This window comes from Nomascus leucogenys, chromosome 19 (genome assembly GCF_006542625.1).
Source record: "Nomascus leucogenys isolate Asia chromosome 19, Asia_NLE_v1, whole genome shotgun sequence".
NCBI lineage: Eukaryota > Metazoa > Chordata > Mammalia > Primates > Hylobatidae > Nomascus > Nomascus leucogenys.
Genome location: NC_044399.1, coordinates 75,103,137 through 75,582,760, shown reverse-complemented (window position 1 = coordinate 75,582,760; position 479,624 = coordinate 75,103,137). Strand labels below are relative to the sequence as shown.

The 479,624-nt window shown below is 49.7% G+C and overlaps 9 protein-coding genes, 1 long non-coding RNA gene, 2 other non-coding genes and 2 pseudogenes across 33 annotated transcripts in view; 7 read left to right on the top strand and 7 right to left on the bottom strand.

Moving 5' to 3' along the window:
• Window positions 1-32,243: 32,243 nt before the first annotated feature.
• Window positions 32,244-123,660, bottom strand: RTN4RL1 (reticulon 4 receptor like 1). Its single transcript, XM_003277817.4, has 2 exons — window positions 123,164-123,660; window positions 32,244-35,327 (listed from the first exon to the last, which is right to left on the bottom strand). The coding sequence occupies exons 1-2, from the start codon at window positions 123,174-123,176 to the stop codon at window positions 34,003-34,005; spliced, it is 1,338 nt and encodes a 445-aa protein (XP_003277865.3). The 5' UTR covers window positions 123,177-123,660; the 3' UTR covers window positions 32,244-34,002.
• On the top strand, window positions 116,038-119,019 carry LOC101177253. Its single transcript, XR_179915.2, has 2 exons — window positions 116,038-116,437; window positions 117,501-119,019. It is a non-coding gene; the product is annotated as an uncharacterized LOC101177253 (long non-coding RNA).
• Window positions 123,661-128,430: 4,770 nt separating the features above from the next.
• DPH1 (diphthamide biosynthesis 1) lies at window positions 128,431-141,808 on the top strand. Of its 7 annotated transcripts, XM_030799855.1 has the most exons (14): window positions 128,478-128,549; window positions 131,857-132,009; window positions 132,131-132,194; window positions 134,365-134,505; window positions 134,611-134,732; window positions 135,169-135,326; window positions 135,475-135,596; window positions 138,083-138,151; window positions 138,546-138,702; window positions 138,834-138,934; window positions 139,429-139,507; window positions 139,835-139,975; window positions 140,149-140,256; window positions 140,985-141,808. In XM_030799855.1, exons 1-13 carry the CDS (start codon window positions 128,489-128,491, stop codon window positions 140,236-140,238), a joined length of 1,458 nt encoding a protein of 485 aa, XP_030655715.1. In that variant the 5' UTR covers window positions 128,478-128,488; the 3' UTR covers window positions 140,239-140,256; window positions 140,985-141,808. The 7 variants fall into 7 exon arrangements, with proteins under 7 accessions (XP_012356920.2, XP_030655718.1, XP_030655715.1 ...); XM_012501466.2 differs by lacking the exon at window positions 134,365-134,505 and having other exon boundaries at window positions 128,431-128,549; XM_030799860.1 differs by lacking the exon at window positions 134,365-134,505 and having other exon boundaries at window positions 135,169-135,293.
• On the top strand, window positions 140,371-141,802 carry OVCA2 (OVCA2 serine hydrolase domain containing). The gene is made up of 2 exons (XM_030799861.1): window positions 140,371-140,612; window positions 140,985-141,802. Exons 1-2 carry the CDS (start codon window positions 140,429-140,431, stop codon window positions 141,482-141,484), a joined length of 684 nt encoding a protein of 227 aa, XP_030655721.1. The 5' UTR covers window positions 140,371-140,428; the 3' UTR covers window positions 141,485-141,802.
• A 10,117-nt stretch (window positions 141,809-151,925) lies between the features above and the next one.
• HIC1 (HIC ZBTB transcriptional repressor 1) lies at window positions 151,926-160,968 on the top strand. 2 transcript variants are annotated; one of them, XM_030800160.1, is made up of 3 exons: window positions 151,926-152,172; window positions 152,604-152,947; window positions 154,380-160,968. In XM_030800160.1, the coding sequence occupies exon 3, from the start codon at window positions 154,400-154,402 to the stop codon at window positions 156,542-156,544; it is 2,145 nt and encodes a 714-aa protein (XP_030656020.1). In that variant the 5' UTR covers window positions 151,926-152,172; window positions 152,604-152,947; window positions 154,380-154,399; the 3' UTR covers window positions 156,545-160,968. The 2 variants fall into 2 exon arrangements, with proteins under 2 accessions (XP_030656020.1, XP_030656021.1); XM_030800161.1 differs by having other exon boundaries at window positions 151,932-152,000; window positions 152,678-152,947.
• SMG6 (SMG6 nonsense mediated mRNA decay factor) lies at window positions 157,556-397,442 on the bottom strand. 4 transcript variants are annotated; one of them, XM_030800159.1, is made up of 19 exons: window positions 397,254-397,442; window positions 392,241-393,999; window positions 391,198-391,390; window positions 390,596-390,706; window positions 386,167-386,273; window positions 385,849-385,927; window positions 377,110-377,220; window positions 376,132-376,344; window positions 342,194-342,255; window positions 334,046-334,191; window positions 284,680-284,796; window positions 282,949-283,117; window positions 267,799-268,000; window positions 182,553-182,729; window positions 178,647-178,793; window positions 166,520-166,673; window positions 163,158-163,369; window positions 162,766-162,847; window positions 157,556-159,407 (listed from the first exon to the last, which is right to left on the bottom strand). In XM_030800159.1, the coding sequence occupies exons 1-19, from the start codon at window positions 397,339-397,341 to the stop codon at window positions 159,388-159,390; spliced, it is 4,149 nt and encodes a 1,382-aa protein (XP_030656019.1). In that variant the 5' UTR covers window positions 397,342-397,442; the 3' UTR covers window positions 157,556-159,387. The 4 variants fall into 4 exon arrangements, with proteins under 4 accessions (XP_030656019.1, XP_030656016.1, XP_030656017.1 ...); XM_030800156.1 differs by having other exon boundaries at window positions 157,556-159,323; window positions 397,254-397,400; XM_030800157.1 differs by lacking the exon at window positions 397,254-397,442 and adding an exon at window positions 396,634-397,140 and having other exon boundaries at window positions 157,558-159,323.
• Window positions 224,152-229,037, bottom strand: LOC105738632 (annotated as a pseudogene). The gene is made up of 2 exons (XR_001114473.2): window positions 229,031-229,037; window positions 224,152-225,029 (listed from the first exon to the last, which is right to left on the bottom strand). The product of XR_001114473.2 is annotated as a mitochondrial calcium uniporter regulator 1 pseudogene (transcript).
• A 142-nt stretch (window positions 397,443-397,584) lies between the features above and the next one.
• SRR (serine racemase) lies at window positions 397,585-417,789 on the top strand. 6 transcript variants are annotated; one of them, XM_030800154.1, is made up of 8 exons: window positions 397,585-397,644; window positions 407,760-407,931; window positions 410,379-410,505; window positions 411,355-411,458; window positions 413,807-413,926; window positions 414,062-414,136; window positions 415,671-415,880; window positions 416,134-417,789. In XM_030800154.1, exons 2-8 carry the CDS (start codon window positions 407,764-407,766, stop codon window positions 416,404-416,406), a joined length of 1,077 nt encoding a protein of 358 aa, XP_030656014.1. In that variant the 5' UTR covers window positions 397,585-397,644; window positions 407,760-407,763; the 3' UTR covers window positions 416,407-417,789. The 6 variants fall into 6 exon arrangements, with proteins under 6 accessions (XP_030656014.1, XP_030656015.1, XP_030656012.1 ...); XM_030800155.1 differs by lacking the exon at window positions 397,585-397,644 and adding an exon at window positions 401,212-401,495; XM_030800152.1 differs by lacking the exon at window positions 397,585-397,644 and adding an exon at window positions 403,399-404,151.
• Window positions 400,876-402,272, top strand: LOC101177075 (annotated as a pseudogene).
• On the bottom strand, window positions 414,916-430,003 carry TSR1 (TSR1 ribosome maturation factor). Of its 3 annotated transcripts, XM_030800148.1 has the most exons (15): window positions 428,827-430,003; window positions 428,530-428,633; window positions 428,004-428,223; window positions 427,754-427,888; window positions 426,966-427,390; window positions 426,056-426,215; window positions 425,458-425,621; window positions 424,666-424,859; window positions 423,384-423,546; window positions 422,954-423,064; window positions 421,783-421,915; window positions 417,829-417,945; window positions 417,213-417,353; window positions 417,034-417,108; window positions 414,916-416,904 (listed from the first exon to the last, which is right to left on the bottom strand). In XM_030800148.1, the coding sequence occupies exons 1-15, from the start codon at window positions 428,921-428,923 to the stop codon at window positions 416,726-416,728; spliced, it is 2,418 nt and encodes an 805-aa protein (XP_030656008.1). In that variant the 5' UTR covers window positions 428,924-430,003; the 3' UTR covers window positions 414,916-416,725. The 3 variants fall into 3 exon arrangements, with proteins under 3 accessions (XP_030656008.1, XP_030656009.1, XP_030656010.1); XM_030800149.1 differs by lacking the exon at window positions 428,530-428,633 and having other exon boundaries at window positions 416,112-416,904; window positions 428,827-428,954; XM_030800150.1 differs by lacking the exon at window positions 428,827-430,003 and having other exon boundaries at window positions 416,112-416,904; window positions 428,483-428,621.
• LOC115831638 lies at window positions 421,559-421,653 on the bottom strand. The gene has a single exon (XR_004027161.1). It is a non-coding gene; the product is annotated as a small nucleolar RNA SNORD91 family (small nucleolar RNA).
• On the bottom strand, window positions 422,715-422,809 carry LOC115831639. Its single transcript, XR_004027162.1, has one exon. It is a non-coding gene; the product is annotated as a small nucleolar RNA SNORD91 family (small nucleolar RNA).
• Window positions 429,991-473,807, top strand: SGSM2 (small G protein signaling modulator 2). 4 transcript variants are annotated; one of them, XM_030800143.1, is made up of 24 exons: window positions 429,991-430,235; window positions 436,297-436,372; window positions 454,648-454,810; window positions 455,121-455,282; window positions 455,588-455,655; window positions 455,754-455,899; window positions 456,229-456,363; window positions 456,841-456,965; window positions 457,378-457,445; window positions 457,678-457,838; window positions 457,996-458,122; window positions 460,046-460,180; window positions 464,056-464,209; window positions 464,984-465,048; window positions 465,137-465,282; window positions 465,747-465,875; window positions 466,124-466,306; window positions 468,296-468,682; window positions 468,947-469,071; window positions 469,468-469,550; window positions 469,694-469,803; window positions 470,611-470,707; window positions 471,791-471,958; window positions 472,186-473,807. In XM_030800143.1, the coding sequence occupies exons 1-24, from the start codon at window positions 430,179-430,181 to the stop codon at window positions 472,272-472,274; spliced, it is 3,159 nt and encodes a 1,052-aa protein (XP_030656003.1). In that variant the 5' UTR covers window positions 429,991-430,178; the 3' UTR covers window positions 472,275-473,807. The 4 variants fall into 4 exon arrangements, with proteins under 4 accessions (XP_030656003.1, XP_030656005.1, XP_030656006.1 ...); XM_030800144.1 differs by lacking the exon at window positions 429,991-430,235 and adding an exon at window positions 433,950-434,636; XM_030800145.1 differs by lacking the exon at window positions 460,046-460,180.
• A 3,006-nt stretch (window positions 473,808-476,813) lies between these two features.
• Window positions 476,814-479,624, bottom strand: part of MNT (MAX network transcriptional repressor) — a 17,032-nt gene continuing 14,221 nt past the window's right edge. The window contains exon 6 of the mRNA XM_030800108.1: window positions 476,814-479,624. This exon is cut by the window's right edge and continues 819 nt beyond it. The gene's annotated coding sequence lies outside the window, so the exon portion shown is untranslated.

The following is a 479,624-nucleotide window of genomic DNA, read 5'->3' as shown; positions in this document are numbered from 1 at the left end:
GGTCACGCCATCCCCCCACCCTCCGATAGCTGGACTACATGCCCGCCACCACGCCCGCTATTTTTGTATTTTAGTAGATGGGTTTCACCGTGGTTCGATTCCTGACTCGTGATCTGCCCCCCCTCCCAATGCTGGATACACGTGACCCCCCCCCGACTTTGCTATTTCTTATGCAGTAATGTTTGTTTGTTTGGAGACAGAGTCTTGCTCGGTCACCCAGGCTGGAGTGCAGTGGCATGATCTCAGCTCACTGCAACCTCCGCCTCCCAGGTTCAAGCAATTCTCCTGCCTCAGCCTCCTGAGTAGCTGGGATTACAGGCGCCCGCCACCACGCCTGGCTAATTTTTTGTATTTTTAGTAGAGACGGGGTTTCACCATGTTAGCCAGGATGGTCTCGATCTCCTGACCTCGTAATCCACCTGCCTCGGCCTCCCAAAGTGCTGGGATTACAGGCATGAGCCACCGCGCCCGGCCTCCATGTTTATTTTAGGAAAATAATCTGCAGTTAAGAAAAACGAAATTGGCCTGGCACAGTGGCTCACGCCTATAATCCCAGCACTTTGGGAGGCTGAGGTGGGCAAATCGCTTGAGCCAAGGAGTTTGAGACCAGCCCGAGCAACATAAGGAGACCCCGTGCCTACAAAAAAAAAAATAGCCGGGCGTGGTGGCACGCGCCTGTAGTCCCAGCTACCTGGGAGGCTGAGGCAGGAGGATCCCTCCCCGGGAGGCAGAGGCTGCAGTGAGCCAAGATCACGCCATGGCACTCCAGCCTGAGTGACTGAGGGAGACTCCATTTCAAAACAAAAAAATCACAAACATAATTAAAAGATTTACTAATCATTAATAGCTTTAGATAAATAATTTTAAGTGGGGTTTGGCTCTTTGGATGTGTTCTGAGCCAATTCACTCTTGCAGGATGCTTATACTTTTCTAATTGTTATAAATTCAAGATTCCATGAGCAGAAGCGTTTATGCTTTGTGGCACTGAAAATCTATGCCTTCTCTTGTTCTGTTAGGTTCTCTGATCGATTTTTCTTTGCCTAAGTCCAGGGATAACTCCTCTAACCCTGTGGACCATCAAGGGCTGGCAGGTAATTTGAGCAGGGCCCTTCCTTGGAAGCAGGTAGATTAATTTAGGGAGGGGAGGGGAAAGGAAGGCTTTGGAGCCCTAGTTTCATCCTGCCTACTACACAGATGGGGGTTGTGCCTATGAAGAGGCTAAACTCTTGTTTTCCACCACCCTGGCAAAAAAGGCCTCTTGAGAATACATTTGACTTGCCTATAAATCAACCTGATTATCTAAAGCTATTAATGATTATTAAGTCTTGTAATTACATTTGTAATGGTGCTTTTGAAAAGTCACTGAGAAAAGTGTGTAGTCACTCGTCTTCATGGTTCCAGCCTCTCAGTATGTGACTTTATTTTTTGAGATGGAGTCTGTCGGCCAGGCTGGAGTGCAGTGGTGCGATCTCGGCTCACTGCAACCACCACCTCCTGGGTTTAAGTGATTCTCCTGCCTCAGCCTCTTGAGTAGCTGGGACTACTGCACGCCCAGCTGATTTTTTGTTGTTTTTTTGTTTGTTTTGTTTTGTTGTTTTTTTTTTTTTAGACGGAGTCGTACTCTTGCCCAGGCTAGTGTGCAGTGGCACAATCTCGGCTCACTGCAACCTCCGCCTCCCAAGTTCAAGTAATTCTCCTGCCTCAGCCTCCCAAGTAGCTGGGACTACAGGCGCCCGCCACCACGCCCAGCTAATTTTTTGTATTTTTAGTAGAGGCGGGGTTTCACCATGTTAGCCAGGGTGGTCTCACTCTCCTGACCTCATGATCTGCCCGCCTCTGCCTCCCAAAGTGCTAGGATTACAGGTGTGAGCCACCGGGCCTGGCCGATTTTTTTGTATTTTTTAATAGAGATGAGGTTTCACTATGTTCACCAGGCTGGCCTTGAACTCCTGACCTCAGGTGATCTGCCCACCTCAGCCTCCCAAAGTGCGGGGATTACAGGCGTGAGCCAGCCTGAGTATGTGACTTTTTTTTTTTTTTTTTTTTTTTTTTTTTGAACGGAGTTTCGCTCTTGTTGCCCAGGCTGGAGTGCAATGGCGTGATCTTGGCTCACTGCAAACTCCACCTCCCAGATTCAAGCGATTCTCCTGCCTCAGCCTCCGGAGTAGCTGGGATTACAGGTATACGCCACTACACCCAGCTAATTTTGTATTTTTAGTAGAGATGGGGTTTCTTCATGTTGGTCAGGCTGGTCTCAAACTCTCAACCTCGGGTGATCCGCCCACCTTGGCCTCCCAAAGTGCCGGGATTACAGGCGTGAGCCACCGCGCCCGGCCAGTGTGTGACTTTAAATCAAGATGCCTGTCCCTGAGAACTATGGACTATTTAGAGCAAGGCTTGGGGGCTAAGTAGTCATATCACAGTGAAATTAAAATGCAGTTGAGGGGGAAATTGCTGGAAGACAAGTCAATCAGACTTCACAAAGAATTGGGTGATTTGAGACTCACAGATTAGAGCCTTCATTTAGGTCGGGGCTGTCCGGTCTGTACGAGGAAGAACGAGAGCAACACTGGGAACAGTGGCGTGCGCTGTGTTCGTCACTGACGTGAAGCCACGCGGTGCCACGGAGGCCGGGTCGAGGCACTGAGGGGAAATGCATTCCTGGTGCAAATAGGATAGTGTTTGACCATGGGCTGAGTGAAAGGTGTTTTTTTTTTTTTTTTTTTTTTTTTGAGATGGAGTCTCTCTGTTGCCCAGGCTGGAGTGCAATGGCACAATCTCTGCTCACTGCAACCTCCACCTCCCCAGTTCAAGTGATTCTCCTGCCTCAGCCTCCCGAGTAGCTGGGACTACAGGCATGTGTCACCACATCCGGCTAATTTCTGTATTTTTAGTAAAGACAGGGTTTCACCATGTTGGCCAGGCTGATCCCGAACTCCCAACCTCAGGTGATCCAGCCTCCTCGGCCTCCCAAAGTGTTGGGATTATGGGCGTGAGACACTGTGCCCGGCCAGTAAGAGGTTCTTGTGTTATCCACCGCCATACCCCTAACCTGCACTGGGGTTTGTCGTGACAGTGTGTGACTTGCCAGTGAGCTCGTGGGTGTATGTGAGAGGCTTTGAACCAGCCACCTGGCTGCATTTGCAGCTTCTCAGGCTCTTAGGAGCTGTCGCTTTACACCTTCTCCTTAGCTGTTGATGAGTCTCAAAATGTATACTTTTCAATAAAACAAATCATTTTTTTCAGCCTTGAATAGACCCTGTGAAAAGCTGAATCCCACCTGCCTCGTGAGAAATATGTATATAGCCAACTCAAAAGTGATCATGTAAACTTTTAATAATTGCGAGCCGTTCTTATAAATTATGCCCGTTCCCTAGTGCATTACCCAGTTGGTAATTGGAAGTTTGTGCTGTCATTAAAAATGACAGCTTCCTCAGATAACATTCTCGGTGCTTGTAAAATGCAAATAACCAAACCTATATTTAACTTGTGTGTGGTGCAGCTTCCTTTCAACGGCCAGGTAACCTAGGGGCTGGTGCCTGTCACAGAGGAGGGCTTGCCGCAGGGAGCTGCAGCTTTGTGCTCTTGAATGCCCTGCCCTGAAATGGAGTCAGAACAGCCAGGACTTTTTAAAAATAAGGCCCAATTGGACTCTCATCTCCTCTCACCGTTGACACTGCTGTTCATGTTGAAGTTTATTTATATCTTCAGTCAGCCATGGTACAGAGGTCATTTCTATTGGCCTAAAATTTTAGAGGCTTATATGTTTGCCTGGGAAAGCTGATCTCCTCAGCACTTAGGGTTGTAATGCAAAGCCTGTCTCTTGCAGAAGCTTTTCTACTTCCATAACACCGCGACTCCCACCGTCACCACCACCCCCAATTTCCTGCTCCACGCTTTATTCAAAATCTGAATAGCTGTATAAGGTGCATCCCTGCAAATGAGCTCTCCTCCTCTAATGGGGCTCTTTCCAGGCAGCAAACCTTCCATGAAGGAGCCACTAATTAAGCAAAAAACAGTTTGTCTTGCTTAGCCACGTTTCAGGAATCCAGCAGTCAGTTTAAAAGATGGCAACATCCTTTATAGCCGTGATGGTAATAATATTCTTTTGTCTCATACCAGGGTCTCTAACCGGCAATTTGGGTGTTTGGGTGTGCGTGTGTCCCTGTTCCTATCTTGCTCTCCATCTTGAAGAGGAAGATTTGTTTCCGTGGACTTTTATTTTTTTTTGGAAATGCTTGTTAAAGTTACTCTTTAAGGATCAAACCCACACCAAGCCTTCCTGGTTGGAAAGAGGCGCTGCCCGAGTGTCGATTTGCAGTGGGGGCACGCGCAGGCTCTCCGGGAAGACGCCTGTCAGTCAAAGCGGCTCTCTCGTGAGAGGGTCTGACTGCTCGGTTCCCTTCCATCTCCGTCTGATGGAGAATTGAAGGTGTTAGCAGGCTCACCGGGCAGCAACGCTCAGACCGATGTGCAGGCCACGGCCACGTGCTGCACGTGCCTCCTAATAGAACCTTGAGCTCCTGCAGCCAAGCCTCATTTTGTGTGTGTGTTATTAAAGTGCCGTTGACTAGGAAAAGCAGAGCCCTCTTAATTAGAGAGCGACATTCTGGCATAGTGGTAGTGTTCCGTTTGCGGCATAATTGTCACAGCAAATTACCAGTTAGGTTAAATATTGAGCTGGTAGTTCTCAGCGCTTCCATTCTTGGCTCCACCCCGCCCTCCCCACCCTCTCCTACCCTCACCATCACCTGCTAGCCTGCACTTCTAACTTGATCTTCTGCCAAGTGATAGCTTTTAAGTGAGGCTTACAGCAGATACACTTTATAGCAGGAGCAATAAATCTAGCTTTGGGCAAGTTATAGGATGCCAGGAACATCTGAATGAGGGGTGCAATTTTTGCTGTGTGTATGGGGGTGTGCTGGGTCATCCCGTGGGGCTCAGCTATAAAACTGGGTCCTCTGTATATCTGACATGGTGTCTGTCCTGTGAGAAGATACTTGAGATGACACAAGAAATGCGAAGGAACTAGAAAACCTGGTCCCTTCTCAATTTCCGTCCATGGCGGGGGGAGCCTCTCAAAATGGAAGAGCACTTTCTAGAAGCAAAACCAGAGTGACACAGAGGATGCTGATATGTGGTGTGCGAAGGGAGTCCAGTGAGGGAGAGGGGATCGTCTGGTGCAGGCAGACACAAAACCTATGAGTTGTCATCATGAAGGTGCAAAAAAGGGATCGGCTGGTCGGGCACAGTGGCTCACGCCTGTAATCCCAGCACTTTGGGAGGCTGAGGCGGGTGGATTGCCTGAGGTCAGGAGTTCAAGACCAGCCTGACCAACACGGAGAAACTCCGTCTTTACTAAAAATACAAAATTAGCCGGGGTGGTGGTGCATGCCTGTAATCCCAGCTACTCGGAAGGCTGAGGCAGGAGAATCGCTTGAACCTGGGAGACGGAGGTTGCAGTGAGCCGAGATCGCGCCACTGCACTCCAGCCTGGGCAACAAGAGCGAAACTCCGTCTCAAAGGAAAAAAAAAAAAAAGGATCGGCTGGAAGAAAAGTAGAGAAGTCCATTTCAAACTGAAGGACTGGCACGTTGCGCAGGAGCCAGTAAACCAGGTGCAGGTGATACCAAGAAAATCAGCTTGGTTTGAGTGGTGAGTCTTTGTAGAAAAATAAATGAGATTGCTGCACACTGGGAGGGCGGCCTGGATCTTCATTTCCTTGGAGCTTAAGACTTAAGCCCTGTGGAATGTAGGTCCTAGCAGTGTCCTTTGTCACTAATTGACCTTTCAGCTGCTCATAGAGCTGGCATTCTCGAAGGCCAGGTACACGGGAAGATAGCGCCGGAGCAGCCTGCCTCCGCTCAGCCAACTGCATAGCTGAGGAACTCCTGCCGGGCACATGTTATTGGAGGGTTGTGCACTCTGTTCCTCACGAGCTTCGTGCTGGGATGCTCATTTTCTCTGGACAAAGATAGACTGGCTCCCTCTCGTTGGTGGAATGGAAATTCTCTCTTGCATTGTGGCTCATGTGGTAACTTTGGTGGCGGTGGTGTGGGGATAATGAAGAGTCTCTTAATGGCTCTAGTTAAACCTGGTAGTATCACTCTATCAAACTGGAGCCAGCTGTGGGAATCTAACCCACTTTTGTATTCCTAAACGCCTAAAACCTGCCACCGGCATCTTCGCAGCTTTAATAAGGAACCAGTCATCACTCGTCTGTGTCCTGGAATATATTTATAAGCCTGTGTTAATTTCTGGACTCCAGAATGGCGCCGCTTCCAATCCCAGCCCTCGGTCAGTCTCCCCGGATAGACTTGGGAAGTCAGGTCATTTTGGCCACACGTCACCATTCTCGGTCCCTGAGCCCGGCATGCTGGTTTAGTGCCCCCAAAGGAAGAGAACTCATTTTATTCTGGAAATTGGGAAAGTGAATTTGCTTCAGGACCTGCCTCGGTGTAATTAGTCCAGTCCGTAAGCAGGCCTGGTTCCGTGTCTGAGGCATGCGTGCACGTGGATGGTGTGTGTGCACACATGTGTGTGGCATGTGCACGTGTGTGCCCTGGCAGCCACTATAAGGTGCCCGGCAGTGGCCGCTGTTCGCCCAGGTTGGCCCAATTCAGTCCTGCTTCTCAGGGTGGCTGGTGGGTGTGGCCACCTTACAACCCCCAAAAGCCTTCCGTGTGCACCCCCAAATGGAGAAGGAGCCGGGTGGGGTTTGATTAGGAAATGGGGGCCACGTGCCAAGACAGAGGAAGGGGAAATGGGGAGAAAACAACAAGAAAAGGAATAGGTGGAGAGAGAAGTCATTTTAACCTAAATTAAATAATGGAAATGACCATTATGAACAAAACGAGGGCAGGGATTCCGCAGCCAGAGCTGCGAGACCGTGACAAACGGCTCTCCAGGGAAACGGGGCGCAGCCTCCTCTCCTGGAAGTCAGGAAAGGGGTCTCTCCACCAACCAGGGGCGGGAGGCAGAGCCTGCGCTGCCGGATTTAGCCTGGAAGTTAAAATCGCTGAAGCAGTTTATAGAAACAGCAGAGTGAGCCGCCGCGCACAATCAGTAGGCAGGATCCAGAGACGATGGCATAAATGTTTCAAATGTGCTCAGGGTAATTAGTTTTGAATTACCATGTGCATATTTTAAACATTTAAATGATCATCCCAGGTTTTCGAAAACAGTTGCACGCGGCTTGATGTCGCCTCCCCTCCCGGGCGGCCTCCCCAGGGCGACGCAGCCAGGTGGGGCCTGGGGGTGGCGCGGCCTCAGCCGGGGAGGGGCGCGCCCTAAGCCCGGGGATCAGCGCGGATTAGGCCGCAGCCCCGAGTCCTGGAGCAGCCGCTCGCCCGGGACTTCCCTTCCTCCAAGCCTGCGTCGGCTGTGCCAGGTTTTCAAAACGATCTGCTCAGCGTTTAAGTTTCCCATTGTGCATGAAAATGCAATTCCACGGCGAGCAGTTTTTCTCCCCCGTTTTATTTCCTGGAGACCCGGGTGGCTGGGAAACTTGAAAGGTGACTGGCCAGGTGGGAACCGCGTTTGGTGTTTGAAGCCAGCGACCTTGTCCGCCAGTCTCTCGAGGCGACCTGCCTTCCAGCACCTCCATTCTCCCTGGGGTTCGACTCAGAATGCAAACGACGGTTTCCAAATTCCCTAATTCCGGAGGCGCTGGGAGGGGCGAAGGTTTCAGGCCGGGACACCCCCCGCCCCCGCCCGCGCCTTCTCTGCCGGCTGCAGGGGCGGATCCCGGCTGCGCCCTGGGGTGTGTCTCACAGAGGCCCTGTCGGCGGGGCGCAGCGGGCCGGGGTGTCTAAAGTCAGATCCGTAACTTCAGGCACCTGAATTTAGCATCGTGACTTAGAAACGCTGCCCTGTGTCCCCTTCCTCCCGGTTACAAGCTGTTTCTCCAGCAGGTGGAGCTGGGAGAATAAAAACCACGAGCCTGTGCCTGGGACCTTGCAGAGGGAGCTATCTGTGCTGAAATCCTGGTTCAACGAAAATTGTTCTTTATGCAAACGGTCTGGTTCGGTACACAGAGGCAGCCCCCAGGCGCAAACCCCAAGTAGCTGCTTCTTCTCTCCCCAGATTAAAACATATGAACTGCTTTGATGTAATCTTGTAACAAAGCTTAATAGAAATTTTATTTCTTTGAAGTTGCCTGTCATTTCTTATTGCCCCCCTTCTCCCGTCCTATTAATACCCGTACAGTCTGGGATATGCAGCCGAGTTTAGACTGTATTTGACGATGGGAACAGTGTGTGTTCCTCGGCAGTGGCCTGAGTTATTTAAATACAGTTACATTGCTTGCAATATGTTTAATCTCCTGGGTCCCCCCCCCCACACTGCTATTTATCATGTTAATAGAATGCTACAGAATATCACATTATGCAATGTGTTTAAATTGATAAATTATATTAGAAAATATTGGATAGGAGTGTTAATGGTAAGCGGGTTTTTGTAGAAATAGTTTCTCATTAGTAGATCAGCTGCTCACAGGGTAGAAATTGTCAGGATTTGGGAATACGCTATATTTATGACCTATTTGGCTAATTAAAATTAAGGCATAATTTTAGCATGAAGTTACTGCAAGACTTTGCAGAGAGGGTGGAGAAAGAAACTTGCCCAAATCCAGTTACTTTTAAATGTCAGTTGCCATAACAACTTCACATGAGCCATATTTTTACTTGAAAATTCCTTTTAGGATTCGGTTGCTATAATAATTTGCCTCAGCTCTTTTTAGGAGACATATTTTCCAGTTTTCCTTCTGTGATCATTTCAAGACTTTCATTACTGTAACGAAAAATGACCATGGAAACCTCAACTCTTCCTTTCTCCGTGTGCAGGAGCAGAGTGGTCCCCCAAAATAGAAATACAGGTTTCCAGGAGGTATTCTGTAGGAAGGTGCCCCCAGGCCATGGGGGAAGGGGCCAAGCTCTGGGGGTCCATTGTTGCAGGAGCCAGTTCCCTTCTGGGTGGGAATTATGAAGCCCACAGAATTTTTTGAGGTGTGGCTGTTAAGCTTTTCTATGTCCTGGGAGTTTTGCATGAGGCAAAGGCCAGCCTGACCATCTCAAGGAAGAATGAGTCTATTCATGTATTATGAAGGCCCATTGGGGGCCGTCAGCTTGTCATTCAGTGGAACTGCTGGTATTTGATGAGCGAGTGAGGCAATCCCCAAAGTATTTACTTAGAAGCAAAGTGGTAGCAGAGTAAAGTTCAGTGCCCTTTCTTTCGGTGTTTAGCTGCTAACCTTAATTCATTAGGCGATATGACCTCCAAGAAGCACCTGCAGCTATGCTCTGTTCTGGCCACAGACACACCAGAGAGGACTAGTTTCTGCCAGCCTTCCAGATCTCTCTGGGCCAACACCGTCGTTGCTGAGGGCAAGCTCGGGGTCCCGAGGAAAAGGTCCTGGAAGCGGGAAGAACATTCCATTTCAAAAGGCTTCTGGTTCCTCCTTCTGGGGGGAGCCTGGCTGCTCTTGCTGACTGGTGTTCCGGGCAGAAGCTGTAATCGGGTCTCTGGCTCTAGGGACCCCATAGCTCCTGTCTTGGGAATTGCCACGATCCTTCCTCTCCCTTTTTCATCTTCTCTTTCTACATCAACTTCTTGATGGGATCTCCAATGGCCACATTTTTTTTTTTTTTTAGATGGAGTTTCGCTCTTGTTGCCTAGGCTGGAGTGCAATAGCATGATCTCGGCTCACTGCAACCTCCGCCTCCCGGGTTCAAGCGATTCTCCAGCCTCAGCCTCCACCTCCGGAGCAGCTGGGATTACAGGCGCTCACAACCACGCCCGGCTAATTTTTGTATTTTTAGTAGAGACAGTTTAACCATGTTGGCCAGGCTGGTCTCGAACTTCTGACCTCAGGTGATCTACCCACCTTGACCTCCCAAAGTGCTGGGATTACAGGCGTGAGCCACCATGGCCGCAATGGCCACTTTTTTGGGGGGACTCTAAAGCTCGAAAGGGGACAGTGGGGCTGGGCACAGGGGGCTCATGCCTGTCGTCTCAGCACTTTGGGAGGCCAAGGAGGACGGATCACCTGAGGTCATGAGTTCGAGACCAGCCCGGCCAACATGGTGAAACCCCATCTCTACTAAAAATATAAAAATTAGCTGGGTGTGTTGACAAGTGCCTGTAATCCCAGCTGCTCTCGAGGCTAAGCCATGAGAATCCCTTGAACCTGGGAGGTGGAGGTTGCGGTGAGCCGAGATCACGCCACTGCACTCCAACCCGGGCAACAGAGCCAGATCCATCTCAAAAAAAAAAAAAAAAAAAAAAGGAAAAGAAAAGGAAACAGTGAGCCTCCTTGCAAGGAGCAGAGCAGAGGAAAGAGGACACCTGCTTACCTCCTGCCCTCCTCCATGGACTCCTGCACCTTCTGACGTCCTCACATGTGCAGCGAGGGGGACATTTGTCTCTCCCACCTCACAGGGCGGACGTGAGGATCAAATGCAGTAATTTGTGAGAAAGAAAAAACATACAACAGTCCATAAGTGTGCAAGGAATCATAATTATTATATTTTCTCCTCTGGGTGAACCAGAGTTTGGATGTATGAAGCTCACACACGAGGAAAATCAACCAGGCCCGATCCATGAGCTGCTCTTTTCAAATCTCAGTGACGTGCCTCTGGAAGAGACTTTGGTGAAGGTTTGCATCTGTTTGGGGATGTCCAACGTTTTGATTGTTCCGCTGAAATGTAATACTTGACATTTCTCGAGAACCCGTTGTATATATTTTTTTAAACCGTGTAACTGAACTATATGTTCGGGGAAATGGAAATAAAACATGATTGCTTAGTTTAGATATGAAAGTGGAGTTTCTGCTTTATCCTCACCCTCCTTTGAGGACACTCATTCTTTCCCCACTTTCCGGCCCCCAGGCGTAGAAAATAGACTGTTCCTTTGCACATGAGGGAGGCAGCGTGGGGAGAAAGACAACGTGAGGACTGTGGTCAGGCAGATCTGGGTTCAAATCCCCCATCTTCCATTTACCTGACCTCAGAATTTATTCCCTCGTGTGTAAAGCAAGGAGAATATTAACGCATGCCTTCCGGGCCAGTTGTAAGAATTAGAAATATCATACATAAAACACCTCACATATCGTGGGCTAACATTTTTTTTTTCTTTTATGCATCTAATTCTGGAAGACGTGGGCTATGTTTTTTAAAATGCAGTGATGGTTGCTATCCACGCTCAAGGAAAAATGGAAATTCCTTTGGTCAGTCTGGCCCAGCTGCTGGCGCCCTGGGACCTCTGGGGGGATATTTTCATGCCCTCGGGTGATTGGCACGAGGCAGTTTCTGGAGTCTGGGAGTGACCGTCATTTCTTAGAGCTCCTGAAGGCAAATTTGGGACAGTGGGTGAACAGCATTGCAAGCAGGTTGGTTTTCACTCAGCCAAAAAAAGTGCTTTCTAATGATCAGAACCAACCTGCAACATAATCGGTTGCTTTAGAGGAGAATGAGCTTCCATCCCTTTCCCATCGACAAAGGGCTGGTGAACGTCTGCAAAGACCCCTGCAGGAGCAGAGCCCCGTGCTTGGCCCTGGCGACTGCGAGCTTCCGGTGAGGACACGTGAGGAGAAGCACCCCTGGTTCCCGTGCTTGGCTCAGACTTCCCTTTTGGCTCTGTTCCTCCCTGAGGGTGCCTTGTGGGCAAGATGCTCTGCTGTGGTCTCCTACTTTAGAAACCGCCTCAACAAGAAGGGACTCAGGGCTGAGTGACCCTCTGAGACAGGGACATGGTTTAGGCAGGTGTGGCCTGTCTTTGGGAAAGGTCCAATGCCCCTGTGGCTTTATTATGGCTCCAAAATTACAGTTACTCGGCCAGGCACGGTGGCTCACACCTGTAATCCCAGCACTGTGGGAGGCTGAGGCGGGCAGGCGGATCACTTGAGGTCTGGAGTTCGAGACCAGCCTGGCCAGCATGGCGAAACCCCATCTCTACTAAAAATACAAAAATTAGCCGGGCATGGTGGCGGGTGCCTATAATCCCAGCTACTCAGGAGGCTGAGTCAGGAGAATCACTTGAACCCGGGAGGCGGAGCTTGCAGTGAGCCGAGATCGCGCTATTGCACTCCAGCCTGGGCAACAGAGCGAGACTCTGTCTCAAGAAAATAAAACAAACAAACAAAAAACCAAAATTATGGTAACCCAAGGGGTGGCTGGGAAATTCCCATTCACAGCAGAGGATCCAGTGGGGGCTGAGAGAGAAGGCTTTGTCCTGGGAGCGGTTCTCTGGGTCGCCGTGGCTATCACAGTAGGCTGAACGGTGGCTGCCCACAAGATACGTCCACCTGGAAACAGTGAATGAAACCTCGATGGGAAAAAGGGTCCTTGTGGATGTGTTTATGTTCAGGACTGCAAGACAAGGTCATCCTGGCTAGGGTGGGTCCTAAATCCAATGACAAGCATCCTTCTAGGACAATAGAGGGAGAAGGAGACAGGATGCTCAGAAAAGGGGACGTGAAGACAGAGGCGGAGAGGCTAGAGGGGTGTTCCTACAGACCCAGGAACACCAGAGATTGTGTGCAGCCACCAGAGGCCAAGAGAAAGGCACAGAACACAGCCTGGACAACACGGCGAGACCCCAGCTCTAAAAACAAAAAACAAATGTAGCGGTGGTGTCACATGCCTGTAGTCCCAGCTACTCAGGAGGGAGGCTGGGGAGGGAGGATGGCTTGAGCCCCGGGAGCTAGAGCCTCGTGAGCCATGATTATGCCACGGCACACCAGCCTGGGTGACAGAGTGTGACCCTATCTCAAAAAAAAAAAAAGAAAAGAAAGACAAGAAAAAAAGCAAGGCATAGAACAGATTCTTCCCGAGAGCCTCCAGAAGGAACCAACCCGGCCAACATCTTGATTTCAGACTTCTGGCCTCCAGAGCTGGAGAGAAAGAGTTTTTCTTGTTTCCAGCCACCCAGTTTGCGGTCGTCTGTTTCGGCAGCCCCGGGAACACAGGCAGCCCATTGTGTCTGCTGTCTTGAATTATCCTGTGTCCTTTCGGCTGGGTCAGTGGAGAAACCGTGGGTTCACTCAGGTTCCCATCGTATTCATTCGTAACTGGGATCCCTGACTCCGGGGCTGTCGGGTTTGAATCCTCAAGGCCCAGCTCACCTTCCTTCGCACCCCGATGCCTCCTGGTGTCTGCCGCCTTCTGCGTCAGGTATGGTTGCATCCTTAGTGACTGGGGTTCTTATCACTTACTGGCATCTGAGCCAGCTCCAAGGAGCACGGGGCCCTGGGCACAGGCTCCCATCCCACACACACACACACACAAAAAAAAGGCACATCAGCAACTGGAAGAACAACCTTTTCAAAAATCGCCTTTTGAAAATAGTGGCACCGGCCAGGCGCAGTGGCTCACGCCTGTAATCCCAGCACTTTGGGAGGCTGAGGCGGGTGGTTCATGAGGTCAGGAGATCGAGACCATCCTGGCTAACACGGTGAAACCCTGTCTATACTAAAAATACAAAAAATTAGCCGGGCGTGGTGGCGGGCGCCTGTAGTCCCAGCTACTCGGGAGGTTGAGGCAGGAGAATGGCGTGCACCTGGGAGGCGGAGCTTGCAGCGAGCTGAGATCACTCCACTGCACTCCAGCCTGGGTGACAGAGCGAAACTCTGTCTCAAAAAAAGAAAGAAAGAAAGAAAGAAAATAGTGGCATCAAGTATGCAGTAAATAGCTTTCAGCCACATTCCGCCAGCCATAAATTTGATCTGTTTTGACCTGGACACAGCTGTTTCCTCTCCTCCCTTCAGCCTCTGACTCTGAAATGGCAGCGGCCAAGTACCCATTGTCATCAGCAGTGAGTTCTCGTAGTGAAAGGTGTTTTAATGAGAGAGTTGGCACCACATCCTGCACCTCAGCATGTATTGTTCCCTCAGCAAAGTTTTTAGTTAACGAGTTTGGGGGTTTTGATCTGGAGGGCACTGGGGAGAGAAGCTGGAACGCCCAGCAGTGACATCCCTTTGGAGCCAGCGCTGTCTTCCAGGAGGTGAAGATCAGCCTGCAAGGGGGTCTAGAGGCGGGGGGGCATGCTGGGCAGTTCCATCCCATCCACCGCTGCCTCCACCCCCAGCCCCCTGCTTTCTCCTAGGAGAACTGCAGAACCCCTGGGTGTGGTTCTTTGAGCTTCGATGGGCCTGCCCTGCTTTTCAGACGGAAGCGTCTCTTCTCAGTGCAACCCAGGATTAGTATGGAAATAGAGACATCATTTTTTAGGAGGCCTCTGCTGATATCCCCTCTACCGTCGGTGTGGGGGAATCAGCCCCTGGGCTTTGCTCTGAGGAGCGACGGTCCATCTATCCTGTTGCCTGGCAGGTGGTACCTAAGATGCTCTTGTATGGGACCCTGTCGCTCCAGAACATCCATCGAGATTCTCCCAGCCAGGCTTGATGTCCGAGGAGCAGCAGCCTTTCTGATTCTCAGAACCAAGAAGAACCTTTTTTTTTTTTTTTTTTTTGAGAGGGAGTCTTGCTCTGTTGCCCAGGCTGGAATGCAGCAGCAGCACGATCTCAGCTCACTGCAATTTCCACCTCCTGAGTTCAAGCAATTCTTCTGTCTCAGCCTCCCAACTAGCTGGGATCACCGGTGTGCACCACCACGCCCGGCTAGTTTTGCATTTTTAGTAGAGACGGGGTTTCACCATATTGGCCAGGCTGGTCTCGAACTCCTGACCTTGTGATCCGCCCGCCATGGCCTCCCAGAGTGCTGGGATTACAGGTGCGAGCCACCGCGCCCGGCCTAGCAGAACCTTTTAAACCTTTTCATCTCATTCTTTCTTTCTTCTTCTTTTTTTCTTGTAGTATTATTTACTGTGTGAGAGCACCAAGGACGGAATGCTGCTGAAAATGAGGGAGCTGTCAAAAACCAGAAAGAAGGGAAGTCAAATGCTGCCCCCAGCAGCAATCACTGGCAGGTGTGCCGCGATCCCCCCACTTCTCAGTGGGGTGGTCCTACCTGTGCCAGCCTAATTGCTACCAGTCTGCGGCCCTGCGTGGTAATGAGGGACCTGGGCGTTAGGGCACTCTTTAAATGACGCAACATTTAAACGACTTCCATTTACCTTTCACGCACCTCTGCTTCGCTTCTTAATTATTGGCAGCATTTGACTTCCTCTTTTGCTACGGAATCCATTTCCTCATCCTCCTGGGGAGAGGCTGTGGCCTCCTGTGTGCCCTGGGGTGGCACGTTTGGTGGCAACAGATTGTGATTTGGGGAAGAAGGCTGTGACCCTCAGGACAAGAGAGAGATGCTGGGAGAGGGGACGTCTCTTCTGTGCAAAAGCAGGATCTTTAATGGAGTCTTTAGCAATGGCAGAGGTAGGGGTGCTGTGGGGAAATGCACGAAGCTGCAGCGTGAAGTGTAAATATGATGACTGTTGTCTCTTTCTTGGGAGGTAAATAAATCAGCTCGATGTAGATTTGAGAGGTGGCTAGTGATGCTGTGTACTCACATGGCACCCCGAACTCGGCCTCTTCAGCGTGCTTCAGATGTTGATTCATTAACGCCTTCCACCAGCTCAGGGAGGAGGGAGGTGGGGAGAATTATTATCCTGGCTCTAAACCCAGGGACTGGGCGAGGTTAAGAGGCAGTAAGTTGGGAGGAAAAGGCGGCGGCTCCGGCAACCCAGCCAACGCTTCCGCCACTAGAAACGTCTGCTCCACTTAGAAACAAGTCATTGTCAGGTAACCTATTTTTCGGGGTGTAATTTCAGCATATGAGGGCTTTGTCTCCTCTGTATATTTCTTTGCTTGAAAAATGTATGAGCTTATGGAGCCGGAGAGAGTGACTTTAATCCTGTGCCAAGCTTGTTTGGGGCCTGAAGCATCCCAGAGGGAAAGAGGAGAAGCTGACACACTGCAGGTCCCAGCCCCACTGGAACAGAGTCCCTTTGGCACATGGATAAAAAAAAAAACCTGGGCTGGGGGGCTGTGTTATATAGGTGGAGTCACAAGGCTTATAGCCTCGAGTTTCAGGAGAGTGTGAATCTGAAATGGTTTGATCATGAGGAAGCTGTTGGCCAAGTGTCCGGAGGAAGGGTTCAGCCTGAGGCTGCGGCCGCGGTTCTGTGCAGCAGCCGGTGCAGCGATGGTGGAGCAGCAGCTGGGCTCTGCGAATGGGTGGAAAGAGTCACCCCAAGGCCAGAGTTCAACCCCAACTATAGCATGAGAAAGCCAGGCAGTGAGGGAGGGGCGGTGTTGAGACCCCAGAGGGGCGGGCAGTACGTGGAACCATCCTCTGCAGTGTGCTGCCATGCATTTGGGGCAGTCTTGGGCTCATCCCACCCTAAACCCTGCCGCTCTCCTGGGGCACCTGCGAACGGGAGGTGTGAGCAGGCGAGTTGCTGGCGGAGCTCTGTCATGTGGGTTACCAAGGAGCAAGAGAATAGAGGAAGCTGCCTTCAGAATCCCCAAAGATCAATTTCTTCCAGCCCCAGCAAGTATAGGGAGCCTCCACCGAGTCCCAGCCGTCAGGGTGGCTGCGGCTCGGCATCTTCTGATGGTGTGACAGATGGAGGTGCACCAGGCACATCCAGGCACCTGGGGAGAGCACGGGGAGGTGCCTGATGGCACATGGCTCCTTTTCTGAGGGAAGGCACCTCTGGGCATGCCTGCCTGGCCAGCACCTCCTGCCCCTTGTGTGTCGAAAGGGGGAAGAAGCCTCTTCCCTGTTTACTCAGCCCAAAGCCACAGGGCCAGGCTGCTCCCAGACCCACTGGGCAGGCCCTATAGGGACAGTGGCAGTAGGTGGTTAGCCCTGTAGGGACAGTGGCAGTAGGCGGGCCCTGTAGGGACAGTGGCAGTAGGCAGTTGGCCCTGTAGGGACAGTGGCAGTAGGCGGGCCCTGTAGGGACAGTGGCAGTAGGCGGGCCCTGTAGGGACAGTGGCAGTAGGAGGTTACCCCTGTTGCAGAGAACCTGCCACCACCGTCCCTATCTGGCAGTCTCCCTCCCCTTCATTCTTTCCCTTCTTCTCTCTCTACCCCAGTCTCTTTTTTTTTCTCACTCAGCTTCTCTGCTGAATTCTGCATTGACATCAGCACTTCCAAAAACAACAACAAAGGAAAGTAGGTCACCGGCGTGCCGGATCGGATCTGGGCCCCGGTGCCAGCTGAGTCCAGGGCTGCGGCCCATCTCATGGAGAGCCGGGGGCGCCCCAAACTCTGCGCCACAGCCTCACACGTGCAGCTTGGTTCCTGCCCTGTGTTCTTAGGGGGAAGGGGTAGGTGTGCGTGCATGGCCTGTGTGTTGGTGTGCTGGCTCACGGACCGGGCAGCGTTGGGGTTTCTGCACCGAGGGCAACACCACATACACTCCATACGTTCCTTCTGGTCCAGGTATGATAGAACCGGGGATCAAGAAACCCAGGGTGCACACGCCTGCTCTTGGGACTGGGATCCAGCCTGCAAATGCACGTTGATTGACATACGTGATTGACATACGTGTGTGCACGGGCCTGACAGCACTGCCTTCTCGGCCCTGTCCCTCCAGAGCTTCACATGTAACAGAACTCCCAGTTCTACTTGAAAGATTACCCAACACGCTAATTGGGACTCCTGCTATGATTAAAAAGAAATTCCAGATGAGAGCCACCATGCCACAGAGCCCACGAGGAAAACAGCTCTTTATAAACCCAGCAGGAGCAGACTTTCGTTTATTTATTTTTTTTCTAACTTTGAAAGAAATTGCATCTTGAGGTTGTTTGGCCGACAATGAGTGACTCAAGTACAAATAGTCACCAGGTAAGGCCCAAACCGTAAAGAGAGGGGCACTCGGGAAGAGATAAAATTACAGCCTCTTCCCCCGCCCCCGGCTTTTTAATATCTAACCGAGTTATTTCTGTAAGCCTAGATCCCGCCTCAGCCGACACCTTTGGCCCCCTGACCCGGGAGATAGATGCTACTGTTCCGTCTGGGTCAGCCTTCGCCCACGATAAAGCTTTTATGAGCGGCCGAGGGTGCTTCATTTCAATGAAGCTCCCTGAAGCAATTAGCTCTGGAGGTCCCCAGAGGTGGCTGCAGGGAGGGAGGATTTAAGCCGTGGTCAGTAAGAGGCAGGCACAGCTATGAGGGCAGCACTTCTGAATGATTTCACTTGCAGGGCTGAGCTCATCACATTGATACTTTTAGAGCTCATTAGCTTGGGGAGGGGGCTGGCATGCTGTACCGGGTCCCCTGGGCATCTGACCTCTCAAAGCAGCTCCTCTTGGATCAACAGGGAAGAAGTCCTCCTAACTCCTTTTCTGCTTCCACCATCAGCACCAAACACCCATCCCCTAGTTAAGGTTTTGAAACATTAACATGGAACCCAAACCCTCTTAAAAGGCAGCCGTTTGACTATGAAAATAAAACATCTCCCTAATGTCAGCTTCACTAAAAGATGTAAGAAAAGAACATCAATGTTTGCTGATAGAAGAATATAATTGTCCGCCAGGGGTGGTGGCTCACGCCTGTAATCCCAGCACTTTGGGAGGCCAAGGCGGGAGGATCATCTGAGGTTGGGAGTTCAAAGCCAGCCCGGCCAGCATGGTGAAACCCTGTCTCTACTAAAAATACAAAATTAGCTTGGCGTAGTGGCAGGCGCCTGTAATCCCAGCTACTCGGGAAGCTGAGGTAGAGAATCACTTGAACCCGGGAGGCAGAGGTTGTGGTGAGCCAGGATCACGCCATTGCACTCCAGCCTGGACAATAGAGCGAGACTCTGTCTCAAAAAAAATAGAAAGAGAATCTAATTGTCTTTAAGGGTAACTGGCTGGTTATTGCAGATAATTATCTGCAAATAATGGAAGGCAGGTGATAAGGAGGAAGGAGGCCGTGCACACGGAGCTGGCACAGGTGAGCAGAGCCATTGGCCCAGGTGGGGTTGGGTCGGGGCCAGGAACAGCATAAGGCAAGGGCCGCACTGCCAGACTCCTCCAAAACCACCCTTCCCAGAGTTTTTGCATTCACAGAGCAGTAGGGTTCCAGAAAGAATTTGGAGGGCTTGCCTTGGGTTGCCAGCATTTTGTTTGGCCAATGAGAGACCCCAAGACACAGAAGCTGTTATGTACCAGTCCCGTTGGTTCAGAAAAGAAAGATTATTTTTATTATTTTATTTTATTTTTTTAGACAGAGTCTTGCTCTGTCACCCAGGCTGGAGTGCAATGGTGCGATCTTGGCTCACTGCAACCTCCACCTCCTGGGTTCAAGCAATTCTTCTGCCTCAGCCTCCCGAGTAGCTGGGATTACAGGCACCCACCACCAGGCCTAGCTAATTTTTTTGTATTTTTAGTAGAGACGGGGTTTCACCATGTTGGCCAGGCTGGTCTCGAACGCCCAACCTCAGGTAATCTGCCCACCTCAGCCTCCCAAAGTGCCAGGATTATAGGCGTGAGCCACCGCGCCCGGCCAAAGAAAGATCTTTTTAGAACACCCTTCTCCCTCCCCAAACCAAAGGAAAAAAAAAATAAGGACATGATTTCAGAATAAAGGATTATCTTTAGATGGAATAAATTTGGCTTAGCAAAAAACTCACTACATTAATGTTTCGTTGCAAATCGGTAAAATCGCAATCACAGGCTCCCCTTGTCTCCAAACTAGCATTTGGAAGCCAGTGTTCCCAGGGAGCTTGGAGCCTGCCAGTTGCCACAGCTTTTAGGATGACAAGGAAGCAGATTGCCTGGGTTTAAAATTCCGTTGCTGGCGTCTTCTGGAACCAGCCGCTCCATCCTTTTCCCCCACCCCCCGTTTTCCTTGTGTGACAGAGTGGAGGAGTAGACGATTGGGTCGAAACCAAATTGGTCAAAAGGACAAACTGGTCAAGAGCGACAATTTCCGCCGCAGCCTTGGCTGTTCCACAAGCCGGTTCTGCCAAGGACTCGTCATCCCCAGGCGGAGTGCCACCTACGTGCCAGGTGGGCGGCGGCGTTGCGGAGGAGCTGCTGAGGGTGAAACGAAGGAGTCTGGGCCAGTTCTTAGCCTTTTTCAGGATCTGATGAAAAGGCCGTGCTGGCCTGCACCTGTGGGCCCAGCTACTCAGGAGGCTGAGGCAGGAGATTCGCTTGAACCCAGGAGTTTGAGACCAGCCTGGGCAACAGAGGAAGACCCTGTTCCAAAAGTATAAAATTAATTAATTAATTAATTAAAAGAAAAAAAAAGGCCGGGCGCGGTAGCTCATGCCTGTAATCCCAGCACTTTGGGAAGTCGAGGCAGGTGGATCACCTGAGGTCAGGAGTTTGAGACCAGCCTGGCCAACATGGTGAAAGCCTGTCTCTACTAAAAATACAAAAATTAGCCAGGCGTGGTGATGGGTGCCTGTCATCCCAGCTACTCGGGAGGCTGAGGTAGGAGAATCAGTTGAACCCGGGAGGTGGAGGTTGCAGTGAGCCAAGGTGGCACCATTGCACTCTAGCCTGGGCAACAGAGTGAGACTCCATCTGCTTTCGGCCAGGTACGGTGGCTCACGCCTGTAATCTCAGCATTTTGGGAGGCCAAGGGGCGGATCACAAGGTCAAGAGATTGAGACCATCCTGGCTAACACGGTGAAACCCCGTCTCTACTAAAAATACAAAAAATTAGCCAGGCGTGGTAGTGGGTGCCTGTAGTCCCTGCTACTCGGGAGGCTGAGGCAGGAGAATCACTTGAACCCAGGAGGTGGAGGTTGCAGTGAGCCGAGATCCTGGCACTGCACTCTAGCCTGGGTGACAAGAGCAAGACTGTCTCAAAAAAAAAAAAAAAAGAAAGAAAGAAAAGAAAAGAAAAAGAAAGTTCTCTCTGGCCGGGCGCGGTGGCTCACGCCTGTAATCCCAGCACTTTGGGAGGCCGAGGCAGGCGGATCACGAGATCAGGAGATCGAGACCATCCTGGCTAACACGGTGAAATCCCATCTCTACTAAAAATACAGAAAAATTAGCCGGACGTGGTGGTGGGCGCCTGTAGTCCCAGCTACTCGGGAGGCTAAGACAGCAGAATGGCATGAACCCAGGAGGCAGAGCTTGTAGTGAGCCGAGATTGCGCCACTGCACTCCAGCCTGGGCAACAGAGTGAGACTCCCTCTCAAAAAAAAAAAAAAAAAAAAGAGAAAGAGAAAGAAAGCTCTCTCTGGAAACCTGCACATTCCAGGGGCCCTGCATTGAATTCCAGGAGGTCTGTGGACACCTCCTTCATCTCCCCAACCTTGTTAGGGGACTCTGTCCAACAACCCTGCATCTGGACAAACACTTCTCATTTTCCACTTCTCAGTTCAATGATATAATGACATTTAAAATCCTAAAATTTCATTCAGAAATATCCAAGAAAAAAAAAGGACTATTCCTTCCTTGTCCCTGTTGGAAGCTTTATTTTTTTCCTTATCAAAGTTGTTTGAATATGTGAAAACTTTACCTAAATAGGTAAGATTAATATCACTAACTGAAAACTATATATATATATATTTGGAGCAGAGGTTTAATAGGCAAAAGAAACAGAAAGGAGAAAGGTAAACAGCTCTCTCTCTAGTGAGAGAGAGGGAACTTCCGAGAGGAAAAGGCCCAATTTTTTTTTTTTTTAGATGGAGTCTCGGTCTGTCGCCCAGGCTGGAGTGCAGTGGCGCGATCTCGGCTCACTGCAAGCTCTGCCTCCAGGGTTCAAGCCATTCTCCTGCCTCAACCTCCCGAGTAGCTGGGACTACAGGCACCCACCACCGCGCCCAGCTAATTTTTGTATTTTTAGTAGAGATGGGGTTTCACCATGTTGGCCAGGATGGTCTTGATCTCTTGACCTCATGATCTGCCCGCCTCGGCCTCCCGAAGTGCTGGGATTACAGGCCTGAGCCACTGCGCTGGGCCCAAAATATTTTTTTTAATGACGAATTAACGAGGAGTTATGCAAGATGTTACCATGAGGGAAACTGGGTGAAAGGGCTCCAGGACCTCCCTGTGCTTTCTTTTTTTCAGCTTCCTGTGAACCTATAATTATTTCCAAATAAAAAGAAAAAAACTAAGACACATTGTAAAATGTTGTATTATCCCCTAGGATAAATTGACACATGAATTAGTGGTTGCCTGTTCAGTTTTTAAGCCAATTTGCTATTAGACCATTTAAAATTGGAAACAAAATATTAAAATCCATGAAAATATTCCAAATAAGAAAAGTAGACATATTTGATTGAAATTAACATGAAAATTTTGAGACAATTTTTCAAATGAGCAAAAACTGTGAAAAGAAAATATAAATTCCAAGGACAGTCCCGGGATTCACAAAAGCTCTTGAGAAGAGGCCTAAAACTGCCACCAGGCCCAGCTAATTTTTTTTTTTTTTGAGACAGGGCCTAACTCAGTCACTCAGGCTGGAGTACAGCAGCACAATCATAGTTCATTGCACCCTTGAACCCCTGGGCTCAAGCGATTCTCCCACCTCAGCCTCCTGAGTACCTGGGACCACAAGCACATGCCACTATGCCTGGCTAATTTATTTTTTAATTTATTTTATTATTATTATTTTTTCGAGACAGAGTTTCGCTTTTTATTGACCAGGCTGGAGTGCAATGGCACGATCTCGGCTCACCGCAACCTCTGCCTCCCAGGTTCAAGCCATTCTCCTGCCTCAGCCTCCCGAGTAGCTAGGATGACAGGCACGCGCCACTATGCCTGGCTGAATTTTTTTTTTTTTTCTGTATTTTTAGTAGAGACAGGGTTTCTCCATGTTGGTCAGGCTGGTCTCGAACTCCTGACCTCACGTGATCCACCTGCCTCGGCCTCCCAAAGTGCTGGGATTACAGGTGTGAGCCATTGTGCCCGGCCTTTTTTTTTTTTTTTTTTTGTAGCTGGGCCGTCTATGTTGTTCAGGCTGGTCACAAACTTATGGACTCAAGTGATCTTCCTGCCTCAGCTTCCTAAAGTACGTGAATTACAGGAGTGAGCCACCACACCCAGCTTGCCCAGCTAATTAAAACAATTTTTTTTGTAGAACCAGGCATGGTGGCTCTACAGCCAGTCAGGCTGCCCAGGCTGGTCTTGAACTCCTGGGCTTAAAACCAAAGCCGACATGGGAGGCTAAGGCAGGAGAATCACTTGAAACCAGGAGGCAGAGGTTGCAGTGAGCCGAGATCATGCCACTGCACTCCAGCCTGGTTAACAGAGCGAGACTCCATCTGAAAAAAAAAAGGCTGGGCGTAGTGGCTCACGCCTGTAATCCCAGCACTTCAGGAAGCCGAAGCAGGCAGATCATGAGGTCAGGAGATCAAGACCATTCTGGCTAACACGGTGAAACCCTGTCTCTACTAAAAATACAAAAATTGGCCGGGCATGGTGGTGGGCACCTGTAGTCCCAGCTACTCGGGAGGCTGAGGCAGGAGAATGGCGTGAACCCGGGATTGTGCCTTTGCACTCCAGCCTGGGCAACACAGAGAGACTCAGTATCAAAAGAAAAAAGAAAAAAACAAATTGGCCGGTCGCGGTGGCTCATGCCTGTAATCCCAGCGCTTTGGGAGGCTGAGGTGGGCAGATCACCTGAGATCAGGAGTTCAAGACCAGCCTGGCCAACATGTGGTGAAACCCCGTCTCTACCAAAAATGCGAAAAAAATTAGCCAGGCGTTGTGGCATGTGCCTGTAATCCCAGCTACTCTGGAGGCTGAGGCAGGAGAATCGCTTGAACCCAGGAGGCAGAGGTTGCAGTGAGCTGAGATCACGCCATTGTTCCAGCCTGGGTTACAAGAGCAAGGCTCTGTCTCAAAAAAAAAAAAAAAAATTTTTTTTTTTTTTTGTAGAGATGGGTCTCGCTATGTTACCCAGGCTGTTCTTGAACTCCTGGTCTAAAGTGTCCTTCCCCCTTGGCCTCCCAAAGCATTGGGATTACAGGTGTCAGCCACCATACCCAGCCCAGAATGTACCTATTTTTATTTATTTTTATTTTTAGTTTTTTTTTGAGACAGAGTTTCGCTCTGTCGCCCAGGCTGCAGTGCAGTGGCGCAATCTCGGCTCACTGCAACCTCCACCCTCCGGGTTCAAACAATTCTCCTTCCTCAGCCTCCTGAGTAGCTGGGGCTACAGGCGCCTGCCACCGTGCCTGGCTAATTTTTTGTATTTTTGGTAGAGACGGGGTTTCACCGTTTAGCCAGGATGGTCTTGATCTCCTGACCTTGTGATCCGTCCGCCTTGGCCTCCCAAAGTGCTGGGATTATAGGTGTGAGCCACTGCGCCTGGCCCAGTTTGGGAGTTTTCTGCCACTGCCCCCTTTTCGTGGTGGGAAGGAAGGCAGACAGGAGGGAGTTCTCGGAACCTCCCTCAGTGACCAGGTGGGCAATCCCAGTCGCCTAGTTTGGGATGAGGGGTCAGGACAGCAGAAAGATCTAGGAAAAGCAGGAAGACGGATCTTCTGACTTTCTCCCCAAGGCTTTTGCACATCAGCTCTTCTGAGCTTGAAGTTCCTGGGAATGAAAAGGAAGATTCTTCCAGACTGGTCCCATCTTAGCCTTAAGCCGCGTGGGACGGGCTGTCTGCTGCTCGGATTTCTTCCTCTTGGGCAAAAGGAAGAACAGGGCTGAAGTGAGGAAGAGCTCTGCTCTTGGACTCAGAAGCACAGGTCTGAATAACTAGAAGGACCATTTCTTTCTCTGTAAAGTGAGGATTATAATCGTATCTCCACACAGGGGGCACTTCTCAGTTGTGTCTGGGAGGGGAGTTTAAAAATCTGAAATACGGGCCGGGCGCGGTGGCTCATGCCTGTGACCCCAGCACTTTGGGAGGCCAAGGTGGGCGGATCACCTGAGGTCAGGAGTTCGAGACCAGCCTGGCCAACATGGTGAAACCCCGTCTCTACTAAAAATACAGAAATTAGATGGGCATGGTGGTGCGCACCTGTAATCCCAGCTAGTCGGGAGGCTGAGGCAGGAGAATTTCACTTGAACCCGGGAGCCGGAGGTTGCTGTGAGCTGAGATCACACCACTGTACTCCAGCCTGGGCAACAGAACGAGACTCCATTTCAAAAAAGAAAGAAAGAAGGAAAGAAATGAAGCCACTTTGAGCGAGAAGGGGGAGTGGGCAAAAGGAGGCAGCTTCCATGGTGGCCTCTGGGGAGCCCGAGACCGAGCACTGGGCCCAGCATGAGGTTGGCTGGGGAGGAGAGAGGAGCTCGTGCTGCAGTGGGAGTGGTCACAGGGAGATCCCTCCCCGAGGGGTCCCTGTGAGGCCGGAGGGACATTCATTTTTGGGGTGGTGTAGAGTGAGTGAGGAAGGAGGGAGGCAGATCAAGTTTGAGGCTGGGGACAGCCAGCAGGCTTGGAGGTCCCAACAGCTGGACCCTGGCAGTTTGCAGCCGGGATGCCTCTAAGGCACCTTCTAACTAGAATCCCCAGCCTCTGCCCGGTCTCCCCTCAGTGGGCATGATGCTAAGTGGGACCCGCCCAACGTGGGTTTCAGCCTCTTTCCTTTTTCTTTTCTTTGTTTTTTACTTTGTTTTAATATTTTTAGTCTGCTTGCTAAGGAACTTTTTTTTTTTTTTGAGATAGAGTCTTGCTCTGTTGCCCAGGCTGGAGTGCAATGGCACGACCTCAGCTCACTGCAACCTCCGCCTGCCGCGTTCAAATGATTCTCCTGCCTCCGCCTCCCGACTAGCTGGGATTACAGGCACACACCACCATGGCCGGATAATTTTTGTATTTTTAGTAGAGACAGGGTTTCATCACGTTGGCCAGGCTGGTCTCGAGCCGCTGACCTCGCCATCCGCCTGCCTCAGCCTCCCAAAGTGCTGGGATTACAGGCGTGAGCCACAGTGCCTGGCCAATTAACTTTTTTTTTTTGAGACAGGGTTTTGCTGTGTCACCCAGGCTGGCATGCAGTGGTGTCATCACGACTCTCTGCAGCCTCAAACTTCTGGGCTCGAGCCATCCTCCTGCCTCAGCCTCCTGAGTAGCTGGGACTACAAGCACGTGTCACCATGCCCACCTAATTTTTATATTTTTCATAGAGATGGTATCTCGCTATGTTGTCCAGGCTGGTCTTGAACTTCTGGCCTCAGGCAATCTTCCCACCTTGGCCTCCCGAAGTGTTGGGTTTATGGGCATTAGCCACTGTGCCAGCCCTGAGCCTCCTTTTTGAGTCCTTTGGTCACAGGCAAGGAGGTCAGCCTGGGAGTAGCTCCTGGAAAGGGGGCTGGTGCGGAAATTCAGAAGAGCCTGTACCTTAGACTTGCAAAGTGCCAGACACCCAGTGGCACTTTAAATGCTGCAGATAAAACAGTGAGAGACTCTCCTGGCAGCAAGTGAGATGAGGGGTCAGGGACCTAGGGCCTCTGAGGCTCAGATTTGAGAAAAAGAATAAAAACATCACAGGGCACGGTGGCTCACACCTGTAATCCCAGCACTTTGAGAGGCCGAAATGAGCAGATCACGAGGTCAGGAGTTTGAGACCATCCTGACCAACACCATGAAACCCCGTCTCTAATAAAAATACAAAAATTAGCTGGGTGTGGTGGTGGGCGCCTGTAGTCCCAGCTACTCGGCAGGCTGAGGCAGGAGAATCGCTTGAACCCGGGAGGCAGAGGTTCAGTGAGCTGAGATCACGCCACTGCACTCCAGCCTGGGTACCAAGAGCGAAACTCCGTCTCAAAAACAAACAAACAAACAAAAAATAAAAACACCTTGGGGACTCCGTGGTCCCTGGTACAGGGGAGAACGTCAGTGCACCCCAGCCCGCCGGGGGAGGACAGACCCTCCAAGCTCACCCTGGACAGGCGAGGCATTAGGTGGGACTAGGGGCTCCCTGCCCTCGACGCCTCCACCCGCTGCAAGTCAGATAAACTCCTTTAGGGCCAGGGCTCAGTGGGAAATGCCGCCACTAAGAGCTCAGCCCAGAATCTGCCCACTTATCACACAAGCGCCTGTGTCCCTGACAGATGGCCACCAGCATGCGTGGAGGGCGGGGCTCAGCCCCACCTTTCACTCTTCCTGAGTGACAGCTGCGTGACAGACTCTGCTGCCCCTCTCCTGACAACTACCATGGCAATTAGATAAAGAGGGATTTGGTTTTCTGCCACTGCCTCCTTGGCTGGTATGTCAGCTGCACATGGGGAGACCCTTGTGTTCACCCTGCAGTCCCAGGGGCTGGCCGGGGCCTTGCACATGGCCAGGGCTCAAATCTGTTTTGTTTTGTTTTGTTTATTTATTTTCTTTTTTCTTTTTATTTTTTTTGAGACGTAGTCTCGCTCTGTCGCCCAGGCTGGAGTGCAGTGGCTCGATCTCGGCTCACTGCAAGCTCCGCCTCCCTCGTTCACGCCATTCTCCTGTCTCAGCCTCCCAAGTAGCTGGGACTACAGGTGCCCGCCACCATGCCTGGCTAATTTTTGTATTGTTAGTGGAGACAGGGTTTCACCATGTTGGCCAGGATGGTTTCAATTTCTTGACCTCGTGATCCGCCCGCCTCGGCCTCCCAAAGTGCTGGGATTACAGGCGTGAGCCACCGCGCCCGGCCCGAATCTATTGACTATGTGACTGTCCCACACTAGGGCTGTATGAGACTGCACAAGGGAGAGAGGCAGGATGCCATGCCGGAGAGGCGTGTGCGCGTGTGTGTGCCAAAGCCTCTCCCTAACGCGGCGCCCGTCTGCATCTTTTCCTCCTTCTGCCTCTTTGGCTACACGGCTGCCCCGCAGAGCTGTGCCCTCTCTCTCCAAGTGAGACTGTACATGTGCATCCTTTGGGGTATTGCTTAGAGACCACCTTCCCCTGCCCATCCAGTCCGTGCTACTGTTTCCTCTGTGGGTTTGTCCCCGCCGGCCTCTCATCACTGAGCAAGTCTTACGTGGCAATTATCCCTCCAATCTCTGGCTGGAGTGGCGCGTGGCCGCCTGGATGCTGCCACTCAGAGGGCATTCTTGTCTTGCCAGTGACTGTCCCCAAAGCAGTGCCGGGGGTGGGGAGAGGAGACACAAACCCCGGTGGCTCCTCCCAGCCTCCTACCTGTGTAGGCCTCCAGCACTTGTGTTTCCTTCTTCCTTAGAGTCTGTCTCCTGGGAAATGGTGCTTACAGAGATGGAAGAGTTTAATACATCTCTTGCTTCCTCTCTTTTCCGAGGCCCTCAGAGGGAGCTGCAGAAGCAGTGGCTGGCGGGGGCTCCGAGGCGCCTGGGTGAGGGAGGAGGGGGGTGGCGTGGAGCCTCAGCCAATTTGGAAAGCACTGTGACCCAAGCACATCTTGCAGCAGCAATGTCAAATTCCGCTGTTCAGGCATGCCATTAGCGTGCGCGCTGCCACACAGGAATCGGTGACACAAAGGCACATCCTTCCCCACCCTCCTGGAGCTTAGAAACTAACGGCTCTAATGAGAAATGAGGGCAGAGAAGAGAGAGATGGGGGCGGGCCCCCTCCGTGCGGGCTGGTGCTGGTGTCAGAGGAGGCTGACCCACTTCTTGTGGTGGTGACAGGCCTTGGCGGCCAGCCCACTGAAATGCCACTTAAACCAGCCGCTGCTCCCCGCACGAGGGTCTCTTTTGTCCAAACCCCTCACTCGGTGCTCTTGGAGAGAGCCCTGTCTCCCTGGCAGCACAGCTACTCTCTCTGCCTCGCTTCCTTTTCTCCCCCAGGGTCCCCAGGGTTCCTTCACCCCGTGGACTCTTCAGGGCCCGGACTCCCCTGCCTTCAGCAGCCCTCTCTGGAGAGACAGGCAGGACCGCGCGAGGGAGGGTGCTCAGGTGGCCATGCGACGCGCCAAGCCTCTCTTCTTTTCCCAGCTTTTTGATTGTGCCGTGAGTTATTTAGCCAACAATAGATGTGTATGTATTTTTTTAGAGCTCATATTTATTAACGGCCTGGGAAGAAGGAGACTGGGAGATTTATACGGAAAGCACGGTGAGTTAAAAGGGACAATTAGAGGAGCAGAAAGATACCGAGCATAGAATTGTAAAGGATATTTTAACGCACAATCAAAGGTTCTTGAGATATTTTCCAAGTAGACGGAAGGTAAAAGAAAATTGGCCCATTACGAGCTGATAGTGGGGGATTGGTGACGAGGATGGAGTCACCGCTGACGGCTGAACCCCTGCTTAGAGGAAAGTGAAGCTGGAGGGCAAGGCGGGGAGCTGAACCGGGTCAGGAGGCTTCAGAAGAGGGGCTGGAAGGGACTCCATCAAAGCGTGCACCCACCCCTCCTCAAAGAATGAACACCAGCCAGGTGCGCTGGCCCAGCCTGTAATCCCAGCACTTTGGGAGGCCGAGGTGGGCGGATCTCTTGAGGCCAGGAGTTCGAGACCAGCCTGGCCAACATGGTGAAAGCCCATCTCTACTAAAAAGTCAAAAAATTAGTTCGGCGTGGTGGCTCGCACCTACAATCCCAGCACTTTGGGAGGCCAAGGCAAGTGGATCCCCTGAGGTCAGGAGTTCGAGACTAGCCTGGCCAATGTAGAGAAACCCCGTCTCTACTAAAAACACAAAAATTAGCCATGCATGGTGGCATGCTCCTGTAATCCCAGGTTCTTGGGAGGCTGAGACAGGAGAATCGCTTGAACCCGGGAGGTGGAGGTTGCAGTGAGCCGAGATTGCACCACTGCACTCCAGCCTGGGTGACAGAGCAAGACTCTGTCTCAAAAAAATAATAATAATAAATAATAAAAAATTAGCCTGGTATGGTGGTGTGTTCCTGTAGTCCCAGCTAATCAGGAGGCTGAGGCAGGAGGATTGTTCGAGCCTCAGGAGGCTACAAATAAACCCAGAGAAAGACCTGCCTCACTGGGTCAGCGTAGAGTAGGGCCTGGAGGAGCTGGGTCCCTGGCAGAGAGGTGGGTCTGCTCAGGGGCTGGTGGGGCCTGCCTGGGAAGCAGGCGTACATGTAAAGGGGAATTTGCTGAGGGCTCCATGGCTCCAGGGAGCCTCCACAGCAAACCCCTTCTCTCCGACCCGGGTCCCCGCAGCTTGCCCTCCACCAGCCCTCCCGGGCTCTCCCGCTTCCCCGAACCTGCTCACAGGCCTTCCTGGAGCCCATTCACCGCGGTGGCAGAGCACTGGTGATTAGCTGGGTGATGAGTAAACGTTTGCTAAATGGGATTCTTGGCTCTTGGAAAGAACAGCCCGGGCAGGAGAGGAGGGGTGCGGTTGGTGGGAGGGGCTCTGGGGCTGGCTGATGGTCAGAGCCGGCACAGGCAGAAGCGCCGGGGGGGATCTAAGCAGGCTGCTCCGAAGCCAGGAGGGGCTGAGGGCGGCCTGGCTGGGGAGCGCGGGCCGTGGAATGCTTCCCGAGCTTGGAAGCAGCAGGTGTCTGGGAATGGGCCTGTGGCCCAGGCCGACTTCCAGCAAGCGCTCCAGCTTGTTGGCACCAGGGGAGGATCTGGCTGAGCCCAGGAGGCAAGTTTCCACCATGAAACCCACTGTCGAACCGCGGCAAGGGCGCCAAGGTCGGAAACCACACGCCTATAGACAGGCTGGGGGGGCAGGCGGGAGGACGACCCCAGGTCGGGGGACCACACAGCCACTTCCACGGCAGAGTCCAGTCCCTGAGCAGGATCCCCTGGGCCGCTCCCGTACTGGGCGCGTCTCCCACGCCCTGAGCTCGGGGTGGTTTGTGGATACCCCAGGCATGGTGCTGTTAGCACCTCTAGCCCTACTCCCCACGCTCTTCTCTGGACGGCTCCTCACCCTCCAAGACTCATTGGAGTGTCACCTCCGCCTGGAAGCCCTCTCTGACTGCCCCCACCCAGCCGCGCTCCTCATTTCGGGGGCCGAGGGGTGCTAACAGGAGCGCCAACTCCATACCAATTGCGAATACTTGTTTCTACATCTAGGCTCTGAGCTCCTTTTGCCCCGAGCCACGTCTTCTCATGTTTGTGTCCCCAGAGCCTGGCCAGTGGCTGGACACGGAGGCCTCTGATCAGCCCTCGTTGAATGAACCATGCAGAGCCAGCCAAGCCTGGGGTCAGGGGAGGAGCTTGTGTGAAAGGCCTTAGAGACCACCAGTGGCCACCCAGCCCCTCCGACAGGGGTGGCTCTGTCCCTGTCGGTCCACAGCGGAGGACTGCGTGGCAGGAGGGCGGGGAGAGAGAAGAGATGACTCCCTCTGGGGGTCCGGGGAAAGTGGTGGGGGAAGACGGCAGCGGAGGGGTGGCCTCCGCCTCTGGGAAGACCACAGGAATCTGCATCTCTGCCCTGAACGAGACGCAAGGAGCTGGGGCTGGCGAATAGAGAAGCTTTTGCCTCGCCCCTGACGTGTCCAGTTGCTTTGATGTCTGGGGTGATGGTGTCATCATAACTGCGTAGCATGAGCCGCTGAGTGACAAGTGATGTCGCTGCAACAGAGCTGCCTCGATTCCCCCTACCTCTTAGAGGAGAAAGCTGCTAAAAATACCTGGCGTCCTGGGCCCCCACTGCCTTGCCTCTAATAACAGTCGGCAACCAGAGACTGCGCTGTGCTTGACAGAAGCGGATCATTTATAAAACATTAGCATTCCTCGTACTGACATTTCACTTCCGTATTATAGGACTTCCTAAGTCTTTAAAAAAAAAAAAATTTAATAAAGTGCTTAGACTCTTGATTTTCCCACTGAGGGCCTTGCTGTCTGAAGTTGGAAATGAAATCAACAACATAAACAACATCCTTGGGTTCTAAGGGACAGCCAGGCCCTGGCACCTCGGCCTGGGTCAGAGCCTGCAGGCCACAGGGGAGCAATTGCAGGCTGAGGATACTGTGGTCTGCAGTCACTGGGCTCCCTTTAGTGAGCGCCCCGAGCCTCGTACTGCGGAGGATTTGTCCAGCCAGGCCTGAAAACACACCTTCCTCCCTCTATCCGGGGAACCCTCTCCTTTCTCTGAAGCCAGAGACGTGTGCAGTCTCCAAGCCCACCCACAGCTGTCTGGGTGGGTCCCTGGCCTCCTGGAAAACCCCTTGGGCCCCAGGAACGGACTGTTCCCTTGCAGCCGCCCGTCCCCACCAGCCACCTGCCCAGCCCCCTGAGAACCAGTCACTCAGCAGCTGCTCCTGAGGCTCCCGGGAATAGGCCAGGAAGGACCCAGGACCAGCCTCCTCTGGGGAGAGCCACGGAGATGGTGCCGACGCGGGGCAGTCGGAATGTGGAAAGTGAATCATCATCTGTGCGGGCGAGGGAAGTGCCACGAAATGGAGCACTAGGGTGTGCGTGCTCTCGTGTGTCCCTCGAGTCAGTGTGCCCCTGTCCCCTGCGGCTCCTCCCACCAACAAATGTGCTGTGTTCCCAGAGCTGTGCCCGGCCAGGCTCGCCCACCCACAGAAGCCCAGGATCTGCCACCTGTCAGGAATGCGAGGTTAGGAAATGAAAAACAGGGTTCTTGTCCAAGATCATTTATTGTTATTATTATTTTTCTCTCTTAATTGGATTCAGCGTTTCTGGCTCCTCACACACATCCTCTCTGGCGGGGGATTCAGGTTTGTGCAAAGCACAAAGGAGCTTGTACCCACCGGGCCCCCGGCCAGCAGCATGGCCGGCTTCGATCAGAGCCCCTCTTCCCTGTCCGGGCTCGCCTGCCCCAGTCCCTGCTTCTGACCCCTGAGTCCGGCCTCCCGAGCCTCTGCCTACACCCTGAGCATCCCCAGGACGGCTGGGAGGGTCTTCCGTGATGCAGAAGTGCCTGAGATGGTTCATGGAATGCCCTCATTGTTCCTCTTCTGCTAAGGCCCCCCGATGCCTCCCTCCTGCTTCCTACACAGGGCCCTTGCTGGGTCCCACACCAAACAGCCTCAAGGACAAGTTCAGCAGCTGAGCCATGCGGGAGGCCTGGGCTCAAGCCCAGAGTCTCCTTGGCCCGTCCAGGCCGTCACTGACCAAACGCTAGGCTGACGACACGGTCCGACCCTTTGGACTAACACTGTGGACGCTGCCTGGCCTGCTGGCTTCCAGATCCCAAAGCCCCTTCCTTCCCCTTCTCCGTCTCGCTCACCCTTGAGGCCTGGCTCCCTGACATACAATAAGCTATGACAGCAGGGGTGACAGGGTGCTCCAGGGTGGCAGACAGGCTTGTGTTGCATATAAAAACAAGGTGATGCTCTAAATAGCTAAGGATATGGGTCCCCCAAAGTGACTCTTGCTGCCTCCCCCTTCCTCACCATCTCCGCCGACACCTTGCCCCAGGCCCTTGGGAAGCCCAGGTACCTTGGAGACTATCACTGCCAGTTTGGGATTCTAGACAAAAATTCTATCACTTTGTTCTTGCTAGAAATCACCGATACAATCCTTAGTTCAGCAAATACAGTTTTCTGTATAGTTTATAAACATGAAAAGACGCACAGTTAGGTAACGGAGTGGGAGGGGGGCTGTGTATTTGTATATATGTATATATATATATATATATGTAGAGTGTGAATATATATAAGTGGACGTAGTTATAAAACTGCACCTTCTGTGAGAACCTCATTGCCCGGGATGAAGTTCTAGATTTCAGCCTCTGATGATCTTTCCTTTGGTAATTGGTTCTTGGACCCCAGCAGTGGGGCCTGGGTCTGCCAGGGTTGCCTGAGACATCAGGAATGAGAGGCGCTACCCCCGAGGGAGGGGCTGAAGGTGGAGTAGGGTAGAATTCAGGGCAGGGTGACTAAGTGGCCTCAGGCAAGAGCCAAGATGCCACCTGCTCGTGTGCCCAGACTGCTGGCCGCCCAGCCTCGTGGGTGAGCCTCGTTTGTTCTTCTCTGCATCCTTCTTTCTCCAGGAACCACGGGGCCCTCCGGACCTCTCGGAACGATCGGGATTCCACAGAGCCCCGGTGCCGCCGCCGGCAATTGTCCCACTGTTGCCAGTGGAGGATGCACTTGGAGTGCCTTTTACCACCTTGCCAGAGTGGACACTATCCGTGGGTGCTCTGCGGGGCTGGCTGGGACAGCCGGCTGAGATGCGCCAGCCCCTCCCGCCTAGGGCTGTACACTTTGGGTTTATAATCCACATGGCAGGGTCCAGACGTCCAGACAGCAGCCGAAGCCTCTACCAGCCTTTTCCTGAAACCCAGCAGATCTTCCACGTGTTAAAAAAAGAAGAAAATAAATTCTGTTCCTTGGTGGACATGTGGCAGTGCTGGGTGCTGACGCCCTGGGTCCTCAGCGGAGAGTGACTGCCAGCCCCAGTGTCCAGGCCAGGAGGGAGGCCCCCAGGGAACTGGCCGAGGAGGCCTGCTGCACCCCGCTGGGGGCACGGATGGGGGTCCTGCGGGCACACTTGCCCTTCCTCTTGGGCCGGGCCGTGGGCATGATGTCGAAACTGAACTTGTGCTGGTAGTCCGGGGCATAGTCTGGCAGCTCGGGGGCCTGTTTCCCGGCGCCCGCCTTAGAGATCTGATTGCGGTTCCTGTGGCTGGTGCAGTTCTTGCCCGGCTTCCTGTGGCCGGGCCGGGAGCCAGGCGGGTGGCCGTGCGGGTGGCCCTTGCTCCTGGTGGGGCCGTGGGGTGAGTGGTGCTCCTTGCGGGCAGCCCTGTCGGTGGTGGTGAGCGTGTGTGACTTGATCTGGTGCGGGGACGCTGGTCCCGTGCAGTTCCGGAAGTCCTCGGCCCTCAGCAGCTTCAGGTCCTGGCCGTGCCGCAGCGCGGGGGACACGCAGGGGACAGCGGAGCTGGAGCCCCGGAACCTCTGCAGCCATTCCCACAGGGAGCGCGCGCGACAGCCGCAGTCCCAGGGGTTGCCGTTGAGACGCAGGAACTCCAGGGCCCCCAGCGGGGCCAGGCACTCGCCCTGCAGCTCCGAGAGGCTGTTGTTGAAGAGGAAGAGGGTGGTCAGCCTGCGGAGGTCGTGGAACGCCTTGTGGTGGACCCACTGCAGCTGGTTCTCGTGCAGCAGCAGACGGTCCAGGTTCACCAGGCCTCGGAAGGTGCCCGGGCCCAGACTCCACAGCTTGTTCCCGTGGAGGAACAGGTGGCTGAGGTTGACCAGGTCCACGAAGATGTCGTCCTGGAGGTACTCGATGTGGTTGTCCTGCAGGTAGAGGTACTGCAGGCTGTGCAGGCCGCCAAAGACGCCGGCCGGCAAGGCGCTGAGCCCGCACTTGTAGAGGTAGAGGGCGTGAAGCTTCACCAGGCCCTGGAAGGTCTCGGGCGCCAGCGTCCGCAGCTGCCGATTGTCGCCGAGGTCCAGCTCCTCCAGGTGCACGAAGCCGTCGAAGGTGCTGGGGTGGATGTAGGTGATGTTGTTCGAATAGATCCACAGGGTGACCATGGCGGGGCTGAAGTGGCCGGGCTGGAGGAGGCTGATGCGGTTGTTCTGCAGGAAGACGCGCTCGCTGTCCACGGGGATGCCCTCCGGGATGGCTGCAAAGTTGTGCGCCTGGCAGCTGACCGTCATGGGCGCCGGGTAGCACACACAGTCCCGTGGGCAGCCACCACCCAGGGGCAGCTCCGCAGCTACCAGCAGCAGCAGCAATTCCACACAGCACCCTGGCAGGGAGAGAGAGCACAGCCAGGTCAGGGGCCGTGCAGGTGAGGACTGGCACCGCACCTCCGGTGCCCGCCGGGGCCGCATCCTCGTCCTGGCTGAGCTCAGTGAGAGCCTAGCCTCTGGCTGGAGCAAGGCCAGGGTCAAGGCCCAGCCTGGAACCCGTCGGGGACGAGAGGCCTCCCCTCCTTGGTGACCCACTTCTGCTGGGCTGGGAGGTGAGTCTGGGGTGAAGGCCCCAATCACCCCCACACCTCCTTAGTTCCACCCCACAGCTGCTGAGCCCCAGCCCCACCTGCTCCAGCTCTGTCACACTGCTGGGGTGGAGGCCATGACCCAGGGACACAGCCGTCAGCCTCCTGCTCTCCTGCTAGCTGTGCCGCTGGTTGTTGTTATCTGCGCTCACGGATATTGGGAGGGGCTCTTGCTGTAATATAGTAAATATCTCATGTAGAGTCCTGAAGAATCTCTATTTATTTATTTTTATTTTTTATTGAATTTAATTTTTTTTTTTGAACGGAGTCTCACTCTGTTGCCCAGGCTGGAGTGCAGTGGTGGGATCTCGGCTCACTGCAATCTCCGCCTCCAGGGTTCAAGTGATTCTCTGCCTCAGCCTCCTGAGTAGCTGGGATTATAGGTGCACACCATCACGCCCAGAGAGTTTTTCTATTTTTAGTAGAGACAGGGTTTCTCCTTGTTGGCCAGGCTAGTCTCGAATTCCCCACCTCAGGTGATCTGCCTTGGCCTCCCAAAGTGCTGGGATTACAGGTGTGAGCCACTGCACCTGGCCAGAATCTCTTTATTTAAATCATTCCCAATCACAAGCAGAGCATCCATGTGTGGCACCAAAGTTCACCTCAAATAATGTCTCCTTTACATTTACAGTGTCTTGCACATCCTCAAAACATACAGGCAACACCCCTTCTAAGCCTCAGTTTCCTCATTTCTGAAATACAGACATGGCCGGGCGCGGTGGCTCACGCCTGTAATCCCAACACTTTGGGAAGCCGAGGCAGGCAGATCACCTGAGGTCAGGAGTTCGACACCAGCCTGGCCAACATGGTGAAACCCCGTCTCTACTAAAAACACAAAAATTAGCCGGGTGGCTACTCAGGAGGCTGAAGCAGGAGAATCGCTTGAACCTGGGAGGCGGAGGTTGCAGTGAGCTGAGATTGCACCACTGCACTCCAGCCTGGGTGACAGTGAGACTCTGTCTCAAAAAAATAATAATAAATAAAATAAAATAAAGCCCGGGCACGGTGGCTCACACCTGTAATCCCAGCACTTTGGGAGGCTGAGGCAGGCGGATCACAAGGTGAGGAGATCGAGACCATCCTGGCTAACACAGTGAAACCCCGTCTCTACTAAAAATACAAAAAAATTAGCCGGGCGTGGTGGTGGCACGCACCTGTAGTCCCAGCTACTCGGGAGGCTGAGGCAGGAGAATAGCGTGAACCCAGGAGGCGGAGCTTGCAGTGAGCTGGGATCGTGCCACTGCACTCCAGCCTGGGCGACAGAGCGAAACTCCAGCCCAATAAATAAATAAATAAATAAATAAATAAATAAATAAATAAATAAAGTAAAATACAGACAATAGTAGTTCTCCCTGGCAGAGCTGTGTGGATGTCCTGAGAGGGCGCCTGTCTGTGAAGGCCTGGGGGTGGCACCAGCTGTCAGGTGGAGGCTGCCCCAATCCCGGCCCACCTTCTGGCCACTCCCCTCTCCTACCTCGCTCCAGCTCCCAGGCTGTGGCTGCAAAACCAGGTCTTGCCTCTCAACTGTCCAGAGAGTTTCCTCTGTAGCTTCCCTCTAATTGGGCATTAATTAGGCATTCGTTAATGGATCCTTAAAATAATTTATTTTCGGATGTGTCCAGCCTGTGGTCGGATAATAGCCCCACGCTCATTATTGGACCAGCCTCATTACGGACGGTCGTCATTACCTACCTTTTCCCAGGGTCCCAGCTGCCCCAGGCGGCCGGGCAGGCGCGCCGAGGTGGGGGGGCCGGCTCCAGGCCTCCAGGCCCCAACCCCGGAGGGCCAGGCAGCCATCTCCTCCCTACCCAGCTAGCCTCCGGCCCCTTTGCTTCTAGCTTTCCAGCCAGGCCTCGTGGGAGAGCCGGGGCGCCCGGGGCAGCTGAGTCTCTGCGGCAGCTGTGCCCAGAGCTTGTGGGATGAGAGAACCAACCCTGTGGCCACTCTCGGGCCAGCCCTGCTCCCGGCCTCGTGCCGCTGCCTGTCCAGGCTCCCGGCCCAGCAGGCCTCACCGCCACTGTCACCCCCTCGTTCCTGGCAGAAACAGCGTCGTAAATAAGTGACAGCTCCCAGCTGTTGGGAGTTATGGGCTCCCAGAGAGTGGCAGCTGCTTCCCGTCCCCTGTAATCACCCGGCTTCGACTGAACATTTCCAACACATAAAAATCATCGTACATAATTTGTTTTTTTTTGCATAATTGGGCTCGGTTGCGAATTCGGAGGAATTATGACTTCAGCGATGGCGGTGGCACAGCTTGAAGGACCCTTTCTGGGCCTAGCCGTGCTCTCTGCAGTGACTTCAGTCCCACCCAGTGCACAGCCCGTAGGCTGGGCTGAGGCTGCTGCTGTTTCCCCCTCCTACCTCAGTTTCCCCTCCTACCACGCGTAGGAGATGATGGCAGTGTCCACCGTCTCCACTTGGAGGCTCAGATCTGGCTTCCAGCCCCTGCTGCCTGCCTCCATCTGCCCAAGGAGACCCAGCCTGCAGGGGGAGGCAGGGGTGTGAGTGGGGAGGAACTTGGGCTCCAAACCCCACTTGACTTTTGGGAAGCCTGCCCACTGCCTGAAGCCTCCACACCCAGGGCTGGGAGGGGGCCCCAACCCACACCAGCTGCACCTTCCACAGAGCCGACACTCCCCGTCTCTCTCAGCTCACACTCCTCACTCCTGCTCGGCTGCTATCCTCCAGGAAGGTGCTTCCCGCACCTGTAGGAAGCTTCCTCCCCCAGGGAGTGGCCCCACTCTGCCACCCGGAGGGAGCCAGGGTGCCCCTCCTAGCTCAAGGGTGTTCATGGTATTCACTGCTTCTCATCCTACATCTCAGGCTTTTGGGGACGGGGCCACAGCCAGGCCATTCTGCAAAGACAAAGCCATTTCGTCCCTCGGGCTGCAGCAAGAGAGGCCTCGCGGCAGGGGGACGGGGTGATATGTGTCCGGCTTAGCGCTAATCCCGCTCGACATTTGCACAGCTTACTGGAGTTTACAAAGTGCTTCTGCTCACACTGCCCCGAGCCTCAGAACTACCCTGTGTGCTGGGATGTGGGGAGTCCTCCTCCACCTGCTGCGTGGCTAGCTCTGTAAGGCCCAGGATGCAGATCTCTGAAACGACGCCCGGAGAAGCTAATAGGGGTCCCACGGAGAGACATTTCCCCGTCAGACACAAAGCAGGTGCCTCCAAGGGATGTCGGGGAACAGGGGAAACCGGGCAAGGACCCCAGTTTAGGTGAAAAAGCCAAATGGCTCCCAAATCCAGGAGTGGGCTTGGTACAGTGGCTTGTGGGTATGCCGTGGGTGGGAGGGGTCAGAAAGCAGGGGTGAAGACCCAGGGCAGGAACCCTCCTGCCCCTCCTCTGAGAGGGCTCCAGGCTTGGCGCAGGGCTCACATTCCCTGTCTCAAGGAAGAGCAAGCCATTGTATCAGGGGCCTGGGGGCGGGGGCCGGGCAACAAGCCACAGGCACCAGTGTGGGCAGCCCCTCCCGTCCCAGTGCCTGAGGATGGTGGAGGGCCCCTCGGGGGCCAGGCCTGGGGGGATCCGGGCCCCGGGGAGTGCTCACCGACCTTCGGTACTGCCCAGATGCAGGGGACCCATGCCAGGGAAGCTGTCCTTCCAGGTACCCCCGCCCCTCCTCCTGGGGAGTGGGGATGTCTCGGCTGAGTGCTTCTGCACCCTGGAAGTTGGGTCCCATCTCCAAGACCTGGACCAGCTGTCCCAGCAGGCCCCGCCGCCTCCAGTACCCCCTGCCAGCGCCAGTGGGTGCCCCAGTCTTGGACTGTCCCCCTGCTGGGTTTCTCCCAGGGAGGCTGGCACAGCATTGCCACGGCTCCTCCTGTGCCCCTCCATGCAGCCCTTGGGAGCCCGGACCCGCTGATTGCCTGATTAATGTACTAACAATGAGGCCCGCGCCTTTACGGTGCATTTTAAGATTGCAAATTAGCAGGGATCAGTCTCTGTGGAGGAGCCCTGCACCACCCCCCCACCAGCCTCCTGGTCCCTCCTGGGTTGGGCAGGGGTGGCTCTGCCAGAGGGGGCTGAGGAGAGCAAGGCCGGGCCTCCCCCAAAGCTCCCCCAAGCTTTCTCTGGGGTGTCCCCCTGCTCCTCCTCTCCTCCAGGGGCACGCACTCCGCTGAATGCTCAGCTATCCCCAAACCTCCCGGCCTCCCACACTCCTGAGCTCACCCGCATCTCTGAAGCCTCATTCATTCTCTCCTCCATTCAACATTTGCTGCCTGAGCCCCGGGGTGTGGGGGGTGCCAGTGGGGAGGGCCCAGAATGAGTGGGTGGGGGGGACACGGGGGATCCTCATGGCTCACTAGCAGATGGGGGCTCCCAAGAGCAGGCAGTCTGGCCAGGTGCTAGGGCCCAGGGTAGGCCCCTAGAGGTGTGTGTGGGAATTGGGGGTGCTCAGGAAAGACTCCTGCCATCCCTGTGCCACCTGCCAACATTGTTCCGTCACCTCCTGGAGTATGAATCTGGGAACCAGGGAGAAGGGTCCCTGCCTCACAGGGTTGCCTTAGGATTCCAGCCAGCAGAGAGGAGGCAAGGAGAGCTGGTGTTGTGTTCAGGTCCTCCTGTCTGCAAATCCCCAAGTCCCTGCTTGCTGGGCAGGGAGCATGGGGGCAGCTCAGGTGAGTGGCCTGAGCATGGGAAGCCACCCTACCCAGTGCACTCAGCAGCCCCAGATGTGCCTATGAGTTGTCCTGTGAGGTCAGATCTGCCGGGATGGGTGGGAAGGGAAACGCAATGGCCACAGCCCGTGCAAAGGCCCTGCAGTGGGAAGGGGGCGACATGCCCCTTCCTACCCTGGCTCTGCCTCTCGGGTTGTAAGTACACAGAGCTTCCAAGGAGGCTGTAACCTCAGTTCAGCTGGGCTGGGGGAACACAGAGCCGGGATGGCCAGAGATCTCCCCACCAGGACCAGCCCTGACAGGGCCCTTGCCCCAGGCCCAGGCCAGCCAGCCACAGCCAGCCACTGCGGAGGGCACTCTACAGCTTCCCAGCCCCTGGAAGCAGGACAGGACCAACCAAGGCGGACCCAGCCCGAACTGTGTACCAGAGTCCTCAGGACAGCCCCCGTTTCACAAAGGAGGAAACGAGGTCCGCCGGGGGAAGGCACCGGCCACGGCACAGGCCTCACCCAGCTGACTGCAAGTACAGGGCTCTGCCCCCAGCTCCACCCTGCACGTGGTGGGCAGAGCATCCTCCACGAAGGGCTGGTTGGCCCTCGTAGGCCCCAAGGCCTCGAGCTGCTCACCCCAACCTGCCAGCACCGAAGGGACTGCGCCTCCCTGTGCCAGAGCAGGGGTGGCCCCATGGGCTGGCATCCACGCAGCCCCCTGGGCAGGGCCGTGGGGCTCTCTGAGTCTTGGAGACGGGTCAGATCCCTCTGGCTCTGCAGCCCTCTTTCTCTCCCCCTCCCCGCTTTCCCAGCCCTGGCAGATTGGCAGATGCTCCTCTCTACACCAATCGATGCTAACCCAATGCTCTCTGCTGGTCAGATAACAGCCTCAGGCCAGGCCGGCTGCACTTGGGGCTGCTGGCGCCTTGGGCTACTTGGCACTGTCCCTCCATGCTGCACCCAAGCACAGGCCACTTCCTGGTGGGCCCATCAGCGCCCCCCAGCCCCGCCTGGAGCCTGGCTCAGCCCTGGAGACATGGAAGCCAGCCAGTGCACAGCTGGGCTTCCCTCGTCCTGTTGCTGCACATGGGGCGTGGGGTGTGCAGGATGGGAAGGGGCTCCTTGTCCATGGCATAGGGCATTGGAAAGAGCACAAGCTTTGGAGCCAGAGAGACCTGAGTTTTGAATCCTACCTCCCCCATTTTTTTAAAGACACGATCTTGCTCTGTCGCCCAGGCAGGAGTGCAGTGGCAAAATCATAGCTCACTGCAACCTCAACCTCCGGGCTCAGGAGATCCTCCCACCTCAGTCTCCCAGATAGCTTGGAATATAGGCCCACACCACCACGCCCAGTGAATTTTTTATTTTTTGTAGCAATAGGATCTCACTATGTTCCCCAGGCTGGTCTTGAACTCCTGGGCTCGGCCTTACAGACGCGAGCTACCTCGCCTGGCCCTGGATCCTCAACTTAACCGGTGTGTCCCCACGCTTGTGTGAGCCTCATCTTCCTCACCTGCAAAATGGGGCAGTCATTTAAAGCTCTAGCGTGGCCCTCTCTTCTGCGGACGTCGGCCTCCCCCACATCTCCATCTGTCACATGAAAGCCTCCCAAACCGAGCTCTGCTCTTCCCCCACAAGGCTCCTCCGCTCGCATATAATCCATCTCATCAGACGCAGCGCCTTCGTTTCGGCTTCTCCGGCCAAACACCTTAGAAATATTTCAGACGGAGTCTCGCTCTGTCGCCCAGGCTGGAGTGCGGTGGTGCGATCTCAGCTCACTGCAACTTCCAACCTCCTGGGTTCAAGTGATTCTCCTGCCTCAGCCTCCTGAGTAGCTGGGATTACAGGCGCCCACCACCACACCCAGCTAATTTTTGTATTTTTAGTAGAGACAGTGTTTCGTCATGTTGGCCAGGCTGGTCTCAAACTCCTGACCTCAGGTGATCTGCTCACCTTGGCCTCCCAAAGTTCTGAGATTACAGGCATGAGCCACCGTGACCGGCCAACTTCAAAATGTATTCAGCAACTATCCACTTCTCATGGCCACCACCCTAGTCTGGGCAACCATCACCTCTCACCTGGACTATTGCAATAGCTTCCTAAGTGGTCCCTCTGCCCCACCCTCGCCCCTGTGTCTCATCTAACACAGTAGCCAGGGAGATCCAGCAAAAGTCTGTTAGAAAATGACACTCCTCTGCTCACCCCTCCATGGCTCCCATCTCGCCCAGTAAGGTCCCTCCGAGTCTGTTCTGTGGCCCAGAGACCCCACTGGATCTGAGCTGCCACCCGCTCCTTCCCTTCCCAGCCGCAGTGGCCTCCCTGATGCCCCCTATTCATGCCAGGGATGCTCCACCTCTGGCCTTTTGCACGTGCTGTTCCCTCTGCCTGGAGCACTTCCCAGGGTGTCTGGGGGACTCCTGCCCTCACCTCACCATTCGCAGTTGTCCTTGCCTCTTCCTCAGGTGCCCCAAGTCCCCTGAGGCCTGTCTGAGCGGCCTGGTTTTTTTTTGTTTTTTTTTTTTGAGACGGAATCTCACTCTATCGCCCAGGCTGGAGTACAGTGGCACAATCTCGGCTCACTGCAGCTTCCACCTCCTGGGTTCAAGCGATTCTCTTGCCTCAGCCTCCTGAGTAGCTGGATTACAGGCACCCACCACCATGCCAGGCTAATTTTTGTATTTTTAGTAGAAATGGGGTTACACCATGTTGGCCAGGCTGGTCTTGAACTCCTGACCTCTTGATCCACCTCCTTGGCCTCCCAAAGTGCTGGGATTACAGGCGTGAGCCACCGCGCCCGGACTTTTTTAAAAAAATAGAGATGGGGTTTCACTATATTGACCAGGCTTGTTTCAAACTCCTGGCCTCAAGCAATCCTCCCCCTGGCCTCCCAAAGTGCTGGGATAACTGTTGTGAGCCACTGCGCCCGGCCACCCTGTTTCACTTTACCCCACAGCATTCCCCCTCTTCTAATACGCTACATGATTTCCTGATTTTTCTTATTGACTTTCCATCTCTTCTCACTGAGTGTATGTTGACTTTGTGAGGACGGTGGTTTTGTCTGCTGTGTTGTCTGCTGTGCCCTCAGGGCCCAGAACACTGGCATCCAGCAGGTGCCCTGTCACAATGGCTGGATGAAGGAAGAAGCTTTCTGAGTCAGCAGGGGGACTGGCAGATGCTGCTCAGGAAGCCCCAGGCCCAGGGCCTGGCTCCCAGCAGGTGCTCCATAAACAGAGCGGTGCTTACCCAAAGCGAGGAACCTCAGGGCCTTCAGAGTGAGAGCACAGACTAGGCCCTGGCTCTATCCTGAGGCTCCCTGGTCAATCACAGAGGTGACACACGGTGAGGAGAGTTCTGGGAAGGAGGATCCAGCGCCAGGCCAGCCAGAGGCCCAGGGCAGGGTGACCAGGGCAGGTTTGCCTGGGACAGAGGGGTTTTCCAGGATGTGTGGGACTTTCACTGCTAAAACCAGGACAGTCCCAAACCAACCAACCAACCAGCACAGGTCAGCCATCCAGGTCATCCAGGTCAGGCACATCCAAGGCATGTGCCTCCCTCAACAACAAAAACCTCTGAATGCAGGAAGGCACGAGGCATGTGTCTTCTCAAACACCACGCGTCCTGCTCAGTCCCTGCAGCCGGGAGGCCGGCCTGGGCCCAGACTGAGCCTGTGCGTGGCGTGTGTACCTGTGTGTCATGTGCATGTATACGTGTGTGCACGCGGTCTGTGTGCGTCTCTGAATGTGTGTCTGTGTGTGTGCACAGGGTCTGTGTGTGTCTCTGTGTGAATGTCTGTGTGTGTGTGCATGGGGTCTGTGTGTCTATGTTGAATGTGTGTCTCTGTGTGCATGGGGTCTGTGTGGTCTATGTGTGAATGTGTGTGTGTGTCTGCATGAGGTCTGTGTGGATCTATGTGTGATTGTGTGCCTGTGTGTGCACGGGGAATGTGTGCGTCTCTGTGTGATTGTGTGTCTGTGTGTGCACAGGGAATGTGTGCGTCTCTATGTGAATGTGCGTGTGTGCACGGGTCTGTGTGCATCTCTGTGAATGTGTGTGGTGTGTGGTGCATCTTGTGAATGTGTCTGTGCACTGTGTCTGTGTGTCTGTGTGTGTGTCTGTGTGCACGTGTGGTCTGTGTGGCATCTCTGTGTGAATGTGGTGTGTGTGGTGTGTGCACGGGGTCTGTGTGTGTCTCTGTGTGAATGTGTGTGTGTGCACGGGTCTGTGGGTCTCTGTGTGAATGTGTGTGTGTGCACGGGGTCTGTGAGCGTCTCTGTGTGAATTGTGTGTGTGTGTTTGTGTGCACGGGGTCTGTGTGTTTTTTTTGTTTTTTTTTGTTTTGTGAATGTGTGTGTGTGCACGGGTCTGTGTGTGTCTCTGTTGAATGTGTGTCTGTGTGCACGGGGTCTGTGTGCGTCTGTGTGAATGTGGTGTGTGCACGGGTCTGTGTGTGTCTATGTTGAATGTGTGTGTCTGTGTGTACAGGGTCTGTGTGTCGGTCTCTGTGTGAATGTGTGTGTGTGTGCACGGGGTCTGTGTGGTCTCTGTGTGAATGTGTGTGTGTGCACGGGGTCTGTGTGTGTCTATGTTGAATGTGTGTCTGTGTGTCAGGGGTCTGTGTGTGTCTTGTGTGAATGTGTGTCTGTGTGTACACGGGGTCCTGGTGGTGGTGCGTCTCTGTGTGAATGTGTGTGTGCAGGGGTCTGTGGCATCTGTGTGAATGTGTGTGTGCACGGGTCTGTGGTGTCTTGTGTGAATGTGTGTGTGTGCACAGGTCTGTGTGCTCTGTGAATGTGTGTGTGTGCAGGGTCTGTGTGTGTCTATGTTGAATGTGTGTCTGTGTGCACGGGGTCTGTGTGCATCTCTGTGTGAATGTGTGTCTGTGTCTGCACGTGTGTCTGCGCATGCATGCTTGTGTGCTCGTGTACTCGTGCGGGCCTGTGTTTACATCTGTGTGCACAGCTGAGTGCATGTGCAAAGCCGATGCATGTGTGTGAATACACAGGTATGCACACAGAAACACATGCCTGTCTCGGGACTGTGGATAGGGTAGCGGCCCTGCCCCCTTCACCCTGCAGCGTGCCTCGCTCACCCTCCTGAAAAGGGAGCGGGGCCCTCATCTGAGCAGAGCCACCCATCCCAGGTCTTATCTCGGCACTGGCTCTGGCTTTGCCTCCAACTCCCGCCCTCCTCCCGACACGCTGAATTACGTACCCACTCCAGGTCCCTCCAGCATGCCAGGCTCTCTCTCAGCTGAGAAGTGGGCGGCCCCTTATTGGAATAGCCTTTCAGCTTTCATCTGCCTCCCTGGGCCCCTGGAGCAGGCCTGGCTGGGAATGCCGGGCTAATTAGGCCGCCGCATTCTCAGGGGGCCTTGTCAGAGCAACCCCCAGCTCCCCAACCCTCTGCCTATTGGGTCTCCCGTCTCCTTGCTGTGAAGGTCTCGCATGGGGCGGGGGTTGGAGGCTGGCACACTGACAGCTCTGGACCCACGTACTGCCCAGGCTTGAGACCGGCCCCCGTGGCAGCACATTGCAGTGGGATGACCTTAGGCCAGTCGCTCGGTCCTGAGGTCTGGGAACTGCGGGTCAGAGCAGCTGGCTCCTCGGGTGCACTCAGTGGGACTGTGCGCCTGAACTGCTCAGCCCAGTGCTGGTTGTACGGGTGGCCCTCCCTAAGCCATGATGATTACGCTACTTCTAATGTTACCAGAGGGAGCTGCCCCCACACCTGCTTAGGGCTCTCCCAACTTCCAGCGGACCCTGGACCCTGGATTTCACTCCACCCACCCTGATGCACCCAACCCGCCGCAGAAAGACCTGGCATATCAGATGCCGAGAAGGGGCTTTAGCCCAGGGCTGAGGGTCCGTGCCAGGCTACAACTGCAGGTGGAAACAGCGCCCTGACCTCTCTACTCGGCCCTGTCCCCATCGACCCAGCCCCACCTGGTCCTGGCAGTGCTCTGCAGGAAGCCCAGGGCCCGTGGCCTCTACTTCCACCTCCTGTAGCCCCTGCTTTCCAGGGCTCATAAAATGTGTCCTGTTATGCAAATTTGTTCCCAGGTTTGACGGCCCCAGAACCTGAGTTGTGGCAGCGCAGACTCCAGGGCTGAAGGCTGAGGGCTTCTGAGAGCTTGCCCTTCCCAGGAGGTTTCAGTGAAGACTCTGGGCCCTGCATCTGAGCGTGGCACCTTGTGGAGCCAACTGCCCCTCCCCCAAAGCTACAGCAAATTGTGGACCACCCACTGCCGGACAGGCAGACAGGCAGGCGGACAGGCGGACAGGCAGACACCGGCGGATGGGTGGACAGGTGGACACAGGCGGACGGGCGGATGGTCCCACCAAGTCCCCAATGATACCATAGGTGTGTTTAGTGGGGCGGGGGTTACCTCTGTGGCGACGGGACTGTCCTCGGTGGCATATGTCTGTGTGTGATGCCTGCCTGGGGGTCCAGGAGGGGTGTGAGGGGGAGGGCGTGGGGTGGGGACCTACTGTTTTTTTTTCTTTTCTTTCTTTTTTTTTTTTTTGAGACAGTCTCAGTTGCCCAGGCTGGCGTGCAGTGGCGCGATCTCGGCTCACTGCAAGCTCCGCCTCCCGGGTTCACGGCATTCTCCTGCCTCAGCCTCCCGAGTAGCTGGGACTGCAGGCGCCCGCCACCACACCTGGCTAATTTTTTTTTTGTATTTTTAGTAGAGACGGGGTTTCACTGTGTTAGCCAGGATGTTCTCCATCTCCTAACCTCGTGATCTGCCTGCCTTGGCCTCCCAAAGTGCTGGGATTACAGGCGTGAGCCACCGTGTCCGGCCTAATTTTTGTATTTTTAGTAGAGACGGGGTTTCACCATGTTGGCCAGGCTGGTCTCCAACTCCTGACCTCAGGCGATCCGCCTGCCTCGGCCTCCCAAAACGCTGGGATTACAGGCGTGAGCCACAACACCTGGCCAGGGCCCACTGTTCTTGAAGGCCGTGGTGCTGGGCAGGCCAAGGTGTCAACAATGCAAAACAGGAGCTGGGAGCCTGCCTTTGAGAAGCAGGTGCAGAATGCCCTGCCAGGGCCCTTGTTCCCCAGGCCCGACGAGCCGCCCCTTCCCTGCGATCAGTGAAAGGCATTCAGAACTGGCGTCTAGAGCTCTGAGCGCAGCCCAGATCCTGCCCATCACCCGGTTCTGAATCTATCCCCACTCCTTCATTCACGAGAGTGACTGAGCTCCAGGCTTGCTTCCACGGCAGCAAGAGGCTCGGCTCCTTCCCTCCTGGGGCCTACATTCTCCTGGGGGTGCAGTCAAACTAAAGGAACCAGATAAGCCCCAAATGATGGATCATGGTAAGTGCTGCGGACAAAAAGGGTTGAGATAGAGACAAAGGAAGGGACCTATCTTAGCTGTGTGCTCTCAGAGGGCCTCCCTCCCTGGGCGACTTCTGTATTGAAACCTAAAAGGTAAGAAGGAGCTGAGGAACAGCGTTCCAGGCAGAGGGCACAGCAGGTGCAAAGGCCCTGGGGCAGGACGGAGCTTGGCCTGGACGAGGGCAGAGGGGCAGGAGATGGGGTCGGAACAGCAGGAGCCAGGCCTCGTATGGCCTGAAATGCCACAGGAAAGGGTTTGGATCTAATTCTGGGTGTGATGAGAAGTCACTGAAGAGCCCGGGGTGGGAGCTGCAGGGTAGGGTTTGGATTTGGGAGGTTGCATTTGGAGGGTGAGTTGAGGGGGAGCCAGGAGGGAGGCCTGTGGCCGTGAGAGACCTCGGGGGCCTGAAGACGGCAGAGGCCATGGAGACAGACAGTGCTGAATGGACTGGACAGATGCCAGGATGGGGCCGGACAGGACACACTGACGGATCAGGGTGAGGGAGGCGATGGGGGCCACGGGGCGGCTTCCCAAGTCTATTCCAGATGACGGAGAGGATGAGGGTATCACTATGAGACTGGAGGAATGAAACAGGAAAACAGGCTCGGGGCAGCCAGGGCACAGCAGGGGACGCATAAGGTCTGAGAAGCCTTAGAGAGATGTTTAGTTGGCCGCAGCTGGATGTACGAAACTGAAGCCCAGAGGTCAGCTGAGCTGTCGGCACAGAGCGGGCGTGTAAATCGGTGGGAATGAAGCCGGGGCAGCAGCTCACGCCTGGAATCCCAGCACTTTGGGAGGCTGAGGCAGGTGGATCGCTTGAGTTCAGGAGTTTGAGACCAGCCTGGTCAACATGGTGAAACCTCATGTCTACTAAAAATACAAAAATCAGCCAGGTGTGGTGGCTCAGGCCTGTAATCCCAGCTACTCAGGAGGCTGAGGCACGAGAATCGCTTGAAACCCCAAAGCAGGGGTTGCAATGAGCCGAGGTCGCACCACTGCACTCCAGCCTGGGCGACAGAGTGAGACACAGTCTCCAAAAAAAAAAAAAAAAAAAAAAAATGCTACTTGGCAACATAGTAAGCCTCGTTCTCTCTCTGTCTCTCTTTCTGTGTGTGTGAAAGTAAGTTTGTTAAGAAAGTAAAGGAATTAAAGAATAGCTACTCCACGGCCAGGCGCGGTGGCTCACGCCTGTAATCCCAGCACTTTGGGAGGCCGAGGCGGGCGGATCACAAGGTCAAGAGATCGAGACCATCCTGGCTAACACAGTGAAACCCCGTCTCTACTAAAATTACAAAAAATTAGCCGGGTGTAGTGGCGGGCGCCTGTAGTCCCAGCTACTCGGGAGGCTGAGGCAGGAGAATGGCGTGAACCTGGGAGGCGGAGCTTGCAGTGAGCCGAGATCGCGCCACTGCACACTCCAGCCTGGGCGACAGAGTGAGACTCCGTCTCAAAAAAAAAAAAAAAAAAAAAAAATTAAATTATATAACAAAAAATAGTAAACACACAGGATTGAGGCTTTTCGCAACACAATACTTTTGGGCAGGGGAAAGAAGGAGTCAGCCAAGGAGAAGGAATGGCCAGTAAGGTGAGAGGAAACCAGGAAAGTGTGGCTTTATCAAAGCCACAAAGTTTTTGTTGTTGTTGTTGTTGTTGTTTTTTGGGACAGAGTCTCGTTCTGTCGCGCAGGCTGGAGTGCAGTGGCGCGATCTCGGCTCACTGCAACCTCTGCCTCCGAGTTCAAGCGATTCTCCTGCCTCAGCCTCCCGAGTAGCTGGGAGTACAGGCACGCGCTACCATGCCCGGCTAATTTTTGTGTTTTTAGTAGAGACGAGGTTTCGCCACATGTTGGTCAGGCTGGTCTCAAACCCCTGACCTTGTGATCCGCCCGCCTCGGCCTCCCAAAGTGCTGGGATTACAGGCGTGAGCCACCGTGCCCGGCCCGAAGCCACAAAGTTTTTCAGGAACGGGGACAATCAACTGTGACGAGGACTGCCGAGGACTAAAGTGAGGACAGAGAAGCGCCCACTGATTTGGCGACTTGGAGGCCACTGGAAAGTTCTTTCCTGGCAGAAAGGCGGAGGCAGAAGGCATATGGAGCGGGATGAAGATCGAATGTGAGTGAGGTGGGGGAGCCAGGACAGGCGGGGGCGTGCTGAGATCACGAGGGACTCAGATTCCTAATGGCTCAGGGACAGCAGGACGGCTGAGGCTCTGCTCCAGGACCTGGGCCAAGAGGGCACCCTCTACCCAGAAAGCTGCTGCTCTCCTAGCAGAAGGGAAAGACCTGTGGATGTGGCCCTTGCCCTTTTGTTTCAAGCGACACATGTCTCTCCTGCTCACATTTCATTGGTCAAAGTAAGTCACGGGGCCCAGCTGCCATCATGGAAGAATACCCCCAGGGGAGTTTGGGGAACAGTGAATATCTGTGAGCACCCAGAGACCACGCTGCATGACATTTTGCCATGAGGGGCAGCGGAGAAATGGGGCAGGACCTGGAGGGGCATGGGTCAGGGGAGGTTGGGTTTTTTTTTTTTTTTTTCTTGAGATGTAGTCTCGCTCTGTTGCCCAGGCTGGAGTGCAGTAGTGAGATCTCGGCTCACTGCAACCTCTGCCTCCCGGGTTCAAGTGATTCTCCTGCCTCAGCCTCCTGAGTAGCTGGGATTACAGGCGCCCACCACCATGCCCAGCTAATTTTTGTACTTTTAGTAGAGATGGGGTTTTACCATGTTGGCCAGGCTGGTCTCGAACTCCTGACCTCAGGTGATCCACCCACCTCGGCCTCCCAAAGTGCTGGGATTACAGGTGTGAGCCACCATGCCCGGCCCCAGCCTGGTTGTTTTTTAAATGGAAGAAACTCGAGCCTGTTCACATGCTGACAGCATGACTCAGGAGGAGACAGAGAAACTGATGCAGGAGGAGTGAGAAGCAGGAAGAATATGAGATGCGGAGCTTAGAGGGATCCGAGCTGGGACGGGCTGGAAAATGGACTACATGGAGGTGATGATGGAGCTTGCCTCTGGGGGCTTCTGTTCTCTCCACGAAGAAGGGGTCCTCAGCTGAGGTAGGGACGAGGGCGGGAGTCTGAGGAGAAGGAGGACAGGACGGAACAGGCCTTCCCTGTGGTGGGTGGGTAATACCCTAGTCACATGGGAGGCCGGCGGAGGGCACCTCTGGGCGGTGGGGAGGGGAGGTATGGGGCACTTCAAGTGAAACTGGTCACCCCGCCTCTGCGGCTCCCTCTGGTGATACTCGCTGCTGGTATAGTGGGAGGCAGAGAAGGGTTCACCCAGGGCTGGGGTTTCCAGCGGGTACTGCAGAGTCAAGGAAAGATGAGGAAGTTGAAGGTGTTTGCAAGCAGAAGTTTCCGGCGCCTGCCGGCCCAAACTCTGCCCAGGTTCTCGCCTCAGGCTGGGCTACTGGGGCTGTGTGGCCCCCTCCAATTAGGTCTGATCAGATACCCAGTTCCTGGTCTCTACGAGCAGACACATCTTTCCTATGCCTGCAGGACAGGATGCTATGGAAATTTGAGGCTCTTTTTGGCCCCTCAGCCACCAAACCCGCTTCCTCTGAGAGCTCTCCGTTTACGTAAATGAGCTATTCCCCCCCAGTCGGAGCTGACGGGCTCGAACTCACTTCCCCAGCCTCAAAAGACCCCGGCCGGGCTCTGCCCCTCAACACGCCTACCCTAGACTGAACTAGCAGTCAGAGACGCAAGTAACCAGGAAACAGGCGGGATCCATGGCCGTGGCAAAGCCATCGGGGACTGGCAACCGGCGGGAACATTGGAGGTGCAAAGGGAGGTGTCTTTGCCCTCACTGGGGCACCTGCTCCTGCCTGTGGAGCCCACAACCCTCTGGGAGGTGCTGTGAGTTACCTAAGAGCCTTGAAATAAGTCTGGTTTTTCGCTCACATTAGGCAAGGCTGGTGTCTGCTGCTTGCAAGTAAGACTCCTCCCTGATGCCAGGTCCCTGGAGCTCAGATGGTTTCTGAGCTGAGACGGGTGTGCCCATCTGTGCCCCACCAGTCTCTGCTCTGAGGCTTCCTGCTCCCCTCTCCCTGCCTTCTTGGGGCAGCAGCTCCCGAATTCCCTTGCAGGTGAGTCAGGAGGCAGCTATCAATGCAGCAGCCAGGATCAGCCAGTTAGACTCTGCCTCAGGAGCTTGACCCTGAAGCAAGCGACGGGTCTAGACCCTTTCATCCTGGTGGCGCCATCCTGGGGACATTGTCCACTAGGTCTTTCCACCAAGACCCCGGCACCACCCTGGAGTCCTGCCCTCCCCAGAGCTGCTCCTTTGGGTCTGTGGGTCACCCTCCCCCATTTTTTTTTGAGACGGAGTCTTGCTGTGTCCCCCAGAATGGAATGCAGTGGCGTGATCTCAGCTCACTGCAACCTCTGCCTCTTGGGTTCAAGCAATTCTCTACCTCAGCCTCCTGAATAGCTGGGATTTCAGGCACCCACCACCACGCCCAGCTAATTTTTTCATATTTTTAGTAGAGACGGGGTTTCACCATCTTGGCCAGGTTAGTATTGAACTCCTGACCTCGTGATCCACCTGCCTCGGCCTCCCAAAGTGCTGGGATTACAGGCGTGAGCCACCGCGCCCGGCCTCCCGTCCCCAATTTTCATTCTGCACAGGTCCACCCACCCCCTCTTCTTGGCTATCAGGATCCAAATTTCCTTCAGAGGCAACCATGGGCTCCTCTCCTGCCGGGGGTGAGTCTTTGTTTACTTCACTGTCCCGGGTTGGTTTAAACAGGAGCTTGTAATCCCAGCACTTTGGGAGGCTGCAGTGGGTTGATCACCTGAGGTCAGGAGTTCAAGACCAGCCTGGTCAACATGGTGAAACCCCATCTCTACTAAAAATGCAAAAATTAGTTGGGTGTGGTGGCGTGCCTCTGTAGTCCCAGCTACTCAGGAGGCTGAGGTGAGAGAACTGCTTGAACCCAGGAGGCAGAGGCTGTAGTGAGCCGAGATTGTGCCACTGTATTCTGGGTGACAGAGTGAGATCTAGTTTCAAAAAATAAAATAAAATAAAATAAATATTAAAAAATAAAAATTAAGGCGAGATATGGTAGCTCATGCCTGTAATCCCAGCACTTTGGGCGGCTAAGGTGGGAGGATTGTTTGAGCCCAGGGTTTGAGACCAACCTGGACAACATAGTTAGAACCCATCTCTACAAAAAATACAACATTAGCTGGGCACAGTGGCACGCACCTGTAGTCCCAGCTACTCAGGAAGCTGAGGCAGGAAGATCACTTGAGCCCAAGAGGTTAAGGCTGCAGTGAGCCATGATCACACCGCTGCACTCCAGCCTGGGTGACAGAGCGAGATCCTGTCTCAAAAATTAAAATTGGGGGGAGGGATAGCATTAGGAGATATACCTAATGTAAATGAGGAGTTAATGGGTGCAGCACACCAACATGGCACATGTGTACATATGTAACAAACCCGCACATTGTGCACATGTACCCTAGAACTTAAAGTATAAAAAAAAATTAAATTAAAAAAAAATTTTTTTTGAGACAGAGTCTCGCTCTGTCACCAGGCTGGAGTGCAGTGGTGTGATCTCGGCTCACTGCAACCTCTACCTCCTGGGTTCAAGCGATTCTCCTGCCTCAGCCTCCCAAGTAGCTGGGATTACAGGTGCTCACCACCACGCCAAGCTAATTTTTGTATTTTTAGTAGAGACAGGGTTTCACCATGTTGACCAGGCTGGTCTCGAACTCCTGACCTCCGATGATCCACCCGCCTCAGCCTCCCAAAGTGCTGGGATTACAGACATGAGCTACTGCACCCGGCCACTCCCACTCTCTTCTCTCTCCACCCCAGAGGTGCAGCACTGCTGCGTGTCCAACTGGTTCCTGGTACGTAGAGGTCATCCTGCTGTCAAGTCAATGAATGAATGAATGATTTAGCTGATGTCATTCCAGTCAAAAGCAAAAACTCCAGGTGGCCTTATTGTGGGTAAATGGAGATATATAATAAGTTGCAGCAGCCAGAGGATCCCAGGGTAGGTACCTTATGCTTACAGGATAAGTTGACTACCAGCCATTTCCAGCCTCAGCTCACAGATAATTCTCCTTGGACCCTCTGCACGATTTCTCCTCACTGGCTCCTTGAGATGCCTGCAGAGTCTCTAAGAATCTCCGGTCCCAGGCCTTGAATTACCTTCTCTTCTCTGTCAGCCTGAGCGCCGCCCTTTCACTAGGGACCCACCTCTCGCCAGCCACCAGCCCCTGCCAGTCTCTGACCTCAGGCCCAGGAGGTTGAGCCCAGGTAGCATTTAGCACAGGCTTTGTGTGTGGTCCTCAACCCTATTTCTCCCTGTAAGGTTTTTATTTAATATCACTCATCATTATTTACTTCCAAAATAATACTTGCCAGGGCTGGGTGAGGTGGCTCACACTTGTAATGCCAATAGTTTGGGAGGTCAAGGCAGGAGGATGGCTTGAGTCCAGGGGTCTGAGATAGCCTGGGCGACGTAGTGAGACTCCATCTCTATAAAACATTTTAACAATGAGCCGGCTGTGGTGGCACATGCCTGTAATCCCAGCTACTCAGGAGGCTGAGGCAGGAGGATCACTTGAACCCAGGAGGTCAAGGCTGCTGTGAACCATGATCATGCCACTGCACTCCAGCCTGGGCAACAGAGTAAGACCCCATCTCAAAATGATAATGATAGTTATTATTATTACTATTAGTATTTTTTTGAGAGAAAGTCTCACTCTGTCGCCCAGGCTAGAGTGCAGTGGCGCAATCTCGGCTCACTGCATCCTCCACCTCCCGGGTTCAAGTGATTCTCCTGTCTCAACCTCCTGAGTAGCTGGGATTACAGGCGCCCACCACCACGCCCGGCGAATTTTTGTATTTTTAGTAGAGACGGGGTTTCACCGTGTTAGCCAGGCTGGTCTCGAACTCCTGAGCTCAAGTGATCCGCCCGCCTCAGCCTCCCAAAGTGCTGGGATTACAGGTGTGAAATAATTATTATTGAATTAAATAAGACCTGCCAGTTGTGGAAAACATGAAAAGCATAGAAGTAAAAAGGAAGAAAAATCACCACAATCCCATTACCCTTGACAACCATTGACAGAGCCTTGCTGTATCTTCTTTCAATACTTCCCTTTTTATATGGAGCTATATAAAATTTAAATAAAAATTTTATTTAAAGAAATAAAATTGGGATCATGCTATATATGGAGTTCTGTTATCCCGCATTTTCTACTTAAGACCATTCCATTCATTCAGCAGCTCTCAGGGGGTCTCTGTCTTTGAGGCTGTGTACTAAGGAAGCCCCAGGAAGCTTAGCAGGCAGAGGGGCCCCTCCGCCCAGGGGGGTGCAGGCGAATGGGGAAACAGGCACTCGTCAAACACCACGCCCAAATACAGTCGCAGCTCCTGACGCGGAGTACAGCGAAAGATCCAGGTGGCTATGAGAACTGTGGGGTTTCCCTCATCAGTGGGGGTGCAAAGCCTCGGACAGCCTTGGAGAGTCATCAGTGGGGGCGTGAAGTCTTGGAGAGTCTGAAGGCTGAGGACTCCGGTGGGGGCCTGGTGGGGGGCGGGTTCCAGCCAGAAGGAGTAGTCTAGGCTGAGGGCCTGAGGCCAGAGGCAATGCACAGTTACTTACAGAAGAATGATGTGGTAACAGGCAGGATGTTTAGAGACTGCAGAGTATCCCACGGCATGGACAGATTGTAATTTATCCGTGAAAGAGTTAGATTGTTTCTCATTTTTTCTCATTTTTCACTGTTACAAATGATCATGGCAGAAACTGGTTACAGCTGCCTCCTGGGAGGGCTGCAGGGGAGCTCAGGGTCTGGGGTGAGGGAAACATCACCGTATACCTGTCGGGAACTTTTTTTTTTTTTTTTTTTTAAGATTGAGTCTCACTCTGTCACCCAGGCTGGAGCGCAATGGTGCGATCTCGGCTCACTACAACCTCTGCCTACCCGGCTCAAGTGATTCTCCTTCGTCGGCATCCCCCGAGTAGCTGGGATTACAGGCACCCACCACCACGCCCGGCTTTTGTATTTTGAGTAGAGACGGGTTTTCACCATGTTAGCCAGGCTGGTCTCGAACTCCTGACCCCAGCTGATCCACCAGCCTTGGCCTCCCAAAGTGCTGGGATTACAGGCGTGAGCCACCGCGCCCGGCCAGGAACTTTTGATGTATTACCACATGACTGTATCTATTGATTCTTTTCAAGAGTCAGTTACATTAAAACTAAATAACGTAGGAATGAACATCTTTGTGCTCAAGGCTTGGTTCAAACACCTGATCCTTTCCTTAGATCAGATTGATTCAGTCCAAGTCCTCTTGGCATTTGCTGACGAGTTGCCTTTCAGAACATTCAGTTCCTAAAACCGTAAGTTCTACACTCGGAAAATCACCAGCTGTGGGAGCTGTCAGAGATTCAGCCCTTTCCTCTGTTTGTCTTCCCAGCTGGACCGTGAGCTATGCAAAACAGACCAGGCCCGAGAGCCTCGTATGAAGAGGAGACCGTGGGGAAGGGAAGGGGGTTAACATGTGCTGAACCCCTTCTGTGTGCCAGGCCTACCCACGCTGGGGGTGTCCGCATACACCCATTGAACAGTCTCCTCTCAATTATTATAAGGGTATTAATATCCTCATTTTACACTTGAGAAAAATGAAGCTCAACAAAGTGAGGTGGCGGGGCCGCGCGCGGTGGCTCACGCCTGTAATCCCAGCACTTTGGGAGGCTGAGCAGGGCGGATTACCTGAGGTCAGGAGATTGAGACCGGCGTGGCCAACATGGTGAAACCCGTCTCTACTAAAAAGACAAAAATTAGCCGGGCATGTTGGTGGCGGGTGCCTGTAGTCCCAGCTAATCGGGAGGCTGAGGCAGGAGAATCGCTTGAACCCAGGAGGTGGAGGCTGCACTGAGCCTAGATCACACCACTGCACTCCAGCCTGGGGGACAGAATGAGACTCTGTCTCAAACAACAACAACAAAAACAAACAAACAAACAAACAAAGTGAGATGGTGGATTGCAACACTCACACCTGTAATCCCAACACTTTGGGAGGCCGAGGCCGGAGGATCACGTGAGCCCAGGAGTTCAGGACCAGCCTGGGTAATGCAGTGAGACCCATCTCTACAAAAACGAAAAAAATAAAAATAAAGAAATAATTAGCCTGGCATGTCAGTGCACACCTGTAGTCCCAGCTACTTGAGAGGCTGAGAAGGGAAGATGGCTTGAGCCCAGGAGTTCAAAGTTTGCAATGAGTTGTGATTGCACCACTGCGCTCCAGCCTGGGGGACAAAGTGAGACTGTGTCTCAAACACAAAAGCAAAAATAAAACCAAAGCGAGGTGATTTGTCCAAAATGGTTGAGCCAGGATTCAAACAAGATTGCCGCGGCATCCAACCGTGAGAGGAGACATCTCTCTCCTTTTTTTTTTTTTTTTTTTTTTCTTCAGACAGAGTCTCACTCTGTCGCCCAGGCTGAAGTGCAGTGGTGCAATCTCGGCTCACTGCAAGCTCTGCCTCCTGCATTCACGCCACTTTCCTGCCTCCTGCCTCAGCCTCCTGAGTAGCTGGGACTACAGGCGCCTGCCACCATGCCTGGCTAATTTTTCTTTTTTTTTTTTATTTTTAGTAGAGACGGGGTTTCACCATGTTAGCCAGGATGGTCTCCATCTCCTGACCTCGTGATCCACCCGCCTCGGCCTCCCAAAGTGTTGGGATTACAGGCGTGAGCCACCGCGCCCGGCCGACATCTCTCTCCTTAGAGGCCACTGCTGCACAGAGACCCCCTCCCAGCATGGGCCCCCCCAGTGCCCCACCAGGCACCCCCCTCCCCACCTCCCATGAGCCTTATCTTTGCTCCCTTGCCAATAACTTCATTCCTCCCCTGTTTTCATTATTAATTCCCTATTCTTGTGCTTCACACTCATGAGGCCGGGGAGATGGACAAGGCGGATGGGGAGGGAAGTGGAAATTCTGTGTAATACCATCATCACTGGTATCACAAAACTTGTCTTAAGTGCCAGCCCCAGGGATTTGCTGGAGTTGGCACGACAGAGGTGGGGCTGAAGGTCAGATTAAATTGGACTAGTAACCCCAGGGGGATACTTGAAAGAGGTTGCTAAAGAAAGAGGTTGCAGGATCGTGCAGCAGCTGAGGCAGGCAGCTGGCAGCAGCGTGCGGGCCGGCCGGCCAGATCAAGCCTGCTTAGCAGGGCTTGCTGGTGACAGGCCTGGGTTCACACGTCCTCCTCCGGAAGCCTGAAATCTTGCCTTTTCCCCCCAATAATGAGTTGGTATAAAAATGGATCTTGAATAAAATTGTCTGCAGTTTTCAAATTTCAAACTGCATTAGTCAAAATATATCAAATTTCCATGTACTGACTTACCACCTGCTCAAAATCTGATCCTTTTTCAGCTGGAATATATTGAAATATGAATCACCTCCTGAGAGGCAAAAGGGTAAAGACGCGGAGGGTGAGGCCCTCTCAAAACGCGCCGGAGGGCGAGCGGGAATCCTGGACTCCGCTGGGCTCCCCCGGCCTCCATCTGACAATGGCTCCTTTTATTTCCGAGGTGGTCCAGGCCTCTTGGCCACTTCCCTTGATCCTAGGTTTCTGGCTGAGACTCTTATACTCTGGGCAGTCTATGGCACACAGTGCAGAAAATAATCATTTCATGCCTCTGGCCTTTATTAAGCACCTACTATGTGCTGGGTGCTCAGACTCACCAGGGAGGCAGTCCTATAATGGTATTGCTGAATCCGAGAGTGACTTCTTCATCCTAATGTGCTCACCTTGGCAGCACTGGACACAGTTGGCCCTCCCCTCTGGAAACTCTTTCTTCTCTTCTCTTCAGAGACTGGTTCTGTCATCTTGTCTGCCTTGCTGCCTGCTGCTTCTTGGTCTGCTCTTCCCGGCCTGATGACCACATATCCTAAATCCCCAGAGCTCAGCCCTTGAAACTTCTCTCTTCTGTAGTCACACCTGTCCCCAGGTAAGCTCGTCCAGGCCCAAGTTTTTGTTTTGTTTTGTTTTGAGGCAGAGTCTCACTCTGTCACCCAGGCTGGAGTGTAGTGGCACGATCTCAGCTCACTGCAACTTCCACCTCCCATGTTCAAGCGATTCTCACACCTCAGCCTCCTGAGTAGCTGGGATTACAGGCGCCCGCCACCACGCCCGGCTAATTTTTGTATTTTTAGTAGAGACGGGGTTTTGCCATGTGGGCCCAGCTGGTTTCGAACTCCTGACCTCGCGATCCACCCACCTCGGCCTCCCAAAATGCTGGGATTACAGGCGTCAGCCACCACGCCCAGCCAGGCCCAGGTTTTAAATACCATCTTCATGGGGGTGGGGATTAGACATGTGTTTTGGCTCTAAACTGCAGACCAGTCCACCCGCCTGCCCGCCTGGCACTGCCACGTTAGTATCTAATAAGCAGCTCAAACTCCACCTGTCCTAACTGTGTTCACCGTGTAGGCTTCCCTGTCTCAGCAGGTGACACCTGCGGCATTTCGGTTGCTCGAGCTGGAAACGCAGGTGTTATTCTCCATTCTTCCCTTTCCGTCATCATCTCTTCCTTTAATCCACTAAGTCCCACCGGTCCCACCTTCAAAATACATCCCAAATTCACATCACCCCGTCCCCACCACCCCCACCCTACCCTAGGCCACTATCTTTTGTCCCCTGGACCCCTGCCGTGGCCACCCTCACTGGCCTCCCTGTTTTTATTGCAGCCCCATCACCACCCACAGCCTTAAGCACAGCCAAAAAGGATCTTCAAAAACAGTAAGTGCTATCATGTTACTTTCCTGCTCGAAATCTTCAGTGCCTTTCCATTGCACCAGAATAAAATGCAGGCTCCTCACCAGCCCACGACGCCCTCGTGAGCGGCCCCACCTCCCTCTCCAGCCCCATCCTGCGCCACTCTTCACAGCGCTAGCTGCACTGGCCTCCGTTCCTAGACCACAGTGAGCTCATTCTTGCCTTGGAGGCTTTGTTTTGTTTTCTTGTAAAATATACACATTTTTATTGCAAATAAATAACTAAAAGTTAACATTTTAAAGCGTACAATTCACTGGCATGCAGCACATTCGCGACTATCATCACTATCTGGCTCAGAACATTTTCCTCACCCCAAAAGGAAACTCCATCCCCCTCAGCAGTCACTCCCCATTCTTCCTCCCCCAGCCCCTGGCAACCACTCATCTGCTGCTTTCTGTCTCTGTGGATTGGCCTCTTCTGGATACTTCATACAAATGGAATCATACCACGTTGGCCTCGGAGTTTTCACACTGACCGTTCCTGCAGGGCCCTCACTGCCCCAACAGGGCCCTCTCTGCCCCAGGCCTTTGGGGGACCATCTCCTTGTTAACATTCATCTTGGCTCAAAAGTCACCTCCCTGTCTCCAGCCGATGCCCCCGCCCCTCTGTTCCCAGCCACTCTCGATTTCATAAGGACCCAGCCCTATTTATTTCCCTTTTAGCACTTAACACTCTGAGAGCACCTTGCTTAATTATCTGTTTACACATTTATTGTCCTTCCCCCTGTCACTCCCTGTGATACCCCCATCCCCGGGACAGGGCCAGGCACCTAGGTGGTGATCAGCAATTATTTGTGGGTTGAATGAGCCGATTCACTATCAAGCACTCAGATGGAGCCAACTACAAAGATAAAGAAACAGCCAAGGAAGGAAGAAAGCGGTGCTGCTGGCGAGGGGAGGAGTAACCAGGAAAAGTCACGAAGGGAAGCGGGGCCTGGAAGGATGACTAGAAGCTCAGCTGGCCTTCGGGGAGGAAGGGGCATTGGAGGAGGAAGGGGCAGGGCATTCCAGGCAGAAGGAACCTCACGGGCGGAGGCCTGGAGGCGGGAGAGAGGGAGAGAGCAGTCAAGGTAGGAGTCACGTGATGGCCTCTGTAGTTTGCAGTTTGTCCCCTAATTGATTCGCATTCACTGGCCTCCCACAGAAAGGACATTTAATACAGGTCTAGGAGTTGGGTTTGATACAACACGTAAGGGACTGAGAGGAAAGGAAGGGTGGAGTCTCTTTTGTTGGTTTCTTCTTCCCTCCTCTCACTCTGGTCCTAGTGTGCTCTGGACACCCCTTAGACACAAAGAAAAACAGGCCGGGGCTAGGCGCGGTGGCTCATGTCGGCTCCCTGCAACCTCCGCCTCCCGGGTTCAAGTGATTCTCCCTGCCTCAGCCTCCCGAGTAGCTGGGACTACACGTGCTGGCCATCATGCCTGGTGTAGTTTCCAGTTTTCTGATTTAAAATCATCTTGTAACCACTTTTAAGAGTCATGGGAAGGCCAGGGATGGTGGCTCATGCCTGTAATCCCAGCACTTTGGGAGGCCGAGGCAGGTAGATCATTTGAGGTCTGGAGTTCGAGATCAGACTGGCCAACATGGTGAAACCTCGTCTCTACTAAAAATACAAAAACTAGCCGGGCAGGGTGGTGTGCCTGTAACCCCAGCCACTTCGGAGGCTGAGGTAAGAGAACAGCTTGAACCAGGAGGCAGAGGTTGCAGTGAGCCGAGATCGCGCCACTGCACTCCAGCCTGGGCGGCAGAGGGAGACTCCATCTCAGAAAAAAAAAAAAAAAAAGAGATGCGGGAAGGTAGGGAGGGCAATGAAATATATTACAGATCATTGCCAACTCTATTTTATTTTTTTTTAGAGACAGGGTCTCACTCTGTTGCCCGGGCTGGAGTGCAGAGGTGTACTCATAGCTCACTGCAGCATCGAACTCCTGGGCTCAAGCGATCCTCCTGCCTCTGCCTCCTGAGTAGTTGGGATTACAGACACGAGCTACAGCACCTGGCTTGTCAACTGTTTTAATGGTCAGAGGAGGGTCCCCGCTCTTTGGGTTCCTAGGAGAAAGGCAGAGCTGGGATGGACCTGGGACGGCTTCCCATTGGCCCTCCCCAGCCTCATCTTTCTGGGCTGAGCCACCAGCCCCTCTGGGCGCAGAGCTGTCTGTGAGCCCCGTGTCCTTCATTTCTCTTGATTGAATCAGGCCTGACTGACCCAGCCCCGTGGCTCTGGGAGTCCAGCTGAGCTCCCAGGAGGAGAGGCCCTTGCCCAAAGCCAGGAGGCTCACAAGGGCAAATTCAATTGTGGGCGAGGTAGGAGCCATTAACCTGTCTGTGGACTGCAGCTCCCCCACCTTCTCTCCCTCTGCCAGCCAGGCCTGTCCAGGCTGCCTCTGCTGGATCCCTACTGCCCGCCACCTTCAGGGGCTCCCTGCTGCCTCTGGGCTGTGTCCACCCGCCTTTGCCACTCAGCGCCCCGTAGCTGTCATCACCTGGGCCTCTCGGATCCGAGCGGATTTTGAGGTGAGAAAGAGAACAAATCTCTGGGAACTTGCACTTCACCTTGGAAGCAAACCAGGCTCTTGGTCCTTCCCAACCCTCAAGCTTCCGGGTGCAATCAGCCCTTGGGAGTTTTTTCTTTTTCTTTTTTTGAGACAGAGTTTCGCTCTTGTTGCCCAGGCTGGAGTGCAGTGGTGCGATCTCAGCTCAGTGCAACCTCCGCTTCACGGGTTCGCACCATTCTCCTGCCTCAGCCTCCCGAGTAGCTGGGATCACAGGCGCCACCACGCCCAGCTCATTTTGCATTTTTAGTAGAGATAGGATTTCGCCATGTTGGTCAGGCTGGTCTCGGACTCCCGACCTCAGGTGATCCACCCGCCTCGGCCTCCCAAAGTGCTGGATCACAGGCGTGAGCCACCGCGCCCGGCCTGCCCTTGGGAGTTCTAATGGGGAGGAGGTCCTGGAGGCAGGTGGGAGTCACTTGAGAAAAGCGTTCTGGGGTCTCAAGCCTCCGGAACAGTCTGAGGCTGCGCTGTCCAGCATAGTAGCTGGTACGCACACATGGCTTCCAAAAACTGGAAATGTGCTCACTTCAAAGACTTAGTGAGAAAAAGAATAAAAATACCTCGTGAATAATTTCATATTGATTGCATGTTGATATTGCGATATCATATTTTGAATATATTCGGTTAAATATAAAAATATTTTAGGCCCAGTGTGGCTCCTCACGCCTGGAATCCCAGCACTTTCAGAGGCTGAAGTGGGAGGGTTGCTTGAGTCCAGGAGTTCGAGACCAGCCTGGGCAACATGGCAAGACCCCCATCTCTACAACAAATTTAAAAACTATCTGCACAGGTTGGGCGCGGTGGCTCACGCCTGTAATCCCAGCACTTTGGGAGGCTGAGGCAGACGGATCACAAGGTCAGGAGATCGAGACCATCTTGGCTAACACGGTGAAACTCCGTCTCTACTAAAAATACAAAACATTAGCTGGGCGTCGTGGTGGGCGCCTGTAGTCCCAGCTACTCAGGAGGCTGAGGCAGGAGAATGGTGTGAACCTGGGGGGGCGGAGCTTGCAGTGAGCCGAGATCGCACCAGTGTACTCCAGCCTGGGTGACAGAGCAAGAACCTGTCTCTAAAAAAAAAAAAAAATTTTTTTTAATTAATTTCACCTGTTACAGTTTGCCTTTTTTTTTTTTTTTTTTTTTTTTTTTTTTTTTTGAGACGGAGTCTCGCTGTGTCACCCAGGCTGGAGTGCAGTGGCGCAATCTCAGCTCACTGCAACCTCTGCCTCTCGGGTTCAAGAGATTCTCCTGCCTCAGCCCTCTGAATAACTGGGACTACAGGCGCGCGCCACCACGCCCGGCTAAGTTTTGTAATTTTAGTAGACATGGGGTTTCGCCATATTGGTCAGGCTGGTCTTGAACTCCTGACCTCGTGATCTGCCCACCTCAGCCTCCCAAAGTGCTGGGATTACAGGCGTGAGCCACCGCGCCTGGCTTACAGTTTGCTTTTCTTTTCTTTCTTTTTTTTTTTTTTTGAGACGTTGTTTCACTCTTGTTGCCCAAGCTGGAGTGTAGTGGTGCGATCTGGGCTCACTGCAACCTCTGCCTCCGGGGTTCAAGTGATTCTCCTGCCTCAGCCTCCCGAGTAGCTGGGATTATAGGCGCGCCCCCCACCCCCACCATGCCCCGCTAATTTTTCGTATTTTTAGTAGAGACGGGGTTTCACCATGTTGGTCAGGCTGGTCTTGAACTCCTGACCTCAGGTGATCCACCCACCTCAGCCTCCCAAAGTGCTGGAATTACAGGTGTGAGCCACCGCACCCAGCCCAGTTTGCTTTTCTAATATGGCTACTAGGAAATCTAATGTACCTGTGGCTGGACAGAGTTGATCTTGAGTGGGGAACACAGGCTCTGGGTGGGTCCATCTCCCTGGCCCCATGGACTTACTGCCCTTTGGGGTAGAAAGCAGCAGGAAGCAGGCCAGAGCGGGCCTCCCTCTGAAACACCCAGTTACCGTGGAGGAGCAGGGTGGGCCGGGAGCCCCGAATGGGTCTGGGCGACCCTCAGGGGTGCAAAGAAGAGTTGGCTCAAGGCAGAGGTGGTCTGGGGCCTCTCCCAGTTCACTTTCCAGGTAGAGACCCCTGGCCCCGCCAGGCCCCCGCTGCCCTCAGCGCTGACCGACACCCGTCCAGCCCATTTTTGCGGGAAGTCTGACTCCTCGGCCCCAGGACTCTCTGCCCTCGTCTGGGCTCTGTCTAGCAAAAGGTGAGGACTATGGCTTCTGCCTTCCCCCCACCCCCGAGAGGGCTGGCTCGCTCTCTTTCCCTGCTTCAAAGCCCAGAGCACCCTCTCAGGCTCCCCACTAAAGCTCCTGCTTCCTACTCAAGAACAGGGCAGGCTCGTTGACACAGCCAAGACGAGGATGTCCCGAGCGGCTCTGGAGCTCAGGAAGGAGCCCAGCCTCCTGCTCGGGTCAACAGCCCCCCGCCCACTTCCCTGCTCCTCTGTGATGGCTCATTATTCCAGTGTTCCCAGGAGACAGATGGAATTTTCCCCACCACCGCCTAATTACATTCCAACTCGACGTGGTACAGTGACATGTGTCCAAGCCGCGTACGATTCCCAGTGTGACTGAGAGCTGAACACTCTGCAAAAGGGTCCAAATGGGGATGTTTCTGTCTTGAGGTGTGTGTTGAGCTGTTACGTGGGGAGGCCCTGGAGCGAGACCCCCCTCTCCTGTCAAGAGCAAGCCCCTTCTGGAACTAATAGAACTCGGCCTAAGGCTACAGCTGGGCAGGCAGATGCTTCAGATGGAAACCGATGGAGGGAGTGGGTGCAGGAAAAGCATTCCCTGAGGGCCTGTCCCAAGGGAGGGAGAGGATTCTGACCTGGAATCCAAGGAGCAGCCTCACTTCCCTGGACAGGAGTGCTTCTCAGTGCTCAGTGGAGCGATCTCGGCGCACTCCTAGCCTAGGAGAGTCCCTGGGCTGGGGAAGGGCAGTCTCTGTCTTGGGGTTCCCTGCCTGTGTGGCCTGAAGTTCCAGGGACTCCCCCACCCACTAACATAGCCAAGGGTCTGATGTTGGGTGTGGAGGCTCCTAGAGAATACAGAGTCCTCTGCCCTCTGCTTCTCTCCAGAACGGGTTCTGTCACCCTGTGATGGGAATGGAGCCACTGCTGGTTCCTGGTTCAACATTTTAGTTGGTTCCGGCATTGCCCCCACCAAAGCGCTTCTCTGCGGGGGGGGCTTCCCAGCTTCACCCCCACCCTCACTGCCTTCAGGGGCCCTTCCAAACCTCGCCCAGTCTCTCCCTACCTCACCTCCAGGCCTGGCCCCTGGTCTTCCCAGCATCCTCACACATCCCTCCCAGAATTATGGGCCCTCTGCCTCTGGTTCTGTTCTCTCACCGTTCCTCACCCCAAGGTCTCTATTCAAATGCTTTCAGAGGCCACGCAGGAAACAGAAGAGGCTGAAGTGGGCAGGGAGGTGGCACAGGTGGCAACCCAGGAGCCAGGCCCCTCCGCAGGCCCCAGGCTCCCGCAGCTGCTCTGCAGAAGGAAGAGGGGGCCCTGGGTTATCAACTCTTTGGATTTTGCCAGAGGCTGGGAATCAGGATTTTTGCATGCAATTGGTTGGCAGCAAATTCGACAAAACAAACAAAACAAACAAAACACTGTGTGGGCCAACACAGCTCCACCTGCAGCATGGATTCCGCCGGAGGCCACGGCTTCTGACAGCTGCCTTCCTGGTCTAGAGTGGCCCCCTCAGCATCCTCAGCTCCTCGCCCCCACTACCCACCGTGCCTCGCTGTCTGTCTGTAGACTCAGATCAAGCCTCTCCCCTTGAACCACAAAACCCTGCCCAACCCAAATCTCCCTGCAGCCACTGCCTCACTGTCCTGCCCTTCACAGGCAAACTTCTCCAAAGTCTGCCTCCTCCCTGGCCTCTCCCTCTTCGAGCCCTACACCTGGAATTCTGCCCCTCCTCCCAGGCAGCCATGCAGACTCCTGCTGTTGCCCAAGCCCAGCACTTTCCAGCCTCTGTCTTTTTTTAAAAAAAAACAGAGTCTCACTGTCACCCAGGCTGGAGTGCAATGGCACCATCTCAGCTTACTGCAACCTCCGCCTCCCAGGTTTAAGCGATTCTCCTGCCTCAGCTTCCCAAGTAGCCGGGACTACAGGCACCTGCCACCATGCACGGATAATTTTTGTATTTTTTAGTAGAGACGGGGTTTCACCATGTTGGCCAGGCTGGTCTCGAACTCCTGACCTCAGGTGATCCACTTGCCTCAGCCTCCCAAAGTGCTGGGATGACAGGTGTGAGCCACCGCATCTGGCCCCCAGTATCTGTCTTGCCTCAACTGCCCTGAGGTCAAAGTCCCCTTGAAATGTCCCCCTCCCAGTTTCCTTGACACAACGCCCACCCGAGACCTCTCCAACTTTCCTGGACGTTCCTTCTCAGCCCCTGGCATGGGCACCTCTTCTCATTTTACCCACAGCCCGTGGGGGCCACCGTGACCTGTGCATATACTGATGGCTCCAGATTCCCCTCATCTCAGCACTCTGCCGATTCCAAGTCCGAACTGCTTTCTGCACAGGTCCTGTGGGAGCTCCTGGAGGCTTCCCCCCCAGCATTCCCCAGATGAAAAGCACCCCGTCCAAACCCTTTCCCTCTCTCTGGGCCACCCTCTCAATGACTACCACCGCCTCAATCTGCCAGAAACCCGAGACGCTGCCTTCTCTCCCCTTGAGTTGGGTTCACCGAGTCCCATAGCTTGGACCGGCTGTCCTCTCTCCCGACAGATCAGCTGCCTCCTCACTCATCTCCTGCCTTTGCCTGGCCCCACTCCCCCTTCTGTATCGGAGAGGTTTTGCTAAAACTCAGCTCCGATGTTGTCACTCCCAATTTCTGTGACCCTTCTTGCAGGAGGATTTCTGACTCTGCCCTGGGCTCGAAGCCAACACTCATCTGCAGTCAGGAGCTCAGCGCACTCAGGGGCTAATGTTCCCTGCATGTGCCGTGTTCCCTCCCATCCCCGGGCCTGGGGTCATACCGTCCCCTGTCTCTGGGATGCCCCTCCTTCCTGCACATCCCTGGGCCTGGTGTCACCGGTCCCCTCTCCCTGGGATGCCCCTCCTTCCCGCACACCCCTGGGCCTGGTGTCACCGGTCCCCTCTCCCTGGGATGCCCCTCCTTCCCGAACATCCCCGGACCTGGGGTCACACCGTCCCCTCTCCCTGGGATGCCCCTCCTTCCCGCACATCCCTGGGCCTGGTGTCACCGGTCCCCACTCCCTGAGATGCCCCTCCTTCCCACACCTGCCTGGCCTGGGGTCACGCAGTTCCCTCTCCCTGGGATGCCCCTCCTTCCTGCAACTGCCTGGCTCATTGCACGTGTTCTTCGAACTTGGCACAGGCTAAGGGGATTGTCCCCCTTTGGGGCTTACCCAGAACACTGTTCATTCGACCTGGCCTCATAATTGTCAGTTTGCATGTAGGTATCTATTGCCGAGTGACAGACTAGAGGCACAAATGGACAGCGCCAGTCCCCATATAAGAATAGAACTCTGACCCACGGTCTGCAGCAACCAGCTCAGGAAACCAACCCATGATCTGCAGCAACCAGCCCAGGAAGCCAATCTGCTGTCTACAAGTCAGACTCATGGAGGAGCCGGACCACTGTCTCTTTTTTTTTTTTGAGACGGTGTCTCGCTCTGTCGCCCAGGCTGGAGTGCAGTGGCGCAATCCCAGCTCACTGCAACCTCTGCCTCCCAGGTTAAAACGATTCTCATGCCTCAGCCTCCCGAGTAGCTGGGATTATAGGCACCCACCACCACACCCAGCTAATTTTTGTATTTTTAGTAGAGACGGGATTTCACCATGTTGGCCAGGCTGGTCTCGAACTCCTCACCTTGTGATCCACCCGCCTTGGCCTCCCAAAGTGCTGGGATTACAGGCGTGAGCCACCGCGCCTGGCCCGGACCACTGTCTCTAGCAAACAATCCGAGAAGCCAAACAAGGACCCCTGCAATAGTCCACCCAGAACAGCTAGGACTTGATTAGTTTCCCCCATTTTTGTCCCCACTTCCAACTTCGGACCAACCAGAGAGAAAGCCAAATATCCTCCCCTAGCCAATCACAGTGGATGAGCAGCTTCCCCTTAGCCAGCTGCCAGCTTCCCTAAGCAAACAGCCTCCAATCAGGGCAGGCTTGAAGCTTTCCCATCTTCCTCTATAAAACTTGCCCTCTCCTCTGCCTGCCTGGACTGTTTGCCAGAATTTGAGTGAGGTGGCTGGCTCCCTTGCTATAAAAGCTCTGAATAAGTAGCCTTTACCAGTTCTCATTTGGTTGGTCATTTATTTCCACATGTGTAACAAACCACTCTGAACATGAGAGCTTAAAATAAAACCATTTCTTACTACAATAGTCCTGTCCATGAAAAAAAGTTCATGAGCTCATGACTCTGTGGGTCAAATGGGCTCAGCAGGATGGTTCTTCTGCTGTTCTCACTCCGGGTGTCTCATGTGCTTGCAGTCAGATGGTGGCAGGGGCTGGAGTCATGTGGGAACTGAGTTATGATGTGTAGACAGCTGAGCCTCTCTCTCTCTCCATGTGGCTCAGGATTTCTGCTCTTTTTTTATTTTTTTCGAGATAGAGTTTCACTCTGTCATCTAGGCTGGAGTGCAATGGCGCAATCTCAATTCACTGCAACCTCCGCCTCTTGGGTTCAAGCAATTCTCCTGCCTCAGCCTCCCAAGTAGCTGGGATTACAGGCATGTGCCACCACGTCTGGCCAATTTTCTGTATTTAGTAGAGATGGGGTTTGACCGTGTTGGTCATGCTGGTCTCGAACTACTGACCTCAGGTGATCCACCTGCGTCGGCCTACCAAAGTGCTGGGATTACAGGCGTGAGCCACTGTGCCTGGCGAGGATTTCCCCTCTTAATGTGGTCTCTGTGCACGATCTCTCCAGCAAGGTAGCTGGACTTTTTACCTGGTGGCTCAGTGCTCCTAAAACCACAGCATGAAGCTGCCAGCCTTCTTAAGGCTTAGGACCAGAACTGGCACAACCTTACTTTCACTGCATTCTACCGGTTAGTTCCAGCCACAGACCCAGCCCAGATTCCACGTGGGAAGGGGCCCTCGTGGGACAGGCGTGGCAGGAGGGATGGGGGCCATCTTTGGAGACTGGCCACGACCCAGCTTCCTTCCCTGCTGACACTGTGTTCTTGGTCTCTGTGCCCTTGGCATCTAGCAGGGTGCCTGTCCGAGTCAGTGCTCAGCAACACCTGATAATCAAGGGAATGGAGGGAAGGATGGTGGGTCCTAAAGATGGACAGAAGGGCTCCACGCTGGCTCCCCTGCCCCCAGGCTCCTACCACCCTGTTTAGTTCACATAAACACTGCTCTCTGCTGCCTAACACTCCTCTATTTTTAAACCTCTCAAGCAGTGAGTGGTGCTTAACATTTTTTGAATCAGGGACCCCTTAAGGAATCTCATGAAAGCTGTAGGAGACCCTCTCCCTAGAGAAGTGAGCCTACACATAATCACTTGCACTTCTGCAGCATATTAACGACAGCTGCCCTTGACTGAGATCTTACCGTGTGCCAGTGACTGTGAAGGCACATCATGTACATTACTCGACCTCTTACCCCAAACAGCCTGCAAGGTAGATACTACTTATTTTTTTTTTTTTTTTGAGACGGAGTCTTGCTCTGTCACCCAGGCTGGAGTGCAGTGGCGCGATCTCGGCTCACTGCAAGCTCCCCTCCCGGGTTCACGCCATTCTCCTGCCTCAGCCTCCCGAGTAGCTGGGACTACAGGTGCCCGCCAACACGCCCGGCTAATTTTTTGTATTTTTAATAGAGACGGGGTTTCACCGTGTTAGCCAGGATGGCCTCGATCTCCTGACCTTGTGATCCGCCCGCCTTCGCCTCCCAAAGTGCTGGGATTACAGGCTTGAGCCACCGCGCCCGGCGGTAGATACTACTTAGTATGGTTTGGCTCTGTGTCCCCACCCAGGTCTCATCCCTTATTGTAATCTCCATGTGTCGAAGGGGGAGGTGATTGGATCATGGAGGCGGTTTCTCCCTTGCTGTTCTCGTGATAGTGAGGGAGTTCTCGTGAGATCTGATGGTTTATACGTGTTCGACAGTTCCTCCTTCACATGTGCTGTCTCCTGTCGCCTTGCGAAGAAGGATGTGTTTGCTTCCCCTTCTGCCATGATTGTAAGTTTCTTGAGGCCTCCCCAGTCACGCAGAACTGTGGGTCAATTAAACCTCTTTCATTTATAAATCACCCAGTCTCAGGTATTTCTTTACAGCAGTGTGAAAATGGAGTAATACGCTATTATTTGTTCAATTTTATAGGTGAGGAAGCTGAGCCTCAAAGAGGTGAAGGAATAACTAGAAAGAGGCGGAACTGAGGCTCTGAGCAGGAAGGTCTAACTGCAAAGCCATGTACTTGGCTGGGCACGGTGGCTCACACCTGTAATCCCAGCAATTCGGGAGGCTGATTTGGGAGGATTGCTTGAGTTCAGGAGTTGGAGACCAGCCTGGGCAACATAAGGAGACCCTGTCTCTACAAAAAGAATTTAAACATTAGCCAGGTGTGGTGGCACACCCCTGTAGTCCCAGCTACTTGGGGAGGCTGAGGTGGGAAGATCACTTGGGCCCAGGTGGTCAAGGCTGTGGTGAACTGTGATCACAGCACTGCACTCCAGCTGGGCAACAGAGCAAGACGCTATCTCAAAAAATAAAGTAAAATCAAATTAGCTGGGCGTGGTGGCGGGCACCTGTAGTCCCAGCTACTCGGGAGGCTGAGGCAGGAGAGTGGTTTGAACCCAGGTGAAGGCGGCAGTGAGCAGAGATCGCGCCACTGCACTCCAGCCTGGTGACAGAGCAAGACTCTGTCTCAAAAATAAATAAATAAATAAAAATTAAAAAACAAAAAAAAAGTAAAATCAAACCCCTCTGTAAGTGCTCCTAGAGTCCTCCTTCCTGTTCCGAACACCCTGCCTGGCTTCAAGGCCCTGAATAAGTCAGAGTAGTGACTCTGTGCTCCCCCTTAGATTTCTGCCTGCTCTCAGGCCACACCTCCTGCTCCCTTCAGCCTGGCCACCCTTGACCCTTCCCGCTTTGTGGCCCCTCCCCTGCAACGCCCTCTCTACCCTCTGTCTCCACCCTAAGGTCAAGTCTCCCTCCTCCCTGGAGATCTCCTCGACCCTAGCCTGCCCCAGACTCGTGCCTGTTTTCCTGCCCGCGTGGAGCTCTCATCATTTCCTGAGTAAAAGTTAACTTCCTGACTCAGCAGCAAGTGCCTTGAGAGCAGAGACCCATCGTCCACGTCCTTCTCACTTTCCAGACGGGCACTGGCATCAACGCTAACTGTTCACAGACTCCTCCACAGGCCCATTTTCTACGCGATTATGTTGTTTCCTGAATCCTCAAACCCAAAGACTAACTGAAACTCCAGAGCGGACCAGGCCAGAGAGAGCCTGGGCTGGGGCTGGACTTGTCTCCTCTCTGCAGATGAAGCAGTGGCCGAAATGAAGTGCGGAGTCAGAACCAAGCAGAGTCCGACCCCCACCTGCCGCTCCAGCGGGGATATCAGGTGTCATCTGTTTCTTTCTTTTGCATTCTCAGGGGATACCATGTTGCATGAAATCTGTGGCTGCTTTTGTTTCTCAATGACAACAAATAAAGACTAGGCTGGGCACGGCGGCTCACGCCTGTCATCCCAGCACTTTGGGAGGCTGAGGCAGGCACATCACTTGAGATCAGGAGTTCAAGACCAGCCTGGCCAACATGGCAAAACCCCGTCTCTACTAAAAATACAAAAAAATTAGCCGGGCGTGGTGGCGAACGCTTGTAATCCCAGCTTCTTGGGAGGCTGAGGTGGGAGAATCACTTGAAACCTGGGAGGTGAAGGTTGCAGTGAGCTGAGATTGCACCACTGCACTCCAGCCTGGGCAATAGTGTGAGACGCTGTCTTAAAAAAAAAAAAAAAAAAAAAAGTCTGGGCGGGGTGGTTCACGCCTGTAATCCCAGCACTTTGGGAAGCTGAGGGGGACAGATCACTTGAGGTTACAGTGAGCCGAGATCGCGCCATTGCACTCCAGCGTGGGCAACAGAACAAGACTCCATCTCAAAAAAAAAAGCAATCCCAGCTCCTTGAGTTCCCCAGGATTCTGCTCCCCTGGTGTCCTCCACCCAAACCAGGTTATGAACAGAAAGCAAAGATTCCCATTGGTCCAAGGACAGACGTGACTGACCAGTCCAGTCCCCACCATTTCTGTCTCTGAGGCCTGGCCCCAGCCCCGCGTGTTAGCTTGAGGGACAAGGTTACACTTTGCATATGATGATACATTTAGTTAAAAAGAGCTGGCCGGGTATGGTAGCTCATGCCTGTAATCCTAGCACTTTGGGAGGCCGAGGCAGGCGGATCACCTGAGGTCAGGTGTTCGAGACCAGCCTGGCCAACATAGTGAAACCATGTCTCTACTAAAAATACAAAAATTAGCCAGGCGTGGTGGCACATACCTGCAATCCCAGCTACTTGGGAGGCTGAGGCAGGAGAATTGCTTGAGTCTGGGAGGCGGAGGTTGCAGTGAGCTGAGATCATGCCACTGCACTCCAGCCTGGCCGACAGAGCGAGACTCTGTCTCAAAAAAAAAAAAAAAAAAAGAGCTATCCGTAGAAGGGGGGAAAGGTTACATTTAGTTTTCACTACCACCACACATGGAAACTGTTTACTAATAAAACTTTCCAGCCTGGGCAACAGGGCGAAACTCCATCTTTACAAAAAAATACAACGAATTAGCCAGACACAGTGGCCTGTGTCTGTAGTCCCAGCTACTTGTCTGCAGTCCCAGATGAGATCTGGATGGGGACACAGAGGTACTGTAGACCCAGCTGCAGAGGTGAGAGGATGGCTTAAGCCCAGGAGGCGGAGGTTGCAGTGAGCTGAGATTGTGCCATCGCACTCCAGCCTGGGCGACAGAGCAAGACTCTGTCTCAAAAACAAAACAAACCCTCCCTTTTACAGATGAGAGGGAACCAAAGCTTAGAGAGGTAAATGACGCGTCCGGGACCACTGTGTCAGCCGAGTGTCATTATGTAATTTGAGGAGTTTAATAATGGGATGATTGACAAAGGTGTGGCTGGGGCCTAGGGCATCCACAGGGATAGTCAATAACAGGCAAGAAACCACTGGTGTTACTACCCAGGGTCTGAAAGGGTAAAGAAAGGGACTGGAAATGAGAACCCAAACAGGGAAGCCAGGTGGAGACGGGCTCTGGCCACAGCGAGAACTTTGGTCAGGGGCAGTGCTAGCCTGTGGGGGCGGGGGGCGGGGGGAATAAATACCCAGCGGTCACTCTCCTCCTCATTCCCCTCTCCCCCTCTGCTCACCTGCCACTGTCTCCCATTGGCTGAACCTGAAGGCAGAGGGCAGGAGCCCACTAGCGTCATCAGCATAGGCCAGTTTCCCAGGCATGGTGCCTGACGGAAGGGCAAACGGGATGTCGCAGCACCTTTATTAGCTGGGAAGGAACAAGCCTGCACTCAAACTCAGGCTCACTCGCTGCCAAAGGCCAAGCATTTAGCCCTTCCACTACCATCTTTCCACAGGGTAGAATCCAGAGGCCCAGGGGCCCCCACTGCCCTAAGTGTTGGCACCTCTGGCGCCCCCACGCACGGTGACCTAACTCCTACCTTGCTCACCACACGGCTCTGACCCCAAACTGTACTTTCTAGTTTTGAGAGAAGACATGGTACAGGAAGCTGAGGAAATCCCCAGCAGAGAGGAGCTGTTCTACGATGAAACTAAAAGCCTCTTACTAGCATCTTTACCTAAAAGGTCCCAAACGCCCACCCAGAAATGGGTCTCCTCCACCCTCACTGGCTTCTTGCTTGGGGTAGTAAAAGGGTTTCAATAAAGATGTGAGCTGAGACTCTGCAGTTCAGAGCATCAGCAGAAAACTTTGGGGGACCAGACGTGGTGGCTCATGCCTATAATCCCAGCATTTTGAGAGACCGAGGTGGGCAGATCACTTGAGGTCAGGACTTGGAGACCAGCCTCGCCAACATGGTGAAAGTCTGTCTCTACTAAAAATACAAAAATTAGCCAGGTGTGGTGGCGCGGACCTGTAATCCCAGCTACTCGGGAGGCTGAGGCAGGAGAATCGCTTGAACCCGGGAGGTGGAGGTTGCAGTGAGCTGAGATTGCATCACTGCACTCCAGCCTGGGTAACAGAGTGAGACTTTGACTCAAAAAAAAAAAAAAAAAAAAAAAAAAAGAAAAAGAAAAATAGAAACCTTTGGTGGAAGGGAAATTAAGCTGCACCGTGTGACAGGAGGCTCAAAGCAAGCTAAGGCCACATCATCTCAGTGAACCCTGCACCATTTGCAGATTTATTGAATCGAGAGCCAATTCTGACACAGTTTCTTTCAAGACGATCTACCTCACAGGTGTGCGAAATTTATTTGAGATAAAGAAAACCACTGCAGAGAGAGCACAATCTTCAAAGCCCACCCCTGAGACCAGAAATAAATAAAAACAGTAGCCCGTATAAATGTGCAATTAAGTTTCCAAATACTTGGGAGCCATGAAACACCATCCCTGCAGAGAGCAGGTCTTTAAGGCAATTTTCTTGAACTCTATTCAGCACTCACTCAAAATGCCTTTTAAAAATAACGTATGATTTTCCTCCCTCTCCAAATGCACCCTTGTTCTTTCTCTTTCAGGTAAGAATGAGCCAGCTCTGGAGTGAGAAAGGCAGTCACTCATGTTGATAGGGAATGATGGACTATGTCCCCAGGAGGGCAAATCCCAAAGCCAAACAGTAGCCCGGGGCTACAGGAGTCTTGCTGAGCCATGAGGAGGCCCAGGGGCAGGGGGCTGGCCCCAGGGGTCTTCACTCACCCCTAGAAGGTCATGGTTCCAGAGACCAGGCTCCTCTCTGAAGAGGTGTCGACCCACGGCCTAGTCTGGGTTCAAATAATGAACACTTTCCCCAGATGGAGATTTGATTCCCTGTGAGAAGAAGCCTCAGTTTTACTGTAAGTTTAGCTAAGAATGAAAGGATCTTCTCTCTGCATGAGGCTGAGGGAGTTACAAAGAGGTTTAAGTAGTGTTGGTGCTGCAGAAGGAAACGGGACCCACATCCTGGCCCTGCCACCCAGCAGCCGTGTGACTTTGGGCAGGTGGATTGGCCTCCTTGAACCTCAGTTTCTGAGCTACAGTGGGGTACTTCCCAGGGCTGTTGGGAGGCCGTGCAGTTTATCCGAGTACCTAGTTACAGTCCCTGAATCTAGGCAAAAACCACTGCAGTTGGGGCTCAAACCATTGCCACACTCCTGGAAAAAGACCACCACCCAGCTCACAGGGCAGGGAGCCAGGGGTGACACTGTCCGGAGACAGCACAGGCCATGGTTAAAATCGAAGCCCAGTCTTTGGGTGGAACTCGGCTGGGACTCAACTTGTCATTTAGTGGTGATGTGCTCTTGGCCAAAGCCCTTAGCTTCTCTGAACCTCAGCGTCTGTATCTGTGAAATGGGAACCCTCATAACATGAGATCAAATGAGCCAGTCCAGGTACAGTGCTTAGCTAGTGCCTGGCTCGGAGTAAGTGCTTAATACGCAGTTATTTTGTTACCATTGTGGCCTCTCAGATCAGACTTCCTGTGCTACCATTTAATCACATTTTGTTTCTTTGTATTTATTTTTACAGTTACTTTCTATTTATGGCAGGTGATAGATACTCTGCCTCTCCACTTAAAGATGCCGTATCCAGTTTCCTTTTAAAATACATTTATCTAAGTGAAAATGGGTCAATCTACGTAAGAAAACAGAAGTGCAAAAATAGTGCAGGTGTGCACAGACGGGCGAGACGCTGGGAAGGTGCGAGGCAGAGACTAGAGTCTGGGGAACACCCAGGCAATAGAAAGGCAGAGTCAGGCCCGAGAGCGCCCCACACCCACCCCACGGCCACCCCAAGGTCGTTCCACCCCAAGGTCACTCCAAGGCCAGCAACGGTGGTGGTGACCCTGACGACCTTGGAGCCTGCCCTTCCCCACCTTCGGGGTTCTCCCTGGATCCACCACCTGGTCTCAGGCGGAAGTCCCTATCCCCCTGAGGATGACTTTCCCCAAACAAGAGTGGGGTCGAGAGCCGCCCAGTGCCGCCCCCCACCCCGCCCGCCCGCCTGCCTGGGGTGTCTGGGACCCAGGAACGACCTGCGGCTGGGAGACCTGGGGCGGCCTGGCCAGAGACCGCGGGGCCTGGGGCTGGGGGAGGGGAGAGGTAAGTGCGGGCGGGAGGAGGTCCCTTTGCGGAGGGAAACCAATGTCATCCGTCTCCAGCTTCTGAGGAGAGACCCGGAGCAGCCAGCAGATTAAAAACCCCATCCCGGCCCTCACCCAGGTGTCACAACTCTGTCCCAGTTGCCTGGCAACCGCGCAGGTGTGTGATAGGGCGAGCGGCGCTCCCGGGAGCCAACCAGCGGCCGCGGGCCGCCCGGGTGGGAGCCGAGGTCTGGGGCGCATCCCGCATCCCGCACCCCGGATCCTGCATCCTGCACCCCGCACCCCGCACCCCTCATCCCTCATCTTGCACCCCGGATCCCGCACCCCACACCCCGCACCCCGCATCTCTCACTCCGCACCCCGCACCCCGCAGCGGCACGCACCGCAACCCTCCCGCGGCGCCGCCTCCTGCACCCTCGGGGAGGGAGGAACCGCCATTGCCTGTGGGGGCAAGGTGGGGGCAAGGTTGGGGCGGCTGCCAGGCCCTGCTGGGCTGCATTTAACCCCGCCGTGCTCCTGCCGCCTCTGCTGTCTCCAGGCGTCCCTTCACCAGCCTCGAAATCAGTGGCCAAGAGCCCGGACCCGTGCAAGCGGCCTCCAGGGTCCCCACCCCACTGGGGGGATCCAAACCCAGCACTTCAGGGGAACCCAAGAATGGGGACGGGAGGCACCTCCCTCTCCAGGACCTGGGCTCTCCTTTGGGCCACATATACACCTTCTCCTGTCCCCAGAGGAGGGGCTGGTGGAGCAGAAGCCTTCAGAGCAGAGGCTTGGCCGACCGTCCGCAACAGCCATCCAGACGGAAGCGCCCAGGTGGGCTCTGCAGCCGGCCTCCCAGCAGCAGCAGCCCAGAATAGCGGCCAACAGCTCTTGCATGGAATCAGGCTGCACTGGGATCCCAGCCGGTGACTGTGTGACCTTTAGCCCGTCTTGCAACCTCTCAGTTTGCTCATCCGGAAAATGGGGGGTGGAGGGTGGGCTGCTGTGCGGATTCAGTGAGGTAGTGCGCATGGAACATGGAGCATGGTGCTTAGCAAATACTCAGCCCTCCATTCAGCTCAGAGAAAGAAATGGTTCCTTTGGGAACTGGAAGCTGTTGCCATTAGGCACAAGTCCCAGAGTTGCTGCGGAGAATCCCACCACAGTGCTCCAAGCTCCCCACCACACCCCACTTCCAGTAACCTGGGCAGGGAACCTCTCAGAGGTGGGGCCCAGAGAAGGGTGGAGGGCTACCTGGCTTCCCCACGTGGTGGCTATGCCCAGCCAGGAGAAGGTGTGGCCCCCGCGTCTGCTGCCTCAGCACCATTTCCAACAATCCTAAAGAAACACTGAGGCGAGGCACGGCGGCTCACGCCTGTGATGCCGACACTTTGGGAGGCCGAGGTGAGCGCATCACTTGAGGTCAGAAATTCAAGACCAGCCTGGCCAACATGGTGAAACACCATCTCTGCTAAAAATACAAAAATTAGCTGGGCATAGTGGCGCACACCTGTAATCCCAGTTATTCAGGAGGCTGAGGCAGGAGAATTGCTTGAACCTGGAAGGCAAAGGTTGCAGTGAGCCAAGATAGCGCCACTGCACTCCAGCCTGGGCGACAGAACCAGACTTTGCCTCAAAACAAAAACAAAAACAAAAACGAAAGCAAAAAACCCCATCTCTACAAGAAAATACAAAAAAATAGCCAGGCATGGTGGCATACGCCTGTGGTCCCAGCTACTCAGGAGGCTGAGGTGGGAGGATTGTTTGAGTTCAGGAGGTCGAGGCTGCAATGAGCTATGTGTGCGCCACTGGGCGACAGAGCAAGACCCTGTCTAAAAAAAAGAAAAAAGAAAGAAAGAAAAGAAAAAGACAAAGAAGGAAAGAAAAAAAATGCTGAGTAGGGGGTGTGGGTTGGGAGTATCACTCAAGGCTTTGCCTAACTGCCCAACTCACTCACCCTGTCTCCACCCTAACTTTCCTCTGTCCCTCTAAGTAGCATTCCCCACAGGAGTCTTCATCAGCCTATACTAAGATCTCTGCCTTCCTGAAGCAATCACTGCGCACCTGCAATTCAGCAGGGCCAGACACAGGACAGAAAAGGGGAAAAAACAGGCCAGCCAAGTCCAGCCCTTTGCCCAGTGGGGTGGCCCTTCTCTTTGGAGAGCACCTCCCCACCGCTTCCCTCCTCCTCCACCCTTGACTGCCACTTACCGCTAGGCAGGCCAAGCGTGAAAGTGCTCAGACCCGGAATTGCGTGGAGAAGGAAATCTCCGTTTTTCAGGCAAACCCTGTCCAGCCTTTTGGGATTCTCCTGAGAAGCCATGCTGAGTCCCAGGAGCTGAAGGCCCAGGCCCCTTCCCACACACCCTGGCCTGGGGGTGTCTTAAAATCCCAGCACTCCTAATCCACTTGGCTCAGATATATTTTTTCTTTTCTTTTCTTTTCTTTTTTTTTTTTTTTTTTTTTTTGTTTAAGACAGGGACCTCACTCTGTCGCGCAGCCTGGAGTGCAGTGCCACAATCACGGCTCACTGAAGCCTTGACCTCCCAGGCTCAGGTGATCCTCCCACCTCAGCCTCCCAAGTAGCTGGGACTACAAGCTCGTGCCACCATGCTCAGCTAATTTTTTTTTTTTAGTAGAGACAGGACCTCACTATGTTGTCCAGCCTGGTTTGGAATTCCTGGGCTCAAGTGATCTGCCTGCCTCGGCCTCCCAAACCGCTGAGATTACAGGCATGAGCCCCCATGCCTGGCCTGATATGTTTTCTTAAAAAGACAAATTCCAATTCCATAGGATCCCAGGCAGCTTTTGACACTAATGTTTCCATAGGCTTTTTAAAAGCTTCGGCTATTCGGGGGAGAGCAAACATGTTAACATGCTAACGGTGGTGCTTGGCTCTGCCCTGGGTATTTGCCTCCCTCCCACTTCTTTACAGCATTCTATACTTTTCAAACTCTCCACAGATGACGTATATTACTTTTATAGTAAAAATAAGTAAATAAACACAAAAGATTAATTCATGGGACTGCTCAGCAACCTATTTAAATCCTTATCAAAGCGGAGCATTTGGGAGGCTGAGGTGGGTGGATCACCTGAGGTCAGGAGTTCAAGACCAGCCTGGCCAACATGGAGAAACCCCATCTCTACTAAAAATAAAAAAAACAGCCGAGTGTGGTGGTGTAGCCTGTAATCCCAGCTACTCAGGAGGCTGAGGCAGCAGAATCACTTGAACCCGGGAAGTGGCAGTTGCAGTGAGCAGAGATCACGCCACTGCACTTCAGTCTGGGCCATAGAGTGAGATTCTGTCTCAAAAAAAAAGTGGAGCAGTTTCCCATGGGGCCAAAACCGGCCCCTGTCCCTGGCTGCTTCCTGGAGCCACACTGGCCAGGAAAGGCAGGAGGCACTGATGGGGTAAAGCGCTCCACAGGAGCCCCTCATGACCCACAGGGAATGGCCGTAGTCACAGTGCAAGAGGCCAGCAGTTTCCTGGGAGCCTCGTGCCTAGGACACTGGCAGCACTTTGGGAGCCTGAAGAGGGAGGATCACTTGAGCCCAGTTCAAGACCAGCCTGGACAACATAAGGAGACTCCATCCCTACAAAAAAAATTTAAAATTATCTGGGTGTAGTGGTGCACACCTGTAGTCTCAGCTACCTGGGAGGCTGAGGAGGGAGGATCACTTGAGCTCTGGGGGTCAAGGCTGCAGTGAGCTGTGATTGTGCTACTGTAACTTCAACTTGGGTGACAGAGCGATACCTTGTCTTCAAAAACAACGACGACAAAAAACCTAGAAACGGAGCTGACTCCATCTTGATTTTTTTTCTTTGCATAACTCTGTCTTTCCGGAGACTTTAGGGAAAGGGGACTGCTGGGCCTTCCCTCCCTCTTGCCCTGCGGCTGCCTCGTGTGCAGATTGGCTGACCTGGTCCACCCTGCGCAGCCCCACAAGAGTCACTGCCTCCTTCCAGCTGAGCCTGCTCCAGTCTGAGCGGTGGCTGATGTACCCATGCACATTGCCCTGGGAGCTCTGTGCCTCAGCCTAGACCGCTCTTCTCCCAGGAAGCTCCAGAACCTGCAGTGCAGTGTCTGGGACACAGCTTGTACCCAACAAGCACAATCATGCATCACTTAATGACAGGGATGTGTTCTGAGAAATGTATCATCAGACCATTTCGCTGTGCAAACATCATAGAGTATATTTACACAAATCTAGATGCTAGAGCCTACTGCTCCTAGGCTACAAACCTGCACAGCATGTTCCTGCGCTGAACACAGCAGGCAACTGTAACACAAGAGCGAGTATTTATGTATCGAAACTGGCCGGGCGCGGTGGCTCACGCCTGTAATCCCGGCACTTTGGGAGGCCGAGGCGGGTGGATCACCTGAGGTCAGGAGTTCCAGACCAGCACGGCCAACATGGTGAAAACCCATCTCTACTAAAAACTACAAAAATTAGCCGGGCGTGGTGGCGGGCACCTGTAATCCCAGCTATTCAGGAGGATGAGGCAGGAGAATCGCTTAAACCCAGGAGGCGGAGGTTTTAGTGAGCCGAGATCATGCCACTCCACTCCAGCCTGGGGAACAGAATGAGACTTTGTCTCAAAAAGAAAAGAGAAGAGAAGGGCAGGGCAGGGCAGGGCAGGGCAGGACAGGGAAGGGAAGCGAAAGGAAGGGAAGGGAAAAGGAAGCCGGGCGCGGTGCCTCACGCCTGTAATCCCAGCACTTTGGGAGGCCAAGGCGGGCGGATCACGAGGTCAGGAGATCGAGACCATCCTGGCTAACACGGTGAAGCCTCATCTCTACTATAAATACAAAAAAAAATTAGCCAGGCGTGGTGGCGGGCGCCTGTAGTCCCAGCTGTTCGGGAGGCTGAGGCAGGAGAATGGCGGGAACCAGGGACCGGAGCTTGCGGTGAGCCGAGACCGCGCCACTGCACTCCAGCCTGGGAGTCAGAGCGAGACTCCGTCTCAAAACAAAAAAAAAAGAAAAGAAACTGGGAAGGGGCAGTGCCACAAACACCCGGCCCTCGATGCCCTGCAGGAAGCCCTCCCCTCCTGTATGGAGGTGGACGGCCAGGCTCCCCGACAGCTCCGGGTTGCTGGGTAACGCTGCAAATGGAGTGAGGAAAGTCCGACAACTTGCTGAGCCAGAGGAAGGAGGAAAGGGGTGGCTGCGCAGGAGGAAAAGCGAACCTCAGGGAGGGGCAGCGGCCGCCAGTCACTGTGTGCGGCAGGCTGGGCTCCCTTTGCTGTGAGCTCCTCGAAGGGCTGGGTTTTTCCCAGTTCTCTCTCGGGCACCCCTCAGGGCAGCAACCAGCAAACTGGGCAAGTGCTTCCAAGGGGGCAACAGGCCCTGGGAGGTCTTTTCATGGTGGAGCTATGCTGAGACCTCACATTCTTCTTCTACTTTTCTTTTTCTGAGACATTCTCGCCCTGTCGCCCAGGCTGGAGTGCAATGATGCCATCTCAGCTCACTGCAACCTCCACCTCCCGGGTTCAAGCGATTCTCCTGCCTCAGCCTCCCCAGTAGCTGGGATTACAGGCACCCGCCACCACGCCTGGCTAATTTTTGTATTTTTAGTAGAGACGGAGTTTCACCATGTTGTGCAGTCTGATCTTGAACTCCTGGCCTCAAGTGATTCACCTGCCTCAGCCTCCCAAAGGGCTAGGATGACAGGCATGAGCCGCCACACCTGGCCGAGACCTCACATTCTTCTGAGGACACTTGTCCAGTAATGACACCAGTGGGGGCCAATTGACAGTGATACTAACAAAACATCCGCAAGCCCTTCCCAAGACCCTGCACCTAATTCGGGAACAAGGTTCACTGCAGCCTTCACCTCCTGGGCTCAAGCGATCCTCCCACCTCAGCCACCCGAGCAGCTGAGACCACAGGCAGGCACCACCACGCCTGGCTAACATTTTCTATTTTTTTTTTTTTGTAGAGACAGAGTCTTACTAGGTGTGTCCAGGATGGTCTCGAACTCCTGGGCTCAAGCGATCCTCCCACTTCAGCCTCCCAAAGTGCTGGGATTACACGTGTGAGCCACCGTGCCGGATCCTGAACCTAACTCTGTACTCATGACTCGTTTTTATAATGGGGTCCACAAAACCTTCGGGCTCCACCCAATCCGGATCGGAACCCTGCTCCCGGCTGGGACATGTAAGCAGGTTTCCCCTGGTAGAACCAGGCTAGAATAAGGACTGGCCAGAGCCCTGAGGCCGAGAAAACCCCCAGATCATGTCTCAAGGTCGGCTGTATACACCAAATGCAGGTGGGCAGGGCGAGCGGCACCTTCCCTTCCCCCATTTAGTCACAATATCACAGAGTCCGAAGAAGTTCTCGATCATTTTGAACAGGGGCTCCTTTTGAGAAGCCGATAAAGGCCGTGGATCTTCTCTCTCCTAAAATGCACCTACACCTATTGCTCTAGGGGCCTGTGGATGCCTAAGGCCCACCAGGTGCCCTTTAGGAGCCTGAGAAGCTGAGTCAAGGCCACTGCTATGCTCTGGAAGCAGCTTGGTGTGAAGGTGACATGGGTGACAGTGAGGAGGCTGAATTCCATCCCAGCTGCTGCTGCTTCTTTTCATTCTTTCGAGGCAGGGTCTCACTCTGTCAAACAGGCTGGAGTGTAGTGGCCCAGTCATAGCTCACTGAAGCCTCAAACTCCTGGACTCAAGCGACCCTCCCTCCTTAGCCTCCCAAAGTGCTGGGATTCCAGCCAGGAGCCATGGTGCCTGGCCCCAACCCAGCTTCTAAGTCACTTCCCCAAACCTCTACTGAGCTTTGTATGAGATGTTCTCAAAATTTCTTCCAACTTGAGAATTCTGATTCTTTCTGCGACTTTCATCTTCTGCAGGCCTGAGCACTGCCCCCAGGCCTTCAAGAAAAACAGGAGAGCCGGGCACGGTGGCTCATGCCTGTAATCCCAGCACTTCCGGAGGCCGAGGCCGGTGGATCTTCTGAGGTCAGGAGTTCGAGGCCAGCCTGGCCAACATGGTGAAACCCCGTCTCTACTAAAAATACAAAAAATAGCCGGGAAGCCGGGCGTGGTGGCTCATGCCTGTAATCCCAGCACTTTGGGAGGCCGAGGCGGGCGGATCACGAGGTCAGGAGATCGAGACTAACACAGTGAAACCCTGTGTCTACTAAAAATACAAAAAATTAGCTGGGCATGGTGGTGGGCGCCTGTACTCCCAGCTATTTGGGAGGCTGAGGCAGGAGAATCGCTTGAACCCAGGAGGCAGAGCTTGCAGTGAGCCGAAATCGCACCACTGCACTCCAGCCTGGGCAACAGAGCGAGACTCTATCTCAAAAAAAAAAAAAAAAAAATTAGCCGGGGGTGGTAGCACACGCCTGTAATCCCAGCTACTCAGGAGGCTGAGGCAGGTGAATCGCTTGAACCCAGAAGGCGGAGGCTGCAGTGAGCCGAGATCCTGCCACTGCATTCCAGCCTGGGCAACAAGAGTGAAACTCCATCTCAAAAAAAAGAAAAAGAAAGAAAAAAGAAAAACAGGAGAAACGGAGCTCACTTAGGCTGAACACCCCGTTACATGTGACAAGCATTTTTCACACACTGCTCATTTCATTCTCTCGATGCCCCTTTCGGGCAAATATACTTTGTTCCTTTTTAACTGATCATGAAACTCTCCTGTCAGGTGAAGGAGCTTCCCGGAAGGTATTTGGCAAGTGGGGGGGCTTGGATTTGAACCTGGGCCTGCTGGACTCCACAAGCCTGTGCTCCTGGCATGAAGGTGCTCACTCCCTGCGTGCCTGCACCAACACCCTAGGTCCCCTCCTTCTTCTCACACCCCCCTGTCAACTCTGCCCAGAAATGTGGGCCTTCCCTCTACCTTTGGAACCTCTTGAGATCAAGCCACCTGCCTCCTACTCTCTGTCCCCAGGGCTTGCCAGCCGCCTGGCAGATGGGAAATGAAGATCCCATTCCCATCCACCTGGATCAAATCCTACTGAATCCACCCCCTCCTGGGTCCACTGCTTCACTGGGGGACAATTAATGGCTATGGTTGATTATTGGACACTTATGCACGGAGCAACATAAACCGGGTTTACATTCCTGGCTTTAAAAGCCCAGATTAATCGCCCTGGGCTGGTTCTGTCACACATAGGGATATATTTTCTTCCTGGAATTTACAAGTAGTTCCATCTGAGAAATAAACAACCAGAGATAAAAATTACATTGTCACAGTACAGGTGTGATAGATGTAGGAAGCCAGCGTCTGGTGGCTGAGGTGCTCTGCCGATGGAATCCGCCAAATGAGCCCTGGAAGAGCCCCAGGTAAGGGGGTAAGATGTGGATGGATCTCAGCCACAGGGGAAGTGTGGAATCTCTGCAATTTGCATGTCATCACTGTAAATCACAGGGTTCCCAGGCCGGCCTCCAGAGCCAGGGTGAGAGGCTGATTGGCAGGAGACCTCCTCAAGCTGCCCCGCCTCTCAGCTGCAGGCCTCAGGAACCCCACTCTTCAGGGACAGGAGGATGGCCCCAGCTAAGCAACGAGCAGGAAGACACTTGCCCATAACCTTGACAGCTCTGTCTCCACCAAGACACAAACCACCTCTCTTGTCTCTACTGCTACCAGCAGAGAGGAACTAGGCCTGTTGGTGGAAGAAAGCCATCTCCAGAAGGTCACAGGAAAACCAGGCGGGATCTGGAGTCAGCAGAGTAATAATAACAACTAACCTCGCTTGAGTGCTTACCAAGTGCTCAGCACCCTGTGAAGGACTCGGCGAGGATTACTGTGGATTAATCCTCATGACCACCCGATGAAGTAGGTATCATTATTAACCTCACTTTACAGATGACAAAACTGAGGTGTACAGAGGTTAAGTGACTTGCCCAAGGTCCCTGCAGTGAATTGAATGGTGGCCCCCAAAAGGATACGTCCACATCCATATCCCTGGAGCCTGTGACCTTATTTGGAAAAAGGCGTCTTTGCCGACGTAATTTAGTTAAAGATCTTCCGACGGGCCATAAACGCAATGACAAATTTCCTTATAAGAGACAGAAGACGAGGAGACAGAGGGAAGCCACATGAAGACGGAGGCAGAGACTGGAGTGATGCAGCCACAGAGAACCCCCACGGCCCCCAGAACTGGAAGAGCCTTCTTGGGGTGCATAGTCCTGCCAACACCTTGATTTCAGATTTCTGGCCTCCAGAACTGTGAGAGAATAAATTTATCTGGTTTTGAACTACTGAGTTTGTCGTGATAGCCATTAAAAAAAAAATTCATAGCCAGGAGTCACAGAGTCAGGAGTCAGGCCCTGCCCCCCGACCCCAGACTCAGGCCCTGTCCCCGACCCCAGACTCAGGCCCTGCCCCCGACCCAGACTCAGGCCCTGCCCACCACATGACAAAATGCTCACAGACTTCCAGGCCTGGATTCCAGGCTTGGCTCTGCTGCAACTGAGCTGTGTGACCTTGAGGACATCTCTAAGCCTCAGCTTCCTTATCTGCAAAATGAGGGGGCTGGACAAGAAAGTGAGTGCCTCAGGGGCTGCCGCTGCGACAAGGGGACCAAGTGGGGTTCTGAGTAATGCAGGCAGGTGTGAAGGAGAAAGAAAAAAGGCTCAGCAAACCACCTGTAGGCAGCCATTTACAGGGAGTTTGGGCCACCCATGATGTGTTCCCCTCCTTTTGGCCACAGAACCCTGCTTTTCCTTTGGGAGAGCTGGTCCCCTCCCTCAGCTCTCCACCCATGCGCCGTGACGGAGCCAGCTCAGCCCCCACCTTCCGGAGTGGGCTCCGACCCAGTCAACAGCTGCTCCCAGGCCTCCATGACTGGTTCAGGGATGAACTTGAGCCAATGTTATCAGTCCCACAACTTTTGTTCAAACCTGTGGGGGAGGAGAAGTTCTCCCTTTCCGGGCGCAGGGACAGATGGAAACCTGGAGCTGCTGGATCCTTCTGAGAATGATGCCAACTCCGTGCAGCCATGCCAAGAAGCCAAGAAGGAGAAGCCACGTCCGGAGACACCATGGGCTCAAGATGCACCTGAGGACGAGGCTGGTTCATGAGCCTGTAAGATTCCTGCTCTGTTCCAGTGGTTTTGTTTCCATCTTTTGTTATCAGAGTCTCAACCTTCAGGTCCCCAGGTCTGGCCATTTCCAAGGGTCCTTCTAGCTCTGAAGCAGTGTGATTGCAGGGCCAACAAAACCACAGCACCTGTTTGCCTGCACTGCAGATGTGTGTGAGTTCAGGGACACACACACACACACACACACACACACACAGACTTTCCACACATTATCCCACAACATTTCTGACCAGAAATAATTAAGCCCTCATGCTGGGTGCGGTAGCTCACTCCTGTAATCCCAGCACTTTGGGAGGCCAAGGCAGGTGGATCATCTGAGATCAGGAGTTCGAGACCACCATGGCCAACATGGTGAAACACCATCTCTATTAAAAATACAAAAATTAGCCTGGCTTGGTGGGAGGTGCCTGTAATCCCAGCTACTTGGGAGGCTGAGGCAGGAGAATCACTTGAACCTGGGAAGCGGAGGTTGCAGTGAGCCGAGATCGTGCCACTGCACTCCAGCCTGGGGGACAGAGTGAGACTCCATCTCAAAAAAAAAAAAAAAAAGAAAAAAGAAAATAAAAAGAAAGAATTAAGTCCTCGATGCTGGAACACCCTTCCCCTCTCTAGAGGTGTCTCTCTCCACTGCATTCCTGGCACCCAGGAGTGTGCCTGAACCCTCAGATGTCTTAAATGCTTCCTGAAAGAATGGAGAAATGAATGAACGGATGCTGGATGCTGTAGGCACACATAACTGGGGGACCTGACCTCATCTGGAAGACTCAGGACCACTTCCCAAGGAAGCATCCTTTGAGCTGGGCTCTAGAAGAAGGGCAGGAATTGTCCAGGTAAGCAGGCTGAAGCGGGGCAACGTTACAGGCAGCACAGCCCGCATGTGTGAGGGCCTCGAGTGCGCAGGGAGGCAGGCACATGTGAGGAACAGAAAGAAAATAGTCAGCATGAGTGGAAACTGGTGTGAGATGAGGCTGGAGGATAGGCAGGGGCCAGATCTCACGAGGTCAGTTAAAAAGCCCCGTTAAAAACAGGGACCTCTATTTCAAGAGCCGTGGGAAGCCACTAAAGGATTTTAAGCAATCAAAGTGATATGATCACATCGTGTTCCCTAACATCCCCTAATTGCGGCGAGGAGGCTGGAGACCAGAGAGTAATCTAGACCACCAATCAAGAGGCTACTGCAATAGTCCAAGCAAGAGATGTAGGACCCTGGTTTCAGACAGTTAGCGGCGACAGGGGAAACAGAGAGGAGGGGATGGAGGTAAAGGATGTGCAGGAGATGGACTCAACTGATGGAAGATGACGAGGGAGAGGATGACTCAGTGGGTGCTCAGCGCACAGCAAGCCAGATCTTGCACCGCCCTAGATTTGGACACTTCTATTAATGTGGCCAAAAATTATAGAGGCTTTTTTTTTTTTTGGAAGGCACATCAAACTTTCTGACTCACTGTGCTTGCAGGCAAATGCTTCCTCATCATAGTAACCCTTAATGGGACGAGAAGGCTCTACTGCGAGCATGCTGGAGGGGCCCCGGGGCCAGGGCAAGCTGCTGGATCACAGGCTTGAGAAGGGTGCCGGAGCATCACACTGGCTGAGAACAGAAAGCCGGGGGGTGGGGGTATCATACATTTTTTATTTATTTATTTTTATCTTTTCAGACAGAGCGTTGCTCTGTCGCCCAAGCTGAAGTGTACTGGCATGATCTTGGCTCACTGCAACCTCCACCTCCCGGTTTCAAGCAATTCTCTTGCCTCAGCCTCCCGAGTAGCCGGGATTACAGGTGCATGCCACCATGCTTAGCTAATATTTGTATTTTTAGTAGAGAGGCAGTTTCACCATTTTGGACAGGCTGGTCTCGAACTACTGACCTCGTGATCTGCCAGCCTCGGCTCCCCAAAGTGCTGGGATTATAGGCGTGAGCCACCGTGCCTGGCCTGAGTATCATTTCAAGAAGGAGAAAGTATGCTTAAGCCCAGGAGTTCGAGACCAGCCTGGGCAAGACAGCAAGACTCTGTCTCTACAAAAAAAAAAAAAAAAAAGTCATGATAGTTTGTACAACAATGTGAATGTGTTTAATGCCACAGATCTGTACACTTAAAATGATTACAATGGTAAATTTTGTTGTGTACAGTAAAAAACTTTTTTTTAAAATTATCAAGGATGCATAGAATATTTGGGAAGCTGAGGCTGGAGGATCACCTGAGGCCAGGAGGTTGAGACCAGCCTGATCAACATGATGAAACCCCATCTCTGCTAAAAATCAAAAATTAGCCGGGCGTGGTGGCGGGCACCTGTAATCCCAGCTACTTGGGAGGCTGAGAGGCTGAGGCAGGAGAATCGCTTGAACCCGGGAGGTGGAGGTTGTAGTGAGCCGAGATCGCACCACTGCACTTCAGCCCGGGTGACAAAGCGAGACTCCATCTCAAAAATAAATAAATAAAATAAAATAATAAAAAATAAAAATTATTGCAGGCCAGGCACGGTGGCTCACATCTGTATTCCCAGAACCTTGGGAGGCTAAGGCAAGGCAGGAGGATGGCTTGAGCCCGGGAGTTCAAGACCAGCCTGGGCAACAGAGGGAGACCTCATCTCTACAAAACATAAAAAATATTAGCCAGATGTGTGGCACGCACTTTTGGTCCCAGCTACTTGGGAGGCTGAGGTGGGAGGATCGCTTGAGCCCACGAGGTTGAGGCTGCAGTGAGCCGTGATGATGCCACTGCACTCCAGCCTGGGCAATAGAGCAAGACCCTGTTTCAAAAAACAAAACTTACTGTAATACAATCAAGGCTAACATAAGAAAGGAAGGAAGGAAGGGATTATCATGGAGCTTTTTGAGTCCACTAGAGATGCGCTTCTGAGTCAGAATCTTTACAAAGCTGGGTTTTCTGCCTATCACAATGTTGTTCTGCTCCACCTCTTAAAGTCTCTCTGAGCCGCGTCTCCAGGAGAGGAGACGGTGTGTACCCAGCCCTATACCCACCCTTTCCTGCATGTGTAGTGCTCCCCCTGCGTAGCCACAGTGGAGAAAATGAGAGCATCCAGGGAGCGAGTCCCTCTCTAGACTCAGAGAGCACCACCTCAGTGCAATTTGGATGCCTGACCTTGGCCAATTAGTACCTTGCTCAGGGTAACCAACCGAGTCGCAGATTCCATTCGATTCAGCAAACATTTATCGAGCATCTCAGTGCCAGCTGATTTCTGTCTGTTCTATAAGTGCAATGAAGCTCAGCCTTCTCTCCAGATTAGAGTTATTTGTATTTCAAGGCAAAAGATAGGTTTTAAGTACCTGTAAGAGGCGGTAATGGATGCCCTGGGGAAGGGTAGGCATCGGCTTGTGGGGAGGGAGAGGGGCTAAGAAAAGGCCTGCGAATCAGGGCGGTAGGACCCGGCTGGAAACGGAAGAAAAGGTGGACTGAGAAGCCAGATAAAGCCTGTGAGTTTGTTTTTTTTTTGAACCTCCCCCCACTTTCTTTTTAACCAAAAAGATAATGCATGCACATAGTAAAAAAAAAAAAAAAAAAATTTCAAAGAACACAAAAGGGTATACAATAAAAAGTAAGTCTCCTTTCCTCTCCCAGGCCTCCAGGCCCCAGTATCTTTCTTCAGAGGTATCCTACTGTCAACATTTTCTTTTGTGTATTTCCAGAAAATTTCTATCACATACAAGTATATCTTTTTAGAACCCAAATGGTAGCGCCGTGTATTACCACTGCTTTTTCACTTTGCAAGGCAGCGTGGCATCCACCCCACCTCAGTGCACACAGAGTCACCCATTCCTCGCAGCAGAGAATCTCATTGCACCGGGGTGTTGTCATCTACCCAGTGGATCCCCCCCGATGGACAAGTAGGTTGTTTCCAGTTTCTGAACTTGCATGCTCCCACATGCGCATTTCTGCCCACAGATACAAGGGTAGCAGTAGATCAACTCCTGGAAGTGGAATTGCTGTATTTACGTAGCTGTAACTGGGACTGTGACTGAGAAGTCCAGGGAGAGCTGTGTCTCCAGAAGAGGAGAGACGTGTACTGAGCTCCACGCCCACCCTCCTTCCTTGTACACATAGTCCCCCAGATCCCTCATGACATGGGCCACGTAGGAGCAAGGGTTGGACTGCATGCAGAAAAAGAGTCCTCGTGCCGGGCGCAGTGGCTCACGCCTGTAATCCCAGCATTTTGGGAGGCCGAGGCGGGCGGATCACGAGGTCAGGAGATTGAGACCATCCTGGCTAACACAGTGAAACCCCGTCTCTACTAAAAATACAGAAAATTAGCCGGGCGTGGTGGCAGGCACCTGTAGTCCCAGCTACTTGGGAGGCTGAGGCAGGAGAATGGCGTGAACCCAGGAGGCGGAGGTTGCAGTGAGCCGAGATCACGCCACTGCACTCCAGCCTGGGTGACAGAGTGAGACTACCTCTCTAAAAAAAAGAAAAAGAAAAGGAAAAAGAGTCCTTCTCTGGGTTCAGAGAGAGCCAATTTGTGTGGCTGGGGACCCAGTTGGGGGCAAAGAGCCACCCCCTCCCCCAGCTGGGACTAAGAGCATGTAGAGGGATTGAAGCTTAAGGATACAGTGCCTGGCCCGCAGTGACTGCTCCATCAGCATGACCTATTGTCGGTATTATTATGATCGCTACTGTGATCCAGAGGAAGCCTGTCTTGCCAGTGGCTGGGAAAACTCCCTGTGCTGTTCTGTCCAAGAGTCCAGCTGATTCAAAGGCACTGAAGTGGGAGCCTGCTCAGCTCTTGGAGCTGGATGAGAGCTGAGACAGGCAGTTCCCACTTATCACAGCTTGGCATCTGCAACTCCCGGGCCTTTGCCAGTACCTAATAAACACCATATTTCATGCCTTGCCATCGTCACCCACGCGTGCCCTACGCCTGCTGACAATGGCTGCCACAGCACACAGTCAGCATCTCACCCTGACACATGATTCTCTTATGGCCTGCTTTCGCTTTGAATGGATGCAGCCTGAATGATGTCACTGTGACATAACGAAACTACAGGTGAGGGCCGGGCACGGTGGCTCCCACCTGTCATCCCAGCACTGTGGGAGGCCGAGGCAGGTGGATCGCCTGAGGTCAGGAGTTCGAGACCAGCCTGGACAACATAGTGAAACCCCCAACTCTACTAAAAAAAATACAAAAAAATTAGCTGGGCATGGTGGTGGGCGCCTGTAATCCCAGCTATTCGGGAGGCTGAGGCAGGAGAATCGCTTGAATCTGGGAGGCGGAGGTTGCAGAGAGCCGAGATTGTACCACTGCACTCCAGCCTGGGCAACAGAGTGAAACTCTGTCTCAAAAAACGAAAAGAAACTACAAGTGTGTATTACTGGGTGGGGAATGTCAGAACTGACACGCCCAAAAAAGAATTAGAAGAATTAGCCTTGACTTTAGGGGCCGGTCAGACCTGGGTTCAAATCCTGGCCTTGACACTTCTAAGCATGTGTCCTGGGGAAGTCATTTAACTTCCCTGAGCCTTAGTTTCATTACCTGTGAAATGGGCTAAGCACTTGTTCTAACAGGATTACTGTGAGGAGTAAGCAAGATAATGGATTATTTATAAGTTTTTGTTTTTTTTTTTACAGACCTGCTTTATTCTTAAACTTATTTCAGGCAGTTGAGATAATACATGTAAAGTGTCTGGCACACAGTAACGGTTCAATAAAGCATCCATTCCCTTCCCCTACCCTTCCATCAGAGTGGTCATCTTTGAACCCAAGTCCCCCATTGCAAAGCACTGCCATTACTTGAAACAATTCTGGAACCTCCTCGTGAGAAAACTGGCTCAACTGGTTAGGGTGCCATCGCGTTTTGAATCTTAAAAAAAAAAAATTCCAATAACGAAAACAAATCACATTCTGCAAATTGCTCAGCCCCTGTATTCACAACACACAGCTTCAAATTACTTTTGGCCTTTTCCAAAAAATCAAACCCACCCTCAAAGGTCAAGGATTCACCACTGCCAAGGCTATTAAGAGGAAAATGCTGTGAAATCTGAAGCAATTTCCCAAGAAGAACTCATCAAGTTTTGAGCAAGCACAGCAGAACTGGAAGAAAAACAAAGCCCCCCAGTCCACACCCCCAGCTACATCGAACCACCCCGTTCCTCAGGACACGTGCACTTGAACCTCGCCGCTCCGGGTCCCAATCTGTGGATTGCTTTCCCCAGTCTCTGGAGTAAGATCTGATTTTGCTGCCTCTGAGAAGAGTGTGCCCAGGTGGAATTCACAGTTGCTGGGAGCTTGAGGGGGAAGTGATGGGCAAGAGGTGGAGAGGACAAAGTGGCTTTCATTCCATCCCTTATGGGGATAGTGAGGAGGGAGTCCAGGGACAGTGGGCTAGCAACCAGATGCCTTGGGGGCACAGCCACGTCTCCCCCGTGCTGAGCCCACCGTGTTACAGCGGACCCACCAACTCTCCCAGCCAGGGACGCACTTGGTCCCTCCTCTGGCGAAAGCAGGGCGAATACTGCCCAAGTCCTGAATATCCTCGGCCTCATCCCCTGATATTCTCACTTCTCAGGTCAGAAAACGCCAAGGGGCCTGCTCCATCCCCTTCCTGCCAGCTTGCGAGCTTATCAAACCCACAATTTGGGAGAAGATCCTGCCCCTACCTAACTTCACAGAAGGCAGAGGACAATGAGTCTGAGTGAAGATGCTGGAGTCAGCCAGGCCTGGATTCCAATCCCAGTTCCGCAAATGACAGGCCCGGTGACCTCGGTCAACACAAGCAGGCTCTGCTGCCTCCCACCTCCAAGCCTCAGTTTCCTTCTCTAGGAAAGGGGATAATACATACTTGGGTTGTGGGAAAGGTGGTTGAAAAGGAGGCTTATAAAGATTAAATGACGGCCAGGTGCGGTGGCTCATACCCGCATATAATCCCAGTACTTTGGGAAGCCAAGGTGAGAGTACTGCTTGAAGCCAGGAGTTCGAGACCAACCTGGCCAACATAGCGAGATCCCATCTCCAAAAAAAAAAAAAAATCATGAAATGAGATGACAGAGGCTCTCAACAGACAGCCAAAAATATTCCCAAGGCCCTGTGTCTGGAGCGTGTGGTTCCCCTGTGCTTACAGGGGGCCTGGGACCATACTCAGAGCCCACAGTGATGGAATGAGCCTCTCAGGCCCCAGCAGCCCACTGAGCTCTCACTGCAAAAGGTAGCCATGGGGCCGAGTGCGGGGGCTCACACCTGTAATCCCAGCACTTTGGGAAGCCAAGGTGGGTGGATCATCTGAGGACAGGAGTTTGAGACCAGCCTGGCCAACATGGTGAAACCCCGTCTCTACTAAAAATACAAAAATTAGCCAGGCGTGGTGGTGGGTGCCTGTAACCCCAGCTACTCGGGAGGCTGAGGCAGGAGAATCACTTAAACTTGGGAGGCGGAGGTTGCAGTGAGCCGAGATCGCGCCATTGCACTACAGCCTGGGTGACAAGAGTGAAACTCTGTCTCCAAAAAAAAAAAAAAAAAAAGGTAGGCATGGGCAGGGGAACCTCTACAGCCAGGAGGGCCTAAGCTTGGCTCTGGAAAGACCTTTGTCCTTTGCTCACTCTCCTCGTCCTCATAGGCTCATGCCCCAGATGAGGGGGCTGACTCTCACTGTCGCCGGAAGTCCCACCTGCCAGAAGGCGGTAGCGCAACATGGTTATGCCTGGGCCTGCGTGCTGAAGAATACCCCTGGATCATTATCATCCCCCTCCGATGGCTCGCTGCAAGATCTACCGTCAAAGATAAACAAGTCCTTATCTTCTTGCTAATTGGTTCGAATCGATTGACCTTATAAGTGGGTCTAATGTACAACTGGTGAAAGATGGCCTATGTGCCAAGCAACCCATGCACTTAACTAGCTGTCGCTCAAGCACGGAACAAGGCATATTAACCCAAATTTCTCAGACCGCCTTCTCCTGAGAGGCTGCAGAGCCAGCGTCTCCCCTGTTGGGCTAACATTTGCTGGGTCAACAGGCCCGCTTAGAGGCACCTGGATGCTATTAGGCGGGTGGTGGTAACACTGGTGTACGTTCCTTGGAAAGGTGAGGGCGTGCTGAGCCTGTGACAAGCATCCCTGGGCCCTGCCCTGCCCTGGCTCAGGCTGCCTGGCAGGAGAAGGGACTGAATCCCAAGTGTTGGCAGGGGAGGAGCAGGAAGGCAATTTTCCCGGTACTCTCATCATCTGCCTTCCATGTGCCTTTTGATCTGTTTCCTTACTCGGCCTTCTCCCAGGAAAGCTTGAATCTGTCTCATCGAACCCATCTCTGAGGCCAGGTCACTGCTGCTTTCCAGGTGAGAGCTGATGTTCAGTCTTTTATCACTGCCAGTGTCTGAAATAGTCCAGAAACTGGTAAAGACAACAGACACCAGGAGATGGCCCAAAAATCTTGGGCAGAGTACGGGTGAACAGCAGCTCTCCCCCCCTCCCCTCCTCCCGGCCCAAGGTTCCCCTGCGGAGGGCTGGCTGCTGCCCCTCCCCGTGAGAAGCGGCCAGCTACCCCCAACTTTTTCTGCTCTATTAATAAACCTCAGCTGAGATCCTTGTGAGCCCCCTCTTCCGGATTTGATCCTCGCTGCCTCGCCTTATCGGCCTTGCTTTTCACAAGCACTTAAATTCATGAGAAAAGGGAAAAAGTGAAATCAGATAGAAATGCAGGTCTGTTTGCTGTTTTCTCCAATGAAATGGTTCTGGGTAAACAGCAGACGCCTTTGATGAAATCCCAGCAGGCTTAAACAATAAAGCTGGTTACAAACTCAATCTGGCGGAGATATCAGATCTGAAATTGTTTCAAAAAACATGTCAACATTTTCTAATTCTCCTAAAAAAAAAAACCTTCCTGGGCTGCCCACTGTGGAGTCTGGGTCTCGGAGACAGGAGGGGGGTCACCCCAGTCTCTGCCCAGGCCAGCTGGGACTTTGTGCACCAAGAACCCAGGAGCAGGCTATTCCTGGCTGCTGGGGGCCCTGCCAGCTGCAGATGTGTAAATGGCCACTTCAGTCATAACCCAAGCCAGGCAGGGGACCAGCCTCCCTTGTGTACACCACCGCACCATCCCCCGCAACCAACCTGGCCTCTCCGCCTTCCCCCTTAACTATCTTCCATTCTCCACACTGCAGCCAGCAGAGGCTTTTAAAAATGTAAATCAGATCATGTCATTCCTTTGCTTAAAACCTCTAATGTGTTCACACTGCACTTAGAACAAAATCCAAACTCCTCCGTGGCCTACGAGACCTTCAGGGATCTGCCTACCTGCTTCTTCACTCACGACACTCAACCTCACTGGCCTTCCTCGCAAATTATTTCCTGCCTCTGGGCCTTTGCACTTCCTACAAACTTTGTCTGGGATGCTTTTTCCCCAACCCATCGTCCTCAGCCAGCTCCAGGACCACCCCAGCTGATGTAGCTCCTCTCCCGGCCAAGTGCAATATCACATTAACAGTTTTATTCTCTACACTGAGTCTAACCACGATCTGAAAGCATCGCATGTGTTTACTTATTAACTATTGCTCTCTGGAATGCGATCCCTCTGCAGGTCTGAACTTGTCTGTCTGGTAGTCGACAAGTATGACTGGCGCACAGTAGGTGCTCAGTCATAAACCACTGCATGAATGAATGAGCAGTGAGGATGTCACCATCCCCTCTAGGTATTCCCCAGGCAATGCCCAGGAAATCGGGAGCACCACCAGAACACTAAGGTACCCTACTCCAAGGTATAGGAATACCTCGACAGCCTCCCTCTAGGGCCCCCCTAGCTGCCCCTGCCCCACCCAGGCCTCATCCAAGCCTCTGCTGGCTTTAGGCCAGTAGGACTAGGAGGTCAGGCCTGAGCGGGGGCTGGGAGGTCCCCGCCCCCTTCACAGCCCTCCTCCTCGGGCCTGCATCCCCGCAGACCCCCCACCCCAGCTGACGCCCTCTGAGAAGGGAGGTGGCAGGGGCAGGCCGGTGGGGGCCGGCGCGCTCCTCGCAGGCCTTCTTGGGAAAGCGCGGGCGCAGGTGCCTTCGGTTGGGCTCCTGGGTCTGGGGCCTGGAGGCGGACAGCGATGTCCCCCTCAGGGTGCCGGGCGCCCCACCCCCACTCCCGCCCCAGGCCGCGATCGATCCCTGCCTCTCCCGGCCTCATTACCGAGGGAGAGCTGCCGGGGCTGGCAGGGGAGCCAGACGGCGGCGGAGGGGGCAGGGAGGCCTCCTTGGCTCCCTGGCCCGGATTAAATATTTACTATGTTTTGTTTGGCCTTTGGGGGAGGGGCGGCGAGGGCTGTCGCATTGATCGGGAGCTGCAGGGAGAGGCCGGGCCTGGCCTGGGGCGAGGGCGGTGCCCAGACCCGGTGACCCAGGGCCTCCCGCAGGCCGACCAGAGCCGAGAGCGCCCTTTGGGCACCGGCCCGGCCGGGGAGGGTCGTCTCGCTCTAGAGCCGCGGCCGCGCTGGGATCCGTTCCCTCTCGCGGGAGCCGCCGGCCGGGGATCTGCGCACCCCACGCGCCCCGCTCGGGTCGGGCCTCCCCTCCCCGCGGCTGCCCCCGGGCTGGCCACCGCTGCCCAGCGCGCAGGTCCCTGCCGGATCCCCGGCGACTTTCCTGCCCCCACTTTACAGACGTGAACGCTGAGGCGGAGGGTGGGGGACGTGGGGCCAGCTCGCCTCCTCCTGGGCTCGCCGGGATGTGGCCTCCGAGGTCGCCGCGGCGCCTCGCAGCAGAGACGGGGACATGAGCGGCCTCGCGCGCACGGGGACCCCGGGGTGGGGGTGGGGCTCTGCGAGGGCCCTAAAAATAGGGGCGCGGGTTTGACGCACTCTCCCGGCAGCCGAAGAAGACCCCGGAGCCCCTTTATCCTCTGCGCGCTCATCCCACGCGCAGAACAGACACAGGCCCTGCCCTCACGGAGGGTTCCAGTCCGCTGTGCACAACTGAAGAGCTGCTCCCCCTTCCCTGCACGATGACATCCTCTCACACACAGGGCGGGGACCACTCACTCCACAGCCCCTTACAGCAATGTTCACTCGCCCCAGAGAGCTGCCCACACCACAGTCTACACCAGACACGCGCGCGATCACACACACACACACACACACGCTGCACTGAATGCGTGCTCATCATAGAAATACACACACACAGGCCGGGCGCGGTGGCTCAAGCCTGTAATCCCAGCACTTTGGGAGGCGGAGGCGGGCGGATCACGAGATCAAGAGTTCGAGACCAGCCTGGCCAACATGGTGAAACCCCGTCTCTACTAAGAATACAAAAATTAGCCGGGCGTGGTGGCGCGTGCCTGTGATCCCAGCTACTCGGGAGGCTGAGGCAGGAGAATCGCTTGAACCCCGGAGGTGGAGGTTGCAGTGAGCTGAGATTTCGCCACTGCGCTCCAGCCTGAGCAACAGAGCAAGACTCCGTCTTGAAAAAAATAAAACACACACACACACACGCGCGCAAGAACTGCCCCATCCCTATGCACATATGTGCACATGCAGCTCCCAACACCCATACACAGAGCTGTTCACCCACTGCCACCCTGTACATGTCGGTGTACACACAAGCACACATGCACACAGAACATCCAGCCTCTTCTTCCTGTCCCTGCACACATGCACAAATACACACTGCAGTGCCCACTCCCTATACATGCCCCCCCCACACACACACACGCATAGGCACACACACTCATGCGTGCTGACTGCAGGCGGCTGGGGAAGAGCTGCAGCCTCCAGCCCTGCTCCTATTTAAAGAGAAGCATTGCTGGAAAAGGAACAAAAGCAAAGCTGGCTATAAATAGCCACCTCCCTCCCGGCTTTTCCTGCCCTCCGGCCTCACGGCCTTGCCTCTTCTCGCCTCTCCTCTCCTGTCTAGGGCCCAGAGCAGCCGGGGCAGGCCTGTCCCCAGGGGGGTAGGCAGTGGGGCCCTGGAGGCCAGGTGGCCAAGTGCTGACCACTGGTCCCTGAGCCTGGATGGGTGCAGGGCACAGGCCGGCCACCTGCAGCCAGCCCTGTGTGCATGTACCCAGCACAGAGGGAGGGAAGCCTGCTTGGGCCAGGGCTGCTGCCTCAGCAGAACCGCAAAGGCTGACAGCTGTGTTGGGGAGAAGGCGTGTCTGCCAAGCAGCAGCCACCGCTGCCCCAGGTGTCCCTACCCAGCCCGGCCAGGCCTTTCCTAGTTTGCTTCCTGGGTTGGCTCCTGGAGCCCAGAGCCAAGGATATTGGGTGCCTTGTTAGGAAGCAGGATGGGGCAGAGGAAGGAATGTCAGGACGGGAGGCAGGGAAGGGACACAAAGTCCTACTTTGGGCTGCAGTTTTTGTTTGTTTGTTTGTTTGTTTTTTTAAGATGGAGTCTCTCTCTGCCGCCCAGGCTGGTGTGCAGCGGCACGGTCTCGGTGCTACCTCCGCCTCCTGGGTTCAAGCGATTCTCATGTCTCAGCCTCCCGAGTAACTGGGATTACAAGCACATGCCACCATGTCCAGCTAATTTTAGTATTTTATTTATTTATTTATTTTGAGACTGATTTTCGCTTTTGTTGCCCAGGCTGGTGTGCAATGGTGCGATCTCGGCTCACCTCCGTCTCCCAGGGTCTAGTGATTCTCCTGCCTCAGCCTCCTGAGTAGCTGGGATTACAGGTGCGTGCCATCACATCTGGCTAATTTTTATATTTTTAGTAGAGATGGGGTTTCACCATGTTGGCCAGGCTGGTCTTGAACTCCTGACCTCAGGTGATCCACCCAGCCTCAGCCTCCCGAAGTACTGGGATTACAGGAGTGCGCCACTGCACCTGGCAGGATTCTGGTTCTATTACCTACAGGTCCAGCGGCCTTGGGCAAGGCTCCGAATCATACCACCCAGCCTCACCTTCAACCCCTCTTGCAGGGATGGTAGGAATACTGCATGAAAACAGCTGTGGCTGGCAGGCCTTTGTGAGCTGTGGAGGGTCATGGAATAGGAGAGGTGACAGGCTGCCCTCTGTGTCTGAGAATAACTTGATAAAGATAACAATAATGTTTTTCATTTACTTTGTTTTTATTTTTTTGTAGAGATAGGGTCTCACTATGTTGCCCAGGCTGGCATTGAACTACTGGGTTCAAGTCATCCTCCCCTCTTAGCCTCCCAAAGTGCTGGGATTACAGGTGTGAGCCACCACGCCTGGCCTTTCATTTACTTTGTATTTTCTATGTGCCAGACACTGGACTATGTTTAGCTTATTTGATCCTCTGTTTTTTTTTTTTTGAGACGGAGTCCCGCTCTGTCGCCCAGGCTGGAGTGCAGTGGTGTGATCTGGGCTCACTGCAAGCTCCGCCTCCCGGGTTCACGCCATTCTCCTGCCTCAGCCTCCCGAGTAGCTGGGACTACAGGCACCCGCCACCATGCCCGGCTAGTTTCTTTTTGTATTTTTAGTAGAGACGGGGTTTCACCGTGTTAGCCAGGATGGCTACGATCTCCTGACCTCGTGATCCGCCCGCCTCGGCCTCCCAAAGTGCTGGGATTACAGGCATGAGCCACCGCGCCCGGCCTTATTTGATCCTCTGTAAGGTAAGCACTATTTATATTCCCATTTTCCAAATGAAGAAACTGAGACTCAAGTGCTTGTTCCAAGGTCACACAGGCCCCTAAAGCACAGAGCCATGTTGCAAGGTAGAACTGGGTCTTTCTGAGACCAAGGCCTCCTTCCTATGTCCTGTACTGCTGGGGACTAGAGCACCCTTGTTCTCCAGCAGCCCCTCCTCAATGGCCACTGGAGAGCTGGGCCGGGCTAGGCTGCCTCCCCCAGGACTAGATGGGCTGAGGGAAGGAGTGACTGCAGGATTCTCCCCTGCTAAGGTCCCCACTTGGGGTTTGCAGCATCAGCCCGCCCCTGTCCCCGGCTCCCCCGAGGGGCCTCTTCACTTCAACCCTGGGGGAGGGGAGGGGAGGGGAGGGAGGGGGGGAACTCAGGCAGACCTACTTTCAAGGCTTTAATCCTTTTTGCTTAAAGGATTTTTTTTTTGCTTGGGGAAGACTTGGTCTGATCAGAGGAGAGACGCAGGGAGCTGACAAGCTTCGGAAGATGGGGGGTGATGAGGAGAAAGAAATACATATTTATTACCCTCAATTATTAAAAAATAGAGAGTACGAGATCTTAGGTGCTGGCAGACACTGCAGTGGTATTTCTGCAAGGACTATCTTCCTTCCTTCTTTCTCTTTCTTTCCCTTTCTTCCTTCCCTCCCTCCCTCCTTTCTTTTTCCTTTCTCTCTCTTTCTCTTTTTTTTAATTTTTAATTAAAAAATTTTTTTTTGAGACAGAATCTCGCTCTGTCGCCCAGGCTGGAGTGCAGTGGTGCGATCTCGGCTCACTGCAAGCTCCGCCTCCCGGGTTCACGCCATTCTCCTGCCTCAGCCTCCCGAGTAGCTGGGACTACAGGCGCCCGCCACCACGCCCGGCTAATTTTGTTTTTGTATTTTTAGTAGAGACAGGGTTTCACCGTGTTAGCCAGGATGGTCTCGATCTCCTGACCTCGTGATCTGCCCGCCTCGGCTTCCCAAAGTGCTGGGATTACAGGCGTGAGCCACCGCGCCCGGCCTCTCTTTATTTCCTCTCTCTCTCTTCCCTCCTCCCTCCCTCCCTTCCTTCCTTTTCTCTCTCTCTCCCTCTCTGTTCCTCCCCCGGGCCCTCTCTCTCTGTTGAGATTGTGACATGGCTAGCTTGTTAGTAAAAACACTCTGGCCAGTTCCCAGTGGGGCGCGGAGGGAAAGTCAGGTCCCGGCGAGGAGGCAGGGGCGGCAGCCAGGGTCCTCCATACCCCAGCTACCAGGAGGGGCCCAGACCCAACTCAGCAGCGAGGGTGGGGCGGGAAGGATTTGTGCCCCCGTTTTGGGCTGCACAGGCTGGGTCCGAGGCGGGCGTGTCGCCCCAGCTATTTTTTTTTGTGCCTGCTGCTCTCCCAGGACAAACCCTCCACCAATAATAGGCTTTGCCTTGCGTTGCTGCTCTTTTCAAGGGAGTGGCGAGAGAGAAATCGATTCCAGCTTTCTCTGTGGGGGAGGTGACAGCTCTCGCCCCAGGCGTCTGAGGGCTTCACCAGGGGGCATTGCCAGCTTCCAGAACACACCCTTATCCTCCCAGGGATTGGATCTGCCTGCCGAATGGGGGCCAGGCATAAGCGTGGTGCAAGGATGCCAAGGCAGCCTATGAGGGTCCTGAAGGCCTCCGATACCTGATCCTGCAGGCTGGCAGACGGGCAGGTGACACCCACAGCCTCTTTTGTTGTGGCTCCTAAAACAGGGCAAGCAAGAGGGATCTACGGTGAGGAGAAAGGCCAGGGAGGCAAGCCCACTGAGAAGAGGACCGTGGCATTTTCATTTCGGTGCCCAGAGTCCCCCCAGAACCTGGCACCAAGAGGCCTCGTCCATGGCTGCAGTGACGGAGGACAGTGACGCAGGAGGAACAGCAGCAGCGGCTCCCGGAGGCCTTGCTCCACCACAAGAAGGCACGCTACATCCACTTTGTCACAAACTCTCAAAGCCCCAGAAGGCAGATGGCATTAACCCCACTTGTGAGATGACAAAACTGAGGCCAGAAGGATTTAAGGCATCTGCCCAGGGTCAGGCACTTGGTAAATGGCAAAGCAGGAGCCTGAGTCCCACCTGCCTGGCCCCAGGGCCCCGGCCCCTGTCTGCTTGGCGCAGTCTCCGGAAGCAGCAGGAAAACCCGAGCAGACCAGCATTAACTTCAAGAGGAACCAAGCAAGAAGCAGTGTCTTGGTCGGGCGCGGTGGCTCATGCCTGTAATCCCAGCACTTTGGGAGTCCGAGGTGGGCAGATCACTTGAGGTTAGGAGTTCGAGACCAGCCTGGCCAACATGGCGAAACCTGGTCTCTACTAAAAATACAAAACTTAGCTGGGCGTGGTGGCAGGAGCCTGTAATCCCAGCTACTCGGGAGGCTGAGGCGGGAGAATCACTTGAACCCTGGAGGCGGAGGTTGCAGTGAGCCCAGGTCGCGCCACTGCACTCCAGCCTGGGCAACAGAGCGAGACCCTGCCTCAAAAAAACAGAAAGCAAAAACAAAACAAAGAAGCAGTGTCTATTTTGCAGGCCAGGGGGCGGAGGCAGTGGGCTGAGGCGGGGCTTTCTTTTCCAATCGGGGGACCCTGTTTCAGAGACAAGGAAGAAGTGCCTGCCTGGAGGTCAAGGCTGTGGACTGGCAGTTCTTGGATAATGCACCAGTTTTCTGGGGAGGCCTTCACCCTCATCTCACTTTTCCAAGCCAGTGGAAACCACTTTAAAATGCTTCCCGCAGCTCCGCCTGCACCGCCTTAGGGGACTTCTCCCTGGCCCTGGGCAGAGAGGGCAGAGGGTTCAGGACAGAGCAAGGATAGTCCTTGACAAACAGGGTGGCCCCCTCCACCTTACGTGACCTGTCCCTGCTGGTCTTCAGTTTCCTGCCCCTGGCCAGGGCTGGCATGTGTCCGTCCTGATCACTCACACAGCTCTGGATGCAGAGAGGCAAAACTCGAAAGGGCAGTGAGACGTGGGCGGTAGCAAGGACGGTACATGAAGTATGCTGGGAAGGAAGTCACCACTGCTACTAGCAGTAGGAATGGCAGTGTTCATTGAGCTCCTGTTCTGGGTCAGGCCACAATAAAGTGCCAAGAGCTTTTTAAATTTTTATTTATTTGTTCATTTTTGAGGCAGGGTCTGGCTCTGTTGCCGAGGCTAGAGTGCAGTGGCATGATCTTAGCTCACTGTAGCCTTGACCTCCTGGGCTCAGGCGATCCTCCTACCTCAGCCTCTCCAGCAGCTGGGACTACAGGTGCACACCACCACATTTGGCTAATGTTTTTCACGTTTTGTGGAGATGTGGTCTCACTATGTTGTCCACGCTGTTCTCAAACTCCTGGGCTCAAATGATCCTCCTGCCTCGGCTTCCCAAAGTGCTGGGATTACAGGTATGAGCCACCACATCCGGCCACCAAGAGCTTTAGAAGCATTGTCTTACTTAATCTTCACAATTCTACAAGATAGGTACTATTATTAGGCCCATTTTACAGATGAACTCAAGTCTGGAGAAAAAAGGTAATTCCCAGGATTTCAACCTGGCTCTGGCTTAATGACTCCACTCAGATGTGAAGGGCTTGGCCACTGACCTTTGCAATTAGGCCCTCCCTGCCATGCCCTTTCCTCTTATGAGGAGGAAGCCTCCGCTGAGGAAGGACAGTCACCGGTATGTCCAGAGAGGCCACAGGGCTCATGGCTGGTGTGGTGGCGTACACCTGTGGCTCCAGCTACTCAGGAGGCTGAGGTGGGAGGATCGCCTGAGCCCGGGAGGTGGAGGCTGCAGTGAGCTGGGATTGCACTGTTGCACTCCAGCCTGGACAACAGAGCAAGACCATCTCTTTCTCTCTCTCTTTCCTTCTCTTTCTTTTTTCTTTTCTTTTTCTTTCTTTCTTTTTTTTTTTTTTGACACTGAGTCTCGCTCTGTCGCCCAGGCTGGAGTGTGGAGTGCAGTGGCGCCATCTTGGTTCACTGCAACCTCCGCCACCTGGGTTCCAGCGATTCTTCTGCCTCAGCCTCCCGAGTACCTGGGACTACCGGCGCATGCCACCACGCCTGCCTTATTTTTTGTATTTTTTAGTAAAGACGGGATTTCACTGTTAGCCAGGATGGTCTCGATCTCTTGACCTCGTGATCCACCCGCCTTGGCCTCCTAAAGTGCTGGGATTACAGGCATGAGCCACCACGCCTGGCCTCTTTTCTTTTAATAGGTAGGGTAAGGGGAATTAGGAATGTCATATTTGGGGGAGGTTTGCAATTTTTTTTTTTTTTTTTTTTGCAACAGAGCTTTCTCTGTGGCCCAGGCTGGAGTGCAATGGCACAATCTTGGCTCACTGTAACCACCGCCTCCCAGGTTCAAGCAATTCTCAAGCTTCAGCCTCCCAAATAGCTGGGATTACAGGTGCGTGCCACCACACCCAGCTAATTTTTTTGTATTTTTAGTAGAGACTGGGTTTCTCCATTGTTGGCCAGGCTGGTCTCCAACTCCTGACCTCAGGCAATCCACCCACCTCAGCCTCCCAAAGTGCTGAGATTACAGGCGTGAGCCACTGCACCCAGCTGGGTTTTTTTGAGACAGGGTTTTGTTCAGTCACCCAGGCTGGGGTGCAGTGGTGCAATCATGGTTCACTGCAGCCTTGACTTACCAGGCTCAAGTGACCCTCCCGCCTCAGCCTCCCAAAGTGCTGGGATCATAGGCATGAGCCACCATACCTGGCCAAGTTTGTTTTGTTTTGTTTTGAGACAATCTCTCGCTCTGTTGCCCAGGCTGGAGTGCAGTGGCACGATCTCAGCTCACTGCAACTTCTGCCTCCCCGGTTCAAGTGATTTTTGTCCCTCGGCCTCCCGAGTAGCTAGGATTACAGGCACACACCACGATGCCTGGCTGATTTTTGCATTTTTTTTTTTAGCAGAGACGGAGTTTCGCCATGTTGGCTGGTCTTGAACTCCCGGCCTCAAACAATCCTCCTGCCTCAGCCTCCCAAACTCCAGGGATTACAGGCATGAGCCACTGTGCCCGGCCTTTTCTTTTTTTTTTAATGTGTGCTCAGCGGGGTAGAGGTACAGGAAAAGGTTGGCGATGGGGTCCTGGAAAGATGAAGGGTGTGTTACCCACCGTGCTCTATGGAACACATTGGCTGACCGTTTCCAGTGCCGTATGATGTTGGGCAAGCCACTGCAGCTCTCTAAGCTTCAATTTTCTCAGCTATAAGGTCCCTTCTAGTGCCACAGTTGAAAGTCTACAAATACGTCAAAATCACACAAATCCCCTGGCCCAAATCAGAAGCAAGGGGTATGCCCCTCCTCATACTCCAGCCACAGTTTTCTGATGCCACAAGCCACCCGGATCCCAAAGAAAACGAATGCCTCTGTACGCTTTCCTCCTCCGGATCACCCACAGTCAGCTTCACTGGAGATCTAGGCCATGTTCACAGCCCCAACACACACACACACACACACACACACACACGGACACACACACACACACACGGACACACACACACGGACACACACACACAGACACACACACACAGACACACACACACACACACCACACACACACACACACTCTTCCTCTCCAAATAATTGGATGATCGTAATTCAAGTCCCGTCTGGCTGCTTGGGGTGGTGCCAATGGATGTCACTGACCTCTTGCTCTGGCCTCCACCCAGCCAGCTCCCTGTGAAGACCTTGGCCTCTCATCCTGCTCCCCTGCCTCTGCTCAGAAACTCACCAAGTGGGTAGGCCAGGCTGCCAGATGCTCGCTGTGGCATGGTCTCTAACAGTGGTCTTGCCAACCTGAGGGTGCTGGCAAATCCTACAATGGAGCATTTTGCAGCCGTTAAAACTGAGGCTTGGCTGGGCGCAGTGGCTCACGCCTGTAACCCCAGCACTTTGGGAGGCCAAGGCGGTCAGACCATGAGGTCAGGAGTTCAAAACCAGCCTGGCCAGCATGGTGAAACCCCGTCTCTACTAAAAATACAAAAGAATTAGCCGGGCATGGTGGCGGGCGCCTGTAATCCCAGCTACTCAGGAGGCTGAGGCAGGAGAATCGCTTGACCCTGGGAGGAAGAGGTTGCAGTGAGCCGAGATCGCGCCACTGCACTCCAGCCTGGGCGACAGAGCAAGACTTCGTCTCAAAAAAAAAAACCCAAAAAAACAAACAACAACAAAAAGCTGAGGTTTAGGCCAGGCATGGTGGCTCATGCCTGTAATCCCAGCACTTTGGGAGGCCGAGGTGGGAGGATCACCTGAGGTCGGGAGTTCGAGACCAGCCTGGGCAAACTCCATTAAAACAAAAAAAATTATCCGGGCATGGTGGTGCACACCTGTAGTCTCAGCTACTCGGAAGGCTGAGGTGGGAGGACTGCTTGAGCCCAGGACTTACAGGCTGAAGTGAAACGCGATCATGCCACTGCACTCTAGCCCAGAGGACAGATTAAGACCTTGTCTAGCTGGATGCGGTGGCTCACGCCTGTAATCCCAGCACTTTGGGAGGCCGAGGCGGGCGGATCACCTGAGGTCAGGAGTTTGAGCCCAGCCTCAACATGGAGAAACTCCATCTCTACTAAAAATACAAAATTATCCGGGTGTGGTGGTACATGCCTGTAATTCCAGCTACTAGGGAGGCTGAGGCAGGAGAATCACTTGAACCCGGGAGGCAGAGGTTGCGGTGAGCCGAGATCGCGCCATTGCAATCCAGCCTGGGCAACAAGAGCGAGACTCCGGCTAAAAAAAAAAAAAGACTACCCCAACTGAGGCTTAGAATTGCAAACATAATAAAAAATAAAATAAAAATTTGACACATTAAAAAAAAGGAATTACCAACATAGAAAGGTGTTTGAGAAATACTGTTAATTAAACGAGACGGGTGCATCTGCGTGAATATAGGAAGGAAGCGTAGCCGGATTATGAAATGCACGAACGCCCCGGGAGGGGTGAAGCATTCCCACACTTTGCTCTTTGGGCTGTGGGGTTGTAGTGATTTTCTTCTTTTTGCCAATCTGTAGGTTTCCAGTGTTTGCTCCCTGGGTATGCATTTGGGAAGTTCAAAAAAATTCTGTGGCTGTTGAGTCAACCAACCCTCCTCCTCCCTGGTTCTTGAGGCTTTGCAACAGTTGGGCTCCCACCAATCTGCCCTACCACTAACTGATCCGCCACCGCTCCGTGGCACGAACAGTGACCATGGCCTAAGCACTGGTTGTCGCGTTGCTCTCCAGCCTTTCCAGCCTTCCCATCAAGCCCCTCTTCCTCTCACAAAGCCTCCCAGGTGCACCTGGGGAGCAGGTACCTCACCTCCAGCCGCCTTCCCCCTGGCTTGAAAGTGCCTTCCTTATCACCTACACCACCCTTTCACTTATCCAGGGTGTGGCTTCTCTGTCCTAGCAGGTTGTAAATTTCCTGGGCCTGCAGACTGAGCTTCAGCCCAGGGTTTACTCGCTCCCACCCTGCCTGGAGCACAGTGAGAGTTCACTCAGGAAATGACTATAGGGCACAGGGGCTCTGATCTGGCTAGAACTGATGGTGTAAATAGGGTGAATGTATCGACGAGACAGGGACTGAAAAAGACAAGGCTGTACACAGAACTAAGTTCTATGTGTTGTATGCTGTGGAGTAAAAGGGCAGGGTTCGCCAGGGGTGGTGGCTCATACCTGTAATCCCAGCATTTTGGAAGGCCAAGGCAGGTGGATCACCTGAGGTCAGGAGTTTTTTTTTTTTTGAGACGGAGTCTTGCTCTGTCGCCCAGGCTGGAGTGCAGTGGTGCGATCTTGGCTCTCTGCAACCTCTGCTTCCCAGGTTCAAGCGGTTCTCCTGCCTCAGCCTCCAGAGTAGCTGGGAATACAGATGCTTACCACCACACCTGGATAATTTTTTTTTTCCGAGATGGAGTCTTGCTCTGTCACCCAGGCTGGAGTGCAGTGGCGTGATCTCGGCTCATTGCAACCTCCGCCTCCTGGGTTCAAGCAATTCTCCTGCCTCAGACTCTCGAGTAGCTGAGATTACAGGCACACACCACCACGCCCAGCTAATTTTTGTATTTTTAGTAGAGATGGGATTCACCATGTTGGCCAAGCTGGTCTCAAACTCCTGACCTCATGATCCGCCCACCTTAGGTTCCCAAAGTGCTGGGATTACAGGCGTAAGCCACCGCACTCAGCCGATGTTTGTACTTTTAGTAGAGACAGGGTTTCTCCGTGTTGACCAGGCTGGTCTTGAACTCCTGACCTCAGGAGAGGCATCTGACCCCTATGTAAAGGGGGATCCCCAGATCAGCCACCTCTCCTCCTGCCCACCGCCATAGCTGTTGCCTTGGTCCCTGAACCCCTGGCCAAGTGGCTGATGGACTTGGGACTGACCGCAAGTTCTGGTACTCTCAAAGGAATCTTAAACCACTCCACAGGCCACAACACAGAATGCCAGCCCTGCCCACAGCCCCAGCCATGGAGACAGCCAGGTACTGTAGCAAGCACACGCCTGACACAGGGCCTTTGCACCTGCTGTTGTTCCTTCTGCCAGGAGAGCCCTCCCCAGGGAGAAGCAGCTCTAATGTCTGCAGTGCCCTCCGTCACTCCGTCACTCCGCTTAGGACCCTCTTCGAATGTCTGTCTATCAGAAAGACTTCCCTGCCAATCTCCCTAAAATAACCGCTCTCTGGTCACCCTCTGTTCTTCAACTATTAATTTTCTTCAAAGCACTTACCCCATCTGATAGAATATAGTTGTTTAGCAGGGCGCGGTGGCTCACACCTATAATCCAAGCACTTTGGGAGGCCGATGTGGGTGGATCACTTGAGGGCAGGAGTTTGAGACCAGCCTGGCCTACATGGTGAAACCCCATCCCTACTAAAAATTAAAAAAAAATAAAAAATAAAAAACTAGCCAGGCATGATGGCCGGCATCTGTAATCCCAACTACTCAGGAGGCTGAGGCACGAGAATCGCTTGAACCCAGGAGACGGAGGTTGCAGTGAGCCAAGATCTTGCCACTGCACTCCAGCCTGGGCTACCAAGCCAGACTCTGTCTCAGTATATATATATAGTTGTTTATTGGGTATTTCTTCACCCCAACTAGAATGTAAGCTCCCAAAAAAACAGGAAACTTGGAATTTATTTATTTATTTATTTATTTATTTATTTAGAGATGGGGTCTTGCTCTGCCACCCAGGCTGGAGTGCAGTGGTGTGATCACAGCTCATTGCAGCCACGGTCTCCTGGGCTCAAGCAATCCTCCCGCCTCAGCCTCCCAGATAGCTGGGACTACAGGCACACACCACCATGCCTGGTTAATTAAAAACAAACAAACAAACAAAAACACTTTGTAGAGATGAGGTCTCACTATGTTTTCCAGGCTGGTCTTGAAATCCTGGGTTCGAGTGATCCTCCCACCTCGGCCTCCCTAAGCGTTGGGATCACAGGTGTGAACCACTGTGCTCAGTGCCTTGGATTTTATTCATCGCTTCGTCCTCAGTGCCAAGCCAGCAGTAGGCAGGCAGTTAATCGTTGTTAAATAAACATTTGTCGGCCGGGCGCGATGGCTCACACCTGTAATCCCAGCACTTTGGGAGGCTGAGGCGGGCGGATCGCCTGAGGTCTGGAGATCGAGACCAGCCTGACCAACATGGAGAAACCCCGTCTCTACTAAAAATACAAAATCGGCCAGGCTTGATGGCGCATGCCTGTAATCCCAGCTACTCCAGAGGCTGAGGCAGGAGAATGGCTTGAACCTGGGAGGCGGAGGTTGCTGTGAGCCGAGATCGCGCCATTGCACTCCAGCCTGGGCAACGAGTGAAACTCCATCTCAAAAAAAAATAGAAATAAAAATAAAAATAAACGTTTTTCAAATGGAGAGAGCCCCTCCATACCCCTCCTGGCTGACAAGATAAAAAGATGGCCGCTCATCCATGGCTAGAGAACTGGTCGGTGATCATGGTCTGTAACATGCTCCGACAGGAGTCGTGACATGGCTGGCTCCGCTGGGCTCTTCCTTCTGGGAAATAAAGCTGGGAAAGCCAGGAATTGGAGGCACTTAGCTGTGGGAGGGGAAGGTGAAAGGCCGTGCTGGAGAGCAAGGGGTGGGTCCGGTCCGTGGCTTTGGATGTGGGGCAAGAGGAGGAGCTGGCGGGGTGGAGGGAGAGGCCAGGAGAGGGACCACGGAGGGCTGTACATTCTGGAGCTACTCCCTTGCCTGGAGGCCTTGGGAGTCCAGGTCACTCATCTCCTTGCAATAATCCCCCATTTCCAATGAGCTCCCATGAATCTCTGCAATCAGAATTGGCCATGGAAGCAGAAATAACCAGCCCATCAGGGGCAGTGGGCCAATTACGGTAAGATGATCATTGCTACAATCTCAAGGCAGCCCCGGGGCTAATTGCGTGTGAGTGGTAAAATGTCCCCTTTGGCTGGTGCATTCTCTTGAGCGTAGCCCAAGAAGTTCCTGAGCCTCTTTCCCTCGCCCCTTGCTTGCTTGGGGATATTGTTTTTAAACCGCAGTCCTGAGCAACACCCCTGGAGCCCTCCCTGGGAGGGGAGGAAGCAGTTCAAAGTAACGCGTCAATTTCACAGATGGGAGCGAAGACAAAAGAGGCAGAGTCTTCTCATCCCAGGCACCACCTGAGCTCAGCTTCCTCTGGCAATTTTATCATGTTTGGTCCGGCCTCTTTTAAACATTTCAGATCTCTGAAGCCCAGAGAGTGTCCACGAGAGGTTTCCATTTGCTACGGAGTCGATAGTGCAAATTTTGTTCCAAACAAATCTGCCAAGTACAACCCTAAACTTTTCCAAGCGAGAGGTTATTTATTTTCCCAACACAGCGCCTGCTCTGCTGGGCATCCTCTGTGGTTCAGAAGGCCAGTCTTTCCGTGCCTGCTGGCTTCCTGGGGCCACGAGGAACACAGCTGGGCTGGGGTGAGGCGGCCCTAGGGCCCTGCCCAAGCTATTTAGCCCCTTGGAGCCTCGGTATCCTCATCTGTAACTTGGGACTAATGAGACGTGCGTTTTCTGCTTTTAATGAGGCATTGCACAGGGAAAAGTGCGTGGTAGGACTCTTTTCTACATCCTCCTCACTAAAAATTCCCCATTTCCTCCTGGTTCCTGGTACTGTTTCTATTTTTTTCTTTCTCTTTTTCTCCCTCTCTCTCTCTGTTTTTTTTTAAGCCCTAGATCATGATTTAATTTTTCTTATGGTTACAGAACAATATAAATATTAGGTTTTGGTACTAAGTTTCTTGTCCAATCTATGTACAATCATTCAATCAACATTTATTAGCCAATCAACGCAAGTTTACTGATCCAGCACTTTTTACCTAATGTCACTACGTGCTATGTTCTTCTTCTTTTTTTTTTTTTTTTTTTTTTTGAGACAGAGTCTGGCTCTGTCCCCCACCCAGGCTGGAGTGCAGTGGCACCATCTTAGCTCACTGCAAGCTCCGCCTCCCGGGTTCACGCCATTCTCCTGCCTCAGCCTCCTGAGTAGCTGGGACTACAGGCGCCCGCCACCACGCCCTGCTAATTTTTTTGTATTTTTAGTAGAGACAGGGTTTCATTATGTTGGCCAGGATGGTCTCAAACTCCTGACCTCGTGATCCGCCCACCTCGGCCTCCCAAAGTGCTAGGATTACAGGCTTGAGCTACTGCGCCCGGCCTTCTTTTTTTTTTTTTTTTTTTTTTTTTTTCTGAGATGGAGTCTCGCTCTGTCACCCAGGCTGGAGTGAAGTGGCACGACCTCGGCTCACCGCAACCTCCACCTCCTGTGTTCAAGAAATTCTCCTGCCTCAGCCTCCCAAGTAGCTGGAATTATAGGCACCCGCCACCATGCCCGGCTAAATTTTGTATTTTTAGTACAGACAGGATTTCATCATGTTGACCAGGCTAGTCTCGAACTCGTGACCTCAGGTGATCCGCCCTCCTCAGCCTCCCAAAGTGCTGGGATTACAGGTGTGAGCCACTGCGCCCATCCTGCTATGTTCTATTTTGTGCAGGATACTGTTTTAGTGGGGTCCTGATAGGAAAGAGCATTTTCGGATTGAGTCATTTGATGAATAAAGAAGAAGAGAGAAGTGAGGGGGACAGGGAAGCCCTAAGAGATAATGTCATAACCACCCCCAACATATACAGACCCCCAGGACTGAGTGAGGGGGAGCTGTTACTGAACTCAGAGGTAGAAAGAGCTGCCAGGAGGGCTAGTGGCAGGGGCTGTGTAGCAGATACTGCAAGGGCCTGCCCACAGCCCTTGCTTTGACCATTTCGGCACACCAGCCTGACTTCCAGCTGCCAAGACTTGCATTTCTTTGCCTCAGGGCTTTCTCTAGCAGCGGAGCTGGCTTTGCTCACCTACAGAGCAGGCCAAATGTGCTGGGAATGAATACCACCACAGGAACAAGACTCAGCCAGTGACCGGTGGGCGCTGGAACATAAATACCCCAGCTCCCTCACCCTGGAACATAAATACCCCAGCTCCCTCACCCTGGAACATAAATACCCCAGCTCCCTCACCCTGGAACATAAATACCCCAGCTCCCTCACCCTTGGGGTTTGATAACTTTGAGGTGCGGGTTCTAGACTGCATCCCAAAGCTGTGCAGCAGGGTTAAGCTCTGGTACCCACAGTGGTAACTACCTGACCCAGTGAGTCCCTGATTGGCTTCTCCTCTTCTCTGTTTCACCCTCCCACTCACTTCCTGGCATTTCCTTGGATCATTTCCCAAATAAACTACTTGCTTGAATTTTTGAAACTCAGGCTGTGCTTCTGGGAAAATCTTTGGGTAACCTTTTGGGAGGGACACCCAGTGCCCACGGGGACTCACCCTTGGCCAACCCAGCTGGAAGTGGGAGGGTGTGGAAGCCCACTGTTGAACTTGGACAGGCCAACCCTGGAGGACAGACAGCAGCATGAGGGATCTGGAGGGGCACAGGGTGGAGAAGTTCCAGTCTCCTCATGGAACTCACCATCCGGCGGGGAAGACAGATCATGTAAAAGTATTACCATCACAACAAGGCAGGCTGAGTACCATGACAGGGACGTGCAGAGCCCCACAGAGCTCTCAGGATCCCCTACTCTCCCCATTCAAGGCGTGGAGGGACCTTCCCCAGAAGATGTGTGTAAGTTGAGACCTGAGGATGGGAGTGCAGGGGAAGCAGCCACGGAGTGTTCTAGGCAGAATGAGCTGCTTGAGCAAATCCTTCGAGACAAAAGAACATGATTCAGGCTGGGCGAGGTGGCTCATGACTGTAATCCCAGCGCTTTGGGAGGCCGAAGCAGGCAGATCACCTGAGGTCGGGAGTTCGAGACCAGCCTGGCCAACATGGCAAAACCTTGTCTCTACTAAAAATACAAAAATTAGCCAGGTGTGGTGGTGTTCACCTGTAATCCCAGCTACTCGGGAGGCTGAGACAGGAGAATCGCTTGAATCTGGGAGACAGAGGTTGCAGTGAGCTGAGATTGCACCACCGCACTGCAGCCTGGACGACAGGGCAAGACTCCAACTCAAAGGAAAAAAAAAAAAGAACATGATTCAGTTGAATCCAAAGAAGTTCAGTGGACCTGGAGCTCAGAGTTCAAAGCAGTGGGGAGGAAGAAGGCCAGAGCTGTGGTGGGGCCAGGGGGAAGGATGTGGCAGGCCATTCCCTGATGAGAAAGGGAATCGCTGAGGGGTTCTAAGAAGAGAGAGACAAGAGCACAGGGCACTGTGGAATCTGGCCACTGTGTAAGGCCTGGTTTCAGCAAAGGCAAGACAGGAGGCTGCTGGGAGGGTCAGGAGACGATGGTGACCTGGGCTCGGGTGGAGGCAGAGCAGGCAGCGGCGGAGGAAGTGCGAAGGGTGTCATGGGAGAAGGGCAGGGCTTCGCGAGGGATGGAGGGTGTGGGGAGGGCAGGGGTCAGCTCTTGGGCTGGGGGTGGCTGGAGAGCAATGGTGTCAGATGCCATGAAGGGGAAATTGAGGAAGAGGCAATTTCAGACACGCCAGGTTTGAGAGGCCTGTGAGGCCACCAGTGAAGGCACTGGAGGTCGGTGGGCAGGTGGCTCTGGACATTAGAGGCTGGAGATGGGATATCAGGGGAGTCAGCCAATGGCCGGCCACTGCAGCCACGGCCGTGCTGAAAGCCCCCAGAGCCAAGCATGGCGCTGCGTGGGGAGATGTCACATTGGAGAGGTGGCAAGAGTAGGGAAGCTGGCCAAGATGGCCGAGAGGGGCAGCCGCAGAACCGCGGAGGCTGCCATCAGGGAAGCCGGAGAAGCAGGACGGCCAACAGGGCCGATGCCCCAGAGGTCAAGGAGATAAGGAAAAGGTCCGTCGGGTTTAGCATCAAGCCAGAGCAGTGACCGTGGATGCCGGGGGAAAAGCAGGGTCTGGCTTGAGGAGTGAGAGGTGAGAATAAGGAGACTCCAAGTGTGGACAACCCTTCCTCGATCCGAGCGGAGAGAGCTGAGCGGCCGCAAGGGGTCCGAAAGGAGGGGATGCAGCATCCCACCAGCCGCAGGTGACAGAACTCAAACCCCTCGCCCTGTGGACAGCGGACAGTCCTCCTTGTTAAGACACAATGCTCAGCACACCCAGCGGCTTCCTATGTCCTGCTAGGAGGGACCACAGGGGACTCCAGAGCCTCCAAGCTGGAGGGGCGGCCAGGGTGGCACCAAGGCCAAGGGAGGAAGCCCTTCCCCCTGGCTCTGGCTCTGATCATGGCCCCCCTGCCTTGGGCTCTGACATTAGGTACCATTTGAAGAAACTCCTGCTGTTGAAAAACTTTTGAAGGCCGGGCACGGTGGCTCACGCCTGTAATCCCGGCACTTTGGGAGGCCGAGTTGGGAGGATCACCTGAGGTTAGGAGTTTGAGACCAGCCTGGCCAACATAGTGAAATCCCGTTTCTACTAAAAATACAAAAATTAGCCAGTTGTGGTGGCGGGTGCCTGTAATCCCAGCTACTTGGGAGGCTGAGGCAGGAGAATCACTTGAACCCGGGAGACGGAAGTTGCAGCGAGCCAAGATCACACCACTGCACTCCAGCCCGGGTGACACAGCGAGAATCTGTCTCAAAGACAAAAACAAAAAACAAAAAAAGTTTGAAAGGCCACTGATCTAGTCATATTACATATGGGTAAACTGAGGTCCAGAGACGAGGAGACATGTCTGGGGTTCTACTAAGTCCGCCCCAGAGCTGACCAAACACAGCCCCGGGGTGCCAGCTTCGGTGGTCTTTCCACAGCCCCACAGTTCCTGGAAAGGAAAGGACCGTGGCAACGCCAAAGCCAGGGTTGCCACAGGGCTGCGGTGAGAGGCGGGGTCTGGCAGCGTGTGATGAGAGACAGAGAGACGCAGCGTGTGGCGTGCGGCACATGCCAGTGACAGGCGGCAGCAGGCGGGCAGGCGGGCGGGCAGGCAGGCAGGCAGGCAGGCGAGCGGCCGGGCTGCAGCGCCAGAGCATAGCCATTGTCCCCAGCGTTCAGCCTGCCCAGGTGCCCCACGCTGGCCATCAAGTGACCTCCCTCGGCCCTGCCTCCCCTGAGGCTGGCCGGCTGTAGACCCCAGGCCCACCTCCACACGTGCTCCTTCCTTCTCACAGCTTGCTCAGACAAGCCCATGAATAGAACATTAAAGGCAAAACCTTCTAAAAGAAAAAGCAGCTCCCTGGTAGGAGTCGCCCCACTAAATGTCAAATGCAGAGCACGGCTTCTTGCCTTGCATGCTTCTCACTAATGGAGGCACCTTAGCCTCCATATCCCCATCATGCTATTGCCCTATAAATAAATCATGGTCAGAGAATGCCGATTTCCCCCCTAGGGCCTCATGAATCTCTCAACATAAGCATATGTAAAGGCCCCCTTCACTATGTGCTGGCTCTGGTGCCCAGAAACAGATAGCAAACCCTGCGAGGATGATTTTGGAGGCAGAAGCAAACTTTCTACCACCTCAGTGGGCTGAAAGTTGGGAGCCCAGCTTTTGTCCTGACTTGGGAAAGACCCTTGCTCACGTAGTTGTCGCCATGATGCCACTACCCTCCGGAATCAACTCAGTAAGCTGCCAAGCAGCCCATCGCTGGGGGCTGCAGTGGTCTGTCCCCTGGCAGACATGTTACGAGTCGTGCCCACCCACCCCCTGTGAGGGCGAGCCACACACCCACTCAGCAAGTGTTGTTCCTGACATGTGGCACACACAACGCTGGCCCGCCCACTCCTGGGAGCCCCTGCCCCCACTGAGTGGCTCGCCAGCGTGCCACGGTGCCAAGCCCTGCTAGTGGACCGATGGTGTGGGTGCCAGCAGAGGCTCTGGTGCACTAGCGGGTCCTGCTCTGCAACAGTGACCTCTAGCACACACACTCCAGGGAGCCTGTTGCGTGCTTTGCCAGGTGTGTTTCTGTACACACACACACACACACACTGTGGTGCCAACTCTTTTGCTGTGCCAGCACAGAGGCCTCCAGAGCAACTCTCCTGAATCAGATAGCAGGGGCTGTTTGCGGTTTCGTTTCCACGCTTCGCTGACTGGTTAGACAGTGATCACAGGTTCGGAAGCACGCGCCTCACCACAGCGGAGGAGGCCCCCACTCTGAAGCGGGATTCCACACTCCTGCACCCTAAGATCAGCTAGACTCTCTGCCTTGTTTCATCTTCTTTCTTTTCCTAAAGAATCACAGGGAGAATTGACCTCTCTGGGACTCAACAGTGGGCTGGAAGGGGACAGAAGAAGCCCTTTCTGGAGGACAGCTGAACCCTGCAGCTGCCATCCTGCCTGGCAGGCTAGGGCTGGGCTGTGGGAAGGCCCCCCAGGAGGTAGACAGCATTACAAGGCAAGAGGGGCAGGTATAGGTGGAGGAGCCAGTGTGTTCCAGGGCTGTGCTAGCAAGTCCATCAGGTCACCCTGGAAGGGAAGCCAGGGAGAGCAAACCATGCGGAGGGCTGAGACCCCAAGCAGAGCACAGCCCCCCAATAATCCATGGCCCTCGGCCTTCCTCAGAGGCACGAAAGCAGGCAGGAGGGTTCCTGGCCCACTGTCCCATCTCTGTCCCCAAGGAAGAAACCAGGGCAGGAGACAGAGGTGAGGACTGTGTCTTCCAGATACCGGGGAGAGGGAGTAGCAGAGGACAAATGAAACAGCAGCTCAGGCCCCAGGAGTCCCAGATCCCAGCCAGAGAGGCTCCTGAGTAACCACAGAGGGGAGTGCATGGGAACCCCAGAAAGCTCTGTGAGAAGCCAGAAATGAATCAGCAGTGCCAGCGCCCCACAAAACAAATGTCAGAGAAATCAAGACAGATGGGCACGTGAGACAGTGGAGCACAAAGGTCCAGAGAGCAAGGGAGAGGGTGGGCTTGACAGACAGAGCGGGGGCTGCATCCTGACTCAGCAGTGTGCCGGCTGGGTGGCCCAGGGAAAGGGACTCCAGCTAGCTATGCCTCAGTTTCTTCATCTGACACGGAGGAATGAGCACAGACAGATCATGCAGAGGTGGCATGAGTTAAGGCGTGGAGCACACTCAGTGAGGCTGTAAAAAGTGCTCAGTCCACACAAGCGGCTATTGGCAGCATGTGGACAGGGACGGGCAGGTGGGGAAGAGCAGGTTATTGCCTGCTGCCTGTTTCCAGCTAGCATCCATATCTCCTCCCAGCAGGCTTGGCTGCGCATGCTCTGTGAAGCCCAAGGTGGCTGGGACTCATTCTAGTGATGGACACCAACTCAGTGGGCTCCTCTCAACCCAGTTCCTCAACCTCCCCGGGGGCCCCTGCTCCTGCAGCCCTAGCCTTGGAGCTGATGGTTCCCTCAGTCTTCTCCAGGCCTTGGGGGGCCCCTCACGCTGGGGTCCCTTCCCAACTCCTCTCTCTGTCTCACTTCTGCCCAGGGAGGTCCGGCCACTGCACCCCGAGGAAAGGGCTGCTTCCGGCACTCTGCGTGGAGGTCCTGGCTTCTGCCGTCCCTGGAGGCTCCGTTCCCGTTTCGCCAGCTATTTTGCTGCCTCGGCCATCTGTTCCCTCCCTGTCATCTCCTCTCTGCTTTAACCTTAACCACTACTTCACTGCAGATGGCACCAGGCAGTTCCGCTCTCGACATCCTTCACGACGCCTGGCCCTCCTTCTCATCTCCAGCGAGTGAACCGCTCTGCCCTTTTTAAAGCCTCATCCCAAAGACATGGCCAGAGCTTGGACTTGGATTCACCCCACACAACTCCCCCTCCTTGATGCTTTCAACTCCACCACTGGCCAGGGGCAAACACCTACCCCTTCCCCTGCCTTTTCCTCCTGAGACTTCTTCTTCTCAAACTTGGCCAAGAACCTCTCCTGGCACGGAGTGCGTGTCTGCTCCGGGTCTCTACCTGGTCTCCATCAACAGAGCCATGTAACTGCCCAGAGGGCTCCGGGTCGGCAAGCTGAGGCGGAGGCCAGAAACTCTGAAGTTCACTCCTACTGTGGGGGAACGAGGGCTCGTGCTGGGAGTTTGGGTCATGAACAGTTTCCCTGTAGACAATGGACCTGAACACTCCGCAGTAAGGGACCGTTTCCGTGCTGGCATGGTGGGAACCGAACCAAAACACATTTTCTATGTTGTCTGAGCTTACAGGGAACATCGCTCTGCTGTCCTTGCTGTTATTCTGGCTACTGGTGAGGAAATGCATGCATAGGCTTTACTTAGCAACTCGCTCTGCCTCTCCTCCCTGTCAGGGTGCTCCCCCAGAATCTCTCCTCTTGGCTGCTTTTTTCTGGCATAAGGACCCGGAGCTTTGAGGAGCGCAGCAGCCCTGAAGCTCCTAAGGAGAGAAGCTGTTTTGGTGAGATTGGTTCCACCAGGCTACATGCCTTGACTGGGACAGAAATGGGCTGGGAAGACCAAAATTTGACTTCTGCACCTGGATTTGGGCTAAAAAGTCTCACAGCTCAGCCTCCTTGATAAGGGCTCTTGTATCTTCCCCTCTATACTTCCTCTGCAGCAGAAAAGAGTATCTTGGCCGTGCAGGGAACACTCTTCTCTCACCCTCGCTACTGGGGCAAAGGGCAGCTATATTACTAATAGCTCCAAGTCTTGGTCGCCCCCAGAGAGAGGCAGAGATGTAGCCTGCCCACATCTGGCCACATGAAGACTCTCCAAACACCTAGAGGAGCTCTGGATTCAAGTGAAGCAACCATCTGATGCCACCACGGTCCCTCCTTTCCTTTGCCTTCCCTTCTTCCCACAAAAGAGAAGCCCAAATCCGCCACCAGACCAGCCCATCTGCCCATGGAAACCAACGGAACCAAATGTATCGTACTGGGGTTGCAGGCCTTAATCTAGCTCTTGCTGAATTATTCAGGGATGGCATTAACTTATAAATGAGTGTGTTTGACTGATTTTGTGGTTGATGTACAGATAAATTCTAATGAAACACAGTTACAAGATTTTAAATTATTAATTAGATTGCCACTTAACAAAGCCTATTTGGCACTCTATTTTCTTGCTTAACAAGACAAAAACTTTAAGGAAAGGTTCTGTATTAGCCCAGAGGCTCTTGATTTGCATTCTGTTTTTATAGCTCTACACATGAAAACCACTGGTCCCGACCTTAAGTAGGCCACTTCTGGCAAAGCAAACCCCCCAGTGGGCCGCCCTTCCTTCCTGGATGTTGCCGGGTGGCTTGGGGACTCGCTTGCCCTGCTGCCTCTCACCTCTTAACCAGAGGCTTGCTTTTAATATCCCTGGTTTTGCTGGCTAGGCCACGAGATGGAGAAGCAGGGAGGGCAGCTGCTGAAGCCTTCAGCTACCAGCACTGTCAGCAGCTTGGTCCCACTGGGGTTGTTCTAGTTCACAGAGGTGGGGCTGTGGCCAGTAGAGTCCTTTCATTAAGAGATGCAAGGCAGTCCCCTCAGTCCTCCCAAAATGTCGTACCAGGGGACAGCTTTACTAGGACAACCAGGAATCAGAGAGATGATCCTTATGGCCCAACGTCTGTTCCCGCCTTCCTCCTCCTCTGGGGCTTCATACCACTGGACCCCTCACTGCACAGGGCACCCCATTATCAAGACCATGAGCCCTGCCCTTTGCAGAAAGATGAGGGGTTTTTTCTCTTCCCTCCTCCCCACAGGATCTAGGGAGGGCTACTCTTTCTTCATCTTTCAAACCCTTTTCAGAATCATAATTAAATTATTACACTCCCTCAGGTCCAGGACCCCACATAGGGCTCTGCATGTTATAGGCAAGAAAACCACAAGAACTATTTAAACACATCCTATACCTTTTTTTTTTTTTTTTTTTTTTTGAGATGGAGTCTCACATCTTCTCCTGGGCTGGAGTGCAGTGGTGCGATCTTGGCTCACTGCAACCTCTGCCTCCCGGGTTCAAGCAATTCTCCTGCCTCAACTTCCCAAGGAGCTGGGATTACAGGCATGAGCCAGCACGCCCGGCTAATTTTTGTATTTTTAGTAGAGATGGCGTTTCACCATGTTGGCCAGGCTGGTCTCGAACTCCTGACCTCAGGTGATCCTCCCAACTCGGCCTCCCAAAGTGCTGGGATTACAGGTGTGAGCCACCGTGCCCAGCTTTTTTTTTTTTTTTTTTTTTTAAATAGGGTCTGGCTTTGTCCCCCAGGCTGGAGGGCAGTAGCACAATCTCAGCCCACTGCAGCCCCCACCTCTCAGACTCAAGTGAACCTCCCACCTCAGCCTCCCAAGTAGCTGGGACTACCAGTGTACGCCACTGCAAATTTTTTAAAATTTTGGCCAGGTGCAGTGACTCACACCCGTAATCCCAGCACTTTGGGAGGCCGAGGTGGGCGGATCACTTGAGACCAGGAGTTTGAGACCAGCCTGGCCAACATGGCAAAACCCTGTCTCTACTAAAAATACAGAAAATGAGTCAAGTGTGGTGGCGTGCACCTGTAGTCCTAGCTACTTGGGAGGCTGAGGCAGGAGAATTGCTTGAATCTGGGAGGCAGAGGTTGCAGTTAGCTGAGATTGCACCACTGCACTCCAGCCTGGGCAACAGAGTGGAACTCTGTCTCAAAAAAAAAAAATTTTTTTTTTTGTAGAGATGGAGTCCCACTCTGTTGCCCAAGCTGGCCTCGAACTCCTGGTCTCAAGTGATCCTCCTACCTCGGCCTCTCAAAATGCTGGGATTACAGCCGTGAGCCACCGCACCTGGCCTCCTATATCATTTTTGCTTGGAGACTTTGGGAACAATTCTAGAAGCAGACACTTCAATGGCCACCTCCCTGGGAATTAGCCTCGGGCATGCTTTTGGCTTTAGGCGCCTACCTAGAATCCATACAGAGAATCTGAGTGTCCTATACAGGTGTGCAGAAGAAACAAATCCAAAAGATCAGGATCTGGGGCCAAGAGGGAAAACTGCCTGCCCAGGAAAGAACCAACAGAAGTCACCTGTCCACACAGTGTCCTAGGGGTGGCCTCCAGGTTACCCAGGCTGAGCTCAGCCCAGTGAAGGGCTTCTCTGCTCTGCTTCCTTTGGGCCAATCCAGGTGGAAACCTATGGGTGGAACCTCTCCAGCCAACCAAGCTGTGCAGGAAGGAAAAAACAGCCCGAGTGGCAAACACACGTGACTGCTAAGCCTCCAGTGGCCACCTCTTGTGCAGGGTAAGGATCCTACCCCCGGGGAGCGGCCCCCACAATGCACTGGGCTCATCCACAGCTGGGCCTCTGGCTAGCCAGGGTGGGAGAGAAAGGCTCTTGGAGGCTGCTGGAGCCTCCCTGGGCACCTAAACCATATAAATAAAGTGCGTAGGCTGCTTGGTGGCTCATTTTTAACTATAAACTGCCAAAAGACAAAAGACCAAAAGGGAAATGAGATGTCAGTTTCTCTCCATTATCCCTATCACAAACCTACAGCCCAGACATGGCGGCTTCTTAGAACTGTCTGGGAAGCTTTCTCGACTAGGGCGAGTTCGCATGCTCTAGACCCAAGTTTCTCAGACCCGGGCTTGTGCTCAGCTCTGTAAAAAGCATCTTCTGTGTGCAACGACACTTTAGCCAGCACTGCTCGATTGCCGAAAGGCCTTTTTGTCCGTTTTTGCAGCGAAAAGGAGGACGTGGGGTGTGTCTGCGAAGTGGTTTCTCCAACTAGCCCCAGAGACTCTTCCATACCACAACGAGGGCAGCCAGCGTTTCTCCCTGAACTGCACCGACCCACGTGGAGGGCACAAGTCACGCACAAGTTTGTGACTATTCCAAGACGACGGGGCAACTCAGCTTCCTCGGTCGGCCCAAGCTAGGACCACCACGCGGCCTTAACTGCCCCACCAAAGGCGTGGTTCCTCCACCCACCTGTCTGACCTGCTTATATCTTGGTCTTCACCATCAACTCCACGTCTGCTTCTCTCCGCCCATCTTAGGGCTTCGCTTCCCCCCACCTCCACCCCCTCCGCCCCCTCCCCGTGCGCGTTTTCTCCTTCCCCATCCTGCTGTGAGGTCAGAATCCTGTGCTTACGACACCTCGGTCTGTTGCCATGGAAACAGGGGCGGATTAAGGCTGGAGCGCGGAGCGCAGGGATCAGGCCCCTCAGCTACCTGAGCTCCCGCCTCAGCTGGCTCCCGCAGGGCCGGGGCAGCCAGCCGCAGGCGCCGCGGCTTCTCAGCCTCCCGGCCGGGCCAGGCGCGGGGGGGATCCCGGCGGGGCGCCACAGCCCGCTCCGGCCTGGGAGGGGAGAGAGGCAGACGCAGAGGCTGGAACAGCTGGTGGCGGGGCCCGTGGGCTCCCGGCGTGATCACCTGCCCTCCCAGGGCCCGGGGGACGGCGACCCGCGTGGCAACCACGTGGGGGCGCGGCGGGACTTCCCCGGTGCCCGCACCAACTTTGCCGCGCTCGGTACCGGGCCGGGCTGCCGGGGCGTCTAGCTAAGGTGGTCGCGAAGCCAGCTGTCCTCAAGTTGAGCCGGGCACCGGTCGCGCACACTGGCGGCACGGCCTTCGCGTCCCTCCGCTCCCAGCATAAGGAAAGTTTGAGGAACCGGACATCAGGCGCTGGCCGCTCCCCACCCTCAGCCGCTGGGTGCCCAGAGCCCATCCCTGGGGATCAGAGCAGGACTGCAGAGAAGACGTCCGCGTCCCGGCCCCGTCTGGGGAGCTAGGGCGCGCGGGGAGTGCCCGGGCCGCGCGGTCACTGACCGCTGGCTGCACAGGAGCGCCGTGCGGACTCGGCCTCCACAAAGCGGCAGAAGCAAGGGCGTGTGCCCGCGCAGGGGATGGAGGCTGCAAGTGCAAAACTTTATCACAGCAAAGCAAAGGTCCCAGGAGGCTGGCTCCCCTTCCACCACCGGCCGCTCACTCTGGTCTCCGACTGACCCCTCCGGGCTGGATCTCTAGGCCTGGCCACTCGATCCATGGAGAAAACCCCGTGTCTCACAACTGGCCGCCGGCGGGAGCTGAGCCCCAGCAGCAGCCCCTCGGCGGGTGCGCCAGGCAAAACCCACCAGCCCGCCGGGGGCTACTTCCCGGACCGGGAGCCCCGGCTCCGGGCGGCTCCCGGGCTCGCGGCTCTTTCCAGAGCGCATTCAACTTCAACTTGCCCCTGCGGCTCCAACTCACCTTTGCGAAGCATGTTGGCCACGGGGCCGCCGCTCCGAGGTCGGCCTAGGCGCACTCCCTCCCGGGGTCCAGATTCAAATCCCTGGGCGCCAGCTGCAGCTAATCCGAGCGCGTCGAGGCGGGGGCAAGCCGGGGATCCGCTCGTGCCCGGTGGCCCGGCCCCGCAGGGGCATGGTGAGCTCCAGCCCCGCGCCGAGGGCACCGGCGCCCGCAAGCAACCGTGGTGCTGCCCGGCAGCCCCGCGTGCTTGCTCAGCCCCGGGGCGAGCGGCTTGTTCCGCGGAGCCGGCGGCCTGCTTATGCCACCCGGAGCACTTTGCAGGCGGTTTTGAGGGGGGACGCCGCCCCCTGGCCGGCCGGCCGCAGCCCCCTCCTCTCCGCCCCCTCGGACCACCGCCGCCGCGACTGCTGCAAAAGGGCGCTCGCACGCACCGCCGAGCTCGGGGGAAAGCGCCCGGCGCGCGTTTGCAGGACCGAGCGATCGGCGGAGCGGGGCGCCTCCCTTCCTCCCCCCGGCTTCCCCCTCCTCTCCTCCTCCCTCCCTCCCTTGCTCGCTAGCTCCCTCCCTCTCGCTCCGCTCCCCGCCCCCGCTCACGGAGCGCCTCCTATACAAAATTTATGAAAGTGCTCTCAGCTCGCGGTGCCGAGCGCCGTCCTATTCCCAGGGCAGCAGCGCTCAGCCGCGCGGCGCCGCCTCCCAAGGTGTTTTCACTGCGCCCGCCCCCGGGGAAGATCCTCGGCCCGCGTCCGTCCAGGCACCTGCCCCAGTCCCCAAGCCGGTCCTCCGACCGCTCCACGCCCCTCCCCGGCCCCGCAGGCCTCCCGGAGCCCGAACCCGCAGCCCAGCCCCCGCCCGCTCGCCCTTCGCGGCTGGAGGTCATCGGGAGAGGCGGCTGGGACGCGAGGACCGCCGCCCAGAGTCCGGATCGCGAGTCCGCTCCCTGCCCCGGCTCCTCCCTGGCCAGCGCCCTTTCTCCCAGTCTCGACGGCTCTTCCCCGCACTGAACAGCTCCAGCGAACCCGGCTGCCCCGCACCCCGAGTCCCAGGACACTGTTCTTTTGTGGGGAGAGGAGGGGAGCAAGCATTCAGAAAGGGCCAGCTGCAAATTCCAGGGAGAAAGAAGGACCCGTGCGGGTTCGGGTGGGCTGTCTCCGCCTGGGTGGGGTGTGGGGCCGTCTGTGATCTCCCTTGGTCCACACAGACCCCGCTAGGGGGTTCGCGGAAAATGGGGGAGGCGCCGCTTGGAAAGCGGGTCCCGCAGGGGCCTGTTGAGCTGAGGGAAGAGAAGGTTCGGGCCAGGCGAGTTCCTGGGTGGAGGCGGCACCCCCTACTGGCCTGGGATCAGAGGGATTCGGAGGGAAGAAAAAGTGATGGACCAAGACTGTCATTCAACACACATTCACTGAAGGCTCAGCATGTGTGGGGCACTACTGTTCCTGAAAATTCAGCAGACTTTTTAAAGACTTGTCTTTGCCCTGTCCTCAAGGAGTTTCCATTTTAATAGGGGCCAAATGAGGAAAGTCCAGAGAAGATGGGAAGATTGTGCTTAGAAGAAAAACAAGCAGAGTATTTTCTGGAGCTGATACGGGGGTAAGGGTGGCAGTCAAGGAAAGCTACTCTGAGCAGGTGACATCCAGGCAGAAATCCAACCGAATCCCTCCTTGTAGGAAAAGGTGACATGATAGGAAGGTCAAAAAGAAGGTCAGGGCCGGGCGCGGTGGCTCACGCCTGTAATCCTAGCACTTTGGGAGGCGGAGGCAGGCAGATCACGAGGTCAGGAGATCGAGACCAGCCTGGCCCGCATGGTGAAACCTGGTCTCTACTAAAAATATAAAAATTAGCCGGGCATGCTGGCAGGCGCCTGTAATCCCAGCTACTCAGGAGGCTGAGGCAGGAGAATCGCTTGAACCCGGGAGGCGGAGGTTGCAGTGAGCCGAGATCGCGCCACTGCACTCCAGCCTGAGTGACAGAGCGAGACTCTGTCTCAAAAACAAAAAAGAAGGCCAGGCTGGGCGCGGTGGCTCACACCTGTAATCCCAGCACTTTGGGAGGCCAAGCTGAGCAGATCACTTGAGGTCAGGAGTTCGAGACTAGCCTGGCCAAGGTGAAACCCTGTCTCTATTAAAAATACAAAAATTAGCCGAGCGTGGTGGTGTGTGCCTGTAATCCCAGCTACTTGGGAGGTTACGGGAGAATCTCTTGAACCCAGGAGATGGAGGTTGCAATGAGCCGAGATCACACCACTGCACTCCTGCCTGGGTGACAGAGCGAGACTGTCTCAAAAAAAACAAAACAAAACAAAAAAGGCCAGTCTGACATATTCAGTCATACCTGCATTTGGTGGCACTGAAGCTTCAGATTTGAGCTAAGGCTCTGGGCTTGGACTTCCAAAAGCTTCAGGTGTCGTGGGAAAAGAAAGACCCACAAACCATCTTAGAGTGTGACTGACAGAAGTCACAAAGACTGCGAAAGGGCTCTGCTAGCTCTGCCAGGGGCTACCGGATAATCAGGAAACAGTCACAGAAGAGGTGCCCTTGGAGTTAGGTCTTGAAGGCTGAGTTCATCACACTAAGAAGGGGGAAGGGCATTCCATGCAGATGATTGAAGATGAGAAGTAACCTTGTTCTGAAGATGAATAAGATTGGTCCTTCCTGAGGACCATGGGCTCACACCTATTATCTCACCACTTTGGAAGGCTGGAGTGGGAGGATCGCTTGAGGCCAGGAGTTTGAGACCAGCTTGGGCAACATAGTGAGACTCCATCTCTATTTAAAAAAAAAAATGTTTAAAGATAAAAAAAGATTGATGGCTGCTACTCTGGGCACGCTGCCCATGGCCACAGGAGCAGTTAAACACGAACAAAAAAAGATTGGTCCCTCTTGGGGTAGGAACAGAAGGTAAGGTATTCCTTCTCTTAGCCACCAGCTGCAAGGCAGTGCTGACCCCACTGCCGGACTTAGCCCTGACAATGGGAGCCTGGGAGGTCCTCTGTCACCGAGGCCCAGAGAGGATGAACAACTTGCTCAGCGTCACATCACAGGTCAGCGATAAAGTGTGGGTCTGACTCATGGCCTGAATGTGGGATAATCCTCCTTCCACCTCCCCAAGCCGCCTCCCCATGAACCCCTAGCCCACAAACTCTAGCATCTCAGGAAAAGTTGGCTGGGGCTGGGCGTGAGTGTGAGAAGCAGAGTTATTTCAGGCCTCAGGAGGGCTGGGTGCTGCCTTGGAGTCCAGCCAGGGGGTGGGGGCGAGTGAAGGCGGGTGTTGTGGTGTACTGTGGGGGTGCACTGTGCCCGCCTTCTTGTCAGGCAGTAATTACTCAGACTGCTGAGTAACTCAGGCAGGGAGACCCCCACAGACAGATGGAGGTGCCCTCAGCCCAAGCTGAATGGCAGCCCCCAATGTCCTGCACCACGGGGTCTTGGAGAAGCATTCTCACATCTGTTCTTCATGTCCAGTTCTCCTAGGCATCATCCGGCTTCCTAATGGGGGCCAGAGCAGCTCATTAGGCACAGTGGATACGGAGCAATGTTACAAGAGGGATGGGACCTTTGCCATCAAACAGGCCCCACCTCTGATGAGGGAAAGGTCCCAAGGGATATGGCGCCTGCTAGGGAGAAGCCATTGCTCAGTTGGAGCCAGTCGTTTCCCCTTGAAACTCCATGCTGCAGCCAGAGCTAAGGCTGTCCACAGGCTGGGCGGTGGTGTCCCGAGAGAGGAGGGGCTGAGCTCCTGGAATTCAGATCTTGCACCCTGGGGATCCAGAGAAGCTGGGGGGAGATGGGAAGGTCTAGTCTGGATGCTTATCGAGTTGAGGGGAGTGTTCCTGGGACCCCCATTGGTCACTTTTCTGTCTAGAGCTACCTGTCCTAAGAGTGCCTGCGGCCTTAAGGGCACAGCACTGACCCTTGGTGATTGCCCCTCAGCTGCTCACTGCCTGCCTGTCCAGCCATTCCTCCTGTCTGGGCAGCCTCCCAGGCAGGGCCTGTCTCTGGCTGCTTGTTTTCACTTCTCCCTGCACATTAATTAGGGGTTTCCAAGCAGGGAGGGCCTCTGGGGGAGCCTGAGGCCACAGAGCTGACTTAAAGGACCAGCTGTGCTCACAGCACCACCGCAGAGAGAGGAGGAGGATGCCAGGGGGCTGGGTAGACCGTCAGCCCTGAAAGACCATTGTTCCACGGGACAGACTGCTGAGGGCCAGTCCTGCAGGTACTTTGCTCTTCCAAAGGTCAAAGCCGTCTCACTGGCTGTCTTCTCTTTGGGGTCTCTGGAGCTCTGGCCAGTGATCAGGAGAAAGACTAGCCCTGAGGGGCAGGGCAAAGGTTGGCCAGGGTCCAGAAGGGTTAGACATCACAGTCCTCGACTGCCCACCCTCCCAGGAAAGCACCCTCAGGCTGTGGGCCTTCCCCAGAGGGGCAGTTTCTACGGGGTCTACACGCTGGATGATAAAGGCTGGGTGCGGTGGCTCATGCCTGTAATCCCAGCACTTTGGGAGGCCAAAGTGGGAGGATTGCTTGAGTCCAGAGGTTCAAGACCAGCCTGAGCAAAATAATGAAACCTTATCTCTACTAAAGAAAAAAAAAAAAGAAAAAAAATTAGCTGAACGTACGCCTGTGGTCCCGGGTACTCAGGGGGCTGAGGCAGGAAGATAGCTTGAGCCCAGAAGGTTGAGACTGCTGTGAACCATGATCGCACCACTGCACTCCAGCCTGGGTGACAGACCAAGACTCTGTCTCAAAAAAAAATAATTTAAAAAGGTGGTAAGGGCGATCCAGAAACCTGCACCAAGACTCTCAACTTGGAGCTGGGCTGTTGGTCCCTGAGTTCTGTCCTGCCGGACAGTGGAGTCCCCCTAGGTAGGGAACGTGGCCCCACACGGCGGCTGGGTGACCGACCACTGCTTACCAGGAGGGGAGACTGGCAGGGGGGCTCAAGGAACATCTGGTGGGTTTCCCCCTTCACAAGACTCGGCCTGCAGAGTTCGTGCAGGGAGTTCGCACATAGGAGAACACTGGTCCGGGAGTGCCAGGCTCGTGCCCGGCCGGGGAGAGGAGTGGGAGACTAAGTCGCAGGGTGAGGGCAACTGCCGTAGTCGGGGACCACTAGGGAAATCCTGAGTCCCGGCATTCTGGGCTGGGGTGGAGCCCACTATAGCCCCGCCCCTATCTTATCCTTTTTTTTAATGGCCCCGCCCAGCGGATATCCCCCCCCGTCCCCGCCCCCGCCCCCGCCCCCGCTGACCGATCGGCGATCGATCGCAATGTCTGCGCTCTCCGCGTTCTTCCAGCGCTGTCTTTTTAGTACCACGTGCGCAGGCAGGTGATGGCGGCGCTGGTTGTGTCCGGGGCAGCGGAGCAGGGCAGCCGAAACGGCCCTGGCAGAGGTGGGTGCTGCAACGCTGCGCCCTCCAGACCTCGCATCTTGGGGCGGGGCCCTCAAATTAGGGACAGGACCAACCCCCTTTAACGGCGGCGGCGCCTTTCTCCGCTAGATCCCGCTGTTAGTCGCTTTGGGCCGCTGTCACCAGCTCGGGGTCGCTGTCAACTGGAGCCCAGGGGTACCACTCTTTTGCAGCTTTAGGGCGCGACCGAGAGCGGCCCTTAATCCTCAAATCGGAAACTACAGCCTTGCCTTGGCGGGCAGACGGACGGAGGAAGATTGACGGATAAAATGGACTCGACGGGGAGGGAAAGGGCCAGGCCAGTTGCAGCGGGCATTTTACGAGTGCGCTCTCAGAGAATGCTTTCAGGGAAGAGGCATAAGGTTTCATTCGCCAGGCATTAACTGAGCGCCCACCGAATGCCAGGCCTGCGCTGGGTGCAGGTACTAGAATCAGAGATCTCAGTCTACTGGGGGAATGTTAATGTAAACACATCATAGCCACGTGATAAAGGAGGAGGTGCCTGCTGGTCCCTGGGACACATTGAAGGGCTAATGTTAGCAGTTCCTACACCCCAGCGACCACTAGGGACCTGTCAGAGGAGGATATGTAATGGGCCTAGGAAGCCTAGGCTGATTGTCCAAGGCTTTTGAAACAACTGACCAAAAACCATAGCAGTGGTAACATTCAAATCTGGTCTCAGGGCCCCAGCCTGCCAGACTAGATCTCCACTGGACCATCCCCACCGCCGCCCACACAGTGGATGAAGCCTCATGTCTGGGCGGGTCCCTCTTATCGTAGTGTGGGGCCCTAGCAGAAGCTGTGGCACATAGTACAGTCTCAATACATATTCGTTGAATAAGTTAATTTCTTGCTTTTTCATATCCTCAGACTGTGTGGCTCCTAAAGAGATAACGGGGTTGAACTAAGCTTAATTGTGGGGGCAGGGCATAGTGGCTTACACCTTTAGTCTGAGCACTTTGGGAGGCTAAGGAGGATTGTGTGAGCCCAGGAATTCCACACCAGTCTGGGCAAGATAGGGGGACCCTGTATGCACAAAAAAATAAAAAATAGCCGTGCATGGCTGGGCACGGTGGCTTACACCTGTAATCCCAGCACTCTGGGAGGCTGAGGCGGGCGGATTACCTGAGGTCAGGAGTTCGAGACCAGCCTGGCCAACATGGTGAAACCCTGTCTCTACTAAAAATACAAAAATTAGCCGAGTGTGATACCACACGCCTGTAATCCCAGCTACTCGGGAGGCTGAGGCAGGAGCATTGCTTGAGTCCGAGAGGCTGAGATTGCAGTGAGCCGAGATTGCACCACTGCACTCCAGCCTGGCCGACAGACAGAGTGAAACTCTGTCTCAAAAAATAATAATAATAATTAGCCCTGCGTCTTGGCACATGCCTGTGGTCCTAGCTACTGGGGAGGCTGAGGTGGGAGGATTATCATTTGAGCCCAGGAGGTTGAGGCCGCAGTGGACCATGATTGCGCCCCTGCACTCCAGCCTGGGTGATGGAGTGAGACCCTGCCTTAAAAAATAATAAGCTGAATTGTTTATTCAGCTTATTATTTTTTATCCTACTTAAGAGTAGGATGAGACCAGAGTAAGAGTTGCAGTCTTACTAAGGGCCACGGTTTCCCCTTTACTCCAGGAGTTGTAATTATGTGTACACCTGTCTTTGCCCCCCCTAGACTGCTGGTCACTAAGGGACGAGGTCACTTTTCTGTCCTTACGGATACATCCACCACCCTGACTCAAGTGTTCTTTCCATCCTTCCTGGTTTAAGAGTAAGGAGGAGCAATGGGACAGCTAAGTCAGTGAAATGTATGATGTTTATTTCCCTTTTAAATGAGGGGAGGTAAGCGTGAAAGAATGAACAGTGTGGCCATAGTCAGTGGGATTCTGAGTAAGGAGGGCAGTCTTTTAACTTAGTATTCATGTTTAACGGTTTTTTTATAGACCTCATTAGAAGCTCAAAACTTCAAGGTGTCCTCAGGAGGTGGGAGAGGGGGGACATTCTCCCAGGCTGGCTGGGCTGGCTAGACTGACTTAGGTTTTCCACAGGGCTGTTCTCTATCAAGGAGCAGTATATGGACTCAGACTCATTCTTTGCTCCTTAGCCCCTGGTGTCACCTCTGCTCTCCTGAGGAAGAAGGTGAACCATGTTCTATTCATGGGCTCAAGTCTTCGATTCCCAGTCATTTCACAACGTGGAAATTATACCGGTTACCTTCTGGCTTAATGAATTGTCTCTACCTTCAGGATGAATTCAGTGAGAACAAAAGCTGGGCCAACCCCCTTGGTTGTCTGGATCTGGCCCTTAAACTTGGTGGAGTTAACAGCTTAGCTGGGTCTTGTTACCGAACTCAACTTGGGTCTTCCCATCCTCACAAAGCAAAGCCAAACACTGACATTGAGATTTGCAGGGAGAGAACAAGCATTTATTGTAAGGCACCAAGCAGGGAGACTGGGCAGCTGAAGCTTAAGACCTAAACTCCCTGATGGCTTACAGGCAAAGGGTTTTTATTTTTATTTTATTTTATTTATTTATTTATTTATTTATTTATTTTTGAGATGGAGTCTCGCTCTGTCACCCAGGCTGGAGTGCAGTGGCGCAATCTCGGCTCACTGCAAGCTCCGCCTCCCGGGTTCACACCATTCTCCTGCCTCAGCCTCCTGAGTAGCTGGGGTTACAGGCGCCCGCCACCACGCCCGGCTAATTTTTTGTATTTTTTGTAGAGACGGGGTTTCCCCGTGTTAGCCAGGATGGTCTCGATCTCCTGACCTCGTGATCCGCCCACCTCGGCCTCCCAAAGTGCTGGGATTACAGGCCTGAGCCACCGCGCCCCGCTGCAGACGGTTTTTAAAGGCTGGGCTGTGAGGGAGCTTTAAAGTGAATTAAGGGCTGGGGAATTTCTGGAACTTTCTTAACCTATTTGCTGGCTTCAGTCTGTCTGAGGTCTTACATGACAGCAATTAGTTGGCATTTTTCACCTGGTGGGGGGTGGGGGTCCTGGTTTCTGAAAAACAACTTAGGGATATATGTCAAGGTGTTACGTGTAGTTTCTGTGGGAACCAGACATCTCGCGACTCTGACTGTTGTTTATTATCTTCTTGTTTAGCAGGTTATTTGCTTCCCTAATTGCTAGCTAAGATGCCTGGGATTTTTCTTGAGATGACTCAAAATTTTTATTTCTATGCTTGAGAGGGGGCACCAGCAGGCCCTGAAAAGGGCTCCCTATTCCATCTCAATCTGGCTGCGGCCAAAGACAGACACCAACTCAGGCCTTATATCCATTCTAGGTCGGGCCCCTCGGGGCCGTGTGGCCAATCAGATTCCCCCTGAGATCCTGAAGAGCCCCCAGCTGCAGGCCGCAGTCCGGGCCCTGCCTTCCAACTACAACTTTGAGATTCCCAAGACCATCTGGAGGATCCAACAAGCCCAGGCCAAGAAGGGTGAGGCCGGGACCATCGAGCTGGGGTGGGGGCGGAGAGGTTGCCTGGCCCAGATGGGGCAGTGTCCCCCTTGCAGCCCCTTCCTAGCCCTCCACCTCTCATGTCTCTGCTCGTCTTGCAGTGGCCTTGCAAATGCCAGAAGGCCTCCTCCTCTTTGCCTGCACCATTGTGGATATCTTGGAAAGGTGAGGCTTGGGGCACCGGAGAGGAGGGTGAGCCAGGTTTCCCCCACCCCCTATGCTCATTACCCGGGTGGGTAATGCCCTGGTGGCGGGCATGTTTTCCTTCTGAACCTCCACCTTCCCCCTTTCCCTCCCACAACCATACACACACTCAGGGAAAACCCAAAACAAGTCTCCCAGCTTGCTGAGAGCCCTGCTTGTCCCTGCAAATCCCCCTCCCCTAAACATTTGGGACAGAGAAAGAAATCAATCCCAGTGTCTTCAAAGCTAGGCCCAGAGCAGGTGGTAGGACCTGGGGAGGAACCTAAGAATTCTCCAAGCTGCCCTGAAATGCACTGAGTGGTCAGTAGGAGGTCTGCCGCTGGGGGGCGGCGGGGGGCACCTTTTCCTCAGGCACATTTGGGGAATTAGGGCAAGGATGGGTTTGGAGCGGGGAGGTGCCTGGGAGAAGGTATTTAGTTCCTCTACATCCTACCCCTGTCACTCTAAGTTTCTGCAATACAATGAGCCGCCCTTGGTGGGGAGGGTGAGAGCTCAGCCATCTGGAACCAGCACAGGAACAGGGGAGGGGAACGAAGAAAGAGGAGGTCATCTCATGCTGGGAACCTCCCACTCCCCTGCTGCCCCATCGCCCTCCCTCCCCTGCTGCCCCATCCCCCTACCCTGCCCCTCCATCCTCCTCCCCTGCTCCCCCATCCCCCTCCCCTGCCACCACCCTCCCTCCCCTGGTGCCCCATCCCCCTCCCCTGCTCCCCCTCCCCTGCTGCCCCATCCCCCTCCCATGCTACCCCTCCCCTTCCCTGCTCCCCTCCCCTCCCCCTCCCCTGCTCCCCTCCCCTGCCCTGCTCCCCCTCCCCTCCCCTGCTGCCCCATCCCCTCCCCTGCTCCCCCTCCTCCTCCTCTGCTCCCCTATCCCCCTTCCCTGCTCCTCCCTCCACTGCTGCCCCCTCCCCTGCTCCCTTCCCCCTCCCCTGATGCCCCCTCCCCCTCCCCTTCTCCCCCTCCCCTGCTGCCCCATCCCCCTCCCTGCTGCCCCCTCCCCCTCCCCTGCTCCCCTTCCCTGCTCCCCCATCCCCCTCTCCTGCTGCCCCATCCCCTCCCCTGCTGCCCCCTCCCCCTCCCCTACTGCCCCATCCCCCTCCCCTGCTCCCCATCCCCTTCCCTGCTCCCCTCTCCCCCTCCCCTGCTGCCCCATCCCCCTCCCTGGCTGCCCCCCCTCCCCTACTGCCCCATCCCCCTTCCCTGCTCCCCCATCCCCCTCCCCTACTGCCCCATCCCCCTCCCCTGCTCCCCATCCCCCTTCCCTGCTCCCCCATCCCCCTCCCCTGCTGCTGCCCTCCCTCCCCTGCTGCCCCATCTTGTTGCCACAGACTCACTTCCCTGCTCCCACCTTCTTGCCCCTTGGGGATGCTCTCTGGGGCTCAGGCCAATTTGCATACATTTTAATCTATAAAAAATTAAGTGCTCTGGCTGACTCAGACACCTGGGCTGCATTCTAAGGAGCTGAATAATCTGCTTCTGGGCACAGCCTGATTTGGGGAAGGGGGTGGAGGAGGGGGTGACTAGCAGGAGTTCAACTCTTCCACTGTCACACCCCAGGGGGAGGATGGGGGCACCCCAGTCACTGAGCCAGGCTCCACGCCCCAAGTGTGAGTCTCTTCCAAGGAAGAGGGGGTTCTCCTCCATTCTAGGGTGAGTTCAGGGGTGCAAGGTCTTCCCCACCCACCCCCTCCCCCAGTGATTCAGGCCTGGCAGCAGTTCCCACGGCAGTGTTCTGGCCAGAGCCTCCTCTTCCTGACGCAGGAGGCGTGTAGGTGGTGCCATGTACTATGGGGAGCTGTGCCTGGGTCCCCCAGTCCAGGGCACCAAGGGCCCTGCCTGTGGTGGGGAGGTAGTGGGGGTCCAGGCGAGAGGGCCCTGCCTGTGGTGGGGAGGTAGTGGGGGTCCGGGCGAGAGGGCCCTGCCTGTGTTAGGGAGGGAGTGAGGGTCCCGGCAAGAGGGAGGCTGTGTGTATTCATGCAGCCACGCCCATGCCCACCACAGCACTCAGCGAGGGAGTGAGGACCTTTGGGTGTGTGTGCATGCTCGTGGCTCTGGGTGGGTGAGTCAGGGCATGGGGCGTCTGTGTTTTGACCCCATGTGTGCTGGACTGAAGGTTGGGGTCCTCCTGCAGCCTGAGCCTGGGTAGAGGAATGAGGGTCCTCATGCAGCAACAGTTCCAGGAGCGGCTGCCAGGCTGGGGGAGGCGGCAGCTGTGCCCCTCCTACTCTTTGTTGGCAGAAGTGGCAGCTGCCAACCCGAGGAACCGGGAGAGGTAGGGAGAGAGGAGTTGGGCCCTGAGACACCCTCCCAGGGTTGGATCTCTCCTACCTCACTCCCTGTGTCCCTGTCCCACCGTTCCCCACCCCTGCCCCCACAGGTTCACAGAGGCCGAGGTGATGGTGATGGGTGACGTGACCTACGGGGCTTGCTGTGTGGATGACTTCACGGCGAGGGCCCTGGGAGCTGACTTCCTGGTGCACTACGGCCACAGTTGCCTGAGTATGGTGGGGCCAGGACACCTGGACGGTGGCGGGGCTGGCAGGGAGGCAGGCTACACACTCATCTTCCCCATGGCAGTGCCTTCTTGTCCTGCTTGGAGACACGAGGTCCCTCCTGGTTTCTGGGGTGGCCTCTGCCTTCCTGCTCTGCAGGTGGATCTTTCCTTTGGATTTGGTTGCCTTGGCAACCGTGCTGTGTCCCAGATGCAGGTGTTTGAAAGGCTGTTGGTTGTAGAGCAGGCCGGGCCCCGGCCGGGTGACAGAGAAGTCTGATTGAGAAGGAGCTTCTAGGGGACCTGTGACCCCCCCTTCTCCTACTCTGTCCTTTTACCCCCAGGCTGAAGCCACTGGGCCTGGCTGCTCAGAGACCTGAGCCTGGCCAGGCCCTCTGCTGCTCCTGCCTTCCCAAACAGTCCCTGACCTCCTCCCTCCCACAGTTCCCATGGACACCTCTGCCCAAGACTTCCGGGTGCTGTACGTCTTTGTGGACATCCGGATAGACACTGCCCACCTCCTGGACTCTCTCCGCCTCACCTTTCCCCCAGCCACTGCCCTTGCCCTGGTCAGCACCATTCAGTTTGTGTCGACCTTGCAGGTGGGTGGAACGAGGATTCTCGGCCTCCCGCAGGGTGGACAGCGGCCACTCTCCGGCTGTTGCTGGATCCCCAGGTGCTCCAGGCTGTTTCTCAGCCCTGGCTCTCCTGCTCCAGCCACTGGCTTCACTTCCCTCGTCATTCCCACAGGCAGCCGCCCAGGAGCTGAAAGCCGAGTATCGTGTGAGTGTCCCACAGTGCAAGCCCCTGTCCCCTGGAGAGATCCTGGGCTGCACATCCCCCCGACTGTCCAAAGAGGTGGAGGCCGTTGTGTAAGTTAAAAATGGGGGCCAAGTAATTCCTAGAGACATGCGTGTACCCTGGGAGGGAGCCTGAGCTTCATCATCCAGGAAAGAAACCAAATCTAATGCTCCTTACCTGTGAGGCCAAGGTCACACTGCAAGGGAGGGACCAAACAGGGAGCAGACCTCAGGTCTACTGTCGCCTTCTCCACTGCCCAGTCCATCAGCCAGAAGGCTGTGCAGGGTGGGGGCAGGAATCAGAGGGCCTGATGGGGGGTGAGGGTGGGCTGGAAATGGTGGGAATATAATTGGAGAAGATGGATGGGCACGCCCAGGCTGCAGCCCCATTAATTTACCATCCGGACAGCTAACAAGCAGAAGCAGCGTGTCTCCTGCCGCCTAATTATTTTAGGTAATGGAAATGCTTAATGTTGTGTGAATGCAGCCAGCCTGAGAGCCGACAGCTCCCCCGACTGGGACTAGGGAAGGGAGCCCCGTTCCGTGCTAATGGCAGGGAGGGAGGGGCACTCCCTGACTCGGTCCCACCTCTGGGGCTTCGGAGGCTGTTTCCACAGGCCTGACACCCCTGCCCCAGACAGGCCCACATCAGGGCCTTCCCCAGCCCAGACCTGGCAGCCCTGCTCCCCAAGCAGCACCGAGCGGCATTTCCCCTGTGCCGGCGTCACTCAGTCGCTACCCTTGGGGGCCTCAAAGTGTATGTTGGAGGGAGGGACACGCTGAGTGTTAGCCATTCATCAGAATGAAGTGTGGTCTCCAAGAGGGAGAGAAGGAGCTGCCACAGGCAGGTTATCTTCCACGTTCTGGAGTCTTCGTGGGCTGGGAAGCTCCTGTCAGGGACAGCACGTCTGGGGGCACACTTGGTACAGCCTGGGTTGAGCCTCAGACACACTGCTTCCTAGCTGTTTAATATCAGGCAAGTTTCTTAACATCCCTGAGCCTCAGTTGTTGTCTTCTGTAAACGAGGTACACTCTGCGCATCCTGGAGGATTAGTAGATAGGACTGCGTGAACTAATTCACATCAGGTACTTGCTCTATGCCTGGTACATAGAAGGCACAAGTCCAATAAACAGGAGCTGTCGGCCGGGCACGGTGGCTCACGCCTGGAATCTCAACACTTTGGGAGGCCAAGGCAGGAGAATTGCATATGTCCAGGAGTTTGAGACCAGCTTGGGGAACATAATGAAACCCTGTTCTCTCCAAAAAAAAAAAAAAAAAAAAGAAAGAAAGAAAAATTAGCTGGGTACAGTGGTCCATGCCTGTAGTCCCAGCTCCTCAGGAGGCTTAGGTGAGAGGATCACTTGAGCCTGGGAGGTCGAGGCTGCAGTGAGCCATGATCGAGTCATTCAACCTGGGTGACAGAGTAAGACCCTGCCTCAAAAAAACAAAATGAAAATCTGGTAGCTGTTGTTATAACTCAGTAACTGGCCCCAAGAGCTAGTCTGGGCAGAAAGTAGCCATTGTATGTCCTGCAACCTCATGTACAGCATACGTCAGAGGTCCCCAACCCCTGGTCCCATGGCCTGTTAGGAACCCTGCCGCACGGTAGAAGGTGAGGGGTGGGCCAGCCAGCATGACTGCCTGAGCTCCGCCTCCTGTCAGATCCGCTGCGGCATTAGATTCTCATAGGAGCTCAAACCCTATCGTGACCTGTGCATGCCAGAGATCTAGGTTGCATGATCTTTATGAGATTCTAATGCCTGATGATCTGAGGTGAGACCAGTTTCATCCTGAAACCATCCCCCAATCCCACCCGTGTCTTCCACGAAAGCTGTTCCCGGTGCCAAAAATGTTGGTTACTGCTGGCGTGGATGACTCCTTGAACACTACTGTCCACATCTGTATTGAGCTTGCAAAGGAGAATGTGTTCCCCAACTTCCAAATGAGGAGCTCTAGAACCCCAGGTGGCCTCACCACGGCCGGGCTGCGCCTTCACTCTTCCCCAGAAGCTTGCGGTGGGACAGTTCTTAGATACTGCATTATGTAAATAGAGGGACTGTAGAGTCATCCAATTCAAACTCCTTATTTCACACGTCAGAAAACCAAGGCTCCAAGAGGTGAAATGAAGTCTTGTCCCAGTTTACACAGTCACAGCACAGCCAGCTGTGAACTCAGTCCTCTGGACTTTTTTTTTTTTTGAGACAGTCTTGCCCTGTCGCCCAGGCTGGAGTGCAGAGGTGCGATCTCGGCTCACTGCAGCCTCCGCCTCCTGGGTTCAAGTGATTCTCCTGCCTCAGCCTCCCCAGTAGCTGGGACTACAGGCGTCTGCCACCATGCCCAACTAAGTTTTTGTATTTTTAGTAGAGACAGGGTTTCACCGTGTTAGCCAGGATGGTCTCAATCTCCTGACCTCATGATCCGCCCGCCTCGGTCTCCTGAAGTGCTGGGATTACAGGCATGAGCCACCATGCCCGGCCAGCCCTGTGGACTTCTAAGCCAGCGAGTGCCTCTTGTGCTGCCCTAAACCACACTTACAGCCTCCTTTCCACCCCTGCAGGTATCTTGGAGATGGCCGCTTCCATCTGGAGTCTGTCATGATTGCCAACCCCAATGTCCCCGCTTACCGGTATGAGCTGGGCCGGGCTGGGCTGACCAGCTGGTGAGGGGTGAGATTCCTTGCCACTGAGGTCCTCAATTGGTTGCATCCCCCTTTCCTGGCCACTAACCCACCAGCCCTAAGGATCTGAGGCACTTGGGCCCTGGATCTTGGCATTAGCCCCAGGGCTGCTGTTGCCTACCCGTCTCCTGGGGTTTACACGGAGATCCTAAAGCCGCCCACTCTTGTCTGCTCCAGTTGTGGGACAGATCTTCCTAACGACAATCCCCGCTCTTGCCTCTGTTCCTAATTACCTGCGTGGGGCCTAAAGGTTCGGGAGCCCACGGGGCTGAGTCAGGAGCTGTGTGCATAATAGTGGTCCCGACAGCGGCTGCCACAGTGACCCTGACTGCTTCTTTTCCAGGTATGACCCATATAGTAAAGTCCTATCCAGAGAGCACTATGACCACCAGCACATGCAGGCTGCTCGCCAAGAAGCCATAGCCACTGCCCGCTCAGCTAAGTCCTGGGGCCTTATTCTGGGCACTTTGGGCCGCCAGGGCAGTCCTAAGATCCTGGAGGTCAGTGGGCTCAGGACAGCCTCTGGAGGAGGGGAGTGACTGGGAACACAGCTGGGAAAACCAGTAGGCCACAGGTTCAGCTTTGGCTGCTTGCCCAGGTGACCCCCCACCCTGCCTCCCTCTCCCAACAGCACCTGGAATCTCGACTCCGAGCCTTGGGCCTTCCCTTCGTGAGGCTGCTGCTTTCTGAGATCTTCCCCAGCAAGCTTAGCCTACTTCCCGAGGTGGACGTGTGAGTATCTGCCTGGCTATGACTGGCTAAAGAAGCTTAGAAGCTGGGTCTTGCCAGCTCGTCTTGAAGGCTGGAGCCAACAGGAATTGCTTCCATGGTCATGGAATTTTACTGTTTACAGAGACCTCCCTGGGAGGGCTAACTGGGTCATACCTGCTTTGGGACTTTGGGGCTCAGAGGCAATGGCAACATCACATTTGTCCTTGTGAGATGAGTTTGAGCGGTGGCTGACACCTGCCCTGTACCAGGTACTAAATTTGGTTCTGGGGATACTATCGCCAGTGAGCTGCCCTAGAAAGCTCATTGTCGGCAGAGGAAACAGGAGAAAACACACAACAATACAGTATTCCAAACAGCAGTGGGTCACTGTCTTTACTTTAGGATTCATAAAGCTTGTTAATGAATGGGTGTGCTGGGGGCAGTCATGTTCTTCAGCATGCTGCCTGGGAGAGGAGGAGGCCCTTCCTAGGGTCTGACCTGGCTTCCCTTCCCAGGTGGGTGCAGGTGGCGTGTCCACGTCTCTCCATTGACTGGGGCACAGCCTTCCCCAAGCCGCTGCTGACACCCTATGAGGTAACACCAAGCTCTGGGAGAGAGTGGGCTTTGGACGTGGTTCTCAAAGGTGAGGTCTGGAGTGGGGTGAGGTCTGGAGTGGAGTGGGGTGGGTGGGCAGCATTTCGTTATGTTCATTGATTCCGGAGTCCGTCTTGATTTCTCCAACGGAGTCACTTCCTAGCTGTGTAGCCTTAGGCAAGGCCCTGAACCTCTCTGAACCACACATTTCCCTTCTGTGGCAGGGGACAGTGTGCCCTTCACAGGCCGTCCTGAGGACTGAATTCAGTAATCCAGGAGCAGAAAAACCCTGGCAAATGTTATTGTCCACTCCCTCCCCTCCCCTAGGCGGCCGTGGCTCTGAGGGACATTTCCTGGCAGCAGCCCTACCCGATGGACTTCTACGCTGGCAGCTCCTTGGGGCCCTGGACGGTGAACCACGGTCAGGACCGGCGTCCCCACACCCTGGGCCGGCCCGCGCGGGGGAAGGTAGGCGGGGGCTTCCAGGAGGGAGGAGAGACCGCGCCTGGGCACTGGCCGCCTCCCTGGCGACACGAGCCGAGGCCGCCGCCCTGCGACCGCGACGGGAAATGCACAGGAGCGGAGCGGAGGGAAATGCAGGGTCGCAGAAGCGAGACCCTGACCAAAGTCTGCGACCTCAGGTGCAGGAGGGGTCCACGCATCCCCCTTCAGCCGCGGCTTGCGAGGACTGCAGCTGCAGGGACGAGAAGGTGGCGCCGCTTGCTCCTTGACACGCTCCCGGGCCTCAGGTATCCGCCCCTGCTCTGGCTGCGCCCCGCCTTTTGCCGTTGTCATGGGAACGACTTGGCGCTCCGAGGCCCGCCCTCGGGGCGGTGCCGACGTTTGGTTCCGCCCCTTGCATTGTGCTTCCGCTCGGGGAAAGACCGCTTCCGGTGCTTCCGTCGCTCCTTGCCGGGCATAATGGCCGCGCAGCGACCCCTGCGGGTCCTGTGCCTGGCGGGCTTCCGGCAGAGCGAGCGGGGCTTCCGTGAGAAGACCGGGGCGCTGAGGAAGGCGCTGCGGGGCCGCGCCGAGCTCGTGTGCCTCAGCGGCCCGCACCCGGTCCCCGACCCCCTGGGCCCTGAGGGCGCCAGATCAGACTTCGGTGAGACAAGCTCCGCTCCAGAAATGCACTCAGTTTTCTCCATCTTGTTTCGTCCCCCTCGACACCCTTCAGCATCCCCCACCCTGCGTCCACCCTCATTCCTCCCACCCAGTCCACACCCTTCATTTCTCGCGGCCCATACCCTCTTTGCTCAAACTGCAGCCTCTCCTCCCAGGCTTCCGCCTTCATCGTCTTCCTCCGCTGTCTCCTGTTCAGGCCAATCCATTACCCCCTCTCATTTCCCCCAGACTTTCGCCTCGATTCCCTCTCTTTTCCTTTCTGTCATCTCGAACCGTCCTGCCCTTTCTCATTTCTTTCCTTCCTGGAGCCTCCCATGCCCTAATCCCATCCTCTTTCCTCATATCTCTGTAGGGTCCTGCCCTCCAGAGGAGCAGCCTCGAGGCTGGTGGTTTTCAGAGCAGGAGGCCGACGTTTTCTTCGCATTGGAAGAGCCCGCCGTATGCAGGGGCCTGGAGGAATCACTGGGGATGGTGGCACAGGCACTGAACAGGCTGGGGCCTTTTGACGGCCTTCTTGGTTTCAGCCAAGGGGCTGCGCTAGCAGCCCTTGTGTGTGCCCTGGGCCAGGCAGGCGATCCCCGCTTCCCCTTGCCACGGTTTATCATCTTGGTGTCTGGTTTCTGTCCCCGGGGCATTGGGTTCAAGGAATCCATCCTGCAAAGGCCCTTGTCATTGCCTTCGCTGCATGTTTTTGGGGACGCTGACAAAGTCATCCCCTCTCAGGAGAGTATGCAACTGGCCAGCCGATTTCCCGGAGCCATCACCCTCACCCACTCTGGTGGCCACTTCATTCCAGCAGCTGCACCCCAGCGTCAGGCCTACCTCAAGTTCTTGGACCAGTTTGCAGAGTAAAAGATCAAGAAATGTCTCTGCTCCTACATCCAGCCCCTCTTGGGGTAGCCTCCGTCATCCGTGCTCTCCCAGGACTCTGCACTCACTGCTGTGAGTGCGCCTCACCAGGACCAGTTAAGAGACAACCACCAATTCTTGAGACCCAAATTATATGGGCCCTGCCCTGTATTGAAGAAAAGGGGAGCACAAGGCCTTAATGGACATTGACTTGTGAAAACTCAAACATGAATAAGGTTGGAGAGCCCTGGATTAGGGTGACATGGGGAAGGCAGAGGCTGGCACCATGGTGACTGCCACATAATAAAGTGGTGATTGGGATTTTAAGCATCTTTTTCCTGGTATACACAGAAAAACATTTTATAATGGAAGTCGGTTTCTTGGCCATCTACATAGTCTTCTGGGCAGCGCCAAGCAGGGAGGTGTTTCCAGTTGTGAGTTCCGGGACAAGTTCCTGCATGGGTGCACATACTCACACGTTATTGGTGGAAGTTTTAAGTCCCAAACTGAAGGGAAGGAGGCCTCGGTGGCACAATCAGGGAGGAATATACACCTGAGGAGTTTTGGGAAGACATCACCTGGCAAGGCTGCCTGAACCACAGTAATTTAGTCTTCCTCTATCCAGATCACTGAGAGTTGTGTGCTGGTCTTCTCTCAAACCCTGGCTGTGTTCCCTGCATCTCCCTAAGTGCTCTAACCTCGCTGAACTATGAGTTTGAAGGATGGGTTGATGCCAGACCTTGGGTGGAGGCCAAAGACAGTACAGAATAAATAGCTTCTTCCTAAATTGACCCCATCTTCAGGGTTTCTGAGATTGATGCCATTCCTTAGTGACTACAGCCAAGGCCTAAGCAATCCAGCTGGTTTTCCCTTTGGGTCGTGTAGTTGTTCTTGGATACTCTGAGGATTGCTCACTCTTTTTTTTTTTTGAGACAGACTCACTCTGTCACCCAGGCTGGAGAGCAGTGGCCAAGATCCTGGCTCATTGCAACCTTGACATCCTGGGTTCAAGCAATTCTATCTCAGCCTCCTGAGTAGCTGGCGTTACAGGCATGCGCCACCATGCCTGGCTAATTTCTACATTTTTTGTAGAGACAGGGTTTTGCCACGTTGCCCAGGCTGGTCTCAAACTCTTTATCTCAAACAACCCACCTGCCTCAGCCTCCCAAAGTGCTAGGATTATAGGCCTGAGCCACTGCACCTACCTAGGATTGCCCACTCTTTTTTTCTTTACTTTTAAAGACAAGGTCTGACTCTATCACCCAGGCTGGAGTGCAGTGGCACAATCTTGACAGCCTCCCAGGCTCAAGCCATCCATCCTCCCACCTCAGCCTCCCAAGTAGCTGGGGCTGCAAGCGCACATCACCATGCCTGGCTAATTTTTGTATTTTTTGTAGAGAAGGGGTTTCACCATGTTGTGCGGGATGGTCTCCAACTTGTGAGCTCCAGCAATCTACCTGTCCTGGCCTCCCAAAGTGCTGGAATTAACAGGCGTGAGCCACCTCAGCTGGCCAACTGCCCACTCTTAACGATTTCCCTCCCATTTCCAGTGCCACCTGACACCCCCCCACCCCACCCCGACACACACACACACACTCTTTTTTGACTTCCTGCCTCTGCAAGACAAGAAGCCTGTTCTTCTGGAAGATCACACCAACTCCTGTTTAGCCCTCAGACATAGATGCCAGGGAGCTAAGCAACTGAGCAGGAATTGTGGTCAGGGACGCAGCACAAATACTCCAGCCCATTTTTCTGACAACCAGACTGATATCCCTTACATTACCGAAAGTTCTAGGTTCCTCACGACAGAGAGTAGCTGTCCAAAATTAAAAAAAAAACAAAAACAGGAATTATCTGCCCAGAGACCTAGTTACTGGGTGTGGAAAGTGTGTGGGGAGGGGTGGGAGGTGGTTCTCCCTTGCTTCAGTTGGCTTCTGCCTTGTCGTTTTAAGGAATCTTCTCCTTTAGCAAAAGGAAGAGACTTTGGAATGGGTTGATTACAAGACTGGTATCTGACCCACTGAATTTTAGAAAAAATTCTGATTTAAAGTTTCAGAAATTACACAGAAAAATTCAGATTTCTGGCTTCTCTGGAAATGACAGATCTGCAGTTCAGGGCTCCCATACCCTCATGGCAATCATAGGCTGCCCCCTTTAGCACAGTCCCAAGAGGTGAAAAATGACTTGTATACCCCAGCTGCTTGGGATTATTGATGAAAGTAGAGAGAGGGGGAGAAATATTGGGGAGTGAATTTTGAGCGAAGGCTTAAAATTAGAAGTGGGGTAGGTAGAGCCCAGCAGTAGCAGGTGGAGGAGAAGGGCTCCTGGTCGGCATGAGGATTCCTTCTGAGAACCATAGTGTCCAAGCTAGAGGGAAACATGGGGTCCACTAGTTCTCAACAAGTGAACAGGTCACTTCCCATCATGCCGCCAGGAGCAAGAGAGACTTGGGGGATTGTGCCCTCTCCCCACCCCCAATACGCAGATTCTGTGTACCATTTACATCCAGAACATTTGTTAAAACCTGAATTCTGGCCCTGCGCGGTGGCTCATGCCTGTAATTCCAGCACTTTGGAAGGCCAAGGCGGGCAGATCACCTGAGGTCGGGAGTTTGAGGCCAGCCAGACCAACAGAGAGAAACTCCTTCTCTACTAAAAATACAAAATTAGCTGGGCATGGTGGCACACGCCTGTAATCCCAGCTACTCCGGAGGCTGAGGCAGGAGAACTGCTTGAACCTGGGAGGCGAAGTTTGTGGTAAGCCGAGATCACGCTATTGCACTCCAATCTGGGCAACAAGAGCGAAACCCTGTCTCAAAAAAAAAAAAAAAAAAAAAAAAAAAAAAAGTAGCTGGGTGTGGTGGCATGCACCTGTAATCCTAGCTACTTGGGAGTTGAGGCAGGAGAATCGCTTGAACCCAGAAGGCAGAGGTTGCAGTGATGCAGTGAGCTGAAATTGCGCCACTGCACTCCAGCCTGGGTGACAGAGTGAGACTCCATTTCGAAAAAACCAAGTTGAATTCTGGGGCCAACTCCAGATGTACTGAATCAGAATCACTGGGACCCAGGAATCTACATTTTGGCAAATTGCCCCCATCATTCCCAAGCAGGGTATTTAAAAACCACTGCCTTAGGAGTTGAATAAAAGTCTCTGGTGAGGGTGTATTTGAAAAAACCCCTAGTGTGACTTTCATGCAACCCACCAGGGAGGGGAGCAAGCTCCCCAGAAGAATCACTGGTTATAGCAAAGGAAAATTAGGTCCAAAGGATAGAAACAGGAATAGCATTTATTTATTTACTTACTTATTTATTTGAGACGGAGTCTCGCTCTGTCACCCAGGCTGGAGTGCAGTGGGGTACAGTCTCTGCTCTCTGTGACCTCCGCCTCCCGAGTTCAAGTGATCCTCCTCTCTCAGCCTCCAGAGTAGCTGGGATTACAGGTGTGCATCACCACTCCCAGCTAATTTTTGCATTTTTAGTAGAGACAGGGTTTCGCCATGTTGGCCAGGCTGGTCTTGAACTCCTGATCTCAAGTGATTCGCCCACCTCAGCCTCCCAAAGTGTTGGGATTACAGGTGTGAGCCACCGTGCCTGGCCAGAATAGCATTTATTGAGTACTAACTGTATACCAGACACTGTAATAAGCAAGAACTTTAATGTTGCCTAATTTAGGGCCGGGTGCAACTGCTCATGCCTATAATCCCAGCACTTTGGGAGGCTAAGGCATGAGGATCAATTGAGCCCAGGAGTTCAAGACCAGCCTGGGAAACATAGCAAGACCCCCGCTCTCTACAAATAATTTGAAAGTCAGCTGGGTGTGGTGGCATGCACCTATGGTCCCAGCTACTCGGGAGGCTCAGGTGGGAGGATCACTTGAGCCCAGGAGTTTGAGGCTGTAGTAAGCTGTGATTGTGCCACTGTACTCCAGCCTGGGAGACAGAGCTAGACCCTGTCTCCAAAAAAAAAAAAAAAAGAAAAAAAAACTACAAAAATTGGCTGGGGGTGGTGGCACATACCTGTAGTCCTAACTACTCAGGAGGCTGAGACAGGAGAATTGCTTGAACCTGGGAGGCGGAGGTTGCAGTGAGCCGAGATCATGCTACTGCACTTCAGCCTGGGCAACAGAGCAAGACTCAGTCTCAGAAGAAAAAAACAAATAAAATTATATATATATATAACACATATATATTATCTATATTACGCAATAAATATATATAGCTTAAACCTTACAACTTCATGTTTAATCTCACAACTTCATGAGGTAGGTACCATTATTATTATTATTATTGGAGACGGAGTGTCACTCAGCCACCGGGCTGGCATGATCACGGCTCACTGCACCTCTGTCTCCTGGGTTCAAGTGATTCTAGTGCCTCCGCCTCCCAAGTAGCTGAAATTACTGGCAAGCACCACCATGGCTGGCTAATTTTTTGTGTTTTTAGCAGAGATGGAGTTTGACCATGTTGGCCAGGCTGGATTATTATTTTAAGACAGGGTCTACCTCTGTCACCGAGTGCAGGATCATGGCTCACTGCAGCCTTGACCTCTTGGGCTCAAGTGACCCTCCCGCCTCAGCCTCCTGAGTAGCTTAGCTGAGACTACAGGTGCTACCTATCACACTGGCTTTTTTTTTTTTTTTTTAAGAGATGGGGTCTCATTATGTTGCCCAGGCTGGTCTCCAATTTCTGGGCTCAAGCAGTCCTCCAGCCTCGGCTCCCCCTGGCAAAATGGTGTGATTACAGACATGAGCCATGTCTCCCAGCCCTAAATAATGATTTTTTTTTGAGACAGGGTCTCACTCTGTCATCCAGGCTGGAGTACAGTGGTGCTCCAGCTCACAGCTCACTGCAGCCTCGACCTCCCAGCCTCAAGCAATCCTCCCACCTCAACTTCCCAAGTAGCTGGGACTACAGGGACTACAGGTGTGCACAACTAATTTTCTTTTTTTAATTTCCTTTCTTTTTTGTAGAGATGGGAGTCGCATTGTATTGCCCAGGCTGGTCTCGAACTCCTGGCCTCAAGAGATCCTCCCACCTCTGCCTCCCAAAGTGCTGGGATTATAGGCGTGAGCCACTGTGCCCGGCCCCTAAATGATTTCTAAGATGCTAAACAACCCTGATGTTGTACGGTCAATCCTCTGGTTCTTTCCCCTCTGACCACATTCTGACCTCTTCTCAGAATATCCCAACCATTTCTCTTTTCTACCTCTGATTCCACCTTGGATTCCTAAAGCTCTTAGGAGAGAGAGCCCCCTTAGCAAGGAACCCCTCAACAGCCCCAGGCCCAGAGTGAACCCGGGAGGCGGAGGTTGCAGTGAGCCAAGATAGTGCCACTGCACTCCAGCCTGGGCGACAGAGCGAGACTGTCTCAGAAGAAAAAAAATAAAAGTATATGTATGTATAACATATATATAATATAGATTACATATATATTAGGCAATAAATATATATAGCCTAAAGCTCAAGGTCTACCCCCCGCATCCCATTCATTCTGCCTAAGTGCACAGAGCTGGGGTCCCCTCCCAACACCACCCCTTCACAAACATGTAGTAGCCTAACAGAATACTTTAGATCAAAATAACATTCTGCTGTTTTCGGATTTTTACTTACATGATCCTATTTAATCCTCACAATGCACCTGCCGAGGAGAAGAGATTATTATCCCGTTTTACAGAAAGCTCAGAAACAGAATATGGCCCCTTAACCACCAGTTGCTGATGATGCCAGGTTGGACCTCTGGCTTCCCAGAGCACTACACCCAGCAGTACATTGCAGTCCACCCAGACATCCACTGGAACCCAGAAGCAAGTGCTTTTAATCTGCAAGACCTCGGGGCCCTGGGGAGGTGGGATGGCTAGCATGTGGGTGTTGATTAGCTGGGAAACCGGGCACGAGTGTCTTAGAAGTACTTCACAAAGGAGCCGGGTGGGGAGTGAAGCGGGGGGTGGGGCGTGAGACGTTAAGAAAAATTGGATTAACGTGTCGTGGGCTGGGTTGCATTAACCATTCCCAACACTATCTCTGGGGAAGTCTCACACCTGATATTCAATAGACATCCCCTGCAGTGGGTGATGTTGGCAGAGACAGGAGACATATACAATAATATTTTTAAAGAGATCCTTGTTTACACTTCACCCGCACCGGAGGACTTCAGCCCCTGTGGTATTCACTCCTCTTTAGGGCTAATTTGAGAAACTCTCAAATTGGAATCCAGCACCTAGAGATAGGCTGAGGTGAGCATGTTGATCTGTTCACACGCTTCAGGGACCAGGTTAACTTTACAAGCTCACTGGCTTCCAGAGGGTTGGGGACCCTTCTTATCCTCCTAGCTCAGAGGGAAAGATTCAACAGTTTACTCTTCGCTCAATGCCCACTTCAGCTAGGGGTTCCTGGAAGAACGGGGCTGTGGAGTATCTCAGAAAATTTTCCTCCCTCTACTGTCTTCAGGCCCCAGGAGACAAACCTCCTTCCAAGCCTGCTGGTCCCAGTGGCTTCCCTCTCACCGAAATCGAAAGAACCCGAGTCCCAGCCCGACCCCTTCTCTCGCCGAGCCCTGGCTGGGATACCTTGGCAGGGAGGACAGGACTGCCTCAGGCTGGCCGCCAGACGCACTCCGCAGGCCGCGCGCGCTCGAGCCTCGGTGGACTCGGCCGCCAGCCCCGGGAGGCCGCCTCCCTGCGCAGCACCTCCTGCCACCCGCGCGGGCACGTGGGATCTTGACTCGCCGCCCCCGCCTCCTCCGTGTCCTCAGCCCGCGGCTCGGGGCGCGGCGTGGCGCGGCGCGTGGGCGTGCTGCGGGGCGACCATGGCTGTAGACTGTTACCTCCAGTTCCCACAGTAACAATCGAAAGCCACGGTTGCCCTGGAGACGCGGGGGCGGGGCGCGCGGACGGCGCCGGCGCGGGGCGGGCTGACGTCAGGGCCGCGGGGGGCCGGGCGGGGCGGCGGGGGCTGAGGAGCGCGCGTGGGTCACCGCCCCTCGCAGCCCCTAGGGACCCGGACGGGGCGGCCCGATGGCGGCGCCTGCGTTGATCAGCACCGCGGACAGCGGCGGCGCGGGCAGCGGGCCGGGGGCGGGGCCCTGAGGGACGGGGACTTGGGGTCCCCGGGCGCGGCGGCGGCGGCCGGGGCCGCGGTCCTGGGGCGGGGCCAGGCGTCGGTGGCCGTGACTGGAGACTGTTACTGAGGGCGGCCCGGGCAGTAAGCAGTCTAGAGCCAAGGTGCCGGCGCGCTGTCCGGGCGGGGTGCCCCGGTCGCCCCGGCTGGGGGCGCTGCTGCTCCGCCTCCCCCGCGTCTCCCGCCCTGCCCCGCCCGGCGCTCGCGACCAGGCACGCGGCCCCTGACGTCAGAGGTCCGTGACGTCAAAGATGTCCCAGAGGGGGCACTTCCGGCGGGGGACGTGAGGGGGGCGGGGCGGGCCCTGGCGTGGCCCCGCCCCCCGGTCCTGAGAGGACAGCTCCGCTCGCAGAGGCGGGAAGCCGTGGGCGCCGCGGGACCCGCTGGACGGGACCTGCCGGGAAGGGGCGCCCGGTGCCAGGCGGGGCGGGGGTCCCAGGAGGGCCGGGGAAGCGGGGGTGGGCGTCCGTCTCTCGCCTGCACCCCCGCTCAGCCGGTCCGGGCAGCGAGGCTGAGTCACCGCGCCTCAGGGAGGGAGAGGAGGGGGCGCGTCTCCTGGGGCGCCAGCACCTTCGCCTCACTTTCCTGGGAGGATGGCGCAGGAGCCCCAAGAAAGCCGGGGGGTGTCTCCGAGGTCGGTCCTCCATTCGATGCTCCTCCGAAGTAGCTGCGTCTCTATCGGGCGCCGGCAGGTGCTGCGCGGGCTCGTGTCGTCTCTGGCCCCGGCTCCACATCCGCGAGGGGACCCTGGTGCCCCCCGTCCGCCCCCATCCCCACCCCGGAGGGGCCACCCCACCTGCCGCCTGCCCGTCCCTTCCTCGCCCTCCCGTCCGTGTCCGCACATCTGTCCCTCCGCTGCTGGTCCGTCCCGCTTACCTGGCGGGCCGCGTCGCCACTGCCCGGTCGCCTCCCGCAGCCTGGCCGGCGCGGCGGCTTTTATAGGCGCGCGTAGTACTCGTGCGGCGGCTCATTCATGCGGCCGCGGCTCCTACACACTGACGCGCTGCCGACGTCAGCGGGGAATTTAGGAAATGGGAAAAGGGGCTATTTATAGTGGCGAGGCGGGGGGTGGGGACCGAGGCGACCGAGAGGGGAGGAGGGGGTGCGGAAGCAGCGGCAGGGTAGGGGGAGCCGCGCCCCTGTCCAGCCGACAAGGGGTTAACTTTCCGGAACCGCGGGCCGGGGGCCGGGGAGGCGGCGCGGAGGGGCGCGGCGGGCCCTTCGTGCTTATTCACGATCTCCTTCCGGAGCCCCGCGGCTCCTGGGGGTCTTCACCTGGCAGCCCCTTCCCCCTCCTCAGTTCCTGGACCTGACGACTCTGCCGTCACACCCCGCAAGGCCACTGCGGTGTCGCCACCCTCTTTTCCTGCAGGGTGGGCAGGAGAGGAAGCTGGACTCCCGTGGGGGCCTGGGGCGCAGCTAGGGCTGTGGCGTCGGGGGCCGGGAGAAGAAGAGTAGGGGAGCCCAAGGTAGCCCAGGAGTCTTTAGCGGAGGAGCCTGGGCCTGGGACGGAAGGCCCAGCGGGGATTCAGGTACCACCCAGGAGGTGGAGACCCGAGGGACGGCAGAGAAGTTGGGAAGGTGGGCCAACCTCCCCAGAAATGATGAGCAAAGGGATCCTCTATGAGGGAGCTGGGGGAATGCGCCAGAGGTAGGGGTGAGAGGAATGGGCAGCCTCAGCAAGGGAGAGAGGAAAGGCTGTCAGTGCCACGCTCCAGAGCCTGGCAGCCAGGACCCACCTTCGGACCATTTGTGGCATGATGGACGCTCCCAGAGCTCATGTTAGGGTAATAGAGAGTGAAGGAGACCAGCAGCTTGGCCAAGAGGGGACCCCAGGGGATGAGGAGGACCGTTTCCTGGAGGAGTTAATGTTCCTGGGGAATTGGCAGGGAGAGCCATGACTTGTGCGGCAGTTCCCCTGGTTGGGAGCGGGGAAATGCATGGTCCTGGCCCAGCCTGGCTCCATCGAGATGGAGGAAGGGTCTAAATGAGAGGAGTGTGTTCAGACGAGGAGCTGGACCAGGATGGGGAGGGCTGTGTAAGGCATGGCCGGAAAAGCGGGGCAGCGAGAGAAGGGTCGAAGAGTGAAGTGCACAGGAGGGCAAGGCGGTCCTCACACTGCCTGGGCTGGGGCAGGGCTGTGAGACCCTCCCTTACAGATGCAATGAGGGCTTGAGGATGGGGGTTAGGGGCAGTAAGTTAATTTGGGGAGCGGATGTGGGGGAAACGCTGAAGAATAAAGACTGTGGGCACAGCAGACCCCTGGGGCAGGTTAGCAATGCACAGACTCCACTGCACAAGATACATGGGGCGGAGGGGCTCTTTGGAAGTGGGGGGGGGATCTGACTCTATCAAAAAGAGAAAAGATAAAAGAGATGGGGTCAGAGAGACCCTGCATAGAATGGATTTGGCCTCCTAGAGCTCCAGTTTTCTTGCCGTTAGCCTTTGTCCCAGGAGTTCTATTATTCACAAACGCCTTCCTGCTTGGTGGAAGAACTCCTATTCATCCGTCAAAGCCCAGCTCTAGGAGCACTTATGAGGAGCCTCTCCACCTCCCCTCAACACTCCGTAACATCCACCTCAGGCCGCAGCACGTCCCTCGGGCGAGATGTCGGGGTCCGCCTTCCCTAGAGACCGGCAGCTCCGGAGGCCTCCGTTTTCCTCTTTGGGACCTCACTGCTTCTAAAGTGAGGATGCTATGGGGAGACATGGGAGAGGGAGTGGGTAAGATGGATCCAGAACATGGGGCGGACTCAGGCAGCGGCGGGAATCAGGCGGACTTGTTTGGACCGAAGCCTCCGCCAGACACCGAAGCCGTGAAATCGCCTGCGCAGCAAAGGGAGCCTCCGGAGGGCGCCCGAGACCTTGGTGTCGCTCGGGGGCCGCTGGTAGCCGCGCCCGCTGCCCCTCGCCCGGTGACTCAGCCGGTACCTCTGGCTGGGCCATGGGGGCCAGAGGACAGCGCGGGGGGCGGCGAGCGCTGTTGCTAAGCTCTCCAAGGCCTCGGAGAGACGGTATCCGGGCGCACCTCATCGGTTGCCATGGTAACGCTGCGCCCCAGCCCCTCGCTCTCCGCGGCGGAGGGAGGCGCAGCCAATCGGAAGCGGCGGAGTTCTCGGGAACCCCCCCCCACCCCTCCCGCTCCACGCCGCGTGTGGGCGGGGGTCAGGAGGTGCGGGGCGGAGGCGGAGCGTGGGCCGCGGAGATCCGGCGTTCGCAGGAGGCTTGGTGCGCGGCGGGGCCGCACGGGGCCACTTCCGGAGTAGTACTGCGGGCAGCGGCGCGACAGTGCGGGGTCCCCTTCCTCCCAGAAGAGACGTCACCCACACAAACCTGACCGTCACCTGGGGCACGGGACCTTGCGGGGTCCTAGCCGCAGGCGCCCCTGTGGTTTCCTTCGGGCGGGCGGGTTGGAGAAAAAGTCCACGCGGGATTCTTCAAAACGGAGTACAAGGGGATTCTAGGGCCCCATGGTTACTTCTGCGGACCCCCCGGAGGCGCTGTCTAGCCACTTCCAGTCGCCCTGATGACTCGTTGTGGGTTCCTTTAGGAGACCCGAAAGTTCAGGGCGGGCTGTGTGGGTAACACCTCTGCCCAGGTTCCCGGAGGGCCCTACGTGGCTGCCCCTGGAGTATCCCAGAGCGCCAGGACTGCGGGAAGGGGCGGGTGTGCGTCTGGAAACATGCGCGCCTGCTAGTATCAGTGCCTGGAGAGGGCTGGGGACAAACTGGTTTATGCCGCGCACACCGAATCCATGAGCCTGAGTGAGGGTGAGTGTGTTGGGGAGTTCGTCCAAGTGGACAGTGCCGTACAGTAAAGTCTACGGAGAGTTCCAGGAGAGCTTGGCTACTCCTGCGCAGGATAACCTCTCCCTCACCACCCGAGTCCCGTGCTTGCCGGCAGGACTTTTCCGAATTGGGGCTGTGTGCCTAGAAATACGTACATGGGAGCGCTCAGCTCAAAGCCCCAGGGTTTCTGGGACTCGCGTGTCTGGTGTCGGGGTCCCAGGTGGGTACAGGTGGGAGGGCGAACCTGCAGGTAGGGTGGGCCTCTCCGCCGGCTCAGCATCTGTGCGCCTCCAGCTCAGGTGCGCGGGAGGAAGGCAGCGGCCTGTCCCGCAGAGCCCTGCGCGCCCGCGAGGTGGCGCCATAGCCGCAGCAGCGCCCGCCGGCCCGGGCCGCTCCAGATAAGAGTGTGCGGAAAGCGCGGCGGGGCTGAGACGCGACCAGGACGCGGGGAGGACGGACCAGCAGGACAGACCGACCGGGGGCCCGGCGGGCGGAGGGCAGCGCAGCCACGTCCCCCCTGGATCCGCCGGCAGCCGGGCCCGGGGCTTTCGACATGCCCCCCAGGTGCGTTCTCGAGCCGGGGACCGGGAGGGACGGGGGACCCGGGACAGCCCGGTCCTCGTGCGTCGGCCGCCTCGGGCGCATCTTCTGGCGCGGGTGCCCCATCGCGACTGGTGGCTGGCGTTCAGGGCTCCGGGTGTCGTCCCTGTCGGACTCAGGACCGCCGGGCCGCGGCTCCGCGCCGGGTTCACGGCGGGGTCAGCGGCCCGGGGCCGGCTCTGCCCGCACATGGGCTGGAGAGGCGAGGGGAAGGGAAGGGAAGGGGAGCTGGCGGGCGGGGCTGGCAGGGGCGCTGCCCTGGCACAGCTCGGGGCCTGGCAGCGGCGGGTGGGGCATCGGCTAAGAGCTGCCACCGCCGCGGGGAGGGGAGCCCGGCCCGCCGGGGCCGCAGGTAACGGGCCGCGGGGCCCCGCGGGCCAGGAGGGGAACGGGGTCGGGCGGGCGAGCAGCGGGCAGGGGAGCTCAGGGCTCGGCTCCGGGCTCTGCCGCCGGATTTGGGGGCCGCGAGGAAGAGCTGCGAGCCGAGGGCCTGGGGCCGGCGCACTCCTCCCGCCCTGTCTGCAGTTGGAAAACTTTTCCCCAAGTTTGGGGCGGCGGAGTTCCAGGGGAGAAGGGGCCGGGGGAGCCGCGGAGGGAGGCGCCGGGCCCGCGCGTGTAGGGCCCAGGCCGAGGCCGGGACGCGGGTGGGGCGCAGGCCCGGGTCAGGGCCGCAGCCGGCTGTGCGCCGTGCCCGCCCGGGGCGCTGCCCCCTCCCTCCCCTGGGAGCTGCGTGGCTCCCCCCTCCCCCCCACCTGCTTCCTGCCTCAGCCTCCTGCCCCGATATAACGCCCTCCCCGCGCCGAGCCCGGCCTTCGCGCTCTGCCCACCACGGCAGCCGCTGCCTCCGCACCCCGCGCGGCCGCCGCCCGAGCCCCGACCGAGGGTTGACAGCCCCAGGCCAGGGCGGCGCCAGGGCGGGCACCGCGCTCCCCTCCTCCGTATCACTTCCCCCAACTGGGGCAACTTCTCCCGAGGCGGGAGGCGCTGGTTCCTCGGCTCCCTTTCTCCCTACTTGGGCAAACTTCTCCGCCCTGAATGACTTTTCCTGAAGCGGACATTTTACTTAAATCGGGTAACTGTCTCCAAAAGGGTCACTTCGCCTGAACAGTTTTCTTCTCGGAAGCCCCAGCACCCAGCCAGGTGCCCTGGGGCGTGCAGGCCGGCCTGGCCTCCCCTCCACCGGCGGCCGCTCACCTCCTGCTCCTTCTCCTGGTCCGGGCGGGCCGGCCTGGGCTCCCACTCCAGAGGGCAGCCGGTCCTTCGCCGGTGCCCAGGCCGCAGGGCTGATGCCCCCGCTCAGCTGAGGGAAGGGGAAGTGGAGGGGAGAAGTGCCGGGCTGGGGCCAGGCGGCCAGGGCGCCGCACGGCTCTCACCCGGCCGGTGTGTGTCCCCGCAGGAGAGTGTGCTGGGCAGACGATGCTGGACACGATGGAGGCGCCCGGCCACTCCAGGCAGCTGCTGCTGCAGCTCAACAACCAGCGCACCAAGGGCTTCTTGTGCGACGTGATCATCGTGGTGCAGAACGCCCTCTTCCGCGCGCACAAGAACGTGCTGGCGGCCAGCAGCGCCTACCTCAAGTCCCTGGTGGTGCATGACAACCTGCTCAACCTGGACCATGACATGGTGAGCCCGGCCGTATTCCGCCTGGTGCTGGACTTCATCTACACCGGCCGCCTGGCTGACGGCGCAGAGGCGGCTGCGGCCGCGGCCGTGGCCCCGGGAACTGAGCCGAGCCTGGGCGCCGTGCTGGCCGCCGCCAGCTACCTGCAGATCCCCGACCTCGTGGCGCTGTGCAAGAAGCGCCTCAAGCGCCACGGCAAGTACTGCCACCTGCGGGGCGGCGGCGGCGGCGGCGGCGGCTACGCGCCCTATGGTCGGCCGGGCCGGGGCCTGCGGGCCGCCACGCCGGTCATCCAGGCCTGCTACCCGTCCCCAGCCGGGCCTCCGCCGCCGCCTGCCGCGGAGCCGCCCTCGGGCCCAGAGGTCGCGGTCAACACGCACTGCGCCGAGCTGTACGCGTCGGGACCCGGCCCGGCCGCCGCACTCTGTGCCTCGGAGCGCCGCTGCTCCCCTCTTTGTGGCCTGGACCTGTCCAAGAAGAGCCCCCCGGGCTCCGCGGCGCCAGAGCGGCCGCTGGCTGAGCGCGAGCTGCCCCCGCGGCCGGACAGCCCTCCCAGCGCCGGCCCCGCCGCCTACAAGGAACCGCCGCTCGCCCTGCCGTCGCTGCCGCCTCTGCCCTTCCAGAAGCTGGAGGAGGCCGCACCGCCTTCCGACCCATTTCGCGGCGGCAGCGGCAGCCCGGGACCCGAGCCCCCCGGCCGCCCCGACGGGCCTAGTCTCCTCTATCGCTGGATGAAGCACGAGCCGGGCCTGGGTAGCTATGGCGACGAGCTGGGCCGGGAGCGCGGCTCCCCCAGCGAGCGCTGCGAAGAGCGTGGTGGGGACGCGGCCGTCTCGCCCGGGGGGCCCCCGCTCGGCCTGGCGCCGCCGCCGCGCTACCCTGGCAGCCTGGACGGGCCCGGCGCAGGCGGCGACGGCGACGACTACAAGAGCAGCAGCGAGGAGACCGGCAGCAGTGAGGACCCCAGCCCGCCTGGCGGCCACCTCGAGGGCTACCCATGCCCGCACCTGGCCTATGGCGAGCCCGAGAGCTTCGGTGACAACCTGTACGTGTGCATTCCGTGCGGCAAGGGCTTCCCCAGCTCTGAGCAGCTGAACGCGCACGTGGAGGCTCACGTGGAGGAGGAAGAAGCGCTGTACGGCAGGGCCGAGGCGGCCGAAGTGGCCGCTGGGGCTGCCGGCCTAGGGCCCCCTTTTGGAGGCGGCGGGGACAAAGTCGCCGGGGCTCCGGGTGGCCTGGGAGAGCTGCTGCGGCCCTACCGCTGCGCGTCGTGCGACAAGAGCTACAAGGACCCAGCCACGCTGCGGCAGCACGAGAAGACGCACTGGCTGACCCGGCCCTACCCGTGCACCATCTGCGGGAAGAAGTTCACGCAGCGTGGGACCATGACGCGCCACATGCGCAGCCACCTGGGCCTCAAGCCCTTCGCGTGCGACGCGTGCGGCATGCGGTTCACACGCCAGTACCGCCTCACCGAGCACATGCGCATCCACTCGGGCGAGAAGCCCTACGAGTGCCAGGTGTGCGGGGGCAAGTTCGCACAGCAACGCAACCTCATCAGCCACATGAAGATGCACGCCGTGGGGGGCGCGGCCGGCGCGGCCGGGGCGCTGGCGGGCTTAGGGGGGCTCCCTGGCGTCCCCGGCCCCGACGGCAAGGGCAAGCTCGACTTCCCCGAGGGCGTCTTTGCTGTGGCTCGCCTCACGGCCGAGCAGCTGAGCCTGAAGCAGCAGGACAAGGCGGCCGCGGCCGAGCTGCTGGCGCAGACCACGCACTTCTTGCACGACCCCAAGGTGGCGCTGGAGAGCCTCTACCCGCTGGCCAAGTTCACGGCCGAGCTGGGCCTCAGCCCCGACAAGGCGGCCGAGGTGCTGAGCCAGGGCGCTCACCTGGCGGCCGGGCCCGACGGCCGGACCATCGACCGTTTCTCTCCCACCTAGAGCGCCCCTCGCCAGCCCGCTCTGTCGCTGCTGCGCCGCCCTGGCCCGCACCCCAGGGAGCGGCGGGGGCGGCGCGCAGGCCCACTGTGCCCGGGACAACCGCAGCGTCGCCGCAGTGGCGGCTCCACCTCTCGGCGGCCTCACCTGGCCTCACTGCTTCGTGCCTTAGCTCGGGGGTCGGGGGAAAACCCCGGGACGGGGGTGGGATGGGGTAAGGGAAATTTATATTTTTGATATCAGCTTTGACCAAAGGAGACCCCAGGCCCCTCCCGCCTCTTCCTGTGGTTCGTCGGCCCCCTCCCCCGGCTCCGCGCTGCTCTTAGAGGGGGAGGGGTGTCACTGTTGGGGCACTACTAGCCCTACCTCCGGCCCTTGCGACCACACCCATTCTCACTGTGAATCTCCCCGCTGGGGTCGGAGCGTCGGGCAGAGTTGGGGAGTGGGGAGGGGACTGAGCCGGCCGGAGGGCCCCCCGTACCCCCGCTCCCACCCACCCCGGGACTGATAATGTGAAGTTCCTCATTTTGCACAAGTGGCACTAGCCCCAGGGCCAACCCTTCCTTCCTCAACCACCAAGGGCGGGGAGTTCTGGAGTCAGAGGGCGAAGAGCCCTGGCCTACCGGGTCTCCCACACCCGCGGTGCCCTCCCATCCCTTCCCTGGGGCCCCGGACCATATTTATTGCATGCGCCCCGGCGGCCCCCCCCATCCCGAGCCCAGGCTGGGCTGGGCTGGAACGCGGTCTCTTTAGCTCCCTCCTCTTCGTTTGTATATTTCCTACCTTGTACACAGGCTCTTCCAGAGCCGCTTCCATTTTCTATACTCGAACCAAACAGCAATAAAGCAGTAACCAAGGACCCCGACCCCGCTGCTCTCTTCTGCCCCTGCACAAGGACCTGGATGGGCTGCGCCTGCTGGGTGGAGGGGCCAGAAAGGGCCCCCCTCACACAGGTGCAGAGGCTTGGACCTGCCTCCCTCCCCAGGCCCAGAAACAGATCAGCAAGAGGTCAGGTATGTTTCATAACTAAAAATTTATTAAGGAAACAAAACCAGTGCTGCGAACGGGACAGAAAGGAGAGATGGGTCTCCCTCCCAACCACCCAGTCATCGGCCTTCCAGCTGGGGAGAGAATCTTAAAGGAGAGGCCGGGGACCCTGTACTCCAAAGAGCCCAGTCTTCTGAGACTCTAGGGGACTCTTACCCCCAAACTATTGGCCTTGGCTCCCCTGCACGGTACCCCATCGCTTCTGGCATAGTCCTGGGCCTCAGGGAGGGCAGAGCTGCGCACCCATCCTCCAGGCAGGCTGTGCAGTCAGGCCATGGGCTCTGGGGTGCCCTCCACTGGTCCCATTAAGATTTGCCCCTGGCTCCACCGAAAACCCTGTCTTCCCCTAAGTTGTCCTCATCTCTGGCCCTGGGTTTCAGGAACTCATTCTTGGTAAGGAAGCCTCCCCACTGAGGTACCAGCTAAAGGGGCAAGGAAAAGGCCCCTGTGTCAGTTCTTCCGGGAAGTGAGGGCAAAGCTAGAAACCAGGTTAGGCGATGTTGCCCCAGGCACTGGAATGCCTCAGGCTGGGCTGTCCACTCCTGGAAGTTTCTCCCAGCACAGGAGCCGAGGGTGGGAGGCCCTGGGTGGGAGAGCTGTACGAGGTTCCTGGCTTGGGTAGTAGAGAGGGAAGGTTCAGAGTGAGAACCCCTATGACGAGGAACCGCGGTGAAGAAGTGAAGGGGATCAGGGAGGTGAAAAGGATCAACTAGAAGGGGAAGGAGGGTGAGGGGCTATTCTGACGGGAGGGTAGGTGGGCAAGGAGGGGTGAAGGGGGAGCTGAGGAGAGTCAGGACATTTCCTGAAGAGGAAGCTAGACTGAAAGAAAGGCCAGTGAGGAGAGAGGGAGCAGGTGGAGGCCATCGAGAGCACGGCCTGAGACCAGATGCCCCTTTCCTCTAGACTCATGACTGTCCACAGGGAAGCAACTGGCAAAGTGTGAGGGACCCAGGTTGATAAGGGCAGGAAGAAGAGCAGCAGGAAGGGTGCGTGTTAAGTCTGGGGTGGATGGTAGAAGAGGTGGGGGCCCAGGGCTGCTGTTAGGAACATGGTGTCTAGAAGCCAACTTGGGTCCATAGGCGAGTCCAGGCCTCAGGGAGATTGGGGACACACACCCTGGGCACTTCTTTCTGACATAAAGCCTCTTGAACACATTCAGGATAGAGGTTCTGAAGATGAAAGGGACCTGTGATTTCACTGCATCTGACGGAAACTCTGAACCCCTGCCCTGTCTCCACCGGAGCAAGTGGCTGCGTCCCCAGGCGAGAAGGCCCTCCCCCAGCCTTGGAATGAGACGGGGGAGGGAGAAAGGCTGAGAGCATGGGCGGCCTATCTGGCTTGCCCAGCTGCTGTTGCTGTAGTCAGCCACCTCCCTGCTAAATCCTGGCAGCCCAGGAGGGTCCCAGCAGCTTCCGCCCGATCCTTGGGAGGGGCTCTGTGAGGGGCAGCTCCCCCACAGCATGGCCACGGAGTGGGTTGGAAGAGGATGGTTTATTGTCTGGGTGGATTAGTGGCTCAGGCACGTGGGCATCTTCCGTGCTACACTGGGCGCCTGGTGGCCCTTCAGGAATGGTTCCACAGGGGTGGGCCCCAGTGTGGCTCCCTCAGCCCACCTGGGCCCACGTGAGGAAGGCTGGGATGTCCCGTACAGGAACATTCCTTGTGAGCGCCTTCACACGCAGGTTCCGGTCATCTGTCAACAGCACCACCTCCCGCAGTAGCCGGATTGGCTCCTCTGTGGGCATGAGAGAGCAGAAGGCTGTCACTGAGGACAGGAGGCAGAGGGCTGGCTGCTCTTCTCACCCTGGATAATGTGGTCCTGGGGAGGGGGTGCCACGCTAGCCATTTCTTGGCCCTTCTACCAGTCCTTTCCTCCATCCGGGCTCTCAACCCCGGGGCCCCTCCCCTGCTGGCTTAGAGAGGGCTGCACTGGGCTTCTGCCTTGACTCCCGCCTCCCATACAGGACTCTCTTCTGCCTAGTTCCCGAGAGCTGCCCAAACCCACCAGCCTCCAAAGACCTGTCTCCCAGGACCCTAAACTGAGGAAACAGAAGCAGCCCCTTGACCTCTACTCCTTTTTACCACATGGCTGGCCCCCAGATCACAACACCGCTCTCCCCAAACCCCACTTTTTTTTTTTTTTAACAAGTCTTCTCCCTCTAAAAGTGAGCAGGTTGAAGCTTTAGCCATCCAGAGGCAGAAAACGAAAGATGGAACAGAAAATGTATCCAGGGTTTTCCAGGTGTGGGGAGAGGGGTTAGCTTAAGGGAGCCCTGAGGAGAGAGGCGAGGGTAAGGGTCTTTGCAGAATTGTGCCAAGGGCACACCAAGGCTTTGGCCAACCGATCGCCCCTGCTAAATAACAGTAATCCATGTATACAGGCAAAAGTCTCTAAGAGGACAGAAGAGTAAAAAGGAAGAGTAGAGTTAAGACGATGATCCCAGTTCTCTGTCTTGTACCCCAGGGAAGATGTGTGTATCCTTCCAGGTTTCTTTAGGCACATTTACAAGTACATACACTTGGATGTATAACCTTTTTTTTTCCTACATCATCATGATCATATTAGCCACACTTTCAGAGTATATACTTAAAAGATCTTTCTATAGTGGTACAGATATCTTTCATTCTTTCTAGATGACTTTTTTTTTTTTAGTACAGTCTCTCCACTACCTCTCTTTCCTTAACTCCCTAATCGTTAACACGTTGGAGAGAATTTAAGCCAGGGACAAGCACTCACACAAGTGACATCCCTACCCTGACATGCCTGCTTGGGTGGCAGGTCTACTCCTCAGTCCCAGGCTGGGCATCTCCTGACAGAGGTCCAGGTCCGGCAGACAGCAAGGCACAGGAAGTGTCCTGCCGTGCTCACTGACTGCGTGGGCTGGCGGGGGTGGGGGGCTGCAAATATCCATGTCTGACCTGAGCAGTTTCAGGCTTGCCAGCTCCAGGCAGGGAGGCTGAGAACTGGCTTTCAGCCTGGGGAGAAGTTTGGAGGATTCGGGAGGGAGACGTTTGTGGGGTTGGTGGTGGTGAGAGAAGAGGACAGGAGGAAGGAGTGTGTGAAGGCAGGCAAGGGGCTGTGGTGGGCAGAGGGGAAGGGAAGGTGGCCTTGGGTGAGGGGATACTCAGACTACTCAGCTGCCTGGGCTGGGCCCCTCTGCAGATAAGTGTGGCTGGGGTGGCGGTATGCAGGGCTGCGTGGGGCTCCCAGCTGGCTGGCTGCGTCTGTCGCGGCCCCACCATTCCTGCCCTGGGCCTCAAACCAGGAGTGTCCCAGGCCTTAGGTCAGCCAACCAAGGCCCGACATTGCTGGCAGGGGTCTGCAGGGGTTTCTGTGGATACTTTAAGACATTTTTCACAATAAACATCCTCTGTTTTGACACTGGTAACTTCACTTTGTTAGAAACCAGAGACTGTCATCTTGTCAGGCCCCATCCGCCATAATCCACATGATTTTAAAATTCAACATCGTTTACACATAAACATTTAGTGACGGTTTCTCTGTGAATCTGACAAGTTAATCTGCTAAGAATTCACACTGACAAATGAGGTTTGATTACACCAGCCATTGCTGATGTAATTCTGATAGGGCAGTCCCCAGGATGGCAATGGGTTCCTGTAGGCTGTTTGGGGTGAAGTCGGGGGTGGGCGGACTGGTAGGGCCAAAGCCAAAATGTGTCCGTTCTGAGAAAGAAAGTTCTGAGGCTGGGGTGGGGCCCAGCAGTCCTGGAACCACACTTCCCAACAAGGCCTTCGGCAATCCTGCCTACCTCACTCTCAGGAGGTACCCCTCTAGGAAGCTCAGGTTTGCCAGCTCCAGGCAGGGAGGCTGAGAACTGGCTTTCAGCCTGGGGAGGAGTTTGGAGGATTCGGGAGGGAGAGGTTTGTGGGGTTGGTGGTGGTCAGAGAAGAGGACAGGAGGAAGGAGAATGTGAAGGGAGGCAAGGGGCTGTGGTGGGCAGAGGGGAGAGGATGGCCTCGGATGAGGGGATACTCAGAGACTACAGAACATAAGCTCCTCTGTTTGGCTCAGCCAGGTCTCCTTTTATGACTTTAATGCTCATATCTGGTCCTGAGGGATATGGCATGCAAACCTGGTGGCTGGACAGGACCTCTCTTGAGCAGCAGCTGCGGGCTCGTAACCAGCCCCTAGTAAAGAGACTCATGCAGGAGTGAGGGGCTGTGTCTGTGTGGGGAGAGGACGCAGGAGAGAGTCAACTCCCAGAGCAGCCTGAATGCAAGGGCTAGAAACACAGACAGAAAGGAGAGAGCAGCAGAGATGGAAAGGCAATGACAAGAGACCACTTATAGGTAGACAGAAACGAAAAGGTGAGAACTGCCAGCTCTGCAGATGACACAGAGCTGGCAGGTCCTAGGAATTCCTTCCAAATGAAAAAAATGCCAGAATCCTGGGAGCCAGGAGCAGAAAACCCTCGTGTCACTGACCTGTAGGGTGATGCATGAAGGCCAGCTCAGGATTGAGGGTGAGGTGGTCAAGTGCTTGGGTGAGAACCCCAGAGTGGGGCTTTGGCCCAAAGATGAGATTCTGCTTACCCCAAAAGGTCTTGAAAACCGGGCTAAGGGCTCAGTCCTCAAGCTCTCACTAACCTCCAACTCTAGCCAAAGTGCTACAGCTTGTCACCAAAGAGACCAGGAAGCAAAGCCCACTATTCACTGGGGAAGTGCCTCTGCCCCAGGCCTGAAATAGGGTAAACACTCGGGTGAACGGCGAAGGTAGGAAGGTGAGCATGGCCAAGAAAGGGAAGTGTGCTCCAGGGACCCCTGGGGGCTGCCCTCAGAGCTGCAGAGGGCTGGGCTCGGGAGACCATGGCCAGAACCAGCTACAGTGAATCATAAAGACATTCTTGCTGTCAGATGGAACTCACTGAGGACACCCAAGAAAGGAAATGGATGCACGCTGGGTGAAGAACCTCGCGGCCTAGGGCTGGGCTTCCTGGGCTAGGCTCATCTCTAGTTGGCCCAGGGTGCACCTGGCATTCCCTGGGGCTGGGGGAGCCAGGACAGGGAGGTTGGGCCTCAGGCGTGCATCAGCCCTAGCACTGATTCCTTACACTTCCCAGGCTAGAGTCAGTGGAGCCCTTCTCAGGGGCTGAGGATGGGTAGGACGAGGTAGGGCAGTGGGGATGGAAGATCCCAAGGCAGAGGCAAAGCTGTACCTTTGCTGGCGGGCATGAAGTCCTTAGCCTTGTCTTTGCAGTAGTGGAGGCAGCAGGAGAGGATGAGATCATCGTTGTTACCCTGGAGGAAGACATGTGTGAGAAGCACCACTGGGCAGAAGGGGGCGCCATGTGGAGGAGGAGGGATCCTCTGCCTCTGGGGCCCTGGGCAGGGCCACCTCCCCGATCCCTCCCATGCATGCCCTGGCCCTGCCTGGCCTGGTCTGACTGTGCTAAGAGCGATTTAGGGGAGAAGGAACTCCCCCACCTGGGCCTCCATGGTGGCTGGCCCTCAGCTGCCCAGGCTGACGGGCCTCCTTCAGCCCTTCCTTCCTGGAGACCTTGTTCTGGAAGCTGGCTGTGGGCTTTCCCTTCCTGCCACGGGGTCTCACCAGCTGGCCAGTGATGTCCTCACTGCGGAAGGCGATGGATTCGAGTTCATTGCCACGGCTGGTCAGGGCTCGCAGGCAAGAGTCCCGACTCTCGAATCGCTGCTCGAGGAACTCGATGGACTTGCGGGCCTTTTCTTGTACCACACGGGCGTAGCCCCCAGCCCGGTGGTCTGTCTCCTGCCCCTTGGCCAGGCCATCCAGCTCATTGATCACTGATGAGACAGAGCCCCACAAAGTATCAGCCTCAGCAATCAGCTTTTATCCTAGGCCTTTGTCCATTCACTTTCCCAGCCAGCACCTTCCCAGACCAGAAGCCATCCTTCCCCCACAGGAGTCTTCCAGTGAAACTAGGGCAGGAGGAGAGCTTGTGGGGGCAAAATAAGTGTCTCGAACTTAACTAGGGCCGGAGGGAAGCTTGTCGGGGCAAGAAGTGTCTTGAGATTTCACAGGACTCTACTCCCTTTCTGTCTCTTCTCCTGGGCCCTGCCCTCCTCTTGGGAGGAACTTAGAGGAATCTTCTGGAGCTGCTGTATTTAGAGGAAGAAATCTGGTCCCTCTATTGCATTCCTTGGTTACAGGACCAACGTGCAAGGGTCCCTCAGGAGAGTCCAGGGTATGCAGCAGCTCAAGGGAAAGGGAGGCATCCTTCCTCAACTCTTTGGGCCCCCACACACAGCAGTCCAGGAGGGGTAAAGTTCTACCCCCAACCCCACTGGTGGAGTGCAGGGAGGTCACCATGGAGGAAGGGGCAGTCACAGCCTCATTTGCAAGGCCCTGGTATTCCTCAAGACCAGAACCTTGGCACATCTACCTTCTCTGATACTGCACGTGTGTGTGTGTATGTGTGTGTGTGTGTCTGTGTATGCATGTATGTCTGTGTGTGTACGTGCGTGTGTGTATGCGTTGTGTGTGTGTACATGTGTGTATGCGTCTGGGTGTATGTGTATGCATGTGTGTGTACATGTGTATGTGTGTGTGTGTGTGTGTGTGTGTGTGTGCCTGTCTGCCTGCCTATGTGTCTGGGACATGGCTTCATTTTCTGGTGAAGATTCTTTCCAAAATTCCAGCCAAAAGCCTGAGGTCAAGTGGGAAATATGTGCTCCTCGGGGGCTCTGGGAGAGTTTGGGGTCTGAGGCCTCTCCTTAGCGCAGTGATTCATGGCTCAGGGAGCCGGCATGAGCATGCTGTTCCATGGTGAGCCTGGCACTCATTGTCTGGGTATTCGGAGACACTTTCTGGAAAGGGCCCATGTGGGAATACACACACACACACACAATGCCCATGTTTTCGGCACCCTGAAGCTGCAGTGTCCACACAATGCATGGCTGAGGTTGGGAAGCAGTGGTAGACGGGTGTACGGTACAGCAAACAACATCAAACAGGAAAAACGGGTATTCTATCCCAAAATCTGCTTTCCTGCTTCCAAACTAAACAGGCTTCAAAGAGGAAGCTTGTTTGTGATTCTGCACCAGGCGGGGCTTCTCCACGCTGGGGTCAGGTCTGCGGAGCACAGAGCAGGTTAAAGAGCACCAGAAACAAGAAGGGAAAGCTGGCGGCTTAACCCTTTGCTGCTCTGGGCACAGGGCGTGAGTCCACCAAGGAAAGCATCAGTAAACAGGAGCCCTCCTCTTACAGCCCCTGGGAGAGTCCAGGGGCCTGCCCAGCTGAGGCAGGTCCAGAGAGGCTGGCCTGCATGGCTGCAGCACAACTGTCAGTTCCCAGCACCCTTAGGCGTCGTCTCTTTGTCCTGCATGTATCTGCTGGGTTTTCTCATACGTTTGCTCCCTCCCCACCGAATCCGGATTTCCTTACTAAACCCTAAGCTCCTCAGGGCCAAGGGCTACAGCCCTGCCTTTCACTGGATCTCTCAAGAACAAGGAGACTGAGCCCACAGCCTGGGGTACGATCAGTCCTGGTGCGGAAAAACCCTGGTAGTCTGGGACGGCGTCTGAGGCACCTTCCGGCTCTTAGGGGGCTCCTGAGATGTCCGCAGCCTCTTTCAGTTGTACCATTTCCTGACCATCTAGCAAAACACTTTCTTTCCCCTGAAAAGCTCCTGGGTAGGAAAGCAGAGAGACATATGACCTGGCAAGGCAGCCCGCCCCAGTGAGGAGAAGGGAAAGCCTGGGACAACGTGATCGTTTTGCTGCCCTGCCTTGGTGACAGAAACTGCTCTACTGTTGAAGAGCAGAAAGCCTTCCCTTAGGTCTAAGGGCCTGGATTTAAGAGGTTCTGGCCAGGCCACATGGGGAGGGGAAGGAAGACGGGGAGGGTGGAGGCAGGGAGGAGGGCTGCTTCAGTGCCAACATTCTCAGGTGGTGCTAACGTGTTTCCCACAACCCCCCAGGGTTCTGCAGCCTCTGCAGGGGCGGATGTTTCCTGCCCTTTGTTTCCACCCCCATCTGGCACTAAGACACTTGGGACTGGGAGGGAAGGCCCATTGGAACATCTTGGCATGGATGTCAAAGGTGGCTTGGCAGGCAGACTGCCAGTCTGGTGGCTTTTCCAGAAGACAAGGCTCTCAAACTTGCTCCAAGTAGCTGCTGAGAAGGGGATGTGCAAACGCCTGGGCCTCTCAATCATCTCCTAGACCCTCTCCCTCCGCAGAGGCCATCAGCTAGATACGAGCCCAGAGCCCAGAGCCCACCCTGAGGCTGACCCACCACAGAGCTCCAAGAACTAAGGGTACCCAGACAGTCCCGTGGAGACGGCCCAGCTGGGCCTCTCTGGCTAGAGGGTGGGAAAGCAAGCTAGCTGGGTCCTGAGATGCTGACCCTGCACCAGCACCAAGGCCCAGACAGTGGTAAGGGCCCAAGTGGTAGGAATCCACAGGCATGAGCCAAGGGCTTGCTCTGGAGGGTTCCTGCTGGCCTAGCCTTAGGGTGACACTGGCCAGAAGAATGCTACCTCGAACCAACAGAATGATCATGAAAAGCTACAAGACAATCAGACCAAAGGCATCTAACCACTTCAAAATCCTCCCAGCCTCCCTGCCAGACCACCCAGCAGCACTGCCGTTATCTGCCAGGGCTGAGTGTTTACCAATAACGGGAACCAGCTTTGCTGTTTTACTGCAAGCTTTATAAGGATAAAAACAAGGGCTGGGCTCATGCAGCCTCTGGTTGCTGGGACACAGGAGTCCATTTGCTCAAGCAGTTTAAGCCATGGATCAGCCATGATAATTTGAACTGCTTTGATTATTAAACAATTTTCTTTGCCCCACGCATTCCCTACTCCCCTGCAAATCCCGTCTTACACACGCACAGCAGGGCTCTGCCTGCCTGGCCCCCAGGCCGTGGGGCGTGTGTGGAGGGGGCTGCTGTGCACGTGCAAGGCTGCTCTGCCCTTCCCGCCTGACTCACCGATGAGGGGCACCACCAGGATGTACTTCCTGCTCTCCAGCAGCCGCGCCAGACTGGCCAGGTGGTCAATGAAGCCGTTGGTGTCTGGTACGAGGAACAAAGGTCTGATTTCGAGCTCCATCTGCCTCATCTGACTGTGGTCCTCCAGGACAGCCTACGGGGACAGAGTGGTGAATGAGCCAGACAGCGAGCAGGCAAGCAGGTGGGTGAGCCAGGGCCCTGACACTACGGTGTGTCAGCATCCTGCCCCTAGGAACCTCTTCCCCTCCAGAGTAATAACCAGTCCCTGTCAGGCCTGAGGGATAGGCCCAAGGGCTGAGCACAGCACTGCAATAAAAAAAGATCAAGTGGCCCAGGGAATGGCATGGGTAAAACCCTGCCTAGGGCCAAGAAAGGATCCTGAGGATATTCAAAGTAACAGGTCTCTCAAAGTAAGTAAGACTGGGACAAAAATTCAACAAGGGAGAATTAGGTTCCTTAGATATGAAAGTGGTTTCACATATATTATCTAGAAAGCCTACAGAGGAGGTACTTTTCAATCTAGACATGAATATGCAAATAAAATCTGTTATTTTAACTTACTTCACTGTGTAGCTAAAACAAAACAAAACAAAATAAAATATAGCCCGGGCAACATGCTGAAACCCCGTCTCTACAAAAAAAAAATTAGCTGGGTGTGGTGGCACACGCCTGTGGTCCCAGCTACTTGGGAGGCTGACATGGGAGGATTGCCTGAGCTCTGGAGGCGGAGGCTGCAGTGAGCTGCGATCGCACCACTGCACTCCACCCTGGGTGACAGAACGAGACCCTGTCTCAAAAAACAAAAACAACAACAACAAACAACGAACAATGAAGTTAAACTCAAACGCTATACAAAAGTGATACTGACAGCTAATAACGCGAAATTCTCCTGCAGCAGCAGCCGAAGTCTGTGCAATGTGATGAATTAAGACCCAATTCACGTGTCTGCAAAGAGCAACACCCAGGTCGATCACAATGGCCCACCACCTTGCCCTTGACCAACACAGTTTCCTAAACACGGGTCTTTTCTGTTCTACTTCTGCTCCTTTGCCATGAATCTGTACAAGCTACACTATTATTTACTCGACGTTTTTCTTTAAACTGACTTTGTCACTTTTTTTCTTAGCCTCTTCTTCAGCAACCATATCATGATACTAAGCAACTGACAGCCTAGTCGTATGCTTACTAGTGCAAGCTAAACTGCCAAACAAAAAGCAGACAAAAGAATAAAAGCAGAAGAGCCTCCTTGGCCCCACTGACCCACCGCCTCCTCTAGCGCCTCTCACCAAGCACGTGGCCCAGCGCTTGCCTTCCCTGTGGACTTTGACGTTTCTCAGGGAAGTTCCCGAGAGATGCACATTTGCGAAAGCCTGATTTTCTTCTCTGACAGCCTTACACGTGTGGCAGCGGCCCTTTGAGACAGGCTCTGGGTATGTCTGTCACTAGAGAACATGGCCACTACTGTACTGCTTCCTTTTCTGGGGACCATGGCCAAGAATCGAACTGGTCTGCTGGCATCTGCCCAGACAGCAGGCTCCCTGAGCAGGGAGGTAGAGGGCACCCACACAAACCTGGCAGGGCCAGGAGGGCAGGTCCCAGCCCTGTCACACCCTCTCATGGCCTTCTGCCACAGAGCAACTTGCAGAGATCCAGATGCAGGCACAGGGCAGGGGAAGTGGACGTGCGTGCCAACCGAGATGGGGCCCACGGTGCTGGTCCTGGCCACCAACAGTCAGTGAGGAGGCTGCTCAGGTTTCACTGACAATGACAGTAAAACTGAAAGGGCATGCCTTCAAATGATGGGGGTGGCTTCTCTGTGACCTGCCAGGGACCTCTCCCTATGAGTAAGTTGTGCTGCCACTGCCACCACAGCTGGTGAAGGCACAGGCTACAGGACGCTGGCAGGCATGAGAAATGCAGCTCAGGGGCCCGCTCTGCTGAAGCCTTCCTACTGATCTCACCTCATGAGAGCAAGGTGCCACTACTGTGGGCTACCTTCCCATGGGACGCGGGGTCACTGACCCTCTGCATAGGGCTGCCACCTAGAGGGTGACGTGCACTCCAACAAACCTGGCTTGGGCATCTTGTAAGAACAGGAAATGGTCCTGCTCAGGCTCAGTAAACCCCTCTGCCCTTTCTCCCCTTGCGGAGGAGCATCAGCACTCTCGTTCCTCGTTTCTCAGGCCATGCGCTCTCTGTCTAGCTCTTCTGCTGCCAGACATGCTTTCCTGGTACCGTGGCTCTCAAATCTATCTTTCTGGGTGAGCAGGGACAGAACAAGCATGGCTCAGGGAGACTTGGGAGCAGTGGCAGCTGGAGTGACAGGGGCTGGGGGTCCGGCTCTGCACTGTGCCTCTGCCTCTGCCCCTGTCCCACAAGTCCACTCCAATCTCAGTTCTCCTGCCTTGAGAAACGACCGTCCAGCCTGGTCTGACTCTATCAAGGAAGTGGAACTGGCTGCATTTTTTTTTACCCTATGTGAACAGTCAGTTCCTAAGCCCTGGTACCATCCTACCTCTATTGCTGGCAATTAGGCAGGAGAGCCCTGAAGCCAGGTGGCCGAGGGATGCTGGGGACAAACTGAGCCTACCTGTGTGTTCTGATGGCAGGACAGAAGAAAAATCTAGAAGCGAGGTCCAGAGATGCTCTAACTTCCCCGGGTTCTTAGCTCTGGCTTGCGACTAGAAAGGTGAATAGGCCACAGCCTTTCAGAGGGGGCTTCCCTGGGTGTGGGGTGGGGCCAAGCCCCGTGAGGGTGGTCAGAGCTGGGCTGCCATCATCCGGTCCCAGGGACGCCCGCAGACAACTTCCCTTAACCTGGCTCTGCCCAGTGAGTCACCAAACAACTGCTTCCTGTTCCCCGCATGCCCTCACGGAGTCTCAGGAGATGAGATGAAGCTGCTCCCTCTTCTCCTGGGGTACCGGTGGGCCTCTAGGGCGGTCACACCTGGGTCACAAGACTGGCTCAGTCCCCTTAAAAAGAGCGGCAGGCCGAGGAGGGCTTCGGAGTCCACAGGCACCCTTCTACGGGTGTCTGCATTTCCGGCCCTTTCTGAGTGGCGCTGTGTGTGTGTGTGTGTGTGTTTAGCATCTGCCCTCCCAACTTTTCCAGATTTTACCCGTCAGATTCCTGGCAGCTGTGCACGGCGCCTGTGCCGGCCGTCACGTCCCATTCCGATCTCTGGGTCGCACGGTAAGAGGAGGACACAGGATGCGCAGGGAGTGAAAAAGTGATGTCGGTGGGGAGAGTGCCAAGTCCCCACTCGCAGCCATGGGACACTTGGGGAGCACGGGAAGCATGCCGCTGCAGAGTTCAGAGGCCGGTAGTGAGGTTTATTTTTGTTTGTATGAGTAAAAAGCTGCAGAAGCCTCTGGTGGGGGTGAGGGGGGTGCAATCGGAATGCTGTGGTTCAGACAGACTGGCCCTGGCATGGAGTCAAGCGTGCTGACCCGGAAGGAGAGTTCCACAGGAACCTTCTAACGGCAGCTAAGGTTGGGCCACAGTGATCCCTGGATAGTGCACTTGGAACCCAAGCAACGTATGGACACTCTGAATCAGATTGGTGGCAACAAGGACCCAAGTTGGCATAAAATGTGGAAGAGAAAAATAATTCTGTTTCTGGAAGGTGCTAAGTAACCAACTTTCTCTAAGGTATGGGAGTTTCCTGGAGCAAGCTGGCAGAGAACTGGGAAGGAGATCATATACAATAATACCTAAGGAGGAAGCTAACAGGCTTGGGTCTCCAGGGAAAACTTTTGCAGGTTAAGTTCCTTCTCTACGGTGGAGACGATCTTATGATGCTTACCGCTGCAAGCTGAGACACACCATTACAAATAACAGCAATTCAATGAGCTGACACAGGAGGTGTGGCACTTGGAGAGCCTGGATCATGAAGCAGAGCAAGACCAGGAGAGGGCCTTCTGAGGTCTTCCTTCTGCTTAGGGGGTCCCATAGGGGGTGCGGCTGTTTCCTTTCCTCTACGGGGTGAAGAATCATTCATCCCTGAGCCTCTCTGGCCAGAGCAATGTCTTCAACAGAAATTAGAAGCTTTGTAACACAGGAAATTTCCACATTCACCTTATATATGAAAGTACCTAGCAAAGTGCCTGACACATATTAGTAACTCAACAAATGCCAGCTTCCTTTCTTCCTTCCTAACTCTATTTTTTATTTTCTACATATCCAGAACATAAATATCGGGGGGAAACCACCAGGAAATAGAACTGGGGACGAGGAGAGGTGGAGTAGAGGACTACTGATGTGTTTTTTTGTTTGTTTTGTTTTGAGATGGAGTCTTGCTCTGATGCCTAGGCTGGAGTGTAGTGGTGTGATCTCGGCTCACTGCAATCTCTGCCTCCCGGGTTCCAGTGATTCTCCTGCCTCAGCCTCCCAAGTAGCTGGGATTACAGGCGTGAGCCAACACGCCCGGCTAATTTTTGTATTTTTAGTAGAGATGGGTTTTCACCATGTTGGCCACATTGGTCTCAAACTCCTGACCTCAAGTGATCTGCCCGCCTCGGTCCCCCAAAGTGCTGGGATTACAGGCGTGAGCCACTGTGCCCAGCGTTTTTCTTTTAAAGAGACATGAGTTTCAGGCCAGGCACGGTGGCTCACGCCTATAATCCCAGCACTTTGGGAGGCTGAGGCGGGTGGATCACGAGGTCAGGAGTTCGAGACCAGCCTGGGCAACATCGTGAAACCCCGTCTCTACTAAAAATACAAAAATTAGCTGGACGTGGTGGCTCACGCCTGTAATCCCAGCTACTCGGGAGGCTGAGGCAGGAGAATCGCTTGAACCCAGGCAGCGGAGGTTGCTGTGAGCCGAGATAGTGCCAGTGCACTCCAGCCTAGGCAACACAGAGAGACTCCCTCTCAAAAAAAAAAAAAAAAAAAAAAAAAAAAAAAAAAAAAAGAGTCTCATCCAAGCCTGACCAACATGGTGAAACCCCATCTCTACTAAAAATATAAAAATTAGCCAGGCATGGTGGCACGTGCCTGTAATCCCAGCACTTTGGGAGGCAGAGGTGGGCGGATCGCTTGAGGTCAGGAGTTTGAGACCAGCATGGACAATATAGTGAAACCCCATCTCTACTAAAACTTAAAAAATCACCCGGGGATGGTGGCACACACCTGTAACCCCAGCTACTCGGGAGGCTGAGGCAGGAGAATCGCTTGAACCCGGGAGGCAGCGGTTACAGTGAGCCAAGACCATGCCACTGCACTCTAGCCTGGGTGATAAGAGCAAAACTCCATCTCAAAAAAAAAAAAAAAAAAAGAGAGAGAGAGAGAGTCTAACTCTGTCACCCAGGCTGGAGTGCAGTGGTGTGATCACAGGTCACTGCAGCCTCAAACTCCCAGGCTCAAGTGATCCTCCCACCTCGGCCTCCCGAGTAGCTGGGACTACAGGTGTGTGCCACCATGCCCGGCTACTGATTTCTATTAAAAGACTTATTGTATGTATGTATCTTAACTATGTGGATGTAGATGAAAAATTGGAAATAAAATAAAAATAGGAACAGTGGGTGAGATAGGCACTGGCTGACTGTTCATCTTGGGCCAGCAGAAGCCAACGAGGGCAGATACTGAGCGTGCTAGAAAGGCAGGCAGGGCCGCCAGCAGCATCCTCTGGGAGCAGGAGGAGGAGCATCTTCATTTGGGGTACACTGCTAATGAAAACACTGCTGCTTAGAACCCCTTTTCTGGATGTCCAAACGTACCACAGAGCTTAATATATTCTTGCACTCTTTTTAAAAATGATAACTATGGCAATTTGTTTGCTATTTCTTACCGTTTTAGGAGGACTGATCTTATTTTCAAACTAGACTGTCAAGTGCTCCAGGAGAACTGCCTACTTTTCTTGCCGTTTCCGTTGTCACACCTCACATACCGCCTGTTGTATCACAGGACTTCAGGGGACAGTGGGCTCAGTCACTGGCTCTCAGAGCTGAAGGGCACTTAATGATAATCTGATTGAATTTTAACTGATAACTTGATCTAAAACGCCAAAGAAGCAGGCAGGCCCTTTCCTGATGGAGAGGGAGGGGCAGGGCTAAGCATGACACCTCTGAGCCTGCTCCGAGCAGCAGCCTGAGGGCGTTTCCGACAGTGGCCTGGCCACTCTGTGGGAAGCCAGGCCCCCAGTGGATGGTGCTGGAGCAAAAGCTGGGGCCCAGCACTCAGGTTTTGGGGAGGCTGGAGCGGGTCTGGGTGGGAAGGGCGGATGCCCGCTCCACAGGCTGATGTGCTTTCCTGCCTTGACGTGAACGTGCCCCTGGCCTGGTGCTGTGCTGGCTCCCACCCTGTCTCCGACAGCCAGGAGCCAGGCCAGAGTGTCTGCCTTCCGCCAGCTTCCATACAGGTGTGGGGGGCTCTCTGCATACCCCATTGTTCCACAACAGCCCCCCCTAGCTGGGTGGCAGTATGAATGGACGGCAGCTAAATTTAGAGTGGAACTCCTGGGGCCACCACAAAAGAGGGACTACATCTTCAGGAGGGCGGGTGGGCGGGAAAGGGACAGGGGAGAGAAGCTATTTTGAGAACACATGTCATTGCTGGCCACAGAGCAAGACTGTGGCCATAATGCTGAGGGAAACAATAGATGTGGCCAGAGGAAGAGCCTGTTATGTTTCAGGTGGGATGTTTGCAACTGCTCAGGAAACCTGACCCCGCCCGACAGCAGCACAAATCACAGCAAAGCCTCAGAGAGGCAGTGAGGAAGCGGGGGATTCACAGGGCCAGGGCCAGCATGAGGTGCCAAGAGGCCACGCCTCATGCCTGGAGGAGCATTTTCAGTGACTGCTTTGCCCTGGGGGTTTGGTTAGGAATCAAACACCTCTGACCAACTTCCCAAACCATGTACCCTGCCCTGGTCTCTGAACAACTCCAAATGGCAATGGGAACGAAAAGAACTCAGGAGAAAAGCAGCAAGGTGGGCAGAACCAACAGGAGGAGCTGTCTCAGGCAACAAGACAGAGCGTGGGCTGAGCCGGAGAGTGTGGCCTCAAAGCCCTGGGTGGGCGGACTTGGCGCCCCCGGCATCCAGGGGCCTGCCTGGGCGCTGCAGCTCCAGCTGCACGGGCTCTGAGAGCTCCCCACACCCCTTTTCTGACCTCCAGTCGGCCCCACTCACCAGCCTCTGTGCAACGCCGGAAGCAGGGAGGGACATGCTGCAGAGGGAGACCAGGCCTCACCTCCCCCATGCTCACAGAAGAGCTTAGGCCCAGGGGTCTAGGTAAGAGCAGGGAAGTGGGGGTGTGGTTACAGCCCCAGATCTCACTTGGACTTTACAGCTATCCTGGGGGCCAGGAGGATTTTTTTCAACCCCATCTTCATATCCCCTTCCCCAAACATGTGTGGTTCCTGTTTTGCTACATCTGTGAAAGGCGCTGGGAACTGGGGACTTGCCTTACACCTCTCGGTTAACACCCTGGAGACTGATGGAGTTCAGAGCAGTGTAATTTACAGCCCATCCCTCCAATCTTAATTCACTCGATGCTCCTTTCTTCCTTATTGTATTAGTGTGACCCAGGTACCTGCCAACAATAATGGCCTCTCCAGCTAGGAGCCTCTCCCCCACTCCCAGGACAATTTATACCTTTTCCTTGGATTTTCCCCCCTTAAATTAAACAAAAAGAGGAAAAATAAGAAAAGGTTAGCATGGGTTTGGAGCACTGAAGCCCCCGTGGTTCTGGGCAGGAAGCCAATGGCCTGAGGGCACACATGTGTGTGCTCTCCCAGAAGGGCCTTCACCGGCCCTGTTTTACAGCCACCTCGGCACAGACTCCAGGGTTCACGCATATGGCCAGACAGATGTGTCTGGCTTACGTTCAAGGCTGGAAAATGAAGAATTATGGAAGTGAAGGGCCCCGGGCATTAAAGAGGGGGGGGAAGGGAAGGGGCGAATTTTTCCTCTGCTGAGAAATCCTCTTGTGGCTGTGAGGCTGGAGGAAGGAGGCTGACAGGAGGCAGGGCCGCCAGCTTGGTGCATGTGGGGCCTGTTCTTAAAGGGGCCACAGCAACCCCAGCTCCAGCTGGCCCGCAGCAGGCCTTCCATGCTTGGGTCTAAGCAGCCTCCTCAGAAGGAGCTGATCGGGAGAACAGGCAGCCCGGACAGGGCCCACCAGGGGCACGGGAAGTCAAGCGTTGGAGGAGACCTCCAATTCTGAAGGTGCTGCTGGTCGCTGGAGAGGCAAAGCTAAACACCGAGCTCCAGAAGGGGATGGATCCTGGCAGCATGTGCTCCCTCAGCATCCTGGACATCCGTTTTGTATGGATGCTCATTCACACTTCAAATCACTTGTCAAGGACTCTACCACATTGTACCATTGTACACTCTGGAATGTGATCAGTTCTGTGTCCCCCAGACACTAGCCTAGTAAATGCTCAATACCAAACTGAGCTGAAGACATGCCTCCCGATTCCAAGGAGTTCACAGTACCATGTGGGAAACAAGTCCAGAAATAACTGTAACATGAGACATGACAGCAGGTCCACAAATGAAGTCTGATGAGTGTCACAGGAACACTAAGCAGAGGGAGACGGATTCCTCCTGGTGGAAACCAGAGGTGGCTTCACTGGGGAGGTGGAGTTTCATCTGGGGATTGAAGGAGGAATAGAATTTCGACAGGTAACAAGACATATGGAGCAGAAAAAGGGCACTCTGCTTCGAGGGACAGCATGAACAAAAACCTGAGTGGAAAAGGGCAGAGCAGGTCTAGGGAGTGGAAAGGAAGGTTAGTGTCACTTCCAGGCAGGAGGGCCTTAGTGTCTGGACAGGCATTTTACATGCACTGTGATTCATTCTGAGGCCTCATAGCAGCTCTAATGTTGGTGCTTTTACCACTTTCACTAAAAAAGTGTTTAAGAGATGGGGTTTTGCTATGTTGCAGTGGCTATTCACAGGCATGACCACTGCACACCGTAGCCTTGTACTCCTGGGCTCAAGCTATCATCCAACCTCAGCCTCCTGAGTAGTTGGAACCATAGGCACGTGCCTACTGTGTCTGGCATGCTTTCATTATATAGATGAGGAAACAGGTTCAGAAAAGTTAAATAATTTGCCCAATGTCATATAGCTAGTAAGGGTTCATGAGGGATGGAGTAGTGGGAGAAGAGGCTGGAAAAACAGACTGGGAACAGATCAAAAAGCCTTAAATGCCAATAATGGGGAATTAGACTTTATTTTACTAGCCAAGCAAAGGCCTGATGATTTCTGAGCAGGGGAGTAGCTCTTTCAGGAAGAGAATGATGGAGGCAGTGCAGTGAACAGGAGCCTGGTGTGCCACAAACTCCAGGAGGTGCCACTCACAGAGACAAGGCAAATGGCACCTTCTGGGGCTGTGCAACGCAGGGGCCTTGACTGCTATACTCTAAGCAACTACTTGACCTAGAATAATAGTAGTGGCAATGGAAACAGAGAGGAGAAGAGGGAATAAATGTGTGAATAAATAGTATTTAATATGAAATTAGATACTAAGGGTTAAAAGCCAGAGTGGAATTTAAGATGATGCTCTAGTTGCTACTATTATTGTCACCGAATACTTTTTTTTTTTGAGACAGGGTCTCGCCTAGGGCTAAAGTGTAATGGCTCAATCTTGGCTCACTGCAACCTCCACCTTCTGGGTTGAAGTGATTCTCTTGCCTCAGCCTCCTGACTAGATGGGATTACAGGCACCCGCCACCACGCCCAGCTGATTTTTGTATTTTTAGTAGAGATGAGGTTTCACCATGTTGGCCAGGCTGGTCTTGAACTCCTGACCTCAAGTGATCTGCCAGCCTCAGCCGCCCAAAGTGCTGGGATTACAGGCATCAGCCACCGCACCCAGCCACTGAATACATATCTGCTGAGCACTAACTCAGCTTGCTGAGACTAAGGAGTAAAAGGAAGGAGGAGACCAAAAATAGAATGGTGGTGAGGAAGCCCAGGAGGGTGGTCTGGTGAACAGAGAGAAGACAAGGGGTCATTCACTGATGCTAAAGTGAAGCTGAAGGAAGGTGGCTTTAGGGCCCAAAGACAAAGGGAGGTCAACTATGACACAGACTGAAATTTGATAAAGATAGGTCGTCGGTGATTTTTCTTTTTAAGATAGAGTCTTGCTCTGTTGCCCAGGAGTGCAGCGGCACAATCTTGGCTCACTGCAACCTCCGCCTCCTGGGTTCAAGAGATTCTCCTGCCTCAGCCTCCCGAGTAGCTGGGACTACAGGCACCTGCCACCACACCCGGCTAACTTTTGTATTTTTAGTAGAGATGGGGTTTCACCATGTTGGCCAGGCTGGTCTCGAACTCCTGACCTCAAATGATCCACCCACCGTGGCCTCCCAAAGTGTTGGCATTACAGGCGTGGGCCACCGTGCCTGGCCATATTGGTGATTTTTGACACAACAGTTTCCATAACTGCTGGGTTGAGAGTCAAGAAATGATGGTAGAAACAGAACTTCTGGGAAAACAGATGGTAAGGAAGAGCAAGAAAAGAAGCATGAGGGCACTTCGGGAGGCCGTGGCGGGCAGATCACGAAGTCAAGAGATCGAGACCATCCTGGCTAACATGGTGAAACTTGGTCTCTATGAAAAATACAAAAAATTAGCTGGGCGTGGTGGCAGGCATCTGTAATTCCAGCTACTCTGGAGGCTGAGGCAAGAGAATCGCTGGAATCCGGGAGGTGGAGGTTGGAGTGAGCCGAGATCATACCACTGGACTCCAGCCTGGGTAACAGAGCGAGACTCTGTCTCAAAAGAAAAAAAAAAAAAAAGACGAATCTCGATTGGTATTTATTCCTCTTCCCTGGTCAGGGTGACTGGACAAATATCAGACACAGGTGGCCGTTTATGGAGCACATACTAAGTGCCATGCACTATGCTAAGTGCTTTCCATACACTATCTCATGTAGGCCTCACAGTGACTCTGAGAGATAGGTGCTATTAGCATTTTTTTTTTTTTCTTTTTTCTTTTTTGAGATGGAGTCTCACCCTGTAGCCCAGGTTGGAGTGCAATGGTGCGATCTTGGCTCACTGCAACCTCCGCCTCCCGGGTTCAAGCGATTCTCTTGCCTCAGCCTCCTGAGTAGCTGGGATTACAGGTGTGCACCACCATGCCCAGCTAATCTTTTGTATTTTTAGTAGAGACAGGGTTTCACCGTGTTAGCCAGGATGGTCTCAATCTCCTGACCTCATGATCCGCCCGCCTCAGCCTCCCAAAGTGCTGGGATTACAGGCGTGAGCCACCGTGCCTGGCCAGCACTTTCATTTAACAGATGAGGAAACAGGCTCTGAGAAGCTGAATGATTTGCCCTATGTTACAAAGCTATTTAGGCGGCAGGGCCTAGACTGTCATTGGGTCTGCCTGATCACATGCATCAAACCCTATGCCAAAGGAGAGGGAAATGGGCATCCTTAAAGAGACGGAGCGGGTGGCTTGACGCTTCCCTATGCACACGGTTCACCTTTAAACGGGGGGCAGGACTGCCTCTTTCCTGTCTGCCCCTAGCCCTAGAGGATGGGAAATGGCCTCACAGCACAAGGGAACAGACCTAGGAAGGCCAGGAAGAAACACTTGCTGGGGGTGAAGGCACAGGCCCATGAGAGGGCTGATGGGGATCAAAGTCCCTGTGTGGAGATTAAGTAGTTTGTCTCTGCAAGGGTGTAGGGAGTATCTTGTCCAGGGGGTCTTCCATTTCACTGGGAATCCAGGTAAGCAGACTGTGGCCATGACATCCTCTCCCTGAGAATAGGTGTTTTGAACTGAGAATCCACAGCCTCTCCAGGAGTATCTGGATAAGGCTCAGGGAAACTCTGAAACCCCCTCGAATTGTGTGAAAGGTCATGTATGTGTGGTGTGCACTTGTAGATTCTCACTGGGGAAGCAGCTTTTCTCAGGTTCTCTGAGAAGACCCTACCCCTGCCTTGGAGCCCAGGATCAGGGAGACTCTAGGCACCAAACCTGCCACCAGAATTGAGTGGTAGAGTAAACACAGGGGTAGAGCTAGAGAGAACATCGCAGGGCTGACTCTTCCTTAGTGTCCTGCCCAGCTCTGCTCTCTGCCCACACCCTCTCATGCCCTAGACAGCAACCCCCATAGTGGGAACCACGCTCCCCAGGCCGACTTCACCTGGATCTTTTCCTGGCGACGCTGCTGCTCAGCTATCTTCCTGGCCAGAGCCAGCTTCTTGGCCCGAAGTTCCCTGATGTCATCCTCGCCCCCGCTGCCTTCAGCCTCTGAATCTTCCTCAAAGTCTTCAATCACCACATCCTCCTCCTTTGGGTGGTGGAGCCGACCGGGACAAAGAGGAGACAGTTAGCTGGGCCCATGGCACTTACTGAACCCGACACTGCCCTTGTGGCCCCTCACCCATGCAGACTGGGGCCATCCCTTGCAAAGGGTCCCCTGGTGTGTGCTTCCCTCTACTCAGGCAAAGGGAGGTTGACAAAAGCTGTCACTCTTTCCCCGGAGCTGCTCTCTTTTATACTCTTCCCTCAGAGAGTTACACCATAAGTCACTTGCAATCACACATATATACCTGCATGGTTTACTCACACTCTGTATTCTTCCTGGTACACACTCACAAAGTCAAACTTTAGGCCTATTTTCATTCTGAAGTCACCAATGATTCAAGAGGGAAACAAGAGAGATTTAAACCACCCAATTTAAATCTAATTCATGCTAACGATCTGATAGGAATCAGCTCTGGCCAACAGCTGGGAATTAGGCGTGGAAGTTCCCTTGCCGCAGACAGCATCAGAGACAGATGTTGCAGCTCAGCAGACCTTGCCCTGGTTTCTTTTTAAGACTCCAGCCTGGTGGTGTGAGGACTGCTGGGCCCCTTTACAGGAATTCACACGACATGACTTTGCTCAGCTGCCCTCCAGGGCCTGGGCAGGGTAGGAGGTGGCTGGCTGGCTTAAGGAGCCTCCTGCCAGGCTGGTGGCACATTCCCCAAGGATGGCACCTCCCTACTTGCAGCCTCAGCTCTTAGCAGCCATCACTCCCTGGGTGGTCCCAGTCTCCATTCCTTGCTTCCTTACTTTTGGCCTTGGTCAACAGAGAACATGCAGCTGCCCAAGATAGCGTCCTTTGAGGGACAGGGTTAGCATGGGTACACAGGGAATAATTTAGTAGAAGGTTCCTGTTTCTAACTGGATTATAATAATGACAGTGATGACAACAGCTATCACTTGCTGAGTGCTTATTATTGGCCAGGTACTGGGCTAAGCATTTTTCATGTATTAACTCAGTTAATCCTCACAACAGCCTGTGAGATAAGATAGGTGCTATCACCATCCCTATCTTATAAATGAACAAACTGAGGTTTAGAAGTCAACATCTTGCTCAGGGTCACATGGCTAGTAAAGGCAGAGCAGAGATTCAAGCCCAAGTGAATCTGACTCCAAAGTTTATGCTCTTACCAATACTAATAGCCAAGCCACCCTGAATCTAGACCATAAGCTCAGACCCAGCCCTTAGTGGCTCAGCATCGTTAGGCCTGCTGTAAGCCCACTCTAGACCTGTTCAGTACAGACTGCTCTCCTCTCTAACTGTCCAGCTCAAGGTAATATACAGATGGAGTCTCTTGACTGAAAGGGATTACACAAGTGGGTGGCTGGGTAGATGACGGGGGTATATTTTGTCTTGTGAGCAGAATCTAGGGGTGTTTTGGTAGGATCCCTAAGCGACTAAACTGTGTTCTATTCACAAAGAACTATGTCTGAAGAAACATCTTTCCCTACCTCTCCCAATCTGCTGAAGTGATTCCGTTTTGCAGTTTGGGGAGAGATGAGATCTGAGGATGGGGCCAGAACTGTCACTATCCTAAAAGATGTCAGGGGTCTGGGACGCTGTCCACAGTCACCATTCATCTGACACAGGCATGCTATAGTGTCACAGCGCTCACCTCCAGAGAGGCCCAGGCCGTGGAAAGAAGGAAAACTCGGCACATTCACTTCCTTGTTCATGAGGTTAACCCAGACTGCAGTGAATGGGACAGAATGCCTGCCTAGCCCATGGGGGAACACTGCCTCTGCCTGTCTGACTAGGGATCTACAAGGTTATCACGGGGCTTGAAGTGTGCTTGACTGAGGTCAAAAGAGGGTCAGAGAAGCTTGTCTGAGGTTCGCTCAGCTCTCACAGTAAACGAGGAAGTGCAAGGTTATGAAATGACACAGACCAGGGTGAGCAGAGTTTCCCAGAGACCACTAACATGAAGGAGCCCAGGAGACTCGTGGGAAAAGGAAGAAGTGGGCAGCCTGGTGTGGGTCACAACCTTTGTCTGGTCAATAAGCCTTAGAGCGAGAAAAAAAAGTGTGGCACTACCAAGATATGGGACCAGAGAACTCATCTGTTCCTTGTGAGGGCAGAGAAGGCCTTCTCTGGCTTTGATGCTGTGGCCCTCTCTGGGCCTCACTTGCCTCACTGTATTTGGGACTGCAGGCTCCACTGGCCAGGGGGCATCTTTGGGCAAGCCTGGAAGCTAACCTGGCTCTGCCCTCAGCCTTAAAGTGAGGGTGAGAGAGCTGACGGAGGCACTGCCCCACCTGTGCTTCCCCACACAGTGCCCAGGGCTTGGGTGGCACTGCTCTGCCCTGCCTGAAGCCTGGACACCCTGCCAGCTTTAGCAAGCCTGCTGTCCCCTCCCATGCTAACAGCTCATTCTTTCCCATTATTCTCTGCCCAGGTTTCATCTGGAGAGTCTGGAATCCTAGGCTCAGCTTTATCCCTGGAACCACCTCTATTCTGGAAGCTGAGCCCTATGTCATCAGGGGTGGGGTGGAGCTCTCCAGTTATTCTAATGAAGCCAGTCCAAGATTCTGCTGCTCTCAAGACTCTGATCCAAAGGTGGCCACTCTATCACTGTTTCAGATCACAAACGACAGCTTCCAGCTGACATCTGGCTTCCTTGGCCTGTTGCTGATTTCATCCCTGTACCCCGCCCTGCTCTACCGGGCGCTTGAGACTGCTGCGGGCCAAATGACTGTGTTGGCCTATGGGTGACCTGGCCCCTGGCTAGAATCACTTCCATCCCTTCCCTTAGTCCCATGTTCCTTCCCACCTAAGTCTCCTGTCTGTAACACTGTGGGGTAAAAAGAAGAGTCAACCTTCAGGCAAAAGTGAGATGTGTGTGAACACACATCCAGACAGAATTACACACACCCAGACACACAGCAGGGCAGCTGGAAGTGATACTAAATGCATACATGCTCCAACAACATCACACTCACAACCACTCAGAACCCACAGACAGCAGGGAAGCTGGCAGCAGTGTTTACTTAAACTGACACACAAACCCAGCACACACAGACCCACATCAACAATCACCCCCAGAAAGACACATATATGCAACGGCAATATATAGGGCAGGGCAACTGCCAGTGGAGTTTTGCAGGGGTGGGTACACAGGCTCATGCATGTGCACGCGTGCGCACACATACACACAGACAGACAGACAGACACACACACACACACACACACGAGTCTGGAGTGAAGCAAGGGCTACAGGAACAACCAAGGGCAAACAAACAAGAGGAGAATTCCTTAATCACATCAGGATGTGCAGGAGGGAGGGAGGGAACAAGGCAGGGAGGGTAGGACAGGGGAGGGGTGATTTTCCACAGAGGGCCAGCAATGTCAGCTCTTCCTGTACGTGTGCTGGAGGCTGGAGTTCAGGCCTGTGCTGCACTGGGCTCCACACATCTATAAACTTGATCCTGACCACCCCCCTCTCCCTTTCCTAAGCCTCGAGAGCTGCACATTATTCAACTCCTTCTTTCTTTCTTTTCCTCCCTTCTCCTCAATGCAGCATTAAAAGAAGCATCTGGAACTCGTAGCGGAGTAGGATGGAGGCACCGGGGTGGACTGGCAGGAAGGGGCACCATCAGAGCACACTCTCGAGAAGCTGGCTGGTCACATTAACACAGACACTGTCCTCTGTGCTCATAAATAAGCAGGAGGAGAAGCTGAAGCCACGGGCAGAATGGGGAGGGGGCCTTCCCTCTGCCACAGCGGGCTCTTCCCGCATAGTACCTCATCTTCCAGTCGTGTTCCCTCTTGGCTTCCCATTTCCTTTCCCATGGTGTCTGGGACGGGTGCCACTGACACATACTTTCCACCCTTGAATGCCAGCAGAGGCTCTTCTTGTCCACAAAGGGCTTCCAGAAAATACTTCAGCACTGTGACCCTTTTGCAGTCAGCTGCAATAACCTACAGGGTGAGAGGGAGAGAAGAAAAACAGCATTTTCTGAAAGGGAAGATGGAGACGAGATGTTGCTTGCCGGCTGAGGGGCACAGGGGAACTGTGTCAAAGCTACCAGGCAAGGGGGTCAGAATGAATGACGGGGTGCAGAGGGCACAAGGGCATGTCAGGTGGTAGGTGAGGGCCCAGGGCAGGCTGAGGACCAAGATCTTCTGAGGTTATCTCTCCATAGGTTATCTCTGGGGCAGCAGACAACCCCAGGGACCAGTGACAGGTGCCTTACGTTTATTTGACTAAGGTCCTGATACAAAACAGAATACATGACATTCTTCTAAGTTTGGTCTAGAACCAGCAGAGGGAAGAGTGGAGTGCTTTCACAGCATAGAGTTTTCTGGGGCCCCTCGCTGCCACTCTCCACTCCTCTCCTAGCACCCCTGCTCCAGAGTCCCAAAAGGAGAATTTTCAGCCCAAGTGCAAATTGAATGCTAAGGGCTTTCTTGGCTGTTTCGTTTCAACCAGATCATTTTGGGCTTCCCCTGACATGTTCCTGCCCTATCTAAGAGCTACTCATGCTCAAGAGACTGGAGTCAGGCAGGAAATTGTCAGGAGAGAGACAGGCAGAGCAGGTGGGGATGTTTCACCAAAGCTCTACTCTTTCTGATGTTTACGCCAACCTGCTCCCATGTGGCCACATCAGCACACAAGTCAGTGCTGTCAGAGAAGTTTGGGCTGATTTAGCTGAGATGAAACTCAGTGTCTTGAGCAATAGTCAAATGTGTAAGTGTCTCAGATGAAGTGTCCACTGTCCCCCAGTCTGGGCCCCCCTTCCGGAGGCACCACACATGCATGCCCTCTCCTTCACACCTGTTTGCTTGGCTCACACGCTCCTCCATGCTTGCCCCTTTGTGCCCTTCTCTTCATCTCTAGCCTCCAGCATCCTCTTCTCCCTACTGGCTGAGTGCTCACCAAGGGAGAGGGGCCCTGCTGGATCTGGAGCTTGAAAGCTGAAGGCCATTCCACATGGGAAACACACGTCCGTGGCCAGACGTGCCGCAAGGGACGGCCCCTTCATCCTCACTGACTAGCCCCTGCCTCTCTTTTAATGCATCCTCATTTCTGAATGTGAAAGGAACTTCTTATTAATAAGTCCCTTCTATCTGCAGCACATAGGGAAGTACTAATCTGGAGGCTACTGATGATCATTTTACAGGTGCAGGTGTTCTTTCATGTGGACAGCAACTCCTCTGGTGGCAAAGCCTAAATCTCATCGTTTTCATATGTCACTGGCAACAATTGTAAGGACAAGCTGTGCACACAATAGGCTCACAGTAAAGACGGACAGCCCAGGGAAGCTCGGCTGGGTACCACAGAGAGCAGATGAAGCAGGCATGACCCATGTTCTCTAAGATAGTGGAAATAAATGAGCACCGCTGTGCAGGCTGGCTGCCCAGGAAAGTGCGGCACACGCCGGTCAACTGTGCGCTCCGTGGCTGCATCCTCTGCCACCTTCACCAAAAGTCAACCCCGCTTTCCTACCTGGTCTAGGAGTGTTCTCTGCTTTCTCTCACCATTGGCCCTGTTACCATTATAGGCTGGAATCTCAAGCTAAGTACTTTGACCACCTTCACCTGAGAGGTTGATGTAGAAGGTTCTCAGCTAACCAGAAGGGCTTAGAAAAAGTCCAGCCCCTTGAGCTTGGGGTGCCTGGTCCTGGGCTTACCTCCGTGAAGGAGAAGGAAAGGTTGTCTTGGCCCAGGGCAGGTAAGCATGGTTCCATTGCGTGTATTCAAACATGTGATGAGGAAGGCTAGAAATACAGAAGCAGGGGCTAAAAGGCATTAAAGAACAGAGCCGAAATGAGTAATAGCCTGGCAGGCAGCACGCACAGTGGCCTCCCTGCATCTCCAGCCTCTCACTTGCATAGGAAACTTCTGCATTTCCACAAGACTGCCAGTTTCCTCTCTGTGGTCTAATTTTAACCACCTTGTCGTTACAGTGTGTGTCAGCCACCTGACCCCACTATGACCTCTGACCTTACGCCCCAGCTACTGCTTGCACTATGGAGAATTATGTAATGGGTCCAGGACTTTCCTTTTTGGTGTGAGGCTGCTGCCACTGAATGGAGAGGAGAGGGGAGCTAAGGAGTGAGAAGAGGACAGAGGAAAAGCTTGCAACTGTCCTTGGCCTCACCTAGACGATGAGAGGTACACTGGCACCCCTGCTAAGTGTGCAGAGGAAACCTGCCCAGGACAGGAGTGTGCCATGGATGCATGCATGGAGAGGCGGGCAGGAGTGTTGCTGCTGCTAGAGCACGGGCTACATGGTATGCTGCGTGGCTAAGAAAGCGTGGTTCCCGGCCGAGGGAGAAAAGCCACATGTGTGGACGTGGGACTCCTGGAGATGGGGATTTCAAGGGCACAGCGGGACCCAGGGATGTGGACATCCTGAGGCCGCCTGCAGCACATCCTTACAGGCTCTGTGGGAATTGTCTATTCCAATTCCATGGACACAAGCAACGAGGAGTAGCCCTCTCCCGGTTTCACTTCCACCCCATTTAGGAGGAAATTGGTTTCCTTGGAGACTGTGTCTGCCATAGCTATTAGTTCCTCCTCTAGGACAAGGACACTCCTGGCTGATACGCAAAAGGCTGTGATCTACTGGGGTCTCTGACCTGGTGTTAACAGGCCTGAAAAGGATTCTACCTGTTTGGAAAGAGAAAGGTTGTCTGTCTTTTGGAAGAGTATCCTGTCCTTTGCAATCCAAGCAGCAGGGAGGATGGTCAAAGCTGTGTAAAGTGTACTGTGGGAGTGAGAAGTACACAGTCTGAGCTCTTTAGTAGATGGAGAAACTGAGAGGCAGAATGTCCAGGGCTTGCCCAGAGGCACAGAGAAACGTTCTGTCTGTAGCTCACTGGCCTGTCTGCAAAAGCATTCTGCCTTGACGTTGGGGGAATAAGCCCACTGGGGAGAGGACCACAGCTCTCTTGATGCTGGAGTTCTGTAGGAGACTTACAGGAATATCCTCCTAGATAAAGCCCGCAGCACTTGAGTCAGGGAAAGAACAACACAGAACAGTTTAAATACAGTTAATAAGAGACTTCATCCAAGATGATGTTTGCTTGGTCTCGGAGGACTTCCTGGCAGGAGAGGGGTTAAAGCTGGACTCCCTCCTTGGAGAGGAAGGGCTCCAGATGAAGCCTGTGACATCACCCCCACAGTAACTCCGCTCGTGAGCACATTTTTCCACTCTATATCAATGAAAAACAGAATGTAAGTGGCATGTATATCGCGGCTCTGGGGGCAAACTCTGGATCCTCCAGAGGAGAAAGAGCTGGGCGGGAGAGGCTCCCTTCCTGGGCTACATTAGCAACGTGGGGCTGGACTGGGGCTAGAGGCGACTAAAAGGGCTGCCAGCCAGGGAACACCCCGGGGCGCCTACGGACCTCTCCTCTGTGGTGTACCTTCTCACTCACAGTCCTGACCCTTCTGGAGGGAGACGCACTGTGTAGGCGATTGTCAAGAATTCCCAAGTTAATTGACAAAATATCACATACAAATCATTTCAATCAGCTTGGGAAAGAAAACTGGGGCTTTAGGTCAGGGAAGAGCTGAAAGCAAGCCCCTTTCCCTTCCCCTGAAGACTGTCGGAGGCAGCTCACCACTGCAGCAGGAACTGAAACCTTTAGCTTCAGGGCTCCAGTTATCACTCTAATCAAGTCCACACGCAAAGAACCAAGCAGAAAGGAAAACTGAAAGTGAGATGTGGGGAGGCGATACAGGAGGCTGTTCTCTCCTAGGCTCAGTTCCTTAGAGAGAGATAATGTAAGCATGGGGTAAGTAGGGGCTGGAGCCAAGAGGAGCGAGGAACAAAGGAGAAAACCTCTAGGTCAAGAGAGAAGACTGGGTAACTGTTCTGGGGTATTTAAGGTGGAGAGGTGGAGAAGTAAAGAAAAATGGTGTTTCTCGGCTGGGCACGGTGGCTCACGAATGTAATCTCAGCACTTTGGGAGGCCAAGGTGGACAGATCACCTGAGGTCAGGAGTTCAAGACCAGCCTGGCCAACATGGTGAAACCCCATCTCTACTAAAAAAACAAAAATTAGCCGGGCGTGGTAGCATGAGCCTGTAGTCCCAGCTACTAGGGAGGCTGAGGCAGGAGAATCGCTTGAATCTGGGAGGTGGAGGTTGCAGTGAGCCAAGATTGCACCACTGCACTCCAGCCTGGGCAACAAAGCGAGACTCTGTCTCAAAAAAAAAAAAAAAAAAGAAAAAGAAAAGAAGAAAAATGGTGTTCTCCGAAAACTGGTGACTCTTCACAGCCGCTCTGTAGGGAACAAGCACGGTGTGGGTAGAGATGCCCGGGGGGAGGAGGGGGTTGGGGAGAGAAAATGAGCTATATGCTGCTTTATGAAGGTAGGGAGGGTAAGAGAAAACGGGAACTAAGCACCAGGTATCACATACTGATGTGCTCTGAGTTGCAAGACTTAATACCTCACGGCAGCCCCGGGGCAGGGAGAAAACCTCCAAATCTAGCCAGGGAATATGAAGAAGGGCTGGAGAGCCAGGACCCTGGATGCAAGCTCTAGGGAGTGAGGGACTCGCTCTATCATTACCTGGTCCCCGTTTTCTCCAAACAGGCCTCTTGGAAGGCACAACCACGGTTACTAGTCATTCTGCAAAATTTCTTTTTCTGAATTTTTGGTTTGGAGAAATCGGAGTTTAAACTTGTACCATCAGTCAGTTCTTTTTTCTAGTCTTAACAGTCCAGCTTGCTACTGCCCCTCCAGTTAAAGAGAACAATCACACGGGTTTCCCCCCACAAACTCGAGTTTACAGGTTGTTTTTCTTGTTTCTCTAAATGGAGCCAATTATTCTCACATTTGTTGAAACCTTCAATCAAACTTTATAGCTTGTTAATTTTACAGAATGTCCTTAGAGCAAATAAGATGCAGACAGGAACGTGAAGTCTTGCTGAGATTATTAAGAAACCTTAAAATAGCCTACAAATCCAACACTAAGGCTGGTAAAATACAGGCTGCCTGGCTGGCTTCTGAGGTCAATTAGCAATGGGTTAATTATCATCTTTAATGAGCCAAACCTCCAGGATTGGCCACAAGAAATTTAACTCAGACTAATGTGTTTTCACAAACTGGGAAACTCTAGTTATGCACTACTCACCCTCAGAGGAAACTGAAGGGTGGGAAGCTCAATTCTGTAGCAGCCAAGGGTGGGCCAGCCTAAGAAGGGGTCTGCCAATGGAAGTTCAGACACGAGAAATAAAAAATACCACACAGGGAATCCTCTGGAGCTGGGAGGACAGAGGAAATGGTTTATTCACATTCCTAGGGGGAGGGGCCTCCTGGCAGGAAGCAGACTCCAGAAGGCAGGAGCGAAACTGGCCACAAGGATGCACAGTCACTCTGAAGACACAGGCAGTAGCTTAGGATGGGGAGACAGACATTCACAGCCTACTTGAGTCGGAAGAAGTTGGTATGAAATTGAGAAAGAGGCTCATGGGTCAGAGAGGAGTGAAACAAAGAACCTGCGCGGGGGCTGAATGATAAGAGGGACAGAGTGAGAAAAAGCACACATCCTTGGACCAGATGCATCTCCTGACAACCTCGGAGCATACTGTCCAAGGGATCAATTCAAACAGTATTTCACTCTTTCCCTACCCCTGCTATAGCTGGGCCTCTTTCTATATAAAGCGTTAAGTACAAGCTACTTTCTCAGTCTTTTTTTTTTGAGACGGAGTCTCGCTCTGTCGCCCAGGCTGGAGTGCGGTGGTGCGAGCTCGGCTCACTGCAAGCTCTGCCTCCCGTGTTCACGCCATTCTCCTGCCTCAGCCTCCTGAGTAGCTGGGACTACAGGCACCTGCCACCACGCCCAGCTAATTCTTTTTGTGTTTTTTTTTGTTTGTTTGTTTGTTTTAGTAGAGACGGGGTTTCACTGTGTTAGCCAGGATGGTCTTGATCTCCTGACCTCATGATCCGCCCGCCTTGGCCATCCAAAGTGCTGGGATTACAGACGTGAGCCACTGCGCCTGGCCCCTTTTTTTTCTTTTTTGAGACAGAGTCTTGCTCAGTCACCCAAGCTAGAGTACACTGACATGATCTCAGCTCACTGCAACCTCCGCCTCCCGGGTTGAAGCAATTCTGCTGCCTCAGCCTCCTGAGTAGGTGGGATTACAGGTGCGCACTGCCACGCCTGGCTAATTTATGTATTTTCAGTAGAGACGGGGTTTCGCCATGTTGGCCAGGCTGGTCTTGAACTCCTGACCTCAAGTGATCCACCGCGCCCGGCCTTTCTCAGTCATTTCTAATCCCAGTGTCCAGATCCAACCCTCCCTAGTCCTATGGTTGGCCTGTGCTAGCTGAAAGGTCATTGGGTCACAAGATGAAATGCTAACATCATTGGTCCACCCACAGCAACCACACCATTCCATGTGTCTGGTCCCAACAGCTGTGTTTTCTTCTTAGAGGAGGCAATGAGGGCCACTGTCAATCAGCCAGCATTGCACAGATAACTGCGGTCTCCACCTGTAACCACCATGTGTGTGCTGAAGTCTCTTAGGGGGAGGTGGGAACTGGCAAATGGTCAGATGGCAAGACCTGGTGCTGGTGGGGAGACTGTCCCAAGACAGGGTTACTGAAGATCCCAAAAGATACGGGTGTATTTGGCTACTAGGAAGGAGATGATGTTCACACTGAAGGGAGAACCAGGGGAACAGGGGAGTTGTGAAGCATACACAGGAAGCAATGAGGTAAATAAAGTATAAAAAACGGGGCCATTCTGGCAAGAGGCAAGATAAGGCAATACAAGACGTTGGACAAGAGCCTGGGCTTCATAGTTACACAGACCTGAGTTCAAGTACTAACTGCCACTTCCTGGCTGTTTATCCTTAGACAAGTTACTTAACCTCTCTGAGCCTTTGTTCGCTCAAGTTGTTTGTGAGGTTTAAAAGATAATACAGGCCGGGTGCAGTGGCTCATGCCTGTAATACCAGCACTTGGGAAGGCCGAGGCAGCGGATCACCTGCGGTCAGGAGTCCGAGACCAGCCTGGCCAACATGGTGAAACCCCATCTCTACTAAAAATACAAAAATTACCTGGGTTAGTAGCGGGCACCTGTAATTCCAGCTACTCAGGAGGCTGAGGCAGGAGAATCGATTGAACCCAGGAAGTGGAGGTTACAGTGAGCTCAGATTGTGCTGTTGCAATCCAGCCTGGGTGACAGAGCAAGACTCTGTTGCAAAAAAAAAAAAAAAAAAAGACAAGACAAGCCTGGGCAACATAGTGAGACTGTCTGTCAAAAACAAACAAACAAACAAAAAAGCTGGGTATGGTGGTGCACCACACCTATGGTCCAAGCTAACCAGGAGGCTGAGGTAGGAGGATCGCTTGAGCTGGGGAAGTCAGAGCTGCAGTGAGCCATGAGCTAGCCACTGCACTCTAGCCAGGGTGACAGAGTGATATCGTGACTCAAAAAGAAAAAAAAAGACAGAGAGAATACATATCAAATACTTAGCCAGATGCCTGGGCCCAGTAGGTGCTCGATAATTGAGCAGCTGGCATTTTTTTTTTCCTCTTTTCTCCACTCTCTTCAGAGGTGGGAGGGGCACTGCCTAACACGGCTGAGCTGTTTGGAAGCCAGTCTGAGAGGCAAGGTGGGAAGCATGGGGCTGGCACATAGCCAAGGGCCAAGGGGAGAGGCCCTGAAATGCTTACCTGGCTGTTGAAGCTGCAAAAAAAATTTTTTTATATTTGTCCAGGCTGGAGTTTGCAGTGGCGTCATCATGGCTTGCAGCAGGCTCAGTCTCTTGAGCTCAAGCGGGAACCTGGCTAATTTTTAAAAATTGTTTTGTAAAGATGAGGTCTTGCTATATTGCTGGTCTCAAACTCCTGGCCTCAAGTGATCCTCCCACCTTGGCCTCCCAAAGCACTGGGATTACAGGCACGAGCCACCACTCAGGGCCTGAAATATTTTATTCAGAATTAAGGTGCTAGATCCAGGCTACTGGGCTGGCCAAGCAGGGGAGGAAAGACCTTGCCTCTCTTCAGCAATCCCTCTTCCTATTCTTCAAAAAGACTCTGGACCTAACCATAGGTATGCATGCATTACTCCAGTAATCTAGAGAGGCTCCAAGGTCCTGGGCTTCAGAACAAGTGGGCCACTAATAAATGTATCAGAAATATAGTCACAGTTGCCTTGTCCATGAGGTCCCTTCACAGTGGGGCATGGGCGGTGGCTCTGCCTTTGCTAATGGGATTGTTAAGGGTTTGAGGAGGCCCTGCAAACCATGCAACAGTGACTTTCTTTCTTTCTGAGATGGAGTCTGGTTCTGTCGCCCCAGGCTGCAGTGCAGTGCCGAGATCTCGGCTCACTGCAACCTCCACCTCTTGGGTTCAAGAGATTCTTCCTAAGTAGCTGGGGCTACAGGCACGTGCCACCACGCCCATCTAAGTTTTGTATATTTAGTAGGGATGGGGTTTCACCATATTGGCCAGGCTGGTCTCGAATTCCTGACCTCAAGTGATCCACCTGTCTCGGCCTCCCAAAGTGCTGGGATTACAGGCGTGAGCCACTTTGCTTGGCCAACAGTATCTTATTTTATTCTAAGATGGGGTCTTGCTTTGTTGCCCAGGCTGCTCTTGGCTGCTCCGAACTCCTGGCCTCAAGGAATCCCACTGCCTTAGCCTCCCAAAGTGCTGGGATTATAGGCATTAGCCACCGTGTCCAGCCTGGTATCTTTCTTAAATAAGACCCAGCTGGATCCTTGCCTCATGTCTCCCAATATGAAAGTAGTGATGAGAAGATCCCCAATATGGTATTTTCTACCCACCTGAATTTCCTGAGCTTAGATATTCCAAACAAAGCCAGATAGGAGTCTGGTCTTCCATAGGCAGAGTAAGCTTGCTCTTCTTGAACTACTCCTTCATGGACAGAAACTATTCTTTTCTAGAGCTCTCGGCTCCGGCTGTACCAGAAAGGTACATTCTCAGCGGCAAGAGCGTCACAGAGAGCAAACTATAGGCAGCAGTAGCTCGGGCTTCAGTCCAATTCTGCTTCCCCTGCAGAGTGCTCTTAGAGCAGCCACCCACATTGGCAGGGGTTAAGGACGGATACTGGCATTGCCAACACAAGCCTTTCAGGTCTGGCTGGCTTCAGCTGGTCTGAAACCTGGAACACAGGCACTGGGGCCCTCACTTACTGAACCAGCAGGGGAGGCTGCAGGCTCAGCCCCTGGGGATGAAAGTCCTCCCATCTGTCTCAGTCTGCAAATATCCACACACAGTCTGTTTCTACACTGCCAGTTAGCTCTGGGCCAGAAGCACTGAACCTTGGGCTCTAGTCACTCTGAACCACATTGTTTGCCTTCTAGACAGCCACGTCCAGGAGGCCTCCCCTTAGGTTTGTGTTTAGGCTCCTTTACCAAATTTGCTCCTAATGGTATTTATTCTACGTGTGGCACAAGAGTGGACTCTCGGAGACATCTGTAGTCTTCAACACACTTAGGCAATATGCAGTTCAGGAAAATGTAAGTGCCTACTGTGTGTGTGAGGCACTGTCCTCCAGACCCTGGGGACTCATCACAGAACAAAGGAAAATCCCTGTTTCAGTTGGGGGGTTGGGTGGCGTGGGTCACATTCATACTAGATACATCGAAAGACCCCTGCATCAAGAGAGCACGTGCCCCTCCCCGGCTGCCATGACCTGCGGTACTCAGGAAGGCAGAATTCTCAGCCCAAGGGAGAAGAAAAACTCCTTGCAGAGACCCAGGACACTGCTCCTTCATTCCTTTCAGACAGATGGGTCCCGAGGAAGTCAGGATGGACAATTCTTTTGGGCTTAGCCTTGCTATAAAATGAAATCCCAATCTCTCTTAATGCTTCCCAAGCTCCTTGTAAACCCTTGCCCACCCACCCCTCCGCCCAAAGATCGCTACTGGCACTTCTAGCTATTATTCCCTAATCCTGAACTTCAGGCCCCAGGCAACCCCCTTTGCAGTACCCTGCAGGCTGTCTGCTTCCTCTGGCACCTCTGAAAGTTCACACAGTACTCCCCCCAACCTGCAGTGATTTTACGTTTGAGCAATCAATTCATTCCCTCATCTTCTTTTAAGCTTGATAAGGTCTTTTTCTTTTTTCTCGAAACAGAGTCTTGCTCTATTAGCAATCAAGGCTCACTGCAGCCTCAAATAACTGGGCTCAAGCAATCCTCCCATCTCAGCCTCCAGAGTAGCTGGGACCACAGAGGCACACCACTTATGTCTGGCAAATATTTATTTATTATTTATTGAGACGGAGTCTCGCTGTGTCGCCCAGGCTGGAGTGCAGTGGCGCGATCTCGGCTCACTGCAACCTTCGTCTTGAACCTGGGTTCAAGTGATTCTCGTGCCTCAGCCTCCTGAGTAAGCTGGGATTCAGAGATGCACGCCACCATGCCCGGCTAATTTTCATATTTTTAATAGAGATATGGTTTCACCATGTTGGCCAGGATGGCCTCGAACTCCTGACCTCAGGTGATCCACCTGCCTCGGCCTCCCAAAGTGCTGGGATTACAGGCGAGAGCCACTGTGCCTGGGTAATGGCTAATTTTTTTTTTTTTCTTTTGTAGAGACAAGGTCTTACTATGTCCCCTAGCTGATCTCAAATTCATAGCTTTAAGTGATCCTCCTGCACTGGCCTCCCAAAGTGCTAGAGTTGTAGGTGTCAGCCACCCAGCCCAGCCTGTAAGTCCTTCAAGACGCCAGTTAGCCTTTGTCCAGTCTGCCAGCCTACCTTCCACAAATCTTTTGTAATGCCCTATTATGTGACAGGGACTGCTAGACATCCTGGGCACATAAGGCCAAACAAGGCAGATGCAGTCCTTGACTTCACATGACTTTCAGTCCAGCAAAGGACTCCACAGGAACCTCACACTAACCTCTCCCAAGTACACAGGTATCCCTCCAGCAACTATGGACTAGGCCCACACTTCACTCATCTTCTCTGACTGCAGTAGCAGCCCTCCACATCTGCACTACTTGTACATCACAAAGTGAATTCTTTTGCCCTTTGGTTGGAAGAGACCTTAATAATCATTCAGAGCCACAAGAGAACCTCCTCTAAATACCCCTCAGCGATCCAAGTCTTTCTTGACTACTTCTGGTGGAGAGGACTCAAGGCCCGGGAAGAGTTTTTAAAATCAATCATTACTTAACATTGAAGAAACATATAATTTTTCTTTCTTTTTTTTTTTTTAGACAGGGTCTCTCTCTGTCCACCCAGGCTGGTGTGCAGTGGCACAATCACGGCTCACTGCAGCCTCGACTTCCCGGGCTTAGGTGATCCTCCCACCTCAGCCTCCCAGGTAGCTGGGACCACAGGTGCGAGCCACCATACCTGCTAATTTCAGGGTTTCACCATGTTGGCATGGCTGGTCTCGAACTCTTGGCCTCAAGCAATCTGCCTGCCTCCACCTCCCAAAGTGCTGGGATGATAGGCATGAGTCACCACGTCCAGCCAGTAATTTTTATCATCTACACTAACAGACTTTTTTTCTGACCATTCTATATGAGGTGTGTTACTGTGCTGAATCTGTAAGGGGGCACATTTCCTACCAGAAGGCCATTCTATTTTTGGACTTTTCTAATTGGTAGAGATGTTTACACCTTTTAAACCCAGATCTGCCTCCCAATGCTTCTAATTCGGTTCTCTGGGGCCATGTAAAAAAATAAAAAACAAAACAAACAAACAAACTCTAATTCTGCTTTTATCTGACTGGCCTCAAATTATGAGGTCTGCTGTGTTATACACCTTCTCTAGGCTAAACAGTCCCACTTCCTTCAACTGTGCCTCACTCTGTCTCCTAAACATCCTGCTTATTCTTTCACTAAGACTTTCACTAAGACTAATGTGTCTCCTACAGTGAGTGCCCACGTGACCTGGTAGCAGAGCAGAGAGTAGACCATCCCCTCCCATTTCTATCAGGGATACTCAATTTTAATAATAGACTTAACAGCATTACTTTTGTTGTCCCCACCTTGCACTACTGATAAACTGTGAGCTTCTTTTTTCCTTTTCACAGGGGGGACACGGTCTTGCTCTGTCGCTCAGGCTGGAGTGCAGTGGCGAGATCATGGTTCACTGCAGCCTTGACTTCTCAGACTCAGGTGATCCTTCCACCTCAACTTCCTGAGGAGCTGGGACTACAAGCATGTGCCACCACACCTGGCTAAGTATTTTGTAGAGACGGGGTTTCGCCATGTTGCCCCAGTTGGTCTTGAACTCCTAAGTTTAAGGAATCCTCCTGCCTCAGCCCCCCAAAGTGTTGGGACTATAGGTGTCAGCCACTGTGCCCAGCCAATTGTGAGCTTCTAATCAACAAATCCCCAAATTGTTTTCACATATGTTGCTAAATCCTATCTCCCTTTATGGAGTACAAGCCCTCCACCAACTATCCCTTTCACATCTTTTCCTTCACCAAGGTCTTCTCCCCATGCCTGAAGAAATCCGATTATTTACCATTGTGCTGCATGCTACACGCTACATGTGGCTGACTTTTTGGACCAGGGTAGGGTTTTACATTTATTCTTATTTGATTTCATCTTGTCATTTACTTCTCCCATTGCAACCTATTAAGTTCTCTTTGGATCCTAAATTTTTCATCTGAGAATGCATTCCCTTCTCAGGTTTATGTTACATACATTTTTTTGTTGTTGTTGTTGAGACAGAGTCTCGGTCTTGTTGCCCAGGCTGGAGTGCAATGGCGCGATCTTGGCTCACTGAAACCTCTGCCTCCTGTGTTCAAGTGATTCTCCTGCCTCAGCCTCCTGAGTAGCTGGGATTACAGGCACCCGCCACCATGTCCAGCTAATTTTTGTATTTTTAGTAGAGACGGGGCTTCCCCATGTTGGTCAGGCTGGTCTCAAACTCCTGACCTCAGGTGATCCACCCGCCTCGGCCTCCCAAAGTCCTGGAATTACAGGCGTGAGCCACCGCGCCCGGCCATGTTACATGAATTTTATCAGTTGGTTTTATTTACAATTCTCAATATCTTTCTCCCATTAATCTGTCGTGTTTTTTTCTCCTAAGTAAGATTCTTGAGGGGAGGCACTAGTGTGTACACTGTGTGTGTGTGTGTGTGTGTGTGTGTGTGTGTGTGTGTGGGTGCTTAAAATAAAATCTATCTGCAGTATTCAACATGCACTATGGATACCTGAACGATGTGGAAAATTGACCGTGGGGGTCAGATGGCAGCCTCAGGACAATCCCAGAGGATATCACGGAGGTGGTGCGGCCATACTGTCTATACTGTGTCAATCATGCTCCCCGAAGCTGTGCAACACAGACACCTGGACACACTCGGAGATGCTACCTTCTGTTTGGGGGGTGCTCCTCATGGAGGTTTGGACTCAATAAGGAATAGGGACTCCTCTTTGACAGGCTGCCTCCAGTTTCTCATGTGAAACCAGATACCACAAGAAGCCACGCTCTGGGCATGTCTTAACTCCATGGAGGCTGTTGTACCAGGTCAAGGTAAAACACACCTCCTAAGAAGTGAGATTTAATGCTCTTCAAAGCACTGATGTCACGCTTTGAAAAAAAAAAAAATTACATCCACATCAGAAGAACCCCTACAGCATATTAAAAAAATGTAGTATGCAGACATTCTCTGAGGTCTGGGCTGAAGTAGAAAGCCATTTTAAATTGCATTTTCAGGTTCTATGTTTCTGGAGTCCTGAATCACAAACATGACCCATGCCTCATAGTTGGAGACAAGACAAGTTTTGTTAACAAAAGCGAACTAGCCTATCCATAGCTCGGGATAAGGTGTAAGTCAGCAAATGGCTGCCATACAGAACCAGCTCAATCAGTGTTAGTTCCCTCTTCTTCACATCTGAACATGAAAAGGCATTTTTTCAAAACCAACTGTATCACAATCACACGCTGAGCTTATTAAAAATGCAGATTCCAGAATTCCACTTTTTTCTCTTTTTTTCTGGAGACTGGGTCTCACTCTGTCGCCCAGGCTGGAGTGCAGTGGTGAGATCTCCGCTCACTGCAACCTCTGCCTCCCGGGCTCAAGTGATCCTCCCATCTCAGCCTCCTGAGTAGCTGGGACTACAGGCGCCTGCCACCATGCCCAGGTAATTTTTACCTTTTTTTTTTTTCGAGACAGTGTCTTGCTCTGTTTCCCAGGCTGGCGTGCAGTGGCACGATCTTGGCTCACTGCAATCTCCACCTCCCAGATCCAAGCAATTCTTCTGCCTCAGCCTCCTGGGCAACAGGGATTACAGGCAAGTGCCACTACACCCAGCTAATTTTTGTATTTTTTGTACAGATGAGGTTTTGCCATGTTGGCCAGGCTGGTCTCAAACTCCTGGCCTCAAATGACCCGCCCGCCTGGGCCTTCCAAAGTGTTCAAGTACAGGCGTGAGCCACCGCCCCTGGCCTAATCTTTGTATTTTTTTTAGAGATGGGGTTTCACCATGTTGGCCGGGCTGGGCTTGAACTCCTGGCCTCAAGTGATCTGCCCTCCTTCGCCTACCAAAGTGCTGGGATTATAGGCATAAGCCACTGGTGCCCGACTTTGTTTGTTTTCTTTTTACCCAACACTACTCCTTGGCTGTGGATTCCACTTTGAATTCAATGAATTAGTATTTCTTAAGATAGGACCTTAGAATGTGTACTTTTAAACATTTTATTCTATGAGACAGGGTTTTGCTCTCTCACTTAGGCTGGAGTGCTGTGGTGTGAACACGGCTCACTGCAGCCTCAACCTATCGAGTAACTGGGAATACAGGTGCACACCATCACATCCACCTAATTTTTAAAAAATGTTTTATAGAGATGGGGTCTTGTGATATTGCACAGGCTGGTCCTGAACTCCCAGGCTCAAGAGATCCCCCTGCTTCAGCCTCCCAAAGTGCTGGGATTACAGGTGTGGGCCACAGTGCCCGACCAGAATGTGTGTAGTGTTCCAGGTGCTTACCAACACTGAGTCTGAGAATTACTGCTTTAAAGGATGGAAGGTTGTTAGGTCACAGTGGTCACAATTTTAGTAGACTCTTCAAAATGCAACTCTGTTTCTCAAAGGTGCAAACACTACTACTATCTATGTATTTTTTTGAGACAGGGTCTTGCTCTGTCACCCAGGCTGGAGTACAGTGGCATGATCAAAGCTCACCGCAAACTTGAACTCCTGGGCTCAAGTAATCCTCCTGCCTCAGCCTCCCAAGTGGCTGGGACGACAGTCATGCATCGCCATGCCCAGCTAATTTTTGAATTTTTATTTTTGTAGAGATGGGGCCTCACTATGTTGCCAGGACTGGTCTTGAACTCCCGGTCTCAAGGGGTCCTTTTGCTCTGGCCTCCCAAAGTGTTGGGGTTACAGCCGTGAGCCACTGCACCCAGCCTACTTTATGTTTTTCATGACACTTTTAGGATTTAGAAATCCTCTGCACTCTTTGATGCAGTTACTACATCCAGATGATGTAGATGAGGAAACTAAAATTCAAATAAATGACATTCTCAGAAGAACTAAGATCCAAAGCCAGATAAAATGACTTCCTGATTCAAGGCTCTTACCAGCTCACCAGCGCTACCTTCCTGGAAGAGTGCCACCGGCCTTCCGGGACATAACAAAACCTGCTGCATGTCTCACTCACCCTTCGCAGCCACAGCGAACACTGAGCGAATGGTTACTACAAGCCAGGCACTGTGCCAAATGCTTGACACGAACCAACTCATGTGATCCCCACAACCTCATGAAGTAGATACTGTCACTGCTTCGATTATAGAGGTGAGGAAATTAAGGCACAGAGAAGTAACTTGCTCAGGAAATGCAGCTAGTAAGTGCAGGCGCCGGACTGTTCTAACTGCCACAGCTCTCCACGATCCAGAACATTCACAGGTGTTTCAGAGACCCTCACCATCTCCCCAAGGAGAAAGCTCTCATCTAGCCTGGAAATTCACAGAAGAAGAGAAAAAGGCAGCCTCTCAGAGCTGATTTCTTGAAGACTGAACTCTTCTGGGCATGGTGCACTCCTCCTGGGTGGGTGACATGCCACAGGTCTAGGACAAGCAGGGCCTAGTGGAACGATACTGTCGTAGCCTCCTAACTTGTGTGCTCTCAGGCAAATGACTTGAGCCTTGTCTGATAATTACTGCTCTTACTGTCTGATAACTCGTGTGCTCCTGGGCAAATTACTGAGGCTTGTCTACAAGATGCTAATAATTCTGAAGATCTATATTCCTAGTCCTTTACAAAATTTTATTATAAATTGACAATTTATATTTGTGTATATTTACATGGGTACAAAGTGACATATTTTATGAATACAGTGTATAATAATTAAACCCAGCTAATTAACATACCCATCACCTCAAATACTTATCATTTTATCGTGGTGAGAAAATTTGAAATCTTGACTTCCTAGGCTCAAGTGATCTTCCTGCCTCAGCCTCCCAAGTAGCTGGGACTACAGGCATGGACCACCACACCCTGCTAATTTCATTTTTTTTTTTTTTTTTAGAGATGGGGTCTCACTATGTTGCCCAGGCTGGTTTGAGCTCCTGGTCTCAAGTAATCATCCTGCCTCAGCCCCACAGTGTTGGGATTACAGTTGTGAGTGACCACGTCTGACCTCTTAAAGCAATTTTAAATGTACAGTGCTGTATTTTAATGCTCACCATGCTGTTCAACAGATCTCAGAAAAACACACACCCATCTTTCTCCCATGGAACTGAGGCTTTGAACCCTGTGACCATCATCTCCCCATCTCCAAGCCTCTGTAGCCACCATCCTACTCTCTGCTTTTATGAGCTGGACTCTTTCAGATTCCACATGTAAGTGAGAACATATGGTATGTGTCTTTCTGTGCCTGGCTTATTTCACTTAGCATAATGCTCTTCAATTCCACCCATGTTGCTGAAAACGACAGAATTTCTTTTTAAAGACCAAATAGTACTCCATTGTGTGTATGTCCCACCTTTTCTTTATCCATTCATCTGTTGATGGACACTCAGACTAATTCCATAACTTGGTTATCGTGACTAACGCTGCAGTGAACCCAGAGTCCAAACATCTCTTCAACCAATTGATTTCAAATCTTTTGGGTGAATGCCCAGAATTGGGATTACTCTCTTTCCATTCTTACAGGTTTCTGTGATTCTGGGCAGTCATCTTGGAAAGGAGGAAAGGATCGTTCTGCCACTGAGCTTGATGGAGGAGCTCAGCTCTGTCATAGGGGACAGTGCCAAGAGCTGGGCTTGGCCTTTTTGGAAGGGTTAGATTCAGAATGTGAGCTAACAGTGAGAGGCTAGAGATTACTCTGATGGAAAAGGGTGGGATGGGTTACTCTCATATGATAAGCCACTCAGGAAGACTTGGAGGGTTTTATGGAATCATTAGCACAGAGCTCCCCTCTGGCCACAGAGCAGAGGAAGAAACAGCGGACCAGTTTATAAAGCTCCAGAGCGGAAAATTTCTGTTGGTGTCCAAACGAAGTTTTTGGCTTTCTGTGAAGCTTGGAAAGACTTATACTGATGTTTTAATCACCTGTTTAGTGTTCTGAGGACTCTTGTCAGCAGCCTCACTGAGCTTGCTCCAGCAGGCAGTGGGGAACGGCTGGCTCTCACCCCATGCTCTTCTTGTGAGCTGTTTCTTTCCCATGACCATCTCCAACACCCTGTAGCTCCCTTTGGGCCACTTGGAGGGTATAAGCCAAACCTGTGAGCCCTATAGGAGACTGAGCACACTCTTTTGGGCTAACTCATCACCAGATCTAAAGTCAGGAAAGACCCCTTAATAAGAGCCTCGGTGCAAAGAGATAAGAAGTCGTCTCAAGATTAGTCTGCCAGCAACACCTCTGTGATGGCACAGAGAAAGCAGGCTTGACTTCCAGGAGAATCACCATCAACACATTCTTTTTTTTTTCAGCTGGAATCTTGTTCTGTAGCCCAGGCAGGAGTGCAATGGCACAATCTCAGCTCACTGCAACCTCCACTTCCCAGGTTCAAGTCATTCTTCTGCCTCAGCCTCCCGAGTAGCTGGGACTACAGGCACGCGCCACCACGCCCGGCTAATTTTTTTTTTTTTTTTTGAGATGGAGTCTCGCTGTCGCCCAGGCTGGAGTGCAGTGGTGCGATCTTGGCTCACTGCAGGCTCCGCCCCCCGGGGTTCATGCCATTCTCCTGACTCAACCTCCCGAGTAGCTGGGACTACAGGCGCCCACTACCTCGCCCAGCTAATTTTTTGTATTTTTAGTAGAGACAGGGTTTCACCATGTTAGCAGGATGGTCTTGATCTCCTGACCTCGTGATCCGCCCACCTCGGCCTCCCAAAGTGCTGGGACTACAGGCTTGAGCCACCGTGCCTGGGCACGCCTGGCTAATTTCTGTATTTTTAGTACAGACAGGGTTTCACCATGTTGGCCAGGCAGGTCACGAATTCCTGATTTCAAGGGTTCCGTCCGCCTCAGCTTCCCAAATTGCTGGGATTACAAGCTTGAGCCACCGTGCCTGGCCACCATCCAGACATTCTAAAGCACTTGGGTATTTATCGTGAAAAGAAGTCCTCACAAGTGAAAATGCATACTGAACAAATTTAGGGCAGGGAAAGTTCTAGAAAGAAAAACTCATGAGCATGCCAGAAGCTCTTTAAAGAGGTTAAGGGGGTTGAAAAACAAAAAAGGTTCAGGGTAGTGGCAGGTAGAGCAAGTCAGCATCTTACTTCCTCTGCAATTTTCATTGATCACAGTTTCTTGGTGGCCTAAATATCCCATTTTACTGGGAAAGCTGTGGTGTAGATGAAGTGGTGACAGATGGTTACTAGGAATTATGTTATTTCATTTGATTATCATGGTAATCCTGTGAGACAGGAAGAGGAAACTAAAGCTCAGAAAAAGCAAGTGATGAAGTGATGAAGCTGGGCTTTGAACCCAGATTTGTCTTACTCCAAAGTTTGTGCTCAGTTCATTATATTATAATATGGCCTCTTATGAAGGTAATGGCACTTTCACAAAGAGTATAGGGCACTTTTGAGAAAGGTCTCTACTTCAAGTCATCTTCTTTTTTTTGAAGACAAGGTCGCACTCTGTTGCCCAGGCTGAGGGCAATGGCGTGATCATGGCTCACTGCAGCCTCAACCTCCCAGGTTCAAGTGATCCTCCCACTTCAGCCTCCTGAACATCTGGGACTACAGGTATGCACCACCACACCCAGCTAATTTTTTTTTTTTTTTTTTGGTAGAGATGGGGTCTCACTATGTTACCCAGGCTGGTCTCAAACTCCTGGACTCAAGCAATCCTCCCGCCTCAACCTCCCAAAGTGCTAGGATTACAGGTGTGAGCCACCGCGCCCAGCCTACTTCAAGTCTTTCTCACTTAAAAAATATTACACTCAGCTGGGCGTGCTGGCTCACACTATAATCGCAGCACTTTGGGAGGCCAAGGTTGGTGGATCACCTGAGGTCAGGAGTTTGGGACCAGCCTGGCCAACATGGTGAAACCCTATCTCTACTAAAAATACAAAAATTAGCTGGGCATGGTGGCAGGTGCCTGTAATCCCAGCTACCTGGGAGGCTAAGGCAGGAGAATTGCTTGAACTTGGGAGGCGGAGGGTGCAGTGAGCCAAGACCGTGCCACTGCACTCCAGCCTGAGCAACAAGAGCAAAACTCCGTCTCAAAAAATAATAAATAAATAAATAAATAAATAACACTTGCCCAGGTTCAGCAGTAGCCTAAAGGCCCTCAGGACAGAAGAAACAGTTCTGACGAATTTGCCTTTAGAGGAACACAAATTGAATGGGTGCTTGACTAAGCTATAGGCAAGAAAAGAAATACTGAAATTTAAAATTTCTCAGGATACCTGCCCTAAAAAGAGTTCTATTATTCAGATTCATTTCATTTCACTGGACATAATATGGGCAAAACCTCAGCTGATTACTTGATGAGCTGAATGAATACAGGAAACTAGTAACTGCCAGATGTTAAGACCTGTATGTGGGTAACCTCTGAAAGTTGTCTGCACCACCGCCTTGAACTTTTATACTGAATGTAAAGAGTAAAGTCCATCATGAGGACAGGAAAATGGAAATCAAAGCTCCCTCCTGATACTTGGCACCCAAAGGCTCCACAAATCTGTCAATCCAAGTAACTTTTACTTTGCAAGCAACGGAGTGTATTATTTATCTGGCAACGCTTGATCTTGGAGAAGGTATGAAGGAGGAGAAGAGAGAATAGTATTTACTTCTCAGTGGAAAAACCAGGCTTAAGGAGGAGATACTGATTTCTGATTGAGTTCTCAGGGAGACCTTCTCTGCCACAGAATTTTCCCTTTCCACCCCATCACTTTTCTTCTTGTCTCTTTTCTTACCAAGGGAAGTTTCTTCAAACTGTTGTCTCTGGCTCAAAGTTAATTCCCCTTTGGCCAAAGCACTCTGCACATGCCATTGTTCCATGCCCTGTTATGCCAGAGTTCAAGCAGATAAGCCACCAACGTGCCTTTTAATAAAGGAAGGGAGGGGGTCTCTCAAGGGAACTCTGCTTACTGAGAGAAAAGAGAGTCCTATAGCAGCAAAGGCACATACTACCCTTCCTCGGTGACCTCAGAGGAGTCTATTTACAAAGGCTATAGTTAGAGAGGAAAGAGCAAGAAGGAAGGGAAAGAGAGGGAGACCATGACCAGAGAGGTCTTATGTCCCACAGGAATAACTCCGAGGACAAGGAAAAGGCTGTCCTGTCACAAGGGCAAAATTAACCAGACCCAGACAATTATGAGAGAGGGAAGGAGGATGCTGGGAACATGAAGGGGGCAAAGCTTACAGGCCACTACATACATGGGGGAATGCAGGAGGAAAATGTTCCAAAGCTGATGACAAGGCAGACAGGAAACCTCCGTGTCCCTGCTGACAGGAAAGAAAGAGTGAAAGAAATTCTGGGATCTTCTCTCTAAGCAGGATTTTTTTTTTTTTTTTTTTTTTTTTTTGAGACAGAGTCTTGGTTTGTTGCCCAGGCTGGAATGCAATTGCGCGATCTCGGCTCACTGCAACCTCCGCCTCCCGGGTTCCAGCAATTCTCCTGCCTCAGTCTCTCAAGTAGCTGGGATTACAGGCGTGTGCCACCACGCCTGGCTGATTTTTGTATTTTTAGTAGAGACGGGGTTTCACCATGTTGGTCAGGCTAGTCTTGAACTCCTGACCTCAGGTGATCTGCCCACCTTGGCCTCCCAAAGTGCTGGGATTATAGGTGTGAGCCACTGCGCCTGGACTCTGCAGGATTCCTAATAGGCATGTGAAGTTCCCTGTCTTCCCATGGGTGCGCTGACGGCTGGGAATCCTGCCCTTCGGGTCAGGCAGGGCAGGGATCTAGACCTCTCGGGAGTTCATGAAGAGGTTCAGTAAGGACTGAAACCATGATCCCAAACACAAATGGGGACTGTCATTTCCTGTTGGGTTTTCATGCTGTAAAAAAGTGGGGGAGAAATGCCAGCTACGAAGTACTACGTCTTCTGTGGAAAATGGAGTATGCAGTATATCTGGCTCCTGGTTCTGACTTGTAAATCTAAGTGAGAACTAGTTGTTAGCTGCTAGAGGATTATAGTGTTAAAGAGACATTCTACCACCCAACCTGCCAGCCTTTCTGCTCACTGTCTGTGGGCCTCTAGATAGCTGATGACACAGTTGTCTTGAGCCTCCATAGGAAGGGCAGTTTGGGCTGGGGCAGCTCCTCTGGGCACTAGTTCACTGTCCTGTGTTCTTAAACAGCTCTGATGGAACAAGCCATCTGTGAGCGTTATTTAACTTGGAGCTGGAAGAGGGTGAGGATGTGGAAAAAATAAACTGAACAGCCAATGGATGGGGCCAGAGAGAGAGAAGGCAGGTGGCATGTTCATGGGACTGCGTGCCAGGGCCAAGCGGGGTGGGACTGCAGAAAGGAATGGTGCCGAAAGGAGGCCAGCATGGGAGGGGCTGGAACACCCAGGACAGCAGAATTTTATTTCCAAAATGGTATTTTGTTGCTCTCCTTCAAGGGCACCCAAGCCCTCACTTTAGAGTTCTATTTCTGGGAGAATCTTGAAATAGTGTAACTAAGCACACCTGCCTCGCCTTCTGAAAAGCTACCTGAACCTTGCCCAATTTCTGAGCCTTAGCCTACAAGATAAATCTAACAGGTTTTTTTTTTTTTTTTTTTTTACATCCAATGCCTCAAAATAATGGCAACAGCTAAGTGGGTAGAAAACGGAAATGACGAAGGATTACAGAGAATTTGCATGAATTACAGAAAACAGCTACAGAAATGACAGGATGATCCAGAAGGAGACATGGGAATCTGGTGTGTGACTGACTTGTAACTGGACCTCTGTGGAGTCTCAGCCACTCTCCAATCCCCAGCCTCCACTATGAAAACACATATTGAAACTTTCATTTTTAAAAATGTTGCCAGGTGCAGTGGCTCACACCTGTAATCCCAGGCCTTTGAAAGGCCAAGGCGGGCGGGTAACTTGAGGTCAGGTGTTCGAGACCAGCCTGGCCAACATAGTGAAACCCTGTCTCTACTAAAAACACAAAAATTAACCAGGCCCACGCCTGCTAACCTGCAGGTGCACACCTGCAGTCCCAGCTACTCAGGAGGCTGAGGCAGAAGAATTGCTTGAACCTGGGAGGCAGAGGTTGTAGTGAGCCGAGATTGTGTCACTGCACTCCAGCCTGGGCCACAAAGTGAGACTCTGTCTCAAATAATAATAATAAAAAAATTCTGAGCCAGGTGTGGTGGCTCATCCCTGTAACTCCAGAACTTTGGGAGGCCAAGGTGGGTGGATCACCTGAGGGTTAGGAGTTTGAGAACAGCCTGGCCAATACAGTGAAGCCCCGTCTCTGCTAAAAATATAAAAAAATTAGTCGCACATGGTGGCGGGCGCCTGTAATTGCAGCTACTTGGGAGGCTGAGGTGGTAGAATCACTTGAATCCAGGAGTTGGAGGTTGCAGTGAGTTGAGGATTACACCACTGCATTCCAGCCTGGGTGACAGAGCAAAAAAACCTAGGCATTTTCACCTATTTTATCTCATTTAATCCTTACTAAAATCTTATGAAATAACTATTGTCATCCCCATTTTTCAGAGAGTAAACTCAACCCCAGAGACAATAAATTAATTATCTGGAGTTTTCTCATGACTAGCACAGAGCACAATAAAGGCTATGACATCTATCTAGAACAGGAAGATGTATGTTTCTGCACGTTGTCCTGGCAAAATAGCATTAGAGTTGACAGTATCTCATCTGCTCCATTCCTGATTACCAAATCTATGTAGTATATTCTCACAGGATTTGAAAAAGAGACCAAAAAGCTGCTGTTAGAATATATGTCTCTCTCTCTCTTTTTTTTTTTTTTTTTTTTTTTGAGATGGAGTCTCGCTTTGTCACCCAGGCTGGAGTGTGGTGGTGCAATCTTGGCACACTCCAACCTCCACCTCCTGGGTTCAAGTGATTCTCGTGCCTCAGCCTTGTGAGTAGCTGTGATTATAGGCGTGTGCCACCACGCCTGGCTAATTTTTGTATTTTTAGTAGAGACAGCGTTTCGCCATGTTGGCTTGAATTGCTGGCCTCAAGTGATCTGCCTGCCTCAGCCTCTCAAAGTTCTGGGATTACAGGTGTGAGCCACCGTGCGTGGCCCTTCTCATTCTTCATTAAATATTTCCAAGGCAGCAGATTAAGAATAGGCTTAGAGACAGGAATCCAATAACTGTACATGCTGCTTACTCTACTTTTGAAGACACATATAGACATGCAAACCATTATAAACTACTTTGAAGTATAGTTTCAGTGCTTTATACTGATAAAACAGAGACAAAATTTCTGGACCAGCCTATACTAGGGAAACCTATATACACCCTAAACTTAAAAAAAATTGACAACACGAGGGCAGACGCAGTGGCTCACACATATAGTCGCAGCACTTTGGGAGGCCAAGGTGGGTGGATCACCTGAGGTCAGGAGTTCAAGACCAACATGGCGAAACTCTGTCTCTACTAAAAATACAAAAATTAGCCAGGCGTGGTGGTATACATCTGTAGTCCCAACTACTTGGGAGGCTGAGGCATGAGAATTGCTTGAACCCAGAGGCAGAGGTTGCAGTGGGCAGAGACTGCACTACTGCATTCCAGTATGGGTGACAGAGTGAGACTCCATCTCAAAAAAAAAAAAAAGATGACACAGAACTAAAAGCTGTCACTTAATTCTGTTACTTAAGCTAAAGCCACTCTTGCTGCTGACAAAGTACCAAAGGAGTTCAATGAGAACATCTGTTCTGGGAGGCACTGAAGATACGGTGGCATCTCAGAATCAAGTACCAGGCCAAACTGAAGCCGAAGCTGTTTAGTAATGTGTAGTTTAGAAACATGGCACATGGTAAAAACAAGCAATACAGAGGCTGAATTTTAAAAACGAAACCTGCCCACCTCTGATTTTTAGGCCCTTTTGCGAGTTTCTGGTATGTTCTTCAGAGATATTTCTGCATTTACTGACATATGTGATTAACTATGAGCTCTCTCTATACCTTTTATAGATATATTTATGTAAGTAGTGATATACTATGACACATGCACACGCACACACGGTATCTTAAAGATAATCAACATCATTTGTGAAGCACATTTCATGCCAAATACTAAGAATCATCAACAATAAAGCACTCTGTGTTGGGGGGACTGACGGAAAGATCTGGTGGAAGCAGCAAAGGAAAGCAGACGAAGAAAGACCCTGATGAGGTGCTCAAGTCCATCAGTCATTATCAAGTCCAACGGGCCTGGGAGTGGTCAGCAGCAACAGTCTCCCCAGCCAAGCAGGGTCTCAAATTACAAAAAGTTGGATAAAATGGGCTGCATTTACATGTCACAAAATAATGTGCAAAGTGTATACATGTGCTCCAGTCTGCACGCTGCCCAGAAAGAGCTCCCACCCCAGAGGAATCAATATCAGGAGGGTCATCAACAAATTTGAAGGCCAGAAACAAAGAGTGCTATGTATGTATTTACTGTGAAAATTAAGCGGCTCCGATTCCATTTCTATGTGTAGGCTACAGGTGTTACAGCAAGAGCTGCCTGGTACATCTGAAGGCCGCTGCACCCACCTTCAGTGCCAGTTTCCTTATCAGAGGAGCACGTAGAGCTCTCACAGAACACAAAGTAAGATATCTAGGTGTTTCAGGCTGATCTCACAGTCTGAGTTCTAAATGTATTCTACTGAAATTCAATAAATATTTATTAAGCACATGCTATGGTGTGGCAGGCCCTATTCAAACCACCAGGAATACAGCAGTGAATAAAACAATGCTCCAGTTCCCATGGAGCTTAACATTTTTCTGAGACTGAGAATCAAATAAGCAGACAGTAGTGGGAAGTACTGTGAAAAAAAGTCGGGTAAGGGAGACAGAGAGTGGCAGGGTGGGGAAGAGTATTGCTATTTTATATAAGATGGTGAACAGAAGACCCTAAGAAAGGTAATATTTGATCAGACTTGAAGGTGCAAGCCACAAAAAAGAGAGGTCCTTTCTTATCTTGCTCAAAGAGGTCCTCTGAGATCACAGGATCTCGCTCTGTTGCCCCGGTTGCATGCAGTACAGTGGTGTGATCATAGCTCACTGCAGCCTCGACCTCCTGGGCTCAAGCGATCCTCCTACTTCAGCCTCCCAAGTAGCTGGGACCACAGGTACCTGCCACCATGCCTGGCTAATTTTTTATAGAAACGGGGTCTCCCTATATTGCCCAGGCTGGTCTTGAACTCCTGGGTTCAAGGGATCCTCCTGCCTTGGCCTCTTAAAGTGCTGGGATTACAGGCATGAGACACCGTGCCTGGCCCGAAAGGTCCTTAGAGCAGGCTTCTTGGGTGGTGGCTGGAGCATCAGGGAGTTCCTTCTCTGATCGAAGGGCTTGTTAGCTACACAGTCTGAAGGAAGGAGAACAGGCTTTTCTAGCTCAGCCTGGTGAGAGGAGAGGCCTTTGAGAGTTTATGCAGCTTGCATACTCGCTCCATGCAGTTTCTGGAAAGTTTCCATCACAGATGAGAGTTTTATGTTGAATTTTAAGTTTGACCACAAATATTTAAACTTCCCTGGACCACAAATACAGTATCTTCTCTGTGGTTTATCTGGCGGCAAGTACATATTTACAAATCTCTATATGTCTGCTTGTTATTTAAATTTCTTACAGAAGTGCCAAGGTCTTTAGTTGTGATTTATCCCCTCCCCCTCCGTATTGGTAGGTATAGTCTTGATTAGGCCTAACTCTTGGGAAAAGGAGGTATCTTTACAATTGAAGCCACTGCACTCCAGCCTGGGTGACTAAGACTGTCTCAAAAAAAAAAAAAAAAAAAAAAGGCAATGGTCTGCTCCAAGTTCTTACATTTGAATTGAAATGTAAAAATTGAATTTTTTTGGTGCTTTTTTTTTCCACTAGAAAATTGAGAACAAAACTTAAAGCTAAATAAATCTGCATACTTTAGCTGTATTAAAAAGCAAAACAACAAACAAAAAAAGCCAGGTGTAATGAGCTCCAAACTTTTTTTTTTGAGACAGACTCTCACCCTGTCACCCAGGCTAGAGTGCAGTGGCGCAATCATGGCTCACTGCAATCTCTGCCTCCCAGGCTCAAGCAATCCCCCTGCCTCAGCCTCCTGAGTAGCTGGGACCACAGACATGCGTCACCATGCCTAATTTTTGTATTTTTGGTAGAGATGGGGTTTCACCATGTTAACCAGGCTGGTCTTGACCTCCTGAGCTCAAGTGATCTACTGGCCTCAGCTTCCCAAAGTGCTGGGATTACAGGTGTGAGCCACTGTGCCCAGCCTTTTATTTTCTTTTTTAAGAGACAGAGTCTTGCTCTGTCACCCAGGCTGTGCAGTGGCATGATCAAGGCTTACTGCAGCCTCCACCTCCCAGCCTCCCAGGCTCCAGTGATCCTCCCCGCGACTTCAGCCTCCTGAGTAGTGAATAGTTAGCATTGCAGGCGTGTGCCACCATGCCCAGCCAATATTTTTTTATTTTTTGTAGCGATAAGGCCTCACTATTTGCCCCGGTTGGACTCGAACTCCTGGGCTCAAGTGATCCACCCGCCTCAGCCTCACAAAGTGCTCGGGTAACAGGCATGAGCCACTATGCTGGGCCTAAGGCCCAATTTCTAAATGAATACTCATTTGCTTACCGATTCCTGAAAATTATAACATGCACTAGAGTTACAAAGAATACAACAAACATCCCTGCTTTCCAGCTGGGTCTTGAACAAAGCTGGCTTAGGAAAGGGTTCTGGCTCCACAGGAGCATAAAATTCTTAAATGGGTCTCTGGGTTATCAGGACTGGTTTCTCTTACACAGCTGCCAAGTGAGCTATATGGCATTCTTATCAAATGAAAGCAAACAGGTAGATCACCTAAAACCCATGGCCTCAAAACAATCACTCCTACTCCAATCTGCAGATCTTTCATTGTTTTCATCTTTCCTTTCCTGGACCTTTGGGGTATGGTCCCTACTAATATCCAGCCTATAGAGTTGAGACCCAACACAGAAAGGCTTAAGGAGCATCTTCATGCAATCACCGAATTATCTCCTCCTGAGTGTCACAGGAGAGTAGTGGAACTAGTTATGAAGTAACAAACCCACGCATATAAACCCATGAAAGCACATTCTAAGTCCAATGCCTACCTTTATCAAATGAACAATGACCTTCAAAGTATTCAATCTGGAAGGCTAGAAACTCATTTCTTAAAAACTAGCATTGAGGCCAGGCGTGGTGGCTCACGCCTGTAATCTCAGCAGTTTGGGAGGCTGGGGCAGGCAGATCACCTGAGGTCAGGAGTTCAAGACCAGCCTGGCCAACATGGCGAAACCCCGTCTCTACTTAAAAAATACAAAAATTAGCCGGGCGTGGTGGTGCATGCCTGTAATCCCAGCTACTTGGGAGGCTGAGGCAGGAGAATCGCTTGAACCCAGGAGGCAGAGGTTGCAGTGAGCCGAGATTGTGCCATTGCACTCCAGCCTGGGTGACAGAGCGAGACTCCATCACAAAACAAAACAAAAAATACCCCCTAAAAACGAAAACAAAACTAGCATTGATTTGATTAATCACAATGACATTAAGCATGTGCTTCTCTTCTATCCTTCCAGTTTCCCATTGAAATGACTAAAAATAAATAAATAAATAAAAATGAAGAAAGCATACATTAGTACTAGGCAACCCCATACCAGAAACTTTGGGAAACTGTCTGCAAGTCTAACAGTGGGTGGGACTGGAGTGAGAAAAAGGGCAACTGGTATTCAACCCTTTTCAGGCTGAGTAAGAATACAGACAAGACCTTATCGGCAGTACCATATTAATACCCTTATCTTGGGGCAACTAAGACAAAAACCAAGGTGGGTTGTGATGCAGTTGGAAGGGCACAGGGGCCAGGCACGATGGCTCACGCCTGTAATCCCAGCACTTTGGGGGGCCAAGGCAGGTGGATCACCTGAGCTCAGGAGTTTGAGACCATCCTGGCCAACATGGTGAAACCCCATCTCTACTAAAAATACAAAAATCAGTTGGGCGTGGTGGCAGGCGCCTCTAATCCCAGCTACTCAGGAGGCTGAGGCACAAGAATCTCTTCAATCCAGGAGATGGAGGTTGTGGTGAGCCGAAATCATGCCACTGCACTCCAGCCTGGGCAAAAATAAAATAAATAAATAAATAAATAAATACATAAATAAAAAGAAGGGCACAACTAGATCCTACCAGGGTTGATGGGAAACACAGCAAGTATTTGTGGCTGCTAACTGATAGCTGGTGTGGGTGGCCAGATGAGGCAGAAGGAAGACACAGCTGAGGAGGATGGGTTCTAATAAAGGCAAAAAACCCAGAATAAGAACATTAGGTTGAGAAACCTAGACTACTCTAGCAAACAGTGTTTAACACTGGCAGTATAAATCAAATGTTCCTCTTTTCCCTTTGTCTGCACCTGAAAATCTTAAGAGGCCCATCTAAACTCTCAATATGAACAAGTATAGACTGGCCCTAATAAGGATGAAAAAAAATCACCTAACATATCAAAAAGTACTGCAGTTCAACAGGATACCAATCTAAGGAATTGGTAAACATCTTTCTAGAAGAGTCAATGTGAAAACAGGCACAAACTTTGGAAACTTTCAAACTAATATTTAAAAATTTAATAGTAATGGCACAAGGAGAGATAAATAGACCTTTGGGGAAGAAGATACAGTCTAGAAATAGACCCAAACATATATAATCATCTGACTTACGACATGGCATCATTGCAGTTCAGTGGGGAAAACTGATCTTTCAATAAAATGAACCACAGACCTAAGTGTGAAAGGTAACATAATATAGTTTCTAGATCAAAATATAGAAGAATATCTTCCTTCCAATATGTTGCACTTGGAATAGGAAAACATTTCTCTTTTTTTGGGGGGAGGTGGGAGGACAGGTTCTTGCTCTGTCCCCTAGGCTGGAGTACAGTGGCATGATCATAGTTCACTGTAGCCTCGAACTCCCGGGTCCAAGCAATCCTCCTGCTTCAGTAGCTAGGCGTGTACCACCGTGCCAGGGTAATTATTTATTTAATTTTAGAGACAGGGTCTTGCTATGTTGCCCAGGTTGGTCTTGAACTCATGGACGGAAGCAATCCTCCCACCCTGGCCTCCCAAAGTGCAAGGATTACAGGTGTGAGTCGCTGAGCCTGGCCACATTTTTAAATAAGACACAAAAAGCACTAACTTTTAATAAAAATATATCTATTTATTATTTATTTATTTTTGAGACAGGATCTCGCTGTGTTGCCCAGGCTAGAGTGCAGTGGCATGATCTTGGCTCACTGCAGCCTCAACTGCCTTGGCCCAAGCAGTCTTCCCACTTCAGCCTCTTGAGTAGTTGGTACATATGGGCATGTGCCACCCTGCCCAGCTATTTTTTATTTTTTTGTACAGGCAGGGTCTTGCTATGTTTCCCAGGCTGGTACTGAACTCCTGGCCTCAAGGGATCCTCCCGCCTCGGCCTTCCAAAGTGTTGAGATTACAGGAATGAGCCACTGTACCCGACCAAGGAAAAATTATAAATATGACTTAACTAAACTAAGATTTGTGTTCATAAAAAGATACCATTAATACTGAAAAGATGGCTGGGCATAGTGGCTCACGCCTGTAATCCCAGCACTTTGGGAGGCTGAGGTGGGTGGGGTCAGGAGTTCGAGGTCAGAAGTTTCTTGAGGTCAGGAGTTTCTTGAGGTCAGGAGTTTCTTGAGGTCAGGAGTTTGAGACCAGCCTGGCCAACATGGTGAAACCCCGTCTCTACTAAAAATACAAAAATTAGCTGAGTGTGGTGGCAGGTACATGTAATCCCAGCTACTCAGGAGGCTGAGGCAGGAGAATCACTTGAACCCAGGAAGTAGAGGTTGCAGTGAGCTGAGATTGTGCCACTGCACTCCAGCCTGAGCGACAGAGCGAGACTCTGCCTCAAAAAAATAAAAACCCTGAAAAGATGAACCACAGACTGCAAGAAGATATTTTCAATACTTGTATCCAACATAGGACTTATATTCAGAATACTGGAAAAAAAAAAAACTCTATAAATCAATAAGAAAAAAGACAAAGAATCCAAGAAAAACATGGGTAAAAATCAGGAACAGGCACTCCCCAGAAGAGGGTATTCAAATGGCCAATAGCAGAAGAAAAGGCACTCAATATCATTACTCATGAGGGAAATGCAAGTTAAAATCACAATGAGAGCAACAACAACAAAACAAAACAAAACAAAAATCACAATGAAATACTTCTAGACAGCCACCAGTATGGCTTTTAATTTTTTTTTTTTTTTGAGACAGGGTCTCTGTTGCCCAGTCTGTAGTGCAGTAGCGTGAACATGGCTCACTGCAGCCTCCTGGGCTCAAGTGATCCTTTCGCCTCAGCCTCCCAAGTAGCTGGAACCACAGATATACGTGGTCCTAGCAAGGATGCCCGCTCTCACCATTTCCATTCAACTCACTAGTGGAGATCTCAGACACTGTATTAAGGCAAGAAAAAAAAGATCAAAGCATAAAAATGGAAAAGTACTGCCTCTGTTTGCAGATGACATGATTGTTTAACACAGAAAATCCCAAAGAATGCGCAAATAACTACTAGATTAAATTCTAATAAAAATGTCTTTAGGATTGAAGGATACATCAATATACAAAAGTCAATTGTATTTTCATATTCTAGCAGCAAAAGATCAGTAAATACAATTTAGAAACAATTCCATTGATAATGGCATAGAAAATAAAATGTATTTAGGAATAAACTTAACAGACAATGTATAAGACCTGTACAATGAAAAGTATAAAAGACCTAGGTAAAAGGCTAGCTATACTAGGTTCATAAACTAGAAAAATGTTGTTAAGATGTCAATTCTCCCAAAACTGATATGTAAATTAAACTTACTCCCGTAAGTATTCTAGCGTTTGTCTTAAGAATTTTTTGCCGGGCGTGGTGGCTCACACTTGTAATCCCAGCACTTTGGGAGGCTGAGGCGGGCGGATCACGAGGTCAGGAGATCGAGACCATGGTGAAACCTCGTCTCTACTAAAAATATAAAAAAATTAGCTGGGCGTGGTGGCGGGTGCCTGTAGTCCCAGCTACTCGGAGAGGCTGAGGCAGGAGAATGGCGTGAACCCGGGAGGCGGAGCTTGCAGTGAGCCGAGATCACGCCACTGCACTCCAGCCTGGGTGACAGAGCGAGACTCCGTCTCAAAAAAAAAAAAAAAAAAAAAAAAAAGAATTTTTTAATAAAACAAGCAAAAAGAACAGAAAGCGTAAGACACCCCCGCTTATATGCTCATCTGATATTTGAAAAAAAGTACCAAAGCAATCCAGTAGAGGCAAGAAATGCCTTTTCAATAAATAGTGCTGATATAACTTGATATCCATATGGGGGGGAAAAGTTTTAGTTCTTATATTATACCATATACAAAATTAATTTGAAGACCAGGCACACTGGCTCATATCTGTTAATTCCAGCACTTTGGGAGGCCAAGGCAGGGGGATCACTTGAGTCCAGGAGTTCAAGAGCAGCCTGGGAAACATAGTGAGACCCCATTTCTATAAAAAATTAAAAAATTAGCCAGGTGTGGTGGCGCTTGCTTATAGTTCCAGCTTCTTGGAAGGTTGAGGTGGGAGGATCACTTGAGCCTGGGAGGTTGAGGCTACAGTGAGTCACCCATGTCACTGCATTCTAGCCTAGGTGACAGAGTAAGACCCTGTCTCAAAAAACAAAACAACAGGAATGGGCGCAGTGGCTCATGCCTGTAATCCCAGCACTTTGGGAGGCTGAGGCAGGCGGATCACTTGAGGTCAGGAGTTAGAGACCAGCCTGGCCAACATGATGAAACCCCGTCTCTACTAAAAATACAAAAATTAGCCAAGCACGGTGGTGTGCACCTGTAGTCCCAGCTACTCAGGAGGCTGAGGCACGAGAATCACTTGAATCTGGGGAGCAGAGGTAGCAGTGAGCCGAGATCAGGCCACTGCACTCCAGCCTGGGTGGCAGAGTGAGACTCTGTCTCAAAAAAAAATTTTATTTCAAATGTCTCATAGACCTAAACATAAAAGCTAAATCTACATAGCTTTTTTCGTCTTTTAAAATTTTGAGCTAGGGTCTTGCTCTGTTGCCCAGGCTAAAGTGCAGTGGTGCAAACATGGCACACTGAAGCCTTGCCCTGCAAGGTTGTAAGTAGCTGGGACCACAGGTGTAGGCCACCATGTCTGGCTAATTTTTTCATTTTTTTGTAGTCATGGGGGTCTCACTATGTTGCCCAAGCTGGTCTCGAATTCCTGGACTGAAGGGATCCTCCTGCCTTGGCCTGATAAAGCGTTGAGATTATAGGCGTGGGCCACTGTGCCTGGCTCAATGTAACTTTTTTTTTTTTTGACATAGAATCTCGTTCTGTTGCCCAGGCTGGATGGAGTGCAGAGGTGTGACCTCGACTCACTGCGACCTCCGTCTCCCGGTTCAAGCAATTCTCCTGCCTCAGTCTGCTGAGTAGCTGGGATTACAGGCACCCACCTGGCTAATTTTTTTTTTTGAGACGAAGTCTTGCTCTGTCGCCCAGGCTGGAGTGCAGTGGCACGATCTTGGCTTACTGTAACCTCCGTCTCCCGGGTTCAAGCAATTCTCCTGACTCAGCCTCCCAAGTGGCTGGGATTATAGGTGTGCCACCATGCCCGGCTAATTTTTTGTATTTCTAGTAGAGATGGGGTTTCACTGTGTTAGCCAGGATGGTCTCAATCTCCTGACCTTGTGATCTGCCCGCCTCCGCCTCCCAAAGTGCTGGGATTACAAGCATGAGCCACTGTGCCGGCCATAATTTTTGTATTTTTAATAGAGACAGGGTTTTACCATACTGGCCAGGCTGGTCTCGAACTCTTGACCTCAAGTGATCCGCCTGCCTCAGCCTTCCAAAGTGCTGGGATTATAGGCATTAGTCACCGCACCCAGCCCAGAATTATTATTATTATTATTATTTGAGACGGAGTCTTGCTCTGTTGCCCAGGCTGGAGTGCAGTGGCACAATCTCAGCGCACTGCAACCTCTGCCTCCTGGGTTCAAGTGATTCTTGTACCTCAGCCTCCTGAGTAGTTGGGATTACAGGCATGTACCACCACGTCCAGCTAATTTTTTTTTTTTTTTTTTGAGATGGAGTCTTGCTCTGTCGCCCAGGCTGGAGTGCAGTGGCGCGATCTCGGCTCACCGCAAGCTCCGCCTCCCAGGTTCATGCCATTCTCCTGCCTCAGCCTCCCAAGTAGGTGGGGCTACAGGCGCCCGCCGCCATGCCTAGCTAATTTTTTTGTATTTTTAGTAGAGACGGGGTTTCACCGTGTTAGCCAGCATGGTCTCAATCTCCTGACCTCGTGATCCGCCCGCCTCAGCCTCCCAAAGTGCTGGTATTACAGGCATGAGCCACCGTGCCTGGCCATGTCCAGCCAATTTTTTATATTTTTAGTAGAGAAAGGGTTTCACCGTGTTGGTAAGGCTGGTCTTGAACTCCTGGCCTCAAGCGATCCACCCACCTCGACCTCCCAAAGTGCTCGGATTACAGGCGTGAGCCACCAGGCCTAGCCTCAATATAGCGCTTAGAGGAAAACAAAGTAGAAGATCCTTATCACTTGGGATTTTTAGCCCTCATAAAGTAATAACCATAAAAGAAAAGCATGATAAATTGATTTCATGAAAATTAAAACCTTTTGCTTATCAAAAGATATTAAGAAAATGAATAGGTAAGACACAGACTTTGTGAAAATATTCACAAAACATGTATCTGACAAATTACTTACATCCAGAATACATAAGGAAATCAATAAAGAGAATAACTCAAGAAAATGGGCAGAAGATGTGAAAAGATGCTTCATAAGGAAGATACACAAAATGGTCAGTAAGCGTATGAAAAAGTATACAACTTCGGTTGGGCATGGTGGCTCACGCCTATAATCCTAGCACTTTGGGCGAGTGAGGCAGGAGGACTGTTTGAGCCCAGATGCTGGAGACCAGCGTAGGCAACATAGCAATACCTTATTTCTACAAAAAAATTTTAAAAAAATTAGCCCAGTGTGGTGGCACACACCTGTAGTCCCAGCTACTTGAGAGGCTGAGGCAGGAAGATTGCCCAAACTCAGGAGGTCAAGTCTGCAGTGAGCCGTGATTATGCCACTGCTCCTTGGCTTGGGTGACAGAGCAAGACCCTGTCTGAAAAAAACAAAAAGTATACAACTTCATTAGTCATCAGGGAGATACAAATTAAGCTAAAAACGATATATCACCAGTCACCACACACCTACCAGAATGAGGATGTGAAGCAATGGGAAGTGTCATAATTGTTGGAGTATAACACAATCATCTTTGGAAAAAGCTGTAGGGCAGGGGTATCCAATCTTTTAGCTTCCCTGGGCCACAATGGAAGAAATGTCTTGGGCCACGCATAAAATATAATAGCACTAACTATAACTGATGAGCTTAAAAAAAAGGGGGGGCAAAAAAGCTCATAATGTTTTAAGAAAGTCTACGAATTTGTGTTGGGCTGCATTCAAAGCCATCCTGGGCTGCGTGCAGCCTGTGGGCCACGGGTTGGACAAGCTTGGTCCAGGGGATCTCTAATAAAAAATGCACATCTAATCTCTGACTCGGCAATTCTAATCCTACGCATTTACTCAAGTGAAAACACATGTCCAAAAACAGATTTGTGTACAACTATTCACAGCAACTTTATTCGTAACAGCTAAAAACTGGAAATAGATTCACTGTCTGTCAACCAGATAAACTGTGACATATTCACAAAATGGAATACTACTCAGCAATAAAAAGGAGTGGGCTACTAATATATACTAATATATGTAACAACATAGAGGAATCTCAGAAAAATTAAGCTAAATGAAAAAAGCCTTTCTCAAGAGCATGTACTTACTGTGTGATTCCATTTATATGGGGTTCTACAATAGGCAAATCTAATCTTGGTGGAAAAAATCAGAACAGAGCTTGCCTTTGGGGACAGAGGTGGAGATAAGGGATTATAATATATGATTATTTATATACATACACCCACACATATACATATATGTGTGTGTGTGTGTGTGTGTGTGTGTGTGTGTGTGTGTATAGAGAGAGAGACACTCTCTTGCTCTGTCACCCAGGCTGGAGTACAGTGGCATGATTTTGGGCTCACTACAGCCTTGACCTCCTGGGCTACTAAAGCAGTTCTCCTGAGTAGCTGGGTCAACAGGTGCTATAGCCACTACATTCGGCTAATTTTTGTATTTTTTTTTTTGAGATGGGGTTTCACCATGTTGCCCAGGCGGTCTTTTCTTTTCTTTTCTTTTTTGAGATAGTCTCACTCTGTCGCCCAGGCTGGAGTGCATGGCACAATCTCAGCTGATTGCAACCTCTGCCCTCCTGGGTTCAAGCAATTCTCATGCTTCAGCTTCCTGAATAGCTGGGATTATAGGTGCCCGCCACCACATCCAGCGCATTTTTCTATTTTTAGTAGAGACGGGGTTTCACCATGTTGGCCAGGATGGTCTCAAACTCCTGGCTTCAAGCAATCTGCCCGCCTTGGCCTCCCAAAGTGCTAGGATTATAGGCATTAAAAAAATTATTTAAAAGAAGAAAAAAATGGATGGATGGATGGATGGATAGATGGGGGAAGAGAGGGGGAGAGAGACATAAACAGATAACATGATAAGACAAATACAGTAAAATGAGAATCACGGCATGTAGGTATTGGGTATAAGTGAGCTCACTGGAGAATTTTCAACTTTGCTGTATAATAAAATGTTGGAAAATCAATCACATCACTAAAAAATAAAAAGACAATATTTGGAAGCACTGGACCTAGTTGGATTAAAAAAAGAAAATCTGCATCAATCCCTGTTGCCGTCACTAAACAGCTGTCTCATTAGCTATTAAGGAACACACAGTGTCAGAGGGCTGGTTCTGCCATGTAAAAGAAGCCTTCAGCTTGCTGTGTCCTAACACTGGATCTCATATAAATCCCCAAATTCTAAAGGCTAGAAAGCTTTAAAACGTAGACGCAGCTTCAATATCCAGGAGGCAGAACTAAGAACAAGAGATGTAAATCTAGCTCTGGCAGTGGGAAGTGGGGCGGGGGGCAATGGTGAAGCTAAGTTAGAAGCCGCCAGCCACTTAGCCTCTCCAGCTCCAGTAGTTCTGTGCCTGGACGTCGGCCCCATATACTGGCTTAAAACCTCAAGACACTAGAAGATCTCACCAGTGGGAGCAGCCAGAGCAGCTGAAACATGTCCCTGTAAACAATAAATGTTTATCTGGGCAGATAACCTGGCAGATAGCCCTATTCTGATCTTAGGCAACTTGAAACTCCACAACAGGAGGCTGAGCACAGAGGGGCCCCTTCCTCTTTGCTACATGGGTAGGAAGCAGAGATGGAGGTGGTCCTGGCTCCTACCACATGAGAGGTGGCAGAAAGCCACTCTCTGTAAATGCCAACTTCTGCCCTACTGGATGATGGCCAGATTCCCTTAAACACAGAGGGTGGGGACAGAGAAGTCAAGTCAACCAACCCTAAACAATGCTACCGCATAAAGCTGGCTGTTACACCATAGCCCTGAAGGTATGAGGAACTCTGGCGTGTTTGGCTGCTGCCACAGGAACCGCACTGGCTAAGGGCTTCCCCAGGCCTGGGTGGGATACTTGTCACTGACTCTGGCCACACACATAGGCTCGGTCGCCACCTCGGTCAGTGGCAAACAGCTGCTGAGAGGGGAGGAGTAGACCCAGGGGTGCTGTGTGCTGCACAGCCAAATCTTCCACTTTTGGAGACTCCAAACAATATTCATAAGAGCCATATGGCTTAAACCCCACGGAGGTACCAGGCAAAAGGCAGTATGACGGAAAGAGGCAGCTGGAAGGAAGGAATGGAAGTGTGTTGATGGCACAGAAACTCCTTTCATTGACAATTAACTCTGCAAACAATTTTACTGCCAGTTCTGAAACCCCAATCCCTAACTGACGAATTAAATCTTGGCAATGGTTATTCCTCCCACCTATATGCTTCTGCCCACACTCTTCTTGGAAGGAGAGAGGATAGGGAAGTGAAACCCACAGTATGCCGAAAGGGAAGTCGAGCTCTCATTCATAAGACTACTAAGCTCTCTCCCAGGGAAGAGAATGGAGATGGCACAACAAAGGCTCTTTGCTCTGAAATAGCACTGAAGTGAAGCCTGGCAGAGCCAGGGTGTGGATCTTGGATGGAGTGCAGAGGAGGAGTGTATTTGTGTATATGTTTGTGCTCATCTGGTTTTTGTTGGGGGAAGGTGACAATTCATTCTTTTGATTTCATTCAAACTTATAGCTGCTTTTATAATCACTTCCTGAAAACACAGTAGGAAGAGAGTGGTATTTGCTCACTCCACCCTCCATTTAACACTGCCCCAGCAATCCAACTATGTGCTTTACACTGAGAAGAGGCCAGCTTTTTGCCTTTGGCAGCACTGAAGGCCAGACATTACCAGCACTCCTGTGTACAGCTCAAGGCTCCACCCAAATCAGACTGCACACACTGAATCCAAGAGGAATATCATTCCAGAACAACAACCCACGAGAGAGAGGAGAGCTGAGGAGGCTGGATGGGACAGTTGGGACACTTCTAACTTCTGACACCGGGACACCCAAGTGGTTGGCAGAGGCATTTTGGTAGTGCGGTGACAGATCAACTGCAGTGTGGGAAATCCCAAATGCTATAGTAAAGAAGTTATCTCTGTACAAAGAGAGGGGTGACAATAAGGGTGGGGTACAGGCCACAGGGCAGTAAGGCAGAGAAATCAGTTTCAGCGAAGTGGCTAACTACTGGGCTAGTCCAATTCTGAATACACAAGTGATATTCTAGCCTCTTTTCAGGAGAGACTGATGTAGAGTAGTCACGGGCAGGCCAGGAAACAAAGTTCCATTTCTGGCCTAAAGTGGATTGGAGGGTTCCTCCGCAGAGAGTCACAACAGAGTGTTTATATCAAACCCACTGCTCCTGGCTGTCCAAGGCCAAAGGCATCTTCTTCCTGGAGAGCTGTGTCTCTTACCCTCTAGGCTCTAAGACTCCCTATTTTACTTAGTAAGATTTCCTGTTTACTCTGAGATCTGCAGATCTCCCCAGGGAGTCTTTAGAGAGAAGCTAGAGAAGGGGGCAGCAGGGAGACTCAACAGTACTAAGGACACAGGTCTTCCGCATCCTACCATTACTTCTTACATGGCAGAAAAATGAATGGACACGGAAAGGGGGTTCCCTGGTTTAATTAATTATTTACAGCGTTTATTCTTTATTTTTTGTTTCTAATGTGCAGGCATCTCTTAGATTGCTGACCCTCAAGGAAAACACAATTGGGAGCACAACCATGATTGGCACCAAAAGGCATTTTTTGTTGCTGTTCCCATGAGAACAGCATCAGAACGATGAACAAGGTATACACTGCTATAAAATAATCAGCATCTCCATTTGGAGATGCTTTTCTTTTAAAAACACCCCATTTGGGGCACTGTGGTCTGTTCTTCTATGGAAATAGGAAGAGGCAGAAGGAGTTCCATTCCTGCCAGAGCAGAGTCTACTTTTTGCTAATTTTTTGGAAAACAAGAGGTTCTCTTTGGCTCTGGAGAAAAACAGACATTTCCAAAGGGAAAATAGAGAAGGAGACAGAGTCTGATGTGGCAAGACTTGTAGCCCTCTCATATCTCCAAGACAGAGATAACCTGGAGGGACCAAAACCCCGTTTATTCACCCTTTTAACCATGCATTCCATATAATCCAGACATCCTGAGACCAGTGATCATTCAGATACTACAAGGTCTCTGAAGACGTCACTACAATCCTATGATTTAGGAAGAAAAGAAAATCTGAGGATAATTCTCTTGGGCTGTGCTGGCTAATAGGATGATGATTAGTTACAATATGGCCAAACTTAAATTTAAATTTCCTAAAATTGAATATAATTAAAAATGGAGTTCCAATAAATGGAAAAACATTCCATGTTCATGAATTGGAAGACAATATTGTTAAGCTAACGATGGTAACCAAAGCAATCTACAGATTCAATGCAATTCCTATCAAAATCCCAATGGCATTTTCCACAGATCCATAAAAACACATCTTAAAATTCATATGGACTGTAGCTGGATGCAATGGCTCATGCCAGTAGTCCCAGCACTCTGGGAGGCCAAAGCGGGCGGACTGCTTGAGGTCAGGAGTTGGAGACCAGCCTGGTCAACATGGCAAAACCCCATCTCTACTAAAAATACAAAAATTAGCTGGGTGTGGTGGCACATGCCTGTAATCCCAGGTACTTGGGAGGCTGAGGCACAAGAATCGCTTGAACCTGGGAGGCAGAGATTGCAGTGAGCTGACATTGTGCCGCTGCACTCCAGCCTGGGAGATGGAGTGAGAAACCATCTCAAAAAAAAAAAAAAAAAATTCATATGGAATCTTAAGGGACCCCACATAGCCAAAATAATCTTGAAAAAGAACAAAAGTTAGAGGGCTCATGTTTCTGGATTTCAAAACTTACTGCAAAACTATACTAATCAAAACGGTGTGGTACTGGCATAGAATAGAACAGAAAACCTAGAAGTAAACTCTCACAAATACAGGGTCAACTGACTTTTGACAAGGATGTCAAGACCAATTCCAATCTTATGGAAGGAATAGTCTTTTCAATAAAAAGAGCTTAAAAAAACCTGGATATTCACATGCAAAAGAATGAAGCTGGACCCTTACCTAACACCATATACAAAAACAAATTCAAAATGGATCAAAGACCTAAAAAGAGCTAAAACTAGAAAACTCTTAGAAGAAAGCATAAGGGAAAATCTTTATGACACTGGATTTGGCAATGATTTCTTGGATATGACATCAAAAGCACAAGAAACAAAAGAAAAAAATAAGCAGGCCAGACACAGTGCCTCATGTTTGTAATCCCAGCACTTTGGGAGGCTGAGGCAGGCAGGTCACTTGAGGTCAGGAGTTTGAGACCAGACTGGCCAACATGGTGAAACCCTGTCTCTACTAAAAATACAAAAACTAGCCGGGCGGGCCCCTGTAATCCCAGCTATTTGAAAGGCTGAGGCACAACAATCACTTGAACCCGGGAGGTGGAGGTTGCAGTGAGCCAAGATCAAGCCACTGCACTCCGGCCTGGGCAACAGAGTAAGGCTCAGTTTCAAAAAAAAAAAAAAAAAAACTAACTGGACTTTATCAAAATTAAACACTTCTGTGCATCACAGGTGGTGACTCACACCAGTAATCTCAGCACTTCGGCACTTCGGGAGGCTGTGGTGGGACGCTCACTCGAGGCCTAGGAGTTCAAGAGAAGCTCTGGCAACAGGGGGAGACCCTATTTCTACACACACATACGCACACACATGCATGCACGCACACAGACACAAACATACACACACACACACGTGCACACATGCACACGCACACACATGCGTGCATACAATTAGCTGGGTGTGGTGGTATGTGCTTGTGGTCCCAGCTACTTAGGAAGCTGAGGTGGGAGGATCCCTTGGGCTTGGGAGTTTGAGGCTGCAGTGAGCCATAATGGTGACACTGCACTCCAGCCTGGGCAACACAGAGAGACCCTGTCTCAAAAAAAAAAAAAAAAAAAAAAAAAAAAAAAAAAGACAAATATTGCATGATTCCACTTATATGAGGTACTTACAATAGGGAAATGCATAGAGCTAGAAAGTAGAAGTTGCCAGGGGAAGGGGGAAGGGGGAGTTACTGTTTAATGGTTACAGCGTTTGGAATGATGAAAAGTTCTGGAAATGGACAGTAGTGATGGTTGCACAACACTGTGAATGTACTTAATGCCACTGAGTTGTACACTTAAAAAATTGTTGAAATGGTAAATCCTTTTTTTCTCCCTCTTTAAATAGACACTTTATTAGATCCGCAGGTGATAAAATCCCAGAGCTACTGTTAGGCATGTAAATATAGACCCTGCTAAATATTTAATATTATCAAGCTTGTGTGACTCAAGCATGGTTTTGGGGCCAGCAACCTGAGTTTCTATCTTCCTACCTCTCTGGGTGACGGCCCGATCTTGCTGGGCATGCAATGTCACTATTTCTGTTCTCGATTCCAGCAGCTTCCTTTCATTCAACGAATACAATTCTTTTACTCTGCTCTTTTCTAGGGTGAAGTCTAATTTAGTATCTGTTCGGACTTTAATCACTTCATCCATTACTTGTTTTAACTGATGTAGTTTGAGTTTTATTTTCTCATGTTCTGCTCTGAGGGCTGAAAATTCACTCTTCTCCAAAATAATCATATTCTTTTTCACATTCACAGTCTGAGACATTATTTGCTGAAGAGCGATCTCCTGCTGCATCTTGGTGGCCATATCTTTGTAGACGATGTCCATGTTGGCCTCCAGGACCTTGACCAATGCAGACACTACGATTTTTGCTTGCTGAGTAGCAAACCCATGGTCTTCCAGAAAGCACACTAAGGCACAAGTGTCAAAGGAGAGCTTCCTACTCCCAGAGGAGCTGAAATCTCTCCTTCTGCGCTCCAGCTGCAGGTATCCAGCAGACTCCTGCAGGAAGTGAGCATAGGCGCCGTGCCGAGGCACGGGCGAAGGGCGCTGGCGGCAGCAGCAGCGATGCCCGGGGCAAGGCCCCACGGGCACATCTACGCGCTGCTGCATCTAGCCAGTGGGGCAGCGTACCCAAGGCACGAGCGCTCCCAGTCCCCAGGCTGCCGGCACGGAACAGCGGCGGCCAAGTGCAGGGAGGGCACGAAATGGTAAATTTTATGTTGTATATATTTTACCACAATTTAAAAAAATCATTTCTTCAGGTAGACCAGCCACATTTCATGTGCTCAACAGTTACACGCGGCCAGTAGCTACCATACTGGACAGTGTCAAGTAGAACACTTTCACCACTGCAGAAAGTTGTATTGGACAGGATGGCTCTAGAGTTAGATTAAAAACCACCGGATTCTGATTTCAACAGTACTAACCTATATGCCACTCTAACTGCCTTATGCTTTATTCTGTATGCCACTATCCTGCTGATTTGTTAAGCCTCTCCAAGCATTGTATACCCACTATTGTAAACTTGAGGCCTGGCACGGTGGCTCATGCCTGTAATCCCAGCACCTTGGGAGGCAGAGGCAGGTGGATCACTTGAGGTCAGGAGTTCGAGACTAGCTTGACCAACGTGGTGAAACCCTGCCTCTACCAAAAATACAAAAATTAGCCGGGCATGGTGGCGTGCATCTGTAGTCCCAGCTACTTGGGAGACTGAGATGGGAGAATCACTTGAACCCAGGAGGTGGCAGTTGCACTGAGCCGAGATCGTGCCACTGCACTCTAGCCTGGGTGACAGAGCAAGACTCCAAAAAAGAAAAAAAAAAAAAAGAGAGAGAGAGAAAGAAGGAAAGAAAGAAAATGGCATGCAAGCAGCAGAGTAAAAACCTTCAAGAAAATGAAAGAAATGTGTTATCTCCCATGAAACAACTATGAGTCAAGAATATGCTCATTTTGAAGTTTGGGAGAGTACACTGGACTATTTTAGGAAGAAAATTATAGTTTTAAATTAGAATTTTATTACTGGGCTGGGTGGGGTGGCTCACACCTGTAATCCCAGCATTTTGGGAAGCCAAGGCAGGTGGATCGCTTGAGCCCGGGATGGTGAAACCCCATCTTTATTAAAAATACAAACAAGTAGCCAGGTGTGGTGGCACATGCCCACAGTCTCAGTTGCTCAGGAGGCTGAGGTGGGAGGGGCAAGCCCAGGGAGGTTGAGGCTGCAGTGAGCCATGATCGCACCACTGTACTCCAGCCTGGGCAATGGGAATAAGAACCTATTTTTAAAAAATTATTAATGTGTAACCCCATACAAACAGGTTAAAAACAAAAACTACACAATCATCAACAGATTAAGAAAAAATATTTAATAAAATTCAGCCCTTATTTGTGATTAAAAAAAAATGGCAATCTAGGAATGGAAGCGAATGGTCTTAACCTGACAAGATACACTTATCGGAAATCTATCGGCCAGGCTGGCTGGGCACGGTGGCTCAAGCCTGTAATCCCCCAGCATTTTGGGAGGCTGAGGCGGGCGGATCACAAGGTCAGGAGATCAAGACCATCCTGGCTAACACGGTGAAACCCGTCTCTACTAAAAATACAAAAAAAATTAGCTGGGCACGGTGGCAGGCGCCTGTAGTTCCAGCTATTCGGGAGGCTGAGGCAGGAGAATGGCGTGAACCTGGGAGGAGGAGCTTGCAGTGCAGTGAGCCGAGATCACGCCACTGTACTCCAGCCTGGGCGACAGAGCGAGACTCCATCTCAAAAAAAAAAAAAAAAAAAGAAATCTATGGGCCAGGCATGGTTGGTCACACCTGTAATCCCAGCACTTCACAAGGCTGAGATGGGCAGACCACTTGAGGTCAGGAGTTCGAGACCAGCCTGGCCAACATGGTGAAATCCTGTTTCTACTTAAAATAAAAAAAATCAGCCTGGCGTGGTGGTGCGCTCCCATAACCACAGCTACTCAGGAGGCTGAGGCGGGAGAATCGCTTGAACCCAGGAGGTAGAGGTTGCAGTGAGCCGAAATCGCGCCACTGCACTTCAGCCTGGATGAAAACAGCAAGACTTCATCTTTAAAAAAAGATCAAATGACAAAGTCTTGCACAGAGATAAAAGTAACCCCTTTTACCCCACCAAAGTATAAGCTCTGGCTTATTATTAAGACAATTGATTTTTATATACAATAAAACTTTAAGCATATTTGCTATTAAATGCATGCCAGTGGTCTTGTTTTAATTAAAATTTTATTATGGAAAATCTCAAACATACATAAAAGGAGAGACTAGTGTAATAAATCTGATATCATCTCCTAGCTTCAACATTTAGCAATATATGGCCAATATTGCATACTCAGAAATGCTTTTTTTTTTTTTTTGAGACAGAGTCTTGCTCTGTCACCCAGGCTGGAGTGCAGTGGTGCAATCTCGGCTCACTGCAACCTCCGCCTCCCGGGTTCAAGCGATTCTCCTGCCTCAGCCTCCCGAGTAGCTAGGACTACAGGTGCCTGGCCACCACGCCCAGCTAATTTTTTTTTTGTATTTTTAGTAGAGACTGGGTTTCACTATATTGGCCCGGCTGGTCTTGAACTCCTAACCTTGTGATCTGCTCACCTCGGTCTCCCAAAATGCTGGGGGATTCCAGGCATGAGCCCCCGTGCCCAGCCAGAAAGGATTTCTTAAATAAGACATAAACCAGAAAGGAAATGGCTGATTTGTCACACAAATTTTTATGCAAAGAAAATGCTGTAAATAAATTTAAAATTAAACTATAAACTGGGTGATCCACAACGCACATAGCTGACAAAGATTCATATTCAGACTTGCAAATCAATAAAAACCAATCAGCCGGGCACGGTGGCTCACGCCTGTAATTCTAGCACTTCAGGAGGCCAAGGCAGGTGGATCACTTGAGGACAGGAGTTCAAGACCAGCCTGGCCAACATGGTAAAACCTCATTCCTACTAAAAATACAAAAATTAGCCGGGTGTGGTGGTAGGCACCTGTAATCCCAGCTACCTAGGAGACTGAGGCAGGAGAATCCCTTCAACCCAGGAGGCGGAGGTTGTAGTGAGCCAAGATGGCACCACTGCACTCCAGCACTGGGCAACACAGCAAGACTCTGTCTCCAAAAAAAAAAAAAAAAAAACAAAAGGAACTTTTGAACTCGAGCAATCCTCCTGCCTTGGCCCCTCAAAGTGTTGGGATTACAGGCATGAGCCACCACGCCCAGTGAATTTATTTTGCTTATTTATTTCTTTACTTGTTTGCTCTGTATCCCCGTAACTGGAATGTAAAATCTGTGAGGTAAGAGACTATGCCTGTCTCATTCACCACAAAATCCCTAGCACTGTGAATGCCTGGTAAATAGTAAGTGTTCAATAAATATCTAATATTGAATGAACGTGAGAAGTCAAGCCTCAGAGCAACTTAACAGCAGATGTGTCACCCTGGCAGAGAAGCCCAGGCTACATGTAGACTGCAAATTCAAGCGCCGGTCTCACTGAGTTGTCTGTGGGGAAGAGGTGTGGGATGATCAATGGATGGTGCTCTTACCTGTTACAACTCTTAACAGTACCAGAGGGAGTGAGAGTGAAGAGAAAATACAAAATTGTATTTGGAAATCAAATTTCTATTAACAAGACATAGAAACTTTGAGCCTCTGGATTCTCTGCAGACATCTCATTAATTCCCCAGCACAATTTTCTCATGCAAGTTCCTACATGAGGTACAGGAACTAAACTTTCTAAAAATCTAAAGCATGTCAATCTCTTTTCCTAGCCTCAGGTCTGAGAGAGTGACAGAAGAAGAAAGGGGACAGTGAAGAGAAAAACAAGAAGGCACATTAAATATACTGCCTTTTGTTGTTGTTGCGACAGGGTCTCATTTTGTCACTCAGGGTGGTGGGAACATAGCTCACTGCAGCCTCAACCTCCCAGGCTCAAGCAATGTCCCTGCCTCATGGCCCAAGAAGCTGGGACTACAGGCACGTGCTACCACGTCTGTGGTAATTTTTGTGTATTTTGTAGAGACGGGGATTCACCATGTTGTAATCCCAGCACTTTGGGAGGCCAAGGTGGGTGGATTACTTGAGGCCAGGAGTTCGAGACCAGCCTGGTCAACATGGTGAAACCCTGTCTCTACTAAAAATACAAAAATTAGCCAGATGTGGTGGCGCACGCCTGTAGTCCCAGATACTTGGGAGGCTGAAGCAGGAGAATCACTTGAACCCGGGAGACAGAGGTTGCAGTGAGCGAGATGGCGTCACTGCACTCCAGCGTGGGTGACAGAGCAAGACTCCGTCTGGGGAGGCCGGGCGCGGTGGCTCACGCTTGTAATCCCAGCACTTTGGGAGGCCGAGGCGGGCGGATCACGAGGTCAGGAGATCGAGACCACGGTGAAACCCCGTCTCTACTAAAAATACAAAAAAATTAGCCGGGTGTGGTGGTGGGCGCCTGTAGTCCCAGCTACTCGGAGAGGCTGAGGCAGGAGAATGGTGTGAACCTGGGAGGCGGAGTTTGCAGTGAGCCGAGATTGCGCCACTGCACTCTAGCCTGGGTGACAGAGTGAGACTCCGTCTCAAAAAAAAAAAAAAGACTCCGTCTGGGAGAAAAAAAAAGTTTAAAAATGTAAAATTCTTAGAATAATATCTAAGATAAGGCAAGTACTCAGTAAACTGTAGCTTTTATTGTAATTATTCATCTGGGAGAGAGAGAACTGATGTTTAATTCTTTGGAAAAAATGGCAGCCTCCATAACAAGTCAAAGACAATATGAAACAGTGGGAAAGCACTAGACCAAATATCAAAACACCGCTGGAGCACAGTTTGCTAGTTACCTCCCAATCCAGTCTTCCCTTCTTTAGCAAAATAACTCTGATTTTTAGCTAAGAGTATGAGTGTGTGTGTGTTTTAGACACAGGGTCTCAATATGTCACCCAGGGATGGGATACGGTGGCATGATCATGGCTTACTGCAGTCTCGAACTCCTGGGCTCCAGTGATCCTCCTGCCCTCAGCCTCTAGAGTAGCTAGGATTACAGGTATGTGCTAACACGTGTGGCTAATAGCTGGGTACATTTCTGCCAGCCAGGTGACCATATTTTCAGCCTTTTCTGCAGCTAGGATAGCCATGTGACTCTTGAGATGTAAACAGAACTTTTACGTAAAACCTTGAAGAAGTCTCTTTAAATGTACGGGGCATACCCTTTCTGTTTTCTTCCTCCATTAAGCTGCCTGCTGATGCTCTACTAACCATCTTGGGATGGGACCACATTATAGGATGTTGTATACTGAGCTGGAGGCTCCAGTGTCTGCCAACTTGGGGAAGCCAAGTGGTAGAGCCTGAACACTAGCCCTGGACTGCCTATGTCTAGACTCTTGATGTAAGAGGATAAAACTGTTATGTTTAGGCCTCTTATTCACCTAAATCTAATACAAAATGATAGTTCTGGGTTCTGACCTAGTATATTGCCATATGATCTCAGATAAATCAGTCTAAGTCTTAATCTTCTCAGGTGTAAAATATGATAATGCCCACTTTGGGAGGCCGAGGTGGGTGGATCACGAGGACAGGAGTTCAAGACCAGCCTGTCCAATATGGTGAAACCCCGTCTCCACTAAAAATACAAAAACTAGCTGGGCGTGGTGGTGCACGCCTGTAATCCCAGCTATTTGGGAGGCTAAGGCAGGAGAATTGCTTGAACCCAAGAGGCGAAGGTTGCAGTGAGCCGAGATCGTGCCTACAACCTGGGAGCCTGGGCGATAAGAGCGAGACTCCATCTCAAAAAAAAAAAAAAAAAAAAAAAAGATAATGCCTCGTAGAACTGTAGTGGAAATCAAATGAAATAATACATCATGATAGTACTACGGAAAATGCTGATATAAGTTTTATCAATGAAAATGAAACACTGAGATTAGAAAAGCAAGTGTTAACAATGAAGGCATAGAGATAAAGACAAAATAACTTTTTAAAGTCTATGAAAGGAGGCTGTTTATAAGAGTAGACAAATTCCTTATAGAAGGTCATGAAAATTGATCATGTTGGAGATAATATTCTGAATCCTGCTAAATACACTACTAAATTATCTCAGTAGGAATCTTGTAATTTGCCACTCTCTGAAGTCCACGGCTTCTGATGCTGATTCATTCCTAATTAAATGGCTTTAGCTATTCAAATCCTAGTATCTCCCTTTCAATATCCTCCCTGTCATCATCCCAGACCTTTTTAAAAAAGTTTTATTTTAATTAATTTATTTTTTTGAGACTCGAGTCTCACTCTGTCACCGAGGCTGGAGTTCTGTGGCACGAACTCGGCTCACTGCAACCTCTGCCTCCCAGGTTCAAGTGATTCTCCTACCTCAGCCTCCCGACTAGCTGGGATTACAGGCGTGAGCCATCACGCCTGGCTAATTTTTGTAGTTTTAGTAGAAATGGAGTTTTGCCATGTTGGCGAGGCTGGTCTCAAACTCCTGACCTCAGGTGATCCACCTGCCTCAGCCTCCCAAAGTGCTGGGATTACAGGCATGAGCCACTGCACCCGGCCAAATAGTTTTATTTTAAATTGACAAATAGTAATTGTATATATTTATGAAGCACAATGTGATGTTTTGATAAATGTATACATGTGGAACAATCAAATTGGGCTATGTAACACATTTGTCATCTCATATACTTATTTATTTGTGGTGAGAACATTAAAAACCTATTCTTTAAGCTATTTTGAAATATACATTATTCACTCTAGTTACCATGCTATACAACAGATCACAAGAACCTACTCCTGTTGTCTAATAAAAACTCTGTATCCTTTGCCCAACATCTCCTCTTTCCTCGTCCACCCCCACCAACCCCAATCTTAATAACTGAGTTATACTTAGTGACTTTATCACAAAGCAAAGCTAAGAGAACTTTATGGCAATAACGGAAATGTTCTATATTATGCTTGACAATACAGTACCCATTAGTCTCATGTGGTTACTGACCACTTGAAATGTGACCAGTGTGACTGAAGAACTGATTTTTCAATTTTATTTAATTTTAATTAACTGAGTTTTGACTGATTGATTGAAACAGGGTTCTCGCTCTGTCACCCAGGCTGGAGTGCAGTGGTGCAATCACAGCTCACTGTAGCCTTAACCTCTCAGGCTCAAGCAATCTTCCCACCTTAGCCCCTTGAGTGGCTGGGACTACAGGCGCTACCACCATGCCCAGCTAACTTAAATTTTTTGTAGAGATGGACTCTCACGATGTTGTCCAGGCTGGTCTTGAACTCTTGGGCTCAATCCTGCCACACTGGCCTCTCAAAAGTGCTGGGATTACAGGCATGAGATACCACACCTAGCCTATATATATATGTGTGTGTGTGTGTGTGTGTGTGTGTATATGTACACATATAAATATATACATATTTTTTGAGACAGAGTCTCGCTCTGTCACCAGGCTGGAGTGCAGTGGTGTGATCGTGGCTCACTGAAACCTCCGCCCTGGGGTACAGGCGATTTTCATGTCTCAATTTCCTGAGTAGATGGGATTACAGGCATGCACACCATGCCTGGCTAATTTTTGTACTTTTAGCAGAGACAGGGTTTCACCATGTTGGCCAGGCTGGTCTCGAACTCCTGACCTCAGCCTCCCAACGTGCTGGGATTACAGGCATGAGTCACTGCGCCTGGCCAATTAAGTAGACAAATGTGGCTAGTGACTGTTATCAGTCAGCCATACAGTGAGCTCTATGAAATAGAAATAAATCATGGCATTTCTTCATTCCTATCTCATCTATCTCATTGATTCTAAATATCTGTGGCAAAATGTTTTCTTTTAGCCTGCTTCTGACACTCCTTGGAAAGTCTCCATTTCCCTATTCAGAATTTGGATTTAATGATCTTTCCAGAGGAATAGACACATATGTTCAACACACACACGCATACGTACACAGAGTCCTAAGTCAAACTCTGGGAAAACTTTACTGAATACACCAAAATAGTTGGATTCATGGAATTCACCAAAAAATGCACCAAAGATGATTCAATCCCTGAAAAGGCTGCACCTTTTTTTCTTTTTTGTTTTTTTTTTTAGCTTTTTTTTGTCTAAAGACACCAGAATTTCAATTATCCTTCTTGGTAAGTCCTTACATAAGTTTAGTATGTTCTTTTTATTAAATAAAACACAAGAAAAAACAGGCATGTTCTGCTCCTGAAAGAAGATCAAATTAAGGTCACGCATGATGGCTCACGCCTGTAACTTCAGCACTTTGGGAGGCCGAGACAGGAGGATTGCTTGAGCTAGAAGTTCAAGAACAGGCTGGGCAACATGGTGAGACCTCTTCTTTACAAAAAATAAAAATAAAAAATAAAAAAATTAGCCGGGAGTGGTGGCACACGCCTGTAGTCCCAGCTACCTTGGAGGCTGAGGTAGGAGGATCACTACTTGAACCCAGGAGGTGAAGGTTGCAGTGAGCGCAGATCCCGCCACTGCACTCCAGTCTGAGTGACAGAGTGAGACCCTGACTCAAAAAAAGGATCCAGCTAAAAGAAATGGTTACTAACCACGGAAAGCTTCTTGGTACAGGTTACTACTACCACACTGATAGGTAGGCAGGAGAAAAGCAACTCTCCAGAAGGGAATACCGAAAGTGGTGATATACGGAGAAATGTTTTTCTGGCTCAAAAGAAACACACTAGAACAGACACCCTAACCTTGATGACCCCCACAGGCTGCTATTCAGGTGCTCATGTTTTAGATGTGAGGTAAAGTGTAATTCCTTAAAAAAACTCCTTGATGTGACTCCAAGAAATGATGTGACGGTACTTGCTGCAGATTTCCCTTAGAGGCACGCCAGCATGACCTTTTCAAATGCAAATGGGCTTACTCATCACAGCTGTCAGGTTTCTTGAGGAGGAGTTTAAAAGAAAAGGCAACACTTCCCTCTCAGTGAACTGAGGAGTGTGGCTGACCCTGATTAAGTGAGAATGAAGGGATAAAAGACACCTGGAGAATGACCCCAGCAAGCAGAAAGCGCCATGGGACTAGGTCTTGAAAGAACTTGATGGGAATTGAAAGTCTTTAGCTGTATAGATTCTCTGCTTCAGTCAGCCTACCTTGATTGGTTTTGGCATATCCCCCACCCCCAAGCTGGCTTAGATATTCATGGATCTTAGTACAGAATCCAAATGTCCTCTGTATCTCCAAGTCAGATCTTCCTTGTCTTTACAGCAGGAGTGCCTGTCAACCATGTCATTCAGCTAGGCCTCACTGGCTCTTCCTCACACAGCCCTCATAAGACATGAGCACCACACTAGACACTTGCGGATGGTGGTCGGAGAGTAGTATCACAGAGCTCACAATCTAACTGTCCAGTGTGTAGTCTTAAAGGCAGATGCAGACAGAAAGAGCTGAGCGATGGCCCAGAACTGTGTCCACACCTGGAAAATGCCTTTGGTCTTGAAGGAGTTGTTATATCACAACATGGAAATACAGTTATTTAGTAGGAGGCAAGAAAAAAAAAACACACACCCTGGAATTTCAGAAAGAAGAAAAAAATGTACGGTAAAGGTAGGCAGTGGCTGGCATTCGTGAAAATGACAGTGAAAGCTTTAGATTTTTTCAAATATAAAGGTTAGGGAAATGAGAACTGGATACTCAAACACGCCAAGATAAAGAAGCCTGTCCCCCATCTACAGGAAGTTTATCCCTGACATCTAAATAGTCATGTTTTAAAATCAACAAGTTTGCTGGTTCTCAGCTGCCACTAACCAGAACCCCCAGTGGCTGCGGCCTACGGTGTAGACAGACTGTGCCCAGCCGGACTAAATGAAGACATGTAACCGCAAGTCCGCCACCAGCCTGACCCCTCCCAGTTTCAGGAGGAGACTGAGCAAAACACTATCCAGCTATATGAGTAGTAGACGAGATGCTTTAACCCTAGCAGCATGGGGTACAAAGGACCCCACATCTGAATCAGCAGATTCAGAGAGTAAGTGGTCTATGACCCAAGGAAACTCTAAGAATGGAAACTTACCAGCAAGTTCAGCAGGACTTTTGGTTTCCCCCACCTCTCTCCTTCCCTGTCCACTGCAGTTACATATTCATGTCCAGTCACATATTTTTAAAATTCAATATAATTATCTCCTAGAAATTACTGTATGTAGCCTCTTGGGATCTAAAGCAATTAAGTGAAGATAAATGTATTTCATAGAGCAAGCTGTCAAAGGATAAAGCAATTTCATTCCCCATTTGAAGTGGAGGCTTGGGTCATGCACGGTTTATTTGAAACAAAGCCATCACCTAAAGCTGCTGATCTTATCTCTAACTCTGTTCTCCATTCCAAACTGCTGGAGATGTGTAGCGTGGCACTGCCTGAAGTTATGACATCTGGCTCAAGGCCAGCAGAACAAGCCAGTTCTTCTAGGTTTCAAGCATAAGAGGACAAAAGTCATATTAAAAGAAGGTAACTATACAGGTGAAGTCTGTTAAACCCTAAAAAAGGGAGATGTTTCCAGGGTATTGGGAGTGACTACAGAGGCACCTAACAATGGGGAAGTTGTGCAAGAAAAGGCAGAAGAAACAGCCCCCAAATGGGGTAGGTAAAATACATGCCAAGGAACCAGATTTTTCTCTTCTGGGAGACACCAAACCAAACAGTGAGGCCTATTTCATGAAACAGCCTAAGAGATGGAAAGCACACCAGACTGACAATCAAGAGCTCAGGGTTCTAGTACTATAAGACTGTGTGAAACTTATGGAAAAGTGTCTGCTTTTTTTTTCTTTTTTTTTTTTTGGAGACGGAGTCTCGCTCTGTCACCCAGGCTGGAGTGCAGTGGCGCGATCTCAGCTCACTACAACCTTGGCCTCCTGGGATCAAGTGATTCTCCAGCCTCAGCTTCCCAAGGAGCTGGGATCACAGGCGTGCGCCACCATGCCTGGCTAATTTTGTATTTTTAGTGGAGACAGGGTTTCGCCATGTTGGCCAGGCTGGTCTTGAACTCCTGATCACAAGTGATCTGTCTGCCTTGGCTCCCAAAGTGCTGAGACTACAGGTGTGAGCCTGTGCCAAGACCTTTAAAAAAAAAAATTTTTTTTTTGAGATGGAGTTTCGCTCTGTCACCCAGGCTGGAGTGCAGTGGTGTGATCTTGGCTCACTGTCACCTCTACGTCCTGGGTTTGAGCGATTCTCCTGCCTCAGCCTCCCAAGTAGCTGGGATTACAGGTGCGTGCCACCATACCCGGCTAATTTTTGTATTTTTAGTAGAGATGGGGTTTCACCATGTTGCTCAGGCTGCTCTCCAACTCCTGAGCTCACGTGATCCTCCCACCTCAGCCTCCCAAAGTGCTGGGATTACAGGCATGAGCCACCACGCCCAGCTGGGAAACTGCCTGTTAACTAATTTTTTTAAAAACTGTAACGGGCACTTTATTTTTGAGACAGGGTCTCACTCTGTCACCCATGCTGGAGTGCAGCAGTGAGACCTTGGCTCACTGCAACCTCTGCCTCCCAGGCTCCAGTGATCCTCCCACCTCAAACTCCCAAGTAGCTGGGACCACAGGCATGTGCCACCATGCCCAACTAGTTGTTGTATTTTTAGTAGAGATGGGGTTTTGCCATGCTGCCTAAGCTGGTCTCCTGATATCAAGTGATCTGCATGCCTCAGCCTCCCAAAGTACTGGGGTTACAGGCGTGAGCCACTGCATCTGGCCTGGCACTTTATTTTTTTAAATTCTTCATATCCAGGCCGAGTGCAATGGCTCACACCTGTAATCCCAATACTTTGGGAGGCCGAGGCGGGCGGATCCTGAGGTGAGGAGATCAAGACCATCCTGGCTAGCAAGGTGAAACCCAGACTCTATTAAAAATGCAAAAAAATTAGCCGGGTGTGGTAGCACGCACCTGTAGTCCCAGCTACTCGGGAGGCTGAGGCAGGAGAATCGCTTGAACCTGGGAGGCGGAGGTTGCAGTGAGCTGAGATTGCACTACTGCACTCCAGCCTGGGTGATGGAGCGAGACTCCGTCTCAAAAAAAAAAAAAAATTCTTCATATCCACATTGTATTCATTTTTATAACATGCAGTCAATGCACTATTTAGAAAGTAGTATTCAATTTTTTTTTAAAAAAAAGCCATTGAAGCTGTCTTTAGGTGAAATCCATGCATGTCAGACCTTGTTTGAGCACTGCTTTTTACAGAAGCCTTGACAAACTGGAATTGGCTTTCAAGTATTAGTGCATTGGAATCACCTGGAGATCTTGTTAAATCAGATTGCTGGGCTCCACCCTCAACTGTTTATGATTCAAAAGGCTGAGGTAGGGCCTAAAACATTACAAGTTCCCAGGTGAATCTGATGCTGCTGGTAGTGGCACAGAGAAATCTGGCCAGGAGAATGATCTAGAATTGCAGTTTAACACAGTAGCCACTAGCCACATGTGGGTATTTCAATTTAATTACATTAAGATTTGTTTTTCTGTTGCACTAGCCACATTTCAAGTATTCAAAAGTCACATGTGGCCAGTGGCTACAATACAGGATGGTGCAGAAATAGTAACTTTCTATCATTACAGTATTAAACACTGCATCATTACATAAAGTCCTATAATATTTTGCAGCACTGGCCAAGAATCTATTTGATTGCACTAGTTTGTTTAGCTTAGAGAAAAGAAAACGTAAAGAGAATTTCAAGTATAACTAAGGTGTGTCAGATATAGAAAAAACACTTTGTGATTTTGAGAAAACTTTTTAAAAATCATTCAGTGGGAATTACAGGAAGGCAGGCTGTGTTCAGTTTGAGAAGGAACTTTTTATTCTTTTAGAGAAGCGATCTTGCTCTGTCACCCAGGCTGGAGTGCAGTGGCACAATCACAGCTCACTGTAACCTTGAAATCCTGGGTTCAAGTGATCCTCCTGCCTCAGCCACTTGAATGGCTAGGACCACAGGTGTGCACACCATACCCGCTAATTTTTTAAACAATTTTTTGTAGAGGCAGGGTCTTGCTATGTTGCATGGCTGGTCTTGAACTCCTGGGCTCAAGTGATCCTCCCACCTTGGCCTCCCAAAGTGCTGAGATGACAGGCACAAGCCACCTCACTCAGTCTGAGGAGGAACTTTTTATAGTGACTGTCTCATAATAGAGTAAATTCTGGGGAAGCGTCTGGAGCAGAGGCCATTGAGAACACTGGAGGACTATTTTTTCATTAGATGACAAGACTAGCCCTGATGTCTTCTAAGGAAACTTTTAACTCTATGGTTCTTTTGTAATCAATCTGATCCAATTTTATAGTTACAATCATTGTTCACCATTTCTTTGGAATCTAGGATACTTTTCTAAAGTATGTACTTCAGGTAGAAGAAACTTTGTTTAGTGAGGATATTTGGTGATAAACTCTATTTTGTTTTTGTTTTTGGCGGGGGGACAGGATCTCACTATGGCTGGACTCCAGTGCCTGGGCTCCAGCAATCCTCCTGTCTCAGCCTCCCAAGTGGCTGGGAATACAGGTGCGCACCAGCTTCTCCCAGTCCTTATTGTTTAAAAATGTCTTTATAACACCAAAGCACAAGTAACAAAATAAAATAAACCAGATTAATTGGACTTCGTAAGAATTAAAACATTCAAGAAAGTACAAGGACAATCAAATCATAGGAGGGAGAAAATATTTGTAAATCATTTATCTGATAAAGCACTTGTATCCAGAATCTAAAAGAACTCCTGCAACTCAAGGCTGGGTATGGCGGCTCATGCCTGTAATCCCAGCACTTTGGGAGGCCAAGGCAGGAGGATCACTGGAGCCCAGGAGTTCAAAACCAGCCTGGGCAACATAGTGAGACCCTGTCTGTCTATCTATCTATCTATGAACTCCTACGTCTGTCTATCTATCTATCTATGAACTCCTACAACTCAATGTAAGCTATCTATCTATCTATCTATCTATGAACTCCTACAACTCAACAATAAAAGACAACCCAATTTTAAAAGTAGGCAAATACGGCTGGGTGTGGTGGCTCACGCCTGTAATCCCAGCACTTTGGGAGGCTGAGGTGGGCGGATCACCTGAGGCCAGGAGTTCGAGACCAGCCTGACCAACAGGGAGAAACCCTGTCTCTACTAAAAATACAAAAAAAAATTAGCCAGGCATGGTAGTGCATGCCTGTAATCCCAGCTACTTGGGAAGCTGAGGCGGAAGAACTGCTTGAACCTAGGAGGTGGAGGTTTCAGTGAGCCAAGATTGCGCCATTGTACTCCAGCCTGGGCAACAAGAACAAAACTCTGCCTCAAAAAAAAAAAAAAAAAAAAAAAAAAGTAGGCAAATATTTGAATAGTATTCCAAAGACATACCAATAGCCACTGAACACATGAAAAGCTGTTCAACATCATTAGTTATTGAGAAATGCAAGTGAAAATCACAATTGAGATACCACTTCACACATACTAGGATGGCTATAATAAAAAAGACAATAATAACAAGTGTTGGTGAAGATATAGGGAAATTGAACCCTCATACATTTGCTGCTAGTGAGAATGTAAAATGTTGCAGTTGCTTTGGAAAACTGTCTAGTGTGGAAGTTCCTCCAACAGTTAAACACAGTTTACCATATGACCAAACAATACTATTTCTAGGTATATATATCTAAGAGAAATGAAAACATATGTCCACATAAAAACTCATATACAAACGTTCACATCAACATTATTCATAATAGTCAAAAAATGCAAACAACCTAAATGTTTATGAAACTGATGAATGGATAAACAAAATGTGGAATTACCATATAACGGAATATGATTCAGGCATAAAAAGGAATGAAGTACTGATATGAGCTGTGACATGGATGAACCTTAAAACATTAAGCAAACCAGAAGACGCCAGATACAAAAGGCCACATAATTATATGATTCCATTCGTATGAAAGAAGCAGAAGAGGCAAATTTAGAGAGACGGAAAGTAAACTAGTGGTTAACAGGGGCTAGAAGAGGGGAAAATGGAGATGACACGACAGGTAGAGGGTTTCTTTTTGAGGTGATAAAAATGTTCTGAAATTAGTGGTGATTGTTGTATTGCTCTATGAATATAATGAAACAACGGAATTGTGTATCTTAAAAGGTTGAACTTCATGGAATGTGAATTATATCGGAATAAATTGATTAAAATTTAAAAAGGGTATTAAAATGTCTTCACTCTTATTTTGTAGTTAGTAAATAATAAATTTTATCTTTTTAAGCTAAAGGGGTTAAAAGTATTCTTTTAGATTTTGTCTCCACAACTGTACTGGGGTATAACTGAAGTGTACTAAAACTGCACATATTTAAAGTGTACAATTTGATCAGTTTTGGCTGCAGTGGCAGGATCATGGCTTACTGAAGGCTGAAACTCCTGGACTTAAGGGATCCTCCCCACTTAGCCTCCCAAGTAGCTGGGACTATAAGCGCATGCCACCACGGCTGGCTTTTTTTTTTTTTTTTTTTTTTTGAGATTGGAGTTTCACTCTTGTTGCCCAGGCTGGAGTGCAATGGTGTGATCTCGGCTCACTGCAATGTCCGCCTCCCGGGTTCAAGTGATTCTCCTGCCTCAGGCTCCCGAGTAGCTGGGATTACAGGTGCCTGCCACCACGCCCAGCTAATTTTTGTATTTTCAGTAGAGACGGGGTTTCACCTTGTTGACCTCGAGACCAGGCTGGTCTCGAACTCCTTACTTGAGGTGATCTGCCCGCCTCGGCCTCCCAACGTGCTGGGGTTACAGGCGTGAGCCACAGCACCTGGCCATTAATTTTTAAATCTTTTTGTAGAGATGGGATCTCATCGTGTTTCCCAGCCGGGTCTGGAACTCCAGAGCTCAAGTGATCCTCCTGCCTTGACCTCCCTAAGTGGTGGGTTTACAGGCATGACCCACCATGCCTGGTCACCTTTGTTTATCCTTTACAAGATAGCTTTGTTGGGAATGACAATTATTTACTTTAAGTATATTAAAGGCTGTGGGCTGATTTCCATGGAACTGTATCCATGGGAATCCTTTGTGGCCTGAGTTGAAGCTGCTTTTTTCCAGAGAGGACTTGTCTTTGCTTCTGCGGGTTACCCTGGGACACTGTCAGACAGAGATCACTTTAAATTAAACTATCTGCTGCTCAAGGTTTTTCAGAGTACATAAGTAGTATGAATTCAGACTAAAAACTCAGGTGAGGGTTAGCTCATGGTCATAAAATGCTCACCATGAGGTTTCCTAAAGCTGGAATCCCAGCTTTAGGCAGGGCCTCCTATATCATTCTTCACCTAGGGTGCATCCCACGCTTTCAGGCCTGCTTGCCATAGTCCAAGCAGCTTTTAGTGAGTAAGCCCAAAGCTTCCATGGCTTGACAGAAATCATCAGGGCAAGCACCAGCCAGCTTTGGCACTCGCTTACTTTTCGGAAATCTTTTGTTCATTTAGTTCTTAAGATCTGCAGATTTCTCGTTTTCATGCCAGCTCAGGATGTGTTACATTATAGTTAGCATTTTATGTTATTTATTTATATTTTTATTTTTTTGGAGACAATCTCTCTCTGTCTCTCTGTTGCCCAGGCTGATCAGTGGGGTGAAATTGGTTCACTGCAACATCTGCCTCCTGGGTTCAAATGATTCTCATGCCTCAGCCTTCTGAGTAGCTGGGACTACAGGTGTGTGCCACCACACCCAGCTAATTTTTTTTTTTTTTTTTGTCTTCTTAGTAAAGACAGGGTTTCACCCAGGCTGGTCTTCAACTCCTGAGCTCAGGCAATCGACCTGCCTCAGCCTCCCAAAGTGCTGGGATTACAGGCGTGAGCCACTGTGCCCAGCCTATAGGTAGCACTTTAGCTGTGTTAATTGAGAAGGTTGTTCAGTGTATCTAATCCTACCATACAACTAAAAATGGAAGACCCTATTAAACTCCTTGAGTTCTAAAAACCTCACGTAGGGTGGGCGCAGTGGCTCACACCTATAATGCCAAAACTTTAGGAGGCCAAAATGGCGGAGATCGCGGCACTGCACTCCAGCCTGGGCGACAGAGCGAGACTCCATCACTCACACACACCACACACACACACACCACACACACACACACACACACACAGCATACCTTTGCATCAGAAGCCATAAAGATGCTGATGTACCTTCAGAAATAAAAACAGAAAAGAAAAAACAAAAAGCAAGAAGCCATAGAGAGGAAAATCCATTCTTGTTCATCCATTCTGAACTCAATTAGGTGACTGTTGCTAACTGGAATAGTTTCTGGAAAGCACAATCCACCCTGAAGTTTGGGTCAATGTAGATTCCACCTGTCTGCAACTGTTCCTGAGTAGATGAATGATGCTCTATCTAAATCTCAATATATATTCCATGTCTTTTAGTTATTCAGATTAGCATCTGAATAACTAAAAATATTATTTAAAATAACTAAAATCTTTAGGGACTCCTTTCCTTTCTCTTTGTTGAAACAAAGAAACAACAGGAGAAAAAGCGCCTAGAAGATATGATTAAATGAACTAAAATAATATAAGTGGGGGGTTATAATTCTCAAAAAACAATAGTAATGCAAAAATATGCTTAAGTAAAACCTAGTGAAGCATGTGCAAGCATGAACTCCGGTGCCTGGCACATGCTAAATGGTAAATATCTGTTAGATTACATGCTTACTTTAGATGGGCAGGTGATGGGGCCAATGCATTCACATCCCTAAACAATGCTGAGCAGACTTTGTGACCATCTTCAGGGGAAAACCAAGTCAGAGACTTAACCCTTGCCCTAGTTCAGAAGAGGCAACCCCATACTGGGAGATGAACAGATATGAGTAAGTAGGTCACCTGTGCTCTGTTCCCCTTACCTACCAAAAAAACATACAGCCTTCGGTCTAAGACAAAAAGACTGTAAATTTGTTTTCCCTTCAGGTTTGGCAAAGAATTTCAGTAACAGTGAATTTGATGGCTCAAGATGATAATGCCTTTTTTTTTTTTTTTTATTGAGACCAAGACTCTGCCACCCAGGCTACAGTGCGGTGGCGTGATCTCAGCTCACTACAACCTCCATCTCCCAGGTTCAAGTGATCCTCGAACTCTTAAGCTCAAGTGATCTGCCCACTTCAGCCTCCCAGGTAGCTAGGACTACAGGCGCATGCTGCCACGCCCGGCTAAGTTTTGTATTTTTAGTAGAAATTGGGTTTCACCATGTTGGCCAGGCTAGTCTTCAACTCCTGGCCTCAAGTGAGCCACCCACCTCAGCCTCCCAAAATGCTGGCATCACAGGTGTGAGCCACCACGCCTGGCCTGAATTGTATTTTTATAGAATCTTTACAAAGTGCTTTCACAGAGCTGATCTCCTTTAATTCTCACAACAGCTCTTTGAGCTGGGTAGGGCAGTTAGGGGTTTCCTCATTTTATTGAAGAAGATACAGAAGCCCAGAGAGGTTACAGGGATATTTCGTTTTTGCTTAAAAAAGAAAGAAAATCCAAAAGAAGGTATATATGAGATAGAGCTTTTGTTCATTTGGTTTAGAAAGCTATAGGTTATAGGGGCCAGAACAGTGGCTCACACCTGTAATCCCAGCACTTTCGGAGGCTGAGGTGGGTGGATCATTTGAGGTCAGGAGTTTGAGACCAGCCTGGCCAACGTGGTGAAACCGTCTCTACTAAAAATACAAAAATCAGTTGGGCGTGGTGGCAGGTGACTGTAATCCCAGCTACTTGGGAGGCTGAGGCAGGAGAATCGCTTGAACCTGGGAGGCAGAGGTTGCAGTGAGCCAGGATTGCACCACTGCACTCCAGCCTGGGTGACAGAGCAAGACTACATCTCAAAAAAAAAGCTATAGGTTATAGGCCACACAAGTAGCTTATAGCAAGTTAGGATCAGAGCCTAGGTGGGCGTAGTGGTGCACACCAGTAGTCTCAGCTACTGGGAAGGCTGAGGCAGGAGAATCACTTGAGCTCAGGAGTTCAAGTCCAGCCTGGGCAACATAATGAGATCTTATCTCTTAAAAAAAACATCAGAGCCAACATCTGACACCTTAATGCTCAAGCATTCCAAGGCCAATCAATTCAGAAAGGAGAAATTATACATTTAAAATGAACACAACAAATAAGCACACGAAAAGATGTTCGACATCACTAGTCATTAGGAAAATGCAAAATCAAAACCACAGTGCAATACTACTTCACACCAATACACCGACTAGGATGGCTGTTACTAAAAAACAAAGTGTTGTGAGAATGTGAAGAAACTGGGACTCCTGTGCACTGTTGGTGAGGATGTAAAATAGTACAGCTGCCGTGGAAAATGTATGACGATTCTTCAAAAAATTAAACACAGATGACTGGGCACGGTGGCTCGCGCCTTAAATCCCAGTGCTTTGGGAGGCTGAGGTGGGCGGATCACTTGAGCTCAGGAGTTCGAGACCAGCCTGGGCAACATGGTGAAACCCCATCTCTACCAAAAATACAAAAACTTACCTGGGTGTGGTGGTGCACGCCTGTGGTCCCAGCTACTCGGGAGGCTGAGGTGGGAGGATCGTTTGAGCCCAGGAGGTGGAGGTTGCAGTGAGCTGAGAGTGTGCCACTGCACTCCAGCCTGGGCGACAAAGTGAGACACCATCTCAAAAAATAAAATAAAATAAAATAAAATAACACAAAATAAAATAAAATAACACAAAATAAAATAAAATAACACAAAATAAAATAATAAAATAAAATAAACATAGAGCGACCATAGGATTCAGCAATTCTACTTTCTATTTCTGGGTATACACCTAAAAGAATTGAAAGCAGGATCTCAAAGAGATATTTGTACATTTACGTTCACAGCTGCATTATTCACAGCAGCCAAAAAGTGGAAGCAACCCAAGTGTCCATCAACAGGTGAATGGACACACAAATTGTGGTAGATATATGCACACAACAGAATATTATTCAGCATTAAAAAGAAATGAACTTTTGCCACGTGCTACGGCATGGATAAACCGTGAAATCATTATGCTGAGTGAAATAAGCCAATCACAAAAGGACAAATATTTTATGATTCCACTTATATGAGGTTCATAGAGTAGTCAAATTTATAGAGAAAGGCTGGACACCATGGCTCATACTTGTAATCCCAACACTTTTGAGAGGCCAAGGTGGGCGGATCACTTGAGGCCAGGAGCTCAAGACCAACCTGGACAACATGCCAAAACTCCGTCTCTACTAAAAACACAAAAATTAGCCAGGTGTGGTGGCAGGCGCCTGTAATCCCAACTACTTAGGAGGCTGAGGCAAGAGAATTGCTTGAACCCGGAAAACTGAGGTTGCAGTGAGCTGAGATGGCACCACTGCTCTCCAACCTGGGAGGCAGAGTAAGACTCTGTCTCAAAAAAAAAAAAAAATTCAGAGAAAAAGTAAATAGAATGATGGTTGCCAGGGGCTGCAGGGAGGGAGGAATGGAGACTTATTATTTTATGGGTACAGTGTTTGAGTTGGTGAAGATGAAAAAGCTCTAGAGATGGTTATGGTGATGGCTGCACAACAGTTTGAATGTACTTAATGCTGTAGAACCGTACACTTAAAAAACTAGTTAAAATGGCTGGGCAAAGTGGGTCACGCCTATAATCCCAGAACTTTGGGAGGCCGGGGAGAGTGGATCACTTGAGGTCAGGAGTTTGAGACCAGCCTGGCCAACATGACGAAAGCCTGTCTCTACAAAAAATACAAAAATTAGCCGGGCGTGGTGGCACACGCCTGTAATCTCAGCTAGTCGGGAGGCTGAAGCAGGAGAATCACTTGAACCTAGGAGACAGAGGTTGCAGTGAGCCGAGATCACACCACTACACTCCAGCCTGGGTGACAGAGCGAGAATCCGTCTCAAAAAAAAAAAAAAAAAAAAGGGTTAAAATGGTAAATTTTGTCTTATGTAAATTTTATCACAATTAAAAAAAAAATAGAATGAACATTACTTAAAGAGTAAGACTAACCTCTCTTCCTAACTCCTCACCCTCTTGCCTCTTCTGGTATTTGACATTTTGCAGCTTCTGGTATTGACAACACAAGGAAGAACAGGTAAAAGCTACCAGTGAACGAAGGGCTGTCCCGTGACCCCCATACACCTGGAGCAAAAAGCAACCTAGGCAGGGCTTGCAGGCACTCCTTGACATTGCGGTCTGACTGGCAAGGCCAAATATTGTCCTCAGCTCTGTCTGTGTGAGATACGGAGGTAAAGAAAGAAACAACAAAGGACTCCTTCAGTTGTCTTTTTATGGGTTGGGCCCTCCAAGCAACAGAGCTGGCTCTTGGTCCTAAGAGGCTAAAACTTGCCTTACATCAAAATGTAAGTCAGTGGCAAAGCACCAATTCCAACATTTCAGTTCTAAGTCCACAGGACTTTAATGTTCCCACCGGGAGGATCCTGCTCATGTTTTGTAATCCTAAAAGGCAGAACTGCCTGTTTGTTCATGTTCAGTTTAGCAGGAGGGCTAGAAAAGAGACAGGTTAGATTCTGAAAGAGTGCCTTCTCCCCCCAACTGCATCCAGTCTAGAGCAGGGGTCCCAGCCCCTGGGGCTGTGGACCGTGGTACCAGTCCATGGCTTGTTAGGAACTGGGCCGCACAGCAGGAAGAGAGCGGTGGAAGCAAGCAGGAGCGCCTGAGCTCCGCCTCCTGTCAAGTCAGCAGCAGCATTAGATTCTCACAGGAGCGGAGTGCGAACTCTATTGTGAACCACACGTGCAAGGAATCTAGCCTGCGTGCTCCTTATGAGAACCTAACTAATGCTGGAGGATGGGAAGTGGAACAGTTTCATCCTGAAACCACCCACTGCTAACCCTGTCTGTGGAAAAACTGTCTTCCACAAAACCAGTCCCTGGTGCCAAAAAGGTTGGGGACCACCGGTCTAGAGTATCAAGGGCCCAATACCAATGTGTTGAACAGATGCTGTTGGCACTGTCTACTGTGTTCATCAACATCCCCAAAGGACACAGCTATGCCCCAGGTCATCAGGGGCAGCTCACCTCTAGGTGGTTATGTCTCCTGGCCCTCGATGCTATGGAAGTGATCACCAAAGGACACAGCTATGCCCCATGTCATCAGGGGTAGCTCACCTCTAGGTGGTTATGTCACCTGGCCCTCGATGCTATGGAAGTGATCAGATTCAACTCTGATGGCCATCTTGAGATGTTCTTCCTATTACACTTTATATTGCTGTTCCCAGAAGTCAGGCAAAGGCAAATCACAAAAGATCTCTGCCTATACAAAGTGTGACTCTAAGGTAATAAAGACATGTTTTTAAAAATCACAAATGAGTATTGGTGTAATTAGGATACTTGATAGTGACATCTTACACCGAGGCTGTGAAATACCCTTTTCCCCAACTCTCAAACCCAGATCTCACTTGAGCATGAAGGATTTAAAAAAAATCTGTAACCCAGCTGTGACACTTCCTTCCACCTCTACCTGTACATCTGTTTCCTATGGCATGCTGCTGCCTCAAGTAAGATGGGTGAGGCTTCTGTAGATGCTGGGGAACAAGATGGAACAAAAATGCTTCACACCTGGCTCCCAAATTACAGGAACGCTGGACAGAGGCCAACATAAGCTGGCACAGCACCAGCTGAAATGGACATCAATTAAGGAGCTTGTCATCTTTCAAGACTACAGGGTCTTTTTTCACTCCACAATCTGCACTGTTCCACAAACCAGCCACAGCACCACTAGCAGGGTTTTCCAGATGGGATCATTTCCCTTAGATTCCACATTTGCAGATTTATTGCAGAACTTTTTAATCCATCCCTCCATTTTTAAAGCCTGAACTATTATTCCACATTACAGTTTTATATTCAATTGAATTTGTCTCTAGTAAAATCTGTACCTTCATGAGCAGAAAAAGAAAGTTTTAAGCCTGCCTACAAGTTGCTGTTTGCTTACAAAAAGACATGCAAAAAACTGAGATTTGTGAAGGCTCAGAAATTCTTCTCTGAACACATTGCTCCAACTGGGGTCAGAAGTCAGAGAGCTTTCACCAGGCTCCATTGTCCTGGAGAAATGGACAGATCTCCAGCACTAAGGCAGGCCTCCTCTGACCATCAGAAGCAGTGTTAGTGATCCATGTCACATGCACAAAGAAAAAGAAACTCTACTAATGTCATGTCAGTGGCAAATGCTACTTAAGAAAAACATCTTAGCACGGATCAGCAATTAAAAAGTGACAAGATTCCATACAGTATCTTCTCTTGACTTTTATCCAATGGGGCAGGACATCTTCCCTACACCTATGCGGCTGCCCAGTGGAAAGAATTCCACACAACACGAAAGAGACCCATGGTGAGTATGTTCTGAGAACTGAATTCCATTGCCTCGGGGTCCTGTCTGCTGCTGCCAATTTGCTTCTCATGGCAGAACCCTGTGTGTCAGAGCCCTGACTAGGCTCTGCCGATGCTTGTTTGGAAAAGCGTCCAGCTGGAGATGAAAGGAGTTCTTCAAAGCAATGACTCCTTAGAGGCTATCACTTTAGAACTGGGAATGATTACTTATCAAAAAACTACTTCACTCTGGAATATACTATGGGCAAGAAGCTGGCCTGACCTCTCGTGTATTCTGTTGGAGTTGGCCTGAGCCGGAGAGGCCTTGATGGGTTTGGAGTGATGGCAGAAGTGAGGAACCCAGTTGAAGGTAAGAGCCCAGAAGCTACATCATAGGCGGGGACAGGACAAAGAACTGAAAAAAGCTTCAGAAATCTGTCTGGACAATTCAGTTTGGCCCACCCCTTATCCCTCTCTTTTATTTTAAATAAACAGCTTCAAAAGGGGTGGCCCTCACATCTTTCTGCTGACTAAGGTGTCAATTTCCTTATGTTCCTCTACGAAGAGAGCCTGAACCCTTCAGCTCTCAGCATTTAATCGGTCAAAACTTAGTCTCTAAAGTGAAAAGACAAGCTACAGACTGAGAGAAAATATCTGCAATGCATTTGTATCTGACAAAGGATTTGCATCCTAAATATATAAAGACCTCTCAAGACTCAGGAAGAAAAAAATCCGATTTAACAACAGGCAAAAGATGTGAATAGACACTTCACCAAAGAAGATACACAGATGACAAATGAACAGACGAAAAGATGCTCAACATCATTAGCCATTAGAGAAATGCGAATTAAAATCGCAAGGTACCTATTATAATTATTTAAAAAAACAAACAAACTGACAGTATCAAGTGCTGATAATGATGCCAGAACAACAGGAACTGCTCATGCAATATGGTACAGCCACTTTGTAAAAGTTTGGTGGTTTCTAGCAAAGTTAAACATACTCTTATCATATAAACCATCCGTTCCATTCCTAAGTATTTATCCAAGAGAAATGAAAACTTAAGTTCATTTAAGAAACGTAAAGACTGATGCACAAATGTTTACAGCAGTTCTATCCATGACCACCAAGAACTGCAAATAGCCCAAATGTTCAACTGGTGAATGGATAAACAAATCATAGTGTATGTATACAGTGGAATACTACTCTGCAACAAAAAAGAACATATGATTGATACAGGCAACAGCATGCATGAATCTCAAATGTATTATGCTATGTGAAAAGAAGCCAGACTCAAAAGCTCTATATCAAGCTTGTCCAACCCGTGGCCCATGCAGCCCAATGCAAATTTATAAACTTTCTTAAAATACTATGAGATGTTTTTTGAGACTTTTTTTTTTTTTAAGCTTATCAGCTATCGTTAGTGTTAGTGTAGTTTATGTGTGGCCCAAGACAATTCTTCTTCCAATGTGGCCCAGGGAAGCCAAAACATTGGACACCCCTGCTCTATGTACTGTGTGATTTTATTTATAAGTCATTCTGGAAAAAGCTAAGTTATAGAGACAGAAAACATCAGAGGTTGTCAGGGACTGGGGATGGGAAGGGAGCTGGTTGCATGAGGGAATTTTTGGGGGTGTTGAGAATGCTCTATATCTTAATTGTAGTGATGGTTACATGAAAGTATGTGTTTCTCAAAACTGTACAACAGAGTGAATTTTAACTTATGCAAACCCACCAATCTTGGTTGCTGAGAGTCTCTGTGGCAAAGGGGTAAACTGGTGGAACACCACTCCATGCGGTGACTGGGGATACCTGGGGATGCATACATCTAGAGTGTGACGGGGCTGAGACAGAGCCCACTTTCACCTTGAAATTAGAGACAACACTAGAAAACAGACATAAATTTATGTTGGAACAAAAGAATTTTATGCCCTTTGTCCTTCAACTTTTTCCTTGTTGTAGAGACAATACAACCTTCTTTAGAGATTAAAAAGGTACAAAATCTCAGCCTGGTTTTCCTCCTCCCTTTACATGTCCTGTTTCATTTAGGCAGAGGTCTCTGTTTCTCCAAAGAGCAAAGTGTATATTCAAGCTGAAATCAGAGGCCTAGACTAACTAGAGGCCTGCTGGCTGGAAGGGGTTAATGTGCACAGAACTTAATAAAAATGAATACTGAAACTATTTTTAATAATAAACACCTGCTAATCTCTAATTAAAAAGTATAGGGACAGCATGGTGGCTGTAATCACAGCACTTTGGGAGGCCAAGGTGGGTGAACTGCTTGAGCTCAGGACTTCAAGACCAGCTTGGGCAACATGGTGAAATCTCATCTCTACAAAAAAAAAAAAACAACAAAAATTAGCAGGGCATGGTAGCATGTACCTGTGGTCCCAGCTACTCAGAAGCTGAGGTGGGAGGATCCCTTTAGCCCAGAAGGTTGAGGCTACAGTGAGCCACTGCACTCCAGCATTGGCAACAAAACAAGATGTTGTCTCAAAAAAAAAAAACAAAGTACACTCTGAGAAATTTTTTTTTTTTTTTTTTTTTTGAGATGGAGTCTCTCTCCATCACCCAGGCTGGAGTGCAGTGGTGTGATCTCGGCTCACTGCAACCTCCACCTTGCTGGTTCAAGTGATTTTCCTGCCTCAGCACCCCCAGCAGCTGGGATTACTGGGATTACAGGTGCGTGCCACCGTGTCCGGCTACTTTTTGTATTTTTAGTAGAGACGGTTTCACCATGTTGGCCAGGCTGGTCTCAAACTCCTGACCTCAGGTGATCTGCCCGCCTCAGCTTTCCAAAGTGCTGGGATTACAGGCGTGAGCCACGGCGAATGAACCAAGAAATCTCTGTCATGTTTTCAGTGGGTAAGGGAAAAAACATAAAGTATCCATGTGAAAATAAAGTTTCTCTTCATGTCATTACAATAAAATGATGAGGATAGCCACCTCCAAAGATTTAGCAGATTAAATGAAAAAGTATGCCTCTTATAATGAGGTTACATGACCATAGGGAGCAAGTAGGTTCCATGGAAAAAGATGGAAAAAGATGTGTGTTACAGCAGTACCCAGAAAGCTACAAAAGCAGTGAGCCTGAAGAAGAGAACATATCCCACTCCTACCACGGTGTCTGATCTCCACGCCTCTGCTTCACAACTTAGTCCTCCCAGCACTTCTTGGGTGCTTCAAGAGAGGAAGGAAATGGTACAGAAACGCAGCTTGTACATAAAGGGCACAAGCATGTAAGCATATGCACACATATGCATGTGTGCATACAAATGCAGAGAAAAGGCCTTTTCATTTAAATGGAGGAAGCTGCCATGTCTACCTCTATAAGCAAAAGTATTAATCATCCACCGTCTGGTTTTAATCCACACGTTCCTGATCCTGCATTTGAATGTATTGTTATCGGGGGAAGAAGCATTTCAGCTCAATCTTATTCACCAGCCAAAAACCTGAAAATGTGAAAACCACATTGGTAGAGTACCTTATTGGGGACCCAGAAAACTGAGCTGAGCTGCTCTTTTATTTACCTTTTTTTTTCTTTTTTTAAAATGATGAACAAATGTCAATTTCAGGGGCACTGAGATTAGAAAAAGCTCAGGCTGGGTGCTGTGGTTCACGCCTGTAATCGCAGCACTTCGGGAAGCTGAGGTGGGCAGATCATTTGAGGTCAGGAGTTCGAGACCATCCTGGGCAACATAATGAAACTCTGTCTCTACTAAAAATACAAAAAAAATTAGCCGGGCGTGGTCAGTGGGTACCTATAAACCCAGCTACTCCGGAGGCTGAGGCAGGAGAATCGCTTGAACTCGGGAGGTGGAGGATGAAGTGAGCTGAGATTGCACCACTGCACTTCACCCTGGGCAACAGAGAGACTCCTTCTCAAAAAAAAATAAAAAAAAAAAGTTAACAGCTCAAATTACAGGCCCTTCTTATAGTGACACTATCCTCAGGGAAATTAGCACCTTTTCTTCTGTATTTTCCAAAGAGATCCAGCCACACACAACCTGACTGACATCAGCCTGTCAGATGCAAGACTGGGCACCCAGGTGCATCCCTTATGAGCACTTACAAATGAAATGGCAAGCCCAAACAGCAAGCCTTTCCCTCCTGTCTCTGTTTTGTTTTTGTTTTTTTTTTTTGAGACAGGGTCTTGCTGTGTAACCCAGGCTACGGTGCAGTGGCACGATCACTGCTCACTGTAGCCTCGACCTTCCAGACTCAAGCAATCCTCCCACTTCAGCCTCCAAGCAGCTGGGACTACAAGCATGCGACACCATGCCTGGCTAATTTTTATTTTTTTGTGGCGACAAGGTCTCACTATGTTGCCCAGGCTGGTCTCGAACTTCTGGGCCCAAGTGATCCTCCCGCTTTAGCTTCCCAAAGTGCTGGGATTACAGGCATGGTGTCACCGGGTGTGTCTCCATTCTTCTAGTTCATGCTTTGCTAACAGTAAGGGAAGGGTTTTAAAAAGCGTTTGTATGTATCTAAGCATGTTTCTTCCACTGTTTGTGCTGGAGACCCTCCCCCCTCCTAAGGTTTAACCTAAAAAGGGTCCCAAAGCCCATATGTGGGCTGAAGTACCTTCTTCAAAGCCATTAGTCACCAACCTTGCAGTCTTATTCCAGACTGCACAAGGGGCCACCCATGACACAAAAACTCTGGCAAGATTAGGGGCTAGCAAGAGCAGAAGAAACCGCAATACGCATGAGACTCCCAGGAGAACAGTGACTAGTGCTGGTAGGGAACAGACTGACAGACAAAGCAGACAGACTCTAACCAGGCCTCACTCTGTTTTCGATGCAACACAAATGTTTTCCATTAAAAGTTCCCTGCCCCACAAACACTCATACATGCAGCTATGAAATCCACATACTTAACTTCTGCTTTTCTGGCACACTGACCCAACTACCTCTCCTGTTCCTCTGGAATAGAGCAAAGATGAGGGTAATCAGATTTTGGTACCCCTATCACAAAGGTTAGTGGAACGGAATCACAATTAGAAGCATGCTTACTGAGTACCATCCAACATGAGTATGACTGAGCAGGCCAAAGGGAAGAAGGCAGAAAGCATGGACTTTCCTTTTGCCAAAACCAATCCTGTCTAGCTTTGGATCTTACTGTTTGGCTCTTACGCTTTCAGCTTAAAGTTAGGCTTTGCTTTGTAGTAAAGTCTGCAAATGATCTTCATCAGGAGGTGTTGGTCACCAATAAAACCAAAACAGGCAAAAACCTCAGAACACTCATTACAAAGCCTGCAAAATGCTGGCTGATTTGTAATCTGTATTTCAAATGCTTAGAACCAGCTGGGTATTGCAATGGTGACAAGAAGCTCAATTAGAAATCCCTAAACCATCAGCAAGCTCTCCTCCCACCACCAGTAGAACCTGGCCCAGGTGCATTTCTAACCAAAGTCACAGAAGTGGGACACATAAATGTTTGAGTAATTCCTTAAAAGAAATGAAACCACAAATAAGAATTTAAGGCAGTAATAAAAAGGAGTGAACATTGAAAAGAAGGGAAGAAGTTAATTTTTTAAATGGCATGTGAGAAATAAAAAGGAAATCCCCTATTCAGGGAGCTCTGGAGTTCCCTAATTGCACAAGAGCAAAGGACACCCCCCACCGAACATGTATGCCTTGTTAAGCAATTGCTCAACCTACACTCATTGTGCAATTTCAATCTTCCAAAGTTTTCTGCTGCACATATGCAAACCACGTTTTCTTCTGCATTCTAGAATTAAGAACAGTTTATCATTCTTCTCTTCACTTTAGAGAGGGGTGTATGCATGAGCCAAAAAAAAAAAAAAAGAAAGTATTGCTAGATAAGCATTCACTACAAATGAGGTTTTATATTATTTCATCTGGTTATTTCTGAGTTTACTGGTAGTTAAGAAACACTTGAATTCACTCTTAGGCAGCTAAAGATTCCTTTTTCCTGTCATTGACAATAATGATATCACAAAAAATAGCCCACGAAAACATCAAACCTTCAAAAGCCTTTGTCCTAAATGATGGCAATTCTAGAATATTTGAAACAGTTAAAAGTGGAAGTCCCTACTGTGTAGTCAAAATTCCACTGGAAGGCTAAGCGCCGTGGCTCATGCCTGTAATCCCAGCACTTTCGGAGGCTAAGGCAGGTAGATCACTGGAGATCAGGAGTTGAGACCAGCCTGGGCAACATGGCAAAACCATGGCTCTACAAAAATTACAAAAATTAGACAGGTATGGTGGCGTGCACCTGTAGTCCCAGCTACTTGGGAGGCTAAGGTGGGAGGATCCCTTGGGCAACAGAGCAAGACCCTGTCTCAAAAGAAAATAAAAAAAGTTTGCTGTTCAAGACTATGTTAAAAAAAAAAAAAAGGCAAACCAGTCACAGACCACGAGAAATATTCACAGGATGTGTATCTGACAAGTTTTTGTGTCAAGAATATATGAAGAACCCTTATAACTCAATAAGAAAACACCCCAATGTTTAAAAATGGCCAAACAGATTAGAACATTTCCCAAATGAGGATATAAGAATTGTCAGTAAACTCATAAAAAGATGCTCATCATTATTCAGGAAAATGACTATTAAAACTACAGCCAGGCACAGTGGCTCACGCCTGTAATCCCAGCACTTTGGGAGGCCGAGGCGGGTGGATCATTTGAGGTCAGAAGTTCGAGACCAGTCTGGCCAACATGGTGAAACCCTGTCTCTGCTAAAAATATGTAAAATATTAGGTGGGTGTGTGGTGGCATGCTACAGCTGTAATCCCAGCTACTTGAGAGGCTGAGGTAGGAGAATCGCTTTAACCCAGGAGACGGAGGCTGCAGTGAGCTGAGATCAGGCCACTGCACTCCAGTGTGGGTGACAGTGAGACTCTGTCTCAAACGAACAAACAAAAAAAACCCCCGAAAACATAAAACCAAAATGAGATACTACTTCACACTTACTAGCATGGCTAAAACTAGTTGGCAAGAATATGAAGCAACTAGAACGCTCACACATTGCTAGTGGGAGTATAAAAGGGTGTAATCACTTCAAAGAAGTTTGGAAGCTTCTTTTAAAGTTAGATATATACTTAAATGACTAAGCAATTCTACTCCTGGATATTTATCCAAGAGAAATGAAAATATATGACCACAAAAAGACCTGTACATTAATGTTCACAGCATCTTTTTCATACCCCTCCAAAATAAAAACAGCCAAAATATCTATCAACAAGTGAATGGATAAACTGTAATATATCCATACAATGGAATACCACTCACCAATAAACGACTGAAAAAATATAATGCACAATATGGATGAATCTCAGACGTTATGCTGAGTGACAAAACAAAGATATGAGTATATACTATATGATTCCATGTATATGAAATTTTATAACAGGCAAATCTAATCTATAGTGAGAATAATTAGATCAGCAGTTGCCTGGGGCAGGGAGTAGGATGGGGGATAGAGGCACTCGGGAACATTTTGTGGAGAAGGAAATATTCTGTATCTTGATTGAAGTGGTCCTTATGCAGAATATATAAATATTCTGTATCTTGATACGGGTATATATACACCTATAGATTCAAATGTATACATTTCATTGTATGTAAATATATATTAAGTTGATTAATCAAGTAAAGGTATTAACTATAAATTTATTTTTAATTAATTTTTTTGAGACAGATCTCACTCTGTCGCCCAGGCTGGAGTGCAGTGGCGCAATCTCACTGCAGCCTCCGCCTCCTGGGTTCAAGTGATTCTTGTGCCTCAGCCTCCCGAGTAGCTGGGATTACAGGGTGCACAACCACACCTGGTTAATTTTTGTATTTTTAGTACAGACAGGGTTTCACCATATTACCCAGGCTAGTCTCGAACCCCTGACCTCTGGTGAACCGCCTGCCTCGGCCTCCCAAAGTGCTGGGATTACAGGTGTGAGCCACCGTGCCCGGCCTTAAATTGTTTTGAATATCTAAAATTATGGGCTGGGTACAGTGGCTCATGCCTGTAATCCCAGCACTTTAGGATGCCAGGGCAGGAGGATCACCTAAACCCAGGAGTTCAAGGCCAGCCCAGGCAACTGAGCGGGACCCTGTTTCCACAAACAATTTAAAAATTAGCCAGGTGTGATGGTGTACGCCTATAGTCCCCAGCTACTCAAGGGACTGAGGTGGGAGGATTGCTTGAGCTCAGGAAGTCAAGGCTGCAGGGAGCCATGATCGTATCACTGCCCTCCGCTCTGGACAACAGGGCAAGACCCTGTCTCAAAAAAAAAAAAAAAAAAAAAAAGTAAATGTAACTATCAAGTAAAAAAATATATTCTTTTACATATATGATATTAGTAAAGAAAACTAAAAAGGGTGAGACAAAAAGTACCAGGGCAGAAGTTTAAATCAATGTTTTTTTTTTCATCATACATTCTCCTCTTAACCAATTTTAATTTTATATTTATTAAGTCTTGAGACAAAGGTTGTATGTATGTATGTAGGTAGGTAGGTAGGTAGGAAGGCTAGGCAGGCAGGCATGCTAACATAACTGATCCTTGTTTTTTTTTGTTTTTGTTTTGAGATGGAGTTTTGCTCTGGTTGCCCAGGCTGGAGTGCAGTGGCACGATCTGGGCTCACCACAACCTCTGCCTCCTGCGTTCAAGCAACTCTGCCTCAGCCTCCTGAGTAGCTGGGATTATAGGCGTGCACCATCAAGCCTGGCTAATTTTGTAGTTTCAGTAGAGATGGGGTTTCATCATGTTGGCCAGGCTGGTCTCAAACTCCTGACCTCAGGTTGATCCGCCTGCCTTGGCCTCTCAAAGTGCTAGGATTACAGACATGAGCCACCAAGCCCAGCCTTTTTTTTTTTTTTTTTTTTTTTTTGAGACAGAGTCTCACACACTGTCACCCGGGCTGGAGTGCAGTGGCGCGATCTCGGCTCACTAATCTTCAGGTTTTCATATACCAGTCACCATCATTAGTCACTGTTCATCTATAAGCAATCTTGCCTCCAAAGTTTGGAGTCCAGGACATTGGACCTAATCTTCTGGTCCTTAGACACTGCACTGCCACTACTCTTGTATTTTTGCCCTTGAACACACCTCCTAAATGACGTAGATAAGACTACATATATTTAGTACCACTCAGAGCACTCTCAAGTCTCAAGGATTTATCTAAAAAAAAAAAAAATCAAATTCTCTCTTCAAAGACTCAAATTCTAGACTTTGAGGTGCTTTTGAATCCAGGGCATTCCAAGATTTGAAGAACATTCAATCCAGAGGGAAAGATGCTGATAAATTCAGTCTTGAGCATTCTATTCCACTCATATGAACTTTTCCTTCTTTGTTTATCCTTGGGAACTATTCTGAGTCCCTTTAAATATCTATGAAATGATAGAGAGGGAGGTCTAAGAAGGAGAAACTATCTCAAAGGGTAAGAACAAAAGACTTATGTGTAAGGCTGCCTGAGATGGCATCGTTTATAATACAGATAAAAGTCAGTAACTTCCTATAAAACGTCTAATGATCGAGGACTAAACAAATATTATGATATATTCATACAGTATTGTGCAGCTCTTAAATTCATGTTATAGGCAAACATGAATTTAAATGTTTATTTAAATTTAAATTAGTTTATTGCTAAGTGAACAAAGTACATTACAAAACAAAACATAAAGTTTGATTCTATTTCTGTTAAAAAGCAAAAATCGGCTGGGCAAGGTGGCTCATGCCTGTAATCCCAGCACTTTGGGAGGCTGAGGCGGCCAGATCACGAGGTCAGGAGATGGAGACCATCCTGGCTAACACAGTGAAACCCTGTCTCTACTAAAAATATAAAAAAATTAGCCAGGCATGGTGGTGGGCGCCTATAGTCCCAGCTACTCGGGAGGCTGACACAGGAGAATGGTGTGAACCCGGGAGAGGCTGAGCTTGCAATGAGCCCAGATTGCGCCACTGCACTCCAGCCTGGGCGACAAAGTGAGACTCCATCTCAAAAAAAAAAAAAAAAAAAAAAAATCAGTGCTGGACATGGTGGTTTGCACCTGCAATCCCAGCTATTCAGGAAGCTGAGGTGGGAATACTGCTTGAAGCCAGGAGTTCAAGACCAGCCTGAGGAACACAGCTGAGATCTTGTCTCTAATAAATAACCAAAAAACTTCACTTAGATCCAGTCATCCATCTACCTATCAGCCATCCTTCTAGGTTGGAACATATGGAGCAACATGGAACAAGAAACAGTAGTTATCTCCGGGTAGTGGATCAAGAAAATCTTTTCTTTTCTGTATTGCTAATCTTGATTTTCCTCTCTTTTTTTGAGAAAAGGTCTCCCTCTGTGGCCAGGCTGGAGTGCAGTGGTGCAATGTAGGCTCAGTACAACCTCTGCATCCTTGGTTCAAGTGATCCTCCCACCTCAGCCTCTCAAGTAGCTGGGACTACAGATGCACACCACCACACTTGATTGATTTTTTAATTTTTTATAGAGACAAGGTCTCATTATATTGCCCAGGCTGGTCTTGAACTCCTGGGCTCAAGCGATCCTCCTGCCTCAGCCTCCTGAAGTACTGGGGTTACAGGTGTGAGCCAACATGCCTGGCTGCTAATCTTAATTTTTAAAGTATTTCTAAACGAACATTTATTTTGTAATACAAAGATTATTTTATTTATTTTTGAGACAGGGTCTTGCTCTGTCACTCAGGCTGGAGTGCAGTGGTATGATCACAGCTCACTACAGCCTCAACCTCCTGGGCTCAAGTGATTCACCCACTCAACCTCTCAAGTAGCTGGGACCACAGGCGTAGGCCACCAAGCCCAGCTGATTTTTTAAATTGTTAGTAGAGATGCTGTGTTTCCCAGGCTGGTCTCGAACTCCTGGGCTCAGGTGATCCTCTCACCTTGGCCTCCCAAAGTGCTGTGATTAGAGGTGTGAGCCACCGTGCCAGGCACCAAATCTTCATTTTGTTTGATTCTAGTATGTAGATATGGGATTGATTTTTGTATAATGACTTTATATCCAGCAACTGTGCTCCATTTACTTATTAGAATAATTCTAATAATTTATCCTTTTTGGGGATTTTCTAAATGTATCATGTTATTATCTACAAATAAAAACAGCTTTATTTTTTCCCTTCCAACAGTCTTATTAATACTTCATTTTTTTTTTTCACATCTTACTGTACTGACTAGGACCAACACAGGACTGAATGGAACTGGTAACTCATTGCCCTTATCTTATTCTGTTTCTTGAGCTGCTTGCTTGGTGGTTATGTAGTTGTTTATTCTCTGAGAAGACTGAGGAGGGCAGATCACTTGAGGTCAGGAGTTCGAGACCAGCTTGGCCAACATGGTGAAACTCCATCTCTACTAAAAATACAAAAATTAGCTGGGCATGGTGGCAGGTGCTTGTAGTCCCAGCTACTCAAGAGGCTGAGACAGGAGAATCGATTAAACCTGGGAGACTGAGGTTGCAGTGAGCCGAGATCATGCTACTACACTCCAGCCTGGGTGACAGAGCAAAACTGTCTCAGAAAACAACAACGACAATGACAACAACAAAACTTAGCTGGGCGTGGTGGCATGCACCTGTAATCCCAGCTACTAGGGAGACTGAGGCAGGATCATCACTTGAACCCAGGAGGTGGAGGTTGCAGTGTGCTGAGATCGCGCCACTGCACTCCAGCCTGAGTGACAGAGTAAGAGAGTCAGACTTCCCATCTCAAAGGAAAAAAAAAAAAAACCAGCCAAGCGTGGTGGCTCATGCCTGTAAGCCAGCACTTTGGGAGACTGAGGCAGGTGGATCACCTGAGGTCAGGCGTTTGAGACCAGCCTGGCTAACATGGCAAAACCCCATCTCTACTAAAAACACAAAAATTAGCCGGGTGTGGTGATGCGTGCCTGTAGTCCCAGCTACTCCAGAGGCTGAGGCAGAAGAATCACTTGAACCTGGGAGGCAGAGGTTGCAGTGAACCAAGACTAAGCCACTGTACTCCAGCCTGGGTGACAGAGCGAGACTCCATCTCAAAAAAAAAAAAAAAAAAATCCTTAATGACATCTGCAGAGGTCTTTTTGTCATGTAAGGTAACATGTAACAGGTTTTAGAGATTGAAGACATAAACCTCTTTGGGGTGGGGGTGTTACTTTGCCTACCACAAAGGGTGAGGACAGCTCATGAGGCAGACGCAGACCACCACTTGGAAGCTTTCTCACTGCTACAAATCAGTACCATTCGCAATGGTTCAGCAGTTCAGAGAGGTCTAAGGCAAATTCCCACACTAAATGGAAAGTGGCCCAATGACAGAATTTCTTCTTCACATGGTAGCTCCAAGAAGGTGACAGGATACTGCAGTTATCATTTATATGAAAGAGACTGAAAAAAAAAAAAACTGAAAACTAGACATGAACGATAGCTCTGAGACAGTAGCTCCACTGTATACAGAACAGAAAATGTAGAAAATAAATTCATTTATTGACATTGCACACCACTTGGTCACCCTCCCACTCCCTTGAGGTTAATGACTTGCTAATACAGGTTATTCTTTATCCAAAATGCCTGGGACCAGAAGTGTTTCAGATTTTGGAATATTTGCATTTTATACTTACTGGTTGAGCATTCCTAATTGGAAAATCTGAAATCAAGCTTTGGATTTTAGAGTCTTTTGTATCTCAGATTTTTGGACTAGGGATATTCAATGTGTATAAACTCTATACTTGAGCAGGGGATTTCAACTATTGTCTATGGGCACACTCTGGGAGGCCAAGGCAGGAGGATCACTTGAGCTCAGGAGTTTGAGATCAGCCTGGGCAACACAGTGAGGCCTTGCCTCTAATAAAAAAGTAAAAATAATTAGCCAGGTGAGGTGACGCTTGCCTGTAGTCCCAGCTACTCAGGAGGCTTAGGCGGGAGGATCGCTTTAACCCAGGAGGTCGAGACCGCAGTGAGCTATGGTCACACCACTGCATTCCATCCTGGGTGACAGAGTGAGACCCTGTCTCAAAAACACAAAGAAACAAGCACAATGGACAGGCACGGTGACTCATGCCTGCAATCCCAGCACTTTGGGAGGCCGAGGTGGGCAGATCACTTGATGTCAGGAGTCGGAGACCAGCCTGGCCAACACAGCAAAACCCTGTCTCTACTAAAAATACAAAAATTAACTGGGCGTGGTGGCAGGTGCCTGTAATCACAGCTACTCGGGAGGCTGAGGCAGGAGAATCACTTGAACTTGATAGGCGGAAGATGCAGTGAGCCGGGGGATCATGCCACCGCACTCCAGCTTGGGAGACAGAAAAAAATTAAAAAATAAAAATAAAAATAAATAAATAAATAAATAAATAAATACTGTAGACAAGGTATCCAGTGAGAATCTACCTAATCTGTTCAAAGCAAGTATCTTTCTTTGTTCAAAGAAATGTAAGTGACCAGCATCAAATTGTAGAAACTAAAGCTGAGGTCTAAGAAAACAATCTGCAATATATTAATAAAAAGGAGAATGTAGCACACAAATAGAGCAACAAATTATATTTTGGGGAAAAAAATGCCAAATGAAAAAGAAGGTACTATCTGCTATATTCTTTCAACTGAATTTATTTTTAAAGACAAGGTCTTGCTCTGTCCCTCAGGCTGGAGTATGGTGGCACAATCACAGGTCACTGCAGCCTAGACTGCCAGGGCTGAAGTAATTCTTCCACCTCAGCCTCCTGATTAGCTGAAACTACAGGTGTAATACCATCAACCCTGGCTAATTTTTATGTTTTTTATAGGGACAGGTTTTTGCCATGTTGCCCAGGCTGGTCTCATACCCCTGGGCTCAAGTGATCTGTCTGCCTTGACTTCCTGAAGTGCTGGGATGACCAGGCATGGGCCACTGCTCCTGACCTTCAACTGAATTCTTCAAATTATAGACTCTGTGAAGTATGCTAAATGAAAAATGAAAAAGCAAAGACAGATATAAGGGGACCGAGGCCAGGTACAGTGGCTCATGCCTGTAATCTTAGCACTCTGGGAGGCTGAGGCGGACAGATCACCTTGAGGTCAGGAGTTCGAGACCAGCCTGGCCAACATGGCAAAACCCCGTCTCTACTAAAAATACAAAAAAATTAGCTGCGTGTGGCAGCGCGCACCCCTGTAATCCCAGCTACTCGGGGGGCTGAAGCAAGAGAATCGTTTGAAAACTGGGAGGTGGAGGGGGTGCAGTGAGCCAAGATCACACCACTGCACTCCAGCCTGGGCGACAGAGTAGGACTCCATCTCAAAAAAAAAAAAAAAAAAAAAGATATAACGGGACTGACTAAAAGGCAGGCAAAAAAATAAAGGTTATAAGATATAATGTAAGAGAACAAATAATACAATAGAAGACTTAAAACCTGAACTAGAAGTAGTAAAGAGTAGAATCAATGCTATAAAAATATATAAAGAAGACAAACTTGAGAAACCTTCCTAGAATGCAGAAGAAAAGCAAAAACAGATTAAAGTGATGACAGAAAAAGTGACATATAGGACAAAGAATGCAGATCTAATATATCAGGAGAGCAGAAATTACTGAAGAAAAGAATAGAACAAAGAGAGTATTTGCACTCAAAGGCATATAAGGTGAAAACTTTTCTGGTTCAAAGATACAATGCTAACATTAATGCCAAATCAGTGCTCTTGAAGCAATGCCTTCACTGGGATATTACCAGCTCAACAAAACTCAAGAACTCCTCAAATTCAATTATGGTGCCACTCACATCTTTATATATGGCACAAACTGTCTCTCAAACTAGGAAGATATCTGCCTTATGTGTCTGGATCTCCCAGGCTGTGTTGGCAATACGTGTTTCGTAAATATCTGCAGAATAAGCATCAAGGCAGGACCAAACATGAGACTAATCTCAACCAGTAATAAAGCTGCTCACATTGCTGCCACTGATGAGCACTTGAGATATGTTTTACATTTCCTAGTAGTGAACACTAGAAGCCGGAGGAAATGTTTATATTTTTCAAATTTCTTTTTTCTTTTTTTTTCCAGACGGGGTCTTGCTCTGAGACCCAGGCTGGAGTGCAGTGTGGCACAATCATAATGAGCATCAAACCCCTGCACTTAAAAAATTCTCCCGCCTCAGGCTCCTGAGTAGCCGGGACTACAGGCGATTGCCACCACACCTGGCTATTTTTAAACTTGCTTATAGAGACAAGGCCTCACTATGTCACCCTGGCTGGTTTGGAGATCCTGGCCTCAAGTGTTTCTCCCACTCTGGCCTTCCAAAATATTGGGATTACTGGTGTGAGCCACCATGCCTGGCCCTTTTGCAGGTTTTTTTTTTTTTTTAATTTTTTATTTATTTGAGACAGAATCTCACTCTGTCACCCAGGCTGGAGTACAGTGGCACAATTTCAACTCACTGCAACTCCACCTCCCAGGCTCAAGCACTTCTCATGCCTTAGCCTCCCGAGTAACTGGGATTACAGGTGCCCACCATCATGCCTGGCTAATTTAGTAGAGACGCGGTTTCACTATGTTGGCCAGGCTGGTCTCAAACTCCTAGCCTCAAGTGATCCACCCGCCTCAGCCTCCCAAAGTTTTGGGATTACAGGCGTGAGCCATCATGCTACGCCCACTTTTGCAGATTTCTAAAAGATTAAGAGTTCCCAAAGATTCATCTCTTAGGTTGGCCATGGAAATGACCCATATGAGCTTATTATCATTCTTTTCTCTTGAGCCTCAGTACCCTCTTTTACAAAATTTGAAATGGCTCACACCTATAATCCCAGCACTTTAGGAGGCCGAGGCAGGAGAATCACTTGAGCCTAGGAGTTCGAGATCAGCCTGGCAAGATGGTGAGACCCCGTCTCTATCAAAAAAAAAAAAAGAAAAAGAAAAAGGTTTTTTTGTTGTTGTTGTTTTGTTTTGTTTTTTGAGACGGAGTCTTGCTCTGTCACCCAGGCTAGAGTGCAGTGGCACGATCTTGGCTCACTGCAACCTCCGCCTTCTGGGTTCAAGCAATTCTCCTGCCTCAGCCTCCCGAGTAGCTGGGATTACACGGCCCGCTACCACACCTGGCTACTTTTTCTATTTTTAGTAGAGACAGGGTTTCACAATGTTGGCCAGGCTGGTCTCAAACTCCTTACCTCGTGATCCACCTGCCTCAGCCTCCCAAAGTGCTGGGATTACAGGCATGAGCCACCATGCCCAGCCAAACTTTTTTTTTCTTAATCAGCCAGGCATGGTGGCACATGCCTGTAGTCCCAGCTACTCAAAATACAAAAAATTTAGCTGGTCATGGTGGCATGCCTGTAATCCCAGCTACTCGGGAGGCTGAGGCAACAGAATTGCTTGAACCCGGGAGACAGAGGTCCTGCCGAGGCGGGAGGATTGCTTGTGCACAGGAATTTGAGGTGGCAGTGAGTTATGATAGTGACACTTACTCCAGCCTGGGTGACAAAGTGAGACCCATCTCTTAAAAAAAAAAAAAAAGAGGTAATAATACTTACATGGTAGGCTTAGAGAACTTAACGAAATACTGTACAGAAGTACCTAGCTCGGGGACTGATACATGATAGATACTCAGGAGATGTTATTTTCCCCTACCGTGGATGGAGAATAATAAAGCAGAGTACCACTTTTATATGATTATATGATGTGGCCAGGGAAGCTCTCTTTACCAAGGTGACAGAAGGGAGTGCAAGAGGCACACAGCCAAGTACAGAGTGTTCTCGGTTAAGAAAAGAGCAATTGCAAAGACCCTGAGGCATGAGTGCTTGGTTTGAGGAACAGCAAGGATGTCGATGTGACTAGAGCACACTGGGTTGAAGGACAGTAGGAGGACCTGGGGTCAGAGAGCTTGGGAGCAGGATGGAGGTGGGGTCAGATAATGGAGGGCATCGTAGGCCCTGTGAAAACTTTGGACTCTAAGTGAGAGGAGCAACCATCAGAAGGTTTTGAACTAAGAAATGACATGATCTCACTGATATTTTAAAAATAGACTGAAGAGTAGAAGCGGGAAGGAACCAGAGCAACCAGTCAGAAGGCATTTCAGCAAACTGAACCAGGCACAGTGGGAAGACAGATTTGTATCTGTATGTGTTCTGAAGGTAAAGAAGACATTACCTGCTGATGGATTAGATATGGAAGTGTGACAAAGAAGTGCCAAGAATAACCCCAAGCATTTTGACACAAGCAGCCCAAAAATCAAAGCTGCCATTTACCAAGATGGGGAAGGGTAAAGGAAGACCAGGTTGGCGGGTAGCAGGTGGGGCAGGATTCAGGAGTTTGGATTTGGACATGTTAGGTTTGACACACCTATTTCACAGTCGTTGAAGTGGAGACCTACCTTAGTCTCACTGAGCCGCGACTGCTCCCTAGGTAGCCTGTGGATCACTACACAGGCTGAGGGCTGGTCTGCTGGCTCTGTGTTCAGATACGTGGTATCTGACACTAGAGCTGAGAGAGCTGATGAAGATGGGGCGAAGGAAGAGTCTGAAGCTGGTTAGGACTCTTCTACTCAGCACCTGTCCCACACTACAAGACAGCTTCAATAGCGAACTCCCAAAAGCATCCTCTGGAATCAAGACCACCTTGTGATCGCAAAAGAAAAGTATGAGGATCCTCTGGCCCAAGCCATGTCATCCAGTCTCTCTTCTAACTCAACATCTTCCATATGTATAAAACAATTTGTTAGCTGTCCTCAGCCTCACATACTACAAATCCCCATTATTTTCCCATTCTGAGACTAGAAGAGCAGAATTTCACTCTAAGTTTTTGTTGGAAAGGCATAAAATAAGTATTCCTCTTGGGAAAGAGGGGTTCTCTGATTCCCAAGATATAGTAGCCATTAAATGCATCCAAGGAGTATGAGTTTTTTATATATCAATGTCTAGAACCTTAAGCTACTTACAGCAATTTAACCAAAGGGAATATATGCTCAAATTCCGCTACAAGAAATTGATACACTATTCGTAACTGTAAAAAAATTGGGAACATTCTCTTGGTTCAATAAAGCAAAGATTGGTTAAAGAAATCTTGGAATATAAAAGCATTCTGGGTAACTATAAAAAATGATTCCATATAAGAATATATTAAAAATATTAGGAAAAAAGCAGATTACAAATAGTATATACAGCTGGGCATGTTAACTCAGACCTGTAATCCCAGCACTTTGGGAGGCTGAGGCAGGTAAATCACTTGAGTTCAGTAGTTTGAGACCAGCCTGGCAACACGGTGAAACCCCATCTCTATAAAAAATACAAAAATTAGCTAGGTATGAAAGTGGGTGCGGTGCCTGTAGTCGTAGCTATGTGGGAGGGTGAGGTAGAAGGATCACTTGAGCCTGGGAGGCAGAGGTTGCAGTGAGCTGAGACTGTGCCACCATACTCCAGCCTGGGCAACAGAGTGAGACCCTATCTAAAAATAAAAATAATAAAATAAAATAAAAACAAATAGTATATATAAATATTAACATAACCTCCAGTTTTATTGAAAATGAAAGTGTGTGTGTGTGTGTGTGTGTATATACTAGAAATTAAATACGATTATACATGATCAGCAAAATAACAGTGCTCTTACTTCTGGGTAGAAAGAAAGATTACGGATAATCTTTCTTCTTTTTATTTGTGTGTGTTGTCCAAATTTTCCACAGTGAACAAATACTCTTTTATACTAAAAACAGTTTGTGTGTTTGTTTGTTTGTTTGTAGAGACAGGTTTCTCATGTTGCCCAGGATGGTCTCGAACTCCTGGGCTCAAGCGATCCGCCTGTCTCCGCTTCTCAAAGTGCTGGGATTAAAGGTGTGAGCCACTACAACGGGCCAAGACTTTATATTCTACATAGTCTCTCATATTTGTGGCTCATGTTTGGAATTTTTACTGTTTTTTTTTTTTTTTTTTAACATCTCCCTATGTCCCTAGTATATACTTCATCTAGGTCAAAAGACTTCCTCCTGAGAAGACATTTGTGGAGCCTCCCCGAAGGCCTGTCCCCCAGGGGATGTGATGCTCACTACTCTGCAGAGAAGTCAGTCACAGGGTATTCCTGCCTCCACACAGCACTTCACTCCCAAGCTCGGTGGCTACTACTTCCCTAGCCTAGTAACTGTTATTACACATGGGAAATGTGAAGTCGACTGGACTACCCTACTCTTTACCTGGCTGAAAACCCAACTGTTAAGCAGAGACTAAGAGCTCCACAGTCCCCATCAGTGCAACAGGGAATCGGCTTTGTTTTCTATAAACAGACAGGCAAGAAAAACATTCAGGTTAAAACACAGTCCTCAGAGGAAGGAAAATAGAAACCAGGCAGCGGGGAATGCTTCATATTCCTACAAGTTTTTTTTTCTAAGTTAACACATGGTGTCTGCTTCTCTCTAGTCACCTATTTATCACTCTCCTCCTTAGAGAAGGGAAAAAGCCCTGGCTGTTTTCCTAGTGCAGAGTTTTGTGGCGGAGGGGGGCGGGGAGGAAGGGGGAGAAAGGAGGGTGCTTTAAGCATGATGCAAACCATTTGGAGCTGAGTGAGAGCACTGCCAACACAAGCTGCACTATTTAAACAAGTGAGGAAATGATCGTATATACAACATGCCAGCGAGCACACACACACACCAAAGGAAGTCGAGAGGGCTTTTTTTTTTTTTTCAGGACACAGAGCTGGATGTCAGCGGCTAAAAGGTCGATATTTTCCCTTAACACCCTTCTCAATGACTTAATCATGTTCCATTTGCACAGAAAACTTCCCAAGAATAAAAGTCTGGAGAATTAAGAGGAGGGGCGAATGGGGAGGGATGTTTGCCCTGGGGCTGACCTTATCCGAGGTTTTCTCCACGTAGCAGGGGTCCTGAGGGGCAGCCAGCAAAGGGACAAAGCCCGAGAGAAGCCGATCCTCTTCCAGGATAAGAAGGGTGAGGTCATCATCCGGGTCCTTGTACAGTGGCACCTCAGACTGATTGACTGCAGTCAGTATGTTACAGAAATCAGCCAGCGTCGACCACACATCCACAGCAACACTGTGAGAAATAAGGTAAGAAAAGAGCAGCTCTAAAGAGGGGCCAGTAAAAAAGAGTATTCTCAGTACTTGTGAGCAGGGAAGTACTTGCAGCAAATGTTGTCTAGGCCGGCATCTGCCAGGAAATCATACCCCAAAAATGCTAGGAAACAAAACTGTGCCCAAGGCAGCAATCTGAGGTATGTGTATGTGGTTCTATGCAAAGTTGAAATTGATTAGGGGGAGTTTTTAATCCTCATCAGAGAGGAAAAAGAATTTAGAGAATCAGCTGCCTAATGCAGGGTCCTGTCATCTTTCCAGACAGTGTGCCTGAAACGCTTATTCAAACACTCTAGACACCCAGTGCCTGAGGCTGCTCCCAGAATTCCCCACTGCTGTCCAGCCAACTATATGCCACACAGACAGCAACTGAGCACCAGCCTCTCCTCCTCCAGCCACAGCCATGGAGGGTCTAGTCACAATACAGCAAGAGTCATGTAGGTTTTCCTCCTACAATGCTTTAGAAATCTCTTCCCTATATATAGGCAGGCAATCAATCAATCAATCAACCAATCAAACAAACAAACAAACAAAAACCTCATTCCTGGCCCATCAAGATCCTCACAGGAAGGTAAAGCCTCTTATCCACAATTCATCAGCGCTGCCTCAGCCATTCCATACCTCTCTTTCTCTCATTTGTGGAAGGTTAGATACAGGGTGACCAACCATTTCAGTTTCTGTGAGACTGTCCCAGCTTTAGCACTGAAAGTCCCACATCCCCAGAAACCCCCCAGTCCTGGGCAAACTGGGATGGCTGGCTGTCCTAATTGCGTATCACCAGGTCCTGGCTGAACCTGAGAAGAAACCTTGAAACTGCAAAGTTTGGCTCTCCTTAATTGAAATTTCAGGGTAGAATTATAAAAAAAGAGGTTCATTTCTCTGTCACCATCACTTGTCAAAAATCGACTGTGGGTCAGATTCCTGCTTTGGTGGGTGCTGAGGATCTATAAAGTTTTTTTTTTTTTTTTTTTTTGCCTGCCCAGGTATACTACGAATTGTGGTAAACATATAGGGCCTGCCAAGGCTACAGACTTGGCTTTCTTCTCCAGGAAAGCACCTAACCAGGAGTCTGGAACAGATAGTATCCTATGAATGCTAAGTTTTACTCTAAAAGAAGAGAGATGCATAGGAGAATTACAAAGAAAAGCTTCACAATTAGATTCATGAGCTAGACTGGCAAGAGGCAATATGTAAAGAGAGCTGCAAGAATCATCCTGGGCGGAGTGTGGTGGCTCACGCCTGTAATCCCAGTACTTTGGGAACATGAGAAGGGAGGATCACTTGAGGCCAGGAGTTCAAGACCAGCCTGGGCAACACAGTGAGACCCTCTCGCTGAAAACAACGAAGAATCTTCATCCTGGAATCTCCCCAGTGGAGTTACTGCCTATGAGTCCTACTAGGGAGGGGCCTCAGATCTAAGCAATTTGTTTCTCCTGGAGACCAAGAATCTTTGGGAGATGGCAGAAAAGAATGCATTCAAGGGACATGCCACCGAAGTTGACAGTGGGGGAGAAAGTGGTGCAGAGGTACGGGAACTCCCTGACTGGCTCCAGGTGGAAGGAGGCTGCAATGGTTTATTTACTGTAATCATTGCACTAGGAAAAGGCAATGAAATGAAACATCTTGTTTTCAAGAGTGTCCTGGGAACCAGACGGAACACAGCCCCATTAATCACACAACGGCACATAATCAACACACGTGTACTGCAGAAGTAACTTGCTTCACAGGCTTTACCCAGGAAAAAGAACATGTTTGGGAAGAATCACCGGAGGGATGAGTTTTCTAAAGCCTCTCTCAGCACAGACACCGACAACCAGACTCATTCACAAAGCTCCATCTTTTGGCTCAGCCGGGTTTGGCTGTCAGAAATGTTTAAATATGGAAAAAAATAAACAGTTGCAACACGTTTCTGTGCAGAGATCTGCCTGAGCTCCTTTGTGATGTAATGGGAAACGCAGCATTCAGGCTACCAGCTGTAGAATAAACAGAACTTCGAGGGTTAAAAGGAACTGAACTTTCCACGACCCCATCTGCAGAGAAGAAAATAATAAGAGGAATGATGCACTGCCCCACAGCCCTGATAGTTTATCCTCCGGTCCCGGCTGCAGAGACAAGCACCGGATGTGATAGGGCTGCTCAGGGCCGCCTCCGAGGTTAGTGCTGCCCATGGGAGACGCACAGGGAGGCTCTTCCAGTTCCCCGCTTCCTCCCCCAGTGCCCTGCTGGCCACTTGAGCCCACTGCCTGAGTCTGATCCCACAGCACTGGTGAGCTTTGGCCAACAGGCACTGCTCGGCTGCAGAGCAGCAATTTGGAAAATAAACAGGAAAGACGACAGTGAGAAGGAAGAAGGTGAAAAGTCTCCCAGCTGAATTCTTGGCTTGGGGGCCCTGGTTGGTGCTGTGCAGGTCAAGGCTGCTGCAGGACATAGTTGGGGGTTGGGGGTGGTGTGGGCAGCAGCATCCCCAGCCAGAGAGAGGCGGCCGAAAATTACCCACGGCTGCCACAGTGGGAGGCCCCACATCCCTCTCTCATCCTCCCACCCCTACCATCTTGGATCCAAGATGAAGAAATATGTGGTACCATGTGGTTCTCATTACCATGCTCTCCTGTCCCCTAAGGCTCAGATAAACCAAAACTGACTCCTCCCAGAGACTGCTGGCCACCACTAGGGACCCCTGCCCACATATGCCTTTTTGCCCATTACCACCCACCTTGTACCAAAACCTTAAGACTCACTGCAAAAATAAGGTGGATGAGAATCCCTACCTCAATGTTGATTTGTAAGAAAGCAGCTGATGCCAAAAGACATAGGGAGTGCCCAGAAATATAAATAAATGTGGTCCAAGAGCCAAGCTAGACTGTGCAGAACCAAGGAAACACACAAAATGCTTCAAAGAGAGGTCATCTCTGCTCTGGTTAATTCAGATTGGTCTTGTACTCTGATTGTGAGTAGCTGTCTTCTTCTGGTGTTTCAGTGGGATCACCCAAACTCAGTTCACATTCATATCATCAGTTATCTCCTTTCATCGAACACCACAGACATGAACACAACTATCCAGAGACCCATGGGCTACACAGTGACTATCTACAGGAGTGAGGGAGTGTCAGGAAACTCAAAGGAAGAGGTGCTTTGAAAAACCAGGTGAGGGCCAGGCGTGGTGGCTCACGCTTGTAATCCCAGCACTTTGGGAGGCCGAGGCGGGCGGATCACAAGGTCAGGAGATAGAGACCACGATGAAACCCCGTCTCTACTAAAAATACAAAAAATTAGCCGGGCGTGGTGGCGGGCGCCTGTAGTCCCAGCTACTCGGAGAGGCTGAGGCAGGAGAATGGCGTGAACCCGGGAGGCGGAGCTTGCAGTGAGCCGAGATTGCGACACTGCACTCCAGCCTGGGCGACAGAGCGAGACTCCGTCGCAAAAAAAAAAAAAAAAGAAAAAAAAGAAAAACCAGGTGAGATGTCTGAACTCAAAAGTTAAGATATTTGCAAAAGGATGAGGTTAATTCCTGGAAGCTGGGCAACATCACCTCAGCTTACCCCAATCAGGCCTCTGGGCTGGGAGGTCAGTTCTGTGGGTGAACATAGGATTTCCTGTCTGTAGAAGGAGAAAAGCTTAGCTTTTTCCTGCTTTAATTCCTCATCCCAACCAGGAGCACCTTCTAACCTTCACCCAACAGCAACCCTTAGACCCTATGGATTCAAGGTTGGCCTGGGCCAAGGAGCCAAAAGTCAAATTCGGGTGGCGAGGAGGATCTGTAAACAGCTGCCAATCTTTTGGAAATGCTTGGGAAATAACTTCCCAAAAGGTTTCCCAAATAATCTCTAACAAACTTTTGACTCTAAATGGACCCTCTAGAGTGCTGTGGACTCATGCAGGTCCTTCTGGTTTATTCTGGTTCAATGCATATTTTAGGGAAATTCCCAGAGTCCACAATATCCCACTAAAGTTAGGGTGGACTCTTCACCAAGCAGACACAAAGCAGCCAGAGAATACGCAACTGTGTCCAATGAGCCTGTTTATGGCTCCCAGAATGATGGCCAGGGAGTCTCTCAGCAGCTGTGATGTGACTGGTGAGCAGGGATCGGCAGCTGCAAGGTGACCCACTGCCCAACCCCACAGAACACACCACACACCAGGACAGCAGACCCCTGGCTGGAGTCTGAAAGCCAGATCCTAGTTTGGGACAAACCAGCAGTGACTAGTTACAAGTATGCACTCAGAACCAAGGCTCACTTGCTTCCCTACAGACATGCATTCACTTAGTCCACCAGGAAAGGAAAAAAATAAGAGTTAATTTACTTTTTATTGCCTCAGAATTCCAAGGTTTAATGTATCTGTCAGTTTGAGTACAGAGCAGCTGCTGGCCGATACAATGCAGCCCAGGCCAGCCCAGGTGACTGGGGAAACACATTTCACAGAAACAAACCAACACACACTCCTGGCTGGTTGTTTGGGGGATACTGACTCGGGGAATCAGATTAACCCTTCAGGCTGAGGTGAGTTCTGCAAACAGCTGTAGAAAGGCAGCTGACGTCCAGGGAACTGAGAAGCCCTGAGAACTGAGAAGTCTCTGAGAAGAGGGGCCATGGGTTTCTGTGTTCCTAAAATTTTGCTTTTCTCACAGGAGAGGTTACCCAACTGCAGCATCCTCTGACAGATTAAGGTACGCCAGGTGAGACACGTTACACCACAATAATCTACCTTCTTGCCCAGAACTCAGAAAGGCAGTCTGCCAGCTTCGTAGGGAAGGGGTCAGGCAGGACTTTTTCTGAAAGCTCCACTGGGGCAGGACTGAGAGGAGGAGAGAGTCTGAAAAGAGTGGAGCACTAACGCCTGACCAAGACTCAGTCCAACTTCCTGGCAAGTCTAAGGAGGACGAGGCACTCACACACTCCTTCATATTTTACTGGGGGAACAAGCTGACTGGTGATTAATATCAAGTACAATGACCCCATGTTACAAGCCTGCTGGGGCCTGTGGAGGTGGCCATTTCCTGTGTAATACCAGCTTGTTTAAACACTAACATTCAAACTCCACAGCTGCAGAACAAACCCGGAAAGAGTTGAGTGAGAAGAAGCCGTGCATTGTGTTTCAGAGCTATGGAAGATCAGAGAAACAGTACAGATGGGAAACAAGTTGGGTCTTCTGGTTCCGGGAGTGAGGAGATCTGGAAATACAGCCAAGATGGCACAGAAGCTAGGCACAAGGATGCCGAAAAAGAGGACACCCATGTGGTACAAACACAAAGACAAATGGCTGTAACAAGAGAACCACGCCTAAGACATGCAATATCTGCCTTTTCAAACGGTTTCCCTGTGGGCCATTATATCCTAGCCTACAACTGTCCACATACAGGTCAGAGGCTAACATAAGACCACTGTTGCCCTGGAGAGCTTCTCACTCCACTGGAGAAAACTGCAGGAATTCAGCAGCTAATAGCAGAAATGGACTTGAATCCAGTAAGTCTGGCAGAGTTAAAAGAATAATACCTGGGCTTGAAATGGCTTAGTATGCCTCTTGGAAAGCCAAGATGTCATGCTAACTCTGTTTGCAGTGGGCGAAGGATTTGATTCTGGTACCTCAGTGCTAGGTAGCTCAAGAAGCCCTGGGCTGGGCTGGAGATGGGGAGAATTCTATGCAGCTCCTGGAGATTTCTAGCAACAATGTGTCATCCAGATGCCACATGATACAAAGAAGAGACAAAGGTATCAAAGGCCACCATTCCAGGAGTTAAGATATGAGCAGCAAGATACCATCCTCTAAGAATAAGAGATGTTTACTGGGTGACCACTAAAGAGTACCAGACTTAGATGAAGATAATCCTTTCTTTCTTTCTCGTTTATACAAACAAGTCAACTTGGGACTTTGGGAGAGTACTCACCCTAAATCAATTTTGCCTAAAAGGGCAAATCAAATTCTGAAGCTTAGTCATCCTGCCCTACTGCAAGAATATAAAGCTCTCCATGTTCTAAGCAGGGCAGCTGGAACCCTATGGCCAGCAATAGGTCACAGTAACCTCGTTCCAGGATTTCTCAAGTATCAGAGCACCTCTACCATCCACTGCCCCCAATATGCACGGGGTTGGTGCCTTATTTGATTTCAGTTCTCCAAAGCCACCCTCATATGTATAGCCTCTGTCATATCACTATGGTGTGCTAAACCCATCAGCACTCTACGTTTGGGAAAGAGCAGCCCCTAGGGGATCCTGACATCTCCACGGCATGAGTGGAGCCCTCGGCGGCCTCCCTGGTGCGGATTCTCACGGTTCCTGCCTCTCCAAACTTTTAGCTGTAACCACTCCAACACGTCTTCTTAGCTTAGCACACACTGGACCCAAATAACCTCAGCTCAGAGCTGGAAAGTACTCTCCCTGGGGTCAGCTGCTGTACCCTGCTGGGGTCAGACTGGAGCCTTAGGCCAACACCCCTTCCTCTCACAATGAGTCCTATGGGAGGCGTGGGGAGGGGACAGAGGCTCCTGCCGTGGGAGAGATCACGTGTGCCCTACACTCAGCACTTGGAGGAAGAGGAACCCCCTGGTGCCAGGCTGCAGTGCTAACGCCCCAACCCGGAGCCAGGGAGACTGGGTGGGGAGCCAGGGTAGCAAAGGGGCTTCCCACAGTCACCACCACTTCCTTCAGGGAAGTGCTGATGGACTATTACTCAGTGACCTCCTAAAATGCCCTTTTGGGAAGACGTATTAAGCGTCCTTGAAGGGGTGCCGATTAGACTTGGGATTAGTTCTTATTTCAGAGCTGCCCTATGAAGGTGAGTGAACTAGTTGTTTTTTAACTTGAGAATTTCTATCTCATCTAGAGTCAACACATGGAAGCTCCCTGAGGAAGTCAGCTTACTGCGTATGCCCTACGTATCGCTCTTTCTCCCTATGTGACAAGACCTCAGAGGGCTCCCTACGACCCCTCTCCAGTGTGCTCTGTAGACTATGGAAGACAAACCATGGAAAAGCAGCAAGTACAGGAATTTCTAGAGTTTTTTTTAAACAGTACTCCAATCCAACAGTGTGATAAATGCATCCGAGCTACAATTAGGAAGATATATAGCATCAGAATGCGAAGGTCTGGGCAGCCTGGTGAAACGCGGGTTCTCCAGAGCCCCAGCTATGTTTCCCATTATGTAACCCTGGTCATGGGCAGACAGCCAGACTCCAAATGAAAAAGAGACTCTGGCTTGGCACTGGTTCTATTTTCCTATCCTCATTCGGGGTCAGCGCAGTGTCATACAGCTGCAGAGAAAGCTCTGGGGATTAAACCTGGGAAAGCCTCCAAGACCAGGACCTGGGTTCAAGTACCAGCTGAAAGCAATAAACCAACTGCCACAGCTGGGCTAGGTTTGGATGTTCTCAAAGTCCCCTGACTCTTTCACTTACTGAGAACTAGAGATCAGGATAAGTGAAGATTTGGCCTCAGCAGAGACTGAAATGAGGTAGGCTGTTCCACTGCCCTAGCCTTGCCAAAGGTCCTGGGATGCAAGGGGTCACTATGCTCAGGTTCATGAAGCCTGTCGCTCTACTCCTCTCCGGCACGACTTTCCTTGTGCTCACTTGCCGAAGTAGGGGCGCAGCTGCCTCTCCCTTCTCACCGGAGGCTTGGTGTGGAAGGGAACACAAACTATGCTAGCAGGTGGGGCAAGCAGATGGGCCCTCCAAACAAAGTAGTCTGTCCTAAACAGACCCAGCACTCTACACTGACTTTCACAGTGGCCCCAGGCCACTTTCCACATCCTACTATAATCCTCTATACCAATAATCTCCTGGGATTATGAAGCCATTCTGTTACAATCCCTAACGGGTACAAATGGGAAATCAACTTGCTTCCATACATGCTGGCTCTAACACGCAGATCTAATAAGTGCCACAGTGAGGGAAGGCACACTTGCCCAGCAATCCTGCCCTCATCACTCTGCAGGGCTAACGATACTCTCATCATCATCCTAGGTGTTCCACATGTGCCTGCTGTTGTGGATTTGACTGGAAGGAAGAGGAGCATGGGCAAAGAGGAGAGAACCAAGGAAACTAATGATGAACCCTGGAATTCCCCTCAGAGACGCGAAGATGCTGTGCAATGATTCTCTAACTACATAAGGAAAGAAGGTAACAAATTAAAGATAGGGAGGGAATGAAGGAAGAGAGATGAAAGAAGGGTCCCACGTGTCACAGGGACCATTTGGAAGTGGGGTTTCTGGAGGAAAAGCAAAGGGGACTTCCTCTTTGTAGGAAAAACAGGCTCTCTGGTCACCTTATCTTAGGATCAGAGAAATGTATCTTTGCAAAGAAGAAACGCAGGCAAAGACCAATGAAAGCATGCCAAGAAGGGGCACTAAACAGCAGCCATTTCCTTCCTGCTCCCTTGGGAGCATTTCCAAACCCTTCAAAACGATGAGCAGCAACAAGGACTTTACAAGCATCGGGGGGGTTACAGTTGGTTACTCTCTATGACCTTAAAAGAAAAGCCTCTTCAGTCTATAAGGTCAGTGGGCATGAGATAAAGTTGAAACCCACAAAAGCACCATACCTTTGCCAATCTCTCAACCAGAGTATTTACTTAGGAAGCTACATGAGAATATGGGAAACAAAAGAAGGAAGGTGCAATTCTGATTTCACTTTTCCAGTCCTCTGATCTGAAGGCTCTGAGGTGGGACTACCCTCAGTGGTAGTCAGGCCAGGTTTGCTCTGTTGAACACGGGCACCAGTCCTTAAATAGCCATGCCTTGGGGTCAGGCCCCAGGATAGCAAAGCCTGTCTTTCATGCTTAAACTTGCATTCCAGAGATAACCAGCTGCTGATCCTAACTGCAGAGAGAGAGAGAAAGAGAGCACAGAAGGAGACGTTTTTCTCTATTACACTGTTTTATCTCTCTAGCCCAGACTGGCTTCACAAGAGAGTAAGTGGTATCCACAGCTACGGTAACGTATTTGCTGGGTAATTAAATTCAATATACTGTTTGGTCAGATTTGCTCTCCTCGTGAAGAAGTCTGAGAAGACTAAGCAAATATGACTCAAATGTCCCAACCCCCTCTGCCTCTCTGTAGCCCAGAATGTGAAGCCCAGCCGGGGATGGCTGTAGCTTGGACCACGTGCCTGCCTGTAGATTGAGCCCTTGCCCAAAGATGGGCAGCAGCTCAGAGCCGGCAACGGGCCATTTGCTGCAGCATCCAAAGAGAAAACAGACTCAGCATCTCAAGCAAATGAGACCCAGCACTTCCTGTGTGAGCTTTCCATTTCCTCAGCCAAACAAAAGCCAAAAGGGAGTGAGAGAGGGAGGAGGGATGAAGGGACACACGCTGCGTGAGAGAGCTAACAGACCTGTGGCCCAGGATATGGGTAAACAGGGGCTGTGTGAATCCTATCTAAGAGGCCTGTGGTTGTGAGGTGAGGTGACCCAGGGAAGGCCCAGGCTCCAGGGACAGATGGTCTGCCTCCCCACCCTGAGAGTAAGGAAGGGACACTCAGTGACCCTTGTGCATGCTCAGAAGCAGTGGCTTAGATACTTGGAGAACTGAGTCCTTTCTTGGCATTTTCTTTCCAAAACTGCAAACTGCCTAGTCCTCATTATAGGTTAATAGCCTGAAAAGTTTGAGGCTGTAGATGTTAACTCTTTGGGGATCACTGCTGAGAAACAGCTGTCCCCTAGCCGGCAGATCCATCAGTTGCTTTGTGTGGCCCCAGCTGCACAGCTTGGAGCTCCAAGGCTTCAGCCTGGAGTGCATTTTGGAAACCTAGGAGGGCCCACAGATAGGATGCAGAGAACTGTCTGATGCTGTGAGTGCCGCCCACACCGTTACAGAGCCAGAGGTGGGGAGGGCATGGGGAGACTGAGATTAGTAACAGTCCAGGGGTGCATTTTAAGGCAAGGACAGGGAAAAAATTTAGAAAGAAAAGGGGAAGAATCAGACTACACAGTCCACACAGAAACTGCTGCCCAGAAATCTCTGCTTTAGCCTTCCCTCTGGAGGTCACCCATGAGTCTAGGAGACTCACATGGCTGGTCCCCAAGCCAGACAAGCTCCCCTCCCTACTCCCCAAAAGTGCCCTCCAAGTAGCCAGGGTCTCCATAATCTATCCTCCAGCATTACTTCTCTCCAGAGAAGAACACTGGAGATGCTTGTTCTGAAACACACATAAATGCATAACACAGAGCATGAAGGAGCTTTGGGTACACAACACCAGCCGAAGACCACACTCAGAGAATGTGCAGTAGGGGAAGAAAAGGAAGAGGGAAACGAGAAATGGCCGGGGGGGCGGGGTGGGCAGGGGTGAAACAGAGAAAGACAGAGACACTAAGGAAGAGTAGAGATAAGAAAGAGAGGTCCAGCACTGTGGGAGGCCGAGGCAGGCAGACTGCTTTAGCCCAGGAGATCAAGGCCAACTTGGGCAACATGACAAAGCCCCATCTCTATTTAAAAAATACAAAAAGTTAGCCGGGTTGGTGGTGCATGCCTGTAGTCCCAGCTACTTGGGAGACTGAGGTAGGAGAATCACCTGAGCCCAGGAGGTCGAAGCTGCAGTGAGCTGTGATCATGCCACTGCAGTCCAGCCTGGGTGACAGAGTGAGACCCTGGGAAAAGAAGGTAGGAAGGCAGGAAGGGAGGGAAGAAGGAAAAAGAAAGAAAGAAGAAAGAAGGGAGGGAGTGAGGGAAAAATTAAAGTGAGCATGAGGGAGAGATGAACAGTCAACAGGGCTGAACAGAGATGGAGCCTATACGCACATACATGAAGATAGAATTGTACAAACATGAACATACATAGTGACACTAACACAAAGAAGGTGACACATGGAACATGGACAGACATTAAAGTCAGCAAGCTTTTTCTGTAATGAGCTAGACTGTAAATATTCTAGGCCGTGTGAACCATATAGCCTGTGGCAACTACTCAACTCTGCTCTGTAATGTGAAATCAGCCATAGACACAGTGTAAACAAGTAAGCATGGTTATATTCCAATCAACTTTATGGACACTAAAATCTGACTTTTATATAATTTTCATGAGTCATGAAATAGTACTCGTTTGATTTTTTGTTTAACCATTTAAAAATGTAAACCATTATTAGCTTGTGGGCCATGGTATGCTGATCCCTGATACCGGCACGCGCACGCGCACACACACACACACATACACACAGCAGAGGCAAAGAGAAAGACGGAGGCAGGCAGGCAGAGACAGGCCAGGACAGACAGGCAGACAGACAGACAGGCAGGTAAAAGGCAAGGCAGGCAGAGACAGGAAGACCCACATACACAGAAATCCCCCCTCCTGGCACACAGAGACATAGTTATACACAAACATGGACGTGAACACAGACATTCAGGAACATATACTCACAGACACAGACATCGACATGAATGGGACCAAAGCAGACACAGACTGACATGGACCCAGAATCAGCACAGACACAGACAGATATATTGGTCGGACGTGGTGGCTCACGCCTGTAATCCCAGCACTTCTGGAGGCTGAGGCGGGTGGATCACTGGAGGGCAGGAGTTTTGAGACCAGCCTGACCAACATGGTGAAACCCCATCTCTACTAAACATAAAAAAATTAACCAGGCCTGGTGGCTCATACCTGTGATCCCAGCTACTTGGGAGGCTGAGGTGGGAGAATCACTTGAACCCAGGAGGCAGAGGCTGCAGTGAGCCAAGATCATGCCACTGCACTTGAACCTGGGCAACAGAGCAAGACTCTGTCTGAAAAAACAAACAAACAAAAAGGGCCAGACGTGGTGGCTCACACCTGTAATCCCAGCACTTTGGGAGGCTGAGGTGGGTAGATCACCTGAGGTCAGGAGTTCAAGATCAGCCTGGCCAACATGGTGAAACCTCGTCTCTACTAAAAATACAAAATTAGCTGGCTGTGGTGGCACATGCCTGTAGTCCCAGCTACTTGGGAGGCTGAGGCAGGAGAATTGCTTGAACATGGGAGGCCAAGGATGCAGTGAACTGAGGTCGCGCCATTATACTCCAGCCCGGACAACAAGAGCAAAACTCCCTCTCAAAAAAAAAAAGAAAAAAAAAGGCTGGGTACGGTGGTTCACGCCTGTAATCCCAGCACTTTGGGAGGCCGAGGCGGGTGGATTGCCTGAGGTCAGGAGTTTGAGACCAGCTTGGCCCATGTGGTGAAACCCCATCTCTATTAAAAATACAAAAATTAGCCAGGCGTGGTGGCAGCTGCCTGTAATCCCAGCTACTCGGGAGGCTGAGTTAGGAGAATAGCTTGAACCCAGGAGACGGAGGTTGCAGTAAGCCAAGATTGTACCACTGCACTCCAGCCTGGGAGACAGAGCGGGACTCCGTCTCAAAAAAAAAAAAGAAAGACAGCTACAGATGTGGACACAATGACATGGTGGAAACACAGACATACACTGAAAGAAACCTACGTGGGGACACATGAACCCCATACAGAGACATATATACTCAAGGATATACAGACACAAACAGGTATAGACACAAATACAAATACAGACACAGATACGGACATCCCACACGAACACATACAGATAACAACACACGTGGCCACAGGTGGATGGATGCACATGGACACATAAACACAGACAGACAGGGACAGGCCCCCAGAGGCAGACACACAGAACTTTGCGCTCAGACACGGACACTAAGACACACGCAGACTTACAGACACACAGACAAATGGACCTAGACAAGCACAGAGTCGGACACGACCCAGACACAGATATAGACAAAGATAAAAGAAGTAACCATACGGGGTTGCACAACACTCTGTAAATGTAATTTATGTCACCGAACTTAGAAATGGTTAAGAAGGCAAATGTTATATCTATCTCCACAATTAAAAAAAAAAAAAAAAAAAAAAAAGGGCATACAAACACATAAACTGATCTACGTAAATACACCCAGGGAGACACATAGACTCCAACACCTGCCCCCCGTCCCCAGTACACAAATGCTCTGAGAGATGCCAGACTGACACACAGAGACAGCGGGCGAGGGCAGGGACATGGTGAGAAGACGGGATGAGAGCAGGGGCATGGTGAGAAGACGGGGGGCGAGGGCAGGGGCATGGTGAGAAGACGGGGGGCGAGGGCAGGGGCATGGTGAGAAGACGGAGACGAGGGCAGGGGCATGGTGAGAAGACGGGACAAGGGCAGGGGCATGGTGAGAAGACGGGGATGAGGGCAGGGACATGGTGAGAAGACGGGGATGAGGGCAGGGGCATGTGAGAAGACGGGGATGAGGGCAGGGGCATGTGAGAAGACGGGACGAGGGCAGGGGCATGGTGAGAAGACGGGGATGAGGGCAGGGCATGGTGAGAAGACGGAGACGAGGGCAGGGGCATGGTGAGAAGACAGGACGAGGGCAGGGGCATGGTGAGAAGACGGGGATGAGGGCAGGGGCATGGTGAGAAGACAGGACGAGGGCAGGGGCATGGTGAGAAGACAGGGATGAGGGCAGGGACATGGTGAGAAGACGGAGACGAGGGCAGGGGCATGGTGAGAAGACAGGGATGAGGGCAGGGACATGGTGAGAAGACGGAGACGAGGGCAGGGACATGGTGAGAAGACGGAGACGAGGGCAGGGGCATGGTGAGAAGACAGGACGAGGGCAAGGGCATGGTGAGAAGACGGGGGTGAGGGCAGGGACGTGGTGAGAAGACGGGGGTGAGGGCAGGGACGTGGTGAGAAGACGGGGATGAGGGCAGGGGCATGGTGAGAAGACGGAGACGAGGGCAGGGGCATGGTGAGAAGACAGGACGAGGGCAGGGGCATGGTGAGAAGACGGGGGCGAGGGCAGGGACGTGGTGAGAAGACGGGGGCAAGGGCAGGGGCGTGGTGAGAAGACGGGGGCGAGGGCAGGGGCGTGGTGAGAAGACGGGGGCGAGGGCAGGGGCGTGGTGAGAAGACAGGGGGCGAGGGCAGGGGCGTGGTGAGAAGACGGGGGCGAGGGCAGGGGCGTGGTGAGAAGACGGGGTGATGGCAGGGGCGTGGTGAGAAGACAGGGGGTGAGGGCAGGGGCGTGGTGAGAAGACAGGGGGCGAGGGGAGGGGCATAGTGAGAAGACAGGGCATGAGTGAATGGAAGAGAGATGTGCATGCACTCAGCCTCCCCACACGCTGCCATGCCAGGAGACAAAGTACAGAAGACAGCACAAGCAGCGAGAGAGCCTTAAAGATGCAGAGAAGGCCGGGCACGGTGGGTCATGCCTGTCATCCCAGCACTTTGGGAGGCCAAGGCAGGTGGATCTCCTGAGCTCAAGAGTTTAAGACCAGCCTGGGCAACATGGCAAAACCCCGTCTCTACCAAAAAATACAAAAAATGAGCCAGGCGTGGTGGTGTGCACCTGTGTTCCCAGCTACTCAGGAGGCCGAGGCAGGAGAATCACATGAGCTGGGAGGTGGACGTTGCAGTGAGCTGAGATCACGCCACTGCACTCCAGCCTGGGTGAGCTGAGATCGTGCCACTGCACTCCAGCCTGGGTGACAAAGTGAGACCCTGTCTCAAAAAAAAAAAAAAAAAAAAAAAAAGCAAGATGCACAGAAAAACTAATAAGAGAAGAAACAAAGTCTCACACACACATATCCACTCCACACAAATCCAGACTCCAGAGGCAGCTGCAGAGATGGTGAGTATGCACAATATGGAGTGAGGATGAGGGAGTGACAGCAAGAACAAGTAACAAAATGGAGAGTGAGAGGAAAAAGAGAGTGTGAGAGGAGAGGGAAGAGGCCTGGAGAACAGGAAAAAATAACCTAAAACATCAGAGGACAGGGAAGGTATTCAAAAAAAGTTCAAATAAGAAACAGAGAGGCAAGCAGGCTGTGGGCAGAAAGAAACAGAGCAGGATTTGAAGAGGGGAGTTGTAGGAACACGGGCAGGCCCAAGCCAGTGGTGCTGAAGCAATGGGCAAGTCAACTCACTGCGAGGGCAGATCCAGGGATGTGGGAGGAGGATTCCAGGTGTCCGGGTAGCCGAGCATCCAATCTGACCAGACTTTGACACTGGGGAGCAGCTCCTTCAGGTCCGGGACAAAGGAAGACACCTTGATGTCGTCTTGGTCATCCTGGTCCTCAGGAGAGGACAGCTGAGCTGCAGAGGCAAAGGGTGAGAACTGGGCCTATGTCTGCTGTAGCCCCCGAGTGAGGCCTGGGGCGCTGGGACGGCAGCAAGCTCTTAGGGAAGGGAGACCAAGTCCACAGGAAAGATGGGCCCAGAAGCGAGGACAAGCGCCAGCACCTAAGAGGATTCTGAAAAGTAGGACAAAGAGAGAACCAGTGTACTGGGTCTGCCCCTGCACACAACTGCTTCTGCTTCACCTGTGGCTTGGCTGAAGCCTCTACTCTGGCCTCTAGCCCACCCTTCCAGCCTTCCTTCAGCACAGTACCAAGATGGCACCAGAGTACTTGCCAAAACTGCATGACCTGAATTTAATCATAAGGAAACACCAGAAAAACCCAAACTGCGGGGCACTGTACAAATGATTTATATTCTTCAAAAATGACAAGGACATGTAGGACAAAGAAAGATAGAAAAACCATCCCAAATTAAAGGACACTAAAGAGACACGATGATATCTAAATGCAACGTGTGCTCCTGCACTGGATCCCAGAGCAGAAAAAAACTTTTCTTTCCCCTTGCTATAAAGAAATTAGGGCAACTGGCACAAACTAAATAAGGTCTATGAATGCAATAATAGTATTTTATCAATGTTGACTTCCGATTTTGATAATTGTTATTAAGAGAATATCCTTATTATTAGGAATATAGAGTCAAGTATTTGGGGGTAAAGGGCCAGCAACTCCGTAAACTTAAAAATCAGATAGTTCAGAAGAAAAATAATAACCTTAAATATGTGTGTACGGAAAGACGAACGTAAGCCCATATGGTAAAATGTTAACTGGGGAATCTGGGTGAAGGGTATATAAGAGTTCTCTGTACTATTCTGGCTACTGTTCTGTAAATCTGAAGTTCTTTCAAAATAAAAAGTTGCCCTTCTTTCAAAAAAAAAAGGCAGCCTCCAACGCTGGAGGCATTCACAAAGCTGGTGTGGCATGGGGTGACAGTGGGGTCTCATTAAGTCACTAATATTGATCTAGGAGCTGAAAAGAAAGGTGTAACCTTCAGCCCTACCTTCTACTGCTATAACAATCAGGCTTAGACTTCTAAGGGCGGCCTTCAAGGATATGGGATACTGTCTCAACCTAAGGGCTAAAAATAGCACCTGCTCTATCTGGTCCAGTGAGTCTCCCATGATGGCTGGTCCACAGCGGTTACAGAACTCACCAGGTACCACACAAAGAGAAACACAGAGATAACGGGGAAAACACAACATCAGTTATGGAGACTAACTTTTCTGGTTTCCTGAAGATGCAGGAACATGCAGCAGCTCATAGGTACAGTGAAAATCCTAACTACTAAAGGAGAAAAGAGAGAGGAAAGAGTTCTACAAAAAGGAGAAGAGGGCCTTAGAGGCAATCAGACTGTAAAAGGGAAGGGGACTAGTTAGACAGGCAAAAGGAAGAGGGGCATGTAGGTAAGAGGAAGCATGGAGACTACAGGGAGAAGACATCGAGAAAGCAGCATGGCATGTGAGGTCTGGACAAGGCCAGGCAACTGGAAAGCCCACCAGGCTGGGGACTCCTCCTGCTTACCTTTGGCAGACTCCTTAAGTAAGTAGGTGCAGCGCCGGACCAGTAGAGAAAACATGGCCAAGCCCAGAGCTGCGGCTTGTTCCTGGATCACAGAGCGGCACTCCTCCGAGAAGCAGTCTGAGGAGAGGCAAACGAAACTCTCAGCACCCCAGGCGGACAAGATGCACATCACTGGCCATGTTACCGAGCTTCCTTTTCCTCACTGAAGACTAGGGCTAGTAATATTCCCCCTCTCAGAGTGGTCATAAGGCCAAGTACAAATGCGTGTGAAACACTTACCACGAGGTCTGGCATATGGATATGTGTTCAGTAAGACGATAAGGGTCACCTCTGTCAATTCTACATCACTTTCCCAGGAACAGTTACCTCAAGAAGGGCAGTTTGAGCTGGAGCTGCATGGTCTCTGCCTTTAGCTGTCTACTGATAATGTAAAGCGATCGTAACAAGAACTCACATTTAATTAACTCAGTCTCTCTAGTGTATAACTAACAGAAGCACAGTCATGAATTAAGATTGGAAAAATACACATTTAAAAATTATCTTCTGTCTACTGCCATACCACCCTGAACGCGCCCGATCTCGTCTAAAAATGATCTTCTTGAATCACCAACCTTTAGTCCCATCCCTACCTCCTCCATGTCCCTCCTCCTAAGAAAACACACATGACACAAATAACCTACTTTCATGGAATGAGTTAATTTTATGCAGAACAGTGCTTGGCACATAATAAGCACTTAATCAGTGCTGGCTTTTGTTTTCACGAATTCCTTCCCCTAGCGCTAAAAAATAAATCTGGCTCCCAATCCCAGTACCCTCTTTCCATTACTTTTTCAGCCTGGCTAACTAACTTCCTTCTGGCTCCAGGTCACCGAAAGGAGCCATCTTTTTGGTGGGCAGAATTATTCTTTGGTGGGAGCTATGTGACATACTCCCAAAAGCCTGCCTGTACCTACTCTTCATCAGTGGCCTTCCCTGAAAGCCACGTCATCTGAACTCCAGAGGAGCTGGTGACACACAGAAGGCAGCAGTCCACCACAGCCTCTGAGAAGGAGACACCACATACCCACAGGAGACAGAATCAGGGGCCAGGCTCACTAGCTCTGGCAGCAGCTAATCTGTTAATTCCCTGTCTAATACAGGAGAACTCTCAGAATCTCCAAGTGTTAAAAGGATAATCAGCTAAATGTCTGATCTCTGTCCCTGCCTGTATTTTAACCTCAATAGCCAAGGGGAGCCCTCTCATCAGCTCACCAGTCTTGTCAATGGGGCCCCATTGAAGTTGTTACTCCAGGAGACATTACCCAACCACAGTGATTCCTTACCATCTCTGCCCCAGGAGCAAGTATGATTGGAGTACACAAAGCCAGCCCCAACCCACTGCTCAGAAGGACCCAACAAACGAATAGCATCCAGGGTAGTAATTCTTTGATTGTGGCTTTCCCACCAACCTTCCAGATGCCCACCGGTCCCAGATGTCACCCTCTGACTTTCCAGCTCAACTGTGGCAGGCAGTTAAGGAAGTGGTAACAATCCATGTGATTAGAATAGACCAGTCTCATTCCTGTCCTGTTAAGGCCCTAAACCTCCGTTACAAAGAAAACCAGCATGCAAGAGCCAAGAAGAGGGGAGGATGGAAAGCACGAAAGGCGAAGACATGTAAGTTGTCAAGAAAAGTTACCAACATCTCCCCTTCACCCTCCCCGTAGGCAGCAGCACTGTCAGTACCGCCCAGCTCAGTCCAGGCCATTGCCACGCCCAGACAACATCCTGCCTCTAACTAGCAACAGAGCCGGGAAGAAGGGAGTAAGTCCAGAAAAGAGGGAGTTGGGAGACGACAAGTGGAGGCCACATCCTGGTAGCTGACACTCTGAGTAAACATTAGTGCCCCTCATCAACTGAGCAGAAGTTATCTGCACTCAGAAGGCTACAAGGGATGGAGGGGGGTGTCCTGGCTCCAAGAGACTGGCATTTTGTGAAGCACGGGCTACAATAAGACACTCTCATGAGCCTGGACAGGGATAACACAGGGGAGGTTTCTTTCACCGAGCCTAGTTCTGTATTTATGACAAATGGCAATCTCAAGCTAGACCGTCTCTCAGAGTTCAAGGGGTGGGGGGGCTGCGGCTCAGAGAATGGCTGCTTATGGACAACGGGATCTGCGGTCTTCGTGGACTCCAGGTTGGCTCCTTTTCTAAGGGCTCCTGCAATAAGGTCTGGAGACCAGGCAAGGCAGCAACAGCTGGAGTCTCTCTGGTGTAGATCTGAAAGTGCTCAGCCACCTCCCAGGCAGCAGCTAGAAGGCAGCTTCATGACTGCTCTGTCCTTGGTGATGGTTATGTCACCTCGACTCCCCATCCCCTAACCCCCTCCTGAAGAAAGGCTTGAAATAACACTGGCAGCTTATGTGTCTGGTCCATCTGACGCGGAGTATTAAGCAGTAACTGTTCTGCCGTAATCAAGCAGGGGGAGATTTTACGAACGATCGAGGGGGTCAGCATGTCTGAGTGTTGGTCAGGCCTCTCTGACTGGCCATGTTACCTAGAGCACCTCCTGGAAGGCCTGTCCTTCTCCATGGCTCAGTGGTACCACAAGCACATACTGAGCATGCAGAATGTTCCAGACTCTGTACTAGGTATGATGGAGCACACAGCTACAAATAAAACATGGTCTCTGCAACCTTAGGACCTTTCAATAGGGTAAAGAAAATTGTTATTTATCCAAGTAACCACACCAACTTGGATCCAGTGCCTCACGCGAGACATGCACTAAGTGCACAGCATCTTCATGGGCTGCTCTTGGCCTCACGTAGGCTTCCACAGGCTAGAAACCTAAGACACCACTCCCTGAAAGCATTCACCGTTATACAAGTGGGTAGGAAAACAGCATCTAGATTCCCAGAGCCCACCCACTTTGGGGCTAGACCTAGGAAACTGGCCCTAGTCTGATGAATGCCCATATATATCCCTAGTGTTGGGCTGGGCCAAGCCAACAAGTCATGTGGAGTGGGGGAGGAAAAGGCATTGTTTGCCTTGGTATTCGCCTGGGTTCCTCTGGCTTTGTGTCCGGTAGCAGGAGCATGACAGGAGCTGAGGAACTCATTAACACTGTGAAACAGCCTTTCCCCTTCTTTCCAAAAGCAGAGACTCGCTTAAGGGTTTCGGGTAAGGGTTTTGGCTAAGGAAGTCAGACGGAAATATTTCTTCCTAAGAAAGTCACCTGAGGTCTGAGCTTGGTTCTGCTCCTTCCCACATGTGGGCAGGTGACCACAGCTCCTATTATTCCTATGGCCAAATACCTGCTTGGACAGAAATATTCTTCTTGCTCCTATGTAACAGGGAGACTTTCTCATTTTTCTGAGAATATATTCATGGAAAACATAAACCAACTGTCGTCAAAGTTGCATGAAATCAGGAAATGGAGCGGCCGGGAGAAGGCTGCCATGTGGCCGGATGTTATGTATTTCTAATTAGTGCTATACATCTTTCAACAGCAAGTGTCCTTCTGCTGGGAAACACAACACACTGCCCTTGTTATTGTAACTGTCAGAGAAGTGCTTAAACAGATAATCTCCAGGAAAAGTGATAAACACGTCCCCTCTCCCACCAGTATGTGTGACGGTGCTGCCAAAGCAAAGCTGTGCCTGACAGCTCCAGGATGGCAAAGCATCCTCCTGCAGGAAATGGGAGTGAGGCAGGAGGGGCGGAGAGGGAAGAGCAGGGGATGGGAGGCAGGCCCACCTGCCTGGGCCCTCTAAGCCGAGCCGAGAGATGGTGGTTCAGAACGACTGCTTCTGATCAATTCCAGTGTTTTCATCAGGGAGAGATCTGAAGGAAACCAGTACCAGTGGGATGGAGTTTGGTTGGTCACAGAAAAATCTGGCAGCGATGGAACTATCACAGTTCCCTTGGTGCACACAGCCAGTTTCCTGGCAAGAGCATAAGAGTAATGAAGAGAAGACACAGGATGGATGACACATAAGTCTAATGCTCTGATAGCAGCAGAAGGGATTCTGAGGGCACTGGGGTCCATGAGCCATTCTAGCACAGAGAACCAACTATCTGCCTGGCTGCTTCACTAAGAGCTGGAGAAAAATGCAGGCAAGACCACTTATTCACCAATTCCCTCCCCACTGTCTCCTCCCAAAGAAAGGAAATGAATGGTCAGTCACCTCCAAACTACCACCACCTGGAGGCAATTTGTTGGCCCTTATCTTTCCGACATAAGGCTGCTTTTCTCATGAGTCAGTTACCAGTCAGACACAAGGCTGGCACAGTTCCTAAGCAGCCCACCAAAACCTCCTTGTCTACAGGAAGTGGGCAGTGAGAGCATCTTTCAACTGCTGCTGCTTGAGCCACAGAGTTCCCTGTGGCAGCTGCTAGCTGAAGAGGAGGTAGAGGAAGCAGTCGCTGTATAGGAACCAGACAAAAACAAAATCTCAGAGCAAAAGCAGAGATGTCTTTTCATCATTTCATTCCCTGAGGAGCAGAACGAATGAGTCAGCAGAATCAGGCACTAATACACCCAAGCAAATTATTCATGCACAATGGCAACAGAGGCTGACTGAGTGTAAAGCAAGTCATAACACTTCCCTAAACTGATACAGCCAAGTGACATGGTGTGAATATCTGTCCCCACCCAAATCTCATGTCACTTGTAATCCCCAATGCTGGAGATGGGGCCTGGTGGGAGGTGTCTGGATGGTGGGGTGGATCCCTCAGGGCTTGGGTGCTGTCTTTGTGGTAGTGGCTGAATTCTCGCGAGATCTGGTCCTTGAAAAGTAGGTGGCACTGCCCCACTCTTTGCTCCTGCTTTCGCCATGTAAAGTGCCTGCTCCCCTTTCGCCTTGTGCCATGATTGTAGCCTTCCTTAAGCCTCCCTAGAAGCCTAAATGCTTCCTGTACAACCTGCAGAACCATAAGCCAATGAAATCTCTTTACTTTATAAATTATACAGTCTTAGGTATTTGTCTATAGCAATGCAAGAACAGCCTAATGCACGAAGACAAGACAGAAGGTGGAAGGTAATTTCCTCCCTAGGAGCCCTCGCTGTCAGTGTTCCCTTTGGATTGTCTTCCAAAGCTCTTCTGAAAGTAGGGAGATATGGGGGCAAAGGAAATCCCAATCTTCTCCCATTAATTCCAAAAACACCTGAGTGCCCAACTGTGGAGGATATAAAGGAAAGTAGGATCCTGTCTGCGAAAAGAAGGTAATCTAATAAGGAAGACAGGAAGAATACATACATACTCAAGTAACTATAATTCAACACAATGTACTACATATCATAAGGAAGATGGAAGTAAGATGTTTCTGTCACCAGAGGGAAAGGAAATCATTTCAGCTAGCATGTAACAGAAGGTTTCATGGAAGAGACCTTTATTTTTGAGACAGATTCTCACTCTGTCATCCAGACTGGCGTGCAATGGTATAATCGTGGCTCACTGCAACCTCTGCCTCCTGGGTTCAAGCAGTTCTCCCACCTCAGCCTCCCAAGTAGCTGGAATTACAGGCATGCACAGTTTCACCATGTTGGCCAGGCTGGTCTCGAACTCTTGGCCTCAAGTGATCCACCTGCCTCGGTCTCCCAAAGTGCTGGGATTACAGGCATGAGCCACCATGCTCGGCCAGAAGAGACCATTTCTAAGGTGGGCTGGAAGAGACAAACGATGATGGAGTTGGTGGATGCAGGGGGGACCACATGTACTACTTGAGGCATGCAAGTACTGTGTGTGCTGTGCTCTGCCTGGAACCACAAAGTATAGGGCCTGCAATGCCAGAACAGGGAACATGAACTTGACTCAACAGTGACGGAGCACTCACTCAAGGTTCTTGAATGAAGCAATGAGTGAATATTTTATAAAGATTAATCTAGCTAAAGCATGTAGGACTAATTAGGGTAGCTGGAAAAAGGTAACAATGAGGGAGACTAGCTGGGAAGCTAAGAGAGCACAAACTTGTCTGAAGCAAGCGAAATTACATGTAAAGCACTTCATAAAGTTTATAATGCCAAGTAAGGGTAACATCTTTCTTATAATAGAGGTAGAAGAGGGAATGAAAAGGAGTGCACAGATATGAAAATTACTGCAGAAAGAAAATCAAAAGAGGCCAGGCATGGTGGCTCACGCCTGTAATCCCAGCACTTTGGGATGCTGAGGCGGGAGGACTGCTTGAGAGCCCAGTAGTTCAAGACCAGCCTGGGCAACAGAGTAAGACTCTGTCTCTACCAAAAGAAAAAAAAGAAAGAAAGAAAAATCAAAAGAGGCTGGAGATAATGCTGTTGAGGGGGTATGTAGGGGTGAAGATTGCTGGAGCAGGTCAGACTCTCACATGTATTCTTGGCAGGTTCCAGAGGATCCTGAAAACTGAAGAAGAGTAACAACTCACCAAACAAGATCCAAGAAAGGGGTTAGAAACTCAGGACTGCAAAACACCTGGAGGGAGAGAGGTATGTGTCGAGGAGTCCCCAGGCTCCCTCCCTCTTGGCTCTGGGCCAAGTCCTGTCTTTCCAGAACAAAGACACTTCAGGGGGTCAGAAATACTTGAGGAAGACCTAGCAAGAGGAGGCCTGGGAAGTCTGAACTGGCGCTCCCTGTGGAAGCCATTAGATATTCGGCACTTCATTTGTTTCCAATTCTTGTATGAGTACAGCTCCAGGCTGTGGGGTGAGAGGCTCCTCTCTGACGTAATCAGGAAGCAGCTGCAAAATTAAGGAATCCCTCATGACATCATAAAAAGGGTCGATGGTTTACTGGGGAAAGTATAAAAATTAATTACATATTCCCACATGACACCCTTCCCCTAAACCTGTACACACCCTCTCCCACCTCCACACATTCCTCTCATCAACAACATCCAGAAGCCACCTCAATGGACAGGGTATAAAAGGGCAAACAAAACCCAGAGAAGGTTCTTTGATGCACTCACACTGTCTGCCCACCTATTTGGAACTTAACAAGCAATACCTTGTCCTGGAATTGTTATTCATAGAGTAGGTTTCCTCAACAGAATTATAAGCCCCTTGAGGGCAAGAGCTATGTCAAGACTTCACATCCTTGGGAATCAGCACCATAGAGAGGTTCAGGAAACATTTGCTGCTCATAATAGTAGGCACACTTGCCACTCTCACTTGTGGATCTAACCATGAATGATTCCACTGTGGCCAGACACAATAACTAAGACATTTTGAGGCCGGGCGCGGTGGCTCACGCTTGTAATCCCAGCACTTTGGGAGGCTGAGGCAGGCGGATCACGAGGTCAGGAGATCGAGACCACGGTGAAACCCCGTCTCTACTAAAAATACAAAAAAAAAGTTAGCCGGGTGTGGTGGTGGGCGCCTGTAGTCCCAGCTACTCGGAGAGGCTGAGGCAGGAGAATGGCGTGAACCCAGGAGGCGGAGCTTGCAGTGAGCCGAGATCGCGCCACTGCACTCCAGCCTGGGCGACAGAGCGAGACTCCATCTCAAAAAAAAAAAAAAAAAAAAAAAAAGACATTTTGAGACCTATGTTAGGCAAAGAATATTTATATATATTATCTCAAAGTATTGCCTAAGTATTATTCTCCTTTTTGACATCTGAGGAAACAGGCTCAGAGAGGCTAAATGACCTGCACAATAACACAAGGCTAGAAAGTGCCAGAGCCGGGATCTGAATCCAGTCCTGTCTGCTTTCATGCCCACATCGTTTGCATATCTGATTTTCACATGCCTGTGACTCAAGCTTCACACTCCCACTGCTCCTCTCTCCTTTGCTATGACCATGAAAAGCTCAGACTACTCCAACCACAGTGCTGCACAAAGAGCTCAGAGATGATGACTGTGTGAAAGCCAAAATGAAAAACATGCCATCATTTACAATAGTGACAAAGACAATGAAATGCTCAGGTATAAATCTAACAGAACGTACGGAAACGCTATGCTAAAAATCTGAAAATGCTGATGAAAATCAAAGAGAAAGCCAGGCACGGTGGCTCACGTCTGTAAACCCAGTACTTCAGGAAGCGGAAGCTGAACGTGACCTGAGGTCAGGAGTTCGAGACCAGCCTGGCCAACATGGTGAAACCCTGTCTCTACTAAAAATACAAAAATTAGCCAGGCGTGGTGGCGTGTGCCTGTAATCCCAGCTACTCGGGAGGCTGAGGCAGGAGCAGGGGAATCGCTTGAACCCAGGAGGCGGAGGTTGCAGTGAGCCGAGATTGTGTCATTGCACTTCAGCCTGGGTGACAGACTCTGTCTCAAAAAACAAAACCCAGAAAATAAAAGACAACCTAAAAACTGGGGAGATTTACCATGTTCATGAACTGAACAACTCAGCATTGTAGAGATGTCAGTTAATTGTTTAATGCAATTGCTATCAAAATCTTAGGAAGGTTTTATGAAGACAACAGATCTATAGGTTTAATGCAATAGCTATCAAAATCTTAGGAATGTTTCACGTAGATAAAGACAAGCTTATTCTAAAGCTTATCTGGAAAAGCAAAGGATGTAGAACATTTCAAACAATTTTGAAAAAGAAGACAGTGGGAGAAACTGTTCTCCCTGATGTTAAGTTAATGAAGAAAGGGGCTGGGCATGGTGGTTCATGCCTATAATCTCAGCAATCTGGGAGACCAAGGCAGGACTGCTTGAGATCAGGAGTTTGAGACTAACGTAAATAACATAGCAAGACCCCAACCTCTTCTAAAATAAAATTAAAAGGAGGAATAGCTTTTCAACAAATGGTACTGAAGCAATTAGACATCTGCATGCAAAAAAACAAAGCAACAAAACTTTGACCTAACTTTCACACTTATACAAAAATTATCTCATAATAGATCAAAGACTTATATATAAAACATAGGACCATAAAACTCTTAGAAAAAAATGGAAGAAAATCTTCAGGACCTAGGACTAAGAGTTCTAAGACTTAATGCCAAAAGTACAATCTATAAAAGGAAAAACTGATACACTGGATTTCATAAAAATTAAAAACTTTTACACTGCAAAAGACCCTGTAAGAAGATGAAAAGGCAAATGATAGGCTAGGAAAATCTATTTGCAAACCACATATCTGCCAAAGAACTAGTAACCAGATTATATATAAAACTCTTAAAACCTGGCCAGGCGTGGTGGCTCATGCCCATAATTCCAGCATGTTGGGAGGCCAAGGTGGGAGAATTGCTTGAGCCCAGGAGTCTGAGACCAGCCCTGGCGACATAGTAAGACTGTGTCTCTTAAAAAAAAAATTTTAATTAGCTGGATGTGGTAACATTCGCCTGTAGTCCCAGCTACTTGGGAGGCAGAAATGGGAGGATCACTTGAGCCTGGGAGGTCAAGGCTGCAGTGACCCGTGACAGTGCTGCTGCACTCCAGCCTGGGTGACACAGACCCTGTCTCAAAAAAACAACACATAAAGAAAAATACACACAAACCAAAAAACAAAACAATCTCTCAAAACTTAACAGTAAGAAAACAACAATACATTTAGAAAATGGGCGAAAAAAAACCAGGTATTTCATCAAAGAGGATATACAAATAGAAAATAAGCACAAGCAAAGATGTTCAATATAATTAGCCATTAGGGAAATGGAAAATAAAACTACAATGAGATCTCATTACATATCTATCAGAATGGCTAAAATAAAAAACAGTACCACCACCAAATATTGGTAAGGATGCTGGGAAATCGGATCACATGTACGTTGCTGATGGAATGTAAAATGGTATAGCTGCTCTGGAAAATAGTCTGGCAGTTTCTTCTAAAACTAAAAATGCACTTATGATATGATCCAGCAACTGAACTCTGGGTCTTTATCCTGAAGAAATGAAAACTTACGTTTGGAAAAAAACCGGTATGTAAATGTTCATAGCAGCTTTATTCATAATGGCCCCAAACTAGAAACAACCCAAATGTCTTTCCACAGGTGAATGGTTAAACAACTGTGGAATATCCGTACCAGGGAATACAGGGAATATTACTCAGCAATAAAAAGGAATGAACAACTGATACGTGCAGTGAGCTGGATAGACTCCAGGAAATTATGCTTAGTGAAAAGCCAGCTTCAAAAGGTTATATACTGTACAATCCCATCTATATAATATTCTTGAAATAATATATTTATAGAGATGGAAAACAGATTAGTGGTTGCCAGGGGTTAGGACTGGGGGCTGAAAGGGGGTAGGGATGGTTCTAAAGCATAGAGCAGGAAGGAGCTTTGAGTGTTGGGAAAATTCTGCATCTTGATTATGGTAATAGTTACATGAAGCTACATGTGTAATAAAATTGCACAGAACCACATACACACACAAGTGCAAGATAACTTGTGAAATCTGATTAAAGTCAGTGGATACCAATGTCAATTTCATGATGTTGATATATACTAAAGCTATGCAAGACACGAAAAATGGGGAAGGAGGGGTGAAGAGTGCATAAGACCTCTCTACATTTTTAAAACAACTTCCTGTGAATCTATAATTATTTCAAAATAAAAAGCTTTAAACAAGTAAACACAACAAAAAAAGTAAACCCAAAAAAAACCGAAAAAGATCTGACACAGTATTCCAGAAAGTTTTACACGGAAAAGGGTTACTCAGTCACTTGGGGGGATACTTTCCCAATTGACAGTAGCTGATTACCCTGTCCAGATGCTGGAGCCCCTTGTTCTCATCTTCTGCTGCCTGGCCCGAGCTGGTGGAGATGCCCAGTTGTGGCTCCTCACCAGGCTTAAACAAGAAACTGTCAGGGGCAACCAAAAGGAAAATAAAAAAAATAAATAAAAAAAAAAAGAAGGAAAAGTTCACTGAAGACAGAACTTCTGTCTAAAGAATAAGGAGTATAGCAAGAGAACTTCATCATCAAGGCTATGAATCACTGGATCAGTAAATTCCATGGCAAGCAGCACAAAGTGAAGGTGATGAGAAAGCGAAGAAAGATGACAAATGAATTGCAGAAACTGAGTGAGCAGTTTAAAAATGTTCTTGCTTCTCAAAAATAAGGTACACATCTCAAACAATGGTATGCACATTCTTCAAGAAAGGGCAGTCAGAGGAAAAAGCGGCTTCAAACACGAGTCTGACTGTTTTCTTCATAAAGGAAACTACTTAGGCGTTTTCGGTGTTGCTTTGATCATCAATCAGATGGATACCAAGGTATTTATTTTTGGCCAGGCATGGTGGCTCATGCTTATAATCCCAGCACTTTGGGAGGCTGAGGTGGGAGCATCACTTGAGCCCAGGAATTCACGACCAGCCTAGGCAATACAGTGTGAGACCCAGGAGGTTGAGGCTGCAGTATTGTGGAGTGATCACGTCACTGCACTCCAAGCCTGGGTGACAGACCAAGACCCTGTCTCAAAAAAAAATAAAAAATAAAAATAAAAATAAATAAATAAATAAAAATAAAAAGATTTAATTTTGATTTTTTTAAAAAAATATTTTTGTAGGCCAGGCACAGTGGCTCACACCTGTAATCCCAGCGCTTTGAGAGGCTGAGGCAGATGATCACTTGAGGCCAGGAATTCGAGACCAGCCTGGCCAATGTGGCGAAACCCTATCTCTACAAAAAATACAAAAATTAGCCAGGTGTGGTGGCGTGTGCCTGTAGTCTCAGCTACTCGGGAGGCTGAGGCAGGAGGATCACCTGAACTCGGGAGGCGGGGCTGCAGTGAACTGAGACTGCACCACCGCACTCCAGCTTGGGTGAGAGAGGACAATTCTGTCTCAAAAAAAAAAGTGTTTGTTTTGTTTGTTTGTTTGTTTGTTTGTTTTGAGATGGAGTCTCACTCTGTCACCCAGGCTGGAGTGTAGTGGTGCAATATTAGCTCACTAGTAACCTCTGTATCCTGAGTTCAAGCGATTCTCCTGCCTCAGTCTCCCGAGTAGCTGGAATTACAAGTGCCCAACACCACACCCAGCTACTTTTTGTATTTTTAGTAGAGACGGGTTTCGCTATGTTGGCTAGGCTGCTCTTGAACTCCTGACCTCAAGTGATCCACCCACCTCAACCTCCCAAACTGTTGGGATTACAGGCGTGAGCCACCATGCCCGCACAAAAAAAAAACTTTTCGTTTTTTTTTTAAGTGTCAGCAGTAAACGGATTTTAGGTAAACTTTGCTGAAAAGTGGAGACTAACAGGGATTCAACCTGCATATACCTTTTTTAAAAATGTGAATTTAAGCCTTGGTATTCCTTATATATATATTTTTTATTATACTCTAAGTTCTAGGGTACATGTGCACAATGTGCAGGTTTGTTACATATGTATACATGTGCCATGTTGGTGTGCTGCACCCATCAACTCGTCATTTACACTGGGTATATCTCCTAATGCTATCCCTCCCCTTCCCCCAACCCCACGACAGAAAAAAAAAAACTTTTTGTAGAGACAGGGTCTTGTTTTGTTGCCCAAGCTGGTCTCAAACTCCTGGCCTCAAGTGATCCTCCTGTCTCAGCTTCCCAAAATGCAAGAATTAGAGGCATGAGCCACTGCACCTAGCCTGAGATATATACAAACAGACACACATACACACAATTTAATTTAATTTATTTATTTCTTAATGAATGAGACAGGCTATCGCTCTGTTGCCCAGGGTGGAGTGCAGTGGAGCAATCATAGCTCACTGTAGCCTCAACTTTCCAGGTTCAAGCAATCCTCCCACCTCGGCCTCCCAACCTCCCGGTCTCAAATTCCTGAGCTCAAGTGATCCTCTGGCCTTGGACTCCCAAAGTGCTGGGATTACAGGTGTGAACCCCACACCCGGCCCAATATTTATTTTTTAATTGGCAGCATCAACTGCAATACTCTGATAAATAGCCCCTTTGCCAATGTATCTGTAATTACAAATCAAACATTTTCTAAAAAGTAGGTGATTTCATCAGAATCAAACATGTTTGCTTTTCAGATGACAAAATGAAAAGGAAAGCTACAGAAAATTATCTCACTGGGAGAAAATAATTGTAAAAGATACATCTGACAAAGGACTGAGAACTGAGGTATATAAAGAACTCTTTCAACTCAGCAAAATTAACAAAAAATTGGGCAAAGAAGATATATGGATGGCAAGTAGGTACGTGAAAAGATGCTCAACATTACTAATCATTAGGGAAGTGCAGATCAAAATCACACATACAACTCCATACCCAACAGCGTGGCAGTAATAAAAAAGATGGACAAACAATAACAAGCATTGGAGAGGATGTCAAGTAACTGAAATTCTCACACTGCTTTAAGAATGTTAAATGAGACCAGGCACGGTGACTCACGCCTGTAATCCCAGCACTTTAGAAGGCTGAGGTGGGTGGATGGCTTGAGGTCAGGAGTTCGAGACCGGCCTGATCAACATGGTGAAACCCCATCTCTATTAAAAATACAAAAAATATTGGGCGTGGTGACAGGCACTGTAATCCCAGCTACGTGGGAGGCTAAAGCAGGAGAATAGCTTGAACCTGGGAGCTGGAGGTTGTAGTGAGCCGAGATCACACCACTGCACTCCAGCCTGGGTGACAAAGTGAGACTTGATTCAAAAAAAAAAAAGTTAAATGATACAACCACTTTGGCAGTATCTTAAAAAGTTAAACACCAGGCTGGGTGTGGTGGCTCATGGCTGTGATCTCAGCACTTTGGGAGGCCAAGGTGGGTGGATCACTTGAGGCCAGGAGTTCGAGACCAGCCTGGCCAACATGGTGAAACTCCATCTCTACTAAAAATACAAAAATCAGCTGGGCATGGTGGCAGGTGCCTGTAATCCCAGCTACTTGGGAGGCTGAGGCAGGAGAATCACTTGAACCCAGAAGGTGGACGTTGCAGTGAGCTGAGATCATGCTGCTGCACTCCAGCCGGGGCAACAGAGTGAGACTCCATCTCAAAGGGAAAAAAAAGTTAAATACCAAACGACCCAGCTATATCACTCACAGGTATCTACTTCCCAAAAATGAAAGCATACATGCACGCAAAGAATGTTCATATCAGTTTTACTCATGAAGGTTAAAAACTGGAGGAGAAAACACCAAATATCCATCAACAAGTGAATGGATAAATAAATAGTCCTCACAGTCCACACAGTGAGGACTATTCAACATTAAAAAGGAACAAACTACTTAATCGTTCGAATGTCAAAAACAGGCTCACACCTGTAATCCTAGCAGGATTGACTTTGGGAAGCCAAGAGGGGAGGATCACATGAGCCCAGGAGTTTGAGACCAGCCTGAGCAACATAGTGAGACCCTACCTCTAGCAGAAAAAAATAAAAAATTAGTCTTCGTGGTGGCAGGTGCCTATAGTCTCAGCTACTTAGGAGGCTAACGCAGGAAGATCACTTGAGCCCAGAAGTTCAAGGCTACAGTGAACTAAGATCATACCACTGCTTTCCAGCCTAGGTGACAGAGCAAGACTGTGTCTGAAAAAGGAAAAAAAAGAAATAGAGTAATGACATTTAGAAACACATTAGTGTGACCCTTCACTTGGACTGTTAAGAGTTCATAACTAGAGGCTAACTTGATAAAGAAAAGTAGACATCCACTGAGTACCCAGTAGGTAAAAAAAACCTGGGACAAGGTGTTTTGCATATTTTATCTAACACTCAGAAAACCCCTGAGAATTGGCACTGATAACCTGCTTTATGAACAGAGAAACTCAACCTCAGAGAGGGTAAGTAAACTTTCCTTATCAAGGTCACACAGCTGGCAAGTGGCTGAGTAGGGAATTCTAACCTTCCACCAGGTTGATTCCAAAGCTCTGTACAGCATTACAACACAACTGCTACCTTCTGACGGTGAGAAAATGATCTCCAGAAGTGCTAGGCTCCCTCCAGAGGACAGCCTGGCTTTCCCTTCTTCTTTATATAGGACTCTAGGGCCAAGAAATGTCCTGGGGGGCTCTATCAATACATCTTGGCAAGACAGACAGCAAACCATCTACTCTCTACAAGAAAAAATGAAAACACTTCTAAATGAGTGCTTAACTTTTTCCAGGAAATACCCATGCAGTTTTAGAAATGGTACTCCAATAGATTTCCTGGAAAATAAATAAATAAGTTGCCAGTCAAAACACACTTTGGCCATTTCCACCTTAGCTGTGTCTCTGGATTGATATTTTTGTCACTTACAGGTTACTGTCTGAGCCCAGAGTTATTCAATACACGTCCCCTCTTGGGCAGGCAGAGCTGCTGCCAGTAGAATAGCATGTTGGCACTGGACGAGTCCCTTGGTAATGGGGCCCAGGAGAACAAGGGCCTGCCATTCCAGCATCTCATTTGGAAGAGTTACAACCAGATCTTGTAGGACAGAGTTTCTGCTTCTACACTGCTCGCCAGACGTTTTGGGAAGCTTGCCTCTCTCCCAGTATTTGAGGAAAAGCAAAGGAAGAGTACAAAAGCATGGTAGGTCTTTAATTAAACAAGACAGGTAGTCCCTATGGAATCCCATACAGCAGATATGAGGTGTCTTGTGTCAAAAGTTATTTAAGGTTGTGGAGGAGAAGTGATATGAAAGAGGCTTCCTAAGAGGCATACCCATTAGCCAATCTAGAAGGAAGTTTCCCTGTAACAGTGAGGAGGAAGAAATATAGCTACATCACTTTTAATAAAGCAAGGAGAGATTTGGCTGCTGATTCAGACACACACCTTGAAACCCACCTCTGCTGGCGTGAAACTTCAGGAGCACTTTGAGCCAGAAGTAAAAATTAGGGAGGGATAATGCCTGCAGACACCCTGATTCAGAGAAACTCCATTGACAGGGCAGGCAGAGGGGCAGGGAAGTGTTCTGCTTCCATTTTCACAAATTAACTCAATTTCTTTTCATTCTGTGGCTTCCTAAACGATTTTCTTTAAGAGATGGGGTCTTGCTGTTGCCCAGGCTGGAGTTCAGTGGCATGGTCATAGTCCACCGCAGCCTTGACCTCCCGGGCTCACGCGATCCTCCCGCCTCAGCCTCTGAAGTAACTGGGACCACAGGCATGTGCCACCATGCCCAGCTAAGGATTTTTAAAAGTCTGACAGCGTTTGTAAACAATGCCAAAAATAAAACAATTCCAAGATAGGTGAGACAGAAAGGTACCTAGAATAAAAAGGACCTCTTGGAGGCCTTCTGAGAAGTTAGCTTTTTCAGGAAGCTTCCAGAATGTAAAAATTACAGTCATCAAACAAATTTGAGGGGTCAGTACTGAAAAATAAGACCAATGATAAGACACGATTTTTTGGTGGATACCTTGTGAATATCCAGATCTGCACATTCATTTGACTCTGCTCCAGAAACTCATCCCAAAATGGTTCCTCAAGGCCTTAGAATCCATGATCAACGTCCAAACCAAATTGCGAACGTAATGACTTCATCCAACACCACCCACTGTGGTGCATCTAGTTTTAAAGTAGAGGTCAGGAGAATAATAAGCTGGATAAAGCAGTTATGCCAAGGAAGAAAGTGAGAAAGCAGCACTGAATGAAGGTGACTAGAAACGTGCTAAGGTGCCAGCTAGTCTCCTGAACTAGAAGCTGTGGAATGGACATACCTTTTAATAATAACGCTTCCAGCTGGGCATGGTGGCTCATGCCTATAATTCCAACACTTTGGGAGGCGAGGTAGGCGAATCACTTGAGCCCAGGAGTTCCTGGCCAGCCTAGGCAACATGGCAAAACCTCACCTCTATTAAAAATACAAAAATCAGCCAGACGTGGTGGCACATGCCTATAACCCCAGCTAATCAGGAGGCAAAAGTTGCAGTGAGCTGAGATCATGCCACTACACTCCAGCCTGGGCAACAGAGTAAAACTCTGCCTTAATAATAATATAGCCCTTCCAAATTTGTGCTCAGTTGCTGGACTGATCAATTTGTCAATACACTTACCGAAACCAATATACATTGTTTGAAACCTGTATGTATCTAGTTTTTGTTTTTTGTTTTTTTTTGAGACTGAGTCTCGCTTTGTCACCCAGGCTGGAGTGCAATGGCATGATCTCAGCTCATTGCAACCTCCGCGTCCCAGGATCAAGCGATTCTCCTGCCTCAGCCTCCCACGTAGCTGGGATTACAGGTGCCCACCGTGTCTGGCTAATTTTTGTATTTTTAGTAGAAGCTGAGTTTCACCATGTTGGCCAGCCTGGTCTCGAACCCCTGACCTCAAGTTATCCGTCCATCTTGGCCTCCCAACGTGCTGGGATTACAGGTGTGAGCCACCACACCTGGCCTGTATCTAATTTTAAACTAGATTAAAATTTTTTATATTTATTCTTTTATACCACAATTCACAAAAGATTTGTATCAACTTACAGCAAAATCACATAAAATGAGATAACGTTAAAGTAGATTAGAGAATCAAGACCAAGAAAAAGGAAAAAATGTCAATCACATGGGTTAACAGCCTACCATAAACGGACTTAAAATTTCCTGTCAGCTAAAGCAAAAAAGGAAACAGCAAGAACTGTACAGTTCTCATTATTAGAAAGGAATAAGTATATCAATTCTTCACGAAAAACAACTCCTTTTTCTCAGCACTGAGTTCTAAGATAATTTTTTAAAGCATGGACTCTATGCAAGAGATATGATATGAAAAAAGTGAACATAACCTTACAAATATATAAATAAATATATGTGTGTGTGTGCGTGTGTGTGTGTGTGTGTATATATATATATATATATATATTTTCTTCCCAGACAGAATATATATTTTTTCTTCCCAGACAGATGCTAGCTCTGTCACCGAGGTTGCAGTACGGTGCCGCAAACTCAGCTCACTGCAACCTCTGCCTCCCGAGCTCAAGCAATTCTCGTGCCTCAGCCTCTTGAGTAGCTGGGACTACAGGTGTGTGCCACCATGTCTGGCTAATTTTTGTATTTTTAGTAGAGGTGGCATTTAACCATGTTGGCCAGGCTGGTCTCAAACTCCTGACCTCAACTGATCCACCTGCCTTGGCCTCCCAAAGTGCTGGCATCACAGGTGTGAGCCATTGCACCCAGCCTGAAAGTATTTTTTATAACACATAGCCTCTTATTACATGCTGTTAAAAGATACCCCAGAAATAATATCCTAAAGTTATCTATATGGTGAGACAAAATACATATATATATATATATAAAATTCTAAAAATATTTTTCCAAAACCCATATATAGGAATAAGTTATATATTTATAGATACATGGTGTTTTAAGAAGCTCTATAGGCCAGGTGCAGTGGCTCATGCCCATAACCCCAGCACTTTGGGAGGCTGAGGCTGCAGAATCACTTGAGTCCAGCCTCGGCAACATAGCAAGACCCCATCTCTACAAAAAAATAAAAAATAAAATTAATTGGGCAAGGTGGCATGCTCCTGTAGTTCCAGCTACTCAGGAGGCTGAGGCAGGAGGATCACTTGAACCCAGGAGTTCAAGGCTGCAGTGAACTATAATCACACCACTGCACTCTGGCCTGGGCAACAAAGCGAGATCTTGTCTCTAAAAAAAATAATAAAATTTGGCCGGGAGCAGTGGCTCATGCCTGTAATCAGCACTTTAGGAGGCCAAGGCAGGCAGATTGCCTGAGGTCAGGAGTTCGAGACCAGAGACCAGCTTGACCAACACTGTGAAACCCCCTCTCTACTACAAGTACAAAAATTAGCTGGATGTGGTGGCGCATGCCTGTAATCCCAGCTACTTGGAAGGCTGAGGCAGGAGAATTGCTTGAACCCTGAAGGCGGAGGTCGCAGTGAACTGAAATTGCACCAGTACACTCTAGCCTGGGCAACAGAGTGAGATACCTTCTCAAATAATAATAATAATAATAATAATAATAATAATGATAATAATAATAAAACAAATTAAGGTGAAAGTAAAATATTTTTTAAAAAGATCTATAAAACTAAATTAAAATAATACTAGGTCAGGCACAGTGGCTCATACCTATAATCCCAGCACTTTGGGAAGCCGGGGCAGGCAGATCACTTGAGGCCAGGAGTTCAAGACCATCCTGGCCAACATGGTGAAATCTTGTCTCTACTAAAAATACAAAAAAAAAAAAAAAATTAGCAGGCATGGTGGTGCATGCCTATAATCCTAGCTACTCGGGAGACTGAGGCACGAGAATCACTTGAACTCAGGAAGCAGAGGTTGCAGTGAGCCAAGGCCGAGATGGCACCACTGCACTCCAGCCTGGGCAACAGAGCAAGATTGTGACTCAAAAAAACAAAACACAACAAAAAAAAACCCCACTAAATTAGAAAATGATCAGTTTTATTTCAAAATTATCCATGATGGGTTTCTTTAAATAGAGGGATCCCTGATCTCTAATGCAGTTGTTTAGTCAACATTCTGTATATGACACCTCTGACTAAGGGTCACAGAAACCCAAATGCAAAAATGCTTTACGGTTGATGATGAACGATCAATCCAGAATGAGGAATAAAGAATTCTAAAGTCCTAAAGAAAAACTCTAGCTAAATGAGAAAGTGACATACACTAGAAAAGATTGTTTTAAAAAGACCAATGATATATTAAAATATATATAATTAAATATATACACATATAAACACAAATGTATGAATATAAAAGGGAATTGTCTAGATTGTAACATTTAATTTAGGCACATTTTTGGAATATTTCTACAACAAAAAGTATAACAGTATGCTATAAAGCAAGGGGATTTAAAAGCTACATTTGTATTTTAACACTGGTACCGAGAACAAAGCTCCATAAATGTGGGATTAGCAACCCCCTGCCAAACAGTTTTTAAAGCACCAGTTCAACTTTATTTTCTTGGTGAGATCTCCTCCATTTAGAGGATAGAACTGACCTGCTTCTACCTGGCTCAAAAGACCTAACAGGTTTATTTATAGACCATTGCCTTGCTTCTTCAAAAGGGCCCCACACTTGCCGGGTGCAGTAGCTCATGCCTGTAATCCAAGCACTTTGGGAGGTCGAAGTGGGAGGATGGCTTAAGCCCAGGAGTTCGAGGCTGCAGTGAGCAATGTTCGTGCCACTGCACTCCAGCCTGGGCGACAAGAGGGAGACCGTGTCTCTCTAAAATAAATAAATAAATAAATGGTCCCACATCAAAAGATGGTGAATGACCAGTCAAGAAACAAAATAGCAAACCTGCCTCCACACTCCTGAATGGCCATTCTCCTACCCCCACTCTCCACAGTTTACGTCTTTCCTCTCCCTTGCCTAAGTCCTTCCTTCAAGATCCAGCATGTATCAGACCTGTACTATAGGCCTCCTCCTCTGGATTCTGGCAGTATTTCTACCTGTAACACTCACCAGGCACGTGGGCTCACAGCTGTCCTCGTACAGGATTTACAATTCACCAAGCTGCCCCACTAGCCTAGAAATCCCAACAGGGCGGGGTCCACAGCGCAGACCCCACCAAATCCGAAGTGCTTACTGCTGTGCCTGGGTGTTGGAGCTGATCTGAACGGTACTTCACATGGTGCTAAACCAATTCGTTTCTTTATATTCACACAGTCAGCATTCACCAAGTGGCTACTACAAGTAAGGATCTGTGCTGGGCACTTAGTTTTTGAAGATGACTCAGACATAAACTGGACCTTCAAGGAGCTGAAGTCTAGCAGGACTTGCTTATGCTATCAACTATAAATCAAAGAAGTGAAAAATCTCTTAAGAAGTTTAAAGAGGCATGAAATGATGTGAATGATGAAACTCACTGTTGATATAGTTTGGACAGAAAAAGACTGCAAACATGAATATAAAACCACTTAAAATTATGGTACACACATATCGTGGAACAGACAGCCATTAAAAAGAGTAACATGTCCAGGTAAGGTGGCTCATGCCTGTAATCCCAGCACTTTGGGAGGCCGAAGTGGGTGGGTTGCTTGAGCTCAGGAATTCGAGACCAGCCTGGGCAACAAAGTGAGACTCCATCAAAATTAGCTGGGCATGGTAGCATGTGTCTGTGGTCCCAGATACTGGGGAGGTGAGGTGGGAGGATGGGTTAAGCCCAGGAGGAGGAGGTTGCAGTGAGCCGAGATCACACCACTGCATTCCAACCTGGATGACAGAGGGAGACCTTGTCTCAAAAAACAAAACAAAACAAAACAGTAAGACGTAAGACAGCTCTATTTGTTTTCTGGTTTTGTATTGAGATGGAGTCTCCCTCTGCTGCCTAGGCTGGAGTGCAGTGGCGCCATCTCAGCTCACTGCAACCTCTGTCTCCCGGGTTTAAGAGATCAGCCTCCCAAGTAGCTGGGATTACAGGTGCGCGCCACCACACCCAGCTAAATTTTTTTTTTTTTTTTGAGGCGGAGTCTTGCTCTGTTGCCCAGGCCAGAGTGCAGTAGCGCAATCTCGGCTCTGCAACCTCCACCACCCAGGTTCAAGCGATTCTCCTGCCTTAGCCTCCTGAGTAGCTGGGACTACAGGTATGTCCCATCAAGCCCAGCTAACTTTTGTATTTTTAGTAGAGATGGGGTTTCACCATGTTGGCCAGGCTGGTCTTGAACTCCTGGCCTCACGTGATCTGCCCACCTTCGCCTCCCAAAGCGCTAGGATTACAGGTGTGAGCCACTGCGCCCAATCTAAATTTTTGTATTTTTAGTAGAGATGCAGTTTCACCATATTGGCCAGGCTGGTCTCAAACTCCTGACCTTAAATGACCCACCCGCCTTGGCCTCCCAAAGTGAGGGGATTAAAGGTGTGAGCCACCGCACCCAGCCAAGATAGCTCTATTTGTAAAAATACATGTATACAAAAGTGATACAACAATTAAAGCTACCATTTACTGAACCCTTACTATATGCCAGGCAGGGAAGAGGGGCAGAGAGGCAAGCAATATGCACAAAACAGAGGTACAGAAAGAGGCTTTCTTGGCTGGGCACGGTAGCTCACACCTGTACATCCCAGCACTTTGGGAGGCCGAGGTGGGCGGATCATGAGGTCAGGAGATCGAGACCATCCTGGCTAACACGGTGAAACCCCATCTCTACTAAAAATACAAAAAATTGGCCGGGTATGGTGGCGGGCACCTGTATTCCCAGCTACTTGGGAGGCTGAGGCAGGAGAATGGCGTGAACCTGGGAGGCGGAGCTTGCAGTGAGCCGAGATAGCACCATTGCACTCCAGCCTGGGTGACAGAGCGAGACTCTGCCAAAAAAAAAAAAAAAAAAAAAAAAAAAAAAGAGGCTTTCTTGCTTCCATTCCCCTCTGCAGGTCTGGCTTTATCCTTGTCCTCAAGTTCTTTATACTATAATTCCTTTCTTGTTTAAGCTATTTCAAGATGACTCTTGTTCTTTTCTTTTCTTTTTTTTTTTTTTTTTTTGAGACAGTGTCACTCTGTTGCCCAGGCTGGAGTGCAGTGGCATGATTGCGGCTCACTGTAGCCTCAACCTCCCAGGCTCAAGTGATCCTCTTGCCTCAGCCTCCAGAGCCCCTGGGACTGGGACTACAGGTGTGTGCCACCATGCCTGCCTAACTTTTTCTATTTTTTATACAGACAAGGTTTCACCATGTTGCCCAGGCTGGTCTCAAACTCCTGGACTCAAGTGATCCATCTGCCTTGGCCTCCCAAAGCGCTAGGATTATAGGCACAAGCTACAGCACCTGGCCCAGCTCTTGTTATTTTCAAATACTCCTAACATACAGGGTAAAAAAGAAAAAAATATAAGAATGGTGTAAGCATTTGTCAAAATTGATCAAACTGATCACTTAATATCTGTCTATTATTGTTTCATGTAAATTGTACCTTAACTTAAAAATAGAAACACTGAGGCCAAGATAGCCCAAGTTCATGGAGGACACTGGTACCAATCACAGAAATATTATTGTGTGTAGGAGGAACCAGTTTGGTGGGGCAGTAGATGACTTGGGGCACTGCCCAGATCCCCTCCAAGACTAAAGCACTCGCTCCTTCCACCAGCGTTGGCAACAGCAGCTCTCATCCGAGACCTTCACTGAGACTTGTTCTCAGCTAAAGAAAGGCACTTCCCCCAAATCACTGCACCTTCCCAGATAACCCACATCCAACTACCTGGTGAGAAGAGAGAGGGGGTATAAAGATTCAGCCCCTTTGATCCAATTTGGGAGTACTCCGAAGGGTTGGCCTAGGTCCAGAACTCCTTGCAGGACTGGGTAAGCCCTTTGTTATAGCTGCAACACAGTTCAATTTCTCCCTCTGCCCCAATCCAGCTTCCTGCATGCAAATATCCATCTTAAGAGTTTGCTTCCTGGGGGGAACCTGATAAGTGAGGGAAAGGATGAATCCTTTTCTTTTCTTTTCTTTTTTTTAAGAGATGGGGTCTCGTTATGTTGCCCAGTTTGGCCTCAAACTTCCGGGCTCAAGCGATCTTCTTTCCTCAGCCTCTTGAGTAGCTAGGACTACTGGTATGCATTACTGCAAACCAGCTACGGATGAGTCAATTTTGAATAAGCTTGCGATTCCAGGTGAAAATATACAACAAAAAGTTAGAAATGTGGGCCAAAGTTCATAGAAAAAGATCAGGGCAGTAAAGAAATTTTGGGGGGGGTGGGGTGCACAGAGATGACAGTTGAAACGACAAGATTTTACAATATACCAATGGGTAAAGAGAAAGAGGAGGGCAAAGGTAGTATCTCTAGTTAATGCTGATATATTGGATGCTGCACGAGAAAGAGGGCACCCAAGAGACAGGCAGAGAGGATGAGCAAACGGAGAGAAAACAGATACAGCATTTCTGGAAATGCTGTCTACAGCCAACAAAGGCAAAAGCTTAAAAAAAAAAAAAAAAGCAAGCTAAGAGCTAAGAAGAAAGACACATAATGAGTGCTTAACAAACCCTTGTTAACTAACTGAGTGGGATACATGGCCTGCAGGATGCTCAGCTTTTAAACCTAGGTAAGCCAAGACACAGATTAGCTTCTGCTTGAGCAATCTGAAAGAAATCCCCTTCTGAAAGGCTTCTTTCAAGAGCATTCCCAAGGATCTCCTGAACAAACTGCCGGGGTACTTGAGAAGGATCACCATGCTTGCCTACCAAATTCCAACCTCAGTCAAACCGATGGACTTTCAAATACATAGAACTTCCTGCAGGAGCTGGATTTTATTTAAAAAAAAAAAAAGAAAGAAAAAAGATACATAGAACATGCTATAACAGGATGTCTTAGACTGGACAACAGTTCAAAGGTGAAAGAAAAAGAGAAGTTAACAATCATAAAAAAATAAGAAAAACTACATAGACGAATTCTAATACACATATATATTTTTGCTTCAGAACATTTTTTGGGAGGTAAACATTTTTAACAAAAGCAACATAATCACTGCCTTGAAGGAAAATAAATAACTCTTCTTAGCCTTGGCACCCTAAAAAAAAATAACAAAAAGGTGTTATTTGGGCTGGGCGCGGTGGCTCACACCTGTAATCCCAGTACTTTGGGAGGCCAAGGTGGGCGGATCACGAGGCCAGGAGATCGAGACCATCCTGGCTAACATGGTGAAACCCCGTCTCTACTAAAAACACAAAAAATTAGCCGGGCGTGGTGGCGTGCACCTGTAGTCTCAGCTACTCGGGAGGCTGAGGCAGGAGAATGGTGTGAACCCGGGATGTGGAGCTTGCAGTGAGCTGAGACCGCGCCACTGCACTCCAGCCTGGGAGACAGAGCGAGACTCTATCTAATAAAAAAAAAAAGGGGTGTTATTTGACCTTCAGTCTTGGCTGGAGTAAACAGAAAACAGTTTACCTTCTATGCATAGAAGGAATTTACATTCTGTTACTGTGCCCAACATGGCTATGCCATATTCTTCACTGACTCACCGACTTTCCCTGTTTCCCTCTGGGTGTGGCTGGGGATCCCCATATCCACATCTCTCGCTCCAACTCTTCCTGCCCAACCTGCCAATCAAAAGCCAAGGCTCCAAGCATCACAGACTCCCCAAGAGCCAGTTTGGTTATATTTCCCGCAGAGATCTGAAAACCTGCTGGAGCTCTAAAAGTCAGTACCAATTTCAAATCTGATCAGCATATCTGAAAGTCACAGTTACTATATAGCTGAATATTTTTTCATAAATTTAACGCCAGCGTGTCTGTGTTTGGAAACTTTGAAAATACATGTTGTATGGTTTACTGCACTGGAAAAGGTGCCAACAGAGTTTCAAAGGAAGGGAAGTGTATAACTGTTTCCTTTCAAATGCATTTTCCAATGGGATCCATTCAGGGAAAAGGCTGGAACTAACTAAAACATTATTAAAACTGTTATGGAAAGAGACAGGGAGATGGAAAAAGATAGACCCAAAAAAGTGAAATACATAAGCAAGAGTGAGACAGACATACGAGGAAAAAGAAAGGGGATCTGGGCAGAGAGACAGGTTGGACAGGGAAATGGGGTGAGAGAGAGTTTTGTCTGGCAGTTGCTGTTCGTGGTTTTATATTGCTGCAGATCAATCGATCAGGACTGCGGTGCTGCTGGCCCAGTGGCACAAGACAAACCACAGCATTGGCTTTACGTTCGGCACTTGCGAACTGCGGACCTTCAGTTTTCAAACCAAAAATATTCTTTGGGAAACAGTAATACCAGGTTCAGTCCAACCAGTCAAGAGAAAACAAGGACTACTAACCTGAAGTAACACCCTATTCAGTTACATCAGGCACCAACCCTTCATAGGCATCAACCAGGGACGTCTGCAAACCTGAAACCACACCCTCCCAAACTAACTCCAGGTTCTGACTCAACCAACTAGGCAGTGATAACCAGGAATGCTCAAATAAGTGACATGGTGTTTCAAAATTGGCTTAACCGGGACCTACTCAAGCGGGAAGGCCAGTCCACACTCACAGAGCCAGAAACACAGCAATGCTTTCTGAGGTCACATGTGCATGACTCCAGTGGAATCTGCATGCAATGCTTAGGGCAGGGTTTGGCGCTGCCTCACAAAGCCATTACATTTCTAGACAAAGAATTAACAGTCTGTAGTGAGTGGGTTATCTGTTATTTCTTGCTGAATTCATCCAAGCTAGTATGATGCTAAAATTTATCGCGTAAACTGGGATACTTCTGAGAGTGAAGGGGTGTGCTATGAGTAATTCATAAACAGGATCCATCCCTGGGCAAACCAGGACTTACAGTCACCCTGGCCTAAACCATAGGATCTTTTTTCTTCTCTGGGTCAGTATTATAAAACTCTACCTCAGAAGAATCTTTTCAAGAGGCAGAACTGCTTTGCTGAGTGCCAAAGCACTTTCTTTTTGAGCTCCTCCAATGGAGAGGTAAACAAATCAATTAAGTTAAATACAAAAACTAACAAGAAAGATTGAGCTAACAATCAGGATTCTGGAGGAGCTCAAAATTCCAAGCAGCAGCGTCAGAGGAGAAGGGAAATGTGCCGCAGATGGAGCTGTGGAGGCTGATCCACCCGGCCTCTCAGCGCTAGGCCCTGATGCCGCAGCCAGCTTCAAACAACAGAATGCAGGGCAGGCAGACGTTGGTGCGAGTTTGCTGAGTTCCAGGCCATCATTCTTGAGGGTGTAATAACCATGGGCTGTAGCACACATGTTGAGGGATGAGGGAAAAAAATAAACAGAGAGACAAAAGAATGAGGATGCACTGCCAATTTCAATTGTGCAGCTTTTATTTTTAAATGCTTATCAAGCTGAGAGAGAGCAGAGTTCTTGGAAAACAAGGTTTCCTTTTTTCCAATGCCAGGGTAAAACACCCTCAAGGATGGGCACTGCACAGACTGTAACAACAAGGAACGTGGCTTTGCATCCTCCCAGCAACAAAGTCTACCATGGGTCCCACGCCACTCTGATTTCGGCTCAGCCGAGAACTTGAAATAACAGGCCCACTGCCTCTGGTAAAAACTGCTCTTTTAAAATTTTTTATTAATCTCCAAACTGGCTGTGTTAGAATTACAGCCCATTACCTACCAACTCTCTTCACTAATAAAATAAATTTGTAAAAGGCCTAATTACTGCTTTTACTGAACTACACTGTTTGGGGATCAAGGACAGGAAGCTGAGAGCTCAACCATTTGTCAGCCAGGGGATGATGGGGAGAGGACTGGGGGACCTAGAGTCACTAGCAGGAACATAAAGCCCAGAGATAAGTCTCAGAACCCATGCCCAAAAAGAAACAAAAGGTCACTAACCCTGTTTTTGTTCTCAACAGCTCCACGAGGATCCATGCCATCATGGCACTTTGGGAGGCCTGTCACGAGTTACACAGGCCTAGGCTGCCCACGCCCCAGCTCAGCAGAAAAAGAGAATTGCAATCCAAGTCAGACGGATCCTGCCTGGACTCTCCGCAGACAGCCTGGAGAGTCTGACCAGCAAAGAAACAGCAATCTTCCCACCTACCCCACTCTTATTCCCCCACCCCAATCCAGGCTCCCGAAGAAGAAAAAAAAACAACAACAAAGCAGGCAATTGCACAAGAGCTGCAAAGTGAAGGCGAGGTGGACAGCAACGGGTTCTCGGCTGTGCCCTGTATCTCTTCCCAGAACACTGATGACAAAGCTGGAGACATTACTCACATGCCGAGCCAGTCAGCCCCTCACCCAGGGCTGGTGCTGAGAAGTCCGACTAGAAACCGGCAGTCAACGCTGACACACTCATTTATAATAAAAGGTGTATATTAAACAAACTAGTCAAATCCTTAAACAAAAAGTAAGGGCAAAATGTGACTGTCATTCTTAATTGTCCATGCAAAATCCTCCCGGTTAAATTCCATGTGTCTCCTGGACTTTGATAAATGTTATTTCTCCTCTCAAGAACATGAACAGAGATAGTGCTGTCGAAGTAGCTCTCTTGGAAAGAAACCTGATAAGAAAACTTGCTATGGCAGGTGAGTGAAACCTGTGAGGGACACCATTTTGGGGGATGACCAGACTGGAACATAATATTTCACTGAGGCAGAGGGGTCTGTGGTTACTTTCTGCATGCCACATGTCTAGTCCTAAAGAACTGAGGAATGCTCTCGACAGGAAAAACACAGCAGCCAATGCTGCGATACCAAAGCCACAACTCCACGGGGCCCTGGAGCCTCTCAAACTAAGCTGCCAGCTAGGGAGCTAACACTAGCTTTGGATAAAACACAGCTCTGGTACAGTAATTAATTTTTTTCTTAACTAGGATTACATTAATTTTCAAGGACTAATGGAGTCCAGCTGTAATGTGAAGAGTGGCTGCTGATGCACAAAGGCACTTGTGCGTACATTATAAACACACATACACACGCACACACACACACAGACCTATAAAAAGGATCTACTATAACAGGATATTTTTAGTTTCTACAATGCTGCACTAAAAATACAGTCCCGGCTGATACATCATGGCAGAACTATTCTCTCTCTGTCCCTTCAGGAACAGTTTAAAACATTTATTTTTGTTTCCTTTTGCGATGGTCAGAGTAGAGAGAGAAAATAGCAACTCATTGATAAGAGGAAACGAGACAGACATGAAAAATTGAAAACTACCTAAAAACTCATGGAGAGGTTTATTTTATTAGTTCTTAATAAATATCTTGCAGATTTCCTCAGGAAATACACCAGATCACATGTAAAATAGTTTGATACTGATGTCAACTGCATCAACATATGAAGTCTATTAGGGTGAAGCCGCAGCAGGGTGATCAGCACGCTGAAAAACTCCACAGTACTTGTGGGGGGGGGGGATCTCACGGCCTTCCAAATTCTTCGAGAGGTAAAAAAGTCAGCCAAGACGCAGAGAGAGAAAGAGAGAGAAAAAAAGATCCCACATCCTGCTTTCAGCTGCCAGCAATGTGAAGTGCCCAGAGATTAATTCTACGTCTGGCCTGGAAATGCGACTTTAAAGCATGAGGGAGGGGAGTGAGGGTGGGTGGGGGGCGGCGAGAAGGAAAGAGGAAAGAGAAGGGTAGGCTAACCGAGGCTGGCAGCAGGCCACCAACCCCCTCCCAAGCCATGTTTCAATGCAGACAGAAGTAAACCCCTATAGACAGCAGCGCCTCAGCCTGCCAGGGCCTTACACCAGCTGCAGTGCATCTCGCGCTCTCCCTCAGCCCTGAGTGCAGATGTTCCCCGCAGCATCACTTCCGCTACACTTTCTTTTAAAGAAACAGCACACACACAGAGGTATTTCTGCCTCTTCCCAATAGGCAGAAATTTTTGGCCTTCAGGGATCTCGGGCAAGGCGGAAACTCAGATGGCAGGTACCACGATGGTTAAGCAACGACCCCAATCTCCCTTGGAAGGGACCAACCAGGGTATCCAAGGAATGGGGTCAACAGCATTAGTGAGGTAAAGGAATTTCATTACACATTTGGCTTTCTATTGTCTTCAGAGGGAGAGAGGTCCCCACAGTTTGGGGCTAAGAAAAGGGGGGAAAAAAGTAGGCTGAAGATTTAAACCGTGATTTCTCAAAGCAGCCTACTGTAACATTACCATCTCAAAGGGATTCTGATGACTTCATCATCATGGAAGTCTCACAGAATTTTTTAAAAATATAATTCTAAGGTATTAACATTTTGCAAGGCACAATTACTTACCTATAAGACATATTTTTTTAAATCAACAATCTGTTAATTTCTTATTTGCCTGAACTCATTTTATACATCCTCAGACCTTAGAAAATCAATCAATCAATCACTGATTAGGCACCTAACTTTTTCAAAATTTCTGGCCCTTTTTTGTGAGAATAAGCATCTAATTTTGGAGTCAGCCTTGAACATTGTTAGGAATTTGCTAAAATATCATATAGTCTCTTGTCCCCATGGAGACATACTCTAGTTGAGGGATTTATGCATTTTATGAAGCTAAAATAATTGCATTTTCAAGATGAGCTAAATATTCTCTAATTGATCTATAACGTTGTTAGTTCTTCTGGAATGAAGGAAGAGTTAGAAGAATCAGTAATGTCAAAAGAAAACAAGACAATTGGTATACCCTCAAAACCTAAGTTGCCTCTTTTGAAATTCAAGTTCAAAATAAGAAACAGAATCTTCCTTTATGGGAAGGAGAGAAATACTGGCAATCAGTGCCAAACATACTATGGCAGGAAAGTTTAATTCAACAAACATTTATTAAATGTCTTCCATCCACAAGGTACTGGATGTAGAAACAGGCTTGGAAATGGTTAAGTAATTTGCATAACACAGCAAGTAAACAATCAGAATTAGAACCTAGTTTTATCTAATTTCAAATATTTCTTTTTATCATTATAATTTTTAAAAATACATTTATTACTAAAGTATTGTGATAATTACAGAAAACTACAAAAATACTGAGAAAAAAGAAAATGTAAAACACGTATAATTCTACCATCTTAGAGAATCATGGATGAATTTTGATGGATATCCATCAGTCTATTAAAATTAATATATGTATAATATATATTATTTTACCAAAATGTGATCAATTGCAAAGTTCATAACCATGAAGCCACATGGTCTTCAGAAAAAGCAGAGATCACATTTTTGGCAGCTGACCACTCCATACTTCCAACCACCAGAAAACAGAAAAGTCATGGTCCAACTCTAAACTGGGCAGGATTTTTCTATTCCATCTTTACACTTCTCTCTGAACTCTTTAAAGCAAAGAAATTTCAAAAACATCTCATTACCCTCTACCCTCCTCCTGCACATCATCTAGAGCCCAAGATAGCCAAGTGCACTGGCTCCCCTCAGCCACCTTCCACAGTGCTTCCAGAGCCAAAGAATAAACAATGAAAAGGACCACCGGGCGTGGTGGCTCATGCCTGTAATCCCAGCACTTTGGGAGGCTAAGGTGGGCAGATAACGAGGTCAGGAGATCAAGACCATCCTGGCCAACATGGTGAAACCCCGTTTCTACTAAAAATAAAAAAAATCAGCCGGGTGTGGTGGCACGTGCCTGTAGTCCCAGCTACTCAGGAGGGCAAGACAGGAGAATCACTTGAACCTGGGAGGCAGAGGTTGCAGTGAGCCGAGATTGTGCCACTGCACTCCAGCTTGGGCGACAGAGCTAGACTCCGTCAAAAAAAAAAAAAAAAAAAAAAAAAAGGCCATCAGAGATTATAGGTAACACCTGTATTTAAATGTCTGGCTGAGTATGGCACCCTGAGCCCCCACAGACAGCCTACTCTCTTGCTGTTCAGCTCCAAGAGCTTTTACTCCAATATAGAGATGTGCTTCTCCCATAACATTCTGTTATGGTGCAGACAATTCATTCGTTAGTAAAAAAAAAAAAAAAATAAGATAACCAAATACACCAGGTGTGGTGGCTCACACCTGTAATCCCAGCACTTTGGGAGGCTGAGGCGGGCAGATCACAAGGCCAGGAGATCGAGACTGTCCTGGCTAACACAGTGAAACCCCGTCTCTACTAAAAATACAAAAAATTAGCCAGGCGTGGTGGTGGGCTCCCGTAGCCCAGCTACTCGAAGGCTGAGGCAGGAGAATGGCGTGAACCCGGGGGCAGAGCTTGCAGTGAGCCTAGATTGCACCACTGCACTCCAGCCTGGATGACACAGCGAGACTCCGTCTCAAAAAAAAAGAGATAACCAAATAAGGAAACCACATTCTTTCGTCCCTGTAATGGCAAACCAACAAGACTACTCACTTACATACCCATGCCAACCTTCCAAGCTTGAGCTACTCATCACCTGAGGTGCTGGCATGTCATCACCTGCGGTGAGGTGAAAGGTTTAACCCTGACAATGTAGTCCATGACGACTCCAAACTTACTCACTCAGAGTGATGTATAAAAATAAGCTAGTTACCCACAGAATGCACAACACCGAGAGTGAACCCTAACGTAAACTATGAACTTTGGGTGATGATGTGTCAATACAGGTTCACTGACTGTAACAAATATCCCACTCTGGTGTGGGATATTGATAGCAGAGAAGTTTTTGTATTGTGGGGGACAAGAGGTACATGGGAATTTTATGTATATTCTGTTCAATTTTGCTGTGAACACAAAACTGCTTTAAAATGTAAAGTCTATTTTTAAAAAGGACAGGTTTTATTCTGCCATTTATTCAACAAATACACGAAGGCCTACATTGTGCCAAAGACTAAAAAATTTAAAATGCTTAATGCGGCCAGGCACGGTGGCTCATGCCTGTAATCCCAGCACTCTGGGAGGTGGAGGTGGGTGGATCCCCTGAGGTCAGGAGTTTGAGACCAGCCTGGCCAACAAGACAAAGCCCCATCTCTGCTAAAAATGCAAAAATTAGCCACATGTGGTGGCGGGCACCTGTAGTCCCAGCTACATGGGAGGCTGAGGCAGGAGAATAGCTTGAACCCGGGAGGTGGAGGTTGCAGTGAGCCGAGATCACGCCAACACACTCCAGCCTGAGCGACAGAGTGAGACTCTGCCTCAAAAATAAAAAACAAAATAAGTTAAATAAAATGCTTAATGTCTACAGGAAGGTGGTTGCTGGACATTCTCAAACACTGCTAAGACTGTAAGCTGGCACAACTTCTTCAAAAAGCAACCTAGGTCGGGTCAGCAGCTCATGCCTATAATCCCAGCACTTTGAGAGGCCAAGGTGAGAGGACTGCTTGAGCCGAGGAGTTTGAGGCCAGCCTGGGCAATATAGTGAGGCCTCATCTCTGCAAAATATTTGAAAATCAGATGGGCGTGGTAGCACCTGCGTGTAGTCCCATCTACCTGGGAGGCTGAGTTGGGAGGATTGCTTGAGCCCAAGAAGCTTGAGGCTGCAGTGAACTATGACCACACCACTGCACTCCAGCCTAGGTGACACAGAGCAAGACCCTTTATCCACAAAAAAAAAAACAAATAATAATCTAGCACCATGTATCAAAAGTATTAAGATGCCAAAACCCCTTCACCCAACAACCGAACTTCTAAAAATATAGTATTTATTTATTTATTTGAGACAGGCTCTGGCTGTGTTGCCTAGGCTGGAATGCAATGGCAGGATCTCGTCTCACTGCAACCTCCACCCCCTGGGCTTAAGCCATTTTCCCATATCATTTTCCTAAATAGCTGGGACTACAGACATGTACCACCATACCCAGCTAATTTTTGTATTTTTTTGTAGACATGGGTTTTGCCATGTTACCCAGGCTGGTCTCAAACTCCTGGGCTCAAGTGATCTGCCAGCATGATTACAGGCACAAGCCACCATGCTTGGCCTATTCTAATAAGTAACATGAAACGCAGACAAAAATTTTATGTACAAAGATGTTAATTACAGCATTATTTATAATCCTATAAACCTGAGAAGAAAACGTTCAAAAAGAGGGTAATAATTAAATGAATGTTAACATATTCATGTGAAGCCAAGCTCAGTGGCTCATGCCTGTAATTCCAAGACTTTGGGAGGCTGAGGAAGGAGGATCACTTTAGCCCAGGAGTTTGAGACTAGCTTGGGCAACACAGTGAGACCCTGTCTACACAAAAAATAAAAAATTAGCTGGGCGTGGTAGCATGTGCCTGTAGTCCCAGCTACTTGGGAGGCTGAGACAGGAGGATCACCTGAGCCCAAGAGTTCGAGGCTGCAGTGAGCTATGATCATGCCACTGTACTCCAGCCTGGGCAACACAGTGAATATACATAACAATATAAAACATTCATATGAGAACATGATTCAGTTTATATTAGGTTGGTGCAAAAGTAATTGCACTTTTTGTCATTACTATTATTTGTATGTAAATTACAAATGTTTACAAAGAATTTTATAGCTTTGTATACTTGTAAGTAAAAATAGTAGAATCAAACATTTTATAGTCAGTATCTTTTCAACTGTGTAAAAACTCCTTGAATATTTATACATCGTATACGAAAGAATGTCACTGCCAGAAGTTGGTTTCTATTTTATCTTTTTTAGTACTTTCAACGAAATCCAAAATGTTAAATCCTTTTTAAAAAAAATCATTTAGTTTACATAAATAGGACAGAATTGCTCCAGTAAGGTGAATGTAAAAATATGATATATGAGTAGGGAAATAAAAAAGTATTTCTAGGCAGGAAGAAAGGACAGAGAGTAAAAGACGAAAGATTCAAGAGACCAGAAAGGACTGAACTTACGCTGTTCTACAGCAATTTACTTTCCAGAGCCCCGATGATATTTACTCTAGGGTTAAGAGCTGATACGGTTTGGATTGTGTCTCCACTCAAATCTCATGTTGAATTGTAATTTCCAGTGCTGGAGGTGGGGCCTGGTGGGAGGTGACTGCATCATGGGGTGGTTTCTGATGGTTTAGCACCATCCTCCTGGTGCTGTCTCCTGATGGAGCTCTCGGGATCTCTGGTTGTTTGAAAGTCTGTAGTCCCTCCCCCTTCACTCTCTTCCTCCTGCTCCAGCCATGGAAGACGTGCCTCCTTCCTCTTTGCCTTCCGCCATGATTGTGATTCTCCTGAGGCCTCCCCAGCCATGTTTCCTGTACAGCCTGTGGAACTATGAGTCAATTAAACTTCTTTTCTTTATAAATTACCCAGCCTCAGGTATGTCTTTATGGCAGTATGAGAAAGGATTAATACAACAGTAGATATCAAAGCACATTTAATGGATTTTACTTTAATGCCAGGATGTAAAATATGCATTTGGAAATTATGCTTTGAAGAAAGTCACCTTAACAAAAAACAAGGAAAGACAGTAAGATTATGAGCAATAACCTAGTTAACAGATGCCCCTGCCCTTGCCATTCAATCTTCATTGTCCAGGCTGACCTGCTGACAGATTATTCTTTTTTTTTTTTTTTTTTGAGACGGAGTCTTGCAATGTTGCCCAGGCTGGAGTGCAATGGTGCGATCTCAGCTCACTGCAAGCTCCGCCTCCCGGGTTCACGCCATTCTCCTGCCTCAGCCTCCCAAGTAGCTGGGATTACGGGTGCCCACTACCATGCTTGGCTAATTTTTGTATTTTTAGTAGAGACAGGGTTTCGCCATGTTGGCCAGGCTGGTCTTGAATTCCTGAGCTCAAGTGATCCACCTGCACTGGCCTCCCAAAAAGCTGGGATTACAGACGTCGGCCACGGCACCTGGCCTCAAATTATTCTTTGACTTGAACTTGATATAACACATGCTTATTGAGAAGTTACAACAGGTCAGGTACTGTGACCTGTACTGTTCACAATATATCAGTGGATAAAACAGACCAAAGATCCCTATTAGCAGGGAGCTTACATTCTTGCAGAATAGTAGAGGAAAATAAATAATAAACATATGCACATTAAGTAAATTATCTAGTATTTAGAAAATAAATCAGTAGAATGGGAAGATAAAGAGTGCAGGTTTGGAGTACAGTGCAGCAGTATTAAATAGGATGGTTGGGGTAGGTCTCATGGAGGTAACATTAAGCAAAGACTTATAGGAGGTGAGGTATTCACCAGGCAGATGGCTGGATGCAGAACATTCCAAACAGAGAAAACAGCTAATGCGAAGGGCCAAAGGTGGGAGAGTCCCCAGCTCAGCAGAGGACTTCCAAGAAGGGTAGTGTAGCTGAAGCAGAGTAACCAAGCCAGGGGGGAGAACAGTAGTGAATGAGCTCAGAGAGAGGCAATGCAGGGGGCAGGAGAAGAGGTCCATATACGAAGGCCTTGTAAATAACGTGGCTTTTACGCTGAGTGAAATGGGAAGTCAGTGAAGGATTTTGAACACAGCAGACTCTGTGTATGTAATATGTGTGTGTGTGTGCGCGTGTTTGGGAGGGAACGGGAGAGGTAAGGGGTACAAAAAGAGACCACTTAGGAGTTTCAAGACTTTCTTTCCAAGTTTAAAAAGAAGTTTTATCCACAAGGGGTATTCAGGCCATGTTTGCAAACAGGGGTTTTCTCTTCCAATGAGGAATACTGAAGCATGTGTCAAAGGCCTACAACTGTATCCCTAGCAGGCATCTCAAAAATAATACTTACGAAACATTTTCCTCTGCTCATTGCCCTGACATGAGTTCTGGGCATCACCCTCTCTCAGGGGAGAGGTGAAAAGAGGTTATGTGGAACAGACAGTGATAACAGGATGACGTCACAGGTGTGCCTCAAAGAAGTCCCTGGTGAGTTCGGCTCATAACCACTCTGCAGTGATTTACTCGACCCTGCCAACTCCAGCTGGAGAAGAGATGCAGAAAGCTGACACAGCCTAAAGCCCTGGGCAGGCATTGTAAGATCTTTCTCCCTGCGGTCCCCTGCCAGCTCCTCCCCTCTTTCAACCACTGATCCTTAACTCAGAAGCCAAAGTGTGAACAGCACGTGTCCGGATTTCAGAAACCTGCCCAGCAGTTGGAAATTCCCTGCAGCGTGTCAACTGCTACATCTGTTGTTGGTACTTGGGGCAAAGGGATCACACGCGCATTTTCTGAACATAAGCTTCAAGATATGAGTCTTGTATTTGAAGAGGGGACTAAACAAGCCAGAACACTCCAATTATAGTAAATGCATTCCTAAATAGACGACAATCTGCCTTCTGAAAAGGAAACTGAGACACACAAGCAAACCGAATAGCTCTAAGAACAGCAGTAGTCAAGAACAAAGGCACAGAGAACCCTGACTAATGGAAAGGATTTCATGGGCCAGCAAGGTTCACCAGATATATAATGTGATGTAGCTGAAACAACAGAGTACTCTTTTCCAAATCTCTAACTCACATCTTTTTGTCAATAAATGGCTCCTATCACTTCAGCTGCAGCCTTTCCTCTCCACTCCTTTGATCTTTCTTCCCCACCCAATTAGCCCTCTAAGTGATATTCTATAGACTGGACACCTCTTGGAAAAATGAAAAAATGTGAGCCCAATGACACCATTTGCCACAAGACTGAGCTGTAAATGGGCAGGAGCTGGAAAAGAAACTAATCTTTGGAAGAGCAAACTACATGCCCTTGCCACCCTGGATGTAGGTGCCCAGTCACACTGCTCACAGGCATCACAGGCAGAGCAAAAAAAAGAAAAGAAAAGAAAGAAAGTTTGAGTGAGTCTGATGGAACAAGGAAATCCCAGCTTCCTCTGGTAGTACGGCAGACTAGACACCTAGATCCATTCCCCCAATCAAACAGCTCATTATTCTGGAAAAAAAAAAAAAAAAAAAAAAAAAAAGTATGTTAAAAATCTTTTTGGAAAGCATTTGTGAGCTAGTAAAATAAAAGAAAATCCTTTGGTCAGAGAATGAGTAAAGATGGGAAACTAGATAGGTAAGTGTGGCATTACAAACAGCCTTTACCCTAAGAACATTTGCTACCTGATGAACTCGACTTTGCTTTCCAAGTCTTCATGGACACAGCCAAGATCCTTATCATAAAGCTAGGGTCCCACAAGGCTACATCCCAAATACACCATTTCAGATTATAGAGTCTCTAAAATGCCATGTTGAATATATTTTAGAGAAATAAAAGACAAGCTCACAAGTATATTTGGGAAATAAGAAACCATAAAGAAAGTCAAAGCAGATTAGATTAAAAAAATATGGAAATAAAAAATTTATTAAAATTAAAAACATTGTCCATGGGGCATATTTAATAGAAGATTAGATATAGCTATGGAAAGGTTCAATGAACTGAAAGATAGTTAAGGAAATTATCCGGAATGTAGCACAAAAAGAAGGGAGTCAGAAAAATCAAAGAAAGGTTTAAGAGACATCAAAAACTAAGTCTGACATATGTCTCATCAGGGTCACAGAAGGAGAAGAGAAAGCATGGGGAGATGCAGTATTTGAAAAAAGAACACTAAGAGTTTTCCAAAACTGATAGGAAAACCAACCAACCAACCAACCAACCAACCTACCTACCTCATAGGTTACATGAAGCCCGACAACTACTATGCAGGAATAATTTTTAAAAATCCAAACCTAGACCAATCACCAAAACTGTGGAACATCAAAGATTTTAAAAAGACCTGGAAAGCACCTAGAGAGAAAAGACAAGCTGCTTTCAAAAGAGAAACAAAACTGATAGCTGACTTTAATCAACAACAGTGAAAGCCCGAAGACAGTAGTAACCTATCTTCAATGGGCTGAGCAAAAGTAACTGTTAGGCTAGAATTCTATTAGTGGAATAAGGGTAAAATAAAGCATTTTCAGACAAATAAAAAAACGAAGAAAATTTGCCAGCAAAAGAACTTCACTAAATACATTCTAAATAATATACTTCAGGCAGAAAGAAAATGATCCCAGATAGAGGGTCTGAAATGCAAAAGTGAATGTAACATTAAATATACAGGTGAATTTAGGCCAGGCGTAGTGGCTCACACCTGTAATCCCAGCACTTTGGGAGGCTGAGGTGGGGAGATCACTTGAGGTCAGCAGTTCGAGACCAACCTGGCCAACAAGGTGAACTCCATCTCCACTAAAAAAAAAAAAAAAAAAAAAAAAGCTGGGTGTGGTCACGCCCTTGTAATTCCAGCTACTCAGGAGGCTGAGGCACAAGAACTGCTTGAACCCGTGAGGTAGAGGTTGCAGTGAGCCAACATTGTACCACTGCACTCCAGCCTGGGTGACAGAGTGAGACTCTGCCTCAAAAAATATAGGTGCATTTGAACAAATATTTACTGTCAAAATAATAATTAAAAAACCAAATAAATCAAACCAAAAATAACAATAACTTGTTTTATAGGGTTTAAAAGGAAAAAAGAATATACATGACAACAATGGCATGCAAATTGGGAAAATAAATTTAATAAATAAAATTTTAAGTTTTTCTGTGGTTCTTGTATTGTTTAGGAGGAGAATGGAAATCTGATTTTGATTTTGGCAAGGTTAAGTATGCATGCTTTAATTCCTAGGGTAACCCTAAAAGAAAAGAAGAGTGCTGGGGGTAAGGAGTAGGGGGCACAACGACAATGGTGGAATGGAAACAATAATCCATCCAAAAGAAGAGAGGAGAAAAAGAGAAACAGAAGAGACAGGAGAATGAGAAAGCACCAGGAGAAAATTTCTGCAAAATATAAATCTGGTAAGGGCTTATGTCCAGATTATATAGAGAACTCTTAAGACATAATAATAAAGACAAACAACTTGATTAAAAAAAAAAACAAGTGGGCACTTTGGGAGGCTGAGGCAGGCGGATCGCCTGAGGTCGGGAGTTCAAGACCAGCCTGACCAACATGAAGAAACCCTGTTTCTACTAAAAATACAAAATTAGCCGGGTGTGGTGGTGCAAGCCTGTAATCCCAGCTACTAGGGAGGCTGAGGCAGGAGAATTGCTTGAACTAGGGAGACAGAGGTTGCAGCGAGCCGAGATCACACCATTGCACTCCAGCCTAGGCAACAAGAGTGAAATTCCGTCTCAAAAAAAAAAAAAAAAAAAAAAGCCGGGCGCAGTGGCTCACACCTGTAATCCCAGCACTTTGGGAGGCCAAAGTGGGTGGATCATGAGGTCAGAAGTTTGAGACCAGTCTGGCCAACATAGTGAAACCCCGTCTTACTAAATATACAAAAAATTAGCCGGGTGTGGTGGTGTGCGCCTGTAATCCCAGCTACTTGGGAGGCTGAGGCAGGAGAATTACATGAACCCGGGAGATGGAGGTTGCAGTGAGCCAAGATCACACCGTTGCACCCCAGCTCAGGCGACAGTGTGAGACTCTGTCTCAAAAAACAAAAAAGAAAAAAAAAAAAAAAACAAGTGGGGCTGGGCTCACACCTGTAATCCCAGCACTTTGGGAGGCCAAGGTGGGTGGATCACCTGAGGTCAGGAGTTTGAGACCAGCCTTGCCAACATGGTGAAACCCCATATCTACTAAAAATACAAAAATTAGCCAGGCGTGGTGGTGAGCACCTATAGTCCCAGCTACTCTCGGGAGGCTGAGGCACGAGAATTGCTTAAATCCAGGAGGCAGAGGGTGCAGTGCAGTGAGCCAAGATCACGCCACTGCACTCCAGCCTGGCGGCGGTGGAGCAAGTGTGCAAGAGATGTAAACACTTACCAAAGAAGATACACAAATGGCAAATAAACACATGAAAAGTCTCTCATCCTTAGTTATTAGAGAAACACAAACCAAAATGATATAGCGCTGCACATTCACTAGAATAGCTAAAATAAAAAGAAATGACAATACCAAATGCTGACAAGGATATAAAGAAAGTGGAACTCTAGGCCGGGCGCGGTGGCTCATGCCTGTAATCCCAGCACTTTGGGAGGCCGAGGCGGGCGGATCATGAGGTCAGGAGATCGAGACCATCCTGGCTAACATGGTGAAACCGCGTCTCTACTAAAAACACAAAAAATTAGCCGGGCGAGGTGGCGGGCACCTGCAGTCCCAGCTACGCGGGAGGCTGAGGCAGGAGAATGGCGTGAACCCCGGGGGGCGAGCTTGCAGTGAGCCGAGATCGCGCCACTGCATTCCAGCCTGGGCGACAGCCAGACTCCGTCTCAAAAAAAAAAAAAAAAAAAAAAAAAGTGGAACTCTCACTGCTGGAGGGAATATAAAATGGTCCAACCACCACAAAAAACAGTTTAGCAGTTTCCTACAGAGTTAAAGATACACATGCCATATGATCCGGCAAATCCATTCCTAGGTACTTACATAAGAGAAATGAAAACATGTCCACAAAATACTTGCATATAAATGTTCATGGTAGCTTTATTCATAATAGCGAAAAACTAGAAACAACCCAAATGTTTATCAACAGGTAACTGGATAAACAAAACTACAGAATATCCAGACTCCTCAGTAATGCAAGCGAATGAAATACTGATACACGTAATAACATGAATAAATCTAAAAATTATTATGCTGAGCTAAAGAAGTCAGACATTAGTCAGACACAAAGAGTACACACTCTTAGGATTCCATTTACATGAAACTCTAGAAAAGACAAATCTAACATACAGTGACAGAAAGCAGATAAGCAGTCGCCTAGAGCAAAGGGTGGGATGGAGATCAACTGGGATGGGCACAAAGAGAACTTCTGGGGATGATGGAAATGTTCTCTATCTTGATTGTGATGATTAGTTACTTGGGCATGTAAATTTGTCAAACTGACTGAAGTGCATGCTTAAAATGGGTGTGTTTTATCGTATGTAAACTTTACTTCAATAAAATTCATTTTAAAATATAGGATGATGTATATAACTCCCAAGGTACCAATAACTGCAGTAACCATCAACAGACTCAATGATTGTAATAGTCCCAAGGAGAAAACAACTGAAATGCCCATCAACAGAAGAATGGATAAACTAATGTGACTAAAATGTAAGATTACCGCAATGAAAATGAATCAACTACAGCTACACATATGAACATGGACAGAACTCACAAACATATGGAACAAAATAAGCCAGGGAGAAAAGAATATAATTAGTATGATTAGCACGATTCCATCTATATGCAAGCAAAGCAAAATTACGTGTTTTGTTTTATTTTGACTTTTTTGAGACAAAGTCTAGCTCTGTCACCCAGGCTGGAGTGCAGTGGCGTGATCTTGGCTCACTATAATCTCCACCTCCTGGGTTCAAACAATTCTTGTGCCTCAATCTCTTGAGTAGCTGGGATTACAGGCATGTGCCACCGTGCCCAGCTAACTTTTTGTTTGTGGAGACGAAGTCTCACTCTGTTGCCCAGGCTAGAGTACAGTGGCACAATCTCGGCTCACTGCAACCTCCGCCCCCCAGGTTAAAGCAATTCTCCTGCCTCAGCCTCCTCGGTAGCTGGGATTACAGGAGCCTGCTACCGTGAAGGGCTAATCTTCGTATTTTTAGTAGAGATGGGGTTTCACCATCTTGGCCAGGCTGGTCTAGAACTCCTGACCTCATGATCCACCCGCCTCGGCCTCTCAAAGTGCTGAGATTACAGGCATAAGCCATCGCGCCCGGCCTAATTTTTGCATTTTTAATGGAGACAAGGTTTCCCCACGTTGACCAGGCTGGTCTTGAACTCCCGGCCTCAAGTGATCTGCCCGCCTCGGCCTCCCAAAGTGCTGGGATTACAGGCGCAAGCCACTGTGCCTGGCCCCAAATTATATTTTACATATATATATATATATATATATATATATATCTATCTATCTATCTATACATACACACACACATACACATACTAGGTGATAACACTACAAAGAAAAGTAAGGAAATGAATTCGCAGGTCAGGATGATAGTTACCTGTTCGGGAGGTAACTACAGCTATACAGAGATGAAGTACATAGGAACATCTGAGGGACTGACAATATTCTATTTCTTAACCTGGGTGGTAGTTACATGTGCGTTTACTTTATCCTTCTTTCAGATGTTTTATACTCTCACACTCTTTTCTGTATCAATGACATATCTACCTTCCCCCCAGGGCACAAAAAGAAGCACAGTCTCTCCTAAGAATAGCATGTGAAAGGCCTCTTTTCTAAAAGAAGAGGGATACTAGACATGATGGTGAAAATATGAAACAATGTTAATTAAAAAAAAAATCCACCCACTCCTTTTTAAGAGACACTATGTATCCTAAACCAAGAGAAAAGAGTAAACACTTCTACCAACTAGTCATGGACTGCGCTTTCCATGTGAGAGGGAGGTTTCCTCTACCCATGACAATAATGAACATGGACTCCAGACAGCCCTGAGTTGCCCAAACAACAACCTTCTGCTGGCTTATTTGTTGTAGCCCCACCTGAGTCTCACGCCACTCGGAGAATTCTGACTTACCCCAACTCTCTTACCTTTACTCCTGTTCCTCTTCCTGTCTCAGATCAGATTCACAGGTCAGTTTCTTCATCAGAGAACAAAAGACTGCTCAGATTGGGGGGGACATTCCTTGCACTGTCTAGCTGCCCAGAGAAGCTTTTTCTTTTTTCTGATATCAAAGGATGGACACTTGACACCTGTGTATAATTTACTAGCTGTGCAGCCCTGCTTAACCTTTCTGATATGTTTTTCCTCATCTATGAAATAGGACACAAAATATCTGTCCGGCCTGTCTCACAGGGCTGACAAGAGAATCAAAGGAAAACACATATGCAGTAATTATAAAGTGTCATCATGTATTAGCATGGAGTCATTGCTGTGGTTGTCATTACTGGTCACGCCCTCCGAAAACTACAATTCTTCCTCAGATAGGCATTTACTTGGTTAGGGTCCAAAGTTCAACACTTTCCACCCCTCACCATCCCCCTAGAACATACCTACTTTCTCTGTTAATTCAGCATACAGTAAGAATCTGGCCTGAGCCCCACACCCACACCCAAGCTATACATTTAGAAAACACAGAGCTCTGAAAAGGTAGCTGAAAGTCCTGCTGCCAGGCCAAGCGCAGTGGCTCACGCCTGTAATCCCAGCACTTTGGGAGGCTGAGGCGGGCAGATCACTTGAGGTCAGGAGTTTGAGACCAGCCTGGCCAATGTGGTGAAACCCTGTCTCTACTAAAAATATAAAAATTAGCCGGGTGTGGTGGCCTGTGCCTGTAATCCCAGCTACTCGGGAGGCTGAGGCATGAGAATCGCTTGAACCCAGGAGGCAGAGGTTGCAGTGAGCTGAGATCGTGCCACTGCACTCCAGCCTGGGCCACAAAGCAAGATTCCGTCTCAGAAAAAAAAAAAAAAAAGAAAAGAAAAGTGTTCTGCTGCCAAAATTCCCCCAAATAATGTTTCTCCTTCAGAATAAGTCCATATCAGGGCAAAAAAAAAACAAAGGAAAACCACAAACAATCAAATTGAGAAGCTATAAAATGGCAAAAGAAACGAAATCTGGGCAACATGGGATATTGCATCTCGCACTCCACACCAAAGCAGCCACGGACACCAAACCGCATGGCTATCCTGGGGCAAAACAAAGACCATTTCTTCAACTGATATGATAAAAGGCTTAATTTTATTGAGATGACAATTTTCTCATTTCTTTGGCTTTTCCTATTTCTCCTTCCCCAGCCTAAATACATTCTGAAAACAAGGACCCTGGAACCCAGAGGTGGAAAGACAGGTGGGTCCCTTGACATACTCACTTCTCTTCAGGGAACTACAGGCAGATCCATAGGCAGAGAGTGCCGAGAGCAGTCTGCACTAAGCGGCCTGTCAAGAGTTCTATCTCCCCCACAGGGAAAGAGGGCAGAGCTGAAGCATGCATCCTTCTCTGGCCTGCCTTCCAAAGCCTAACCTATTCTGACCTTTGAATCTACTTCTCACAAAATTCCTTGCTCAGGCTGGCTCTGTTCATTTTCTCTAAACTGAGGCATCCTGAAAATGAAAGTCAGGTGGCAATGATTCCCTACAGAAATCTACCCACAGATCCTTGTCGAGAAAAAGCCTGAGGGTTTCTACCACCAGAGATATAGGAGGAGGAATGAGGGGGCCAGTTTACACAGCTAACTCAAGCCTAACCCCTTATGAAAGGTGGATTTCCTGTACAACTGTTCTGACAAGTGGAGGATTAGGCACTTCATACATTCTGCTTGGGTAAGAGACTCAAGACAGAAGTGAATCACCACAGAGGAGCATACTGCTTTTCTGAACGTCTCTAAGATTGTTGTATGCTGGAAGACAAGGACATTTCGGTTGTGAACCAAACTGAACTAGAGTCACCTCCTATCACAACAATGGCATGAAACATCCACACCTACAAGTTAAAGCTATCAGTCCTACACAGACAGCTGTAGCTAGCTAGCTTTCTGTCCCTCTGGAAACCCACATGTGACACTCCCTGTACCTCCTGTAATTCAGGATTACTAACACCATTCAAAGCAAGCATAAGGCTGGGTGCGGTGGCTCATGCCTGTAATCCCAGTACTTTGGGAGGCCAAGGTGGACGGATCACGAAGTCAGAAGTTCGAGATCAGCCTGGCCAACATGGTGAAACCCTGTCTCTACTAAAGATACAAAACTTAGCCAGGCGTGGTGGTGGGCGCCTGTGACCCCAGCTACTCAGGAGGCTGGGGCAGGAGAATTGCTTGAACCCGGGAGGCAGAGGTTGCAGTGAGCCGAGATCGCACCACTGCACTCCAGCTTGGGCGACAGAGCAAGATTCTGTCCCTCCCTCCCCCCACCCAAAAAAAGCAGGCATAAATGATAGTGAAAGGAATGCCAGGTAGGCTCTACCTCAATCCCAGCTCCCAAATCTTCCCTAAAAGCAGGCAATACCAATAGCACGTGCAAGAAGTGTCTCTTGGGTGCCCTCTTGCTGCCACCGGGGCTTCTCTGCAAAGCTGAAATGGATGTATGTGCTATGAAACTGGTAGAGGAAAACAGGGGGAGCCAGGGCACAGAAAAGGGAAGTTATTCCAGTGGTGGCCAATGAGTAACATCCAGTGATTTATAGGCGGTATAATCCAATAATACAGTAAAATAAAACAGTGTGTGCCTGAAATGGTTTTGATTCCAGGAATTATAAAACATTTTTGAAAAAGAGAGAACAAGAGGGGGAGAGAAAATGAAGGAAGAAAAAAAAAAGGGCCAGATTGGAACAAATTGGGCACAGATGGGAGATGCAATGGGGTTTCAGTGCTCCCCTACCACAATGCTGCTTCAATTCTTCCCTTCAAGAAACTAGAGCTTTATTTCCTTAAATTACAAAATTTCTAAAAAATTAAAATTCTTGGAGTACTTGTGGTTTAGAGCAATAGGTCACCCTCCGGCATCACGTCAACCAATTAGATGACTACTGAAGTGTTAAATACTGAGGCACGTGGAGAAAGCCCTTCCTCCGTTCAGGCTCAAGAATGCCTTAGAGAGATTATCAGTTATGACATCACTCTGGGAACCACCTATCTCACCACCAGCTTTGGACCTGGGCCAGGTAAGGAACACACTGCTCAGTGAGAGCTGGCTTTCCCAGAACTGTTGCCTTCTTCACCCATGCACTCAGCAAATGCTTACTGAATGCCTAATAAATACCAGGCCCTATGCCAAGGCCCTCAAACGTCCCTTGTCCCACCCCTCAAATTTATCTATCCCCAACTACCTGAGTGTGCAGTATGAGGATTCTAGAATTCCGTATCCACTGACGTAGGACTGCATAGGGCCCATCCGAGAGGAGATCAAGGTCTCTCTACCAACACCCGTGAACCCATGAGTTTTAAGACCACTGCTGAAACTGGAAAGTTTAGTTGGCTAAATAACGTGGCATTATTCAACTTATTTCGTCCTGTAGGAAGGGGGGCAAATCTGGTCTCACATCCTCTGCCCCCAAGAGCAGAGTGGGCTCCTGGGAAAACCATAACCTAGGGAAAGGCAAAGATGCCATTCTCTCACCACCATCTAAACTTTTCCTTTCATTTTGCCTTCTGCAGTGTCCAAAGCTTTTCTACACACTTGAAAAGTAATCACAGTAAAATGTTAGCAACCATATGATTTCCATCCTGGATTACTGATATTGCGAAAAGAAGATAGTTATACAAGGGTGGCGCTGAACACACAAAAAACAAATGATTCACGATAGCATTAGAGGCACCAGCAAAGGACACACTTTTAAAGAAAGGAATCTGCTCCCCTGTGGCTCTCCAAATCATACTCCTTAGGCACCACGTCTACAGGGAAGACTCAGGTAGAGACTGCGAGGATCTCAACTGCCTGGTGGGCCACAAGATCACTTCTGCTTCAGGCTGGAATGCTCCTTCTCCACAGAGTCCAGAAACTGACATATGCAAAACACCCACCCAGAAGGACATGTCCAAGAAGGAATGGAAAGAAAAATGATGGCCCAGATGTTCTGTAGCTTGCAGTGACTGCCAATTCACCATAGACCCCAGCACCTGGGAGGGCAAGGCAGCATCAGGCTCTTGCTTCCTGGTTTCAGGCAGCCAGGGCCCTGAGGGTGGGTGGCAACTCTGACAGCATGCAGACCGGCCAGGGGAGAAACCTTTAGAAGGGCACTGGCTGACGGGACTTGGGGGTTGAACACACAGGGCTGATTTATCACTTCCTTACTCGTAAAAATGTGATTCAAACTGCTGCTGATTAGTGAAGGATTTAAATCTTTACCCTCTCCCCAACCCCCCTCCTTCTCCACCCCCGGCACAGATGCTGCTACTCAGCCACAACACCCCCTTATTGCCACTGTCCAGGCAAGCACAGCACAGCACAGGGGACCAAAGATGATGACTCATGTGCTGGGAAATGGAAAAGTGCATCTTCCCACCAGCCAGCCCTGCTGAGCACTCTGCTCGCCCCTGTCCCAATGGCAGCCCACACAGCGGGGTCTGGACTCTGCTTGCCCCTCTCCCAATGGCAGCCCACAGAGTGGGGTATGGATGGCCACCTCAGCTGCACACTGGGTATACCTGGCAGCACGTCCACAGAGCTCTCTGTCCTCACCGAGTGTTACATCCTGTGGCCTGGGCCGTTTTCCTTGAAACACCCTTGGAGCCTCTGACCACCTCAACTCATACTCTTCTTGGCCCCAATTACCTCATCGAGGTGACAATGAGGTGAGTCAGGAGCAGACCAGTAATGAAAAATATGGGTCTCAAGTATGGGCTTTATTTTTACATGTCTCTCCTGGCTAGAGGGTACTCATTATGACCCACCATTGAAGAGTCCTAGAAAAAGTACCTTGGCCTCAAATCAGGGAACAACCGACTTCTTTCTCTGTACTCACCATCTTACCTTCCTTTTACCCGTATTTTCTTTTTTATTTTTAATTCTTAATTATTATTATTATTTTTTTTTTTGAGATGCAGTCTCACTCTGCTGCCCAGGCTGCAGTATAGTTTGCAATCTTGGCTCACTGCAACCTCCACCTCCCAGGTTCAAGTAATTCTCCTGCCTCAGCCTCCTAAGAAGCTGGGATTACAGGTACCCACCACCAAGCCCAGCTAATTTTTGGTATTTTTAGTATAGACGGGGTTTCGCCATGTTGGCCAGGCTGGTCTCAAACTCCTGACCTCAGGTGATCTGCCCACCTTGGCCTCCCAAAGTGCTGGGATTACAGGCGTGAGCCACCGCACCCGGCTAACCATTATTTTCTTAACCTTTACTTAACAACAGCTACAAGAAAAAGATTCACTGGTGGCCTATTAAAAGGCCAAGGTATTCCTTTCCACGGAATAGAAGCTGCTGAAAACAGATGCTTCATGGGCAAGGGCTGCAGGTCCTTTACAGTCACACCTAAAGAAGCCACAGGTCATTTGGTGCTGGAACAATGTCTTGGCTGAGGCTGCAGCTCTGTGACAGGCAGCTCACTGACCTCTGTGGGTTGTTTTTAGTGGGAGATGGGAAAATGAACAGGAGAGGGCACCTCAGGAGGGCCCATTTCCAGAGTCAAGTGGGCTTCCTACTTGGTAGCAGACTGTTCCTCCCCTTTGGGCCTCACCAGCACAGCACTTTACAAACTTTGTTCTCTTCTCCCTGGAAACCAGTGCTGCCACTTAACACTCGATGCTTCCTTAGGGCCATTTACCCAAATAGCCATCACAGGAAAAATTAGCCAAGTTCAAAAAAGGCATCTAAGCCCCTGGATCTCACTTTCTGCTGGGAATTCTAAGCACTGTGGCAGGCAGCATGAGAGGAGGAAATCCTCTAGATTCAGAAGTAGCTGAGAACCCAGACGCACTCTGAGAGGACCTTGCCGAGTCCTAGAAAGACCCACAATTCCATTTCAAGGCAAAGTGTGGCAGACTCACGCCCCCCACCACAAGCAAGCGAAGCATAACCCTTAAGTACAAGTGGGGAGATAAATAAATCAACCTCACGGTGAGAGAAAGTGCTATGAAAAGGGGCAACAAGAGACCCAGCAGCACTCTGTCAAGAAACACCAGATCTGTTTTACAGCAGGGCCTCTATGGGCCAATTCCCACTTCCTGGCATTTCTTGCCCTGAGACCAAACACTCTCTGTCAGTGTTCTGAAATGATTCCTAGGCAGCATGGACCAAATCACCCTTGCAAACAAACACAGAAAATAATGTTATCCCTGTGCTACATAATTCCATCAAGTCATACCATATCATCCTTACCTAAGTGAAATGAAGGGAACGGAAGGGAAGGGAAGGAATCCTGGTAACATCCTTTGACCCTGACCTGGTCATCAGAGCATTTAAAACCCTGCCAATCTGCCCTTCTCCCCTCTACTTCCACACCCACCCGACCCCATATGAAAAACCCCAAAATGTTCAGAAAAACATTTCAGAATGCACACTGGTATAATAGCCAAATTCTGGGACTGGTGGTTTTTGTGCTTCCAGATTTGAGTCACCAAAGCTCATCAATTCTCGGTTCTTACTCCCTGGCAGGCTCCCACTAGGGATATCCCATAGGGAACTAGACTTTTCCATATTGAACAAACAGGGTACATGAGTCCAGAAACAGCTATTCCCAATCCCTGCCAAGCGTATGGTCTCTGCGATGAAACATCTCAGCAATGCCTCTCCCTTGGGAGAGGCTCCGGGTCTGCAGCCTTCAAGAGGCCTTGCTGCTGCCTTTCGTGTGGCCAGATGTGCAACAGCATCTCTGCATTTGCAAATTAAGCTCTATACCCATGATTCCCTCCTTCCATCCCACCCAAGCACTACAGAGTCATACAGATTTCAAAGTAAACTAAATATCTGAGGCAATGGTAGGAAGGGTAGGGTGTGTGTGTTCGGGGGTGGGGTGGGGGGAGGTAGGTATGGTAGGTATGGTAACACAAGAAAGAAGCTACATTAATCTCTATCTGTCTATATTCTAGAGGAAGAAACTAAACATGCCTTACCTTTCAGCTGGGAGTTGTGTACCGCAAACATATTGATGGTCATAAGCTGCAGCATGCGGGTACTTCCAATGGGAGAGGGGCTGTGCTGCAGTAACACCTGGAACTCCTTGAGGACCTTCTCAGCCACTGCAGGGAAAGTCTCCATCCTGCAGATACAGAAAACCCATCAGTGAGGCACCTCTCTCTTTCAGTCTCTCTCTCTCTGTCTCACACACACACATACACACATAACCAGACTGCCTAGGACATTTCTTTGCTACTTTCACAAATCTTCCTGGTATCCTGCAATTTTGAACAAATTCAAGATAAAGGAGTTTTCAGGGTCCAGAGATGGAAACAACTCAAGTTTTGGATAAATCACTATGAGTTATTATGCTTTGGTATGCTATTTCCTCACCCCTGGCAATAACTGCGTTCAAGCTGATATCAAAGTTTCTCTCTGAAACCATCAGCTTTTCGAAATACTCAACAAATTTCCTAAAACCTTCACAGTCCCTAAACGCTCTGGTACGAAACTTAATTCAATTAAAAAAGTAACATGAATCTAAAAAAAAAAAAAAAATTTTTTTTTTTTTTTTTTTTTTTTTTTGAGACAAAGTTTCACTCTTTTCACCCAATCTCGGCTCACTGCAACCTCTGCCTCCCAGGTTCAAGCAATTCTCCTGCCTCAGCCTCCTGAGTAGCTGGGACTACAGGCATGTGCCACCATGCCCGTATAATGTTTGTATTTTTAGTAGAGACCGGATTTCACCATGTTGGCCAGGCTGGTGTCGAACTCCTGACCTCAAGTGATCCACCTGCCTTGGCCTCCCAAAGTGCTGGGATTACAGGCGTGAGCCACTGCACCCGGCCTAAAGATTTTTTACTCCAGCGCTTACTTTAGGTAACCAGACATAGTTCTGCTGTTGTCTTCTGAGGTACTATCACACTGACTGTTCCACCCAAGGATCCCAAATTGCCCCTTGAAGAACGCCTAGACCTAGAAGCCCCCAGTAATCTGTCTCAGTTCTTCCTGTGTTGCCGTCCTCCTCCCTCTCACAAGCCTCTGCTCATCGGGGTCTGTATGTTTTCGGGCCAGTGGAAATATAATGCCCTGGCCAAGTGCCACTCCCAATACAGGAAGAGGCTGTAACGCAGGGAGGCAGAAATCTAGCCAGTGACCTAGGGCTCCTAAGGAGAGGTCATTCAAATCACTCCTTGCCAAATGTGGCCACTGGATCCCAAACAGTGGTGCATGCCTGGAGCTTCTCTGGCAACCGAAACAAACCACAGCTGAAGTCTTCAGAAATAAAAAGCAAGTTCAAGCTTGGTGCTAGAGAGAGTAAGTAGCCAGGCACACAGGCCTTAGGGCTATGCCGAACAATTCGTGGTCACCAAAATATTTTTTACCATGTCCCCCAGCCCCCAAATAAACAAACTGCTTGTGACATACTTGTGGGCTTGGGGAAACAGCTCCAGGTTGGATTAATAGCTTCTGAAAAGCCACAAGGAAGGTAATCCTTCTCAAAAGGTAGAAACCAGTTTCAAGTTCTAGAGAAGGTGCTTCTAGCTTCACCCATCCCGGCCCTTCCCAATTGAGTAGTGCCCTCCCCAGATTAGAAAACTCCAGGTTTTCTGGAATCTTGGCAATCTTCACTCCTTGCTCTTGGATGGCAACTCCTATTACTGACCCCCTGGTGCCCAGAAGTCGTGCCACAGTTATGGGTCAATTACAGTTTACATTCCAGTTCCCTTCTCTGCTGAGCTGTCCTCATTTTCATTGGCACAAAAGATGCCATGCATTTGCTTTTTTTCTCCACATGCCATTTCAAGTACCCACCCCTCCAAAACAAAACAAAACTCTTTTTTTTTTTTCTCTAAAAAATTTCAGAGCCGTTAAAACTCTTGGAAGATGTGGAATGGCAGAGAGTGATATGTTTGGGGCTGGACTAGATCCATTTTTCCCCATGGGCTATAACAAAGGTTTCATTTTAAATCTTGACACTGTGCAGTACTCTTTCTGGTCAGAGGTGGGGAGGGGGACTAGCACTTCTCGTTAGGAGAATAGCAGCGTTCACTCTGCTTGAAAAGCAGCCACGCTGGGCAAGTTTCAGAGCCATGTGTCTCCGTGTTGAAAGGCAGTAGAGAGCCAGCACAGAACGACAGGACAGAAGTGTCACGTGGGAGAGTTTTGCTTCGAAGCTGTGTCTGAGGAAGCCTCTTCCCTGGGGTAGGAATTGAAACAGATCCATTAACACTCTCTGGGTCAGACTGAAGTCTTGAACGAGCACTAGGTCAAATGTCCACATTTCCTTTTTATAAGAAGTTTTTTAAAAAAATTCTCCCTTTGCCTTTCAACTAATTCAACATGATTAAAACAAAAGAAAAAACTGAATGCAGAGGATATAAGTCAGAGCAACTTCAAATGTGAGATGCGAGAGAAGGTGGACCTAGTCATGGAAAACCAGCCTTGTTCAGCAGTAACCACGGGAGGCGCAGATAAAGAGAGGAACCCTCCTCAGGGCTCAGTAGGTGGTTTCTGGTTTCCAGTTTTGTAACCAAAATGCTATCTAATTCTGGCCTCAAACTACCTGTAAGTAGTTTTATGTCTTTCTCTCTGAGAAATAATCTTTGCTCCACCCCGCGTTACCGATGGACACATATGTAAGTATGTAGGTAGATGACTGAGAGGTCTGGAAGAATACACGCCCTGATGTCTACTACTATCTTTTTGGAGGGCACAGAGTTAAAAGAAATTTTAGTCTTAGTTTTAATGTTATACTTTTATAAGGATTTCTGGATAATACCTATGTAATAATTATAAAATTATAGCCAAGAAGAAACAGCAGTCGCAGCAAAGTAGGAAGAGAAGAAACAGAGAAAACTTATAAAAAGTGGTCATTTATAATGGCCAAAAATCGGAAGCAATCTACAGTGGCCAACAACAGATGATTAAGAGGAGCATGCACACAATTGAATACTAGTTTTTTAAGTTGTATTACATTTTTTAATCATGTGAGAGAAACTTCCAAATATATTAAATGAAAATAGTTGTAAAGCAATTGAAAAAAGGTGTGTATGTGATATGTAGAAAAAAACTGAAAAAATTTTACCAAATTTTAACGGTGGAGTTATCTCTAGGTGGTAGGAATGTGGGTAATTTTTTATTTGTTCTTCTTTGCTGAGTTTTCTAAATACTTTACAAAGAGCACTGTAAAGTAAGAAAAGATTTCTCCCATAATGAATACATCTTACTTTTGTATTTAAGAACATTTGTTAATTTAAAAAATGAATCAGACACAAACATTATATTTTTAAAAATTAAAAGTACAAAATAAATTTATCAGTCTTTGAATTCCAGGAGACTTTAAAGCTATGCAAATAGCATGACTAGGCAAGCAAGTAAAACTAAAGTGGTAACTGTGATCAAGGCAGTAAGAGGAAGCAAAAGTATACTATCTGTCACAAATTCAGAACCTATAGGCTGCCAGCTACCTAACCTCTCTCAGTGGAGTCCGAGTGCAGGTGTGATCTGCCTCTCACCAGGAAAGGGTCTGTCAGGAGCCATATGGCACCTCGACTGAGTCCTTCTCCCGAATCCGAGGTGACTCCGTCCCTATCCTTTAAAACCTCAGAAGATACCATCGTTTTCGGGCTGTGTGTTTCACTGACTAAAGTGGCTGCCTTGTGAAGTGATCTCTAGAGACACCTTGTTTCATTTGAATGGCAGTTTCAAGAAACCAATCTTTCAGACAACACCGGGACCTAGGCCCGGGACTGACTCAGACAGTGACTAACCGAGCAGGACTCAGCCCTCAGATGCTGAGGAACACAGCTGGGGTAGACAACATTCTCTGCAGAAAACAATCCAGGTTAGTTTTTCTCAACCTCTTAATTTTTAAAAAACCGAGCAAGATAGGAACAACCCAGGAGCAAAAGACCAAAACCAAAAAACTAAGCCATGTTGACAGGGTGGAAATGAGAAAAAAAAAAAAACAAATCACAGTGCTACAGAACATAAGGACTGGAATGGACCTCAGAGACCATCTCTTTAAACCACTGACCAGGTTAGTTGAAGCCCACAGCAGCTCCGACTTGTTTACTCTCAAGATCTTGTAACTAGTAAGTGGTGAAAAACAAACTCTTTTTGGCACTGAATATTTCCTCTAAAGCTCTGAACCTCTCGTCAGCTAGTGCTGGGAGTTAAGAGACTTATCTTGCACATAGTAGGCATTCGAGTCTCTGCTGACGCAGTGTGGAGCACCAGGCAAAGAGCAGACCACGCGTGGAAGCGCAGCGTCGGGGCTTTTCTGAAAGGGCAGGCGGGAGAGTGATGTGCCTTCAGCTGCTCCCCATTACAATCTCCTCACTCTTTATTCGTTCTCAACGCCGCCCACATTTCACATCTTCTTGGTAATTAGGCAACAGTCCACGATGTTGGGTGTGGCTTGGGCTCATTGCTTCCCTAGTCTTAACAGACTTCTATACCCTTTTCCCTGCAATAGAAACGTTATTTCTGTTTCTGCCTTCCAGAATAAATACGGGGCTCGATTTTATTTTACCTCCAGGACAGAATAAGAGGATACCCATAGAGAGAGTGTAGTGCCTAGAATCGACATACATTTTCCTCAGTGAAAACTACCATCAGTCATTTCTTACCAAGGTGAAATTGGGCTGGCTTTACCTTTTTGACAACAGAATGTTACATGCAGGAATAAAAGAGATCCTGAAAAATAACCTGAACACAGTAAACCACCTCAGACAAATGAGGTATCTATTCATTTTTAAAGGCCTCCAGAAAAGAAAATTCTCAAACATCTTCCCTTCTGTGAAATTTTCTTACACCTAACCCAAATCTCTCCAGCTACAACAGAAGCCAATTTCTCTTACTGTCATCCCATAAAAATCAAGACTATCCTATTAGGACCCTTTTATATTTAAACATGTTAGGCACCCTACAGCTGTCTCTAAATAAATATTTTTTAATTAATGTTTTTTAAAATTAATTTTTCCTTTCAGATCTCACTTTCTGGCTTTTAAAAAAATTCTCTATTATATTCATTAAAAAGAGAGATGGGGTCTTCTCCCTATGTTGCCCAGGCTGGTCTTAAACTCCTGGGCTCAGGCGATTCTCCCACCTTGGCCTCTCAAAATGCTAGGATTATAGGCGTGAGCCACCGCGCTCCGTCATTATCTCGCTTTTTAATCATTACTGTGGTCCTTTCCCAAACTTATTCCAAAATATGTGTCGAAATATAAGAATTTTAGAAGTGGAGGGGAAATCAGGGTATAACTACTGCATAACCTGATAAAAATATATCCTAAATGTTCCTACATTCTGCACCAAGATTTATAACTTTTTTAGTCCCAAAAGTCTCTAACAGGGCAAGAAATATCTAGAGTAGTGGTTTTCAATGAGGGGCAACTTTGTCTCCCAGGGAACACATGGCAATGTCTGGAGACATTTTGAATCATCACATTTGGTGGGGGAAGTGTGCTACTGGTACATAGTGGAAAGAAGCCAGGGATGCTGCTAAGTATCCTACAATGCACAGGACAGCCCCTCACAACAGAGTCATCTGGCTCAAAATGTCAACAGTACCAAGGGTTGAGAAACCCTGACTTAGGGAAACATGGTACAGGAAAATTTAAAGAACAAACACAGGCAAAGGAAAAAAGGAGAGAAAACACTGAGTGAAAAGTAGTAAAGGAGAGAAAGATGAAAAAACGAGAACAATAAAAGATACATAGGCTGGGCGTGGTGGCTCACACCTGTAATCCCAGCACTTTGGGAGGCCGAGGCGGGTGGATCACGAGGTCAGGAGATCGAGACCATCCTGGCCAACACGGAGAAACCCCATCTCTGCTGAAGATACAAAAAAAAAAAAAAATTAGCCAGGCTTGGTGGCAGGCGCCTGTAGTCCCAGCTACTCGGGAGGCTGAGGCAGAAGAATGGCGTGAACTCAGGAGGCGGAGCTTGCAGTGAGCTGAGATCCTGCCACTGCACTCCAGCCTGGGCGACAGAGCAAGACTCCATCTCAAAAAAAAAAAGATAAATAAGCCAGCTGTGGTGGTGTGAGCATGCAGTCCCAGTGACACGGGAGGCTGAGCCAGGAGTTCAAGGCTATAGTGCGGTATAATCACATCTGTGAATAGCCACTGCACTTCAGCCTGGGTAACACAGACAGGCTCTATCTCTTTAAAAAAAAAAAAAAAAAAAAAAAAGAATAAGTAAGAAGCAGGAGTACCATCAACTGTCACTTTAAGTGTAGCACAATGGTATTTCCTACTCTGATGCGTTATTTTTAAGATGATACTGATATCATCTTATCCACCTTCAACCTTGTCACTACAGCCTTACCTTACTCACTAGTGATTGTCTTGGGTCTACAGTAACCTACTAGAATACTACATATTTCTCTGCAGTGCTTAGCAATCCATCCGTTTTTTTATAATTCATTCATTTATACAACAAATACTACATGCCAGGCTCTAGGAACACAACAGTGAGGCAAAAACTGCCAGAGTGGAACTTAAACTGGTGGCAGTGGCAGGACGGGGGAGGTGGGAGGCAGGAGATGGGACCAGTGATGCATCTAGTTTACTTTGCCTAAGTGAATGTCTCCACCCGTTATGTCTACAGATAGAGATTCATCTACTGGTACCTTTTCCAATTTTCCCAAGTCATTTTGAAATCCAAACTGTGCTTGCAATGACCATCACTATCATTCTTACCCAGGTTGATACCAAATGAATACGTAATAAGCACACTTTCTAGTCCACCACCCGTGAAGCAGAGTTTCTTCCAGTGGAACCAAGCCTTTCTGCTTCTCAAAAAAGTTAACTACAACAGTATGTGGAAACTGACATAGCCCCTACCTCCACTAAGAGAGCCTTCTAGGCTGGGCATGGTGGCTCACGCCTGTAATCCCAGCACTTTGGGAGGGCAAGGCAGGTGGATCACCTGAGGTCAGGAGTTCAAGACCAGCCTGGCCAATACGGTGAAACCCCATCTCTACTAAAAATGCAAAAATTAGCCAGGCGCAGTGGCACGTGCCTGTAATCCCAGCTACTCGGGGGGCTGAGGCAGGAGAATCACTTGAACCCAGAGGGCAGAGGTTGCAGAGAGTCAAGATCACGCCACTGCACTCCAGCCTGGGCAACAGAGCAAGCCTCTGTCTCAAAAAAAAAAAAAAGAAAGCCTTCTAGAGAATTACAGATAAACTTACGAAGTTATGACGAGAAGTGAAAGGGAAACACTGACAATAACTGAGGTGTTTATAATTCAAAACAAATCACCCCAAAGGGTAGCTCACAATACAACTTCCAACTCAGAAAATCTTAGAATCCAGTGGAAGACTGGTCTAGTGGAAGACTGGTCTGGGGGCACTGCCACCTACTCCTTTCTTCACTCTCCTATACTCAGGGAGATCCTACACTAAAGAGGCACCAGGCATCCATCTGCTCTGGTGTGTAGGCATTACGTTGGGCTTAGGATCACTAGTTTTATGCAGTGAGGAAGAACTCGGATCCACCCGAGGAATAAAGGAATACTCAAAACTCGATCTGTTTCCAGGAATTTAAGCAGTCAAGTGTTAGTTTTGCACACACTACCTTCCCTAAGATGTCTATGGAAATCCATGGTGGATGATGAAACCGTAAGAGGCTTGGTATTTAATGAGATCAGCAACATGGCACAGGAAACTGAACACAGGAGGAAAGGATATGGGTCAAAAGGATATAGAAAGAAAATGTTACTCTTATTTTTGATGGAAAATTAGTGGACAGTATTCTTCCCAAGGAGGACCCCCTGACAGCTGCACCCAGGGATTTAGCACAACTGCCTTGAGGCACTCACTAGGGACTGAGCCGGAAGGCAGAGGAAAGAGAAACCCAGAGGGACTGGGGTGGGGGCTGGGACAAGATTGTATTTAAAGGTGGGTTTTACTAAAGGTAGAGAAAGAAGAAACAAGAGAGATAAAGAGTAATATTTCCCAAATTTCATGAGCACAGTAGGACAGAAGATGAAGGGAAGGGAAGAGAAGGTGGAGGCCTCTAAGAATTCACACCCTGTGCCCTCAGTTACAAACACAGTCCAGTTGCTAACAATATTAAATTCCAAAATGACTTGTAATGTAGGAAAATAAAATAAACATCCTGCACACTTACCCAATCCGGGTAAACAGCTTCCCATGGGCATGGAGAAAACTGAGGATGAACCTTTTGTTCAGCTGCATGGGAAAAAGGGAGAGGAGAAAACAATTAAACTTTCCCCAGTTTCCTGTCACTGAACAGAGTCCCCAGTGACACAATAACCTGGCCAGGGTCTAAGGGGTGGGCACTAGGGATGGGAACCAAATGGACATGCCCAAACTCTCACAGACCCAGGGCACATGCCCAACAGCTGCTGCTCAGCTGAGCCAAGATGACAACAGGCTCAGTGAGCAGACAGCACCCTCTGCCGGCAGTGGCACCTGTGTGCAGGGGATGAGGTGGTGAATCCTAATAAGCAGGATGTAAAGAAAGATGCCCACAGCTCTCTGAGGATCTAGGAGCCACTCTGGCTCCATAATCATGGAAATGAAACTCTTACAGGAGCAAGGATAATACTGAAGTCCCTGGTTGTATTTGGGTTATTTTTCTACCTACCTAGCAAGGAAAGCAGGATTCTTCTTTGACAACCAAGAGCAAGGTAACCCACTAGTAACTAGCTCATCAAATTGTACTTCACCAGCTTTAAAAACTAGAGTTCATGTTCTAGGTCTGGAGTTGAAAATTCAAGAGTCTAAAGAGCTAGGCATGAAGTATGCTGATGGAGACAGTAGCAACCTATGACTATTCCACTCCAGTTTTAGCCAAATCCTCTATGTGGGCCCAAGCTGGAAACTGCAATCTGGGTTTGTTTTTGTTTTTTTGAGACAGAATCTTGCTCTGTCGCCCAGGCTGCAGTGCAGTGGTATGATTTCTCACTGCAACCTCCACCTCCCAGTTCAAGCGATTCTCATGCCTCAGCCACTCAAGTAGCTGGGATTACAGGCATGCACCCCCACAACCGGCTAATTTTTGTATTTTTAGAAGAGATGGGGTTTTGCCATGTCGGCCAGGCTGGTCTCCAACTCCTGGCCTCAAGTGATCCACCTGCTGTGGCCTCCCAAAGTGCTGAGATTACAGGCATGAGCCACTGCACCCAGCTTGTTTTGTTGTTTTGAGACAGGGTCTCACTCTGTCGCCCAGGCTGGAATGCAGTGGTGTGATCACAGCTCACTGCAACCTCGACCTCCTGGGCTCAAGTGATCCTCCTGCCTCAGCCTCTTGAGTAGCTGGGACTACAGGTATGTGTCACCAAACCTGGCTAGTTTTTAATTTTTGGTAGAGAGGAGTTTTCAATATGTTGCCCAATCTGGTCTCAAAATCCTGGGCTCAAGCAATCCTCCTGCCTCAGCCTCCCAAAGTGCTGGGATCACAGAGGTGTGAGTCACTGCACCTGGCTGAATCTGGATTTTTATGTGAAATCCTCTGGCTTTTACATGTTGGCTACTAATGAAAATAATTTAAGCATTAAAGAAGCCAAAAAAACACATTTGCCAGCTACATCTGGCCCATGAGCCACCAATTTACAATCGTGGTTCAAGGTTCTAGGAAATCTACTTCCATCAAAACCAAAAGATTTCTCAGCAAAACAAGGAAGGGAAAAAAATTTCAATTCAAATCCAAAGAAAGCAGAAACAATCTAAAAACTAAACCTCCTTTTCATCTTCCCTGGTCTCCTAGAAGCAGTATATTCAGGGCTCTGCAGCCAGCCAGGAAGAGAAGTGAAGAATGACCCCAGGATCCCAGTGGTCAGGGCAAGGAGTCCTGTATCCCTGGGCAGTCTGCCCCACAAGGAAAAAGTCCCTGTTTAATCCCCTTGCAAAACAGAACACCAATCAAGCTATGGCAGTTCCATCTATTTCATATGGAAGCCAAGTGTGGGAAAAGAGGTACATTCTCACTTTACCAATGATCAACATCAAACTCTGCATAGAATGTTCACTCTATTTTTGCTTTAAATGAGTTACACTCATTTAATTTATAGATAATGAGTTACACTCATTTAATTTATAGATAAAAAGCTCAGAATACTTCATTGAAGATAACCTGTCTATACAGCAAGGTGAGTCAGGCCACCTAGGTGTCTGTCTCCACCTGGGAGGCGGAGGCTGCAGTGAGCCGAGATCACACCACTGCACTCCAGCCTGGGAGACAGAGTGAGACTCTATCTCAAAAAAACAAAAGATACTAACCCACTTCATTCAAGCCTAAATACCATCCCCCAAGACAACTCAGAAATTTAAGCAACTTTACATTAGTAAATGGCAGAGTTAGAACTTGAACCCAGGTCTTCAGATTCCAAACACAGTTTTCTTTCTCTTATCCTACACCTATCTCGGGGAAAAGAACTGGTGAGCTGATTCAACAAAGGGCTAACAAGGGAATAAGAGCAACTAAAAAGCCGTTCAAGTTTTGCTTTTAAGTTTTCCTTCCTGATTAGGTAGGAAACTCATACTGTTTGAACCACAACACCTCCTGGACTAAAATTAGAGCCCCAAGAGGTTTGGAACATCTGTGCTTCTATGTGTACTTCACAAACATCCTTTCCTTAGGGTAGGAGATGAAGCCCACCTAATTACCTGAGTCCATACTTGCCACTACCATATTTTAACTGCAAAAAGTCGATTTCATTGTATTACTTTTCAACTAGTGGCAGTGAAGAAAATCTCAGATAACCTTTCAAACTATAAACACATTCTCCCTAACCTTAGTTAATGAGAACCATTGCTTTATTTTTAGTCTGAAAGTCACTGCTAAACATACTTTCTCTTTGTTGTCATCAATAACACTTCAATTAGGAAAGGAGCTAAAAATGTAGATACATCCTAGAAGGTTATGTGACATGAGGGAGCAGATTTGTTACATACTGATCAAGTCGGACCTAAACAACATTTACAAGAGACAATATGAAGTCAACTAGCACTGAGGCAGATACTTTGGAGAACTCTTAACTGACCCCAAACCCATAGTCACAAAAGCCTTAGTCTGAGCTTCCTTCTTCCTTCCTCTCTAACACATCACCATGGACTGGCTTCCATTTCTACAACTTTTTAATTTTTCTTATTTATCTTAGAGACAGTGTCTCACTCTGTTACCCAGCCTGGAGTGCAGTGGCAACATCACAGCTCATTGCAGCCTCTGACTCCTGGGCTCAATTCTGTCACCTTAGCCTCCCCAAAGTGCTAAGATTACAGGTGTATACCAATGCGCAGGGCTAATTTATTTTCATTTTTTGTAGAGATGGGATTCTCACTTTGTTGCCCAGGCTGGTCTCCTCACTTTGTTGCCCAGGCTGGTCTCAAACTCCTGGCTTCAAGCAATCCTCCAGCTTTGGCTTCCCAAAGTGCTCAGATTACAGGTGTGAGCCACCTTGCCTGGCAGACTTTATTTTTAACAATACACCTAGATGGTTCTCGGTCAGGTGGAAAATAAATGTTATTTCTCAAATTGTGAGGCTACCTGCGTTCAGATCTTCCTTACCTATTTACGTACTGTTCACTGAAACAAAAATGCTTCTTGGGTGTATCCCTGAGAGGTAGTGTTAGAATTATTAAAGGTCTTCTGGCTCCTTAGTTCAAGTCCAAAACAAATTCACTGTGGACTCCTGAGCTCAACCCAAAGAGACACTAATGGCAGTAGATGGATGGGTAGGTCTCTGGACACACAATAAAGTCTGTCCTGTCATTAACTGTGGGATTATAAGTAAAATGTTTTGGATTGTTCCTGGACTGTAAAATGGAATTTCTACCACTGACATTACCTAATTCAGAACTAAAAGGATGAAATAATACAAATTAAAGTAGTCTAAGGAGTAGATGTTTTATACAAGCCTTGAAAGTTATCACTCAAAATTGTGTCTTAGGGCTTGGTGACTGTGGAGCAAGGAAGGAGAGAAAAGCAGCTCAGAGGCAACAAGCAAGAGGAGGGGATTCTGAAACAGGCCCAATTTCAGTTCTGGAAGAGTCGTTCCTGCTTCTACAGAGTCGTGTGAAAAACCGAATTTCTGAAAAGTGAATCATTTTAAGGACAGTAAGGGTAGTCAGTATTAAAGGAATTCCAAAGTGCATTTTAAAGTGATTCTGAGGAGCATAAATTATTATTCTCTTATCTGTATGGAATGTCTCTGTTTTTATATACACTTTTTTTTTTTTTTTGAGACAGGGTCTCGCTCTGTCACCCAGACTGGAGTACAGTGGTACAATCAAGGCTCACTGTTGTCTAGACCTCCTGGGCTCAAGCGATCCTCCCGCCTCAGCCTTCTGAGTAGCTGGGACTACAGGCACACACAATCACGCCTGGCTAGTTTTTTATTTTTTGTAGAGACGGGGTCTCACTATACTGCCCAGGCTAGTCTCAAACTCCTGGGCTCAAGCGATCCTCTGCCTCACCCTCCTAAAGTAGTGGGATTACAGACATGAGTCACTGGTCCTGGCCCCATATATTTAAAAAAAAAAAAAAAAAAAAAAAAAACTTTGTTGCATTTTAGAAAAGGGATCTATCCTCTTAGATATGAGACAACATAGGTGGAGACCAAATTTCATGAGTACCTGTTAGTAAAACGGCCAGGACTCTCACAGCATTCAATCAAAGCGCACTTATCAGTCTCAAGCACTGAGATCACAAGGCGGAGGAGGATGTGGGCGCGCTGGTGATGTTGTTCACACGTCATCCTCATCCCTGCACTCCTATGCTGGGCGCAACAGCAAACCAACAAGATAGGGTCTCTGACGCCAAGGAGCTTATAGTCCAAGAACAAAGATAAATAACATGCCAACTTGCCCACTGGCCATTTATGCTCCCACACCTAAGACAAGGCCTATGAAGGTTCCAGGAGGCACTGTGTTTCCCTTACTGTCATTTTTCCTGTCACAGAGATGAGATGAGAATTAAAAAAAAAAAAAATGAGGGAAGGGGGGCCTGGTACACAAAATGTGGAAACCTATCAGTAATGCAATAATCATTCAGTAAAGACAGAAGTTATTCATTATTAGTACTTTCAGCATTCCTCTTTCCAGGATATACAGATTAAAAAAAAAAAAGTATGGGAAAACCAAATAGCATGACTCAGATGCCTTGTAGGAAGATGGAGCAAATCAAAATCAATCCTTAGCTCCCTTCCTTGGACCGGGGAGCCACGCTGAGGCTGAGGTAGAACCGGGATGGCAACAGCTCTTCACCCTTTACTTCCTCCACTCCGTAACTGTTCAGGGCTGGATGACAGCTCAATTAGCTTCAATTAAACACAAGTTCCTGTACAGATGTCCCACTTAAGATGGCTAGATCTGAGACATGTGAATTTAAGTGTAAAATGTGCCTTTTAAAACTACCTCTTCCAACTAATGCACCCCTTGAAACAATGGCTCTCAACTTTGCACTGCAGTTTAGTGCTGCCTCTTATATTAAAGCAATTCGTTACTTCATTATCTCTCCTAGTTAAAGTCAGCAGACTGAGGGAAATTGAGCTAAATCAGCAGGCAGCTCCAGAAAACACAGCCAGCCAGCAGAGGGACAGCTGAGCTCAGAGTACCTGGCTGGCTCTCAGAAAGGAAACTGGCACCAGGTATAAAGAAAAGAAGAGGCCAGGTACAGTGGCTCACGCCTGTAATCCCAGCACTTTGGGAGGCCGAGGCGGGCGGATTACCTGAGGTCGGGAGTTCGAGACCAGCCTGACCAACATGGAGAAACCCCATCTCTACTAAAAATACAAAATTAGCCGGGCGTGGTGGCTCAAGCCTGTAATCCCAGCTACTCTGGAGGCTGAGGCAGGAGAATCGCTTGAACCGGGAGACAGAGGTTGCAGTGAGCTGAGATCGCACCACTGCACTCCAGCCTAGGAAACAAGAGTGAAACTCCATCTCAGAAAAAAAGGAAAAAAAAGAAAAGAAGAAGGCTGGGCGCGGTGGCTCACGCCTGTAATCCCAGCACTTTGTGAGGCTGAGGTGGGCGGATCACAAGGTCAAGAGATCGAGACCATCCTGGCCAACGGTGAAACCCCGTCTCTACTAAAAATACAAAAATTAGCTGGGTGTGCCCATAGTCCCAGCTACTCAGGAGGCTGAGGCAGGAGAATCACTTGAACCTGGGAGGTGGAGACTGCAGTGAGCCAAGGTGGCGCCACTGCACTCCAGCCTGGCGACAGAGCAAGACTCCGTCAAAAAAAAAAAAAAAAAAAAAGAAAAGAAAAGAAGGAGCCACGTATATGTTCAGTATTTTGTATTTACTGCTCATGTGTTTACTAGGGGGAAGGAATATGACAGAATGGTATGAACAGAGACCGCTGCTCTTAAGAGTTGAAGACCTGGGTTCAAATTTTGGTCATGCCATTTATTTGCTGTTAATTATCAGCAAGTCACAGAAATCTTCTAGGGCTGTTTCTTCAACAGTTAAATGAGTGAGATCAGTACTGCTAATTCCATAACCCTGAGTGTATGTCTATCACCTGAACAGCTTTTGTAAACAATACAGATTCCCCACTCCTACAGAATCAGAATCCTCAAGGACGAGAGAATGGCACTTTGAATCAACATTTTTAAAGGTCTCCAGGTCGCTGTGAAAGATAGCCAGATTTGGAAACCACTGGGCTATATCAGACGCTGGCAAACTATGGCCATGGGTCAAATGTAGCCTGCCACCTGTTTTTGTATGGCCCATGAGCTAAGAATGGTTTTTACTTTTTTTTAATGGTTGAAAAAAAAAAAAAGAGAATATTTCATGACATGAAAATTAAATGAAATACAAATTTCAGTTTCCATAAATAAAATTATGTTGAAACACAGTCACCCTCATTTGTTTACATATTGTCAGTGGCTGCTTTCCCCTTACAAAGGCAGAGCTGAGTAGCTGCAGCAGAGGGCACATGGCCCACAAAGCCTAAAATATTTTATTTTATTATTATTTTTTTTGAGACGGAGTCTCGCTCCGTCGCCCAGGCTGGAGTGCAGTGGCGCGATCTCGGCTTACTGCAAGCTCCGCTTCCCGGGTTCACGCCATTCTCCTACCTCAGCCTCCTGAGCAGCTGGGACTACAGGCACCTGCCACTACACCCAGCTAATTTTTTGTATTTTTTTAGTAGAGACGGGGTTTCACCGTGTTGGCTAGGATGGTCTCGATCTCCTGACCTCGTGATCCGCCCGCCTCGGCCTCCCAAAGTACCCTAAAATATTTACTATCCAGATTGTTACAGAAAAAAAAAGTCTGCTGATACCTGGGCTAAATAATCTACAACCTTGGTGTCTCAAAAGATGTTTCTCCCTGCACAGCACTTCAGAGCTACCACACACATGTACTGGAAACAGTTATGATTTTCATGAGCTAAGAGGTGAAGATGGGTAGTGATGAAGAGTATGGTTTAAAAGAACCCCTCCCCACACCAGAATATTCCGATATCCACCCACTTCTCATCACCACACAAGCACCAATTTTCAGTATTTCTTCCAATGCTAAGAGACCACAAATGCATAATTCTAAGTAAATACAACTTTTCTTGCCAGCTTCTGTGTAAGCACCATCCCATTCTGATAGCACAAGTGACACCAAATGCCAAAGACTCCTGCTCTCGGACACTCACACACTCCAAAGGCTACAGAGAAATATAAATGGGACTCTCCAGGTTTCCACCTGCAGGGGAGAAACAGAACACACCCAAGCCCAACAGAGACTTCACTTAGGCCAGAGGGCTCCTGGACATTTCCCAAAACATCCCTATCAAAGGAAAGTGCCAGATTAAGATTTATGAGTCCCTATGCTGTGGTGTGGCAATCTGTAACAACCAACTCAAATGTGCCACCAGCTTAGCATCTCCAGGTACACAGAAAAAGAGAAAGAAAGTTCAGCCAAAGGGCAACACTGTTGCTCTGACTGGGTTACTTTCTGAATGACTCTTCTTTCTGACTCATCTCTCTCATGCCTGGGAACTCTCATGCCCATCCACCCAAATAGTAGGGAAGCTAGGCCACGCTGTGTCTGCACTCCAGGAAGTGAGAGAGAAGAGGAAATGGCTGAAGCTCCCACTGCATGATCAGGTGGACAACCAGCTAACAGTTTTCCAAGAACACATACACAAGCTCAAACCCATCTTTTTTTGTTGTTGTTGAGACAGAGTCTTGCTCTGTGGCCCAAGCTGGAGTGCACTGGTGCAATCCCAGCTCACTGCAACCTCCGCCTCTGGGGTTCAAGCAACAATCGTGCCTCAGCTTCCCAAGTAGCTGGGATTTGAGGCGCGTGCCACCACGCCCGGCTAATTTTTGTATTTTTAGTAGAGACGGGGTTTTGCCATGTTGTCCAGGCTGGTCTTGAACTTCTGGCCTCAAGTGATCTGCCCACCTCGGGCTCCCAAAGTGCTGGGATTACAGGCGTTGAGATACCATGCTCAGCCATCAAACCCATCTTATAAATCAACAGGTTGACATAGTGTAAGAGGGATGGTGAAGACTTCCTCACACATGGACCCATACATTTATTCATTCAACAAAAACCTACTGGGCACATTTAAGTACAAAGCACAGTGCACAAGCTGTGAACAAGGCAGAGATAATCCTTGCTCTGTGGGTAACACAGACAATTGTGAAGTGCCATGACTGGGGAAGGCTAGGATGCTGTGGAAATATACAGAAGCAGCACCAGAGATATCCTCTCAGAGGAAAGGACTTTTTAGTTGAAAAGTGAGGGTTGAAGAAACAGTTGGTTTTGTAGAGGAGAGGGAGGCATGTCCTGGTGTGTCTTAAGCAAAGGAACAACATATATGATGTTCTCAAAAGTGGTACATTGTAGACTGGCATGGCTAGATGATTGATTCTGTAAGAAAGTCTGGAGAAGTGGGCAGGGCATGTTGGACAGGTCCTTGTTAAAGAATGTGATCTTCATTAAAGCCACTGAAGGGTTTTCAGCAGGGAAGTGACATGAGCAAATCTGTATTTGTAAAGGTTGTTCTGGATGTTTAGAAAACTTAGGGTTTTTTTGAGGGGTGAGGGGTTGGGTGGAGTCAAGTGTGTGGAGGCGAGGAGACCAGGTAAAAGGTTGCTGTTGCAATCATCCACTGGCAATGGAAACAAAGAGAGGGAAGACGTGAGGATTGTCATTCCACACTTGGACAATCATGAGCCCTATCTTTAAGTCTCAGTGCTTCTAGTTCCAAGTAACTTAACTTACAGACTAGTGGTGGTGCAGAACCAAGCATGAGTATTTTAAAAAGACTAAAGGCCAAGCACGGTGGGTCACGCCTGTAATCCCAACACCTTGAGAGGATGAGGCAGGTGGATCGCTTGAGCTCAGGAGTTTGAGACCAGTCTGGGCCAACATGGCAAAACTCCATCTTTACAAAAAAAAAAAATAAATCAGTCAGGCGTGGTGGCGCACATCTGTAGTTCCAGCTACTCGGGAGGCTTAGGTGGGAGGATTGCTGGAGCCTGGGAGGCAGAGGTTGCAGTGAGCTGTGATGGTGCCACTGCACTCCAGCCTGGGAGACAGAGTGAGACTTTATTTTAAAAAAATAGATAGACAGATTTGATATGGATTAAATAGGTTATCCAGGCAATATATACAAGAACACTCGTATGAAAAAGAGATGAATGTTGTAGGGAAAGAGCATACACATCACTATCTGTGAGAATTTAAATCCACTTCTTTTTGGAGAGTCATGTGGCAAAACTCAGACAAAGGTATGCATGTATGTATGTATGTATGTATTTATTTTGAGACGGAGTCTCACTCTGTTGCCCAGGCTGGAGTACAGTGGTGCCATCTTGGCTCACTGCAACCTCCACCTCCCAGGTTCAAGGGATTCTTCCTTTTTTTTTTTTTTTTTGAGACAGAGTCTCGCTCTGTTGCCCAGGCTGTAGTGCAGTGGCATGATCTCAGCTCACTGCAACCTCCGCCTCCCGGGTTCAAGCGATTCTCCTGCCTCAGCCTCCCAAGTACCTGGGACTACAGGCACGTGCCACCACACCCAGCTAATTTTTGTATTTTTAGTAGAGACGGGATTTCACCATGTTGGCCAAGATGGTCTCCATCTCTTGATCTCCTGATCCGCCCACCTCCCGAAGTGCTGGGATTACAGGTGTGAGCCACTGCGCCCGGCCAAAAGAATCTTGTGCCTCAGCCTCCTGAGTAGCTGGGATTATAGACACAAGCCACCACGCCTGGCCCCCAAAGGTATTTAAAGGAAAAGGTATTTCTGTCAGGATTCTGATCCTGAGTAGTAGCAATTCCGTCTGCTACATTCCACCCAAGTGAATGGGCAAAAAGAGACTACACTTAACATCAGAATGAAAGCCAAAGTCCTTACAATGGCCTACAAAAGCCCTACATAATCTTACACCACTGACTCCTTCTGTTCCTTAAATGTGATAAGCATGCTCCCAACTCAGGCCTTTGTATTTATTTTCTAGCCCAGTGGTTCCCAAACTTTACAGTACATTGAAATTTTCCTGGCTGGGCCTGGTGGCTCATGCCTGTAATCCCAGCACACACACACACACACACACATATACACATATATATACACATATATATGGTCAAAACTTCTATAGCATCTTCTATGTGTAGCACACTACTCTAAGCACTTTACATCTGTTAACATTACAACAATTCTGTGAGGATAAGTACTACTATTATTTCCTTACAGAAAACAGCACAGAGGTTAACTGACTTGCCTAGAGCCTGAGCTCTTTATTTTTCGCCTTTTAAAAAAGGCAGCCTTGGCTGGGTGCAGTGACTCATGCCTGTAATGCCAGCACTTTGGGAGGCTGAGGCGGGCAGATCAACGGAGGTCAGGAGTTCAAGACCAACCTGGCCAACACGGTGAAGGCCCGTCTCTACTAAAAACACAAAAGAATTAGCTGGGTGTTGTGGCACATGCCTGTAATCCCAGCTACTGAAGACACTGAGGCAGGAGAATCATTTGAACTGGGAAACGGAGGTTGTGGTGAGCCAAGATTGCACCATTGCACTCCAGGCTGGGCGACAGAGTAAGACTCTGTCTCAAAAAAAAAAAAAAAAAAAAAAAAAAGGGCAACCTCATTTGAGCCTAGGAATTCAAGACCAACCTGGGCAACACAGGGAGACCTTGTTTCTACAAAAAAATAATTAGCTGGGCTTGGTGGTGCAGCCTGTAGTCCCAGCTACTCTACGGGCTGAGGTGGGAGGATTGCTTGAGCCCAGGAGGTGAAGGGTGAAGTAAGCTGTGATCACGCCACTGCACTCCCAGCCTCAGTGACAGAGCAAGGCATTAACTCAAAAAAAAAAAAAAAAAAAAAAAAAAAGAACCGGCACAGTAGCTCACACCTGTAATTCCAGCATGTTGGGAGGCCGAGGTCAGGAGTTCAAGACCACCCTGGCCAACACGGTGAAACCCCATTTCTACTAAAAATACAAAAATGAGCATGGTGTGGTGGCATGCACCTGTAATCCCAGCTAGTTGGGAGGCTGAGGTAGGAGAATTGCTTCAACCCAGGAGGCAGAAGTTGCAGTGAGCAAAGATCACACCACTGCACTCCAGCCTGGGCGACAGAGCGAGACTCCATCTCAAAAACAAACAAACAAAAGGCAACTTTTTCAGCAGAACCAAGACAGACACTGAGAATGTTTCTATAAAGACCAAAAGCAAAAGCCCCAAACAAAACCCACCAATGGTCTCAGCTGTCTTTCACCGAGAGACCACCAGGCCAAACCAACAGAGAAGTCTTGGAGATTAAGGTAAGCAAATACTTCCACTCCAGACAATACCATGCAAGTTGGCAGAAGCATGTAACAACATGCACCCTCAAGTAGTATCAGTAAGAAGAGATAAAAGATAAAATTGTAAAACTGAACAAGTTTATTCTTCATGGTGATAAAGCAACAAGAGCCTGATGAATAGGGAGAGTCCTTCAAGGATGGGCACAGTAGCTCATGCCTATAAGAGGATCATTTGGGCCCAGGAGTTTGACCAGCCTGGGCAACATGGTGAGACCTCATCTCTACAAAAAATAAACAGAATTAGCCAGCTATGGTGGCACACACCTGTAGTCCCAGTTGGGAGGCTGAGGTGGGAGGATCACCTGAGCCCAGGAGGTTGAGGCTGCAGTGAGCCGAGATTGTGACACTGCACCCCAGCCTGGGTGACAGAGCGAGACCCTGTCTCCAAAAAAAAAAGTTCAAGGAATGTATGTGCATTCGCACACTAATAAAGGGACTGTACACAGTCCAGAAAAATATTTGAAAATATAACCTCTCTCTACCTACCTAATGCAATACAGGAAAACCCCTGAATCTCTCAGGAAAGGGAGGAGCACGAACTAATCTAAGAACCCAAAGGAGAACGAAGCTTCAGTTTAAGATAGATGTGGTCACAAAGACGGTTTCACAAACCACTCTGCTGTGGGCACCATAAAGCAAATAACCAGCACACACGGAGCTCTGGCTACCTTGTGCAAGCTTCGGATTTAAGCAAGGCACCAAATAAGGGAAGGATTCTGGCGCATCAACTCCCAGGAAAAGTGTTTCAAGTTAAAAATGGTCATTCAGGTTTGGATGTGAACTTCTGTATCTGCTCTTTATCAACAGAGGCAACTCTACCTCCCTGGCAGCTAGCAGCAGAAAAAGAAGAAAACTGTTAGAATAGAAATGGATTACGCAAAGACAACAACATGGCCTGCTACAGCCTGGCATTCGCCTTGACACTAAAAACAAGGCTAGAAACACGCAATGCAGATCTTCTGGGATTCCACATCTGAGCTGAACCAAGCACGTCCAGGAGTAGGCAGGCCATGATGTCACTTTCCCCCCAACAGCCAGATGGTTCAAGATGAAGGCTTGAACCACAGCACTGTTGGTGAGAGACTCAGTTTCACTGTGACTGGAGGCAAGGCCTGCTTCCAGCTAGATTTTTTGGTCAATCAAATCTTTTCTGTGCTGGTTCCCAAACCCAAACTCTGTAGTTCAAAAGTCAAAGCAAACACCTTCAAATCTTTTATCTTTGATCCAATTCTTTATCTTCCAAATTCTCTCTTCATTCTCTGTCTCTGAACAATGAAAATCAATCTTAACAAGAATCCACAAAGCAAGGAAAACATGGGCTTTAACTTCTTCCTAATTTATTTAAAATGCTCTATCACTGCTATCATTAAATATATAGAAAAAAATTTGAGTTCAGAGTTAAAAGGGAAGAGGCCGGGTGCGGTGGCTCATGCCTGTAATCCCAGCACTTTGGGAGGCCGAGGTGGGTGGATCACCTGAGGTCAGGAGTTCGAGACCAGCCTGGCCAAAAATGGCAAAACTCCATCTCTACTGAAAATACAAAAATTATCTGGGCGTGGTGGCTGGCGCCTGTAATCCCAGCTACTCGAGAGGCTGAGGCAGAAGAATCACTTGAACCCGGGAGGCGGAGGTTGCAGTGAGACGAGATCATGCCATTCCACTCCAGCCTGGGCAACAGGGCGAGACTCTGTCTCAAAAATAAATTTAAGAAAAAAAAAAAAAAAAGTCGGGCGCAGTGGCTCACGCCTGTAATCCCAGCACTTTGGGAGGTCAAGGCGGGCAGATCATGAGGTCGGGAGATCGAGACCATCCTGGCTAACACGGTGAAACCCTGTCTCTACTAAAAATACAAAAAAAAAATTAGCCAGGTGTGGTGGCGAGCACCTGTAGTCCCAGCTACTCAGGAGGCTGAGGCAGGAGAATCACTTGAACCCAGGAGGTGGAGCTTTCAGTGGGCCAAGATCGCACCACTGCACTCTAGCCTGGGCGACAGAGCAAGACTCCGTCTCAAAAAAAAAAAGGGGGGGGGGGGGGGGAAGAGAAGAATGACAGCAATACAAGTAAATAAACTGCTGGTCACACAAGTATGCTTATGTTGTCACAATTTATCACCTGTATGGCTTTGTTATGTGCACTTTTCTGTGTATATATATTTTTGTAAGATTTCTTTTAATTCTGTAATAATTTTTTAAATTGCCACAACTTTTTCTACTAGTCCACAAAAAGCCTTTGTTTCACAGCCAATAAATACCCTTTGCCCCATATATCCTAATCCCCACCATTATTCTAACTCTGAGGCGGTAGACATGTGGATGACTGGTGCTATAATAAACAACTTTCTACTCCCCCTCGGTGGACAAAGCTGTGCAGATGTGTTGATGGTGTACGCTGTATCCCCACTGTATGGATGTAAAGACAGGGAAAGAGATTAAAAATCTGTTCATGCAAACAAAAAGAAATTTAGGAATGCAACCCTTAAGATCTCACTCCTGGTCTGCAGCGACCACAAGTGACAGCTTCCTAGGAGCACCAAGGGCACTATTAGTGCCTTATTCAACCTTTTGACATATGTCACTTGCAAGTATTTCAAAAGCCATAGAGTTTTATAGATCTGTCCAGAAGTCTAAAGGAAAACCTGCCAAAGACATTCCTCAGAAGAGAATGTGAAATGTGTTAACATAATTTGCTTGACAAATTAGGACCTAGCATCTCAGAGATTTGTGGCACAAGTAAACTCAAAATCTCATTAGCGAGTATAAGGTTTTAGCATCTTTATCAAGAAAAAAACACTCCAGAAAAATGTAAATCCATAGCGAGTATTATCACAATTCCTCTTTCCCATATGCATCAGGAGCTGCAGTCCTACTGTGTGTGTGAAAGTCAAGAACAGGACTTAGTGCCAATGATTACAACACAAAGCATAACTTATTCCTCAGCCAAGCTGGGCTTGGCTCAGAAAGCTTCCCAGAATGATGGAAGGCATGACTTCAGAGTGAGTCAACCTTTGCTAATACATAAAATAAAGCAGAGAAAGAACTATATGAAGGATTCACTTCTAAGCTTGAGTCAAATCAAAAGCTCAAATCAATCTACATTGTGATGAATCTTCAGTTCCAACTGAATGATTAGACAGCATCAATGTGGACATCTGTACCATGGCCCAAGACATTCTACTGATAGAATCTTGGCTGGGAATCTCAGAAGCAACCATTCCTTGCAGTTTCGAACCATGTTATGTTTTTATCCATGTTGTTCTTTCTGCCAGAAAAGTCAGCTGACCACATCTCTACCTAAAATACTTCTTCGACTTGCAAAATTAAGGACACAGATTACCTTTCTAGGTCGCTCTACCTGTTCACCCTGAGTTAATCTCTTTTACCTCTGTCCAGTGTACATATTTATATTATTACACTTATAACACTTTATTGCAAGTATTTACTTATATATCCTTTTTTCTTACTAGACTGTGTTTTTGAGGGAAGGACCAACATCACTTACTTTTCTGTGTGCAGTACCTAGAATAACAACATATAAAGGTGCTCCATGAATATTTATGGAAATGACCTGAATTGGAACAGGGAAAAACTTTATTTCCTCAGAGACTACTAGCTGACCTCAGAGGAGGTTTTACAGCAAAATGGGCACGTGAAAAGAGAAAAAATATCTATATAAAACTTTGAAGCCACTTATTTTAGGCAACATACAAAGGTACATATTATACTGTAAGATAAAATAGATGAAAAACAAGAAAGAGGAGCCAAAGAGAAAAAGATAAAGAGGTCACCAAACAGTAAGGTCACGACCCAAGATGCATACCCTTTACACTTACCAAAGGAATTTTGGCTACAACCTCTGGAACAATTAAAATAGAGAATCATTCTGGGTTAAAAATTCACAAATTTGTTATTATAACAATCTTACAAATATGCATGAGGTTGAAGAAACCCATTTTCCACTAAGAGCAGAAATTTCTTCCATAGGCTTCCACAAAGACACCACGCAACACAAACAGCAATCCTTCTCTAGGTCTCTTTTTTATGTATCTTCATACAGGCTGATGACACACTCAAGTACAAATCAGTAAAAGCAGTACTACTAGTAACCAATGTTACCTAGTTACATAGCTCTCTGATGGTTCTAGGCATGAACGACATGGAAAAAACAGTAGTAGGAGAGGTGCCTAGTGATTTCTATAATAAATGCTCAATCAATTTTGGATCAGAAGATGAAAGACAACTCAAAAAACCACTTAAGCTCTTAAAAATAAAAATGTGTGGTTAATACATTTTATAGGAACTCAAACATCCGAAAGACAGAGGGTATAGACAGTATTTTAAATTCCTTCTGGTCTAGAGAGTCTATACACTCATACTAGGGAGAAAAAGAGTGCAGTTCACTTCAATACTAAATATTTATGAGTAAAGTGAAAGGCTTCCGAGACGGGAAAAACCTGGAGTTTCCCCCTGGAGTCAAACAAACAGTCTGCAGACTGGGGAAGGATCATGAGCCAAGACAACGATTTCATATTCTCTATCTTAGCTCAAATACATCACATCTAAGATGGTGAAAAGAGGGTAGAGAGATGAAATTCTGGAACCTTTAAGAGCAAAGAGGGATTTTACAGAATGATCAAACTATGGATACAGCTCCCCAAGAGAACAGTCAGAAACAAAAACCAATACAGGAAGTTGGTGAGAAAGGCAACGTGGGAAAAACATAAAGGGTTGTGCAGTCTTCTTACCCCACATAACAGGCAGTGTGTTACCATATCAAGTGAGCTGCCTCCACAGTAACTATCACCTCACTACTCCTTCCTATAGCAGCTGTGGATTGAACAAGGATCCAGCGTACAGGTCTCATTCTTATTTGGAAGGCTCTTCACAGACCACAAGCTGGATCCTAAGGGACGATTTATAGTACCCCCTCACGTACATTCCAGTTGGCTGTAACTCAGCAGCTGATTGCTCCCTTGTCTAACTTGGCAAGGAGCCAAAGGAGGACTTTTCTCAGTCAACTCTCCCAAGCTGGAAAATTCTCTAATGCCAGAGTTCTGGCTTAAGTCGGGATATCAGGTTATTCATGAGATGCCAGAACTACATCTTTACATTGGCTTTGAACAAGTCCCTCAAGTACACCATACAGATTCCCACAGACCTCAAAATCATCTGGATATTAAGGCCAAAGATAGCTACTCCATCTCTCACATAGAGAGGAATGTGCTTTTCACAATACCAGCAACATCAAAACAAACCTTTCATACATCACAAATCAATCTCAATTCTTAAAATAGGTGTCAAGCAACAAACGCAACATTAAATGACTTCCTAGGCTGGACACAGTGACTCACAGCTATAATCTCAGCACTTTGGGAGGCTGAGGTGGGCAGATCGCTTGAGCCCAGGAGTTTGAGACCAGCCTGACCGACATGGTGAAACCCTGTCTCTACTGAAAATACAAAAATTAGCTGGGCATGGTGGCATGTGCCTGCAGTCCCAGCTACTCAGGAGGCTGGGATGGGAGGACTGCTTGAGCCCGGGAGGCGGAGGTTGCAGTGAGCCAAGATCATGCCACTGCATTCCAGCCTGTGTGACAGAGCAAAACCCTGTCTCAAAAAAAAAAAAAAAAGATTTCCTTAAAATCTTGTATTCTATCCTACTGAAAACTCTTCCTATTCCACTAGCTACTCAAATTCTCTCTATTGTTAATCCCTGGGCCATCAAGATCCAAATCCCAAGTCAGGTTCTCTGAGAGGAAATGGAGTAAACCTTAACAAAGTGTTTTGACCTTGTCAAGCTTCAAAAGTAATGGTTCTCAACCAGAATATTACCACCCACCCCAGGAAATGTTTGGAAGTACGTGTGGGCCATTACTGGCATCTAATGAGCAGAGCCAGGAATGCTAAACATCCTGCAAGGTCAGACCTGCATAATGAAGAACTGTTGGCCGGGCGCCGTGGCTCAAGCCTGTAATCCCAGCACTTTGGGAGGCTGACCACCTGAGGTCCGGAGTTCGAGACCAGACTGGACAACATGGCGAAACACCATCTCTTCTAAAAATACAAAAATTAGCAGGGGGTGGTGACAGGAGCCTGTAGTCCCAGCTACTGGGGAGGCTGAGGCAGGAGAATCACTTGAACCTGGGAGGCGGAGGTTGCAGTGAGCTGAGATTGCGCCACTGCACTCCAGCCTGGACAACAGAGCAAAGACTGCCTCTCAAAAAAAAAGAACTGTCTGCTCAATAGGCGATAACATTTTCATTAACAATCAATTTCCTAACAGAAGAACCTTATCATTAACTGCATTCACCTCTCCCAGCTTTTAGAGCAGTGGTAATTTTTTTCTATAAAAGGTCACAGAAAATAGTTTAGGCTTTGCGAGCCACATACATCTCTGTCTTGTGTTGCTCTTTTTAAACAACTCCTGATGTAAGAATGTAAAAACCATTCTTAGCTCATAAGCCACTGGCAATATTTTGCCCATCCCTGTTCTAGGGTATTACCTGAATCATTAGTCTATTTATATTAATTTAGAGATGCTGGTTAAAATAAAATGTGATGGAGTGTGCTATAAACAACACCAATAATGCATATGACAATCTTAAAGAATGAAATATGAGCTTCAGAACTTAGCCTTACCACCTAAGACTTGGTGCATGTGTTGGGCTTCTAATCACCTCTCATTCTCGTCCCCTGTGCATTTCAGGTGCTTTAGGTTTTCTTCTGAATGTTCATTTTCAAACACGTTACTGGGAAGAGCACAGAAATGCCTTTCCCCCGCTTCAGGATCTAGTACTCTCTGTTCACCATGCGTGCCATTCAAAGGCTTTTTACAATTATTGCTGTTAACATCTTCTAAAATGTCTAAACCAAACCAAGGCCTGGAAATTCTGACGGGTATCTGGGTCCTGACTTTCCGGATGGTAACTAAAGGTCACGTGGGGTGGAAAGTGGCCTGTGGGTAACACAGAATATACACACGCACGCGAACAGGATATGCTGGTAATCCGGCTTCCTGAGACCTGGTGAGTTTTGAGAGTTCTCATCAACACCCTAGGGGAGGATGAAAAACCTTAAGCTGGGAAATGGTAGATTTTAAGCAAGTGCTCATTGTTAGAATTAGATTTCTGTCTACAGCAGAATGGGAAGGTACACCATTTACTCCTCTATATTTTATTTGCCTAAAAACACAATACACAAAAATAAAGTGACTACTGAGAGGGGTTTCTTCAGTGTGGAAGCTGGCGTTTGCAGCATGGCTTATATCACGTCTCAACCCCAGAAAGATGAAAAGTGTGGTTTTGGTGTTTAACCAGCCTCAACAGCACCCTGGCACTCTGTTTCTTCCCCCAGAGAACTCTGCTCTGTTAGAGGAAAGAAACCAACCTCACATATTGAAACAAAACGGATAGGATAAAAATAAAGCCCTGAAGTGGTTTGGTGACCGAGGTCATTTGGGGCGTTAAAGGTTTATAGATAGGGCCGATGTACTTTGAGAAACTTGCACTCATTACCAACCACAAAGACATTAGCCTTACAGTCCAGCAGTGATCTGGACAAAGCAGCCCCAGTCCTTGCCTACTAGGGGCTGCTCCTTGCAAGACACCTCACATTATCAACATCTGAAAAACCAGGTTCTGGTTCTGACCTTCTTTGAGGGTAATCTCACTGAGCTGTTTCTTATGGCCTAAGAAAAAGAAAACCAATCTGCTTCTTCCCACAGAAAGAGGCTCTAATGAATTGCTGTCATCACATGCTGCCAAACTGCAGTTCACACACTTTTCAAACAGCTTCCAGTGAAGAGTATAGCCTGAGGTACATATCGCATACTACTTTACAAAAGCATAGGACTAATTAAAGACATGAAGTCAACTCACAGTAACCCTAAAAAATTTTCTGATGCCCACTTTACAGATACAGAATCTTTTTCTTTTGAGGCAGGGTCTCACTCTGTAACCCAGGCTGGAGTGAAGTGGAGCAGTCAAGACTCACTGCGACCTCAACCTTCCAGACCAGAGTACTCTCCCACCTCAGGCTCCCAAGTAACTAGGACCACCCACCACACCTGGCTAATTTTTTTTTTTATTTAGTAGAGACAGGGTATCCCTATGTTGTCAAGGCTAGTCATGAACTCCTGGATTCAAGCAATCCTCCTGCCTCAGCCTCCCAAAGTGCTGGGATTATACAGGCGTGAGTCACTGTTCCCAGCAAGATATGGAGTCTGTATATCCATGAGGCCAAAAAATTAAGCTGGCTTTCTCTGTCATGATGATATAATTATGAGACAATGAAATAACTGGGTTATCACAGATAAAGCACTTACCTACTAGCGCACAGACTCAACTATTCTTTATCATTATAGATTAAATCAATGCTTGTGCTATCCAGAGAAAACCAGGCCAAAAGCTTTCTTTTTTAATGTATTTACTTATTTATGTATTTTTTATTATTTTTATTGTTATTATTTTTTTGAGACAGAGTCTCGCTCTGTTGCCTACGCTGGAGTGCAGTGGCGCGATCTCGGCTCACTGTAAGCTCCGCCTCACAGGTTCAAACCATTCTCCTGCCTCAACCTCCTGAGTGGCTGGGACTACAGGCGCCCGCCACCACGCCCGGCTGATTTTTTGTATTTTTAGTAGAGACGGGGTTTCACCGTGTTAGCCAGGGTGGTCTCGATCTCTTGACCTCGTGATCCGCCTGCCTCGGCCTCCCAAAGTGCTGGGATTACAGGCGTGAGCCACCGCACCCGGCCTTATTTATGTATTTTTTAAGTGAAATATTTTTATTATTATTAGAGATGGCATCTCATTATGTTGCCTAGGCTGGTCTCCAACTCCTGGGTTCATGAAATTTCCCACCTCAGCCTCCCAAAATGCTGGGATTATAGGCATGTGCTACTGTGCCTGTTCTAAAAGCTTTTTTTATGCTTCATAATGGGTACTGGCTCTCAAACTATAAACCTAAAGCCTCATGATACAACTCTAGGAATTAGAACTCATTCCAACAGAAAGCAAGTCACCTTGCCTAAGGAAACCTTATAAAACCATGCTCTGATCTATAATTGTTTTGGGGGGAGGGTGGAGGAATTAGATGTGTAGCACTCACACCTGGCAGCTTTCACAGCAGCAGCAGCTCAGGTGCACAAACTATGCAAGGGGCTGAAAAGACAAACGATGAGTCTAAAGAAAATACTCGATGGGGAGCAGTGACTCACGCCTGTAATCTCAACACTTTGGGAGGCCGAAGTGGGCAGATCACTAGAGGTCAGGAGTTTGAAACCAGCCTGGCCAACATGGTGAAACCCCATCTCTACTTAGCAAAAAAAAATTAGGCCGGGCGCGGCGGCTCACGCCTGTAATCCCAGCACTTCGGGAGGCTGATGCGGGCGGATCACGAGGTCAGGAGATGGAGACCATCCTGGCCAACACGGTGAAACCCCGTCTCTACTAAAAATACAAAAAAATTAGCCAGGCATGGTGGTGGGCACCTGTAGTCCCAGCTACTCGGGAGGCTGAGGCAGGAGAACGGCGTGAACCCAGGAGGCAGACCTGGCAGTGAGCCGAGATCACGCCACTGCACTCTAGCCTGGACGACAGAGTTAGACTTTGTCTCAAAAAAAAAAGACGAGGCACGGTGGCTCACACCTGTAATCCCAGCACTTTGGGAGGCCGAGACGGGCAGATCACGAGGTAAGGAGATCCAGACCATCCCGGCTAACACAGTGAAACCCCATCTCTACTAAAAATGCAAAAAATTAGCCGGGCATGTTGGCAGGCGCCTGTAGTCCCAGCTACTCACAGTCCCAGCTACTCATAGTCCCAGCTACCCGAGAGACTGAGGCAGGAGAATGGCATGAACCCGGGAGGCGGAGCTTGCAGTGAGCCAAGATCGTGCCACTGCAATCCAGCCTGGGCAACAGAGCCAGACTCCATCTCAAAAAAAAAAAAAAAAAAAAAAAAAATTAGCCGGGTGTAGTGGTAGGTGCCTGTAATCCCAGCTACTTGGCAGGCTGAGGCATGAGAATCACTTGAACCTGGGAGGTGAAGGTTGCAATGAGCTGAGATCGTGCCACTGCACCCCAGCCCAGGGTGATAGCACGAGACTCTGTCCCAAAAAAAGAAAAGAAAGAAAAGAAAATGCCACCTACATAACACACTTTTAAAACAAAAAAACTATACACTTAAAAAAAAAAAAACAAAAAAAACAGCCCTCAAGCAAATACAACAAGTTGAGCATGTGGTGAAAGTTCTGTGCTACAGGCCACCTGGCCTGGGTTTTCCACAGGGAAGCTATGCTCCTTTGCTAACCAACTTTCACTTTGCTGGTCTATTGATTAAACGCAAAAAGAAAATATACTATCCAACTTTGTGTAGCCACATATTCCAACTCAGAAAGAAAACTGTCATTCTCAACTTATAATAGAGCCTCTAAGAAAATCACAAGAGATTTGGGTAGAGGCAGCATGCAAACTTCCAAGCAGAAACTATGAGTCCCAGCCCTAGGGAAACAAGGTTATCATTGTCATCATCTTACAGATAGAAAACTAAAGCTCAGCCAGGTTACAGAACATGCCCAAAGTCTCGCAGCTAATATCTGATAAAAGTAGGACTTCAGGCCAGGCGTGGTGGCTCACGCCTGTAATCCCAGTGCTTTGGGAGGTCGAGGCAAGAGGATGGCTTGAGCCCAGGAGTTTGAGACTGCAGTGAGCTATGATGGTGCCCCTATACTCCAGCCTGGGCGACAGAGTAAGACTCTGTCTCAAAACAAAAAAAAAAAAACAAAAAAACGGCCGGGCGCGGTGGCTCACGCTTGTAATCCCAGCACTTTGGGAGGCCGAGGCAGGCAGATCACGAGGTCAGGAGATCGAGACCACGGTGAAACCCCGTCTCTACTAAAAATACAAAAAATTAGCCGGGCGTGGTGGCGGGCGCCTGTAGTCCCAGCTACTCGGAGAGGCTGAAGCAGGAGAATGGCGTGAACCCGGGAGGCGGAGCTTGCAGTGAGCCGAGATCATACCATTGCACTCCAGCCTGGGTGACAGAGCGAAACTCCGTCTCAAAAAAAAAAAAGAAAAAAGGCTTTGCCCTACTTAACCCAAACCATTGGCAATTTCCTCCAACAACCAAGACATAGAGAGACACTAGTATGTTTGAGTTCAAAATGCCTAAGAGCATTGTCTAAAAGAATAGCCCTTCAACTTTTTAAGTCAGCAAACTGTGGGGTAAACGATTCAGTCAACCTCCACCCTACCAAATTTAATGGACGGAATAATGCTGCTTTTGCTCAATTAACAATGCAGACATGACAAGTAAACAATGAGATATTCTAGAAACAAATTATTATTTCCAGAATCCTAAGGTATCTTATGGGAGATCAGCCCCCTGACTACCTCCCAAGTGCACAGCATGGCACCAAACTAGAATGTGGCTCTGGCAGAAGGCTCAGCCTCCTCTCTACCCTCCAACTTTCTCACATTGGCCTCCAAATTACCACAGATTTAGGTGTCCTGTGAGCCCTCTGCTGTTTCACACCTTCTGTCTTTGCTCATGCTATTACTTCTATTTGGAACACTCTCTTCCCACTCTGCCCAGTTAACTTTTCCAAGAAGCCTTCTGAATGCACTTTCCTCTCTCCTCACCCCAACCCATGCCTCTGCCAGGACTAGACCAAAAGCCTCTCTCTGTGCTTCCACAGTACCCAATACATACCTCCCTCCTGGCACCCACCACAATATAATCAACCCTCATTATTCATGGATTTTGCATTGTGAATTCACCTGCTTGCTAAAACTTACTTGTAACCCCAAAATCACTACTCATGATGCTTTCACAGTCATTCCTAGACATGCACAGAGCAGCACAAAATTTGAGTCACCCGACTTGCATGTTCCTAGCTAACTAAGGTCAGAAAAAGCAACTCTCTGCCTTCGTATTTCAGGTCATACTTAGTGTCCTTGGCCAGGCGCGGTGGCTCACGCCTGTAATCCCAGCACTTTGGAAGGCTGAGGCGGGTGGATCACGAGGTCAAGAAATTGAGACCATCCTAGCTAACACAGTGAAACCCCGTCTCTACTAAAAATACTAAAAATTAGCCAGGTGTGGTGGCAGGCGCTTGTAGTCCCAGCTACTCGGGAGGCTGAGGCAGGAGAATGGTGTGAACCCAGGTGGCGGAGGAGCTGAGTTCACACCACTGCACTCCAGCACGGGGGACAGAGCGAAACTCTGTCTCAAAAAAAAAAAAAAAAAAAAAAAAAAAAAAAAAAAAAAAAGTCCTTTTCATGGTGTATTTAGTATCACATTTCTGAGATTTCTGTTGGTGATTTTGTTGTCTCACGTGGCCCCCAGGCCATTGTGCTTGGGGAGCACGCCGAAGTGTGTGACTCCTTAAGTGCAAGAAGGCTGTGATGTGTTTTACAGGGAAAATGTGTATTAGATAAGCCTCATTCGGCTATGAGTTACAGTGCTGTTAGGCAGTGAGCTCTTTGTTAATGAATCAATAATATATATTAAATAAGATGTCTTTAAACAGAAACCCACATAAAACAAGGTTATGTAACTGGTCGGACGTGGTGGCTCACGCCTGTAATCCCAGCAATTTGGGAGGCTGAGGTGGGCGGATCACTTGAGGTCAGGAGTTCATGACCTGACTGGACAAGACAGAGACACCCTGGCTCTACTAAAAATTAGCCAGGCGTGGCCGGGGGCGGTGGCTCACGCCTCTAATCCCAGCACTTTGGGAGGCCAAGGCGGGTGGATCATGAGGTCAGGAGTTTGAGGCCAGCCTGGCCAAAATACACAAATTAGCCAGGCATGGTGGCGGATGCCTGTAGTCCCAGCTACACGGGAGGCTGAGGCAGGAGAATCGTTTGAACCAGGGAGGCAGAAGTTGCAGTGAGCAGAGATTGCGCCATTGCACTCCAGCCCGGGCAACAGTGTGAGATTTTGTCTCAAAAATAAATAAATAAATAAATAAATAAATATTAGCCAGGCGCACGCCTATAATCCCAGCCACTCAGGAGGCTAAGGCACAAGAATCGCTTGAGCCTGGGAGGCAGAGGTTGCAGTGAGCAGAGACCGTGCCACTGCACTCCACCCTGGGCAACACAGTGAGACTCTGTCTCAAAAAAAAAAAAAAAAAAACCCAAAAAAAGCAAAGTTATATATTGATCAGTTGATTAAAATGTTGTGACCAGAGGCTTGAAGGAATATAATTCTGTATTTCCCTTAGGAGCAACAATCCAGTATTCACTAATTCAGTGTTTGTGGTGAATTTATTGAATTTATAGAACATAACCACCACAAATAACAAGAATCAACTGTATACTGTATTCTATTTATGTAACCATTTCTTCCACTAGAACAGAAGTTGGCAAACTAGGCCCACAGGCCAAATTCAATCCGCCATCTGTCTTTGTAAATAAAGTTTTAATGGAATAGTCATGCTCATTCATTTACATATTGTCCATGGCTACTTTGGTGGTACAACAGTAAAGGTGAGTGGTGGCAACAGAGAACGTATAGCCTATAAAGTAATTTACTATCTGGCCTTTCATAGAAAAAGTTTGCTGACCTATACACTAGACTACACAATCAGAGAAAGTAACAATAGTGTATTCGTCTTTACAATCCTAGCACAAAACTGGCACAACAGAACAGGTAAACTTTAGTCTGCTTAAGCACTGAGCCCAGAACATGGTCTTCTACTCCAAAAACTCAGGGGCAACTGCATTAAATTCTCCAGACCTGAACAAGTCCTGAAAAAAGACATCATGCCAAGAAATAAAATAGATGATATGTAACAGAAGGAAGAAGAGCAAAAGGAGAGAGACCAAGGTAAACAAAATCATTTGTTGGGTGAAATAAGATAGAGAAAAAGGAAAACAGACAGACATGTATTACATTCTATTTAGATAATAGAGATTAGGAGCTTCTATGGTATAGTCCAGACTGAACCACAAAACATTCAGAGGCCAAGGAGAAGGAAGGTTTGACAAGAGCTTGGCCAAATATACAATGGCATTTCTCTTGTCTAAAGACATTATTTGCTACAGTCAGCACCAAGCATGTTGCAGGAATAGTCACAGTGGGTTGGAGAAAATGCTGGGAATGGTAAACCAAATCATTCCAGGGCAGGAGGACTCACTCAAGTTTCAGAGACAAATACCTATTGGCCACATGCAGTGGCTCAGATCTGTATTCCTAACACTTTGGAAGGCTGAGGTGGGAGGACTGCTTGAGCCTAGGAGTTTGAGACCATCCCAGGCAACATAGCAAGACAAGGTCTCTACTAATATGTCCACATATTTAGCTAAGCATAATGGATGGAATAGGCATAAAAAAGCATGGGCAAAAAAAAAAAAAAAATAGGCACGAGCATAAAAAAGGTAGAAACCTAATTATGTAGGTTCCTATCTTTTTAATTATGTCACTGAGGAAGTGTTTTAAGGGTTGTGCTCCTTCCTACATATATAAAGAATACGAGCTGGGCATGGTGGCCGACGCCTGTAATCCCAGCACTTTGGCAGGCCAAGGTGGGTGGATCACTTGAGGTCAGGAGTTCAATACCAGCCTGGCCAACATGGTGAAACCCCATCTCTACTAAAAATACAAAAATCAGCTGGGCATGGTGGTGCGTGCCTGTAATCCCAGTCACTCAGGAGGCTGAGGCTGGAAGATCACTTGAACTCAGGAGGTGGCGGCTGCAGTGAGCCGAGATCACGCTGCTACACTCCAGCCTGGGAGACAGAGCAAGACTCTGTCACAAAACAAAACAAAATGAAAAAAAGTCTATCAGTCTATCATCTATCAACCACTCCCAATCCTATATGCTTTCTTCCCCAGCAGACAGACATGTATTACATTCTATTCAAGATGCTGATAATAAAACAATCAGATCTAAAAAATCCTCAGCAGTTCTATCAGAGACCCTTGCTTTTCAGTGTGAAAATGATTTCTGATGCTGTAATTTAATATCCTTAATTAACTCCGACTGTCAGCAACAACCCATTTGACAAGCAGTACCCCGTTTCTAAAGGGAGACGAAGAACAGCAGAAGATATAGCCACTAAATAACAAATGCCCAGAACCCTGGCAACAAGGATTTGGAGGGGCCTGGCTGGCAGGTGGAAGAGTTGAAATGTGAATCTTAATAGGATGCTACTTGCAGTTGAGGCTGGCAGTCCCTCCCCAGGCTGGATATTCAACCCAAACCACATCTCAAGACTAAAAACCAACAACCCACAAGCTAACCTCCTGCAACCATTCAGAGAGAGAAAGATCCAAAGCAAATGCTTGGCAGAGAACAGACTAGTTGGGATGTTACCACTGTTACTAACAACCACCTGAAGCCAAACTTTGTTTACTCATGGATCTAAATTTAAGCAGTCTGTGCTAGAAATTCTCTAGGAGTTGTCAAAGGAACAATTCCAATTAAGGCTAATCACCCAGTTCTGCTATAATGTTCATTTTGAAAATGAGAATTTGTTTCATTGCCATAAATACATAAACGAACAATTTGGGCATAACACAAACTTTGCCTTTGCTTATATGTGATTTTGTTTACAAGAAACACCAGGTGAACACAGAGAACTGCATCCAGTTGAATCAAGCTGCACAGGAATACACAAAACATACACATGCACACGCCCCAAACATCTACAGCTACCCCAGTTCACCACATGATCATGTGTTATGAGCCACGCCTATCCACATCTGCTGTTACAACTGTCCAGCAAATGTTTTTTTGTTTTGTTTTGTTTTTGAGTTTTGCTCTTGTTGCCCAGGCTGGAGTGCAATGGTGCGATCTTGGCTCACTACAACTTCCATTTTCCAGGTTCAAGTGATTCTCCCGCCTCAGCCTCCACAGTAGCTGGGATTACAGGCATATGTCATCACACCCAGCTTATTTTTTGTGTTTTTAGTAGAGACAGGGTATCACTATGTTGGTCAGGCTGGTCTCGAACCTCCGACCTCAGGTGATCCACCCACCTCGGCCTCCCAAAATGCTGGGATTACAGGCGTAAGCCACTGCACCTGGCCTCTGTCCATCAAATTTTAAGTAACCCTCCTTCTATTACTTCACAATAACTCACAAGCTGTAACCCTTCCCAAGTCCACTTCCACATGCTAATTATATGTCTTTTTTTTTGTTTTTGAGACGGAGTTTCACTCTTGTTGTCCAGGCTGGAGTGCAATGGCACAATCTCGGCTCACCGCAACCTCCACCTCCCGGGTTCAAGCGATTCTCCTGCCTCAGCCTCTTGAGTAGCTGGGATTACAGGCATGCACCTGGTTAATTTTGTATTTTTAGTAGAGATGGGGTTTCTCCATGTTAGTCAGGCTGGTCTCGAACTCCCAACCTCAGGTGATCGCCCACCTTGGCCTCCCAAAGTGTTGGGATTACAGGCATGAGCCACTGCACCCGGCCTACTTTATGTCTTTTTCAAGGTAAAGTGCTATGTTTAATGTAGTATTTACACATTTATTTATTTATTTATTTATTTTTTGAGACAGAGTTTTGCTGTCGCCCAGGCTGAAGTGCAGTGGCGCGATCTCGGCTCACTGCAAGCTCCGCCTCCCAGGTTCACGTCATTCTCCTGCCTCAGCCTCCCGAGTAGCTGGGACTACAGGTGCCTGCTACCATGTCCAGCTAATTTTTTGTATTTTTAGTAGAGACGAGGTTTCACCATGTTAGCCAGGATGGTCTCGATCTCCTGACCTCATGATCTGCCCACCTTGGCCTCCTAAAGTTCTGGGATTATAGGCGTGAGCCACCACGCCCAGCTGTATTTACGTATTTCTTAACCATTTCACATGTATAAAATTGTACAACGGTTTTAAATCAGGCTCCTATCTTTTTCACTATGTCACTGAGAAAGTTTTTTGAGGGTTGTGCTCCTAACTCCATTTTCTGCACAAGCCCTGTGTGGTTTTTATTGCATGATTTTGCACAGCACAGTAATTTTTAGGAATGTATATACTGCATTATAGCAGGAATAATTTATGTCCAAATAATAATTTTAAAAAGTAAGTTCCAGATTGTTATATATAGTACTATCCCCCTTTCTGTTAAAAAATGTATTTCAGCCAAGCTTGGTGGCTCACACCTATAATCCAAACATTTTGTGAGGCAAAGGTGGGAGAATCGCTTGAACCTAAAAGTTTGACACCAGCCTGAGCAACATAAGGAAATCCCATCTCTACAAATCATTTTGTAAAAATTAGCCAGGCATGGTGGCGCATGCTTGCAGTTCCAGCTACTCAGAAGACTAAGGCAGGAGGATCACTTGAGCCCAGGAAATAGAGGCTCCAGTGGGTCGTGACCATGCCACCGCACTCCAGCCTGGGAAACAGAGGGAGATCCTGTCTCTCAAAAAAAATTTTATAATGCATTTCATGTTTTTACAGGTATGTGCATACACGTATACACTTATAAATGCTTAGAAAAAGGTCTGGAAGGACATCAATCAGTTAACAGTGATGTCTCTGAAGGAAAGAATACAAGTGACTGCCACTTTAAACTATACATACTTTTTTTTTTTTTTTTGAGACAAAGTCTCCCTCTGTCACCCAGGCTGGAGTGCAATGGTGCGATCTTGGCTCACTGCAACCTCCGCCTCCCGGGTTCAAGTGATTCTCTTGCTTCAGCCTCCCGAGTAGCTGGGATTACAGGCAGACACCACTACGCCTGGGTAATTTTTTTGTATTTTTAGTACAGATGGGGTTTCACCATGTTGGCCAGGCTGGTCTCAAACTCCTGACCTCAGGTGATTGGCCCGCTTTGGCCTCCCAAAGTGCTGGCATTACAGGCGTGAGCCACCGCACCCAGCCTAAACTATATACACATTTCTGTTTAATTTTGAGTCAATGAATTGTTATTAGTTATGCAACTTGAAAAGTTCCTTTTAAAACTAAATTTGTTCCAGCACTAGAAGTATTGGAAAGAGTGATCATTATAGAAATCCAATTATATCATCCCTCTGCTTAAAATCCTTAGTACCTAAATGACTAATGTTTGATGTGAAGGATATTCTAAATACTCTGATTTGATCATTACACATTCTATGCACGTATAAAAATATCACATGTAGTCCATAAATATGTACAATTATATATCAATTTTTAAACATGACCAACACAGCTCCAAAAAAATTAAAAGCCCTCAATACCTGACAGCCAAACTTCAAAATATTTATGAAGGACCTGGCCCCTGCTACCTTCTCTAGCCTCATCCCTCACTGCTCTTCCCCTCATTCGTGTATCAACTAAGATTTATTTAGAATCTTCCATATGCAGACACTGGGGACAAAGAAGTGAACACACTAGATGTGACTCTACTCTCGCAGAGCCTTCAATCTAGCCAGGGAAAGATGTGCACAAAACTACACTTAAAAGCACTTAAACCAGAAATGTGGTATTACAAAGGCGAAATGGCCAGTCTCAGGGATCAGGAAACGCTTCCTTGAAAACGTGACATTTAGGCTGAGACCTGAAGGGTAAGAAAGAAAGTGACTGATAAAGGCAGAAATACCAGTGAGAGGTAAGTGCGTTGCGGGCAGAGAGATGTGCAACAGCCAGGAGCCAGAAAAGAGCTTGGATCCTTCAAGGAAGAAGCCAGAGTGGCTGGATCACAGTAACAAAGGAAGAAAAGTACGAGAAGTGTAAGATTTGAAGTAGCAGGAGCCAGATCATGAGGGGCCCAGTGGACTATGTCAAGGATTTTACACCTGATGGTAAGAGCAAACAGAAATAACTAAACACTTTCAAGAAGGGAGTGGCATGATCAGAAATGGGTATTTAGGCCAGGCACGGTGGGCTCACGCTTGTAATCCCAGCACTTTGGGAGGCCGAGGCGGGCGGATCACGACGTCAGGAGATCGAGACCACGGTGAAACCCTGTCTCTACTAAAAATACAAAAAATTAGCCGGGCGTGGTGGCAGGCGCCTGTAGTCCCAGCTACTCGTAGAGGCTGAGGCAGGACTATGGCGTGAACCCGGGAGGCAGAGCTTGCAGTGAGCCGAGATTGCGCCACTGCACTCCAGCCTGGGCGACAGAGCAAGACTCTGTCTCAAAAAAAAAAAAAAAAAAAAAAGAAATGGGTATTTGGAAGTTCATTCATTTGGGTTACTGTCTAAAAAGAAAGGCCAGAAGAGGACCAGGAATAAATCTGAAAAGACCATTACGGACTTCTTTCCACAGTAAATGGATTACTGAAATGGTGATAGCTTGAACTATGATGGCAGCAATAAGAAAGGAGAGAAGTGGATGGCTTCAAGTTACGATTAGGAGGTGGATTCAACAGTATCCACCTCCTAATACCAGGTGGTACTGACTAGATGTGGGAACAGAGGAAAGGAACATGTCAAGCATGACTCAAGTCACTCACAGAAGAACTCCTCACACTCTAGACTCCAGCCATACTGAACTACTTGCAGTTCCTGAAGCCTCCATGCCTCATCCACATTTTCGTGCCTCCATGTAGAAATGCCTTTACGTCATCTTTAAGCTGCAAAATGCGGCCTCACCCCAGCCTTCCCTAACCATGACTGGATTAGGTGTTCCAATTGCATGCTCCCGAAGCCTCTCATGCTTGCCTTTATCACAGTACTTACCACACAGAACTATAATGACACACCTATGTCTTCCTCACATGACCAAGTGCTCTTTAAAGTTAAAAATCATTTTTGGTTATTTTAATTTCTCTATCCTCAATGCTTACTTCTTATCAATGTGTGTGTTCCAAGGAACAGAGAAAGCAAGCTAAGCTCTTGGGACCTACTGTGAGAGAAAAAAAAAATATAGGAAGCTAACTTGGGCCTGAGAAAGCAGGTAAAAATGGCAGTGTGGTTTCCTGGCTAGATAAATGAAAAGTTATGAAACTGCAGATTTCTTCTTTTTTTTTTTTTGAGACAAAGTCTGCCTTCTTTGCCCAGGCTGGAGTGCAGTGGCACGATCTCAGCTCACTGCAACCTCCGCCTCCCGGGTTCAAGCAACTCTCCTGCCTCAGCCTCCCAAGTAGCTGGGATTACAGGAGTGCACTACACACCCAGCTAATTTTTTTGTATTTTTAATAGAGACAGGGTTTCACCATGTTGGCCAGGCTGGTCTTGAACTCCTGACCTCAAGTGACCTGCTCGCCTTGGCCTCCTAAAGTGCTGGGATTACAGGCGTGAGCCACTGCGCCAGGCCAGAAACTGCAGATTTCTTCAAGGGCTAGTAGCCTAAAATGAAAAGCCCAAACTCAAAGATTTAAATTTAAAGAAAATTAAGGGAAATAGTTACCCAAGGATGATGTACAAGCTAAAAATATATAAATAGCTTCATCAATAGTTCAGAAAACAAATTACCACGTTGTAGTCTACCTACAAGCATTTAAAGTTTTTACCAAAAATATATTCATCTATTATTTGTATAATCAGAAATAAAATGGGACAGACATGATACACCTCGTGCCTGTAATCCCAGATCTTTGGGAGGCCACGGGAGGACTGCTTGAGGCCAGGAGTTTGAGACCAGCCTGGGCAACAGGGCAAGTCTCCATCTCTACAAAAAATTAGCTGGGTGTGGTGGCCATGTGCCTATAGTCCTAGCAACTCAGGAGGCTGAGGCAGGAAGATCACTGGAACTCAGGATTTCAATCGCATCACTGCACTCCGGCCTGAGCAACAGAGATCGACCCTGTTTTTGATTGTATTCATTTATTTTTTGGAAGGCAGAGTCTCACTCATCACTCAGGCTGCAGTGCAGTGGTGCAGCCTTGACGCTCTTGGGCTCATTCTTGACTTTTCTGAGACAGGGTCTTGCTCTGGCACCTAGGCTGGATCATAGCTCATGATAGCCTTGAACTCCTGGAATCAAGTAATCCTCCTGCCTCAGACTCCTGAGTAGCTAGGACTAGAGGCCCGCATCACCATGCCCAGCTAATTTTGAAAATTTTTTTGTAGAGACAGAAGCCTCGTTTTGTTGCCCAGGCTGCTACTGAATTCCTAGGCTCCAGCGATCCTCCTGCCTTGGCCTCCCAAAGTGCTGGGATTACAGATGGGAGCCACCACACCAGACCTTGACTCTTTCTTCTCCCTGAGCTCCCCATGTTCAACCACATCTTTTGGATTCTACTGTAATAATATGGCTTGTGTCTGTTCACTTCTTCCCATCTCCAAAGCCATTTCTTGGTTCAAGTCTTTTTCATATCTCACTTGGAACTACTGCAGCACCCTCCTTGTCTCCTATTTCCAGTCTTACTCTTCAAACATTTTACAAAGCAGCCAGGGTTGTATTTCTGAAGAGCAGATGTTATTCCCTTATTTAAAGCATCCAATAGCTCCCTGCTATTTTCAGGATAAAGGTCAAATAATTTATCATATGACCCTTCAACATCTAGCCCCAGCTTACACCACCCACTGGGTGAATTTTACCCTTAAGGCGCAATGAACCAGCCACTGCAGTTTTCCACCTACCGTGCTCTCTCTCCCCCTGCCAGCCTCAGCCCTTTGCATATGCTATTCCCTTTGCCTGGGAATCACTTTACCACCTCCCTTTCCTTCTCAAGCTAACTCCTACTTGTTCTTTATACTTCAATTGACCAAAGGCTGCTTTGGTCCCATGGCTATGTGCTCTCATATCCTGGGTGCGTACCCCAAAAACAAAATTAATTACACTGCTCAGTCTCTTGTGTCCTCCACTAGAATGCACTGAGACAGCAAGAGATCTCGTTCACTGTATCTTTAGTGACTGGCACACTGTCGATAATTACTTACTGAGTCAATGAAGAGGAGAAATCTTCTAAACAAGCCTGTGATTTTCTACTGTCATTTCTCCTGGCTTAAAGGAAAAAGTCCCCGCCCAAGAGTTATAAGAGGATATCCTATAGAAAGCCGATCACAAATCAGACTAACCAACCTATCCATGCTACTTTAGTTCGTTCTCGGAATATAAGGTCAACCAAGAGGAAAAGATAAGTACAAAATCCCACATAGAATCCTAAAGCATCATGTTGATGACGCTGAACAAAAAGCAGCAAAAAAAACCCAAAAAACAAAAAAAAAACAAAACAAAAAAATTCTAATCCTACTTGTACTAAATTCTGCAGTGACACATAGTGGTGAGAGAGGGAAGTACATAACAAAGATAAAGGAAGCCTACATGAGAAGGGAAAAGACCATCAGGGAGCCACGAGTGGTTTGCCTTCCTTGCAATCAGTAGGAAGTATCTGTGCCTCACAGCTGTATGAACCAGGGCACCCAGGCTTACTGAGCCAGTTTGGCTCGTTGCATCATTCTCAGGAACTTACATCACTGGGACTCAGGCTGCCCAGCCCATTCTCTTGCTCAGAATCTTTCCCAGACTCAGTGCCCTGGGAAGACCGTGGATGGGATGGATGAATCCAGATCTCCAGGCGAGTGGTGTCATCTCCAACATGCCGGAAAGTAGACTTCTTTCCTTTCCGCCATTGGTCAGGGCTCAGTTCAAATTCCTCATGTTGCTTCTTTTCCATCTGTTCTGCCTATATAACATACAAACACATTAGCTCATGGCCTGGGGAGTGGCTCACGCCTGTAATCCCAGCACTTAGAGACACCGAGGCAGGTGGATCACTTGAGGTCAGGAGTTTGAGACCAGCCTGACCAACATAGTGAAACCCTGTCTCTACTAAAAATACAAAATTAGCTGGGTGTGGTGGTGCACACCTGTAATCCTAGCTACTGGGGAGGCTGAGGCATGAGAATCACTCAAATCCGGGAGGCAGAGGTTGCAGTAAGCCGAGATCGCATCATTGCACTCCAGCCTGGGCAACAAGAGCGAAACTCCATCTCAAAAACAAAAAACACACATGAGCTCAGACTCTCCTGAGATTCAGCTTACAAAGAGAAAAGCCTCACCTCACCTGTATTTATTTGACAATAAAAAGACTGTACCACAGTCCCAAAGTAGCAGAGTGTCATCTGCTTTGTCTCATAAAGTTATTAATTCTGTAGACTGAATGCTGTAGAACATGTACATGTACATCCAGGGGCCCCCTGAAAGCTCTCCTGAAGATCACAGTTTTGTTCTGCACAGGGGCTGACCAACTACCCATCAGCACAGTCTGATGGGACCATTTAAGGACACTATGAGTCATTCCCTGAGGACATACAGACACTGAGCAATAATTGCACCGTGGATAAACCTCATTGGCTACCGTCCTGCCAGTGCGCAGAGCTAGGGCACACCAACACTCACGGAAATGCATTATTCGAGGAAGGAAGGGTTCTGCCACATCCCCACTCACCTTCCGCTTGGTCTCTTCAAACAAGCTCATGAGACTCTCCTTGGCAGTCAGGATAGGGTTGCTGGCAGCTAAACTGCGCATATAGTAATAGACAGCGTCAAGCTTCCTCCTCTGTGGAAAGAGGCCAGAGACATTCAGTCAACCAATTCTCGTCCTAACTCCAGCAAGAGGCAGCTGACTCAGGAAACCCTACCATCTCTCCCAGCCTGTCTCCCAAACTGAGAGGAATCCCAACAACAAAATCAGAAATGCTATCCATGGGAGAAGCCATTGCAATTACATCACAGATCTCTTCTTACACAGTATTATATCTTACATGCAGAGGTGCTCCAAGAACCGAGTACTCATAAGGAGAGAAAGGAATAAACAGCCTCTTAAAATATAAACAGAAATTACATCTTGTTCTTAGAGAAAGCATGATGTTCAATTCACTTTATATTTCCTGTTCTTATCAGAGAGTCAGTATGGTATAATGAAGTCACAAAATTACAAGCCAGACAGACCTTGGTCCAAATACTGGCTAATCAAGGAGTTGACTTGGAAACTTTGGACAAAAGTCTCCAAGATTATTATATTATTATGTAATAATCTTCCTGAGTTCCTATATCCTCAAAATTACAATGGGAGTAATAATACCCAATGGAGGAGTATCCTCAGGTTTACAAAGTGTTCACTGTCTCACACTTAACTGTACTTAATCAATGATGTTGCCATTGTTATTGATAATTTTTTAAAATAAACAATTAGTAGCTGAGTTGAACATTTTATGGATATTATTCAAGAAATTCAGCAAGTCTATTTATAAGCAATTAATAGGGAAAAGAAGAAGTAAAGAAAAAGGAAGTGGGTCAGAAAGAAGGAAAAAGGAAAACATTGAAACAAAGGCAGAAAGAATATCCAAAAGGCTTTCTCACTTTTTCTCCAACTTCATGTACACTTTCAATGTTTTCCATAACTGTTTCAAAATACATTTAAAATGCTAGCTTCTCTCTCTCCCTAGCGTCTACTCATTCTTCAAAACTCCTACCTTATATTCACCTGGCATGGCTAGAGGTGCAGGTTCTAAGGTCAGTGCCTGAGTCTGAATTGGGTCTTGCATTTACTAGGTATGACACAACACGTTAACCTAGAGAGGTTTCCTTGTTTGCAAAATGGAAATGTTTACAACATATGGCTCCCAAAAAGATTAAATTTATATAATGCATATAGTTTAACAGAATATTTGGCACACCATTACAGTTAATTGGTAGCTATTTTTATTATTATTCCAATCCATACTAATTTCTATCTACACTACTCACCTGATTTGAGACTGTATTATATTAATTCTATAAAATATTTTTTTCATATGAAAAAATTTCTAAAACAGAGATACAACTTACAATCGGTATCTCTTGTCATGTCTTATTTTAATTTGCAGCATTTTTCTTAGTGGAACAGAAGATAATGGTGCATCTAACAATCAATTACATATTTATCAAGTCTAATTTGCATCACTGTCTATACATCTCACTTGTTTTCTCAACACATTTTTTTTTTCAGGGAAGAAAGCAACTCAATATTTTATCATTCCTGGCATCTAGCAAAGCACTGTACACGTGTTGTGTACTCAATAAATACCTGAGATTCGCTGATTGGAAGAGACAGAATGACTGACTGATTGGAATTGGCAGAAAAGTTGGGAAAATGTTGCTAACAGACAACTAAGAGGAGACAGACAGAAAAAAGAGGGATAGAGGAAAAGAACTTGAAAGAAGTGCGAATCTAGGTCAGAGGTCTGTGAAAAAGAAAATGTAATTCAAACGACAAAAAGCCATTGAGGGAATTCAGCACAGTTGCAACATACAAGATCAACACACGAAATTCAGTTACATCTCTATATACTAGCAATGAGCAATCTGAAAAAAATAAATTAAGAAAACAATTTCTGGCTAGGCGTAATGGCTCAGGCCTATAATCCCAGCACTTTGGGAGGCAGAGGGAGGAGACTCACTTGAAGCCAGGAGTTCAAGACCAGTCTTGGCAACATAGTGAGACCCTCTTTTCCTTTTTTTTTTCTTTTTTGAGACGAAGTCTTGCTCTGTTGTCCAGGCTGGAGTGCAGTGGCATGATCTCAGCTCACTGCAAACTCCACCTCCCAGATTCAAGCAATTCTCCCACCTCAGCCTCCTGAGTAGCCGGGACTACAGGTGTGTGCCGGCACACCTGGCTAATTTTTATATTTTTAGTAGAGATGAGGTTTCACCAAGTTGGCCAGGCTGGTCTCGAACTCCGGACCTCAAGTGATCCACCCACCTCAGCCTCCCAAAGTGCTGGGATTACAGGTGTGAGCCATCCCACCTGGCCGAGACCCTGTCTAAAAAAACAGGGAGAAAGAGAGAGAGAAAAAAAAGAAAACAATTCCTTTTGCAAAAGCATCAAAAAGAATGACATACTTAGGAATACATTTAACCAAGGAAGTGCAAAACTTATTATACACAGGGTTAAAAGAAATTAAAGAACGAAGTAAATGAAAAGACACCCTGTGTTCATGAATTAGAAGGCTTAATATTTTGAAGATGGCAATACTTCCCAAAGCAATCTACGGATTCAGTGCAACCTTATCAAAATTCCAATGATTTTGCAAAAATGAAAAAGCTGATCCTAAAATCCATATATAATTACAAGGGACCTCAAATGGCCAAAACAGTCTTGGGAAAAAAAAAAAAAAAAACAGAGTTAGGGGACTCACATTTCCCAATTTTTCTTACCACAAACCTACAGTAACTAAAACAGCTGTGGTACTGGCATGAGGAATGTCATATAAATCAATGGAATAAAGCTGAGAGTTCAGAAACAAACCCACATATAAAGTGACTTTTGACAAGGGAACCAAGACCATTCAATGAAGAAAGAACAGTCTCTTCAACAAATGGTGCTGAGAGAATGTAATAACCACATGTAAAAGAATGAAGTTGGACCTTTACCTCATACTATATATAAAAATTAACCTAAAATTAATCAAACACCTAAATATGAGATAAAAGTCTAAAACTCTTAGAAGAAAATGTAGAGGTAAATTTTCTAAACCTTGGATTTGGTAATGGTTTCATAGCTATGACATCAAAAGTGCAAAGAACAAAAGAAAAAAAGATAAACTGGACTTCAACAAAATTAAAAAACACTTGTGCATCAAAAGATATTCTCAACAGAATGAAAAGACAATCCACAAAATGGAAGAAAATGTTTGCAAATTATATATCTAATAAAGGTCTAGCATCCAGAATATATAAAGAACTCATACATCTTGACAACATAAAAGATAAAATAACAATTTTTAAATGGACAAAGGACTTGAATAGACATTTCTCCAAAGATGATATGCAAATGACCAATGTGCATATGAAAAAATGCTAATCATTAGGGAAACATAAATTAAAACCATAATTTGATATCACCTCACCACCATTACGATGGCTACTATCAGAAAAGCAGAAAATAACAAGTGTTGGCAAGAAAGTGGAGAAATCAGAAGCCTTGTATGCTGTTGGTTGGAATGTAAAATGGTGTAGCTGCTATGGAAAATAATATGGTTGTTCTAAAAAACTAAAATCAGAATTACCATATGATCTAGTAATTCGTTTTCTGGGTATGTACCCAGAAGAAATGGAAGCAGGGTCTTGAAGAGATTTTATCTGAACACCCATGTTCACTGCGGCATTATTCACAATAGCCAACAGATGGAAGCAATCCAAGTATCCATCAATGGGTGAATGCACATATAAAATGTTGTATATATATACAATGAAATATAATTCATCCTCCAAAAGGAGGAAATTCTGACACATGCTACAACATGGATGAACCTTGAAGACCTAAGCTAAGTGAAATAAGCCAGTCACAAAAGGACAAATACTGTATAATTCCACTTATATGAGGTACCTAGAGTAGCCAAATTCATGGTGACAGAAAGCAGAAGGGTAGTTGCAGAGGTTGTGCGAAGACAGAAGTGGGAGCTGTTATTTAATAGACATGGAGTTTCAGTTTTGTAAAATGAAGAGCGTTCTGGAGATTGGTTACACTACAATATGAATGTACTTAATGCTACTGAAGCTACACTTAAAAATGGGTAAGACAGGCCGGGCACGGTGGCTCACGCTTGTAATCCCAGCACTTTCGGAGGCCAAAGTGGATGGATCACCGGAGGTCTGGAGTTTGAGACCGGCCTGGCCAACATGGCGAAACCCCGTCTCCATTAAAAATACAAAAATTAGCCAGGCGTGGTGGTATAAGTCTGTGGTCCCAGCTACTCAGGAAGCTGAGACAGGAGAATCACTTGAACCCGGGAGGTGGAGGTTACAGTGAGCCAAGATCATGCCACTGCACTCCAGCCTGGGCCACAGAGCGAGACTCCATCTCAAAAAAAAGAAAAAGAGCAAGACAGCCCGGGAGCGGTGGCTCATGCCTGTAATCCCAGCACTTTGGGAGGCTGAGGCAGGTGGCTAGCTTGAAGTCAGGAGTTCAAGACCAGCCTGAGCAACATAGTGAAACGAAATCTCTACCAAAAATACAAAAAATTTAGCCAAGTGGGGTGGCATGTGCCTGTGGTCCCAGCTACTTGGGAGGCTGGGGTGGGAGGATCACTTGAGCCTGGGAGGCAGAGGTTGCTGTGAGCCAAGATCAGGCCACTGCACTCCAGCCTGGGTGACAGACACCTTCTCTCAATTTAAAAAAAAAAAAAAAAAAAAGTGGGTAAGATAGGCAGGGCTGGTGGCTCACACCTGTATCCTAGCACTTTGAGAGGCTGAGGTGGGCAGATCACTTAGGAGCTCAGAAGTTCAAGACCAGCTTGGATAACATGGTGAAATCCCATCTCTACAAAAAATAAAAAAATTTGCCAGGTGTGAGCAGCCGGGTGCAGTGGCTCACGCCTGTAATCCCAGCACTTTGGGAGGCCGAAGTGGGTGGATCACGAGATCAGGAGATTGAGACCATCCTGGCTAACACGGTGAAACCCCGTCTCTACTAAAAATACAAAAAATTAGCCGGGTGTGTTGGCAGGCGCCTGCAGTCCCAGCTACTTGGGAGGCTGAGGCAGGAGAATGGCGTGAACCCGAGAGGCGGAGCTTGCAGTGAGCCAAGATCGCACCACTACACTCCAGCCTGGGCAACACAGTGAGACTCTGTCTCAGAAAAAGAAAAAAAATTAGCCAGGTGTGGTGGTGGGTACCTGTAGTTGCAGCTATCTGGGGGGCTGAGGCAGGAGAATAGCTTGAACCTGGGAGGTCGAGGCTGCAGTGAGCTGAGGTCATGCCATTGTATTCCAGCCTGGGTGACAAAATGAGACCCTGCCTCAAAATAAATAAATAAATAAATAAAAATAAATTAAGTGACTGGGAGCAGCGGCTCATGCCTGTAATCTCAGCAGTTTGGGAGGCCAACGCAGGAGGATCACTTGAGGCCAGGAGTTCCAAGACCTGCCTGGGCAACGGAGTGAGATCTTGTCTATACAAAAAATCAAAATATTACCTGGGTATGGTTGTGTGTGCCTGTAGTCCCAGCTAATCAGGAGGCTAAGGCAAGAGGATCACTTGAGCCCAGGAGGTCAAGACTGCAGTGAGCTATGATTGTGTCACTGCACTCCAGCCTAGCTGACAGAGTGCGATCTTATCTCTTAAATACATATACACACATATATATATGGGTAAGAGGATACATTTTATGACTATTTTACAATTAAAATTTAAAAAAATTGCCAGGTGTGGTGGCTCACGCATATAATCCCAGTGTGAGGCTGAGGTAGGTGGATCACTTGAGGTCACGAGTTCAAGACCAGCCTGGCCAACATGGTGAAACCCCATCTCTACTAAAAATACAAAAAAATTAGCAGAGGGTGGTGGTGTGCACCTGTAATCCCAGCTACCCTGGAGGCTGAGGCAGGAGAATAGCTTGAACCCAGGAGGCGGAGGTTACAGTAAGCCGAGACTACTGCAGCACTGCACTCCGGCCTGGACAACAGAGCGAGGCTCCATCTCAAAAGAAAATAATTATTATTATTACATATATATATATATGTAATTAAAATTTTTCTCAATGAGCAATGAAATAGTTATTTCTCCCAATAGCAAATCAGCACATGAAAAGATGCACATCATTAGTTGCTAGGAGAATCCAATAAAAAACCACAATGAGTTATCACTTAATACTCACTAGGTTTATGGATATCAACAAACTGATTCTAAAGTTTACATGGGAAGGCAAAAGATCCAGAATAGCCAATACAATACTGAAAAACAAAGGTGGAAGATTGACACTATTGAACTTTAAGACATAAATAAAGTTACACGAACCAAGACAGTGTGGTACTGACCAAAGAACAGAGAAATAGATCAACAGAGAGGCCAGAAATAAAGTCATGCAAATATAGTCAGCTGGTCTTTGACAAAGGAGCAAAGGCAATTCAATGGTGAAAGGACAATCATTTCAACAAATGGTGCTAGAACAACTGTATATCCACCTGCATCAATAAATCTATACATGAACCTTACACTTTCCACAAAAATTAACTCAAAATGTATTACAGACCTAAATGTAAAACATGAAACTATACAACTCCTAGAAAATAACACAACATTAAGTTAGCCTTGGGTTTGAAGACTTCTTAAATAAAACACCAGAAGCATAACCCATGAAAGAAATAACTGGTAAGATGGATTTCATTAAAATTTAAAACTTCTGCTCTGCAAAAGACACTGCTGAAGAATGTGAAGACAAGCCACAGTCTGGAAGAAAATAGATGCAAAACACACACCTGATAAAGGATTTGTAACCAAAATATACAAAGAACTCTTAAATAAGGGAAAAACTCAATTTTTAAAATGGGCAAAAAAGTGGGGGGGGGGGGCGCCAAAAGATCTGAACACCTCACTGAATAAGATATGTAGATGGCAAGCATATTAAAAGATGCTCAACATCGTGTATCATTAGAGAACTGCAAAAAGTCATACATTATATGATCCCATTTATGTGAGACATCCAGAATAGGTAAAGATACAGAGACAGAAATCAGACTAGTGGTTGTCAGGGGCTGAGGGGAGGGAGGGATGGAAAGCGTAAGTATCAGGTCTCCTTTGGGGTGATGAAAATGTTCTGACACTAGGCCGGGCGCAGTGGCTCACGCCTGTAATCCCAGCACTTTGGGAGACCAAGGTGGGTGGATCACAAGGTCAGGAGATCGTAGCCATCCTGGCTAACACGGTGAAATCCCGTCTCTACTAAAAATACAAAAAATTAGCCGGGCGTGGTGGCGGGCGCCTGTAGTCCCAGCTATTCCGAGAGGCTGAGGCAGGAGAATGGCGTGAACCCGGGAGGCGGAGCTTGCAGTGAGCCAAGACTGCGCCACTACACTCCAGCCTGGGCGACAGAGCAAGACTCTGTCTCAAAAAAAAAAAAAAAAGAAAATGTTCTGACACTAGATAAAAGTGATGGTTAACTGTTTTTTTATTTTTTCGGGTGGTAACTGTATATTTCCATCAATAACATTGGCATTGTTTTAATAACTGGATCACACAGGGAATAAGGGAAAAGATGGAATAAAAAAAAAAAAAAAAAAAAAAAAAAAAAAAAAAAAGATGGATATAGAGAAAAGGGGAAGAAAAAATAACGCTGCAAAGAGGGGCGGGAAAAAAAAAATCACATAAACCCATCACAGAGAATAAGACAGAGGTAAAAACAGGAGAGATTCAACAAATTTTGAAAGAAGTGTTTCAGTAAACCACATTACTTAATCAACTATTTCAATCCATAATTATTAAGAATTTGCTTGGGAGGCTGAGGCTGGAGGATCACTTGGGCCCAGGCGTTTGAGGCCAGCCTGGGCAACAAAGCAATACCCCGTCTCTACAGAAAAATACTTTTTGTTATCTGGGTGCAGTTGTGTGTGCCTGTAGTCCCAGTTACTTGGGAGGCTGAGGCAGGAGGATCACCTGAGCCAGGAGTTTGTGTCACTGCACTCCAGCCTGGGTGACAGAGCAAGACCCTGCCTCTCTTAAAAAAAAAAAAAAAAAAAGAAAAGAAAATTTTCTCCTTGCTAATGAGCATCTTACTTGCTTCTTACGATGGAACCTCTGGTACCTACCACTGGTCCCTACCACTGGTCCCCACTTTCCCCCTTGAATTCAGCTTTCTCCCTTGGAGCTCTCTCGGCTCCCAAGGCCCGCTTCTCCATTAGAGACATGTTTAGAGCACAATGATTAGACCTAGAGAGGTACAATCTGGTGCTTACTGTGCTTCTGCTAAGGAGGCACCTTAGATAAAAAGCTAAAAGAAGTAACAGGATCTAGGGAAAGGAAGCAAAGATCTGACTACTTAGAGCTAGGTGAAAACTTTAAGGGAGAGAAGTAAACCTTATTTTTCTTCTAGAATGAGTTGCCTAGTTTAACAGAAAGGGAAGAGAATCAAGACAAAATTCAGAGAGGAAGCTCTGGTCAGAAACAAAGAATGGTGTTTAGCTGGAGCATGAGCATTCCCTCTGGAATTGAAGTGCAGTGGTAAGTGGATAGACGAAGTACAGAGTTAAGTGAAGTGAGGAATCCCTGACAACTTAATTCTGAGAGTAACCATAACAAAAGGAGTTTGAGGGGATATTCTTTGGGCTACAGTGATGAGATGAAATGAAGCTCCAGGAACTGATACTATCAAACTCCACATTGTAAGATACTTCCTGCAAAGCACTTCTCCCCTGTCCACAGGATTTCTTACCGTATACACTGCCAGCAAAGCCAACTGGTTATAGGGGCGCCCATTCTTGGGAGCAATGTGCTGGGCCTTCAGGTACCAACTAGAACAGAAAAACAATAAGAAAATGCTAGTTTCAGATTAGCTTTTTCCCAATTCATCCTGATAGCCCTAATACTTAAAACATAAGGTAGAGTGTTAGATGTAACCTTGGAGTAGTAAGGCATGACTACAGGGACCAACAGGGACACCTGTACAACACCCATATGGCCTACTGCTCTTAGTAAGGCTTAGCTTAGAGCCACATAAGGAAGAGAAATAACGAAGTGGAGGTAAAAGTACCTGCGTGCTTTCCCATAGTTCGCTGTATCACTGGCTTGCTCCCGGTACCTAGCAATATCTCCTTGGCATATCATGCATCGTTGGGCACTGATCAAGGCATATTTTACCTTCAGGAAAAACAATCAGTTAGTAGAAAAGCCAAGAAACACTAACTTCAACCCTCAAAGGACAGGGATGGGGTGAAAATGACAATGCAGCACTGGTAAGGCACTAGCGGTCCTCAACAAAGTATAAAGTTTTTAGCCTAAACCTGACTACCAAAAAAAACACAACTATAAAGTTTTCAGCCTAAACCTGACTACCAAAAAAACAGTCAGCAGTGTGATACAAAATTTACTGAGAAAGAGAGAGGGTAATTCTTGAGTCCCAGGCAAATGAAAGAAAACATTTTGATATTAGTAGTCAGGAGACCTGACTCTATGGAATAGTGTTGGATCTCAAGGAAGTCTTTGAGATGCTCTGGGACTCAGTTTCTTCACCTGAATGTAAAAATAACTACTCTATAGGGTAACTGGAGGAAATAAATGTAAAAACATTTTATAAACTATAAAGAGACATACAAATATGAAGACAATTGTTTACTCTGTTCTTTTTTTTCCCCCTAATAATTTCTGAGACAGAGTCTCACTCTGTTGCCCAGGCTGGAGTGTAGTGGCGCGATCTCAGCTCACTGCAACCTCCACCTCCTGAGCTCAAGTGATTCTTGTGCCTCAGCCTCCTGAGTAACTGGGATGATAGGCACGTGCCACCATGTCTGGCTAATTTTTTTATTTTTAATAGAGACAGGGTTTCGCCATGTTGCCCAGGCTGGTCTCAAACTCCTGGCCTCAAGTGATCCATCTGCCTGCCTCAGCATCCCAAAGTGCTGGGATTACAGGCGTGAGCCATCACGCCCAGCCACTCTGTTCTTTTTTTGCCATCATTACAGTCTTTTTTCAAACTGTTAACATCACTGAATTGTACCACGGCATTACACTACCTTCGGCTAAAACAATAAATCGTCCTTTATCAAACATTAACAACGTGCCACACACTGTGCAGTGCTATGTGTTTTCTCACTGATTGGCTTAGCATCTGTCACTCAGAAAACAGAGTAAACCAATCCCAAGACATGTGTCCACCAAAATATCTCCCTAAGAAACACCATCTCACAGCACACAATATAATTCCACTCCACTCCACACAAAAGAAATTAACGTATCACTGAATAAAGAACAAAGCTTCATTGAGAAGAAGATATTGACGCCTCAAGAAGGCACACTCACTAAGCGAAATGGCTACTGCACATTAACCTCCTACCTAGCACGTAACTCAAATTTGTACCTCAGCAAAGTTATAATCACTACGTATCACATACCCTCTAAGTCCTAACTGTTTCACAAATTCTATGAATGAACATCCCCAAAGGTGTTAAAAATCCTCCGTATTTAACTGATAAAGCACAAAGAGAACTGATTATGCCTCCATACTACATCCATTTTGTCATCTTGGTAAGAGAGAAAAACAAAACAAAACAAACTCTTTCAAAGGCTCACCGTCATCCTCAGCATGAAGTCCTGGACGATCGAGCCTCTGCTTACCTCATCAGCACCATATTCCCGGTCACTTTCTGTACCTCAGTCAGACCAGACTCCTCAGTTCCCCTAACACACCACGCTGTTTTCCACTTCAGGGCCTTTAAGTATATTATCCTCCTCCCCTAGAATGCTCCTCTCCTTGCATCTACACATACACCTTCACCTGGATGATACTTTCGGCCTTCAGCGTTAGTTTAACTATGATTTTCTCAGTCGCCCTGGATTCTTTAAAACTAGGTTAACCCTTTACAGTATACACCCCCAACATCCTTGGCAAAAGTCACTCCATCAGCAATTACTCATCCAATGTCTGTACTCACCCCCAATCAAACACTAAACTCCAAGAAACAGGAGCACGGTTTTTTTTCAATCTGCACTGAATTGCCTCTGCCTAAAATACCACCAAGCATGTAAGAGGAACTCAATAAACATCTTTTTTTTTTTTTTTTTTTTTTTGAGATACAGTCTCACTTTGTTGCCCAGGCTAGAGTGCAATAACGCAGTCTTGGCTCACTGCAACCACTGCCTCCCGGGTTTAAGCGATTCTCCTGTCTCAGCCTCCTGAGTAGCTGGGACTACAGGCATGTACCACCACACCCAGCTAATTTTTGTATTTTTAGTAGAGATGGGGTTTCACCATGTTGGGCCAGGCTGGTCTCAAACTCCTGACCTCAGGTGATCTGCCTGCCTTGGCCTCCCAAAGGGCTGGGATTAAGGAGTGAGCCACTGTGCCCAGCCAAAAACATCTGTCCATCAGTAAGAAACTGCGTATGTAGTAGAAGGAGCAAAAAGGCAAGAGGAAGCCTCTGCTCCATAAATCACGCTGCTTTCTCTAATGAATCTCTAACTGCTTCCTAAACATGCTCAACTTTCCAATCTTAAAATAAAAACTGGCCAGGCGTGGTACAGACAAAAAAAAAAAAAACGAAAAACAAAGAACAAAAAAACCTTCTCTTAGAACCTTATGTTCTTTTAGCTGTCTTCCCTCCTTGCCTTTGTAGCCAAGATGCTTAAAAGAATGGTCTATATTACTCTCTCACAATCTCTACTGCTTTATCTCTCTTCACTACAATCTGGCTTCCAGTCTCCCCAACTAAATTAACTCTTGATAAGTTCATCCAATCCAACTGACACTTTTTAGTAATCTTAACATTTGACAGCTCCATTGCACTTGACAATTTTACCTATCCCCACCTTGAAATGTAACCCCCATCTCTGGCCAGCCTTCCCAGTACCCCAACTTTTGCTTCAACCACCACCTGTATCATGATGACTCATGAATCTATATCACCAGCCCAGCTTTCTCCTGACCTCCAGAGAGACCACAATATTCATTTGTTCATTTTCAAGTTCCTGTAACACACACACCTCCACCTCAGCATATCCAAACCTGAACCAATCTCTTCCTTTGCAGCCACTCCCCTGGACTACCAGCTGGGAGATGATTCAGACTCTTCATGCCTCCAATCTCATCCCTCACACCGAATCAGTCAACAATTCCATTCTATTTCCTTTCTTTCTTTCCAATCTGTCTTCTCTTTCCCATCTCCACGACCTCTATCTTAGTTCAACCTACAACCTGACTCCTCTATCTCCACTCTTGCCCAGCTCCCATCCAAACTCACCAATTTGCCCAAGTGACTGGTTCTAAGAACAAATCTACCTTATCCATTTACTAAAAAATCAATTAATGGTTCCCCAGTGCTTTCAGAATGAAGTCCAAACTCTTCAGCATAGGATATGAGAGTTTATGACCTAGTCGCTTCCCACTTCATTAGCTTTTCCACCTACAACAGCCCCCTCCACACACAAACACCAGCATACTGAACTTCTTGCACTCTCCCAACGATGCCTGGTTCTCTTTTGCTGGACCCTCTATCTAAACTGCCCCTCCCACCTTCAAACTTCTAGTCATGTTTCAAAACTCAGCTTGACAATCTCCAAGAAGCCTTCCTTGGCCCCACCAGACTAAGTTAGATTCACTTCTCTCTATGGCCCTTCAACACTCTATACCAGGGGTCCCCAAACCCCAGGCTGCGGACTGGTACCAGTCTCTGGTCTGAGCAGTGGGCAGGCGAGCATCACCACCTGAACTCTACCTTCTGTCAGATCAGCGGTGGTATTAGTTCTCACAGGTGCGCAAACCCTATTGTGAAGTAAGCATGCAAGGGACCTGGGCTGTGCACTCCTCATGAGAATCTAATGCCCCAACACCCCCGTCCATGGAAAAACTGTCTTCCACGAAACCAGTCCCCGGTGCCAAAAAGGCTAGGGACTGGCCGGGCCCGGTGGCTCATGCCTGCAATCCCAGCACTCTGGGAGGCCGAGGCGGGTGGCTCACTGAAGGTCAGAAGTTCGAGACCAGCCTGGGCAACATGATGAAACCCCCATCTCTACAAAAGATACAAAAATTAGCCAGACTTGGTGGTGGGCACCTGTAATGCCAGCTACTCGGGAGACTGACAGAGGAGAATCCCTTAAACCCGGGAGGCAGAGGTTGAAGATTATAGTGAGCCAAGATCAAAGCACTGCACTCCAGCCTGGGTGACAAGAATGAAACTCCATCTCAAAAAACGAAAAAAAAAAAAAAAAAAAAAAAAAAAAAGAAAAGAAAGAAAGAAAGAAAAGAGAGAGAGAGAGAAAGGCAGGCTGGCTGGGGAGCACTGCTATATACCATTACCACAGTACATATGACATTACAATTGTTGGTTTCATCTATCTGTCCCTGCACTGAACTGTACCTTTCATTCTTTTATCCTCAACACCCAGTACAGTGTCTAGCACATACCTAACACTAGATAAATGCTTACTAAATGAATGAAAATGTAAGATAAATAAAGAAGGTAGCTTACTGTCTTGCGTAATGGTTTGCTGCGAATGGCAAGACCATCCATGTAGTCTTCCAGTTTGAACTTGTAAGTAACCTGCAGCTTCTGAAGCAAACTATCAAAGAAGTCACTACCCTATAAAAAGAAAAAAAGAAATGACTGAATCAATCTATTCTAATCCAACCTATCCACCAAAAACCGGGGCAGACAACCCTTTCACAGTTCTGCTAATGTTCACACATCCTATGAAAAGGGAGGCACGCACAATATTCAGTGGCTACCAATTTGAGCACAAGACAAATTCACAGTCGAAGCCTCCATGGTTTTAAAGATATGACCACATGAACACACACACACACACTCTCCACACAAACACATACATACACATTCTCATTCTCTCTGTTTTAGGCCAAGGCATTCAGAAAGCTTTCAACCTCAAAACTCCAATTGCCAGTAATTTACGGTCCCAAGGAAGCAACTGGTGTAGGACAGGCTCAGAACCCAAGAAAAGGGCAGTTTTTTTGTCGATATTCTGTTCTAAAACACAGTATTTCAGGTAGTAAAAATCCATCATAACTACAGAATGCTGAAGCCTTTATCCTGAGGACAAAAAGATGACAGTTTACCTCATCCAAGAGCTCCAAGAGTCTGTTCCGAATCTGTTCTGGGTTCTCAACATTCGGATCCTTGACAAGTTGCCTGAACTTCTCAATCACCTGATAGAAAGCATTCTTCCACAGGATCTGATCCACATTCTGATTATCAGAGAACTCAATGTCTAATAGAATACAGCGCTCATATAGCTGCAGCAGTTCAGCTCTGGAATAAAATACAGGCAACTTCCAGCTCCAAATACACCACAGAAAAAGCTAGACTCAAGTTTTGAGATTCCTGCAAATTAACCACCTCCCCTGGCAGGAAATAAAAAAGTGTGACCAGGTAGGTATACTACTCACTCCGGTTTCCATTCTGCAGAGCAGAATGTCATTCTAAAGATAGTTGTGTCTAGGAAAATAGTTTTTCCCCATATGTCTTCACCTAAATTTAACAACTGAAATAAGATCTTCACTGCAAGTTATATGTTGTTCATTTCTTGGCATTCTAGAAAGTCTTTTTCCATTTCAAGATTCCATGAACCCTTAAGATAATTTTTTCTTAAAGAAAAAGTAGGATGCATAATCATTTCTAAGACTAGAAATAGGGCCGGGCGCAGTGGCTCATGCCTGTAATCCCAGCACTTTGGGAGGCCGAGGTGGGCGGATCACGAGGTCAGGAGATCAAGATCATCCTGGCTAACAAGGTGAAACTCCGTCTCTGTAAAAATACAAAAAATTAGCCGGGCGTGGTGGGGGGCGCCTGTAGTCCCAGCTACTTGGGAGGCTGAGGCAGGAGGATGGTGTGAACCCAGGAGGCGGAGTTTGTAGTGAACCAAGATCGTGCCACTGCACTCCAGCCTGGGCGAGAGAGCGAGACTCCGTCTCAAAAAAAAAAAAAAAAAAAAAAAAAGACTAGAAATAAAACTTCTGTTTCCAACTGCCCTTCCCTTAAAGTGAAAAGGAGGTAATACCCAGTGGCTCAGCTAAAAAGTTTCTACCTTCCTCAGCCATAGGAATCTATACACCTCCGGCTGATCCCCATTTCCCTTCAGCCAGAATAGACCACATCATACCTGAGTTGCGCCATCTTCTCCAGGCCCTCCGGACTGATGCGGTCCCTGGAGAGCAGGTTGCTGAGCTGCAGTTCCTGGTTGTCAGCCACCCGGAGAAGCCTGTGCAGCTCCTGTTGCTGCAGATTCCTCATATGCTGCTCTAGCTCCTCGGGACTCATGGTGCTGGCAGGTAGAGGGCTACATACATACTGTCCTGACGGAGCCGGGTAGCCTGGGTAGTAAGGCCCTGGGTACACACCATTCGTAGGGCCCACTGGGTACTGTAGAGGGTTATAGCCCGTATAGGGATACTGGGAGGCAGGGCCTGGTGTCCGGGGGTAATAATAGGGGTTGTCAGAGTTTTGAAACTTATAGTAAGATGCTTGAGCCTGGCGTGAGTCACCCCAAGATGTAGGGCTGACTTCATCATCAGTGTCCAAGAAATGTAGCTGGGGCGTCTGAGTCTTTAGAGCAGGTTTCTGATCAGGATTGTTTGGGTCCCACAATCGGCGTGTGGTGCCTCCACGGCCCCAACTCCGAGGTCCCTTACTACCAGATCCGAACAAAAGCCGAGGTCCCAAAGGTGCGGACTCTGGAGAACCTGCTGAATTGACAGATAGGGTGGTATGGGCAGGCAGAATCAGAATGCCACGACCACGACCCCGAAGTTCTTGTTTCGGGTTTTTGGACTCCTGCTTCTCAGAGCCTTTGCCCCCACTGCTCAAGCCTTTGTCAGGCTTTCCTCTATCCATATCATCCCTGGCTGACCTCACCACGGGAGACTCTTTGTTCATGGCTTCTGCATCAAAAGTGACACGAAGAGTGCCTCGATTTTCTTTACCATTGCTTTTCTGCTCGCCCTCCCCACAGCCAGACCAGTTTCTTTCTAAATGTTTCTTCCTTTCTGAACTTCTCCTGGGTCCTAATCCATCAGGCTCATCAATTCTGTCCTCATCTAAGGAATCGGTTGAGGACACAGACACTTGCTTTTTCAGTCGTGGCCTCTCCTTGGTCCTATCCAGTCGGCGGCGGCGACATCCATTATCAGTCAGGCCAGCTCCCTCAGCACTGTTGTTGCTGCCAGCTGAGCTGGTACTGCACGTGCGGTAGCGATTCCTTCGTTTGTCTGAGCGGGAGTAGCGCTTTGCAGAACCTGGCTTCCCCTGGGCCGGGTCATCATTGGTTTTCCTCATCCCCTCCCCTTTTTCAATCCTCTTTCCTTTTTCTCCCTTTGCAGCCCTTACTCTGTCACCACCTGGGCTCTTTTCTGTCTCAGCCCTGTCTGGTTTATTCACAACTTCCTCTTTCGCAACATTTCCCCTACACTCATCTTCCTCTACTCTCAATTGTTCTACCTGATTGAGGATTTCTTCCTCCTCCACCCGACTGGCTGATTCTTTGCTAACAGTCTGCAAACGTCGTCCAGGCTGATAGATCTGCAGGTCTGGTTTCTTTGTTCTTTTGATAATTTTTAGACTACGATCCTCTTGTCCAGCAGTCCTAGGAAAGGATTCTTGTCCCCGATTATTTTCTGGGTCTACAGGACCATTCTGCTGTTGGTTGTTCAGTTCCTTGCAGACATCTTTAACGGGCTGTATACCATTTTCAACAGCAGAGCAATCTCGGTCATTAACGATTTCATCTTTGAATTCCTCACTCCCAGAGGGTTCCTTGATTTTAGCCTTGTTCCTTAGCCGAGAAAGGCCAGGCTTATAGATTTCCAGATCTGGACGCCTGTTATCTTTGCGTGGCCTGGCCTCCTTTAATTCCTTCATGTTTTCTGTTATGTCAAGGAAAGAGTTTGGGAGGGAAAGGTAGAAGATAAGAATAAAGAAGGAAGATAGGGGAAAGACTGTCATTCTGGTTAAGTAACAAAAAAAGTCGAGCAAGAATTACACATCCAAATGCTAATATCGGTAGGCAAAGAAGGACATTTCTGTAGAAGCAGAAATTCTGGGTTTACGACACTTGTTCGACAGTTCACAAGGCTAAGGACCTAACTGTGTTGGGGCTACCTACACTTGGGTAAGGGAAATGGGGAACTCATCTCCTTATGTGTTATCCAAGTCCTATTCAGAAATCCAAGACCCCTAACTACCTCATTATTGTCAGAACAAAAGATCTCTATAAGGCCAGGCGTGGTGGCTCACACCTGTAATCCCAGCACTTTGGGAGGCCGAGGCGGGCGGATCACGAGGTCAGGAGATCGAGACCATCCTAGCTAACACGGTGAAACCCCGTCTCTACTAAAAATACAAAAAAATTAGCCGGGCGTGTTGGCGGGCGCCTGTAGTCCCAGCTACTCGGGAGGCTGAGGCAGGAGAATGGCGTGAACCCGGGAGGCGGAGCTTGCAGTGAGCCGAGATCGCGCCACTGCACTCTAGCCTGGGGGACAGAGCAAGACTCCGTCTCAAAAAAAAAAAAAAAAGATCTCTATAACCTTTTCAGCACTACACTGTTCTCTATCTATAGAGCCTGTGAATCCACCTCAGCCTCTTCTTCTGCCTCTAACTTTTTCCTGGGTGGCTAAGTTCTTTTAACATAACAGCAGGGGGGAAAAGTAAAAAAGGAGAAAAAGGGGGGTATTATAACAATTATCAGTCCTGGACATCTCTGGAGAAAAAAAATGCAACTCTAGTCTTTAAACATGACCAGGATGAGTCTCTTCTTCAAGATACCAATTACCAAATAACATACCTGCTGGTGAATTAAACAGCAAGCAGTTCCTTTCACATTCTTCAATTTCACCCATCCTCACCAACTCACTAACAGTAGCTCGCAGAGTTACCAAAATACTGCTCAGACTATCATACTAGAATACTGACACTAACTGCTACTGTGATGATGGAATTATGATTAGAAAAAAGTTCCATAAGGAAACTTTCCCTGGATGCTGATGGAAAGATTGTGACATACTCTCAAAATGCCAAGAAATGGGAACTCAAGAATTAAGAATAATACAGGACTCTCGGCCGGGCACGGTGGCTCACGCCTGTAATCCCAGCACTTTGGGAGGCCATGGTGGGCAGATCACGAGGTCAGGAGATCGAGACCATCCTGGCTAACACGGTGAAACCCCGTCTCAACAAAAAATACAAAAAATTAGCCGGGCGTGGTGGCGGGCGCCTGTAGTCCCAGCTACTGGGGAAGCTGAGGCAGGAGAATGGCGTGAACCCGGGAGGCGGAGCTTGCAGTGAGCCGAGATCGCGCCACTGCACTCTAGCCCGGCGGACAGATACTTATCTGGTTTTTTAAAAAAGTATCTGTTACCATTATCAAAAGTAACCACTAAACATTTCAGTGGAAAAGTGACAGAATTCGGGAGAATATTATCAAGTACACAAATGAAATGCTATATAAAATCCTAGCATAGGCCAGGTGCAGTAGCTCATGCCTATAATCGCAGCACTTTGGGAGGCTGAGGCGGCAACTGCTTGAGGCCAGGAGTTCGAGATCAGCCTGGGCAACATGGCAAAACCCTGTCTCTATAAAATATACAAAAAATAGCCAGGTGTGGTGGTGGTCTGTAATTCCAGCTACTCGGAAGGCTGAGGTGGCAGGATCACTTGAGCACAAGAGGTGGAGGTTACGGTGAGCTGAGATCCCTCCACTGCACTCCAGCCTGGAAGACAGAGTGAGACCCTGCCTCAAAAAAATAATAATAGGCCGAGAGAGGTGACTCATGCCTGTAATCCCAGCACTTTGGGAGGCCGAGGCGGGTGGATCACGAGGTCAGGAGATCCAGACCATCCTGGCCAACACGGTGAAACCCCGTCACTACAAAAAATACAAAAAATTGGCCGGGCGTGGTGGCGGGCGCCTGTAGTCCCAGCTACTCGGGAGGCTGAGGCAGGAGAATGGCGTGAACCCGGGAGGCGGAGCTTGCAGTGAGCAAAGATCGCACCACTGCACTCCAGCCTGGGCGACAGAGTGAGACTCCGTCTCAAAAAATAATAATAACAACAATAAAAAAGTTTTTAATCCTAGTATTGCTCTCTAAATATAAATGCAAACAAGCCCAAAACAGGAATCATACGCTCTAGCACGTACATTTACTTTTTGTAGATGTAAGAAAACGGGGAAGAAAAGAGACTGAGGTTTAGGATAGTGCTTCACTATTTTCAGAAGTTTAAAAGGCAGGTTCATGAAGTATCCACAAAGATAAAGCAGTTTAACCCAAGAATAGCTCACCCTCGGCAGTCTGTAACTTGGTGGTGGTGACGGGGATGGGGAGAGCTACCCTACTTTCTAGAGCAGCGGGAGAAAATAGCCTTAATAATCCAATTCTGTTAATCAACAAAAACCAATTTCACAGACTGGCCGCAAACCTAGAGAAGGCACCTATCACAGCTACCATTCTACACAACTCTATTGCCTAACGCAGGAGAGGTGAGACACTTAGAATCTTTCTTACTTTCCTGACGTGGCTGGAGACTTGAAATTAACTTGCAAATTGAGCATTCTCTCTAATAAAAACTGCTCCCACACATGCCAGGGCCAAACCCGAGTAGTCTGAGGTCCCGGATCCCTCCAGTGGCGCAGCTTTCGGAAGCCTGTCTTGCGGGGGAAAAGTTCAGCAAGGAAGTCGCAGGCTGTTAAACCTTTCTCCCCAATTCCTTCTCTCCGACGCTAAAGCGGTGGCCAGGGCAGGCCCGCGGAGGGCGGCCTGGAGAGCGACAGGCCCGGGGCCTCCACCAGACCCCACTCCTTTCCGCGTCTCCCGATGCCTGGGAATCCGGGGCGGGTCTGAGAGGGCTGGGGTAAAACGGAACAGTCACCTTCGCGGCGAGAAAGAGGGTGGAGACAGGAATTCGGGCCAGGCTCTCCCGGAGCGGGCCAGGACTAGCCGAGCCCGACCCCGCACTAACCCGCAGGAGAGGAAGGGCAGCGAGGGTCCGCCGCGGCCCCAGCACCTACTGCTGGGGGAAGGGGCGGGGGCTCCGGAACCGCGGGCCGAGCGGGGAGGAGGCAGAGGAGGAGGAGAGGGAGGCGGGGCGGGCAGGCCCGGCCCAGGAGCTGGGCGGCGCGACTCACCTCTGCTCCCGGCCTGCGGGGCCAGAGTAGCCAGGATCCCGCGCAGCTCCGACGCGGAGATCCGCACACGCTCCAGCCCTTCCGCCATCTTCGCGGCTGCTGCTACAGCCGTAGCTACTCCGCCACCGCCGCGCGCAGCCAGGAAACCACCACAGACAGGCAGCGCGCGCGCTCGCCCACCTCCCGGCCTTTCCCCGCCCCCTGCCGCCCTCCCTTTCCGAACGATGGTGGCCGCGCTGGGAGGAAAAGCGCCCGACGCCAGTTCCAGAGGGGCGGGACCGGAGTGCGAGACTGGGCAGGGCGGGCGGGCGCTGCGCGTGCGCAGAGGTGCGGCCGGGGGAGGCGCGCGGACGCTGGAGCTGGAGGCGCGGCGCCGGTGAGCTGAGGTGAGGCGAGGCCGGGCCGTGGCAGGCCAGGCGGGCGTTTGCGGCGGTGGCTGCCGTTGCTGTTGTCGTCGACACCAAGGACACTGCTAGTCTGGGACTCAGGTTGACAGAGACACCCTTCAGCCTGGGCTCCTCTGCACACCTTAGGCCAGGCTCTCCCGCCCCAGGCCCGGCCTAGCGCCGCGGGCCATTACTTGGGACCTTGAAGACCTGCTAAGAGTAGTTATTACTATTCCTTTTTTTTTTTTTTTTTTTTTGAGGCGGAGTCTCGCTCTGTTGGAGACTCCCGGGCTGGAGTGCAGTGGCGCGATCTCGGCTCACTGCAAGCTCCGCCTCCCGGGTTCAAGCGATTCTCCCGCCTCAGCCTTTCTACTATTCCCATTTCTAAGATTAGGAAACTGAATCCCAGAGAACGGATGGAAATTGCCCAGGGTGACACCGTGGATAAATACGTATCAGAGCCTTTTTCATTACAGCAAGCCACATCTCCAAACCCTCTTTTTTTTTTTTTTTTAGACGGAGTCTCGCTCTGTGGCCCAGGCTGGAGTGCATTGGCGCGGTCTCGGCTCACTGCAAGCTCCGCCTCCTGGATTCAAGCGATTCTCCTGCCTCAGCCTCCCTAGTAGCTGGGATTACAGGTGCACACCACCAAGCCCGGCTAATTTTTCTATTTTTTGGAGAGACGGGGTTTCACTAGGCTGGTCTCGAACTGCTGACCTCAGGTGATCCACCCGCGTCGGCCTCCCAAAGTGCTGGGATTACAGGCGTGAGCCACCGCGCCCGGCCACCCCCTGACTTTTAAAAACTAGATACGATATAGTTGGAATCGTGTGGAAGGAAGTACATCAGGAGGCATATAAATCGATTTGGGACCTGTGATCCCGGCGACTCGGAAGGCTGAGACGGGCGGATCGCTTGAACCCGGGAGGCGGAGACTGTAGTGAGCCGAGATCGCGCCACTGCATTCCAGCCCGGGAGTCTCCAACAGAGCGAGACTCCGCCTCAAAAAAAAAAAAAAAAAGTCAATTTGGGAATTTCTGTGTCACTATGGATTCTTGAAAAAAATTACTGCTCTAGATCTCAGGTTGACTTTTTAATTTCCCATCTTTAAAATTTAACTATACCAGAAGACTGGTACTTGAATCTTTTTTTGGAGAACTGTGCAGAGGTGAAGCTCCCTTCCCCAAGGCCGTTTGCCTCCACCTGTTGCTCCTCCACAGCCCCACAGGCCTTTAGACCACACCCATCACAGAATAGTTACCAATTATTCCTTAGTCTGAGCCGAAAGGATTGCCACAACCTCTGACAGAACTCCTTCAGTTCCTTTTATGTGACACTATGTCACCAGAAGGTTAAGCATAAGAAGAAAGTCAGTAGATGATGGGTGAAAAGATCCAACAGTTCAGAAGAGGAACCATTTGAGTGGTCAGAGCAGATGACAGCCTTTGCCACCAGATTTGAGAGAAATAGGAAGAAGTGTTAAAAAATAATCTGTTTCACATTGAAATTTGAGAGGCCATTGCATGATTTTTTTTTCAGCTGGAAAAATAATGGAAAACAAGAAAACTTTCTTAGGACAAATGGCACTGCCAATTTAATGCAACAGTGTCAGTGAACTGCAGATTAGATATGCCAAAAGTTAAACCAGTTCAAGAAAATTTACCAGAACTCAGAAGGAAAAGGTAACAGATAAAAACTGAGAGACAAAGATGGGAGACATGGAGAAGGGGTACAAAAAATTAATAATTAAATACGAGTTCCAGAATGGGATAATAGAGCTGACTGCAGAAGAGCAATAATCAAATAGTAGAAGAAAATTTACTAAGTTGGTGGAAATTTTTGAATTCTCAGATTTAAAGAATTCATGAAATACCAGGTAAAAAGAAATGACAAGAAAGACAACCATATTTAAATCTGTATCACAATGAAAGCTGCTGAGTTTGTTTTTCGTTTTTTTTTTTTTTGAGATGGAGTTTCACTCTTGTTGCCCAGGCTGGAGTGCAATGGCAGAATCTTGGCTCACTGCAACCTGTCTCCTGGTTTCAAGCGATTCTCTTGCCTCAGCCTCCTGAGTAGCTGGTATTACAGGCGCCCACCACCATGCCCAGCTAATTTTTTGTAGAGATGGGGTTTCACCATGTTGACCAGGCTGGTCTCGAACTCCGGACCTCAGGTGATCCACCCGCCTCAACCTCCTAAAGTGCTGGGATTACAGGTGTGAGCCACCATGCCCAGCCTTGAATTCAGTTTCTAAAAGTAAAAATTGTACAGGTTGGCCGGGCGTGGTGGCTCACGCCTGTAATCCCAGCACTTTGGGAGGCCGAGGTGGGCAGATTGCCTGAGCTCAGGAGTTCGCGACCAGCCTGGGCAACAAGATGAAACCCCGTCTCTACTAAAATACAAAAAAATTAGCTGGGTGTGGTGGCGGACGCCTGTAGTCCTAGCTACTTGGGACGCTGAGGCAGGAGAACTGCTTGAACCTGGGAGGCAGAGGTTGCAGTGAGCCGAGATTGCTCCACTGCACTCCAGCCTGGGCGGCAGAGTGAGCCTCTGTCTCAAAAAAAAAAATTGTACAGATCATATTTACTTAGCACAAAGTAATAAAACTAGAAGTGAATAGCCACAAATTAAGCAAAAAATTCTAACCATTTGGAATTTTTTTAAAAACAACGATTGCCGGGTGCAGTGGCTCACGCTTATAATCCCAGCACTTTGGGAGGCTGGGGCGGGCGGATCACGAGGTCAGGAGATCGAGACCACGGTGAAACCCCGTCTCTACTAAAAAATACAAAAAATTAGCCGGGCGTGGTGGCGGGCGCCTGTAGTCCCAGCTACTTGGAGAGGCTGAGGCAGGAGAATGGCGTGAACCCGGGAGGCGGAGCTTGCAGTGAGCCGAGATTGCGCCACTGCACTCCAGCCTGGGCAACAGAGCGAGACTCCGTCTCAAATAAATAAATAAATAAAAATAAAAATAAAAACAATTTTAGGCCAGGCCCCGTGGCTCATGCCTGTAATCCCAGCACTTCGGGAGGCCAAGGTGGACAGATCATTTGACGTCAGGAGTTCGAGACCAGCCTGGCCAACATGGTGAAACCCCATCTCTACTAAAAATACAAAAACTAGCTGGGCATGGTGGCGGGCGCCTGTAATCCCAGCTACTTGGGAGACTGAGGCAGGAGAATCGAACCCAGGAGGTAGAGGCTGCAGTGAGCCGTGATCATGCCACTGCACTCCAGCCTGGGTGACACAGACTGTCTCAAAAACAAAACAAAACACTTTCCACCCATGGACACCGCCAAGTCTAAGTCAGAGTCTCCTGAAGAGCTCGTACAGCTGAGGAAGCTCTTCATTGGAGAGCTGAGCTTTGAAACAACCGATGAGAGCCTGAGGAGCCATTCTGAGCAATGGGGAACACTTGCAGACTGTGTGGTAATGAGAGATCCAAACACCAAGCACTCCAGGGGCTTTGGATTTGCCACATATGCCACTGTGGAGGAGGTGGATGCAGCCACGAATGCAAGGCCACACAAGGTGGATGGAAGAGTTGTGGAACCAAAGAGAGCTGTCTCAAGAAGATTCTCAAAGACCAGATGCCCACTTAACTGTGGAAAAGATATTTGTTGGTGGCATTAAAGAAGACACTGAAGAATATCACCTAAGAGATTATTTTGAACAGTGTGGAAAAATTGAAGTGATTGAAATCATGACTGACCAAGGCAGTGGCAAGAAAAGGAGGGGCTTTGCCTTTGTAACCTTTGATGACCATGATTCCATGGATAAGACTGTCATTCAGAAATACCATACTGTGAATGGCCACAACTGTGAAGTTATGAAAGGCCTGTCAAAGCAAGAGATGGTGAGTGCCTCATCCAGCCAAAGAGGTCAAAGTACTCTGGAAACTGGTGGTGGTCGTGGAGGTGGTTTCGGTGGGAATGACAACTTTGGTCGTGAAGGAAATTTCAGTGGTCATGGTGGCTTTGGTGGCAGCTGTGGTGGTGGTGGATATTGTGCAGTAGGGATGGCTATAATGGATTTGGTAATGATGGAAGCAATTTTGGAGGTGGTGGAAGCTACAATGATTTTGGCAATTACAACGATTAGTCTTCAATTTTTGGACCCATGAAGGGAGGAAACTTTGGAGGCAGAAGCTCTGGCCCCTATGGTGGTGCAGGCCAATACTTTGCCAAACCATGAAACCAAGGTGGCTGTGGCGGTTCCAGTAGCAGCAGTAGCTATGGCAGTGGCGGAAGATTTTAATTAGGCAACAAAGCTTAGCATGAGAGGAGAGCCAGCGAAGTGACAGGGAAGCTACAGGTTACAACAGATTTGTGAACTAAGCCAAGCACAGTGGTGGCAGGGCCTAGCTGCTACAAAGAAGACATGTTTTAGACAAATACTCATGTGTATGGGCAAAAAACTCGAAGACTGTATTTGTGACTAGTTGTATAACAGGTTATTTTAGTTTCTGTTCTGTTGAAAATGTAAAGCATTCCAACAAAGGGTTTTAATGTAGATTTTTTTTTTGCACCCAAGCTGTCGATTGCTAATTGTAATAGTCTGATCGTGACACTGAATAAATGTCTTTTTTAAAAAAACAAACAACAAAAAAACCACTAATTTTAAATAATTCACGGGTCAAAAAAGAAAACAAGACTAAAATCTTGGATTATTTAGAAATTATGATAATGAAAATATTGTATAATGGAATCCATGATATTAAAGCAGTTCTTAGAGGAAAAATCATATAAGTAACCTTATATGCTTTTTTTAAGTGAAAATTAGTAAGCTAAGCATTCAACAAATATAGAAGACAAAGGAAAATGGCAGAGTAAACAAAATCAGAAAAAATGGAAAAAGAGCTGTACTTTAAATAAATTGAAAAGCTCATTCTTCAGAAATAAATCAGACATTAATATATACACATTTCTGGCAAAAAATAATTTTTAAAAAAGGGACATCCTCTTGGATGTTTCATAAACCAAACTTAGCTGATCAAATCTGATTTTCCTGTCAAATACTTATTTCTTCTCCTGTTTTAAATCTCAACAAATCGTACCACCATTTAAGTCAAAACCCAGGAGTTACTCTTTTTAAAGAAAAATTTTTGGCTGGGCGTGGTGGCTCACACCTGTAATCCCAGTACTTTGGGAGGCTGAGGCGGGCGGATCACAAGGTCAAGAGATCGAGACTATCCTGGCCAATTAGCTGGGCGTGGTGGCACGCTCCTGTAATCTCAGCTATGTGGGAGGCTGAGGTATGAGAATCACTTGAACCCAAGAGGCAGAGGTTGCGGTGAGCCAAGATCGCACCACTGCACTCCAGCCTGGCGACAGAGTGAGACTCCGTCTCAAAAAAATAAAAATATTGGCAGGGTGTGGTGGCTCATACCTGTAATCCCAGCACTTTGGGAGGCTGAGGCAGGTGGATCATCTGAGGTCAGGAGTTCGAGACCAGCCTGACCAACATGGTGAAACCCCGTCTCTACTAAATACAAAACATTAGCCAGGTGTGGTGGTACATGCCTGTAATCCCAGCTACTTGGGAGGCTGAGGCAGGAGAATCGCTTGAATCCGGGAGGCGGAGGTTGCAGTGAGCCGAGATTGCGCCATTGCACTCCAGCCTGGGCAACAAGAGCGAAACTCCATCTCAAAATAATAATAATAATTTGTAGAGGCAGGGTTTCCCTGTGTTGCCCAGGCTGGTCTCAAACTCCTTGCCTCTGGCAATCTTCCCACCTTGGCCTTCCAAAGTGTTGGGATTACAGGTGTGAGCCACCATGCCTGGCCCAGGATTTATTCTTCACACCTCTCTCCCCCATTCAATCCACTATCAGGATATGTCTCTTCTGTTCCTATAATGAACATGTAAGGAATCATCTCCCCAGCATTCTCCCCTTTATTTTCACTTGGAAAATGCCCCTTACTCCCACTCAAAAGTACTTTTTCTTTTCTTTGTTTTCTTTCCTCCATCACTCCTTTATTTTGCTATTTTCCCCTCAGGTGCAGAGAATTGAGCCGGTCATACTCGTTTATTCACACTGTCATTAACAAGGCCTTTCTCATTTTATCTTTTCTCTTCATTGCAGTTCCCACTAATGTTCCTTTCCTCCCTCCTTAGGTAGTCACTCTAATGTGTTTGATATGTCTTTGAATATACATGTATCTTTGAATAATATGTAATGTTGTTTTATGTATGTATGTGTTTTAAATGTACCTAATTGATACTGTGTTACAGATCTCATTCTGTTTCTTTTTCATGTTTATGTAAATACTTCTGACTATTGCACACTGTTGTCTTCAGTGACCTTATACCCTGGCCACTGGTCCTGGGCCAAGATGGACCAGGGTCCTTACCCAGAATTTTTCAAACTGAAGCTGAGAAAGAAAATTCCCCTCCAGTGTGGAAGCCATAAAATGTAAAACATATGAGCTGTCAGCAGCCATGTGTCAGTTGGTTCCATATGGAACCAACTTGCCTGCAGTGAAAAAGCCGACGTGCAGAAAGCAGCAGAGGTGAGAGACTGAGTCTGGGAAGCTCTCAAATCTGGTTCCAGTAGTTCCTGAAGCTCCGTATTCCTCCCCTTACCATGGTTTCTTCAGTTCTTCATGGATTCCATGAGCTAGTAAATCTGAACACCTCCACCTTGTGCCTACTAAGGTAGTTCAAATTGAGGTTCTATCACTTGCAACTAAGAGGACTGACTGTTTTTTTGTTGTTTTTGTTGTTTTTTTTTTTGAGGCGGAGTCTCGCTCTGCCGCCCAGGCTGGAGTGCAGTGGCGCGATCTCGGCTCACTGCAAGCTCCGCCTCCCGGGTTCACGCCATTCTCCTGCCTCAGCCTCTCCGAGTAGCTGGGACTACAGGCGCCCGCCACCACGCCCGGCTGATTTTTTTTTATATTTTTAGTAGAGACGGGGTTTCACCGTGGTCTCGATCTCCTGACCTCGTGATCCGCCCGCCTCGGCCTCCCAAAGTGCTGGGATTACAAGCGTGAGCCACCGCGCCTGGCCAGGACTGACTGTTTACAACCTCCAAAATATATCTTATTTTTGATAGTGGGTTTTTTGTGTTCTGGGTTTTCTTGTTGTTGAGAGACAGGGTCTACACGTAGGAATGGAATTGCTAGATCATAGGATGATTCTATGTTCAATTTTTTTGAGGAAGCACCATACTGTTTACCGTAGAATTACCACTATGGGCGCCTGCCACCTGCACGGCTAATTTTTTTGTATTTTTGGTAGAGATAGGGTTTCAACATGTTGCCCAGGCTGGTCTTAAACTCCTGAGCTCAAGCAGTCTGCCCATCTAAAGTACTGAGATTACGGGTATGAACCACTGCACCCTGCCAAGGGGGCAAAATTGACATTTATTCATAAAAATATTGAGTCTTCAGGCCTGGCATGGTTTTTTGGGATTTTTTGTTGTTTTTTTTTGAGACAGAGTCTCACTCTGTCGCCCAGGCTGGAGTGCAGTGGAACAATCTCGGCTCACTGCAACTTTGCCTTCTAGGTTCAAGCGATTTTTCTGCCTCAGCCTCCCTAGTAGCTGGGACTACAGGCGCATGCCACCACTCCGGGCTAATTTTTTTTTTTTTTTTTTTTTTGAGACAGAGTCTTGCTCTGTCGCCTAGGCTGGAGTGCAGTGGCACGATCTCGGCTCACTGCAAGCTCCGCCTCCCGGGTTCACGCCATTCGTCTGCCTCAGCCTCCCGAGTAGCTGGGACTACAGGCGCCTGCCACCATGCCCGGGTAATTTTTTGTATTTTTAGTAGAGACGGGGTTTCACCATGTTAGCCAGGATGGTCTCGATCTGACCTCGTGATCTTCCCACCTCAGCCTCCCAAAGTGCTGGGATTACAGGCGAGACCCACTGCGCCCGGCCAATTTTTGTTTTTTTAATGGAGACGGGATTTTACCACATTAGTCAGTCTGGTCTCGAACTCCTGACCTCAAGTGATCCACTCACTTTGGCCTCCAAAAGTGCTGGGATTACAGACATGAGCCACCGCGCCCAGCCAACTACTTTTTGTTCTCTTGTTTTTTTGTTTTTAAGAGACAGGGTCTTGCTCTTGCAGTGGTACAATCATAACTCACTGCAGCCTTGAACTGGGTTTAAGCAATCCTCCTGCCACTGTGCCCAGCCGAGAGGACATAATTGACATTAAAAAATATTGAGTCTTCAGGCTTGGCATGGTGGCTTATGCCTATAATCCCAGCACTTTGGGAGGCCAAGGTGGGTGGATCACTTGAGCTCAGAAGGTCAAGACCAGCCTGCGCAACATGGCAAAACCTTGTGTCTACAAAAGATACAGAAATTAGCCAGGCATGGTGGCACAATGCACCTGTGGTCCCAGCTACTCAGGAGGCTGAGGTGAGAGGATTGCTTGAGCCTGGGAGGCAGAGGTTGCAGTGAGCTGAGATCATGCCAATGCACTCCAGCCTGGATGACAAGAGACCCCGTCTCAGTAAATAAATAATGCCCCCAGTTCATTTATACATCTTTACAATGGAATTTCTGGCAACCAAAGGAATTCTAGTTCACCTGGAAGAATTGATATGTGAGAAAAGCCAATGAATTTTAGAAAGAGTAATCAAGGGAGAATTTATTAATACAGTATATAATAGGAAAAGACATTGGCAGTCTGGCCAGTGGAACAAAATACAATAGCCCCAACCATTCATAGAAATTTAATTTTTGATAAATAGAGCATTTCAGAGGAAAAGGATTCTGTCAGTAAATGGTGTGTTAAGGAGAAGAAGGCTGGGTGTGGTGCCTCATGCCTGTAATCCCAGCACTTTGGGAGGCCAAGGCAGGAGGATCACTTGAGCTCAGGGGTTTGAGACCAGCCTGGGCAACACAGCAAGACTTTGTCTCTACTAAAATAAAAATTTAGCTGGACGCGGTGGCTCACGCTTGTAATCCCAGCACTTTGGGAGGCCGAGGCGGGTGGATCACGAGGTCAGGAGATCGAGACCACGGTGAAACCCCGTCTCTACTAAAAATACAAAAAATTAGCCAGGCATGGTGGCAGGCACCTGTAGTCCCAGCTATTTGGGAGGCTGAGGCAGGAGAATGGCATAAACCCAGGAGGCGGAGCTTGCAGTGAGCCAAGATCGCGCCACTGCACTCCAGCCTGGGTGACAGAGCAAGGCTCTGTCTCAAAAAAAAAAAAAAAAAAAATTAGCTGGGCATGGTGGTGCATGCCTATAATCTCAGCTACTCGGGAGGCTGAAGCAGGAGAATCGCTTGAACCTGGGAGGTGGAGGTTGTGGTGAGCCAGGATTGCATCAGTGCACTCCAGCCTAGACAACAAGAGCGAAACTCCATCTCAAAAAACAAAAAAAGAAAACGCAGAGGGAAATAAAGAAAATGAACATAGTTATTTAAATGGAAAAGTCTAGCTATTTTTTTCTTTATCAAATAATTTGTTAAATTTTTATTAAAAATTTAAATTTAAAAATTAAAAATAATATGAAAATTGAATCCAATTCATTCAAGTAGCTTCACAACGATGATTAAAAGAAAGGTGGAGCTGGGCGCGGTGGCTCACGCCTGTAATCCCAGCACTTTGGGAGGCCAAGGCAGGCGGATCACGAGGTCAGAAGTTCAAGACCAGCCTGGCCAACGTGGTGAAACCCCGTGTCTACTAAAAATAAAAAAAATAGCTGGGCATGATGGCACATTCCTGTAATCCCAGCTACTCGGGAGGCTGAGGCAGGAGAACTGCTTGACCCTGGAGGCGGAGGTTGCAGTGAGTCGAGACTGTGCCACTGCACTCCAGCTTGGGCTACAGAGTGAGACTCCGTCTCAAAAAAAAAAAAAGGAAGATGGAGACCAGTGGCAGTGCCAACAGTGCCAAGAGATGAGTGGTGTGGGTGGGGAGTGGGCTTTAGCCTTCTGTAATCACCATCAGTCACTTCTCTCAAAGCTTCACCAGAAAAACTTTGTTCAGCTTTCAAGTCAAATCTCTTTTAGAGAAATTCTGGTGGCACTCCAGTAATGGAGAATTTCCACATGACACCACAGGCCCCAGGTCTATTCTGTTATGTATTTTCAAAATCTCTTCAATAAACATATTGTCTCGGACTTTGCTTTGACCCCTTTCTTATTCCTGGGTTTCAGAACCATGTGTGCTCAGTACTGCATCTCCTTTGCTGATGTTGAAAAAGCTCATATCAACATTCGAGATTCTATCCACCTCACACCAGTGCTAACAAGCTCCATTTTGAATCAACTAACAGGGCGCAATCTTTTCTTCAAATGTGAACTCTTCCAGAAAACAGGATCTTTTAAGGTAACAATCCTTCTTCTCAGCGTATCATGTATGTTTTCAAACCCTTTCACATATCAATTTGATTCTCCTGACCACCCAGTGAGATAGGCAGAAGTAAATTAATGCCTTTATACAGTTGGAAAAAAGGTTACAGAAATTTTCCTTTCAAGTCCTTGTTTTACCTAGCATCATAGTGTTGATAAGCAACTTTTACACAGTCATAAATCCTTATAATTAGGATAATATATATAACTTATCCGAGTAATTTTTATATATGTATATGTGTATATATATAATATATACATAAAATAGTCATGTGCCACATAACGTTTCAGTCAATGACAGACCACCTATATGATGGTGGTCCTTGGTCCCATAAGGTTATAATACCACACATTTACTGTACCATTTCTGTGTTTAGATACAGAAATGCTTGTCATTGTGTTATAGCTGCCTACAGTATTCAGTACAGTAACATGTTATACAGGGTTTGCAGCCTAGGAGTAATAGGCTGTAACAGCTGGGTTTGTATAAATACACTCTATGATGCATGTACGATGATGAAATTGCCAAATCATGCATTTCTCAAAACATATCCCCATCCTTAAGCAAAGCATGACTTTATTATATATACCATCACTTATTATCCAAACTAAGACATAATTTATTATCCAAATTAGGACATGTTTGGGACTGAAAGAAGCAACCTGAAATATCTAAACTGAGACACCTGAACTGTTGCAGACAAATTGGAAAGTGTTATCACTCTGTATATGACCCAAGTTTAAGCATTCACTGTGTCAACCTGCTACACACAGATACATTATCAATATAAAAGATCTAAGCCTGGGCCACACGGCAAAACTCTGTCTACAAAAAATACAACTATATGACAGGCGCAGTGGTTCACACTTGTAATCCCAGCACTTTGGGAGGCTGAGGCAGGTGGATCACCTGAGGTCAGGAGTTTGACACCAGCCTGGCCAACATGATGAAACGATTTTTTTATTTTCTTTTGTTTTGTTTTGTTTTGAGACGGAGTCTCGCTCTGTCCCCCATGCTAGAGTGCAGTGACAAGATCTCGGCTGACTGTAAGCTCCACCTACCAGGTTCACGCCATTCTCCTGCCTCAGCCTCCCGATTAGCTGGGACTACAGGCACCCGCCACCACGCCCGGCTAAATTTTGTTGTTGTTGTTGAATTTTTAGTAGAGACAGGGTTTCACCGTGTTAGCCAGGATGGTCTTGATCTCCTGACCTTGTGATCTGCCTGCCTCAGCCTCCTAAAGTGCTGGGATTACTGGCGTGAGCCACCGCACCCAGCCTTGGTGAAACACTTTCTTTTTTTTTTTTTTTTTTTTTTTTTTGAGAAGGAGTCTTGCTCTGTTGCCCAGGCTGGAGTGCAGTGGCGCGATCTCGGCTCACTGCAAGCTCCGCCTCCCGGGTTCGCGCCATTCTCCTGCCTCAGCCTCTCCGAGTAGCTGGGACTACAGGCGCCCGCCACCACGCCCGGCTAGTTTTTTGTATTGTTAGTAGAGACGGGGTTTCACCGTGGTCTCGATCTCCTGACCTCGTGATCCGCCCGCCTCGGCCTCCCAAAGTGCTGGGATTACAAGCGTGAGCCACCGCGCCCGGCCTGGTGAAACACTTTCTACTCAAAATACAAAATGAGCCAGACTTGGTGCCAGGCACCTGTAATCCCAGCTGCTTGGGAGGCTGAGGCAGGAGAATTGCTTGAACCCAGAAGTCAGAGGTTGCAGTGAGTCGAGATCATGCCATTGCACTCCAGCGTGGGTGATAGAGCAAGACTCCATCTCGGAAAAAAAAAAAAAAAAAAAGGCCAGGCGCAGTGGCTCACGCCTGTAATCCCAGCACTTTGGGAGGCTGAGGCGGGCGGATAACGAGGTCAAGAGATCGAGACCATCCTGGCTAACACAGGGAAACCCCGTCTCTACTAAAAATACAAAAAAATTAGCCAGGCGTGGTGGTGGGCGCCTGTAGTCCCGGCTACTCAAGAGGCTGAGGCAAGAGAATGACATGAACGCCGGAGGCGGAGCTTGCAGTGAGCCGAGATCGCGCCACTGCACTCCAGCCTGGGCTACAGCAGAGCAAGACTAGGTCTAAAAAAAAAAAAAAAAAAAAAAAATTTAGCCGGGCATGGTGGCAGGTGCCTATAATCCCAGCTACTTGTGCTGAGGCAGGAAAATCACTTGAACCCGGCCCTGGGGGTAGATGCGGTGTGGGGAGGTGGACGTTGCAGTGAGCCGAGATCTGGCCAGCCGGGGTAACGGAGACTCCATCTCAAAAAAATAAAAAATAAAGATGCACATGAGATATTTAGGAGGTAAATCGATAAGACTTAGTGACAGATTGGATGTGCATGTTAAGGATAGAAAATCTAGAAAAGTTCCTTGCTTTCCAAAACAATGTTTTAATCAAATATGTGAATTCACCATTGCTCTTTTTCAGATTCGTGGTGCTCTCAATGCCGTCAGAAGCTTGGTTCCTGATGCTTTAGAAAGGAAGCCGAAAGCTGTTGTTACTCACAGCAGTGGAAACCATGGCCAGGCTCTCACCTATGCTGCCAAATTGGAAGGTACTTGATTTCTCAAGGTACTAGGTAGATCACCAGAAAGGAGTAGAAAAGTGCCCTTAATTTCAGTGACAGTGATGATAGCTGTGGGAAGTAACTTTCCAAAGAAATTTCTATGTGATTGCAAGCAATATGAACATAAGTTTCTTTTTACTTTTTTTTTTTTTTTTTTTTGAAGACAGAATCTTGCTCTGTCACCCAGGCTGGAGGGTGGTGACACGATCTCGGCTCACTGTAACCTCCACCTGCCGAGTTCAAGCAATTCTCCTGCCTCAGCCTCCTGAGTAGCTGGGACTACAGTTACGCACCACCACGCCTGGCTAATTTTTTCTATTTTCCAAATACAAAATACTAATTTCACCATGTTTCCCAGGCTGGTCTCGAACTCCTGGGCTCAGGCAATCCACCCGCCTTGGCCTCCCAAAGTCCCAGGATTACAGGCGTGAGCCACCACACCTGGCTGAACATAAGTTTCTTTCTTTTTTTTTTTTTTTTTTTGAGATAGAGTCTTGCTATGTCACCCAGGCTGGAGTGCAGTGGCAGGATCTGGGCTCACTGCGAGCTCTGCCTCCCGGGTTCACACCATTGTCCTGCCTCAGCCTGGGACTGAGTAGCTGGGACTACAGGAGCCTGCCACCACACCCGGCTATTTTTTTTTTTTTTTTGTATTTTTACTAGAGACAGGGTTTCACTGTGTTAGCCAGGATGGTCTCAATCTCTTGACCTCATGATCTGCCCACCTCAGCCTCCCAAAGTGCTGGGATTACAGGCGTGAGCCACTGCGCCTGGCCACATAAGTTTCTATTCTAAATTCTCCTGATTGTACTAACCAAACATGTTTTCCTCTCCCAGGAATTCCTGCTTATATTGTGGTGCCCCAGACAGCTCCAGACTGTAAAAAACTTGCAATACAAGCCTATGGAGCGTCAATTGTATACTGTGAACCTAGTGATGAGGTAAGGAGAGCAGTGTTTGGTACCATCTTAACAGCTTTCATTTGACCAATGGCTCTTTCTACCTCACCGGCTGCTCCCTCTCAGCTTCCTTTGTGGTTTCCTCTTTCTGTTAGCATGCTCAACCTTTTCTCTATCTACACTCACAAAATCTCATTAGTCTCATTGCTTAAATTATTACCTATGGTCTAACAACACCAACTCCAGCTTCTCTCCCCTCAACAGCCAACTTTTATATCCAACAGCTACCTAACTTTCCCACTTGATGTCTTAAAAGGCATCTCAAACTACAGCTAAAACCAAACTCCTGATCTTACTTCCCTATATTGCTTCCCTTCCAGTCTTCCTCATCTTAGTAAATGGCACTTTTTATTCTTCTAGTTAAAAAAAAGTTGAAGTCATCTTTTTTTGAAATTTTTGTTGTTGTTGTTAGAGATGGGCTTTTCCTATGTTGTGGGATCCTCCTGCCTCAGGCTGTTGAGTAGCTAGGACTACAGGTGCATGCCACCACACCTAATTCCTTTATTTTTCGTAGACAGGGTCTCACTGTTGCCCAGGCTGGTCTCAAAACTCCTGGGCTCAAGTAATCCTCCCACCTTGGCCTCCCAAAATGCTGGGATCACAGGCATGATCCACTGCACACAGCCAGGAATCCTCTTTGATAACCCTCTCATACCCCACATCCAAATCTCAGTCTGCTTTCAACATATTTCCATAACCCAACTGCTTCTGTGTCTACCGTTACCACTCTGATTCAAATCAACATCAATTCTCACCTATATTCAATTCAGTAGCCAAACTGGTCTCTCTGCATCCACCCTTGCCCCACTACAGGCTTTTTTGAGCAACCAGAGCTCTCCATTTAATAAAGTCAGAACTTGTCTTTTTTTTTTTTTTTTTTTTTTTTTGAGGCAGAGTCTCACTCTGTCGCCCAGGCTGGAGTGCAGTGGCGCAATCTTGGCTCACTGCAAGCCCCGTCTCCCGGGTTCACGCCATTCTCCTGCCTCAGCCTCCCGAGTAGCTGGGACTACAGGCCACCACCACCACACCCAGCTAATTTTTTCTATTTTTAGTAGAGCCGGGGTTTCACTGTGTTAGCCAGGATGGTCTCGATCTCCTGACCTCTTGATCCGCCCACCTCGGCCTCCCTAAGTGCTGGGATTACAGGAGTGAGCCACCACACCCAATCAGAACTTGTCTCTTTTCAAGTCTAAATTCTCTGTTGGTTTCCCATCTCATACATGGTGGAAACCAGAGTTCTTGCAATCATCTAAGCCCTGGATAAACTCAAACATTCCTATCTTTTTGACCTCATCTTTTTTTTTTTTTTTGAGACAGAATCTCCTCATCACCCAGGCTGGAGTGCAGCAGCACGATCTCGGCTCACTGCAACCTCCGCCCCCTGGGTTCAAGCGATTCTTCTGCCTCAGCCTCCCGAGTAGCTGGGACTACAGGTGCGTGCCACCATGCCCAGCTAATTTTTGATTCTTTAGTAGAGACAGGGTTTCACCATATTGGCCAGGCTGGCCTCGAACTCCTGACCTCGTGATCTGCCTGCTTTGGCCTCCCAAAGTGCTGAGATTACAGGTGTGAGCCACGGCACCCAGTCCCTCATCTTCTTTTTATTTATTTGAGACAGGGTCTCGCTCTGTCCAACCCAGGCTGGAGTGCGATAGTTTGATCTCAGCTCACTGCAGCCTCCGCTTCCTGGGTTCAAGTGATTCTCATGCCTCAGCCACCAGAGTAGCTGAGATTACAGGCGCGTGCCACCACATCTGGCTAATTTCTGTATTTTTAGTAGAGACAGGGTTTCGCCGTGTTGGCAAGGCTGGTCTTTAACTCCTGACCTGAAGTGATCTGCCCACCTTGGCCTCCCAGAGTGCTGGGATTATAGGTGTCAGCCACTGCACCCAGCCTTGACCTCATCTTCTATTAGTTCTCTTGCCCACTCTGTGCCAGCCATACTAACCTTTTTGGCTGTTCCGCAGAAAGGCCAAGCACTCCTACTTTGTAGTCTTTGCACTGTTAGCCCTTCTCTGGAATATTCTAGACATCCACAGCAGTTGTTCAGATCTTTTAAAATGTCACTTTACTAGAGGCTCTTCTTGGCTACCCTATATGAAATAAATTCCTTCATTTTACTCCATTGCACTTAGACATACCATATATTTACTTCACCCATCTCTATCCCCTTGAGGGCGGGGATATTTTGTTTATTAACAGATATATCTCTAGTACCTGAACAAAGTCTGAAAAAAGTAGATGGTCAATAAAATGCTGAATGACCAAATGGAACTTGTTGGGGACTCTATTAAATACAAATCAATTAAGCTAAATTAATGTACTTTCAGTCCAGAGAAAATGTTGCAAAAAGAGTTACAGAAGAAACAGAAGGCATCATGGTACATCCCAACCAGGAGCCTGCAGTGATAGCTGGACAAGGGACAATTGCCCTGGAAGTGCTGAACCAGGTAAAATAGCTGAGTTCTTCCTGTTTAGCTACTGGTAAAGCTGTTGGGCTATATTCAATTATTTTATATGTACACATTAAATATAAAACTGCTTACTAATAGGCCTATTTACAGTTTATATTCTTTCCACTAAAGGTTCCTTTGGTGGATGCACTGGTGGTACCTGTAGGTGGAGGAGGAATGGTTGCTGGAATAGCAATTACAATTAAGGTGAGCAGCTTCTGGAGGATTCCCTGCTTCAAGCAGAGGATTTACTTTACATCCTAAATGTTCTGTATACACGTGCTCAACATTCTGCACACATTACCGTTCCTTCCCCTTACTCCTTTGGGACTTGAAGGCCCGTCTCTGCCTCACTACTCTATTTACTATTATTATTTTTATTTTTTTTTTGAGACAGACTCGCTGTTGCCCAGGCTGGAGTGCAGTGGCACGATCCAGGCTCACTGCAACCTTCACCTCCCGGGTTCAAGCGATTCTCCTGTCTCAGCCTCCTGAGTAGCTGGGATTACAGGCACGTGCCACCACACCCCACTAATTTTTTTCTATTTTTTTTTTTAGTAGAGACGGGTTTTCACCATGTTGGTCAGGCTGGTCTTGAACTCCTGACCTTGTGATCCGCCTGCCTTGGCCTCCCAAAGTGCTGGGATTACAGGCGTGAGCCACTGCGCCCGGCCTATTTATTATTTTTAATATTCTTTTTTTAAGAGATGGGGTCTTGCTGTGTTGGCCAGGTTGGTCTGGAACTCCTGGGCTCAAGCAATCCTCTTATTTTGGCCTCCAAAAGTGCTAGGATTACAGGTGTGAGCCACTGCACCCAGCCAACTCTCTTCTTAATCCATGACAATTTTACAGCACAAAAGCAGTTACCACAAGTGACACCATCATAGTCTTTTCCCTGAATTCCATCATCAAGCTACTATCCATACCAAGGGGCTACTCTTTTCTCAAATTACCAGGAGAATCAGATGTGATCCAGGCAATGGAAGGCTAGTATCAGACATATATTTATAAAGTGCTTGAAGATATTTTCATTACATCCATAAAAGGGAAGGCTTTTACTTAGGCAGAAATGTATTACTTATTGTGCCTATTTTCTTTTCTTTTTTTTTTTTTTGAGACGGAGTCTCACTCTGTCACCCAGGCTGGAGTGCAGTGGCATGATCTTGGCTCACTGCAAGCTCCGCCTCCCGGGTTCACACCATTCTCCTGCCTGGGCCTCCCAAGTAGCTGGGACTACAGGTGCCCACCACCATGCCTGGCTAGGTTGTTTTTTTTTCTTTTTTTTTTTTTTTTTCTGTATTTTTAGTAGAGACGGGGTTTCACCGTGTTAGCCAGGATGGTCTCCATCTCCCGACCTCGTGATCTGCCCACCTCGGCCTCCCAAAGTGCTGGGATTACAGGCGTGAGCCACTGTGCCCGGCCCCCTTTTGGTGTGATCTCGGCTCACTGCAACCTACCCCTCCCGAGTTCAAGAGATTCTCCTACCTCAGCCTCTTGAGTACCTGGGATTACAGGGGCCCGCCACCACGCCTGGCTGATTTTTGTATTTTTAGTTGAGACTGCATTTCACCAGGTTGGCCAGGCTGGTCTTGAACTCCTGACCTCAACTTATCCACCCGCCTCGGGCTCCCAAAGTGTTGGGATTACAGATGTGAGCCACCACACCCAGCCCCTATTTTCTTTTAGACATGCAGGCAATGTTGTGGTTTGTTGTAAGATGTCTTAATACTCCTCTTCCCAGGCTCTGAAACCTAGTGTGAAGGTATATGCTGCTGAACCCTCGAATGCGGATGATTGCTACCAGTCCAAGCTGAAGGGGAAACTGATGCCCAATCTTTATCCTCCAGAAACCATAGCAGATGGTGTCAAATCCAGCATTGGCTTGAACACCTGGCCTATTATCAGGGACCTTGTGGATGATATCTTCACTGTCACTGAGGATGAAATTAAGGTAAGGCTCCAACAGGAAAAGAAATAACAAAGCATGGCGTAACTTCTTAGGCAGAAGAACCTTCTGTTAGGAGTAGCAAGTGACCCATGGGAACTTGACTAGGTAACTTCATGACATGGGAGGGTACCCTAGATGTATTAATGACAACCCTCTTGACAGAAGCCGTTAGAATTAAAGAAAAGCTTTGGGAAGCATGTATACACAATGATAAGAAAATTCAAACTGGACATATATTCTCATCTGACCTTTATAGGTAAACCAACTAGACTCTCCTTTCACTAATTCCTACTCCCTTCCATATCAACAGCGTGCAACCCAGCTGGTGTGGGAGAGGATGAAACTACTCATTGAACCTACAGCTGGTGTTGCAGTGGCTGCTGTGCTGTCTCAGCATTTTCAAACTGTTTCCCCAGAAGTGAAGAACATTTGTATTGTGCTCAGTGGTGGAAATGTAGACTTAACCTCCTGCATAACTTGGGTGAAGCAGGCTGAAAGGCCAGCTTCTTATCAGTCTGTTTCTGTTTAATTTACAGAAAAGGAAATGGTGGGATTCAGTGTCTTTAGATACTGAAGACATTGTTTCCTAGTCATTGTCAACTCTTAGTTATCAGATTCCTAATGGAGAGTGGCTATTTCATTAAGATTTAATAGTTTTTATGGACTAAGTAGTAGAAAAACTTTTATACTTAACTGAGACATTTTGTCAAGACTAAAAAAAAGTCTTGCAAAATGGGGTAGCGGACTGACAGGCTGACACAGAAAATAAACTTTGCCCAATCACAACTTGTGCCTCCCATCCCTGGAGTATTGACTGGCACCGGTAAGACAGAATCTCTTTGAATCCATTACTCCATGCCCCCTTGAGGCACTGTTGAAGAAATCTCACTTTTCAGCCAGGGTACTGGTTCTGGTACATATGGATCATAAGTCCATTTGGGGAAAACTCGTTTATACAGGTTCATCAGTACTGTGTCTTGAGATTTTAGCTTCCCATCAAAACTGCATTTCATGTGGCCATGGGTACCTAGAAAGAAAACAGAACAAGTCGGTCAAATTAAAAGTAGAAATTTTTAAAGCAATGACTTCCAACCCAATAGTCATTTAGCAACACTGCAGAAATGTAGACATGGTCTCAAATCCCATGTTTCCTTACCTAAAGGCTCCTTGATGTGTCCTCTCCGGCCCCACTTCGTTCTCAGTTCCACTGGTTTAAACCACAGCACATCCTCTTAAACACATAAAAGACCAAGATGAAACATTTACCCACAAAATGTAAACCCAACCTTTATACCACAAAGGCAATCAGATCCCATCCTCCTCCTTCATACCCACCTCTGTTGAAGAACATGTAACGGACTACTGCCATCTTAGTAAAAATTTTGAAAGGATGACCACTCAGAACAACTCTCTTGATGACCATTCTGTCTGGATCTACTGACATAAGATGGCCTGTAGCAATGAGGCTGTGCATTCCTAAAGGACAAAAGCAAAGAAGCTATTTAGGAATTTACAGGCCAAAGTCTTCATTTATTGCCCCAGTCCATGTAATGACCCATGCCAAGAGCTGGTTTGTCATCCCTGCCCTAGCCCAATCTGAGGCTAAGATTGGTAAACTGTAAGCCCACACTTAACCTTGTCAATAGGTTCTTGAAAACTTGTACTTTAAGAGAAATGATGTATAACAAAAGCATATTTTTTCTCATCAGTTGTTACAAGGAAAAGATGTTGAACTAAAGGCAGTTATTTGACGACTGGCTATACACTGTTTCACATAAAAGTTGCAGTTTTCATTGCTCTATTAACAATGTTAAGTGAAGACTTACTGTATTTTGAAAACCATCATCACCTTCTCCATACCATTTGGCTCCCAAATTTAAATAAAGAAGAGAAAACAGTGTTCGTCTATTAAGGACCTGCAGGGTCTGTTCATCTCTGTGGCTCAACTTACCGTTGCTTTTCTGCTTGAAAAGCAGCACAGATGCAGGAGGAAAAGTGATTGGCGCATAGACTGTCGCCACCAGAGCCATGTCAGCAGTCAGGAATCTCTGCAATTTATGTTTGTCCGCTGCCATAAGGGTTAAAAAATGAAAACCAAAACCATTTTGAGAAACCAGAGGTAATAGAAGCCTATGAAAAGCTGTGTTAGTGCAACTCTTAAACCTATGGCAGCTTCTACTTCTCTAATCCACCAGTTCTCAAAAATCTTCCCTGCCTCAATGCACCTAAAAGATACAATCTAGTCCTATCAGTAACTTTTTTTTTTTTTGAGTTTGAGTATCATTCCTGTCACCCAGGCTGGAATGCAATGATGTGATCTCAGCTGACTGCAACCTCCGCCTCCTGGGTTCAAGCAATTCTCCTGCCTCAGCCTCCTGAGTAGCTGGGATTACAGGCACATGCCACCACGCCCAGCTAATTTTTGTATTTTTAGTAGAGACCGGGTTTCACCATGTTGGCCAGGCTGGTCTCGAACTCCTGACCTTGTGATCCGCCCACCTCAATCTCCCAAAGTGCTGGGATTACAGGCGTGAGCCACCGCGCCAGGCTGTATCAGTAACTTTTTATTTATTTATTTATTTTGAGATGCTGTCTCACTCTTCTTGCCCAGGCTGGAGTGCAATGGCGCCATCTCTGCTCACTGCAACCTCCACCTCCCAGGTTCAAGCGATTCTCCTGCCTCAGGCTCCCGAATAGCTGGAATTGCATGTGCCTGATCAGTAACTTTTTTATCTGGAGTCAGAATCTCGGAGCCTAGACTGTATTTGATGTTCTACCTTCAATGTAGCCCTCACCTCCTTTTTAAAATACTAAACTTAAAGGAAAATAAAATATTTTAAGGGAAAGAAAAATTAATCTCACTTAGTGATTGTGATTCTCACAATTGGTGAGAATAAAAATTATCCAAAACATCATTAATACTGCTTTCCTCATATTCCTCCTGCCACTGCTGAGAGTGAGTGAACTAGGATGATGTTCAGAAGCCCCCAAGTTAGTGGGCAACAAATCTTCCTGCTCCTACTGTGTAGGAGACAATCATTTCTGCCGCAAGTCCCGTCCAGTAGTCTCTCAGTATCTCAGGACCCCTACCTCTGCTTTACCCAACTATGAGCCATACCCAGCCTCCATTCCTTCACCCACCCTTGGCACACCAGACATCAAAGTTTCCACACTTTATCACACCCTTTTAAAGTCTGAGAGACAGTGTCTCACTCTGCTATCTAGGCTAGACTGTATTTGGTGTTCTACCTTCAATGTAGCCCTCACCCACTTTTTAAAATACTAAACTTATAGGAAAATAAAATATTTTAAGGGCAGTGGTGTGAACACAGCTCACTGGAGCCTCAAACTCCTGGGCTCATTGGCTCAGGCAATCCCTCTTGCCTCAGCCTCCCAAGTAGCTGGGACTGCAAAGCACATGCCACCACCGTGGCTAATTAAAAAGAAAAATTTTTGGCCGGGCGCAGTGGCTCATGCCTGTAATCCCAGCACTTTGGGAGGCTGATGCGGGTGGATCACCTGAGGTCGGGAGTTTGAGACCAGCCTGGCCAAGATGGTGAAACCCTATCTCTACTAATAGTAGAAAAATTAGCTAGGTGTGGTGGTACACACCTGTAATCCCAGCTGTTTGGGAGGCTGAGGCAGGAGAATCACTTGAACCAAGGAGGCAGAGGTTGCAGTGAGCCAAGATTCTGCCACTGCACTCCAGCCTGGGCAACAAGAGCGAAACTCCAGCTCCCAAAAAAATCATTTTTTTTTTTTTTTGTAGAGGCCGGGCATGGTGGCTCATCCCTATAAATCCCAGCACTTTGGGAGGCCAAGGCACGTGGATCACCTGAGGTCAAGAGTTTGAGAATAGACTGGCCAATGTGGTGAAACCCCATCTCTACTAAAAATACAAAAATTAGCTGGGCGTGGTGGCGGACGCCTGTGGTCCGAGCTACTTGGGAGGCTGAGGCGCCAGAATCACTTGAACCCGGGAGGTGGAGGCTGCAATGAGCTGAGGTCATGTTACCGCACTCCAGCCTGGGTGACAAGAGCTGGACTCCATATCACAAAATAAATAAATAAATAATTGTAGAGACCAGAGTCTCACACTCCTGACCTCAAGCAATCCTCCTGCCTCAGTCTCTGGAATGAGACTTTTATTTAGTTCCAGTTCTAAGGATCTGCCTTTACAAAATAAGCAAAGAAGTAAATAAAGTTTTATGCATACAGATCTAGTTTAGAGCAAAACATTAGAAATAGCCTAAGTGCTCACCCGTAGAAGCTCAAATAAATATCAGTACATCACATACATTGGAATATATCCAAATGACAATAAAGCATTAAAAGACTCATTAACGAATTAATCTTATGGAAAATTATCAAAATCAATTAAGTGATAAATGCAATGTTTAACACCATATTTACAATTACAATCCAAACTATGTTAAAAAAAAATGAGATCCAGATGAAAATGTATAAAATAAAAATGAATTTTCTCTAATATAAGGTAATTTTACTTTTACATTATTCCTTATTTTCCCAACTGTCTAAAATATGAAAATAGTTCATCCTAAAAAAAAAAATCAAAACCATTTTGAAACAACAAAAGAGTGACTGGCCAGGCGCAGTGGCTCATGCCTGTAATCCCAGCACTTTGGGAGGCCAAGGCAGGAGGATCGCCTAAGGTCGAGAGCAGCCTGGCCAGCATGGTGAAACCCCGTCTCTACTAAAAATACAAAAATTAGCCAGGCGTGGTAGCGGGTGCCTGTAATCTCAGCTACTCGAGAAGCTGAGGCAGGAAAATTAATTGAACATGGAAGGCAGAGGTTGCCGTGAGCCTGGATTGCACCATTGCACTCCAGTTGGACATCTGAGTGAGACTCGGTCTCCAAAAAAAAAAAAAGGCCAGGCACATTGGCTCACATTTGTAATCCCAGCACCCAGCACTTTGGGAGACTGAGGTGGGCGGATCACCTGAGGCCAGGAGTTCAAGACCAGCCTGGCCAACATGGTGAAACCCCATCTCTACTAAAAATACAAAAATTAGCTGGGCATGGTCATGCGTGCCTGTAGTCCCAACTACTCTACTCAGGAGGCTGAGGCAGGAGAATTGCTTGAACCTGAGAGGCGGAGGTTGCAGTGAGCTGAGATCACACTATTGCACTCCAGCCTGGGCAACGGAGTAAGACTCCATCTCCAAAAAAAAAACAAAAACAAAAAAACAGGCGGGGCGTGGTGGCTCACACCTGTAATCCCAGCACTTTGGGAGGCTGAGGTGGGCGGATCACGAGGTCAGGAGACCGCGAGCATCCTGGCTAACACGGTGAAACCCCATCTCTACTAAAAATACAAAAAATTAGCCGGGCGTGGTGGCAGGCGCCTGTAGTCCCAGCTACTCAGGAGGCTGAGGCAGGAGAATGGCGTAAGTAAACCTGGGAGGCGGAGCTTGCAGTGAGCCTAGATCACGCCACTGCACTCCAGCCTGGGCAACAGAGTGAGACTCCATCTCAAAAACAAAAACAAAAAAACAAGATTAAATCTTAAGCTTTTTTGGTCTTCAATTCCCCATTCTCATGCCACAAATGTTGGGATTATAGGTGTGAGCCACTGCACCACTGCACCCACCCGTATATAATACCCTTTTTATAAAGCCGCCAACTTCTACTCAAAACCTGCTCTGGAACAAATACTCATGGCAAAAAAGCCTCAGTATCACACAGAGGTGGCATCATTGGGATGCTTCAGACAGGTTCAGACATTTTGAGTAAAAACATCATTGGCTCTTAAACCAGAGTACTGAAAATACCTCTAACCCAGAGATGTAAGATTTTGAAACCATATATTTCAGCACCCCTCCACCACAAGTCAGTTTCCCAAAAGACAAGATGGACAAGAACCCAGGTTCCCCACTGCTAACCTGCAGTGTGCTGAGAGAATAAAGGTGAGGCTCGGAAGCGCCTGAATCCACAGTGGAATATGAGCTCTTCCTTCGCTTTCACAGGTTCAGTGTTGCCAGGGTCACGCCTCACCACCATATTCAATACTGACATCTGGGGACCAAGTAAGAAAGACAAAAATCTTCACAGTCTGGGAATACAATTGCCTAAACTGAAAGAAGGCAAACCAAACTATCAGATTCAGACTCATGCTAAGAACTGACGATGCTAATTAATGGTGGAGTGTAGATGCTGAAACACAGGTTCATCCTTTACCTCCACCAATGACTGGCATTTAAGCCAAACATAGGCTGATCAGAGCTTTCATGCACCCTTCAATGCGAACCTACCTTCCTGCATCTAACAGAAACGTGCTCAACATCTGCCACACAAAAATCAGTGGCCTTCAAGGCATTCACTCACCACAATCTCAAAACCACACTCATTCAAGCCCCTTCTTCTTGAGCCCTTACCAAAACCGATCAAAGAACTATCACATACCCCACAACATACACAACTACTGACCACCAAGAGAAAAGAGATCTGCACCTTGGCATAAACTTTTTTTTTTTTTGACATGGAGTTTCGCTCTTGTTGCCCAGGCTGGAGTGCAATGGCGCAATCTTGGCTCACCACAACCTCCGCCTACTGGGTTCAAGCAATTCTCCTGCCTCAGCCTCCCAAGTAGCTGGGATTACAGGCATGCGCCACCACACCTGGCTAATTTTGTATTTTTAGTAGGGACAGGGTTTCTCCATGTTGGTCAGGCTGGTCTCGAACTCCCGACCTCAGGTGATCCGCCCACCTTGACCTCCCAAAAAGTGCTGGGATTACAGGCGTGAGCCACCGCACCTGGCCAAACCTTTATTTTTAAGGCTGCCAACCCTTATTCAAAATCTGGTCTGAAAAACATACTTGGAGAAGTCTCAGAACCACACAGAGATTGCATCACTGAGATGCTTCAGACAGGTTCAGACAATATGAATAAAACCATCACTGACTTCTCTCTTATTCTCCAATTCCTAATCATAAAGGCAGACTTTCTGCATCCCAATGAACAAAATGTTAGTCACACATAAACAGAATTTTAGACTGTCAGAAGCAGCTGGAAAGTTTCACAACCCCCCATTTTCCCACAAGACAGCAATTTACCTTCTGTTCATGAGGTAGTAAAGAAAATGCAATCAAGGGCGTTCCTTGCCTGAAGCACTTGACCACTGAGACGGGGACTTCAGAGACATGAAGTATGACATACCAGCCAACCTGCCACAAGAAAGCAGAAAGCAATCATGGAGTTACCTTCAAAGTCCCAACAGTGAGGAAGCTTTCTCCAAATATGTTGAGTCTCTCAGATAAAATTTTTAAAGCCAACCCTCATCCTTCAAGATGCTTCACTACCCAGATCACACTTTTTCATTTAACATAGCTGATACCTCTTTGTTACCAGTATCATTCTAATCAATGACTCAGGGGTTCCCCTAATCCCCAAATGCAGCATATTTTCATGCCAAGAGAAGGAATAAAGTAGGGAGCATGTTGACAAATGAAAGCAACATCCAAGATGAACAAGGAGGGTAGATACCTCAGCTCCTTCAACCTCTTTTTCTTCAAGCTCTTTAAAGATGCTTTTCCTAGTATTAGTAAAGTTCTGAAACTGAAATATCCGAGCATAATCTTGAGGAAGGTTTTCCTTAGGATCCCACGGAGATGTCCGGAAGCTCTTAAGGCCTCTGTATTTCTGAAATCTAGAATATTGAAGATTTTAAAGACATTAAGTCAGATTTATATGGTGCTATATAGACTCAAGTCACTGCTAAAATGGCTAAGGAGCTAGCTGAAAAGAACTCCAATCACTCTCTCTCCAAACAATCCAATAGCTTAAACCAAGACGACACTCCAAATAGCCTGTAACAAGTTGTATCAGAACCAAACCCAAGCTTCTCACCGACAAAAGACAAAGTATTTGCAGTGGCTCCCTGTTACCTGTCAGGGAGCTTTTTAACCTGACAAAAAAGATGCTTGGTAATGGCCTGATACAGTTAAGATGTGTGTCCCTGCCCCAATCTCATACTGAAATACAATCCCCAGTGTTGGAGGTGGAGCCTGGTGGGAGGTGACTGCATTAAGGAAGAGGTTTTCTCATGAATGGATTAGCACCACCCCCCTTGTTGAGTGAGTTCTCATGAGATCTAGTTGTTTAAAAGTGTGTAGCACCTCCTGCCTTGCTCTCTTGTTACTGCGCTGGCCGTGTGACATGACTTGCTCCCCCTCTAACTTCTGCCATGATTATAAGTTTCTTGAGGCCACCCCAGAAGCTGAGCAGATGCTAGCACCATGCTTCCTGTACAGTCTGCAGGACCATGACCCAATTAAACCTCTTTTCTTTATAAATTACGCAGTCTCTGGTACTTCTTTATAGCAATGCGAGAATGGCCTAATACACAGCCTTACCTCCTAATATCTAAAATTAATTCACTGGCTTTAATCACTCACCTCCAGAACAGATATAATCATCTACTTCTTCACTCTTCTACTTCTGCTATTCTACCCAAACCCCCTAAAATTTCCAAACATTATATATGTCAATTGAGTACTGGCTCCTTTGGGAAGAAGTATGTGCTAATTAACCTTAGCATTTCTCCTTCATTCAAGTCCTGTAACGTTAGTCTGCACCACAGTCTAGAACTTAATTATATATGACCATTTCCTGTATGTATGTCTTGCCTTCCCATATTAATTGTTAGCTCTTCAGGAGCAGGAAAAATGTGTTTCTCTTCTTTTGCATCACAGTGACACAGCTCTAAGCCAAGTTTTTGAAAACATATTGATTGAATTTAGACTTGTTCATAGACTTGTTGACTAACCGAATTCTAGCAGCCACATCACGGGGTGTGTCCACTTCATCTGGAAACATCTCTTCCAGTCTTTCTTGTTTATATTTCTCCAACATTTTTGCCTCAGCTTCTTCATCTACTTTCTTATCATACAGATCATCATGCACAGACTCCCCAATAGTCATAGTTTCATATTCTTCCTCTTCTTCTTCACTACTCTCATCCTATAGAATAAAAGATTACAGCTTTTTTCAAGAAATCCATACCTGTCTCTACCCCAAAGGCCAATAAGCTGAGTAAAACAACTGTACTAGATCCCTATTCCCAACCAACATAAATTCTAATACAGTCTAAAGTATAAAACAAAAGCCTCATTCCTGGCAACTACAGAGTCATTCCTAAGAAACTAATCATACACAGCCGGGTGCGGGGGCTCACGCCTGTAATCCCAGCACTTTGGGAGGCCGAGGCAGGTGGATCACGAGGTCAGATCGAGACCATCCTGGCTAACACAGTGAAACCCCGTCTCTACTAAAAATACAAAAAAATTAGCTGGGCATGGTGGTGGGCGCCTGTAGTCCCAGCTACTCCGGAGGCTGAGGCAGGAGAATGGCGTGAACCCGGGAGGCAGAGCTTGCAGTGAGCCCAGATCGCACCACTGCACTCCAGCCTGGGCAACTAAGCGAGACTCTTGTCTCATTTAAAAAAAAAAAAAAAAAAAAAAAAAAAAAGGAAACTAACCATACACACCCAAGATCACAACTGCACTTTGCCTATGTTTGGAGCTAGACACAGAATTGGCCTAAGGCCTCATTTCCTTACCTGAGATTCCTCCTCCATAAAATCTTCATGTTCCATATCATCATATTCATATTCATCTCCTTCCCCACCACTTTGGCTGCCACCATCCAAAATCCATTCAGCTTGGTAACTGGATGTTCCTTTAGGGACCTTCTTTACCACCTTAGAACTTTCCTTCAAGAAATCTGTAAAAGCCCAAACAAATTAAGTAAATTATAGACTTCTTTTCCCTATCCCTCTGGTTATTCTCACCTAGGTAAGGCACCAGATACTGCTGCCAACATGGGAAATTCTGGCAGACACTGTAAATAGAACTGACTACTTCCAAATTTAATTCAGCTGCCTCACAACTAGCAATACTTACACAGCTAAATAAGCCCTGCAATGAATCCAAAGTTGTTTACCTGTTGGATAAAACATTAACACAAGTAATTTTGAGAAATGGAACAAGGCTGTGTGTAATGTTTGTTTATTGAAAACATACAGCATTTAAGGGTGAGGAGAGACTTTCAACTATACCCCCATCCCACTCTATCCTATAAGGCCCTCACTTGGAACAGCTAGAGAAAATCCACAATTCCAGGTCAGATGAATTACAAACAAGTTTACCAATACCAACCCTTTGCCTCGCTCAGCTCCTCCTCAGTGGGCCAGGTTTGCTCTCCCTCCATTGGATCTGGGATAACCTCTGCTTGCAAGGATTCCTGTCTATCAGGGTCTGCCTTCATTAGGACCTTAAGGCCTTCTTCCATATCATCTACAGTATCCATAGCACAAATCTGAAAACCAAAAGCAGGTGATAGTCAACTAAGAACCAAAAATCTCCTAAATCTAACACAGTAACCAGAAAGACCCAGAAATATCAGTCCTCATGTAGAAGATGAATGCAACAGAATGGAAAACTTGTCAAAACTTTTCCAATGGCTATTTTCTAATTTCCAGAGTATTGTAAGTCTCTCCTTGGCTCTTGAGGTCTTTCTTAATCTGCTCCCACTCCTATCCATTTATTACACACCTCGCTCCCATCAAGCTGATTTCTTCAAGGTTCACATAAACCCTTTGATCCACCACTGTGCCTAGGTTCATTCTGTCTCTTCTATGATATTCTTTTATCCCTCCTCAACTCCTAAGTCACATTTACCCTTCTCAACACCTAGCTCAAGTCTGATCTCTTATGTGAAGCTTGCTAGTCTACTTTCTCAACTTCCACTGCTGACCGCACCTTAACCATATACTATCTCAATCTTTATTTCACAGATGCCATTTTGTTCCAGCCCAATTAAGTCCCCTGAGGAAAGCAACCACATCTTGAGTGTGTTCGATAAACTCAGAGCCAATCACAGTGCAGAGTACCTAAAAAGTGCTGGATAAATATGTGATTTATCAACCTATTTATAACTGACTATTGCCTTACTTCAGACTAGTGAATTCTCCTCATTCACCTAAGTGTACAGACTACCTTCTCTGAATTTAAGTTTCTCTCCTGTGCCAACTTTCATATGAACATGAATTAAGAGTATCAGTCTCACCTCCATTGCCATGTCTGGGTCCTTTTGGGGTTTAATTCCTCTAGGATTTAAAGGGAAAGGGTCTCCGGGGGCATCTATCTGTTTCATCTGGAAATCACCGTGTCCAACAATATGCAGCAACTTATTGACATTCAGAGTCTGCCCTCGAACATAGCCTGAAATTTTCAAGGTGCCCACCAAGTTATTCTCTTCACTAGGAACAAAATCAACAGCATGGGCAAATAGGTAGGCCCGCCGATCTCGAAAAGCAAGATGCTGTTGCTTCTGGTTAGCCAACTGCCTAAGCAGCATCCCTGCCTCCTGTTGAGTGTCTAACAAGAGGAGTTTGTCATGCGGAAAGCGCTTCTCCACTGCTTTACTTAGCTTCTTCCTTGCATCTATTTGTTTCTTCAGTGGGAGGCCAGAAATCCCCTGGACAGCTAGTGCTGTAAGCGAAAGAGAAAACGCTTCATGACCTACTGCTTCATTACATAAAAATCCCTCTGCAGTTCACAAACAACCTAATAGCTCAGTTGCAAGCCCAGAGATCACTGGGAAACCCAACACTGAACTACCCTGAAGGAATTTCACAGTGAAATCAAACTTCATATCCTTGTTTCTCTGGGCAAAGGACAGCCAAAAACAAAAAGTCACCCTAAGTGATCATCTGTAAACAATGGACCAAGTTTAATCCACATGTGTACATCCCACCACCAGCTGAATATGATCCATCAGTTGTATTCCTATATCAAACGCCAGGCATAGTGCCCGACAAATTAAAGGTGCACAATAAATGCTAACTCACTTACTATAGGTCGGAAGGCCCTGAGCAAAGAGGCAGGAAAGACAGTAATCGCCGGTGCTGTCCCAGCCTTCTAGTGGATCAAGGAGGAACAGGATGGTATCAGCTACTTTAGCCATGTCTAACATAATGTGCAGATCCCCTGCAGATAGAAAACACAGTAAGAAGAGGTGGTTGGCACCAGCACATTATGCTAAAAAAAAAAAAAAATTACTACTACTCAAAACATAATACAAAATATTGGTGTATACTCTAACCTGGCCTTGCTGATGTGAAAAACCACCGATGTTTCAAGCGGGGGCATAGCAGCATAAAGCTCTGGGTGTTTCCCAATTCATTCAAGTGTACTGTTCCAGTGTCCCTATCTTGAAGCAGCTGCATGGCCTCTGGCAGGGAAATTCTGCTGTGCAGGGGCACCACCAGTACCTGATGAGGAGGGCCATCCTTGCCACCCAGCTGTCTCTTCTCTGCCAGAACCTGAAAATAGAAAGATATCCGAGAACATCTCAGTGTCTCAGTACTTCACTCCAGCATTGCATTTCCACTCCTACAGATGCTCCCCCTACCCACAACCAGCATCTCTCTCATAAAAGACCACAGGTATGCCAGCGGGGTGGCAGGAATTCTGACCAAAGCAAAGAATGCTAGACCTGCACGCTCGACACGTGCTCTAGTGCTACGCTCTGTCCCTGGACCCTCCTCCCGGTCTCATTTTCCACTTCGAGGCATTAGCCACCTAGAACAGCAGAGAAGCCGCCGTCTCCCAAATCCCGCTCCTCTCACCGCCTCCTTCTTCTGCTTTCGGAGCTGGCTGGCGCGATGCCTCTGGTCGACCCTGCTGAGTTCTTTTCTCACCTTCCTGCTTAGGGTTTTCAGTGCTAGACGGCCTGAAAGGCAGATTAGAAGGGGCTGGTGTGATCGGCCCCACAACAAGGTCAAGAAAAGGGACTCCTCTCCGCCCACCTTAGAAAGGGCCTTTCGCGTGGAGCACAGACGGGAGACAGAAGCTCAGTCTGGGCATGGGGAAAAAGAGTTAATAACGGCCAAATAGCCCTTATTCCTTCTACGTTGTCTTCTTACCCTTGCCGTCCCGCTGTGCAGATCCCCGACCCCGATGCCGCCCGCCTTTATGAGCTTTATTCTGCTGCTTGAGCGGGCCGGGGCGGTGGGCCGCCATGCCGCAGCGCGCGTGTACAGAGTCGGCAATGCTTCCGGGCCAGGACGAGCGCTTCCGGTCTCCTCCAAGGGGGCGGGCCCTCCAGGGGGCGGGACTCCCTGCGCCTTCTGGCTACGGTCTTTTCCAGCCGCTTCTGAGAGCGCAGCGTTAGCCGCTCCGCCAAGCCGCGGTGGGAACTTTTTCCACTTCCCAGTGTATGGTTGGGGGCTTGAAGGCGCCGGATGTAGACTGTCGAGGCTCAGGCTGTTGGTTCAGCAGGGCTGTTTGTGTCCCTTGCATTGTCATTTTTTTGCGCTATAAAGCTGCATCACATAGAAACATGTTGACTGGAAGGCTCCATTCGTGCCGAAAAGGCCTAAGCCCTTCCTGTCACCTAGATTCGGGCACGTTGCTCTTCCGTTTGCAACGGCATGTTCTTTATCACCCTGAACAACCTTTCTTCTCCCTTGATTCCCTAGCGAGGCTTGGGAATCGCATGGAAGACACTTCTCTCACCTTGCCCGGTACCGTACCGGCTCACGCCCGGCCCTATTACTAAAACCCGCGTCCCGCCTCCCACGGAGCGGCCGGGAAGGACCCTGTGGGACGTGGCGACCCGGTGAGGGGGACTGGCCGCGACCCTCCGGCCGTCGGGCTCGGGCGGCTGCGCTCCCACTAATCTTCCCAGAAACTTGACAACTGCACGGCGACGGCCGGACGGGGATTCAGAGGGGTCACGGGGCCAGGCTGCACCGGCTTCGCCGTGGGCAGGCTCGGATCGCAGGGGAGCCCGTGCCCGAGCCCTGGCCCTTTCCGTCCCGTCGGGAGAGGGAGGAGGGAGAAGTCAGGGCACCTTCAGCGGGACCGGGGCTCGCTCTCAGCCGCGGGGCCGCGGGCTCCAGGGCCAGCGCTCACAATGAGGCTTCCCGCCCTCCATGCGGGAGCGGGTGCGTTGCCATGACAGCGACCCCCGTGGCGCGCGCCCGGGTCTGCCGCCCCTAGGCGCGCACGGCCTCTCCCCGCCCCGATCCCCCGTCGCTGTGCGCAACCCCCCTCCGGCTGTGGGAAGGGGCCGGGCCTGCCGCCTGACGTCTGTGCGGGGCTCGGAAGATGGCTGCGGAGCCGAGCACCGGGCAGTGGCTGCGGCGGCGGCGGCGGGCCGGGAGCGCGGCGGGCGGGGGCGCCGCCTTGCGCGTGGGGCGCTGAGCCGAGAGGCGCGGAGGCGGCGAGGGCGCGGGGGCTCCAAGGGCCGCTCGGCGCCGCCTCCTGCCACACCATGGGCAGCGCAGGGGACGCAGTCAAAGAGAAACTGCTGTGGAACGTGAAGAAGGAGGTAAAGTCGAAGCAAGGACCCCGGGGGGCTCGCGCCCTGGCCCGCGCGGCCCAGAGAGCAGAAAGGTCCGCGCCCACCCGCCGGCGCGGGCACCCGGGCCGAACCTGGGCCGGGCGGGGCAGGTCCTGGACGGGCTGCGCCTCCCTCCCGTTTCTCGGATGGGGGAGGGCAGCGCCCCTCTGCCCCGGGGACCCGGCTGGCGCTCCGGGCTTGTTTGCTTCGTAGCCCCGCAGCTCCCCGCCCTGTGACGGCAGCGGCGCTGGGAGCCCGAGGCCGGGGGAGGGGTGGCGGGGATGGCTGGATCGGGAGCTGCCCATTCAGTGCCCGCGCCGCTGGGGGAGGGGGCGGGGCCTTGCTCGGGCTCCCGCGGCGCAGGTGGGTGTCGTGCGGGCCGAGCTTCCCCAAGTCCTAAGTGGGTGTCGTGCGGGCTGAGCTCCCTGTTGTCCGACGCTCCCCCCTCCGCTGTGCCTCCAGCTACGGAGTGCTCCCTGCTGGAGGGGTTCGCCGCACACCTCAGTTTCTCCCTCCACGCCCACCTCTTTACCCAGGGACCAGGGGCTTGTTTGGAATGGTTTTTAACACTCGGAAGTTTTCCCTTTTGAGGGAAGACCCCTACTTCAGAAAGAGAAGCAGTCCTTCCCTCTACTAACTCCGTTTACCTTGACCCTGCCCAAAAGCCCATTTCCATTTCTGGTGGGGGGCAGTGCCCATATGAATGACTCACTCCCATATGAGAGCTGGAGAGCTCCAACCCGCAGCGCAGCTTAGAATGCATTGGGCCTCCTTCCCCTGCCTGCCTCCGTGGCTGTTGTCTGCCTGGTAGGTAAACTCCACCAGGGCAGGAGACCCTCTGTTTGGTCCACTGCCTCGTATTCAGTGCCTGGCACACTGTAGGCACTGCGTGATGGTTTGGTAAATAAACGTGCTGATTTTGGAGACTTCGAGGCCTGGTGTTTGGAAAGCATACATTTTGGAATAGTCTGGACCTAGTTCTGTGTGACCTTGAGTGAGTTACTTCTCTGAGTCTAGATTTCTTCCTCTCTATGCTGCCTACCTTATATATAAAAGTTTACCTCACGCCTGTAATCCCATCACGTTGGGAGGCCTAGGCGGGTGCATCACCTGAGCTCAGGAGTTCGAGACCAGCCTGGCCAATATAGTGAAACCCCGTCTCTACTAAAAATACCAAAATAAGCCGGGGTGGTGGCGCGTGCCTGTAATCCCAGCTACCCGGGAGACTGGGGCAGGAGAATCGCTGGAACCTGAGAGGTGGAGGTTGCAGTGAGCCAAGATTGTGCCACTGCACTCCAGCCTGGGCGACAGGGTGAGACTCTGTCTCAAAAAAAAAAAAAAAAAAAAATTTACTTTAGCTGAGCCCTAATTAGAGTTTCAGGGTTGGGGAAGAGTCTGGGCTCTCATAACATCCTGGAAAGCAGACAGGTGTGGTGGCTCACGCCTGTAATCCCAGCACTCTGGGAGGCTGAGGCAGGTAGATCATGAGGTCAGGAGTTCCAGACCAGCTGGCCAAGATGGTGAAATCCCATCTCTACTGAAAAAAAAAAAAAAAAATACAAAAATTAGTTGGGCACAGTGTTGGGCACCTGTAATCCCAGCTACTCGGAAGGCTGAGGCAGGAGAATCGCTTGAACCCAGGAGTTGTGGTTGCAGTGAGCCAAGATCAAACCACTGCACTCTAGCCTGGGTGACAGAGCAAGTCTCTGCCAAAAAAAAAAAAAAGGTGGGCATGGTGGCTCACACCTGTAATCCCAGCACTTTGGGAGGCTGAGGTGGGCAGATCATGAGGTCAGGAGATTGAGACCATCCTGGCTAACAAGGTGAAACCTCTCTACAAAAAATTAGCCGGGCGTGGTGGCAGGCGAATGTAGTCCCAGCTACTCAGGAGGCAGAGGCAGGAGAATGGCGTGAACCCGGAAGGCAGATCTTGCAGTGAGCCCAGATCGCGCCACTGCACTCCAGCTTGGGCGACAGAGCAAGACAGCGTCTCAACAACAACAACAACAAAAATCCTGGAAAGCTCTAGATGGTTCTCATGCGTTAGCCATGGCCTGGCTACTGTGCCCTAATGTTTGTTCCCACCCCTCCCCTTGGTAAAGATGTAGTCGAAGCCATCAGCTTTCCAGCTTGTAGGAGAAGCTTCATTAAGTCTTTGCTGTGAAGAGGCCAAAAAAGGGTTTCTTAGGCCAGGGGTGTATCAAGTCAGCATTTAAGCCCAATTCTGCTCTCCCCAATGAAAAGAGAAATCTTGATTCTCCTCCGAAAGGAGGCAGTCTAGTGACAGATACTTGAACAGTGTAAACAAAATAGAAAAGTACCTGTATCCACACTAGAGGTGGATATGCTGGGATTATAGGTATGATTCAATTTTGGAGGTTAGTCACAGATAATGGGAAATACTTATTATTATTTTTTTTTTGGAGACGGAGTCTTGCTCTGTTGCCAGACTGGAGTGCAGTGGTGCGATCTCAGCTCACTGCAACCTCCACCTCCTGGGTTCAAGAGATTCCCCTGCCTCAGCCTCCCAAGTAGCTGGGACTACAGGCACATGCCACCACACCCAGCTAATTTTTTGTATTTTAGTAGAGATGGGGTTTCACCATGTTGGCCAGGATAGTCTCGATCTCCTGACCTCGCCTTGGCCTCCCAAGGTGCTGGGATTACAGGCATGAGCCACTGCAACCAGCCAGGAAATATTTTTTAAGAGGATGATGACTTTTTCCACCAGTGCTTAGAAACTGGACTGTACTGCTCCAAAAGTGATTCCTAAGAAAATGTGAGAAATGTCAGAATATGCCATAGCTACGTATCATTCCTGACAAAAGTTGACCTGCTCTTAACTCATGTTTCTCCTTTCCTCCTTCAGTGTTTGATTTTTTTTTTTTTTTTTTTTTTTTTTTTTTTGAGACAGAGTCTCGCTCTGTTGCCCAGCCTGGAGTGCAATGGTGCCATCTCAGCTCACTGCAAGCTCCACCTCCCAGGTTCATGCCTTTCTCCTGCCTCAGCCTTCTGAGTAGCTGGGACTACAGGCGCCCACCACCACGCCCGGCTAATTTTTTGTGTTTTTAGTAGAGACAGGGTTTCACCATGTTAGCCAGGATAGTCTCGATCTCCTGACCTCGTGATCTGCCCGCCTCGGCCTCCCAAAGTGCTGGGATTATAGGCGTGAGCCACCTAGCGCCCGGCCCAGTGTTTAATTTCTACAGAAACATCCTGTCCCTTCTGCAAGGAGAAACAACAGGAATATTGGTAGACCAAGCTGGGCTTTCACAAAGGACCACTGGTATAATTCTAGGGGTATCTGCAGATCGTCCTAACCCAAAAATCTGCCCCATCAGCCTGATTCAGATGCCTCTAGGTCTTTAGCTGTGACGTTATCCTCTGTTGAATGCTAACATCCTTGGGAGGTAATCTAGGAAGTTTTTTTGTTTGTTTGTTTGTTTGTTTTTTGAGACAGAGTTTCACTCTTGTTGCCCAGGCTAGAGTGCAGTGGTGCGATCTCAGCTCACTGCAACCTCTGCCTCGCGGGTTCAAGTGATTCTTCTGCCTCAGCCTCTTGAGTAGCTGGGATTACAGGCACCCACCACGATGCTTGGCTAATTTTTGTATTTTTAGTAGAGATGGGGTTTCACCATTTTGGTCAGCCTGGTCCTCAGGTGATCCTCCCAAAGTCTTGGGATTACAGGCGTGAGCCACCATGCCCAGCCATCTAGGGAGCTTTTAACAGCTTAGAGTGCATTAATTGATCTGATCCCCTTTTACCCGAGCACTAACCATTAGCAGTTTCCAGCAGGGAGGGGCCTCCAGGTCCTCATTCCCACCTCCCCAGGCTTTTGAGGTTCTACCACCCTCCAAACTATACAGTCTTGACTAAGGGTCTTGGGAACCTGGAGAGCATCAGAACATTACATTCCTGTCTAAAGAATGGGGAAGACCAGCTCTACCCAAGGCTCACTTTATGTGTAACATTCTACACTAGGTAATCTCTATAATCTCCAGTACTAGGACTGCCTGCTAGCAGGTTCCCCCAGGACATCAACAGAGTTTGGGTTAAATGTTGGGAACCACCAGAAGCTCATACATGGGAGTGTAAACTGGTATAACCAACTTTGGAGAACAATTTGGCAATATCTAATAAAGCAAAGTGTGTGCATCAGACATTCCTTGCCTGGAAACATAAATCCGAAACATTCGTTCACCAGAAGACATGTCGTCAATGTTCATAGCAGCAATATTCATAACAGCCCCGAACTGGAAACCACCCAACGCCAGTTGTTTGTACGTTCACACCACGGAGAGTGAACAATCTACACCTGTACACAACATGCACGGAGAATGAACAATCTACAACTATACGCAACATGAACAAATTTCAGAATGACACAGGTGAGCAAAACAAACTAGTCACAAAACACTACACACTGAGTGATTCCACTTATAACAAGTATAAAAACCCAGGCCGGGTGTGGTGGCTCACACTTGTAATCCCAGCACTTTGGGAGGCCAACACGGGTGGATCACCTGAGGTCAGGAGTTCAAGACCAGCCTGGCCAACATGGAGAAACCCCGTCTCTACTAAAAATACAAAAAAAAAATTAGCCGGGCGTGGTGGCGGGCGCCTGTAGTCCCAGCTACTCGGAGAGGCTGAGGCAGGAGAATGGCGTGAACCCGGGAGGCGGAGCTTGCAGTGAGCCGAGATCGTGACACTGCACTCCAGCCTGGGCGACAGAGCGAGACTCCGTCTCAAACAAAAACAAAAACAAAAACAACCAGGCGTGGTGGTACACGCCTGTAATCCCGGCTACTCTGGAGGCTGACGCAGGAGAATCACTTGAACCCGGGAGTTGGAGGTTGCAGTGAGCCGAGAACGTGCCACTTCACTCCAGCCTGGGCAAAAGAGCGAAACTCCATCTCAAAAAAAAAAAAAAGTATAAAAACCCACAAAACTGTCGTGTTGGAATCAGGAGAATGGGCACCCTTAGGGGAATAGTGACTAGAAGGGAAGGTGATGAGGCGAGGGTGTTGGTCACATGTTCTGTTTCTTGCTCTAGTTGCTGATTTCCCAGGAGTGTTCAGTTTGTGAAAATTCACCATGCTGTGTAATTGTGATATAAGTTCTTTTATATGTTTACTGCACATCAATTAAAAAGGTTTCTTTTTAAGTGCTTTCTTAAAGAAAGAAATGACCGACGGGGCACAGTGGCTCACGCCTGTAATCCCAGCACTTTGGGAGGCCGAGGCGGGTGGATCACCTGAGGTCAGGAGTTCGAGACCAGCCTGACCAATATGGTGAAACCCCATCTTTACTAAAAATACACAGATTAGCAGGGTGTGATGGCATGCACCTGTTGTCCCAGCTACTCGGGAGGCTGAGGCAGGAGAATCGCTTGAACCCGGGAGGCAGCGGCTGCAGTGAGCTGAGATCGCGCCACTGCACTCCAGCCTGGGCAACAGAGCGAGACTCCGTCTCAAAAACAAAAGAAATGACTGTTTACCTTACAAGGTATTTGGGAACTTTTACATCCAGGTGGGAACCCCAAACATCAGAGTTTTAGACCCTAGATTGAAAGAAGGCTGGGCTTTTGAGCATGTAGAGGGTGTCCCTGAGGTATGAGATCTACCCCTAACTTCGGCGAATAGGGAGAAAAGGAGGAGGGGCAGGTTGTTTATCTGCAGGCTGTACCGAGATGGTTTGTCTCTAAAGGACAGTATGTCTGCCCAGAAGCCCTTCGTCAGCTGAGAACAGATGAGCAAACAGCATCCTATTCCTGTTCTCCAAGGCAGGGCACTTCCACCTGGGCTGGAACATGCACTGATTGTTTGATGGGTTTTTGGCATCTCTTTCCCTGGTTTCCTCTCCAAAAGACTCGAATCGGACTGTGCTGAAGAAACTTGGCTTCCCCACTCCTTTCATCCCTGTCATCTCTGCAAGTGTCTGAAAGTGCCCTTCAGACCAGAAGGGCGGAACCAAACTATTTATTTGCCCAGAGGTCTTTGGTAAGGAGAAATAATAATAAAAGCAGTGGTGCTGTCCATGTCTCCGCAGGTGAAGCAAATCATGGAGGAGGCTGTCACCAGGAAGTTTGTGCATGAAGACAGCAGCCACATCATTGCTTTATGTGGTGAGTGAGTGACTGAAGGATGATGGGAGGTGGGTCTAGAGCCGAGGACCCTGGCCTGGGGCCGGGAAAAGATGAGTCCTCAGGTTTAGTAGCTCTGAAATCTGGCTGCAAGTCCAAATCAACTTGGAAGCTTTTGAAATCCTCTTTGGCCCCATTTGCAGATCTGCTAAATCAGGATGTTCAGGGATCAAGAATCTGCATATTTTTAGTTTCCCAGGATAGTAATTCTCACATTTTAGCATGCCTCAGAGTCACCTGAAGGGCTTGGTAAAACACAGATTTCTGGGTCCCAACCCTGGAGTTTCTGATTCTAGTAGGTCTGGGGACCCCACTTTGAGAGCCGCTGCCCTAGGTCATTTGAGTTCAGGAACCAGCGCTCTGACGGATTTTGATTTTGACTTCGGGGAGGGGTTTGTGCTTTTTGGATGCTCTGTGCCACTTTCCCTTTCTGTTTCATCCCACCCATGTTGCTCCATCCTCCTAACCCCAAGCACTTGACTGGATGTAAAAGAGCCTGAGCGTGGGCTAGCAGGGGTGGCCAAGCCTTCCAGCCCCAGAAAGGAGAGAGTCCCTTATAAACTATTTCTGCCTCCTCAGCATGAAGACTTTTGCTTTGTAGGAGCCAGCCTATCCCTACACACGGACTCTTCTTGGGTTTCTAGGAATTTGAGCTTCTTCTCAACCCCCCATCTGAAGGGACAGGGAAACATTCACCTTCTCTGTGTTGTATTCCTTGGCCTCTGAGATTGGTGTTGGGGTTTGCGGAGGGAAAAGAATGAAAGAACAGATACGGGAAGGGATGCTTTTGGACGGCAGTGAGGCGCAGCAGATAGAGCTGCCCTTCCCCTCATCCAGCAGCAGATCCCCGCCAAGGGCTCACCAGGTGCCAAACACTGTTCACCGTGCAAGGAAATGGCAGTGACAAGATGGACAGAGTCTCTGCTGCAGGAGCTTACGTTCTGTTGGGGAGACAGACAGGAAACAAATGCACACGTAAATATGTCATCCAATAACTTAGCACGTGATAAGAGCTAGGAAGAAAAAACAGATGTGGGAGGGCAGTCAGGGAGAGGCAGCCTCTGAGCAGAGTCTGAGTGACAGACTGGGGTTTGAATCCTGGCATCCTGCCTTTTAAGTCATCTTGGACAAGTTTCTTAACTTCTCTCACCCTCAGTTTGCTCCTCTAAAAACAGGCTGATGATTCCCACCTCACGGAATTTTCGTGGGGATTGAGATGATGTGTGTAAATGTTCATTTGTTCGTAGCATTGTAAGCACTCAAAGAATGTTCGTCTCTCCTCCTTTGGCTGTTGAGGCTGAAGGTAGGTTTGTAGGACTTGAGTTCACACCATGTCAGTTTGGGAAGGTTTTCCCAGTTCTTTGAGATGATGGAATAATGATTCCCAGGTTTACAAGACACAGCCTGACCTCAGTTTTTCTCAGCAGAACCTATGCTCTGGGAAAAAAAGCATGCCAGTATTATGATAAGCAGCTTTGAAGAGTATTAGAATTCTCGCCGGGCACAGTGGCTCACGCCTGTAATCCCAGCACTCTGGGAGGCAAGGCAGGCGGATCACCTGAGGTCAGGAGTTCGAGACCAGCCTGGCCAACTTGGTGAAACCCCATCTCTACTAAAAATATAAAAATTAGCAGGGTGTGGTGGCAAGCGCCTGTAATCCCAGCACTTTGGGAGGCCGAGGCGGGTGGATCACGAGGTCAGGAGATCGAGACCATCCTGGCTAACATGGTGAAACCCCGTCTCTACTAAAAATACAAAAAATTAGCTGGGCATGGTGGTGGGTGCCTGTAGTCCCAGCTACTCGGGAGGCTGAGGCAAGAGAATGGTGGGATCCCGGGAGGTGGAGCTTGCAGTGAGCCGAGATCGCACTGCTGCACTCCAGCCTGGGTGACAGAGTGAGACTCCGTCTCAAAAAAAAAAAAAAGTATTAGAATTCTCTTCCTTTCCTCCTGTGCTATGTTCTCTTGACATTCACCAGTGTCTGTTGTCACCAGAAGGGCTGTACTGGCAGCCCAGTTATGTGTGGCTTGGTGCTGGGCTTCATCAAAGCACACACACTAGAGAAAACAGAATAAAACGGTGCAGACAGCTTGTGCATGGGCACCGTGTGTGGGTGGCCCTGGGAGAAGGAGGGAGAAGGGGCATGAGGCAGGAGGAGGCTGTGGACGTCTCACATTCAGGCCATTAGCGTGAGAAGAAGCTGTCAGCTGTCCTCCAGTCAGTCCACGAGCCCCTGGAGAGTAGTAGGGCTTTCCCTTTTGTCTTCTGCCTGAAGTTTGTGCATGAAGACAGCAGCCACATCATTGCTTTATGTGGTGAGTGAGTGACTGAAGGATGATGGGAGGTGGGTCTAGGGCCAAGGACCCTGGCCTGGGGCCGGGAAAAGATGAGTCCTCAGGTTTAGTAGCTCTGAAATCTGGCTGCAAGTCCAAATCAACTTGGAAGCTTTTGAAATCCTCTTTGGCCCCATTTGCAGACCTGCTAAATCAGGATGTTCAGGGGTCAAGAATCTGCATATTTTTAGTTTCCCAGGATAGTAATTCTCACATTTTAGCATGCATCAGAGTCACCTGAAGGGCTTGGTAAAACACAGATTTCTGGGTCCCAACTCTGGAGTTTCTGATTCTAGTAGGTCTGGGGACCCCACTTTGAGAGCCCACTTTGAGGGCTCTTTCCAGGAGGCAGGGATATCATACCCAAAGGAATGGTTTTTCTCCTTTCAGTCAGTTTCAGTAGCTGGAATAGAACAAGGCCCTTGAGTCTCCAGGCTTCTAAACTGCCCAGGAGCAAGAGGAGCCCCGTGCTGTCAGTCCTCAGGAGGTGCCTTAGTGCCACCACTACGAAATTCAGTGCTTACAGGGCCAGACAAAAAATGACTACAGGGGAAGCTAGCGGGATGTGAGGCAGTGGCGGAGACTGAGGCGACCCGGCCGGCACTTGCCCTGTGTGAAGACGGGCAGCCGTTATTTTGGCTCGTGCAGGAATTTGGGCCCAGGCTTCTCATGGCCTCTGTTTTATTTTCATCTTACTTGAAGCCAGAAGTCTGGGTTTTTATATGAAATTTCCTATTTTTGGCCGGGGTGGCTCACATCTGTCCCAGCACTTTGGGAGGCTGAGGCGGGTAGATCATTTAAGGTCAGGAGTTCAAGACCAGCCTGGCCAACATGGCAAAACCCTGTCTCTACTAAAAATAAGAAAAATTAGCCGGGTGTGGTGGCGCATACCTGTAATCCCAGCTACTCGGGAGGCTGAGGCAGGAGAATCGCTTCAACCCAGGAGGTGGAGGTTGCAATGAGCTAAGATCTCCAGCTTGGGCAATGAGCGAAATTCCGTCTCAAAAAAAAAAAAAAAAAGTGGCCGGGCGCAGTGGCTCACACCTGTAATCCCAGCACTTTGGGAGGCCGAGGCGGGCAGATCACAAGGTCAGGAGATCGAGACCATCCTGGCTAACGCGGTGAAACCCTGTCTCTACTAAAAATACAAAAAATTAGCTGGGCGTGGTGGCGGGCGTCTGTAGCCCCAGCTACTTGGGAGGCTGAGGCAGGAGAATGGCCTGAACCTGGGAGGCGGAGGTTGCAGTGAGCCGAGATCACGCCACTGCACTCCAGCCTGGGCAACAGAACAAGACTCTGTTTCAAAAAAAAAAAAAAAAAAAGAAAAGAAAAAAAAAGAAAGAAATTTCCTACTTTTTAAATACCGACAGCTAATTCCCATTTAGAAAAAAATTGTGTGGGCCACACAAAAGACATCTGCCAGCCTCTGCCGGCATGCAGCCTCTGTTTTGGGTTCCATACAGTCATGGAGAACAGGAGCAGGAGAGGTTCCAACAGTATCGGGCTGAGTCAGGCCAGGGTATCTCAGGGCCCACGGACAGAGGAATCCTTATGCTTTGTCAAAATTGGTGCTCAGTGGTGAGATAAATCCCAATTTGGGCTGGAACTGAGGCTCATTGAAAGCATTGATAATCAACCTTTTTCCTCTGCCTGCAAAGCAGCTTCCTTGCATTGCATGGTGGAATCACGAGAGACTCTTGCGGGGGACGGGGAGGGAAGACTAGCAAGGTATGGATCAAAAACACCACCCCTGTCTGCCTTTTTGGAGATTCTGATGTGCCAGTCTCCCTCAGTCCCTGGAAAAATGCTCTGAAATGCATTTTTATTCTGAAGTTGATCCAGACTTAAACCATGCCTTGCTACTGCCCTAGCCACGTCCGGAATTCAGCTTTGTTGTGGGAGAAATGGGAGTATAGAGAACGTGCTGAGAGGTCAAGAGCAGAGTGAAGTCTGTGGAGACTGAATTACCAGCCCAGCGACACCACAGTCCCTAGTTTCAAGGGACCCTTGTGTACTGGGCCCCTCGACTCCACACCGACCCATGGTTCTTGGCAGAGGAGGGTTGGGGGTGACTGAGGAGAGCCAGGCCTAGGCAATACGAGCTTTTCTGAACTTCTTAGAATGCGTCATTTAAACAGAAAACACAGAGCCTTCCTGGAGAGCCTTCCTGAAGAATCACTGGGTCAAGACCTGACCATGGGCAAACCCGGGAAAGTTTGCAGCCAGATACCCATTCCTGTTACCCAAAGGGAGGGGCGAGACTCCTAGGACTGGCTAGAAAATTGCTTTGTTGAGTGTTTGCTGTGGTTGTTCTTAAACCCGTCTGTCCAGAAGCTGGGTATGCAGTAGGCCCCTGCGAGTAGAAACTTCCCTTGTGTGGAAGTTTTCGCTGGCAAACCAGGCCGGCGGCGGCAGGGGGGTGGGTGGGGTTCTCTGTGTGCTGTTCCCAGGCCCGAGGATCAGAACCTCTGTAACTGCCACCTCTGTGCCAGTGGAGGGTGGCGCTTGGAGAATGGGCTCAAAACTACCACTATGGGGCCAGGCATGGTGACTCACACCTGTAATCCCAGTGCTCTGGGAGGCTGAGGCGGGAGGATCCGTTGAGACCAGAAGCTTGAGACCAGCCTGGGCAATATTACAAGACACAATTTCTGCAAAAAAATAAGTAACTTGCTGGGCATGGTGGTGCACACCTGTAGTCCCAGCTACTCCAGAGGCTGAGGTGGAGGATCGCTTGAGCCCGGGAGGTTGAGGCTGCAGTGAGCTATGATTGCACCACTGCACTCCAGCTTGGGCAACAGAGAGAGAGAGAGACCCCGTCTAGTTTATTTATTTATTTATTTATTTATTTATTTATTTATTTAGAGATGGAGTCTCACTGTGCTGCCCAGGCTGGAGTTCCGTGGAGCTATCTCAGCTCACTGCAACCTCCACCTCTCGGGTTCAAGCAATTTTCCTGCCTCAGCCTCCTGAGTAGCTGGCATTACGGGCGCCTGCCACCACACCCAGCTAATTTTTGTATTTTTAGTGGAGACAGGGGTTTCACCGTGTTGGCCAGGCTGGTCTCGAACTCCTGACCTCAGGTGATCTGCCCACCTTGGCCTCCCAAAGTGCTGGGATTACAGATGTGAGCCATCACACCTGGCCTCATTTTTTTTTTTTTTTTTTTTAAACAAAACCCAAAAACTACCACTGTTGGGGAGAGGTCTTTGATATATCCTTTTATCCTTTTTATCTTAAAACATCACGTCAAGTTTACATTTTTCTCTATAATATGGTTTTTGGATTTTTTTTCATTTTAATATAAAGACTTACTGTTGAATTAAAGTATAGGCTGGTATCTCCTGTCGCCCCATCCCCTGCAGGGGAAGGTGCTTTTGTTTTTTCTTTTTTTTTTTTTGAGACGGATTCTCATTCTGTTGCCCAGGCTGGAGTGCAGTGGCCCCATCTTGGCTCACTACAAGCTCCGCCTCCCGGGTTCACGCCATTATCCCCCCTCAGCCTCCTTAGTACTTAGTAGTAGCTGGGGCTACAGGCGCCCGCCACCACACGCGGCTAATTTTGTTTTTGTATTTTTAGTAGAGACGGGGTTTCACCGTTAGCCATGATGGTCTCGATCTCCTGACCTTGTGATCCGCCCACCTCGGCCTCCCAAAGTGCTGGGATTACAGGCGTGAGCCACCGCGCCCAGCCAGGGGAAGGTGCTTTCAACGTGCATTTGTGGGCAGAGCACTCAAGGTCAGGGTTAAACAGCAAATTCTCCTACGTTTCACTCTTGAACTCTGCCTCTGAAGTAGTCATGCATGTACTTAGAGAGGGCACAGTTATTCTATTGCCATCAGGGATCTGGGGTAATGTAGGCACCAACCCATCATGTCTCTGGGCCTGCTCTCCTCTGGCTCAGATCTAGGAGTGTCTGCCTCCACGGTATTTCTTTTCTTTTTTTTTCTTTATTACTTTTTTCTTTTTCTTTTTTTTTTTTTTTTTTCAGATGAGGTCTTGCTATGTGGCCCAGATTGGTCTCAAACTCCTGGGCTCCAGGTATGCTCCTGCCTCAGCCTCCCAAGTAACTGGGATTACAGGTGCATACCTCTGCCTGAGGTCCGTAGTGTTTTATTTACCCTATTCCGATTGGGCACTGAGTTTGCTTTTTAACTTTTGGCTGGTAGAGCAGGTTTCAGAGGCTCACAGAGAAGCTTCTGGCCAGGCAGAGTAGGTTCTCAGGCCAATCATATCTCCTAGGACCTCAGCCTCCCCACCCCCCAGGGATTGGGGCAGACACCAGCCTGCGTCCTCAGTCATCAGATTCCCTGCCCTCCTGTGTGCAAGTGGGTCAACATGAGGGTTGCTTCAGACTGAGGATGAGCTGTAATTCGAGAAGGGTGGAGTCTGTGGAGCTGGGAATAACATCAGGCTTTATTAACCAGCTCCCTGTTGCTAGGCAGCTTTCATTAGCCAGGAAGGTCTGCCCTGCAGTGAGCTCCTTCAGGGAATGGCAAGGAGATGCTAATAAGCTGGGAGAAAGGCCGGTACTAGGGAAGGCTTGCCTCTGCCCTGGGATATTGCAGCCAGCGATATTTCAGCACATTCTGAGATTTGGACTCCAGGCAGTCTTCATCCTGTCTCTTTTCAGTAAAAGGGATTCCTGGAGGCTGAGGCGGGAGGATCCCTTGCAGGAGTTCGAGACCAGCCTGGGCAAAAAAGACCCCATCGCCACAAAAAGGAGGAGCAGGTTCCTCCTCCTTCCCACCCACAGGGAATGAACAGCTCATTCTCTTGCTATCTAACTTGTGCCTTCCATCCAGAAATGATCTAAGAGGAAGGAGGGAGCTCTGAAGGAGCTGACTCCCCTCACTCTATCTTGGGGCATCGTGGAGGGCAAATGGGAGTGTTCATAGCTGGGACTTTGGGGTCACACAGACCTGGGTTCACGTTCTGGCCGTGCCACGAAGTGCGTAGCCATGGTTACTCATCTCTGAGCCTACCCCAGAAGGCAGATGTAAGGAATAGAAGAACAATGCAGGCAACACACACAGCGTGGATCTGGGTATGCAGTAGGTGCTGAATCCCATTCTACTTTGGTTTTTGTTTTGTTTTGTTTCGTTTTGTTTGAGTTGGAGTCTCACTCTGTCTCCCAGGCTGGAGTGCAGTGGTGTGATCATAGCTCACTCAGCCTCGACCTTCTGGGTTCAGGCGATCGTCTCACCTCAGCCTCCTGAGTAGCTGGTCCTACAGGTCTACGCGCCACCACACTCAGCTACTTTTTTGTATTTTTGTAGAGATGGGGTTTCGCCATGTTGACCAGGCTGGTCTCAAACTCCTGACCTCAAGTGATCCACCCACCTCAGCCTCCCAAAGTGCTGGGATTACAGGCATGAGCCACCACCCCACCCCATATCTGCTTTGTTTTTGAAAGTGAGCATAGGCCAGGCACAGTGGCTCACACCTGCAATCCCAGCACTTTGGGAGGCTCAGCCGGGTGGATCACCTGAGGTCAGCAGTTCGAGACCAGCCTGGCCAAAATGGCGAAGCCCCGTCTCTACTAAAAATACAAAAATTACCTGGGCGTGGTGGTGCGTGCCTGTAATCCCAGCTCTTTGGGAGGCTGAGGCAGGAGAATCACTTGAACCTGAGAACAGAGGTTTCAGTGAGCCGAGATTGTGCCACTGCACTCCAGCCTGGGCGACAGAGCAAGACTTGGTCTAAAAAAAAAAAGTGACCTTACAACCTTTCCTATAAAGCCTCCTCGAGCCTTCCCCAGGATTCCATCTGGGAATCTATGTTTCTGGAAGTTTGGAGCATCTGGAGAATCAGAAATTTGAACATCAGGAACTCAGTAAGGAAATGTGATAATATAAAGGAATTGTTATTAATTTCGTCAGTGCAATAAAGGTATAAGTACATGTTTTTTGTGTTTTTTTTTTTTTTTTTTTGAGACGGTGTCTCGCTCTGTCACCCAGGCTGGAGTGCAGTGGCGCAATCTCGGCTCACTGCAAGCTCCGCCTCCCAGGTTCATGCCATTCTCCTGCCTCAGCCTCTCCGCGTAGCTGGGACTACAGGCGCCCGCCACCACGCCAGGCCAATTTTTTGTATTTTTAGTAGAGATGGGGTTTCACCGTGGTCTCGATCTCCTGACCTCGTGATCCGCCCGCCTCGGCCTCCCAAAGTGCTGGGATTACAGGCGTGAGCCACCGCGCCTGGCCTAATTTTTGTATTTTTAGTAGAGACGCGGTTTCACCATGATGCCCAGACTGGTCTCAAACTCCTGACCTCAGGTGATCCACCTGCCTCAGTCTCCCAAAGTGCTGGGATTACAGGTGTGAGCCACTGCGTCTAGCCTAGAATGTTTATATTCTAATGGGAAGTATCTAATAGGGAAAAATTGCAGGCATAAAAAAGAGAAGTTTGCTGGAGTAGCGTCTGCGAAAAGGTGCAAGGGAGGTGGGGTGCAGTGGCTCACGCCTGTAATCTCAGCACTTTGCGAGGCCAAGGCAGGTGGATCACCTGAGGTCAGGAGTTCTAGACCAGCCTGGCCAACAGTGAAACACCGTCTCTACAAAAAATACAAAAATGTGCCAGGTGTGGTGGTGCACATCTATAATTCCAACTAATGGGGAGGCTGAGGCAGGAGAATCACTTGAACCCAGGTGGTGGAGGTTGCAGTGAGCCAAGACCGCACCACTGTACTCCAGCCTGGGCGACAGAGCGAGACTCAGTCTCAAAAAAAAAAAAAAAAAAAAAAAGACATAAGAAACGGTGCATGCTGGGCGCGGTGGCTCACGCCTGTAATCCCAACACTTTGGGAGGCCGAGGCGGGCAGATCACAAGGTCAGGAGATCGAGACCATCCTGGCTAACATGGTGAAACCCCGTCTCTACTAAAAATACAAAAAATTAGCCAGGCGTGGTGGTGGGCACCTGTAGTCCCAGCTACTTGGGAGGCTGAGGCAGGAGAATGGCGTGAACCCAGGAGGCAGAGCTTGCAGTGAGCAGAGATCGCACCACTACACTCCAGCCTGGACGACAGAGCGAGACTCCGTCTCAAAAAAAAAAAAAAAAGAAACGGTGCAGGTGGAAGGTGACCTCAGAGACGAGTCCAACTAGACTATCCCTAGGAATGAGATGAAGGCAGGGACTGGGCATGGGGTGCAGGGAGGGAAGGCATCTGCATTCATCAGTCCCCTTTGGTGTGCTAGGCAGGGGCCGAGAAGCCTTTCGCACCTTGGGATATGCTGTTACTTTTCATCACCCGGCATCCATTGAGGTGGACCCTGATTTTCTCCCTAATTACAGCAGAAGCTCAGAGAGGTTTAGTGACTTGCCCAAAGTCAAACAGCCAGTAAGGAGAGGAGCCAGTGGGCTGGGCGCGGTGGCTCACGCCTGTAATCCCAACACTTTGGGAGGCTGAGGCAGGTGGATCACTTGAGGTCAGGAGTTCGAGACCAGCCTGGCCAACATGGTAAAACCCCCTCTCTACTAAAAATACAAAAATTAGCCGGCCGTGATGGTGGGTGCCTGTAATCCCAGCTACTTGGGAGGGTGAGGCAGGAGAATTGCTTGAACCTGGGAGACAGAGATTGCAGTAAGCCAAGATCGCGCCACTGCACTCCAACCTGGGCAATAGAGCGAGACTCAGTCTCAAAAAAAAAAAAAAAAAACACGGAGAGGAGCTAGTGTTTGAAGCCACCTCTGTGTTGCTCCATACTCTGTGCTGCCCAGGGATTGGTCTGCCTGTGAGGCCTACCCAGAAGTAGAGACTAGAGGGGCGGCGGCATTGAGGAGTTGGCCCTCGTGCAGACGAAGCTCTGGTCGTTGAACGGTGGGCTCATGGTGTCCAGAGACACTCCGGGAGACTGTGGCTTCCTTACCCAGCCAGCGGAGTGTGCCCACATCAGTGTCCACCGCATGAGAGGCTGGCCCTGGCCTGGTTCCCTGGGTAGCCGCCATGAGCACTGTGCATGCAGACCCTGTCTTGCATCTCCAGCAGGACAAGGACAATGGGATGTGTAGCACGGATTTCATTTCCCCCTGCTTGGTTCTAGGTTCCAGAAACTCAGGACGGTTCTTTATCCTTCCAATCGGAGTCCGGTTGCGAATGTTGCTTTCTTGCTTTGGGGGTTGAGCAGGGCTGAATGCCTTCCAAAGTTGAAGCAAACAACCAGTATCACCAGTGCAGGCTGAGAAAATGCACCCTAGTTACCGCAGAAATGCTCATCTGAGTAAAGGCGGCCACTACAAATCCCTGGGTGGAAATAGCCAGGGAGAGAGGCGGGGAAGAGGGGGCAGGTCACGCTTGATGATGGCTCTTCGCTCCTCTCACCTCGTCTGCGGCAGATGAAACACTGGCTCCTTCCACGGGCAGTTGGAGTAAAGATACTTGATGCTTTTTCTCCTTCAGTTGTTACTTGAAAGAGGCAGGTCCTCCCACCCATTCCTTTATCTCCAGGAAGGCTGCTCCTCTCCGGCATTCTTGGTTCCACCATGCAGGGTCCTGAACCACTGGCCCCCCAGGCAGGCATTCGGCTTCTGAATTCTGCTCTAATTAGTGTCTCCCAAAGCCCCAGGTCCAGAATGGACCACCTGAGGCTGGCTGCCCTGCCTGCACTTCCTCGCTTGGGTTCTGTGTGGCAACGGTGGCTGAACTCCCCTGTCGTGCAGATGGCAGCTGGTAGTAAAAGGTGAAAGCGGGCCGGAGGTGGGGAGCAAGCCACACCTGCCAACTTGCTGTCCTCCCATTCCCAACTCCGGGCCCAGCATCTCGGGCCCAGTTTCATGTCGAGTTGTGCTAACTCTGTCCCTGTACCTCAAGCAAACTAGGCTAGTCCTCTGAAGGCCACTCAGTGGTTCCCACTGTTACCAGGCTGGGCTTGTCCAGGCTGCTGAGTGCAGCTTTCAACGTAGATATATATGCACATGAGAGCCAAGGCAGAATGCAGGTGCGGAGACCCAGCCCTGCTTCTGAGGCTCCCTGGGCTGACTGATGACCCTACCAACCACTGCTGCATTTTCTTTTTTTTTTTTTTTTGAGACGGAGTCTCGCTCTGTCGCCCAGGCTGGAGTGCAGTGGCGCGATCTGGGGTCACTGAAAGCTCCACCTCCTGGGTTCACACCACTCGCCTGCCTCAGCCTCCCCAGTAGCTGGGACTACAGGCGCCCGCCACCGTGCCCGGCTAATTTTTTGTATTTTTAGTAGAGACGGGGTTTCACCATGTTAGCCAGGATGGTCTGGATCTCCTGACCTCATGATCCGCCCGCCTCAGCCTCCCAAAGTGCTGGGATTACAGGCGTGAGCCACCGCGCCTGGCCCACTGCTGCATTTTCTAGCAGCCGAGCTATAGTTCATTAACGTGAGCTCCTGAGACACCTTAGCTTGTCTCAGCCCGCTGGATCGTTTCTCTAATCCCTGCCCCGCTCAGGTCACCTGCTGCTGCTGCCCTAAGCAGAGCCCACATGCGCCCCCTAGTGGTGGGAAACCAAACGATTCCGCAGATCCTGTTTGTTGAGGGAGGAGGTGAAACAGGGGATGCCCACGGGCGACCCAGCCTTCCTGGGTTTTGTGAATTCTGATTCACACCTAGATTGGAGAGACTCTGGCATCATCTCATGATGGGAACCCTAGTGCTGGTCACCCACTCAATTATTATAATTAATTTTGCGTTCGTAATATATTTAACTGGTTCAAAAATCAAAACCATATAAAAAGGATACAGTGGGGCCGGGCACAGTGGCTCACACCTGTAATCCCAGCACCTTGGAAGGCTGAGACGGGCAGATTGCTTGAGCTCAGGAGTTCGAGACCAGCCTGGGCAACATGGTGAAACCCTGTCTCTACTAAAAATTTTTAAAAATTTAGCCAGGCATGGTAGTGCACGCCTGCAGTCCCAGCTACTCGGCAGGCTGAGGTAGGAGGATCACTTGAGCCTGGGAGGCAGAGGTTACAGTGAGCAGAGATCGTGCCCGCTGCACTCCAGCCTGGGTGACAGAGTGAGACTCTGTCTTTAAAAAAAAAAAAAAAAAAAGTGTGCAGTGAAAAGTCTCACTCTTTTCTCTGCTCTTATTCACCCACTTCCTGTCTGTGTACAAGTCCCACACAGGTGACCACTTTTGTTTCTCACGCATCCCTCTAGAGGTTTTCTTTTGTTGGTTTTTTGTTTGTTTGGTTGGTTTTTTGTTTTTTGAGACAGGGTTTCATTCTGTCACCCAGGCTGGAGTGCAGTGGTGCAATCTCAGCTCACTGCAACCTCCGTGTGCTGGGCTCAAGCAATCCTCCCACCTCCGCCTCTTCAGTAGCTAGGATACAGGCTCATGTCACCACACCCAGCTAATTTTTAAAATTTTTGTAGAGATGGGGTCTCCCTATGTTGCCTAGGCTGGTCTCAAACTTCTTGGCTCAAGTGATCTTCCCACCTTGGCCTCCCAAAGTGTTGGGATTATAGATGTGAGCCACTGCACCCGGGCTAGAGTTTTTTTTTTTTTTTTAGGTAGAGACGGGGTTTCACTATGTTACCCAGGATGGTCTCCATCTCCTGACCTTGTGATCCACCCGCCTTGGCCTCCCAAAGTGCTGGGATTACAGGCGTGAGCCATCGCACCCAGCCAAGTTTTTTATACTGATAAAAAAGATTGTAGTCTTTGTTCACACCTCCCTTTTTGTAATTGAAAGGTGTCATGCAATTATACCATTCTGCATCTTGCTGTTGGCGAGCTTTCCATTATTCATTCCTAGAGAGCATATTCATTCTTTCTCAGAGTTGCATGATATTCTGCTAGAGATGTACCATTTTGCTTAACCTGTCCCCTGTTGATGGGCATGTGGATGGCTTCCAGTCTTTTGCTATTATAACTAAATAATCATGCAGTTATATCTGTAGGACAGATTCTCAGAAGAGGGGTTACTGGATCAGAGGTTATTTGTAACATTAATGGAGAGTGCTATATTGCATCTATACGGGTTGCAGCATCTCACCTGCCCACCAGCAATATATGAATGGATTCAGCAGCTCCCCACGTCCCTTCCATCTCTGTCTTCCTGGTGTCTCCTCTACTCTAAATTGGGCCTCTTGGAATGGTGGAATCGGGGTGTAAGGGTTGGGAACAGGGGCCCCATATCTTAGAATGGTGAGATCGGGGTGTAAGGGTTGGGGCGCCCATAGGATTCCATCAGCATTTGTGGTCTCCAGCTGCATGTAGCATTTGTTAAGCTGCATAACTTGATGGCTTTGGGGTCACATCAGGGGCTGGTGAAGGGAGCCCCAGGGCTAGTCTGGGTCTGTAATTCCTGGCCTTTCCCTGGGAAGATGGCTCCAGACCTTTGTAGGGACGTCCAACAGTGTGCTGGAGTTAAAGGCAGTTATGCTCATGCCCACTCAGAGTTGCAGTTCCTTGAGCCTTGCTGTCAGCAGGATGGGATGGGCTGACAGGATAGAGAATGTACCTGGGCTCAGCTGGCCCAGACTCCAAAGGCCACCAGAAAACCAGGGTGGCAAATGCCCATCATTCAATGAGTGGATAAAGAAACTGATATATACATACAGTGGAATACTATTCAGCCATAAAAAGGAATACATTCATGGCATTCACAGCAACCTGGATGGGACTGGAGACTATTATTCTTTTTATTTTATTTTATTTTATTGTATTTTATTTTATTTTCTTGAGATGGAGTTTTTGCTCTTGTCACCCAGGCTGGAGTGCAATGGCGTGATCTCAACTTACTCAACCTCTGCTTCCCAGGTTCAAGCAATTCTTCTGCCTCAGCCTCCCGAGTAGCTGGGACTACAGGTGCCCACCACCACACCCGGCTAATTTTTGTATTTTTAGCAGAGACGGAGTTTCACCATGTTGGCCAGGCTGGTCTCGAACTCCTGACCTCAGGTGATCCGCCCGCCTCAGCCTCCCAAAGTGCTGGGATTACAGGCGTGAGCCACCGCGCCCGGTCTCCATGTATGTTTCGATTAGTGACAATGCCTGGGTTTCTGCTCGACGCAGAAGTCTCAGAGCCAGGCTCAGTGGCTCATGCCTGCAATGCCAGTGCTTTGGAAGGCTGAGGTGGGAGGAGCACTTGAGCCCAGGTGTTAGAGACCAGGCTAGGCAACATAGTGAGACCACAGTCTCTACAAAAAATTTTTTTAAATTAGCCAAGCTTAGTGACCCAAGCCTGTAGTCCCAGCTGCTTGAGAGGCTGAGGTGGGAGGATGGCTTGAACCCAGGAGGCTGAGACTGCAGTGAGCTGTGGTTGCACTGTTGCACGCCAGCCCAGGCAATGGAGTGAGACCCGGTCTCAAAAAAAAAACGGCTTCTTAAATCTTTTTAGGGTCAGAAGCTGAGAACCATACACCCACTATCCAGGAAAAAAAGCACTCTCCTAATCATTCTAGAGCACATCAACAATTTGCATTCAAATTACTCTCAATTTCAGAGAGGGGCTCTTTTTTGTTGTTTTTTGTTTTTTTAGTTTGTTTGTTTTTGAGACGGAGTCTCACTCTGTCACTCAGGCTGGAGTGCAGTGGCACCATCTCAGCTCACTGCAACCTCTGCCTCCTAGGTTCAAGCAATTCTCCTGCCTCAGCCTCCTGAGTAGCTGGGACTACAGGCGCCCGCCACCATGCCTGGCTAATTTTTTGTATTTTTAGTAGAGACAGGGTTTCACCGTGTTAGCCAGGATGGTCTCGATCTCCTGACCTCGTGATCCGCCCACCTTGGCCTCCCAAAGTGCTGGGATTACAGGCGTGAGCCACCACGCCCGGCCCCACGGAGGGAGTTTTTGGAGCCCCAGAAGCCCATCCACAAAGTCCTCTCGGGTCACAGTTCTCAAGTAGTGGTGTTCTTATTATTATTTTGCCTGCACACTGCACAAGATAACATATTCGTCACACGTGCACACTCTCGGTGGAGGACACCCTGTGGGCATGGCACAGGACAAGTGCAGTGTGAACAGTTACTGGCCGGGAGCCCACAGAGCTGAGTCAGTAATGCCTGGCCTAATGGCCTAACTGGTCTTAGCTTGGAAAGCCGATGCGTGAGAGGGATTTCTCCTTCCCCAGACACTGCCTGGTACCTTGCCTGGGTTGCACCGAAGGAAGTTGGGGACCGTGGGGTAAAGGGGGGACCGAGCGTAATGCCTGGCTTCTCTCAGTATTCCTTAGTTGCGGTAATTGCTTAGGAATGCCTCCTTTCACCCGAAAGAACCCTGTGGCTGTCCTCAGAGGCTAGCCAGGAAGGTAGGCGAGGCCACCCCGATAGTGCTGGGGCCGGCCACTCCCCAGTTCCCCCTGGCCTGGCTGCATTTGCGGTCGCCTAGGGAAGGTGGGGAAGCGAATGACTCATTATCCCAGCAATTAGTGTCACACCACTGAGGCACGTGATCCCTGCAGGACGTGTGCCACCTGCTGCCCCTCTGCCCTGTTCGGTGCTGCTTCTCTCCCCACTCTGATGGGAAGTGCAACCCCAGGAAATGATCACCCCCTTTCCACAGGCACAGACTTGTAGCTGCAGCAGCCCAGGACCAAGAGACTGGGACAAAAGGGTCATTCGCCTGTAGATCCCAGGGCCACACAAGACCTCCAGGGACCAGGGGGACTGATCATAGAGAGGCGCATGTGGACGCTTAAGCCAAAGGTTTCCCCATGTGGGCCGGGCGCGGTGCCTCACACCTGTAATCCCAGCACTTTGAGAGGCCGAGGCGGGCGGATCACTTGAGGTCAGGAGTTCAAGACCAGCCTGGCCAACATGGTGAAACCCCGTCTCTACTAAAAATACAAAAATTAGCCGGGCGTGGTGGCGCACGCCTGTGATCCCAGCTACTCGGGAGGCTGAGGCAGGAGAATCACTTGAACCCAGGAGGCGGAGGTTGCAGTGAGCTGAGATCGCGCCATTGCACTCCAGCCTGGGTGACAGAGCGAGACTGTCTCAGAACAAAACAAGATTTCCCCCTGTGCCCCATACAGACACGATAGGTGCACATACATCTGTCAGGCTGCACATGTGCGTAAATGTACGAACACACTATAAAGGAAGGGCTGTACCTTAAAACAAAACCCTCCAAGGCCTGAACAGTGAAGAGCTCCAGGAGGTGGCTCTCAGGGGGAGGAGGGGTCCTGCCTGTTTCCCCAGCCCTGGGATGCTCTCACTGAGCTGGCTGCTCTCCAGATTGGCCCCCGGGATTCTCTCCCTTCTTGACTTCAGTCCAAGAGAGGAACAAACAAAATTCCTTCATAGACCAGTGGTGACTGCTAGTCAGTAACTAAAAACAAAGGCAAAAAACAGGTGAGAAATCCTATTTTCAGTAATTATTTCCTAACTCCAGGTTTCATATTCTAACAGTACTAGTCAAAATAAACTTGATGGAGGCCGGGCACGGTGGCTCAGGCTTGTAATCCCAGCACCTTGAGAGGCCGAGGCAAGCAGATGGCTTGAGCCCAGGAGTTCAGGACCAGCCTGGGAAACGGCGAAATCCCGCCTCTCCAAAAAAAATATATAAAAAATTAGCCGGGCATGGTGGTGCGTGCCTGTAGTCTCAGCTACCTGGGAGGCTGAGGTGGGAGAATCACCTGTACCACAGAGGTGGGGGCTGCTATGAGCTGAGATTCCACCATTGCACTCCAGCCTGGGCATCAGAGTGGGTCCCTGTCTCAAAAGAAAAATTAAAAAAAACTTGACAGACCTCAGTTTCCCAGTCTCCACCCACTTCTGGGGCAGCCTTGGATCCTCTCTCCAGTGCACCCTCTTCCTGTCCCTGGCGGAGAGAGGTCCTGCTGAAACCCAGCTCTTAGAGGCCAGCTGTAGAACTGCATCTGAACAAACAGGGTGAGGAGTCAGGAACTGACCTAGACCCCGCGCCTCCTGAGAGCCAGACCCCGCGTGGGCGATTTCACATCCTCCATCTCATGCGACGTCTCACGCTAGCCCTCTTCGCATTTCACAGAGGAGACAACTGAGTCTCAGAGCAAGTGACCGTGCCAAGCTCAGACCTCGTTCTGTCTGTCTGCAGCACAGCTCACGGTCTCCAGTCCATATGGAGAAACCACCTCCTTCTCCCCGCAGTGTCCCTGCCCCCAGCCAGACACACCTGGACGTGGCGAAAGGGGCTCGGGCCAAGGTTTGGAGCCCTGGGTCCTCGTCCTGGTGGCTCTTCCACTTTGTGACTGTGATCGAGTTTCTTCCCCTCTTTGGGCCTTTCCTTCCTCACCTGTAAAGCAGTTAGCTTGGCCCAATCATGTAGAAGCTCCTCTGCCCCACACACAGACACACTCCTGTTTTTAGAGTCTGTCTCGGCACAGGGCAGCTCCCTACCGTCTCCTACCAAGCCCTTCTTTTCTTCCTGCAGGGTCTGTCTGTGGAAAGTCCAGACAGAGACTAAGCCTAACCCTAAACCATGAATGAATGGAGGGAAGCCCTCCTAGCATGGAAAAGAGAAATCTCTCCCTCAGCTGCTGGGCTCATCAGTCCGGCGGCCACTGTCAGGTCCGAGCTCTGCAGTGACTTCATCAATATTTTAGCTCCTGCAGAGCCCTGTTCCTTAGCAACCGCATCCTCCATGCCCTCCAGAAAGGCTCCCGAGTTGGGTGCTCCTCACATCCCCGTCCTGTGGGTGCTGTGCCTTGCTGTCAGGTTTGGAGCCACTCATGCCACCCTGAGCGGGGAGCTTTGGTCCTCACGACCCCCAGGGGTGAGGCTGCATGCAGGAGGCGTGTGCGCACCAGGCGAGGGAGAGGGGCAGCTTGACATGTCAAAGCTCTTCACCCCTGGGCAGGAGCCGAGGGACGGGGAGGGGAATTTTGGAAGGAAGGCCAGGGTATCTCCCTGGCCTGCCCTTGGCTTGACCTTACCCCTTGCCTCACCACAGGTATGGGGAAGAGGAGCTTTTCTCCCTGTCCCCCGGGCTCGTCTTTCCCAGGCTCAGATGCTGTTTCCCTTTGTGGCCTAGGTGCGGTGGAGGCTTGCCTCTTGCATCAGCTGAGACGCCGTGCCGCTGGCTTCCTGCGCAGTGACAAGATGGCAGCCCTGTTCACCAAGGTGGGGAAGACGTGCCCAGTGGCAGGGGAGATTTGCCACAAGGTACAGGAGCTGCAGCAACAAGCAGAGGGCAGGTGAGCCCTGGGCCAGCCCCTTCTTCCCTCCTTTCAGCTCTTCCCACTTGGCAATTGCTACTTCCTAGGACAGCCCATCGGAAAGTTGGCATCCTGGGCCTGTTCCTTGCAGGGCCTCTGGGTGAGGGATCAGTCTGAGGGAGGGGATTGGTTCCTTGTGGGCACAGGGCTCTGTGCCCCTCCTTCACCTCCCAACCCCAGTCAGTTCTCTGTGCTCCCATCTTGGGGTACCAAGCCCCACTCCTGATGCCAGCATTCTGGGGCTTACCCCTAGACCACTGCACTCCTGGAGCCCTCCCCACCTTTGCAGGAAACCCTCAGGGGTCAGCCAGGAGGCCCTGCGGAGACAGGGCTCAGCCAGCGGGAAGGCCCCGGCCCTCAGCCCTCAGGCCTTGAAACACATATGGGTACGCACGGCGCTCATCGAGAAAGTTCTGGACAAGGTTGTGCAATACCTGGCAGAAAACTGCAGGTGACTGCCCCGTTCCCCAAGCAGCCCCTCCCTTGACCCATCTCCCGACGTCCCTCAGCCCCAGCCCTCAGGATGCGTGCCTGTCCATGCCAGCCTGTAGGCAACCCTCCATCTCCCCGTCCCCTTCGGTGCCCTCAAGGCGTTGGCCATACCAGGCACCTCACGAAGCCCAGTCGCTAAGGACTCACTGTTTCTTGGTGACTGATCTGAATCTGGTCTTTGTGGGGACGTCCCTACCTGGTGAGCTTGACTGCCCTGGAATGAGGGCCAGCGTCTCGGCAGTCACACTGTCTGTCTCCTGGCAGCAAGTACTACGAGAAGGAGGCATTGCTGGCAGACCCTGTGTTCGGCCCGATCCTGGCCTCTCTTCTAGGTGAGCCTGAGAGCACAGGGGCCTGTGCCAGGCCCGCGGTGGGCACGGGGCAGGTGCTGAGGGAGCATCGTCTGAGCTGGCTGTCTCTGTCTCCACAGTGGGACCCTGTGCCTTGGAATACACTAAGCTCAAGACAGCCGATCACTACTGGACTGACCCCTCTGCTGATGAGCTGGTCCAGAGGCACCGCATTCGGGGTCTGCCTACTCGCCAGGACTCCCCTGCAAAGCGCCCAGCCCTGGGGGTAGGTGCCCCCTCCCCACCCCTTGGGCTCATCTGGGCTATGCCCATGGGCCTGTAGGGACGGGAAACCGGCCTCTCTACAGGACAGGACTTGGAGATGCCCCAAGGTAGTGGCCACCTCATAAGGGCCTTCTCCGCACAATAAAACTGAACAGAAATGCCGGAAGCCCATGCTGGTCTGCGGCTGGAGAGCAGAGGGTGGCTGGGAGTCAACTGGGGAAGGAAGGACCCTGGGGTCAGCTGGAGAGGGTCAGCATGGAAGCGTGAGGGTTCTCAAGCCCCGAGGCCCGTTTCCCAAGGCTGGAGGCTGAGCCCTGGCCTTCCACACAGATCCGGAAACGGCACTCAAGCGGCAGCGCGTCGGAGGACAGGCTGGCTGCCTGCGCCCGCGAGTGTGTGGAGTCCCTGCACCAGAACTCACGGACGCGGCTGCTCTATGGCAAGAACCACGTGCTGGTGCAGCCGGTAGGAAAGCTTCATCCTGCCACCCCTCCCCGAAGGTCCCAGAACGAGACGACTGGAAGCCTCTAGCCATGGCTGTTCCTTTCCTGAGGAGCTTGACCAGAGAGGGGGGAAGAACGGCCCCAGCCTCTCAACTCCCTGTTTCACACGACTCACGCCCAGCCTTGAGTTGGCAGGGGACGGGAATGGCAGCCAGCAGGCGAGGGGAGTCCGCAGCGTGGGTATGGCTGTCCTGGAATGGACCTGGCATCCAGGAGGCTGGCAGAGAGTCAGTGGCACCAGGCTGACCAGGGAAAGGGCATGTCCAGATCTGCTGCCTGGGTCCTGTTTCCCGTGCTTCTGCCCAGTCCCTAGTCCAGGACCCCGTGACTAGCCAAGCTTGGCCTCCCCTCCTCCCAGCGGGAGCTCATTTTTCATGGGCCATCCCTGAGAGCCTCTCAGCCCTTCATCGTCTCTGTCTTCTGGTGTCTCCTGCTGTAGAAGGAGGACATGGAGGCGGTCCCTGGCTACCTCTCCCTGCACCAGTCTGCAGAAAGCCTGACTCTGAAGTGGACCCCCAACCAGCTCATGAATGGCACTCTGGGGGACTCCGAGCTGGAAAAGAGGTGGGGGCTTTGGGACTCGCTCCCAGGAGCCAGGGCAGGGAGTGGGGTTGACCTCAGGCAGAGGGTTGGAGAAACTCCACTTGCTCCAGGAGGCCAGCCTCCCTCTTTATCTGGACTCCAAGAATAGCAGGGAGCGGCTGCCTGGAGTGATTCCCAGGCTCTCTAGGACGGAGCCAAGCCTGGCCATGAAGAGGTTTGTCTGAGCCAAGCTCTCAGCGGCTGAGGCCGACAGCGGTCCATGTGCCGTGCGGGCAGCACAGATCTCAGGGGTCGTGGCTGGCTGTGCGCACTTCTTAGCTGTGGTCATCCTATCTTCAGGGGAGTTTCGTGGGGTGGTAGGACCAGGAGACAAGGAAGGAAGGCAGGATGGCAGGTCTTTGGACACAGTGACAGCAGTCTGGTTCCTTTCTAGCGTTTACTGGGACTATGCCCTGGTGGTGCCCTTCAGCCAGGTCGTGTGCATCCACTGCCACCAGCAAAGTAAGCCTGCCTTGTCCTCGGCTCGGGTGGGGAGGGAGAGGCTGCTTCTGCCAGCTGTGCACTGTGCGTGGGGCCTGTAACACTCCTCGTCCTCCTCCCATCCCTGTTCATGGGGCTCCCAGGCCATGCTGTAGCCCAGCCATCTGCCTCCTACCCAGCCTTGGGGTGCTGGCCGGCAGGCTGTGATAGCCGACGAGAGGGCCTCAGCCCCACTCTCCGCGTTCACCCCCAGAGAGCGGTGGCACGCTTGTGCTGGTGAGCCAGGATGGCATCCAGAGGCCGCCGCTGCATTTCCCGCAGGGAGGACACCTGCTGTCCTTTCTGTCTTGTCTGGAGAATGGGCTGCTGCCTCGGGGACAGCTAGAGCCCCCGCTGTGGACCCAGCAGGGGAAGGTAACTCGGGTGGGAGGCTTTGGGGGAAGGGCTGTGTGTGGGGTTCTCTGCCCGCCTCCCTTCCTTCCCCACGTGGAGTTCTTAGGAGCAGCCTTGTGTGGAACCCTGGATGAGACTCTGCCCTAGACACCCCGACCACCTACCCCTCCTTCCACAGGGGAAGGTGTTCCCCAAGCTACGGAAACGAAGCAGCATTCGCTCCGTGGATATGGAGGAGATGGGCACGGGGCGGACCACCGACTATGTGTTCCGGATCATCTACCCCGGCCACAGGCACGAGCACAGTGAGTGTCCCGAGCCTCATCCCTGGGGAGGAAAGGAAGATGCTCGGGGAGGCAGGGAGCACAGTGTCACCCAGGAGGGCAGCAGGCAGGGCCCAGGTTAACACCGGAAGCTCATCGCCTAGCCTCTCAGCTGGACCTTTCACCCACAGATACTGCCTTTGAAAAGGTGCGTCTCTTCTACCCAGCTCCCTTCCCCACTTCTCCACCCCAGGACTCTTAGCTCAGCAGACCTCACTACAGGCGTCACTACACAAGACTCTTAGTTATCCTTTCGGACCCTGTCCAGGGGTAAAACACGTGGAAAAACTAGAAGTAGAAGGTGGGGAACCCTCCATTGCTCTTCACCTCCTGCTCCCCAACCCCCACAAGACAGCCCAGGTATGGGACCAGTGCTTCTTTTTTTTTTCCTTTTTGAGACGAAGTCTCACTCCGTCACCCAGGCTGGAGTGCAATGGCGCGATCTCAGCTCACTGCAACCTCCGCCTCCCGGGTTCAAGCGATCCTCCTACCTCAGCCTCCTGAGTAGCTGGGATTACAGGCGCACACCCCCATGCCCAGCTAATTTTTGTATTTTCAGTAGAGACGGGGTTTCACCATATTGGCCAGGCTGGTCTCAAACTCCTGACCTTGTGATCTGCCCGCCTCAGCCTCCCAAAGTGCTGGGATTACAGGCGTGAGCCGCCGCGCCCGGCCCAGCGTTTCTTTTTGGATGGTGAATATTGTCCGCTGACTGCCCTAGAGCCGGAGCCCTCCTCGAACCAACTACTGCTGAGCGTTAGCTGAAGGAGCAGGTTGCATCAGATCAGACTCGGGGCTGCCTGGGGGCTTTGGGGACTGGCAGGTAGAAAGGTGGCTTGGCCCTTGTGGGTCCTGCCCCACCCTGGACACACACCCCTGGGCCCAGGGGGGTCTCTCTGTCCATGTGCATCTATCAACACCAAAGTTCCCTTTCTGGTCAGAGTTGCTGCTGCTGCCCGTAGGCTTCTCTGGGCCAGACTTGCTTTTCTTACAGATGAGGTCGGGGAATTTGCCAGCCCAGAGCGTTTATTGCTAACAAGACCACCCGCTCCCTAAATTTCTAACTTGTGCCAAAAAGTTGTCAATAAGTTGTCTCTGTATTAGGGACCAGACTGTCCAGACTGCACACTCAGCCACAGCACAGATAGCTCCACCAGGCTCAGAGAGCACACGGCACAGGGATGTCCCCCCTTCCCAGATGTACCTGACAAAGAGACACATCTTTGGCCAGAATGTATTTACACACTTGGCGCTTAATCTCAGGCTGTTGCTTGGTTTAGCTTCTCCAGTCTCTGCCTCCCCTCTTCGATCTTTGCCATTTCCCAATCCTGGTCACCTCACTTCAAGGACCACCTCGCCAAGGCCAAGCCAGGGCACCCAGAGGCTGAAACTCCACCAAGCGACCCCCGCTCCTTGAGGACAGCTCTGGGAAAACCCTTTCCTTTTCCTGGGAGGGAAGAAGGTGGAATTTATAGTCTGAAAAAGGGGATTTGGAGTAATCTTCAGATTTGGTCCAGCCTGAGAGGAGCTAGAGAACGATCAGGACCCATCTGCCAGCTGTCATGCGCGGCCTCTGCGAGGGCCGATGACCTCCTGGGCTGTCAGCCCGTCCCAGAGAGTCCCCGTCTTTCACATCCTCCCCTCTCTGTTCTCTCTCTTCTGTTCTTCCTAGAGAGGCTGCCTCCGAAGAGTGAGGCTCTGCAGCTGCCCCAGCCCCTTGCCACCTTCCACACTCTCCCAGGAAAATCATCCAAAGAGCTTTCTGGTCCCCTCCCTTCCCCTCTTCTGTGCCCTGCAGATTCACGATGACCCCGGCCTCCCTTCCACTCCCCTTAAGGAGGGAGTCCATCCTGCCCAGGGATGAGGGTCCTCATGCCTCTGCCTCTCGCTGTTCTCTTTGAGCAGTCACTATTAACTACCACCACCTAGCGGCCAGCCGCGCGGCCTCGGTGGACGATGATGAGGAAGAGGAGGATAAACTGCACGCGATGCTCTCAATGATCTGCTCGCGGAACCTCACAGCTCCCAATCCGATGAAAGGTTTTTATCCCTCCCTCTCCCTGACCCACCTCACCCCCACCCTCCCTCCCGGGCCCACCTGCCACCCACCACAGGGGCTCGAACGGCAGTGTTGGCATTAGGGGACTTGCACCCGGGGCAGTTCCCTTCCATCGGGGGCAGATCAGGGAGGGCAGAAGGAGGCCAGACAGGTGCTGGCAGGAAAAGGGGCTGGCCCAGGGCAGGTGGCTCCAGGCTGCGAGGAGGGCGCTTGGTGCCTGAGGAGGAAGAGGATTCGCTAATAGGAAGGTCTGATTATCTGATTGCCTCCTGGGCACCCCGAATGGCTCTCTGAGCCCATTCCTACCCCGGGGGTCAGGCTGGCAAATGCCAGATGGAGGTCTCTTCCTTTCTCTCTGCTGATTGGGAAGACCAGCCTCTGGGCCTGGTGCTTCTGACTCCTGACTTAACAGAAACAGGACGGAGGTACCGGCTCCTTCCTGGGGCAGGGGCAGCAGCTGTGGGTCAGGCGAGGGATTGAGGGCTGCCATGCAAAGGGCCCCAGGGCTCAGTCTTCCCAGCAGGCCTGAGGGCCGCAGCCGGCAGGGCCTGGTACTTTGGCATGAAATCTAGAAATAGCTGCAGCATGGTGTCCAGGAAGGGGCCAGGCTCAGGGCCTGGCAACATGAACTCCCGCCCCAGATATGCCCCTGCTTCACTGTATGGTTTTGAGCAAGTTTCTCACTATCCCAGAGGTCTGTCTCTTCACCTGTGCCAGGGATATAAGACAGATGTGTTCCTGCCCTCATGAACCTCAGGGTCCACGAATGGAGAGGCCCCCTTTGTTGGAGGTGACAGCGTAGTGCCCTCAGCCTCTCAGGGTTCTGACTACCACCCATCTTTCCTAGCACAGAGCTGGCTTGGTAGAGAGGGAGCCCCACTCTTTTCAGCAAGCAATCAGCCAGGCGACCTGTGAGGGCAGGGATGGGTGCTCCAGGAAGGGGTGGGTAGGAAGAGGCTAAGGCCAGTTCTCCCAGAGACGAGGGGAGCTTCCCCATTCCCACCCATTCCCATGCTACAAAATCAATTGCTTCTCCCTTTCCCCTCCCCTGCAGAGGATGCCCTCAGAATATGTCACACTCCCCTTAGGCTTCCAAAGTTCTGCCGGGAAGCCCAGTTCCTTAGCCGGCCACTAAGCCAGCAACAGTCTCCAGGCAGGCAGGGCGGACTGGTCTGTGTTGGAACACACCCAGCACACCCTCCACACAAGCTGCCAGCTGCCCTCCTACTGCCAGGCGCCTGCCTTCATGCCCTCCCAGCCCTTCCAATATGAGCCTGTAGGCCAGGCCTAGGTGGGAACATCCTACTTCTGATGTTTATTGCCTGCACACACCCCTGCCATCTGGTTCCTTGCAAACCTGGACTTGGGGCTGTTGCCTATTTACAGTGAACTGACTGAGCAGTGTGGGAAGGTTGAGCTCTGAGGGGACTCACGGAGCTACTTCTTCCCCCACGAACTGGTAGTCAGGCTAGAGGCTTGGAGGGTCCTAGCAGAACCCTTGGCAGACTCGGTGACAGAAAGCCTATCCCTGACTAGTCTTAGGGCTGAGGCCTCCGGGATCAGAGAAACTTCCAGACCCACTTCCAGGGGTCCAGAGGCCTCAGGGCTCATCTGTGCATCCTCTCAAGGAACTCAGGGGCTAGGCCAACCCAGTATGGAGCTTCTGGGCCCCTAATACTTGGGAAAGGAGAGGAGGCATAAGAGCAGAATCAGCAGGCGGTTGGGGAGAGGGCTGGGGAATGGGGGCCCCCCACCTCCACTCCAGTCCATAATGACAACACTGTTGAGTCCGTTCTGCCAGCTGTTGCTTTTCAGGCCTGCAACATGCTTGACCTGTGCATGTGAATCAGTGGCGGGGTGTCCAAATTTCCTCTCCCTCCCTCTTCCTCTCCCCTTCCTTTTCCTGCTGCCTCCCCACAGAGCAGATGCTATTCACTCTAATTCTGCTCCAGCCAGGCACCTTTCACTCGGAGTCTTAGGGGCTGTGGGGTTCGCCCACCCTGTTTTCTTGCTTTACACTTTCCTCATGCTCAGAGGAGAGAGTCAGAGTCAAAGCTGACCCAGCAGATCCCCCCCCCCGCCGTCCAGCCTGCGCCCTCACCCATCACGCCATAGCCCCAGCTGTCTGCACTGGGCTCGTTCAGACACACAGTGTTCGAATGTGGCTGGTTCAGCTCCTTCCTGGAGGATTAAGGTGAAGAGCATTGACCCAGGAGACATGTCATGGCTGGGCCTCCTTTCTGGGCATGAGCTTGGTTCCCTTTGCCCACCCCCGCCCTCGCCCGTTGCCCTCTCTGCCTGCCCGCCTGTTGCCTGCTGCCTGCCTCGCTGGGCCTCTTCCCACACCGGCTCCTCCCGGGACTGGCCTCTTCTCTCCTGCCTGCTGCAGGGGCCTGAGCTGGGCTCCTGCCGCACTGCACCTGCGCCCTCCGCTTCTTCCCAGAGTCTCAGGCATGGCTTGCAACGCCCTCACTCCCAGAGCCGCAGCCCCTCCTCACCACGTGTGTTCCCTTAATTTGCCTCCTGGTGGAGCTGAAGGGCCAGATATCTGCAAAACTCCCGGCCGGCCGTGGGTCTGGGAAGAGAGCCCCGGCCAAGGCAGGGCAGCCGCTGAGGGAACTGGAAGGGGCTCAGCTCAGCCCTCCTCACCAAGGCACACCCAGAGCTGGAGTCCGGTTCCCACCAAAGCCAGGGTCACGCCTGCGGCAGGTCACGGTGGGCCCCGGCCCAGGCTGAGCCAGCCGAGCACACCGCTGCTGACAGGACTCCCTCAGCACACACGGCTGTCCGTCCCTGTTCTTCCAAACTCTTCTCCACTCCCTCCCTCCCTCCCTGGCATCACCCCCCAGTGCTTCCACTTCCTCTCTCACTTTGCTTCATCTCTGGGGCTCACTGGACCTGCCAGAGTCCCCCTTAAGCAGTGCCCTGCCCCACTTGGGCCGTGGAAGCTCTCGAGGGTCTTGAGTTCTGATTCAGACCGCCCGGGCTGGCTGAGCAGGCCCTGTCTGCTGGCGGCGTAGCTGTGTCCAAGGAGTCGTCATCTGAGGCTGCAACTGGGCCTGTTCTTCTCTGTCACATTGCATGGTGGGCCTCTGTGCCCAGCCACCACCCCTGCCCCCGCAGTGGCCTCGTAGCCCTGGGAACTGTGGCTTCCGTCCTGCTCCTTGGTGTTTTCGGGAGGCCACCATGCTAAGTGCTGTCAGGCTAGGCAGGGATGGAGCAGAGCTCAGAAAGGGGCCGTGGGAGCTGACAGCAGGGGTGCCTGGCCTGGGCACGGGGTACTGCTCATCAGTAGCCACTGGCCACCAGATCTAGACTCGCCCAGAAGAGCCAGGCCTATGGGCAGGTGACTCAGATTCCTCGGGGGTTTGAACTGTGGGGACTCCCTGGAGGGGAGGGTTCAGAGTTGGAAGTATTCTAAACACCTCCTTGAGCATCTCAGAGTTTGCCAAGAGGACCAAGCTGAATCCGTGAGGGCTGAGCTAGCTGGTGGCACTTTGAGGAGCTCAGGTCTTTGTTCCTTCTCTTTCTTTCCCTTCCCTCTAGAAAAGCAAGTGCTTGCTGGTCGCAGGATAGAGCTAGGCACAATCATCCAAGACTCAGTCCAAGCATTTTACCACATGCAGAACGACGCCTTGCCGCCCCTCTCCAGGCTTGCTGGAGGCTAGGAAGTGTCAGGCGCCCTCTCCCTACCGTTTCCATCTCTGGGCTCTGGACCAGGCAGGCCCCACCTCTGTGATTTTCCACCCATGGGTGACTTGATGCTGCAGCTCTGGGCACAGAGGTGGGCATGCTGCAGGGTGCCTGGGAGAGAAGGCGTCTCGGGCCCTGACCATGCCACCCTTCCTGCCCGCAGATGCTGGTGACATGATCGAGATGCAGGGCTTTGGGCCCAGCCTGCCAGCCTGGCACCTGGAGCCCCTGTGCAGTCAGGGCTTCTCCTGCCTCTCCTGCTCCTCCAGCAGCTCCCCACGTGCAACCCCCAGCCACTGTAGCTGCATCCCTGACCGGTGAGTGGGCAGCGCTCGGCCCCAGCTTCCCGTTAGCGTGTCCAGCCACGTGTGTGTCCATCTGTCCTTAAAGGCTGTGTCACTTGCACGACAGGGTGGCCTCTAGAGTGGGACAGATCTGGGTTCAAATTTCACTTTTGCTACCCACGTGACTTGCAAGTTAGGGAATTACCGTGAGCCTCTACGTTTCTGAACCTCAGTTTCCTCTTCTGTAAAATGGGGATGATGCCACTTGCTGCCTACGTACTTGTGAGGACAGAATGAGACAGAACCCAAGTGAATGTCCAGAGTTGTGCCGGCACATCATGGGCTCAGTCCCCGCGAGCTCCCCTTCCCGATGTGCGCACAGACCCTGCTGACAGGCCGTCCACCTGAGGACACTCAGCAGCCACCTGCCGTGTGCCAGGGCAGTGAGTGAATGGCTTTTATGGGAGGTGTTCTCTTTTACCTTTACTTCGTCTTTCGTTTATTAATCCTGATGACCCTCCGGTGCCTCTCTCCATTTTTCACATGAGGAAACGAAGATTCACACAGGTGAAGTTCATTGACCAAGATCCCTGGGTGGTTGGGGGCCAGGCAGGGGCCCCACAGCAGCTCTGTCCAGGTGGCAGGCAGGGACAGGGCGCCCACTGACGGCTGCTGGGCTGTGGCTCCTCCTCCTTGCACCCTCCCCAGTGCCTTACCTGCCCCCCAGGACAGAGCCTCCTCCCTTCTCTCTCTCCTCCCACCAGAGGGGCCACAGCCCCTCCCTGCTGAGCCCAGTTGTTCCCACAGGTTGCCACTCAGGCTACTGTGTGAGAGCATGAAGAGGCAGATCGTGTCCCGGGCCTTCTATGGCTGTGAGTGTGGGGCTCGCCAGGCTGTGGCGGGCTGGGGGCGGGCGGCCCTGGGTCCCAGCCCCCTGCTGCCCACTGCTGCCCACTGCAGGGCTGGCACACTGCCGCCACCTGTCCACGGTGCGGACCCACCTGTCAGCGCTGGTGCATCATAGCATCATCCCACCTGACCGGCCCCCGGGGGCCTCCGCGGGCCTCACTAAGGACGTGTGGAGCAAGTATCAGAAGGACAAAAAGGTGCCAACCCTGGGGTTCCAGGGCCACAGGTCGAGGGGCTGGGGTGGGCAGGAGTGAGGGCTTCAGGGTGAAATGTGGCAGTGGGCGTGGTTGACAGGCCAGGGCCGATGCCACGGAGTGACCAGAGTCCCGGCAGAATCTCTTGCAGCTGGGCATGGGGCTGACACGGGAAGGGGGCTAGACTGGGAACCTGTCCTGCCTCCACGTCGGCCTGTGACCCTGGACAAAGCTTTGCCTCTCTCCGGGCACCATTTCCTGCCCCGTAAGGAAGGAGAGCAGAACGAGATCTCATCCCGCTGTGAGCTGGGGCACGGGAGGACGTGGCCACCCCAAAGCAGGCTTTGCCTGGGCTTCAGCAGTCACTAGAGGCCCCGCCCCAGCCCATTCTCCGTGGGATGGGGCTCGCCCGGCTGGGCCACAGTGACTGTGGAGGTGGCACAGTCTTGACTCCCCGGGTCCCTCAGAACTACAAAGAGCTGGAGCTGCTGCGGCGTGTTTACTACGGAGGCATAGAGCACGAGATCCGCAAGGACGTCTGGCCCTTTCTGCTTGGCCACTACAAGTTCGGCATGAGCAAGAAGGAGATGGAGCAGGTGAGGGAGCCTGTTCCCACGGGGCTGGCGAGATGGGGAGCTGGGCCAGGGGACACTAGGGAGGGGACCTTGGAAGCCTCAGCCCCTTCCCAGCCGGAAAGAAGCATGGCAGGGCAGCTCGACCGCCCTTCCCCTGAGGCCCGTCTTGAGTCTCAGACTCAGGACCCAAGGTCCAGTGCAGGCCCAGCTCCTGAAGGGGAGGGCCTGGTGCACGCTTCCCCCATGGTCGTGGTGTGGTCTGAGTACAGGTGGACGCAGTGGTGGCAGCAAGGTACCAGCAGGTGTTGGCAGAGTGGAAGGCCTGCGAGGTGGTGGTGAGGCAGCGGGAGCGGGAGGCCCACCCAGCCACACGTACCAAGTTCTCCTCAGGCAGCAGCATCGACAGCCACGTGCAGCGCCTCATCCACCGAGACTCCACCATCAGCAACGATGTGAGCCAGACGGGGCCTGGAGGGTTGGGGGTCTCGGGGGCCACCCACGTTTTATGCACAATGGTCCTGAGCACCAGCCTGACCTCTGGGAACTGGTGGGGCCCTGCGAGAAGGGCCTAATGTGCCTGTGTCTCATTTTCTCCAACTGGAAATGGCTAACCGTGCCTCTGCCGCCTACTTCTCTGGGTATTGTAGGAATAAAGTGAGGGTGCACTGTGCTCAGTTTTAGCCAACTATAGGGAAAGATGGACTTACTGGGATTTAGGGAAGCCCTCCTCCTTGTAGAAAGACCTCAAAGCTAGCAACAGGCAGCGCTGGGTTCTAGTCCCAGATCCACTACTGACAAGATGAATGTCTCTGGGCGAGAACTTCCCGTCTCTGGGTCTCAGTTTCCCCTCTCCACCCATATCCTCTGACTGCAGAGGCTTCTCGAGAGTTGTGGGCCTGAGAATAGGGGAGCCTGTAGAGCAGCCCCATTGGTGTCGACTGGCGAGATCCTTCCTCCCCGCGATGTTGCCTGTCACTGTACAGAACTGACTATGCCAGGCTCGTTCAGAGCACGGGAGGCTAGCTCCTTCTGGCATCACTCCTGCCTTTTGAACAGCAAGTTCTAAACTGTGACTGCCTGGCCCAACCAACACTGATAAGTTTCATTTTTAAGGACACTTTTATTAATTTTTTTCTTTAAAATTGCCTCTTTAATGTGTATTCTTGTTACTTTACTAAATCCTTACTAACATTAACAGAAAATGTAAGTTGAAGCAAGCTAAATATAACTGGCTGGGTGTGATGGCTCATGCCTGTAATTCCAACACTTTGGGAAGCAGAGGTGGGAGGATTGCTTCAGTTCAAGAGTTCGAGACCAGCCTGGGCAACATGGCGAAACTCTGTCTTTACAAAAAATGCAAAACTTTGCCGCATGTGTTGGGGTGCGCCTGTAGTCCCAGCTACTTGGGAGGCTGAGGTGGGGGGCCCACCTGAGCCGTGGAGGTTGAGGCTGCAGTGAGCTGTGATCCCACCACTGCACTCTAGCCTGGGCCATAGAGTGAGACCCTGCCTCAGGAAAAAAAAAAGAAAAGAAATAGAACAAACAAGGCACATTGTCATTTCCCACGTTCTTTGTTCTTAATCCCCTATCCAGGAACACATTCTCCCTCTCTCTGGCTTTGGGTTTTGTAAAAATCTCAGTCTGTGCCAGTGCCCAGCTGCTGACCTCATGGACAGCAGCAGCCTTCCTCGCTGGCGTATTCGATTGCCACAGAACTGTGGCCTTACCCAGCACTTCATGCTTCCTGCCCAAAGTAGAAACTTTTAGCATCGCTTTCCCTATATGGTCAAAATAGAAAAAGAAAAATCCCCAACAGTCTCTGTATGCGTCTCTTCTTTTCCCCGTGCCTTGTCCATGGTGGTGGACTGTATCTTGTAGGCAGAATGTTTGCTTTTCCTTCTTACATCTCCCCACCTTGCCTGAGGGCTAATGGAACTGACTAGGTACTTGCTACAGAACGTTCCTGTCTTGTCCTGCTGAACATTCAATACTGAAAATAGGGCAAAACTTGTTTTTCCTAAAACCTTTAGCCTTCTCTCCACCCAGGGTGTCCTGGCAGCCACACCAAAACACTAAGGCCATTCTCCCGGTCTCATGACTTCAGGCGTTTCTAGAATGAGACTGAGTTCAAACTGGCCATTGAGTGTTCAGCCGTCTGGCTCCCCTTCTTCCCTTCAGTAGCCACAGGAAGGAAGACCTGGGGCTGTTCATTCAAGCAGGGCTGAAGACGTGTCTTCATGTTTGGCCAGAGGCTTGTTTCTCTCCGCCTGGCTGGCTGGGTCAGAAGCTGGCTTGGTGCTCCCTGGCGACAGTGTTGGAGGCTGTGGTGGGAGAGGGGGTGTGAAGAGTTTTGCATTCCAGCTCCCTTCTGGCCCGAGGAGGCGGTGGGCTGCGGGAAGGTGCTGGAGTGCAGGTGGAGCCGCCCTGTGTTCACCCACCAGGTGTTTATCTCTGTGGATGATCTGGAACCCCCGGGGCCCCAGGACCCTGAAGACTGCAGACCAAAACCTGAGCAGGAAGCAGGAGCTGGGACTCCGGGCACCACGGTGGTGGAGCAGCAGCATTCTGTGGAGTTCGACTCTCCAGACTCAGGACTGCCCTCCTCTCGCAATTACTCCGTGGCTTCGGGCATCCAGTCAAGCCTAGATGAGGGGCAGAGCGTGGGCTTCGAAGAGGAGGACGGCGGTGGGGAGGAAGGCTCCAGTGGGCCTGGTCCTGCAGCTCACACTTTGACGGAGCCCCAGGATCTCGGCCAGGAGAAGCCTTCTCAGGCCGGAGAACTGGAGGCCGGAGAGGAGCTTGCGGCTGTGTGCGCGGCTGCTTACACCGTGCGTACCTGCTCCCCAGGCGCTGTTCCAGCTGCCCCAGAGGCCCTCCTGACATCCCAGAGCTGGGGAAGCGTTGGTGGGTTGGAAGGCGGGGTGCCCTGACTGCCCTGGAAGGGAGTTCTGAGCCCATTTCTCAGCATCCCCAGAGGACTCACTCTGGTCTCAGGGTTCCCTGTTTTGCTGCATTTCTTGGGGCATCACCTCCTGCCCCCATCCTGGGAAGGGCTGCCCGGTCTCATGCCTGAGGGCCCTCCCCTCTTCCAGATAGAATTACTGGACACTGTGGCCTTAAACCTGCACCGCATAGACAAGGATGTGCAGAGATGTGACCGCAACTACTGGTACTTCACGCCCCCCAACCTCGAGAGGCTCAGAGACGTCATGTGCAGGTAGGTGCCTTGTGGGGCGGGGCTCAGAGTGGGAGGCGGGACCCTGCCGCGCCTGGAATGCTTTTTCCCTGCACACCCCTCCCCCGCCCCTCTTCACTCTTAGCGGTCTACCCACCTCCACTTCAGCCACACCTCTAAAGGAAGCTTTCCCTCATCCCCGCACCCCCGCCCCACATACCAAGCCTGTCGGCCTCGTCTCTCCCTAAGTCGGAGTGCCTTGGGGGGCCGGTGGGTTGTTCCCCGTTGTCTCCCTGTCGGGGGTGCACAGTACATGCCTTAGGGTCGTGGAAGGGCTGACTTCTGGGCAGCAGGTGGCTCTGGAGGCCGTCTCCTCTGGGATCCCGAGGGCAGGAAGAATGGGGCACAGCCACAGTGACTCTCTCCCCTGCCTTTCAGCTACGTGTGGGAGCACCTGGAGGTGGGTTACGTGCAGGGCATGTGTGATCTGCTGGCGCCTCTCCTGGTCACCCTCGACAATGGTGAGGGATGGCGGGACATGGGACTGGGCTGCATAAGCTGGAGAAAGAACAAGAGGGTGGCCAGGTCTGGAAGGGTGGGAATGGGAGCTGGCCCTGTCCCCTGCGTCTCCTGCCCTGCCAGCTTCACTCCTGTCTCCCCTCAGATCAGCTGGCCTACAGCTGCTTCAGCCACCTCATGAAGAGGATGAGCCAGAACTTCCCCAACGGGGGTGCCATGGACACCCACTTTTCCAACATGCGCTCCCTCATCCAGGTGAGGCCGGTTGCCACCCATGGGCATGGGAGCAGGCAGTGCTGGGCTGGTCCATCGTCCACAGGAAGGCTAGGGAGCATTCCAAAAACATACTTGACATAGAAACTTAGTTTCTTTCATTTTAAAAGACATGGTTTCAGCCGGGCAAGGTGGCCCAGGCCTGTCATCCCAGCACTTTGGGAGGCCGAGGCGGGCTGATCACGAAGTCAGGAGTTGGAGACCAGCCTGGCCAACACCGTGAAACCCCATCTCTACTAAAAATACAAAAATTAGCCGGGTATGGTGGCTCACACCTGTAGTCCCAGCTACTTGGGAGGCTGAGGCAGGAGAATCACTTGAACCTGGGAGGTGGAGGTTGCAGTGAGCCGAGATCGCACCACTGCACTCCAGCCTGGGTGACAGAGCAAGACTCTGTCTCAAAAAAAAAAAAAACAAAAACCAAAAAACAAAAACCCATGGTTTCAGTTAGAAATTGAGGAGGAGTGTGTGTGTGTGTGAATGCTCGTGCCCATGAAAGTTCTGGCAAACAGTAGGGGTTGCTGATGACATCAGATACCCAGAACATCCTATAACCCTAAAAATAATGCAGCCCAGAGAGATGGGTGATGGGAGGGGCAGCAGGAGCAACCCACCCTCCACAAGGAGATCCGAGGGGGAGAGAGTGCACCACGCGGCACAGGGCAACAGACAGACCCACTGCCAGGTTGGGGATGGCCTGCATCCCTGGGCGTGAGCGGAGGGTGAGTGGTGGCCAGAGGCAGAATCGGCTCAGGGCTCAGCCTCTCTCCCTTTTCCCACCCACATAAGATCCTGGACTCAGAGCTATTTGAGCTGATGCATCAGAATGGAGACTACACCCACTTCTACTTCTGTTATCGCTGGTTCCTGCTGGATTTTAAGAGAGGTAAGAAGTGGGTTGGATCATGGGGCTGAGGTCAGGGGCAGTGAGAGATCCCTCTTCCCCAAAGGCAACAGTTCTCAATCCTAACTGGACCTTGGAACCACCTGGGGAGCTTGAAAAACTCCCAGTACCCTGGGCCCCACCCAGCCCAGACTCATCAACTGTGGCTGCCTGGGCCTATGTGTTCTTAAATGCTCCCTGACCAGACACAGTGGCTCATGCCTGTAATCCTAGCACTTTGGGAAGTCAAGGTGAGAGGATCGCTTGAGCCCAGGAACTTGAGACTAGCCTGGGCAACATAGCGAGACCCTGTCTTTAATTTTTAAAAAAGAAAGAAAAAATTAGGCTGGGTGCGGTGGCTCACGCCTGTAATCCCAGCACTTTGGGAGGCCGAGGCGAGCAGATCACTTGAGGTGAGGGGTTTGAGGCCAGCCTGGCCAACATGGTGAAACTCCGTCTCTACTAAAAATACAAAAATCAGCCGGGCATGGTGGCAGGTGCCTGTAGTGGAGGCGAGGTTATAGTGAGCTGAAATTGTGCCACTGCACTCCAGCCTGGGCAACAGAGCCAGACTCTGCTCAAAAAAAAAAGAAAAGAAAAAATTAAAAAGAAAACAAAATTTCCCTAGATGCTTCCAAAGTGCCACCAGGGTTGACAATTACAACTCTCACAGATCACGGTTTGGGAAACTTTTTTCAAACCAAAGCATTCCTGAGCACCAAGATGGGAGGCCTGTGACAGAGCTGCCCGGCTGAAGTGCAGAAGAGTCTGCAGGAACCCAGTGTGCAGAAATTACCCAAGAAAAGGATGGGGCCTTGGCATGGGGTACAGAACCCCCATTCTTGAGCCAGGCTCTGTGTCATGGAGAGAATCCCAGGACTTTGGCCCCTGAAGCTCTGACTCCTCACCTGGCTCCATTTAGAGGCCCGTGAGCAGCCAGCCAGGCCGGCCAGTGTCAGCCCCAGCCCCAGCCCCAGCCTCAGCCTCAGTCCCAGCCCCAGCCTCAGCCTCAGTCCCAGCCTCAATCCCAGCCTTAGCCCGATATGCGGCTAGGACAGGTGAGCAGCAGCCGCTTACTATCCCCAGAACTGCTGTATGAGGATGTGTTTGCTGTGTGGGAGGTGATCTGGGCAGCCAGGCACATCTCATCGGAGCACTTTGTCCTGTTCATCGCCCTCGCCCTGGTGGAGGCCTACCGAGAGATCATCTGCGACAACAACATGGACTTCACTGACATCATCAAGTTTTTCAATGGTACGAGCTGGTCCAGCCGTCCGGGATGCCCTGAGCAGAGGTGTGGAGGCCCCCACGTCTGCCCCGCACACAGTGGAGGGTTCTCAGGAATTCTGGGGGCCCTTCCCCAAAGACAGGGATGTGAAGAATCTAGCAGAGCAAATGGAAACCCAGCAGGGTAGTCAGCCACCTCCTAGCCTGCTGCCCTTTCTCTGGGCCTCCCTACAGCTCTCCACGTTTCCCCCCAGAACGTGCTGAGCATCACGATGCCCAGGAGATCCTGCGGATTGCCCGGGACCTCGTCCACAAGGTGCAGATGCTCATAGAGAACAAGTGAGCTGGGGCCAGGAGGCAGCAGCCGCGCAGAGCCTGGACCTCAGGCGCCTGGGCTCCGGCAGGGAGAGGTGCAGGGGAATCACCGCCCAGACCTCCCCAGCCACCAACCGACCCCACCTCTGTTCCTAACAAAGTGATTGTGAGCCTGGATCCGACTCCCGGCAGTGCTGACCCTGCAGGGCAAGTCAGGGGCCAGGATGCCCTCAGATCAGGGCTGGGATGGGAGGGGTCAGCCTCGGAGCAGCTGCCTTGGGGGACACACCTGCTCTGCTCCCCTCTCACACATCTGGGAATAGCCCCACTGCCACCTGCAGCCTCAGCCTGGACTGTTGCCCATGAGTGAACCTGGGGCCCCATAGGATTAACAGGGGCTATAGTGGCCTGGGCCCTACTTAGCTGGGGTGGCAGAGGGCGAGAGGCTCTGTGCTGTGTCCCTTCTGAGGGTCCCTTTGCAGTCCCAGTATATTGTGCGTGCACCAGCCCCAGCTGGAGCAGCCAGAACTGCTGCCGGTTTAGGCACCTGTCCTGGGTGCGGGAGACCTGGGCCGCCTTCAGGCCGCTCCCCCGAGATTCTGGGGCAGTCCAAAGATGTGGGCCCTGGGTGGGAGCAGCCCACTTCAGCAGCACTGCCACTGCCTTTGGCCACCTGAGGTGACCCCCAGGCCTCCCCGGCCCTGTACGGTGTACCTCTGTGTATCTGTACAGCCTCGCTCCTGCCACCCCACCCTTGCGTTCTGCATTAGGTACTTCTCTGAAAACCACATGTAAGTGATGCTCTTGCCAGTGGATGATCTGGAATGCGACTGGAGCACTTGCTCTGAGGAATCCCAGGGTGACTGTGTAGGGGAGCAATCCGGTCACAGCCTCCCCTCCGAGACAGGCCTCGGTTCTAGGGCAGCCCATTATCTGTCGCAGACATCTGCCACATCCCTGAGACTGCGGGAGGCAGGGGATGCATGGGTGTCCCCATCCGTCCCTGGTGAGAAGCAAGGCTAGCTCTGCCTTTCACATGCTTCTCAGGATGCCAAGAGGCCTAGGAACCCAGAAACCCCCTTGGAGGAGCTGTGTGCATGGGGGTGCCAGGAAGGGCATACCTCCTGCCCCTAGGCCTAGGCATGCTGCTTGCTCGGCCATCCCCACTTCCTCCTCCACCCCAACACATGCAGGCTAGGCCTTGCTCTGGGACCTGAAGGCCCTGCCCGGGGCTGGGGCCTGTCCAGCAGCCACCAAAGTCTGGCAGACTTTCTGCATTTGAGAAACATGACAAAGGGCCCCGCAGCCCTTCTGCACCCAGCACAGCCTGCCCAGCCCAGCCCTGCCCCCGGGCACTGCACAGCCTGTCTGGGGGCCAGATCACCCCATTGTCCATCCTTGTTGTCCATGAGTCCTTGGCCTCCACCAAGCACGTGTGGCCATTGTGTGCCTGCCTTAGTGACTCCGTGGTTTTGTGAGGAGCAGAGTGTGTATGGTTTTTGCCTCAGAAACTATACTCTTCTGTGTAACAAACCAATAAATAGCATTTGTCAACACTGGAGCCTCTGGGACTGGACACTGAGAGACCGCGTGCCTTCTTTAAGCTCCACAGTTGGCCAGCCTCAAAAGGCGAGAACGGCAAAAAACTAAAGTTTCCAAGAGAAAGGTACTCCAGCCGCCAGTCTGGAGGGTGTGGGCTGGTCAGGAAGTCAGGGTGATTTGATAGCCAAACCTCAAGTACTCAGCGCCCTTGAGGGGACCTCACCCCAGAGTCATGGCCCCATCTCACGACCAGTGGCCCCTCTAGCCTGTGGATGAGAGAAGGTCCCTGTCCCATCCCTACTCCCTGCCTGCCCTCCTGACCAGGCTGCAATGAGAAGCTGGAGCTTGACTAGGCCACTGCAGCCGGTGGCGACGGGGCTGCCCCTGTGGGCGTGGCTCTCACCCCCTGAGCACTGTCTGAGAGGCCTGAGGGGAGTGTCAGGAGTGTCCGGAGGAGTCAGACCCTGCTGAGCTATAGACAGGCCCAGCTGTAACGGGTCTCCACCTCTCTTCCTGTCCTTCCCCAACCCGAGTGCTACTGATCCCATCGTCGATGGCTCCGGGGAGAAGACACCAGTCACCCAACATGTTTTCTATCCTGGAGGACAGTGGCTTCCTGGACATTAGGGCCTGTTGTCCACTCACTCAAAGCTGAAGACCCCAGCCCATGGTCCTAGCAGGCTGAACCCAGCTTTATTACACAGAGAGAGACAGACAGACAGTCTGTCTGGCTGTCTCTCCCACAATGGAGTGCAATGGTATGATCATGGCTCGCTGCAGCCTTGAACTCCTAGGCTCAAGCGATCCTCCCAACGCAGCCTCCCAAGTAGCTAGGGCTACAGGCGCACCACCATGGCTAATTTTTATATATTTTTGGTAGAGGCAGAGGCTCACTGTGTTGCTCAGGCTAGTCTTGAACTCTGGCCTCAAGCAGTCCTCCCATCTTGGCCTCCCGAAGTGCTGGGATCACAGGCTTGAGCCACTGCACCTGGCCCTGAATCCAGCTTTTAGGAAAGAATGCAGACTAGTGGCCAGAGCTGCCCAAAGAAACCAGGTGGCGCAGAGAGAGCTCTGGGTGATAAGAGCTCTCTCTTGAGAGCCCTTGATAAGCCCTTCAGGGGAACACCCCCGACCCGCCAGCCGACTCTGTTGCCCGGAGGAGTCGGAATCCCCTTTGCCGTGACCACCTAAAGGAAGTTTCACCTGGCCTGGGAGTAACCCAGTTCCTTCACACACTTCCATCCTGCCCTACTCCCCCCGACTACTGGACTGGGATCCTGGGACCAGAGGGGATCCCACAGCTTTTCAAAACGATGGGACAGCTGGGGCGGGAGAGCAAGCAGCACAGTGGGCTCTCCAAACACCACCTCAAGGAACCTTCGCAATCTGGAAGGTCAGGGCTTCCTCTTCCAGAGCACGAGCTGGTAAATGGAAGCACCTGGATTCATACTTGATCTGACCACAGGCCCCTTTCTCACAAGCTCCAGCTGAGCCATGGGTGAGTGGGAGCTTTGAGTACAGCTTCTGCCTAAAGATTTAGTGACAGCCAAGTCATCACTGCCTGGGGAGGGTCTTCATCTGTGTTCCCAGTGGGCACAGGGCCTGGCACTGAGTATGCACCCAGAAGGGTTAACCCTAACCCTACCCCTTCCCTAAAGCGACACTTAGTGGGCTAATGGAAGTGACCCAGCTCTTCCAGGAGCTACCAGCAGAGGGAGCCCGCGTCTCACAAGTGAAAAGGGCAGGCGCAGTGGGGAGGGCTGGATTCCGAACTTTCATTTTAAGTTTTAAAAAATTTTTTGAGACAGAGTCTCGATCTGTCTCCCAGGCTGGAGTGCAGTGGCACGATCTCGGCTCACTGCAGCCTCCGCCCCCCGGGTTCAAGCGATTCTCCTGCCCCAGCCTCCTGAGTAGCTGGGATTATAGGCATGCACCACCATGCCTGGCTCATTTTTGTATTTTTAGTAGAGACGGGTTTTTGCCATGCTGGCCAGGCTGGTCTCGAACTCCAGACCTCAGATGATCCGCCCACCTAAGCCTCCCAAAGTGCTGGGACTACAGGCATGCGCCACCGCGCCCGGCCTGAACTTTCTGAAGTCAACCCTTCTCTTTCAGAGAACAGGACCCAAGACATCACTCCCTTCCTCAAGGGTAACCCCTACCCACCCCACCTCAGGAAGAGATGCAGAGTCAGTCTCCCCTGTGGGGACTGGAAGTCAGACAGGCACCGTCAGGGTGGAAATGAGAAACTGGGCCCCCTTGCCCAGCCTGGTCTCCAGTAAGGCCCAGCTAGTGGCTCCCTGACCTCACTTCCCACACCACCTCCTCCCGAGACAGCCTGCCCAGGGAGAGAAGACACGGCCACAGGGACAAGGGGCTTCCAGCCCCGCTGAGAACACGGCTCTTTGCCCCTGACCTCCAGCCTCTTCTTCCCCTTGTTCCTTTCCCTTAGAGGACAGCTTTATGGACTCCCCGGCTGACCTGTCATAACTACACCCCCAGAGCAGCTCCTCAGGAAGCTCTCACCCTCTATGCCCAGATCCTGGGGCAACTCCCCTGTACCTTTTTATTGGATCCGAGTCTAGGACTGGCCCCAGGTGCCACAAAGGTGGCAGATGCTGGGTAAGAACTCTGTACCCAGTTGAGAGGTCTGACTGCAGCTCCAACGAAGTCTCCAGCTAGCCGTGTGGCCTCAACAAGTCACTGGGCCACCTCAATCCTGTTTCCTTATCTGCCAAAATGGGGCTAAGTCTTGCTTATTTACTTCACTTAGCTGTTGAAAGATGAAACAAGATAATGCTTGTAAAATGGTCTGAGGAAATATGAAGCTTTGCAGAAGTTTCACACCGACCAGAACTGCCATTTTCAGAGCAGCGGAGGCACCGGCTCAGAGCCGCTTGAGGACTCTGCTGGGCAAACAGGGTCGAGACAGGTGATCTCGCCGCTCTTGCCGCATGCTTCCCCACAGGCCTCAGCCTCCTTTTGCAATAAAATGACCCAGATGCTGCAGGCTGGCAGCTCCATCTCAGGTTTCAGTGCAGGTTTATTTCAGTTTTATATTTTATTCCAGGCAAGTGCTTATTACATGGATAGTATTCATGTCTCGGTAACTAAAGTCTTGGAGCATGAACAGCCACTAGAATACAGTTCAATAGTAAAAATACAGTATGTACAAAATTAGGGTTTTTGTAGTTTTTGTTTTTTTTTCCCACACAGCAGATATACCCAAACACATAAAAATCTCTACAGTCTGGGGTCGCTACAGTTTATATTTCAGGAAACAGAGACACAGTGGCCGAGTCCTCACTGTAAACAAGGGCCACCTCTTTGGGGGTTGGGGGTGGGACCCTGGGATGGGGGGAAAAGCAGCCGTTTCTGGAGAGAGAAGGGGTCATGGTGACCCCCCAGTTACCCTCCAGGCATTCCCTGCCTTCTTTGGCCCCCGCAAGGAACCAACCTCCCCCTCTCCCCGAGGTAAGGACTCCCAGCCAGTGAGCCACTCTGAACATCAAAAGGTAAAACACGCATGAGAGGTAAGATTTGTGCGTGTGTGTGTGTGCGCGTGTGCGTGTGTGTGTCCCAGGCTAGAAGGGCTAGGGAGGGAGGGCCAGGCGGTCCCACAGGGTGAGGACAGATGTGGTCCCGACAGCTCTCAGGGGGAGACGCCCAAGGAAGGGCTGGGTGGTGGCTGCCCACTTGGGCACACAGCATCACAGCGTTCACAAACGACAACAAGAACAACAGCAACACCCATCGTCACCAATCTGGACATAGTCATTCGGCACTAGATTTGCAGGCCCCCACTGCTGGGGGACAGGGACGGGGAGGGGCAGCGGGTGGATGATGAGGTATCTGTGCAGGCCCGGGGGCCACTGGCCTCAGGATGCAGGGAGAGGTGGGCAGGCTGAGGGGAGGGGCGAGCTCCATGACGCTGCTCTAACTGTCCCATGGGTCAGGCCTGCCATCGCTGTCACAATGGGAATAGCAAAGCTGGCTCTCCCAGAGCCAGGGGGTCTGGCAGAGGTGGCTGTGCTGGGGTGGGCACAGGGCTCAGCCTCTGAGGGTGGTGACCTGGTTTGTAACTGTCCCTTTACCCACACCAGGAGAGAGAAATAAGGAAACAGTCCCCTGGGAGGTATCCAGGACCAGGAGGGAACGGGAAGGGAATTCTTAGGCATCTAAGGATTCTTTATTTCAAGAGAAAATCTATTCAAGACCTTTGCTGACCTCCTCTGTGCCTGCAGGGCACTCCGGAAAATCCTCAGCTCTGTTCCCTCCCTCCTGGCCCCCTCGCCGGCCCAGGCCCCTGCCCCAGCCCATCAGTGTGAACTTCACACCCAGGGACACTGGCTTCCTCCCGCTACACTGAAAGGCCACTGGTGAGTGTGTGTCCAGGTGGGGAGCCGAGCGTGTCTGACACAAAGCCACTTGTAATAAACATCCACATACAAGGAAAGGCCAAAGCAGGCTGCCCAGAGGCAGAGAAAGCCACACCCTAACACAGAGCCCCTGACTCCTCCCCCTTCCACGCTCAGCCCTGTCCTTGACCCAACCAAGGACCTCTTCTCAGAGAAAGGTGGTGCTGCTCAGCAGCTCCCCGGGGAGGGTCCATTCAAAAGTGTCCCCTGGAGAAGCGGGGTGTTGAGGGGATGGGAGGACAGAGGCAAAGGGGCTGGAGCAGAAGCGGCAGCCCTAGCTCCAGCCCTCTGTTCTGTACAGGTCCCAGGGTTGGTCTGGGGACACGCTTAGGACTTGGCTAAGCCGCTGGGTTTTTACCTTCCTGATGTCTCAACGATGTGGCTTCTATGCTCCTGGAAACAAGACCAGATGCTGGTCCATGTCTCCCAAACTGCAGGAGGCATCCAAACCCACAGGCCGCCAGGCCCACCTGTCCCTTGGAGGAGTGCCCAGCACTCAGCAGAGGTCAGAGATCAGGGGCTGAACGCAGGACAGCGCCCCTCTTTGCTGCCTTCTGGAAGCCAAGAGCCAAGCCCAAGGCTGGGGACTGGGGACAGAGGTCCAGTGGCTCTCCTCCCATCCAGACCCAGGCTGCAGGGGACGGGGAAGGGGGCAGGACAGCCGAGTCCCTCCTTCCCCACCTCAGCCTGCCCTTCTGAGGTCCAGAGCCCAGTGGCAGGGAATGGGTTGAGGGCACAGGAAGCTTGGCAGTGGCTGGGTTTGGTTTATTGTTGGTAGAGAATCATTTTAAGTAGTTTCTACGGTAACGAATCACAGTGACTGCAATCGGGTCAGAGAGCCCCAGGCTGGGGCCCCACCTGTCCGGGTGGGACTCCAGACCAGCCACTTCCTATGATCTGTCACCTGTGCTCAGAGCAGGGCCCCTTATCACCCCAGTCAGCAGCTTTCTGGGCCAAGTGGCTTCAGTTCTGCTTCCCCCATTTCCCCTCCAAAGGCCTGGGAAGAGAACTCCGAGGCTCCAGAGGAAAGCCGGGGGCCTGGGCCACCTCACCAGACAGCAATAGCAGCAGCAGCAGCAGCACAGGAAGGCGGGGCAGGGCAGGGGAGAAGTCAGGGAGCGTGACGTCCACATCGCACTGATTTCTGAGGGTAGGGAGGGAAGCAGGAGCGGCACTGGAGCTGGCACTGGGCCGGACAGGTGGCACATTCCATCAGAGTCTCGCATTTTCTCAGAGTCATCTTACCAAGTCCTAGCGCAGCAGGGTGGCCCCCTGCCCTGTGCCCAACTCCCTGGGTGGCCCTTCCCTCCCTTGGCTCAGAGTCTTTGCACCCCCTTCCCTTAGGAGGCCTGGGGGTGGGGGTGGGGGGCTGGCCTGGGCCTGGCTGGAATGTGTGGAGCTGGTGGGTGAGAGAGTGG

Bases quoted from the DNA above. Each gene is read 5' to 3' on its own strand.
- DPH1 (XM_030799855.1), top strand. From the start codon at position 128,489: ATGGCGGCGCTGGTTGTGTCCGGGGCAGCGGAGCAGGGCAGCCGAAAC. The intron at 132,010-132,130 runs GTGAGGCCGGGA...CTCGTCTTGCAG, and splicing joins ACAAGCCCAGGCCAAGAAGG to TGGCCTTGCAAATGCCAGAA. The intron at 139,508-139,834 runs GTAACACCAAGC...CCCCTCCCCTAG, and splicing joins CGCTGCTGACACCCTATGAG to GCGGCCGTGGCTCTGAGGGA.
- OVCA2 (XM_030799861.1), top strand. From the start codon at position 140,429: ATGGCCGCGCAGCGACCCCTGCGGGTCCTGTGCCTGGCGGGCTTCCGG. The intron at 140,613-140,984 runs GTGAGACAAGCT...ATATCTCTGTAG, and splicing joins GGGCGCCAGATCAGACTTCG to GGTCCTGCCCTCCAGAGGAG.
- HIC1 (XM_030800160.1), top strand. From the start codon at position 154,400: ATGCTGGACACGATGGAGGCGCCCGGCCACTCCAGGCAGCTGCTGCTG.
- SMG6 (XM_030800156.1), bottom strand. From the start codon at position 397,341: ATGGCGGAAGGGCTGGAGCGTGTGCGGATCTCCGCGTCGGAGCTGCGC. The intron at 283,118-284,679 runs GTAAGCAGGAGG...TTGCCTCTGCAG, and splicing joins ACTTAAGGAGTCTGCCAAAG to CTCAGCTGTCCTCTCCTGAG. The intron at 182,730-267,798 runs GTCAGCCCCAGG...CTCACCCTGTAG, and splicing joins TGGAGAAAACCTCGGATAAG to GTTATTGCAGCTGACTGCAA.
- SRR (XM_030800151.1), top strand. From the start codon at position 407,683: ATGTATTTTCAAAATCTCTTCAATAAACATATTGTCTCGGACTTTGCT. The intron at 407,932-410,378 runs GTAACAATCCTT...GCTCTTTTTCAG, and splicing joins AGAAAACAGGATCTTTTAAG to ATTCGTGGTGCTCTCAATGC. The intron at 414,137-415,670 runs GTGAGCAGCTTC...TCCTCTTCCCAG, and splicing joins GAATAGCAATTACAATTAAG to GCTCTGAAACCTAGTGTGAA.
- TSR1 (XM_030800148.1), bottom strand. From the start codon at position 428,923: ATGGCGGCCCACCGCCCCGGCCCGCTCAAGCAGCAGAATAAAGCTCAT. The intron at 428,224-428,529 runs GTGAGAGGAGCG...TTCTATTTTCAG, and splicing joins GAAAGCAGAAGAAGGAGGCG to GTTCTGGCAGAGAAGAGACA. The intron at 426,216-426,965 runs GTGAGACTGATA...TTTGGTTTTCAG, and splicing joins ACCCAGACATGGCAATGGAG to ATTTGTGCTATGGATACTGT.
- SGSM2 (XM_030800143.1), top strand. From the start codon at position 430,179: ATGGGCAGCGCAGGGGACGCAGTCAAAGAGAAACTGCTGTGGAACGTG. The intron at 436,373-454,647 runs GTGAGTGAGTGA...TTTGTGGCCTAG, and splicing joins CCACATCATTGCTTTATGTG to GTGCGGTGGAGGCTTGCCTC. The intron at 469,804-470,610 runs GTGAGGCCGGTT...CACCCACATAAG, and splicing joins ACATGCGCTCCCTCATCCAG to ATCCTGGACTCAGAGCTATT.